General features: G+C 37.4%; 2 protein-coding genes across 2 annotated transcripts; one reads left to right on the top strand and one right to left on the bottom strand.

Annotated features, from left to right (window-relative positions):
- Positions 1 to 120,191: 120,191 nt before the first annotated feature.
- Positions 120,192 to 444,313, bottom strand: DACH2 (dachshund family transcription factor 2; the record flags this gene model as incomplete). The annotated part of the gene is made up of 11 exons (XM_082488049.1): positions 120,192 to 121,077; positions 130,814 to 130,879; positions 133,946 to 134,089; positions 137,550 to 137,697; positions 138,226 to 138,371; positions 178,978 to 179,113; positions 193,132 to 193,304; positions 196,569 to 196,724; positions 226,084 to 226,215; positions 276,736 to 276,851; positions 443,829 to 444,313. The coding sequence occupies 11 exons, from the start codon at positions 444,311 to 444,313 to the stop codon at positions 121,040 to 121,042; spliced, it is 1,740 nt and encodes a 579-aa protein (XP_082344175.1). The 3' UTR covers positions 120,192 to 121,039.
- A 19,348-nt stretch (positions 444,314 to 463,661) lies between these two features.
- On the top strand, positions 463,662 to 538,523 carry CHM (CHM Rab escort protein; the record flags this gene model as incomplete). Its single annotated transcript, XM_082488024.1, has 15 exons — positions 463,662 to 463,710; positions 478,770 to 478,836; positions 487,867 to 487,939; positions 489,097 to 489,221; positions 493,463 to 493,838; positions 495,699 to 495,815; positions 496,512 to 496,632; positions 499,042 to 499,267; positions 513,792 to 513,869; positions 519,806 to 519,910; positions 520,810 to 520,873; positions 521,814 to 521,910; positions 526,412 to 526,504; positions 529,816 to 529,982; positions 536,403 to 538,523. The coding sequence occupies 15 exons, from the start codon at positions 463,662 to 463,664 to the stop codon at positions 536,607 to 536,609; spliced, it is 1,965 nt and encodes a 654-aa protein (XP_082344150.1). The 3' UTR covers positions 536,610 to 538,523.
- Positions 538,524 to 576,716: the final 38,193 nt, after the last annotated feature.

The raw sequence follows: 576,716 nt of genomic DNA, 5'->3' as shown, positions 1-576,716 counted from the left end.
ATACATGTGCACCTTTTCCCTGGATTTCCAGCCATATGTATATGCATATACTAGCTTTATATTTTTATACCTCTTTAATGTCTAATAGTCTATTGGAAGTGTATTTAAATGTTGTAGATATATTTATGGCTATATGAGAGTTGTTCTGTATGTATTACTTTGAATTTAAAGAAAAATAAAAACATCTGAAATACAGTGAGGTCTGTGTTGCAGCCCATAAAAATAGCACTTTTCTTTATAAAACTGAGATTGTGTTATGTGCTTTGGAGTGTTCTGTTTTGAATAACATTAACTCCAGGATCCTTTTTTACTTGTTCTGCTTCTCACTCTTTTTCCTGTGGTCTTGCCATATTTTGTCACATTAGAATGAACTGACTGTTCTTGCTGTTTGCCACCTCCTCCTCTCATTCAGTCTCTGGATTTGGATGACTTAACCTGGCTTTGCTAATGTCTGTTAATTGTATGAAAAATAGTAGAGTGTGAGCATCTTGTTCCTCCCCTTTCCCGTTTGGAGATCTTTCTGTACACTTTCCCTTTGCTATCTGATGTGGGCTTCTGCATCATGGTGTTAAGTTCCTCTGACAGTTACAGCTTCCCTTAGGCATTTCTTCCATGTCATCCACTGCACCCTGTTGAAACTGAAGTTTTCATCTTCACGGGGGATGTACTTCACCCAGCTCAGAGTTAAGGTAGAGCATAGGGGGGGTTTCTAGTGTGTTGTGTTTCAATCCCAGTAGGAAGCGAAGAACCACACAGCCGCTTGCTTAGTCCCGTGCAGCAGAATAGGAGAGACAATTGAAAGGGTAAAAGTGAGAAAACTCGTGGGTTGAGATAAAGAGAGTTTAATAGGTAAAGCAAAAGCTGTGTGTGCAAGCGAAGTAAGATAAGGAATTCATTCACTACTCCCCATGGGCAGGCAGGTGTTCAGCCATCTCCAGGAAATCAGGGCTCCGTCATATGTAACTGTTACTTGGGAAGACAAATGCCATCACTCTGAATATCATCCCTCCCCCTGCCCCACTTCTTCCTCCTTCCCCCAGCTTTATATGCTGAGCATGACATGATATGGTGTGGAATATCCCTTTGGTCAGTCAGGGTCAGCTGTCCCAGCTGTGTCCCCTCCCAACCTTTTGTGCTCCCCTAGCCTACTTGATGGCGGGTTAGTATGAGAAACAGAGCTCCTCTTCTTCTAGCTCTAGATACTGTATCAACTTGAATTTTCAGATCTTTTTCTTCTGCTTATTTGTTATAAGATGCATCATGCCATGATAACATGCCTTTAACATTTACATAAAGTAGTCTCTGCGTATTCCCGGTTGAGAAGACTACATTATTGATATCTCATTACCTCGGGGTGTATGTTCCTCTCTGTAGCAGGTATATTGAAAGCCCAACTGATTTTAAATTCCATGGATTGCATATGCTATCAATTTTAGATTTGTGGAGAGTGGTGATGTCTATTCATGTGACTCACCCCCTAAAACATATTCACTTATTCTCCATTTTGAATGACAGTGACTTCTTTTGTACTCTTTCATAGTTCTTTATAGAAAGAAAAAAAATAACTTGCAAACTAAGTTCTCATGCATTCTAGACAGTTTTAACATAACTTGAATATGCAAGTTGGTCATATGTGCAACCATAATCACACATGCTCTGGGAAAGCAGGTGAACTAGAAACAATTTATGATTTTGATGCATATATGCCTGTACCTTAGCCAAGATGCTTTCATGAGCCAAAAATAAACAGAAAAAAGGAAATGGAAAAGGAAAAAAAAAATCAAGGAAATTCAATACTTGGGTTTAGAACCAGCGTGAAGGTTGGATGATCAGCTGTATTCGGATCTATAAAGCTATGTAAGTCTGCAGGTGACTTTTGGACATTATTGTAGCTCTTCCGGAAATGCACAAACATAAGGAACAGAGTATCTATGACAAATTCTAGTGTTTGCATGAATTCTACATCACTGTATCTTGAAATGTTCTCTCTTGAAGGAATACATAAAGGTCAGGATGTAAATGAGAGACGTTTCTCTAAAGAGGAATAAAAGCTGCTGTGCTGTTAGAAAGGCTCACAAAAAGAAGGAACAACTGTGTCCCCCACTGAATATTTAGCCACAGTTTCAGTTACACTGAACAGTTTGTACCAGTTTAGGAAATAAAAATGAATGAGTTGCATGCTTACAGGATAGTATGTGGGAAGAAGTACAATGACTACAGATGTGCACTCGGTACTGAAGAAATCAACGGAAGATTGGTTTTATTGGACTTTTGGTAGTAAAATCTAAAGAAACTCAGTAGACAATAGCTTCTGTTCAGGTATTTTTACATGTGTGTGTATATATATAGCCAAACTTTCAAAGGACTGTTTCTCCTGATAGCCATTGTGTTTGGGTGATTTTTCCATTATCTCCCTATTTTGTCATCTTTTAAACAGCCTTAATCAAAAGTCTGGGCTTTGGATATATACAATCCTTTTGAATACAGTGGGTGTTTTCAACTGGATGAGGGTGTTTTTTTAAAAAAGTTAATGGTTGATTAAAAATACATGTTTCCAGTGGCTGGGGGCAAAGCATAATTTGAATTTTATGTTTCCTGTAATTACTCTAATTTCAAAATTAATGGGCTAGATAAGACCTGAAAGAGTAATATAATGCTAAGTATTACTAGCATTATGAGGATTTGCACTCTAAGACCACTTCTTGCTAGAGCTGTCCACCTTTGCCAAACTTCATCCCTTATAGAGATTTGAGACTAAATACAGCTTAGTCTAAAATTAACAGTTAGAAATGCTGATTAACACGAATATAATGTTTTCTCTGGTTACTGTGTACTTTTGCAAAAAGGTAGCATCCACTACTAAAACTGAAAGACAGTAGAAAACTTGTTTGTCTATATTAGAAAGTGTTTGTTTTTTTTAAAACCAAAAAAAACAACAAACAAAACAACAAATAAAACAACACACACACATAAAAGACACTCCAAAACCATTGTGAACAGGAAGTATTACTGTCTTCCTGTAAGTCAGGCCACATAATAGCATCTGGGGGTGGAAATAAAGATGCATAAAAAGGAAAGAAGTGTTCTTATTATTCAGTACAAGTTTTACTTATTTTTTTTATATATATTTAAATATGAATCATTGGAACTGCATCTGAATTTTGATAGTTTACAAGTGAGAGTTGACATATGAAACAAGCACGAGTGACAAATTTTGCGTACTTGTGTACCCTCTTGCATGTCATATAGACCTTTTTACATTTAAGACCAAAATGCTATCGTTACTACTAATTTAGTGTTTCACTTTCACCATGTAGAGATTGCCAGTATATTTGTTGAAATTGTCAAGTTTAAATAATTCTTAATAGATCACAAAAATGTATACATGCCAACACTATAAACACAAGTACCTTTGTATTCAACTTACTGTCTATGCAAGGAATACTGCTTCTTAATGTGGGGAAAAAAATGAATCAGTTCTCTTAAACATTTTAATTGTCATAAAAATCCTTTATTAAACATGATGCCTATTTAGTCTTTTTTGGTTTTCGGCAATTTTGGAAAAAGTCATCTTGTATTTTGCACTGACTGAAAAATGTAATTTGACATTTTTAAAATTGAAACCGTCATGGTATTTAAGGATGAACTTAAGCTCTACTAATTCTATTAAACTGCAGGCTGCCAATGAGTCATAAAGTCTAATTAATCATTTTGTCAGCTTTGCCTTCTGAAGCTAGTCAATATAAATTTTAATAAATAGGAAGCTGTTGACCCAGGCACCTCTGGATGTTCTGAATAAAGATGTGCTAGTCGTAAAATACTCTAACTACTACCTATTTTGACTGTGCATAGTATGCACAAATACAGCAGGGAATTATTCAGTGCTAACATACAGGCATGGTGGTAAAGTCTTAATTTAAATTATTTATTTGTGGTGATAAATAAAGGAATATCTGTAGTGATTTCTTATGTGTTTCATCTAGACATAGTGGTTTTAAGGATAAAAACTTTTTAGTCAAAGTTTGTCGCTGACACTGCAGTGTGACATGTCACATCAGGTTGCATCAATAGAGCCATGTTATGTAAAAGTAATGAAATGTGACTGATAGAACCCAAGATACTGTAACATACTGTAACATAATGTGTCAGCATTTCTTTAATGGAGCCTTTCAGGAATGTTTTTTGGTAAAATACCTTAAAAAATCAGTTACAGAAAGTGATGAGGAGATATAAAATATCTGCACTCAGTTTCTACAAGGAACACATGAAACAACCTAAATAAAATTATTTCCATTAACTTCAAAAGATGCATATCTGATCTGTAAAGTTACAACAATGAAGTATACGTATAATCTCGGATAATTTTGTAACTGTATTTTATGACATTGATTTCCTGATCCACCACGGGAATAAAAATTTCCCTGTGTTTGATACAAGATTAAGTCCCATGTTATTGGAAGCTCTCTGTATCTATTAGAAAAAAAAAAAAAACTTGTATTTCCCTAATTTATTATAACGATCTGGGAAACCTTATTTTCATTTAAAAAAAAGAATCCATGTTCCTGGAAACATAATGATTATTTACTTCTGTAGAGGTCATATTGCGTCTTTTTCTTAATATCTCACTAAGCTTTTGAACCTGAAAGCGGAATAGCATTGTGTGAAGGATGTGACATATAAAACACCATTGCCACTGACATCCTTCTTCTGAGGATGGAAGACAGTGAACTGTTTGTCTTCAGCAGATTAACAGGGAAGGTTGTTTTTGTTTGTCTGACTGGTCAAGGACAATTTACAGTTCAGTTACTCTGAAGGAAAGACTTGTTGATTTGAGAGCACTCCTATTATAGCTCCAGGTAGAGGATGATAGATTTAGCCGTCATTGTGATAAACTGCAGCCTATATGCTGGCAATACACAAAATAAATAAAACACTGCTAGATCTGTTTGGTTCAGCTACTTAACAGCAAGTGCTAGAATGTAGGTGTAGGCTTCTTTAGTGAAGGTACCAAGGATTTAAATGTTCCCTTTAGTCCAAATGTATCTTGAGCTTTCTGAGAATATTTAAAAATTGCTAAGAGGAAAAAAAGAAGAAAAAAAAACTTTTTTTTTTTTTATAAAAATGACTTTTTTAATCCAAGTAGGTCAAAAGTAAATTTTACACTTCCTACAAAATACTCCTACTTTGCTTTACATAGTTAAACACTTGTTTTCTCAATTTTCTTCTTATCTTTGAATTTCTGAGTCAAAAGTTTTTAAAAATCTAGTTCATCCTCTGCCCCTGGAAGACTGTTCTCTGTAGAATATCCTGTCTTGGAACAACCACTGTGACAAAGAATGCACAAATTTTCTCACAGGTTTAATTGATCTATTACTTTAGTTGCTTATTATCTGGTTGGATATTACCCTTGATAGCCATTATCGTTCCAGTAGAGCAGTCTTGTCAATTTTTAATTGCTTATCATTTCTTTTAAGATATATTCAATATATATATAGCAACTCCTCTTTTATTTGGTAATGTAAATTGTTTGTTATGCCACTAAGCTTTAACTAATAGGAATTTTGTGCTGTGCAGTTAATTTTTATTATTTTTCTCTTGGTGACATGAGAGAAATCACTGCTAACAGTACTAATTCCATCATATTCTAGTCAATTATACCACTCTAGAAATGTACATTTAAAATTAAAATTCATACACCTAAGGAAAACTATTAGAACTGTAAAAATAAATCAATTGTCCTGGTTTGAGTTAAAACATGACAAATTTTGTTCAGTAACTTTGCTTCTTAGCTGGGCCTCTTCTAACTACTGAAATTAACAGCATATTGTGCAGACAATGTTCGCTCTCAGAGTGGCAAGACCTATGTTTATAGCTGATGCCCAGTGATGGTATGCAGAGAGGCTCTTACTTATGCTTATTGCTATAACAGCCAAGGGCAGCCAACTTTATTTGCCCTGTTGGAGGGTCGGAAGCAGAAAAACATAGTGGGGTCTCGCCTGCGGGAAGGAGCAGACAGGACAGGTGACCCAAAACTGACTAATGGGGTATTCCATCCCATCTGCCTCATGCCCAGTATAAAAGCTGAGGGATCAATGGGTCAGCTCTCTTTCTCCAACGGCTGGCATCCGAGGAGGACTCTCTCTGGTCATCTGATCCCAATCCTGAATGCAGATCCAGAATCCAGTTCCTGTCCATCACTGAGTCCAGTCTGGGACTTCCCCAGTGCTAGCTGGTGTCATAGTTGCCATCTTGGGAGCTTGATATGGCTTTGTATATATTTCATTATTTCCTTTTATTTTATTATTAATATTTCATTAAAGTAGTTTAGTTCCTTCTAAACTTATGTCTCTTTTTCACTCCTCTGCCTCTCTCTTTGAAGAAGGGTAGAGGGGAACATCTGTTGGTCCCATCTGGGGTCCCCCATGTCCCCAGTAGCCAATTTGACCTAAACCACATCAATTAAAAAAAACATATTTTTACCCTGCACTTTCATGCACATCTAATTCCATGCTCCCCTATGCAGTATAGGCTGATCTTGAATTTTCCAATACATTGTGGTGCAAACAACACTAGCTAATATGTTGTACCTGCATATCTACTGATTTTTTGATTCAGTGACATCAGGAATTGAAGACAGGGAAAAAACTATGTCCAAAACTCAAAATTTAACCTCCATTCTTCATTGGGACAAGGTGTTCAAAAAACAAACTATCCAAGTAAGAACAAATCCATTAAAGTAAGTGTTTGTTTGTATGTAAGACATGAATAATATGTGCTATAGAAAACGTCATCTGAAGAAAACAAAGCCAAATGACAGTTCTGAATCTGTAGTTTGCAGTGCCGAGTGCTGCACACAATATATGAGCATGTCTCTCTGTTCTGTCTAGCGGTTAGTTCAAGAATGGAGGAGAAATCAGTCCTTTATTATTTTCATCTTGCTGTTCACGCAGCGAAGATGAGATCTAGATTGAGAGATCATATGTTCAGCATCAGTGCACTTTACTTCCAAAAGCGGTTACATAGCTTTCTGGGTATCTGGATAGGTTTGGTGTGTTTTTAAACACTCAGATTTGCAAAAATTCTTCAGAAGTTAATGATAGCACCTAAAACACCAGGTGAGTTTCCCTCTGTATAAAGGCTGCACGGATCTTTTGTTGTTTTTATGTCCTTCCTGTAGAGTCATTATTATCCTTGAGATGCATCTATACCTATTTAAATACCATGAAATCACCTACTGATTCAGGAAAGGATGGCTTACTGAATAGTTGAAATATAGGGAGCTGGCAATTCTACATGAAGTTCTTTGACACGCTAACGGCATGAGGAAATTGCCTCTTCTGCCCTCCAGAAAGGGGATGAGAGCAGAAAATAAACATTCTGCTTTACTCATACCTGAGCCTTGAATGGAAAAGTTTCCTTATTAAAGGGAATACTACAGAGTGATGTTGGATAGTTCTTTCAGTAAGGATGGACTCTTTGTTGTTTCTCTGATACCATTCTATGCTTAATATTGGTATTTCATTGCTCGTCATGAAATACTATTTTATTAGTGTTTTTCTTTGCTATCATGTTGACCCACACAGAAAAATACCTATCGCTTGTAATAATAGTAACTATTTTAGGGAAAAGGAGGAAGACATGATATTGCAAGTAAAACTCAGTTTGACAGTGAAGAGTAAAACCAGTGTTACTCTTTGTTGTTTTGGGGTTTGTGGTGGTGTTTTTTTTAAAGAAGTATTTGCATAAGAAAAATTCAAATTTAGAAAGCACTAAGTCTATATAACAAATTAGTAATTAATCATCTGATAAAAATATAACAGTGGTAGGGAATATTAAAGGAGATGTAAGCATTATCAATAAAACTTCAGTGCAGATAAACTTGGTTCTGGGAGGCACAAGTGTGGCAATGGCTATGGTTTCTGTAGGTGATTTTGATGCTCTATGTCATTTATTTAGTAGGTTGCTTACAAAGAGAGAAATGAGGACCTAACATTGCAACACTCTTTCTCAGCTAATTATTACTCTTTCAAATCAAAATGTTGTGTGGAGAACACTTAGAAAATTTTAATACTGCCAAATTTAATATTCTCTTGGCTTTTTTTAGTAAGTTATACACAGCTCTGTTCTTCCTATTGTACAGGTTGATAATTTTAGTTTTTTAATCTCTTCCCTATTTTTTGTAACTGACTGTTTTTTACTGAAGTTGTTTTATTTAATTGAGTTCTTGAATAAATTTTACTTATCTATGCTCACAGTAAACTTAATTTTTTGCTCACGCACTTGCTCTGCACAACAGTATATAATTACTGAAACTGCCAATGAAAAAACAAATTGCAAAACGATGAATAAAATGCATGCTATATTAAATAAGGTATTGAATTCTACATGACTGCACAGGGCAACAAACTCTAAAAATTGCTGAAGAGTCCAATAAACAAGGTAGATTGTCTTACTTGAAGGTATTTTGTGTCTGCACAGATCTGTGGAGAAACAGTCACAAGTTGTTTTGTATGAATGTGAAATGAGGTAAAGTTTTGAGCTTGCAAGTACTTAATAAATACATTATTACTTGCTTGTTCTAAGAATAATACAAGGGGAAAATAGTGGAGAATCCAAAATGGGCTTCTTCTAGTCCGCTCCCTTGTCCCTTATGCTGAGAATGCATGTAGCGGAATTCTTAACTAAATTATACAGTTCACACTTCAGCCATTGCCTATCAGATATTCTTAACGACTTTCTTGATCAGTACAGCAAGCTTTAAAAGCAGCTATGAAGAATGGAAATAGTGAATACATTTGAGGTAACTGAGTAGGACTAAGCTTTCCAGTCTCTCAGCAGTTCAATTGCCAAACACATATTTAAGTGTCTGACTCCTAAAATAAATGTTCTGAGCAGTCTTGAGTGTGAATTCCAAAATTTTCAAATCAGTTTTTCCACTATGAATTTTCTTTCCTTCGGTTTAGGATTCATCTGAAAATCAGGTGTCAAAAAAACATTCAAAATGGGGGAATTTCTATATGCTTGAGAGTCGTCTCTTAAAGTGTAACTTAATAGCAAATCAGTGTGTCGTTGGTGACAATCTAGGGGCTTTTTCATAGTTCAGCTGACATTCAGAGAACTGGCGTTGTACAGTGAGATATTTTGGTTGCCCCTTCAAAAGAAAAACCTGTACAAATTTTATGAGAATTTGAGAATAAGGTGACATGACAACACTCATGTGATTTTAATGGAATAATTAGCTAGACAAGCACATGCTATGCCAATTGCATGAAGAGATTGTAAATGCATTCTGCTTGTATATTATTTATTGCTTTTTCCTCTGTGATTAGAGAAAGCGAACAAGTCCATCTCTGCCCTCGACGAAATCAGGGAATCAATTTCATGGAAGGAACAATAACAAACAAACAGAAAGCCTATATGTGCTAGTACAGGAATATTCACATTTATGAAGTTGTGCAGATGAAGCAAAAAAGTTTCTTCCTTTTGTACCATGATTTTTCATTTTGCACTACAGGCTTTTAGGGTTATTAAATGTCTAGATTTTAAACTGTATTTCATCAACTGAAGCAGTATACAGGAGCCAAATTCTCGTTTTTGATACGCAAGCATCACTCTCACTGATTTCATTATGAACTTTTCATTTATATTCAAGAAAGCAAAATTTGACTCTTCAGTGGTCTGTTGTATAAGATGGAATAGCCATTGGAGTTCTAAATGTTTCAAAATAATTTTAATGCACACAGTCACTGAAAAACTCTTCCTCCATAAGGAAAAAAAAAAAAGTAGATATTAGCTAATCAAGACAACCTATACACTTCAAAATCCACAGGGCACATCTTTTTCCAAACGAGACCTCTAAATTGTAGAGAGAAAATAGGAACTCAAAGCAAACTTCTGAAGTCTATGAACCATATTTCTGCCATCCCTGGATCAGCCATTAATAACTTGTAGTGCATGTGCTGAAGTGCGCCCTACACAGTTATGGAGTTCCAATCACCTTCATAGAACAGCAGAGAAAATAGTCTGTAAACAAATGGTTGAATGAAATTAAGTTGTTGGTCTGGAGAAAAGGAAGCAGAAGAAACCAGTCATGAATGACGGGGCATCGTCTGGCTTCTGCCTTAATTACTCCAATCCATTCCCACCCTTTTGGTGATGCCAATCCCTAAATTATATACAGTTTCTCATTGCTCTCCTTTATTTTGTCCACAACTTGAAATGCAGCACTTAAATTGGATTTAGTATTTCAGCTCATGCCTTTTCAATGCTGACAAAGACGACTATGCTTTCTCAGGGCATGTTATTGTTTATACAACACAGCAAGAGATGCAGCAATCGGCCTTTTTTGTAAGAGCGGCATTTTGCTGATGCACAGCTTGCGATCTCCTATAGCCTGTGGATGTTTTCCTCTGAGGAACAGTTACCAGTTTGTTCCCAGATTGGTATTTGTCTACATAACCATTTCCATTTAGGTATAAAATCTTAGTCGCTTCCTGAACTGGGGGGAAGAACTCATATAATTTTCCCAGTTTTTCAGGATTTTGAATTCCAAGCCTCTCTATATACTTGTGGGCAGCTCCCAGCTTTTCGTCATTTGCAGATGAAGCAAGCTTTTTCTGTACTCCATCGTAGTGTTCTTTGTGCATGTGTTTTCTCAGACTAGAGGAAAATGTATTAGCATGTTTTGATGAAAAAATATTAAAAAAATCCTGATTTCATTCTTTTTTCATACTTCAGGTTTTCAAATGGACAGTTTAAACAATGAATAGATACAAGCAGTCTGTGGTCATCTCTTTAAATCTCCTTTGTTTTTACAGTTTCCTCTACAGCGACTCCCTGTCACAAGTTTGATAATATTTATTTGAAATCCTAATTATCTTGCAGCACAGCTATCGAGTATAAAAAGAACTAATTGCGTTTGGGTCTGTGAGCCTGTCAGTTTGAAGTTCTTGGTTAAAAAACCCCACACAACCAAAACAAAAAAAAAAAAAGAGGAGAAGGAGGAACTGGATAAACAAAATAAATTGGCAAAAGGGCATTAGCAGATAATTGGATACAGGTCTTCATCTGGTTTCATGCAGATGACATTGTCCCACTGCGTTTATTCAGTTCTAATGTAATTCCTGAGTTGTCCCAAGCAAGTAAGGTTGTACCACCAGCCAGTCTGGAATCAGATGACAGACAACAAAAATGAAATACAAGGCAGATGATTTTACTGTTTATCTATTTGAAGCTGCAAATACAGAAGGAAAATAAAAACTGTATTTTTAAAATTAGAGTTCTTTTTTCAATAAAATATCTGAGATTTTTAAATTATTGTCATATGACATCTTTATTAAGCATTAGTCTCTCTCTACTTTTCTGAAGGCAAATAATGCCACCTGTAAATTTTCAACAGAGTTTTGGTTTGTGATGTAGAAGACTTTCCAGATGAAATCATAAATAAATACCCTAAACTGTCATTGCAAATAGTTATAAGTAAATATATGAGTTTTGTTCCTCAGAAATAGGGACCATATGACACTGGAATGAAAACTTTCTTCTCAGTAACTGAGTTTTCCTTATAGCCCCAAATTTACAAATAGTTGGTCTTTGACTTTTTCTTTCTTAACTTTTAAATTATGTTTTATCTCCACTAGGGAGCAGCAAATGACATAAAAACCTTCTCATTACTCAGTCTCTGCTCCAACTGAAAGTAACAGTGCAGAAGCTGGATGAAGGTTTCTTTCATTCAATAAACTGACAGGTTTCAAATGCATTCACTTTCAATTTCTGTTGTTTGAACAGTTATGATTTTTGAAAACTTCATAGTAGCCTTATCTCTTTTTCTCATTTTAGCTATGTTCCTTTAAATTCCCCCTGTATAAGGTGACTTTCAGTGGATAAAAAGGGTTGGGTTTTTTTGTGTTTAAGCTGCTGTACAAAGGTTAACTATGGGCCTGAATGCTTAAATTTGCCTCAGTGTGATTTTTCTTTTGTTGTATTTTTAAACAGGATCTTTGTTATAAAAGCACCTTGAATTAAGTAATATATTCATGTATTGTGAATATTTAAAATTCCTTTTTATATTCAATCCCTTATCCCCCTACTTGGGTTTATACCCTGAAGAAGAAAGTGAAAATTTGTTAGAGTGTGTGCTAAAAACAAATATATCATAGTTGTGATTTTTGTTCTCGTTAAAGACTAAACGCATGCGGATAATATAAGGAGAGTATATACATGAAGAAAAAGAGCAAGCATCTGGGATGGTGCAGAGTTTCTTCTGGGGTAATGGGCTAAAACTTAGGAAAAAAATTAAACCTTTGGGGTTTTTTGTGGCTGGCAGCTGTTAAACTATGGAGTCGTTTTCCAATAAAAGTGATGGATGTTCTTTTTTGGAGTCATTTAAGAGTGGACAGAGAAAAGCTTTAAACAATATACTGCAGAAAATAATCTTGCAGTGACAGCAAGAGAAGCTCAATCACCATATTTTTTCCTCTGATCTCTTCCTTCTTTTCTCACCTAACTGGAATATGTAAATGATGGATATTAAAAATAGGAAAATAATTTCTGGCCTGTGAGAAAAATGGCTGTGTGACAGCCTTTGGTTTTGTTTGGGGCTGTCAGCAGGTTTTGGGAGTGCTTGAAAGAGACACTTGCTAGTGTATTGAGAAGCATCCTATTGCTTTAGTCCAGATGTAGTGAATGCAGCATACTAAGAGACCAATGGTGGTTTAGGGACAGCAGTACCCTGCACACAGCCACCATCACACTAGTGCACAGCATCCTGCAGAAACGAGAGAATAAGATTTTTGAATTTGATGAAAAGAACATTGTACTCTTTGCTACCTGGTTGTTCTTTCTTTGTATTTCTGAAGAATGCTATTAATGCTAGTATGCTCTGAAACTTGCTTATTTGGCTTAAGTTAAGTCTTAGTGATTTCTTGGGTTGAGAAAGACATAACTTTGTAGAAATAACAATGACATGTTTATATAATCAGTGGTCTTTTATGCATTGACATTTGCAGTGGATATTGCTGGATGTTAAAATATACCTCTAAAAAACTGCCTTCCTTCCCAGAAAAACAATAAATGGTATTTTTGAAAGATAGAATTTTTCTGTCTTTTATCAAATACGTAAGAAAAAAACTCACCTCACAATAACTTTGGGAGCTGGTTCCTTTTAATTCTTTGTGGACTGGAAAAACACTGTGGAAGGCATGTTTTGAATATCAGCACTTCAAAGGTGACGTACCTAGTCCATGAGGCAGCACTGATGGCATATTTTGTCCTGTCTCTCTGGTACATTAGGCAGCCCTAAGGCAATCGAAAGGCCTGTTAGGATCTCATCCACCTAACCTTCCCATTTCTTCTTCTTTCTCATGTCTGTCATACATGTAGGAAATTCAGATAATTTAAATGTTTCCAAAGCAATTCAAAATCTCCCCCTCTTCTACCCTTTTCCACCTACCTTATATGCTTAACTACTTGGACTTAACAAGAGTCAATGTGTTTAAAATAATTGAACATATGGCAATAGATATGTGTAGATATTTATTTTGTCTCTGAGTAACATGCTGCCCACCAAAATGAAACGGATGGAGTAGTGAATATGCACCCAGTTTTACAAAGTGTGCAGAAAGGGATCATGGCTTGCAGACTATCAGCTGAAATCCTCTGGGAAAATCTTAATTAGCAAGATCAAATCCAGTCCATAGCATCATCTCCCTTAATGGCATAGCTCCTTTCAGCTTCAGCCTTAACAGCTGTGCACTTTGCTTTCTTCTTCAGAAGAGCTGTATACAGCAGACATGAACCCACAAGTGATAACTTCACAGATTTGGCTCTATGTGATGAATATCCTACAATGTACGTTTCCCCAGTTACCTCCACCTTGGAGTTTATATGGCTTCTATGTGGAAAGAGAGAATGTGCTGCAGAGTTACTGCTTTGTCTGTTGTGACAGTTTGTTTATTTCTATGTAGACTGGGGAAAGGGAGAGCTTTGTGGAAAATGGGAGTATTGTGGATGGAAAAACAAGTAATGAGAAGTTACTGAAAGTATTATCAGTTGATTCTTTCCTTAACCAAGAGGTAAAATAGACACTCAAAATTATCGTTTTTCATATGCCATGCATGAAAGCTATTGGGATAATTTACGTTCACACTTATTTTGATAGACAGTCAATAGATGGATAGTGAATTCAACTTTTTATCGCTAGCCATCTGTATCCAAAAGCAGGAGCATTAGGAGCATGGCAAATGACTCTGTGTTGGGATGCAGTTATAATTCAATAGAAAGGTAAATAAGGTAAATACATGGAAAATACCTGAAAGCTGATGATAAGTTTGTGGATGTACTAGGATTGTAATGAATATAAAATATTGAATTCCATTGAATTATTTATGGAGTTCCAGGACATAAGATTTCTGTCATTCTGTTGACTGTGTTATAATTAGAATAACTCTGGCATCAACTTCGTTACACACAAACCAAAAATAAATAAAATCAATCATAAGAGCTAAAGTATGATGAGTTCCTAATATATGGAAAAAAAATAAAGCTTCAGCTGCTCTGTTAAGACAGAATGTTGAAGGTGATGGATTTTTTCACTGACACAATGGTACAGATTTCATAAAATATTTAAATATTTTTTGCTTCTTCCTTGTAAATCTAACATGGAATCTTTAGTTGACTATTCTGGACAAATTTACACATTTGTCAGTGCATCTGAGTAGTCTTAATAACTAAGCTGCTAACTCTGATGAACACTAAAAGCAGTCTGTGTTCTCAGATGCATCTTCATAAACTGTAGTAGTCTCTTGTAGTCTATTGGAGCATATTCTGTAACTAAGGGCAGAATTTTGCCCCAGCACATCTACTAAAAGTATTCTTCTGTCATCTTCCTTTTTTTTTTTTTTTAATGTAGTTTCTAGGATTCTTTAAGTGTAGAAAATAATCTTGTAGAAATTTTTGTTAACGCATAACTATGGCCTTGAGAATTTGAATGGATTTTTCATCTCTCTTAAGTAGTAATCGGTTTTCCTACAACTGTTCTCTGTGCTTTTTCAGGATTACTTAGTGTCAGCAGACTTCCATTCTCTTGATTTGCTTTCCTAAGTTGAACTTCTAGTAGAAATAAATTACTCTATAACTAATACAGCTTGCATATTTTATCAGCGTTCTTTCCATCATTTGTTTTGTTTGCATTTATTTTAATCTTGCCCGTTAGAAATAATATAGTGATTTGATGATCTATCCTGTGCAGTATTGTTTGTGCCACCAAAAGGTAACGTCTGTACAAATATGGAAGCAGGATAAGACTCTTGTTTGGAGTGGTTGCTTTATGCTTCATTTTATCTAAGCTTGTTCCCTTTATGTAAAAAAAAAAAAAAAAAAAAAAAAAAAAAACAAAACAAAAAAAAAAAAAAAAAAACAAGAAAAAAATACTCCCCCCCACCCCCCCAAAGGCACTTTTTAAAAGAATTTGTGATACAAGCTAGTGAATCAAAGCTCAATTCTTTATTTGCACCATGTTATTAGTTACTGTTGCTTCATGTTTTAAGAAATTTGAGACCTTAAATGGTGGATGTTCCAGAAGTGCTTTATTTTGCACCAGTTCCATTTAGAGACCACAGTGACATGCGTGCAGTACAGTATGACTGTGCTGTGAGTACTTACTTATATGAACTCAATATTTTTGTACACGTAATGAACATCTGGTGACAAGACGCTCAGAACAACAAAAAAGAAAGGGGGGAAAAAGAAGAGGAGAAGGAAAAGTAAAAGGCAGTAAAATCTTTTGCATGCCTGTTATTTTTATGGCTTAAAATATTTTTCCTTCAATCTGTGCATCTAGGGAAACTTTTTTTGATGTAACAATCAATTTTTAACAAGGAAAAAAGTCTGAACTCATAAATATTGTATGTATTAATTGTGAAGCTTAATGGAACATTTTGTGTTTCTGAACAACTCGTTTACATAATTAAAATCTCCTTTGATCTGTGAGTAAATGATTTAATCTTAATGCTCATTAGGCTAAATGGGTCTTCTATTCAATTGTATCAAGATGGTATGGAAAATTCTCAGACCTTTAGAAAATAGTTGTTAGTTGTTAGGTAAACACAGAAACCTATCTGTGAACAGATATCTTTTATCTCTACAAAAGAATTTGATTCTAAAACTAATTCAGACTAAAGCTTTTTTTTTTTTCTTTTATCTGACATTTTGGTTTCAAGAAGAGATCACTGAAATATTGGGGGGGTGTTCAATTTATATTCATTAAATACTTCACTACAAAAACAATTTAGTCCTTGAAAATAAAATATGAAATAAAAAACATAGGATAGGTGCACCTCCAACTGAAATACAAATTTACGTAACTATAGATCACTTAAGGGAGACTAGTATTGTCTTGTGGGTCTTGCTCAGAAATCCCTCTGGATATGGCAAAGCTCAATAAGAGCTAGGAAATATGCAACAAGATTTTAATCTTTTTTAGTACTCATATAATAACAGTAATACCATTTAATACCATGAAAATATTTATCTGCCTTTAAGTGTTCAAGATGGACAGGATTCTTTCTTCCAGTTTTTTTTCTTAAATGCTAATTAAGAAAGCTCTGACTCAATATAAGGTGCAAAGCTAGCGTATAACTCCAGACAAAGTTGATAAGCTCATCTAACAAACCCACTTCCTTTTGTCCTAATCCAAACAAAGCAAGCTTACAAATTGGACATCAGCATCACAATATTCATTTTTTTCTCAAAATTCTAAACCAAATAATTTATTTTTAAAATAGTCTTTTTCCATTACACCATCTGTAATTTTTTTAAAGCCACTTTTCATTCCCGGGGGAGCTTTTTTCTTTTTCAAAAATGTAAGAATTTTAATTAGCTCAGGTGCTGCAATAAACACAAACATCTGTGTCCCTTATTAAAGGCTGTTCTCAGTGCCTTCCCTCTCTCAAGAGCAAAAGTATAGCACAAAAATACTCCAGAGTCACCTTGGTGAGAACTTAAGTGACTGGTGTCCATAGCCACTGCCGCACTGTGTCAGACCAGACTTTCTCTACAGCATTGGACTGTAGAGGATGTCTCAGAATATTGTAAAAAGCAAAGCAAGCACAGACACTCCTGTCTTTTCCCCAGAGACACTTCTAGCAATCTGCAGTTTAGGGACGTCTTGAGCCAGAAGGTTGTTTCCATATTTAATTTCTCTTGAAAGTGTTATCTTCCATGAAGTAATCCATGGAAGACATATTAATCGTGCTATTACACAGAGGCAAAAGTGGTTAGAATGAAATACACTTTTGCACACTATCTTTAAATATTGAAAACGAATGTTTGTTTCATATTTCCTATGTATATTTTTCTTTATTTTCCTCTGGTATGGTTTGAGATGCTGTATTTATTTATTTCATTTATTAAAAAAAAAAAAAAAGAGACTCATTCGGAAGTTATATTTACAACACTATAGCCTTAAATTACAATTTCCTGTTTTTGAAGGTTACCTTATAGCAAGGTGAAATGCAGTTTTTATGATGCTAACTCTCAGACTTTAAGAAAAAAGCAAAATCTGTCTTGGTTACAACATTCAGTTAATTGAACTGTTACTGAGCTGAGTTCTGCTCAACAGTGCCTAATTTGGATTATTTTATGCTGAAATTTCAGAAAAATTACTTTATTTTACTTCTAGAAAATGCAGTGTATCATTTTAACCAGTATTACCTCATTAGAATTCTTTCATATTTGTAAAAATATTGACTACAATTCAGTCTATATACAAGAAAAGTACCTATGACTTCAGTGGACCTTCTACTTGTGTAAATAATGAAGGCTTGTGTTTAAAGGCTAAAGTTTTTTTTGATCAAAACAAAAATTATCCCTCTGATATCAGTTTCAGCTGAAGGAAACATTTTTTTTGGCTGTGCAGAGTGTTGAGAATTTACATAGTAAAGTTCAAACATCCAAGAAAACACATCTCTGTCCTCGAAAGGATTGGCCTAATATATGTGCAAACAGAGTATGAGACGTAGATTTGGCATGGTTTGGTTTGACATTGTGATGATGATATGTAACATTTTCAGAATCACCTAAGGGATTTTCTCTCCTAATTCAGTTTAGAAAAGAGTACCAGTAAACTGTATTGATGGTCTGCAATAGTCAGTACTGTTTTGTATCTGACAGAACTTAATGCATATTTTAGCTATTACTTGCTTTTAAATTTGAAACAGACAAAGCTATTTTAATGTGGAAAACAGACGTGAAAGATTTTTTTTTTCCTCTGTCATGTTTCTGTAGCTTGAATAAGCATTTCATTTCTCGCTCATTTTAACTACTGACACAAATGAGATAAAACTGCATAAACATCCCTTGAATCATTGTGTGGACTATGGGGTGGTTTTCTCACTTCAGCAATATAAATACAAAAGTAACCAAAAAATAAAGATGATGTACGCTTACCCCAAGTTACTGCCTATAATTTACGTGCATGGGTTCACAATAAGATAATATGATAAGCACTTGACTTTGGGAACAAAACTGAAGAATTTGAACTAGATCTGACTGATTAAGTTTGAAAAAAGTTTGGAAAAGACTTTTCAGCAATATTCTGGTAAATCTTAACTTCTGTGTAAATAAGCAGTGTACGGAGGGGTTAAAATTATTCTTTTTGGTCAGAGGATTTTGTAATAAGACATCTAGGGTGATGACGTTTTTGAATAAGACATTGGAGCTTAGATTTCTTTTTGTACATGTGTGTATGTGTATATTGATGCCAAGTTACAGCGCATCTTCCATAAAACAAGCCTAATGTTATTGCTACAAAGATATTACAGAATTAACACACAAGCATTTACAATCAGCCTATTGAAACACTATCTTCATGCAATTTGGTCATGAAGATATGATTTCTGAGTGTATTTGTGCTGAAATCTTATGGCCAAATTGAAATATGCTTAAGACCTTAAATAAATACATAGTAAATTATGAATTTTAGTAATGCTGTATTAATACAGTATCAGTGATTTTTCAGTTTTAGCAATTTTTTTTTTCAAATCATATTCCTTTCTTTAGTCCCAGTGAAAAGTCATCCATGGTTTAAAATTAAAGGCACTTTGTAAAAAATATTCTGAGTGAAGTTCCGTTCAATGCACACTGCATAGATAGAACATTCGTGGAGCATAGATTAAAGAAAGGTGTGTTTCAGAAATATTTTAATGTATCTTCAGTCCAAATATATCAGCCTGTACTCAAGTCAGTATATTTGTAAAGATTTTTAAGAATTTTCACTATTTTGTTGATTTTTAGTAACCTAAATTCCTTGGACTGCCTTGCTATTTGATGGATGGTTGTCAGAATAATAGCTTTCTTTATTGAAAATCATATGAAAGATACGCATGCATGTTATTTCTGTACACCAGATATTGGATTTGATTCCTTACATAGACAAAGAGCAAATCAAAAATTTTCATTTCTGAACAACCGTCTGTTGACCAAGCTATAGACACATAAGTAGTTCTAAAAAAGAAAAAGTATGGGCAAATTATTACAGTTCCAACAGCAAAAGAAAAGGCAACCAGAGGAAATCAGCCAATCTTGCAAAATAGCTGACTATTTCTGCATTTCATAAAAGGAATACGTAAGAATGGTCAAATATGACTTGATATAAAAGAATAGGTAGACGTTAAGAAACTGAGCTGCTTTAAAGAATATAGTCAAATCCTGTAAGATTCAGGATCAAATATATTCGTTGTCAAATTAGAGGAATTGTTGCCTACTTTCCAAAACATTGGGGCTAGACTGTTTTGCCCAGGGAAAATACTTTTATGGGAGAATATGAACAAATATAATATTTGTGCTATTTTATAAGCATTCATGTGAGTACTTGATCTTTGGAGGTCTAAGGCCAGGGTTTTTCCCTGAAGACCAGAAAAACTGTGGCCCTTTATGTAAGAGCGTTGGTTCATTCAGGAAGAAACTAAGTATCACAGGGAAGAGTGTCAGCTAGTTGGCTAGCAGTTACTGTAAAAATAGCAAAAGTAGCAGTGAAATATCTTTTATCTGCCTTCACAATTAGTGTTCAGAGAGGTTGAGACACATTTTCTTAGTTAAAAATAATTTGGTCATTCTCACTGTTTATCACTAAAATTTCTGATTTCCCTCAAGATTTTCTTATTTCAGAGCAAGGTTGTTACTGGCAACTGAATATCATGTTACGATAGGGTACTTCTCAAGATTAGGCCAATGTTCATAATGAGACTACAGCAAGCGCAGACTGATGCTTCTCCAGAATATTTTCCCACTTGTCAGCAGTTTGCCATCCAAGACTTCATGACTCAGAGATTGGCCTTTTTTTATAACATTTGATGGATTTCTCTTCCATGAACTTGCTCGGGTTCTTCAACAGACCATGTGAAGTTGTTTCACGCCAGTTGTGAGATTTTAGCAGTGTAACTTAGAAGTTGGTTATGCCCAGTGTACCTGTACCCAACTCCAATGTCCCCGAGAGCTTCACTTCTGCGTAGACTGACTCTAACAGATAACTGAGACCTGTGTGCATACCAGAGCTTGACTGTGTCAGATCTAGATTGTACCAAGATCAAATATTCATAGTGTGGCACGTGCCCAGATTCCTTATCTGCATTAGTCTAAAACTACAATGCCAACCTTATTTTTCTAACGTAGCATTAGATTTTTTTCATCATATTACATATTGCTATTTGCATTGAAGAGCAAATTCTGATTAATGATATCAGTATTCTAATTTCTTAAAGTGAATCTAATGTTCATTGAAAGAGCTAAAGCACAATGAAATTCTTGATTTCAAGCTGCTATCAAAAGAACATTGTATTTTGTATTAGGAAATATTTATTTCCAGTCATCATTTATATTATTTGTTTACATAACTCTTTAAAGGTAAATTTTGGACTGAAGTTATGAGGCAGGTGATCAGTAGAGCAACTGGTAAATATTAAAGAAGGCATGTTTTAACTCACTATTCATCATTCCTCGAGCATGTTGGAGAATCTAGGAAGATGCTCTAGTTGCTTTTGCCTCAGTAGACCTATATAAGGTACCTGCTACACTGGTGTCCTGCTAGATCATCTGATATCCAGAGGAAACCTTTAAATTGACTTCTGAAGTCATGCAATTTCTTAAATATTCCTACGCTACATATATTTTCCTGCTTGCATCCTACAAGGTCTGTCCTTTCATCAGTCCGCTCGTCCCTCATTTTCCTTTAATCACTTTTAGAAGTTTATTTTGGCAAGATAGAAAAGGGTCTTTTTAGTAGTATTTTAAAGCTTATAACTCTCACTTCAGAATTAAAAATCATAATAACATTCTGAAGTAATTTGATGGCTCCTAATATATTACAATTAGTGATCAAACTGTGCTGGTACACTGCATAGTTTGCCAGCTTTTCTCTGTGGTAAACAGGTCAGTAATTAGGATTTCATGGTTCACAATAAGTCCCAGATTTTACTTAGACATGTCGAGACTGATATTTCTTCCTTTGGTTATAAACTTATGTGAAAGGGAAGTGTGGCGTTACAGGTAGAAAATTGAAACAGAAAACGAAATTGAATTTCCTAAGACTGCAGGGTCAGGTATCAAGCCCTGATTCAAATACTGTAGGTCTTGACTCCCAACTTTGTGGTGAAACCACAGGCTGCCTCATGATCCAATTTTTCATTATAAACTATGTTTAGAAGTTGTTCAAAATACACTCTACAATTTTAAAATTATTGAAACTTTCTCTACGCACTTATAATTCAAAGCTGATGAAATATACACATAATATAATTTTTCTTTGCATTTGTTTTTCATATTACTATAGCAAAATGTCATGTTCTGAAGCTCTTTAAACACCCATGTATTAGAATTTCAAGGTCTCTTGTCTTTCAGAATACCAAGGACACTAAGAAAAATTCAAATGTAATGTTTTTCCTGAAATGGAACTGCATATTTTTCTAAAGCACAGCACGCTATTAAATGAACTTGCAATATTTTGGGGATGTTATGATAAAATATGGCCTATTTTAGATAAATTACACATCAACAACTCATACACTGAATTTCAGATTACTTTTGCATATACAACTATTTTTAATCTATAAAAGCAGGAATTATGATGGATGAATAGCTTTGGTTGACACTGTATCATCATAGGTTGCTTGCATTACCTCTTCTAATAATTCATTATTTTAGAAATGACCCTTCAGACTACATATATGTATCCATGCCTGTCATTCAACCTGACCAGCAAGGTTCCTTTCTCACATATGGACAAAAAGACAGGAATTAGATTACAAAACAGTAGTATCTAGGAAATGTTTTACTAGTATGAGAACCTTGTAAAAGTTAGCTGTCTGGTAAATGGAGCAGTGACAATTCACAAAATAGATAATGGGTGATAATTTTCCATAAATGAAAAGGAATATGCTAAGAAACTTCAGGAACACGCTGAAAGAAAACTAGATATTTTGCAGGATTTGTAGCAAAATAAAATTAACATTTTTAGCTAGTAGTGGAAGTTATTTTAAAATGCGACACATCAAGGGTATAATAATCAAGTAGTTTTGTTTTTTCCTTGGAACCAATTTATTTGTAATCACTTCCCTTTTTTTTTTTATTTTAATTTAGTCATGGCAACAATTTCTTTTTCAAGCAAGCTTACAAGGGGATAGTCTGCTGTTGGTCTCTGGCGGAGGCGAGAGTCCTGGAAACATATTCAGAATATGCAACATAATGTTCAGGCAGGCTGTATATGTTACACTGGTCAAAAGCCAGTGTTATGTTTGTAATGCCAAAGAAAGCCTTTCCCTTTGATATTGGAATACCTACTTCTTTAGCCCAATCAATGCGTTCCACACAGGCACTTTGTGTAACACAGCTGTCAGTGGTGGCAGACAGATGAATCACCTTGACACTTCCACTTTACTACAGCACCTAAATCAAATGCATCTGTAAGGGTAGGCTATAAACTATGCGTCACCTCCTTGGGAGAGATGGAGAGTGAGTGATGCAGATGACACTGACATTTCCTTCATAAGAAGAAGTAACGCAGGTAGACAACATTTAAACCAAGACACGGATGGGACTTTTGTTCTGGCCTGTTCCCAGGATTCTGGACTGCTGAATAGCTGTACTTCTACAAAAACTCTGTCACTCAGATTTCTGTTTCCCCTCTTTTGACTCATCTTAATGTTTAAATAAGACTTCATTATAATGGCTAATCTGTAAATTAATTCAATTCAATACCTACCATTTTACTTAAATCAGAAAAAGGAGCAAAGGGGAAGAACATCAATATTGTAACAGGCGTAGAGCACAGAAATTTCATAAATAAATGACCCATCAGTACATAACAAATCCCCACAGACTGTATCCTGTTGTACAGCTTCACAATTTAAATAATTGACTAAAAGATAATTCCTAAAATAAAACAACCTTGCTTAGAGGATTCCAGAAGCAGAGAAAGAATAAAAATAAAATTTGACTACAAGTCACTTAATGTAAAAAGCAGACTTCTATTCAGTTAGACTTCACAGACACACTGAATCCTGGTCTAGGTTTATAGACTAAGATTAAGTCTGTGTAAATTAATATAGCATAGGACATATTTCTTTTAGCTGTGAAGTATTTTAATGTTAGAATCTGTATGGGAGAACATTTTTATCAAATATGTGTTCGGCTGTTTTGAAAGAACTGTTTTAAAACTGAGAAAGTTGTCTAATCTAAAGCAAAAATATTTTGTCACTTAGTGTTCTACTGGAATCCAGATAGACTACAATTCTCTTTTTAATTCATATTAGCCACTGGAGGGTCCCTTCTTCTGTACTTGTCAGATGACTGAATGAAACTCATTACTATTTACCTAGATTCACAGGAGCCTTTTTACATGATAAAAAATGAAGCACCTTTCAAAGTAGAAACTTTGAATCTGTTCACTTGTGACAAAGGTATCTATAGATGTTTTGTAGGAAAGTTGAATTTTTAAAGAGATTAAGTTTTATATTTTTGTTTCATTAGAATTCTCCAGATCAGGCTATAATTCTTTCTTTCTAATGTTTTATCCCCAGAACAACAGAACCAAACCAGAACCGCCTATGCAAAAAAAGAAAATGTACCGTTCCCTAATCATCTTAAACAAACTAAACCTAGGAAATTTTGACAGTCTGTATCACAAAAACTTTAAAAGCCCACAGTTAGGGGCTTCCTCCTTAGGAGGAACAGTGCTGTCTGATAGCTCATGAGGAAAAATCTATGTAGTTTGTTCATGGTAAATATGTTTGATTGAAAACCTAAGAAGATTGGAATCACGGTGAATTTTCCTGTGCTTTATAATTTGATACTCTGTTTCCATTATCAAAGGCATTTAGCTACAAGGAATAATAAACTGGAAAATTAGTATAGCACTCAAAATATTGAAAAGATATTTATTAATTATTATTATATGCTGTAGCATTTTTCACCTCCTAGTAAGGGTCTGTTAGAAAGAAAGAATTATTGGTTGTCATGGTAGTTTATTTTGAAGAGAGTGTACATCCTTTGAAAACTGATAGAGGTACGGCTTAAAGGTCTTATATCGACTGAAAGGTTTTGAATTTATCACTGATAGCTGTTACTGAGATGTGCTCACTTCAGTGCTGTGTCTTGGCATGTTCATCACAGCACAATGTTTGTGGGTCCAGATTTGTACTTAGCCAGCTCATCATGATAGGCAAACACAAAAATTACTGAGAAAAAGCCCACAGCCTAGGTGAGGGACAGCGAGTGGAGTGGGGTGAGGGTTAGAAGGCCCTATTTTATCTCTGCGTTGATTAAGTCTTTTCATCGATGTTATTGACCTAGCAGTAGGTGTAGTCTCTTTTACTGTAGAGTCTCTTTTTAGTTCTTTGAGGTCACATGAAGAAGAAAAATCAGCTTCACAGGTGCATGTTATTAGACACACAAAGCACTTGTTAACAGAAAATATGAGATAGCTCACATTTATCAAAATTATCCCTGACATTTCCTTTTGCTCAGCTGAAAACAATATCGAAGCTCCCAGAGCAACATGTAATGTGTGAGGGGGAAGAAAAAAAACAACCACGCTTATTTTTTTTATAAAGGACACCCAAAGGAATATGTGGTGAATAAGCAGTGCTTCTAGTAAACACCAGAGTTGTCCAATGAGCCATATTTTATACCTGTTTATTATAATGAAGTGGATTTTTAAATTTTCTATATATATTTCTAAAATATTGATAGCTAGGGACTCTCATACCTCTGCAAACATGAAAATTGTAATCCTGGACAATCCTGGAAACTACTGTTCTATTATTCACAGAGTAGACATCATGCCATAGGCAAGGGAAATACCCACAGATGGCAGAATAATGGCAAAGTTTGTATTAGCCTTGTGGCAAAAGAAACTACTTTTAGGTATGAGCAATCCAACTTCAGTCAATTAGTTGTCCGTGTACAAAGACTACAAATAAAATGCATTTTAGTGACAGTTACAGTGATCGTTTTGTCTGTTAATTATTTACTGAAAACTCAGTCTGAAAGAGACTTTTTTCCTCTTTTGAGACTACTATTGTGATGCTAATAAGTATCTGTATGTATTTTGTTTGTGTGTTAATTATATGCTGTCACTACAAAATTTAACTTGGATAGCTCATTTTCAAAATTGTGTATGAATAAATAAAATATAGTACCTAAAGTAAAAAAAGTTTTGATTGCAGAGAAAAAGAGAGGACAGGCTTTAGAAAGAAGTCATTTAGTAATTGCATGATATATTAAGGCTCATGTCTGCTTAATTGTCACATTTTCCTTAAATTAATAATTTATATCAACATTTGGTGTGGGCAAATATGATGAATATTTTTATGTTGTGATAATCCTGGAAAGTGACACTTTGAACATTTTCAAAAACAATTAATTGCAAATCTTGTCTGTTTTTACACATTTCTGGTAGCAACTGAATAAACACAGGTGAGAAAATTTCCCAGTATCCAATAGGCAACACAGAGCTTAAATCCAGTAAAACCCTTTCAGTATATTCATTGCAGTAATAAGGAAGATGAGTTAATAATGTGACAGGTTGTGTCTGTTGCTATGGCGAAGTAATTCAAACATCTGAGCATGTCATCAGCACAAACTGTTAATCTGGAGAACTTTACCACCTGTAGGCTCCGTGCTTCCCAGCAACCCCAGTCCATGGTGCTGGAGGAAAGCTTCTCCATCTGACACCAGTGTATCTTTTTAAGGTGGGTGAATTCGCTATGCTCCTTCAGCTGCAGCGGTGCCCCCTGTTATACCTAAATCTTTTTGCGTTCTCTTCCCAGCTCACGCTCTCACCACAAAAACAGTGCCGATTTTATTTTTCTTTTGATGTTTACATATCATTTAACATAAAGTAAATGCAATACTTTAAAAATAGTAATTTGTTTATCACAGGTTTACTTGAAACCTGTTTTGAATGATTTGTACGTTACTGCGCTTCCAACGTGCTGGCCTACTGAAACTCATGGCTCTTTTGCTAAATGGCCTGACTCTTCTCCTGCTGTTCCCCTCCTCCTCCTCCTCACTTTACATCTTAATGGTGTACATCTGTTACTGGACAGATTGCACAAGATGAACATAAGGCACTCTTTTCCAGGGTCAGCTAAATTGCCAAGCTAGGTCCACTTAGGCTATTGAAATGTATGTTCAAAATTCCAGAAATTCTACTAATGACAGATATCTCTGTCATATTATGCTGCATAATAATTATACGTACGCAGGCCTGTGTGAGGTCAGAATAAAAACTTTTTTTAGCGTCAGCTATATATTTGTGTGCATTAGTAATATGTGTAATAATATTAACGTTTTTTTCTTGTGATCTCAAAAATGGAGTTTTTAGAATTTTCAGTTTCAAATTTGCTTTAGAATAGCAAATGTGAACTTTGGGAAGCTTGGAAACAGTAGTTTTGTTTGGGGATGTATGTTTTAAAGGGTTACTCTGAAATGCTCTGGCCATGTTTAAAAAGTCAACAGATAGTAACAATTAGGAAAAGATTAAAAAAAAAAAAAAAAAACAAAACAAAACAAAACCCCAAACCTGGGGTACCTCTTGCCCCATGTTGCTGTTCTTTGTATACATGTGTTTTCTAGGATTTTTTTTTTTTTTTACTGTCGGATTAGTGTATAGTAACACTGATTCATCTTGATTCTGTACACTTTGGAGTCGGACAAGGAACTGTCGCAACACATGGCTTTCAAATGAGTTGATTGTAGACATATTGTCTGTCAGTCAAAACTACAATATTGTAATTAGAGCAGGCCCTGTCTCTCCATACGTGCTTCAGATGGCAATGAAATAACCTCAGAAGTGAGTTATGTGGATGCTACAGTTCACTGCATAATAGTATGCGACAGTGTTTTTCAAAGCCTATATCCTCCTGTACTCTAAATTTCAACTAATTCACAATTGGAATTACTGAAAAAAATCATATTTTTTTTATTACCATCTTGGAAAGTCTTCATATTTTGGAAAGCTAAAAAATCACAGGTATAATATTTCTCAGGAACAATATATTGAATTCATGTCCATGTGTTGGAAAAGCCTGAGATGCTGCAGAAAGCAAAGCCCTCTCTATTTGTCTCTGGATCCTGCAACTGACTTTGTTAGTAGGTCACTCTACATTAAATGGGATTTGTTACTGGTGCTGCTGAAAAACTGATTTTTGTACTATAGTTGCTGGAAGTCCATAGGCTTAAAGCCTACATAGATCTGTTTCAAACATGAGCCGATGGGGAAAGGTATTTAGAATCATCAGTGGAGTACAATGAATACATAAGAGAAAAATATTGTCTGGATGCCCCAGAAAAGAAGCAATCTTTTGCGGAAGAGAGGAAATACTGACAGAGCACTGGCACAGGCTGCCCAGGGAGGTTGTGGAGTCCCCTTCCCTGGAGATTTTCAAGACCCGCCTGGATGCAGTCCTGAGTAATGTGCTCTAGGCAATCCTGCTTTAGCAGGAGAGTTGGACTAGATGATCTCTAGAGGTCCCTTCCAACTCTGACAATTCTGTGATTCTGTGATATCATTAAATGAAGCTCCCTGAGGCTTTATTATTCAGTTAGCTGACTTGTTATGAATGTCCAAACAGTCCCATATGTCCTTTACGTAGGCACGGGCAGCGAGGAGGTGTGTTTGCAGTGCGCTGACTGCTACATCCCCAGTTAGGTGGGATGCTCTGAGTGGATGGAGGAGGGCACCTTCCCTGAGCTGCTGAGGCTTCCTGAGAGCAGAAAAGCCATGTGCAGTACAGAGTGAGTATAGTCCACAGCTGGGAAGAGTGCAAATATGCAGTCTCCAGTGGTGACAGAGGTTTTGTGGACATTGCTGCAACATGAAAGCCTATTCACTTCCAGATTCTGCCTGACTGTGGGTTCTGCGACAAGGATGATGGAAGATGTTTAGTTTAAATAAGGGTACCTTACTCAAGTAATTGGTTCTTGACCAATAGAAACTGAGGTTAAAACAGCAGCATTACACTAGTACAGCTGATGCTGGTGAAGTTCTCATTCATTTGCATAAACCTTACAGAAAAATGCTTATGTTGAATATTTACTGGATCTTGTATTCACCTCTTAAAAAGCCAGTGGGGAGCCAAGGAGTCCCAAAAAAGGCACACACGCACACACACACAAAAAAAAAAAAAGGGCACAAGGTTGAGAAATTTCCATGGATTTAAAACAAACAAAAAAGCAGAAACACACAGAAGGAGAATTGAGTTACAGTTCACAATGGGCATTCATTGGGACATGTTAACTTCTTCAATTCTGTGAGGAGCACTTGGACATAATTAGTGGCATTGCTAAGTAATCAGTCTTTTGTAGTTTCTGATTTACAGGAAAGTTATTTGAAAAGTAGCGCCATATGGAATGATGCTCTGTTTGTAATTCTAAAAGTTAACAATTCAGTCTTCTGTAAATACTGAATCTGTCAGGGATTTCTCAAGCGATGTGCGGCATGGAAAATATCCACTTTTATTTTTTTACTGTTCGTTACTTTATACAAATCAGCCCTGGATTTACTGGTAGAGGACATAGAAGAGCAGGGAGAGAAAAGCTGTCTCGTTCGTTATCAACACAGCTAGCCATTTACAAAGTGTTCCCTCAACACAACTCCACCTCCATCTGACCACGACTGCATCCACCCCTGCAAGCCAAAGCATTGTTAATACATTTTTTTAATCCCTATATGATGCTTATGCTTGAATAGCACCAGGTTCCACATCTCTACATTCGTTATTAAGGGCGGAAACCTTAATTTAATACCTCTGTAATAAAATCCCTTTTTCTCTGTGTTATCTATGATAGGGCAGAGCTAGGGCAAGGCCTACATCAAACACTGCAAGGGAAAGAAAATTGTTTTTTCTTCATAAAATAAGGCGGTAGTTTCAAAGGGGGTTTTATGCAGCCAGTAAGACTTTTTTCTGATTTTTTTTGAAAACAGAAAAGCACTTAAGGACTTCTTGCTTTTATCTTAATATATTTACTAAAGTTAAGATTTTAAGTTTTTCTTAGCCTGATAATTGACTTGGAAATCCAGCTTCTAATAACTATCTTTTTCGTAGTGGGGAAGAATCCTCGGCTCTTTCTAGTCAGTAATGCAAGAATAGCGTTCTTTAGCCCCGCGCTTATAAAGTAGATGCTGTCTCTGGTACTGTAAAAGTATATTTGAAATCAAAAAATAAAACTGTACTCTGCCAGTATGTTGTGGTGGTGAAGCAGGTGGTGGATGATGATGAGAAAATCTCCATCCTAGCAAAAGCCCGAGCCTCCATATTTGTTTCGTATAGATATCTGGCTGCATGCTTTAATGTATTTAGCTATCTAAAAATGTGATTTTGCACTAAGGAATGATAGACTGTCTCCGAAGCCTAGCTCAGAATGTCTATGTCCACAGCAAAAAGCATCTGCTGCTGAATTGTCTATTAGCTTCCGATCCCTGTGGTAATTTACTCTTGAAGTGATAAGAACCAGTTTTGGCTGTTATCGGTTGTCCTAATTGTTCCAGCCTCGTGGAGGACTAAGTTTCAGTGCCTGTTCAAGCTGCCTCTTTTGCTGCTTTGCCAGGATTAACCCCTGGTAATTCCCTACCAGCACAGTCAGAGGAGGTCAGAAACAGAGCAGACACTGCCACTGATACTAGAACAGCCGCTGCTCTTTGCGAGGGCATTTTCCTATTCTTTTCAGTGTTGCCAAATAACTATTTGTAATTCTCTTTCTGTGTAATACACTTCAGAAGGCTGCCCACTAACTCTGCCTTTTTTTTCCCTTACTTTTTTTTTTTTCCTATTTGATAAACATTGATTTGTTGTCTTGTTTCTCATGAAGCTTGAAATTACCACTGGTAATACCATTGGAGTGCAGGAAATGCTCATATATACACCTTGATAGTACGATTCCATTACCACCCAGGGACAGCGTTTATTGTTTTATCAGTAGTGCTGAGGGTAGAAATTGAAATCTTTGTGAATGTCTTAGAAGAAGTAAGATTTCTGTCATCAATTATGTAATTAAAATAGGATATTTGTACTTTTCTCTCCTAAATTCATAGTTGGTTTAACAGTTTCTGGCTTCCTTGAAATCACTTCTTTCATTGTACTTTAATCTATCCATTAATTCTTGTTCACTACTGAAATGCAGGAATGCATCTAAATCTCAGCGTAGAAATTGGTGTAACCTTGCTTCAAATTTGAAGTTTACAAAAATTTAACTATTTTTTACAGTATCTATTTTCTTGCACAGCCATTTTTTCAGCTCTCTCCAATTGGGCTTCATGTGCTGGTTTTAGGCATAACAGCTTAAGTTAGAGTTGACTTTCTTCAAAGATTTGAAAATGTGCACAGATCCTGATCAACATAAATTAGCATGTTCTGTTATCAGTTATTTCAACTATATGAAACAATCTGTTTCTGTTTTAATATATAATAAGATGGTGTACACGTTTACAATACATATCACTACCAGACATAAGCAGGAATACCTGTTGAAGGGCCCTGTGAGTAAAGACAGCCTGTTAAGGATCTTTTTATGCATGAGAGGAACGTCCATATAGTCACTGTGTTTGCAGGAAAATGTGTTACTGGTTTGGAATACAAAACAATATTTCTGCATTGTGGCATAGCCTTTTCTTTTTTGCTGAGGGAAAAAGGTTGAAGTGGTGATATCATGTCATTATAATCCACAGGAATTTTGACAATAATTCAAGGGATTCATGATAAGGCTTACACTAGAATCAACACAAATGAAAAGGTAGCAGCCAAGAAGCGTGTATGTGGCTGCATTGGTATTCTCTGGCCCTTTTCTTTATAGAAGTATTGGGAAAGGAGGTTGCTGCCACTATTATTAATCTTTATCTTGTGTTGGCACTTAGCTATCAGAACGCCTCTGACATTTGATGGGGTCTGGAACAAATTCTTTTGTCGTAATAGAACTTTTATGTCTCTGACTAGTCAAGGAAAGAAAGAAGGAATTTTGTGGGCGTAGAGTGCTCTAAAACCAGAACTTTTATTTTTCTCCAAACTTTATTTTGCTTTTATTTTTGCTTTATAGCTAAAGGATGTCAGCAGCTCAGAGCACACCTTTCCATCAATATTCCTTACTCATTGTTTGAAATTTTTACTTCTACCCGTGATTCACAGTTGTGACTCCATGAGGTGGTGTGTCACTGATCACTGACTGCTTTACAACTTCAGTGTTAAGACGTGATGTATAGAAGAAGCTGTACTTTCTTAAGATATCCCAAGATGTAAAATATACAAATTATGATACTATTGAATGCTTATGCACAATGTCTCCACTTAATAATCTTGCTTGGTTACTGCCTAAAACATTATGCCAGGTCACAGACATGGGAAATAATATTGCCAAAATGCAAGGCAGGTGGATCAGAACGCCTGTGCATTTTGGTCACTGATGTGCTTTTATAATTCTTAGTATTGGCTGGGGAATCCCTTCCAAATGGGCTCTGTCTCTTGCCCCATCTTCTGTTGCAATGAAGCCAAGGTGGCCTCAGAGAGCACACACACAAGGCTTTCTGCTTTCCTTGAGAAAAATTACTGCCACCACAGGTGGGAAACAAGGATGTGGGAGCAGAAGGAGTGCTTTCATTGTCTCCTCCTTTTTCAAACCTATGTGTAGTTAAACACAAGGGAAAGCACCCTGAGGGCTTCATAACTGAATGCCAGACTGGGAGAATGATGGACAAATACACATAGCTGAGAGATGAAGTGGAAAACATAGGTCCTGTCTTTTGTTGGAGTGCTTTAAGCCTTGCATGGGGAAAGAGGTATCAGTACGGTGGGCACAAGCTTCTGAAAATTAGACCTTGTGTATGCAAGGAAAACACATGTATTGTCTCCTGGATCATCTGCTTTGTACTTGTCAGAAACAACACCTCTCTCTTCACTAAATAGGTTGTTTTACAACAATAGACGTAACAGTCTATGTTACAAGGTCTTCTAAGGCAGATGTATATAATGATTTAAGGAATGAGTTAAGGCCCTGCAGAATGGGTTGGAATAGTGGAGGAAGGCAAGAATCCACATACGCTGCTCCACCAGCCTGTGCTAATGATGGGACAAACCCCATTCACCTCCCTCCCCCAGACCAGTCTGTAAATGAGCCCATTTCTGACACACATGAGGGAAATGCAGCGTGGAAATCATTGGGTAAGCCCAGGGGAATAACAGTTTGTAGGGAAAATAGCTGGGTATGTAGGACTGAAAAACCACTGAAGTTACCAGTAGAATAAGGAAAATAAGAGTAGTAGAAGTAAAAATAGACCATAACTGTATTGTAAACAGAACAGAATCCTTTCCAGTGTAATAAAGATACATATTGTTGCTGTAATTTAAGTCAGAGTGTGGATTCTTAAACAAAAAGGAGTATGCATGGATTTGTAAGCTTGCACATTTCTGTGTAGATGTAAGTGATTACATTGGTTGGTTGTTGGGTTTTGGTTTTTTTTCCATATAGAAATCTTGAGACATGATACTACCCGAGCTCTGATGGTAAATGAGTGCATAGAATGATCTTCATGTTTAATATTTTTTTTTTCCTATTCCATTTATTTTTATACCAGGCCCCAGTGGAGGCACCTGGAATATTACAGTTAAAGGCAGCCACAAAAATTTGATTATGTTTAACAATTGATTGCTATGGAGTAGCAAGGTAAATTGGGTCCATAGACATAATTTTCCTAGCATTTAGGAAATCTGTTGATAGAGCAAAACACAAAAGAATAACCTGCAAGGTCTGTAATTTTGATACTTTATAGTAGCTGAGGTATGTGAATAGATAAATTATCTTCTGAGACATCAAAGACAGGTATTTGTGAGTGGGTAGTGGCTTGGGAAAGAGGAAAGTGATTAGTGGAGTGCTACAGGAGATCAGTATTGGGACCAATTTTGTTCATTTTATAAACCAATGGTCTGGAAAAAAGAAAAGACCGTGCAGTCAAGGGATAGCACATGCTTTGGTTTCTGTGTTGCAGGGGAGTGGCAGGCCATGAAAAACAAGAGGCCATGCAACGAAATTCAGAAAGATTTATACAAGATGTACAGCCAGCCATCATTTTAGTTAAGAGTATGTAAATCATGTGGAAATGACTAAGGAAAAGCAAGGACACAAAGATGCACAAGAAGGCTGACAGAAAGATGTTGTATTATGAGGCAGTGAGGCTTAAGGAAAATACTTAAAATTATTTTAGTAATTTTCAGTGTGTATGATTTCTTTCGGTTTATTTTCACTTGTTCGGTGTGGATGTCAGTTATTTAAAATACTATGGGTTTAAAAGCATGTGCAAAAATAGATTGAATTCTTTTCTTAAAATGCAGTATCTTCAACTTTCAAGCTGATTTTCATAGACAGAGCCTGGGAAAATGGATAAGGAATCCATGAACAGATTCAGGCCTTGTGGCTCATGGGATTGTAATATTGATTGGACTGATCAGCCAGAACTAAGACAATAGCCTGAGCTCTGTTCTGTTGAACAAACTGTTCAAGCAACTAGATATTCAGGACTTGTTGAGTCATTGAGAAGCATGTATTTTCTTGTAATTGCCCCAGCGATGGTAAAATTTTCCCTGCTGAAGTCTATTTGACTGTGATAAGTTCCTAGGTGCAGAATTTCTTTTCCGTGCCATACAATAAAGGTAAACTCAACCGGGGTGTGTTATTTTGTAAAGCTTTGTGCAGGCAGGGGAAAGTTACGGATCCGTTAATGCTTGTTGGAAAAAAAGAAAAGCAGCCTGTGTTGTCCACTTCAAAAGCATGACTACACTTCAGCTGGATCTTGTAACATTACTCCCAAAGAGTACTTGCCAAATGTTTGCGGAATGGAAATTGCTTTACAGGTCACTTGCAATATTCATTATGAATGTTCTGTTTAAAGTAGGGACTAATAACTTTCAGTTATTATACCACTGCACAATTTATAGTATATACCATTATATAAATTATATATAGTTACACATAACAGACATATACTTACAGGTATATATGCATTGTTTGTAGATTCTATTGGTTAGTAACTTCCTAAGGAAATGTTATAGGATTGTAGTTGTCATATTCAAAGGAAATACACCCAATTTGTTCTCTGTATATTCACTAAGCAGCATGTTTTGAATCTCTGGAGCTAACCTAAATCTATAGACTTTATTTAAAAGAATAAACAAGTTGCATGTAACATCTTAGAAATAATTAGAAGGTCATGGAGAACAGGAGAGGTGCCTGAGGACTGGAGGAAGGCTGACATCACTCCAATCTTCAAGGCAAGAAGGAGGACCCAGGGAACTACAGACCGGTTAGTCTCACCTCTGTCCCTGGGAAGGTAACGGAACGACTCATTCTGGATGTCATCTCCAAACACGTTGAGGAACAGGAAGTTATTGGAAGTGGTCAACATGGATTTACCAAGGGTAGCTTTCTATGATGTTATAACTGGTTGGCTGGATGTGGGGAGAGTCGTAGATGTCATCTACCTTGACTTCAGCAAGGCTTTTGACACTGTCTCCCAAAACATCCTCATTAGGAAGCTGAGGAAGTGTGGGTTAGATGAGGTGACAGCAAGGTGGATTGAGAGCTGGCTGTGTGACAGAACTCAGAGGGTTGTGATTAATGGAGCAGTGTCAAGTTGGAGGCCTGTAACCAGCAGTGTCCCCCAGGGGTCAATACTTAGTCCAGTCTTGTTCAGTATGTTCATCAATGACTTGGATGAGGGGACAGAGTGTATCCTCAGCAAGTTCGCTGATGATACCAAACTGGGTGGGGTGGCTGACAGCCCAGAGGGCTGTGCTGCCATCCAGTGTGACCTGGACAGGCTGGAGAGCTGGGCAGAGAAGAACCTAATGAGGTTCAACAAAAGCAAGTGCAAGGTCCTGCACCTGGGGAGGAAGAATGCAAAGCACCAGTATAGGTTAGGGGTGGACCTGCTGGGAAGTAGTTCTGAGGAGAAGGATCTGGGGGTCCTAGTAGACAGTAATTTATCCATGACCCAGCAATGCGCCTTTGTTGCCAAAAAGGCCAATGGAATCCTGGGCTGCATAGGGAAGAGTGTGGCCAGTAGGTCAAAGGAGGTCATTCTTCCCCTCTACTCTGCACTGGTGGGGCCACAGCTGGAATACTGTGTCCAGTTTTGGGCTCCCCAGTTCAAGAGGGACAGGGAACTGCTGGAGTGAGTCCAGCGAAGGGCAACCAAGATGATTAAGGGCTTGGAGCATCTGCCTTATGAGGAAAGGCTGAGAGAGCTGGGACTCTCTAGCCTGGAGAAGAGAAGGCTGAGGGGAGACCATATTAATGCTTACAAGTATCTAAAGGGTGGGTTGAAGGAGGATGGAGCCAGGCTCTTTTCAATGGTTCCCAGTGACAGGACGAGGGGCAATGGGCACAAGTTAGAACACAGGAAGCTCCGTTCAAATACACGGAAACACTTCTTTACGGTTCAGGTGACAGAGCACTGGCACAGGCTGCCCAGGGAGGTGGTGGAGTCCCCTTCTCTGGAGATTTTCAAGACCCGCCTGGATGCAGTCCCGAGTAATGTGCTCTGGGCAATCCTGCTTTGGCAGGGGAGTTGGACTAGATGATCTCTAGAGGTCCCTTCCAACTCTGAAACTCTGTGATTCGTGAAGAGCCTTAGTAGTTACATCAACTGTTGTCTCATATAGAATCATGGGATGGTGGAGATTAGATCAATGTTACAAAGGAGACAGGAAGGAAGGAACGAACGACTCTAAAGGCCACACATGATGTAAAATACTGAAATACGGGTAACTGTACTGGCATATCCGGGAAATAAGTATTTGTAGAGATTATACAGAGAACAAAAATGGAAGTGAAGTCTCTTGTGAAGCAGAAACGTTAGGGTCGACGAGAATCATGTTTCTGCACAGCTGTCAGAAATTCCCCATATAAACAGTCCAAAGCGTCCCCGACCTGGTCTTCAGATGAGCGGCACGGACGGCCCCGCCGCCCGGCGCTGGCCGCGGCCCTTCAAACCCGCCGCTCGTCTGGGCTGAGAACGGCGGCGGCCACGCGCGGCCGCAGGGTGCTCCCCGCGGCGGCTCCTCCCCGCGCCTCCAGGGGGCGCCGCGGGCCCGGCCGGGGCCGTGTCCGCCCCTCCCGCCAGCCCTGAGCCCCTTCCGGAGCGGGTGCGGAGCGGCGGCTGCTCGCCCTTCCCTTCTCAGAGCTTCACCAGCGAGCGGGTGCCCGGAGCCCGTGGGAACGGCGGTGGCGGCGGGCCGGTGGCTTGTGCCACCGCCTGAAGGGCTGCAGAAGAACTCCGATAGGAAAGATGACTTCGGCTCGTGTCTTGTAAACCGGCTGCGCTGTGCCCTACGCGTTCTCTGTTGACGTGGCTAGTCAGCGTGCGCAGAAGGGTTTCTTGCTGCCTGCAGGCGATCCGTGCCCATGACCAGGGTGCCCGCCCGCCTGTGCCTGTCACCGCGTTTGCCATCTGTGCTTCATTTACTCTCCTCAAATGTTTTATTAAGTAAAAGATAAAACACACTCTGAAAAGTAATTCAATTTATTATTAATTTTGACATCTCATGGTTCAGTTTACAAAAGGGCTTAAGGAGGTTCCAGTACCCGAAGTCTGTTTACTTGAATGTTAGTGAAAACGCCAATTGCCAAAAGGAAAAATGTCTCTACAGTATTTGTTTCAATTAGCTAACAGAGCCATCATTAGAGAAACATTAAATTTACGACATTTCTTCACTTAGATAACATCATCTACAAGCTACCGCTATAATATTTTGCTTTAGTCTATGCAAGAGTTTATTATAACTGAAATTTAATTTAAAAAATAAGCTCTAAACCAAGTACCTTAATAAGAAACTATCATACTACTTGAGGAGATAAAACTAACGCTGTCTTAAATAAGGGCAATTTATACAGAAATATCTTCCTGACAATTAAGTAATCTCAGCAATTACTCTGTGTTTTTCCATTTTTGTACGTTTTTACCCAAAAACTTTTCTTTTGGTTTAGAAAGAAGTATTTATCTTGGGTAGCTAATGGGGGATGGACAATTTGCTCTTATTATGCTGTTACTACCGTGGAGTCACTCTCATTTACTCTGCCTTTGATTTTTTTTCTAATATATTTAACATTTTCATAATTTGTTCAAAATACTTATTTCAACACAGGCATTTTTTTATTTATAAGCTTGAGGTATGTATTGATGTCTGGAAAGATTGCGGTCTGATCCTTGTCATGAGAAAACTCAAACACAAAAATTAATCTCATGCTTTAGAGAATATTGGAAATTTGATAATGAGAATTGCTGCTTATTCAGTTGTGTTAATCCCTTTTTAAATCAGTATGAAGAAAAAATGCCTTAATTATTAACATAGTTAAGGTTTTTAGGAAATGAGAAAATAATTAGCTCAGACTTACTTTATATTGCATGTGTCTCATACTGAACAAACAAGAATCCACAGAACTAAATAGGAATAAACGACGTTGCTGTAGTCTGTGAGTTCCAGTGCTGATGTTCAAAGCCTCCACGATTTACTTCTCTTAATGGGTGTTATTGAATATTGACTAGTAATGAATAGTGCATCTTCTTGCAGGTTAGAATGTCATGATGATTCATCTCATCTTTGTCCAAATAATGGTGCGCTTTGGTTTTGATGATATCTAGCTGCTGAGACCAATAAATGCTTTTCCTAGTGGATGGATGTTTTATGTGAGACTGTGTATTCTCCTTGTGTGGTAGAAAACTGGAGTTATGTAGTATTATCAAAGAAAAACAGAAAAGTATATATTTCCCAAAAAGGCATGTAAAAGTTTGCAATCACAGAATCACAGAATTGTCAGAGTTGGAAGGGACCTCTAGAGATCATCTAGTCCCACTCCCCTGCCAGAGCAGGATTGCCCAGAGCACATTACTCGGGACTGCATCCAGGCGGGTCTTGAAAATCTCCAGAGAAGGGGACTCCACCACCTCCCTGGGCAGCCTGTGCCAGTGCTCTGTCACCTGAACCGGAAAGAAGTTTTTCCGTGTATTTGAACGGAACTTCCTGTGTTCTAACTTGTGCCCATTACCATTGTTTTCATCTTTTTTATATATTTCTTCTTCAGCTTTTCATCGCTATAGACTGTGATGGCCTCCTTTCAGCAAAACTTGAAAGGATCTGATTCATTTCTAAAGTTTCTTATTTCCTATCAGAGCAGGGAATCAAATAGGGCTGGTTTAGAAATATTTTTCCTAGTGGTATTCATTGCCTTTGGACTCCCCATGAGATGAGTGGGCTTGATGAATTGAAGAATGGGGTCCTAGTCCACTGTGACTGAAGGCAATGAGAATCCTGATTGCCCCGATTATGTGTATGAGTGGATTCAATAGGGATCTCTTGCAGGAGGAAAGTTAAGCTATAGAGTGTCTCCAGTTTGAAATATACAGTGTCGTAAAAATATAATTTTATAAAATTATTTCTCAACTTGACCAACTTACAGCATCTTTAATGTGCGCTTTTAAAAAGACACACACTTGAAGTTCACTCCTGTCAGTAGGCCTTTGAGACTGCGAAACAAGGCTGCATGCTTCAGACACAAAGAAATATAAATTTATGTCAGTTGTTGCATAGTTTATGCAATGCTAGATGAGGCAATATTAATATGAAATGGCTTTTTTTTTTTTTTGAAAGGAGAACCCATTGTACTAGACTATAGGCAAACTTCATTACAGAAGATTATTCTGAGTAGTTTACAAAACACAGTGAAACTTCTGAGAATTTTTTTTTTTTTTTGATTCATGCGTATAGCTGAACTCACTTTTACCTTTTCTGTTGCTTTCACTGTTGTCACCTTTTCTCTGCTGCCTTTGAGGATATGCTACATACACTGTTTTGATTTTTATAGTCCAGTCACTTTTCGCAGTGCTGTCATGCCCAGTCTTGCTGTATGGCCAGAGTCTGCCCATCAGCTTGGCTCAGCACTGGGGACTGCTTGGGAAGTGGATCAGGATCCTGTTTCTAGACTTCTTGATCAAAATTCGTGTTCTTCACTCCTTGAAAATGTTTAGTAGCTGAAGGTTGCCATAAATTACAACAATCACAGATAGATGTAGTGGATCTCATCTGTCATCTCTCTTCTCTGTTCCCACCATCCTTCTCCCTCCCCCTAAATATTGGAGCTCCAGTAATGTCAATGTTATGCTAACAGACAGTACCCTTACAAGGGAATGCCTTTCTGCCCGTTTTAGGACTCCACTGAAATTCTAAGCATTTGTACCAGCCTGGATAGGGAAGGACTCTATGACCCATTTGAGAAGGTGACCTTGGTTTTCCTTTTGACATATTGCTCTCCTTTTTCTTTTTTCCCATATATTCCCTTTTTAAGATGGGGAAGAAAAAAAGAAGAAAAAAGAAGTTGATTGCCTGTATGTTCAAATTCTGTTGAAAGCAGAGTGTCACTTTGGGAGACAATTACTAAAATAGAGAAATTCTTTGAGAGAGAAATGTTCTGGGGTTAATAAATACCTGAATATATATCTTTATAATGATTATCCATGAAAGTATGTGAGATATGCATACATCATGCATGTATCACTTCAATTCTTTTAAATTAGATATGTTTGCATTTATTATTTGAGTGACTTGAGGTGTTATGTATGTAAGTAATAAGACAAATGTGATTTGACTGACTGATTCCAATCATCATTGTGTTTATATCTGCCAATTTACCTAGTTTGGATTTTGCTCAGTTTTAAAATGTACAATGTGTTTTGTTTTAATTTGCTATAATCTATAACTTGTAGATGAATTATTTTATTTGTCCTGGTGTAATAAAGCAGGAAAATGTACTTTGATGGATAAAACCTGTGAGCTAAAGCCATACAGTACTGATGTGTATGTGTTATCTGGCAAGGTACATGTGCTGTCTTTTACTGGTATCTTACGAAATGTTGGGCAAAACACAATAGTTAGTGATTTCAAGAAAAATCCCACCGATCTGCATTCCCCTGCTTTCATATCCAGCTTCAGATATCTGGAGCTATGTCTTTGGTTTGTCATATATTTGTAGCCCCACAGATACAAACTAAAATAGGATTTTAGGATGTGGAAATCAAGTTTAGTTTAAAATCAGTTGGCAGCTGTTTTATCTGTTGTCTTTGCTACTTCCTTTTTCCCTATTCTAAATCCTAATTTGTGTACTATGAGGCCAACACTGTTAAGAGTACTGGTTTAGATGTCTTTATTGGCTAGGAAATGCTATTGATTTTCTTTTTCTTTTTCTTTAAAATGTCTAGCTCTCTGCATTCAGGTTTCTCATTGACAATGAGATCTACATACTCCACAATGTCGCAGCATAAGAGCTTGGCAAAACAATTGTTTTGTAACTGTTGCAAGAACTGTGGAAAATTAAATGTTTATTACAGAGTGAGGCAATCCTGTTGTTCATATTGTAGTCGTATGAAGCAACGCAATCTTCTGATTTTGATGAAGACTTATGGAGTCTAAAAATAACTCATCCCCAGTACAGAAAAATATGTGAAAATATACAGTCTATCCCTTAAATCCACAGCATTAATTTAAATTAATAGAAGTACTTGTACAGTATGTGATTGAATCCATGAGGGATATAGTGTGATATTGTATATTTGCCTAAAAGCTCACTCTGACAGCAAAAACAATGTACCACAGTATGTTTCTTTCTTATCTAATGGAAAGAATAACACACAGAGGCTCAATTCTTGTAATGAAAACCCCCACATTAATTTTATTTTTTGATGTGTCATTGTAATTCAAGAGATGTTTTTAATCTCAGGATTGCTAGGGCACAATAAACCATTTAAAAAGTATTTGGCAAAGATCCCTGTGCTTAGCAACAGCTCCTTTCATTTAAAACTGTTTTTTGAACCAAGCTATTCAAAGCTTTGTTCCACTTATTAAAATAAAGTATCTTACTTCAAACAAGTATTTCAGAGAATATAATCAAGAGGACAGCATTCAAATACAATGGACAGAAAACATAAAAGGTAGCAGCATGAAAAACTCAAACACTTTGTGTATGTTTCCTTGGTTTTCATTAAGAAAAACTATATTAAAATATACTCATGGTTTTATTTTTCTTTGTGCCGTTATAGGGTATTTAATGCTCCATTTCTTACCATATTCTGAAATTCATTACTAGATTTAAAGTAAAATTAGCTGTGAAGTATTTTAGTGAATGAGATACTGCATTAAAGTGGTGTGTTTTCTAGTCATCTAGGTGATATAAAACAGCAACAGAGAACCTAAATATAGAAAAAGGTCTATTCATTTTGCTGCTGGCTTTGTACTTTTATACTCTTTTAAAATTTTGGTTTGTTTAGAAATGAGAACCCCAGACTTGAAAATTCCCAGTCAAGAGAAGGCCCTGGACGTGATAGCTCTGGCTCTAGCTCTGATGTGCTTCCATAGGCAAAACTTCTACACTGCCACATGGTTTCACAGGAAGCTATCTTTTTGACCATCCGAGATGTCACTGATAAAATGTTCATGGTCCACCAGAGGTTTGGGGATAAATGCCTGGAAAGGCGCTTTGAATAATGGTAAGCCTGTATAGGTGTTGCTGTATAACTTTTTCAGGATGGCTATGACTGTAACATCAGTGCAATTTTTAATCTCGCGTTGTGTGGGCAGAAAAATGGTTAGTTCCAAGTTGTTAAAAAGCTAATCTATTCTGATAAGTTTCTGTATCTTGCATAGATATAGCTTCTTTCTTTTTTTTTTTCTTTTAATTTTACAAACCAAGTTGGGAGCCTTGACATTTATTGGGCCCCCATATTTTTCATTTATATTCTCTCTAGTCTTCACCATCTGTTATGACAGTAAATAAGTTTCAAATAAGCCATATCTTCCTCAGCATGAGTTGCTTTTTCTGCAAAAAAAAAAAATTAAAGTTGCAGTTGGATGTGATATTTGAAGTCACAGCTTGTCTTCAAATATTTAGTAGCGTATTCCTGTGCCAAGGGATATCAATCTGCCATTCGCCTTGCTTACAGTATAATAAAGATTATGCATTCCCTTCTTTCATAGATATGTCAAGGCTTTTAATTACTATAGTTCAGGAAGTAGCTCTTTCCACAGGCTTTACCCATTTTGCTTTGACTTAATATGGTTCATTCTCATCCTTTTGCACATTGAATTCCAAAAGGAGGATATAGTGTCTTACTTTTGATGACCTGTGGTCTTCCCTTACAAGTAAATTCCTCGGCTATAAGAACAGGTGCTTTTGTTGTTGTTAACTTCGTTAGAGGTTAGTGGGTATATCAGATGTTGGTACGCAACCTTAAGAAGTTCAGCAGAGAATTTTTTTTTCCCTTATATTATACGTAGGCATGGGGGTAAATTTGAGGAGCCACGTATAGCTTATTTTTAATCTTTATCTTTTTGTCTTTGTTTTACTCCGTGGAAGTACGCTCCAGCAAGCAGGGAAGTGTCTCGGAAGTCAACTTTGTACAGGCATGCCACTTTGCTTTCAGATCTTTCCAAATTTTTCCGTTTCCTTGATTATGAATATTGTGCCCCACATGGAGGCATTTTCTTTGTCATTTGAGAATAATGGTGTAAAATCACAGGTGGTTTTTATTGGTTGTCTGGTAAACTGCAACAAATGTTTCCTTGAAACTTTCCTGAAGTAGCTCCTCTAGCAAGGAAATGCCCTGAAATGAAAATTTTGCTAGAACAGTAAACATTAATGTTTCTTGTGGACTATATTTTTTACGTTCTTTTAAACTGTTCAACAGGTAATGTCTAGCCCATGAGCTTCCCAGATGTGTTAGCAGATATCCTGTAATAAATCAGTAGTCATAATTGCTCCTTCTCTCTTCAATCCCTAATGTAATATTCTGTGGTTCCAACCATCCCCATACCAAAGTATCTTTTTCGCATCCTCCTTTGATACTTCTGAAGGCTGTAAATATATTTAGTAGGTAAATTTTAAAATTTGCTTCTTTAATCAGTGGTTGGGCCTGTGGTACCAATTGGTACTTTCAGAATGGCATCGAAGAGGATACCATGTTTGAGCATCACCTATGCAAAACAAAAGGAGTTGAGGTTGACTGCAGTGTGATTTATGTGAAAAGAGTCAGGCAACTTCTGCAATAGCTACAACATTCATTATGCAAAGGTATTTTAAGTAAAGAAAGAGGTTTTATAGCATTAAAATAAAGTCCATGTTACGGTCAAAACTGATGCACAATTAAGATTAACCCTTTTGTTTGTAAGAGGATTTCACTATCATTTTGATATTCATAAGCTTCTTACTATAACAGTAAAGCTTTTATCTTTATGTATGCAACTGTTTTTCCTTTTCACCTGTAAATAGAGTAATTGCACTTTTTTATGATTTTCCAGTATTAGATTAATTTTATAGCATGTTCTGAAATTTCATTCTCTTTCAGCATCAATCTTTGTTTTCTTTTTATTACAGAATTATACTTACAAATAACATCATTTCATAACAATAAACATAAAAATATAATGCAATATAGCAGTTACAGGTTTATAGAGTAAACATTTCATTTGAAAGAAAATTCCACTAGCTTATGCTATTATTTCACAAAAGTGGCAAGGTCAGAAACTCTGAGGGTTAATAACAAAGCCATTTATATCCTAAGATGGGGGGACAAATATTCAGGGATCAGTGACTACACTTGCAAGAAACCATAGAAAGAGGGTATCTTGTTTACAGTTTATCTTTTTTGGAGAAGGGGTCTTGGATAAAACACTGCTTTTCAATTTAGAGTTAGTGTACAATGTAGGGTACGTGGTATCAAAGCCAAATGATGTTCCACAGAATTCAGTTTCTTTCACCTTATGATACTGAGTGACAGATATTTCAAGAGAGTATTAAAAGTCTCCCCATGCTGGTTTTGCAGACTAAGTACACTTGTAGGTAGCATAGAAAAAATGACAAATATGAAGCCAGATGATTAGTGCAAGGCAGGAGCTGTTTAAGAAAAGTATTTTTTCCTCAGAAAAAGAATTAGGAGAATTTTCAGAGGCGGAGAATGGAATTTGTGATCGAAGTGTGACAAGAAGAAATAGACAGTGATCAGGAGATTCATAGGGAATTTGGAGTAGGGGAAGGGTTTTGCTTTGGATGAGGAAATCTATGTGATCTCCTGATCACTTACCAAATGCTCTGCTCACTTAATACAGGTTTGCTTACCAGAAAACACTGTGCTGGACCAGGATCTTTTTCTGGCTCTCCTTTACAGCAAAAGTAAAAATAAAATTTAAAATATCTTGGAATTATAAAATTTAAAAATGAGGCTTTACAATTAGAAAAATATTTTGGACTAAGAGGACAATTTCCTGACAGTTAAATGTCATTTTTATTTTCTCACTTTTCAATGTAAGAATGCACTTAAATTTATGCTAAAGAACTTTTACAATGATACGGTCTTGAATTCTAAAGGAGTTTTGTCTGATGGTAAGAGCAAATGTTTAAAAGTCAAGACACTGTTTTCAAAATGTCTCTGCACTGTGTTATTATTTTCCCACGTGGAGTGGCTTGCCCTGAGGTCCCTGCCATGTTGTCTGCCATCCTGTAGATATGTCTCTAATTGTCAGGTAAAGCACTTCAGTTTTCCTAAGATAGCACTTAATTTTTTAAAGACCCTTCTTTAGAAACCCAAGGATTGCTTATAAGTCTCTTGTGTCAGAGCCTTCCAAGATTTTTTTATTATTTCCTTCTAAAGTCATATGCAGTAAAGAAATACTATATAAAATGAAATTATATAAAATGAAACGATATAAAATGAAATGTACCACAAAAAGAATCTGACTGTAATTCCCAGCTCCACTTCCTATTTCCTGTTTGTTTCTGGGCAATACGTGTTGATTGTCAGGTTTTCAGTACTTTGTCCTTTTTCAGTCCTCTAAGATACCATTACTTCTCCTCAGATTTTGTGAACAGTTAACCACCTGGCAGATTACCAGGTCCCGGTAATTTGAAAAGGTGTAGCTCAATGAGTGCTTTCTGACCTGTTGTTTCTCTATGCTAGGCTGGAATTTCACCTCGTTAATATTTGTGATAGTCACCTCCATGATTAGCCTTTGTGTGAAGGTAGGTGCACGGGTTGACAACTTTGGCCTGCACTTTGTCGTTTGTTGATAATGTCTTTGAATATTGAACTACTGAACCATGTCTTTCCTACTGCTGATGTGCTTACAGCATGACTTCTTGGTTTTTGCTTTAATAACTTTAATGTTTTTTGCTACTTGCATCTGCGTCCTTCTGAGGTTAATCCTGTGTTAGTCTTTTATGCATTCCCTTAGCCATCTGACCTTGTTTCTGCTTTCTGTGTGCTTCTCTCTTCTATGTGAGATCAGTGAGTAATTCACATTTAGTTAATTCATCATTTGATCTGCCTGCTTAGAATCCGTGGATTTTATTTTGCTGGTTTTCTTTTCTTTTCTTTCTTTTTTTAAGGGTCTGAACTTTCTCATCTCATTCAGCTTACCTTATACCTTCCCATTCTCAATAAGTTTCTCTCTACAAACCATGAAAGCATTTCTTGTAGCTGTCTCCTTCAGTTGCAAAAGCTGTCATTGACGCTTTCTAGGAATTTTCAGGCTAATTTGTGTTTTATTTCTTTTACAACACATCCAAGTACGTAAAATCTCCCTGTTTTGGCAAACTCGCTTTTAGTGATTGTACAAGTATCTCACAAAAAAGCCTCATCCACCTGATTTTCTTGATCTGTTATTCTGTACTAGATAGTCATCATGATAAATGCATATGTTCTTTATCATTGTATGTAATCTTGCTCTTTGCTTTGCTGATCTTGAAGCAAATATATAAAGTGTTGTCTTCTAACATAGAAAAATGATGCAAGAGAAGAGGCCAGTTCAGGCAAAACTCTGGAGTGCTATCCTTCAAAGTCGAGCTCTTGGAGGCTTAATTCAGCTGTAGGAGCAGAGAGGGCAACCTTATAATATTTGCCCTTTGAAATGCTATCTTTCAGAGGTGACCTTTAAGCTAACTTGGGAGTCTGACAGCCTGGGTCCTCAGCACAAGATCCTTTTCACTGTCAGCCTCTCACAGTTGATACCTTCCCTGCTTTTCTTCAAAATAGTATCTCGTTCTGTTGTTACCTGCCTTGCTTCATAAATCTTTCCTAACTCATGCTATCATTCAAGTCAAATAGAGTTAGTGGACTGTTCTCTTTCTCTTCCAGAGATGACGTTGAGTTTATAGTTCTGTTGTGTTCTTTACAGACCTTATTCCTTCTAGGGTAAATATTATTCTCTCCAGTAACAAAACCATTCAAGAATGTTGTAGTACAATGGGAAGATACAGAGTCCTGCAGCACTGCACACTCATTTTGGAACTTAAGCAAACATTAACCATGAAGTTAATCAGGAAAGAGCTCAAACACTCTCTTGACCTGGCAGGAGTAAAATAAGAATGTGACAGCATACAAAATTAGGGAAAACTATATTAAATCATATGGTTGGTTTCCAAGAACAGAAGAGTCTGCGATTACCAAATCAGCCATCACCATCTTTAGCCGTGACCATTGTGTAGGTTTGCTCATGCTTGTCCAGGCTGTGACTAATGCAGGTGTTTCTAATAGCAGCTTTTAAGAACTCATGCATCCGTTTACATAGGTTTTGGAGTTCTGGACCAAAGTTATGCATTTTAATAAATAAGCTACAAGACTCAGAAGGCAGACTCATATGAACGAAGCTGAAAATTCAGTAAGACTTTTTGTAACAGATCAGATCTGTATTATGAATTTCAGTATTTCTTTTTGGTTTCTTTAAAAATGTTGAAAAGTATTCTGGGTTTGGTTCATCATTGTCACGTCAACACTGTTTCTAAGGGATGCTTTATTAAGAACCGCTCTTCCTGAAGAATCCTGCTTGAGCTCACTCCTTAACCCCCGCAGGCACTTCCACAGTGCATCAGATGCGTGTGCTGTGTGAGGTGGAGTGGTCTACGGCATAACGCCTGTCCCGACAGCTCTTGCAGCCTGCCTGCCAAGGCCCTTCTAGCACTCTGTTTTCCTTGATTCATCTGCAGTGTGCAAAAGCTGTGACCTGAGATGTGTCCCTAGTTCATGGGAGCTTGTACATCTTTATCAACGAGACAATCATAGAAGGGAGGGCCTAAAAAGCCCTGTGGGATTTTCAGCTTTGACTTCTGCATTTTTCCACTGCATTACTAGGGCCTGTCAGCACTTTGTTCCTGATTAGTCGGGCAGGTAACAGAATACCACTGCTATCTCTGTACTTCTCCATACTTTCTGTACTGTATTGTGTTCTTACCTTGTCACTGTATTTTTTATCTGTACATTTGTTTCTTTGGTTGAATTCAATATGTTTGTTTTTCTAAATGACAGCAAAACTGGTGTTTTGGTGTACTTCCATATTACTCCATCAATCACTGGAAGAAGACGTTGACACGGTGTACAGTATTAGGTTTTTTTTAAGTAAAACCAACCTGGTTTTATTATTTTGTTGTGTACTGTTTTCCACTATTCCCATTGGACTGGGAAAATTGAGATTTCATAGGCCTAATCTTCTCAGCTAATGTTATGAGCTAACGCTAAGTAGCATTTGTTGGAAAAGAAGGTCATTTTGTGTTCAGCTCATTCTTCTGTTTGGCATAGCTGTAAGAGATAAGAGTGCATTAATTGAAATGGTTGGGTTTCTTTTCACTGTATGACTCAATTTCTATTTAGGTGATTACTAGTTAACTATATTTCAAAGATTTTTTTTTTTTTTTAATGAGAAGATAGGTACATTTTTGACTTGGTATCTATAGTTGAAATAGTGTCAACTAATATAAAGAACAAATATGTAAGAAATGCACAAGATGATATGAAGGGAAGCGATAACTGCAGAGGGAAACAGATAATTTACAAAAGATCAGAACAGAAAGAACTTCTGGTTTGGCCAGGATTAGGTTGCTGACCATGAGATATGAATTAATTTGTTAGATGGATTAAAGGCAATGTGAAGGCTGAAAGGCAGATGGGTAAGATGGAGTCAGAACACTGTTCTCTGGAAGTTAATTACAATACTGTAACATGCTGGAGAAGGGCAGCAAGTTTATAAATGAAAAAGTAGCTGAGGGGTTGTAATTAGTAGTACTAGTGGTATTTAAAGAAAAGGAGTTACAACATACGTGTTGTTACTGTTTTGGGAAAGAAGGAAGGCTGCTAGAGGAGAGGATTGCTGGGTGTGTGACACCATGGATGAAGGCTGAAGGGAAGTGGGCAGTTGCAGATGACGCATTCACAGTAACTGTAGATTCCCTGTAGGGTCAAAGGCCAATAAACAGGAAAGGAAAATATATGAAGAAATGGGTGCTGTCGCTGGACTGAGGCTGATTCATGTTCGCAAAAATTGTCTGTTCTGCAGAGAATTTGAAGTGCTGAAGGGTTTGAGTAACATGTTATTATGTAGAAGAGAGATGATGAGACAAGACTGCTGTTTAGGAAATCCAGATAAAGACAGAGATACTAAGTATGTAGTGCAGATGTAGGCAAGACCACAAGCTTAGTGGAGGGGAACAACCTGATATTTGGATGTTCTTAAGCTATGCTCCTGAACGCACAGGAAGGAACTCTGTATATTCTATATATATCATTAATGAGTGTGAGTTTTGTATGATGTGTCCTTATTCATAGCTTTGTGAAGTAGACTTTCTAGTCTTTTCAAATTCTCCTGAGGTAAGAATTTTTAAATGCTCCTAATATTTTTTACATTATCTTCCGGAGACCATTACTACAGATAAGAGCAGAACTTTTTTATGAAATAGCATACACTTCTCAGGACTATAGTTTCATCTTTCTTCTGCATCATTCTATAACAAAATTTATTTCTTGATTAAACCTGTGCACTAAATACAGCTGCTCTGGACCTGCCCAGTGAGAAGTTTAATTCCCTTCATACAGCCAATTACATTAACTTAGAATTGTGTAAAGTCTATGAGTGCGATTTGCCTTTTCTTATGAAAATATTATGATAACTAGCTAAAATAATTTTTGATACAAATGTTATTACATTTATAAATGTAACGTATTCTATGTCTCTTAACACCAAACCTTGAAATAGTCTTCATTCTTTCCCATGGTGAACGTTGACTGCTTACTTCTACCAAATGTTTCCAGCTCCTTAAATAGTGTTGATATTTTAAAGAAACCTTTCATTCTCATTCATTATTATTTTCTTTAATAAATGCTGTTGAAAAACTAAAATCTTTTTTCAAACCCTATATAACTGTCGTAATCCATAGACCTGTCATAATAACTATTGAAAAATCAATAAAATTTGTGGGTTTTTCATAAGAGTGCATTGTCCAGTGATAGGTATCTAAAAGATCTGACTCTATTCTTATGCAAACAGATTTGGTAGTTACAGATCCCTGCTTATGGAAAGCTCAGATGCCTCTGCTCCTTCACAACCTCAGGGTCTGGAGTGGGGGCCATGAACTGCTGAGGAAACACACTATGGCATACAGTTTTGGGTAGATTTTGTCCCCTGCGATCCGTATGGTGTTCCACACGCATAGCCAACTTATTCGGCCGTTGCAAAGAACGTGGGGGGACTACACTTACTGAACAAAGATTATTCTTCATGAGTAATTTTCTTGCCTGTCGTTTTTTGGATAAGAAGCAATTTTTAAAATGTGTTGTCAGAAATCCATCCCTTATGCAATAAAAAACTCAAAAGCTGTGCCTGATGACATACAAGATGTCCAGATCTGCATTGGCTCCTTCTCTGCAATCTGTTTACAAAAGTTAAAAAATGCAGCAGAATGAGTTGAATTGTAAAGGTGCTTTTTTGAATGCTAAATCCTATCTGCAAAACTGAAACACTAGAATTTGTTTTGTTTCACTACACAAGAATCTTCTGAAACAAGTTTCAACTTAAACTGAAACATAAGATTAGCACATATAGAACAGAAGAATAATGTAGATAGTCCATTTTCCCCACTCTCAAAGGAAAGAATTCTATGAATTAAGGAAATAGTATCCTTATTTGTGATTCCTATGCTAGTTTGTATTATTAGCAAAAAAAAAAAAAAATCTGAAAATTACATGTGTAGTTATTATTATCAAAAGAGTTTTGAATTTACCAAAATATCAATCACTGGTACATTTTGAATTTTAAAAATGTTTATGCCAGATATTTCAAAGCTGTATTTTATCCTGAATGAGTAACCTGCTTTTTAGAGATGCGGTGCACCTCATTTGCCATTGATTTAATGTGAGCTAAAAGGCTTAGCATATCTGAAAACTAATTCAATAATTTTATGCTTCTCTTGAGATCTCTTTAAGCCTGCAGGGAGTTGGAAATTCCCAAATAATTGTTAGGAAATCCTGCAAAAGAAATAACTTCTGTCTTAGGTTTGCAGAAATTCCAATTAATAGAGTGTAGAGAGTCATATATCTGGTCCCTCTAGCCCCTATTAACTGTTTTAGTTTTGTTAGCGTGGCTATAAATTTCTGGAACTATATGGCAGTTGAGCTCACTCCTTTATTTTTAGTGGGTTTTAGTAGTTTCCCTTTGAAGAGCAGTCTTCCTTATTTCCCTCCAACATACTACACAGCTAACGTTTCGGGACCAAAAGACCAGGATACATGGCACATGAAACCTTGCAGGGTTAACTGCTCGAGATTTCTCAAGGAAACAGCTGCTGATGTGCTATGCTTGTTGCCTGTCACGCTGATTAATAGGGCCTTGGTATTTCTTTAAATGTCCCTTGCTGTCTGTGTTTTTGTGTAGTCACAGTTGGAATCAGAGCTCACTTACTGCTGCTGTTTTCTGCTTGTCAGCACGGAGAGCCTCCTCTGCACCCGGTGCTTACCAGCTGCACCAATATGAGTAAAATAATAATAATTCTGGTTACCTACCAGTGTTAAACAACTACCAGTGGTTTTTTTAGAGATGTTAAGCGTGGACTGAAACAAGTTTAAGAATTCCTAAGACCTTCTGTTCTGTTTCAATTTCTTGTCCAAAGTGAGTGTTGCAGGCAAACTTGAAGCTTCTGAAAAATGCCTTTAGTTGCACTATACTCCAGCCAGCCCCTTCTGGCGGGCGAGCTCGCATCTGCACGTGGCCTCTGCTGCTCTGTGTGACTGTGTCAGTTGTCCCCAAATTCGTGCTAGTATTGCTAGTCTGTAGCACTGTGTCACAGGAAAAACATGCTCTGAATTTCTTTCTCATTATTTGCTACATTTGCGTCCACTTCTGAGCCATAAAGGAAATTTCCCTTTCTTTATTATCTAAGCAGTAATGTAATTACTGGTCTGTGAGGGGTTTTTTTTGTTTGGTTGGGGTTTTTTTTAAATGTTGCATGACATAGTGCTATTAGTGTTTTTATGGAGTAATGATGATGAAAGGGGAAACTGCATTCCAGTGGCAGGTCACCTCTAGGTTAAGAGAGGAAAAAAACATGCATTCTCTCTCAGTTGCCTACCGTGGGAGTAATGGTGCCTAAATATTCAAGTCGAGCATTTTGTACTGAGTAGTAATCTAAAATACACCTGATACAAGACACAGCTCAAAAAGTAAATAGCAGGGTAAAAGGCAAAATTTTTTACACAAAGATAAAAGTATAAGTGGAGGTAAACAAGTTATAGACAACGGGCTATAAACAAATGTAAGTTCTTTGTCCTGCATGAGACTTAAAGTTCACATTATTACATCTGCCAATATTCATATGCAAGTATCATGATTTTGTGCACTTTATGATATCTAGACAAGTTTCAAAAGAAATTATATACAAGTCAGTAATACATTTTTATTTTATAAGTAATTGCCATATAATTTCACCATGTTTTTTCACAAATGTATAAAAATGCTAACACAGGGGCCAGCAGAGTATCGAGAGACTGAGAAACATAAAGCTTTCTTTTTTCAGGTAGATAACTTTCCTAATGTTTCAAAGAAAATTCCTAGCGAATTATATCAATAGGAAATTATCATTTCTACATATCTGACATTGTATAATTTAAGGCTGTCTTCTCTTGACACGCTTAAAGTACCTACATAGTAATGGCAAAGGTTATCTGTGTAATCCAGTCTATTGAAAAAAGATATTTCTATTTTGCTCCTTTAGCCCAGAATGCTCTTGCCAGTTTGTGAATGTCCATGCTTTTCCTCGTCATTAATGAAAATATTCAAAAAGCTGAAAACAATTATGTTGGTCTCATTAAGGTAGTTTTCAAGTTCTAGTCATGTGGACTGAATTAGGGAAGAGTATTTTTATATTTCTGGACCAGAAAGCAAATGAGTTAGACTTGACTGGGTGCTGAAATGATCTTCAGAGAGCAGTATGAGGCTGAAAATATAAAGATCATGAATAAACTTTCAGCGGAAAAAGAACATCATTTCAAGTGGTTTAGGTTTGATTTTATCCCTACCAGAAGAAACCTCCACTTTAAAAGTGAAATACCATGAAACGCTTTACTCTTTTCTGAAGGTGCAAAAGCTTGAATTCTCACAGAGCTAGTTCAGATTAATCACGTTGTGGTAGTTGTCTGAATAGAATTCCTCCAAAAAATGCAGATGTGAACTTGGAAAAAAAAAAAAAAAAAAGAGCTTCTATGCAAAATGTGCAGTTTTGTGTTAGAAATGAGTTCAAGGAGCCTGTCTCTCAGCCTTCTAAGATTTTCATCTCCATCTGGGCCTACAGGGGTAGCTCCATTGATTCAGTAGAATTATGCCTTTTTGAGTTGTTATTTATTTGATGGAGCATTAGTGTGTATCTGATTGAAAAAATATGTATCATCTAATTCTGTTTGATGAATGAGTACGGAAAGACTTGTGAATTTTTAATATACCTGGAGTGTCTGGTGCATTGGTATCCTCGTGAATGACAATATTCTAGTTTTGAGAAAGATAGCATTTGTAGAAACTTCATTTGTGTTTTATACAATATTACCTTCTCCAGAAGCAATATTAATTAAAAAAATGTAGTTTAGCTCCATTAATATTTAGTGCTTTTCAGCTCTAAATGTTTCCTTTCTTAAACTAAAATTTCATTTCTTATAACAAGAAATTTAAACAAGCCAAAATTGATATTTACACAAATAACCACTCTGATTAGATTAAAATCAGATTTTCTCAATTTGCCTGTGGGAACATATTAATGTAATGGATTCTTTTCCGAATTGGATGACAGACAGATTGATGTGTCAACAGAGAAAAGAGTTACAACCATCAATGTGTCTCTCATTGTTTGACAGTGATTTACTACTGTCCAACAAGTCTGTTAGCTTAACTTTCAGATTGAGTTATTCATCAGAGAGCATTACACTATGAGCCTTTTTTGTTGTGATACACAGAACAGTAAAATGGTCTCCCAAGACTGGTCCAACAGAGGTGTCGCACTGTGAAAGACGTTATCTGACAGCCCCCCTGCTTGTGCAGGGTACCCTAAAGTCACTGACTCACCATTAGTCACACAGGCAGTTCTTTTACAGGAGACAGTCTATAACTTAGTTTTTAGTTCTCGAGTTCAAGAAGACTACTGGTTTTTTGAAACTCAAAGATGAATTTTCTTTTTTATACTTTCTTTTTAAGGCCTGAAAGGCACTTTTTCATCTTAAATGAAAAATTCTGATGAATACCCAAATTCTGTAAAAACAGAAAATTACTAATATGTGCATGATTATCAAGGCATCTGTGATCTTGGAGATGTAACATCTACAGAGTATTTAACTAATGGGTAGCTCAAGATTTGAAATAGTGTTAGTACAATTTTAGAATTTATAGTCTAAATATAAATTCCTATGCTTTTATATCCAAAAGTTTAGCTAAGGCAATGGAAAGCCTTGAGATTCTAAATCCTTGCTGAATCAGACGAGAAAATCCTTTTTTCTTTCAGCTGTTTCAGAGTAATAGCATTAGTTTTTCATTGCGTTATCACTGGATTTTCAGAATTTATTGCAGCAGAATATTCTCGTTTACCATTGATAATTGTTGTATTTCCAATTTGAAATGTGTGTACTGTATTGGTGTGTTTCTTTTCTACATACAATTAGACATGAATCGCTTCTTGTTGATTTATATGACTGGCAGCAGTTTATAATTCTGAGACAGTTTAGCACAAAGTTGGAATATCCATTGAATTTTCAGGGAGGGTAGGGATGTTGAATGCTTGTCATTAAAAGAACTTTAAAAATAGCAAAATAGTGTATTAATAATTTCTATTTTGAGGGAGAATTTTTTAAAATCTCCTCAGGACCCTTAGTTGCAGAAAAGAGTGTTAACTGCGGCTGAAACTGTCATATGTAAAAAATTTTTAATGTTAGCTAAAGCTGACCTAATGTCCACTGGCAAATGTGAACAATACAGGAAGTCTCAGACACAAGATTATTTCATGTTCAGGTTCTTAATTTCCTTGCAAAAGAAGACTGGGTTTGTCTGTTGAAAAAAAAAAAAAAAAAAAAAGGCAAGGTGACATAATGTGTTTGGATTTGCTCGCCCACTTTCTGAGAAAGTACAGAGAGAGGAATAAGCAAGTTTCAGAGTTGCACAAGGTCAGTCAACAAGGATGAACCAAGGACACTGAAATGCCTAAGATAACTCAGAACAGAGTGAAATGTATATCAGGGTGCTGTTCATGCTCAATGCAAATTGTTTGTCATTCATTTAATGTGCTACATTTTCTACTCTTTATATTCTCTCTTTATTGGCATCGCATAGCATGAGGAGCAGTATCAGTATTACTGGCATAGCCTAAGAAAATTCTACAGGCTAAAAAGTTGTGTGTCATCAAAAGACCCAGCATTAGTTACTATAACAAATGAAACATGGACTGAAGAAGAAATTGAAGTTTACCTCACACACAAATGATTCTATTGTAATTCAGCCATCCCATCTGTTAGAGCAAAATTGAAAGTTTACAATAGAACATATGTGACTTGAGGAATGTGTTTCTCCTTTAATGTGCCCAAGTGTTAGAAAAACAGTCATATTATCTTGTAGTTGTCATAGTAACTCCCGGTCTTTTTTATTAAATAAAATGTATTATATGAAAACTATTAAGTGATAGCATCATTTTCCAAAGTAATTAGCTTATTTGGGAAGATATCTATTCTTTCAGGACATTGTGAAGATTCTCAAGGTGCTTTGATTGTCCATTGAGTAATGTTTCAACTAAGCATTGGGAATTCCCTTCAGTAGCAGTTCATCTGTGTGATAGGTTCAAAATCCCACTGTACATTGTAGCAACATTACGTGTTGAACCTTAATTTCATTCATCACCCTCAGAACGTCATTCATTCAGCGCTAGGGAGCATAGCAGTTAAATGTCTATTCCAATCTAAAATCTGCTGGAATTTGTTTTTTCCTTCTTGCATAATTTGTGTTGTGGCTGTTGGATTCCTTAATCATAACACTAGAATACTTGGCCTAAAGAAAACAAAACCAAAAAAGTAATGCAGTTATCTTTTTTCTTTCCTACTAATCTACGTTTGATGTGGTGTTTGGTTTTTTTTAAATTATTCACTCATTCTGGAGTTAAGACTCAAGTGATAGCACTAAATAAAACAATAATTAAAAATAGGAATTCAGTGTTTCCTGTCAAAAACATAGAATTACTGAGACCTGAACTAACATATTTCCAATACATTCTTCATTTGTCATGTTCCTTATATTTTTGCTTACATGCCAATTGATCTTCTTCAGATTTATTTTATTCTTCTAAAATGTATCAATGCAAGCAAAAGTTGCTAATCAGATTTGCCTGGAAGAAACATACCGTATGGATTTCCTCACATACTGTATTTCACCACAAAATGGAACACGTTTTGTCTGTCTGGAGATGTGCACCAAATTCTCTTTGGACAGCTTGTTTTCTGCAGAGCTAAACAACGTGAAACATACCAGTCCGGGGCTGATTTAGTGCCAGTGTATGCAACTCGGGGTAGTTCAGACTGAGATGACTTAGCCCTTATTCTGCTTACCTGCAGCGCGTGAGTGGGAGAGCCAGTGCTGCATGGACTGACGTAAGAGCAGGGGCATAGGTCTCAGAGGGACCAGAAATGGTTCTGCAAGAGCACTGTCATGGTATGGGACAACCCAGCAGTCAAGAATAAATTAGGACTGGACACAGAGAATTGTTTGTGCTGTATGTAGTGCTTTCTCACTGATGTAGTTACTTGTAACTTAATTCTCTAGATGTGACCTTATAGAAACTAGTTTGGGAAGAAGGGAGGGTTATTTGACTTTTTCCCTGACTGATTATCAGGTGCATATCAGGAGCATTTCTTACAAGAATCTTGAGGAGGTCCTGTTCCCAGTTCTGTTGCAGTTGTCATGTTGAAAAGACAATCTCTAAGCTGCTTTGGCCCAGATTAAGTATTCGACTGGGGTGTCTAATTTAGTTGCTTAACTCTTATAGGTCTCCTCTCCAGTCAATCAAGGAAGACAAGCATCTCCAGGAGCCCCTTTGAAACATAAAAATATCACTCTAGATGTGCTTGTCTTTTCTACTGTCCTTGAGGGAACAGGAGATTCTAACTTAGTTGCTTCATTTAGATGCCTAAACCTAGGTGAGATATACCCAGTCCCTTGTGTTTTAGTTTTCCATGTCTTTAGAACAGTAATAACACTTGGGTATATTTCAGAAGTGATGCAGAACCAAATACATCAGTTTGTGCTGTAGCTGTAACAGCTGTGGAGTTAGACATGAGTGCTACTGCAGTACCCTAAGTTTTCCCATAGGGTGTTAACACAGTATTTCTAAAAACAATAAACATTTGATAGATGTTTAGTGTCAAGATCTTTTGGCTTAAACCTCTTATTTTATTTTTTTTTATATTAGTGTCCTGCCAAATCTTTTCCTTTTCCTCTCTCTACTTTCTGTAGACTTTAAAACTATTGCCTAGGGGCTTTTCAAGGGAAACAGAAATTTTTCATAAAATACCAGCAAAAAGGGTAAATTTTGGCATTAAATTAAAAGACAATGAATCACTTTTTTGCGGTTAAATTAATTATCATCAAAGGTTTCATTAACAGCAGATTTCTTATCAGCAAAGTCAACAACAAATTTGGAAACTGGACAATTTTCTCCCATTATCAAAAAAGAAAACATTTTGTGGCCCTTTTTTTCTCACTTTGTCCTTTCTAGAAGACTGACTACAGCATGCAGAGTGGGATTCAAAAGTCCTCACATCTCTTCCTGCCTTCTTTATTTTAACTCGAGTTTGAAAATGTGGTATCAAAATACAATCTGTATGTTAGTCTGATTCTGTCTAAAAATTGTGAGTAAAGAAATATTGAGATTAGGGTGGTGTGTCCATTTTAAATAATTTTTTTTCAATAATTATCTAACAGTTATCCTTCTATCTGCTAAACATTCCTTGATATTTAGGTGAAATTACTTTAAATAACCTTTTGTGGCTGAGTTTAAAACATTTGCCCATTAAAATTTCAGCTCAGCTTAGCTTTATTGGAACATTTGGGCTGTTCAGTGTGTTAGCCATTTAATGAAATAAAAAAAAAAAAGGCAAAACAAACCAGAAACCACAACCTCTTTTTGTTCTGCTTCTGTTATGAATTTCTATTTCCCCTTTTCGGGGATCATTTGGAAGACCAAACTTCTGCACAAGTTATGAGAGCGAGTTACAAATCATCTATCAGGTCTGCATTGCAGCGTAGCTGTATGTTACTAATACTACTATGCGTAAGCAGAGAAACATCAGATAGATTGAGGAAAAAGAGCAGCAATCATGTTTTAAATAATTAAAGGTCTTTAACTTTTTCTGTGAAATGTTGGAACCAGTAACTCTTGAAGCTGTTGGAATATAGGTAGTTTAGAAGATTGAAATATTGATATAATTTTTCCCCTCTCGTGATAATTGTCACGACATGATCTTTGCTGCAGTTTTAGATGTATCCAGCGATATATTTTGGGGTTTGTTCTCTTTTTGGAAGTGGATTCAGTGGTCGTAGTAAGGAGAGGTATTTGCTTTGCACGGAGGGTCAGCACTGATGTAGGGTACTTACTAAGCTTCTTATAATGCCTTTGGAAGCGGGGTACCTTGCGAGATTTAACTGATTCATTTGTTTTAGTTTCATACAGAGATAACATGGCAGCATTGCTTGTACAGCTCAGGGTACACAGACAGTAAGACGGGGTGGAGCTGCCGCCTTATTCATTGCACAGGGACTGATGCAAGGGGTCTACAAGGTTTGTGGGCTGTAATTATCCCTAGTAATTTAAGAATCCATTTACCTTCTGTGGATGGAGATACAGTTTAATCAAATACGGTGGTAAATCAGCCTTTATTAGGCACATTCTGTAGGCTATTATGTAGGTGTTAACATTTAAAGTGCTTCTGTATTAAAATTCTACCCAGGTGAATAGGCACAGGTTTCAATTGTAAAAAAGAACTTTGCAGTAATGACCAACAAATTGTTTTTTTCTTTAGAAATTGTACTATTTTGAAGAAAGGCTCTGGATGCTTATAATCCAGGCTTCTGATTTTTACATACTGCGGCCACTCTGTAAACCAACTGACTACGTTTGAAAATTAGTATCTGCAGACTTATTTGTTCAATGACTAACCAAAACATTTAAAAGCCAAAAAGTTGCAGTTATGTATTTGTCTATTAAGATGGCAGTTTCTAGATTTGCCCTTAATTACTTCAAGTGAAGGGATGCAGCTCCAGATCCCTTTGTAGATCTTTGGCCATGTGTGTTTGAACTCTCTTTCCATTTCCATTTATACGAGCTGAGCTCTAGGTTTGGAAATCGCTGCATTAATGTTATAATTCTCTTTGGGATTTAAAATAGAAATGCTTCGTGGGATTTCTCTTCATTATGATTTATTGTATAGCAAACATTAGCCATATTGCACTTGCAAGATAGCTCAACTTCCACAGCAACATATGTTTTGATCTGTACAAAAAAGAGACCTGCAGTAGAGAGGTAGTTCTATAGACTAGCAGCCAAGGTACAATTGTTGAATTGTTGAAATGTTGGTGTTTGTGGATTACTGTGTTAATCATACAAATTTTTGGTCTGCAATTACCACTAAAAGCATACTTTTCTAAGGCCTTTGAATCCAAAGGCAAGTGTATCTGTCCACTCAAGACTGGGAAGGCACGGTGGTGATCTCAGATGCGAGGCATAGCTCTATTATGGCAGCTGTTGCTGTTAACAGGATATTCCCATTACAAATTTCAAAAATCTGTATATGGGCATTTCTGGGCATTTTGGCTGGAATGTTAAACATTGGGAATTTGATACTTTTTTGACTTAGAATATTTTTACTACCCATATTTTGAGCGTAGAGAATAGAAAGGTCCTTCAAGTCCTTCGAGGACATCTGTAACAGCTCACATTTTTAGTCTTGATGTCCCAGTTCCTAAGCCACTTCCCTAATGAACCAATCAGCTTTTGGTTTTAAAACTTATACTGTCTATTTTGGGGGGGGAGCATGGAGATACAGCCAGGTGTGGTTTGCTGCTCTATTTTGAATTATAAAAATTAGCAATTAGGCTTTTTTTTTTTTAATGACTGTTTTCTGAAGTTACTTGAACAAACTGCATTTATTTGTTAACTCTGGGTGAGGGTCATGTTTGCCAGTGAAAAGCATGAAACAAAAATTTTAGCAACCATTCTAGTTCTAGTTGCAAAAAAGCACCCAGTCCTGGCTTCTGTGAAGTTTATAAGACCTGCTTCTATAGATATTGCTCTTGAGAACAGGATGTATACAGTTAGGAGCTTGGAAGTTAGGACTTAAGTTACGGCTTCTTTCCCCCCTTCTGTGGAATTTGAGAATGTTTCTGTGTACGAGCTGGAGGCTCTGCCAGTCCCTGTGCAGTTTTCGCGTGGCACAGGACCCTTAGACCTATGAGGGTGAATCAGAATGAGTAAGACAGTACCATTCCTAAAATTTGTAAGTTCTACTGGAGCCTTAGTTTCCTTGCAAATTTTCAGTCTTTGAAGACAGGATTATACCTATTTACATGAATAGTAAATCTGGCGTGAAGTATATCACCTTGCATTTACTGCAGACTTCTGTGTTTAGTGACTCAAAATAATATTTGATGTGCTCTGTTAGCCTGTCGTTGTAGTAAAGGCACCTATTCAGTAAGTCAGATGAACTGGGTTGAGCTATTTCTAGTTCACTGAACACAAAAGACATGGAAAATTATAAATGGCAGCCCACAGTTACTATAAAGGATGTGATCACACCCAGAGAAAAAAAGTGGAATGAAGAATAACAGCAGGTTTGAGAGGTGCATTTAATTTTCATATGATATATTTTAAATTAAATTATGAGTGCAATATAAGCAGGATTTCTTCCCAAAAGCGAAAGGCAAATCATCAAGGCTGGTAGACTTATCTATTACGCACTGACTCTCTGCCGTCTAGATGTATGGTAATTGTGAGTTTGGCTTACTCTTTAAATCATGAGAAAATAATAGAAATGGGAATAATACCTTTTTGTTCCAAAGAATTAAAACGAAAAGAAAAAGCAAAGATTCAATGGTCCTGATAGTTGCTTGCTTTCTGGGCAAAACCCAGCATCTAATTTGCATTTATATGTCCCTCACAGGGGTAATGTTTTAAAGCTTCACCATATAAAAAGAGTCAAAATAGTTTCTCAGTTAATAAGTACCGCTACTAGGCTTCTCGTGTAAAACTGAGAGCCTTTAACATCTGTAATCTGGTGTCCTGCTAGAGTTTGCCCAGGGAGGGGAGCAACAGTGCATTTGATGGTGCAACTTGAAAGGCAGATGGTCATGTGGCCCAGGTGTTCTGAGCTAGCATATAGGGGCAATGCGGTGCAAAATGTATGGAGTTGGCTAATAAATGCTTCACTCCTGCCATTCGTGAAATGAAGGGAAAGGCTTGGTTTAGTCAAGTCTTTCTTTCCTTTTTTTAATGTTGATACTATCAGTGATAGCCCAAATAGACATGGCAGGTATTTCCTAGATTGGGGGGGTCAGCCTTTATGTATTATTATCTGGAAGTAAATTGGTGATTTTGTGTAATAAATAGTTTATTCCTGCAATAAATATTAGAATTAATCTTTGTTGCATATATTTATTTAAGTTACCAACTTGTGAGTAGTTCAGTCTTGTTCTTTAGAAGTAAATGGCTAACGTGAATATCCTGAGTTGTCCTTAATGAATGAAACATTACTGATCTTCATTATTGCTAGTTACAAGCACCAGCTAACACTGGAAATAGCATTAAAGAGTGTCAAATAAGGGGGCTATGGATATCATAAAATAAAGACAGTTAAATGGAATTTAGTTCTTTCTGACAAGCTAACAAAAGATTTAAGCTATGAATCTTAAGGTTCTTAAAGATAATAATAATAAAAAACACTAAGTCAAATAGACAGCCATCACATTTATAAAACAGGCTGCTAGCCTGTAAATAAAAAACACACTTGGTGGACAGTGCTGAATTCGTAGAAGTGTGGTAAAGGAAGACTTCCATTAAAGTATTATCAAAATTTAAATGATCCATCAAATAACTTACAGATCATATCTGCCACATGAGAATATTGCATCTAATCCACTTCTTCTACAGAGGTCCAGGTGTCTATGTCCACAAGCTCCTCCCGTTTCACCACAGGATATTCTTGTCTTGTCATTATATCACTCCACATACGACCTGCAAAGGTATGCCAAAATGTGCATCTAGATCATAAAGGAGAAAAGGGTATATTCTCTGAAATCATTAGCAAATTCAACAGGAAAAATAAGCCCCTTCCTTTTGATCAGGTCATTCAATTCCAAACTCTGAGGTATTGAAATAATGATTTGCAGGTACCTAGGAAAATTCACAGGGGGAAAAAAATGATCAGTTTCCCTTGGATAGTTTCTGGATGAAACAGAAACAAAAAAGATAAGTTTCTTTTACTTTGTTTCATGCTAAAATTTAACAGATAATATCAACAAAAAAGATAATAATTTTAGTAATTACATATAATCAATTGCAACAGGTAACAAATGCAGTTAACTTTTCATTCTTTTTCTAACTGCATAAAATTTTCAACTCTCTTTATATACACACAAGAAGTGAAATAACAAAAAGTAGATGGGGAGAAGCTTTTCTAGAAGACCAATAGGAAACCCTTTCCTGATATTCAGAGCCACTTGATTAGGTCAGTAGTAACTCCTGTTTATTATTCCCACCCTCATAACTATTTCCAGTTTTATGTACTCTCATTTCATTGAACAAATAATATGGATAGAAGTAACCTAAATCCACCGAAAGATCATCGTAAAGAGAAATTCAAAGTACTGTTTTATAAATGACCAAGAACATGAACTATAACATAGCAGTGTAAAGTGCTGACATGATGTCATCTGAAAATTTTAAATAATAATGGAAAAAAGAAAAAATTGCTAGTGGATGTCTCATTCTGGTGTGAGGTCTTCGAATTTTTCCTAACGTGGTTAAATTAGAAGAAGCCATGGCCACTTTTTTTTCTTGAATTGAAAAAATTCCCTGTCATAGTAATGGATTAAAGTCAGCCTTCTTAGGGGACATTGCTTTTTTCCCCCCACAACTTACGCAGCATTTCTTCTACAGCAGCTTGAAAGCCAATTCTGGCAGTGCAAAAAAGTTGGTTGTATTGTAACTAATGGAATTCACTCTGATTCTCTGTATCCCATCCTATCTGAGAGTAAGGTGAGTCTCAGCTGCTTTGTTTTGATTAATGCACTGGATTCTGTGTGTTTTTCCCATTTTAATTCATATTCATTGCAATTGTATTAGTCTATACTGCTTACAAAAGCTTTCATTGAAAGTCCAAAGATTTTACACGCTAGACTCAAATTGTCTCCCACTTCCACTCTTCAATCATGGTGTAGGCTGGTTTAGGATCTTCTTTTGTATCTTGCAAAACATTTCTTACAGGCGTCCTGTATTATGTTATTGGTTCTGTGGAAATTTTGATCCTTTATAGATTTCAACCATCTTCAAATATTTGCGGGATTTAGCACTAAACAAATTCAATAACATTTTTTTTGTCGATCTTCTAATTATTTCTTCCTTCAGGGGAAATACAAATAGACCAAGCAGCAGATTAAGGTGTATCTGAATGCTCTGATCCTCTGCCATCATTCTTAGGAATGTTATGCATGTGTTCTTTCATAACAAAAAAAAAAAAGGTGGAATGTGTCACTTTTTCTTTCATACTTCACGAAAGATCTTTTTTATATGGTACTGGTATAGTCCCAAGGAAAGCCTCTACATACTCTACCTAGTCTCTCTAAACCTATTCTATTAGCAGTCTTTTCTCTGTGGCATAATGTTTGTTGGAGGAGAGATAAGAAAGAGAAAGAGCTTTTTTTTTAAAGATTGTTTATTGTAAAGGAAAAACAAAGCAGTAAAACAGAACACATAAAAAATGAAAATTGCTATATAGTTTAATGAATATTTTGTAAAAATCATTTTCTATTCTCCTACAAATTCATGATAGCAGCACTCCTGGCTGCTTGTACATGATTTATCATGTCAGATTATATTGCAGCAAGCAGACTATATACCCTTTGACCTTGAAGACTCGTACTATACTGCTATAAATTTTGGTTTCTTAAAAGCAGGGAGTGAAAATGCCCCCTTTCCATTTAGACAGTTACTGAGCTTAAATACCTAGCGAAATGAGATTTTGTCCTTATTATTCTGCTTTGTGTTAGCAGATGATATTTTGTCATTCTGAATTTATGTGGAAAAATATTTGGAATTTTTTGCATCTCTGTCTTGATGTGTATGTCTACAGCTAAGTGTTATTTTCAGCACAAATATGTGGCCCATCTTAACAGAGCTTTTTCCATGCCAGTCTTTGCTGAGCTGTGAAAAATGTGAAGTTCTCAGTGCAGCTTCTTTCAGAACCTATTTTTTGACTATTTCAGCTTTAGCTTTGTGACAAACAAAGAATTGCTATGTGATGAAAACCTGGAAAGATACCTTGTGAAACAAGGCAGCCTGATTGCTTGCAAAAATTACATTCACATTACATTCACGAAACAGAAGACCTGGAACCAGAGTTTCCCTTACACCCAGTACTTCTGCTTTGCACACCAACCCACGAGGTGGGGTCAGCAGGCTCCAACAGCCGCTAGCTACTGGCTAGAGGAGGCACCACCGTGCTTTGGTGGGTGAGCAGCTGACCTGTGCTCACTGGCCAGATAAAATATACTGTTTGGTGAAACAAAACTGTAATATTGAACTCTTAGGCTTTCCTTCTGTAGCAACAGTGGTTTTCCTTTCAAGGTGCTGATTTTCATAGTTCTTGAACTTTTTATCTTTGAGACCTCTCTTGCTTGGCAAATTGAATTTGAGTGGATCTGTCTTGGTGTTGGGGGAGAGGCTGTGTTGTTTCCAAAATAAGAGAAAAAAAAAAAAAAAAGAACGTCATCTATAAAAATGCATTGTGTTTAGTGAAAGTGTAAATTTGTGATGTAGTTGAAAGGGGAGCCTAAGTAGGCAGTTCCCACTGCTTTTTTTTTTTTCTATAGAAAAGCGTATTTTAGTCTCTAAAGCCTTCAAAACTGTACTTTGCAGAACCACATCCTGCATGGAAGATAGGAAAATTCTATCTGTTGAACAAACACCTGATTTATAAATACTCTGTTAAATAAAGGGTTCGGCATCATGGAGTTTTCATCTCTTGTTCTTTAATCTGATTCTTAAATTCTTCCATTTATTTAATTAAGCTTGCTCTGTTCTCAGTCTGTTTGATCACAGGCAGCTTAGGATAATGTACACCTCATCCGCTGATGAGCCAAAATTTCACAGCCACCTTCTTTTGCTTTTTGGTAAAGATATTTAAGAGCCTCTTCAACTAAGAATGAAAATAAATTAATTATACATATCTCTATTGAGTGAGCCAAATCGTGCCCTAGAACAAGCAGTGAAACTCCAGCTAGAGGAGTGCTGACTGATCCGTGGGGATAGATGCTGTGCAGATGTGGTAATGGGAAGAATCATGTAATAATACAGTAGTTGTATCTTTAGTGTAAATTAATGTATTATTTTTGGCAAAACTGTACAGAATGTTTCTGCAGCAGAAGCACTTAAGAAAGAGGCAGTGACAGTTAGTTATGCAGTTCAACCAATTTTATCAATACTGAATTGGAGGAACCTTCTGTAAATGAAAAGGAAATTTCAATTTCTGTGTCACTTCTGTCACATTCAACGTACCAAAATGACGACCAAATAACGGCAACTGAATGAAATAACTTTTTGGAATTTAACTGTAAGAACTGCTTTATTTAATTACGAGAATGTCTTTTACATGGCAATTGACCTGGACAGCATTTAAAGCTGTAAGCAGGAAGTTTCCATTCTTTATCCTGTGAAGATGAAGAAATATAGGCTTTTTATTTTACTAAGGCCTTGCATTTTATTAATAGTATCTTAAATCATCTTCTGTATTCAGTATCAAGAGGATTATCAAAACCAAGAATCAACAAAACTAATTTTTTTATTTGGAATTATCCTTTCAACAAAGATTACTGGAAAGATTACTTTAAAATGAAAACCGGAACAAAATCCAAAGCAGTCACAAAAAATATATTTAAATTACTATAAACAGTGAAAGTACAAATATTAATATATATAAACTAAGATTTTATGTGTAAAACTTTCATGTGGTAAACAGTGGAGAAAAGAAAAAGTGGGGAATATTAAGAAAATGAAGGAGCGTGAGTTTATAGCCCTAGTGACACCACGGAGGTGTCCGTGATTCTAATACAGACTCAGAAGTTGATTTTTATTTTTTACTTTAAGCTTTCATTCAGTGTGAGATAAAACAGTTAAGCAGTTCTAATTTGAGAAATAGTAATGGCAATTCATTGAAATGCCTCATCGATTAAGATGCAGACTCTCCCCCTTTATTCCTTCTTTGGTTCATTGAATTTTAAATTATTTCCTCTGTGCTGTTATACTTTGAAAGAGGCAAGAGAAAATACCTTTTCCCTTGCTCCCTTGTGGCCAGGTGGAGCAGTGTCCCAAGGCTAGCAGATGCGATTTTCAACCCTAACAAGCAAATTGAATCTGGTCTCTTCTTTGATAAGTGGTCTGCCTAATATGCGAGGGGACATTCTCACTAACACCAACAGCATCTTCACAAAGGTTTAATAGAGTAAATCCTGTTTAGCACATTGAAGGGAAAGGAGTGAAAAGAGAAGGTTTGAGGCTGGGAAGCATTTTCCCATAACCCTCACCAAACCGCACTGCCCAGTAATTATAGGCAAGAGCTTTTCTACTGAACTTCAGAAAGAGCTCTAACTTTTTGTTACACCCTGAGGAAGTCTCTGTTGCTTAACAAGGTTCACTCATAGCCTGAGCTTAATCCACTAACTTCACTATCAACCAATTCTATTTTTGCTTAGTAAGTATTAGGACACAATACGTGAATTACTGTAATATTGACCAAGTATTATAATGGGATTCACTTAACAGAGAATCTTGCATACCATAAATTGCGGTAAAACAAAAAGTAAGACTTATCTGTCACTTCTGTAAGTGGCAACTAAAAATACCTTTATAAACATAATGGAGTTAGGGAACTCTCCTGTTTTTTAATTTACTTTCAATAATTCATTAGCATACACTTTAACCTTAATCGCCAGTCCCCACGGGATTCATGTGCTGTGCCAAAACAGATTTCTCATAGGCAAAATTAATTTTCTGCAAATAACTTCCCTATTTTTCCTAATTCAGGAGCACCAGAAGGTAGCACAGCTTTGGTGATTTGATCTCGATACATAAGATTTCAGCACTCGTTTTAGCCAGCATTCTTGTGTATTGAATTTTCTTTTTTAGACTGCTAAATATTGGGTGTGACTTGCAGGAGGATATGATTCATTTTGATGGAACAGCTTCTAGGTATCTGTATTGGTGCTTATTAATTACTTTAGCAGAAGTGTTTTGTTCCTTCAGTTCCTCTTGAGGATTAAATACCACATAACATATGTTAGATTTTGGCAATCTTCTGTTTACAGAAGTTTAAAAAATATTTTGAGCAGTTGTGCATGAAATTATTTAATATCCCTCATGAGAGGAAATGCTAACAATGTTAAACTCAAATACAACTGCTTTCTACGAATACTCTTTTCATATCTCATGAGAAAGTGCTGAATGGAATATGAAATTTCCATACTTCTTTGAGCTCTGGAAAATCAAGCCAACAAGGATACCTGAAAACAAATATTAAGAGAGGAAAATGTAATACTGAAAACAGTTGAAAATAACACATATTGGCCCGGTTACAGTCCTTAAGTAGGAAAAAAAGTAAATTTTTTTCAGAAGTATATCTAAGTTAAATATTGAGCCAGACTGTAGTACAGAAGTACAAATAGATTGAGAATGTAGCAAGTTCTTTCCTTAAATTTTCTTTATTTTCTTTAGGTTTGTGTCATTGTAGAGATGATGACTAACAGAAGCTAATTCCTAAACTAAACTGAAATGGCCTCTGAAGGAGACTTAGAAATTGCACTTCTCTGGGTCTTCTCTTACTCTATACAAACAGTAGGGGCTGGTCTCGAGCCCCCAGGCCGGTGGAGGTAGCGCGCTTCCCTGGCCCTAAGGGGTGCCACACTTGTGCAGCAGCTTGATAAACTCACCTCACCTGAGAACTTGTGCAGTGCTGGTCATCATTCCTACCTTAATTGTTTCCACATGATAGGCAGCTGCTGCCCTTCTTTTGCTTTCCACAACTGTCTTCCTCTGCTGCAAGGTTTAAGGGACTGGAGAAAAGAGAATTGTCCCCATCTGTATCAAACTTTGAAATTGTACTTTATTTCTCAGGTTTTTCCTTTTACCTGCTGTTACTTTTACTGCTGTTTTTATACGGGGTGGGGTGGGGGGAAACAAACCCCAAACTCTAAAAGCAGAAAAGTGTTCCTGTCTCCTCTCTTCTACCACCTGGATTGCTAGTTACTTAGCTGATCCCATCACCCCCAAGACTGACGATTTCCCTTCTGAAAATTCCTTAATAATTTGAAAACTCAAACATACAGGTAATTTACATTCCCCCTGCTAGCAGCAGTTTACATATGCTTAATTGCTTTGGCTTCATTTCATGCTTTCTGCTGCTGCACTTCAGGTGAGTTTGCAGTGGTCCCCTAGTTCTCTGTTCCCCTATTTCCTTCACCCAAAAATCCAAGTATGAGACATTTTTGGAGCCTACCTTTTTTTGCATTCATTTTTTCACAAATTCATTTTACTTAGGAAGGCAATAATACTTTCTGAGTGTTATTTTCTGCTTTACGTATAACTAAAGTAGAACATTACTTGTTATTGCCAGCGAAGATTCACTTACTCATTTAAACCCAGCAGTGAACCTCTAGAGGAAGAGACTGCCTGACCGTGGGCCTTCTCACTATGACTTTTATTACCTTTTCCTTAATCTGCCTCATTCATTCATATGGCCAAAGCACACCCAGAGTAAATATCCACCTTTTTTACCCACAGACCTACCTAGGACTACTTTTTTGAGACCGGAATGGAACTTGTTGACAGAGAGCTTCATCATGGAAGGAGAAAGAGCCTGTATGCGGATCTACTGGTGACACACTGAACCAGGATGGGTAAAAAAGTAAGTGGAAAGATTCCACTTCTAAGGCCTTTTGCCCTTCTGAAGAAACGCCTTTTCCCCCTTCCTTTCTTCTGGTGTTTTCTCTGAGCGGCAAACTCATCTACCAGCTCCCAAATCTCTTTTCCTCTTTATTCCACCCGATTACTTCTCTGTCACTGCCTCAGAGGTGAATGTGGTCCATATGGCTTAAAACTTCAATGACTCTCTAGACATCTATTTCTGAACTGTGTCATTACTGAGCCAAGCAGCATATTTCAGTGAAAGCTAAACAAATGCACAGTTATTGATACCTGTACCCCTGAATACTAAACCCACACCTATGCTTCTCAACAGCAAAGAGGGTTTCTAAAAAGACTGTAACATAGAAATCTGTGAACTGTGTTTGTGGAAATCACTATGAGCAACTGTAACACATTGCTTTCCTGTTCTAAGCTGCTGAAATTAGCTGGGTGATCTTAAGCAAAAAGGGGTCACAGGTGAAACTAATGTATTCTTTTGACTTTGCATAGGGCTAAAATGGGCTTTCTAAATTAAATACTTCCCTATGGAGGAGCTGCTTTGCTCAGTACATTTGGACATTGTACTGATCTGTCAGGATCCCAAATTCTTATGGTGCATTCACCTTGCGTCTCTTCATAGCTTTTTGTTGCGGAAGTAACAGTGTCAGATCTTTAAGGCTCTCTAAATATGAAAGCTTAAATTGAAATCTTTATTTGGTTATATCCTGACTAATACCTGCTTCTTAATAGCAGTGGTGCTGCTTGTTGTATCAGTGTAAGAGGATTAATTTTGACTATTAGGTGACAGTGTAAGTTGTCAAAAGTCAAAATTAGAAAACCGGAGTGGCAGAAAACTGGCAATACCTGAGTGGACTTCTGCATAGCTTTTGACATTAAATACTTAGGGCACAAAGATCTGCTGTAGATTTTCTGTGTGATGTATTCCAAAATTGCTTCAGATCATTGTATCTATTGTTTGTCATTACGATGTAATCACAAGCAGCTGCAAGGATTTATCTAATTTGAATTGCAGGAGTGACATCATTATAAAAACTCCTGTAAAATATAAATTATTTTCACTTCTTTTACTGCCATTTGTCTATTTCTTCTTCTGAATCTGATCCTTTTTTACACGGGTACAGCACTTCAGCTGTGCAGTCTTTCAACCAAGTCTTTGGAGAGGAAAAAAGAAAATGGGAAAAACAAAGCATCATGTAACTTTACATTTTGAGCACACTTTTAGTCATTTAACACAAGAATTTCATTTTTCTGACTGTACAGCAAGACCTATGGTAAAATGAGTGATAAAATAGACTTCAGATTTTTATCTTATTGCTAAATAATTAGATCACACTGTTACTGAAATCAAAGACAACATTACACTTGGTACTTGAGAAGAAAGTGGGTAACCAGATGTGCCTGAAATTAAAGGAGTAAGATAGTCAGAAGTTGCAGTGCAAGGCAGAAGATACCTTGCTACTGGTTATTATATGATTGAAAGACGGTGGCTGAGAACACATTGGGGGCTACGTCAGCTTTCATGAAGCCTCTCGGTGCAATGAGAATGTCCCCGTTATTGCTGGCAGCTGCAGGGTCACACTAAGCTTTGCAGGAGTGGCTCATAAGACTCATGCTGGCTTGCTGTAAAGGGAAAAACGTTTCTTCCCCTAATCTCTCAGCGAGTCTGTCTGAGTTTTCTTGAGTAAATATTGTCCTCTTGCTCTCTATAATGCACCTATAGCAGTTCCCTTGTGTTGTCTTCATGCTTTTTTGAATGATATAGCTGAGAGTGTTGGATTTCCTGTATATGAGCTTGGATGAGGTTATTTTCCAATTTAGGTTTTTTTCGCTTTTGTTCTTTGGCCTTCAGAAGGAAAATAATTTGTAGACAAACATGTGCACCTGGTGCTAAAACAATAGGTACTAATACGTTTATAAAGAGGATGGAACTGGAACCCTCATACACTAGGTTTCCAGGAAAGCAGTCAGCCGTGACTTGCTCTACGCCAACAAAATAACTGTTTTGTTTTGTTGTTTGCACTTATGATGATTGTTGAAAGCTTTTCCTTTTTTTTTGCACTGAGTTTAAATGCAAACAGACCACAAAAATAGCATTACAATTTTTAAATGCTGGTAGAGGCAATAGCTAAAGACAATCATAAACGGATAAAATTCCTTTCTCCTAACATAGTGTAAATTTTATTTGGGGGAAAAAAAAATCTGCTAGAAAGAGCACAGTCTTCTGAAGTTTGTATCAAACAGACCAGTATTGTGGAAGTGACTTAGATATAAGTATAATTCTGTGATCGGTATCATTATGCATTTGTCAAAAAACTTGAAGCACGTTACATTAACACATTAACACAGTCTAGCCACTGCGGCTGCAGGTCTTCCGGTTTTATGCATTGAAATAAAGTTCAAGGTGAATATCATCAGACCTTATTATTTATTTTAGATATTCTGCATATGACATCTAATATTTTCACACCAAAACTTGAATATTGATCTCATTTGTTTTCTGCATGCACTTTTCTATCATATCTAAGTCCAGTGTAAGTCTTACTCAAAAGCTGAATGATGGTGAAACTCTGGTTGGATATTGTTTAGAATATTTGCTTATGTTTTCATTTTTCTTTCTTCTTGAGCTATAGAACAATTCTCAAAACATAATCAGAAAAGACAGGAAGAAAATCCACAAAAAGGTATAAAACCACCATGAGAGACATATGATGAGTGGGTGGGTTTTCTTTAGAGTCCATCTGTAAAACATTTTTTAAAAAATCAACATCCCACAAATATTTGTTAGAGGGAAGGATTGGGTCTGAGAAGTTCAGAGAAGATAGTTAATGAAATGTGACAATTTACACCAACTGGGGTATGTTTCCAATAACTGTGTATTGAAATATCAAAAAATCAGTGTGTACGGAAGTGCTAGGACTTTGTGCAAGGTAAGTGAATAAAGAAAAGGGAAGAAAAGGGACAGGTAGAACTAATTCCTTGATCCAATGAAGTATTTCAACTTATACTTAACCAACCTTAGTGGACCACTACATGGGGTTTTTTTAAAGGAAAACATTCCAGATGTTAAGAACATCCTACAGTTCTAAATGAAATACATTCCTGTACATGAATAAGCTTCAAACTCCATGTGACTATAACTCCATGACACATCCTTTTTTAATTTATTCTGTCACCACTTACATTTTAGAATTACCTTCCAAGATAGCAGTAATTGGTACTAAAAAGATAACACTATGAACAGAGGTTATATATTTTCTTCTTTATAGTTGAAACAGAATAAAGTGAAATGGGATTGTGCTAAATGTATGTTGAGTAAATTTAAAAAATGCTCCTTACAAAGAGGTTCTTTTCAAACTCTGAGAGACTCAATAAGACTATTTTATGAAGGCGTAATACGTAAATTTGAAAGTTTTCTTCCTATGCCTACCACGTGCTCTCATGTTTCAACAGCAAAATCAAAGGTATTTAGGGGGTTTTAAGGAATGTTGAGGGGTCTTCTAAAGCTGAAAATATCTTCCCCAAATTGTCATCCGTAGTAGGCCCTCTGCAATTCATAGAAGTGAAATGTAGCTCCACCTGGCAGAGCTGGACTGTCTCACATGTAAGCGTGATAGTGCTATTGGAATCTGTTGCTGAAATAAGTTCTTGGGAGGGATGGATTGTTATTCTTCCTACATGTCAAGAAGAGGCCCCTAATGCCTTAGCAGCCCTCAGTCCAGGCTTCAGCCACTTACTGGAGATAACATGGTAAGTTCTATGACCTGTGAAATAAGACTAGATGCTTCGAGGAAAAGGAGGACTAGTGGAGTTTTAACGAGGGATGAAGAAGCCACAGGGAAGAAAAAATAATGTATGGAAATCAGGGAACACTAAATGAGGAAGGAAGGCCATGTAAGAGACCTCAGACGGAGGTGTGAAGTAAAGGAAGAGGGGAATGGAATATGTATTCTGGGACTTCTACCAGTTGTGAACAAGGAATAAAAAAGAGGGAAGCTGGAATGAAAACTTGAAAGGAACTTGCTAGTAGGAGAACACCAGAGTTTCTGAAGGGCAAAAGTCAGGGTAGATACACGTTTCTGCGTGATCAAGGCAGGAACAGGATGGTCAGTGATGGGAAACGGATTTCAGCCAGGATAAGGAAATTGATCCAGCAAGTGTGAGTGGGGATTAATTTTGTTTGGCTGTGGGTAAAACAAATCAATTCATAAAGACTTGGTTGTGGGTTGTATTGATGCTGATGGTGCATGTACTAAGGAGTGTTGAGTTACAGAGGGAGATATTTGAATATGTATGTCAGCGTGAGGGGAATTGACTTTGACTGTGGAGGACAAAGTGACTGAGAATTGATTTTTATTGTGGAAGGAAATTGATCCAGAGAGAGAGAGAATATCAGTTTGATTTGTGTGTAAGGAAAGTTCCGACAATGGTAGAGAACTGATGACAGAAGAAATGGACTTTGAATTTGGTCATGACATGATTTTGAACGTGATATTTGTAGCAGTTGATAAGTGTCCTGCATGAGATAAGATTATATGTTCTGTTCTGTGTGATGGCACTAGTAAATTTCCAATCAGAAGATCAGTAATTCATATTTGAGCCAACAATACTAGTTTTTGGAAAGCAGCATTGACCAAAAATTGAGAACAAAGAAAAGGAAAAAAAAAAAAAAAAAACAAAAACACACTAGAGTGCTAATATAAGGGCAACTAATATGTCTGAGAGCTGTAGTGCTGGAGTTTAGCTTTCCAGTAGGGGAATAAGGAACAGAATAATGGTTTTGTCTTTTACTCATTCAAGTCTGATAGAGTTCTGGCATAAAAATGAATAGGAACTGTATCTTGAATCATTTCAGTATATTCACTCTGGTAATTACACTCATGATGTGTTTAACAATATGTATGCCCATTAAACATTGCTAGCCTTCTAAATCATCCTGTCTGAGTGTCTGAAGCCTATTTAAGTGAAGAAGTGAGCCTCATTCCATGTAATGCGAGAACTGTATGTGGTGGTTTAGCTCACCAAGTAGAATGAAGATTTTAAAGGAAACTAACTAGAAGTGGTTAAATCCATAGGTAATTGTCTTTGAAAATCTTGATTTTGCTTCTGATTTATTATTATAATAAAGAATGGGTGGGATTTTTGAACTGTCTTGATTTGTATCCAGGAAGTTTAAATGTTGATTGGGACAAGGCAAAAGTAGAAATCAAACAGGAAAACACATGCGCCAATAGACATATTCATTGTTATCCTTCTAAGCAATAATAAGAAAGCTGGTCTACTTGACAAAGATATACAGAGGTATATTTAACAATTGATAAACTGTAGAAAATTGACTCACTCGATTTGACAAATTATCGAATAACTTGGATTTAATTGAGGTAAAACCATGTAACTGAGATTGGCCTTCAGGAAGGGTAGTTGGGATTTACACCTGTATGGGATTACACCTGTAATCTTCTATTCTGTAAAAGATCAGCAACTTATTAGCAACTTGTTGAATCCAAATTTTCAAGTCTTTATTTTTACACCTTAAAAAAGCTGATATGCTGATTTATTTAACATTTCTGTTGACATTCCCAATCAAAGGGACTTCAGTTTAGTCAAGGCTGAAAAATTCAAAAAGAAAAAAAATTTAAGCAACTTCACTACACTGCTAACCATTGTGTGGCTTTATATTTGACAACCTTCACTGGCACCTGGCAGAAAACAAACTCCAAGGCAATCACAGTATGTCATTTCAAAGCTGAAATCTAGCTGGAACCCCAAATATTAAAAAAATAGTGAGACAAAATAGTTTTAAAAAAATGCAGTGATGAGTCATCTAGACAAATTACACTGCCTCTGTGCAGGCGGCTCATAAATACTGTTATTTTCGGAAATTTTACTGTCCGTTTCAGTTTCACTCGCTAGTCTTGCCCTTGTTTTTGTCTGCCAGGATTACCTTAGTTTGTTCTCAGAGAATTGGTTTGTGATAAAATCTTTTTTGAAGTATAATGGCAAAAAAATGTAGGGAACTCTTAAATACTTAAGTGTATATTTAGTGATTCAAAGTCAAGCAGTTCACAATTTTAGTTAGAGCTTAACTTTTGGCAGGTGAAAAAGTTTGTCATAGTGTTACACTTATCTTTTAATTGTTGAGTTCAAGAGATAGTAAAGATGCAGGCTAGTATGTGCCAGTTCCGAGTTCAGGAAACCTAAGGGGCTCAGATTAGGCTAGTTTTAAACAAAAAGAGATAAAATTGAAACAAGTATTATGAGAAAGGAAGACATTCTTTTCATATAGGTTTTCTTTCATTAGGTAATATATGTGATATAACAGGAAATATATAGGATGTAATAAATCACAAAAAAAGTCAGTATAAGATTTTTCCCAGACTGTATAGGTCTGTGTGTTACAAAGTATTTTATAAATATTAGGTACTTAATTGTCTGTGTGAGACATACTTAATTGTCTGTGAGAAATAACTATTATTTATTGCCATTTTACATTTAAACTGAATTAGGAACTGTAGCCAAAAATATCACTCCAGGGTTTATACAGTTGGGTCTAAATCCACGCTGATGTATTTTAACCTATGCAGATACCCATTTAAAAGGGGGTTTATCTCCTGCTCGACAATTCTTAATAACACAGTAGACCACTCCTGAATCCCCTTTTCGTCCATTAGTCAATATACCCACAGCAACCAGCAATAACCCAACAGCAAAAAGCATACTTAAGTTCTTAAAAATGTCCTGCCTGAATTGCTGTAGCCAGGAAAAACAAATGGGCCCAAATATGTGTGGCTACATTTTTAAAACTGCTGAGCAGCTTCATCCAAAGGTGTTGGATGTCAGAACTTAACAGTATAGTTCACCAAATTAAAAATACTAACTGTATGAACTCATAAAGACTACAATAATCTGTGTCAGGGTGGCATTTTAACAGGAATCCATCCTCAGATTGGGATGTTTTCATGCCATTGCAACTAGTGATTTTTGGGGCTTCTTGTCCCACATGTTGCTTAGTGGGGTAGCTGGCCCTGGTAGGGTCCAGCTGACTTGTGCTGTTGAGGGCTCTAGAGCCAGCAGCAGTCATCTGAGCAGCTGTGAGCTGCTTTGGGATCTTCCCAGGTGCAAGAGATCAATGGTTATGTTTTTTTAAGATACGATTTGAGCGAAGTGCGTGCTACTTAGGCCAAATGTCCTGCACAACCCTGAGACTTGTTCACATTTTGAAGGATGTCATCCAAGGAATCATCACAGAATCACAGAATTTCAGAGTTGGAAGGGACCTCTAGAGATCATCTAGTCCAACTCCCCTGCTAAGGAGTGTAAACAGAACTTAGGAAAAAAAGCAGGGATGATATTTTTCCACGATGGGTGAACCTATAGCCTCTTATTTGTTTGTCGATGGTGGCTGTGAGCTTGTATTTTTGTATCTGCTTCTCAGAGGACATTAGTTCCTAATAAAAAATAATTAAATTAAAAACATGGTCAGAGACCCTGCTTCACATGTCTTTGGCCCAGTGCTGTCTTCCTTACTATACCCCCTCAGCACTGGAATTTCTCTCCTTCCTCAGTCCTCCCTGGTCCAGAATATCCCCATTCCTACCCATTTTCCTTTAACAGCAGAGCAGGGCTCAGTGGGACTGTGCTTGTTTCTGAGCTCTTATATGCCTCAATTGCCTGGCTATTTCTGGTTGAAGACATTCCTGCTGTGGAGAAATTTGGCTTTCTTTCCATCTCTTTGTTTCATGACAGTTCTAGAGTAATTGTTCTCTCTGAAGTGGCTCATATTTAGTTAGAATTGGCCAGTGCCTCCAATCATATCAGGACCTGGAGGAGGGGAAAGGGCAGACAGACACGATCACCACATGGCATTTGTGAAACCGAGCTAAAGCCCAGAGCAGAATATTAGTTGCTACCGGTGTAGAGTGAGAAAGACTAGAAGAAAGGTCAACTGAGCTTTGGATAGGAAGATGGGCAGATGATGTGATATTCTATCAGATTGTAGAGGTAAATACAGGACGTATGTTTTGGGGTACAGAATCTTTAGCGCCCCATATTTTGCAAGGATGTACTCCATTCAAATAATCCTGATGTTAGAATACAATGCTTAAAGAAATGCAGAATTGGAGGCTCATGCTGAAGGGATTTACAGAACTCTTGCCTTTTCACCATTGCTTGATATTATATAAGAAGTTTGTTTCAAAGTCATAGAAGTGGTATTTTCCTGGAAGTAATTCTGTAATGAAATCCTTTATTAACTGTTCACAGTTATGCTGAAAAACAAGTATATTAAAGAAGAAGAATATGTGCTGGGTTGGGGGTTACTTTTTTTGTAGTTTTAAATTGAGCAGTCTGAGCATTTTAACAATCTTCCTACCGCTATATGACACCTTAATAATACTATTTTAAAGGTTTGAATTGTTATTTTTGATGCTGCGTCTAGAAACATGGATGTCTACCTCCCTCTCTGCCTCTCTCTATTTCTCTCTCTGTAAACATATCCCTAGTTTCCCAGCAGGTTCAAACACAGATGGCTGCCTTATTGCGACAGAAGCAAAAATGCTACATTAATGTTTAAAGAGATTAAAAATCCTCTTGGCAGCAGTGGCATATGTTACCAGTTAATTGTAGCACTGGAAGCTTCCCTGCTGTTTTAAAACATGGACTCATTTTACTTGCTTTCTGCAGAGCAGTATGAAATGTCAAATTTGTTGGTATAAGTTTTGAATCCAGTCTGACAAAAATGAGTCATAAAGACAATGTTGTTGTCCTATCTAACATAGTTTTTGAATCCAAATAATGTTCCACTCCTCTGCCAGCTCTGGCAGAAAGCTGGCTCCCTGCTCTAACCCAATGATCATGTGCATGCTTTATGATTTCAACAGAGGGTGTTCACGTTTGGAAGGCAATTTTTAGCTTTTCACCTGCATTATTTCAGATTATTGTCATGTTGGCCAAAGCAGGCTGCTTGTTTAAATTACTTTTAAGATGCAACGCTAGCTTTTTCTGGCACAACCTGCAGTTGGAAACAGAATAGTCAAACCTACCCCGTGATAGCCTTCTAGCAATGAACGTTTTTGTTGTGTTGAAGACATTTTTAACTGCCATGGTCAGGTGATTAGCACACTGCTGAGTAACATCATTCTTTCCAGATCCCTATTCACAGATTAACAATTCTCAGTAGTGCATTGCTGACAGCGTGCAGCTACTAGATGCTACTTTTTCACTGAGGAAAGAAATGGGAAAAAATTTGAAAAGCTGAAAACTTCTGTTATTCCTTACTTTAAATTCTGTTGCCATTTTTGGAGTTTCTCCAGTTCTCCTTAAATCAGGTAGCAGCTGTCACATCAGATATACGTTGGGATCAAACAAAGGATTCAGTCTTCCTAACTAGCTTTTAAACATCAAACACTCTTAACAGAACACTTTTGCTTCAGAAAGACTGATGATGAAACTTCATGTTACTACACGGAACTACTATAACTGCACGTTACTACTACATCACCCTTGTGTGCATTTTGACTGGAGTTGCATAGGCTTTATCAGGCTTAAGTGTTCTAGAAAGTAATTGTGGCGTAAATATATTCTCATGTTTGAAAGATAAACAAAACTTAGCATCACATATTGCCTGTGATCCTTTTTACTATTTGTTCTTTGCCATATGTGCACATTAGATTTTACAGACAAGTAGATGTGATCTCTGCCCCTGAGGGGCTTACAGTCTAGATTAAATATCACATGGAGATGAGACATTCTTGTTGGTATTCGCAGCAGGGAAGGCCAAGGCTATGGTAGGCATGATCTATCCTTGCTTGTCTGAAAAACAGACCTTTCAAATCAAGGCTGAAACACATCAATAGGAGAGAGAGTGTAACTGCTCCTGATTTCTTCAGAGAGCTTCAGACTCTGCAGTACTCACCTGGTATCTATTTCTAGCATTGATATCTACATTTTGAAAAATCTGTGCAAAGCCAAATGGTTTTCTCTACCATTACTAAGGCATGCATTGCCTGTTTGGGCAGTCAGGGGATTTCTACATTACAGCTTTAGTCATGTTTACATCACTATTACGTGTTATAAAAATGACCGTAATATGGAAATTAAATGTTGTATTTTGGAAAAAAAATCACTTTTGAAGAGTCCTGCAAATTATCTTATTTTATTACATTTTCCAGGAAGATTAATCAAATCAATTGTCAAGAAAGTGCTTTTACTAGACGTTGATTTGTACTGAGTTTTTTTAAGAGTAAGGTTCCGACTAACTTTAATAGCATAGTGTAAACATATTAGAAACAGTAGTTTGGTGAAAGCTTTCTGGGCTGAAAATATTATTGGTGACTGAGACATACAAATGCCACTTACAGAAAAGTAAGGAACAGTAGCAACTTGCTATTCCTTTCAACTTCTGCTTGGAAACTTTCAATTAGAGGTGGCTGTCCAGTAAGACACTGGAAATAAATAGTAGGGAGGACCTTTGTACAGTAAAACATGGAATTGTATTTCTTTGTTTGTCTGTTTTAGAAGCAGTAGCTTAAGCGGCACATTGATACTGTGATTCATGATACCAAAAAACTACTAGTTGAGCTCGGTGTTCCCTTATTATCCCATGTAGTTTTAGTGGAGCACAGGTCAAAAACTTCACTTACATAAAGCAACATATGGACTCATCTAACTGAAAAAGTGGAGAGACAACACATTAGAGATGAGGCAAGTGTCCCCTTTGCGGCATATTTCTCCCTCGTTCTCTGCTGTCCTTTGTGGTAATGTTCTTAACCCATCATTTTTGTGGAAAGGCGAGGATTGGGAAGATGAAGAACTGCCCACTGTAGGTGAAGATCAAGTGTGAGACCACATGAGGAACCTGAAGGTGCACAAGTCCATGGGACCTGATGAGATACACCTGCGGGTCCTGAGGGAACTGGCAGATCAAGTTGTTAAGCCACTAACCATCATATTTGAGAAGTCGTGGCGGTCTGGCGAGGTTCCTGCTGACTGGAAAAGGGGAAATATAACCCCTATCTTCAAAAAGAGAAATAAAGAAGACCCGGGGAACTACACGCCAGTCAGCCTCACCTCTGTGCCTGGCAAGATCATGGAGCAGATCCTTCTGGAAACTCTGCTGAGGCACATAGAAAACAAGGAGGTGATTGGTGACAGCCAGCATGGCTTCACCAAGGGCAAGGCATGCCTGACAAATTTGGTGGCCTTCTACGAAGGGGTTACAGTGGCAGTGGACAAGGGAAGACCAACTGATGTCATCTACCTGGACTTGTGCAAAGCGTTTGACACTGTCCCACACGATATCCTGCTTTCTAAATTGAAGAGACATGGATTCGACAAATGGACCACTAGGTGGATAAAGAACTGGCTGGACGGTCGCATGCAAAGAGTTGCAGTCAACGGCTCAATGTCCAAGTGGAGAGCAGTGATGAGTGGCATTCCTCAGGGGTCGGTACTGGGACCTGTACTGTTCAACATCTTTGTCGGCGACATGGACAGTGGGGTCGAGTGCACCCTCAGCAAGTTTGCCAATGATACCAAGCTCTTTGGCGAGGTAGACACGCTGGAGGGGAAGGATGCCATCCAGAGGGACCTGGACAGGCTGGAGAGGTGGGCCCAAGCCAACCTCATGCAGTTCAACAAGGCCAAGTGCAAGGTCCTGCATCTGGGTCGGGACAATCCCAAGCACAAATACAGGCTTGGCGGGGAATGGCTGGAGAGCAGCCCTGAGGAGAAGGACCTGGGGGTGCTGATTGACGAGAAGCTCAACATGAGGCAGCAATGTGCAATCGCAGCCCAGAAGGTCAAGTGTATCCTGGGCTGCATCAGAAGTGTGGCCAGCAGGTCAACTCTGTTGAGACCCCACCTGGAGTACTGCTTCCAGCTGTGGAGTCCCCAACATAAGAAGGACATGGACCTGCTGGAGTGTGTCCAGAGGAGAGACACGAGGATGATCCGAGGGCTGGAGCACCTCCCCTATGAGGAGAGGCTGAAAGAGTTGGGGCTGTTCAGCCTGGAGAAGAGAAGGCTCTGGAGAGATCTTATTGTGGCCTTCCAGTACCTAAAGGGGGCCTACAGGAGAGCTGGGGAAGGACTTTTTACTAGGGCGTGTAGCAATAGGATGAGAGGGAATGGCTTTAAACTGGAAGAGGGCAGGTTTAGATTAAACATTAGGAAGAAATTTTTTACTTCGAGGGTGGTAAGGCACTGGCACAGGTTGCCCAGAGAGGTTGTTGAGGCCCCATCCCCGGAGGTGTTCAAGGCCAGGCTGGACATGGCCTTGGGCAACCTGGTCTAGTGGGAGGTGTCCCTGCCTATGGCAGGGGGCTTGTAACTCGATGATCTTCAAGGTCCCTTCTAACCTAAACCATTCTATTATTCTACTCTAACTTCATGGTTTCTTCTCCTATTATTTTTCCCATCCTGTTTTTTATTAGATCATAAATTAAAAGAGTAGCTTTTTCACTAACACAATGGAGTTTTAAATTCCCCATGTACCACACTATGGATTCGTGCCCTGGGTGGCTTATTGTTGTAGAACCCATACAAGTCAATAGGATAATGTAGTTAGTAGAGGAAATTGTCTCTCCTGAGCATAAAAGGTTCTTTACTGAGACAATTTACAGTTACGTAAATTATATTTGTATGCTAATTAATATAAACCTTTTAGGATAGACTACCAGAAATGAGCAGGAAATTTTACTTAATTCTGAAGAGTGGTCTGCTTTGGGGAATGACAAGCCTTTGAGCTAATGTTTGTCACTCTATGTCTCTTGCTAATGGAAAAATTCGATCCAGTGGTAACACATTCTTGTTCAACTAAAGCAGAATACTTATTCTAGATTGCAAAACAGAGATCATGTCTTTGAGATCTTTACAGGAGAGCGGAAACACAAGAAAAGGTAATATTGACTAACTACTAGCCATGAATAACAAATAAAATCTTCATACATGACAGGAATATTCCGGAGCGCTATATTAAGTCTTGTTTTCAACTTACAGTCAGCATTAGAATACACAAATTGTATATCATTGATAAGTGGTTGCAGCCAAAAGTACTTTTGTAAAAATTATTTTAGATAAGAGAGAAAATTTGTTGACCCAAGCTGTAAACTACTTAGTTCAATGTTAAGTGCATATCAAGATATTTACTTTCATAAAATATCTTGTGAAATATCAATTTTAGGAAATAGCGTCAGGAACTCCCGCTTTTCCAAAAATTCGGGTAACAGTTTATAAAATAGTAAACCAAGCAGAAATGCAAACTTCCTTTTTCCAGCCATTCAGAGTCTGAAACGTATGATCAAAATATTATTTTGTGATGTATAAATCTGTCACGAGACTTGCTCCTACAAAATATCTCTTTAGGATGAAACATTTAAGTCTTGCCTGGCTGAGTTTAATTTTGTTTTAATTGTTCTGCTCTGTTTGCAAATTTGAATCCCATTGCACCTCTGAGACTATATTTTGGTGCTGTGTCTTATATGTCTTTTGTCTGCATGGTTGCTACATTTTTTCACAGATGTCAGCATAACGCCATCACTAATTTTTAAAACATGAAAGGCTGAGAATCACAATAAAATTAACACAATGTGTCATAATAAATACACTTACTTAAACCTAAACAAAATCACTTTATTAAGAAAATCATACTATTTTCTTTGCTATTACAAATATGCCCAGTGTGCTGTATATTAAAAGCCTTATCACATACTGTAATGTGTTGTAGATGTCCCAAATTTTGCATATTATCTCTAACTTGGAAAATTCTACTTTTTTTTTGAGCATATGTATGTTGTCATTGTTTGCAACCTCACTTACTGTGCAGTAGGATTCTTACCGATGTTTTCTCACTCTGATACAGCAATCAGTTGGTTTTTCTTCCTACTCCTTCCCTCAGTGTTCTGGAATCCTGATGCAACCAAGTCAAGCCCAACTTGGGAAGTTGCTTTTTCTCAAAGGAATGCGGCATCTTTTTTATACCCCTATTAGTGCATTCAGGAAACTTCAGGTTCAGCCTCTGGAGCTTTTTTGCTCCCTGGGATTGGGATTGGCACACTAGAGTACAGAATGCTTGTAGGATTGAGCCAATCAACATTTAATAGAAGACTGAGTGCTCTATGTAGCAGAATAATGAAAGCAAGGTTATCATCGTTTATTTGTTGTTAAGGATAGTGCTGCGTGAATTCTTTTTCTACAGGCAGATTAAAGAACAAGATTGTCTTCTGATTGTGAGGGTACTTGAGATTTATCAGAATTTGAGCTAACCTACATTAAAAGCCACTTTTGTTCCACTACTTACTGATACTCTTTGTTAAAATGCTGAACACACAAAACTTTACATAGGCAATTGGAAAACATTTTGTAATTTTCTGTGGTACAGTGATAGACATCACTCACGCTGTTTAAATTACTATTACGGGTGTGCTGTTATTTGTTTACAGTTTTATTGGAGCAACAAGATGAATGCAGATGTAGCAGCAGTACTAATTCCTTGGGATTCACAGATATCCTAATTAAATTATTTTCTTACTTTGTTTTCTGCAAGGGAATTCTGTACTTGAAGAGGAGAGTGGTTTTATTCTTCTTTCTCCTAATTATGAACTTCTGATAGTAGCATAAAACATTAAAAATCAGTCTTTAGTTTTGAAGCTATAGTAAATCTGCTAAAGATATAAACAAGCATATTTAAATAGTTACTTTGCATTATTCATGTAACTGGAAAAAGATTCACTCTGGGTAGACAATTACTGTGTATTAACATCTTGCCTTAGGGCAGTTGAAATGGTTTTTAATGAGGTGTTACCAATCCTGAATATCTTTCATTTGCCACTTGACCCAACAATTTATTTTTTACTGGGACATCTTGACTTAAAATACTTAGCCTTACTATAGGGATTTCATTAATCATGTGCTGTACTCAAACAGAATATTTATTGGCATAAAAGGTATTTATTAAATTAATGTATATTATTCTAAATAATGATAACTAGTACCCATAGAGTGAAATTCATCAAAATTTCCTGAGTATTCAGATCGAGAGCCTAAGAATTACCCTGCTAAATTAGTATTCAGGTCATGAAAACAACTAATGAGGCTTCAGACCTATAAAAGTCCACTCAAACAAACATCTGCCAGTGTTTTAGAGGATATTCTGGCCCTGACATCAGCTATGACCTAAAGGGCAGAGCAATATGAAGTTAACTAAGGCAGTATTTCAGATAATTTGAGATCTAGAGACCATAGCGATAAAGAGAAGAAAAATGGTTCTTCCTCCAGCATGAAGACACAAATATCTGCTGCTCAGGCACATAGCAGCAGGATGAATAGGAACAGGATTTACAAAGTTCCTTTGTTTAAATGATATGGCTCAGGTACTTGCACTATACTCATACTAGTTTGGTGGAGTACTCTGCAGGTTGTACTTGGCAGATAAAATGACGTTTGGGAGAGCCTTTGGAATAAGAAATCTGTCAGTGGCTACAGTGTGAATTTTCTACAATAATTGCTCATATGAACACTTACGATGTGGTAAGAGTGTTTATTTCAAGGTAGTCCTGGGCACTAATTCGGTAGGATAACTGGTGCTCTGTGAATTCACACCTTACTCTGTTTCTATGAAGTTTATGTGAAATAAATAAACTCTAAGAGTCAACATAGTACTGTGAGTTTGGAGCAGCAGACAAAATTGCTTTCCTCAGGATTATGCCAGAACATCCTTCACACAGTTGGCTATCACATGCATGATAAGAGCTTGTAGACGTACCTGTAGTCAGCTCTTATCTCTGCTGTTAGCTCCGTAGCACAGAGCAATGCTCACTGCAGAACTAGTTTGGATATTGGGAGTATATAGCCACACCAACACAGAGCTTTTCTCAGACTATTCTTATTTTATACACAGCTCGGGCATCTTTACATCCTTCCTTGCTGCCACACTGTTATACCCCTAATGCCATGTATACTACTGTGGCACCAGCCTGGATGCAAGCATCCAGGCCATCAGCAACTGTAAATTACAGTACAGGGGTGCAGTAATAAGATCCCTTAGTCTTTTACAAGACAACAATATGGCCCAGAATCCAGTAGTCTAGAAAGAGGAGAGAGACATAACACACATTAATTTATGAAGGAATTACAGTGATCAAGAATAAGAGGCTGACCACTGCTTCGTTTCTTGCAGGAACATATGGTGCACAAACATAATTCATCTTAGTGAGTGGGAGGGGATACAGGGTAAGAAGGAATCTTTCTGGCGTATATACCAATACAATGCCAGTTACTCTGCTGGAGTCTCTTTCTCCCTGTATATGTAATCTATGTTGAATTAATTTGTAGTTGGCTGAATTTCAAACACGTCAGGTTTGTTTTCACGTATGTTGATGGGATTTTCTTTTGGATCAGTTTCTTACGTTAATTAGACCTCCATTTATGCTACGTTGTAATGAGCTTTAGCAACTCTGCGTGTGTAAGTCTGGTGGGAAATTGGCTGGATGTGCGCAATTTCAACTTTTGCTGTTGCCTGTTTTGATAGACTTTCCTCTTTCCTAGGTCATGGACAGTTCTTTTTTAATTTTTCAAAAGAGGTGTTGTGGTTTTTTTTTCAGGAATCTAAAGACCAGTGTATTAACTTGTCTTTAAAGGAATTGGGTTTCAGGGTTTTTTTGGTTGGTTTGTTTGGTTTTTTTTAACTGGGAGACTTATTGGTTCTTCAGATCTTCAGTGGCTAAGTTAAAAAGAGTAAACGGGACAGGTTTTTTATGGCTTCCAGTCAAACCTCTACTTGGAGGGGAAGTACTAGATATCTAAAGTAGAGTGTTCTGTATTTGAGTAAGAAGAGAGTAATGCAAGCAAATTTTAAATGTCTGTCTTTTTAGCAGAACAGAGACATAAGTTTTTTGAATTTGAAGGAAAATTTCCATATCAACTGCTTTGCTGGTCTGTGCAATAGCTGAAGACCATCTGAGTTTTAAAAGCATTAATCACTGATATATTGTGTTTGTTTTATTGGAAGCCACAGGATGCTTCACGTACTTGAAAATCAAGATACCCATTTGTATATCTAAACATACCGTAGGACTCTCTTCAGGTGGCATGGAAGAAACATGATATGTGAAGACTGATACACTCACAGATATTATAAACAGAAAGGCTGATAAAATAAAAACAAAATCCAAGTTTGCTCAAATGTAATATATATTTAATGTTTGGGGAGCATTCTACATTTTTCTTTATTGCTTATTGATGAGTGGTCGAAGGTGATAATGCAGGTTGTATAACTTAAACCCAGTGGAAGCAGTGGTCAGTGGACTTTGGTTCAGAGCCATCTGACAGAAGGATTATTGGACAATAAACCACAGTTGGAGAATGTCTGTAGCTTTATATACACAAATAAGAGAGCAGAACTGTGAAATCTAAGGCAGCTAATGATAACTCCTCCTAAAAAGCCACTGTAGAGAATACAGAGAGCTCCTTTTCATCTTCCCCATCACCAAGTGGTCTTGGCTAGTCAATGACAATAGACACACTGTTGCTTCTTCACAACAAGGTGAAATTATAACTAAAAGAACTTTTTTTGCCAGTATTGCATGTGCCACAAGCTCTTTAACACTCCCGAGTTATAAAGATAGGCTCAATCCAAAAAGCTGAGGAAGACATGGGTATTTAAAATTTTCCAATCATAAGCGCTCGGCTAAGCCTGACCTTCGTGGAGCAGATAGGCTTCCTGCATCTCTCTGCAAGCAGAACCCCAGTAGCAGTTCATACCACACTCGGGCTGTCAGCATCTCTGCATATGATTTTGTTGGCAGAAAGAGCCTTGCTCTGCCTATGCTCCAAGCCAAGCAGAGCAGCGTGAGCACGGTCAGTACATGCTGAACCTCAGTGATAACACTGGGCCCAAGCTAATGCACCCCGGCTTTTAAAAGGCTGTATTAAGTCAGTTCAGCATTGTATTAAAAATGCTCAGATGTTTTTTAGTCATCTAGCTAAGTAAGGGCAGAGGAAGCCTGTTTGTGCCTGTGAAATACCTTCTACTTACCATCTATTTAATACAACCACCTCAGCTGAGTTTGGCACTTGAAAGCTTTTTCTTCATGAGCCTGAGGCAGTAGCTGTAATTGCCAGCTCATAAGTGGCTTCTTCAAAACAAAATCTTATTTATTCTTTCTTCCACACAGCACAAGTGTTAATGGTGCAGAAGTTAAGAGCAATTGCCTATTTTTCCCCTTACAACTACCTTCCTTTTCCCTTATAACAGGAAAAGTTTGTTTATAAATACAAGTTTCTTTCAAGCAGCTATCTCCCATTTCCTTTTGAAAAACAGATTTTTATATCACCAAATATTTTTGTGTAGCAAAAATACTCGTATTACCTACTGAAATACCTTAAAATGTTTAATATTTTCCTGCTATGATGTGGTGGAAAAAAAAAAAAAAAACCAAACAAAACACTAAACATATGTAGGAGACGTGGCTTAGACTGTTTCTATTTCTCAGAAGTTTGCAATAAATATTCATCTTAACCTGAGGCATTGTCTTTAATATTCAAACTTGGGCTTTTCGACTTTGCATACTTCCAGAGCACTTCTATAAGATAAGAATGGACTCTCATTCTCAACAAATCTACTTATCACACAGAAGTACATTTTTATATGTATAATTACCAGTAGGATAATTATGAACTTCACTTTCCAAACCTTTTGTTTACATTCTGGTCAAAATCTATTAGATTGGAATGTGCCTAAAACCCTTCCTCCTCCCTCAAATGAAAGAATCTGTAGAGAACAGATAGGCTTATAGATTTCTTAAAGGTATTTGCAAGATGTTGTCACGTGTGAGTACTGAACAATTAGATTACGATGAGAACATCAGCATTGCCTATTACGTAATCAGTAGTGTGGAAACTATGCCTTGCATCCTGTTCCATGTTGCAATGATCATGAAACAGAAAGATGACCGAACCCAAGTTCCTCCAATTAAACACAAAATTTAAAAATAAAATTAAAAAAAAAAATCAATAAACAAACAAAATAGTACACAAAAGATTTGTTTATTTGTGATAAAGCTAGCATGCTTTACCACAGTGAAAATTGTAGACTACACAAAGAACGAGCACTGGATAAATAATAAGCATTGGCCTTTAATGGAGCATTTTAGGAAGCTGGGTGGTAAATGCAGTAGAAGCATTTGTTGGCTCTGGGAACCCATCCAGTTTCAGACTGTGGTCAAATACAAAGATGACTGAAATCCCAGTATTTCCCAAATGTAGCCTTTTAGAAAATCAGACCCCCAATATATAATTGAATATGTCAGTCCTTGGGGAAACAAAAAGGCATCCTTGCTTACAGTTAACTACATCTAGCTCTTCAGCTGTGTAGTTCTTCCAGTGTTTTAACTAAATCAATGTGAAACGGAGAAAGTTTGTAGCATTTAGTTGAATGATTTAACTTTTAGAGCAGAAAAAAGTTACTAACGCTCAGAAAGCGGCAAGACATTCATAGTGTGAAATTCCTCAATAGAATTTGCTGCATACTCGCACATGGTCAAGAATCTAGAGAATAAAAAAGTGTGAAACAATTTGCAGACATGCATTGCGCTGGAGTCCAGAGGGGAAAAAAAAAAAAAAAAAGAGTAAGTGGTCATGCATATAACTGAGCCTTACCATAAATAAATAGAATATTTGAGTATGTTATTTTAGTATGCTTAATTGTTTTGCTAAACTGACACACAGTAGTGACTATTGTCTCTTCATGAAGAAAACCCTTAGCATGAAGTAAGACTTGAAAGAAAAAAATGAAAATACTACTCTTGGCTATCTGTTTTCAAGGGACCTCACAGCTGGGTGTGATGTACTGTACCACTAAACCTCTTAAATTATCTTGTTCATTGCATGTCTGCTATCAAATCCAATAATCTCTTAAACCACCTAACAAAGTAAGTAAAGTCTCTTGCTATATGTACATGTATGTAGCTGTAAGCATGCTGCTGCCCAATTCATAATCTACCCATCCATAATCTACCCATCCATAGCTGGTTTTACACGTGATACTCATCTGTCTGCTTTAATGATACAGTCCAAATGGGACAGTGTTGTTCCATGTCTCCCTTTTAGGAGCATCACTGAACAGATGAGGAAAGGACGCTATTTTATGAACACAGGAGCCATGTAATAGTCCTACATATATTCCTTTAAATAAATGTAGCTACGGATATGCCCTTGGTTTTCCAAATCAGGGCAAAAATCACTGGCATGGGGCCATAGCAGTGACAGAGATTGGTCTCAATTGGTGGGATTTTTGCCAAATTATTACAGGACTCTTGATTCTTCTCCTCCTGGCCTTTGCCATTTTCTTGCAGATTCAAGAAGTTATTGAGCATTCTTATCTCTAAACATCTTGTGGCCGCTGGACACCAGCTCTGGTCGTTGTGCAAATATATAAATCGCTTTTGTATCCTAAATCTGTAGCTTACTTCAGACCACACCTGTATACATAAATTTTTCCGGAGGGGGGGTGGGGTGGGACACGGACAAAAAACCAACCAAAAAACCCAAACACATTATTCCAGGATCTTTTACACTGAGGGAACACAAGGATATGGATCTGAGAAAAAAAAACAGGACAGCGTGCACATTTACCTCTTCACCAGCTACCCACACCCAGGGAAGAATTGAGAGAACCCCAGTTGCTTGAGGACATAAGGGAGACCTGCAGTGTCTCACCTGTGTCAACTAAATCTTCATAACTCTTCAGCAGGTGGGAACAAGCTGTGGCTTACCACCATCCCATCTAAGGGTCTGCTTGCTTTATTCCTCCTAGGATAATTTGATATATGTTTGAATAGCAGTCCTGTAAAGTACTTGTAAACGGATCATGATAGCTCGTTATCTTACTGCCAGTTCTAATTTAAGACCACCCTAATAAAGGTCCACTTCAAAAAGCTTATTTAATAATTGTGAACTTCAATGCAGGTGGGATTATACCTAAAGAGCTGATTAATTGCAGAATCTGGTCTATAGACATTATTAAGGAAAAGAAGAGATAAATAAGTGTAGTGTGTACTGCATATATAAAACGGTTTGAAACAGAGTAGGTTGCTAACTACTGAAGGCTGATTTAAAGCAGTTTGCCTAAATTTACTTTGGCTGTCTTGCAAAGAGATTTTGATTTCATAATCATGTATGCTTTATCCAGTGTACCTGTTTTGGTTCTTTTTTTAAATGACATTGGAAGAACACACAAAGAGGCAGAACTAAAGTTTGGAAATCTAGTATGTCTTACGTTTCCAGTGTTTCTCTTGGCAACCTAAATATTATTTTAACTTGTGGTATGATTATATATTGGCTCACACAGGAGAACTGCAGATCTCTGCCTGCTGAGCATCATTAAGCACTTTGGTGCTCGGTGGGAGTTTGTTCATTAGGAGGCGTGTGTTATGAATTTTACTCTGTGTGCATCTTTTCTGTGACAGAGAGGGAAGGAGAGCAAGGCAATGAGAAGGAAATATAAGATAAACCATTTACACATACAAAATAGCTAAATATCAATACTCCTATTTAAAAGAAGCAGAAGAGTATTGCCCAGAAGAAAATAAGCATCAACTATGAGGACTATGAAAGAAGTCTCCTGAAACCTGTTGCTACTAGTGTTAGGAAACTTGCATTATGTCCTCAGATTTAAACTAGTTGGCAAAGATGCACCAGTGTGCGATATTTTGCCATTTATCTATCATTTCATTTTAGGTATTTGGCTCAGTTTTTAAATCTTAAGACATGTAAAGGTAAAATTGTACAATAGAATTTATTTTAATAAGTTACCCATACTCATAAATGACTTCTACTAGCAAGAAAGAGCAGACTTAAACTGTAAAGACTTAAAATCTTAAAATCACATGATTTTTTCAGATTTTATAATCTTAAATCAAAATTTTTCACAGCCAAGAATAACTTGCAGAAGATTATTCCTTTAATTCCTTTTATATGTCAATTATTAGGTATCAAAGACTGTGGGGTTAGAGGGTGGGATGTTGAAGTTAATGAAAAAGGGTATATTTTGTAATATATGAAAACATATTTGATTTTTCCCTGGAGTATTAAAAAGAAGAGAGTCACTGGCTTAATTTTATATTCACATTGTCTTTATTATAATGTTTTGTCATTCTGTTAGCTTCTCTGATGTATCTGCTTATTCATATCCGTATGGATGTGGAGAAAAATCAGACTCACTGTTTTGCAAATGTTTTTTCAATACCAATGCTGTATACCCACTTGGCATAAGTGACATACGTAAGATTTTTCAAATATACTTATTTTAACTTAATATGGTATGTATACGTAAGTAGCATTTTTGCCTTACTATTAAAAACAAAGAAACAACTGCTGAAGGTGAAGACAAATGTGGAAAATGGATATTATCTGTTCCTTTAAATTATGTCTCTAAATATTTTTTCCTCTGTGAAAGTAGCAAGAGCTTAAGCAACTCCTGCTGTCTTGTTGTTCGACATCCACTACTGCCCATCTGCTTATTGATTGGTAGGAAACTCCAAATGGGAATTTCATCTCATTAATCATGTCACATCACAGGGATTAGGACAAAAAAAAATCCTTTATGCTTCACAGCAGCCATCTAATGCCCAGTAAGACAAGTGAACGAATATGATATGGATAGAATATCTTCCCACTAATTAAAGGTCATCTGCTAAAAACTCTGAGTCAGACTTGCTCAGAATGTGCTATAATCTAAGTCTGCACATACTCAAGCTTTGCAAAATGAAAGGAACAGTAAACATGTATTTATAATTCAAATGTTAGCGTAGCTCTAGAGTAAAACCCATCCATTACAGAACACTGTAGTGACAATACTTGCAATAGGGGTTCTTCCTGAATAGTTACTTGCAAAACCCAGTTTCATTGATTCTCTGATTCCCCCTCACATCATCATTAATATCCATCCACATGGCATTTCCCCACTGATATGCTCTGAAATCCTCTTACAACACCACCAAAATTGTTACTGTTCTACTCATAACCCACATAATCTGCATTATAAGATACTAGGATTTTTCTAAGCCTGTTTGGTACTGTAATGAGCAAGAAAAAGCAATTAAAATTGCTAAGATGTGACTGAGCAGGTGAGGTGAGGTTTCCTTACAGTTAGGGCACTATGGCAGATGAGAGGGACACACACAGCCTTGGAAGAAAGCCAACTTATTAATGGAATTTGACCATGCAAAACTTGTTGAAATCCCTCTAGAACATCAAATGCCACATTATAATATCTTTACTGAGGTCCCTGCCATTCCCAGGAAATCTTTAATTCCCTTTTCAGAGTATGATTTTTTTTTTAGTAATACTTTCCAAAGCAAGATTTGCAGGGTGTATTTTGATTTGCATTTATATTTTGCTTTGTCTCTGTAATGAAAGCTCTCATCAGTTAAAAGCAGGTAGGTGGGTTCTGCATTTTTTGTTGGAAAGAAACCTTCGGGGAATTAAGGTTTATTTTGACAGAACTAAACAACTAATTATTTTTTGCTTTTAAGTTAATAAACAATTCTGAAGTCATAGATATTTTGTCCCTGAAATCATTGCTTATGATACTGTATTTAAAGTCTTACATGTCATTTTAGTTATGCTAATGACTTGAAATGAAGGTTAGATGATAACACAGATATAGTAGATTAAGAGACTTGCTAATGCGATAACATAACTAGTCTCTCTTTTTAAAACAAGCAGAATGATACTGCACACTGCCAGTGCAAAGACTGACAAGATATGGATGTTCTTATGGTTTAGTATTTGCATTTTGAAAGTTTGAGGCTGCAATTATTTTGCACCATTTTCTAAGATTCTAGCAAACGATCCTATCTCTGAGTGTGTTCTTCTGAAGAGAGGAATTGCTTACCAATGTTTACAATCATTAGTTTTACAAAGATCATAATATTAGCAGAAAGATCTGAATTTTTCCATTGACCTCCATGCTTAGAGGAAGTTCATGTTGAAACCTATACTAAATGAGAAATAAAAGCATCCATATTTTTGAAACTTCCAAATGTCTAGGTAAAGTCAGGGGATGAAGACAAATATTTGACTATTAGCTGCATTATTCTGCCAGCATAGACTTAAATGTGCTTCACTTTTTTTTTCCCCCAGACTTGTACAATTTAATAATGAAAAGTACAGAGGTCAATGTTTAAGTTACCTCTTTCCTGGCTGTAGTTGAGTTGGCAGGCCATTACTTAACCGATAGTATTTGCCAGACTACTGTTGATATAATAGACTGTACTGTCAACGTTTGTTGTAGGTGACGGTGTATTAGTAGTCTACTGTGTATGTGCCTAGCTGTAGATTAAAAAAAAAAAAAAAAAAAAAAAAAAACTAAAGAAAAACCAGAAAAAAGCACCACCCCTCTCAACGTTCTCAGTAGATCTCATAACTGATATTTTCTTGCAATAATGGTATCAAGGCAGATATTATAAATGTCTAGTTGTTGGAAGTACTTGAGTAGTTAGATACACTACTGTAAGTCACCATTATCAGATGCTTATTTATTTAAATGAAAATAGAACTGCTCATGCTGAAGCAGCTCAGACAATTACATATTGGCGAATAGTTGTCCTGCTACAGTGTCTGTGCATGCCAATTGTCTAAACAAAATTTATTTAAGTATAAAAGCGATCTACAATGACATCTCCAGGTTCCAAAACCAACTGAAACAGTAATAACTTCTCTACTTTATAAAGTATTTTCTATTTGTTGTTTTCTTTTCCCCCATAGGCCTATATATGTATATGCATGATATTCCTCCTGTATGAATCTAGAATATATTATATATCATCACTACTTGCTTCTCCAACATGCTTGGATGTCTAACTCCACTAGACACCTTTTTTGAAGAACTATTAGAATAACCGGCAGTGAAAGTACTAGAGAAATGAAACCAATACTGCAATCAAGGGCAACCACACCTAGCTGATACTACTTCCTACACTGGTTTCCTCCCTGCTCTCTGCCATCTCTTTTTGACACTTCTTCCACCAGTCTGATTTACCTCATCTATAGCACGCTTCAATTCCAGCTTTATTTACAAGGCATCCTGTGCTGCTTCTTGTGTCAGTCTCTACTCTCTGACAAGTCCACTTACCAGCTCAGGTTTACTTTCAGCTGAATAGCTCCAAGCCTCACCTGACACCAGCCCTCTTTTATTTTAATCAAACAAGCTCCACCCTCTCCTCTTTCTTTAATTGGATCCCAGTTTGCCCCTTCAATTTCAGGTTTACCGGATTACTTGATCAAGGGTTTTCTGACCCTTCCTATTGTTCTGCTTTTCGGCCCTCTGTTTTTGTAGCAGATCAGATGACTATTAGTAGTAGGGTCACTGATTTCAAAGGAGGTGCATGCTTGCTGTGCTTTTCTCCTGTAGCTGTTTCCAGCCTGGCCTGGAGAAGCTAAGAGCAGTATAACACAAGGGATTACTCACAGATGTCAAGCTTCACAGAGATTTTCTGAGGATGAATAAGGATATGCAGGGAAAATAAAACAAACAAAAAAGTAATTTATTTTTTTAAGCTTTTTAGGTCATGTCTATATACAGGTATACAGAGTCACGTTGAATGTCCAAACTGGCTCAGAACAAGCTGATATGTCAGTACAGCATGTTGAGTGCATCATCAAGGTGTTCTGGTGGGGCTAGGTAGTGTGTTGGAGAACACGGACATAACTACCCGGCGGGGAACATCCTCTGGCGCTCGTGTGCCGTTGTCTGCATTCTTTCTACTCTTCACATTTGAGCCCAACAGGTTGCTAAAACGGAAGGTCTTCGCGGTGCACTGTGCGATGCAGATACATACTCTGACAGGCTTTGAATTTCGATCTTATAAAGCTGTCAATGCTGTTTACTTCCTTATGTAGTGGCAGGCAATCACCTCAAGACTGACAAATATTGAGCAATCTACTCAAACTTTGGCCATTCAGAGGGAAGCTGACAAATCTGTCTTCTTGGCTATCTTGTTTGTAACAGCTTTTGTGACCAAAGAACAGTGCTTTTTCTTCAGACAGCAGAAATCTTCATCCCAAACTTCCTATGACATTCAGCAAGCAAGTCAACCCATGTGCAGGAGCCCTTACCGTTGCAAGTGGCATAATTTTGCTTTTCAAACAATTATTTTACGTACATCTTACAATGAGAGAACAACCATAAAATAGGTTTGATACTGGAACATTATCATTTGGTACAGCATTCAGCAAAACACATTTGAATGCATTGTGAGGCAGTTCTGTTAACCTGTTATGCATCAATACAGTTGAAAAGTAGAGAAAGTGCCAAAACCAGCTGCTTTGATGTTAAGATAAAGAAATCCTGAATCTGCCCAGCAGGATAAAGAAAGCACATTTTATGTGTTGTTTACGCTCTTATTTGCTCCTTCCAAAATGACAGTATGTTGAAATGTATTGAACGATTTCCTTTTTTAACTTACAGATTGCCTTTGGTGTTTATAACCCTTACAACTGCTTTTTGCTTAAAGGCGCGCTATGATGGTACGTGGCACTATATATAGTGCCTAGTGCCACACATGTGAAGTGTGTGGGCAAGGGCCGGGCAGCCCTGAGTTGTCCCATGAATGTGTGAGTTGGCGAGGGACAATGGTACCTCCTGAGAGCCGTGGGGAAGCATGGAGCAGAGTGGGTGTGCTGGCGTGCAAGTGCCTTGTGGGCCAGGTAGCTACTGGGTTTGGCATCTGCGTATACAGGGAGCCTTGGGCAGGGAAAGGGATATACATCCAGCAGGTGGGCATGGCCCAGGCCCGCTGCCAGGAGCTCGCTTGTCCCCTTGGCTCTCGCTCTGACGGCTGCAATATGCTGCCCTAAGCTTACTGACTGCTGCACCACGCGTGGGTGGGAGTAGCTGCTCAAGAACAGCTTCCTAGGCAGCAGGAACGCGCTATAGCTGATCCTAGTCAAGGAGAGTAATGAAAGCTTCTGATGCTTGAAATGTAGGTTATCAAAAAGTAGTGGAATGGGGGTAGTTGAGCCATCTTTCATTTTCTTCTCTGCATTTTTCCAAGTTGACTCTGTTTTGAAAAAGGAAGACAACTTGTGGGTTCAAATATTCTTTTTCTTGATGCCTTTAAACGTATGCATGTGTTGGTGTTCAGACTTCTACTACCTGGCCTCTATTTGCTAGTTTTCTTCACATTAATACACAGTTTTGGCACTATTTTAAATAAGAAAAGTCCTCTTTAATTTAAATGATGGGAGAATCCAAAGAATGCCAGTGAGATGGGAGCAATCCCTCCAGATACGTTGTTCATAGCATATATTGATTCCTAGTGGTTTATGGTAAGCAAAAGTTTAACAACGATAATTTTATGAAAATGACAATTGAAGAGGACATCTGGTGAGAATTCATTTATGCCTTTTTACATTTTTAACAACCTGGCTATTTTTACTCTTCTCATCCTCTCAAAGGGAGTACAATGTAATGAAGCATGGAGCTGGAACTAGGCCACACCTCAGCTGGAAAATGTCAAATTCTATTATGCCATCCTCAAAAGCATAAATCATAGCTGCAGATTTTTAAAGGTATAAATGAGGGAGGGAACAATATAAAATATTTATCTGAATTCATGCAATGTATTTATAGTACAGAATGGTAGAGTATTGGTTATTATTTATGTAATATAGAAATACACCAAAAAATTTAAAGATTGAAATCTGTAATACATGGTGTCTTACCTTTGCTAAGGAATCCCTATGAACATTGTTCACTTTTTTGCATTTAGTTTTTCTGATTGTCACCTAACAAACTAACCTGCTTAATGTCAGCAACTACTGGTTACTTTGTTGCTTGAAACCCTTATTTATATATGAAATACTTTTAATAGTCTTATTTTTAAAAAGCATAGTTGGCTAGTAAAATATCCAGGGTCTCACATTTCATTTATTTTTTTTTATATTTATTTGTACCTTTGACACACTCTATCCCATGTTCCGTTGGTTAAATTATGTACGGGGAAGAAGTGTCTGTCTCTTTGGCAATACCATAGTTCATAACTATTCAAATAAATAAATAGCATTTACTAAGCACTTAGGAGGAGGACGGAAGATTGTTAAACTCACTTGCTCGCTCCCCCCGTTCTTGTTTTCTTCAATATTCCTTTTATTCCAAGAGGGTTAAATTGTCTAAGTGTGACTCTACTCACAATAAGTTTGTCTTTCCTGATATGGTCTGTACAACTCAATTCTTCAACACAATTTTTTAGATGTTTGTAGTATATTGTGACATTTGTATATGTGACTAGATGACAGATATGTGGACTACTGGTATGCTACAAGAGTGTGTGATTATATACTTCTGAGAGATTATTATTATTATTACATTCAGCCTATAGTAGATGAGGACCTTGGGCTCAGTATTTAAAATACAGGCTTGTACGATAGACGGCTACTAGCCTCTCTCAACTCCTTTGTCTACCCATGTTCCAAAGTATATATTAGGCTGATTATAGTAATTATAGATTATGGTATATTTACTGTATAGCAAATAGGCTGCATTCATCATTAAGTAAGTGACTAAAGGTGGCATGAACCCAAACTCAATCTCACTGCTACCGCCTGAAAGTCCTTATTGTACTAAAACAGTTATTGTGTAAACCATGCTCTATATCTGGTAAGTATGTTCTTAATTTGAACTACAACTTCTATACTTCTACACTTTTTGAGATCCTGGTTAAAGCTATTCAGAGACAAATAAGTCAGTTGAAAACCATCTGTAAGAGCCACTAGCAGAACAGAATTGCATGTATTTTCTGAGGCAAATTTTGTTCTGTACCAATTCTTCTGTCTTACATGCAACGGTTTTATCACAGCATCCTCAGGTATATGAACACCACATCTGGTATATTATTTCTTGTTATGTCTTTTATCCAGAGAGATCTTGTGCAATTCAACTTTTAAGTTTCAAGAAGAGGATTTATTTCTGACTTATTTAGGGGCCAGGGGGTCAGGATCTTGTCTAATGAATATCCATATTGCTGCTGTTACGTGTATCTGCGATACATAAGACACGTAAACCTGGAATAGTGTGGTGCAGTCTGTGGTGCTCTTCAGTTCCTAAAGGCATATTTTCCCTTGGACCTGGCTCAGTGCAGCCAATTTTTAGTTGTTTAGTAGAAGTTAAACTGCCACTGTGTCAGAGGAGCAGAGAGGACAATTACAGCTACTGCTTTAACTGACATTCCTGGCATCATGGACCCACACCAAGAAGTATTCTGAAGATAAGGGACAAACCTTCGAATCTGATAAAAATCTTATTTAAACCGAGATTAGGAAGTGGAGGATGGGTTAAGCCTGTTTTGCTGAGGACATGCATTACAGAATTTAGCATCTGCTGGTGTTTCCCAGCTGCTGAAAGTGTGTGTCCCTGTATTGCGTTGCTGGAGGCTGTCCAAGAAGTGATAGAGGTTTCTGTTGTCACATCAATAGATTCATTTGAAATTCTTAATCTTGTATTTGAAGGTGAAAGCAGTGCAGACTGTTTCCTCACAACTGCCTCAGATAATCCTTGGATGGGATGGGGCAAGAAGGCAAAGTGAATTTGCTCTACTCGTTCATATAGATATAAACTTTTATATATATATATGTATATATATTAACTATATGAACTTTTCATTTTATTCACTGAGAAGGCCATGTAGGTTTTTACTACTTTTTAGAGAAAGATCTTGAACCAAATAATGTTAATGCTATTTAACTTCACTGTGTATTGTATGTTTCCAGCTTATATCTAAACAATGTTCTTGTGCAGTAGATGTTTTAGTGTTAGACATTTGAAACCTTATCTGCCATTCTCTTCTTACTGATTTAATCTCCTTGGCTTTAAATAGTCTGTCTGAAGTCATTGCAGAATGGATCAAGAGAGTTGCACTCAGAAGGAGGTTACGAAGCTATTCTTAAGAGCTATTTTTAAGGGTTCTTAAGATATTCTTAAAAGTTTAAGAAGGCATTCTTAGGCTGAAGGGTGGCAAGGAGTAGTTGAAGATTTAAAGTTGAAGCCAAATAGTTTTAGAATATTATGGTTTGTCATGTACACTATCAGCACTGATTTCCTTTCCTTCTTGACCATCTCTTCGTGCATACAGCACGTATCCATTTTAGTTTGGGCAACACAGCTGTGGGTAAAACACATAAGCAACAAATCTAGCTTTAAAAACATGCTGAGGAATTGGGGGCAGGGGGAAAGAAGTTGTCAGGGCAGCTCCCTGACGAAGCCAAGCCATCCCAGCTGTACCTCTGCAGCAAGGGACACGGGTCGGGACAGCTGAGGAAGGCACTGTCAACAGGCGCTTTGGAAGGTGGAAGCCTGAGCTGCCTTTATCCTTCACTCTGCCATAAAATCCCACCTGCCTCAGCTCAGGCTGATGGAAGATGCCATTCCTTTGCCTCCAGGTATCCTTTTAAGTGTTAGGACAGGAGCAGTGTTCCCTGTTGCCTGGCGTGCTCATCAGTGGCTGCTTCTCAAGACACAGGAGAGCAAAGAGTATCACTGCAGAAGATAACTAGCACTCTTCAGCTTTTAGCAGTCAGTAAAGTGTTAATGTTCGGTGTCTTTTGCTCAGCCCTAGATAGACGTGCTACTGCTAATTTTCAGCTATTCTCTAACACTTAGTTTAGAACTAAGCAGAAACTGGGTTTTTTAGTGTTTGAGTCGACATTTGGCAACTTGTGAAGTGTCAGATGAGTACTGGTGAATTTGAGAACAAGGGTGAACATTTGTGTCAGCGAAGGAAAAAATCTTCACAGCAGAAAGCACTCTCTAACCTGAGACTGGAGGTACCTGAAATAAAGTAGCTTTAAACTAGTCTATTCCAATTACATTAAAAGCTGAATCCCTGCACTACTGACACTTTACAGCCTCCAGCAACAAATATTGAAATCTAGCTTCAAGGGACTAGCTGCACACTTGAGACTTAATCAATATAAACCAAATATGGTAAAGGTTTAAAACATGGCCTAAACATAATACACCATGAGAAAATATGGCTGAAAACCCCTATCTAAAAGCGCGAGCAAGGCAGAGGGACAGTATCTAGGTTTCAGCAGAGCAGACTTCTCCGCTGGTCTGGAAGTTCCTGCTCTGGAGAGGAGCCACATCCTCATGTCATCTTGGGTGTCCAGTCTAACACCAAAGCTTCAAAAGTAAAAGGCGTGTGAAGGTCCTCCTGCGTTGTCTGCCAAGGTGCAGTCCCCATGCAGATCCCCTGCTGCGGCGTGTTATGCTGCAGAGAAAGGCACAGGTGCAAGTGCTCAGTTTTCCTGCTTTTTATAATGCCATCGGGACATAATCATTTCCCTACAGGTTCTCATCTAAATGATAAAAGACTTGGTAAATCTAAAATGTTATTCACTGAACTATTGTTATGGAATTTCCCTATTAGATTTATCACTTCTTCTATTAATTCACTTTAGTCTATTAATGTACCCTCTATTAATTTATCACAGCTTTCTGGGTTGGGTTCCACCACCCCCACCCCCCCACCCCCATCTGTGAAGTGCTCGATGTTGACAGTGACGGAAACCTCACAGGAAGCATTGACAAGGTTTGAAAAATAATTCTGGAGCCCTTGTGTTGCTAAGGAAGTTTCATCAGTAGAACCAACGATTTGAGATTGTTTTCTCAGCAGCACATGAGATAAATGAGAACTATTTCCAGATTCAGTAATTTTGAAATCTGAAGGAAAGATCTTATCAGTTTGCTGGCCACCCTGAGTAGAATACATCAAGAAAGATTAATAGAAAACAGGGATACCTGTTTTGTTTTATAGCAAAAAAAGCTCTGCAAAAATATTTTAAGTAGCTGTTTCTACATACTTCATTTTGCATTAAATATAAAATCTAAGCATTATTTTATATAACTAGCTTTTCATTATACACTGCTAGGATAAGCAAATTGTTTTATGAAAAGAAAAATCGGTGAAATTTATTAAATCATAATAAGATACCCGGTATGAGGTCTGAAATGCTGGAATATTTAATGTATGCTTGGGTATCTTCCAAATTTTTCCCAGTGGATAAATGAATCTCTCAGGAAAACTCTATTTACACAATTTTAACCTAAGATGCAGCTGTATAAGACATATAAGGGAATTTTCTTTTCCACCAGCTGCAAAATTTTACTGTTTTGAGATTCACCATCCTCAAATATATGACAAATATATTTAACAGACTAATAAATACAAATAATGTGAACCCAAAAGCCTATGTCTAAATACAAACGTCAACCTTTGTTTGTCGAGGCTCTTCCCTGTCTATAGCAAACTTTGATTATTAAATATGAAGTATTCCACTTCCATAGGAGTAGGACTGGGACCATGGAGGAATAGTGGCAGGTGATATTTTACTGTAGCTGCAGCATGCTTGAGCCATCCAAGGGGAATACATGACACATATCTGTGTAGCTCAATTTAATGTGCCCGGTTAGACAAGCACAAATGTTCATGTGCAACGTATTTGCAGCATGTAGGTATTTGTGTTACAGTATACTACACAGTATATATTTAGAAGCTAATAGGAGCGTATGAAATCTTTTAAATGGATCATTAAAATGTGTAGCATACTTTTTAAACAGAAAAAAAAATGCATTTTTTTTAAGATGATCAGTTTAACTAAGCTGCCATTAAACAAAAGCATGTTTAGGTAATGGTAGTTGTTGAATAATGACATCTGCTCTTCAGTGAAGAATCTGTACTTTCTATTAGATTTATAATCTTCTTTAATTTTAACTTCAAATCTTGTGTGTATACAATACTATCAGTCATAATCCTATTGTAGCAGTAATTAATTTGGTGTGTTATTCAGCAAACAGAGATTTTAAAAGTACATTTGACTGCATTCCAAATAAAACCTCTCCAGGTTAAAAGTGTTCCCTTCATATCATGTGGATCTGGTTTGAAGATTTCTGATGAAGGAAGGAGGGAGCTATTTTTTCCTTTGCCAATAAAAATAGATCACATCTATTTTGGGTCTCTCAACACAATCTACGTTTCTAATTCTCAGACAGTGACTATGACTCACTGGATATATTTCTAAAGTCTGAGCTTCATGAACATAAAGATATTGGCCAGCTCCTCAGCTGGTGTAAGTCAGCATAACTTCTCTGATCTTTGTTAAGCTGGCCTTCTGCAAGGCCAGCTCTCTTATGCTTTTAGGCGTTTCTGTTTTCTGATGCTTTGATTTTCCTTTCCTTTTTCTCACCTCTCTGGAATACTTTCAGACTGTCAATCCACGAATGTCTGAGTTATTTTGGGAGCCAGTTCATTTGTTACTGACTTTTTTTCCCCCCACGGGACAGTATAATGTGGGTTCTAAGTGTTGGTTTGCTTTTATATAGAATAGTTAATGTGATCAAAGCACTCCAAATGTGCTATATGGAAATAAATTCCTATAAATCACAAAGCAGGACTTAATATGTGTCCTCCTCTAGCTTTTTTCTACTCCCATAGTGTAGGTGTGTTTTTCTCATACGCATTTCTGTCATGTGGTATCTATTTCCATATTTAAACATGTATTTTATTTCATATTAATGGACTTGGTGTATAAATTCTTACCTATAAACCAGTCTATCGAAAACTAAATAGGAAGTTTATGATAATTAGCTTAATAATAGCTTAACTCTTTTCAGTTGCAAAAGCAATGCCCGTGTCTGCCATGTGTTGGAGCTACAGCCAATCCTTGGCCAACAAATTTCAGTAACTCCTTCCTACATAAAAATTATCTCTGTGTGTGCACACGTGCATGTGCGTATTTTGGAATCAGCCACTTTGTTTAGGCACTGATATCACATCCTGTTATGAGGAAGCAGCAACTTCAATTGTGTCTTGATGCAACAAATACATAATTTTGGAAAAGCTTCAATAATAGTCACCAATGGATTATCAGGCAATGCTTCCCTAAAGGCATGCAGCCTGGCCAAAGGATTTGACGATTTTGCTAAGGCCAGCATCTGTGAAGAAATCTAACTACTTCATTACATTCTTATGAGAATTTGCATTTTCCTCTGTAGTAAGCTTAACATTAAGTGAAGTTTAAATACTATTGTTAAGAGATCCTAGCACATTTTTCTTTCATGAGTATGCACCTTGAGGTACAGATACTGCTCTAAATACATTTCTAACCATCCTCTTCTATTTCTGTTCCAAACTCTACATACTCATCTTTTTGTTAGCTTGTGTGGCAGGGGCTGCGGTGAGTGGGGGTGTCCCCAGGTTTCTTTTTTGTCAGGTATTGTTATATAAAGAAAAATTAATGAAAGGTAAAAAGTAAATGCCTTTAAAAAGGTAACAATAAATCATTCAAAATCTGTCAGTTTTCTGCACAGGCTGCTAGAAGAATAGATTTAATGGATCTACATACAACAGTGCTTTTCTATATTGCTTAAGTTTTTTCATCTGACAGAGTATTGCATCACTTGGAACAAGCCCTATATCGTGGGTAGACTTTCTCAACTGAAGACATACTGATCTCTGACAAGAAGTACTTTGATTGTGGGGGAGTCCGTGTGGATCTTCTCTATGAGTGCTTCTTGATATATATTTTGAGACACAAAGCCTAAGAATACAGCACAGAATATGATAATACAGAATATAGAAAAAAGCTGTTGATTACCATTTGTATTTTTAGTCTCCTCGTTTCAGGAAAATGCCAAAAGCAAACTTCAGCAGTCATATCCAACTGTATTATTCCTCATGACAGTATAAAATAGTGAGACAGTTTCACAAACTAGGTTAAGAATCATAGTTCATATTGCTGCATAAAATTGCGAAAATTGCATAGAAATCTGTATTGTGGATCATAAGTTAACGTAAAAACTCCAGGCTATTTTTTTTTTTACTTTGTCTGTTTAAGCTACCGGGCAAGTTGTTACATGAATAAATATATTTGCTTCCTCTGAAACTGTGTAATATTAAATGCTGTGTTGTTGGCATAAAATATAAGTTGATCAGACAGACAAAGATTATTATTCTGACAACAGCGTACACAAGGGTATCGTTGTACATTGAATTTCAGTGTGTAATATGGTATAAATCTTCATGAGAGACTCAGCTTTTATTGGCGGCACAGAAGGTGCTTTTCCTTATTAAATACGGGAGATGTTCCCAGGGGATTTTTTTAAAATATCTTTATCCATTTTTTTCATATAGTCTCTGGGCCCTGAAAGGCTGACAGATACAGCCGGGTAAGCATTTCTCTTTTGAATGCTTGACTATACATACAGTCATACTTTAGCGCTTGAGCCCCTATAATGTTTTGCCTCAGCAGAACCCATTAGATCCCACACAAGCTCCACCTTTCCCATTCCATAAATGGATGCGTGTGTGCCCTGTCGATAGCCTGTGGGACAGAAAAAAATGCCTTGATTCTGTGAAATATTACCAATGAATCACTGAAAGGACAGTGGTTTGGATTCTGCACTTCGGTCATTTCTTGCTATCACTGACTATCGTCCTCTCATTACAACTGCCAAGGATTTATTTTCAGGACATGGGGACACCAACAAACACTCTTACTTCTGGACACTGCACAAAACAAAGGAACAAGAGCATAGACTAACATGCTCTCTTTGTTAATTTAAACTGTATGGATTACTTTCCTGGCCAATGCATTTATATCCTCTCTTTATTGGACGTAAATAATTAGATTTTCATCAACTGTCCATCAGAAGAGTTACTTCCTGCCACCTAAATCAGAAAGACCAAAGAGGCCATGGAACAAAAAGGCAATTCGAACTCACCATTGTTTCCCAGCCTGATTGTGGACCATAATCTTCTTTCCTTGGATAAGCACTGTATGCAACTAAAATGAGCTCAGAGCCTTCAGGCTCAGCTGAGATCCTGCTTCCATGTGTCAAAGCAGGGAGCAACTCAAACCACGTTAATTCGTCTCCTTCAGCACCTGCCCCTTCTGGACTCTTTTATGAAGCATGGCAATAATCCACAGCTTCTACATGGTACACACCACTGGAGATGTGGCTTTCTTACCAGTGTTCATCGCTTCTTCTGGGGAACCTGTGTCTTCACTGAACCTGGTGTTTGCCAGCTAGGATGTCTCTTAAATAGTACTACAGCAAACATTGCTGTGACACAAAAGCTATGAAAGGCACCAACACGCGAGTTGAATACCTTTCACCAGTTCTCAGCACCAGGAGTTTTTGTGATCTATAGCTTCCCTTTTGGACCCTGACCAAGCCACCACATACTGTCCTATCTATAGCACGGGGAGAAGCCCACCACTAAGGGGCTGTGCTGCCGGTTAGCCATGGTGAGAGGGCTCCTGGCCACTGCAAGGCTCTTGCTGTCTGCCAAGCACCTTGACCACTCCTGGTCACATGGACACTGGAGCTGCATGGAAGAAGCCCGTGGGGAGGGCTTTGGGCGAAAAGGTAGCATCTCTCTGCAAGCTGTTGTATAGACGGTGATCCATATGAAGCTCAAATGCCTTTCACTGAAAATAAAACCCAAAGGTGTTGTTTTTTACCTTCGCTGTGAGGTTTGCGGTCCCCGTTCATTGTCTCTAAGTCTAGAAAGACTTTTAGCAATTCTGCCATTCTATAACATGGGGTTTATATTTACACAATCTGTCCATTGGTTCATCTTTGTTTTTCCCTGTTGTACCTTGCCATTTTCTAGTGCTTTTGTATGTTCACGCATTTCTGTACATCTGTGTTTCACTAGTTCCCAAAAAACGGGTTCTAACCCAACACGGGTTTATACACATTCTTATGCTTTTGTTTTGGGTAGACCCATTCAAACAAACAGGCCTCTTCCCTGTACAGACTTAAGTGTTCAGATAGATTATAATTGTAACGAGACCATCTAAAATACATGTGCTGTACGAAGATAATAGTTCCCTAAGGTGGTCAACCTAGTCCAGCTTCACAAAGAATATTAGCGGTGCCGTGCCAACTAGTGAAGCACCTGGTTTTCAAACTGAAGTTTAAAATTAGACATTATGTGTGTGGTAATCCAGTGTAAAATCTTTTGTAACAGAAAGCATGCTAGTATACAAACCGTAACTCCTTCCTCCAGTTAATACCGAATTAAATACCAATGTATTCACTGAAATTGGAAGAGTAGATCCATCCTGGGTAAAAACCTTAGTCACTCAACTACAGAGTGATGGTTATGCTTATATTGAGTCAGTAGAGATCTTAAAAAGAGTGAATTTTATGGTATCTCACTTCCTCCACCTTTAATAGTCAGCTAATAGTATTAATCAGTTAGGAAGACTGTGGACACAGACGCGTACTGCATTTTGAACTGATGAAATTCCAAACCTCCGTAAATTTGTATATTGCATTAAACAAGTCACTTACTGAATCTTTATTTAACCTCCCTTTCCCCATTTGTAAATGAGAATGAGGTGGATCTTTCATGTGATGGTCTTTGTAGACCCACACCCACCTGCCTCTCCCTGCATAGTTTATGTATGTATATATACATCTGTGCCCCATAATGTCATCCCACAGAATGGGTAAGGTCATTGGGGATGAAGGAAGAACTCAGATCTGATGTGTGTGTCCTTTCTTAGGTCAGATAAGTTCAGGGCTCATTAATAGATTAGCAAACTTTTAATTAATTTATTTTTCCAAAATTTATGTTCTTCACTATGAAAAATTGCCAGTTGTGATATTTCAGACGCTTTTAGAGCCCATATGAAAAGAATTGCCATTAAAACTTGGATTTACTAATTTTTTTACAATTAATAGCATCTAAGCCTTCCCAACCGCCTAAAATTATCTTTTTTATCCCAGTACTTTCTGTTATAGCTTTATAGCTTGATGCAGTTAGACTATACCAGTATTTTTTATACCAGTACCAACAATAAAATCTATGTGCATCACCTTTATAGCATAAGTAAGGACTGTGGAATTATTATGGTTAAAGTACACATCATTAGAGTTGTCTCGCTGCTGCTGGTTTGTGTATTATGTTGAGAGAGACTAACAGGTCTAAGGACAAAACAACACTTCACCGTCCATAGGAACATGAAATTGCATAGATTGCTTTCAAAATTAGCTATCACATATAAAGTTATATTGTGTATAGCTAAATAATAAAAGTAAGTGCGTTTTTACGTACTCTTCAAATGAGGTCACAGTGCTTATGAATTTCCCAGTATTGCTTTGAGCTTATGAAATTCTAGTGTCAATCCCTGGAATGAGGACGAGAAATGTGGCACGCACATGCACACGTACGCATGGACTCACGGTCAATTTAAAAAATGACTAAACATGACTTGAAGGGCTAATTGCATTTACAGTTCACAAAATATTTTTTCACCTGTGTATGAATGTATATTGATGTGAGAAATATGTTCCGATGAGGATATAGTAAACTATTCATCTGTTAGTTTAAAGTGAATATGTCTTATTCACTGCTGATTTTAATCTGGAGAAACATTAAACTGTGTCAGCTGACTCAGTCTTGATTCTCACCTATGCCATAGGAAAGACATGGTTTGGTACATGGTTTTCAGAGCCTAATCTCCCACTGTTTTCTCCAGTTAGAAGTATGTAAATATTTTTTAAAAAGCAGAGTTAGGACTAGCTATGAGATTTAGTATGTTCTAGTTTCCTGTGTCTGCCTTTTACTACAATAACTTTTAAACAAGCGTTTGCATTTTAATAGAGTTGGGTTTGTTTGTTTTTAGCTAATATTTATTTATTGTTAATTTTTCACTGGCTGTGAAACTGACTGCATCCCAATATCCAGGCGGTAATGATTCTGAAAGGAAATAATCAGCATGGATTTCCCAAAAGAGTGCTGCAAGCACAAAGCAGACATTGGCATACAGCAAGGAAAGGCTGAACTGTAAGCACTGCTTTAAAATTTTTGAGCCCTACTTGGTGTAACTGTGTCATGATCCATATCCCTTCACTTCTTAACACGTCATTTTCCTTCTTTTTTCTACACATTTTCTTTGCTCCTTCAGCTGTCCATCCTCTTCAGCCTCGAGGCAAGTCAGTTTATGCCATTTCTTTGTTCTTTGCCAGTGCCTATATACATCAGTCCTAATAGTATTTATCAATTTTCTTGAATTTACTTACAGTTTATTCATGGCTAGTTTCTTCTTGCAAAGTTTTTCTACTTTGAAATTGCAGACCAGGAACAGAACTGTTTTTTCAGACTTCTCCACATGAACAATAACAGAACTGTGAAAAGGCTGAACTTTGAATTTCGCCTGTTCCTGGAAATTATAGCGACTGTAACCTAAGACACTGTTTCAGTAACAGTACTGCATTCTCTGAATTTTCATCCTCTGCTTGGATTTTTGCAGAACCATACAGGTAGTCTTCACTACCTGTGTTTGTTGTATTCTCTGTACCCCAGGGGAAGGACAGTACAGCCAGCAGAAGTCATGAGAATTAAGGGGGACCGTTTCTTGTGCAAACACTGATCCAACTGGAACACTTCAAAAATTTGATCCAGGAGGAGTGATGATCACTGAGGCTGCTCTCCTTCAGGGTGTCTGTAACTCAGAATAATAGCTCTTGAGTTATTAGCTGGTTATGTTTGGCATTCATCTTCTGAAGTTACTGCCAAAGGCATATAGGCAGAATAAAGTATACCGCTGCATTGATAAATATGTGTCATTTCCCCGGCCTTTCCCCAGAATTGTATAAAATGGAAAGGCATAATTGGAATGTTAGTAAATATAATAGATCAGAATTTTATTTTTTTTTATTCCCCAGCTTGAACCTGTGTAACATCAGACTTCAACCTGGAGTGAGTGACTTTCATGTCTGATTTACAAATCTTTCAAATGAAGAATGTAGTGTGGAAACAAAATAAATGCTTACTTGAACCTGATTTTTCAGTTATGAGAACTTATCAGATTAGGAAAAAAAAAGATGAGAATTCAGGCTGTGCCTGCGAAGGGAATGAGTTTGTCATCTCGTGAACTGTGCATCTTCCATTGGCCAACTGGTGGGGTGGGGAGTCCTGTGAGGTCTCGTTTGTCTCTTAGTTTATTCTTATATCTGATCTACAAAATCTGAGAAAAAAAATGGCAGAGTTACTGTGCGTAGCAATCACATCTCTAAGTTAAATTTCAAATGGTAAAGGAATTCACAATAAAACATTAGTTCCAGTTTGTAATTCAGTCTTCCTCTTTTTCTTTAAGGGGCAAAAGATCTAAGATGCAGATTTGATCTGCATTCTTCTGCATTTGTCTCTGAGTGAGCATCTTTATGAAACACTCGGAGCGGAGAGAGGGATGGTTAATAGCTGGCAGATATGGACTGGAAAACTTTTCTGCCTGTCTTCTACTAAACATTAAATCATAGCAATGTGCCTTTATTTTAGCCTTTTGATTATAAAGTATATTAAAACCAGAATTAAGAATTTCTTCAACTCTTTTCAATTCACAGTGCAGTGTGTGATGAACTATAGTTAAACAAGAAGAATTAGTAAACAATTTTGCTAATTAGAAGATGGTTTGCCAAATATGTGACCTCTTTTTTTTTTCCCTTACTGTATTTTCCAAGAGCAATTAAGAAATGGCCATAAAGATTACTGGCCACTGTTGAGGAAGACTTAATGGAAAGAGCTGTGGTAGTTGCACGGAGATAATATGTACAAATAGAGATGGCAGAAGGTAAGAATGGCCATACTGTGTCAAACCAAAGGGCGTCAAGCCCATGCTCTACCCCGGAACATGCCAAGGGAAGAGTAGGATCAAGCGTGCATCAAGGCTGTACGTTTCTGTGTCTAGAAATCCACCAGGACATCCATGAGGATGTCTTAAGCCAAAGGCTGTATCTGTGTGCTTCATCACCCTAGACTGCTGTTGGGATTTTGCTTTTATTTTCTTGCCTGAGTTTGTGGAATCACTCTTTGGTCAGATCTGAGCTAACGCCCCAGCAATAGCCCTCCAGCTGAGGTCCCACAGTAGAAAGGACTCCTTTCTATTGCTTTGCCCTGATACCTCGTACTTTAATTTGATAGCCCTCATTTATTGTATTAAATGCTGAATGGTCATTCTCTTGTAATTTTCTTTGTGTCATTGATGGTTATATGGATCTCTGTCTTATGAATTCTTGGCAATTTCTTTTCCAGATTGCGGAGTCTTGATTTATTTAGCTGTTCCTTATGCAGATTATTCAGGGAAAGTTCAAAAGCTTAGAATTAAAAGTATGTTTTTCTAATGTTAAATGATACTTGATTTGCGGTCCTTAATTTGTTCTTGTAGATTACCGTAATGTTTCATTAGCAAGTAAGACACAACTGCAGAGTTACAAATATTTTATGACAATTTCAATTATCTCTCTTTATTTTATTCTCTGGCAATAAAATTTCCAAATAAATTATTCCCATGCTTTGGATTTAATTTTCATTTTACACATGGTCGCTGATGTAGATGCATAAGTCTTTGAGCAGGAGGTAGGAATAGATGATCTCCTGAGACCTCGTCAACCTGAATTATTCTATGAGTCGATAAAATCTATAAGAAGTAGTTTTCTTCAGTGACAGCAGAAATATATAAGCATAATTATAAACATGTAAACCTGTTCTTTAAAAGGCATGCAAAAGATTCACTGTGAAGACAGAACTTGTGAATTTTCATCTGGGCATCCCTCTATAGGGAACAAGCTCTCTAGCACAGCAAGCAGGATACTGAACAATTCTGTGCTCTGTTTAATCCGACAGCCCAGTTGGCTAGCAGCAGCAGTCTGGTGGCCAAGCAGCGTTTGTGCTTTAGTGCTGCTGTGAAACCACAGAATGAGTTTCTGGTGTGCTTTACCCACCCGAACTCTCCCCAGAAGGATGTCAGACTGATTTCTTTTTTTCCTAGCTGGCGAAATGTGCTGACGTTATTTGTGAAACAAGTGAGTGATACAGGTTTGTTGTAGGTTTTATGTAAAAGCCTAAGCGTCTGTAGACAAAATGAAAAACAATGTTATTTGTATCCCTCTGGCCATGTATATTTCAAATAGATAACTGGTCCAGGATTTTAATATTACTAAATTATAAGGGAAGAAAAGGTGCCCTAAATCACACAACATATAAGAAGGAGCACTGACAGACCACATCACAACTGATGGAGCAAAGAAAGAGCATTGGGCTAGAGGAGAGAGTTGGGAGCAGAGTCCTGAAGAATATGGTGAAGGAGGAGCAAGAAGAAGAAACTTCTGGGAGCTGTGCTATGTTAGTAATTGGGAAAGATGTGGCTGCGAGGATGTTTTAATCCACCGGTCTTTGGCTGGGCTGAAGGTGGAAAGAGTGGTAGCAAGGAATGAGGAAACTTGATTGCCAACACTACAGGGAGAAATACCCATGAAAAGCCAGACTCGGTGAGGGACAGGGGGTAAAAGGCAGGCTAGGTATGGAGCTGGGAAACTCAAAGGAACACGAAAGCAACCAGGTAGTAAACAAAGTGGGCGCCAGAAACAGCTCAAACCAACAGCAGCTGACCACAATCACCCTTATTTTCCTGGAATCACTTTATGGACAAAAGCATGGGATTGTGATTTCGTTCGGGCCTGAAGATGAAATATGCTTTCAGGGGGCAGAGCATGGAGGGTGAGATCGCTCTGCCATTGTGGCCTCTTCCCACAAACATGCAACAGAGAATTTGCTCGTGGTGATGCTAGAAGCTTTGGACTGAGGATCCGCAGTGTTACAGAGCCAACTGTATTCAAAATTTCAAGGAAGGTTCTGGGTGTCGGCTGCCTGATTTTGGTGAGACAGACCCTGACCTCCTCAGCTCTAAATAAGAAGAGAAGCAGGCCTAATACCAAAGGATCCTCCATGGTGCTTCCAAGTGCCAACTGCAGTTTATCACTGGATTAGAGTTTATAAGAAATGTGCAAACTTCAGGTTTACCACACTATTAGAAGTGAAATAAGTTTCCGGAGCGAAAATAATATTTTACAAAAAACCCCTCAAACTTTAAACCATGGTGTCATCAAAGAACAAATACCAATATATTTGTATATCCAGGAATATAACTCTTGAAGTCTTTCCAAAATTAATTATTGCTCTATGTAAATCAGGGAGATATATGCATATGCCCATGAACTGTTCAACTGTAGAAATGTCTTTTTTTTCCTGTATAGCAAATGCACAAAGGGAACGGGAATGTTTGATAACTTCGGCTTTTAAATAATAAATAAATGGCTTACATTCTCAGTTTGAGATGTTTTGATTTTTGCGTACTGTGTAATACTGAAGTGTACATATTTTTTTTGAAAGATTTTTTCCCCCTTTTAAAAAGAATATAAAACCTCAAGAATATAATAAAACATCACAGTCGGTTTCTAAATACTTTGCATCTTAATACGGTTGAAGTTAAGGCAGTAAGTAATTTCTGAGTTTTTCCCTTGAGCTGCGTAGTTCTTTTCATATGTAATTATTCTCTGAGTGCATTAGATAATGCTATGGTTCCCACAGCTGTATACACATCTATAAATCATTAATGAGGCAGTTAACTGAAACAAAACTATAAAAGATTTGCATTACCCGGCAGAACCCAGCCTTAATTGACTTCCAGTTATTTACAATTAATTTTTCCATTTGGAATAATGATTGCAAGCAACTTAGGGTTTTTTTATTACTCAGGAATTAGATGCTGACTATTCATCAAAAGTTTTTACAGCAGGACCCTGTCAGTGGACAGTAATGAGCTTGAGGTAATCTCATTTTTCCATGCACATATACACATACACGCCCCCACACACATTGGCAGAGGAGACAGGGGTGGGAGGGGGCACTTGTAGTAAAACGGGGACGGGAGTCAGCACTAACCTTTTTTTTGCTTTTTATCACATACCTAAGTTTAACAATAATTAATTTCCTTTCTTTATAGCATCTAGCTGAAAGGCAACACAATGAATAGAGCTGGTTGTAGTTCTAGATAGAATAAACTGCATGCACGAAGAGCGAGTAAATATTTATTTCTATCTTTCTATCTTAAAAGACTCAAAGACAGAAACCAGGGAATAAATGATGCAAAGGCTGTCAAGTAAATATTAATCCATTATACTATTTAACAAATTACTTTTATAGGAATATAGCGTGCAAAGTAAAACCTCATTAACTTGTCATTGTTTGAGTAAGCCACACAACTCGAGGCTGTGCGTCAGACTCTGGACATACACAACTAAAAGATCTGCTCTCTCTGCCATACAAGCATAACTCTCGTTGACATTAATGGGCTGAGGATGCGTTCATCGGGAAGGGATGTCACATTCAAATTCCTAATAAAACTTAAGTCAGAAATAACCAGAACCCATTTGCAGCAGCTGATGTTATCTTCATTATCTTTGAATCTTCAATTATGAAAATGCCTAAGCAGATAGATCCCGTCAGTTGTAACTCCTGGCCAGTTCTCTGTTTCTAAATCACAGCTATAAAATAAGTAAAATCTTCTGTACTGGGGTGCACTATGCTGGAACCACTATCATTGGAATTCTCTGAGACTGAGCAAATGATACTTGTAATTATTTCCACTTTCTACCCTTATTGGGTACAAGATACATAAAATAAATGTTTGGGTTTGTTTCTTTCTCTGCCCCTCAGATACAGCTGTCATGCTGAGGAAGTAAAATTACCTGCTTTATTTTCTTGTTTCAGATAAATAATTTTGTTGTCCTTTGACTTAGGTTTAATAAGTCAAAGTGTTTCCTTTCACGAGAAGTGGCTAGGTATGCTGCTCCAAGCAAGGAACTGAAAATAAAACCAGTGTCATGAATGCAGAAAAGGAGAGTTGCAGTGAGCATTAGGGGCTTTGATTTCTTTTTAAGTTGTGTAGACCAAAGACATACAGTGGTAATATATGGGAAAGCTTAATTCCGAGTGACGGTGAAGCTAACGGCTGTTTTCTGCACCTTATCAATGGGTGCCAGTGAAAGGCCACTATAATTGGTCTAGAAAATGTGGGCTCCGTGACAATCAAACACTTATAACCTTGAAAGTCTTGCAATCTAGTGCTGAAGTAATTTTTTTTCCAGGTTATGTTCTGCTGAATTGTGTTACAATGCGTAGTGTAAAGTAACGTGAGAAGACTGGACATGGGTCATTCAGTCTGTCAGTAATTCAGAGCTTGGCAAATTGGTCCTCCCTCTTCAGCAGTCCATGAACTTCACAGATACTTAACTTATTCATGCTACACTAGCTACTGCATTATTTTAGCTGGGAAAGCTACTCTGATGTGTGAAATCTGAGAGGCTTTTCTTTTTGAAATTGGGCTGGTACCAGATGAGCAAACAGTATTATTATTTTCATTAAGATATCACATCCTGTCAACACATAACATTGGCAACTGCATTTCAAATAACCGCGTGCTTGACAAATGGTACAGCGTAATTTAGACTATCTTGTTGCTGTGTTCATGATCCTTCTTATTGGGCTTGATTTCCATGGGTGGGGAAGGGGCTTTTATTCTTTTTCTAAACTCAGAACTCCAGTAAGTTTTTATGCATGTAGGTGATATTGCTGACAATGATATTTTTTTTTTTTTTTTTTTTACACTGGGTGCAACTAGTTTAATAATTCTAAAACCGAGAAGTCCACCACATTCCACAAAGTATTAAACTGACCCACCCCTTCTTTGTTACGTGGAGTCTGGACAGAGTCTGTTACTGCCTGTTTTCAAAATAGTGAAAAAGAAATACTGTGGCTTTGGAGTTTCTTGAGGGTTTGCTTTGAAGAAGCCAAACATAATTTCAGGGAAAACAAAACTTTTATTTGGTGAAAATGTCTGTTTATTTGAAAAACCATTAACTATCAAAAATATGCAATTTACTTACCAGCTCTGTTACAAATCAAGAGTCTTAGTCCTGCAATGTTTCTCATCACAATAGCAGACTTCTCATTTTTCTGTGACTCCTTGCAGTATTATGAGCGTGGCCTGGTTTTGATTTGCTTTCAGAGCCCGCATCTGTGAATCAGGTCTGCGAATTAAACACAACTGCTTTCCTCTTTTTCCTTTTATTTTTTCCCCCAAGTTAGTAGGAGCTGAATATAAGAAATATTAGAAGAAATAAAGAATTATAGTTGTGGTGTGAGGAATTAATTTCTTCCTTTGCAATGGAATCTCAGTATTAAACTACCAGAAAAAAGCCATGAAAGGAATCATTGGTTTTTCCACTGCTGTGCACGTTGTAGAGTCATTTCAACACGTGTAATATAGGTGTCAAATGCTAATAAATCAGCTGTCAAATGCTATCAGATGCTTACTTTGCACAGGTGTAAATGATCATGTAAAATGCAAAGCACTGATCTGACACCAAAAATCTCTGAGTACCGTTTCTGTCCTCACCAGTTTTACAGACCCACTAAAAAAAGTCCAATAGGGAGTTTATTCCTTGTTAATTAAGTTACTAGGTTTTTTCGTCTGTTTTCTTACTTTTCGGGATGTGGTTGCTCCCCTGCTCCCCCCCCCCCCCCAGTTGACACCAAAGGAGAGAATGCAACAATTTATATGGAATTGCTTAATTGCTTTGGACTGGTCCACAAAGAAAAATATGTCTCGTAATAATATTACAAATGATAAAGCATTTTTCCTGCCAAAACATCTCTGTAAGTGCCCCAGCATCATCAACTGATGGCAGCACAGCTCTGGGAATAAACAGACTTTCAGCTAATAGCAGGAATCATCAGGGGAAACATGAAACAGGTATTTCTTCGTGATACAGAATGACACATATGATGAAAGTTAAATTCCAAATCCTACTGGCACTGGAGTGAATGAAAGTTTATTTTTCATTCCTGTTTATTCTTTCTTCTCTTTTTAGCTAATTCATCTTGTTTCATTTAATGCCAATGTTTTTTCCTTTCTCTTTGCCCACTTTGGTTGGGGAGCTGGGGGAGACAACAATTCAGTTTAGGCATGTGGCCTTTTGGTAATAAGATTAAAGCTTTAGGCAAAGCCCAGATCCTAAAACGCGAACAATGCAGGCATCCCATGCCTGATTTCAACCCTCCAAAGGTAGAGGTCAATGTACTATGACCCCAACCACTTCTTTGCCTCTCCAGCAGGAATCTGCTGGCACAGTCCAAAAGGCGTCTGTGCCCTGGTGCCGTGCGTACTTACACGTGATACTGTGACGCTCAACTGCTTAATGCATAATGTCTACATAAGGCTGTATGCTTCAAAAGCACTCAATAACCTTAATATAAGATGTATATCGTATTGCAATGCTGATTATGAAGGAACAATGATACAAACTTTACTATGATGAAACCATGTCTTCACATAACAATTCAAAATGACCAAGTTTCTATCCGTTATCTTCTTTCAGACTTTCTTGTGAAAAATAAATACATCTGTCTCACTGTTGGCTGACTGAAGCACACAATGATTAATTAGAGCAGGGCTAATTCTGTGTAGTTCAGTATGAACTTGCCAGTTCTCTGGCTGTTTCATCTCCACCATCCCTCTGGCTGGCCAAAATTTATTCCACAATACTGGGCACTTGCTCAGTTACCAGGAGCAGCAGGTATAGGTATGGCCTAACATGTCTGAGATAGATTGTTGGTTTTAAAGATAATGACCTTAAACATAGAGGCTGTCCCAGTTGTGCTGGCACAGAGCTGGATTGCTCTTAGTGGTAAGATTGCAGTTAGTCAGGCAGATACACTAGCCACAGAAGACAAATCGGGAAGCTCGGGCAGCCCTCATGGCTTTGAGGGAGCAGGAAGGTGAGCGATTACATTTTAGGGACAGCAAAAACTCCTTTTCCCACAACTAACCCCTCCTGTAGACAGCAAAAGCAAAGAACTGTTATAGGGTGAAAGGTGATTCAAGTGATTTCTTTGATGTACAAATAGAAAACTGTAGTAATTCATAATTAATCTATAAACTCATCATTTAAAAAATACTTGTTTCTTCTCCCCTTCCATCCCAGCTTCAAATCATCAAAGGCCCTTATTTGCAGACAGAAAGAAAGTCAAAATTTTTATTAATCATGATTTTACAAGTGCCTGAACATTTGTAGTATGTGTAACAAATGATGACAGCACACGACCTGGCTTTAAACAAGCCTCTGGAAATTCCCTTCTGCCTTCCTCCCTCCTCACCCCAGCAAGGACCCGCAGCACAGGCAGGATGCTGCGGTACCGCAGCTGGAGGAAGCAGTGGGAAAAGCGGGAAGTCTTTATCTGAGTATTGCTGCCAAAGGTAGCAGATCCTCAGCCCGGGGCCGGCGAGGCTGTGAATTATCACGCTTGTAGTTTAGGGCTAAGTCTGTGCACACGCACACACCCCTGTGCACCGGAGCAGTTGCGGAGAGCAGCTGAGGCCACGAAGGAAATTCGTAACAATTTGGGTTAGCCCACATTTTGTCATGTTGCCAAAAATACTCTGTAAATACATATATTAATGGACCACTTACTTGTAGATAGCAATTACTTAAACCAGCATTCAGCTTTTAATGCACAGGCATGCATTTCTAAAGGGGAGTGGTCTCGCTGTGTATTACTATAGATCCAGATTTTAAATTGAGATTGGTCACTATTGATTCTGTTAAAGTTTATTATGATAGCAGTCTGCATTACACAGGATTCATAAAATTGCTGAAATACATCGTCCATTAACCTGCCTGCGTTTAGCCAAGATCACCTTGTGTCCAGCTAACACCAACTTTATCGGCATAATGCCATTTCAAAGGCAATTTACAAACAAGGAGCTGCTTTGTAGGAAACCGGAGCTGTCCCAGAGGCAGATGCAGTGGGGCTGCAGGTGCTGCACCCCAACCTCGGCAGTGCCCCCTCTGCCTGCGAACACCCATCCCCAGCTGAGCTTCCTGCAGCCCATACACTGCATTAAAATGGGTTTTCAGTGTCCCTCCGCTCCGCCGCTTTTAGGTTTAGGAGGTGCTGAGGACGCAGGCACAGCAGAAGTCCTGCTCCTCTCAGGAATTCTCACTGGGAAAAAAAAACACAAAAGCCAACACCTCAAAGAGGTGATGTCCCTCTTGGGCTACCAGCACTGTAGCCAGCGGGGGCTGCTCAGCTCACTGCCTCACATGAGAAGGAGCACGGTGAAGGCTGAATACTCTCCTGAGATCGTTCCACTGTTTAAAAGACAAAGTGAACAAGGAGGGTGAGGACTGTAGCTGAATGTGAAATTGTGTCCGTGAGAAATAAAAAAAAAAAAGCTCAACGTTGCCTGTGTTTGCTGGGCTGTACCCCCAGGCAGGAATGGGATCATGGGCCTCTGCAGCTTTCTGAAAGCAGCCCATGTTGACCTGTACTGGACATGGAACCGCAGAGGACAAGGAAAGTTACTTTCCTGCTCTTTATAGCTTACTTTTAGATATGAAAGACAATTAATTCTTCCCTTAGTCTTGTCTTGTCTGAGTAAACAATCCCATCTCCTTCTGCCTCTGAATGACGTGATCAACAGAGACCTAGAAGATACGACATGAAAGCAATTTCCTCATTTTCTTGCCTTTTGTGCTCAGTTGAGTCCCTGGTGGGAAACGGCTCCTCGGCTCTACGGTCACTGTCCCACATTCCATACTGCAGCAGTCAAAAACAACTATGTAACAGTACCCCTATGCAGGAGGGTGTAATTTGGAATATTCCTGAGAAGATGATAGGAGGTAGAATTAAGTTAAAAACAAAATTGAAATCTGCACTTTTATATGAACTATTCAATCACAATTGACCAAAGCCATTGTTTGTTCTGGCTTTAGCAGGTTTCTCTGACAGAAAGCGTTAGTTACAAGCGTGCTCGTTGGCTGAACTAAAACACATAAAAAGCTCAGTGTCTTGGTTTGTCAATATTTATCAGGAGCTACTCAGTAAGGACTTAACAACAGATTCAGTGTCTGAAGTTTATCACTTTCCTAAATCTCATTTGCCAGTACTTTGACATTTAAAACTATTCTGGGAAGGGCAAATTAGAAATCAATGACGTGCTCGTCAACCCAGTATCAATGCAGCCCTAAGAAATGTAGCTCAGCCATTGATGAAAAAAAAAAGCTAAAATTGCCTTTATGGAGACTAAAGAAAAATGCAAAAATGCTTCCACTTCAAAGACCGAAATATTTAGTTACTTTAAGTCTTTCTAAAATGCATCAAAGAGGCCCTCTTCAAAATCTGCAATTCACAGGAGCAACACCAGAGTTCGGTCAATCAGTCAGAAATGCTGCAGTACCCCAAGGACCGTTTCAAGTCCTTTTTAAAAAAAAGATTTAGAAATAAGGTCCAGCCCTCATTTCAGAGAATCCTGATGTAATAGCAACTACAATTAATAAATAGTCAAAGGTAGAATTTAATTTCAGGTGCTGCAGTGTTTTACTCACACATGAGCTTTCATTAAGAGTGCGGGAGCACTCACAATTCCTCATGCTCCTGTTTCTTTGTATCATTCAATTTGTATTGTTTAATCAATGCCAGTGTGCTTAATACAGTTATTAGAATGTTTGCAATAAAAATAATATGGAATAAACCATGTTTGTACTTCGAAAGACTATTCTGATAACTAGTTCGATCACCTGTAAAACAGAAGCCAGCATTTTTTCTTGAACTGGCACCTGTTTAAGCTAAAAGATTTCTTTTAGAAATCTTTCTGCTGTATTACATAACATACTTTGAAGCTACACTTTGAAAGTTAGCAAAAGTCCGTTAACCAGAAAAAAAATCTAGTGACAAAAATAAATCAAATTTTGGATGCTAGACATACAGACACAGATAGTAGTATACGTAATCATAGGCAATATATTCCCCATAGATCTATTTAAAGGAGTTTTTGTTGTTTTTAAGTGACAGTGATTTAATACAGGGGGTGTGCGTAAACATAAGTATGTGTATATAAACATGAGTTTGTAAGTAAATAAGCATTGTGCCTATGACCCATGAATGAAAGAGTGAACACGTGATTACTTAATTCCACTTGACTCAAACCAGCTTTCAGTCACATATTTTGAGAAAGGAATGCTTCAGCTGCAAAGTTCAGAATTTGGAACATACAATAATTAGGAAAATGTTTAATACCAACCCACCCTCTTTATTATGTAATTTCTTCAAGTATTTTTAATAGTGCAAAATATTTTTTTGTATTAGTACAGTAACTATGGGAATTCACAGTCAAAAAAAAATCCTAAAAGATTTCCAAAGTCAAACAAAAAAATTTTTAATACTGTATTTTTAGCAAGAACATTTTTAACAAAGAATGTGTACTTTAACTTAATATGGTACAACAGAGAAACCATACTTAAAAGTTTCCATTATCTAACACTCTACTGCATATTCATTTTTTCATCTTAAAAGACCAAAAGCCAAGCTGAACTGAGCATAAAAAAAAAGCATCAATTATAATCCTCATATTACGTCAGCTATTAGGGTTTAGCTCACACTTTTGAATTGGTCATCTAATGAAAGGACAATTTTTACATCATTCTTTTAAAAAATGTACACACATTTCTTTTTAAAACGTAATATATATCGAGTATCTGCTTCAGTAAACAAAGCTTAATTTATAAACACAATCGAAACAGCTCCATGTTGAACAGTTTCAGTGATAAACTGGACTTGTATGATGTACAGCCAGTGAGGACCTTTGTGGCTTAAAATCATTGTGCCATTGCTGTACAGTAATAGCTACCGCCTTAGAAAAAAAAAAAAAAAAAGTTCTTTTTTTGGGGGGAAGGGGAAATAATTCCTGTATGTGCTTAAAAATACTAAAACTCCTTTCTATCTCCAGGGACCTAAAAATGATCTGTTGCAACAGGCTTGGTTTGGTATGGTAAGCTTGTAAAAAGTCTCAATATTTCTTAATGACAATACGGCAGTTTTCGATGCAGCAACAGTAAATTGCTTGAAATTGTCCTTCAAGTTTCATGCTACAAATCCTGTTCTTCACACAGTACTGAAGGCATCAAAGGTTGGAAGGGACGTTTTTCATGAACTATATAGTCTTCAAATAGTGATCATTATACATTTTTCAGCAATAGGCGTTTCCTTCAGTACATAATAGTAGGTTTGATGTATGTTCTGTTTTCTGTAGGGAAAAAAAAAAAAAAGGAAGAAAAAAGGTCAATTACACATCTTACAATTAATTGAAACGGGTGGGTTTCCTTATTTGTTTGTGGACTTTTTTTTCCTCAAACCAAATTATCAGATCTACGAGTGATACAACCTATCCATCACATGAGTACACTGTACATTGGAAAAAGAGTCCCCTGCTGACAAAGCCCTGGAGAGGAGACTGTTACGCAGAGAAATGCAGTGACCACCTTCGAACCCGGTGGTACAGGTGTGGGCACTCAGCTGGGCTAAAAAACCACCAGCCTTGTTTCCAATGGTGCTTGCCAGGCAGTACCTACTGAAGAGAGACTATAAATCTTTTTAATTGAATTTTCTTCCTTTATGACATTTGCTTTTTAATTGAACGCTCATTTTCCTTCTTTTTTTCAGAAGGCAGCCTGCGTTGTATTGATGCCTGTGTAAGATAGCATCAGCTTTACAACGTACCATTATTACATGCACAAAACCTTCTAGGGAACAGTGTGTTAAAATTGCATTGCATTAAAAAATGTAATAGAAGTATATCAATATCTGTTCTTCAGAAAATGGTTCTTTCATTCAGAAACTGCCACATCTCTTTTAAATTTATTTTTCTTTATTTAGGGAAACAAGTAGAAAGCCACTTATTTCCTTCATAAAAATATTCCTTGCTATAGTACCTATCAACTGTGATTTTTCACATTAAGCCCAGAGAAAAAATAAATATTAAAATGCCCACAGAAACTAAAGCTAACAAGAATCCATATTCTTGTTCATTATACAATGAATCATGAATCCACCCAGTTAAACCCGCAAGTACTGATCTCGAAGATGATAGCAAAATGATAATATTGAGAAGCATTTTGTATAATGTTGACATCTATCCCATTACTGTTTTACATATGCCAATACTGAACACTCATAAGGAAAGAACAAGTATTGACCTGCTAACTGACACTGATCCTTGGAGCAATCTCAAAGTTTGCCACATTTCAATTTCAAAATGCATTTCAGCTATAATATGAGTGATTTATCATTTAGCAGTAGCTGTCAAAGTAACCTCCTAGATAAAACAAAAACATCTGGAACCATAAACAGAGGAGAGCAGTAGCTGAATTTTAATCCAAATCCGACATGTTCACTTCATTAGGAACAGGAAACAGCTAATTAGTAATTGAATGTTTCATGGTTTTAAGGAGGCTCAGACTCTCCAAACAGAGATGATTTAATATGTATTTTGGATGTAAACAAGCATAAAGATCGGAAGACCCAGTGACATAACATCTCTGGAGGAACATCTGAGAGCATGGGAACCTCCAAAGAAGTGACTAACATTAGTTTCAGGCTTTTGGCTGAGTAACATTGTCTTAAACTTTATGGAGCAAATATCAAAGCCTGGGGAGGGGGTAAGCAGAAATGTAAATATTGAACGCTGTGGGTTTTGTTTGGTATTGTTTTGTTTGGGTTTTTTTCTTTTTCTCCTTCTGATTATTAGGCAGTTGCACACGACTTCTTCCCATTGCAGGCTGTAGGTGCTCTAGCCTATATTAAAGCTGTACTTCTAAAAAAAGGTAGCCGCTGACACAAGCTGCAGGTTTGGCTGCCCTCAGGAGTTGTATGAATACTCTTTTTAGGCAGTCCAAAAGGCTGAAGTTCGGCCACAGTGTGCTTCTCGCGAGCCAGTACCGCACCGGTTCTGTGTGCTGCAGAAGCAGCCACAGCAGTACATGTCCTGGGCAACTACTGCCCGAGCACCCACTCTCTTTGAGGGCTCAGCAGCCCGGTCTGCAAAGGGATTTTCTCGCCCAACCACCTCTACGGGGGGTGGGTGGATTTACAGGTGTGCTTGGTGAATTAGTCCATATAATACCAATGAAAGTCAGCAGAAATTAGATCCATAACTCGCTATGTAAAGGCCACTGGGCATCAGCTGCATCTTCTGATATGTTTGATGCTTGATATTTGTACTAAGACAGAGACCACATATGCGCACACATTTATGGTGCTGCAATTTGGTGACAAGGACTCTGTCTGCAAGAGGAGGGGAGGAATCCAGCTGTGCATTCAAGGGAAGAGTTGATTTATCAAAACTGGGATCATTAATATTTTTTTAATATTGATATTTTTATTGTATTTTAAAAATTGTTTTCAAACTAAGGTAAGAGGTGGTCATTGAAGGTGCTGCAGGCTGATGGACTGACTTATTTAAACTCTGAAACAGGTTTCAACTTTGCCTTCCTATTCCCTTTATTTCTCAAGGGAAGATCAATGGAGGTATTTGGAATACCTGTAAGAGAGAAAGTAAATGCCAAAGCTCAAGCATAGTGCAGCCACCCAGGAGATAGTATTGATCAGTAAACAGAAAGTGCATAGTTAAATATTTCCTTTTTTATAAAAACTCTCAATTATTCTCCAGAAATTAAAATACTTCTTTGTTGCTGTGCAATAAACTTAACTCCACAGCATTAACAACGTCATACAGCAACCACCTATGAGGAATTAAAGAGTTAGGAGCATCTGTGCTACCACTTATACATGAAAGACAATGCGATGTTGTCAAATTCATCTTTTTGAAGAATATTCACCATCCCCTCAGTGTAGCTGACTGCAAGCTACATTCCATTTTACAGCATTTTACTGTATTATATGGCAAAGATTTGAATAAATCTGTGTGCAATAAATGTATTCTTTTATTAGGTTTATCCCTTAATCAAATATTCATTTATGTGGGCTTCATTCTATTAAAAAATGAAATTATACAAAGGTGAGCAAAAGCGTAGATTTACAGTAGTTTAAAGCCTAATCTCATTCTCTAGGGGTAATATTGACAATATAAAAACTGTATAAATGATATTCCCTAACACTAAAATATGCTTATGAGCCCCCTGTGCATGTTATACTGCTTTACAACCTACAGTGAAATGCATGACTGGCTTAATAAGCAAGACATTTAGAAAGGATTTTTTTTTTTCCCCTTCACAATGTATAAGAAAAGTAAAGATCTCACACTTCCTCAGTGAGACAGAGCCTATCTAATAATTTTAATTTTCCTTCAGGATGGTGTTGTCTTCCCCAAGTTGTTAGTCTGGGATATATGTTCATCTCTTGCACTCTCTTTTAGCATCATTCATCTTTTTCTTTCAAGGTTTTAATGTGTGTATAAAGGACAAATCCAAAAGCAATAATTATAATCTGCATATTTAGTCACATTTTTCTTTTTTTTTTCTTTTTTTCTCAGCCTATTCAGCAGCACTGAATTTTCTGAATCCTTTGTCAGGCTTTGTTTGTAATATCTCTGTTTTAAGTCAGTAATTTAGCTGGATTTCCATATAACTACTTTAAAATAAGATTTCCACATGTACTCTCACATAACTCTTCACTCTAACTTGCATAAAGAAATGTGCCCCCGTAATGCTGCTGTGCAAATCCAGCTGAGGAAGGGGAGCAATGCGACGCGGCCGCCTGGCTGCGATTAACCAACACAGCTACAGTTTGGGATTGTTCAGGTAACTTTAGCACACTAAATTGGAGGAGAAAATCATTGGAGGAAGGAAATTTGCGATCTGCTACATAATGAGAAAACAAAGATAAATGTGTTGTATCAGTAACTGTAAATTATTCATGCAATTTAAAAAATAAAACCCAGCACTACATGTTGCAGAGAACATCGGTAGCAGAGATGAAATAATAAATTGAAAATCCCACTCTGCCAATTTAGACGAAGGAAGAGTTGGGCGAGCTTCTAAAACAAAGGTCAGGTAGAGCTGAGCCGTGGCTGCGTTCCTGCAGACAGAAGAGCGGCAGGAGGGCCGAGGGCAGCCAGGTGCCAAACCTGGGCGCTCTCAGAGGCTTTGCACAACTCCTGCTTGAGGGGTTGAATCAAAGAGTCTTATACAATACCGCAAGTATGCTGGACAGGAGCTGATCTCTCCACCCTTCCTAGGCTACGTAAACAGAGTCAGCATTTCAGTTAGATCAGAGCCAAGCTGGGCTTTGGATGCAGCGACACATGGAAAATACAATGCCATGACAATAAATCTAACTTGCAAAGCTGGGGCTAATTAGTCTGAACCAGCCTCTTGTTTTGAAGAAACAAACAAAAAAAATAATCAGAGAACAGTTGGCATTAGCTTCTACTGTGGACAAAAGCCCTCAAAAACCCCTCTTTCCCTAAACCTCTTCACAAACAGGAGTGCTGACTGGCCTGGAGGGAGGCTGCATCCAGGCCCCTGCTAGTGGGGTAATGACCGCAGTAATTATGAAAAACACAGAAAAGGATCGCTTCACTACTATAAAAAACCAAGACCTGGCCTGCAGCCAGCTCTCGTGGTTTTGGGCTAGTCATTCAGCCAAATGACAACAGCGAGTAAAACTGACTTCTTTGCCTGTTTATTAGTTGTCCACCAAAATTTTTCCCTTCCGCTTATCTGTAAATATTTTCCAAACTGAGCAGTGAAAGAGAAAAAACAACACACCATGAGCAGGCCATGATTTCCTCTCGACTTACGGAAGAATGTGAACGATAAATGCTGCTTCTGAGAGCAGCAGTACTAATGAAGTTTGGCTTGCTTGCTTTTAATCTCTCGCTCTTTCATATCGCCTCTTTTCCACCCCTGCAGATGTGCAGTCTCTGATGCTGGCTGCGCTGATGAGCCTCCCTCCGGGGAGCGGTACCAGACCTCTCCTCCCTGTGGGTCCTCGTTCCCGCAGCAGGCAGGACTGTGGCACCTGCCCCTTCAGCGCTGCACGCTCACGGAGGTGCTGCATCTGGGGTTTCATCCCCACTGATTTTGTGCTTAGGACCACTGAGTCGACTGTCGAATATTTCCACATCCATGTTAACAGACCTAAGAACTTGTACAGAAAATAAGACTTCTAATGAGTAACAACAGACAAGGACAAGAATATGTTCACTGAATACAAACTATGCAGATGCAGGATTGCTGCTGTCAGTTTGAGTCGACAGGGAGGTAACATAGTGGTTCCTGCTTAGGAAATATTCAAGCCTACTGACACTGAATTATTGAATAAATGTTTTAGCCCTTTGTAAGAATTGAAAGGTATGGACCTTCACACTCAACAGTCTCCTGGGGAAACCTTTCCTCGCCTTCTGTTTCCAGTAAATCACAAAATCTCAGCTTCCTCCCTCATATGTGTGTGTGCACGTGCTTAGAGAGAGAGAGATATTCAGAAAAACACTGCGTATCAGAAGTAGAAATAACACTGCAGCTAAGATCAGCAATACTGTTGTTTTTTAAAGCCCTGCATTTGTCTCACCGGCAGGCAAGCCATGGAGTGAGTCAGCACAGTAATCTCATGGCTAGTTACTAAAGAGAGCCCTTTTCTTGGTTAGCAGCTAATGAGATGGCTTTCAGCAGCACGTGGCCAGCGTGCGCACAGATACGACAGCCTGGTAATTGCACACAAACTTAGAAAGAGTTTTTCTAGAAACACTGCCATATGACACAGCGCAAGGTAACTGCCAGAGGTTTAACAATTCAGAGCATCCAGAGCATGACACGCACTAGGGACAGAGCACAGCTCGGACAGGAGGAAGAAAAGCCCTAAGATTCGACTGAAGAAGATAGCAAAGAACTCGCTCACAAGGAAGATACCAGGCCTCTTTGAGTTTAATCTCAAGAGTTTCTAAATGCAGGGTTCTGGTCTTTTCTTATGTAAAACTGTAAGTGCTTGAACACTTTTTTCAGTGAAAGCAAACCAACACAATAGCACTGTCATTTCTACGATGCTGACGTGCAGACTACTCTGAAATTCCATAGGGTGGTTGGTTTCAGCAGATAATAGTGGCATTTGGAGGTATAATTTGATACAATAACAACGTTGTTAAACCTCTTAAAAACATTACCCCTCTCTCTTCTGTCCCCTTTGCGCCCTTTTTACCATAGGCTGGCTTTGAAAACTGATTGGTTTTATCAGAACATTGAAAAAACTGTAGCCCAGTTTTCTAAATAATAAAAACCAAAATACGTTCCAAACTTCGACAATATTTCATCTTTGGCAAACAGATAAAAATAAAAAGTTATTCATGGTTACTGAGAGTTTCTGTGCTAAATTTCTGCCAGATTATTTCACAAACAAAAGCAGCAGCAGCAGCCCTGGGTCACCCTCCTGTTGCAGGTACAGCGGACCACAGTTCCTCTGAACCATATTCGCACATCAGGGAAGTCTGCTTATGCTGCTGCCTCCTTCTTGAAATTTAGTCTTTTATTTTTTGTAAATTGTTATTGTCAAGTATTACAGTAACATCTCTTTTTTAAAATTTTAAGATAACATTGCTTTGCTGATTGTTCCAATATCCCCTAACAATGAAATACAGTAATACAAAAGTTAACTAAGGTATAAACATGCAAAAGGAGAAGTCTCCCTGCGATCATAAAATGATGTTATTTTCTGTTCAGCAGTTCATGTTACTGCTGTTCATGCTAATTAATTAAAGGAGCTGTTGCTGTAATGTGCAAACAGGGAATCTGAGAAACTGAGAGGGCTTTTAGGTCTCGGAGTGAAGTTAAGTCAATCTGGGCGCGGGCAATCAAATGTAATGAAATCACTTGTCAGTGCTAAGCTTGCAAAAACTGTGAAGTTTGACTAGGGAGTAAAAGGATTATAATTAGATTTCCAATAGGATAATAACTAAATGGCAGAAAGCAGTAAAGAGAAAATATTACTTTGTTAGCTAATGGTGCTGCTGTTCGGTTTCAGTTTTTATCAGCACACTTGTAGTTGTGCTAATTTAATTTGCTTTTATCAGCAAAAATGCACTACTCGAATGGTACTTGAATGTCATTTGCAAAAATCATTGATCTGAAGGTGCACTTAATGACACCCAGTATGTTTATTTTATGTGAAACGGAGACTGGTTGATAAAACGGTTGATGCACTATCTTGCTGGCCCACAAGTGAGTTACGGAAGCAAGACCAGAAGGGTATCTGCGTGCGTGCATCAACTATGCAGGGGGCTTCATGACTCCAGCAATTATTACTTTTCTATTTTGTCAGCTAAAAAGCTTCTCTCAGATCAAGCTATGCTGGACTAGAAGATCAGGTATTCGGAGGATGGAGGTATTAGACTGTAAAGTTCAAAAAAGTTTTCAGTCTCATCTGCACAAAACTTCCGTTCAATTAATATACAAAGCATAGAGAAAATGAGTCAACTAAATGGAAAAGATTTATAATGCAGATCAGAATCCCAGTATATGAACAGCTTGTGTTCATAAAATCATTTTAAGAAATGAGCATAAAATATGATAGGACTTAATCACTGTGAAAGGTGGCTGTGCAATATTTTTGTGATTTTCCTTTAAACCGTCTTAAGGAGATACTGGCAGTGAAACTAATTGAATTTCAAAGGAGAGGCACTGTGTGAATGATAGATTTCTGTCCAGCAGAGCTATTGACAACAGCAAAAGAAAGGTCTGCATTGATGCTAATGCTTTTTTCTGTGCAATAGAGAGAGATTTTGGAAGCTTGGAAACAGCTTTGTATTAGGGCTATGTGTTTTGACCCTTCCTCCTCCCAGGGCCCAAAAAACAAAGGCAGCAAATGAAGGGGGCAATGAGAGAGTGTGCTCAAATTGTTAAAGACAGCAGTGCAATAGTAGCTGTCAAGCACAAAAACTGTAATCAAAGGAAAAGAGAATAAAAAGATATTACAGTATCAGCATAAATACAAATGAAAGAGGTGGTGCTACAGGACAGAAACACTTTGAAATCTAAACAAGCTCTACAGAGCTCTTCAGAAACCTTTTTATCAGCTGGGAACGCTTACTGAAAAACTAGCTAAACTCATCACACCTTTACATTTGAACAGGATTACCGCACCGAAACTGTCACAGAAGTCTGCACACGCTGTCATTCATTACTGCGGTGAAGACAGGAGGTGCTTTGCCATTGAGGAGTATAGGACAGGTTTACAACTCCTACTGCACAAGTCATGTTCTGCTTTTGCAGCAGGGCATTGAGCTCAGAGATACTGAATGTAGCAGATATCCAGTTCTCCCTTTGTTCAGGCTCTTAACCTGAACAAAAACTTCAAGATCCAAAGCCTGTTAAAACTAAAAAAACGATGTAGTTGGGATCAGATTTAAAAAAAATACCAAAACCAACCTGAAATAAAAATCATAAAATCACAAGGTTTTCTTGTATATCAATAGACTACAGGAAGGGTAAGAATGCTCTCTTAATTCCTTCTAGTAAGTAAATGGTTTTTGGAAGTGGCTATGCATCACTTTCCCCACGGTTATTTATAATAATTTTCAGTGGGAAGATAACTTCAGCCAACTGTAAGTTTTTTTTCTTCAACTGGGAATTGAAATTAACTTCCTTTTTTTTACTAGGTTCTGTCAGATGCACCTTTGACTCTCTCTCTTTGGAAGAGCATCGAGCATTCATCTCAGCAGGTATCATAAATAGATCAGAAACCTCAGGAATATTTTGCTTGTCAAATTTAAATACATGCATTCCAAGTGTGTATCCAGTATTTTGACTACTTCTGGCAGTAATGATTTTCCAATTGCAATATTTAGAGCACAACTCTAATCATATGTGTACATATATACACACACATATGTTATATGTATATGCATTACAATAAAGCTGTGATTCTCCTTCTCTATAACACATAGCATATGAACCTAACATCACAAGAAGAGACAGCAGTAAAAATATTTGAAAGCTTTCCTGTATAGATGACAGATGGACGACAGATGCATACCAGAGGTATGCAAAGTCAAGCCTTTAACAGTTGAGAAATGCTAGAAGCTATGTTTGTATCTATAACTGTACTGCAGTCCTTCTTCTGTCTACACAGAAGGGGACTGTCTTTAGTTACTTCAACTCACGTTATTTTTTGCACGTTACCATTACATGATTCAGTAGAAAGGGTGGAAGCGGTCTAAGAAGACACAGTTATATTGAAACAGGCAGCTGTCTCCAGGCTGCTACAGTAGCCAGCGCAGAACTGAACAGTGCGTGATGAATACGGAACAGGATTGAAGGGAGAAAAAGGTTGGCTTTATAGAAAACCAACACTATAAAATTAGACTTTCTCCGAAGTCAGAGAATTTCTGTGTTCAAATTGCTTGGACCAAATTTTATCACAGGTGACCATGGATTTTCTGCGTGTCTCAAACAGGCTTCCAATGGTAATGGAAACAACCCTTACGGTCTCTGCATCTCAGCTCCCCCAAATGATGATTACACAATTTTCTTACCTCACAGGCCTACAGCCAGAATGCATTTATTATTCTTTGGGAAGCACTCAGACAATACATGGATGTTCTGTATTTACAAACAGTCACTGAACAGTGAGGAAAATATATAATTTCTCATAACACGAACATGACTTTCCTCTTCTACCTACAGTTTATGCATTTTTTGCAAACACCTAATGATCTTGATAGGCAAGTAAGGATCGGAGGTAAAATGTTTTAAAAGGATAAATCATTTGTAAAATCACTTTTGAAATAAGCGCATATATCTCAGAGCTAAATATGAGTTTCTCGCACCTCTATTTAAACAAATTTAATTTCTGGTCCTGTAAAGTACTGATCTTACGAAGGTTTTCTATATTGAACAGGAAACCAAAATGAAGTTGTGTAATTTACATTTATATTAAAGCAGGAAAACGGAGACAAAAACTATTCTGCATTTCATTTAAGTTTTGATATGGCTCATGATAAACATGTCTCTGATGGGATGCGGTACATACTGCACCTTGCATTGCTGCACTGTCGTGTTGGGTTCCGTTGTGTTCTATTTCCATATCTGGGATTCCAGCATCTGAAAGATGTGACACTGAAGATTAATGCATTGCCCTTTGTCCTTTCGTCATGCATCTTTAGAAAAATATTTACAGCAAACTAGGGTGATCTCCAAGTTACACGGTCTTGCATAAAACATTTGGTGTCCATAGGATTTTCAGTAGGAAATAATTTCCAAAATGTGCAAACAGTACTGATCTCACAGCGAATTATTTTTAATGTGCTTCACATTTGTCTGACGATCAGATAATAACCAACACATGATATTAATATGTCTGTAAAATTCTCTTGGAGATTGAGGGCATCTGACACACAAAAAATAAAAGTTGAAATTAAACTGTGATAATATTAAACTACATTGACTCTCCTAGCCATAGACCTGCAAAGTACAGAATTAAAGAATATAGCCAATGCCTGTCAACATGTTTGTGTGTGTGTGTGCGCGTATCAGTTTGTATAAGTGCACACTATAGATAAAGACTGTGAAAACTGAATTTAAAAGACTCAGCTCAGGGTGTTGTAAGCATGTGTTATCGCCCAAAACAAAATTACATATGTGAAAATATGTGAAACATTTCCAGATTTCTGAGAAGAGCTTTCCAAAATGGACCGTGCTTTTTCCCAAGTTGAGAAAAAGTCTCATAACGATATGCACTTTTGAACTACTTAATTTCATACTGATAATACCTCTGTATGCACAGTCCTTCAGGGTGGGGGCGGGGCTCGAACACCCCAGGGTGTTATGATAACAGATGCCATTATCCACCTTGTGCCAACAAGGATTAGCATGAAGGGTATGTGATTTGAATCCATGGCACCTCAAATCCTGGAGAAACATCTGCTTCGCTTATAATGCAGCACTTAAAAATTACAGCAGGAAAAAACCCACACCTGAAAGGGAGCTGCGTATAGAGTTTGGAAGTTTTTCTGTGTAGAAGCCTCTTCTGGACTTTGTCAAATAGAGAACAACTGTACTGGCGCTTTCTCAGATCACTTTAGTAGTTGGAGCGTCAGTATCTATGGCAAAGATGACATTTTGCTGGCCACCCCACAGCCTGACCAAACTCTTTGGCAAAGCAGGGCAACCCATTAAAGTACAGTCCATACACAGAAGAGTAATATGAGTAATATCTTAGTAATACATGTGTAAATGAACTATATGGGATGTTTGTGTATATAGCCCTATAAATACATATGAGCAAATAAATAATATTTTAATGTATAACATTTTTTCTTATGAAATTACAAGTGACTGCTATTACATAGGGCTTCCCTTATTCAGATTCCTGTTTTGAAGGAAAGTTCAGGGCACCGATCTATTAATCTAAAAAGGTTCTTTCTTTTCAAAGCTTTTAAAGTACATGTTGTATATACGTAAAATGACAAAGTCATCTGTAACTAATATCAGCATCTGTTAAATGAGACAGACCGTCAGAGTTAAATGAAAAATATTCAGAATAGCCCTTCACATTTTGTTGTCATAAAATTGTACCTGCAATTAAATTGTGGATTAAGATGCTAATGAGCTACCTGATTTGCATGTGCAATCAGATTAGCATGTAAATATCAGCTTCTTGCAGGCACTAACGTATATATGACTACCTGAGTGTGCCTGCAAATCAAAACGTTAGCAGCCAGACCCACAATAGCAGATGTAAAGATCTGTTAATCACATTGCTGGTATGTTGGTACCCTTTAATTTGTGGCTTCCAGAACTGCTGAGTACTCCTAACTGTCGTGCGAGCGGCAGGTGCTTACCAGCAACAGAAGAATCTGGGTGAATGACCTTACAGAACATCAGGATGTTAGTTTTTTCCTGACATTCATCTCAAGGTGCTGGCTATGTTTGTGGGATCTGATCTGGGCGTTTTTCTGACCCAGTGGAGGCAGCGGAAAAGGCTTCTGCTGGCTCTGTCCACCCACTCTCCCTTGGGTCATTGTCCCTTATCACGGTGCAACTGCAAGCTGTATATCCATGACTGAATCACCACCGTTCACTGTCAGTACATTAGAAAAGCCAGCCAGTTCCTGGTTACAGTGATATGCTGGACTATAAAACCCAGCAGATGAGAATGCCTCTGAAAGATGTTGCTCTCATACTTAAGGAGTTTATATCTCGTAGGTGCTCTAGATAAATCACAACTCGCAGTCCATTGCAGAGTGTTGCAACGGCAGTTCATGTAGACAGGCTTCCCCTAACTTTAAAAAACAGTTTGGGTAGCCCTCACAACTGAGAAATCAAGACAAGCTAAACTCATTATTTTTACTCAGCAGTTCAGGCAGCTTTTGCAGTCTGCTTATGTTATTATGGCTCAGTTGCAAGCAGTGCCCAAGGTAGGCAGCACAAAGTTAACGTAAAGACTACAGGAGATACAAATGCAGCAGAGACTGAATGTAACTCTGATTCATGAGCCTCTGCAGACACTTCGGTGTAGCGACGCACAGACTAAACTGTAGCTACAAAACCTGAAATTAATTAAAACTCAGCTAGGTTCAGTCTGACAGATTCAACCCAAAGCTCTAAACTTTGGCCAGAACCATATTAAGCAGGAGAGGCAAATCCTCCCACTACCCAGAACATAATCACCCTGTTTAGGAGATTAACTGATTTGCTTTTGTCTCACAAGAATATTTGGGAAGTATTCAAAACCTAGTCACCTCTGAAAGCTGATACATATTTAACAAACCTAATAGGTCCTGAGGCTGAGCAAACTTCAGCCCAACAGCTTTTAAAATGAAGCTCAGCAGTTCTAAAAATGAATCTGCTGGGAGAGAAGAGTTCAGAGAACCTTATAGGAACCAAATTTCACATTGTCTTAGCTGGCACTGTAACAGATTTCTCTGGTAATATATTCAGCATTTCTTGTCATGTCTGTCTAAACTGCTCTGTCTGTTTCTCTAGTTGCAGACTTATTTATTTTTTTAATTCATGACCCAGAGCACATGGCCTGAAATAGATTTTTAATTATTTCAGGAAAGGATTGTTGTTTTTTAGTCTGGAATTTGCTTTGTGCATCATCTTACTTTCTTTCACTCAATTAAATGTCATTTTAAGCTAACTGTGAAAGGCCAACTAAGACATTACCATTTAACATCCTGAGACCGTCACCTGATGTAGCCTGTTTAAGCGCCTGTTCCACTTGTTCTCTTCTCTTTGACTCAAATTCCAAAGCTTCCTGCAATTTTCTCTTTGCCTTCTTTTCTTTCTTCAAGCGTTTCTGAATTGTTGCTGAAATGTAAATATATTGTGAGAACAGCTGTTAAAGCAAAGTTAATAAATAATGGCAACAGTAAATGAGTTTATGTTCAAGGGCCCAGTTCTAGCTCGAGAAAAAAAAAATCTGGCATGAATCTGATATAAAAACAAACAAAAAAACCCACCCAAGCCAAATCCTGTAGTGAAACAATGAATAATCTGAAAGGGCTTTAGATTTTGTTAAAGAACTTTTAAATCTTATTCTTGCTCTGGAACAGCCCCATGGATTTAAGTCTCCTCACCAGGATGTTCAGAGTCCCAGAGCCAGGCTGGTGGTTCACGTTACACAGACTTCACCAATGTGGACTAAATTCCAGCTACAGTTCTGCAGAATTTGGTTGAGCTGAAAATTGGCTTAAACTAATTTCTAGCAACAGCAGCAATGTACATCCTCAAAATTAAATAAATCTCTCACCCTTCGTTCTAACCTTTTCCCTAATGCCTCCTCCACCAGCTTTATCTCGAAAGATCATCCGAACACACTGGTCTACCCTGGCCACTCCTAATCGATGGAGGAAGTCTTCTGAATGTGTCAGAGATTCATTTTTAGTTATGTTTTCTAACATTAAAAGGAAATGAAATTTATTTCTGCAGATGAACTGTTTGTGTGCAGTGTTGGAGAACCTGACGTGTCAGTAGCAATGGTGTACGGAGTGAAACTCCACGGAGTAATTTTTTGGTAAAACTGGAGCAGCAGTTGGGTGAATTTTGAAGCAGAGTAATTGAAATAACAAGAACCACTGCCCAAAATGGAAGCCAGGTGTAAGGCCATTGAGAAGCTGGGTCAAGTGGGTTCATACTCGGACGAAAGGTCAAATGCATAGAGAAGGGGTATGTGCTGAGTAACATGAGTACTTTGGCATGTCATCACTAGTGGGAGAAAAAAAGAGGGAAAGCCAAAGAAAGGAGAGAAACAAAAAAGCATTGCGTGTATGTTGAGAATCTCAGAGAGAAATTAAAAGGGAACTTCCCAGGTAGAAAGCATGTTGAAAACAAGCTCGTAACACTGGTAAGTAAATGAAGTATATTCTCTTCATTAGCAATTTCTCCTTCTAATTGAAGCACTCCATAAAACGCTGTACAGTTGCTGGCTGTTTGGACTTAAAATAGGTAAGAGTGCTCCTGTACAGCTTTGCATTAGACCTCAATGCACTTTACAGTCATCTCTTCTCTCCTTCACAGATGGAAAGCAGAAAGAATGCCTTGACAAGGATCATCCACAGGCCATTGGTATAACCATGTAAGATATGGCAGAAAACAGAAGTATTCCTGACTAAGCTCAGTCTTAAACCCAACTATAAATAAAATTAAAACTATAACTAGAGAACTGTGCAGTATTAATTGCAGCCAGATGATCTATGTCTTCATTGTGAACTACTGACATTGGCTATGATCACCTATATAAATTCAAGCAATAAAATGCACCTTTTAAGACTTTTCTTTTCAAACCCTCAATCTTAATCCCATATTTAACTTTATTTTCCACCAGGTTACCATTACTTGGGCCAGAACTACATCTAAAATGTCTACCTCTGCCAAGCAAATTCCACAGAGCACTACTTAATCCCATGGATTCGTCACTGAATCAAATAAATGGAGAAGCGACAACACTAGAAAATGTAGGTAAAACTATCAGACTAAAAGGAACATGAGCTTAAACATAAATGCCCTTTTAAAATTACCATCTATTTTAGAATTGTTTGCTATTTTGTACACTCCGGCACATATAGATCACAAGTATTGTTAAAATGAAAGTCGAATTTATACAAGCAGTATTTTGCAATCCCTTTTATTTGACTTGCTTCTCCTGTGTATTAGATACCCGTGAATTTCTAACAACAAAATACTGTTAGTTTACTAAAAAATTTGGAAAAAATCCGGGAAAATCCACAGTATTTACATAATTTTTTGTGACTGCTTGTTTATCTGAACTCTTACTGACTTTTCCAGATCTTTCTGGATTTGTGAATGCTCCAGACAGGGGGGAAAAAAAGGATACCATTACATGGGAAATCTCTGAGAGACTTAATAATTTAAGATGTCAAAATGTGATCTGTAGAACATAACTTTGGAAAATTAAGCAACCCACGTGAAGAAGTCTATCTCTGGCTTTCTATAATAATAAAGATGGGCACATGGTGATGACCTGAAAGACAAACAATTGATATTGACTGAGGATATTGATTATTGGTGATATTCTCTTCTGAGCCAGAACCCAACAAAGTCTGCGAATGGCTTAAGGTTTTTGTAGACTTAAATGTGACTGAGGAGGTGCAGTGTGCTGTCTTCCTACAGGGAGATAAATTTTGTTTTATAGAAATACAGCAGTCTCATCAACACTTAGACTGGGGTGATGCAACATTTCTGAACGCTCACTGCAATTTAACAATTTCAATAGTATTTACTGACCCTTCATAACTTGACTTAGAAGTGCCCTTCTTTGTTGTTGTGGTGGTCTGGGCTGGGCTGGCCTCTTACAGAGACCTGGTGCTGCACACAGCTCTGTTCTACACGCCTAATTTCAATTCAAAATGCACAGGAAGATAGCAGTAGGCACCTACAGTTTTGGTCTTATATAGTTTTATCTTTCCGATTTCATGGATGTAATCCGGAAGTAGCTTTTGGCACATAAAGTACTACTCCTCTCTGTTAGGTGCAGATTTGAATTTTAAAAAGAATACTGCCTTCTTTGCAATATCACAGCGAAAAATTCAGATTTACCAATTTAATTGCCTATTATTATCTGAAGCTTCTAAACAGTCATGGTTTTGTCTTAGAAGGCCCCATATGGGGACTGCTATTGTATCTCACTCTCCTGATGGAAAAAAAATTATCGAGGGTTATTTGCTTCAGATCTCACACTTGGGTAGACTAGTTCTCGTAGTTCTGTCTATTTTGTTGCGCTGAAGTTATCTACGAGAAAAACTAGCTGACTAGCACCTAAACCACAGAAATGTGGGCTAGATAAGTAGTAAGGTAATGAAAAAAAATCACCTAAATACCCAAATTACAGACATGTTATCTTCTCACAGCAAGACTGATCCTCAATGCTTGGAGGATAATAGCAGAAAACAAAAGAAATTAAAGCTGTCAAATGAAGAAATCGGGCTGGGAATACGCAGGCGGAGTGGTAATAATACATGTGAAAGCTATGAAACCGAATCAGCTTTCCTCCACAGAACCAACCAAACCTCTCTGCCGCCAGTTGCCCTGCAGGAAATAATTCTTCAGTCACTGTTCCGTCTGCTTACAGAAAAGTGTGCTTCATTCTGTTTTTATTAAATTTAAATCTTTCATTACCAGTGCTAGTCCACTGCTGCATTACACTGAAGTATGAATGTCAGTTAACTCCGAGTCCTCAATAGCTCCAGCTGGAAATGCCAAAGGGTTATACATTTAATAGATATCTAAACTCCATTTTTCATTCACTCACCTCTGCTTTGCAGCTCAGCTGTGAGTTGCCTTTCCAAGCTCTCTCTCAGTTCTCTCTCCCTACAAAGCTCCATCTTTAACTCCTTCTTTTCCTGCTGTATCTGCTTTTCCTGGACTCTCGCATTGTCCACAGCCACTTTCAGTAGGCCCTAAAACACACACAAATGTAAGTACTGAAAATACCATTTTGTTTAAGCAGTGACAAAATGCATCCATTTGTTTCTTTTACACCCTCTAGGAAAACAGAAAAATTAAAAGCAGGAACCTATAGACCTGGAACGCAACTGGGCATTTGAAGTAGCTAAATGTTATACACGAGCAATTTTGTGGCACAGAATCATTCAGTATAGCTTTTGCTAATTCATCCTATTGATGTGGTTTATTAGAAACGGAGTGCCGTATCATTGCTGACCTTGGTCAAGTGCAGGGAGAAGCAAAGGAGGAATAATGAGATTGGTGAATTTTAATATGACCGTTATTGCCAACTGTTAACTCAAACAAACAATGTATGAAACCCCTTCATGATCGATAATGCCAGATAGCGGAAACCTAAGCATTTAAAGAAAAGAAATTAGAACTGCAGATACAAAATAGTTTCTGAAACTTTTTAAAGAACTTGAAAAAGAAACGCATTTTATCTGTCATGACATAGCGTGACCCTAGAGAGAATAATTTACCTGAATGTTGGTTAATAGTGTTTCTACTGATGAAAGACCATCAGCAAAAAGAAACGGCGCCGGAAATCCAGGAGGCAAGGCCTGTCCAGCCAGTTGGACTTTATCTAAGGTTGGTTTCATTATTGGAATGGCAATTTGGACCTCTTCTGTAAAGACAGTTTTAAAAGCAACATCAGAAAGCATTGGAGATATAGGTAACTATGATTTCTAGAAACTAGCATTCTATTTACCTGGAAGTCAAAATACAAGTGCAGTAGAAAAATAAACATTGTTTCAGTCTGGACAGCTGCGATTGTTGCTAAAGTAAGTTTGCAAAATAGTACCGAACAATAATAAATACATGAAGACTGTAACATAGCTGTAATAAAGACTATTACATATCAAATTCTACAGAATTATACTACAGTATTATGTGCTTCATTAAACCTGAATGACCTTTCTTCATTCTATCATGTTTGCCATTCTGTGATGTGCATTTTTTGTTGCTATAACCTTGACAAAATTCTAATCCAGAAACGTATCACATCTCTTTACTCCTTTAACGTTGTCCTTCTCATACTCAGCAGTAAATAATCTCCACTGAGTCATCCCTCCTGCTTAGCTAGCACCAACTCCACGTTGTCAGTGAAGTGTCAGCACAGGTTTTCTTAACAAGTACCTTGCTACTGTCAGCCTTTCTAGTCACAGGCAGCGGCCAAAAATGCCTTGCTGAGTTATCTCTATCGGAGGTATAAGGAGAGCTGGGTGGTGGTGGGGGTCACAGGAGCGGCCGGCGAGCAGAGGGCACTCTGGCACGGCACTCGCTCCTGCGATTTACTGCACAGAACTAGATTGATGCATCGCTTGCAAATTGTAGAATTGGGACCTGACAGCTTCCCCTTCACTCGCTGTTTCAAATAGATCACGTTATAGAACAAGCTGTGTACAGACATGTGTATCCGCACAGAAACAACAACATTAGTAATTATTTTTCAAAAATCCTTTAAATTGTGATGAATCAGTACTATCACCAATGAACTCACATTTTTAATAGGATATTTTAAACATATTTTAGAATAGTAAACGTATCTCTGTCACATCCCTGAGTACTTCTTCCCCACATATTCATTTTAAACATCAAGTTAATTGCTGAAAACCACAAAATTAAAATCTGCTAGCAGTCTTAAAGCCAATCTCTGTACACTTCTACTCTGAAATGTTAAAAAAATATTTCTGTGTAATATTCCAGGGAAATCCAGTCTATATATATTATGTTCCATCACTTGCAGAAATCATGAATATCTTCTCAGCAATTGCTTTTTAGTAAAGCTTTCAACTAACGTATTGACCATAAGTTCATGATGCATATGTTTTCTAAGGGCAACTGCACAGCCAGTCCTGATAGTTTCATTTGTCAAGTGTCTTGGTCATATTAAAGCCATGATTTACAATTAGACCATGCCATATTCAAAAGGCCTCCTTCTCCCACCTCTTATTAAAAAAAAATAAAAAAAAAAAAAGAAAATCCCCCCCCCCCCGAAAAAAAAAACAAACAAACCAAACTCAGAAAGACTCTGACAACAAAGAATTAAACCATGGTGTCTCTACAGCAGTACTATGATCTAGTTTAACAAACTCCAGGAGTATCTATTGAGCAGCAAACACTTTTTGCTGTGTTTCTAAAACACACCTAATGACAACGAACCACAAGCATTAGCAGTTTTCAAGTATTCTTTGAAATCTTAGTTTAGGGAGTGTTTTGTTTCCACTGTGTAAGTTCATTAAATGGCACATGTTCATAGCGATTCTTCAGGAGTAATAACAACAAAAGCCAGTAACCCTTCATAGCTATCATTTTAGAGCTCTGTTCATATAATTTAAATGATGATTCACTAAAAAAAAAAAAACCAACACAACTCTGGTAACATACAGAGACCATGGGGTTTGTGCTGATTTGGATACACCATTTCTCATATTTAAATATCTTGAGTATCAGTGGCAGAGTTTTAAAATAAACTGATTAATGGTTGTGTGTGATGCTACACAGAAATAATATCTAAGTCATGGAGTAACAAAAGACTAGACAGAAGTGGCATTTGATAAAGGAAGTAATACATGAAGTATGCATAACAAAACTATAGCTGCTTTAAAATCTCTAGAAATCTCTACTATTTGGGGATGAAAGTAATAACATTAAATTGGCTGAAAGGAAAATTACTATTGACTGTGAAGACAGGTTGCACGGTCTGTGGTTTGTAACGTTACTGTACAGCAGATTGAAGTTTCAAAATAGTATTACTCTTCTTTAAAGAGATAGACACAGCTAAATTAGGTGCTGCTTGCTGCAGTGAGGATCAAATGCAAAAAGAATCATATTTCATCAGACCTAGTCAACACCAGGAAAATAAATAGAAATATAAGAGGTATGCAGGCAATGATTCATTTTGATAATCTGGCCCAAGAGAGACACATAGAGACAGCATACAGATCTAAGCTTCTACCAAAAGACAAATAGGACACAGAGGGTGGGAATTGGGATGACAGTGTAGCAGAGGTCACATCGATTTTCAGCAGCAGTTTTCACACAGATGAGATAACCCTGGACTCTATTTGGCCCATTGTTCATATCCTACCTGTCCCAGAAGCAATAAATTTCCAAGTCCCAGAAAAAGGGCAGTAAAGAAGAAGGATTCTACTTATGACTTCTTATGATTAAGTTTTTGTGCTAACCAAACATGCTTTGCAGACCAAGGTCACATTGCATGTTAAAGTCTGTAATAGCTGAAAACTAGAAGCAGCATATTATGTTTTAGCGTATATGGGTGGAAGCTGCCAAACCATTCATCTTTTTTTTTTTCTGACTGAAATCACACTCTGCAAAGATGAATGATAAATGCATTAGAAATCTATTTCAATCTTGTAATAGGTCTTCACATCTGAATGGTGTCTACATCTTGCCCATATTCTGAATAAGCGCACAGTTAGGCAGAAATTTATTAGCTATACTGGAGAAATCATAATTGGTAAAGCAATTAAAAATGGCACGTTGGAAGCATTTTTTGTGGATTGTATCAAATGCATCTCAAATAGAAAAAAGATGTTGATTTAAGCATTTTGATTTTAAAGAACACTAAAAATATAAATGCTAAAAGCTGCACTCATACTTACAGTACAACAGAATAAGCAAGAAATAAAGCTAGGACAACTACAGTCTAACCAAGGACACAAACAACCTTTCTATTTATTGAAGCAAAGTGGGAACTTTTATCGAGCTTGTTTGTTAAGCCTGCCATGCTTTATAATAGCGTTCAGGAATCCATTTAGAGTGCAGTCTTTTTAGTTTAATTTTTAGCTAGGGTCCAGATGAATAGACGAGAGCAAGAATTATGTTGCAGAGAAAATAAATACACAGCAAACACTAACAATGAATGGAATATTATCCCAGGAAAGCACATGGAAATCTGCTAGAAAGTTTCTTGTTCTTAATTCAATATACTGAAGTATTTAATCTTCTGTCTTCTGCCTAAGTTGCAGAAATGGGGATTGGAAAATGAAGCATCAACCTACAGACTAAACGCAGCATTGAGAACACGAGTAACATGAATTGCTCCCTGCATGACAGCGCATGGCCCAAACCAACAGGCAATTTTATTTGCCAGCTGGTTTATATTCTTTCAGAAAGTATGTTTTTAAATCAATCATTCATATACTTGACACACTTGACATGTCACATCCCTCTCAAAACGAGGTAGATATATTAAAGCTACAATTTACATATTGCCAAACACTAGTTAGATCACCTAGTTGTTCCTTCACATACACTTCCAAACTTTATCTGTGTGGAGCTGTATAAGCATTAGACATAAACCTCACCTCAAATAGCTTATAAAATATAACTTATGCATAAAATAAATATGTGGCATATGGAGAAGAGAGTGACTATATATATATATGAAATTTATAGTTATTAATCTGTTAGTCAGTAACCAAGACATTTGATCTCAGAAAGCCTTCAGCCAGCATTAATAAGACAGTTTTGAACACAGATGGCAGGTGGGTCACTCCTTTTCCCTGCCTGTGGCATACAATTTAGAAACCTAAGGACTAAAATGGTTTATTGCAATTATAATTATTTGAGATTCATATTTGAGTGATGGGGATTACATTTAATGGTCCATAGTTACAAAAGAACAGCCTAGACGCTCTAATTGACCTTTTTGACCTTTAATAAAATAAACCAGAGGATCTGCAAAACCAGCTGAGTTGTACGTGTTACTCATCTCTGAAAATAAGATGGTACATTTTTATTTGAAATAGCATTTTTTGTCCAAAGATCTTACAGAATCATCCAAACCAATATATCTTTATTGACTCCCAGTTATGTATGTACTTCACAACAACAGTGATAGGCAGCGGTGTCCAAACATGGGTATATTGATTGAATTAGGGCCCAAACCCTAATTTTTGACTGTAAAAAGCAGTTTTCCAAAAGAGTGAGACTTCTTATTCTAATTTTAAACCTTGACAACTTTTCTGTTGCTAACTAGAAACTAGTTGATTTTTATTCCTTTTACAGTAAGGTAAGTATGAAAAACCTGTAATCTAAGGCGTTGTTTATTTCAAATATTTTGTATCTGGAAGTCTGAAAGGACAGGCTTGTCTGTCTTCAGTGTCTTAGTAATCCTGAAAATCCTCCATAGACCTCTGGCTACCTTTTTCTCCCACACTCATTGCTTCTCTGCCAGGAGCAGAGCACTCCTGTTCATCAGTGAGAAAAGAGATACCTCCTCCTAACCTGGCACCAATCAGACTTAGAAATTTACTGCTTTAACCTTGTGACTCAGGTGCCAAATTTGAAGTCACTGCTGTTTTTCTTAATTACAGTCCCTGAATGAACAGGGTCAATGAATGCAATCGGGGAGTAGCTGATTAATCCAGCGCACTAGCTTTAAATCAGACTTTATTTTATTTCCAAATGATTGATACAACTTGATAGCACACAAGCATTTTTCACTACTGAGCTTTGCCATAAAGAAACTTCACTTTAAAAATACTATCTAATCATTATATATACATTTCCAAGCTGCCTTAAATGCTTTTGGAAACTATCACAGAACAGTAACATCAACTATGCTCTGCTTCACCGTATCCGTGTCCAAGCTGGTTGTCACCTATGCATTCTGAAATCAATTGATTTTGTCCTGAAGAAGTGTTTAATAAAAACCTTTTCGTTGTTTTCAACAGAAGGGGAAACGTAGACCATGTCTGTTACATTTAGAGCAATGTGCTAGCTTAAGAAAAATTGAGTATTTGGAGTAGTAAATAAGAGAAAGCCAACGGTGCAAGCCACGCATTCACCACCTTTCCATAGACCTGTTCTCAGGAATGATGAGGGTGTGTTTTCCTGAAGGATGTCATGAAGCAGGCACTCAGTGTTTGAATAGGAGAAGGAGACAAAAAGTAGGGAAATGAAAAATTTCACTAGAAAAGGCTGAAATTACAGTTTACAAATTGTCTTTATCTGTGCGCTCTTTATCAAGAGGTGCCTAATTATACAGCTTTGACATTTTCATCAATGTACTCTCATTAATAGCAGAGAAAATTATACCTATTTATAACTTCAACATATTTACAATATACTCCGATGTTCACATGGTACTGACGGTAAAAACACCCGAAAATATTTATTAATTCAAACCTTAAAAAAAAGGACCTGAGTTAGATGAGATACTAGGTTTGCAATAATAAAAAATGAAATTGAGAAGTGCAGTAATTCACTAGCTAGACATCAGAACCAAAGTTTCATTGCAAGTAACTTCAGTCTAAAGTTCAATATGCACAGATTGAGAAAAACAAATACAACTGATGTCACCTGATTAAATTCTGTTAATTAAGGTGAACTAGAAGTACAATTAAAATTACCAACAAATATATAAAAAGCCTTCAAATTGCTCTATTTTATATTCACAACAATTACTTACAATTTATAGTTCGTGTGTGTTATTATTATACCTGCTTTCTCCTATGAACTGCTCCTCAGGCAGGTTTTGGTAATTTGGATTCCAAAGAATCTAAAGTTGTTCTGTGCCTTAAGTTGATTTTAATTTACACAGAAGCTTAAGTACTACCAATCTGCATTTTCCGTACAGCAATTTAAACCAACTAGTTACTTTCAGCTAGTAGCAGTACCTTGTCATTCCTCACAACGACAAGCAGCATTATTTCTACTGACAACAGAGAAAAGTGAAAATATGAACTATTCAATAAAAGGCTAGTAATAAAATTACTGGGGTGTAGAAGAAAGGAGGAAAATGAAACAAAACAAACAAAATCTTCCTCATGGCCATTATCAAGAGGTTATAAAATTTTTCTCTGCTAACTCTCCTATTAACATGCACAAAGGTTTTTTTTCATGGTGATTTTTAAGCATCACTGTAGTCTGACTATTCTTCTACTGAGATTTTAAACTGTCAGCTGAGGATGGGTAGGAGGAACTTGCCAAGAAAAAAAAAAAAGATTCTTCAATTTTCTTGGCGAATTCAGCTTTTCCCTATTAATGTTGAGATTATTTCTTCAACTATTTTGTTGCAAATATTTATGACTCCATATGGAACAACAGATGTTGAAGGGAAGGGATAGCAGAAAAGACTTCATTTTCAGCAATTACCCTGCTACTTGTTGTCATACTGTAGGTGTTCTTAGTGCATCTATTTTACATACTACCCTGTCCTTTCACACACTGAAAAAATGTTAGTTTGGATAATTAATGTAATAACTTTAGTCCAAATCATTTTCCATTTCATAAATGAAAAAAATAAAAAAAAAGCGGACAACAGGAGGAAGAAATCAGGAAGCAAGGGGGAAGATAGGAATTGCTTTCCCAGTCCTTCTGGAATATCTGATCAGGAATCAGTTTCTTGCAAAGCTGCATTAGGTCCTTAATACCAAATCTTTCCCTTTTTTCCTTTGAGACAGATTCCAGTGACTGCCACCAAGAGGAGAAATGATACAAGAAACAGAAAAACAAAGCTATCCAAGAAGCAGTATAAAAACCAGTAAGGCTGGGTGTGATGAGGATAAGTAGGAACAGGTTGATGGTGTTCAAGCTGAAGAAATATCTGTTAACTGAACTGTCAGCCTACCAGCACAGGCAGCCAGAGCTGGCTGGAGAATATCGGTCCCCACCACGCAGACGGTGAGACCCACTCGCAGGCAGAATCGCGCCTGCTCTGCCATGTCCCCAGGCAGCACATGCAAGCGAGCTCCGGGCCAAAGACAACTGCGATGAGTGAGTACCACGTTCAGATTAATAAACTGTGCTTCAGTGTGCATCCAACAACCGTGCGTGGGGGACCCCAGAGGACGGGAGAGGGAGGAGGATAATAACTGAATCCCAGCGCCATGCTAACTGCAGCAACATGGCTTCTGGACAGGAGGTAGCGCTCAGCTGGCGTAACTTGCAGAATGGGCAGCACCAGGTGGCAGCTGCCTGCAAAAGCCACTCGCCCCCGTCTGCCTGAAGGGTGAGGTGCACTGTCACGGGCAAGCTCTGTTGATGCCACTTACGTCTGTAAATGCAGTACTCAAAAACTGACAAGCAAAACCATGTACCCAAAAAAAGACCTCTGTGCCTCCACAGTTAGGGAATCTCTTTAATGTCGCACTCATTGTAATAAAAATATAGAATGTGCTTTTAAATCATTTTCATCATCTGCTCCCTTTATTGCAGTATTTAGTAGTATAACCGGTAATTTGAAACAGATCTCATTAGAAAGATTCCATTTTTCCTATTCACAAAACTCACATAACTATATAAATGCTTCCAGATAGCTGTGATCAGTGGGGCCAAATTTTCGCCAATATAACACATATGCTTGTGATCTCATTTTGCATCCACCTGCCTGCTAAAGCTGCAAATGTGCCACCAGGAAAGGCTTTTTTGAAGTTGCCTTCCTGGTCCAGGGAGCTATTCAAATGTCAACTGTGCACATGCTAGGTGCGTGCAAAGCATATACTCCATGCTCAAAATGGCATCGTTCCCTTTCCCAAAGTCTGTGTTCCTAATCTTGGGCAAACCCAAGCTGGAATCAAGTCGCTCCTTGCCTTCTGGGGCCCAGGCAGTAAACAAAAATCCTCTCTGGCCATAAGCAAATCTAAAGGCACACAGAACTGAGCAATAAGGAATGTCATTACTCCCTGACATCGAAGCTTAGCGATCACCAGCAGAACTGCCTGGTAGCCAGTAGCCAGCTGCAGGGCTCTGGGTGCCATCAGAATCAGGTAAATGAACCCTAAACCTCAAAGGTAGTAAGGATAAATATTTTTGTAATGTGTTTGTCTTCTGTAGGATTATACATAGTGAATACTACACAGAGATTATAGTTATGTATTATATGATTTATGCTAACATAGTAATTATGACACACAAGAGAATTCATCTCAATATGTTTTGCAATAGTATCAAACTCATATCAATAATATTACCGTTAAATTCAATTTCTTAAAGTACATGTATAACCAGCAGTTAAGTCTTCCAGATATTTGAAGCAGGCAGAGTACTCCATTTCCTGGATGTTCCTGCATAATTATTCCTGCTTTATTAAGGTTTATTTTACAACTGTGTAAAATAGGTTATAAAGGACAATTCTGCTATTATGTCCTCCCCTGCTTAAGCTTAATAAATATTATATTCCACACCATCCATTAAAGCCAAGCAGTGGAGAAAATAGGAGTGGTAGTAATCTCCTCCACAGATGTAAAATACCTTTAATAAAATAAGGGTGTATAACAGTCAGGAACAAATTACTGAGGTCTGCTTTAATAAAATAGTACCCTTAAAGAAGTATTACTCTTAAGGTACTGACATTCCCACTGGTGATGCAGTGTATCCCTTCAAAGCACTATAGCTTGTTAAAATGGCAAGATATCTTTTTGCAATAGAGTGTTTGTGTCCAGGCAGATACAGGGTTTGTATAGAATGCATCCAGGGAGCCATAAAACTGGTGGGAAACATATTTCTCCGTGGTATTTTAGTACTTCGAAAAATTCAATCACTGGGAAAAAATGTTTTGCTGTAAACATCTGAAGAGCCTTATAAAAGCAACGGCTTCCCACAGCACCTGCTTAAATAATTTTAAGAGGGAGTATGTCTTTGCTCATCTTCTAAAACTTGTAGAAAGCTTCTCCTATTAATTTCCCTGGTGCTGTCAGGCTAGGGCACTTTTAATCAGAAATAATTGTGAGTGTGATTGGGGGATGTTCACCAGCAGGATTCTCGCACTGTAGAAATAAGACAACTTTCAAAACTGATCACTAGGGGAAATGTGATTGCCTTAACAGGAAATTATACCCAGAAAGATGATCACCTTAAAAGTTTCTTTCTGGATGAATTATGAATTCTTCACGTGTCAACAAAGAAGTACTCTGCTTATATATCCCAGCGTTTGAATTCAGGTCAGTTACACGTTGATTTTATAAACCCTGATTATCAAGAAGCGTGACAAATTCATCCCTTTTAAATTCACCTTCTCTTTTAATTCTACAAGAAAGTAGCAGTTCTGCGCTGTAGCTGTAACCAGTACGATACCTGACACAGCCCTGCTGTGGACTTCCACAGAAAACTTTTAACCTCGCAGCGGCTCCTCAGCCCTTCCCCACTGCACGCCGCCCGTCCTGCAGTCCCGCAGCACAGGCAGAGGGCACGGGGCTGCGGCACCCCCCTGCCTGCCTGCCTGCCTGCCTGCCTGCCTGCCTGCCCAGCTCTTGCCGCAGCACCCAGGGTCCCGCACAAAACAAGACGCCCACCCATCGCCCACCCTGGGGCTTAGCCAGCCTGCAGCGTGCAGCAGCACTCCGAAGTGCTGCCGGTCAGACAGTGCTGGTATCTCCTGCAGATACTAAAGGTTACAGAACTGAACCCTCATGCAACTGAGCCTCTCTTGGGCTAAGAAACGGTCAGAATTTGGCTTGTCCCAGTCCTCCTCCCTGCTTCGGTTAAGAGGGCAAGTAATAGGCCCTCTGATAGAAATGTTGTCCTGGTGTACCGATATTACATCTTAGTGACAGAATGATTAGACTCACATATATCAGCGTTACAGCAGCTCTCGGTGTGGAGAGCCACATGTCCATAGCAACGTAGCAGGACTCTTTGCCACCAAATAATTGCATGATGCTCTGGGGAAAGACAAGTTTTCCTAGCACACGGCCAATCTATCAAAAGGGAAAAACTCTTTCTGACCCAAATGGCAGCTGCGATCAGAGTCTAAATGTAAGCTAACCACCAAGTAGTCCACATCCACTACTTCGCAACCTAATAACTGTTAAGTCTACTGCTGTCACTTATCCTGAGCTCTTTTATAAGATCTGGATAAAGGAAAGAAAGAGGAAAACTTTCTGCAGAAAGCAGCCACTATCTGACATCAATCTACTGTATTCTTCCTTCAGACCAGCCCGAGTGCTGGGTTCGGCCCCCGGGGAGGCAGGGAGCTGCACTGCCACACACTCCAAGGCGCCCACCTTACAGGCGCAGCACCTCTTCAGTGACCAGCTCCTCAGCAGTGACTCCCAATATGTATTGGAGACAAAACCTCACTTGCAAAAAAAGTGTTAAATGAAGTATCTAAACCACAAGAGGCTAATTCCAGGGTCCTGTTTTCCTCTAACAGGTTACTAGAACAGTGCAGGAGTACAATTCCTAGCAACTGATCAACTCTTCTTTCTGCCCAAGACTTCAAGCACCTGTACCATCAACCCGAAACAGCAAGATGCATAAAGTTATGCTCTGCTAGAGAATGCAGCATACAGCAAAGTTTGACAGTAAAGCCCTGTTGCTTAGGCTAATTTCATTAATAACAGCCTAATGTCTGCTGGTGCCAAAGCACAAAAGCTGGAGCACTGAGCAAATGAAGATCTTTTTTTTTTCTTCTCACAGCCATGCCTATGTACAATCCCATTCTTTTATTGATTTGGGATTGCAAACCAATCACTGTAGAAATGTTTTGAGACTCTTCATGAACCTTTTGCCTCTAAATCACTAGAATTTCTAGTAGACTTTAAGACAAACAAAGCCACTGGCATCATCATTACTAAATAAAATCTAAACAGATTTTTTGAGAAATCTCTTGGAGTTACATGCTTCTCAGCAAAAAAAAACCAAAATACAGACTAAACCAAAATACAAACAAATTACACAGAAACCCAGTACTCCAGACCTCTCACGCATTCACAAATAGATTTCAAACCAGCCTTGGATTTGGTTGGATGGCTGAAAAATCCAACCTCATGGAGCTGCCACTTTCCGTGGTTTCTAGATTTGGCAGCTGATGCCTGGAGAGGCGGTGAAGTGCCACAGCGAGCTCTGCCGCCGGCTACCAAGGGCAAACAGAAGGGAGAGAAAATAGCACCATCTTAAGCACCCTCCTGCTGCAAATACAGAAGCTGAAAAACCAACTGTGATGAAAAGCAAAAATACCTTGTCCATATTCAGTAAAAAAGTGAATGACTAAAAAGTATCAAACAGTTGTCTGCGTATTTTTTTCCAAATGACAGAAATAAGGCTCTGCACTCCATTAGGGCATCGGTACTTCTAGTGAGATTTCCACCAGGTCAGCTAGGAGCATGAACTTATTCGTTTGTAAGTCATATTAAAAACCCTATAAGCACAAAATCCTTTAAAAATGTTTAGGTTTTGATTATTGCTACTGTGACTTACGTCTTTTAGCAACCAAAGCATTTTCCTTTTAAAACTGGCTTACTCTCTTTGTGGGGCACATTATACTTTCACTTTGGTTTATTCTACCTCCTTGCTTTGAAAATGTGCATTACTTGAGAGAGTAGCTGACATACCCATTCATGATAATGCACAAAATGAAGCTTAATGAATCCCAAATGCAACGTACTTGATGTGCTAAAATCAATGTACATTGCCTGCTACAGTATCTCCCTGTGAAATTGAGGCATTTGCTCAGAAATTTCTCTCTCAACAGGGTCTTTTCTTTTTTTGTAGCACTTAACTGCCTTTTGTCTGCTCTTGTCTCCCTCCAGTGTCGCTCAGATGGCAATCTTTTATTCCTTGTGCAAACTCATTTGGAAAATGCTGGATGGGCTACAGCTGTGTACTGCTATGTAAGGTCTAATACATGTCAAGCAGTGCTTTATACACGCTGAATAAACGCAACGAAACAATGTTTTAATTGATTATTAAAAAGGCAGGGTTCTAGACTGAAAGTAGTATTTAAAATCAGATTTAATCAGCTAGTTTTGTAAAATTCTGAAAGGTATTGATGCTGTACACACTGCCATTCCAGCTCTAAAGTTCTCACAAAGGTTACTGCAACCCAAGGTGATGAAGCTAGTGACGAAGGTATTTATAGGTGGTTTATGCAAACATGCAAGTCTGCTGCCGATGAAAAACAAGCAGTGGATCAAAATATTAATGAAGCATGAAACTTACCTGGAAAGGTATTTTACCACATATCCTCCAAGAAATGAGATAAAATACATGTTTGTCAAGAGCCAAGCTCTGTTCAGGTTCTGTGGAACCTTTGTAGCTCAGTGGTTCTCGAAGAGTAAAATATGTTCTTGTTTTTATGATGTATAATGTCTGGACTTATACTCTCTAGTAGTAAATACTGACTTAAAATCAATCTATCTGCATTATTTCTGACAAAGGTATCTAAGTTGGATATGCAGTCTAGAACCATAAGTCTCTTTATATGATTTGTTTAGACCAACAACTATTAGACCATGCAACTAGCTTTTTTTCCCAAAGTCGTGTTGTCAGAAATAATAATACAGAAAATTAAGTAACTGGTAAATCAAAATAATTGTGGAGCCAAAAAAGGTGCCTCTGACCCTCCACAGGACACTACTTGGAGAATCACAGGTTTTTTTGAAGGATTATTTGAAAGTTTGGGCAATGATTAATCTGAAATGAAATCCTGCCGTGGTTTGGGCCTCAAATCAGGACAAATCCATCGTCTAAAGTCTTCTTTATACCAATAAACGTTCTCCACTGACTCTATTTCTCTGTGGCCCCCTAGGAATCTATGTGAAAAAATGCACTGTGAAGCAAACAAAAAATGCCAATGTTGTCTTGAAATTTAGCTTATAAAAACTGGTAACTTCTATTAAGTGGCAGCATGAAAAGCCTTCATTATCTTAAAATACATGGATTATCAATCAAATGAGAAATAAGCGTTGAGCAGATGAAAATGGCAATGGCTATAATTACAAATTATGTTTTGTGCATGACTATCTCAAGAATTGTTACAGGATGCTGTGAAAAAAAAAAATCATTTGTATCCACAGTCCAGAATAATATGGTCCATTCCAATGATCTATTTATTTTGGAGCAGAAATGTCATTTGTTATGTTTCACATTGTTTCTGTGCTACCCGCTGAATCTATATTTAGTTGTGTTTTTTTTTTAAAGGATGAATTCACTTTAGAGAACTGACAGCTTATATGAATATTTTAGTTTTGCTTGCAAGTACCAGGAAAAAAAATGGCATAAAACTCAAGTTCCAAGTTCCACAGAATGCCTACTGAGAATAAATTCTATGTTTATTTGTATTTCATTTTCCTTGAACAACTGCCTTTCCCTTGGGTATTTATTAAAAGCATAAAAAGAATGAGCCAAATTCACTTCTCAATAACATCCATTCAGCATTGTTGAAGTTGTAAAATTGCACTAGACTAGCCAAGGGGAAAATTTTACTCACTATTTAGTAAATATATATAATTTTTTTTCTGGATGAGAAGACTTGTTGTTTAATCTTTAAATTCTCTGTCTGCTCCTGCTTATCAAAGAAGAAAAAGCAGTCATTTTGTTATAAATTCATGACCTTACATAGGAATAGATATAATGCATATGCTCTATTCACTCATTCAGTTGTGGGTTACTTGGGGCAGTCCGTTTCCCATCGGACTTGCTGAAGACTTGAGCAAAGTTTCCATCAACTCCACTACACAAAGAACTAGTTACATTTTCTTCTGTAATATTTGCCTGAAGATTCCCATAAATAATCTTATTTGACTTACATTCCGAAATCTTCAGATTGAGGAAGTGCTAGTAGCAGAATGGCTTAAAGGGAATTTGGCCATTGGGAAGGTCTATTCTCAGTGCAAGGTTGGATTATACTGAAAATGGTACACGACAGAGACATCCACTTTTGTAGCAACTAAACCAGCAAAATTCACAAAACCCGCGATGAAACAGAAGCTACCAGTCAGGCTATGACCACAGCTGAGATGCTTCACAATGCATCAGCCAAGTTGCCTCCACACCGTGCCTCTCCCAGCCCCTGTACTGAGTTTCCAGCAGGCCAGGCTGAGCTACCAAGGGCTGCTCTTCACCTACCAGTGCAGATGTCTTAAAACTGTCTCAATACCATACAAAACAAAAAACCCAATTCCCATTATATAAGATCATTTGTCCCAGTGCAGTTGACATCACTGTGGGTTTTGTACAGTTTGATTATGTCTTTTTCAACAGAGTTTGCAGGAAAAGTGATTTGACACTTACCGTTGTAGCACGCAACTACAGCTCCTAAATGGAGTATGTGGCCAAGAGCAGGGGTTAGTTTCTTGCCCACTACTCCCCAAGAAATTACAGTTTATAGCTTGTTAGTAGAAAAATGATGTCTTTAAGATCTAAGCCAATGTTTTTAGAAATATCATGGATTGTCTTTATTGCCAGCATAACAAACCCCCCCCCAATATAATAGCAAGTAATGTGACCATTGCCCTTGGCAGCACCATTAAACAGGGCAGTGAAGTACTTCAAATAGCTGCGAGTGTTAAACATTAGTTCTGCCTTAAGTAGGTTGATTTTAACAGTCAAATGTGCACCGCAGTCTATCTGAACATTAAAAGCACCTTTCAAACTTGATTTTACAGAAATGTTAATGACCAGAACAAACTATTGAAGGCAAAAAAGAAAAGTAATTATTTCAATAGATGAAAGGAAACAGTAAATTAACACTCTTGTTTTAAAAGGGGGCTTAGTAACTTCTCTGCTTTAAGGTAATACCATTAACTGAAGGTACTATGGATATTTATTTTACTTAATATGTTTATGGTTTGGGGTTTCTTTTCTCTTCTGGCCCTTAAAAATGCGGTTTGAGGCAAAAGGAGAGGTGTAAATCTTTAATCGAAATACAACAAGTTCCAGAAGTGCTTTATCAAAATCATAGCAACAGAATAGGTTCCTAAATATCTATGTTATGTGACAGGTACACACATGTCCATGCAGTGAGAGGAAGGGGGAAAAAAAAAAGACAAAACAGAACAAAGCCTTCAACAGCAACAACCTTTATGTCCACAGGGGCCTCTAAACTAAGGCAAGGAGTAAAACAGAACTAGAATGACTCAAGTATTCCTAATATACCACCAGCGCCTATGTGCATAAAAAAAAAACTAGGGACAGCTAAACTAATCCTATTATTACACTAAAAAATATCTAGGGATAAATTTGTCATAGCTTAGAAAATGTTATGCTGCTTGTTATAAAATACAAAACATACTGATTTTTGTACATGAGCTATTATTCAGTGCAATTTTGAAAACTGTTTAAAAACAGTCACTAGCTTGCAAGCAAGATTTTCTTACCATATGTGTTGCAATATGGAAGCAGACTGTAGACAATTCCAAAAGGAATTTCAGATATATATTTTAAAAATGTTTACAGCAAAATTTAGGTGATCATTATTTTTTGTGGACATGCATTTTCCACATAATAAAAAATGTAGTGATATAAATTTGGGGTTTGAAAATAATTTATTCTGCGTAATCAGCATAGCTACATATGCTTTTAATTCCAAAATCACTCATTCACAGACTTCAAATGATGAAATGGTAATTATTCTTGTGACTTATACATGTCCACTTTGAAAATACGGCCAAATGTAAGGTTTATTCCGGAAAGCTGCATTGCTGATGAAAGTGGCTTTAATCTTGGCTTTTAATTAATAGTTTTTCATAAGGGATACTTTAGTAAATAAAGATATGATATTGTATTGCATACATATCAGTTTGCAAGTGTTTATGCATATTTCTATAGATACTTAATGCTATACACATATATTCATATAGACATATATACCTAAGAGGTAACGAAAGAACTGCATTCAGAATTTAGCAATACTGAAGTAAACTGAGAATCAGAAGGTCAGGAAAAACTGATGATGTAGTCTCAGAAAACACTGGCTTTGACAGTAAAGCCAATTTAAGTAGTTCCCACGCCCTATAGTGCAGCTCATCAGCCCCTTCTGTGAAAATCTTTTGGATGTCTATTTTTAAACTGCATCCTGTAAATAGAGTCTCTTCACTAACACTTCTGGATGACATAGGATTATTATTCTGGGGACACATTTCCTTGCTTAAGGTATTTTTATGTGGATATAGACACAATCTGGTTCATTCTTACACATTACTTAAATCATGGCAGTTAATGTCATTTGTCATAAAAATAGGAGTGGGTGTTGTTTTAGGCCCTTTTTTTGCTAGCTGAACAAAATATATGATCTTGTCCAATTTAAAGAAGAAATTGAGGAAAGCGTGGAAAAGTACACTTTAGAGTACAGCCTTTGACAGACAGTATAGGTAGGTGGCATCTCAAGGCTTCACCCTGGTGACAGTTGGTGGACAGCCTGCCCTGGTGCTAACTGGCAGGCTGGACACAGGGGCTGGAAGCAACCAAGACAGAGACTTGGGAATGCAGAAAGGCAAGTTTGATGGGAAGTCACTGCATCAAAGCTATGTCAGGAGACCAGAACATCATCTGGGAGATGACCAGAACCACAGAATGGTTGAGGTTGGAAGGGACCTCTGGAGGTCATCTAGTCCAACGCCCTGCTCAAGCAGCACCACTGACAGCTGGCTGCCCAGGTCTGCCTGAAAAATCTGACTAAGTGGCAGAGAAGGTAGGGCAGACTTCAAACTCCAGATCTTTAAAACTGGTCAGAAAGAAATAAGGTATGACTGGAAGAAGGCTAGCAGTTAAACAGATCACTGGCATGAAAGGAGATGTCTACTCCACAAATTTACCCTGCCTTTAGTAGCCTCTGTTCATTTGAGGGTATTAAGGGGACAATTCAAGGAATAAGCAATAGCTGAAGACGGTCCCTCATGACAGGATTATATGGTTCAAACCCTTTAACCCTTGTATTGGCCCCGCTCAGAAGCTGCCAGATACGCTACCCAAATCAAGCTGCAGCCTGCCACCTCTGCGTCAATGGCCCGCATGTCAGATCAATCATTATTTAGTAATGAGTTGTGATAAATACCACCACGTTCAAGCCTTCGAACAGTAACTCCTACTTCTTCAAATACGTTATGACAGTACTGTTACTATAAACACAACTGCATCAAATATTAGGGTAAGAAGTATTTGTGAGCCAGCAGTCTAAAATCATAAGTTTTAGCTGCACGCAGCAAGGTATACACTTATTTAAAAATAAATGTGAAATTCAGTCTTCCACAAAAGAAGCAGTGTCATGAGAAAACTCGGGCTTTAAGTTTTGTAAACGCTGCGTTTTCAATATTAGAGTGTCAGTCTTCATTCACTCTCTGACAAGGTTGTCAATCAAACAGCAATCTAGTTTTGTAAGACTTTAACCAAAGATCAAAGCAATGATATTGCTGAGTTCACATTACCTTCCCAGAGATAACTACTTGAACACTTTCATAGCGCTACATCGATATTAACTTTGCACTGTTCCTTCCAAGCAAATAAAACAGGACAAAGTTTGACAGCCCTTCTGGCTTCTGCTCTCAGCCCTGATCTAAACTGAATCCCAGTCCCCATCCTCTCTACCCCTTTATAACTGCCACCTGGATATTGAAGTTGAGGATCGCAGGACTTGCATTCAGTTAAACTTCCGTCAATTAAAAAGAAAATGAAATGTGCTTTCTGTCTCCTTTGGGAGACACGCTGAATGTCTTTTACTCAATAACAATAGTTAAGCAATAAAAAGATGAGTGAGCAAAATGGGGTATATCATCATTTTGATTTTGACTTCAGCCCAATGGCAAATGAAAGGCATCCAAAATCAATTTCAAGAAGCTAATAAATTCAGCATCTGAAAGCAGTGAAAATATAACTTTTGCAGCCTCATCATCAAGCTGATTTGTAAGCAAAGCCGGGCCCAATTCCTGCACACACTGTCACCCATATTTTCAGTTTCATGCAGGCAATATACTATTTCTACAGAGTTTATGTTCTGAGGCTAAACATAGATATATATATATCTTCTTTCCACAAACATATGTCCTGGTAATATCATAATAAAAATCTGAATGTACTATGCCCAGGAAATCATGTCGATCTCTATCAGTTACTTCCTCCGGTAACAGTGAAAGAAAGGTGAAGGCTAATGCTGCACGCAAGGGCACGCTCGAAGCAGAACGACTGCCTTCCAGAGCTCCACATAACTTTCAGAATAGACCTCTTGATGGCAGCACGGGCAGGGGGTTGTTGGGGATTTTATTTACTTGTTAACTGCCTGAGAAGCTTGCCAGACCGTGCCCATCTAAAGGCAAGTTTCCAAAGGGAAATCAATTGACCGTAATTACAACGTCATTTAAAGTACTCAATGAGCAATGCTGAATACCTTCAAACTACAGCTTCTGATCTTACTAGGAAACAACACATAGGGCTTCTGCTTACTCCAAGCAGTTACTTCAAATTTACCTGAGAAGAAAATTTGATCCACAGTTTCTACCATGACATAAGAAACCTTGGTTCAGGGTCAAGTCCATCCAAACGATTCAGTGGCAACTGCTCTTAAGAGCTAACTGGCTTTTACCAAGGGGCTTCGTACAGGATGCGATTTTGCAACGTAATTACAAATAAGCTAGTTGAGAAAGGGAGGGACAGCACAGATGTATCTCACCTGGCTTGTAAGGCCAGGACTAACTCCTACGAGAGCAGTGACAATGCACCACCTTTGGTTACACACCAGACTTGCGCATGCAGCATGAAAAATTGCCAACAAATATTGAGCCAAGGCATGTAAGCAAACAGTTGTACAGCAGGCTTGGGAACTGCAGGTCTGGTATTGGAAAAAAATCAGAATTTCTGAGAGCAGCAGTTTCTGTTTCTGACATAGCCAATCTACGTGATGCCGTTTGGATTTCTTGTTGATCTGAACCAACTGCAGACAGCGATATTACAGAAGGTCAATTACACTTATCTAACTTACTTAGAAGTCATTAACAGCTTTAACATTTTTGTTGGGGTGTGGTACTTATTTAAAAGGAATAAATACATTTTAAGAAAACACCAAAACCAAACAGGTTTCTGACCTTGGAGATTTCTGTGTCAGTATATTTATTTATTTCTTAAAGCAAAAAAGATGTACAGAGGAAAAAAAAAGAAGGCAGGCAGGCAAGCTGGGTGCTGGATAGAGCCTGAATCGGCAGGGTAAAATGCGGAGAGAGAGCGCAACTGAAGAATGATGATGTGTGGACTGGGGACATGTGCGAGTTTTAGAAAACGGCAGGTGGAGAAAACTGTGGAACAGAATTATATTTAAAGGGGACGAGTTAGAACTAGGTGAGAACAGTAAAGGAATCACACCCGGAGTGTAAAATATTCCTTTTGTCACAGTCCATACTGTGAACATGTCCAGGTTTTTTTCTTCCCAAGGCAGAAGCAATGGGAAATGCTGTTCTTTCTTACTCTGTTTCTTCACCAGAGCAGCATCCTCCTCAGATGGTGGCAGCTTTTGGTAGCCTAGACTGTTATTATGGGACCTGGGACAACTAATCCCTCACACTGCAGAAAACACCATGCTTATTTTTCACGTTAGAAATATCAGATTGTGTTTCCTCTGTCTTTACTCCAGGATTTTACTGACCAGATGAAAATGAGTGACTATAAAAGCCAACTCAAATCTGAATTACACTGTAAAACCTTCCTTCTTTTGTATTTGTTATATCTATTTTACCTGTTCACCTCTAATGTTTATAAGCAAGAGGAAATAATATTTCTTTAGTCTCAAACACTGTTTCTCCAGCTGAAGACAGTCTGGGCCATGCCTGTTCTCCACACTTTCAGCTTTCTAAAACACCTCCAGCAAAAACAGAAAGTCTAAGAGATTATGCTACTGATATTTCTGTGATACCAAATAAGCACAAGAGTATCTTTCAAATCTCCTTTGCAGATAAATAAGGATACAAAGTGTGCGTGTGTATCTACAAGTCACCTTTAAAACAACTCTTCAGTGCACGTGTAATGTAGTCACCTGGACTCTCTAACACTGCTTTCCTGCTTGTCTTCTTGCCTTTCTGTGCGACTGACTGCACTGCTTCACACTATCGAGCAGAAACCTATGATCATACACTGGCTGGTGGTCCGGATTTCACCAGAATGCATATGTAAGCAAAAGGCATATGAGCACATATGTTTTTATGAGAAACAGAAGTTCAGCTGTGAATGCAATGCATCACCCTGCAACAAGGAGCGATGGGAGAAGCAAGTCCTGTCCACCTTAGCTGACCCACTTGTCACATCTCTGCCACCTGGCATGCGAGCACAAGGGGGTACCGGATGAGTCGGGGCGATCTCTGTTCTGCGGGGACTGCTACACATCACGCTTGCAAAGCGCTATCTTTCGCTGTAGCCCAGAGCAGAGCAACATATAGCTAAGATTTGTTGCCTACTAGATGCACAGTGAACTACTGGTAACATTGCAAAAGCCCATCTTAGATGTTAATGTGGTTAAACAGCACTACAATAAAAGTGTCCATTCACAAACATATTTAAACTGCTTCTATTTCCGAGAACCTTAATGCTATGGGGTGCTATTCCCTTTCAGACCTCTTGTCAGGCTTGGTGAGCATACAGTGACTTTACGTATTTTTAAGCATGAATTACCTACACAGTCAGTCCTTCTTGCCCATAGGACTTAAAATTAGTTTTCAAAATGAAAGTTTAAGCAGCTAAACCTTTCTGCATTTTAACTTTGATAATTCCACACAAAAATAGTTTCTCCTAAATTCTGACAGTTTCTTCAAGTATTTGTAAAGATGGCACCTTTATAAAAGTATTCTAAATATAAAAAATGCATAACTGTATCCATAACTAAGTCTTCATTTAGTTAAAAAGTTTTGATATTATCTCTATTATTTATTCTTCAAAGGAGAACAGTAATTAGAAAAGTTCTGCAAATTTGCACTAATGAAGCAGAAAAATCTACTATGAAGTACTGAATTTTATTAATTACCATGTAAGCAAATAAATACAAAAATGTTAAAAATATAAGTATACCTAGCCCCTTCTTTTTATTATTTTTATAGTAGTTTATGTAAAATTCCTTAGATGTTATTCCTAAGCCTTTATAAAAACCGAGCTGGGAATTGTAATTTTGCCACAAGTTTGAACTTTCATCAATTAATTTATACTCCACAAACACCGAAAAAAAGAAGCCACCTAAATATGCAGCAAAATTACATACTGCAAAAATAAAATAGAGAACAGGGAGAATAAAAAGTAGGTACATTGAAACAGAAAGAAAAAAAAATATTACAAGAATTCACACTGTACGTTATTGCCACCCCTTACACCAAGGTAAGATTTAAGATAATCACTCAGTGCTGATGCACAGGCTTAGAAGCAACATTGTTTCAAAATACGGATATGTTAATTGCACAGGAGAAACAAACTACAGGGCCAATCCTGAAGTGCAGTGGTGGTAGGAAGAAGGGTCAGCATCCCACTATTGTTTCACACAGCCTCCTCTATGCTGCAGCAGATGAATGCTGGTCCAGCTCAAGCAGTACTCTAAGTTGCCTTAAGCGACCGATGACCCTCAAGCAGTCTCTCTTTTGGTCCAGGACTGCCCAAGCCAAGCCTTTGCAGACACACCTCTTGTTCTCTGATGTCTTCAGTGTCACAGCTACCGAGGTGAAAATGGTCGAGAGCTATAGGTGATTTTGTGCCACTGGGGAAATCCCTGCCTCTTTACACTACCTTCCGTCCCATGGAGAAGGAGAGTAAAACATAGTTTTAGAACTGGAGAGTAAAACATAGTTCACAGACTAAACCTAATCAATCATCTGTCCAGCAAAACTGAGATGCATTCAGTGGAGTTCAAAACCCTCAAATGCAGTCAAAATGACGCGAGATCTTACTGCAGGGTCAGTACTATTGAATCTTAACAGGAATGTACAAGTGTGATGGCATTTGAGTGTGACCCACAGGACACAGAGATTAGGGAGTCTCTTAACCAAAAATTGGTGAGGTCTTATTCTAACTGTGAACTTACATTAATACCTTTTCTGTTTATTGATCTTCATCAATTAGCAGTTGAAAGGAAACCCCAAGTCCTTTTCTGTTTACATCTTTCTTACCTTCCCTACATCCAGCATCTTTTCTTGCTGTCCTCACAAAATCTCTCTAAATCCAGGGGGAAAAAAAGGATGCCATTACAAAGCTGCCTTACTACAGTATGTGTTAGCACCATTATATGAAATAATTGCTCCTTGGGAGATTCTAGACAGTCAATTAACCCCCAATTCACGACTCAAGTGGCAGAGCAGACACTCAATGAATAAAGGGTAGGGGTTCAATTCTCAATTAGGATGAAATTTTTTCCTTAATAGTTTAATCTTGTGGTCAATTAAATCCCCTAGCATTGTATTAATTATTATATGAATTCTAGGCAACTTCTAATTCAAAGGTTAGTTATGGTGTACTGCAACTGGACCATAGTCCTGGACTTAAATCTTTCAAAGCTGAAAGCCTATTCTACCGTAAGGGGAAAAATAGTCTCTCTTGAAAAAGAAGACAAAGAAATTACTTTCCATTGTGCTTTCCTAATCTGGAATACTTTAAATGTATTTTTATGGCAGAGATAAGATTGCAATTATGTCATAGATCACTGGAACCAAGTTTACTGCTAAACCACATACTCCTATCTCTGGTTATATTAAAAAGGATTTCTAAGCAGACTTTTAAGGATTAATCTCATCTCCAATTGCTGAGCTTTTTTCCTATATTGTTGGGCACAGCAGCTTGGAATAGTAGCTTACTTTTCCATCTGTTAGACATATAGAGACTATCAGTTTGTGAAGTACTTTTTTGGTACTCTTTTTGGTAGAATAAAGTCCTGGATTTCCTCAGGGAAGCAAAGGACATATGCTGATGCTCTATGGTTTCTGAGTTGCTGCAGAGATGAATTCTTTTTGGCCAGCTTTCTGTTGAGTAGGTGCTGGAATCATATAAAACAGCAACTTGCAGAAAAAAACGTAAAATGGTGAGTTCCCCGGCCAAATCAGTGATCTTTTTTCAACTAATTATTTTTCTTGCTCAAAATGAAGACAGTTTGTCTTTGAAAAGACTGTCTATCATTAAAAAAGAAAAGTATTGAAAGTTTTTGAAACAACTATAACAGATGTCATAGTAGTTGAAAGTACAATTAGAAAGCACAACGCCGCAGAAATAAAACTTCAAACAAAAGCGGAAAGAGTTCTTTGTGCACATCAATAATTTAGAATGATTTAAGAACTGTTTTATAGATGCAAGTGGAGCTCTTTCTGTCTATATATAAATTGAATGTGGTCTTTATAGGCAAACAAAAAGGAGATACAATCCTTTTAAATTATTTTTAGGATAATTGTTTCCGCAACAAACATCATTATTTATCAGTTTTGAAAAGAAGCCAACTGCTAACATTTGAAATGCACAAATCTTGGCACACAACATAGAAAATGGTAATCTCCCCCCTTTTCAAAACCAGTTTTGCATTTAGTTTACACATTTGTCAAGTTCTTATCTCAAAGCCCATGCTGCGTTACCTATTTCTATCAGAAATCATTATATTTTATTTCTAATCACCTTCCCATAGCTAATTTGGTAAATCAGGAAAGGAAACATTTATTGCTACCAGATGCTGTTACCTTCCTGCTCATTCCCATATTACCATAAATTGATTCACCGGCCTGGAAAACAAGGTTTAATATGTATTATTTTCCCTTCTGGATTTCTTCTGTTATAATCTTTCTTTTTAGATAAACAGTCTCATTTTAGCAATGCAAACATTCTAAATCTATGCTACAACTACTTATCAGCTAGGATGTGTCTGTATTATACAGTGCAGTGCCATATAGTAAGATCTGAGATAGTTTGCACGCTACAGGCAGTTTAGCCATCCTAGCAATCCGGCTCCCACTGAGGCATACCCCGTTTCTAATGTATTAATTCCTCCCGGAGGGCACTGCAGCCACCGCACACCCGGGCTGCACCACGGCAGTTCCTTTGCTAGTGGTCATTTCTTTAGGGTACATGGTGCTGTGCAGGTACAACCAATGAACCCGCTCCTCTGAAGGCTGAGACGTGAACTGGCCAGATCGCCTTTTCTTATTCTGCTGATTGCAGAATTGTGAAGGTATGAGTCAAATCTTTGAAAAAGACAGCTCAGGTTTTTTCTTCCTTTATTATATTTTTAAGGGGGAGCTGGAATAGCCCACGGAGGAGGCTGAAGAGGATGCTTTGAACCTGACCACCTCTTTGTTTCTATATTTTTTCTGTATTTTTATTTCCATATGTAATCTTTATTAAGGAAGTAAATTATCTATTCTGTATTTGAAACCAACTGCACTGTTTTTCTGGGTTCCTTTTTTCTGGGGTAAACTCCCTGTATACTAAAATGGGATTTTGATGGATAGACAGTTTTGTGTATAGAGACACAATATTTCCTTTCAGATGAGAAGAAAGATATGGGAATAAATGAGGGTTCTTGAGACCGTAAAGGTTCTTAAGAGGAAATGGGAACAGACGTTTTTGCCTGTTTTGTCGTAGAAAAAGATAAACCAGTTCCTCAACAGCTTCCTCTTACACATTTGAGCATCAGAACACAATTTTCCTGAAGACAATCACAATATAAGAGGGGAGGCCCCAACACAGCTACTTCGCTGCTTCTTACAGCACGAGACACCATGCGCTGCCTTTGAGATAGAGACTAGGAAAAGTACAAATTTCAAACTTTGAGACTTCAGTTATCTATGATTAAAATTTATTAGCCCACATATCTTTGTAGGTTAACTCTCATTGCTGAAAAAAAAAAACCCACAAAAATTCTGTCATTTAGCTACAACTATTGCAGAATGGTAATCATACTTTTTAGACACTTGGGACCATTTAGCTTGAGCATTTTACATGATTGATGATATATGAGCTGCTAGTTGAGTAAAATTAAAACTGCAGCTTGATTTATAATATATTTAATATATGCTATACCAGCAGTGATGTTTACAAAACACTAATCCTAAAATAAGGTGCTGAAAAATTATCTTGTCTATTAGAAAAAATACTTATTATGAACAAGACTATAATCTAGAAGTGCCCGAATTATCTTCTGCTGAGATTTCAACATGTGTGTATACAGAGAGATTAGTAATGAATGTTCTTGAAACAATAAAACTGTCTCTCAGGAACTCATTGAATAGCTTTTGAATATTTTGGGGTTTGTTGGGTTTTTTTAAATATCAAAAGCTTTGTACAAAGAAACAAAGGAATTATGGCACGATGGAATTGTTATTATTACTGTTGTTATTATTTTGATTTTACAAAAATACTATGCTTTCCTTAAAATACACCAGTTAAGAGAAAATTCAGTATACATAAATATACCCTTTTAATAGAGTAACCTCTCCTTTCCATCTAAATCTTTTCTGCCTGTAACGCCGTAGGCTATGTGACAATAATGTCAAAAGTCAAACAGCAACTCTGGTGACTCCACCTTTAATATGTTAATTTCTTCACACTTTCGCCTGGAGGGCACCTTCATCACAATCACTTTCTAGATTTTAAAACTAACAAAAACCAAGGCAACAATAATAAATACATGCCAATCTCCTAATTGACAGCATCTAAAATGTTTCCAAAGGTTACAGATGTATAAATAACGTTATTTTCCCTGCAATTCATATTTTCTGACCTCTGTAAATAGACACGTGTACACACACATTCCATTTTCTGCTCCAGCTCAGTGATCTACCAGAGATGCTTCATCCTCCGACATATTCTACATCAAAGAGGCATCCCCTACCACACCAGAAGAGGCACTCTACTGAACTGCCATTAAAAATGTTACAGTTATGTATCCCCTCACTGACAACACGCGAATAAGCCATGGGACATGTCAGCACATTCACACAAGCCAAGTCTAGCTATCAAAATACTGCACAGCAGTCCAGGTGACGGATAAAATAGATTCAAAACTATACGATGTTTTATAGATTATAACATCCCAAAATACACCTGGAAGCAGAATTTTATTTATTAAACTACTTGTTAGAGCCTGTCATATTCTGTCAACTAGAAGAAAAATCTGCGTTGGAAACTACTGTCACACTGACTGCAAAATAAAAGAAGAAAATACATCTGTTGGTGTTTCGAGAGCAACATGCAACAGCAAAGCAAGACCAAAGCAGCATGCCTGGGGAATTTTATATTGGAATAATCACTGTCTTGCTAGCTTTATACTCATTTGCCTTGAATTTCAGACTTCTAATGGCTAAAAAGTTTAAAGTGTAAGTGAGCCTGTGTATGTGCAATACAACCTTCTGGGAAATTTATACTTTATTAACAGTTCTCAAGAATATTATTAAGCATTACAAATACATCACAAATGAACAACATTTCAAAACGACTTAGGAGTCCAACTACTACTTTCAAAAGTGGCTCAATTACTTAGAGGCTAATGTTCACAGGTACTCATGCAAACTAGCATCATACATACCAACAGTTAGTCTCACAACTGCCTTTGGCCCTCTGGATTTATGCCCAGGGTCCCTGTGGCCACATGTATTTTGGCTGTGAAGCTTAACTTGGGTCCTCTTTGGAGGATCTGAGATAGACTGTAAATCCAGGGAAGGGATGACAACACTCCCCGGCTGATGGGAGTGAGCCTCAAGCGGAGTGGCCACTTGAGAAACACGAGTCCTGTTTTCAAACCATCAGACTATTGGTTTGGGATTATTTAGTAAAGGAGTTTGGGGAGGGGAGAAAATACACAAAGCAGCTCACCAGTATAGCTGATAATGCAGCTCACCAAGGGACCTAGTTAAGGAGCCTGCTCTTATGAATATTTAATCACTCAGATGAAGTGGAACAGCTTTAACCAGAGATAGTGTCATAGATGTAACGCAGAGACCCAGCAGCCTGAAAGAGGCTTCACTTAGGAGATTCAATCTCCTGCTACAAATTGAGGAGTTTTGAGATGGAAGTTTGCTTCCCACAGAGCGCTCCAATGACCGGGGTATCCCAGATACAGCAAGGCACAGGTGTCCCTCCTTCCACCTTTTTATCAATCCTAAGCGCCTGCTACAAGAAGAATATTCACAGCTGGAAATCTGCAGCAAATGTAAGCACTTGTCTCCCATCTTGTAACAGGCATTGGCTTCTCGCAGTGACCCAGGAAGCCCCACTTGTGGGCACTTCCCAGCACTGGCCAGCTTGCTGACAGGTACTGGTAAAATGTTACTGTTAGTTAGTACGCTGGATGTGTACTCCAGGTGGGGTCTCACCAGAGCAGAGGGGGAGAATCACCTCCCTCAACCTGCATGAAAACTCCTTGAATATTTTGCACATTTCCCCCCCTTAATTAATTTATGGAGAATACACAGAATAACAACATCATTATGAAAAACAATTTGAATACAGTCAAGAATAAAAAAAAGTGCAGGGAGTTTCATGGAAAGAATTCAAAATGGGCCCTTTTTCTTCAAAATAAAGTGCTTTTTTTAAAATAGTTGAAATTATATCGATTGCTTACTATTGTGGCCTCCCACTCTTTCAGGTATGATGCTTAATTTGCAAAGCAGAGCTGATAACACAAAAAAGTTACTAATAGAACTGGCCATCCTCAGAAATACATATAGCTATAATAAACAAATACCCAACAGAGTAAATAGTACTGTAGTGGTACCCTCTGCCCAAACAATCGAACATAAAATCTGATTTCTTTGAAATTACAGCCTAAGCTGCCTGTGGTCCAGACCTCCTTATGTACCGCAGCCCCCATGGCTTGAGTTCCATATACAGATGATACCTGCTCTGCTAACAAGCTCTACATGCTGGAACTTTATCAATGTAATTCAGTACAACGTCTGAAATACTGTGAAGAACACACTTATTCTGGTCTCATGACTACCTATCTATTTCAAGACGATAATCTTTTTCCACTTCCAATCTGAGGTTAGTTCACTACTTTCTATGTCCACGAAGGATCTATTACTTTTTTATTATCAGGTATATTTGTTCTAATGCATCACGGAATCACGGAATTTTCAGAGTTGGAAGGGACCTCTAGAGATCATCCAGTCCAACTCCCCTGCCAAAGCAGGATTGCCCAGAGCACATTACTCAGGACTGCATCCAGGCGGGTCTTGAAAATCTCCAGGTAAGGGGACTCCACCACCTCCCTGGGCAGCCTGTGCCAGTGCTCTGTCACCTGAACCGTAAAGAAGAGTTTCCGTGTATTTGAACGGAACTTCCTGTGTTCTAACTTGTGCCCATTGCCTCCCATCCTGTCACTGGGAACCACTGAAAGGAGCCTGGCTCCATCCTCCTTCAACCCACCCTTTAGATACTTGTATGCCATAATAAGGTCTCCCCTCAGCCTTCTCTTCTCCAGGCTAAAGAGTCCCAGCTCTCTCAGCCTTTCCTCATAAGGGAGGTGCTCCAATCCCTCAATCATCTTAGTTGCCCTTCGCTGGACTCGCTCCAGCAGTTCCCTGTCCCTCTTGAACTGGGGAGCCCAAAACTGGACACAGTATTCCAGTTGTGGCACACACAATCACATACACAAACACTTTGGAGACGCGCATAAATGTATGGCTTTGTTCTCAGCCTTCCTGTCACCAGAACCGCTGGGCAGCAGGTCCTTTTCCATAAGGAAAAGATAGCTCTTAATTGCCATCTTAATGTGACTTTTTCACAGAAGGCAGACACACTCCATAGATCTTAAGATATTCAAAAGATCAAATTAGAAAAAAGTCCTAAATACTTAAAAATGCTACACAAAATACCATCCACCTGTGCTCCCCTTGGAAGGGGGAAGCTTTCATGCTTTCCTAAGGCCGCTGGCCCAGGACCACAACACGCAGAGCATTCCCCTGCAAGCACCTGCAGCTCTCCTCAGTTATCCTGTTCTCTATAAATTAGATTATATAAAGCAAACTCCACTGATGCTATAAAGGCTGGATTTGCTCCTTCACAGCACAATCATGAATAAAATTTTTGGTGCATTGCTGTCACAATCAAAAGCATTTTTGGTCCTCTCTGTTCTTGACTGAAACGAAGGTTCTGGAGCCAGGGCCACAGGTGGGAATATTGCACTGATATGTAACATCTATCTATGGGGAACATGACAAACTCTAAAGCCCAGCTCACTATCAGTAACCCTTAGAAAAGAAACCTGTATCTTATTAAGTGCAGCTTCTACGAATTTCTTGAAGGTCTTCCTTGGACACAAATATTGCAAAACTTTCAAAATCACCAATTAATAATTTTGTTATTAATTTAAATTTTTATCCATTCACTTACTTTGGCTTAAATGGAATGCATGAAATACACCAAAAATGTCTTCTCTCATAACAGACACCTGTACTGAAAGCAGAAATTTCTGGCTTCTAAGTAGTTTCCTAGTGAAGAAATGTTTGATGGTAGTCTTTGTTGTCCTTGCTAGGAATGACATTTTATTTACAGTAACATATACAGTCTGAACAAACAAAAATTTCAAGCAGTGGCAGTCTAAGACTTACTAGATGAGTTCAAACAGAGAAGAACCCATTCCTTCCCTACAGGTATGCATGGCTGCACTCTTGGGCACACAAATGCAGAAACACAATTTCGTGGGAGCAGGTTTGGTGCTCAGAGCACAGGCAGGGGGAGGCTGAACCCGGGTCAGCGCGTTCGCAGAGATCTCAAGGATTTCTGTAACACGAGAAAACCATGCAGCAACCTTTCAGGATGCGTATTTTTCAGATCTTACTGCTTGTAATGAGGACTGAAGGCAAACTTATTAAATAACTCATAGACATTAAGAACGTCACCAACTGCAGTTTTCAGGTTAATGACTTTGCATCAGAGGTATTACACATCAGAGAATTGAAAGGGTCAGTTTTAATACAAGTGCTAACTCTAGGGAAAAGATTCCAGGGCCTAATCCAAAAGCTTTCTTAGGTCACTGGGTACCAATCAGCAACTTTTCTCCCCTTTATAAAACTATGCCTTTCAAATACGATACAACTCTGTAAGATGGACGTACCCAAAACTCAATTCACAGTATTGGAGGAAAAGTGGAAGTGATAAACTCTGAAGAGACAACCTGACTTTGGAGAGCAGCTACCTTATTTCCATCCTATTTTGTTCTTTTTTGCCCATTTTATTCTCTGGACTTACATGAATACTTTACTAAAAAGTCTGGGCTTTTGAGTAAAGAAAATTTCATTATTTCAGCACGTTTATACAGGCCTATAATTTGTAGTGTTTAGATAGCAATACATTAAACTCACTGAAATCTAATAAATAAAACATATTAATAAATTATGTATCAATGTAAGAAGCTGTCTTGGTCCATCTGCCAAGACAATTATGAAGTGGGCATTTTACTCTTCAGAAAAAAATGCATTCTTAAAAATTATTCTGCCAGTAAAGAACTAATATAAACTTAATGTAAAAGATGTGACCTTGGAATACCTCATTAATACCTCTTGCAAAACTGCCCTTGTATTTATAAGTGTTTAAGCAATGGTTAAACACGCAATCATAATGATATGAGTCTAGACATTTTAAAAATTAAAGCTCTACCATTACTTTCTATTTACATATATTGTGAATCCAAATGTGAATAAGAGTTTGCCTTGGTTTCATGGGTTTGGGTTGTTTTGTTTTTTCGACTGATTGACTGATGAAAGATCACATCTACTCTTAGGCCACCATATTTACAGTTGTCAGTTCACTTGCAGGTTAAATTTAACAACAAAAAAAAATGCGGGAAAAGCCTTTACCCAGAATAGAGCACTGTGCTTCTTAGGTTTCAGTATTCTGAGAATACAGAAAATGTAAAAATATCTCTGAATTTTCCAGTGAACATTTGCACTGCGCATGTCACTTAAGGTTTTTGGAAAAAGAATCATAGAATGGTTTAGAGTTGGAAACGACCTTGAAGATCATTGAGTTACAAGCCCCCTGCCATAGGCAGGGACACCTCCCACTAGACCAGGTTACCCATGACCACGTCCAGCCTGGCCTTGAACACCTCCAGGGATGGGGCCTCAACAACCTCTCTGGGCAACCTGTTCCACCCTCAAAGTGAAAAACTTCTTCCTAATGTTTAATCTGAACCTGCCCTCTTCCAGTTTAAAGCCATTCCCCCTCGTCCTATGACTACATGCCCTAGTAAAAAGTCTTTTCATAGCTCTCCTGTAGACCCCCTTTAGGGACTGGAAGGCCGCAATAAGACCTCCCTGGAGATTTCTCTTCTCCAGGCTGAACAGCCCCAACTCTTTCAGCCTCTCCTCACAGGGGAGGTGCTCCAGCCCTCAGATCATCCTCGTGGCTCTCCTCTGGACATGCTCCAGCAGGTCCCTGTCCTTCTTAAGTTGGGGACTCCACAGCTGGATGCAGTACTCCAGGTGGGGTCTCACTAGAGTGGAGTAGAGGGGCAGAATCACCTCCCTTGACCTGCTGGCCACACTTCTTCTGATGCAGCCCAGGATACGCTTGGCCTTCTGGGCTGCGATCACACATTGATGGCTCATGTTGAGCTTCTTGTCAATCAGCACCCCCAGGTCCTTCTCCTCAGGGCTGCTCTCCAGCCATTCCCCGCCAAGCCTGTATTTGTGCATGAGATTGCCCCAACCTAGATGCAAGACCTTGGTCTTGTTGAACTGCATGAAGTTGGCTTGGGCCCACCTCTCCAGCCTGTCCAGGTCCCTCTGGATGGCATCCCTCCCCTCCAGTGTGTCTGCCTCGCCAAACAGCTTGGTATCATCGGCAAACTTGCTGAGGGTGCACTCGACCCCACTGTCCATGTCGTCGACAAAGATGTTGAACAGTACAGGTCCCAGTACCGACCCCTGAGGAACGCCACTCGTCACTGCTCTCCACTTGGACATCGAGCCATTGACCGCAACTCTTTGCGTGCGACTGTCCAGCCAGTTCTTTATCCACCTAGTGATCCATTTGTCGAATCCATGTCTCTTCAATTTAGAAACCAGGATATCGTGTGGGACAGTGTCAAACACTTTGCACAAGTCCAGGTAGATGACATCAGTTGGTCTTCCCTTGTCCACTGCTGCTGTAGCCCCTCCGTAGAAGGCCACCAAATTTGTCAGGCATGACTTGCCCTTGGTGAAGCCATGCTGGCTGTCACCAATCACCTCCTTGTTTTCTATGTGCCTCAGCAGAGTTTGCAGGAGGATCTGCTCCATGATCTTGCCAGGCACAGAGGTGAGGCTGACTGGCGTGTAGTTCCCCGGGTCTTCTTTATTTCCCTTTTTGAAAATAGGGGTTATATTTCCCCTTTTCTAGTCGGCAGGAACTTCACCAGACCACCACGACTTCTCAAATATGATGGCTAGTGGCTTGGCGACTTCATCTGCCAGTTCCCTCAGGACCCGCGGGTGTATCTCATCAGGTCCCACAGACTTGTGCACCTTCAGGTTCCTCATGTGGTCTCACACTTGATCTTAACCTACAATGGGCACTTCCCCATTTTCCCACTCCTCGCCTTTGCATTCTGCGTCATGGGCAGTGTGGCTGCAGTCCTCGCCAGTGAGGACTAAGGCAAAAAAGTCATTGAGTACCTCAGCTCTGTCTCTGTCCCGGGTAACCAGTTCTTGCGTTTCCTTCCAGAGAGGGCCCACAGTTTCCCTAGTCTTTCTTTTCTCACTGACATAGTTAAAGAAGGATTTTTTGTTTGTCTTGATATCCCTTGCCAGATTTACTTCTATCTGGGCTTTAGTTTGTCTAACCCGATCCCTGGCTGCTTGAACGATTCCTCTGTATACCTCCCAGGCTACCCACCCGTTTCCACTCCCTACAGGCCTCCTTTTTCCTTTTGGTCATGTCCAGGAGCTCCTTGTTCATCCATGCAGGCCTCCTGGCTTTTCTGCCTGCCTTCCTCTTTGTAGGGATGCATCGCTCCTGAGCTTGGAGGAAGTGGTCCTTGAATATTAACCAACTTTCTTGGACCCCTCTTCCCTCCAGTGCTTCATCCCATGGCACCATACCAAGCAGATTCTTCAAGAGGCCAAAGTCAGCTCTCCCAAAGTCAAGGGTGGTCAGCCTGCTGCGCACCTTCCTCGCTGCCTCGAGGATCTCAAACTCAACCATTTCATGGTCGCTACAGCCCAGGCTACCCTTGAGTTTGACACTGTCTACCAGCCCCTCCTTGTTGGTAAGAACAAGGTCCAAAGAAACACATGCAATCTTTAAATCCATGTATTATTGCATAAATTGCTTAGAAAATGACCCCTGGGTCTCTAATATACACACTCAGATACCAAAAGGAACACGACTTTACTTCTAATTTGGTGAGTTATTCATGTATCTCAAGAGGAGATTCACGAGCACATTGGTGAAGAGAATTGTTTTTTTTCTCATCATATCTTTAACATGCAAGTATTGATACATCAGGGAAACAGCATGGTGAACATTTGAAGTGTTGGCACCTATCATACACTTTGTACACATGCTGCGTGGTACAGCTTCGTACTCTTAGTTCTCTTATTCCTTGCACTCTCCATCTGGATGCTTTCAGATTAATTGTTGGAAAAGTCCTCTCTCTGGAGGACACCCTCCCACCACCACGGCCTGTTGCTGTTTCAGGTGTTCTGCACCTGCTCGTTCTCCCCTCACATCATTAGGAACCCAGTCCTTTGGCAATGATTAATTTAAACAGCATAAAACCTCTTTTCCACTAATGAAATACAATAAATAAATATAGTTATTCTTCCGTTACTGCAGTCTCTGACCATCTGAAAATATTTCACTCAGCTGACAGAAATGATGCAAAATTCCCATTTCCTTCAAGTAATAAAGGGAAAGGTTTTCTTTAATAAAATGAAAAGGGATAGCTGCCAGATGCAGTTTTGGAGACTACCGTCTACTGGAAACATGACACACAGCCCTTGAATCCAGAATTCTGCTCTGAAGATGCAGACAACTAGGCTAGAGGAGGATAGCATCACCACCGAACAGCTCTGGGAAATTCAGAGCAAATCACTTTCTCAACAAATACAAGCTTTACTTCTACTCAAAGACCAATGGTTAAGTCCAAAGATACTCATCATTTATGAAGTTTTCCCATGAAATCTGACTCTGTTTCACTTAGGGTGGAGTGCAGCTCCAATGCCCCAAAACTCCATGTGAACACGCAGTCAAAGCACGCCGTGGTCCCCCAGGGCTCAGACGCCCTGCTTGCCTCCTGCTAAAATCAGATCAGAGGGGCAGGGCTGGTGCATGCCCAGCTCTCATCAGGGCTCAGGGCATGCCACTGGTCCAGGAGGCACAGCCTCCTGTGAGCGTGTACCATCCCTGTCTGGAATAATAACCAGTGGTATTAGCTGGGGGAGCGATCTTCCAAAATACCAGGCTTTGGCCAAACTCTGTTCCCACTGAAGATACCAAAAACACTCCTGTTGATTACTGTGGCAAGAGTTAGGCCAGTGCCTTTTATTACTCCATCCTATGTGAGGAGTTTGAAATACTTCTTGTCATGCAGTCAAACAGAATAATTGTACCAGCATTTAAATCCGACTGGAAGGCATGACCAAATTCTTTTCTGGCTCATTTAACCTTCCTAATGCCAGAATTCATATGGAGGTTTCTACAGAGCCTATACAGGGCTGTGTCAAACACAATCCTTTCCCATACCATAGAGATTTTTTCCAGGATATATACTGAAGCAGATGAATTTAAAATTTAGTTTCAGTGAGCCACTGTGCAGGTAAAATGTAAGGGCTTAAAACCAGACATAGCAAGTAAGCACAGTCAGGAAGAATTTGTGTTTAAGTTTCCGTAAACATTTGGGGTTACGTTCTGTTTCCTTTCACCGAAAGGATTTCAAAATAGTGATTTCAAAATAAAGTACAGATGACTCTTCATATGGTTTCCACTCGCACCCTGATATGGATGCACAGGCAAAGTGCTTGTGCAACATAATGGTTAAAGGTGTTTAACAAAAATATAATAATGTATTTTGTATAAAAAAAAATAAAACTGCAGACCTATAAAGATGTTTGACACTTGTCCTCTAATGCTAAGCCTGACTGCACTTCCTAAAAAGATGATGAAAGGTGTGGAGTAACTGAGATTAAATGGCATTTCTCCTTCAAAAAGCTTAAAGGTATGGCCTGTAACTGGACTCTAACAACTCTGCACTGACAGCCGCTAATTCTGTAAATTCTGCCCCCACCAACATAGGCAAACAGCGCAACAGAACTCAGCAGCCTCATATTAACTGTCTTTTAAAGAAAAATTGTTCAACTATTCTCTTCACCCCTAATTTCCTTGAAATTACTTTGATGAGAACAAGGTGGCACATTTTTGTCTTGTGCCGAGATCGCTTAAAATGGGACATGGAAAAGAAAAACTGTGTATCCTGAGGGATATCACAGTATTTGCCTATAATAATTACAATAACTTTTACTGGTTTTTATGCTAAGATATCATATAAGTAGTACTACTGCTAAATTTTAGTTACTTAATTTTCATTTGTTACTATCTTAATTGTTACAGAGCATTCAGATTTGTAAAGTTATATCAAGGTGTATAACACAAAAACATGTTCAATATATGCCTTCAATAATTTCTTTGTTGTTTGAAAACTTCCAACTTACAGCAAAGCTGGCATTTTATGGCCTGCAGAGCTATAAATCATTTTTAAAATCATGATGATATTACTCAAAACAGATGTGAAAACATATGTTTGCCACAGTTGTATAAACCGCTTACTTGTCATACTTAATAAATGTTGATACTTTTATTTTAACTACATTCCTTCTTAATAACTTTGAAAATCTTTTCCACGGTAAATATATTTTGCCTGAGTAAAAGTAATGGCAGGTTTTGAAAAACAAAGCTGCTTCTGTACACACATTACAAGTATCTTTTTCGCTGAGCAACCCAGCACTGATCACCTTCTTCAGTGACTGTCCACATCTGACTACGAAAAACAGTCAACGTACTTGAGGTGCACCACAGCCCAAAATATTTATACACAAGAGAATACTACTACTATTAAGAACAAAGGATCTATATGGGAGTGAGACAAATCAGTGAGGAATAACAACGCTTGTATAGGGTGACAGAAAGGCCCAGCACACACAGGCTGGGGATTTTCAGAAGCAGAGTATTGACTCTTGTCCTACTGGCGCAGTCCATCAATTATAGGGTGCTCGTATCCCATAAAACAGAGATTCCTACAGGAACTGTAAGACAAGCTTGTCACACTGCCAAATGCAAAATCAGCTTGGAATTGTTGGATATACAATGTTGCTGGTGCTTTTAAAATGTCAGCATTTGTCCCACTATAATGTCGTCAAAAGGTTTCAGTTCTGGAGCCATGGGATTACTTGAAAACTATATCTTTACTTGATGAAAAGAAATAATTTCTCGGTTTTGTATTTTCAGAGAAAAACTTGACCTGTGTAGAGCAAGTAGAAAACCAAAAACATTATTCTGTCTTTAAAATGATAATTTTAAATGTCTCATGATTTCAAAGCACTTTTTTCTGATGTAGGTCAATCTCTGAACACTAACTCCATCCTAAAAAAATCTGTAGGCGCATGCAGAAGTAACACATGTATATTTCCCAGTATATAATCAATTGAAGAAGATAATACTATGCAAAAATGTAGACCAGGAAATGAATAAACCCATACAACTTTAATCTTAAGGTGAAGTATGGTACACAAAAAGTTAGCATCACATCTTTGTGATTTTGTACATGTCACAAGGAACGTTCATTGACCACAGGAGCCTGGGAATTGGGTTCACAGGTGGTGGGGTTTAAATTATTTTCATGCTTTTGGGGGTTTCTGAATTGTCTTTTCTGATCCTTAAACTGTACCTTCCTTCATCTGTCCTGAGTGACGACTGCTACTACCAATAACTACATGATTTGCATCTTTGAACCCCACAGGATACTGAATTGTTTCCCTGAAAAACGACTAAACACATGGCAAGAAACCATGCACAGTTCAACAAAATTAAAATCAACTACACTTTCAGATTTAGATTCAATACTCAACTATGCAATTATTACAGGAATGTGATTTTTAAATCTTAGGGATGGAGGTATGGTTGATAACTGTTTGGCCTCTGGTGTTGGTCTAAAAATGCCAACAGGAGTCAAGAGGGAAGGATTTAAGCATGATGATCCAGACAGAAAATTATCTCAGAATTGCACAAAAGGGCTCTTTTGGGGTTCACAAGGAAAGTGCTTAAATGCCTAGAGAAACCAGTGCATAGAAAACAGCTTCTGCTTTCAGGAGGAGAGAGAGTTGAGTACAAAAACATAAAATAAAGGAAGTTTCAGGCTCTTCCTACCCATAACTGGATCAGTCACAGACATCCAAGGAATAGAGCTGATCATACAAAATCATGAATCTGCTTAAATAATTTTATATAACTCTGGAACCACAGGGCACAAGGAGCCTCCAAATTCTCTTGAGTAGCTTATAAAATTGTCTATACCTGCCTTTTTAGTTTTCTCAGAAAATACATTTAATACAGAGAATGCAATCATTTACTCAGGCCTAAAGTGCGCGAGTTTGTTTTTTACGGATAACCTAAAATCACCCCAATCAAAACATAAATCAGTTTGTGTTTTCATTTATGGTAAAACGTTTCTATTTACAGTAGACTTATAAGTACATTTAGCTTATGTTGTCTCCTCTTCTTGCTTCTTTTTCTTTTCCCTCACATCTTTTTCACTCTGAAACTGTAATATCTCCCTCAGTATACACCTTTGCAGTATTTTTCCAGTATTCACTTACCTTCAGCTTTCTTTTATTTCTTTAACTATATCCCATCTTCTTTTTTTTGCAGGCACTCATTTTGTATGGTGTTTTCTGTACATACTGCCAGAATAAACCTCCCACCTATTAATATGATTTTTTTGTTGTTGTTGTTATATTTGCAAGGAAACAAAATGGCTTCTTCTTCTGCGATGTGCGGCCACGGATGCCACATGCTCTCTTGTCACTACACCACTTCCCCGGGGCTTACCTGCATGCACCAATGTATTCAGTTTCTCCAGCACTCAGCAATCACTGCAGGGAGAACTGAGCAGAGGAGGCTCTTCCCTGCCTACAGGACAATCACTGTAGGCCAAACATCACTTCTTCCCTTGCTGCCTCTCACTTATGAAGTAACGTAATATTATAAGACACAAAAAATGGCTTACTTCCCTCACCTACATACCAGCATTAGAGTAGTCTGCACACACACACCCCGGAGGCAAAGAAACAGTACCATGTGACTAATCAAATATTTGCTAGGAACTTCATAAATAATTGAGTCAAAAGACCGGCGAAATATTAGCCCCATACTATATAAACACAGAGAAGCAAAGATCTGATTGTTTACACTTCCTAAGAAGAACGCCATGTAAATTCACTGGATATATTATTCATTGCAATTAGGTACTTAGCTCTCAAATTTATCATATTACGCAATTGCATATGCAGAATAATAGAAAAAGGAATAAAACTCATAATAAGTGTAATTAAATGCCTGAGATGGAAAACAGGCTGTAATCCTACCTTTATCCTTTTGTATTTTTTTTAGGTTGGTCCCAGTTTCTTGATCAATGAGTTCTCCTTCCCTGCTGTTGGTCAGCATAGCTAAAAAAATCAGAGTGCACAGCTATATAACACTGTCAAGTAAAAAAAAAGTCAGAATAGAGGAAAATATTAAATTATATTTCCTCTTTGTCAATATGTTGGTATTTTAACATTTATTTATATTATATAAGTTCTAAAGCAATTGACCATTTTTATCACCCATAATCAACCATTTCACTGTCCCAGTTCAGCACTTAAAGCCAAGTAAAATATGCAGCAAAGGCAAATTTTCTTAAGATGATTAAACAAAGATACCCAAATTACTGCTGAGATGAATGTGATTTCTTATGAAATGTTCAAATTAAATAATTAGAAAAGTACTTCACAGAAATCATTTGGGGGAAAAAAACATTTAAGGATTTAAGTATTAGTAATTATCTATAAAGCAGCAAACTTAATAAAAAATACAGATAGACAGAGAGTAACCCAAATTCATAGACGACAGCAGAAAAACAATACTCTGTAGTGTTGAAATAAATTCTTTGCTTAACACCTGCAAGATCAGTGAGAGGTGTTACGTTTATGATTTCAGGATGCCTATTTTCTTTGTTCTTATTTAATTAAACCATTTCCTTCTCTGCAATTAACTTATCACAGAATTTAAAGTTATTCCAGTGAGGACACTTATTAAAAATGTCATTGCCATATTTTAGGGAAAGCTTTTTTTTTTTTAAATAGCTGAAGTAAAAATATATCTGTATTTATATAGATACAAAGAATATATATCTTTACAACGGTAAGCATTAGACTTCAACACAGAGAAACGTTTGATTCAACATAAATAAAACCTAGTTTTCTGTAAAAATCCTTCGGCACCATTTCTGCAGGGCAGAGGCTTGCAGTGTGTGCTACTATTATTAATCAAACAAGTTACAGTAGCTTTCAAAAGCCACAGTGAGGACAAAATTCCCTCTTTCACTGTTGCTACAGGAAGTTCCATTTCTTCTCCTGTATATTTTCTAGCCCTATTTTACATATGAAAAAGCGGAGGGGAATCTACTTGCTAGTCTCTGCCCTGTGTGTGCATATGTTTAGGCAAAGTAGTTCAAGTTCCACTGCCTAGTTTGTGTACAGCCAACTGTGCTGTGCAGTGCCATGGTGCTGCTGCAAGGACCAGAGTCCAAACTGCAAGATCCCAGCAAGCAGCTGAGTAGTTATATGATGGGAGTGAAGTCTATGCTGACTTACATGGACTGCACTGTTTTTGCAGTTTAAAACTAGCTCAGCAATGCCTGCATAGGCTCCAGTCACTGTGAAGACAACAGTGTTGACATACACTGACGTGAAGAGATGTTAATTGACTTGCCCTAGATCCCTCTTGGAAGCACCAAGAATAGGATCTAAACTTTCTCTAGACTGAATTAGCATTTTAAACACAAGATCGATAACGCACAGACTGTGAAAGCTGTGGTGGAAAGCCCAAAAACATAAAAAAGCCCTCAGCCTCATGCCGATGAGGAAATGCGTGGGCATGAGGAGGTTTTTGGGATGGAAAAGCCATCATCTAACCTGTGACTTTTCTGACATACATAAAAAGAAAAAGATATCTTACTATTTTTCAATTCCAGGTGCCTTCAGAGGCACTTTCTTACTGCAGCATGCAAGAGAAATTGGTCATACCAGAGAAGGGGGAATATCTTCTGTGCATGGACGGATACTGACATAGAATGATTCTGAGGGCCTGGGCATAGCGATGAAACAAACTATATTGATGAACTTTCTGTTTTTTTTTTTTGTTTTGTTTTGTTTTGTTTTTTGTTTGTTTTGTTTTTGGTTTTGTTTTTGTTTTTGTTTTTTTTTGCAAGCGAGCACTTCCCTGCGTTTCCCAGCAAAGAAATATTTCCGTTAACAAACTTCTAAAACTCTTGAGCTCAGTAACTGTGAAGGGGTGTGAGGCTTCCGAGCACTAACCAATTCTGTCTGGTGTGTTATCCAATTGGGATGGCGAGCTGGACACGCTGCTGCTCTGATGGGAGGAAGCGTGGCTCCCAGGCCGCTGACTGTCTTCTAGAGACGGAGCTGGAGAAGGGCTGTCTTGAATCCTTTCCTTGAAACAGAAATAAAACAAGGTCTGTGCAATTTGATTCATGAACTTCACTGAAGTTCAATGAAAAAATGAAGTTGGCTAAAACAGCAATAACAAATGGTCTTTCCGAGATAAATAGTGAACACAATTCACATTGAAAGAGCAATGTAGTCTTCTATAGCCAAAAAGAGTGTAGCTTTCTACATGCAACGTATCTGGGCATAGTTTTTCATCCTTTGTGTTATGAAATAGCATTTGCCACCTTTTTTTTTTCTTGGCAACTTCTTATTTTCTACCTTTTTGACATATAGGAACATAGAGAATGGCCTTTCATGCTGTTTTCACACAATACTTTTAATCTAGGGGTAGTAAAATTGACACATATGAGTCACATTTCAAATAAACAATTCACATTTGGACTAAGCAGTCACTAAATGCAGTCAAATTTGTAAACTCACTAGAATTTGTACCTGAATAATTTGCAGCAATATCTTCTCAGGGTAGCGCCCAGAGAAATTTTAAAAGCTGCGGCACTGGTAAGAACTTCACTTTTGCATGAAAAGCACCACTGGCTAACAAAAAAAAAACCAAACGTGCTATGTGCTTGCAAATTCTTATGTGGATATTTGCACTTTGATATTAACCTTAATTCAAATATACATAGTACTTTAGGCAAGGAGAAAATAAAGGATAAGAAATTATAAAAATTTAGCAAAATGAAATTCTGTAGATTGCCTGAAGATGCCGTGGAGTTTTCATAAGTAAAAATCTTTAGGAATGGGCTAGACAAGCATGGCATAAGTAATAATTCATCCAGTCTTGAGGAAGGCTGGAGATTATATGACCACTTGAGATCCCTTCCAACCCAGTGATTCCACATGTGTAATTTTTCTGAATTAATTCACAATTCCAGTAACCTTCGTTCCCGTTTCCAGGACCAGGAAGAAATTAGTACCTTCTAAAATGGACAGATCATGGCCTGAGATACTCTAGAAATTCTTATCTTAAAAACCTGCATCGTCTATGTTTTAAATCCTCTACTACAAATTCTTGAAAGTGTAGTTCCAATGGAGAGACACTAACAAGGAGATGCTCGAATTTTCAGAATTTCAGAAACTGCATCTTTGGAGTTGCCCTCATCCCTGGCAATCAGCGGTTCCCTGTGGAAACTCAGAACTAAAATATTACTTTCTTTTTTTTAAAAAGGCAGACCTTCTTGCCCCCACCTCATTAAAAATCACAATTACAGTGTAATCTGGGGAAGTTGTCTCAAGGGAAGTTCACAATTTTTCTGCCTTTTTAACCTGTTCTAACCTATTCTCAAAGATTTTTCATTAAGAGCATGCAATCTGGCTACTTGGTGGCAATTTACCATGTGCTTTTGGAAAATAAACTGCAGATTTTGCTAGACAGTATCCCCAATCAATAATATAGCTCTAGGAAGAGAATGGTAGATTCTAATAGTTTTTCCATTACAAAGAGCTAGCATAATAGCTTTTGTTCATAACCTAGTGAGGCAATTCATTAATAACACTGGCAATAAGATTGACATTTCAAGAACATTCTGTTATCCATTGAAACCATCTCTCTAAACCACATTCATCTTCACGTTCACAGATACTTTTGAGAATGATGCAAAGGGAATGTGAAGTTGGTCCTCGTAATAGCAAGGGGTGGCATTTGCCTATTCCAATCACACCAGCTAAAAATATAGCATTGAATGTGTTTTTTAATAGGATAGTTATTGTACATTAAATAACAACTGAGCGCCAAAATCGTGTAGCAGATGTGTATCTATTACACAACTGTTAATCCTCAATGGATCTGTTTTCACTAATTATCTGTTATTTAATGAACGTACAATAACTAGTAAATCTTAAAGGGAGACTTTTAATTGCAGTATGTTTGAATGCTTATTAAAAATGTTTAGTAAGTTTCAAAAGATATGAATCTATTATTTTCAGTCACAAGTTGTTAAAATTTTGAAAACTGAATGGTTTTAAACAAACAAATTAAAAGTCTTAAAGCCTCCTGTATTTTCTTCTTCTCTGTCTCCAAAAGAGTGGGTTTAGAGGTCGCTGAGATGTGAGGAAGAGTAAGAGTTATGACTTACTCTGTGGATGGGTTGCTTATTAAGTTACTTTTAAAAGTCACATTCTTACCCCAAGAAGTATTCTGCTAAAGAAATGATGAATCGTATACATGCAATCCTGAGCTTACAAATACCATGTGTCTTTCTTGTGCAAATAATAACTTTCAAATAGGTTACTGGTAACAGGCTACAACTCCAACTGTAATTTTATTTGCCCTTTTAACAATCCTCTTTGGCACTTTTTCCTCTCTTTTTACCACAAAGAATACGCAATTTACAATTAAGATATCATTTTGAAATGATTATTTTTACAGAAGAGTACATAGCTTAAGTAAATTTCATTGCCTGTTGCAACCATGAAAATGAATAGCCAAGGAGAGGACATACCAACTGTTCTGCAAAAAAACCTATGAACAAATATGACTATGAATTAACACTTAGATATCACACAAACAGCCATATATGTCATCTTAAAAGGGAGTTATTTGAGTAATTCAAAAGCTGATGATTTGGAAAAGCAAAGTATTCGAGTTTCCCATTATCTCTTGCTATAAAATAATCTCTGCTTCAAGTAATTTGCCTTCAAACTCAGGGTCTTGGTTTGAAATGTTCAGGCAGAAATAAAAGTGTCAAATAATAATGTCATTCTTAATCACACAGTGAATCACTTTCTAAGAGAATTAGTTGATTATGTCATCTAACATCTTACCAGTTACAAAAATTTACATATACAGGGAAAATACACTTTTCCCTATAAGTAACAAAGGAGCTGAAATTTTCTCTGCATCATACGTACTAAAAATGAGGATAGAATATCATCAAGTAAGACTGCATATGGATGAAGAAATTGTCTATTTCTAAATGTTTGTGTGGAAATGTAATGCTGAAGTTCCCCTACCATAATGAATAACACTATGAACAGACTCTTTTTTTGCAAGTAAACAGATCCATTTTTCAGTCCTGTAATCAGTATGCATCTATTTAGCTACTTAACAGCAATGTGCTCTGGTTCATTAGGTAGCTACTGTTGTGTCTCAGCCTAGTTAAAATTTCACAGCAAGTTAATCTATTTTATTACAAATGAGAACACAAGTGATAATGTCCTCACCATTTTCCAAACACAGGGTTAACAGTATTTGTAACAAATCAATGAGGGCATTTAAATAGGAAAATTGCAAATCTAAAACCTTAACATTTTTTTACACACTGATGACTTCATTTTATGTCATCTATGTATTTTACAACCTTGATGCTTTTCATATATTTTATTTTTTCTCCTCTTGAAAATAGCTCAGTTCCCACCAGCACACTGCTGTGCAGCCTGGTTCTATACGAGATACGCTCACGGTAACAGAAGCATTTCTAAATAAAGTCGTATTTTCTCCATTTGTATTTCATAAATTTGCAAGATTCATATTCCAGGCTATAATGTAATTCATTATATATATAAAATTTACAGATTGTGAGAATTTTATGAAAAATGAAAACATTTCTCAAAATCTCACCTATTTATCTAACTATAGTACCCACTTTATCTTTTCTCTTCCCTTTACAGAGCTGTAACATAAATTCTCAAAAAAGACTTTTGCAGTATTTAATCCTTTTGAAGGGTAATATATTTCTGTCTCACTACAGATCAGCATCTTGCTTTGGCTCAGAAAATGTAGCTACAAAGCTTGACATTGTTAATTTTATTTGTGATTTAGGTTAAGGGCACTGAAGTCATCAACTCATCCAATTTCCAGATACATCCTTGATTTCACCTTAATATCCCTTTTCTATCCCCTGTGAGGTAGTATTCCACACAAATAATATGAAACATTACGTAACAGTCGCATCCACACTGGTTTTATTTGAAATATATATGAACAGCTTACCTATTTTTGACATAATCATCTTGACCTTAATTCCTTACCTCTGATTTTTTTATAGTATTGATCTTCATTTTGTGTCAAGAGTTTAGAGAAATGATGCTGCTGGATTTTCCTTTATTTCTCTTTATTCTTAGTTCTAATCTAGCTGTAATTACTCTTCCAAATGTTAATCTATTAATGAGTTCCTAGAGGATTTAATGGCATTTCACTGCTGACAAGCAGGTTTTGGAAGTTTGTCTGAGTCCTGGATATTTTATTCAGACATTTATCTTGATATTTCATATTTAATTGAGGTACTGCTTCTGTACTCTACAGGGCTCTGCGGTGGCAGGAGACCTGGAATTCATCAGACCTTGCTAATAAAACCAAGAAGAAGGAAAAATAGGGATTCTGCTCTCTTTAAGTCTAGACTAGAGTTTTCAACTATTGCAGGAAAGATTCAGAGCTGATGACCACGTTGGAAAAAAGGAGTTCATCGGCGATGGCAGAATAAATTTTCCAACATTAATTTGCACACTAGTTCCCCACTGGAATGTTTACTGTGCCGCACCTCGATCTCCCAGTGCTTGCCAAATCACCATTCAGATTCTCAAAATGGATTACACGATTAAAAAACATCTAGAAATCAGTCTTATTTCTCTGGAGGGGTCTGCGAAGTCAGGAGCAGTCAGCCAGTAGACTGGCTGCAGACCTCCCCTCCTATCCAAAACTACCACAATTTCATGCCTGTGATATCACTGGTCCTATCTCCCTGGCCAAATTCCATCCTCAACAAGACAGAAAAATAAGAAAAGTTAACACAATTTCAGTTAGCAAAGAATTGAATTGCTAATGTGGTATTTTTTTTAGTTAATACTAACATATATTTCTTTCCAGCTGACCTTAGATGATACTAATACTATTTAAATTCTAATAACAAGTACATTTTTAATAGTGTTCTAAAGTTTACAGTCCTTATTCTAATGCATTACTGAGAAAAGCAACACATAATTGGCCTTTAGGCTTTTCAAAGAAAAAGAATAATCCTGACACAGTAAGCAGGAGCTGTGCTAAATCTCAAATGATGCTGGACAGTGGCCGATAAGAAATTCGATGGTTAAAGTTACTGTTTCCGGGCAAGAGAACACTGGATAGGTTTATATTTTGAATCATCTCAGTCCTCTCACACGCAGATTAAGATGACTTGTTGGTCTTCTGAGCTACTTAAAATATCTCCAATTGCTGTAAGAACTGGAGATGAACAAGGTAAACAGCTGGTCTAAAAACTAAGACACGATCTGTATGTCTGAAAGCCAGCTGGATCCCATTCATCTTTTGCAGTGTATCGGGAAGTCATTCACCTAAAATATGTACTTTGCCAGTTAAAATGCAATTTTTTTCACTGTGTACATATAGTTGTTTCAGTTGTAGTCAACTGGCAATTATTTTCCGACTAAATTTAAGAAATCATAAAAACTCTCCTATGTTTACTGATTTTTAATACCAGATGTTCACATGCTAACTCCATTACCTTGTGACTACTTCCTATCAATTCATTAATTGCCAGCTGCTCAGCCAAACAGAAAACTGCAGCTAATCAGATGGCATTGGTAAACAGCCAAACAAAAGCTTCCTTCTTCACCATTTCTTAAATAGCAGTCACTGTGAGAACTATGGCACCCTTCATTCACATATAAAGATTTTACCTTTACATTTTACTTTGAATCTGAAAGTGTAATGTTGACTAAAATTGGGAGGTGTCTGCAGTGGAAACTTTCTACCTGTATCCCTCCTATGAAGTGTTTCACCCAGTGCTGCTACCAAATGAAAGAAAGGCACTCCCAGAACTAATGATGATAATGCTATATCTAATCTACATTATAGCTATATTAGTTATTAAGTACAAATGCAAATGACTAAGCCAATACTAAGAAGACCTGAGCCATAACTAAAAGCTAGTATGTGCTTGGCCTACCAATATTCCCTTGCAAGCTTTGCAGAAAAGAGATGTACCTGCGTCTTACGGTACTTCTTTCCACTTGCAAGTTTAAAGTAAGTAATTACTGCTTATTCTTTAACCGAGCAACCAGGTGTCTCGGTGTTAACAAGCAAGGCATCCTTGGCATTGCAGGGAGAGGGATATGCCTCCCTTCAAAGGAGGAGAGATGAGAAGGGTATTTCATGCAATTTTTAGAGACCTGAACATCTCCCAACATAGTAGTTTCTCCGTATCAGTGAATAAAAAGATACAAACCTGCAAACTCATTGCTCCTTTGCTACATATACAGCCACAAAAATTAGCCTTGTAAGAAGGAAGCTTAAACAACTCTGTCTCACATGTCACTCCCCCAACATATTCTAGCATGCATTCCAGCAATAAGCTACCAGCAATGAACACGTGCTATGAAATGGGATGGAATAAATCTAATAATGAGAAAAATAACATAAATTTTATGGAAATTTTATTTTACAAATGTTGTAATATTCTGACAGCAATTCAGAATGAATTGAATACACAGAGATATATGAAATTAAGTATGTTATAAATTCTATAACGAGAAATTTTATTATACTGAGAAGAATTCTTTCAGAGTATTCTGAGATGGCCACATTTTTCTGGCTGTCAGGTAAATATTATGAATGTGAGTTGTACAGCACACAGAAAATAGCACCTCTCAGCAATAATTACACAGCCCATCTGTATTCTCTTTAGGGAATTTAAAATCGTGTCATATACATCCTTTACAAATGCTTTAACAATCCCACAAAATCAGGAGAAGAACAGCAGGCAAAGAAAAGGAGACTCAGAAATCTCTCCTGCATGTCTAGATCACACTGCGCAACTAATGCTTTGTTCTGTTTATCAGTAGATCAAAATATTCAGATGGAAATTGTGTAGGGTTGATGTGAAGTACAAGATTTTAGTCTCCCTACCAAAACAAACCATAGCATTTAACTTAAAATCTCCTCTGGGGGTGGGGAGAAATTGATATGTTTCTAAAGTACATTGGGGGTGAAATTCTGAAAGAAATATTATTTCAAATACAAAAGTAAAAATGCTTTATTTTGAGGGATTTTTGGAAAGCATTTCTATTACATTTTAACGTTTTTTTTTTCCTCTGAGTTTTCTAGCTGCATTCAACAAATGTGCCATTTATTCCTAACGTAGACCTAGATAAGAGCAAAAATAAGAGAAAAGTAGGAATACAGCAAGCATGAGGGAATGATGACAAGAAAAATGGACAGCAGGAAACCAATTTGCAGAAATACTCCTACTCAGGAGAAGCACATCTCTCAGTGGCTCAGAAGAGGTTGTTAGAGAGCCAGAAGGAAAGGGAGAAAGAACGATTAGAAGGAGGAGAGATGGGGGAGGAAGGGTGAGGCATGAGCAAGAAGAGCAACGAAAGTTCAAAAGATGTGCGGTGAATAGAATAAGAAGCACGGAAAAAGTGGCAGAAAAGGGTGAAAGAGCCTCTCAAATCTCTGCAATAAGATTTTTGCCTCATTACTCTACTGTCATTTTGCTATCTAACACAAAAGGGAGCAGCTTATGGCCCCTGGTTTGGATTCGGTTCCCACAATTTCAAGCCCATCCTAACCACAGCATCTCCCACCAACCTGTTTCAAAGAAGATCTGGGAAAGTGGTCTTTCAGTGAATACACAAAGATTCGTGTAGTCATAGCTCCAGAAACTTGGCTTTTGCCAGCCCTCCTTATACTTTCCTAGCTCCAAACCTCCCCCTGCCCCCTCCCTGCCTTCTGGCTGAAATTGTGTAAGCTAGTATGTTTTTAGTCATATAAGCCCCTTCTGGCTCAATGTGCATAAATCGAGACTTTAGGCTTGATGACACTACCCTAACACTCCTGACGTTTTCATTGTGCATAGCTCGAGGCCTCATTCCATTATGTTGCTGTAGGGGCATGATCTGACTGCAAGGTTCAAAAGCACTGTCAATGAACAGGAGAGCTAGTCCCATTTTTGCTAACACCTCTTCGCATATTTGCTGTCCATGTTATGTGCTGTGAAGCCTCGACTCCTTTGGACCCAAATGAATTTAAGTGATCTGTTAAGATTTAGGCATGCTTTCAGCATTTTATTCCATTTGTGTTCTCAGCATACATCTTAACAGCTCCTTTATGACAAACTGTATGATATGGTGTGAATGCATATTAATAGTCATATTCACTTGTTACATAATTAGTCACATTCATTATAGGTCCACTGTAAAATAAAAATCTTAATGTTATATAGTTATTGCTCTCTGGAGTTGAGTTGTTCTATAAACTTCATTGAAAAATCCTTTCCCAAGGGCCCAACCAAACTTTGCTCCTTTAGACCTGAAAATACCACTACTGACGAGGTTTTTCTGAGTTTCAGGAACAAAATTATTGAATAACAGTAAACTACCACATTTATTCACTACTGGTTTTAGCCTAAACCACGATTCAAGTGTACTTCAGCCAGGTTCCACCCCAGACTGGTCCTCAAAAACAGGCTGGCAAAGCATTTTATACCGTGGCCAGTACCTGGATTGCAGAGTTCATCCAGCTGAAGAATAGCTCTGGAAAAAAAGAACTAACAGGAGAGTAGACGCAAGTGGGAGAATAGAGAGGGTGGTGAAGTCACTGTTGCTGTCACGTTTTTCTTTTGCCATATGAGACCCTCAATTATAGACTCTTCCGAACCATTTGAGCCAAGTTTCAAACGGAGCAAGCTCTTTCAGATGTGCAGTAAATCCCTGAAAGACTGGATTTATTACAGGGATACTGTCAGAACCGTAGCTATAGCACTGCTAGCGGGTGCTGCTATAATCACATCAGATTATATTATGGATGGCTAAGAAGGTTTTGCGAGCCTGGCCATTGTGCCTGCCTAATTTATAGTGTTCCTGTCAGGAAGAAATCAAGTTTCATAGTTATGACATTTCTTTCTGGAGCACTAAATGTTAACTTTGCTGATCATGCATATCTTGCTAGAACAGCTTACTTCTAAATGGCAAACGTGATATAAAAAGCATAATGACTTCATTCAAAACCTTTATAGAGCAGCTGATTCTCACACCTATAGAAAACAGGCCAAGTAGTATTTTAGTCCTCAGAGTATGGAAATAGATACACACTCAATATATTCGATACATTTCTCCCATTTTACGTAATGTCATGATGCTGGAATTGCAGCCAACTAGTAATTTTTTGTACTTATTAAATGCACTTAAATAATGCCATATAATAAAAGTAATACTGCTTACAAATAACAGCAGCAATCTTTTCTTTTTACATGTTTCATTTTGTACAAGGATTTAATCTTAATTGATCATCATTCAGAGCTAGATTATCGTACATAAGGGAAGGAAAGCACAAAAGGAGTCTCACACTCTCTGTAATAAAATTCATAGAATCATAGAATTGTCTAGGTTGGAAGGGACCTCGAAGATCATCAAGTCCAACCTACCACTGCCAAAACCACCACTAAACCATGTCCCTCAGAACCACGTCTACGTGTCTTTTAAATACTCCCAGGGATGGTGACTCGACCACATCCCTGGGCAGCCTGTTCCAATGATTGATAACCCTTTCAGTGAAGAATTTTTTCCTAATATCCAAACTAAACCTCCCCTGGTGTAACTTGAGGCCGTTTCCTCTTGTCCTATCGCTTGTTACTTGGGAGAAGAGACTGACCCCCACCTCACTACAACCTCCTTTCAAGCAGTTGGAGAGCGCAATAAGGTCCTCCCTCAGCCTCCTCTTCTCCAGATTAAACAGCCCCAATTCCCTCAGCCACTTCTCATAAGACTTGTGCTCCAGACCCCTCACCAGCTTCATAGCCCTCCTCTGGACACAGTCCAGAATCTCAGTATCTTTCTTGAAGTGAGGAGCCCAAAACTGAACACAGTATTTGAGGTGGGGCCTCACCGGTGCCGAGTACAGGGGGACGATCACTTCCCTAGTGCTGCTGGCCACGTTATTCCTGATACAGGCCAGGATACTGTTGGCGTTCTTGGCCGCCTGGGCACACTGACGGCTCATATTCAGCCGGCTGTCAACCAACACCCCCAGGTCCTTTTCTGCGGGGCAGCTTTCCAGCCACTCTGCCCCAAGCCTGTAGCGCTGCATGGGGTTCTCGTGACCCAAGTGTGGGACCCAGTACTTGGCCTTGTTGAACCTCATACCGTTGGCCTCGGCCCATCGATCCAGCCTGTCCAGATCCCTCTGTAGAGCCATCCTACCCTCAAGCAGATCAACACTCCCACCTAACTTGTCATCTGCAAACTTACTGAGGGTGCACTCGATCCCCTTGTCCAGGTCATTGATAAAGATATTACAGACAACTGGCCCCAATACCGAGCCCTAGGGAACACCACTTGCGACTGGCTGCCAGCTGGGTTTAACTCCATTCACTGCCACTCTTTTGGCCCAGCCTTCCAGCCAGTATTTTACCCAGGAAAGAGTACATCCATGCAAGCTACGAGCAACGAGTTTCTCCAGCAGAATGCTGCGGGAAACAGCATTGAAGGTTTTACTAAAGCCCAGATAAACAACATCCACAGCCTTTCCCTCATCCACTAAGCTTGTCACTTTGTCATAGGAGATCAGGTCTGTCAAGCATGACCTGGCTTTCATGAACCCATGCTGACTGGGCCTTATCACCTGGTTGTCCTGCATGTGCCATGTAATGGCAGTCAGGATGATCTGCTCCATAACCTTCCCAGGCACAGAGGTCAGATTGACAGGCCTGTAGTTCCCCAGATCCTCCTTCTGGCCCTTCCTGTGGATGGATGTCACATTTGCTAACCTCCCCAGTTCACCAGGACTGCTGATGGAAAGTGGCCTGGTGAGCACTTCCACCAGCTCCCTCAGTATTCTCAGGTGGATTCAATCCGGCCCCACAGACTTCTGTATGTCTAAGTGCTGTAGCAGGTCCCTCACCATTTCCCCTTGGATTATGGGGGCTTCATTCTGCTCCCCGTCCCTGTCTACTAGCTCAGGGGGCTGGGTACTCAGGGAACAACTGGTCCTACTGCTAAAGACTGAGGCAAAGAAGGCATTAAGAACCCCAGCCTTTTCCTCATCCTTTGTCACTATGTTTCTGCCCTCATCTACTAAAGGATGGAGATTATCCTTTATCCTCCTTTTATTGCTAATGCATTTATAGAAACTTTTTTTATTATCCTTAATATCAGAAGCCAGGTTAAGTTCTAGTTGGGCTTTGGCCCTTCTAATTTTCTCCCCGCATAGCCTCACTACATCTTTGTAGTCCTCATGAGTGGCCTGCCTCTTCTTCCAAAGACCATAAATTCTCCTTTTTTCTCTGAGTTGCAACCATAGCAACTCAGGCCAGTCTTTTTCCCCGACAGCTCGTTTTTTGGCACATGGGGATGGCCTGCTCCCGTGCCTTTAAGACTTCCTGCTTGAAAAAAGTCCATTCTTCCTGGACACCTTCGCACTTCAGGACTGCTTCCCAAGGGACTCTGTCAACCAGGCTCCTGAAAAGAACACAGTCTGCCCTCTGGTAGTCCAAGGTGGCAGTTTGGCTCACCCCCCTCCTTGCTTCTCCAAGAAACAAAAACTCTATCATTGCATGGTCACTATGCCCAAGATGGCCTCCAATTGTCATATCCCCCACAAGTCCTTCTCTATTTATAAACAACAGGTTCAGCACGCACCTTCCCTAGTTGGCTCCCTCACCAGCTCTGTCAGGAAGTTATCCTCATCACACTCCAGGACCCTCATAGACTGTTCCCTCTCTACTGTATTGTATTCCCAGAAGACACCTGGTAAGTTGAAGTCCCCCACAACGACAAGGTCTAGCAATCTTGCTTCTCCCAGCTGTTTAAAGAATATTCCATCTGCCTCTTCATCCTGGTTGTGCAATGCGTAACAGACTCACACTGTGATATCTGCCTTGTTGGCCATCCCCCTGATTCTTACCCATAAACAACCCTATTGTCACCGTAATTTAGTTCCAGATGTCATCTATAGTCAGCATTCAGAACAAACGAGAGAAAGATGCAGCATCACTTGACAAGTGAGAGTAACACAGCAATGGATGCACACTTTACCTCTGTCACATTAGCTACTGGTGTATTTTCTTCTCCATCGTGTAGAGAAAATAATTCCCACTAGAGTGCTGGTGAGACCTACTGTTGCTGTGGAGATACTGTGTATCCTCCAGTGCAGGTGTTGGGGAAAAAATAGCTGTAAATGAGTAACTAGCATCAGCAAGGGCCTACTAAAGAGCATCCTTAAACCTAACTGCTTGCAGAAACTGTAGTTTATATTACAAAGAACTTGCATTGTTTACAAATACATATTTAATCTCCATTTTGTCATACTTATAGCATTTAAAATATAATCAAAGCTTATGAAGACTACTTGTTGCTACAAATATTCCACTGCTGTATTTAAGTTATGGTTTTCTCAAGAGGTCTCTGAACAGTTCAGTTAAAGAAAAGGCTACTGAGTGAAACCTCAATTAATTTCTAACAATTCAGTGACCTGCATTAATTAGTGGACAGTGGGACATCAGACATATCATGTTGCCTCTGCCCAGTCAACAACTGTTGCAGATACACTGATGATAAGGAGAAGTTTTTATAGATCTTAATCCTAAATAGTCTCTAACCGGGGAATGCCCCCCTGAATTTTACCTGCCTCCCCAAATCCAAGAAAACAAAATGTAAACAAAATCAAAGTATTAAGAACAACATTTGCCCTTATTTGGAAGTGGACTCTCAGTAAAGAAGAAAAACAACCTCAGGCAATTTTGGAGATGATCAGGGCCAGGAAGATCGGAAGAAAAGCAAAGACCTCCAGAACCTCAGCAACAGAGACATGTACTAATTTAGGCTACTGTAATGTGACAAAAGAGTTTTGTGTTCTTCCTTGAAAGTATGTTGATATCAGTAAATACAAGTATGAAAAATAAACATGTGGTTGTGTACTACAAGATTTCTTCCCTGCTTGATGTAGAAACAAAATTTCCTGCAGTGGCACACTGTGACAATAGAAAGCACAACAAAATCCTAATTAATTTATTCTCACAACTGGCCTGCAATATTGGCAACAGTAACTTTCTCAATGATAAAATAACAATATTTCATAATTAAGATGTTGTACAATAAAGACACAAGCGATTAAGTTCACCAAATCAGTGAAAGTTACTAGAATAAAGCAACTCAGAACTTTGGAATTCCAGAATGATGGGGATACATGAGTGCAAATGAGCATAAATATCAAAATAAAAAGACATGTATTTTCCGGAACAGATAGTTCTATAGAGTCATATATTTAAAAACAGAGAAAAATGGATTAAAATAACTACCTTTAAAAGGTGACAAAATTTTGTTTTGTCAACGAGAAACATGCATGTGCATGCAAATAAACACAAAAGTTAGATTGATAAAACCTTTCATTTTTGCTCAATAAAAAGAGGACACACTGTGTTTTAAAGAATCCCATAGAACCAATCCTTCACATGCACTGATCCTATATCCTTCTACTTTGAAAATTTCTTGTCTCAACATATTTGTGTGTGTGTGGCAGGACTCTCAACATAGGCATGAAATTTTCTTAACAACCTACTCGGAAGAGACTATCAGAAGCCTTTCAAAAGCAGAAATAGTTTTTATCCAGCCAGAGGAAATTTAGGTGTTGCTACCAGAGACTATACTCACTAAGGTACTTGTGATGATTTTCTCTGCTATTAACCTGTTCTAGAATTGCACCGCACCAGAGTTTCTGTTATGTTCTGTAGCATTTTCTTTTAAGTATAACATTAAGTTTGATTTTAAACAACCAGTTTAGAATAGCTTTTGAGCTTTACCAGATGCAGCACTGCTTATTCCCCTAGCCTCTAGTGAGTGTTAGTATGTGTTTTTAATTACAATAAGATTCGTAGAGCAGAGCATCTTAACTTCTTGACTGTACTCGCGAGTATTTCCTCAGACTGAAGCACTATCCGGAACAGCAGACCAGGTGTGCTGTCGGCAGTATAAGCTCATTGCCTCTCAGTTATCTTCCTTAAGAAACTGACTATAAATGTTTTTGTTAGCCACAAAAAGCTATTTTTCCTAAGTCCCACAGATGACTCTTACCTTTATAACAGAGGCCCCTGCCCTGGAAAGAGGACTGTGCATTTGGGCTGCTGCAGCCATGTTAGCTATTGTATTGAGGTGGTTCATCTGGTTCATTGCCATTGCAACCGAAGCGGGAGGTAGGCTGACGGGAAGCAGAGGGTGGGGCATCATCATAAACGGCAGGTCTATCCCTAAAAGAGAGCATGGCAGGTTATATGTGTCAGTCCCTCATTTTATGACCCAACACCTTAATTTTTAGAGTCTATATTCTACTGTCAAAGTTAATATTATTATGCGTTAATATTCTACTGTCAAAGTTAATATTATTATGCGTTAATAATTTTCATGTTACATAGGGAATAATTGTCTCCGAATTTCAGAAAAGACTGTATGGTTTGTATTAGGGAAAGAAACATATAGCTGTAAAGTAACACAATATTAGCAAAATGAATATACAACAGTGCATTAAGTTCAGTGATCTCTTTATAAAAAGCAATAAAGAAAAAACCACAAAACATGCAGATATTTTTGCGTGTTTATCCAACACATCAGATGAATATTTATTGATAATTTTATCTGACAATATACTCCTATCAAGTCCTCTTACTATTAGTAGTTCATACACACAGCAATCTGAGACTAGATTTATATATTAGGACTATTTCTTGAATACTGCAAGCTGTGGGTTGGACTATAGACACTACTGAACCTACCGTACAGAAGGTCTGTGAACTGGAACATGTAATGAGAGGTTAAAATTGTTGCCAGAGGTTTTAATTCTCAAGAAGTCACTTTAAATTGTCTTCTGTGATGGATGTAAAACAATTTAAGAAGGTATAAAATTCATTTGGACCAACTTGCAGATCCTGACATTGCCAAAAAGTGATGTTACTGCTACAAAAATTGGATTCTCATGTTTCATTAATATCTATTTCAGCATATCACAGAATCACAGAATCACAGAATTTTCAGAGTTGGAAGGGACCTCTAGAGATCATCTAGTCCAACTCCCCTGCTAAAGCAGGATTGCCCAGAGCACATTACTCAGGACTGCATCCAGGCGGGTCTTGAAAATCTCCAGAGAAGGGGACTCCACCACCTCCCTGGGCAGCCTGTGCCAGTGCTCTGTCACCTGAACCGGAAAGAAGTTTTTCCGTGTATTTGAACGGAACTTCCTGTGTTCTAACTTGTGCCCGTTACCCCTCGTCCTGTTACTTGGAACCATTGAAAAGAGCCTGGCTCCATCCTCCTTCAACCCTCCCTTTAGATACTTGTACGCCATAATAAGGTCTCCCTTCAGCCTTCTCTTCTCCAGAAGAGAAGTGTATGTATTACTTGTTGTATTTAGGAATGACTACGATGGAAAACAAGACCAAGACACCAATTCACTCAAAAAACTGTTTAAGGTTATTTTGCATTTAAGAATTCTATAGAGACATTTGGGCATCCAAAACCATTTCTTTTTCAGAAAAAATAGGACTCATTCTACCAGACAAAATATATTACCATTTTTCTAAATGAAATTTAGATTAGAAATTCTCATTAAAAAAATCAGGTACAAGTGGTAAATACCATAACCATATAGCTAGCCATAATCATATGCTATTCACATTAATTATTTCTAAAAGTTTTTTAACTTTTGGCCCTATCTTAACTATTTTAAATGAGAAGGCCAGTCACCATTTTGGTGTCTGACAGAACCCACAATAAAAAATGTCACTGACTGTTATAGCTTCTGTTCCAATACAATTTGACTATAGTGTTATAAAAACACCACTGCACCCACCACAAAAGGCAGAATTGTATATATTCTGAGCTCCCACATTATTTCTGTTTAGCTTGAGTATATCACGATCAACAACTGTGATGTTTTATGATTCACTATATATTTTATATGATGATTCACGTCAATATTAATTATGATAGGTAATAAGCAAAGCACAAATACATCTCCCTTCACTGTAAACCATACTGACAATCCCCTTCAGTGCTTACATCCATAAGCCTTTGTTCTCCTGCATATCTCCCTTAACAGCCCAATAATCTTTCCTCATACTCTATAGAGTTCCAAAACTCCCAGACACCATCTGGCCACACTGAGTTGTATGTCTACTTAAAGTCCAATTGACATGCAAACTAAATGCAAACTACAAACAGAATTTAACAGCACATCACCAGTTTTAAGACACAATCCGTCAAACATTTCAGAGGACTATGAAGAAAATGTATCATACACTTGCAAATCACTGGACATAATGTCTGACATTCAATAAACCCTTTAATAGCCTATAGACATTTGCCTACTTCAAAACCCACTGGAAAATATCTTTAAAGTTTTCTTTAACAGCAAAGAACACAATAAGCCTGTACGTAAAATACATACAGGTATCGAATTATATGTTATATATAATTACATGTTTTATATATATTATAATTCTGTGAATTATGCAGGAATATAAAATGAAATGATAAACTACAGTGAATTTGAGTCCTATGATCTGGTGATTTTTAACTACCGACACTTAACCCAAAATGCTCAGGTCCGTACCTTCCCATTAACAAAGCAGACCCATATTGTAGGAATCATTTCAATAGCTTTGATTTGTTCAAGTCTGGGGCCCTACATAGGTAGCAAAGAAACAATCTGCTCCTAAAATTGCCAGAATCCATTAAAACTAACACCAAAAATCAACTTTCAAAACTTTGAGGATGAAGAGCTTAAATAACAAGAATTCAGAAATAGTGAGATTGTCATTCTTCATCCATCATCATCTGTTAGAATTAACTTTACTCCTCACTAATTTCTAAAATATTAATCTTGAACAACTTTCTTGGAGTAACTTTCCCTTCCCTTCCTTCCTTCTTTGGGTGTAAAGGAGAAGGGGAACTGCTGGCTTCCCACCTGGCCCCTTCCTAAGGGAAGGAAAAGATGGGGTTGAAGGGAGCTTTAAGTTTCAAACCCAAAATTTATCTGTGTCATTTTATTCCAGTTGCTTTAGATAGCTGGGTTCAATGGATGACCTTGCCCACATCTGGCAGGTACAGTGCAAAACAAGGCAGAGGGATTGCTTCTGCTTGCTTTTCGCTAGACATTTTGCAGGTATTTCTGGCTGCCCTATTTTTATTTGGTGGTGAGCTTTTTCACCTGGAAGAGAACTTTCTTATATAGCTAAAATTTTAAGCAACTTTATGGTTATTTTTCTCTTCAGTCCAGGTCATGGAAATGTCAATTAAGGAGAGTCCCTAACCCAGCAGTGGGTGATACAGAGGGCGGCTGTATCCCAGTGGGTGGCTCGGACACTATGCACCTGGGCAGCAGACAGTGGGAAGGCTAACCCTCCTGTCGGTCATGTGTCTCCCATCCATTTCCCCCACCCCCATGGGGATGGGAAGGAGCGCAAGCCCAGCCTGCAAGCAGAGCTCCATGTACTTTGTTTTGAGAGCGCAGTACGTACTGTTGGTGAGCAGGTGATTCTGCTGGAGAGGACTGAGTGGGTGCGCGCTTCCAAGGCTTGACTGCCCTGACAGTGTGGGATGACCAATGCTGTGCTGTGATCCCGTTGTGATGGGAGACTGAAGCTTGTCTTTATCCCAGGAGGATTCACTCCCACCTGCAAAACAGGGTACAAACAAACCATAAATGGCATATACTTTTCTTTACAAGACATTTTGCTTGGTTAGCAATGAGCTAATACCATAGCTAAGCACCTAGGACAAACACAGCACCTGGATCCTGCACCCGATATTTTTCTTTTTTTTTTTTTTTTAATAAATTAATAAATATGCATCAGGCAAAAAATACAACCAGAAACTTTCAGCATCACCTACCTTCATAACACTAGTTTCTGGAAACAGAAAGCTAAATGTTTAAGGATAAAATCATCCAAGTAAACATCGGTAGCAATTAAGTAAATAAGGCACAAAGGGAACATCTGAGACACTGAATCACAATCTGCTGCTACCACAGGGAATCAGTCCACCCAGTCCCTACCAGAGACTAATACGTGTCCATCCTCAGGCTTGTCAAGTCTTTCACTGCTGTTAATCTTACTGGAGAGTTGCTCCAGTATTCACTCCCTCCAATGCTCACTAGCATTCTAGCTTAAATTCATCCCTGAACAGGTTGTTGCAATTTATCCTACTGCTATGTTATCTTGCAGCTTAAATAGCTTTTCCTCCACTGCTGGGTTTGATCCTAGGGATGTCCTAAGTGAAACACTCCACTTTACTAGGTTAAACAAGCCAGGCATTAGGTTGGGCTTGGAAATCATCAGTATACAGGAATTTAAATTTAAAGAGTCCAGACATCTATTATGCACAGTAATTACTTTCTACAATAAAAACACGGTATAGCAAACTAAGCACTTCTATTTGGTCTAGAATATCTGCTCTTCTGAAGAGAGGGTGTTCTGCAGCAATTTTACAGATCATAGTTTTCTTCAGTATTACAGTTACATACTTGAACAACAACAAGTTCTTTTTAAACAGCAGTTAAATAGACCATGTCAGTGAATTCTGAAATACACCTGGTCCAAACCCAAAACCAACTTAAAAAGTTAGATTGCACACCTCTAGAGTAAAAAGGTATTTTAAGTACGCTCTCTTCTCAGGCACGCCCTACGTTTTCAATTAGATTATAGATCGTTATGAAAATGTGTAACTGCAGTATGGACTTTGTTTTGAATTTATGAACAAGAATTTGAGTTAGAATAAGTAAACAGATTACTGTGATGCAGCGGATAGAGGCAGCAAGCAAAAAACCATTTTAATTGAATATGAAAGCAACAGAAAAATTCCATTCTTTATGACAAAACTTAGCTAATAAACATGATTAATAAGGCTAAATGAAAATTTTTGAAAGAGCAATGATTGAGAAAAAAGGAAATAAATCCATCATTTTAGCACTCTATCCAAATATGAATTACCTTCTTATAAAAGGTTTGCAATTTGTAAAATGATGAGTAATACACTGACAAGGAAATATACACTAAATTATGCCATGTGATATAATACAACATGGCATAGTGCAATAATTAGAAGAACTATTACAATTAAGGCTGTGTCAGCATCTTTCTTATTTAATATACTGTATATCAGCTCTTTCAAATAACACTTGACTGATACTTAGTATAGAATTTGTTCATCCTGACTGTTGTGAAACAGAGGTGGTGTTATCTGGTAAAGTATTCCTCCAGTTAAATGTGTGATTTAAAAAAGATTTTTCTGAGGAAATGCTTAGCATTTGATTCCACCAACTGAGTTTTATTTTTCTCCATATGCTTTTTCCGTAAATGCAAGTTTAACATTTATACTTCATTCTTCCTCAAAAAACACGTGACTTACCTTAGCATGAATATTTTCTTAGAAATAGATTTTGTAAATGTAACTTCATGTGTCAGGGCAGTGTCCATGAAAACTGCACAAGACAGTTTGTCAGAGATTTTTGAATGAAAAGAAAAAAATGCACACTTCGTCTAAAAGTCTCCCTCACCCCATTTGTTTTTCTCCAATATTTCCAACCCCAGACACAGATGGTCTAAACTCTTAGCTCATTTACTTATTTCTGGAAGTCTCTTTTGTCTTTCCAAAGCCTCGTGCATCTACACACCATACTTCTGTGGCCCTGAAGCTGTAGTATCAGAGTGCCCTACCAGCTTTCTGTGCCCAATTTTACAACCGTTGCACTTTGGAAACTACTATTATTCCTGTTTTACAGATGAAGAATTGCACTGCGCAGAAAAGTGACTTGCTTAAGGAAACACAGGAAACCTGCAATGGAACAGGAAACTAAATTTAAATTATGTTATACAGTCCAAATCACTGGACCAGTTTTCCTTACAGATGGGGACAATAACAACTTTTTCTCCCTGCAAATTCCACTTGTAAATCTGCTTCATTATTCAGTACCAGCAACACAAGAATAAATTGCAATACACTTATCTCTACAGACCATTCCTGTATTCTTATGTTCCCTATCACTTCGCCATAGAGAAAGAACAAAAAAATACTGCTGAGCGTATGATGTATAATAAAAGTGCACGTTAAATGAAATGTATCCTGTAGTCTGCAATATACCGCATAGATAACAGCTTCATCACTTAATCTAGACTGCATATACTACGTAGTAGCAAGTCTCTTAAACAGAAAACAATAATTGTAACTTCTTACTTAGAACTGTTCAGTTGTGAAGTGTTTTATAAGGGCAGTATGATTATCTCCAACCTAAAAGGGGGAAAGTTGAGGTGCAGAATTATGAAGCAACTTCCTCCATGTTACCTGGTAGACTAATGGTGAAACTGGAAGAGAAGTCAGGTCTCACGGGTCCTACTCCTGTGCTCTATACCACAGACACTTTCAACTCATCCTACCCACAGTCCCTTTGCACAGCTAAAAAATAATAGTTTTAAAAGAAAACTTGCATCCTTCCCTGCAGTATGTATTTCCATACAGTAAGAAAAATTTATAGTAAGCCACAACTAGATTCACATTATACTCCAAATATGTAAAATGCACACCTGTAGTAATATATTCAGTCCTTCTACTATCATGCAACATTAAAAAATTGAGCATATACATTTTATTATTTAGTAACAGTCATCAGCATGTTGTATCAGCAAGTACATATTTGACATACATATACATATAAATGCGTATTTTCAAATTCTGTGTTACCGTAACAATTAGAAGCGAATACATCTATGAAAAGTAAGTCCTCCTTAACACTTCAAATTTAAGTTTAGCCACAATTTTCCAGCAGATTTATAAAGCAAAGATGTCATGTTTTGATTCTAAATCCTGTCTTCGGTATGATGAGCTTACAGGTGAAACTAAAAATGAAACTTCATGATAGGAATCACGCAGTACACTACAAAGAAATAAATTTATGGGAGTCGAAATTTTTCTCTCTTGTTATATTCAAAAGGTTTGGTCTTTGAAGAAATTTGTATTAGGAAAAAATAATTTCTTTGTCCACAGTAAGCTAGTGAAGGCTCTCACTCTTTTTAATATAGAAGATAAGGAGTCTGAAATTAAACAATGATCCGTACTACTGCATATAGAGAGATGGACTTCAAGTAATTTCTTTTGGGTATATATGAAACAAAAGGGGAAAAAATATATGAAAAAAGAAAGCAAACGTTCAACACTACGGAAAATGAGACAACAGAAAACAGCAAGGGAACTTACTTTACTTCTTGTATACAAAGGGAAATATGGCTTTTTATTTATTTTAAATGAGAAAGAATATTTCATTTTAAAATATTATAACTTGATTCATAAGTGTCATAGGAATATTATTAGAGCACACAGAAGTCTGTTGATTTGTCAAAATGCCAATACATCATTTATACACGTTACAAAAAGCTTTACGTTTACCTCTATTACCCACTACCCATATGACCTTCTCTCCAACAGATAAAAGTAAAGGACAAAAAGGTAATTTTTCCTTATCTTGTTTGCATTCTAGTCGATCTTGTCCCAGAACTGATTGTACTCAGCATTAAAAAAGGGCAAGAGAGACAAAAACCTCCATCTTCCAGAGCTCCTGACACTTGTCAGAAGCGGGCACATAGACTGCGGTTTTCTTAACATAGCCACACAAAAGTGGGAAGGGAAAAGGCAGAGATATTAGCCAGCCAGCCCGTCTAAAGACTGCAGAATGCACTGGCTGCCCAGCAGAGGCAGCTAAAGAAAGGTCTGGCCTGTTCCAACCATCCAGTTCAGGCCACACGGCAAACACGCGGTGTACAGTTCTGCCTTCAGATTTGCAGCTAAAGGCACAATATGGACCAAAAAAAAGGCCTGCTTGTCTGCATCATACACAGTTGCCTACACAGAAACACAGCGTGTGTTTCAAAGGGCACACATAAAGACGGACACTACACGGATTTGGTAAGAGAAAGAGTTATTTACGATATACTTAATAATTAATGTTTGGTATTTACCAGTCGTAATAGGTTATTTGAGAGAACTTATTTATCAGTGCATGAATTACACTTATGTTCAACTAAGCAAAACTCATGTAACAACCCCCAGCCCATCCACTTCTAAATTAAAATGCGGTGAGAGATAAGCATTCCCTTAATGCCATTTTACAGCCCTGTGGCCAAATTCTGTACGTCTCTGTTCCCAAGTTCCTATGAACAGCAAATTGAGACGAGTTCAGATGCAGAGGGAGTTAAATCACAGGTTAACATGAACAAATAGGGAAAATCCGCCTAAGCAATATATACACATGCTGTTGACGATATACACTGTACTCACAGACCCACTGCAAGGTTATTTACAATCATGTACACGTCTGTAAGTAAAATGCTTCTGTTGAGATTTCATTTTGTTTAGTAGAAGGAAATGCAAGTGATAAACTCGGGTTCATTTTTCTGAAAATGCTGCTTCTCATCCATCTTTGGTTTTAGTAATTTTATAAGATAATTCTTAAAGATACATGTTTTCTAGTAATAAACCTTTCCGTGCATTTGTGTTCTTCAAAACAAAATTCAAAAACTTTTTCTGGTGAAGATATATTTGTGAAGATTAAATTAGTGTCTTGTTTTTAGGTATTGAAAAATCTCCAGAAATTAATCAAAGTTCAATTTGGTGACAGTTTGTTTTTTGTTTTTTTTTTTTTTTTCCCTTTGGTTTCAAATTCATTTTATCAGCCTTAAAACTGTCTGGTGTAGCTAAATGAAATCCACTCTGTCAGAGGTACCTTTGAATTGAACAACCTCACTGTTTCAATCTATGTCTGTCATTTTATTTTTTGTTGTGATACATTTCTGAAAAATTGAACTCAAATTGTTGAAAGCAATGCCATCTTCACTATCCAATTTTATTCTAAAATTATTTTTAAACACATTTTTCATGCTGTTGGGCATGTTAAGCATAACATCAGCTGCACAGAAAAAAGTATTCAGTGTGTTGCTATTTCAACACTGATAATTTCAAAGTATTTATCACCTCTTTTGTAAGTGTCCACCACACACAAGTCCTCTGAAATTTTTTAGCTTATCTAGAACCCCTGTACTGCTAAAACAACATGGGCCTATTTGCCAACGTTCCTAGCACCAGTGTTTTCAAGTGCCCCTGTGTCACCTGTTTTCATTGATACCCTAATCTCACCTTGATACTGGGAAAAACGGTCACTGTTTTGGCCTACATAGAATATTTTCTGCTGAAAACGCTTCAGCCTACAACTTTCTGTCAACTCTTTTCATGGTATTAGCATTTGAACACCCCAGGAAGGGACGACTAGGTCGAAAACAATTTTTGTCACATACGATAATCTGAGAACCTCACTACAGTAAGAATAGGAAGATACCACACAGGTTATATTCCTGGTAAACTGTCACTTCCCTGTCAGAAAAACATATAGCTGTTCTAGGTCAGGATAATGACCCATTTAACCCCCAAATCCATCCCTCGTATTGGCAGTAGATGATTTTATTGATGGAGACCACACAAGCGTGGGCACTTTCTGTGGCCGCTTATTACCCTCAAATAAGCTTTCTTACTTTAAAATGGGAATGAGATTTTAAATCAGCCCCCCAAAGCATGACACCCATCTGAAAATCTAAATGGAAGACTTGCAATACATTTAAATCTTTAATGCATTGATTTGTTTAGCTGTGTGTATTCAGCTATATCAACTTCTGGATTGTGTCCTACAGGAAAGCTCTGAAAGTGTATAGGGTAAGATATTAAAACTCAAGAAATCCAGTGATGGCTTTACTGGGCTACTTCCAAAAACTTATCAAGTGGTTCAGCAGATGTAATTACTGCTTAGCCCTGCCAAAGCTTTGAAATGTGCCCATTAATTCAGCAATTCCCAATCTGTCCATCAGTCAGTCATACTTAAAAAATATGTCTGTCACAACTTAGGTGAAGTAATCTGTTGATAATTATACAATAAGAAGGCATATGAAATCTGAATATAACTTCTAAACTTTTTGAAAAGTCCTAATGACAGAAAAATCAAAGTTTATTTCACAACAAACAGGATACTGAAGATAACTGGTAATGTGTCAGAATATTTGATGCCAGTAATTAAGAACAATTAATTCCAGAAAGATACTTTTTTAGGAGATAAAAGCAGAGACGTAATATTTATTTAGGAACCTAACCGTGCCTCCCAAACCATCAATTCCTTCCCTTTAAAATGAACAGAGAAAAAGCAATAAGAAGGGGGTAAATACAATGTGTTTTATAGTTCCCAAATTATGATTAATGATTATAGTACTGAAGTACAATACCAGAGAAGTCTTCTTATCGTCAGTTACCTTGGAAAGCAAGACTGTGCTACAATGGTTTTTCCAGTCAAAACAGAATCTCACAGTTGAAATCCGATGCTCAGCGTCAAAGACTCATAACAGTATAAAACCTGTTCTCTATCTCTCACAACAGGCTGGGTCATTCATCCCTTCAAACTACATACACAAAAATGCTGATGGCTGCTAAAATACAGCGGGGGGCTTTCTCCAACCTTCTAAGACCAGTGTAGAGGAACTACTGGCTGCAGCAATGAGCCTTTTCAGCAGAAAAGTCTTCTGTAGGCAATTGCTAAAATATGCATGGCCTTTTTCTCGAGTAACTAATATTTAAGAATGGGAAAAATGCTGCAAAACAAACAGATGCAAGAAAAGGAAAGAAAATGCAATATGATGTAAAAGACTAGTTTGATAAAAACAAACTGCTCTAAGTGGCAGTATCTTAATTTAAACTCAAAATACCAAACATGCCTCAATGGGTCAGCTGATTCAACTTATACCAAAGCACCCCATTAAAGTTAGATTTAGCAAGATGAAACATCATATTTATAGAAAGTTAAATACAAACTATTATGATAATTGTCATAAAAATACACTTATATTTGAAAGCACTTCTCTGAGTTAGCTACTTATATCCATTCTCTTCTTTTCTTTTACTGATTTACCCATATTAATCAAAATAAGTTGCTTCTTGGCTAGGAAGGAATGTGACACACTGGAGAAAAGCTCTGATAATTAATAAATGAAGTCTTTGCTTCATTGTTATGTGATAGTCAACCCTGTGTTAATGAAGCAGTTGGGGAGGACACACGGATGGTCAGGGAAAAGCTTGTAATCTTCATATCAACAGTTAGATATTTGTGGCTTCCTAAAGAGAAATTAGTCATGACATTTCAGGAGGGAGAGGCAATATAACTAAAGGAATAATGGCTCCCAAAATGCTTGCATACAAACAGCTGCAGTTCATCTAGCCTAATACCTTGTCTCCAACAAGGCCCAAACCCAATACTTACCTAAGAGTTTAAATACAGAAAAAACTTATATTTAGGATTTCCCAGAATACTCTCCAAAACTTATGTATGAGGAACTTCCTGAAACAGACGTATTTTCCTTGAATTAAATAACCTTTATTAGATTTTTCTTCCATTAAATTAAATGGATGTCAACTTTTTGCATCTACAATATCCTGTAGCACAGCTTGCCTATACATTGTATGAAAAACTACCTCATGTTATTTGCAGGTGTGTTGTTGGAGGGTTAACTTGGCATTTGCTGCCTTCCTTTGATATCTTCTAGTTCTTGTAGTGGATGAAATAATAACTAATAAATCCCTATTCGGTTTCTTCTATACAATACGTAGTGTTATCCTTGGAATTAGAGTTAGAAACCTAAACTTTCTTTTGTATCTATGTCAATGTCAAAAGCACACACAATCTCTTTCCTGAGAGATAATAAACGACCTCTATTCTCTGTCACTGAAAGTACTGTTGTATGAACCTCAGCAAGTTTGGGCTAGCGGGCAGACAATGTACCCCTGCATTTTCATCAGAAAGTTGGGTCAGGCAGACCCTGACAGCTTACAGAACACGCTTTTGACAAAAGAGGACTTACAAAAATCTGCACAGATTATTGTTTCAACAGACATGATGTTGGTGAAGTCAAAAGAGAGGACAACCTTTAAACGTTCAACGCTATTTTGGAATGTAACCACAGGATTATGGTTCATTCTTGCACAACTGATCTGCTCCCTTCTGAATTATCAATGGTTATTGGTAATGTTTTTAGCAATAAGTGTGTGACTTTATCGCGATTTATTTTTCTAGACAAAGATAACAATATTGTACTAGACAATATCTCTTCTGGTTCAGGACCATCAACAAAAAAATTAACTGCTTTCTACTGCAGGACCAAAGTCCTCAGACTCAAAGTCTTCAGAAACATGTGCATTTTACAGATAGAAATAAGGTCAAAATTTTAGTCTGTCGTGTTTTTATTACTGTTGATGATGCACAAGCCAGAAATAAAACAGCTTAACTTTCAGATCTTGAACACAGTTTGTAGGGCTGACTGCCAGAAAGGATAAAACGTATATCCTTCTAAAGTCAACAACTGCATCCAGCAAGCAAGGAACTAGGATTCATATTCTAGTGTTGATAATCATTGACATGTTCACTCCCCACAAACCAAGTGGGTTTTGCTTTTTGTTGGTTTTGGTTGGTGTTCTTTTTTTTTAATTACTTAGTATTTTCCCATATTTAACAACTTACTGAAACAACCACTGATACGTGTACTGTATATTTTTACAGTGACTGTAACTAGCCAGATAGTTTACTTTGACTTTGAGAGGCTTTGAGAACATCTTGACATCCACAGCAGATCGGTAAATGTTACAGTACAAAATCAGATCACTCAAGTTTCAACAATTTATCATTTACTATTTCTTTGGAATAATTATTATGAACAGTTCAAGTTACAGATTGTAGTCTTCTGAGCTAATTTGTAGTGACATAAATGAATTATGTATTTATAATCTTTTCAAAACCTCCTAATACTAAAAGAACCCTGTGTAATATAAAGTATGGCTTGAAAGAACTAATTACAGTCTGTGGCACTTCCTACATACACATTCAGACAATCTTCCAAACCCCTGCCAAATTGAAGCATCTACACAGAACTCAACGATATCGGAGATTTTACTAGAGAACGAGACATTGCAACAGGGATGCCTAACATCCTTTTATACTGAAGCTGAATGACTGTAGCAGCTCTCCAATGAGATTTACTGTCATAAGCCCCAGTTTCCATGAAGGATCAGTAAGAGCAGACACTTGCACTTGGAGAATTCCAACAAGTTGTGTCAGGATGGGGAACATCGGCAAGGTATATACTAATTCTGAAGTTGCACCGTTTTTTATTCCTGGCATTTGGTTTCTTGCATTAAGTTATTACTGACTTCCAAAAAATTTAGAATTCTGCCAAAACCAGGAGAGCCTGTGAGTAAACCTAATCCACATAAAAGGTCAGCAGTGAAATCAACTGCGTTTCATTTAATGTCAGTCAAAAATAACACGCAAAAAAAAAATCTTAAACTTTATTAGCAGCCAACTTCATACTTCCTTTAAAAATGACTTTCATTTTTCCTCATAGTAGTAGCTGAATATATACCTACCAGAGCACCTGGACATCTTACACACTCAGCCAATCTTTGATTTCACCATAATTTTGTCATTCAAACCTAGCCATTAGGTGCTCCCATCTAATCTCTAGTGCAAGTCTCCTCAATGGGTATCAGTGGGAGCATTGCATTAGGTTCTCTAAGGAGCAGGATCAGACCCCTAGAAAAGACCAACAGTGCCAAAGAAACTATTCAAGAAAATACTTCCTAAACTTGTTATGGTGCAAAGGATATTCTATGTCTTCAAATTAATATTTCTTTCTGAGCTATACAAAACCATAAATAACAACTATCATTAGAACAAACGTTATTAAAATGTTGATATTAAGACCAGATAAAGTGAAAATATTTCTTAAGAAGAAAAGTGAGAGGCTTCAGCAACAAAATACAATAGCACAGTGCCAAGCTGAACTTAACTAAGCTTGAAATTTTGGACAGGATTCATTTCTGCTTGTGGTATAAGCATGCACCACCTTGATTATCATTTAAAAAAAATATTGACAGCTTGCCTTCTCATACCAATGCCTAGTAACAAATTCCAAATGTTTTGTCACATTTCTTGTGAGCAATGCCATCTGCCAGAGGTGGCATTTCATGGCTGTTTACCCTGACTCCCTCCAAGAATTCATCTGCCACTATCTAATGCCGCCTGAATAAAGGGGATTAAGACTCTGATGCAACAGAGACTATTGATAATTTGGTATAATTGGGAAGAAATGAAGATAAATGAGGTTGAGGATGGAGAGGCAATTAGTTGAGCTGCCTGTACAGCTGTGTTCTCGGCCTAGCTCCCCTGGCCTTTTCTTTGGTGAGGTATGTCCAAATTAAACATAATGACAAATACACTCTTCCCAAAGCTCTTTAGTTTGGGAAGCTTGAAGATATGATTTTCACTTCTGAGATTCTAGGCGGTATTTCAGTTTGGAGGAAAAAAAAAAAAAAAAAAAAAAGGAAGAGTCATACTCACTGTTAAGATTTTTAAACAGCAATGCACTTTGTAACAGCACACCTATGGCACAGTATCTGTTGTTTCAAAACAGCTCTTAATTTGGCAGTGGCATATAGCCTGGTGCTGGTTTTGCGGTTTTGACCAAAAGGATGAAGGCTTCTGCCTCCCTCAGTGCCACAGAGAGCCTTGACTGTTCCACAACTCCAGTTGTCTTTGATACGGATATTTGGTGCCTCATTCTGTAAATATCCTCTATCCGTGTAAGTGGTCAAACAACAACCCCAGAGCATGATCCCCCTGAAATATGGATTCTTTAAAGTCTAGCCCACATTTTGCAGCTGGAATTCAATTTTTTAAATTGTGCTAGCTTTTAAAAATACTGGTCAAAAAAACCTTAAACGAAATGTCTACAATACACTTTTTACTCTACAAAAGATCTTAGAAGTGACAGATTTTTAGTCTTAAATATAATACGAAGACAGCTACCCAGATATGAGCCTTATTTCTAAGCTATATTATTCAGATGAGGCCAAGTAATCAAGCTTGAATACCTTGAAAGGTATTTAAACCCAAAGCGAACATGGTCAGACTACAAACCTCCAGATTAGAAGACACAAATCTGCAGTCTGATTTGTAGTTCTTCTTTCAAATGTATTGAGATATGTTCATATGTATAACAATGTGCACATATATAGTTTAACGTAAACACTAAAATAGATTTGCCACAAAAAATGCTGTTGTACATTTCACATAAGATTGTAACAATTCTTCATAAATGTCAAATAATATAAGATCCCTTTCAGAAAAAAACCCAGTACTTACAGAGGCAGCTTTGGCTTACAGACATGTTCGCCTAACTGCCCACCACATGTGAATTTTCTGCTTTCATATACAGGTTCTTCTAGCTGAATTAGGTCTTAGATGAAAGATGATAAAATTGCAGTTTTTCCTGCATCCATATTGTCTTCAGCTGTTTTAAAAAATTATTTTACAGATTACTTCAAGAATGCTCCTTAGATAAAGACAAAGCCTAGCTCCTATGCATAGAAGGGATTTTGGTAAATTTTGGAAGAAAACTGTTAAATGTCTTAAAAGAACAACAATAGATTTATTTTGTAACATGAATTTTCAACATAGTTGCTTTGTATTGAATAGTACAGTTCTTTGGTATATTCTCAAAGCTAAACTCTCAAAACACTAAAAATTATCCCTTTTCAAACTCACAGAGCTTCTGGAGAGTACAACGTCTCCTGATTTGTTGCACATGCAAAACCTTTCTCATTCTCAACACTGCCCTCTTCCCCACTTCCTAGAGGTTAAGCAAAATTTCAGTTTAGCTTTATCTAATGTACTTTCTCATTTTGGATTAGATCTCTGCAAAAGACAAAAACAATTCACTTTTTATGAGGCAAACATGCTGAGAAAAAAGAAAAAAAAACCCCAAACATTAACATTGTAAATGAGCAAAATTATTTGCTGCCCATCTTCCGGTTTGACACGTTATCAAAATATTCCAAGTTATTCTTTAACCTTGTGATTGACCATGTACAGTGCACACATTAAATAAGTCGCATTGAGCAGAGTTTTGGCTTTCCACTGGGAACAAATGCCCACGTCCTGGCTTGAGAGTTGGCAGCGGCTCCCTCCAGCTCTGCCTTGCTTTCTCACACCTGCCCCACAGCTGTACACACTTACCAACACTCATGTTGGCAGCCTCCATCTCCTGGGATCACACAGGGTTGAGTGCTCTCAAACAAAGCCAAAATACATGTCTCTGTGGGTACTCCTGACGTGTGTCAGCATTGCTGTAGTCAACAATGCCCAATCCAGCACTTGCCTTTTATTCTGCATTTGAGAAAACTGTTGCAAGACTTGCCTGATCTCTTTACGCCTCCGCGTGCCCCTTGTCCTTCACCCACAGCGACAGCACTAGCTGCCGTACGAAGCACAACTGCTGGCTGAGGGAAAAGGTCAGGGGGGATTTTCAGAAAGGGTAGAAATGGCAATACAATGGGGAGACCAAAGTCTGGAAAGTGACCCACTTAAGCACAGGGAAAAAAAGGATCAAAACTGTTCCCTAACTTCAGCAGGTTACTGAACACAGAAAGGACTGCAATTTCAAGAATACTTCATAGTCTTTCAGATAATGAAGTAGATAGGCAGTTTCTGATGGAGCAAGCTAGAAAACAAAGGAAAAGCAAGTGATAAAACAGAAATAAACACATGGAATTTTTTACATTCGCATGAAGAGAACAAAGAGGAAATATTCGGTTTTCCATGTTCATCCTGCTTTGTTTTCCCACTTTCACATTAAAACATTTGTATAAGTCCCTCTTCTTTTTCCTCCATTTCATATCGCCCTTCCTCAGAGGTGGGCGCTAATTCATTTTACATTAGAATCCTGTCCCCAAATCATAAAATGTGACAGACGCACAATGACCGCAAGGGATTAAGCGAAGCTGTTCCTGAGAAAATACATTGTGTTTTTACAGAACTCCTTCTCTGTGTTTTCCAAATGCGTTTGTGATTACAGCTGTATTAGGAGGCCAAACATGAGTTCTGCTCTACCCTCTTATCAATTCTGAAACTCAGACACATCCACTTTGAGTATAAAAGTAAGTATACAATGAACAACAGCTTTTTAACTGCTAGAGTTTTTTCTTTCTTTCTACCCTACTTTTAAATGATTGGTCATTTTCCTATTTTATAATGGTACCTACAGCAGTATCATATAAGATTTCTAAAGCTAAAAAGACAACATTTTTACAAAGGTAACTAATTTCTCAAAAGTGAACGTGGAAAGCAAAGAGAAGTAATTGAAGAAGTATTTCTGCAATTAGTATCTTACTCAGCTTACTAAAATGTTATCACAAAATATTCATCTGCCACACTTCAAGCTTTTTAAAAGTGGTGTTGGAATGGTATATATATATATGAAAAATGAAACACAGGAAACAGCTGGCAATGCTGTTCAAGGACTATCTAAAACTCATAGAAAGTTCCTAATGAAAAAAATGTTTTTCTGAATAAACACTACCCCAATTTATGAAGTTGACTTGAAAAGATGTAACTTGTGGCTTACTATGGTATTTGCATAAAAGAACTAACACACAGCTACAACTGATGATTGAGGACAATAGCCGCAGATTTCAATGGATTTTCAGAGATCCCTGGTACATGCTGAAAACAACAATATCAAAAGGTTCCTCTCTCCAGTACTGCTGGTGTCAAGGTTAATGAGCTAAAACTTTTTAAATTGATATTAACAAACTAATGACTTTTTTACAGTATACTGCATGGATTTTAACAGACAGGCTAATGCAGAATATTGTTAGTCTTAATTGAATTACAAGTTATTGCATGTATACAATTAAGATAACTAAAAATGAAGGAGCTGTGAGGCAACTGTCTATGCAGACCCTGCTATTGCCACATACCTCACGTGCTGCCACGCATACACTTCAAATTTCAAATTCAGTCCCTGAATTCAGACCATATTCAACTGCAAACATACAGAGAAGAGGAAATGCCAGCATCTATAAAGATAGTCTATCGGCTATCAGTAACCCTTAAAAAAAAAACCCAAAACCAAAAAACAAAAAACATTCATCTTGATTCTCATAAGTTCCCTCTTTACTGCTTCACACACTGAATCAGAAAAAGCCATGAAAAGTACGGAACCTCAGCTCCTGATGACTGTGCAAAAGATAGGCTCAACAGCAGGGCAAAGGGAAACTGCCTTACTCCTGAACCGCTGTAACTCAGAGCCGTTCGACAGCTACAACCAACCACAGGAGAGTAACGCAACACACTTTCTGCAGAGGTATCTTTTTCCATCTGTATCCCTCCCCTGCTGGGGAGTGGGAATGTACAGCTTTTTACCAGTTGCAAAAACAACTGCTGCGTGCTGGAGGAGCTCCTACCTACAGGGGAATTTTCTAAGTTACGTGTGTTGTAAATGGGAGGATACTGAAAATACAAATTTTCTTGAAAAGTAAAGAAAACAGCCTCAATGAAAATTCCAAGACAAATCTGTAAAAAGTAGGTTACAGCAGAATAGATCTGCAATTTCAAACTTTTAAATTTGAAATTATTTAAATCATATGAACATTATTTTAAAATATTTTTACATCAACCCCACCATATGTTAAGACAGAGGGAAAATAAATGCCTTGAGTCTACATTCAAAATAGATGAACAAACAGCAGGAAAAAAAAAAGGATATTTAATGAATCATATTAAAAGGGAAGGAGCTTATGAAAAATAAATGGCATTTGTAGATGATTAAATTTTGAAGGTGAGATGTTGTGTAACTGCACCAACCATTTATTTCCATGCCATAACTGCATCTAATAAATACTTTTTTAAAATCCAAATGGAAGGTTCACTGCTATCTGATGACTTGGATTTTCCATTTATGTAGTACAAGGGCAGGGTTTCGGCTATAATTACTCAAGGCAGTTTGAAAGAAAGAAGAGCTGTTTGTTAGTTGGATAGAAAATGAGTATCAATCGCTAGCAATAGGGCAATGCAAAATATTTCTTCTTCTACAGATGTAATCACAGGATTTAAATTCAGAGAGGCTCATTAGAGATTATCCTCCTAAATATAAGATATCGACAAGTTTCATGCAAATGCATTTGTTGAGATAATATTTTTCTATTAAAGTTCAATCTCTCACTAACACGGAAATGTTAACATACTGTATATACCCAGATACATTTGGAATTTATAAAAAATGAAATAAAAATCTTACTCATGCTAGCTATTCTAGTGTTTTCTAAAGGACCTTTCTCCCTGGATTTTACAGAGAAAGGGAATAAAGTTGCATTCAACTTATAAAAAAATACCTACTTTGTCAAAACCAAGAAAAATACGAGAGACGCTGCAAGTGAGGGCAAAATATTTCTCAAGGATGAAATGCCAAAATCCCCCTTACATCAAATTCGTAGACAGTCAATCAGAAAACAGATCCATAGGAACCTGCAAGACAATTCTGCTTACTACCTTCCCAATTTCCATCTGAAACACAGGGAAATAAATTACAATTTAACTGATATTATATGCCTTACTGGAAAAGGGGAAAATATAGCCTCTCATGTCTCATGACATTAGTAACTGAATATACAGCTCTCATGCAGATACTGTAGAAGTTTTACTAGTCCCAAAGTTTCACTTGTCTCCATCCTTACAATACCCTGAGCATCTTCTCAAAAAGAAGAATCTATTCTACATTTGTACAATATAAAATGAGAACAGACCTCCCCCCCCCCAATTTTCTAGGTTTTAAATATCAATGCAAGTGTGATCTAAGCTCAACATTTATGTCTTGTCTTGGTGATAAAGTTCATGAATATATAATGAGAGTGGAACAACTTTGCTACTGATTAAATGTCAAAAAAGGTTTTACTGTCAAATATACTGTAAATACAGAAGATATACAACAAAAAGCATTAATTGCAGATGGCTCTGTACAGCATAAAAAATGCACATGATCTAAACAGGAAATGTTGGTTTTCAGTTTCAACTATCAATTTTAATTTACCTTCAGAACGTACCTCCACTCGAGCTGTAAAGATAGACTGAACTATAAAATGGCCAAACCAATGAATGAAATGCTTCACATTCAAGGGCAGGCGTTAGTGTGAGAGCCTATATCATAAGCATACATAGCAGAATTAACCAATCCATCCAAAACTCTGGATCTTTATTAAAATTTATCTAAACCTTTGTGAACATTAAATAGAGACATAATGTGAAAATTTGGTCAGAACAGACGAATCACACAGAATCACAGAATTTTCAGAGTTGGAAGGGACCTCGAGATCATCTAGTCCAACTCCCCTGCCAAAGCAGGATTGCCCAGAGCACATTACTCGGGACTGCATCCAGGCGGGTCTTGAAAATCTCCAGGGAAGGGGACTCCACCACCTCCCTGGGCAGCCTGTGCCAGTGCTCTGTCACCTGAACCGTAAAGAAGTGTTTCCGTGTATTTGAACGGAACTTCCTGTGTTCTAACTTGTGCCCATTGCCCCCCGTCCTGTCACTGGGAACCATTGAAAAGAGCCTGGCTCCATCCTCCTTCAACCCACCCTTTAGATACTTGTACGCCATAATAAGGTCTCCCCTCAGCCTTCTCTTCTCCAGGCTAAAGAGTCCCAGCTCTCTCAGCCTTTCCTCATAAGGCAGATGCTCCAAGCCCTTAATCATCTTAGTTGCCCTTCGCTGGACTCGCTCCAGCAGTTCCCTGTCCCTCTTGAACTGGGGAGCCCAGAATTGGACACAGTATTCCAGTTGTGGCCTCACCAGTGCAGAGTAGAGGGGGAGAATGACCTCCCTCGACCTACTGGCCACACTCTTCCCTATGCAGCCCAAGATTCCATTGGCCTTTTTGGCGACAAGGGCACATTGCTGGGCCATGGATAATTTACTGTCTACGAAAGGCTGGAATAGCCTGAAGTTAGCTTTGACTGCCTGTGTAGCTCTTTAAAAAAAAAAAAAAAAAGAAAAAGACATCTAGAGGCTATAATAGACTACAGGTGATCACAGGTCAGCAGTATCCTGCTTCCAGGAAATGTCAGGAGAGTAAGAATTTCACACATTTACACAAGATAGCTGTATGTACGACTGGGAGAAATTCTTTCTCCCTATCCTGTTCTACATTGCTGCGCTGAGCACTGCATTGGGTTTGGAACCGGCAGGATATGAATCACCTGGAGAGAGGCCAGAAGAGTGCAGTTGCAGTGAGAACAGACCAGGGACCTACAAAATCATTGGTATGAGGCACGTTCAAAAGAGTAGGCTTGTTTAATATAGGGAAGGGAAGACAGATAGGAGGCTCACTAACAGCCTTCACTAGATAAAAGACATGTTCCGTAATAAAAGGGAATAAGTTGTTCTCCATACCCACAGTGCACAGAGCAAGGCGCAGCAAAGAAAGGCGGTAACAAGGAAGACTTAGGTCAAACATAAAAAAATGGCCATGAAAAATTAAGTCAGTCAGACATGACGCTGGCACAGTTCTTGCTTCCTTGAGAGCGGATAAGAAAACAAGTCTGAAAGTGCTGTTTTCCTATGATGCTAAACACTGCAAGATAGAGAGACCAGATCCAGACGCAGGGCCAGGCGAAATGGCCCGTCCCGAACTCACCCTGCCACCGCTAAACTACATTTACTACCTGAACTAGATCTGTATGCTGCAACATAATATACCACATTGCAGCGTACAGCCTAGAAGGTTTTTCTGCAACATAGGATCATTATTCTACATTATGGTCTCTTTTTCAGCTACAAGAATGCTTCAGGGTAAAGCTCTACCTACTCCGCTCTTCAAGAAAACATCGCGGTTTGAGAAGATAGTACTATTCTAAAAGCATTAGGTGCATTCTTACTGTGCCTCCCAAGATGAACCACGTATCTACAAAAACATACAGAAAGTGGCCATCCTAAAATACATATTAGTTAGTTACTAGATATCTTGGAAATGTAACCAATATTATCTTAATAGACACATTAAGATGGCATTTGAAACGTACTAAAAATCCATGCATTTTCCCTTTAGATTATGGACAAATTAGTAGCTTCAATTATACGGTGTCAACAAGATTTTCTTCTCCATGACTAAATGGACCAGGTTTTAAAATTCTTCAGTGATCTCATTATTAATTTAAATTAAGCTTCTAAGAAATTAAGAATAAGAATTTCATTTGATGAAAAGAATTCGCAGCCACAGAAACGAAAGTTTTCTAACACACTGGTGATAAAAGTACATTTACTCTTGGTCTGGGACAACGTTGCTGGACTTTCATAATTGTAACTAGAATGATCTGATAAATTGCTGCTCTTGTATACAGTTAGGGGTTGGGTTTTTTTTAAAAGGAGCTAAAAACATCAACTGCCCACCTGTATCTATTTTTAATTTGGTAATGACTGTACTTGCTAAAATTCTACCAAAATGTCACTCACAGATTTGGATTCCAGCTTTTTTTAAACAGAATATGGAGCAGAAAGCGTAACCTATTATGCAAAACTGTCAGATGCTTACTTTTAAAATCACAGAAATAAGCGCATAATCCTGATTTTCTTATAGACCAAAACTTTATTAAAGGAAAACAAAACTTGAATATAACTAGTCAAGATAGTCGAGGTATTCTATAAAAAGTAATAAGGTTCTGATCTGCGCGTGTCCTGTTAACCCATATAGTCCCTACTCCAGAACTAAGGGATGCCTCTTACTTTGTGGGTGCAAGGAAAGGCAGAACTACTTCAGACCACTGTGACTTCCATCTCATCAAATTCACAAATCAGCTAGACATTTAAACTGTGCCAACTGTTGCAAGTAAAACTGCTATCAAATCTCAGCTGCAAAAATGTCACTTCAGAGCACTCTGAAAAAATCTAGTACTGAATCCTTAACTAAAAAGCCACATTATTAAAATGGGTTTTTTTGGATTAACGCTACTCTTTTGAGTGAGAAAATATTCCAAATGATCAGACTACAAATATTTCTTACCTCAAACATAAATTAACTGTACATTAGGGGACTTTTTTTTAAAAATCTGATTAAAATTGTAATTCATGAGACTCCTCCTATTGGCAGCTGTATCACTTATCAATGACATCCTTTGGGGGGACTCTCAGCATGTGGCCCGCATAATACACCAGTTTTCATCCTAACTTATATATACCTTAACTGGAACACAAATGTTCCAGACTTCAAAATGTAATTAAAATATTAAAGTACTTTTTATTGTTAAAATATCATTAATGTGAGATTGAAGTTGACTCACTAGCATTAACAAAGGCAACTATCACTAATACTTGCTTTTCCTAACATACTGGAACTCTTTACGTACTAGATTCCTTACATCCTTACATCCTGAGACGGGAAATTAAACCACATTGGTTAAGCATGCTAATACACCATCGTGTTTAAACAAGTATGTTAGTTTGTGCAAAATGATATGCAGACAAGATTTTGCTGAAACAGAGTATATATACAAGGACCTCAAAAAAAAAAAAAAGTATTTTGACATACGGTGCTTCACTATGCTTGTTCTTTGGTAGCTCTGTGGAAAATCTGCAAATCAGTGAGTGGAAACAAGTGTATCTCTTAGCATTTTTGGCATCCCTAATTGCCAGAGTTCATCTGATCACCAGTTGATGGTTCATGCTCCAAGGACCACTTTTTGCTTTTATCCACCAATGGTTTAACATAAAATACAAAATGCATTTCAGAGAGGTAGATATGGACCACGCTTTTCTTTTTCCTTCCCTTTCCCACTAAGCATCAAAACCAGAAAGGCAGAGATGCCCGGAGATGCCTTCTCACCCTATGCCTGCCTGCAGAGAGTAGCTCTGCTTTCGAAAGGGCAGGACAGTACTCTTCACATCATGTCCTTCAGCAGTCGCAGAAGCCTACTAAAAATGTCTAAACTGGAACGATTTTCCCTTTTAAAGTGCAGTGCATCTAATCTCTACCTGTCTTAATAAAAATTTATATTGAAAGTCCTAAATTGGGCACATTTCTGTTAAGTATCGCTCCCTACAGTGCTATGGCAGTTCCTGTGCTTTGCAGAGAAACATGAGACTTTGTCTTAATGAAGGACACTTGAGCAACCTTCTTTCCTTCGGCAGGCTGATATTGACCACGCATATCTGCTACTACTAACGAATGTGAAAATTATAACCAAGAAAAACACATAGCCTCGGCTCTACAGTGGCCAAAATGATTTATGACATCAAGATCCAGTGAAGATGACGAATACTCTGGAGGGACTGCGCGAGCTCAGCCTGCGCTCACATGTTCTGTGCCCACTCCCAATTACTTCATTTATGACTGTAAAAGTGTTTTAACAAACAAAATTAATTATTTTGAATAATCCTTCTGAAATATGATATCCATTTTAATTGTATGTACCCTGTCATCAATTAAAGTTCCCTACCTTTTGGTGCATTAATTCAAAGATCATATCAGTGACAATGCAAAAAAAATTTACTAAAATTAAAAAAAAAAGTTACAAGGTTAATGTACTCTTGTGATACACTTAAAGTAATGCTAAAATGTTTTCATTTGAGTTTTACTAGACATTATTTTTCTACTCTTTAAAATCAATCTCTTTGTTCCAGGAACACATTTCCTGTCAATAAAATGAAAAATGATACAGATTTAGGAGGATAGCGGTCTCAGCGTAGCATCTCTCATATTATTATTCCAGTATCATCTGTTACAAAGTAAGACCAATTCCCACATCTAATTACAAACAGGATTTCAGAGTCATTAAACAAAATACATTTCCATTAGTGCTGCTGTAAGAAGATAGGGGAAAAAATGAAGATTAGTTCATGCTGCACCTCTGTTTTTCAAGCTTTGAAGATCTAGACCTCTGCACTCTAAGACTATAAATTTGTAAAGGATCTGAAAGGTGACAGACATGTGAAAGCTCTCAATTCTACACAGTTTAGCCATACCATTTGCATTTTGTCATTAGTTTATCTTTTACTGCACTTAGTTTTGTTAGTAGATATGGCAAGAATCTAGAGAGGTTGTTTATGATTACGCTGTGTGCACCCAGAGGTATTTTATTTGGTGCTAAGAAGGGTGGTTTTTTAAAAGATATGAATCTTGATTTTCTACACTAAATTTGTTCCTGCAAAAGTTAGAAATCATCGTAAGGAATTCTGTCTTCATGAAAAAAATGTACTTTATGCTCTGGAAAAACGGAACAGCAGTTCTCTGACTTCAAATAAGATAACAGTCAAAATACACCAAGGAAGCAGATTGTGTGATATGTTTAACTGTTGAAATATAAACTTACAAGAATATATATTCTCTATTCATAAACATTTATCAGCATCTAATTGTCATGAATCCATCTAAAATATACCCGTGAGAATTACCCACTCAAAAAGCATTCACATAAACCAGAGCTTACACATTTAATAAGAACTTTTCTAAAAAGTCAGCATAATACCTAAATTTGCTTGATCTTTAAAATAGTTTATATTAGCTTATGATGTTATATAAACATAAATTAACTTCATCATGATTGATTTCATAAGCATCAAACCCAGAAATTCCTCTCAAAGAAAAAAATGTCCCAGATTTAAAAAGCACAGAGAATTTAATTTTCAGAAGTTGTACGGAGTTATGTTCCCTTTATTAGTTTTAAAACTACAGCCAGAACTACTTCATATTTCTCAGAGGTGGGTGCCAGTCAATCCAAATATGTAAATACCAGCTGATGAATCAACTTTTATGTGTGAATCATATACATTTACTAGAAAGTATTTATGTTCGTATTTAAACACGTAAGAACACTTTTTAAAAAGACAGTTGAAGTACTCACATGCATTCAATAGCTAACTGCTTAACAATCTAAGATGATAACCTTAAAATAGTTTGCAGATAAGAAAAAAGTTCACTTTTGCACTCCACTCAAACTGGTTCACTAAAGCATCCTAAAATTCTTGCTATTAAATCCTGCCCTGTGGTGGGGTACCACAGCAGAAAATCCCAATTTGCCAGGGAAATAGATATATGTGCATCCTGTTTCCAAGCTTCACACACGGAGACTGGGTTCTTGGGATAAATGAGAGTGCCCACGAAAGCCATCACCACTAGGAAGAAATAGAAGAGAGAATACAGCAGAATACAAACAATGTACAACCAAACCAAACAAAAAGCTTATCGCTTCCTGGCTAATGTTTGAGGACCTGTATCTTCAAAGAGAAAGCGGCACATCAACCTTTTCCTCCAGAATTATCAGCCACTGGCTCCAGGAAGGCCTCACTTACATTATCTGCAGGGAAGTCATTGCTCTGTATCATTCAGCAACCACGGACATTTTCTGACAAGGAGCAACAGGCAAAGCTTTCTAAAGCGTCAGTGTTATGTGAATGTTTTAGTTCCTTCACTCCATTTCCACTGAAAAAGAAAGCCTACAATTTCTTAGATATCACTTGCAAGTGGGTCCAAGAAACTTCCAAGAAACCACACCTCCAAACCTATGTATGGAAGCGCATCCTGAAAGCCACTGAGTTTCATCACTACACGAATCTTCTTCAAGCATTACTGCCTTCAGATAAACACTCTTATGCAGAGCTTGTCCTCACAGCCAGTCACCTATGGGGCCACATGTGCCTTCATTACCTAGAGGAGCTTCATTCATACGTCAGACTTCAGCATGCTGTTCCCTCACACCTGCACTGTGAGTTAGCCCTGAAGAACCAATGTCTGGTCCAGGGGCTTCAGAAGTTTTTTTTGTTCAGACGCACACATAGCCCAGTCCTATCAGAGGATAGGTCCAACCTCCCACAGAGAAACACATCCAGACTGATGGGCTGAACAGGAGCCGTGAAGTGCTCTGAAATAACTTCTGATCTCCAGGAGATCTTTTAAGCTGTGTCTCTTCATGACACTGACCATCACCGCCTATGTCCCAGCCCAGACCCGTTGGCTGTGCAGTATGTCTTATGCCACAAGCCATACCCACAGTACAAACTCATCCACATGCTCGAGGAAAAAAGTCACGTGAAGAACGTCATCCTCTTTCCTATCTATCCTACCTATCCCAGTGCTCATCAATGCATTTGTGTTTGATGGCCGTGGACTAGCAGCTCGCTGCACTCCACCACTCAGCGAACAGGAGGTCCACTAGCCACTAGGTGCTACTCTCAACTTCCAGTGTGAAAAGCAAGTATCTTCACACTCACCATGACAAATTCAGGTACATATCTAAAGAAATACCACAGATGTCTCAATTTTTAGGATGAAGTGTGTTAATATATCTGCTAGGGCAGGAGTCAAACAAGCCTAGTTTTTGGATGAGATGGCACAGAAAAACTGTATTAAATTCTCTCTTATTACAAGACTATATATATTCCGCCTGGCAAAAGAACAATTAAAGAAAATTAAATGTGTGCTTCACTAGCTTTTCAATTGATACCAAAAATATTAATAGTAGTTTTGACTTATTACATTTTTTAAATGGCATGAACGTTTTGTGTTCTTTAAAAAAATTATCGTATTTGAAATAATAGCTCTGCTCACGTAACACTAAAATGCTTGCTTTAACAACAGGAAAAATGACTTCACGAGGTCTGCACGGCACTCAAGGATAAAAAAAAAATAAATCTGTTCTCTGGTCTTGTCATTTTTACTTTTACAATAAAATAACAGCCTCGGCATCCTGCTTTTTAGAATAAAAGACCTACCTCTTTTGACTTTTCAAGCACTTGAAAATTTTAAAAGAGAAAAACTAAAAAATGCTGACCGTGTAATAGCTGGGTATTCACGGTGGGTGGAGAACATGAAAGGTTACAATATGGATCTGTGCCTACGCGTTTCTTTTCAACTTGAGCAGCATCCTCCTGCTTCTGCTAACTCGGCAATCATACAGCTGACAGATTTCTGGGTTTTCTAAATAATGCATGGGATTTTCTTTTAACATGTCAGTGCAAAAGTATCAATTCTGCCCCTGTGTCGTTTGTGATGCTGATTTTCCTTGACAGCATTCCATTAAACCAATGAGGTTTTTTCCTCCTGATGGTTCCTTAAATATTCCACTGAGTGATGTATTTGTGGGTTTTTAAACAGATTGTGAAGGATGTTTGCATTTATGAGAAAACTGCATGGCAGGTACTGAAGGGGAAAACGGATAAAAAGATAACTTTTTTTTTCCCCCCTAAGAAGAGTTTTTTCTCTGATCCTCATATGCCAAAAGCCAGGGTGTTTTTCCTTTCTTTTCTGCCTAACTTAGCTCCTTGTCTGGAAATTAAGCAACAAGACTCTATATACAGAATAACATTTTGACTTCCTAAGGAAATACCACTGAAACACTTAGTACTGTTTGATATCTCTCTTGGGAAAGCAAAACACATTTATTAAATCATGCATGCTAACTCCAAAAGCCAACAGGAGGAAATAACTGCTTTATTCTTTGCACTGAGGTTTTGTACAAACAGGTACTGTTGCTATGCACTGATCCTTCTTTGCTTATGCAGCTTAAAGGATGTTCAGGTAATATCACCAATACTGTATTTTGCAATCTATCCTTCACATTCCAGTTCTATCACATACTTGTAAAATTACCTACTGCCACGCTATTAGAAAAAAAAGCTCTGATTTCAAATGTTTCCAATTTCCCTAGGTAATTATATGCTAATTTCCAGAATACACTTCACCTCATTTTAGTACTGCATGATGATGAAACAGATGATCTTTACAAACACTTTTGCGCAACCAGAGAGGTTTTGTTTTGTTTATCTTATTTCTATAGAACAACAAAATTGATTACGTGGCTGGGCTTTGAGAGATCTCCACATGCATTGAGCATACCTGGTTTCAGCTGCCAGCTTCAAACTCTTGATCTTACTCGTTTTCTGAAGTGGAATATGAAAGGCCACATCACTCCTGGCACATATTATCAGTCATGCTTTACAGCATGACTTGCCTTAGCTATGGCAATCTTCTGGATTCAAGGCAATCCTCAGATGTGTGCACTGATTGCCATCAACAAACTGTCTCACCTCCAAGGACTCGCATGGAGTAGCCAAAAAGGAGGAACAGGATTGTCAAAGATTTATGGCCACTGGGAATCGGAGATTTCAGATGGATTAATTTCTGCCACTTCCAGACACCTATGTCCCCAACTACCTGGTTCTCTAAATTCAACCTTCTTTCCCAGATCTTACAAGAAGATACAGACAGGCACTAAGCCACAAGGAACAGCAAGCACAGATTGGCTGGACTGTGGGACCAGAGAACCTATAGTGCCAGATTAAATATGAGATTTTCAACTGCCTGAGAAGTTTGTTTCAACACTTCATATGATGAGTAGGAAGGTGCAAAAAAATCTCTTTCTCTTCTGCAGAGAGAGTGGAAAGGCGGACATTAACGTTCAAACATATAATAACATTCTACATGGCACTGTGAACTAATGCATTATTACCTTAACTAAAAAATACGTGCAATTCTTTTTTTTGTACTTTTTTTTCCCCCCACAGTTTCAATATTGTCTCTTGCATTTTTTTTAAATAAGTTATTTAGAATATTTCAGTACTAAACTCTACCATTACTGAGATTATTGTCATATCACAAAAAGGAGGTAGGTAGGACCTGATGGCAAAGCATACCAACTGAACTAGAAGCAGGAAAAGAAGTGGCACATTTACTCCCCACTTCCTCAGACACACGGCAATTTCCTAGAGGACAACACAATATCCGAGGAATTACAGTCAGTGATGCTGAGAGTTAAGAGTTCAAATTTTAAATTGATAGCATGAATTCTGGCTTCAGATACAGAAATTTTTGAAAAATTTCCATCATGATAGGTGCACACATAACAGAGAAAGAAAGAACAGAAGCGACATTCTAGGCACTACTAAAGAAGTAAATATAAAAATATTTCATACTGACTTCAACAGATACAGATGGGGACTGAAACGAATATGACAAGACATCCTCACCCCTTTTTTATTATACTAATGGCCTGCATATAATGACACACTTCCAAAAAATCTGGCAATAAACTTTCAGGACTTAATACCCATCAATTACATTTTAATTCAAAACAAGCAACGGCAAGAGAGACTATTCCACTCATCCATCAGACTACAGAGTGAGGAGGAATGCACACTTCCTAACGTGAAATATTTAGTGGTGTTGTATCTTACGCTCTCCAAAGGAAGTCAATGTGTAACACTGAAGTAAAAACAACAACAATCACTACAGTTGTTTGTTTAAGTAAAACTTCAACCCTTCAAGTCTTTGCTACAGTAAAAAGAAAAAAAAAATCAAAGGAAGAAAAAGGTCCTCTGCTCTGTACAACAATATTTCTGATTTGACAGCTACAATTATAATCATTCAGACATCTATTTCCCACAAACTCTCCACAGCCATAACCTTTAGTGATTAATTATAAAGTTCCAGGAGCAATAGTACACAGACTAATTTCCTAAAACAATAAAAGACAGAATTTCTCATTTGGAGCTAAATGAAACACGAACAGGTTGTTATTCATGCTGAAATCTAGATGCAGAGTCATGTTGCAGCCATTACAGAAGCTATTAAACACAACCTCAAATCAAAGAAACTGTAGGTCGCTCCCCTAAAATAAAATGTTTTTCTCACTTATGAGGCTTCTGAGTCCTTTGCTCTGTTCCTTTTTACCTCTTCCTAGTAAAAAAAATTTCAAAATTCAATTTTCTTTCTCATTTTGCATCACCATTTTGTTTTTAATAGTCATTTAAACTGTAAGAGTCTAGAGCAGAACAAACATTTGGTAAAGTTTTCATGCACACAGAATTATCATGGTGTTCTCTTCACAGTGAATCAAAGTTACAAAATGTGTATCAACTTCTAAACAAAATGCCAAGTCCCTTCACGCCCCACCTTAGTCTCCAGTGAGTTTTCCATGGTGAATATTTGATAATTCCTCAGTTACCTTGTATAGTGAAAGGTACAGTTAAGTTTCACATTCCATTCAATTTGGTTTTCCTTTCTGATACTTCCTGCTGTATCTACTTAATGTAAATCTTTAAAAAATGTTACTCCAATAAAGACAGAAGCCATGCATTACAAAACCAATTCTAGTGCTGCCATTGCAGATACTAAAGAGAGGGGAAATTGTGATTTTTAACATGATTAGTAGTAGGTTTTTTTTCTTGACTTATTTCTCTGTCTGCAAGCAACATTGGCACTCAATCCAGGAAATTTGCCCTCGGCAATTTTACTGAATTAGACGATCAGAAGGGGAAAGAATTGAGAAAAGAGCTTTACATAACTGACATCGTATCTTTATCCTTGGGCCCCACTGTAACCAGCTAAAGTCAGTGGGAATTTTTCCACATATTTAAATCAGTATTGAGTCAGTTGTAGAACTCATTGAATTGGTAAACCATAGAGAGCTTTCATTTAATACGCATACTCTTGACGTATTGTTGAAAGGCTGGTATGATAGTCCCCCCAAAAACCTGTCAACAAGGTGCCTAAAATATTAATATACTGTAGATTTTCCCCGTAAGAAGTATATAAGATTTGCCATACCAGGTAACACATGAAACCATGAACATTCCAATTAGCAAGCTTTTGTGCAGCAGCTTTAAAAAACCCTAATGCTAACCCTACATCTTTTCTGTACAAAGCTTCCTTGCTTTTCTGTAGGAATTCTACCTTCAGTCATATTTCTAGCATTCAGTGAAACTTTATAATTCATTTTGAACTATATACAGACCATAAGAGTTACGCAAACTATGTATGCTTTTTCAGTGCTTTTTTTCTGAATTCAATATGCACTAATTGATTAGGGTCTGAGAGGTGAGCAAGAAATACATATCCTACATAATAGAAAGCTGGGGAAGGGTTTAATGCATGAATTAGAAGCCAGATTTCTTCAATACAGATGAGTACACAAAATTAGCAAAACGCAATACCACTTTTGGAAAGACTGCTTTGTGCATAATTTGTCATGAATTCAAAGTTATTCCTTCAGAAAATGAGTCTAAGACCTCCCAGCTGCTGCTTTATTGGTCTAATAAATTACCATTTTGATGGTACAATGCATATACACTATACACCATCCAAGCAAGCAAACTGTTAGAGCAGCTTCATCTCTAGAGACACATGTGTGACTTCAGAGATGTGCGAAAGCCGATGGGAGATCTGAATGCAATGAGGGATCAGACAATGCCTCTGTTCTTGAATTGATAATGAAAACAAAGGATGTATAAGTTCCCAAAACAGGAAGAGTGTATTGTAGGATTGCTTGTGTCAAAAAAAGCGAGTCCAAGGGAACCTGCCCTTATTGCTAGGTATCTAGCAGCTTTCTGAGACAAAACAGATGGATCTTATTCTAGGGTCTCTACACTATCCCAGTAAAAGTCTCATCTATTTACCCAAAAAGAACACTAGAATAAACAAAGAAGATTTCCTCTTGAAATGATCCATTTCTGACTTAAACTTTGAGCCCTATTCTTGTGGACCTGGGGAGTTTAGTTCAAGTTTATACTAATGCTTATAGTAGTACAGACTGAACATGTGTCAGTGCCTTCTACCCAAGGTTATTCCAGCCAAGTAGGCCATAACAAACATTTATCATGACTCTCCTTCATAGCTGTTGTTTGCAAATATCCACTCAAGGAAAGAATAAAATGCAGAAAAGCCAGAAAGTTGGTAATTTAGCATTCCCTACTTTACCTTTCTCCAGTGAACTGTGGAACTCATTATGAGTTCCAACAACCTGACGTTTTGGAAACTTTCCATCATTTACAGGAAAACTCTAGGCTCACTGTATTATTGCCAATAGAGATGTCTTTTATTACTACAAATATATTTAGGGAACAGTTTAAAAAGTCTGTATTCTAACATCATGAAACTAATCCTTCACCAATATTTTTCAAAAAAATAGTGAAGAAGGCTGTTAGAAGGAATACTGCAGGAATGGGTGCAGCAATTTTGACTGGCAGACCAAAGCTTACAAAATAAAAGAGCACAAGCATTTGAGATAGATTTTTGATTTTGTTTCCCATGCACAAAAACAGGTGTTAAGAGCTCCCCTACAGGTAACATGCACAGCATTACTTACCTGCATTAGAATTGAGCTCTTCATTTTCTGATTCTGTTCCATTTTGACTTCCACTTCCGTGAAGGCTATTCATTGCCATAAGTTTCATTTTCTGTAACTTCATAGCCTCTGCCATGGCAGCCGCTGTCAGACCTGGAAGAAGATAAATAAATAAAATGCAATAACACACCACACAATGAAGCACTGAAAAATACGAAGAAAACAATTCCTTTCAGTGAGAATAAGTCACACAAATTCAATACACATTCTTAGTCCAGTTATGTAATGTTATTCTGAACACTATTTTAAAGTCGAGTTGTCACAGTACACCATTCTGAGAATTAATTTTTTTAAATTCTTTCATGTTTCTTTTTTTTTCTTTTTACATGTATAGCATAGAGAAATATTTATTTAATGGTATCCCTTTCCTTATACTTTTAAATATAATTTCCTGTCCCTTTGATCATTTTGTTACTTTGATCACTTTCTGCTTGACTTATTTAGCTTCTACAAAATTTCCAAGTACACTAGTAAGATCCTTAATTTCAACAGTTTGAAGCCAATTAGAATGGAACAACCACTGCTGTACTATTATATTATATATGCAAATATTATTTTGTCTTTTTCTGAAGTCAGTTGGTTTGGATTAACGTATTGCTACTGGAAAAAAGTTATTGGAAATGTTGGAAAAGTACAATATGGGAAATCACAAACTCGATCCCACCTTTATGAAACCATTAAGACCAGCACAAATTTACAGAATTAAGGGGGGTTAGCGGTAGAAGATTTTCAAGGGCTTAAAACCCAATTAATTACCATTAGTAAAAGAGAAGAAGTAGAGTAGTGTCAGGCTACAGATTACCAGCATTACCATATTTTTTTAATTATTATTTAGATTCCTAATATCTGTTTTTTATAAGAGTAAACTTTTTAAGTTTTATCCTTTTGACTTGGTCAGTAACAGATTAGCTTTTCTTCCAGACAGTATCAAATTACTATTACTCTGGGGCAAGATGTGACCGAAAATGTCGTATCTGAAGTTCATCTATCTCACAGGAAAATACAGGGCATAAGGCCACGTAACTAAGAAAGATTTCTACAGGTATAATTGTCTATTCATTCAGTTATAGTTTAAATGGGTTTCCTGTCTTCCTCCCAGTATAGTATGACTTGCTTTTGTCACTTGCTAAAAAGCAAGCTAAATGCTTCCTATCAGCTGTCTTGTAATTGACTGTGCAATAGTTCCACAAAATCACTGAGTTGCATTTACTAATAAACCCCCATTATTTTTTGTTGGTCATGCATGTTGTATCAACCCACGAAGATATACATCAAAACAGAATTAAATAATCTGCTGTTTCTGGAAAGTACTGCTTACTGAGGAGATTAGATACTGATTAAAGTGAACTACTGATTTTCATATCTGATACAGCCACGCATCCATAAATTAAAATACTTTCTTTTAAAAGCTGCTATGAATTTTACATTTAGATTAGCTCTGCTGCTCCTATAATAGGCTTCACAAAAGTTCTCATTATTTTAATATTACTTAAGCAAGCAATCAATAGACTCCAAATGCATGGAGGAGGGACATGTATTATCACATACGGATACAGCAATTTGGTTAACTTCAGTGAAGATATCCCTGATAAATATCAGTAAGTTGGAGATGACACATTACAAGATGGGAGTTACACAAGCCCTCTTCAGGCCGTCTGTCCTCCTTCCACCTTGCCTAAGAGCCTCTCAGCATTCACAAAAACAAACTGCAGCTACACATTCCTATAATCCCAAAGGACTGATGCCAGATCTAATAAATACCACCCACACGAATTAGGCACTTGTTTTACCGTTTTACCATTTTGTCACTGATACATGAAAAACTACATTGATTTCATTATTAATATACACTATATACGTACATATAAAAATAAGTCCAGAAAACATCATCAACAACCTTGACTTTTAGGTCATTTAATGCAGTTCTCACTTCATACAGAAGATCACTATACCTTAACATTACTCATTTTTTCTTTAATTTTTTTTTTCTAACACCCTAAAGTTCTTTTGCAAATGCTACTTTTTTTTTTTTTATCAAGCAGATATAAATTCTTGATGTTAAAAATAATGTTTTTACTAAATTCTCTGGCTGACACCACTCACACTTAATCCATCAATGAATACTTCTTAAATGATAAAACTGTTCACACACTTTCTGAAGAAGATGAAATAGTCTATAAACTTTTCCACTTTTTTTCTAGGGAAAGGAAGTGGGATTGCTCTTTGAGTAAATTTCAAATTATTTTCAGGAAGTTCAAAAAACAAGCATCATCACAAGTCCTTTGAGGAATTTACTGTTTTCAAAATTTCCAGGAACCTGTGTGATTTGCCTATCTGCACATTTGTACTTCCATATCCCAACCAATTCCAAGTTTTGAGGTACAGCCATCACTAGAGCACTTTCAGAACTTGTACCCACTCACAGCCTACTCTTTTCTCACTTTATCCATCTAATCCATTTCGTTCACATTTATTTTAAAGGTTACAAAATACAGAGTCTGAACACGGAGTTTTTTATCATAACATTTTATCAGTTGTATGTACCCAAATACATATAGATGAATCAATATCCCAGTAAATATTTTCATCTGGTTCAGTATTTATACAGGTTCTTGATTCTATAAGTCATAAAACTTTACTTAGTTTAAATATCCAAAAGAGTAAAGAAACTATTCATAAGGAAATAAAGGGGAATGGAAAGTGAATTCAGACATTTAGTAAAATGTTCAGTGAAAAGACAAGACAAAAAATTACCTAAGGCAGTGTATAAAAAGAAAAAAGCACACACACCCCCCCAACCCCAAACTTCTACAGAACAGTTGTATCAGAAGCATAATGAAGGCAGAAAGGGTATCGAGGAACAAACAGAAAAGAATAAACAGTCCCCAAAATCACCACGATGCTGCCTGCAGAAATTAAAGGTAATTATTGTCAGGGATTTTTGAGCTCCCTAACCAGACACAGCTGCCATAAGGACAACAGCCAAAAAACAGTGATGTATCAGAAATCTATGCTGTGCCATCTGCCACACCAAAGTCACTCTACTTCAGCATTAAAAGTTTAAAGAGTAAAGCACAGCACTACAGCCTGAAGATCCTGAGCAGTCAGGCATAAACTTGAAGCAGAGATAGCCAATACTCTAAGATCAGTATAAGCAAAGTCTTTATGCCTTCATTTATTTATTCCCCAGTCTATACAATTTCTTACTTGAATTGTGGTAGCAATAAAAGCCCCAGAATCTGACTCTATGAGGCACTTTAAAAAAACAGTGTAATAATTATTCAGCATTTCTGAAAGCTAATAAAATTGAGGTTAAAGCAAATAGTTTCAGCAGTAAGGGTGTGGTACTGAGTGAAATGATGGAAGAAAAAAACCATACAGCAAATCACCCATTGGCATAATCTTCAATTAAGGGTACTGCTGCAGCTAACATTACAGAAGTTACTATTTAATTTAACCATTAATAAAATTCCTTTCTATAATTGACTCAGCTCTGGCTAGCTGTGGCAAGGAGGACTATTCTTCAACTGACTTATCTAAAGACCTACAAAGAACTGAAGAATCATTTCCATCTTCTCGGATGAATCATTATCAGCAGCAGAATCTCACCTAGAGTACCCTGCTTTGAAAAACGTACTTGAAAACTGCTGTAACATATACATCTATCCCTCTACTTTCACCTTAAAAAAAAAAAAAGGATCACTAGGAAAACCAACATCCTGGATTACATACTTCAAAGCTTCTGTTTTTTTCCTCTCCATTTACACTTTAAATTTCCCTTCCTTCAGTTATCTTCTGCCATCTGTGATCAATCACTAAACACCCAGAAAATAAACTATGTACCGCTTATTATCAAAACGTACAGCCTTTACAATAATAACAACCACAACAAAAAAGCAGCAGTCTCATCACAGTTGCAATGATTTGTTTTCAAAACTGCTACCACCCATGTGGCCGGTGGGCTAACAGTAGCCCACAACCCACCAGTCGCTGTGGCTGAAAGACAGCAGCTCCTTGAGGAGCTGGTAGGGATCTTTAAGATACATCAGCACTAATGCTGAAATCTCAGAGCCATGTTCTGGGTCAGCTCTCTATATATGAATCTTGATTACAACTGCATAACAGATTGTGATGGTGTGCACTCAGGTACACCTGCATCGTGCATATGGCAAAACAACCAACTGCCATTAGTAATCTTCATTCCATAATTTCAGTTTTGTCAGGACACTGTGTACCCTCCCCTTTGACAAGTCTGCATAGCTCTGCTGTACAACATGAATTTAGCCCTGAAATAACCTTTCAAGGACACACAAATCGGCACACTTTGTGTTCATGTTGCATAGAAGTAAGATTCTCCAATTATATTCTGACCCACAGTTAAAATATACCTAAGCACCAAACAGTTTTTAAATTAAGGTTTTAGTTTCAAATTAGGACCATACTCAGCTTACTTAGCATGGCATGTCATATTGCTCTGGGGAAGACCCGCCACTTGTGGGGCACTGAAGATGGAACAGACAGACCTGAATGTACTGTGAAGCTGGGTCGCTTCTGTGCGGGTTGGAACCACTGAACACGTCCTCTGCTTCTAAAGCCAAGGTACCTGCAGTAATTGAGAGGGTGCGAAGAGCAGAGAGGTTTCTCTATCCCTTGTCTGCATCCTATTAAAGTTAGTGGTTAAATGTTTACTCAAATATCCCCTATGCAGACACAAAGACTACTGAAGCTTCTTCCTCTGTGAAGTTTCAGGAAATATTTGAAAAAAAGAGAAAAAAAGAAAAAGAAAAAAAAGGCATTTTCACTGCATGGCCCAAAGATCAGAACTCCAAGGTCGTTTGTAGCGTACCCCCCTCGGCCAGTCTCCCATTACAGCGCGGTGCTGAACCCACCAGCTTCCCTGAGCACTAGGCAACAAGCGGACAGTGTCTGTTCCTTCGAGTAAACATCACTGATTAGCAAACACCTTCTTGGAGACATAAGAAACCCAAACTCAATTGTATTCCCACAGTGAGGTACCCAGGGTGTCTTGTATTCAAGTGAATCCTCCATGTTTAACAAATGTCCAGTCATTGAAAATTGGATTTTGATGGTAAATACAAGGACTCTGAGCATTTTAAGGTGACCCTGAGTATCTGCTAATCTTGTACTCTAGCTACAGCTATTTTTTCAGTTCCTTAATTAGACTGTGCCCCCCCTTCATATTAGTTTGAAAGCTTTTCTGTCAAAACTGTGAACAAGTAAATTAACTAAAGGAGAACTATGAGTAATCAAATCTTGAGGTTTGCAATTAATTAAATGAAATGGTGAGTCAGCGAACTGAAGAATGGTCTTCTATTAAAACATTTCATTAAATTAACAGTCAACACATCGCAATTAATAATATTCAAAAGGAAAAACGAAAACCAGTTTAGCCTTGCCATATTATTTCAGTCTAGCAGTCACGCATTGTGCATTGGCTTGTTTGTTATTTGCATTCAAAGCTGCTACGGGTCAAGTATGACGTGCTAAAACAGGAATAATGAAACATCTGGTAGTATGAAATGTTAATATGAGATACCATATTGCAAACAGTGAAAACAATTCTGAAACATCCAATAAATTAGGCCTTGGAAGGCTGAAAAGGATATGCTTTCTTTCCCATTTTCTTCAATAAGGAAATGAATAAAAATAAAGCTTGAGAAGTGGGCTTGTGTGAACCTCATGAGGTTCAACAAGGCCAAGTGCAGGGTCCTGCACTTGGGTCAGGGCAACCCCCAGTATCCATACAGGCTGGGGAATGAAGGGATTACGAGCAGCCCTGCTGAGAAGGACTTGGGGGTACTGGTGGATGAAAAGCTGGACATGAGCTGGCAATATGTGGTCACAGCCCAGAAGGCCTACTGTGTCCTGGGCTGCATCAAAAGAAGCATGGCCAGCAGGTCAAGGGAGGTGCTGAGAGAGCTGGAATTGTTCATCCTGGAGAAGAGAAGGCTCTGGGGAGAGCCTTCATTGCAGCCTTTCAGTACTTAAAGGGGGCCTACAGGAAATATGGGGACAAACTTTTTTGGCCTGTTGCGATAGGACAAGGGGTAATGGCTTTAAATTAAAAGAGAATAGATTTCGACTAGATAGAAGAAAGAAATTTTTTACAAGGGTGGTGAAACACTGGCTCAGGTTGCCCAGAGAGGTGGTAGATGCCCCATCCCTGGAAACATTCAAGGTCAGGTTGGACAGGACTCTGAGCAACCTGCTCTAGTTGAAGATGTCCCTGCTCATTGCAGGGGGTTGGACTAGACGACCTTTAAAGATCCCTTCCAACCCAAATGATTCTATGATTCGATGATAAATACATATAATGTACTTTACTGTTTTCAGAATGTGTGCAAGAATTTACAAATTAATTTAAACATTCACATTAGAAAGTGAAGGATTCTCTGTAGCTGAAATGAATCATCCTTGTTTAGAGATAAACAGGCAGGTAAAACCCAGCTATTAAGACAAAGGACTGAAACCAAATTCTTGAATAAGAACACTAAAATGATTAAAGTGTTAAGAGCAGTTTGGATACAGGTCCAAACTCCTAAGTCCTATTATTGCAGATTTCTTCCATTTCTGTAAACTGACTCAACTAGAAGCTGTAGGAAAGTTTCAGCTCTCGTGCGTGTTCTGTTTTCAATGGCTGTTCACAGATATCCTGGCTACCATAATAATCCATCAACGTGAAACATTTGAGAGACTGTAAGAGAAGAACTTAGTGAGTAATTGGCCACTGCAGGCAGAGGATGGGATTTCAGCGTAAGCGCCGTAGTGCAAAGCTTTATCATGGGCTAAGTTGTGTGAGTATTCACCCCAGGCCCTGAGAGGACACTTTGGAGCCCAGACTGAAATCCATGCGACATCCATTTGATATTGCCAAGCTGAAATGTAGTCAATATCCAAGAAATGTATTACAAGAGTTGAGTTTCTTTCATTTGTTCTGGTACCTGCAGCCAGTTGTTCTTCTGTTACAACAATATTTAAAAAATATGTTCTTCTCTTCCATTTTGCAACAGGAAAACACCCCAGCAAAAATTTATTTTTTAGAGTAGAAAATTTGAAAGTATTTATACATTATCTTGCTACATGTTCGAAATGAAAGAGAAAATAAAGATTAATTCTCTAAATATGTTCTGTTAATGAAAGTTCAGAGAATACTGCAGATCATCTTTAGCAAAACACTTCAGACAACGGTTAAAATCTTTGCGTGGCCTAAAATTTGTAAACAGCACCTCTTTAAAATCTCAAGAAAATTATACAACGGCAAAAGAACCTTACTGAGGGAGAAAAATCTCAAACAAATATTGTGCATATTTGTCAGGAATTGTGAGAAATTAATCTTCCACAGAGAAGCTCCAGTCAGCTCACTTCTGCAATGAATTGTCTCACAGCCTTTACTTGAGAACTTATTCTTTGCCTTTGCGCAGTGCCTGAATATACCCTACGTAGCTTCCACTTCTGCAACAGAAAGATAGGGACAGACCCACAGATAGGTCTCTTCATCATACAACCTTGCTTCCCCGCAGGTCGATGGATTCTCTATCATCAACCAGGCAGTTACGCTGGGGAAAAAAACAGCATGTGATAATGTAATTTAAACACTTTGCCAAATGCTCAAGGGATCAAAATTAGGGTTGCACAAATGTTTCTTAATTTTTGACGGCTTGATTTTGCAACCATAGTAATTTTTGTTTAACAGGGTGCGCTTGCTCACTTTATTTTTATTCTAAAACATAATTCCATGCAAAAGTTCACATGAGCATAAACAAGATTAAAAACTTTACACACCAAAACATCACTGACACTCCATGGAATAATTCACAGAAGTAACAGGTTGCCATTCTCTAATTTCACACATATTTAAACAGTAGCAAAAGTCTGGATACTTACAAATTTAGGTGTTCACTTTAAAATACGGGGAGAGTTTGCTTTCCAGATGCTGTCATCCAATGTTTGCCTCTATTCTTTAGGCTTCTCACCCCAGTTATAAACTCTGTGTTTTGTACAGCCTAATCTTATCCTCCCTGACATCAAAACATTTTTAATATGAACATCTTCCATCAAGTCTCTGTACCCGAGATATTTCATATCTTTGATCCACATGAAGATATGATGACCAAAGACCTGTCAGATTTCTTGTCTAAACCCAAGGGGCTCAGTTTGAAGTATATAGAAATTCTAATCCCAAATTTGTGCTTAAACCTATGTTAACACAAGCACTCATGTTCAAGCTGATACACAGCAATACCCATCTACATATTTTACAGATGACTTCATATCCAAAAAGGTAGCCTGTATCTTAATGTCAAACAAAATTGCAGCTTACTTTATTGGAGGGAAAACAAAAAATCAGCACTACAAAGAGCATTGAGGTTACTTTTTTTTTTTTCCTTCATTCTTACAGTGTGTCTCCTGAGAATTGATTAATTTTGTGACATTTTCTGCTCTTTTTTACAATCTAGTCCATGACAATGATTTGTCAAGACTCTAATGCGTAATACTTTTAGTATGCTGCACTACTGTGACCTTTACCTTCTTCTGTATATTTGATTGACTGACCACCCCACTTTTGATCTACAGGTTTCAGAAGATGGAAGCATACCCGAGACAGATGCGTCGGCCATTGAATTATTTTTTAAAAGATCACAAGCACTTTATACAGATAATTTCTATGTTCTTCTACGCATATCTGATGCAATTTTAGTCACATCATTGAAAATTTTCAACAGAAAATGAAAACTCTTACACTAAGTGGTGTACTTAAGAAGTGTTCACACATCAAAAAAGGGACAAATTAATGCATTGGGACTCAGATTTCAGTAAGGATAAGACAAGTTAAACAAATGCTCGTAATCATCCAAATTCTCAAACTACCCACCTATGGTTTCATAATGCTTTCATAGACTAAAGATTACAATTCTTTGAGATAAGGACTTGAAAAACCAAAATCTAAACCAGAAACATGTTAAATTACCTCTGTGAGAGCAACATGTTAACTCCAAAGTGCTAAATATTCAGAAGCCACAGGAAAGAATACAAAGGTGATTATCATTAGCCCCAGAAGAAAACGGACCTTTGACACAGGCCTTAGAACCTGCAGAGCAGGAATGCATCGGTAACTTCAGTACTTCTTTCAGTATCAGGATATTGGCACACACCGGCACCCAGCCACTGCTGTGCACCATCATCTAGCGACGCAGCCCAGGTGGGCAATCTCAGATTTACTTGAGTTAAATTCAAAGCAACCTGGACTGTCCAACGGCCTGGAAAGCTCACACACAGTCAGAGACCTGGATGCATTAACAGGGCTTAATGGCCACCATCTCTTGGGCTTCAGTGCTCACTGCATTTGCTTCTGTCTGCAGGACTTGTTACTTTTTTCTCCATGTTTATTCCTCTGCCATTAAATCAATTTCTGTGGGTTTAAAGCACTTGTCCATAAGTGACAGTGATGGGGAAATTGCTGAAGTTTTTGGAGGTCCTTTCAGTTAAGTCCCAAAGCTTATCTGGAATTGGCACAAATCTCTTGAGTTTGTAAAATTAATTGGGCTGGAAGATCTTCTGAGAATAAGGATATCTTTGCGAGTGATTTCAAGCTACTTCCTACTCGTGATTGGAAAATACCATGCAAATATTTCTTCTGTATCAGATGGCACAGCTCAGCTACATCTCAGCTGTCTCAAATCACAATTTAAAAAATGGTATATTTCAAGGATACTGAGCTCCATAAGTTCATTGCACTTCAGTATTTCAGATGAAACCTCACTGTACTATCAAAATAAGCATTGTTGTTAGAGACTGGATTGGTAAAATATTACCCCTGCTAGCCGCTGTTCACTTCAGCTGGACCAGCCTGACCAGCGCCATGGGCTTTTGAGGATTGTACTGTGCAGATCCCTTACTCAACCTCTCCTAGAAGTTGAAGCATTAGAGGGGAGAAATGTTACTCCAATCTTTCCTCAGATGTTTTCAGTGAACTGAAAGTGAGCAAATAATAATTTCACGTTATTACTCACCAAGCTGTAAACAGCAGCAGTGAGCTCCCTCTTTGCTCAGGATGGCAACTGCACCATAGAAAGTTTGCTTGCAAATGAACAGCAGAAATACTGTGAACAATAAACTGTTCTCCACTATGGTTTGCACTGGCTAGAAAGAGGGAAAACAATTTGTATTCCCCAAACTCAACCTAGCTTAAGTTGCAAGCACAGATGAAGTACTCAACCAAGGATACAATTCTGCCTTCTTCACAGACCTATAATCACTTTCCAGTTCTGGCTGTTGAATGAAAGTAAAATATCGATGCTTTAACATCATTTGAAACACCACAGCTTATTCACAATGAAAAATATTTTTGGGTGGTATTAGGACAGACTAGTAAAGCAGTAATATCTCTGGCAAGAATGGAAAACAGTTCAGTGAAAATTCAGGAAATCAGTGACACAGGCTCCAAGCAGGTCTCCAGCTTTAAGGCAGAACCTACCACATTTAACAATTACTATCAATTTGACTAAAGATGTAGATCATAGTGAAGAAACAGAACTTAAATTTTCTTGGAATGGCCGATTCATCATTTTCTATAATTAATTTTCCATTAGTTCTTCAATGTAAAATAAAGTAACACATGGGGGAGCAAGGACTAGACTCTAGGTCTCTACCTCCTCAAGTGAAGACTCTACCTACTGTTACATTTTGACCTCTTTCTCTATACACTTTTGTCATAATGAAACCTGTTGTGTTTGGTTTTTTCTTTTTTAATTCAGGGAGTGGAAAAATGCATCCATTCCCAACAGTGATAACCTGATGCTTCACACAGTCATCAGGAACATAGCTTTTGCCACAAAGTCCCTACCGTCAGTATTGATTATTTTCAGCAGGATTCTGTGGTGAGTTGGCGAGTGGTGTGTCATGGCATATACATGACATCTATTTCTTCTTTCTAAGAAGAAAATAAGATATTTTAGATTAATTTGTTTTTATTTCAGCAGAGTTTGGACAGCAACCCAGTTGGCTGTGCTCGGGAAAGGACAAGCTGTCATGCAGCTTTCCAGCAAATTTCTGTGAGGAAAGAATAACCACTGCAGGCAGCAAATGCTACCCAAACACTTCCTCGGCTCAAAGCTGAGTTGCTGCTTTGGGCACCTTCTGCAAATAGGTGATGGATATGTGAATTTCACTATTGCACAGGAAAAAAGAGGAAGTAGCGCACAGGCTGGAGAAACCAGATTTAACTTCTAGCTATGTTTAGACAACAGCTAAACACAAGGAGTTGTATTTCCTCTCGGGCATAAATTAATGACTATTGATCACACAACCAGAGTATACAGAACACAATTATAGAGGAGTGTGTACCTTAACTTTCTCTTTTGCTAAGCATTTTTTAAATTCTGATTGTTCTGGTATCTGTGTTTTTAAGTTACTTTTGTATCATTTTGTCGAAGCTTATTCATGCACATTTACTTACCCAAATAACACAAGAGAGAAATAATTTAGTCCCAATAGGTTAATATCTTCTTTGTTTATGAAGTTATGCCAGAATAGCTAATTCCATTTTATGTAATGTAAGGTAAAGAACATTTTTCAAAGCTGAGACACTGACTGGAAGCTTATTTTCTTGTTCCAGGTGGTGAATAAAAATAACATGTAAAAGATGAACTACACCATTTTTTAAATCTTAAAAGATGTGTCTCTACTCATTGGTCAAGCTGAATTAACTTGCAGCCTCCAAGTCAAATGCAGGCTCAAGAAGGAGAGGAATATAATTTAGTCACTGAACTGAAACACTCAGTAATCTAAAATTATGCAAATATTCTCTTTGCCCTTGCAAATCTTTACAGATAAACTCTACTGATCTTTGCTCCCGAGTTTCATTTCTTCTAAAACTATGGCAACAAACATCTTTAGCTTAGGTTTTGTGCAACTATTTCAGTAGTCAAAGTACATCCAGATCTTAAAATAAATTCTCAGACTTTTTTATTCAAAATAATTAAATTTACTTTAAAAATAAAAACATATTTAATATAAACGATGTCCAAGATCTATGGAAAATTTTTTTTAGACAATTCCAAAAAGTATTGCAGGTATCTATTCATCCTGCTTTTCCAGAAGTCTACATTATATTAGAAAACCATTGCAAGCATTCCCTTTAAAATTATTTTACTCTGAAGTCCTCAGCCTTTTCTCAGTATTAATATTGTACTTTTTGCAGCTATCTATTCAGAGCTGAGAGGTTTAAGTCTACTTCAAGGCATTTTCCCCACACTGATAGATTGAGTATTATATATTATTATAAACTTCTCTAGGTATATTCCAATGTGTTTCCAGTAAGCATTTAACTCTGGTTTTAGAAGTTTAATATGTCAATTTAATAGTTTATTAAAAAGATGTTCTGTTTCTTCTACAGATATTGCTTTTAAATAAATCTTTTCAGTAATTATTTACTATATCCTTTAATTGAGATTTCCTTAGCAGTGGCACTACATTGATGAGTAGCTTTAATAGAATAGTTATTATGGATTAATTATAATTGACCGGTTCACTCTGTTAATTATAAATCTTAACTGTAATTTTATTCATCTCTATAGTTTTAGGAACCAGTCTGCATTTAAAAAAGACCTACTCACTCCACTTAAGCTTAGAAGTAGATTTGAGACAGTTAGGCTGCCCTAATGTGTAGGAACTTACAGATAACCACGAAACATCTTCATATTTCTATTCAGGAAATAAAGAATGTAATATCCACAATCCCAGCCATCCTTATTTCTTTCAAAAAGCCACTAAACTGCTCATACTTGAGAAGAAAATTAACCTTTTTACTGATTAATCACTAGGCAGCTTTGACTGGTGAAGAGAAAATTGTATTACAAATGAACAGCTACCTGTTATCAAATTACAAGGCATTTTCATCAAAGGACCAAAAAATGCAGCACATTGACCAGTTAACATGTTTCCACTGACCTGGGGGGATTTTTCCAGTTAACAGCTTCTGAAGAATGCTTCCTTTTGATTCTTGTCTCTGACACAAAAATGATTGTCCCATTTAACCACTGTTCTATCACATACATCAGAGAATCGTATTTACTCACACACTACTGGAACATTAAAACACAATAGCGTGATTGTCCCTGGAAGAAAATTTTAAAGATTGACTTTTTTTCTTTTTTGTAAAAAAGGGAGTAAGATCAAAAGCTAACTTTAATAGATGTTTGACTAAGGTCATACTCCTAGGAAATGGAACACTGAAGATGAAAGAGAACAAATAGATTTGGCTTTTGATCTCAGCAAAATGCATTTGGCATTGTTTAGCTTTTATAAAATACTTCAACTTTAGGCCACATCACGACTTGGTTGAAGTCCTGAGATTTTAATAGTTCAGTAAGACTTTAACGCGTACCAACATTTGGAAAAACTTCACTTAAATATTTGGCTAAATTTTTTTCTTACTAGAATGAAGTCAGGTCAAACCTGGCGATTGTTGCTAATGCTAGATATACATAAAGAATTTTAACAATACATCCACTTGTGCTGTTAAACCAGGACCACCGGTATTCCTAGCACGAAATTTTAGGGGAAAGTGCAGAGCATTGAGAAAAGGTATTAGAATTATTCCAGTAAAATAAGTAACTGTGTCCATAGCCAAAAGTGTGTATCAGATCATTTCACCAAATTATTTCACAGTTCTAATCTTTCTAAAAAGTACTGTGGCCATCCAAATTTGTAAACTAAATAGCAGTAAGGGAGGAATGGATTACAATCTACAAGCTATTACTTTCAAATTCCTCAGTAATAATGGTGTTTGCTAACTGAAGACAACTTCATTAATTAAGGAAAAAGATGAGATAACATTCATCAAAGCAATATGCTTAAATTATTACTATTTCTAGAAAAAATTAATTATCATTAGCCATTAGAAGCACTGCAAAACCCTATAAAGCACTTAGTAGGCTACTCAATCAAAATTTACAAAGGACTTTCATCAGCCCAGCCAGCTCAGCCCTCTGATAAACAGCAGTCATGGCAGGAAACATCCCAGCACCAAGCTTCACATTGCCTTTTTAAAGTTTTCATAAGAATTAATGATTTATACCACAAAATATATTACAATAGAAAATATTATATCTGTGCTATGCAAACATTTGGCGTTAGGAACTATGCAGAAATTATACACAAGGAAAAAACTTCCTGATCTTACTTTCAAATTATTATATTACTATATTATAACAATGACAAAGAAGAGAGAAAATCCAAAGATCTAAGGATACGTATTTATCATCATAAAAGGAGACACATCTGACCACAAACCCTAAAAGTAACCTAGGAAAGGAAGAGGTGATTTCCCATATACTTCTCCACTCATCACAATCCTTTTCTCATGGGCCACTTAAAACAAAACAAAAAGGCACAAGAAGCCTCAGCCATTTGCTCTCCAACATCTAGCCACAAACTTAACCACAACAAGTAGTAATTAATTCATTCCTTATTTAAAATGTTTATCTCTTAAAAAGAGAAAATATCAGGCTTCCCCCCTCCTTTTTAAGTAAAGGACATGGTTTATTACTTCTTTTTCTATTATTTATTACTTTATGTGTACCGTATTTCTGCTGCTGAGGCAACACATCGGATTTGCTGAACCCACCTGGACAATGCAGATCTGTAGACCAGAAACCCAATAAGCTTTGATCTGACTCTCCCAGGTACAGAACATCTGCACCCAGCAATATTTTAGCTGTGTCATTCTCAAATATTACAAATATGCACATCTATTTATGTACTAAATATACCTTCAAGACCCTGCCATCCATCACAAATAAACCTTTTCTTGTTTTTAGCACCTCGGTTACTTCTGTTTACTGTCACAGAAAGACTTACACCTTCAGCCAAACTGGAACCTCATCATTCATATTCTACCCAACTTCAAATGCAAGCAAGTATTGATCTACACTACTGCAAACCCGATGCTTAAAAATCCCTGCTTTAAAATAAGACTAGAAATGTAAAAAAAAAAAAAAAAAAAAAAAAAAATTCTAAAAAGACAGCTAATATTTAAACCAACATAGAAAAACTATTCAGAGCAGTATTAAAATACCTTGCTTTCAAGGACAGAAAATATTGAAAATACACCGAGGATGGTACCCATCAAAGCAAGCTGGATATCAGCTTGAGTGTAAATGTGCATTTAGACAGAGTGAGGTTGTGTACTCACCCCTTGTCTCTCTCTCTAGGAAACAGAGAAGCAGGATGCAAAAGAACTAGGCAAGAAATGAAAAATGTGGGACAGTCACTGCTGGAGCCTCCTTGCCTGCTGCATGAGGACTAGCGCTAAACCCCTATATTCCACAGAAATAACAGAGCCGGGGGGAAAGGCACAAACACAGATTTATTTGACGTACTGTCAGATGATGTTGAGTTTGAAGATAATCTCAAAGTTGACAGTAATGACATATGTACCTTTATATCCACACACACTTGCACATGGAGGGTTTTTTTTTTTACATATACATATATCATTAAAGCATTTTATACTTTTATATACATCTATAAAAAAGTATATATGCTTTCATTCTCAACAGTTTCTGTTGATCAAACACCAACACCCAACATATAATCCATTCCATTTCTCTTCTTAGTTATATTTGTTCAGGCATTGAAAACTTTCTGTTCTTCTTGAAGCCAGGATAATTGTCACTTCTCTACCCTTAAGACAATAAGCCAACAGAACTTCCATAGATAGTTTCCTTTGTTTCAAGAGCCAGACACTTGCTGTTTTGCAGCCCTTGTTCTTCTTGAAGGATACAAAACTTGCAGCGTTAATTATACAGTAGATTTAATCATCACCACAATAGGTCTTGGTCTCATCCTTTTCACTGTCTAGCAGCACAAGTCAACATATTGCGCTTTATACATTTCCTGGACAAGGTGCAAGTTTATCTGCTGACTAAACTATGGAATTTGTTGCTACTGGAATTTCTGAAGAAATAAGCTCAAAATCAGAAGAGACTTGTTTATACAGAATACATATAAAAAATTTGCTGAATGACAGAAAAAAATTTAGAATTAAACCAATTAGTAGTATACTATAAAAATATTTCAGATGTACAGTAAACAAGTTATCTCTTGAGTCTTCCAACTGCTGGTGGGCTCAGGTTTCAAAATACCCTGCTTCTTAAATAATGAAATAAACTCATCATAATCTTCTGCGTCTGGTTCTGTGCGAGAAAAGGAATTTATTAAAAACCAAGAGTGTACTTATGGATAAAAGTGAACTTGTACAAAATAAAATACACAAGAATATAAAGCAAAAATTAAGCAAAGTAGTGCTAGATTAATTTGGTCCTTAGCAGGAATATAAAAGCACCAGCCTTATCTGTTGGAACATATCATGAGACCGAGTTACATTACGAACACTGAACTACTGAGATGTATGCTTATATATCATATTTTATAAGAGGCATCGTGGGACACCCCATCTGGTATGGAGACATCAATAACTGCATCTTTTAAAAAATAGCAGCCAGAAGCCAAAAATTATCACTGAGGTTTTCTTTTGTTTTCTTTTTAAATCCTGAAATTTTCCAAAGAAAAACAGCACCACAGAAAGGTGCAACAGAAGTAAACCCGAGCCCTGCCGGCAGCAGCCCCTGCTTGCAGGCAGCACAGGAGCCCTCAGTTTCCTCACACCAGAGTCTTGCTGCTGGTGCACAGACCCTGAGTAACAGGCAAGGGCAGACAGGAAAGTACTGTGCTGCTGTTCCGTTTATGCTTGAGATAAAATGCTAGTCTCCTTAAAAAAAAATAATTTGCATCAGGTAACATCATAGACAAAAATTACTTAATTAAAATAAAATATGTTAACTAGTTCCATGATTAAAATATCCCATACAACTGTTTTCTCCTACATAATGTAAAATGTAGTAGAACATACGCTGCTGTATTTCGCTTGTTTATTGCTGGAAGAAATCCACAACACTGAAAAGATACAGCTTCACATTATATGCATGTCCAGACACAGACTGAATTTGATTTTCAGGATATTCCAGACTCAGCAGCACTCAAAATTGCAGTGATGAAATACAACTTCATCCAATGAATTTCACTGCTGTTTGTAGATGCGTAGCAGTAACACCTCTATAAACTACACTCTTAATATCTGTGTTACGATGATGTATCTGTGATAAAAGCATGCACAAACTTTTTGCCAATTCTTCAGACAGCAAATTTGACTGGAAGCCTTCGAGCCCCCAAAACGCTGCAATTAGGACCGAGTCATGCAAGCATCAGTGAGGAAGACCACTTTATTATTCAACATCTTTGAAGCCCTTTAGGCCAAGCAAAGTGAGAGAGAGATAGCATATGTGCCAAGTTCATGTGTAACTTTTGTTGCCACAAGCAAAACACTATAAGACTATAAAAATACAATATGTAACCACTGTAACAAATGTCCCTGTTTTTATTTACTATAAACCATATTTAAGGTACTCCATTGTGGATTCAAAGAGTGAACAAGTTCTGATAACTAAATGCAGGCTCCTAACTTGGAAAAAAATTGCCCTGAACAATTTTAACCATGGGTAAAGAGACATATTCCTATGTACATGCTAATAAAACTAGATTTTGTTCTACCTGTTACACCTTTGATAAGTACCCAAGATTTACTGAAGATACCATTACTTTGATTTTGTCCAGAAGATTAAACGTTTTTGTTCTTAAGCAAAAATATTTAGCCTGGTTGTAAGTGCAGAAAACAAACTCTCTCCAGGAAATGAGGTTTTTTTCCCTTCCTGAAAGAGCTCATAATATGATGAGTATAACATCACCAATAATAAGATTAAGTAGTATTGTAAACCACTGTAGAAATAACACATCTATTATTCATAATTCCCACCAGAAATCTTGGAAACTGGACAACAACCTACTGCCTGTTCTTATTCTCTTTAGTGGAAACAGAAAAACGAGAGGGAGATCTGTACAACTGGATCTCAATTGGCTTTACTCACAACTTCGAGTTGCACGCGCTCGCTCACAGATGACTAATTATTGTCTTCCGTTCTTGTCTTTCCTCTTTGGCCAGACTGAACAGAAGGCAAAGATGCCTACTGTCCCCTGACGCATTAGTATTCATTATGGTGAAAAGTAAATGAGAACTATTTCATCTTCAGAACACTATCCTAAGACATTAACATCTAATAACAATATTAAAGTCACATTACAGGTCTTTAATCTGTGGCAGTAATAATGGTGTCTAGTTTAATAAAAATACACATTAAAATAAATATTTTGGATATCCACTTTTAGGAGTTTGCAAACAACATTATTACCAAGTTGAAGAGACTTCAGGACAGTTAGAACTAAACTTTCAGAGCAGCACTGTTGCAGTTACAGCAAGTTGCTTCCTCTTTCTTGCTTACCCATAGTCTCCTAGAGAGAAATGAAAGCTATTTTATCAGGATTTCTCATGTTAATACTCTTAAGAAAGAAGAAACAAACACACAAAAAAAGTAGTCATGTATCTTGAAATATGTAACTAGGTAAATAAGCGCAACGAACCGAAGCTCTGGAATTCTGCACATCTGCAAACGTTATCTGCAGCACAGCCAGTACATTGCTCACTCCTGAGATACTCCTTACCAAATTTTTACTGGAATTCTAGCAGAGGGACCAACTTTAAGAGAGAGCTTTTTGTGCAATTCAGCAAACTGTAACAGGATTCATGTTGATTAACCAGGAAAGTAATCTTGGAAGCAGGAGTCTTTCACATCAAGGATTTCTGGCCAAAAAAGACTGGCACTGCTTATTTGTTCCCAAATCCTCTGGCACGATTAGGGTACTCTGGATACACTGACATGTTTGATGATACAACTTACTTGTAAGTATATTTAAAAGTTAGTAAATAATGTTTATGGCTGCAGGAGCTGCCCTTTTAATTTGCTAAGGAGTTTGAAAATGTATCATACTAAGTTCTTGCTGGTTTACATTTACAAAATTGAGTGCCAGCTTCAAAGTTTTGGGAGCTCTAACAGTCAAACATGAACACACTCATTTGCAATGCTGCAGGCATAGCATTAGCCAATGAGATACTTATTAAGCTGTTTACCAAAACTAAGAAATAAAACAAGCATATTTTTGCTGTTGGCTTCACAGAAAGTACAATCAGCATTTTCACCTTGCAAAGTAGTCTCTCTTTGCGTTTGTTTTTGGCTGAATGCTGATATTCCCTTGCCAATAATGTGTTACTGCTTGCTCTTTTTTTTTTTTTTTTTCCAGAAATTGTTAGACTGAAATAATTGAAAGGCTTCTAAATAATATTCCAGCACCCCCTTAAAAGCACAAGAAACACTTGGGAAATGAAATTCTCCTAATTTTATTTTATAAGCTCAATGGGTCCTATTTACCCCTTTTTCCCCAGCTGTTCTCATAGTATGCAGTGCTTAGACACAGTGACAGATGACAAGCTAGATGATATCAATTACAAGTGATGGTAGATAAGGTGAGCTGGTACAAAGAACAATGTCTTTCATTTGAAATTTCTGCTCTTTATCTTTCTTGGAGAGATCATTCCTGTTGGCCTGGACTTGTGCATTTGATGAATGGGTCAGCAGCTAGAATCTGTATGAGCAAATGAATAAGATGCACATCTCATCCTTCAAACCATAATGAAAATCTTTATGAGATTGGATTCATGCATTGAGATGACCGAAGAATATGTTCCTCGTTTTTTACATATTACAATTTAGTTATCAAGTGACAGCATGAAGACGAACCTGCACCAACTATTCCTGAAAGCTGGAAAGTAACTCATACATGGGTGGCACTACTATAAGCAGATATTTAACATTAAATTAATTTTAAAAATACATAAAACAGCAGTAAGCCAAAGTTTTCTCATCAAATATGTTCCAATCACCTTTTTGAGGAAACACAACTGCTGACAAAAAACACCAGAAATGAAATTTCATGAGCAGAAAAACTTTCTAAATCACCAAGAGTTGCTCAGTCCTATCATTTTTTTTTTCTGAATTAGCATGTAATGAGACCACCAAATTAACCTACACGATATACTTGTATACACTTGAGAGTAAAGGACTATATAATTTATGCTGATACTTGCACGCATACCCAGGCCTGTGTTGTCAGAACTGAGCATATTTACCGTAAGTAGTATCTTATTCCTCTAAACGTCACTCCTGCAAACCTTCTATTAATTATAAATTGTAGTTACTATTACACTATTTACATCGGGGAAAAAAACAAACAAACAAACAAAAACACAACCATGAAGCCACACAAAATTATAGCAAAACGTGTTTAAAATCCTTTGGATGAAGAAGTGTTCCACTGAAAACCGGATTTTTGTCAGAGACAAAACAAACCTGGGCAATGAGCAAGGCTGGCCAAGATGGAGTAAGCGCACCCCTATGACAGCTGCTTCTGCACGTGCACAAAGGATCTCAAAATCTGGGCAGCAGTGTGACACTGGGCTACACCATCATCTCCCACCGCTCTCCTGTTAGAGCTGTCCTTGGAGTAACTAGTTAAATACCCTCTGGGTCAGGAGAGACTGACCTCCCATGGACGTTATTCTTCTCTTCATGCTAACCAGGCCCAATGGCAAAGCACAGGCGTGAAGCCAAACCTTGCACACCCTGGTCTGCACACTCACATTCTAGTTACCCTGAGGTTATCAGGAAGGATTCAGAGCTCCCCTTCGCACCTTAGGAAAAAGACCAAGGCAGATCTTGAAAACTTCTCTTGTTAAAGCTGTCACATAAGTTCTCTCCCAGAAAGTTTCTCTCTTCACAAAAAAAAAAAAAAAAAAAAACTATTTCAGAAATTCCTGGTCAGTTTCTCATAGAAGTTTACTACCTCTAGAAGCTCCTAGTTGATGATTTACTGACTTAACCTAAAAATTATTCAGGAAAACCATTCACTTTCTTTGCTCAACCCATGCCAAGTTTGTTCAAGCTTGTGTTTCCTCAGCAAGGCCATTAACTGATATAAATGATATTTAGCAGGTAGAGATTGTCCTTCATTCTCTCTCTTTCATGATGGAAAAAGATTTTTATTTCAATTATTAAAAGCCAAGAATAATGATACCCTAAAGAAGGTGAAAAAGTACAACAAAAAAATATATCAACTGTTACAGTCTGGACAATGAAATACGAAAATATGATGAAGAATATCCACAATCAGCACATAATATATTGATTGCCCTTTCTAAAATGAAGGGCCACCAGCTAGTTTAAAAGTAAAATTACATACTAAAATAACAGCAGAGAGAGATAAAAATTACGAGGGTCATGCAAGGGGAAAAAGATGTATTTTCAGCAAAGATTTTTAAATGAGATGGAGAGTCAATGAGGCAGAGAAATACAGGAAAGCCCTTCTGTGCCAGAAAGGATTGCAGAAAAGCAGGTTCTTTTAGCATTAGTTGTGAAATGTTGAGCGGCAGTATGGGAAAGAAAACTAAAAAAGCAAAGTAGACACTCTTGAAATAAACTGCCGTAATCCTGCTTTTTAGAATGTATATTAATTACATTAGCATAATGGAAGTTGTCTGAAAGGCCAGACAAACCGGGTAGAAGAAAATAAATGACTTACTAAAAATGTGCTAACAAGCTATATGACTGTAAACATAAGTTTAAATTGTATATAAATCACGGATCTCATCACCTAGCTCTCTCCTGAACATACAGCTTTGAAATCCTCCTTCCCACTGCTAATCCCAATCCCTGCCCCCACTGCTTGCAGCCATACTCTGCATCAATTTTTGTTACCAACGTTACTGATGTAACTTCTCTCACTAGGTACATCTGCTACCAGCTCACTGAATTCAGGGTTGAGTGAGGGGAAAAAGGCAACAGGTGAAAGAAAACAGCAAGCACTTGACCATGGAGATAAAGTTCAATGAATCTGCAGCAATAGGCAGAAAGTTTAACACACACTAGAAAAAAAGGTCAACTTCTAACAGCACACATAAACAAACACTGGGACAATTTACCAGGACATGGTATGAATTCTCCATCACTTGAATCTTTGCACTGGGACTACATATGCTGCTCAAAGTTTAGTTTAGTTTATGCTGCTCAAAGTTTAGTTCAAAGTTGCAGGCTTAACACAGGAATATCTTGGTGAAATTCCATAGCCCAGATTATACGAGGCCTACAGATCTTATCAGTATGGTCATCTAACACATTTCTATTTACTCATGTATGGAATCCAAGAGCAATCCACGTCCACAGGCTGCCACTTGCACTGTAAATTTACCCTACAGAGTGTAAAATTCTTTGTGCAAGAGTCAGAATCACTGCAAACGGTGAACTCCTTGGATATTCCAAGGCATAACTGTGTACCATGGATGTAAATAGACTGTTTGCACTCAATAATTATGTACACAGATAGTTAATTTGGTTTAAAAATATTTTGGTGAAATTCAAACTTTTTTAAAAAAATTATTCTAATGGCCTATAGTTTCAGTTGTAGATGTAGAAATGTACATTTAGAACAGGTATGAAGCATTGGTTAAAACCTGTGTCCCTGATGGCTGGGGTTTTTCTCCCACCTTTATCCACGATGATTACCAAGTTTAACCATGCCTCATATGGAAATCAAGTAGTGTCCTTAAGGTTATTCTAATGCATCTTGAGACTGAGTACAATAGTGGTGAGAACAGACTGAAGAGAGTTAATGTTTGTGTCCTGTACACAGGCACGTTCTTTGTCTCTGCTTCATCCTTCACGAATCCGTGCAGAGGATGTGGCTAATGGCACATCTTCTCACCATGTTGGTGAGCTGAGGTCTGCATCGCAGTGATCGGGGCCAGCGGGAGCCACACCAGCTCTGAGGGTGTCTGTCTGTACAACCCAACGGTGATTTTGGGAGAGTGCACTGCCTGCTCCCTGCCCTGCCCTCCACTGCGCGTCCCCAGGACTGTGCCCATGAGCATTTCTGAAGCAGACATAGAACTCTTTTGGCCATCTCCAGACAACAGACGGTACACACAGCTTGGAGGGAGCAGCCTCATTCAATTCTCCATCATAAGACGTACAAGACAATATCCTGAGTCCCTGCAAGTCTCAGCCCTTCGGAATTATACCCTACACAGTCCATCTGAAGTGCTAAATACTAAATAAGTATTAAATCTGTCAGAGTACCATACTCTTTCAGAATATTGCATTAATTTATATATAACCTTTCATAGTGATAACCTTGCAGATATGTTTGAAGAACAGGCAATGAGAATACCAAACTGTATTTTTATTAAATGTTTTCCCCCTGATTTGTCAGATACAATTAAACAAACAAACAAACAAAATTACTCAATTGTGAAATCATATTTAAATCTAAGACTTTATCTGACCATTAGAACACCTCAGCCCAAGCGGCGTTGCAGAGCAATTCCCTAACCTGTGTAATTTAGGGCTGGTTTTAATTCGGCCCAAACTGCTGTACTAGTACTTCTGTAAGTCTGCCCCGGCTCTGCTATGGCTCTGATAGCATGGACACAATGATTGCAATGAAAGCACAGAGGACTGCATTAGCAAGGACGAGCAGCTGATGAGGTGTGCTAATTCATTTCTAGGTCTATCTAGCTTGAGCATCCACAATGACTGGGCTTCAATTCTTGACCTACAGAATTTCAAGCATCACTTCATTCATACTAGAGATTTTGTATATAGACAAAATACAGATTATGGATAACTTCTATATTAGCAGGAAAGAAAATCCTTCACAGTCAAGATTATTTTACTTAAGATTCAATTAACAACAAAAATTTTAAAAATCCTTCTAAACTCAGAACTGTAAATTAAGTTTAAACTTAGCAACAACTGTGTCTACTAAGTATGTAAATAAATGAAGTGGGAGTGAGTAGCACACTTTAAATGTAGTTATAGTGAGACACTAACAGTTTGTCCTAAGAGTTCTTACCATTGCTATCAGAAATATAAAACTATCATTTTCATGTCTACTCCTCTCTGTTTTATTCAGTTAACCACTCTTAATTTGTCTTATTTGATGGAAAAAGCCTGAAAGAGAAACCTTAGAACAATAAATTGCCATGGGATTAAGGAGAAATTCCAGTGCATTAAGAAATACCACAGAACAGCTGAGATTGGAAAGGATCTGAGACTGGAAGATCTGCAAGGATAGATACTCTATTCCACTGGGTGCTCCAGTGTTCAACATTCCTCACAGTTTAAAAAAAAAAAAAAAAGGTTCAGTAAAGGAGAGCAAGCTACCTGCCAAGAAAGAAGTGCATACAATACAGTGGTATTTGCCAGCTCTCCTTGGCAAGCATTCCTTTCTTAAGAGCTGATTACTCATTCAAACCTAAAAATCAGTATCGAAAGTAGGCAAAACTTCCACCTGCAAAAAAACTTAGTATTTTAAATAAGGAAGAACCACATTTATGTAGAAGAAAAGTGTATTGGCTTTGCTAACCAGCAGTAGTAGAAAAATGACAGTATGTAGAGTATCCTACTGGATCTCAGACATGCTAAAAGTGTTAATTCAGTTCTGGAAGTGTCTGTCTCTTCACTAACCCAAGAAAATTCAAGTTTCTTGAAGAACATGTAGGAAAGAATACTGTACCTGTAACTGAACTATCACTATGGTCAGTGTCATCTTTGTCACCAGCTCTGACACATTTATAATGATGTAAGCACACAATCCCAGAACCTTTGCTTTATATTTTCAAAGTTAGCCTTTAAAGTTAGTTATTTCTCTGCTTGGAATCATTAAAAATAACCCACAATTATAACATCAGGTGTATTTGTTAGCAATTGCTACCCAATGGAGCAGGACCCAGAAGTCACTTTATTTCTGAGATATCCATCGAAGTCCCAGAAATAATTTACACAAGTACATTGAAATTGTAAGCAGATATTTTAGGTGACAGCAGAAAATCAAAACCACTCACCCCTTGTTAATAACCAATGGGTTAAAACAACGCCACACATTTCTTATTTCAAGTATCAGTATGTGTATGATTAAATAGGTCATTTTATTTAATGCACTTATGTTAAATTACGATTACTTACCCTTTACTATGACATCATTACATCAGTGACAATGGAAAAGTGCTAAGAACACATCATGCAAACCAACCAGGGAGTCTACCTGATATTCAGAAACCAAACTGAAAAAAACCCTCACAATACTTGAGTTCCCTAGTGATAGACTGCCATGATTGCTCAAGAGCAAATCAAAACATATCAGAAAATATTATCCTGGGATTAAACAAGAAAATTTATAAAAAACCGTTTCTCATATATTTGTATAGATGAATGTTTGTATATATGTTTGTGTACATGTGTGTATGCATATATATGTGTGTATAAAATCTGATCCTTGGTTTTAACCCCACAGAAAGAGAAAAGAAAGGAAGACTTCAATATAGCTGAGGTCAAAAGAGCCACACTGAATCTATGATCCCAGTACGATATTTCAGGTCAAGAGCTACAGACTTTGTATTTCATTTGCATAAAAGAAGAAAATAATAAAACTGCATCCACGCTGGCTCACACAGAAGCTGAAACAACAAGCAGACCTGTTTGTAACCTGTATCCTACAGTCTCCCCAGAGCACTTATTAGACAGAACTTAGTGCAACAGAATAACGTGGGTTTATGAAAAGCAAACCTGGTTATTAGCATTAGGGCCAGCAATCAGACCTGCTTCTTTCTGTTGAATTGTACCTCCAGTCTGTTTAGCGATATACATGATCATTGCAGTTTCAAGATTTCATGTTACATCTTTAATTGTGAGCATTTAGCAGACTGCCTCTTATTATTAAGATACTGCTGACTTTTATTGTCAATGTGGCCACAGGACAAGGCTAATAATTACTAGCACCAGAAGCAGCTTGTGGTTTTATATTACATTGAGGTAAATTACACTGGAATTAGAGTGGATTACTTTTATCAAATGGGGAATAAGCTGTTAATTAACTCCCCGCTGTAGCAATCTTTTTCTGAGCTTGCAACTGTTATTAGCTCTAGATTAAACTGTTGAATTAATTTCCCACTTACTTACTATTTCAAGAGTTTTTAATTTACCTGGCAGCAGTTTTAATGGGAAATTGTATTAGTGAGCATAAATTGTTTTTGGGAAGGGTAAACAGTTTGTGATAATGTTTATTAAGTCGTTTTGTTTGAGCAAAAATATAATTGCAGTTTTAATTAGTGCATGGTTGTTGGAGTATTAGGTTTGAGATTACATTATGGTATTCTGAGAAAACAATTGCCCCGGTAATCCCAGCATTTATAACTGCTAGCAATTAGGCGAATAGGAAAGCTATGTCAACACTGGTCTGACGTGCGTGTGTAGTCACATGCGGACATGCACACATGCCCATGCTTGTATGCCCACGCACACGCACACAAGCATGTTTAGAAAAGTAACAGAGTAGTATGCCTAAGAGAGAACTTGACATTTCCATTTGTAGTTAGGCGAAGGCATATGAAGCACTGCACTGCGTGTGCAGGCCTGCGTGTATAAACGCAGAAGAGAAAGATTTCAATAAAGTAGCAGAATTTTGTGTACGCTAAGCGGACACATCTCTGACGTTTCATATTTAACATGATATGTTCAGATCTTTTAAAAGGGTAAAACTTGCTTTAAATACACCATATTTTCTAGCCCTGTTACTGTTATGTCAATGGCAAGCCTAAGAGACAGCCCTAAGTCGTTAGGAGAAAATTTTTAAAAAGGTAACAAGAATTCATCCACTATGATAAATTGCGATAGATCATTTATTTTTTTACTTATTGGTTGAATATATAGAGAGCTCATTTACTGTAGTCTGCTGTTTTCTGATGTTTGTAAAATCCTGGATGAACTTCCTTAAAGATAATTGTAATATAACTTTGGGTAGCAATACATACAAACTATTTTCATTCTACAGTCTATTGACCGAGAAGAAGAAAATTCCAGTAGTTCGGTGTGTCCTAATACATCCTATTTGGCAACAGCTTGTACTACAGAAGACACGGTCTTGTGCCATATCTACTCACCCTGTGAGATGTCCCAGATAGCAAAGGGCATCACAAGCAGGACTCGGTACACACCCTGAGGAAACATCGAACCTCACAAATCCCCACAAGTGAAACAAGGGCAACAAGACTGCATTCATACACCCAAACTGGAGAGTAGAGACAGATTTTAAAAGAGCTTAACTCTACTTTATCCTTTCCAGCTGCAGTGTTACTGGCTGTGGAAGTTACCACCTAGATGCCTAGCAGGCACACATCACCAAATTCCATATGACACTACTGTCAGATGTGTCAGCTCTGCTACTCCTGCAGTAGCCCTGTAACTAGTTTAAAAAATATGTTACATAGTTAAACCAACCTGACTGAAAAAAGTTAAGAAGGGGTGTCCTGAGCAGCTCAGCCTGGAGATACCAGGGGACAATTGCTCTCTGGAGGGCAGCAGTAATGAGGACTGCATGAAGATAGAGCCATTAACTTCTAATGGCCACACCTAGAAGACAAGGCTGCAAGCAAGCCCACAGGTTCCACATCTATGAACCTCTCACAGTTCTTCCTAGCGTGTAATGGAAGCTGCTGTTGCTTCTTATAAAAAAGAGCAATACGTAGGCAGTTAAAATACAGACCGTTATACTTAACTTCCAGCAAATATTCCATTAGCTGACTTCGGTGCTCAGTATCTTTTTTCAACTCTTACAAAACATATGTATTTTCTTATAAAATTTAGAAAATATGTAAAAACAATACCCGAACCTCCCAGTTTTAGGCAGTGTAGATTCAGATATTCAAATTCAGAAGGACATTCTTCAACTTAGCCTTATGACTCGGTCATGAAGACATGAGCCCATGAGGTTCTTACACACTCTCAAAGTGGCCCAAAGTCAAATGGGGTGGAAATGTGATAGTAACTAATAGGAATTGACATCATGTTTCATCGTTTCCTGCAAACACAGGCCACTGCAGCAAAAATTACCTTACTTTGTGCCATGACCTCAATTGTTACTGATTTTCAGGAGCCTAATGGAGGTGAATTGAAATGCCAAGACGATAATCGCAAAAAGAGTTCCTTGCCCTCACAAGGACAGCAAACTCCATGTTACAGGTTTTGTATCTTTTTACCTTGACATCTGATGTGGACAGCATTCACAGATGTAAACATGCAGTAAACTACCTAAATTGTTTCAAAAGACCCAGCATCATTTCAAAATGTAACCGCACGACAAAAGCTGGTTAAAGCATCACATGCAAAAGCTGGTTAAAGCATCACACAGTGATGCAAAAGGAGTTCATGAGCATCAATTATTTGGTAGCTTTAAATATATGTGTATATTGATTTACAGAATACAATAAACACCAACAGGAAATAAAAATTTTAGATACTAATTTACCAATTTGTATATTGTAATTTGGTTTTATATAAGATTTGCTAGTGGAAACCTTTTACCTATGGATTCAGAAATCTTTTTAATGCTTTAAGAAATCGGCACTAATCCATTCTAGGCCTTGCTGATCTGTCTTCAGATCAAGAATGTCAGGAATCAATTTTAATGAATTCTAATATTTTTTAATTGACTGTCAGTGACAATAACAGGTTTTTGCTATAAACAGCTGTTCTATTTATATTAATAAACTCCTATGAAAATACATTGTTTATATATGAGTATCCTGGATTTACTAAATGCCATCTTCTGCATTTGTTGCTACACTTATTTATACTTTTAAATTGATGTTAGATTTCCTGAAAATCATAAAACTTCTGGAAGTTATAGGGTAACAGAACATGATTAATACTTTATCACATCATTTTTCAACAGTTAGAAGTAATGACTGAAAGGTAACATCTTTGATTTGTGTGTCCTCTAATGAACATATTTAGGTTCATTTCTGATTTCTATCATACTAAATAGACTGTAGCTGTTTTCAACTTCAGAAAAAAGAAGACACTTTTAGAGTTTGCCATCCATTAACAATCAAGATACACCAGGAGAAGTAAATACTATTTAAGCCATAGTATTAGCTCAGAAATTGCAGGTAACCACTTCCAGCTCAGGGACTAGAAAAAAACCAAAACAACCAAACACCACCCTTGCTGTGTCAAGAAGCATTTGGTACCTTTCAGAGATGCAGAAAAGTTGCTCACATTCTGCATTCCGCCTTCCACTGTGGTTTCCAGTGACTATTTGTCACAGCCCCGTTCCACCTCATCTTGTGCTGTAAAGCCCACAGTGTACAACAACAAGAATTCATTATTTCAGTGCAAGGGATACCATAAAACCCTAACAAGCGAGGAGAATCTACCTCTTCCTGCAAGTGGGATGCTCACCTCTCTCTACACCCAGTATTACAGCACAGGCATCCCCTGCAATGCACACACCAGCACAGCTGTACATTATTATTACACCCCAAAGTAAGAACTAGCTTTTTACAACAACAACAACAACAACAACAACAACAAAAAACCCAAACCAAACCACCAAACCATGAGCAAGTGATTCCATTTGTGATTCACTTTAACCTACAGATTTATTTTTTTCTCATTCGGTTTCTTGGCCAGATAGATCACACCCTATAATTATTTGCCTAAAGCTAGGAATGCCAGCAGCCGCTACATGTAGAGCAGCGGCCCTCTGCCCTCCTGCTCCAGTCCTGCCACTACTTTCCCTGGTTGCCAACTCCTCTGTACTACCAATGTAATGTAAAGTCCCTTCTTGTGAGGGGTTTGGAGGAATAAGACAGAGGAACCAACTTGGCTTAAAAGTGACCTGGCAAAAAAAAAGTTATCTGGGTCAAGCCTGTAGTCCATTTCTCCAGGTAGGCCTCCATGCTGAACTGGTGCAACTTGCTGGCTCTAAGGCTGAAAAAAGCAGTGGCCGATAATATTTCTTTACTGGACAGAGAACTATGATGTAGCAATAGACAGGGGCAACTATCTTACAGCAGTAAACACAGCTGTAAATCATAACGCTAATTAGTACTTGGTCTTGGTTTTTGTTTCTCTCCATCAGCACTTCTTTCCTGTACCGTGTTCGAGGTGTGGTCAATGTTAAAAACCATTAAATGTTCTTGCAAAAGTCTACAATATCCTTTAATTCAAACAGAAACATAAAAATGTTCAACTGAAGTTTATACAATTAATTTTAGTTCTCAATTTATAAAGATTTTACTATTCACGCAAAGGAAAATGAGAATTAAGATGCAATGTGCTGACATTCAGTGTAGTTTTACAGCCTTTTTAATACAGAAGTAATTTTAAAAATAACAGGCTTAAAATAGTAAAAAACCAAAAACTAATAGTTTTGCTAAATTATCTTTTTATTGCATGGTTTCAATTAGCATTCCCTCTTCCTCCCACCCAACATGCAGATTGTTCTCTCTTTTCTCTGAAGGAAATTATGAGATGATAGAAGTACAGAAGAACCTCAATTGAAAACACCAGTATACAGCACTCCCAGAATGATTTGTTGCAGCATATTCTATAAAAGTTAACAGTTCTTAAAGTTATATATATAACTTATGAAGCATGTTTCTTGCATATGGTAATAGAGATTATTCTACTAAACTCATCAGTTATTACAGCTAATATGCAGTATGCTAAAAATTACAAACAATAAATTTCTTTCAACCTGAATGTGGTTTTTCATTTCTTTGAAGTCATTAGAAAGCTGCTGTGGTTTTAGTTAAGGTATTATTCTGTAGCATGAGGAAAATGTTATATTACAGGTGCAGAGAAGATTTAATCCATGTGTTGCAAGGTTACATATGAATAAAAACAACGGATTAATCCTCAGTTCCCTTCAGTTTTGACTCTCACAGGTCAGAAGAAAAATGGCCTAATTCTGAAATTGTATGGTTCCCTGTATTGTCAACACCTTTTATTTCATCTGCAGAAGGTTTTGTGAGACAGATCTTAACTGACTGTAATTTCATCATCATTTATAAAACTAAAGATCACAAAATAGGTAGAAATACCCATACTGAGAGACAGAAAAGAAGTCACTCCTGCAGCCATTATAAGCGAGCACAGCAACACAAAAACCCCTCAGCCTTGTCTATACTGCTGTAACAACAGTGTGCAGCCCAATCACAACTAGACTTAAGTTAGGCAGCTCAGGTATATGAATAATATGCAAGTAAATAGTATCACAGAGATGAGACTGAAACCCTGTTCAAGAAGGCCGTAAATACCTAAAATCAAATTCCCAGATGTTCTAATAAGACTAAATTTAACACGTGTGTGGATACAGAAAGTATTCATTGTCTTCCCTGACTTAATAAGCATAGCTTTTAATGCTCGAGGTTCGGTAGTGAAAGTTTGCATTTGGAAATTCCAAATGCCTTCTCAAGGCATAAATATTTTACCCTAATGAAATCTCAATTATTCTCCTCCCAAGGTATACATATTTTACCCTAATAAAATCAGTCTTATTCCCCAAAAGATTAAAATATAAAGTACACTGATATATAAAGCTGTAGAGCTTAAGCATTCCACAAAAAAATGTTTGTCACTTCCTGTTCTATTTTCTCTCTTAAACAGAAAAGGACAGTTATGCTAAAGAGTACTCAGAAAGAGCCAGCCCATGACCACAATATATGTAGAACTGGAAACCCATTTCCGAAAACAACTTACTAGGGGACTCAATCTATGTTAACTATTAAGCATCTGGTTTGTTCTGTGTTTTAAGAAAAAAGGACAGCCTAATTACAGCAAATACCTTAAAGTTTTCTTTGGAGAATTTCACATCTATCTATCAACAATATTTATACTATCTTCATTAATATTCTCTATGGTGCCATTCCTTAAAAAGAATAGTTGTCAAATACGAAACTGTCAGGCTACAGTAGATCTGTGTTAAGATTAGCTCTCTACTTGATACCAGATTCATCGACCTGAATCGGCTTGACATACCTATTGTAGGACAGAAGTGAAGAACAGAAGCCCGAATAATAAAAAAAAACTGTTAGATGAAAAATAATTATTTTTATTTTTTTGAAGGAACCATATGGAATACAAATCTATTGAGCAGTTTATGGAAATCTACAGAGCTTAATTTGATATGCTGCTATTTAGGTATGTACAAACACAGATATAAATCAGTGAAAATCAACGTATATCTTCCTATTAAGTTAGATAGCGTTTTATAGTTGTGGTTCTTATGTCTAAAAGCAGCGAATTTTAGACAGCTGTATGAAACAAGAATACACAGTTCAGAACCAGAGCCAAATACAGTCATTCATTCACAAGAGAGATAAATAGCAGTAAACACCATTTTCATCACAAAAACCCAAAGTTCTTAAATCTGGAACAAAAGAACACTATTAAAAGCACGTATATGCCACTAAAACTGAATTTCACCCTTTTACAATGCAAACTTCAGTTTATCGCTAAGTGGGGAAAAAAGTAACCATCAGCAATATAAAAATCTTTAACAAGCAACAAAGGTTCAAATGTTTTTCAGTGTGTTCAACCATGCAAGTATATGAAGTGCTGTGTGTAAAACATGGTCTCCGCATGTGTTCAACTCTTACGACTGTCTCTGGGAGAAAGTTTCAAGCACAGAAACATTATGCACAGAAGTGTACATTCTCCAAGGAAAGACTGCGCAGGGGCAGTGCCAGAAGGCTGTTTACCTCCTCTGAACGACAGCTGGGGATCAGTATAACTAAGTAAGACTCCCTGTGACAGGCAATCACAACGTGGAGCCAATACACCGCAAACTTAGCTCAGTACTAGCCCTGTTGTGTCTAAGTCAGGTACGCTGTAAAATTTCAATGATGCCTTTAAATTCTAATGGTTTCAAGCTGCTGTAAACTTCTGCAGCAATCAAAAATAATCTGTCATGGGACTAAGGGGTATGAACATCATGTCATAGTCACTCTGCTGTTAGATTTATTGGAGGGTAAAGCATGTCATTTATGCATCAACTCACAGGAGAAAAAAGCAATCCCTATGAAGTTAATCTAATAATAGACTGGAAAGCAATGATTACTGTTTCATGTGCAGTAGCTATTTGTAGCAGTGGTTGGCCTAATTCAGCAGGCCTTGCCTGTCAGCTCTGGGATTAGCAAGTGTTTAGATGAAAATCTATCGGGGAACATCAAGAAATGGTTTAATGAGGAACAAAAGTCTTCATTGTTACATTTAATATTTGCTGAAACTTTTCCATTTGCACCACTACATTTTTAAAAAAGCTTACTGTAACTGACATGCCAAACAGAATACAAATGTTGAGGGACTGTAATTTTAATTAATCTACAATAGCTCTCTACAATTTCAATGTAAAAGTCTGCTCTCGCTATTCTTATGCAGGCAGAATGCCCTGAAAATGTGCATGATTTTTTTAAAGACATGACTAATAATCATAGGCTCACTGTACTATATATGTTTTCCATCAACTAAATATTTCACATGTATTGACTAATCAACCTCCTCACTCCCCATATGGTATAATCCAACAGTTGGCATCATTTTAGAGGAGTGGAAGCAAGACAGCCATCTGATATTCAGAACCCAAACATACAGCAAAATGGCACAATGGGGACTGGACCCCAGAAGATCCTGAGTGATTCCCCAGACTGTTCTCGTTCCAGGAGCCATGCACCTCCATCTAGAAAGCACCTTAAACATTTCTCAGTTCTTAAAACAATTTATATAAAAACAGATCTCAAATCCCTTGAATAGGCTCAAGTTCTGATGTTAAAGAACCCTGGGGAAGAGGTTGCCTTTCATCTTCCTTCATCCAGTATGCAAAATTAAAACTAACCCAGAGAAGATATTTCAGTTCCCTTTTGCTTATATTGTTCACGACAGATAAGAATGAATGACTCAGATTGAGAAAACAAGGCATTCCTATCAAAAGGAAAAATCAGAAGTTCATCTGATTCATGCATACATTACATAGCTAATTCTCTGCAATAAAATTCTCAGCAAAGAATGAAAAAGAAATATAGAAAATAAGACACTGCAGTGCACTTTCACATTAATATGAGACATACAAGGGAACATTTAGCCATACCACAAGTTCTCGTTTTCATAGACATACAGTCATTTCCACACCCTCTACCAAAAAATTACCTAACCAGCAGAACCCTCCTTCAGATAATCAGCAGCAGCTATGAAAGACCTAGATTAAACCGGTTTGTACAGCCAAGTCATCCCCTTCTCACAGGATGTCATATAAAAGAGGAGACACCATGGACTAACAAATCAAACCATGCGCCAAGTCCCTGCTCCATCCACCACAATCCACCTCCATGCTCTGTCCATGTTTAGCCACCAGCAAAATACCAACCTACGTCACACTAATGGCAGCTTTTACTGGAAGCCTTCTAAAATCAAGATGTGATCAGCTCCGTACTATCCTTAGTAACTACTGTCATCCCAAGTACTTTTCCTGCCAAAGTTGCCATGAGTCCCTGAACTCCCCTTAATCAAAAAATGCTGCAAAATGTTATGTCTTTATAAACTGTTCTCATGTAGTCTATTTAACTGCAAAGGTAATCTGGAATTCAAAATTTTTCCAACTGAGATGGAAGTAACAGCATAATCACAAATATTTACATTAGAAATCCCATTTTACTAAGATTTAAACAAATTTATGCTGGGGAATGCGATCTAGGTGCTGGAGAAAAAGTTATCTAGGACTAGCACAGATCTTATGCCCTTTCCTGTAAATGTGTAGAAACAGGCAAATATGGACTACTTTATCAACAGTAAATACCGACATGTTTAGAAGTCTGGACTGACAATATCAACCTACTGCAACTTATCAATTCAACTCATGGCTCTTCAGTCACAGTTAAACTAAGATTAACCAACACTGCATACATCTTTCACTTCAGAAATAGCTTAATATTTCTTCTATTATTTAATGTAAAAACTAAGAGGAAGTTAGCTATATTTTATTTCAACTTCTTGTTGAAGGAATCTTGCTACAAAAGTACAGGTCAAAACCTAACACATTTAAATAACTCTAATCTTGATAACTGGTTTTAGACACACAAAAGCAACTTCTTTTATTTTATACAATAAAATAAAAGCCCACATAAGGTTGAAAAAAAAAATTAAGATGTGGCTGAAACAATATATTGTTTCTTGAGCACATTTTAAAAGTTACGCTTATAGCCCCTTAGCTGGTATTTGTGAAAAATCATTTCACCACTATATTTAGCTGTCCTTCCAATTGCAATTAAATGACATCCCACAAAATCCATTGCAAAATTTCCATTTGTTACTTTACAGGAGATTTGTAAAACCAGAATTTGATTATGCAGAAGATACAAATATTAGAGTTATAGTACTGGCTGTCATTAGCAAAAATACACGTGTGACATGTGAGTGATAATATTAGATGTCACAGTTCACCCATTCTTTTAAAGACCAATATGATCTTCCAGTATGAGCTGGAAAACAGGAAAACAGAGAAAATTAGCTCACTACCAAGACCAGCTAGTTCCTCAATTAATATAGTGGCTTATCATCTTAGTCTTTAAAAATATGCAGGTAGTAAATCCTAAAACTAAGCAATATTTTACTATCTAGGAAACTACTTCAATCTCATTGTTATTTCTACCCTCTCAGCACAGAGTTCTAGATCAGACTCTGAAAAGCAGAAAACTATCTAATGAATGATAAGAGAAAGGTAAAAAGAACAGAAAGTAGCCAAGGAGATCAAGGGTTATCCTTTGATCGTACCACATCTTTTATGATACCAACACAAACTATCTCTGTCTACTCACAAGCCAAAACCACTCCCCACCTAGCCATTACACAGCAAGGTTTGTTGTTGTCAGTACAGAACTTTGTCTACAGCAAATTACAATACAGAATGGGGACAGCCAAAGAAGAGTGGGAAACACTAGCTTTCCATACAGGGCATGGCATGCAACCTAGTGTAGCCATAGGAGGGTCTTGAGGCTTCCGTCATCACTGGCTAAGAACCCCAACCGTACCGCAATTGGGCCACTCTTAACACCCTCCTCCTATTTAGGGTTAAACATGAGGCCAGACTAACCTGCTGTCTGACTGTTATTCATCAAATTCCTGATCTTGATCCCTAGCAGCCATCCTTTAGATCCTGAGAGGTTTGTTGAACTTTCAGAGATAAGATCTCTCTCTCTCATCCAAACCTTTCCTAATCCTCCTCCTTTTGCAGGTAGCACAGACACTGCAGGCGCATGAGCACAGGAAACCTACCAGAAACAATCATATGATTTATTGCTCCTGATTTCTGTCTCTTTTGTATCACTCCTTCTCTTTATTGCCTGGAAATAAACATTAACTTGAAAGGAAAAGAAAAGTGGCCACAGACCAGTTTCTAGGATGGCTCTGCTTTTCAAATAGAAGTACATTGTGGAGGGTTTTGGTATGGGCCATGATACTGAAACGGCTCAGCTAATTGAGGGCAACCTCAAGGTCAACACAAATTGTAGTGTAGACATAAAAGTCAAGGGCAAAAGAATAAAGAGGAAAGGCAGAGTAATATGATGCAGTGAAAAACGGAGATCAAGAGAGACACATCAGAAAGGGAAGGACATGTCCATATCAACAGGCAAAACCCCTATTCTCAGGATATTTTCCTATGCACAATATACAGTGAAAACTTTCCATCAATGAATAAAAATTCTTCACAGGATTAGGACTCATGCTTATCTAATATATAGGACTGATAAGCTACTATGAAGAAATATTATCTGTAATTAAAAATTGTAATGAAGCAGTTCCAAAACAGGAAGACCAAAACAATTTACGGTACATTTCGCTGATGTTTATTTAACAGGTTTGAAAAAGAGATTTTGGTGACAAGTTTTCAGCAATCTAACTCAGCTGCAAACACAAAATAACCTTCTGAAGCCTTATATAGACTAATGTAATACATTTCAGGAAAAAAAAAAAAAAAAAGAGACCAATATATCCGTATGTCGTCCAAGACTACACAGAACAATTTTGTACTGGGAAATACCAAAACCACTATCTAAATGGCAAAGCCCTCCAAATTGCCACTGAAAGATGGCATGGCTTTCTGGGTCAGCTGGATTTGAATAATAGGGTGTTCTCAGCCCAAATAACCTATTGACTTCCATATATAACAAAATAGAGAGACTCTTTCAAGTGCCTCCTAGATTTAGCAGCTGTTGCTCTGACATTGTCACCAATGCATCCATCTTAATCGCAGTATGGTCCTTTCAACTTTTCTTTTTGAGGCTCTGCTTACTTCCTTCCACCCTTTAAGTCCCCTCATCTGCCCAAGATATATGTCAGCTCAAAGCACTGTGTGAATATGAGTTAAAACAATATATCTGGTTTCTCCTGAATCACGCCTCTTTGTTTTAGCATATGAGACATGTACATATTTCTGTACTTATACATATAGGAAACCTATATTTAGATGTCTATGGGAGGTGCCTTCTGGCTACTTTTGTTTTCATATTCTGATGCATTCTGCTGCAGCAACTCCCCTGTAACATCCCTTGCCCGTCACCACAGGCATTTTACCTTTTATTCTCATTATTCTTTTTGATTTTGCTTTGCTTGAAATAAAAGACTCCATATGTTTTGCTCCTTTTATTGGAAAATGTTAATGCTGTGTACCAGAGGGCACAGTCAAATGAAGGATTGCCATTTGGACAGAATTACATACCCTAGTATTGCCTATGGTATATCACCTGTATGAGTGCTTTAAGCGGATCTCAGCTTTGTTTCTAACAGAATTTAAGGCAATATTTTAATGTTGAAAACAATATTAAATGCTTTCCAAGGGAGCATTTGTTCCATCAAACTCTTTCAAATTAACTGGTACTTAATAGCCTACAACTCATTGCAGATACATTTCTAGTTCTTAAAAATGTGACCCATCGGAACTATCTCTGCTTTTAAAAAAAAGCTCAACCATATGCACTTCTAGTTAATTTAAAATCATATTCAAACTATTCTGCTCATTCACGTTCTCATCTGAAAAACTGAAATACTATTTTAACTGTATTGGTCATAACAGTCATGAGTCCCTTGGAAGGAGAGCAGACCTCATTTCACCACTAAAGCATGAGAAGGCTGCACATCTGAAACAGCTTTAGCATACTGGGTAATTCACATTCACTAAGTGGATTAGCTGAAATAAGCATAATAAATGAAAGAGAATAAAATAAAAAACCATTTCACACTAAGTGAAGGCTTGACTTATAGGAAGTGGCAGCTCTGATGGCCCAAGGCATAGAATTAGTTTTGCCACTCGATAATTTGACTGATTCACTCGAGTGGCCAGAAGAGGACATTTTCTGCCTGATTTCAGTGTAATCAAGTCACCTGCTCTGCGATTACCGGGGCCAAGTCAACTGCTCTCTGCTGCACCTCGCCTGCGTGCCGTGAGTAGCATGAACAGCATTTTCTGCAGATGTGTGCAGAACTAGTGAGCTGTTAACAACAGTGAGCTTTAGCTACATCTGTACATTAGTATGTTTTCATTTGAGACCTTATATGCAATATCAAAATAATGTATTCCATTAACTCCTTTACTTACATAAAGTTTGGGGCTACTGATGGGATGTTCTCTCAGTTCTGTTACACGTACCAGCAAAGAGCTTATGCATTACTTTTAGTTAGACAAAAGAGGTGACAGATGCAAATACAGAAAAAAAAGTAATTCCAAGAGACTGGAAATATAAATGACATTTTCTGTCTTAATTAGAAATGACTATGAAATTCTTTACAAACAATTACAGAAAGATTTTGTGTTTAAATATAATTTCCCTCTTCATATGTATATTATTTAAAAAGACTATAATATACATGCAGAGATTTGGGAATGCATATGAACAACTTGCATGACATGATGTCAGTTTTATTCCTGCTTTGCTGAACTGCGGTCAGACAGATAAATGCAATATATGTGCTCATCTTTAAGCGTATGACCAGTTTCACTGGTTATTATTTATAGCTAACCTTTCAAAGTAATGATTGTATATTGCATGTCAAAAGAACAGAATTTTATATTACTATTGAAAAGAGTATTTTCTTCCCTTAATGCAAATAGTAGATTGAAACTGCCCCAGTCAGGAGAGATAATCCACTCAGAAATATCATTCCTATTAACGTACATCCAATCAATATGCAAATGTGAAAAATAGTAATTAAGCATTTTATTTTTTTACAGTTGTGCAATGTTAAAAACAAAGTTATGATGTGTATCAAAATGATTTAACATTTTATAACCAATTTTCTACTTGACATATGTTTCTGCATGATTCATCCACATTTTCCAGCATCAAAGTCCATGATCTGGCAAACTAAATCTGTTAATAAAATGAAAAGGTGACCTTGCTTAATTTAATAAGTCTGTGTAGAAATACTCTTTCAACATGTTAAAGAATTACAAAAAGGTTATCATAGCTCACTTTCATGGGAGAGTACTCTACCTTTTCCAGCTCATTTCTCAGGCTTTTACTGTAATTCATTAGATTACATAAAAACAATGTAGATAATCATATTTTAATAAAGGCTTTCCTTTCGTAATAAAATGTCTGTCACTTACATTCAGGCATGTATTATATAAAATGCTTCTCTTTTTGAAGAAAAGCTTTTCGTATTCAAGTCACAAGAGGTTGGTAGCTCTCGGGATTATTTTTCTTTGCTAAGGATTTTCAGGATGAATTCAGTTTCTAGACTGAACCCTCCAGAGCCGTGATCCTACATTTATCTTTAAAATAGGTACCACACGGTAGCAGCAATGCCAGTTGTTATCAGCATGCCTCTCTGCAAACTGAAGAGCTCTCTCTCTTCAGCAAAAGGATGGTGTATAATCCTTATTAAGTCAGCTTGTTTTTCTTTACACCAATTAATGTTGACTGTGATAAAATAGTTCATACTATACAAATATATTTCCAGTGAAATCTTAATATGGACCCAGTCATTTAATGAAAACGATCAGACAATGAAATCTCTTTTAGTTATGCTAGCTTCAAAATAAAAACGAGCCTTTTCCATACACTCAGTAAGAGATGCTTCCTTTTCATCATGAATCCTAATTTGTTGCCAGCACTTGGTATCATGTTTTATTACTTGGGAAGGGCTGAAAAAAGAGCACATTCTTCTTGTGCAGGAGGAAACACCAACTGCAGCTGCTGTACTTTCTTCGTAGCAAAGGTCTGCTCCTTGAGAGATCAGCTATACAGGCAGCTTCTCCAGAAAGGACAGTGAGACAGCCTTCATTGCTAAGCTTGCTTCTCTGTTTTCTGCACGTGCATGAAAAATATGCCAAAATCTTCTCTCCCAGATTACCAGGGCAGTTTTTCACTACTTTACATAGACCCAAATTGTCCCTTCCTGATCACACACAGCATTCTTTGCTGTTGCATTTGTTCTAGTTTGAACATGTTTACCCTCTTGCTTTCAGCATACCAAGCTCTGTGAAACTAATAAAAAGCCTAATGCAGAAATCAGCAGCAAATGAAAAAATTATACTATTTGTTATTACTGCCTTAACTCGAGAAGAAATATTTCCAGAAGGGCAAACGAGAACCAGTCTTTTGCAAATCATCATCCTCAGACCCTCAGACAAGCGGGATTTCCATCTATCACCTTGGACTCCAAATGCAAGCCACTCCCACCACCCTGAGCTGCTCAACGTGGCCAAAAAAGAACAAATAACCATCATCTTCCTGTTGACTTCCCAATCAGCACCAATTTCGTTAATTTTTTTTTTTTCAAAAAACACATTGCTGCTTTTCACAAACCCTACTAACACAACACAGTAGAAGAATGAAGACCGCTAGGACAACTGAAAGGGAGTATTGATTTGAAATAAGCACTTACTGAATTCGCAATTTTGCGAAAGAATCCTTATAGAACATGTTCTCCAGAACACTATAGTAAGTAGCAAAACTCTTGTTTAAGAAACCAAGTAGTCCAATCCAAATCAATGGGATTATTTGTTTGCCTAATCTTAAAAACTGAACCACCACAGCTCTTAAATTACATTAGAAGTACTTAATACATGACCAGTAACTCTGGAAATACTTGGATTTAAGTATAGTACATGCTTACTTTTTAATCCAGTGAGATTTATTCTCTGGTTTTTCTGAACAATTTGCAGCACTGTTGTTATACCAAGAATTTTGCCAAAATACAGCCTTATGAAGCTTTCCTTTAGGAAACCAAACTACTCAAATCTAATATAGATTTGAATGCTGCATTTTAACATAATATTATTTACATAAATGCAGTAGATTTTAGCATTTCAAATAGATGATGGATCAACATTTTTCTGCAACCAGAGATGTATTATCCAGCCAGTTACAACTGTATCTATTTAAACAGTTATAGAACGTTACCTCTCAAAGTCATAGGAATAAAAATTTAAGTGTGCGCAAGCACCTTGAGCTTAACCAGTCTCCTGAAATACTGATGGATAAATCTAAAGCAGAGTAGAGGTATCAGTGACGATCTACACTTCTTTTCTCTGATCCTGTATGCCATAATATTCCAATTTCTGTTGTTAGCATAAAATATGCTTCGTTTAAAACAGAAAATCGTGAATAGGCCTTATGTCACCCAAGGAAACAGTCCAGAAACTGAAGGTCCTTGATTTGCCTGCCAGAGAATTATCACCCTACAGTGCGTTTGATGAGCCTTACACCCAGCTAAATCAATAAGCCATTCTCCATTAGTATGAACGTAAAAATTCTTCAACGACAATCTAACTTCAGTGAATCCAAAACCCAGCTTCCTGTATTCAAATGCAAGACTGTACAATGTGCAGTCAGTCCAGGATTCTTGCACAAACACTTTTAAAAGGCATTTAAATACACTTGCTGTGATACTGGTTAAAGGTACTGAATGGAGAACATTTCAGGCTTAAGTATTTGTTCGACTTAATCATGCTACTGTAAAGGAAAATAAAACCAAACAAAAACTATTCAATTACAATAGTGTTACATTGCTATTGCCAAATTTTCCTCCAGAAAACAGAGAGCATTGAAAATAAATCTTTCATACCTCCTGGTACTGTTTTTGACTTTAAGACATTTCTTAATGATGACTTAAAAAAGCTAAAACAGTTTCAAACTCAGTTAAAGATGTGACTGAGAGAAGCAGATAATGATCATTATAGACCTCGATGCCTTCAGACACCAGGCTAACAGAAAACCTGGTAGGGAAGAATGGCGCAGATTACAAAACCAAACAGATGAAAACTTACTGATTTTATAATTCTGTGATAATTGGGCCAACTTTTTCAAGGGGTTCCCTTCCATCTGTAAATCAAGCTAAATTCGGTGCAGACCTGCCCAGAGTGTCACAACAATAGTCTTAATTCTCTCAGTGTGACCACTTTGGTTGAATTTTGTCATCTCAAAAGATGTAGGAACTCAGCAGGATCAATTTTTTAAAAAAATTGTGCAAAATCTTAAAAATGAAACTATATTACCAAGTTTCACACCTTTTGGACAGAATTTAGTATCTGAGGCTACATGTAAATTAAATTTACAAGTTTAACCATTCACTAAATTCTCAAAACCTTTAACTATTAATTTGTCAAAAATATAATGTCCCACCCAGACAAAGCAGACACTAAAAATGGATGCCTAAAGAAAGATAATATTAAAAGAGAAAAGGAAAGAGAGGAAGCGAATGACTCATAGTCACCAAGTATAGTTTTTAGATTATCAGGTCTCTACTGAATGGCTGTATTTTAAAGAGTAATGACATGATCCTGCATTCCTCATTCACTCAAATTCATGCTCCCTTCATCACAGAAATTTGCTGGCATGAGATGGGGTGGTACTCAATCATGCAGCGTACACGGTCTTTAATTTTAAAATCCAGTTAAATAGATGTTCTAACATCATTTTTTATCTAAGAACATTTCATGATAAAATAAAGAGTGAGCATGTAACTTATTTGTCAGCTTTAGTGTGTAGTGGATAACTTTGCTATGTTACTTACACGAGCTTTCATTTCCCAAAGCTATACGCATTCATTATGACAGTAAAAATGAAGAGTTGTTAAAGACATGTATGCATTTTTATTATTGTTTGAAAAAATAGATCTTTCTACATTCCTTTGAGCTTCTGAGTGTGTGATTTGTATAAAATATTTCTCATTTTGGGGACACACCAGATGGAGTGCAGGGCACTGTGGGATATGCCATTTATCACAATGACAGTGCGTAGGTAGCACTGATCCTCTCACCACAGGGGGAAGCTAGAGCTGCAAATGTGGAGCAGCATTAAAAGCCCGATGAGTGGAGTTTGGCAACACTTGTACTACTCATTAACTTAATCATATTAATTTATTAGCCATATATATCAAAGTAATTCACAACTGAATTGTCACCAAGAACAATTTATAAACTGTTAACATTCCCCATAGGCAGAAGACTATTGTGCCACCCTAAATCAGTATGTTTGCCTTTGATTAAAAATAATAATTTCTACCAAGCCAGGTAATGCCAACAATGACAAAGTCATGCATATGTTTCTCATTATAAATGGAACTTTAAAATGACATCTATGACAACTGGAAAAAAAAAAAAAGGTTAATTGTAAACAGTGAAATGAGCCACAGAAATAATGTAAACATACAAATATGTTCAGTTAAATGTGCTGAGAAACGAAAGGGTTCCCTTAACGTTACAATTGTCTGCTCCCCGCTCTCAGAGGCTCCAGGATTCCTGCCAGCAACAGTGGCCCTACATCAAACACCCCAAGAGGTGAAATCGCTCAATAGATGTTCTGTAAAGTGACCCTGAGTGAATGCTTGTTCTTCAAATAACAGCTCTTTCTTGGAAGCAAGCTTTACAACTCAGAGGAAAAGCTTCAGAGCTTGGTTTTGGTGATCCCAATCTCTGAGCCAATGCTACACGTGGAGCAGATTCGGTCCTTCCAGACCCACTGCGCCCCTCTGTAAGGGAATGTCCTTGCTGCTCCTGGGGCTCTGCTCTTTGTGACCCTGAGCACATCCTACAGTTCCTCAGCCAGGAGAGCCTGGTGGGCACTGGAGCAGCACCAGTCTCAGATGGAAATAAGATGATGATCCACAGGATCAACGGCACCAGGAGGTTCCCACAGACAGCTCTGTGCATCAGCAGAGCTGTGCTGGCTGACCATGTGCTTACCTTGATAAACAACAGCTGGATACCAAAGGCCTTGTAAACCTCTAGTCTCATTCATTTGTCTAACAACGATACACCAAATTAAAGTACCTAAAGACTGCAGCAAATACTGGTTTATCCTCTCTTTCCTGTAGAAAGTGGCCGCTGCTATCACTGCTGAATTGAACACATGAAGTTATACTCCTGTGAGCTACTCTATTTATTTGAGTCTTACAATGATGTGACTTGGTATAGCTATTAAAATATTAATTTCACTAAAATATTAATTACATAAAATATTGACCTGCTTGAACAGATATAAGTACTTTTTCATTATAGTTTTGTCTTATAGTTAAGAGAAACTGTTGTGAACAGAATAGTTTTAATTATTAAATTCTTAAAAACTGTAGAAAAACAACTAATGAAATAGCGCCTATTTTAACTGTCTGTTTATTAAATAAAAAAGGATCACATCAAGGGAGTGAAACTAATCTAGCTGATAATGAAAACAGCAGTTTATCTTACACGTTTGGAAATGCAGGTGGTTTGCTTCTGTCACCTGGGCAGACCAATGTAAGAAAACAGCAGGGACTTGATGATAGGTGCTGGCAGCGGGTTTAATCAGGAGGTATTAACACCAGGGCGAGCCTCAGACATCCCACCCGTCCGTGGCAGCACCAGCCACCATCTCTGCACACAGTACATACCACAAAGTTTTCCCTAGCAGGGAGACCATCAACTGCAGATGAACCTCTGCCTAATCTCGGAAATTCTGAATCCTCCTGCTTCCCATCCAGCAAAGGCCACCAAAGTCAAGTATCCATTTGAAAATTCCTTGTTTTCCTTTTCTAACACACAATTGCCCATCAGCCAGACTTCCTCACATCTCTTACACTGAGCACTCAGCAGCCCTCAGCCCTAAACCAGGCCTACCAGGCTGCCCACAGCTCCAGACACCAAATCACAGAAATATAAAATGGCAACAGAAATGTTTTAAACAGTCTTGCATCCACCTTCCTGGCACACAGTCTCACCAGACCTTCCAGCACCCCATCAGCTTCAGCTGCAGGATTCCCAGCACAAGTGCAGAGAGATGCCCATCCTACCACCTGAAAAAAAAAGCCTGCCCCAGGAAGCAGGTTTGTGCTCTGTACCATAATCTAATAAAGTCCCAATGGCAGGATGATTTTCTTCATAAGCCACCCTCTCCAATACCTTGAAAACAAGACGGAGCAGCCCCCCAAAAGGTTTTATTGGAATAATAGCCACCCTACAAATTGAATAGAGAAAAATTGCAATGAAGATTTCTTATAGTGGTTTTCTAATCTTTTTGGGGGATAACCTAAATGAAAGGTAGGAGGACTGAAGTTGGCACAGTTAACTAGCAAAAGATCCAACTACTCTTTGAGCTTCACTCCATATCAACAGTTTTCTGAACTACTGGCTTAAATCATATAATGGATTTTAGCTTCTCCCCACACAGCAAACTACTGCTTCAGACCCTAAAACTTCCTTGAAAATCTATTCTATAAATAAGTCCCAACTATCTTGTTAAGATACACTGATGACAGACTTGTACATTAATAGGAGATAAAGCCTTTTTTTGTTAATGTCACTTCATCACACTGCATTGTTTGAAGAACTGAGCCTTTGATGACCATCCCTCTGTGACATACAGAATTTTCCTTTGCCCTCACAGCAGGCAAGGGCACCACGCTGATTTCCACATTTCCTACAGGAATACAAGAAGAAAAACACTTTCTCCTAAGTTAACGTAAAATGGACAGTACTTAAATTTATCAGCTCTTGAAGGATGCGGTTTGGGCACGATTATTGTGCTGTTTACACAAACCCTTCCCTGTGGCATGCATCCCAGACACACCACCTCATCTGTCTCAATCACAGCAGTTTTAACCACCCTGCTGGTCTAGTCTCGTCGTAACTCAAATGTTCCCATTCCCCAAAGGTGGAAAGTACCCACAAATATTTAAGAAGGTCGAGGCTTCGCTTATAGCTCCTTCACAAATTACTTGTGTATAAGAGTAGTTGTAGTCCACTTTGCCAAGACATAAAAAAATTACACTCTGCACTGGGAAATGCAGTATTTTTAATTTAACTACCTGTTTATTATGTGAAAATGACCATGTAAACTGAGCTGACACAAACCAAATGGGTGATGAAAATAACAGAAAATTTCAAGGAGTAGAAACACAGATGGCTCACTCAAGTCTGCAGGAAGTTACTAATCATCACTCTGTAATACCCTCTACAGACAGATCTGTGACGTCTGCAGCCAGAACAGCAACTTCTTAAGACCTATCCATCTAAACAATAGCAAGCCTGGACACAAAATCCTTCACTTTAAATTGACAGAAGACTAAAGAGGAGGTAAAACTGAAAAATGCAACGTATGGATGAATCATGCTGCATTTGCTGATGTGGAATCTGTTACTAAAATGAGCTTATCTGAAGAAGAAAACAACTCAGATGCCAAGTTGGACACATTAGAAAATGAGGTAGCCACATAAGAAGAGTGAGTGTGATTTATTTTTTTTTTAGAACAATGTAGGCAGATTAACATAATCATCTGCATATCTGTGCTGTAGGAATCACCGAATTTTCAGAGTTGGAAGGGACCTCGAGATCATCTAGTCCAACTCCCCTGCCAAAGCAGGATTGCCCAGAGCACATTACTCGGGACTGCATCCAGGCGGGTCTTGAAAATCTCCAGGGAAGGGGACTCCACCACCTCCCTGGGCAGCCTGTTCCAGTGCTCTGTCACCTGAACCGTAAAGAACTGTTTCCGTGTATTTGAACGGAACTTCCTGTGTTCTAACTTGTGCTCATTACCCCTCGTCCTGTCACTTGGAACCATTGAAAAGAGCCTGGCTCCATCCTCCTTCAACCCACCCTTTAGATACTTGTACGCCATAATAAGGTCTCCCCTCAGCCTTCTCTTCTCCAGGCTAAAGAGTCCCAGCTCTCTCAGCCTTTCCTCATAAGGCAGATGCTCCAAGCCCTTAATCATCTTAGTTGCCCTTCGCTGGACTCGCTCCAGCAGTTCCCTGTCCCTCTTGAACTGGGGAGCCCAAAACTGGACACAGTATTCCACTTGTGGCCTCACCAGTGCAGAGTAGAGGGGGAGAATGACCTCCCTCGACCTACTGGCCACACTCTTCCCTGTGCAGCCCAGGATTCCATTGGCCTTTTTGGCAACAAGGGCACATTGCTGGGCCATGGATAATTTACTGTCTACCACGACCCCCAGATCCTTCTCCTCAGAGATACTTCCCAGCAGGTCCACCCCTAACCTATACTGGTGCCTAGCATTCTTCCTCCCCAGGTGCAGGACCTTGCACTTGCTTTTGTTGAACTTCATTAGGTTCTTCTCTGCCCAGCTCTCCAGCCTGTCCAGGTCATGCTGGATGGCAGCACGGCCCTCTGGGGTGTCAGCCACCCCACCCAGTTTGGTATCATCAGCAAACTTGCTGAGGATACACTCTGTCCCCTCATCCAGGTCATTAATTAATATATTAAACAAAACTGGACCAAGTATTGACCCCTGGGGGACACCACTGGTTACAGGCCTCCAACTAGACTCTGTGCCGCTGATCACAACCCTCTGAGTTCTGTCCTGCAGCCAACTCTCAATCCACCTCACTGTCACCTCATCTAGCCCATACTTCCTCAGCTTCCTAATGAGGATGTCATGGGAGACAGTGTCAAAAGCCTTGCTAAAGTCAAGGTAGATGACATCTACGACTCTCAGGTGACATCTATGACTGTGATAAAGGAGTGGACAAGAAGACATCCAAAAGAGATGCTTTGGGCAGTAACACTGCAGTTAGAGGAAGCAGGTAACCAAAGAAGTCACCAAGATGTAGCGTCATTCTCGCCTCCATATCAGCACCCGCTTTACTGGAAGGGATGGATCCAGCCCTACCATGCTGCAAACTCTCTTCAGTCTCTGCCCCAGTCCTGGTCCTGCTCCCCTCTTACAGCCATCTGAAACACTGGGTGGGAGCAGACAGCGGTCCCTGCAGAATGCCTCTGCCAAGCTGGCAGGTCACTGCGCAGGTGGCAGCAAGGGGCAGGAAGTAGATTCAGTTTTACATATAAATTCTGTGGGCCAAAACTGTCAGAACCGGAGCAAGTTATATGCAAGTGAGAACTTAAATAACCAAATGAAAACTTAGCAAGCAGACAACAGGTTAATATCCTTGCAACTCTTATTCCAGTCTATTATCCACCACTCGAAAGTCTGGAAGAAAAACCCCTCTTCTGTGAGAAGTGTTAAAACGCATTTTGTTCTTAGTTCAGCCAAAAGGAAAGAATCCAATTGCAAAGGTGTTGAAGGCAACCAGAGGAAAGTAGTCAGTAATTAAGTGTAAACAGGTATAAATAAAGCTAATGGAGGCTTCATATCCAGGGTGCTCCATCAAGTTTACAACAGCCCAACTCCCCGTTGAGTTTACAAGTGGCGCTTTTGGCACCTTTCCTTACCCAGCAATTTCCTCAACTTTTACACTGTTCTTTCTTTATGAAAATGATAAAACAACTAAAAAACTTCAGGACCTCTGATTCCCAAGTCACAAGACTACAAGAGGCTGCCAGCGTGGAGCTACCCTGACACAGGCTGATGGCAGGGCTGCTTCATCCATGGGGACCCATCTTGTCCAGGGCCCTCAATGATGCTGAGATGCTCAGGAAACACGCGTTTTCTCCCACCCACAAGCTGCTCGCCAGACTCCCTTTCAGCTGCTTGAAGCATGTTGTGTGTGACTTTTGGCACTTGGTCATGCAGAGGTTTTCACAGGTGGCTCCCAAGGCCATGAAAGTGGCCGCCCCAGCCTCAACTGAAAGACAGCCCCCCGGGGCCAATCTTTCCCACATGTTGAGTCACTTCAGACTCCAAACAACTTACAACAGCCTAGAAATTCAACTTAAATTTTTTTTACTCAAACTCTGTGATACTCAAAATACCTGTGAGACACAAGATGGGTCTATGATACATACTGTGCATACTCAGCGCACAGCATCCTAAAATATTTCCCAATTTAAAGCAAGACGGTGGTCTGCATAATTTGATGTCCTATTTGCAAACACACAGAGGGGGGAAAAGCAACATGGAATATTCTGGAATTCTGACAAGAAATTATCAATGCAAGACGGCTCTTCTGCTTTCCTGTCTGTTGGTAATAACACAAACACCACCAAATCCATGAAATTCCTGAGCTGAGAACATGACAGAGCTACTAAAAAAAACCCTCATTTATAAACTGCTCATAAGAGTGAAAACCCAGTTCTTGATTCCTGCCACCTGTATGAACAGTACATGAAGTTGCACTAGCTCAACTGTGGCACCCGTCTCTAGCAAAATGCTTTCATACTTTAGTAACTACTTGAATTAAGGTTTCTGTGACTACTGCTTAGAATGTTTATTCCCGCTGCCACAATGATAAAAGGTCATTGGTTCACTGTGAAGTCCTCGTGACACTTGGAGTTGTAGGAGAAATTAAAGATCTCAGCTTTGTTACTCTCCTGAACACTGAGAACCACTGAGGCACCCAGTTGCAGCTCAACAGGTTCTGCAAGCAGAGTAATCTGCAAGATCAAGACGGAAGGCACTATACTCCTATCAACATATTTTTTTTTTTAATTCTGCTTTTCCTGTAAGATGTTCTGTGACTTTATATTCTGCTAAACACTTCACTAAGTTCGGTTATTATGGAGATACAATATTTTTAGACTGGACTTCGACAGTAAACCTTAAACTGCTAAGCCTGTTGAATATTTAAAGAATTACTTTTATGAATATAGTCTGTTAATATAGCTTTATTACCAAAATAAACTTACCTTTAGCACACAGCAATTAATAAAAAATTAAAACATTCATCAGAATAGCACAAGATTTAATTTAAACTCTATTAATAAATTAATGAAGTGAAATGAAATACTGTGTATTAAATTATGTTAAGGGTTTGTTTATAATTTCACATATTTTCATGCTAGCTTTTTCATATTATGATATTGAATGCAGACTATTAAAGTACAATCCACTGTGGCAATGCAGACTTATCTGCTTTTCAAGTGTTTCTTCTACAATTCCTACAAGCATTTCTCTATCTTCCCAGCATACATTAATGATGTTACAATACAATACGCATTAGCCATGCTGTGCAGATCCCATGAGAACTAAAATACACATGCATTTGAAAGGAATAAATGCATGCTATGAGGCTCTCTGAGACAGCAGTTCATTTTCTCAGGTTTTTTTCTTTTACTAAAATAACACATTTAATGGAATTTCCTGTAAGGAAATTACAATTAATAAAGAACTAAATTACAAATCCATTAGATTTCAGTCACTGCAGCAACAAAACAGAGTTTTCATGAACACTCAAAAAATCCAATAATGTAACCTCTGGTAAAGCTTGAAAAAGCCCTGAAGGACAAGGCAGTTAGATCAATATTAGTTTATTTTAACTGCTGTGCAGTATGAAGAGATGAGGCTGATCATCTGATGGATTTTATTACCTGTCGGAGAGATAAGTCCTGGTGATAAGAGGCCTGGAACTCCATGGGGCAGCAGACGTGCATTTTCTTGTATCGCAACTCCTAATGAACGCTTGGGGGGTCTTCCTGGTCGTGAGCTGACGAAACAAGAGGATAAATGAAAATGCATTTTCTTTTTGAAATATTTGCTTAGTACACATGGTATTGAGTTGTATAAAATATAGGAACCATCAGTGATACACAAAAAAATATTAGAAATTCTTTCCTAGGAAAAAAGAAAAATAAGTTGATCAAACATACAAGTATTGTATACGTTTCAAATGAACTAACAATAACTGTAGGTGCTGTTTGGCAGTTTAAGTCATGAGCTTGAAATCACATAAATGACTAGAAAGCTAAGATTTTTTTTTAATCTGCACCACAAGACTAGAAAGCAATCCATATTTCTAGTCCTACTGTACCACTACTTTGCTAATTCCTATCTTTTTCTTAGTATTACTGCCTGTACAATGGAGCTCAAGAGATTCACACCTATGTGTAATTTGTGTAAAGTCTTCAAAAATGCAACTAGATGCATTACTCGGCTCACAAGCCATGGTTTATTGTGGTTGTGGATTAACAATGCAATGACTATAGACCTCCAGAGCTATTCAGACTGGGCACACCACAATTTATGAGCTCAGAGCTGGTACTGGATGAATACAGCCACGCTGCTTCCAGCTGCTGCTACAAACCAGGTCAGGGCTGACCAGGCTGCTTCACAGAAGGCACATCTACATGTACCTCTACTACCCACACAGTAGTTAAGCTTTTCCATTATCCAGGGCTTCCATGACCTTACAGGTGGCTAGTAGAGCGGGGTCTTAGCAATAACTGCCCTAATGTCTATGACACACACCTGCACCACAGAAAACTAAAAGTTGCACTGCCTAGAGATAAACTGAAACCTTGAATGCAACATAACCTTAAGCCTTGCCTTTTGAATCATGGCAGATAATTGCCTAATTCTGAAGATGCAGCAACAATTTAACACTGAGCTTTGCCAAAACTGACTAATCTTTATGCATTGATCGGTGTTTTTAATTATTACAGATAGGTTAACAAGAACATTTGACCAAGTCCCTTGACCAACTTATGAATTACGACTGCAGTTTTTAATCCAAAATGTAGCAGGTCTTCTTACAGACCTGCTACATTTAATTATTGTTTTCAACTACCACATTTACCCTGACATCGATATGCGTACATGAAGTCATCCTACACAGCTGCCATCATAACACAGAGATTTAGAGACCAAAAAACCACTTGAATCAACTCTTCCCCAAGACAGCTAATAAAAATGCAACCACCTAATGTTTGGAAAAGTATTGCTACTTTTCTTTGGTCAAAATAAATATTACTCTGTTGAATAATGGTGCTTTTGACAAAGTATAATGAAACATTGTATAAAATAACTAAGCTGCAAAAATGAATGAGGTTTGAATGAAAAGCATTTCCAAAAATGACTTCTAGTTCACAAAGAAATTTAAGTTAAACTTCACTCTATCAACTTACAGTGGCAAAGTCCTCCATCAATGTAAGGCAAACTCTGTGTTTAAATGAAGACAGCTTCCAGCAACACTACACAGAGGTACCATTAACCTGTTCATTTTTCACAGTGTGTTCATGTTATTTTGTTTTACTGTACATCAAAGTAGCACAAAAATCATTTTTTTTGTTTATTATTTTATCTCTATAAAACTATTCTGCTCTCTTTTTAGCTTCAGGTTTGTCCATTTTGTATTTCATTTTATTCAGTACTTTTTCCATTTTTCTTTTTTGTGCTTTAAGTTGTTTATCATACTATGATGGCTACGTAGCAAAGCCTACTACAAGAGCCCAGACTCACTAGGCTATCATAAAGTAAACCTAAAATAAAAGCATTTGAGTTTCACAGGAAGTTAGATGCACACATGCATTCTCTGTTAAAATCACCTGCTGAAATCATCCACTGCACAAGAATATTGTCTAACAGACAGTATTAGGCTGGTATGTCGGATTTTTAAAAAGAAAAGAATCATTGATCTTTTGATTCACAGAAGTCTGTACTTATACTCATGCCTGTGGAAGTGCTTAGTTGGCACTTCCTGTCTTTGAAAAAATTACAAAACAGCTAAAATTAGCAGCTTTCTCCAGCAGAAGAGCTCAATCAACAGAACTACAAAACATTCTTTTCTCAAGCTCAAATACCAACAAATCTTTTACATAAAACTCCATATGTTGATATTAATCTAAGGAAAACATTTTAAAAATTGAACAAACAGTTTTAAAAGATTTTATGAAGAGACATTTTAATTATGGTTTGGATTTTCAGAGGAAGAGGAGGGGAGACAACGGAGTTTCAAAAACTGCAAAAATGTCGTTTTTGCACAGCAACAGTATACGTCAATGACTCTGTTGACAACTCATAGCCCACAAGTTTATCAGATCACATCTTAAGCTGTTTCCCAGCATATACTACAAGCAGAAGAGTGTTGGTGACAGTGACCAGGACAAGTGAAACTTTCCAATCTGTGGTTAAGCCTGACCTGTACAGAATGCCCAGGGTTAAAAAAAAAAAAAAAATAAAAAAATTAGGAGATGATGAAAGAGAAGTTTGGTCCAAAACTTAGTGAGCTCCCTTTCAGAATCCCACTGACTGCACTTATATCCTGCCTACTTATATAAGTAAGGGAAGAACCATTGGGAAAACACAGCACTGTTTTTGCTGAGTTTTGGTGTCTTTGGGATTGTGGTCCTTTTGGAAAAGGCATTTGATAGACTCAGAAGAAAAAAAAAAAAAAAAAAAAGCATAGTTCTAACCTACTCATGCCCTTTTAGTGAATATCACTATAAAGCAGTAACTACTAGGGGCCAGATTAATCACAGAATCACAGAATTTTCAGAGTTGGAAGGGACCTCTAGAGATCATCCAGCCCAACTCCCCTGCCAAAGCAGGATTGCCCAGAGCACATTACTCAGGACTGCATCCAGGCGGGTCTTGAAAATCTCCAGGGAAGGGGACTCCACCACCTCCCTGGGCAGCCTGTGCCAGTGCTCTGTCACCTGAACCGTAAAGAACTGTTTCCGTGTATTTGAACGGAACTTCCTGTGTTCTAACTTGTGCCCATTACCCCTCGTCCTGTCACTGGGAACCACTGAAAGGAGCCTGGCTCCATCCTCCTTCAACCCACCCTTTAGATACTTGTAAGCATTAATAAGGTTTCCCCTCAGCCTTCTCTTCTCCAGGCTAAAGAGTCCCAGCTCTCTCAGCCTTTCCTCATAAGGATTCTGGTCTTACTTATACAGCTGTAACCATAATAATTCAAACTGAATTGTTCCCAGCTAAATCTGTTCAAATAAAATCCAAGTCCTTTGTCTCTGATGTAATGTTAGCTTTTAAATGAAAAAATCAAGGCTGGATGCTACTTATACCTGACTGACTGTCATTCATACAACACCTGCAAAAGAACCATTTGGGTCTTTAACACTGTATTCTCTAGTTTACATGTGAACGCCTTTAATGCTGTTTATCTGGTTGTGAACCAAGGAGCCACCCAGCACTCTGATACGCTACTGCCGAGTCTGCAGCAGATACCTCGCACCTTCAGCTAGATTGCCTGCAGATGACCAGAAAATACGTCACCTATTATGAAGCAAGATCTTTTGACTGGGAGGACTCCAAAACTCACAGAAAGCACCTCAATAGCATATCTAAACCGAAACACTTCCAGTCCCGTTTTGGCTAGAAACAAGTTTTCTGGCATTTTTGTTTATACGCGAAATCAGAAATTTTAGAAAGCCAGGACAGAAATCTTTGCTCTAAATCTTACTTTTTAATTAGGTATACACAAAGGAAACAAAAACATTAGTAGATACACAATTTTTATGGGATTTACTTCATGTTGTGAATATGCAACTCTCACATTACTAGGGCTGGCACCACCAAGCAATGAAATCTCACTGGTCTATCTCAACATTCCTAGTACCTAGTATGCTTCCTAGCATTTTATGAAGTCTAGAACTTTGACAAATTTCACATTTACTATTTAAAAACCTATCTAACCTTCACAATTCAGAGAAAATCGCTAATACAAGCCTTGAACAGAAATCATGAGGCAAGCAGAATTATCATTTGGGGAGAGTAAGACATCATTTGTGATTATGTAAGTATTAGCATATAAATGCTAATAGTATTAGCATATAAATATTAACTTTATTTAACATCATTTCTCCTTTTGTCACCCTGCTCTCTTTTTCAAAGTTATATATTCAAGAAGCGTATAAAAACCTTTTCCTCATTGATAACAGAGGAAGCATAAACAGGAACAATCGGCCTCAAACGATTTCAAATGTGTTTCTCCTTTTGTCACCCTGCTCTCTTTTTCAAAGTTATATATTCAAGAAGCGTATAAAAACCTTTTCCTCATTGATAACAGAGGAAGCATAAACAGGAACAATCGGCCTCAAACGATTTCAAATGTGTTTCTTTGAGATTCTAATCTACATAAATTTTATATTTGCCATCAATAGGTCTCCGTGAGTGGAAAATGACAATTGTAAATTAGATGTTACTTCAGTTAGAAACTGCTAGTTTATAGATATCTCTTAAAAACATTTTTAAGTACAAGAGTTATGGTCACAAGTGAAGACTGTGGAGACTAAAACAGAAGTACAATACCTTTTCTCATTAATACACTTAGTAATCTCATTCTTTTTACTAAATAAATGCAAATAATTGGCCAGCTTGAAGTCTACACTGATTAAAATTCTATTAGTATCTCTCAAAACCAAAACCAAAAAGCCCTTGGGTCATCAATTACTTGAAAGCGAAGACGACTGGAGGTTTTGGTTTTTTACCTGCATTTAACACTACGGTGACACAGTCATTCTTGTCATCCTCTCCACCCCACCCCCGCAAAAATCACTAACTCAAAAAGAAAAATGAACTAATCTGAATATTGTTCATTTTTGTATTTTGTTTGGAATTAAATTTGTCCGAGACTAAATTACATTTTAAGCAGTTTATTTGATGGTTAACATTTACATAGTAAAACGTTGAGAAATGATTCATTAATGTCTGTTTTTCCTTTATTTTCCACTCCTGTTGTTTTATTATTTTTCCTCTCCAAGTTTTATATATTCCCTAGATATCCCAAGGATTTTTAATTTGAATCAAAACATAGAATAAGGCTATTTTTATGATATTGTTAAAATTACTGATCAGCTTCATCTTTTATAACGCTATTTTATGCTCATTATAGACAACTATATTTCATAAAATCCACAAATTCATCAACACTGTATAATGTAATTAATCAGTGGAAACATACAGCAGATCACTGTTGATGTATGATAGCTCTCTACTTTTGTGCTTTTAAATATAGGAGACTTACTAGAATCAGAAGTGAATTTGCATATTAATCAAGACAAATAAACATGTGGTGATTTAACTAGGAAACTGTTATTTGGATGACAATTTAATCAGCACAGGTTGAAAGGTCCATGACTGCAGCATCCTGTTTCTGCTAAAATATTGATTGCGTTACTGATTTCAGTAATGCTTTATTTTACAGGGCACAAATAACCATGTAATTACTCTTTAATTGAATGGTAATTGCTTGCTGGCAATTATTTGTTAAGTTTGGGAGTTTAATTACTAGGTTATTTGTGTTTTCTGAAATAAAATGTTATGTATTAGTAGCCAAAAATATTTTCTGTATGAATGGTCTGTCAAAACTAGAAAAGTAAGTTATGTGGTATGAGTTTGACAAATAACACTATAACACTAAAACTATTATTAAAAGGATCAGATGAATCTTTGAATGCTTTCCCTTTACAAAATTAACATTAGATATAATATTTGTAAGATAAATGGAGGAATACTGTACCGCAGAAGCATGATTTCCTCTGGGGTCTAGTCCACCATTTAGCATAATTTATCCTGATATTTTGCTTTTCATTCTCTGGGCTTCTTTAGAGGAACTGAAATAGCATCCTATCCTCTTGAGAGCAAGGAATAAACCAAGTAGAAATGTATTTCAACAGTACTTCATATTTCTGCAACTGAAGTGGATTACCACCAGCACATTATCTTAGCAGCCTATAAACTTTGTAGACTTGGCAGTTAGCTAGATAACAAGGGAAAGCATTATGTCTTGCAGTGTCAATGAGATATGACACATTCTGTGATATATTTATTTCAAGTTGTGACAGATGAGGTACGCAATACTTTGATCATTAAGATTTGAATTTTACTTCTACACTTTTCATTTTTGTCATCAACTATTTATGAATTGGCAGCAGACAGTCTAGCAAGGACTGCTGATTTTGTTTTTTCAAAAGATATCCAGTTAATAAATTAATTATTGATTCCACAAGGCTTGAGCCATTTGGTATAAAAATATGCTAGACTTGTGATTTAGGAAGCTCTGATATGTATTACAGATTTCTTCAATAGCAACATATTTTATTAGGCTTAAAGGAGAAATACAGAATTATTATACGACATGCTACGTAAATTGCTCTGATAATAGAGGCAGTAACTGGTGCAAGTACTCAGAAAAAAAAACATCAAAACAACAACAAAAAAAAAAAACACCAAAAAATCCTACAGAACCAACCACAAAAAACTACAATCTTAGTTGCTTTCCCGGAACTTGAACAGTAACCACAAATTAAAATTTTGCTCTCCTGAAAGATCATCAAACACCTCCTAATGATTGTGAAAGGTACTCTTTGAAGCCTTTACCAATAAACGCAACATCTTGATAATTTGAGTTAAAATTATTTGCTGTTATTACTCTAAAATTTTTAGTTGTATCATGGATATAAAATAATCGCCTTGCTTTGGCATTTATTACAACATTTCAAAGATGCCAATGGTAGTTAAACTCTTCTTGACCTTTCAGTGTTTAAGAAGAGAAGCAAACTCTGACCTCGCAGCAACCTGATTCTGTCTCCTCTCAGCGCTGGCAAACTGATCACTTGTCTAACCATTGCAGGACATTGGATCACCAGCCACATCAAAGGCAACAAGAGCCAATTCAGCAGGAGGAAAAAAGTCATCCATGCAAAATGGGCAATTAACATTAATCATACATGAAGTTGTTTGAGCTGATAACTAGAACCTGGTCCCTATGGCAACTCTCATAAAACAGTTCCCAGATCAGTATGAGGAGAGCCACAGCTCATCTTCCACGGGCTCAGCGCGCTCCCTTCTCACTTCAGCGGACAGAAGGAAATTGTGGAGAAAAGCTCTGACACTCCAAAACAAAATCTTCCCACTCAATTCTCTAGGGTTTTTAGTGAGAAAGGTCCCCAACATCAGCCTCAGTGAAAACGTCAGTGCAAGTTTGTTCCTAAAGCATCACAAATCTGAACTTTTTTTCTGTCACTATGAATTGGTGTTCCTGTTAGAAAAAAAGACTCCTTTATACCACTGAATCGTTCAGAGCCAAAACTATACACCTCTAATAGAAAGTTGCACATTATCATTGTGTTCTTCCTAAAAATCACGGATTAGTGAAAGTCCAATACAGATCTGAATAATATCACATATAATTCCCTTATCAAGAACTAGGTTGGTTAGTTCAGAAACAGTTGACACAAGCTGTATACGCAGCAGTGACAGCAAGCAAACAATTGCTTCGGCTGACCCCCATCTACAAGGCCACTCTTTCCCTTTTAACACGCAGTCTCCAGGTAACCCAGCTCACAGCCCACACATGGTTTCTAATGCACAGACATCTAAATTGGGTCCGACTGCAGGCTGATAAAATGGGCTGCCTCAGGGCAGATCTGCTGCATCTTCCCAAGTACTCCTGACCTGAAGGAACCTCTTTCTTCCAGGCCAGGAGGAGCACTTTAGGACCTGTGATCTCCCCTCCATTTGGTTTCTACTAGTGCAGTCAACAGTGACATGGAGGAGCTGGAAGTGTGATTCACCAAGTCTGTCACCAAAGTCCACACACAGTTACTCTCCTGAAATTACTGCAGTGAGTTTTGGTCCTTAGGGATGAAGGCCTCTCAGCCACACAGCTACCCATCCTTTACCTAATCTTTTCCTTAATTTTTACATGCAGCCTATTCCCACCCCACCCAGTCCACTTGCTCCAATCCCTCTTCTCCCATGTTTGAACCATTGTCCAACTTCCTGAATCTTTCTAATTTTCTGCTCTTAACCATCCACCACACGGCTTCTGCCTTTCAGACCCTAGCTACCTGTAATTGCTTCCATCTCATCCTCCACCTCTTGCCAAATTCCCAGTTACTTTCTGGTCCCGGTCTCACCTCTACTTTTTTTTGGGAGCTCCCCACCTCACTGAGAGCAGCTCCAGTGCTAACTCCTGCTATGACTTTCATACTCCTGCTATGACTCTTTATATCTTCTAATAAGGAGAAGAGGGGATGCCTGAGCACATAAGCTGAGACAGCCACCTGCCAAATGCTTTCTGCCTCCTCCTTCACCTTCATCCCGTGGGAAAGGTGTGGCTGACAGGATGAGGACAGGTGGTCTCCGAGCAACCCTGCCTGCTCCTGTCGCAGAGGCTGGCAGGACAGGCGGGTAGTGCAGTAGAGGGCATTCAGCACAGCACCAGCAGTGGCCAAAATCCTCCTCAAGTCTTAACCTTCTGGACTTATTGCCATAATCACCTTTTATCAATAACCTAAGGAATGTCACTCATACAGATGTCTGAGAATAAAACACAGCAGAAATAAACCAAACCACCTCACACGCAGCTAAATTGTTTTTTGCTAAATACGCCAATTCCACAGTTACCCAATGCTTTATAGCAATGTATATGACAGAAGCCATCAGTCAAGACTCTTCAGAGTATGAGGCAACAGCAAAATTCAAGAGCAGCTGCATTACTGTTCGGGGTGTCAGTATCGCTGGGTTCGCTCACAGAATCAGAAAGTTGAAATAGGCCTCAAAAGGTCACCTGCTCTCTCTACCTCTGCCCCAAGGCAGGACCAAGTACACTCAAATCATTCCTGACAAATGTTAGCCTAGCCTGTTTCTGAACACACTCGGTGCCGGAGATTTCACAGCATCCCTGGGCAAACCCACACCAACACTTAGGCTAGCCTTCCTATCAGGAAAGGTTTGTGGGGGAATGGGGACTGACATCTAACTTAGTTCTCCTCTGTAATTTAAGTAAGGTACTTTTGGCCATCTACTCAGCAGACATGGAAAACAACTTCTACTTTCCTGCTTTACAGACATTCTTTGTATTTTTTGAGAACTCATCATATTTTGCCTTTGTGAGTTTTTCATATGTACAGATGGAATTTATAGACTTAGCGTTTATATCCATGATCTTCAGACTTCCTGAACATGTGCTACAAATAGCAAAGGTATATATACCTTATCCCCAGATTATAGGAGAAGTAAGGGTAACTTGACCCACTTTTTTTTTTTTTTTCTTACAGTGCGTATGTCCTAATCAAACCGAATCCTATTTAAGACAAGCTTTCCATTTTGTCAAGATCATTTTGCATCATAATGCCATTTTCTGGTGTGTGTGAAACCCTTACCACCTTGATACTGCCTGTAAGTTTCATAAGCCTTTCCTTCTTTTTTTTCCCATCAACTTAGAATTTACTGAAGTCCCTGAACCAAACTGAACACAGCCCTCATACTCAGGACATGCTTCCAGGTCAATCTGAACCAACAGTAACCACTGTTTCAGCATGGTTTTCCAGTATGTTTGTTTCTAAACTTGCATTTTTGTGTGGAACGTATTTTTCTAGTTTGCTTAAAAGACAGTCATATGACACTTAGGGTAAAAAGACTGCTCTTCCCAAAATTTCTACATATATAACGTTCTACAAATTGCACAGGACTTACAAACCACCTTGCCAGTAGTATGACTCTTGGCAGACATATAGATGGTGTGATGGTGACACCGAACAGGGGCAAGTTAGCTCCCGTAAATAACAAGAAAGGGAGTCAGGCAAGCCAAGTCCCTTTACCCTACACGTTCCTCAAGTGGCCACCTGAAGATCTGAGTAGCAGAGAAACCCTCTGTTCTAACACTCTCTAAGTTACACCTGTATACTTATTTTTTAGATGCCAGCTATGCCTTGTACCTCCTGGGAGCAATGGCTCCCCTGGCAAGCTAGAGAAAGCTGCCTGCCTGGGGAGAGGAGATGCAATGCATTGTGCTTTGTTCTCCATTTTTTAGCCCACAGCAACTTCTTCATTTCCACATTTTCCACAACTAAGTCCAAATATATCTCCAATTATTAATACCAGTGTTGACATCTCCTCGATAAAGACTCATTAAATTTTTTCTTTGTTGAAGAAAGAAAGGTGATGGAACGGACAATTTAAAGGTTGACTACTCGCCTGACAACGTATAACTGAAGCTATTTTATACTTCATTTACTTGACCTAGTTACAGTGCTTCTAACCCCAAATATTCACAAATCATGACCCTGAAATCATGAGAATAAATAAAATTCTAATGATTTTAAAGTTCCATTTTGCACATTTCTATTTGGCATTTAATTTTGTAACATTTAAGTCTCAAAAAAAAAACCCCAAAATCCCACTTTTAAGTTTTCTTCTCTAGAAAGGGCCAGGAGAGACTGAAGAGAGGGGTGTTAGGTTTTTTCCTCTGAAGTTTCACAACTGAAAGCTGAGATTCTCCAATCAGTTGATATGTAAATTTAGAAGCTTCTCAAAAAAATGATAAATATGAACAGGCACTAAGAATTATAAGAAGTGCAGAAGTAGAAGTCTCCTTCTGCAGTAATTGTGATTGACAGTTATCACTAGGAGTCATCTGTGGCTCTTAGTCTAGCTACTGTATGAGAAATGGTTGGCATTTCCCTGCCTACTACCTAAAGAAGCCTTCAGATACTACAACAGAATTAAAGAAAAGACTTTTTATTAAAAAAAAAAAAACAACTGGGTCTCATTCATTAAAACATCCTCAGTAAAACTATCTGAAGAAATACTGAAGCAGTACAGAGAAGTATAAAATTATCTAATTTATAGTAAAATGTATTTTTTTCAAAACATCATTGTCTCACTACATCTCAATGCAGTCTACCTTACTTAAAAAAAAAAATAACAAATTCAGGACTACTTGCTTTTAACTGTGCAAAAAGATAATACAGAATTTAAATAAGCTTTCTGTAAATTTCTTAAACACCTATATTAAAAAGTCCTGCTACAATACTATCTCAAAAACCTAAGATTGTGAGTCAATAGCAAATAATATTATTTGTAAGACTTGCATTCATAGACACATCTTACCGATTAATCCCACCAAGGTCTATAGTACCTTTTGGTTATTTACTAATTAGGCTATTCATTTAAAACTTGAGTTTGGGTCTACAGTCAGAAAAAGTACCTGAGTTCCTAGTATTCAAACGTTACTACAGTCCAGTTGCAATAGAGAACAAGTGATTGGTTCTTACTCAACGAAGTTTAAGTGCTTATTTCTGAGAGTCAGGCATTTCAAAATAAGTTTCAAACCAAAAAAGGATTTTTGGTTCATTGAGATTTAAAACTTTAAATAACACTTTCTGAATTACTTATGACTGCGCCTGCACATATAAAAGTGCCTCAGCATTCCTGCCATTCTTTTTTTCCTGTCAAATAACACTTGTCAAAGGAAAAAAGGAGAATGAATCACCAAATTTCAGAATTGTGATTCACAGCTGTAGACAAGATGAAAGGCCTATGTAACAGCCTTAAATTGAGCTGGTGCAGTGTATGTCAGTAATGAAATTGAAAGCATGACTAGAGCACATGTACATATACATACACTAATTTAATATAACTACATTAAATTAGTAACTGTACCAGTGAAGACGCAATGGCACGGATAAAATACAGTTCATTTAGCAACTTGAGATCATACTCACTAGGACAAAGTTCCTGCTGCTGTGTCTTTACTACTATTGTTACCCACTCTACCTAGATTAAACCCAGCAGGAGGGGCCTGCCGTTGCTGGAATCATGCCACTAACTACATACCCAGAACCACAGATTTAAATTACAGATTTGTTGTCAAAACAATGCTCACCAAAGATGTCCAGCTAAACCAAATGTGAGAGTGCCAGAGATACTGCCAAGTATATAACGACCCTTGCGAACTGCGACTCAGATACTCAAGATAGTTCTACTTGGATTTTTAATCCAGTGAAAACTGTGAACCACTGGAGATTACAGGCAATATTATTATGCAATTTGCATTCTGGCTACTTTTTAGCTTCCTAGAATATCTGACTATTCAGTATGTAGAAGAAAGACACAATGTTTTTAGGTTTATTCCACCTGTAAGTGGAAGCTCAGCACTGACGTAAGTAGATGTCAAGGCAGACACTGGGGTCAGCATGGGAACAAACAGTTCCACTCCGAACAGCCCACAGCTGATGTTGGCAAAGACACAGACAGAATAAAGATTTTTTTTTTTTACATGGGCAAGCACTTAATGGCTAGCCTTCCTCAAAGAGCCACAGAAAGTGTCAGTTATTCTCTTTCAGTGAACCGCAAATCCAGCACATGGACAATCGCACAGGACCACATAGGTGTCTGTTACCTGCCGCTATTCACTGCATGTCTGTTCAGAGCCTGATGGGCTTCCTTCCCCGACTGACAGCTCAATTTCTGGGCTGTCAGTGGGCTCTGCCCCGGGCTGGAGGATATCACTCAGCCCAGCCATCACTCCTTGAAGACACAGGTCCCAAAACCAGGACTGCCGGACTGAATCATGGACTGTCTCTTGGGAAAAGGAACAAGGGACGACCTCATTGTGAAAATGAAGAGTCTCAATCCCACCTAGGAAGAAAATATTTGAATGAGAAAATTACCTGTATAAAATCTTCAGGATTTGCCCTGAAGACAAAAAATAGTATTGAACTGAAAATTGAACAAGAAAAGGCAGGAGGAAACTCACTTTCATTAATGCAGCTGAACATCACGTATACTGCAACATACAGTCCAACCCAGTGCAAAGATATGCCATTATACTGAGGAGCTATAAAGCTGTTTTCATCTGAGTAAATTTAGCACCAATTTTGTCAAGCACTATTTTATAGTTTCAACATACATACTTCTACAAATATTTGCAAGGATACTTTCCAAGCAGGGAATCACCATCACAAATACTCATGACACGTCATATGCATGTGAATTATATTAGATCCTTGCAAGTTTTACTTTTGACCTTTATCTGAATTCAATGCCAATTTAGGGGAACATTATTACAAAGAAAGGTTTCTGAAATACTGCTGTTTTCCACTGAGCTGTATCTCAGTAAGATTCAATTCAATAAAACTTGTAAAAAATGCAACTGTTTAAGCCTATTATCTATAGACAGAAACCTAATAGCAAGCACTTGACTTATTTACAGCACCAAGTATCACATAACCCACATGAAATGATAGCTAATTCCGTAACAGTGGTATATTGTAATCTGGCAGTACAATATTTTCACAGCAATTCAACTTCAATGCAATGGAAAACTACTCTTGCTTTAACTGTTTTTAATCTCTGCATTACAAGTTTCAGTGTTTTCACAATTTTGAAAAGACTCTTCAAAGTTAGAAAAGAGAAATTAATCTTTCAAAGAATAATAAATGAAAGAACACAGAAACAGTCCTCTATAACACCCCTTGCACCTATGTCCACGCTGAATGGAGGAACTGTTCACAGCAATCAAAAGGAGCCTCTATGATTAGGTGATTGTATCCAGAACTAAACATCTGAGGGTTAACCTTCACAACACGGAAAACACCCTTTATTTAGCTGATGGTCCTGGAACAGTATGAAATTAAACAGGCAGTATAAGTAAGTAGCTACACTGTTTCACCTTTACCTTTCCAGATTTTGTGACTGTTAGTATTTAATTTGCTAGCTACAGAGATAGACAAGGTTATTATATCTACTGCAAATGTATGAAAGAAAAAGTTTTAAAAAACAACACACAAACTTTTAGGACCATGAAAACAGAAAAAGTGCAGAAGCAAAATTTTCAAAATTCACATTAACTTTATCCTTAAAATCTTCCTGTTAATATAAGGTGCTAATATGAACAGGGCGGTACACCAAGCCCATTTAAACAGCCCTGCCTACCCTAGCCCTGTCAGTAAACCTCCAAGGCAACAAGGGGAAATCACTGATGAGTGTGACCCCAGAACCGATCTCCTTCCTGTATCTGAGGACGCTAAATGCCATTCCTTCAGTTCGAGGTTAAACTATTCACAGCTTCTGGAAATACGAGCATCTAGCGAGGACTCCACAGGGAATCTACCAAACACAGCCTGGAGAGCAATCCCTGCTACGGTGTGAACTCATGGGGACACTCTCCGAGCCTGGCTACCTCTCCTCCTGCTCCCCGACGTGTCTTCAGACGATGTTTCCACAGACAGCTCTGTGGCACTGAGGATCAATACCAGGGTCAGTCCAGACCCTGATCTTCCATCTAAATGCTGACCATCATTCTGCTTTATAGATACTTAAAAGGAATCCTCTCCTGTGAGCTAAAAAAAATGTTCCTTCCTGAATGCATAATCCAGATTTGGGCTCACACTTTCCAGATAAGCTACAGCATAGCTTTGGGAGGGCCCTCTAGTTTTCATTTTAAAGACCTTAAGTGATGGATTATCCACTGCATTCTTAATTTTTTTTCCAATAATCAATCCTGCAATTATTTTTTTACTACTATTTAAAAAAAAAAAAAAATCATCAACCTTCATTTCTGGTATTGTCAAGTTTCTTTTTTGATCCACAGGGTATTTTCTTGCCTTTTCCCCCTACTTTGAAGAGCACAGTCAACAGAAATTTTCTCCACACACATGGAATTACAGACTGAACAAATAACATCTTAGTACTTTTGGCAGCAAATCAGAAGAGAATGCTTCTGCAGCCTTTCACTATGTATTGCGCTTAAACGCCCAGGCTTCAGCAGCGGGGGGCCGCCAGGGGCTCTGTGAGGCAAGGGCGGGCTGCCCCGCCCGCGCACGGCGGGTTCCAGCAGGTTCCGGCGGCTCCACAGGGACCACACCACAGGGCACAGCCGGGCCCAATGGCCAAGATGGCGGCACCTCTGTGGAGATGCGATCTCCCTGTCCTTATCCCGACCCACAGCGGGTGGCAGACGAGGGACTGTGCTGCTGGACATGGCAAGGTGGTCTTCAGCTAATATGCAAAGGATAGAGGTTTAGTGCAAGAACCTTAAAATGCCTGAATGTTAACTATAAACATACAAAAGCAAACAAACCAACCCTGTGCTCTAATTTTTTATTTAGTTTTTCAAAAGCTTTCTTCTAGCAAAACAAAACTTTTGTATGAGATAAATGCTAAACAGTAAATTCTGCAGCTTGTCCAACAAATACTCACATCTCTTCTTCTGTTAGTAACTTAAAAGCTATCACCAAGGTACACAGTATTGCCTCTGCTCGTACTAAGGATATCCAAATGCGCTGCACAGAAATAAATAAATAAATAGAATTCTAAAGAATTGTATTCATCTTTCACAAAATTTTATGTGACTGAATTAATTTAAGGAAAGTACCTGTAATGATTTTTTCCAGATAGAAAAGTTAGTCATATTATTATGAAGGAGTAAATGCCTCAACAATATGGAATAAAAGGGCAGCTTTTGTAAGGAGTAGCAGTGTATTCGAGAAGGCTGTGATGGTTGTTGGTAGGTATCACATCCATAAGTCTCCTGACCTCAGAGATTCTGACTTTAGTAACAGGCTTAGGAACAGACCCTAAAGCCTAACAAACAGTTCTTGAACTCAAAACCTCTCCAAAAGAGACCCGTGATCTTCCCCTCCAAAGTGATTTTGAATCTGCCCAAACCCTGATTAAAATGATATCCTAAAAAACTTAATTTGCATCTAAGGTGAAACCTTGGCCCATTTGTACCGTTTCTCTCAATACTGCCACGTGGCTCTTGAAAAAGGTGAAAATTTTCTTGAAGCCTCACATCAGGATTATCAGAACAGCTTCATGGGGCAGCAAAGGGAGCTGAAGCTGGCGAAGAGGCAGGAGAGGAGTATCTTGATACACAAGAGATTTACAATTGCATTTTTCTCTGTGTTACCTCAGTGTAAAACTAGAGTAGTAACGTTAATTATGTTAAGCAAGATTTACCCAAAGTAATGCTAGAAACTTGCCATACTTTGCACACACACAGACACACACAAACTGTAACTGATTAAAACTCTTTATAATAGCAAATGATTGAAATAATTGTGTGAACAAACCACACTGCACTCTGATTCTGAACTGGGCCAACCTCAGAGTTGACTGTATGGGAAGGAATATGTTTCAACTAGAATGAGTAACTCAGCTGGCTACCAAAAACATGGATTCAATAAAGACACCGGTTTCACGATATCTAATTCCTCCCTGACCTCTCCCCGTTGCAGTCGCTGAGCAGCGGGTCTCATTCCCTCCCCCAAGCAATTACTGCACCACTTTCTCCCTTCTTGGTCATATTGCCTCTCTTCCATCAGTAATGTTTACCCTTTCCCTCCCAGGTGGTCTAATGCATACCTATCGAATCCAAGTGAGAATAATTATTCTCAACTCGTAGTTAGCTTCAAATACTACTTACTTTTTTTATACCTGACTTGAAGAAGTACTTCTCTGACCAAAAGCCTGTCTGCTTTTCTGTCGACAGCTACACTCACAAACCTTTCTCGCCACATTTACAACTGGTTTGCCACTGACAGAGAAACACCATGTCATTATGTAAATGCATTTTATTTAAATCACCTAGACTCTGTCATATACAGTGAGAAAAACTGAAAGAAGTAAACTACAGAAAAAAAACCAAAATCGGTTCAGGGCACAGAAAAGCAGCATGAGCTATTCGCAAGTTCAGGGATTTCCTAAAATAAAGTATTTCCTAGACTAGATACAACAGTTTATCAGACAAGTCATACCTGCTGTTGATTTCTTCAAAAGACCCCCTTCAGACTGAAAGGTTTGTCTCTCCCAAAAAGTATGTGGTATGCATTAACTTACTAGCATCCAGTTCTGCTTCCCTTAGTTTGAACAATCAACATTTAACTTGGCTTGGAGAAGACAGAAAATATTAGATGTGTGTTGGTTTGCATGGCAAGAGATTGCGTAAGTACAGTCCTGCTTCTATTATGGGCAAATACAGTCTTGCCACTGACTTCAACCTAATGGCAATCCTACATCGTATGCAAAATTCACTGCTCCTTAGTAGAGATGTGGGGTTTTTTTAAAAGCTCTTGAAAAAGACTGAAAGAATTCAAGTAAAAGAGTGTTTGTAACCAGATTTCCTGGAGATAAATGAAAGACATACGTTTCCATGGCTGCCAGCCTACTAAATTTTGCAAGCATAAATATTTACCTAGGACTAGGGGGTGGGGATATCAGGAAGAAAACCACCATCTAGATCCTTCAAAGTTTAAATACTGTAACACAGAGGTCATTATTTATAAATAGAAATAGAGAACACATCTTTTCTATGTATATTTCTATCATGCTTTTCATCCACTCCATATGCCTTCTATTATTACCATTCTTACACCAGAAAATAATTTCTATGTCACTTGCTCACACTGTATGCATTAATTTTCTTTAGACTTTGTTGTGGTTATTGATTTCCTGCTTTGTTGAAGTGGCTTTGTTTCTTTCTCAGCAGGCTATCCATTCTAAAACAACAGTTGTTCAACAAATAAAAAAATTTATATTCTAAAATTAAATTAGTTTTATCTTAATTTATTTTTATCTGAGTTAAATGCAAGTGACACATTTCCCCTAGTAAAAGGAAATACTTAATGCCTCCCAGCACGCAAAGCAAACCAAATAAAATTTTTCTTTTTTAATAAGACATATTTATTTTTACGATTGGAAACATGAAAGAAAAAGTAAAGTATAAATAAAGCCTCTCTTGTATTCTTATGTTGTAATCACTGCTGTGGCCAGTGTTTTAAAATCAACAAAAGAGGATTATCTGGTCCAGAGCCAAATTCATTTACGTCCTATCTTGCTACACTCGAAATCATTAAAAGAATCTTTTTTTTCTTTCAATGCAAGCGGGATCATGCTCTAACACTCCAATCATCTATCCTGCTAAGCAGAGTAAGTTTGCTATCCTCTACCACTGGACCAGTCCAAGATATACAACTATTATTTAGTAGGACCAAGGAAAAAAACAAGGAAAAAAGTTTTTTTTGCAGAAGGTGACAGTTCTGACATGTGCTACATCTTGTTTCAATGCTGTATGTTTGACAAGTGCCAGTTCCAGAGTTCTGAGACTTGTTTTCCCCCTCAATCCTCCAATATGCTTATTAACTAACTCAAGTGAACTACAGAAAAATAAGTGCGAAGCACATAGTTGCTATATTAAGACAGAATTCTTGTCAGATTTCTTGCAAAGAGCATATCACCACGTGCCAATTATTAGGGCTCCAAAAGCTCCTCTACATTTTCTTTCTCTGTGTTCTCCTTTGTGAATGGGAGGAATGCAGTCTTCTAGCATCATCTTCCTTATCATCACATCTTTAAAGAAAAAGCTTGCATACCACTGCTTGTGCATGAGAATTCTTTTTAAAAACAATGGGCTTTATCTTTATATTCTTCATCCAGTTATTGAAGAAAAAAATTATAAAACTCCTCCCACACTGAATATATTATTCTGTTCAGGGAGGGACATTTTCCTGAAGGACTCACGGGGTAACTATGTTGCCAAACAGCAGGTACGGGATTCTTCAATGCATTTAAATCAGGCAGACACAGATGTGGGACTACATTTTTCATTGCCAAACTGGCAGAAGAACAACTACCAAGGCAGTTGAAGATCCAGGTGCACCTTCCACATTGGGACTGCACAGGCATGTATCTCAAAATTATTTTGTAGGTGCGTGACGAATTAAAACCATTTAGAAATTTCCCCTCTTTCCAGGCTACAGCCACGCAAGGAGATAAGAGAAACAATGGTAAACTACTAAAATGGCTGTATAAATCAATATACTGAGTACTGCCACACACAGCTTGGAAACACTGCACACCTCACATTTGTTTGCATAAAACATTCAGTTATCAGCTATCCATGTAACTCTACCGAAGATGAGGACTACAGGAAACATATACTGACTTTCTAGAAATTCAATACATGATAATGCAAAACGAGAAGTTGTTGCCTATCTGTTATCTAGGAATAACTCAGCATAAACAGTGACAGCGCTGGTATAAGCAATTTTATTGGGACACAATCCTGCGCCAAGGGGCTAGGAAGGCAGAACAGAGAGATGGCCAAAAGAAAAGACACAACTCAGTACCTCTAAGGGCTATGAATCCTTCACTGTCAATATCTGGCCTTTACAGTCAGATTATTTGCAGAAGAGTGAAGAATCTGACTTCAAACTACTCACAGTGTTGTACGAGGCTTAACTGACCAGGTATAGAACGATGATCTTTTTATATGGAAACATCTGATAATAAAGCTACATTTAGCAAGTCAGTTCACTAAGATGAGAATCTTTCTGACCAACAGACACACATTCATTGAATATTTCCTAGAAAACACATGCTATGTATTTATTATAAATAAATAATAGTAGTAGTAGAAATAATAACCTATAGTAATTTCATCTATAGAGTTCTGGAGATCAATGTCGTTATAGACAGAGAAATACAGATCTACAAGGTGGAAATCACCCTGAACCACAGGTAGAAATTGTAATCCTGGATCCCCAGCATTTGCCACTCACCGTCATGAAATCCAACTGATCCTAGTTATAATACTTGTATACTACCCAGGAGCTCAGATATGAGCTTGGACCCCTCACACAACCCAAACTTTCTCAGCTAAGACTGGTACTTTTAGAAACATTTACAGATGGGTAAACTGCAATGCCTGGGGAGCCCCCTCATACTACTCTGTAGAATAACTGGGGGTAAGTTTACAAAACCCTACACAGGACAAAGAAAATGATTTATAACTATGAAGACTAAATTTAAAAAGGAAATAGGTTTTGAAAAAAGTTTGCAGGATACAGGGAATGAAAAGAAAAAATGTTTTCATTCAGTTTCCTGTTTAGATGTATGGATAGATTTGACTTCAAATAGATGAGCCACACAGAAGTTTAGTTTATAAGGGTCAGATGGTAACAGTTTCTGTTTAATCCTTGATTTACATTAACTTACAGGAAAATTAATGATTTTAAACAGCCATCAAAGTGAGGCTGGTTTTTTGCATTTCTCTAACTCTGTTTGGGGAACAATTGTTTCCTTTATCTGACTTCCAGAAAGTTAGTGATTGTGTTTAACTTAAACTACGCCTTTAGCCTTCAGGCACAGCATATTATGAGTTATTTTTCAACTAACATTAGCCCCTTAAAAGTGCAAACTCTTTGACAGCTCTCTTAGATTCTTGCGCTTACCTGAGCATTTCACAAAACCACTCTTCACAACTGCACACATTATAATTTACGCATTAAACCAGCAGGTTTTCACCTTAGGTCTGTTGCCAAGAATAATCTTTCAAAACTCTTTTATCTCTTTGTAAGAACGTAAATATAAATGTGCAATTAACAGCCAAAGAAAGGTCTTAAGAAAACTCTTAGAGTAATATCGCCTATTTTAATGCCTCAACCAGATGGTGGTTTAAAGAACATGATTTAAAGAAAAAAAATAAAAAGTCACATTTGCAGGCTGGAATGATGTGTCAAGTGTAAAATTTGAGGTATTGAAGCGAAAGTGTTACAGGTTTGTGTAACCACCAGAAGTGCTCTTCATTTTTTTGGTTTGCTGTTGGACAGACAAAGGAGTTATAAACATTACTGATACGCATCAGTACAAAAGCATGGAGAGACCATATGCAAAAAGAACTATTTGTTGCATTTTTTCCGTGAACTGAGCCCATCCAGTGACTGATTTTCCCCAAGGATGAATAATAAGCTCATTTTTGTCTTTTGTTACAACTTGAATTTGTACAGTCTAATCCTGGAGTCTTTTCCTCTAAAAATACAGGTGCTTCCCTTTTACTAATTAAACATGAGTACTGTGTAATTGTTGACATTCTCAAATCGGTGTAATCACCTTGGACTACACGGCTGACAGAATTTCCATCTTAGCTTTATTCCAGATAACATTAAGATATTTTTTAAAGCTGTAGAGAAGTTACATAAGATGACTCTCCCATTTGAAAATGAACCAGCTGCGTTATTTTTCAGCCAGGCCATAGTGCTACAAAATATCTACTGGGAACTAATTAGCTGAGGAGAATTATCAAATACATCACACAATAAACTGACTGATTCGACAATAAAATCAACTGCTTAACTTAGTTCCACAGTGATGGTCATCTGGATTGCTCTTGTTCGCATAATTTAATATCTTCCACTATTACCAATTTCTATCATTTTAGATATATATTTCTTGAAATTTAAGAGTTTTAGGGTTGTTGGTTTGGTTTTTTTTTAAATAAATTCAGAAGAGAAACAATAGCTTCTTTCCTCAGAGTTGCAAGAAAAAGAAAGTAAGCTAGTATCAGCAACTATATGAAACACAGAATCAGACTTGCAGTTTTTCAAGAGATGAATAAAGATACAGATGAACAAATATTGGTACCATTTTTCACCAGCTGCCACAGTGTGAGTTCTCTCACATCTCAGGCATTGCAGACACTGTTCTTGGTTAGCAACAGCAGCAACTAGTACTCAGCATGCAAACCATTAGCCTTCAAAAAGGAACAGATTAGTATTCTTTAAGAATATTGGTTCCTTTACTTCAGTATTCACAAAGAAAATCTCAAGGAAAAATAATGAAGCATAAAGATCCCCAAGAACTGTGATCTTTAAAGTGACCACAGTGGCTCTACGGTTTCTCAGGGACTGAGACTTATCCTCTCCTCGAAGAGCTGGCCAAAAGCTAAGACCAAGACATGAGGGCCTTCTGCAGTTTCAATACAACAGTAAGTTTTTATCCTGTTTCCAATACCACAGATGCTCTTGTCAAAGTCAAAGGTAACTTCACAGAGAGCAGTGACGGAGCCTTTAACTATACTCTATATGCTACGGAATAAACTAAAGTAGGTAGGAAAAGAAAGCATTTCTGCAACACACACACACTGTCTGGAACAGCAGGAACACAATTGCAACCTATGCTCCTTACACCACCACTACAATTTTGCAGGGTTTTAGTTAGCGTTTCCTCACATAATAATGTTACAAAATGTACTGAAGTTAGAAAGCACTGTTCATCATCAAAAGGTATTTGGATTGTCTTTTGAAGCCTATATTACAGAGGCACTTCAACAACTATGAACAGAAAAATTCACCCTGCACTGCAACTGAAATCATATGGGGACAGCTTCAATTCTGTATCAGAAATACATAAGAACATACCCATCACTTTAGTGCAAAAAAACTACAACTGCAGAAAAAAAGAGTTTCTAAATAGTATTTTTGACTAATAATTTTCCCTTTTATTAAAAATAAACACCAAGCAAAACCTGAGTTCAGGCCATGTAGTTAGTTCCCAGGCCAGTGAATTCTTTTCCCTTAATTTTAAAAATAGCTTTTATTGAAAAAAATACTTTAAAGAAGTCCAGATAAGGTAGAATGAAAATCTGTTCTATGTTAGTGTCCAGTCTAGGTAGGTCTAGGTAATTACTGACCTGGAGAAGTAACTTCTGCTTCTGATAAATAATTAAACAACTGTAAAGAGAATTATTTCAGGCTGATGACAGCACACAGTTGCATTGCCATTAGGCAGAATAAAATCTTTCTTGAAAAGAGACTCGCAGAATTAATTGATATATGGGAAAAAAAGAAGATGAAATACATTTAGACTGTAATTTAAAAAGAAAAATCAACTAATAGAGTGCCTTGTTCTAATAAAAGATTAGTATGGATGTGAGCACTCATGGACTGAAACTGAGCGAATAATGGGATGGAGAGGAGCTACCTTGAAGATTCAGCAATAAATTGATTTGGCTTTAACTCAATCTAATATCTTCATAAACATTCTAAAGGGAAAGCAGAAAAGTTTAAACAAAACCTCACAGAAGAGATGGCACAGACAGGAAGGGGGAAACATTATGAAAACCTTCAGTGAGATCTGAATGAATGAAGTCAGCTTAAAAATGAATTCATTTTTTTAAAAAAGCAAAGTTAATGAAGTGTGAAAAACAATGAAAATGTAGCTCTCAGAAAGAGAGGCAACATCTGTATAATTAATATGCTGAGAGACATTTAGGTGTTCTAAAAGATTGCAAATTAGGCAGATGTGATAAAACAAGGAAAATATCCAACTTTGCACTGGGCTGCATGCCTAGAAGCATCACTTCAGAAAAGGAAGAAATTGCCCTAACTTATCTGCTCCTACATGGCTATACCTGGAACTGCATGTATATTTCTAAGCAACCTAATTACAAGAAAGATATTACCAAGCTAGAGGGAATTGAAAACACAGCAGTCAAAATGATTAAGTCATAAGAACAAGCTGATTTAAAATGAAAGATTAAGATTTACATTACCGTATTCTATGTGGCAAATAGCAGATGTGAAAAAAATGTTCAAAATAAAACAATATGTCTAAGCAGATCTTGGCATACACTAGCAAAAACAGTGCAACTTTGTTCACTGGTCCAATGGCACTGTAGAGATGAATAACTACCATTTTCGAATCAGAAATGGTATAAAGGCACAGAATACCCCAAAACCCTGCAGGCCACCTGTGGGACACAGTTGGGAAAGTGAAAGGAACAGGTTAAGGTTTCACTGCCCTGATTACGCAACTTTGAAAAAAAGCCTTTACAGAGTTTTCACCAGTCCACCCTTCCGGCCATTATTTCAGAACACCTGAAGAGGCATTTTAGATTTAAAACATGTATAGTATAGAGATTTGTACCTAACACATTATTTTGTAATGATGTGTAACAGACTTGGTTTTCCTTCTGAGAACAGCGATGCTACAACACTTTTAGTTTTCTCCTTCAGTATTGCTCACTGCTGCTTCTCAGCTTTAATTGCACACGTTTTCCTTAAGCAAATATTAACGACAGAATAAATTCCTTAGCTAACTGAAAATGTTGTTTTCCAGTGATACTTAAAAGAGCACAGTTACTCTAAAGCATTATTCTACCATGACTAACTGACATTAAAAGAAGTGTAAAGTACACAACTTGATTCTTTTTCAAATATATCAGAAGCCATTTGTGTTCAAATCGCATAAAATCTGTCTGGGATGAAATTCTGCTTAGGTTGCACTGCTGTAATCTCCAAGGAGAATGTACAAGAACTTTTTTTCAGTAATTCATTGTAAGCCTGATTTTTTTTATGAAAAATCAAAGTTTGGTGCTTGGTAAGCATGTTCTCATTGTGTTTATTTATTCAATGATTTTTATTGTCATTGGATGAAGACATTTCCCAGGAAAACCAAAAAAAGGAAAATTATGAAGCCTTGAAATTTTTTTTCTTATTTTCATTTCTTAAAACATGCTTTCCTGAAGAGGTGGAATGGACTTCACTTCTAGTATTGCACCATTTCTCTGGAGTATGCTCATATATAAGTTTCTAATAGTAAGAATAGTGATTTTGCATAGCTGAAAAATTATTTAAAATTACTCAAGTTTAAAGGTCTTAATAATAAGATATTTTCAGATCAGTTATAAATAGATTGAGTGTGATCACACACTTCAGAAAGCATAGCCCTTCTGTTGTGGGCCAAATGCTGCTGTCCCTAGTAATCCCTATGATAGTAGAGTGTGATAGAAATGTTATCATTTACCTGAACAAGATTGACCCTATAAAATGCTGTAACCCTCAAAGCTCCTGGGAGTAACAGACAGAAATCCTCTTTGCAGCTCTGTGCACCAAGTAAGAACTCCAGGATTATCCTTGTGTGCGTTTCTTAATGGAATTAAACTTTGGACCATTATAAATTATTCAAATAGACCTAATTACAATACACACATACTGCCTTATAAATTGATGCTGAGATTGAATTAGTTAAATATATCAGACCTCAGTTTCTGGAAGTCTTTGGAAGAAACAAGCACTTATACCTGCACTCGTTTTATGATAAGCTTTATCAACATACTATATTAATATCAGAAAAAGAAAAAAGAGAATCTGAGAATGATTTTATAGGCAAAATGAAACTGGACATCAATTCTAACTTTACAGCTAAAAAATACACAGTGACTGATGTGCACAATAAAATCCAGAAAATTTTTGCCACATTTAACATTTGCATTTTTAGTAAAGGCATTTAAACCTGTCATATTGTACAGGGCCTAAAATTTGTATTCATTATCAGGATCCAACTGAGAGTTTCACAAAGCAGCAGCCCCTTCCCCAAACTGATTCTAAACTAAAAAGACATTGGACAAAATTAAAAATGAGAGAATCAACACAAAGATGTTCAGAGAAAAAACACACTGGCCTTTTTTCTGTATTTGAATTTTACCTTTAACAACTATATATTAATATATTCACATTTTTCATCACAAGTCTTTGGATGTTTTAGGGCTTTTTTTAGCTTGACTTTTTCAATCTTGTGATTTAAAATAGCTCCTGATCTTTAGCAACATAAAAACAAAAATGTCCAGAAAGATATTTAATTCAGTACCATGCTCTTATCTATACAGCTATTTTTATTGGAATTTTATTTCTTAAAGTTTTAAAGGCTGGGGTTTTAAATGCAGGCATAATTACAGGAAACATTAATTTATTAGGAGCAGGTCAACATAATTAAATAATGCGGTAACAAAATATCTAACTAGCATTATCCATCAGTGACCAAATGTAGAAGATTTAATGATGTACAGAAAAGACCTTGCCTTCAGATATTCCTCCCAGATCCTGCCATGTAAGGGAGATATTGTGAAATACCGAACGCCCAGAAGGGTGCAAACAGGGCGGGGAGGAGAAGGTGATAACTATCACAAAGCTCTGCCTACAAAAAACAGTAAAAAAAAAAATAAAATATTTAAACCAGTTTAAACTTAAGGGGCCGCATCACTTAATGAGAATATTTCTCAAACCTTTGGCAACTCCTTCCAAGCGCACATCTGGTCCCCTACTATAGTGATGTTTTCCCTCAGCAATTTTTTTTTAAAAGGAGAAATTTCTATTTGATACCAGAAGTATTTCCTTGTTGAACTTCAGAAATGTCTCTCATTGTTGTACCTAGTCTACAATCCCATTTCAAGAAATTCTTAGCCCTTAGTCTCAATGATAATAAAAGCAGCATATCTAGAGATTTTGTTTACTTTTGGGCATTAAAAAAATACTGTAATTAGAATCATAGAATCATAGAATTGTCTAGGTTGGAAGAGACCCTTGGGATCATCGAGTCCAACCATCTACCCTCCTCTACAAAGTTCTCCCCTAATTACAGCAACTGTAAGTTTGTTCTTTCATCTGTTATCGTGGTTTATGGAACAACCAATACTTTCAGATAGTAAGCTCTAATACTGATAACTAAACATCTTTCCAACCGCCATGCACAAAACACAGGAACTGAATGAGAACAGTTGACCAAAGCCTGCGGTTAAGTACTTGCACCAAAAAACTGAAAAATGCAGCATGCTTGCGTATTGTACTGAATTTACAAGGGACCTATTTTGCAATTGTATTATGTTAGGAGTAAAAATTAAAATTAAGATAGGTAAAAATAAAGTTATTTCCAACCAAAAAAAAACCCAAGTCAAAATCAATTTCCTTCCACGTTAACATTTTGTCGTGGTTTAGGCCTCAAACCAGGACACATTTCTAGTCAACATCTACCCCAACTGATCAGTATTTCACAGCTATTCACCTGTAGAATACTTCCTCAAAGTCTCTGCTCTTGGCCTCACATCCACTGCATGGACACAAGCCTATTCTCCCACTGTTGGGAAATCTCTCATCCCAGCTGCTAGTATACTGGACTAGTAGTATGGTATCAAAGAAAAATGAAAGAAAGAGAAAAATTACCTAGAGCACAGGAAGAAATAAATCTCCTGCCCTTTCCTCTAGCTGCTTCTCTCTAGATGGAAGGAGTCAGCACCAACACACCTTCACGCCACCCGAAAAAACTCTCAGATAGGAGCTGATGGAGAGAGAGAGAGATCTTTGCTCTACCCCTTCACCAGGAGTAATGGCCTGCACAAAGTAGGGCAGGTGACCAATTCAAAGACAGTTCCCAAAAAAGAGGTCTGTAACTTCTGGTGTCACTGCAAGGATCCAACTCGGTGGGTGTGAGTAGGGGGGGGGCAAAATGCAAATGGAAATACTAGCGATGAATTTGTAAAGGGCATCATCACATAGATGAGTACGTAAGGGGCACCAGTCTTACTGAATATATTTAAATTCTCTGCTAAATTACACTAAAAACAAAGACCTACTTCACTGAATTTCCTTTCTTTGTATGTTTCTAGATAAGACATAGTCAAGTTTTGTTTGAATTTGAAAAGTGTAATGGAGCTCAAGAAATTTCTCTGCTGTGATCAACCACAATTTCATGTCCTGCATGCAGAAAGCCAGTGACCGTCCACGGCACACAGCAGGAACTTTCCTGTCATACCCTGCCCTCTACAGTGCTATTGGGCCTTACTACCACAATGTGGTTAACAGCATTTTTAATTAACATGTTTAATTCTGAAATGTACCAGGGTACCATGAAAAACAAAACATTTTTAAAACTGTTTAGCAAAATGTCAATTTACCTAAATTTTGATCTGTTTTGAGTGGTGCTTCAGGACACAATTCTACAAATTCATGATGACATTTGTTATTTACCATGGCTTTCCTTGTTTAAACGAAAGGTCTTTATGAAGGGGTAATAAACCTTTTTTTTTTTTTGCTGTACCATTTTAGACAGTTGATCAAACTAGAGGGATTAGTTATTATGCTTAGCTTAACTGCCTCTTTTTAAAAAGAATTTTAAGACTATGGCATTACTCAACTATGACTTTTACACATATTTAAATTCCAAGCAAAAACCTCTTGCTGTCGCCTTACACCCTCTTCCTGTCATATTGGTTTTGCTTCTTCCAGACTGGTAAGCTTGGTCCAGCAAAACACCGAAAGACGTACTGAACTAATACTACCCGTGGTTCTGCTGACTCCACTTGAACTCCGACCACTTGTGTCAACTTCAGCAACTGCTGAAGTCATTTGCTGGGTCCAGGGTGGGATAATCTGCCTCTTCCAGGATTAAGGAAATTAGGCACCCACTATTTATACTCTAGTATCTCAAAGTGCTCTACATATGTAGATAATCTCCTGCAGCTGCTATAAACTGGCGGAGGCAGCCATGCTGGGATTTAGCTCTGACTACCCTAATAGAAACAATACATTCATCGCATTTGAGGTAACAAAGCAACAGTAACTGTTAAAACACACTTGGGTTTTATAAGTTTAAGGCACTTTGTGAATGTTAAAATACTAAATTAAACATTTATACAGTCTTTAACTTGGACACCTACTCATTTTAAAGATAAAGGAAGAAGTGAACTAGTTGCACTCAGTTCGAACAAGTTTCATGGCACTATTATTTGATTATGATATTCATTAGATTTATCTAACACAGTCCTTAAAATATAGGCATTGATATCTATAGCTTTTGTTCAATGACAATTCATTAGTAAAACAGTAAATAATATGTTTAAAATTAGAATTTTGTCCCCTCCTAAACTCTCATAGAGACAGCAGCCAAAAAACTGAGTAAGTCAGGGTGCCTTTGAAGATATTTAATTAAAATCTAATCCCACATTCTTAAAGGCTCACATAAATTAAGCTGTCATTCAGGAGATTTATGCATTCACATTTGCATATTACATACAATTCATCAATTACTCATGTTTGAAAGCAATGCCTTTCTCAGGGAGCGGGGCTGCCAACAGTGCCAACAGGCGCACTGAGATGCACCGACTGCACCCGCTGGTTCCTTGGAGAAAGCCACTTCCATATGGCTGATCCTCCTCTGCCGTCACACACCGCCCCGAGCATGCTTACAGATACCTGACTTGAACATGATGGATTCTTTTCAGCTCAATCTGTCAGCTAAAGAGGAACATTTTGGGGAGTCTTCAAGCAAACAGATGAGAGAGTCAATATTCTCCGTATCACGGAAGGAAGCTTCACAGAACACCCACAAAGTCACTCGATTCTGCTGGAGGAAGCCAAGCCCTTCTCCTGGATTTTCTCAAATAGTAACACGTTCAGACCTAGGAAATTTTCCCAGAACTTTTCTATAGCTTTTAAAAATATTTTTAGATAACCATGGCTCATATATAAGTATGGAACATTTTGTTTTAAAAGCATCATTATCATTTCCAGATAAATAAGAATATATTCACAATTGCTTTATACTCTAATACCCGTATTTGTATGAACCAGGACTAGCACTGGAGCAGAGCAGGCATGCCTAAGTGCCCAAACACACATCTGACATTTCCTGGCCTATTTGAACCATGTTCCCTCATGCCTACACCTACATCACAGCCCAATATCATTTTCCTTATTCAGACACCTGCAGTCATACAATGACACGATGTCCACAGCTTTAGTGAAGAATTCCTCCAAGAAACCATGAGAACGTGACCTACGTGCAAATGAAAGGCTCAGAAACTACATGGGATAAAAAAAATTAAACCTAATACTGACTTACATATCCTGCTTCTAAATCAGTTTTATACTCTTTGTTTTTAGGCTTCATCCACGATCATTAAGCATCTAACATTGGGAACATAAGGTATCTTATGACTTGAAAATTCATCTGCGAAACAGATTTTTTCTGTTTCAAGGCTTTTTGAATAAAAACAATTGGCTAAACATACGTATTTTTAATTAGATTAATTTTCTTAATGGCTTGTCATAATGGTGTGTGAAGTATCAATAAAACCTCCATTCCGCATTTATTTTGATCCGTCACAGTTTCATATTACTCTGCTATTTGTAGAACATAGAGTCTCTGGAACAAGCTTCCCTGTCAGTCACTTGGTAATGATTTCCTGTATATCCAAAATAAAGAAGTGGCTTCAGGCAAGAGCAACAGCAAACGCTAATGCCCCTCCTTTGGCTGTTTTGGTTTTGTTTTTTTTTTTCTCCTATAAATATATTTTTGGGGTTTTTTTTTTTATGAATTAAAATACTGATTAGAAACAAACCAAAGGACAAAGCTGTCAACAGAAGGCATTTTGTAGCTCCTCACACAGCTTTTGCAACTAAGCACTGACCTGCAATACATCTGCTCACCCCGCCTGAGACTTTTTAGAGCCAACACTGATAACTGCACAGAGTAAAATGCATGAAACCACTCAACTTCATTATCTGCGGCCTCAACCGGGTCCTAAATTCAAATCTCAAAAGGTGAAAGGCTAATGCAATAACCACTTGTTACCCTGTCTTGTTACCAGCCACTGTTAATCTCTTACAGTCAACTGAGGTTTTGCTCCATTTATTGTATTCTTCTTATGTTATTAAAACTAGACCATTATTTATGTTCTTCCGCCAAATGTTTTAAAAGACTACTTTAAACAGTTTGTTTCCATCTAGCTATTAGCTGCTATTAAAGCAATAGCATAAAATATAAATCCGTAACGATTTGTAAATATCTTACAATTTTTGGATAAGTTTGTGTAAAATGAGTTAGCAGAACAAATGATTAACACCACAGCTGATGTTAGCACCAACTTCTCAATGACTCTCTGACAGATGAGAAGTGACTAAGTTACATCACACCTCTGAAACCCCTCTGCTGAAGAGTTAAGACATCCTGAGGGAATCACAGAGCACAATGCTATACATTTATTAACTTTCCTTTAATAACAGAACATTTCAGCATGCTTCCAGCATTCGTCACAAACATTAAATTCACTTTTACAATGCAAAGTTATCCTTCTTCAAAATTTCATATACCCTACATATTGAGCTATTTGTCTGTTTCAAAGGAAACCCAGACAAGAAAAAGAAAATGCAGTTATGTCCTTTTTCATAGACTCAGATGCTTCGTTTGTACTCTTGGGGGTTTTAACGTGCTTATTTTTCACATTAAAAGCCAATTCCTACCTCACCAGGCAATCTTTTGACAACTGAAGAATCAGCGGGATTGTTAAAATCACAAGAAAGCAACCCTGACAGAACTGACTGGGAAAGAGATTTTCAAGTTCACACTTTTCAGCTGCCTTGATTTAACTTTCCATCTTTTGTTAACTCTCTTTTAACTTGAATTTTAGAGAAACTGTTTGGTGGGAAAGGATGGAAAAGTAATTGTTTCAACATCATTCATCAAGTTTATAAAGACTACACCTAAGGAAAAGAACCCTACACATTTCTATAGTACTAGTATAATAGTCTGGGGAAAAAAAAACCATATGAGATTCTATACGCAGTACAACAAACGGTTTTAAAGAACGACTTTAAATAAGCACAAATCTCCTACTTGTGACACACGGGCAGTTTGGAGTCCCTTCACCATGCAACTGCCTCCCATCGCCTTCTCAGATGCATTCAGCCCCTCACTCTGTGCATCTTCACCAACTCATTCATTCAGTAAGTTATGTCACTACTCTTTTGATTGACTGACACTTTTTCTTTAACAGTGTTTTATAAACAGAATATATAATAATGGCGTTTCACTCTGGGCGGGGCATTTATCTGTGCTTGTTATGTGATGACTTGTCACAACACAGGAGTGGCACAGTCACTCACACTGTGTACAATTACATCCTCCTCTACCCCTCCAGAAAGCTTCCTCTTTCTTACATGTGATATTCATATACAGCTCTATGGCTTACACAATAGCTGCACTTAGCAGAAAACCTAAAGAATTTGGAATGGAAAAGTGTTTTTCTAACAAATTGGTATTATTTATTATTATAACTATTGAAATGTAATTATGTATACTGCATGTAAGAAGACAAAGCATATTCTAAAATGAATCTGTAAGATGATCAATATACAGAGGCTACAAATACACTGGAGGCAAAAACAGCATTAAAAGCTACAAGAGTTTATGCATTAATTGAATTAATAATATTGACAGTCCTGAAAGCCTCCCTATCTTGCTGTTGTACAGTTCATTGCAAAAAAATCTCAAGAACATCTGTCCCACAGTAGCTACTAAATAATTGGTTTATTTTAATTAAAAAGTTTGACATAGTTTATAAAGCTGATGTCTGCTGGCTTTTGTGCGTGTGCATGCCTGGGAAGTTGGCAGATAGCTGCATTCATCTTGCACAAAGTAACAAAACTTGGTGCATCATGCACACTGTTTGTGTGTGTGCATGTGAATCATGCATATAGTTTAACAGGGAAGAACCTAAAATACTGTGGCTCTCAAATATGAAAACCGGGGAGAAAGGTCGCTGCCCAGCATCCCTCAGTTTGCCTCGGCAGGCAGCAGCCTCTGAAATCAACCCCGAGCTCAGCAAACACTCTGAGACCTCCATCCTTCTGCCCGCTGAACATCGTCAGCTCTGACCCACCTCACTCCAGCGTGCCCTGTCCCACACACATTCACCAGTAGTGCTGACTTTCACCACTAACCACAGATTCATCCATTTTTTTCTATTTTTCCAAAATGTTCACGTCTTCTTTTCTAACCAGAAATCATGGATTTATGGTAAATTCACTATTTGTTCACTACCTCTGCCTTGGGCTGCCCTATCTAGTCACTAAATCACAGACAGTTTAATCTGATGTTTCACAAAAAATCGTTATCACACGGATTATCTTAACAATACCTATTTGTCTTAAATTCTTGCAAGAAGCTGTACTATGAGCAAATGACTGATTATTTCGCATTCATCTTGCATCCACTTGTTGCAGGCCTCTGGGATTTGATTTTTCTTCACAAAGTTATGCAGTGTTAAAAGAGGGGGGTGAAAGCCATTTCAGCACTCATTAACTTGGAAGGTGACACCTCCAAACATCTGGCTATAAAACAGAGAATAAAAACTGTTCTAAATGATTAGCTTTCCGTACGTTAATGCACCTTGGATTTTTACTATATAAATCAAAGTTTTTAAAATTAAAATTATGTTAAACCACATCTACAATTTCCTTCTGATAGTTTAAACAGAGGCTCAAGCCATAACTTCAAATGAGAAGATGGCTCCTCTGGTTCCTGAAGTACGTCATCCTGGAGCTTCTATCATGAGAAGCTTTGCTGGTTTTCACCTTCAATATCTCTCCCTCTGGAAAAAAATATGCAACTAATGGTCAACCCCCATGGGTACCCTTCAAAGTAAGTCTCCAAATTCAGATGTCCAAACCACTTGTCACTAAATTACGTGTGCCTTTTACATCAACAATAATAATTTGTAGAAATGTGTCATTTTACCTGTATAACCGTGACAAGAAAATACATTTGTAGATATTTCAATGTCCTCTACATTCAAACAAATTGCATTTTTACATTTTAATTTTCATTTTTCAATTAAAGACTAAAGTCTAAGCCAGCTATAGATTTCCACTGAGATTTTGAACTGGCTGGCTGCCAGTTCAAGCCATTCTGCTGAGGAAAAACACTATACAGTCATTTTTAGACCAATTTCTACATTTTTGATGTTTAACGTATGCAAAGGATGCGATGTAGAAAGTAATCAGAAGACACAATAGAACTACACATCATCACTTCCACAACTATCCATTCATTTTACTTATTCCTTTAGCTGAGAAAAAAAAAAAAAAAAAGAAAAAAAAAAGAAAAAAAAAAGAAATTAATCTTTATTATCTTCAAAGATTACTGACTACCTGCTCTATCTAATTAACAGAAACTAAGTGCAATAGGAAGCCACTGCCCAGGTGGGATTTCAGAGATCAAATTCCCTTTTTCCCTTAAAGAAAGGTTAAGCTTTCAGGATTGGGAACACATCCACACAAAAAAGGATTCCCACCATTTATCTGCATTGTAAGTAGTAGAAATATCTATGGTCAAACACCAAAAAAATAATATTGCTTCCGCAGTACATGCTACGCTTTATCTTTTTCCCAAATTACTCAAGAAAGAGTGAAATGCATATGCTACACACTGGAGGCAAGAAGGGCAGCGAATGCTTATAAAAGGCCATGTCTAAATACGAAGATGAATTCTTCCATGCACCCAAATACACGGGTACTGTACAACTGTGATAGCCCTTTACTCTTCTCTAATGATGCAACTTTTTGACCTGCATGAGTCTGACACACTGTGACTGTGCACTGCAGTAAAAACATCAGAGCTTTCCCGGTAATGGCTATCATAATCAGGACTAAATAAAGCCTGCAGTCAAAAGCAGGGTTATTAACAGAAAAATGAAAAAGCTTGAGGCACTTGGTATTATCATGTGTGTATACATATCTGTACATAAAACCAGGTACCAAAATCTTCGTTACATCTCTGTACTAATACATTAAAGTACAAGGAGCCATGGAAGTGAGCAGAACTACCCATATACTGAAGACATTTGAAAACAGAAAATTCTTTTGATTGTCTGTTTCCCTAATTTCTTTTTCTGCAGACTAGCAAAGCTCCTGCTATTGGAATACATGCCGGGTTTGGTTTTGGGGGTGCGTTTTTTTCTCTATTTACTTGTGTCAAAAGTGAATCAGTAAGAGAGATTTGTGGAGCTTCACAGAAAAACACTATGAGCACGTGCAACACTCATAATCAGGAAATATAGTACCAAGAAGTAAATGAGAGAAAAGTATTATTTTATATTGGTCGCCTACAGGCCTCAGTTGCTTTGCTTTTCTATGAACAGCTCAGAATTCTCTGTGCTGTGAGAGCACAGAAAACTGTAACTGCCAATTAATTTAATGATATTTGCATATTCATTACCATGGTTATAAAAAATAACCATACTCTCATTGTGCAAGTGAGATGCAGGGGTCCAACTGGCGCACAGAGAGGCGTTCATCTGGCACACCGGGATCGGGAGGAAAGGCAGAAAAGTGAGGGAAGCTGAGTAATTATGACCAACTCTGTAACACCAAGGCTCCTTTGATTGCCTGTTCAAACTTTCCCCAAAATATACCATCTACATTTACCTATAAATTACTTGTTATATTACTGCTTGCTTTATGCCTTTTTTATTACCAGTGACCAGTTAATAATACTAGCTTGAACTCACAAACTCTCCACTTTTTAACTTCCAACTACTTACTGTATTTTTTGACAACCATATGCTAGATTATCATTTAATTATAATTAAAAAATATATTAAGTCACAAATGTAGGTTAGTTTGAAATGAAGACAGTTTACAAGTAACTAAGTTACCTTGCTTTTCTTACAGTTCACTAAGCATTTATCTATCACAAACATGCTTACTTGAACTTGAACTTCAGCAATCTTCCATTTCAATTAAAGTTTCGGCAGGCACATACAGACACTTTCACACAGAATGAAATTATGGCCCAGAACTTTTCAGTACTTCTTTTAAAAGCACTCAAGTATCTTTTAAAATCATTTAAGTGCGTCTGAAGTAATACTTTTCAAAACAGGTCGCTGTGGTCATTAGACACACCAGTATAACCCAAGTGCTTCCTGTCACCCAAATAAGGCTACTTGACACTTGAGCTTCTGATGTTAGCCTTACTTTTCATAATAGCACACACTCGTTATTACCATAGAAATGCAAAAGATTGTCCATTTACCATACAATGACATGTAACGAGGCACTGTTGCAGTACACTATATATAGCTAATACTATATCTCCAATATATTAATTTTAAATTCATACATCATATAATATGCCATAAATGTATCTACCTATTTGCTCTGAAAACGTAAAATGTCTCATAGAGAATTAACAAAACAAAAAAAAGGCCAGGAATGGCTGAATCAGATCACAGGGAATCCTCACTAATTTGACTAAAGCTTCTGTGCTACGCTTAGCTCATCCCGTCGCATCTAAAAACGCATCAGCATACACTATTTGTGTATGCTCTCCTTCAGTTTCGTTTTGTGTCTCCCATTTTAGATATTAAATTTTTCAATCACCTTCTTTAGATGTCATCTTAGTTTAATTTAAAAGCCATACTAACATGTCTGATTTACAAGATCTTTATCACCACAGTATCTTATCTCCTCCTTACAGTAATTTGCAAAGGCTTTTGTCCAAGTGGATACCAGAATGGATTTTATTTTCAACTTCAGGTTCTTTTTTCTTTAACAATGTATTTGTGAGCTGTTGTATCTTGTCTTTGGTTACTGTGGGAAGGTCTTGGCAGACAGGCAAGTTTTGCAGTACTATAAAAACCATCAGGCTTGGGCTCAGACTCTCTTTGGCTGTTGACCAAAACTGTTTTTATCTCCAACTCTCATGAACTTCCTTTGGAGCACGTTGAGCAGCATTGCTCATGAGGATTACAGCTGTTTTGGTTGGTTATGAATGAAGAGGGAAACCCTGTCTGGGTCCTAAGAACTTAGGTGGTTTGCACTAAACTGGGCTGACAAGCAAATTGGGAACTACGAATACATATACATGCTTGTAATTAATTGATGAAACATAGTTTCTCCTTCAGATTCTGGTGGCTGATCATACCTGCCATAAAGAACATATAGAACTGGACATCTGCTGCAAATCTGATGGCACAGCTCCAAGACTGTTTTATAGACATCTGCATTGAAGAAAAGTGACAGCACTGCTCCCAGAGAAGCTAAGTAGGTAGTTTTAGGGTAAGACAAAGTGTCCAGTGGTGCACTGCTCATATTGTACAGCCAGAAGTGGCTGGGGCACGGCTGCAGGTATTTCACTGCCTCCACATGGGACCTGTAAACAGCCCAGTGGTACCCTGACACCTGCTATGCCAACAGAGATAAAACAGTTCCAGAACTAAAGCTCACCAGCTCAGGCAGAAATTCATACCTCTGACCAAAAGACATTCTACAACATCTCTCCTTATTTCTCCTCAAGGGTGAAATAACAAGCAATAAATTTCTTGTTGCAAACTTCCTAAGGACCCAGAACATTATTGGTGCCTAAATACCCAACAAAACCACAAAGAACTAGAAATTGCGGGGCATACGATAGCATATGATGCCATACGTTGCAATTTTGTGCAGAATAAGAGAGGAGCTATTAAAGGCTGGTGAACCTCACAAGCTACCACGCAAGGCCCCAGGGCATTTAGAGGGCTCTAAAGAACCCAAAAAGTCACTGGTTCCCTTGGTCCCATGGTCCTGGCAAAAGATAAGTCAGGAATGAAGGAGATCAAAAAGGTGACCCTAAAAATTAGTTTCTCACAAAGATACCAGTAGAATCTTTCTGTATTTTAAATTAACCGTACAAAAATCAGAAGCATGGCATTGATCTAGAGTTCGCAGGTTAACATCTCAAAGAACCTTTCGGTGACAATGCACGTGTACCATTGGATCTGGTTTTGTATGATTAACATTCTTCAGAGAAACATTAGGTTGAGGGAACCTCAACTTGTTTCCAGCACTTCTGATGACAGGGAGCTGCTCGAATCAAGACAGTTTATTTACACTCTGGTCAATTTTCTATTAATTTTTTTAATCCAAATTAATATTATTCTTCTGAGAAGTGAAATGGATTTTTTTTTTAATAGGTAAGAGAGAAACTATTACCCACTATAAAAGAAGGCAATAGTAAAAGCACAGTACGTCAAAAAAAATTTGTGGCACAATGTCCAAGAAAAATCATATAATACAACTTCTATGAATTTGTAATTTCATCCCAGAAAGTAAGGAATAAGATAAATATTTTCTGTTTGTTTTTCACTTTCACAGCAACACCATCCTTACTTGCTTCTAGATGGTCACATTTTGCTGACATTTACAAACATTTCATGTTGATCTTACACGGGTCACATCAATCATCTATACAGTTTCAATGACACTTTGTTAAATAAACTGTCATGAAAGATTTATAGAGAATTTGATAAAAGTAAAGAAGATGTAGTTTAGCTTTTAAAGATGCATTACCCCTTTTCTGAGGTGTAATATCAGCTCTAAAATACCATTAAGCTTTTCTGGCAGGAGATAAAGTGAGAAAATAAAATGTACTCTTTCATCAGCACTCACTTATTTGCATCTCTTGTGCTTCTACAAAACACCGCGAGAACAGATCACCTGCAGCATGCCTGGAGGAAAAGGGAACCTCACTCCTATTTTGTGTGTTCTAGTTATGTCCACTAATGCTTGGCAGAAGCCGTTAACGTTCTTAACACATTATTTGAGCAAAAATTCCCTCCAGATTAAAAAAAAAAAAAAAAAAACAAACAACAAAACACCACCAAAAGAAACCCAACACCCTCTACTTCAGATTAACATCTTTTTGAAGGTAAACTGATATTCCAAATTCCCTGTTTCAAAATAGGGAATGCAGACAGGTAACACTTTCATTAAAAGTCCTTCTTTAGATAAATCAACTGATTACAAAACAACCCACTAAATGTGGCCAACAGCACGTTCATTAAGATGGATTTAAATTTTCAGACTTTGCTGTCTGGTATCAATTTAATATTTGAGAGTGGGTAACAATGGTCTCACTGTTGGGAAGGGCCTTAATCATGCTTAGTTCACTAAGAACAATCAAAGTTTGAAAAAACTCTTTTCATCAGTTTTCCACCATGACTGATACATTTACAAAAGCAATTATTTGTTACATCTTTCAGTTATCTGCAAAGCCAGCTATGCCTACTATTCCACAGCCATTCTGCTTGTTACAAAACACTAGCAAGGAAGCCAACATGGAAAGATTTTCTCCATTTCACCATTTAGTCTTGGAAAACTACAAGCAATGAAGTAACACTTCCGGAAAAAATAACACAACAAGAAATCTTTCATCTCTCTTAAAGACCATATAGTTTTTCAACAAAGAGGACAGTGTAAAGTATTCCTAAAAAAACACTGTACCTACAAGAACCTAATGCCTAATGACCAGACCCACTACAACAGTGGGTCAGGTTTTGCATCTTCCCTCTACGAGAGCTCATGTTATTTTCATGTAGTTACCCCATCTCAAGTCTCACACAAAAGGTCAACAAACAGTGGGTAAATCCACTGTTCAGACAGTAATTTTAGAAAAGCAACTATTATTTCAGCACAAAGTTTCTCCACAAGAAACAGAATTATAAAATTAAATGGGATTTCCTACAGAATATCTATGACCAAAAGAAAGTCGATGTAGGTGCAATGGTTTAAGGCACTCAGTAAAAAGCCCTGGCAAATCAACCTCCCCCTAGTCTGAGAAAAACTTCTATAAATATAACACAGTTACTTTAGTTACTTTGAAGGGTTTGGGGGTTGGTTTTTGGTTTGTTTTTTTTTTTTTTTTTTTTTTACACTGTTTTCCTCTACCTTACAATTTCTGTATCAATAACACGAATACAAAATATGTCGCAAAATTTTGCATCTAGTCAGACACCAAAGAGTGCACTTAATTTACATTATGATTATGATTATGATCTTATTATCTGTGGTCCTGAGACCTTTTATACAGGTATCTTTAACATCTATCTCACAACAAAAAGATAAAATTGCATTCTTCAGCTAGCATCACAGGGCTGACCTCATACAAACCAATGTCCTCCGTTACTCTATTTCTTCAGTCCGTTACGTCCTCCATCAACCACATCGCATCACCCCTTGACGCTGAGTGAGCAGCTGGAGTTGGAGGTTGCATGTTATCTTTCACATTACCAACAGGGTCCTTCTGTTGTCTGATATGAAGACCTTGAGTTCCCTGCAGTCTTTACGGGGAACAGCACCTCGATATTTGGGCTGCATGGATTAATTTTTTAAAACGAAACAGGGAAGAGACACACCGTATCTGTTCAAAGTGTTATACAGAGAACTAGCTGTGAGGTTCCTACTTGCATCAATCATACCTAAAAGCTCTGGCAGATTCAAAACACCCAAAACAACTGCTCTTTATAAAGGGAGCATTATGGACTTCTACATCGTTTGCCGAACTGACTTTACTCACAGTAACAGCTTATTCAGGGTGAATTCGAATCAGCGATTTAAAAAAAAAAAACAACCAACCAACCAAAAAAAAACCCCACAAGTAGTCGAATCTCCAGCCACAATCACTACAATAAGTGGCATCTCAACAATATTAATTTGTAGATATTGTAACTATTATATTAACAGCAATGTTTCTAGATACTGTGAATTTGAAAAAAAAAACCCAACAGCTAGGACTTTAAAGGCAGCAATTTACTCAGTTATTCACCACATCTGTCAAATATATTACTGAGCGGTAAATGAATAAATATTGGATTTCAATTGCTATGACTAGAAATAAATGGCTAGCCATTCTCCAAGCAGCAGCAGTGTGAGCTACAGGCTTTCACTGTAGGCTTCTTTAAAGAAAAAGCAGTAATTAAAGTAACTCCTATATTCTGGAAAAAAAAAAAAAATCGGTTTGTGCTTTGATAGATTAGATAGCTAAAACACAATTGCCTCTCCTTTACCACACATCATGTGGTCTCCAGAAAAAAGCCCAGACTAATATAGAGAAACGATTCCTGCTGGATATCCCAAACAGATCCTAACTGTCAAACACTTGAGGTCCAAAGGCACACTCCATTTTGAAATGACTATTCAAAATATTTTCAAATACTCTGAAAATAACTAACATGCATTCAAAACTGCCAGAACTAAATGCATTTTACATGTTTAGATCACATAATAACAATTGCTTACTGTGTTAAGACATTAAACTATATGCTGCATAACTTTATTATTGTTCTGTGAAAATTAGTTAAGCCAAACTTGTGACTACTGTTGATTTGTTAAAAAGATATTAGCTATCAAATAAAATTGATAGATATGCATATGAAGTGATGATGAGAAAGCCCAAGAGTTTTAATTGTCCTGCAACCTTCTCATTGTAATTTCTTATTGAAAAGCACTGAAATACATAGACTGATAAAGAGAAATTAGTGTCATGACAATATGCTTCTAATCTATTTTGCTCAAGTTTCACTCAGATTTGCAACAACTTTACAAAATTGTCACACCCTCTGCAACAGGGAAAACATGCAAATCACTCAAATTTTAATGAAGTTCAAAGTTGCAATGTAAGTGGAGGAGCATCCTCAACCTCCCAGGATGGAATTAAAATGTCTATCTCCACAAACAGACACAGTGGATATGCTTTAAACCACCCTCATGTGAAGTGACTTTAATATAAAGTATTGTTGTAAGGCAGCAAACAGTATTAGATCAGAAAAACAACTGCCTCTTCTTCATTAGGGCAACAAACATGATTAATAGTAATTGACTCATTTGACTCCAAAGCCTTAGCTGCTAACTGAAGGCAGTGGTGAAAGACAAGGCTCTGCTTCCCGACACAGACTTTCTAACCAAACACACAAGAACTCTCCTTTTGTAATTTTAAATTAACTAAAGATTCGTTAACTGTTTCATCACAGGCCCCGACTTTGATGATTTAACTGTTCATGGATGCTTGGGGTTTTTTTAAGCAATCACCTGACCCATGACTTACACATAACTTTAGTATTACTGGGAGGACTTAATAAACACTTAAGACATGTATGGTCTTCAAAACTGTTTTTGTAACACCAACAAGTTAGCTAAAATCTCTGCACATTGCCAATTTCACTTTATGTGCTCTGGAAGGGATTATCACGTGAAAAACGATCTAAACAAGTTTAAATCCTGCATGTGGTTACCTACCTACATTCAAGTCGATACTCACAGCGCACGCGTAGGAGGTGATTGAAATCGTCCCTTCGTTGGGCAAACAGCAGCCAACAGGGAATGCTAATGACAGCGTGCATCTTTCAGCCCAAATGCATCATTTCAGCTTAGATCTAGACATTAAATACTTGATGCAGACATCCAGCCCTGGGTTGCTTCTACTATGCCCTTATAGTCAAGATGATCAGTGGCCTCTTAGTTTGACGTTTTGGATTTTCCCAGTCTTTATCAATGTGTGTTACAGGCTGTTGAGGGAACTACATAACAGGATTAACTAATGGCAATAACCCTCTTTTGTCAGAGAGGATTACTGTCATTCAGCACTAGGGGAAACTGAAAACCAGGAGTTCCTTTTGTGGTATTTATTTAATATTCTACTCTGTAATCTGTTTGCAACAGTATTAGTGCAAAATGTCATGGGAAGATGTAAACACTCACCAGATTCCTTTTTGTACCTACAAACAAACCAAATGAAAAACAAAAAACAGTTTGTTTCCTGTCGCTCAAACTGTTCCAAGATCCTGATGCTCTATGTTATTTAATGTTTTCAGCTGACTTTGGGGACATTGTAGACTGCTCTGATGAGGCATGTTCTAGTGTCAGCCAACAGTTTATCCCTGGCATGCTTGTCAATCAAAATAAAACTAACAGACGGCTTGCTTTGTTTCAAATGAGCTTTCCCTGGTCATTAAAATTCACTTTTTATTACTAAAACTACCATTCGGAGAGAGCAAATTGAAATGTTCATGGTTTCTACTGAATCAACTTCTACTGTAGTTGAGTGTTGCAGAAGAATTTTGAAAATTAAGGAACGTATTATTTCATCGCCTGAGTGGTACCTATTATTGGTCTCACTATAGCATGTTGACTAGAGAATAGTCATTTCATATAAAAGTCTAACCAACAATTTGGCAACAGAATGGCATGATTTCCTTTGGTGTTTTCAACAGCAGTATATAAGTCTTGAAAATTAAATTTTCCTAACACCGAGCAGCAGGAGTTGAGGTATACCTCTTTAGACAGCATAAAAATATAGTAGTTACCGTATCTCTGCTTTTTAGAAAACATTGAGTTTCCTATTCCAAACATTGAGGAAATCATGCTCTCTTAGATTAGATTTGGAAACTTATGACAAAAGCATATAACTTAACAGAAAATTACATCTAGAATATGTATTCCTGGCAAAATAAAAAAGTACTTCCAGCAATACCAACTTAATTTTTGGGAGATAAATCAAGAAGGTATTCAAATATATCCTGACAAAAAGTCATGACTTCCAACAGCCTTTGTGAAACAGAATGCAGCGTGATGATTTGTAATGATGTACAAATCTTGTAAAGGAAGCCACTATTTTATCTGAAGTTCCCACATGAGTAAGTGTATGTACCGCTGCAAATACCAGATTTCCTTTTCCTTTTTAATAAAAGTATATTAAAATACCCTAACAAACAAGGTTTCAAAATCATTATCTTTCTTCTCTACAGGGAAATTGTGCATATAGCCTCTAATTATGTCAATTATGAACACGTGGGATTTTAGTTATTATAAACACACTTCCCTTCCACTGACAGCGATTCAAATCCCATCCTACGGATTGATTTGCAGTCCTTAAAATCAGACTCTTTCTTTTGTTAACAAGCACAATCCTCTGCAATTGCCCTTGGAATAAGATGGCAAAACAAAAACAAGAATCTCCTCTTTTTACATCTTCTACAGACTAGCTTTAAACACAGAACGTAACTAGCATAAAAAAGAAACTAAAATGGTGTGAGATACTGTCCTGGGTGACACAATGTTATAAGCTAAAAATATTGGCCGTAATTTGAAAGAAAATAAGACAGGAAATAAATGTCCACAACTTAGCTCAGATGCTGAGCATGAACTATAATCCTTAAGTCACAACTTAATTCTAGGTAACTGATAGCATTTGCACATGAGAAAGCAAAAGCCTGGACAAATTACCCAGCAGCTGTAATGTAGGTATCCAGCCTTTCTCGAAACAAGTTCAGTAAGAACTTTTTTTTATCATATCTATGTAAACAGTAATATTTGGGTACAAACCCTTGATTGCCATTGCTCTCTCCTTCATACTGCAAACAGATTCATATTCATTTTTGTCCTAATAGCAGTATCTATGAAATGTAGCATTTGACACATAAAGAAAAAATGCAGTTTGGCTGCTAGAATTTGTAATTTTGGAATGCAAATGATTAGAATTAATTACAGTTTCAGTTAGACACAACATTCCTGTCACACAAGTGGGAAAGCACACCTGATGGACTTGCCAAGCTCTACGACTGGCGGCCATCTATGCCAAACACACAGGGAAAAATTCCTCCTCATCCTAGTTCTTTTGATGAAGATTGACCTAGCAAAGAAACTGGCCCTTAAACATCAATCTATACCCAGGCATCCCCTAGGGATAAAAACCTGTCGTATTAAGGGAGAAATAAATTGTCGATGTTATTAAAATCTTTATGAAGTAAAATGACTCCCTAGAATATTTGGCAACACAGTCAAGAGGAATAACAAAAGTTAGATACCTTGTTTTAGCACTTTGAGCTGCACTTTCTGAATAAAACTCCCAGAAAGAACAAACATGCCAGTTTTTCCCGAGGTGCTATTTAACATAGTAAGCATTAATATGCCCTTATACTGGACAGAGAAGCCTGAAAAGTGTCAGGAAGAGGGGGGTCCCTCTTTTTCTCTCCCTCAGCCTTCATGGGTAAAGGCAAACTAAAGACTTCTACACGCAGAGCAGTTTCGAGAGATCATGAACCCCATGTCCTTAGGGTTAGAGGAATAGATCCCAGTCCTGAGAACCAGACTTAGAATGGGCATAAGGAGCTAAACCACGATGACAGAACATAATACCCTCATTGTTACAAAGAGCGAAGCATCAGAAGAGAAGGAAATAACAATACTTTCATTTCAACTTATTACTGAATATCAAAGTATTATGGAGGCAGAATTCCATACTAGTTAACCAGTAGTGTGAGTTTTGAGAAAATATCTGAAGTGAGTGTTTCATTACTTGCCGTTTCTTCTGTTTCCTACATGAACCATCCTACCGTTCTGATGCTTGTTGCATGGGATTCCCTAGATTTGACCCAAATTTTTCCTTAAGGTTTTGCTTCAAACATCAGGCACAAAATTTCAACTTACCCCACCTTGCCTTGCAATTGCAATATTAATTTTCATACCGCCCAGTGCAGTTTTCCCATGTTCACACCACCACAGAACTAACGACTTGTATTTGGCACCTGGTACACTGATCATTTACACGCCTGCTGTGCTCCCAATTTTTCCTCTGCATTTGATTTTGACAGAATACTGATACATACTCTCAAGCACAATTTTCAAACCTGTTTTGCATCTATCCTTATTCGTTTCACCTAGACTGCATTTTCCACACTATGCGAGGCACTATCAGAAACCTTCCTAAAGTGAAGCTACATGACATCTACTGCTTCACCTTTGTCGTCTAAAGTCTGTCATTCTTTTATAAAAGGAAATTAGATTAGTTTGACCTAATTTGCTCTTGACAAATGCACGTTGTCTGTTATCTCCTGGGCACTCACAAACAGTTTATTTACTAGTCGCACTATTTTTCTAGTTGATCTGGAGTGGTCTATAATTTCTAAGCATTGCATCCTCCTTCCTTCTTTCCACTCTCTGATACCTCACTCATCCCTCCATGACTTTTCAAAGTTAGCCATTAATCACTTCGACATCTCATCCACCATTCCTTAACTACGTTATATCAGACACAGCTGATTTGAAAATACCTAACCTAAATAAGCTTTGTCACACTTCTTTTCTTGGTCAAGTTTACATCTTGCACTCTTGTCACCACTATTAATTGTGTTAGACATCTAATTGCTGATGACCTGAAGGCATGAAAGTCTTCCATCTTCCCAGCACCATGTGTTGATATCTTTCCCTTCACATTGCAGCACATCAGCCCTTGCTTTTCGCTTGCCAAGATGGACATGTAGAGTGATTTCTTCTTACTCTGGAAGGCGCCTGCTGATTGCATCTCACTTTATTCTTTCGCCTTTCTGATACTGTCCCCACATGCTCATGCTATTCTGCTCCAACCCAACTGCCTTCAGTCATCTCCCTCTTTGGCATACTGCTTCTGAGACTGTCAGAGAAAGATTCCTAACTTAGCAAACCTGACCTCTTTCTACAGTTGCTATTTTGCCTCTGCAATGGAATCTTTTGTATTTATGCCCATATTAATTTATTTTTAAAGGAATTGCAAGGTTTTTTGAAAATTTTACCCTTCTGCTACCATTGAGTTCTTAACTTCCAACGCAAATACATTAGTTTGCATTACTTTAAGACGCTGTTTTCATTATGTATTATTTCTTCTACTTCTCATACGGCTCATAAACACTACCATTTCATAGCCACCTTCACCCAATTTCCATTACATTTGACATTCTCTACTAGTTCTTTCTTGGTTACACCTGAGTTTAAAACACCACCACAAATTTTCTTTTAAAGCTGCTTTCTCTAACGTATATATAAAAAAAGCTTCTGTAAAGCATTCACAGAATCACAGAACGGTAGGGGTTGGAAGAGACCTCCAGAGATCATCCAGTCCAACCCCCCTGCCAAAGCAGGTTCACCTAGACCAGGTTGCACAGGATCGAATCCAGGCAAGTTCTGAGTATCTCCAGAGAAGGAGACTCCACAGCCTCTCTGAGCAGCCCGTTCCAGTGCTCTGTCACCTGCAAAGTAAAGAAGTTTTTCATCATGTTGAGATGGAATTTCCTGTGTTCCAGCTTGTTCCCCTTGCCCCTTGTCCTGTTGCTGGGCACCACTGAAGAGTCTGGCCCCAACAGTCTGGCATTCCAGTACGTGCTGGTTACATGTCTGAACAGGAAAATTCCCATTACCACAAAGTCCTGTGCTTTGGATGATTCTACCTGAATCCACATGGATGCCTCCTGCTTTGGTGGCCGTTAAGAGCAGGCTACCATCATATCCAGCGCTCTCCTCCCATGCCATCTCCCTCCATAGCCTGGACCTCTGAGCAAGAGCACATGCCCTGGTTTATAAGGCGACATCTCTTTCCGCTTTAGTGGCCCTTGCTTCCTGAACAAGCGATATCCTTTACAATAAGTTATTTGATTAACTCTCTTTCATAACAACCGTACATTATGATCATATACGAATTTTGTTTTGTTTTGTTTTTCCCATTTATTTCCCTGTACTACTTAGAATACAACATAACTTCAAGGTGATCTGGAACCAACCCACCAGTATGTTTCCTGTACCTGCTTTAAACACATTAACAATAACTTCATACCTCTGCTTCTGTAAAAGCTTGAACATTTGCTGCTATCTATATTAACCTCCAAGCTTTTTTCATCCCACTCTGATTCTAATTTTAAATCTTTGTGACTACATTACCAAGCTAATATGTAAACGTACACATCAACTTTTTCAGGATCTACATTCTAGTGAACACATTTATTCACCTCTGGCACTAACATTTCCACTTGTTCAGAACAACAGGTTAGAAAAGAAAGAAACCAGGAAGAACCAGCAGAAGAAACAAGTAGTTCCTAAATCATACTGTCAGGAGAGTTCCTGATCCACTAACTAGTGTGGGTAGGTATAATCACCCTGTTTCTTGCCTAAATCATTGGTAATAGACTGCACATAGTCTTACTCTACCTGAGCAATGCAGCAAAATCTAGTGGATTCAAAGGTACCCCAACCTTATCTACAGTGTGTTAAAATCTCCGGATGCAATGGTATAACCCCATACGTAAAAGCAGTGTTACCTTTCCTTATCTTGTATCTCAAAGCCTGAACCCTCTTGTTTTCCTACACGCCTACTTCCCCCAGGCACCCCTTTTCATCTTCATACACTGCTTCTACTCCAGATTGTTATCAGGCCATTTTTAGTTTCAGCTGTACGTTTCCAAAGAAGCAAATCTAGAAGTTTTATACAGCTCTCTGTCACAGCACAAAATGACATAATATAATATTGATCCAGGAACACTGCTGCTGTCATGCAGCTGACACTGTGATATAGTAGTAAAAGTCATCAAGGGTATACCAAAAATTGTGTGGCAGCGTGTCTGCAATGCAGCTGCAAAAGAACTGATGCAGCACTAGATATATACAGAGTCCCGGAAAATATCTAAGGAGTTATACTGATTATAATGCATTATGATATTAGTACCAACGATCACAATTCTTTACTTTTTTTAAATCTTTCTTACTCTGTTTATGACCATTTTGTTTAGTTACCAACATACTTCTTCCTCAAGTTACATTTCATTACAGCCATTCAGCCAGGGAGCTTCTTTTCTCTAATGATTTACTTTTTTAGGGCATGCTAAACTTGTATTTGGTTAAATTAGGAATGTTACTTTTACCTAAATAAAGAACAGAAGACCAAATGTTATACTGCTAGATTTTTCTCTGATGCTACATATATTTCCTTAAAAATTGAGTTTATTCTGCATCATCTTTTCCAAAAATACCAGCATGTATCCACAAACTCATTAAAAAAAACAGGACCATTTATAAAAGCTAGTATTTTCTCATCTATACAGCTTTGACTTGGAACACAAATTATTTCATTTGTGAAGTAATAATGCTATACTACCTAATACTATTACCATAACAAAACCAAACAATAAGTATTTGTAATCTCCAGTAACATACCCTAGGCAGGCTTGGCTGCAGTGTCTCTTATGAAAATCATACAAATGCATAATGTTGGTAAGACCCCAGCGAACCATTCTGAAGAAACGGGCAAGAGAAAAATGTCATCATTTACTATTATGACGACAGTATTTTCTTTACATATGGTTCTTTTACACTCCTATGTTTCATAATACTGACTTCTATATAGCAGAAATAGATTTGGGTCTGGGGCACCCTCACAACTCCCATTTTTGGAAAAGACGTCAAATTTTGAAAATCCGTTATTTTCTCACAATTAATTGGGATTTCATAAACCGAACTTCCCTTTTGCTAACATCCTTTCCCCATTCCCAATATTATGCATGTGATAATTAGCATTATCAAGACTCTTAAAAGTTGTACAACACAGCAAACTGGGGCCTCAGCTCAAACTGGTCTAAATCCCTGCCTGGATCTCCTCCTCCTCTCCCTCTCCTCAATTACTGCTTAGAACAACACTAATCCCGTATTCCACTGTCACTTTAATTTTGCCTTCCCCTTTCTCTCCCAATCTATTTTAGCTTCCCTTAACTTTAGTAGCTCTTCCCTGCCTGAAACATAGTTTGCAGAAGAAATGGAACATTTCAAGACACTGGGGAATTATCCCTATATCTCTTCAAGGCAAGAAGAAACCAGAGTTGTGTTCAAGGTAAGCAGTTGCAGTAAGAACTAGAGGCAACAGTGGCAAGGATCCTGAGGAGACGGTTGTGCAAACAGACTGGAGACAAAGAGATATGTACTGGAAAGGAGACACCTGAAACAACTGGAAAATAAGATTACAAACCAGAACGGGAGCAGAGGCCTAATTTCAGGATAATTGGGGTACAGAGTAACAAGACCTTACAGGGCAAGAAAACTAGGACTAGGAGAGCAAGTCTGAGGAAGACGTGAAAGATGAGGGCACATGAAAGAAGTGAAGAACTGGTGTTGGAGCAGAGAAGAGAAGAGAAGCCTGCCTGCCGCGTGAGCTGTGGAAGACTGGCAGATAATTTGTACTCGTTGAAGTACTCTCCAAAGCCAAGTGCAGCTCAGCATTTCCACTGCAGCAAATATCAATGAAAAGCACTGCCAAAGGTGTCCATCTCTCTCCAGTGCTGGCTCACACAGACGACTGCAGCACGTTGTAGCTACAGCTATTCAATCAGTCCCTATGATAGGTCAGGACAGTCCAGTAACTATAGGACCCTGATGGGTGACACTGGCTGCAGATTACAGAAATTCGGGGGGGGGGGGGGGGGGGGGGTGTTGATCGCATTTCTAAAAATCTCAAGTAATCACACATACTCACAGTAATGTTAAAAGACAATTACTGAGATAACATAGGCCCCCCAAAATCATGTAATTTCAGGATTCAGGCTGCTTGTGTGACTTGAGTTCTGCTGTCCTACTGTAGCCCTTAAATGATCCCTTCCCACCCACCCCCCCAAAAGGGCCACAACCCTGCTGATGTACACCAAGAGTGTACTGTGGGTACAGGCAGCTGGCGAGCAGCTTGGCCTTGCCTTGCTGCTTTATATAAAAATAAGCAAATGTATGAGTATTTAAAGGATCATTTCCTAACTCCTTCATTGGTAAATGCACATAGATATACAGCCTTGAAAATATAATGCATCATTAAACGTAAGACAGACAGGGCAAAGAGTTAAGAGGAAGAAGTCTGGCATGAAGTGATGCAACAGATGTTCAATAAAGTTTCAGATTCAAACAAATCTTAAAGAACTCAGTTCCAGAGAAAATGAAAAAAAAAAAAAAAGCTCATTTGGAAGTATAGTTCATACTAACATTCTGAAGTACGGTTGAGAGAAGTTTCAAAAAAGTCAGAACCGTTTTGGTATATTCTGTGCTTCAGCTCAAGCTCTGTCCCCTCGCTCACCCCCATGGCATCAGCAGGATAGCGGGGAGAGGGATGGAGAGCGCGAGAAGGCTTGTGAAATCTTTATTACAGCTCTGTTGTAAAGCACCAGAAGACAAAGTAGACAGTTCCAACTAGGAACAGCTGTTATTTTCCAATTAAAAATCACAAGACCAAAATATTAATTTATTAAGCAAGTGTTCAGTACAAGCAGCCACAACTACATTTCCTAGCAATATATTCTCTTCTTTAAGAGAGGCTGTCAGGATGTCTCTGGCATAAATAATCTAATGTGACAAAACAGTTTATTGTCTACTCCTGAATGCAAACAACTCTGTTCCATATTTTGAAATACTGTCTCAACATATAATGAACTGTAAAGGATTTTCCTTTGGTGGAAAAATAAAATTTGTTGACATTTTTCCAAATGTTTTACCTAGTAAAGTATTAGCTGTGTTAGACTTTGAGAAAGATTATCTTCAGCTATCATAGAAGCAAGTTAATAAAGTGACAATAACAAACTGATGTATCTGTCAAAGTTTATAGATAAGGATGTCAAGCTATAGGTTATCAGCCTACAGTACTGACACTGTTCATATATCATAGCCCCCCAACACACACTCTGTCAGCATTGTTTATTTTCAGTCAGGAGTTAAATAATGACCATGTACTAAAAATGCCTTTGGGGAACTGCTTTGTCTTACATACTGTTCACCTGTTTACTTCAGAGTAAGTTTTGAGTTGCTTTTGTTTAATTTTCTGTTTGAACAGCTGGTATTTATCAACTTCAAATGGACTGCAGGTCAATACACTGCAAAAATTTTTACTGCAATTTCTACACTTGCTGCACACGCATAGCTTGTAAAATGCTAATGAGAACACCTCCGCACCAAGCCCAGTTCCAGAGGAACACAGAAAATGCCCACAATCCGGAAACTGCATCAACACTGGAAAACGAAAAGAACATACAAAACAGGAGGGGTTTTTCAAGGGTCCAGCAATAGTAATCATACCCCTTTTGTAACAAGCACTGCAAATAACAGCCTGTATTACTTTCTGTTCTTACTCTGCTTATTTTCTTTACAGTATTCAAACCTTCTTACCCATAAAAAGGTAGGAGATGTTATGGCATTTAGGTATTTTCAGTCTGTCTATGGTTTTGGAGCAATAGCAGAGAGAGAGAACGGAAGCAAGTTCTGCGGAAGTTAGAGGTGAGGATGCAAAGATGACACAGTCGCCGGGGGGACAGTGAAAACCACCAAGCTTATTTGTTTTCATCCTAAAGACACCTCCACTTATTTTCCCCTCACATATGAGCACATAAATAAATTAATCCTATAAAAACTATTCCATAAGAAGTTACAAAAAGAGTTAAATTAAACAATGGAAAATATATCAAAATGTGAACAGAAAAGTCAACGCCTAGATATAACCAGTAACAACATGAAGGGTTTCCATCTATCTATTCTTTTTTCTCTATATACCAGGCAGGGTGACTGAAAGATATTATTCTACCAGAAATCACTTTCTGGAACTGACAGCTCTAATTGTCATATTTGACGAAGTAAAAAAGAATGGGAAAGATCACGAATTCTAAATTCAACTAAGTTTCTATTACTTTTTTTGGAACCGTTGATCTGAGTAGGGATCTTAAGATATAGGCTGAGGATTAACATATTACTCTAAGAATGTTTTTTCTAATAAGTGGATTTTTCTTCCTATTACAATACATTTTTGAAAAGAGAACCAAAATAAAAAGTGTACATTTGGGATCTCCATTTATTAATGGCATGGAGAGGGGAAGGAATTACGGGGAAAAAAATCCCAACACCTTAAGTAGAAGTTTCTAATGCCAGTTCTTCTCCCTCAAAATTAAATTGGCCTTTCTAGGGACCAAATCTAGAGACCAAATTTAGTTATGCAGAACTGTGGTATGAGGGTTTTCACACCCTCCAGTCCTTTACGGAAGAACAAATAATATGGCCTTTGGACATGAAGACACCAATACTACTTAACCTGATACTGCTTAGTACCATACGACCTTCCATCAAGACTACAAACTCTAATTCCCCTGAACTTGATTTTATCAGTTAGAAAAGATGGTAATCTGGAAGACTAAAAACTTTTTTAAAGCACTAATTTTTCACGAAGAACACTGCAGATGTAACAAACAGCTAAATACATGTTTGTAAATAAAAGCCTTTCTTTTACAGGCATTGAAATTACAATCCAAATAAAACACCATTTATACTATGATTGTCAGTTTAAACACAACAGTAAGCAAAAAAGATCTTAAATACAAAAATCTTAAATACAAATATTAGACAAAGGACTCTGAAAAGCCAAGTACGCAGCAAAGACTTTTGTATCCCACCTTCCATTCTAACTTGAATAGCAAATAAAAATTATCTGTTTTCTTAAAAAGGTTTTGATAGAAACAACCCTATTTTGGTCCTGATTTACATGGCTTTTACAAAAGGTACTTCAGTCCCTTAAAACGTAGGACAACTGTGAATATCCCTGCAACATTTGCAAATCTCATTTAATAAGACCGAATGGAGTAAGATGCTACAAGACCTCCTGAGCTTCGCGTTGGAAACTTTTTCAGAGCCCAAGCCTATTGTATAAGAGGAACCAGGGGGTGCCGAAAGAGGTGGTTGCTATGGTGGCATCTCATAAATCATCAATTATTGTCTGTTATTATGAAGGTGACAGCCTCATAAAGAGATTTGCATTTTCGGCTAATTTTAAGATTTTTTTTTTTTCTGCAGACATCATTTGCTTTGTAAAAGAAATGTCATGACAACCACAGAACACTTAAGCTTGTTATCGGGTAGTCAGGCACCCGCTTGGCCCCCGTCAGTTTGGCATTTGAGAATCGTAGCCTCTTTTGCATTATTGAGTAGTTTATCTTTACAGTTCATAAATATATTTCTAAACGTGGGGATGGCATAATAGGAGAACGCTGGGAAAGCGATGGAGGGCTCCTGGTTGCCATGGCAACCTAAACTGATCAATTCCCTGTCACTGTTTTAAAAGAGGCACCACTCTCCTGTGGCCCCCAATACTAATTACATATGCAGGCCCTTCGCTAGCATGTTCAGCTTACAGATTAAAGCAGTTCATGCCTAATTTATCATTTAACATGTCCTCCCACATTTGTAGTGCTGTACAGAATGAATAACAACTTCACTTGTTTACAGCGTTTTCAACTTAATTTCACTAATTAGTTTTGCAGTTGCAGGAATTGGAGAGGGCGGCCACCCCTCCGCAAAGCTGGGCACAGGCAGGGCAGCCAGCGCCGCCCGCCCCGCGCCGACTCCGGGCTTTGCCCCCGGACCCCGGTCCTACCCTCCGAGCATGGCAGACGATCAACACATCACATATTTTTATCCCCCATTTTTCAAAAATACTTCTTTTTAAGCAGCTGGGAAGGTTTTTTATGGGAATGGAGGAGGAACGATGGAAAATCTGATTTAGTTTTATAGTAGAGTAATTCGTATTGTATTGTGCAATGTTTGCAACAAAATTCTGTGCATTTCCCCTGCACAACGAACACAGGTGATGACACTCCACTGGCCATTGACACTGCCCTCCCAGTCAAGCTTCTACTGACTTGTTTAAGGAATACGACCAGATTTTATCCAAACTGAACTTTAAACATGTGTGGTTCAACACAGAGTTTATCACATCCTGAGTACCTGCCACTCAGACTGTTCTTCCCGATCTTTGTTACCAGCACTTGTGGATGTCCTGGAAAACCCTTTCCCACCTTCTGCATTCTGTAACAATACAGGAGAGAGTGTGAAATCTCTATGCGGAAAACCAAAATGTGTCGGACCCAAAATTCTCTCAGCAACGACAACAGTAACTACTCAGACACGGAGGAAAACAAACCTCCTTAAGGCAGTCAGCAATGACAAAAGCCAAGATCTGGCATCCTACTATTGGGAATATTCTGACCTTTCTGCTCCAAAGAATGACATTGTAAAGTTTGCATATTCCCAAACACTGTGTAATTTGAAATGGCAAAAAAAGACAGAACACGTAAGATTCATCTCTGGCAATATGATGAGTTTCATGTTCGAGCAGTGCCACCCCCGGGGAGCAGGAAGGGATTTTTGGTTCCTTGGTAATATTTGCACTATGCAGCCACAAAGGAGATTGTTTGACAGCCTCTGCCCCAGGCAGCTCCTCCCTGTCATCAGTTTTACAAAAGAGCTCCTTCCCAGATCTCCTGTTAATCAACAGAAATTATACATCCAAGGAAAGTTAAAACCCTTTAGTGGGTCTCGGGGGGCTTGGCGAGAGGGAGCGAGGGAGCACTTCCAACTGCTGCTCAGCCCAGCAGCTGCAGCCCCGGCACTCCTGGGGCCCCATCAGCCCCACAGTCTGTGCTCACAGGTGCTCCGCGCTCGCCAGAACCAGCTCGCTGGCGGTGCAGCAGGGCTTCTGCATCACCACAGCATCAAGGTTACAGCTCCAGTGCCCCGATTTCCAAGGGAAATATGGTCAGCTTGCAGCAACGAAAACTAATCTGTGCCCAAGCAGCCATCGAGCAGAAGGAGCCGCCGAACAACACACGGGCTGCAACAGGAGTTTACACAAAGGTGGTTTTTAATGAAACGCTGCTTTTGCTTTTCACAGCTTTTTCATCCCGTTTCAGATATTCAAGTGGTGGCCCCAAATCATCCTGTTCTACCAACAGAGCCAGCAGAGAGAGTGCATGGATGCATAAATGAGCACATGGCACAGCCAAGGCAACTGCTGCTAAAAGTGGAATTCTGTGGGGTTTTTTTTTTAAAAAAAGTCCGTAACAACAAATCTTTTCTCATGTATAATCTACATTCTCTGATTTGCATTTGTTTTGTCTTGTTTTATTTAGCTCCTAATACCCCAAGTGGATACTACAGGGCAAGGAGAGACCTCTGGCAATCAGCAGAGTTAAGCACAGCTTAATTTTACAAAAACAATCTGAGAAACAGCAAGTCTACATTATTTTCCTTGATTTAGCACTTCGTTTTAAACACGCAAAATGGTTGGAAATTACAAGAGAAAAGGCGTATCTTGAAAATTATAAACATACTAGCGCGTCTCCAATGTACGTGTATAACTACTAATACCCCAGTGAGCAGAGGACCTCTCTGTCAGAATAAACGCTAACAGTTCCAGTTTTGCTACATTCATTTCATTCTTTCTTCAAAATTCTGATTTATTTTTCCGGGAAGTATACATCAAAGATATAGAGGATTTGATGCTACTGAGTATTACCACAGAAATACTTGGAAGTTGATCTTCCCCCACTGGTTTTTCATAGGACAAAGGCAATTAGGGGCACAAAACTGAAGGGGCAGCACATGTTAGCTTGAACGGAGGACAGGCTGGGCTTCAGCAAGGAGGGAGCACGACGTGCTGCACACCCATGTGTGCACAACCTGTGCTCCTTTTGGCACTGCTGCTTCACAAATAGGTGCCCTCCTGGACAGCTGCAGGAGACGCCAGCAGGGTACGACCCTGTCTTCTCCTCACATTCTTAATGCCTGGGAAGAGCACCCCTTTTAAGGAACATCTTTCAAAGGCTGTTGTAATACACCAAAACCTTGACTTAGGCCATGCAACGATAGTTTGCACCCTCCTTCCACAGAGCATCCTTAATCATAGAATGGTTTGGGTTGGAAGGGACCTTAAAACTTGTTGATTACATTCATTTTTTAAAAAATCTTACAAATATGTGGAGAGACTCCTTTCCCACCACCTCTCTACAAATAAGAACAATTCTATTAAAGGCAATTGGACCAAAGTAACACATTGCTGTAAGGGAAAAATCAGAGCACAAGCTTTTTTGCACCAGCACAAACCAACACCAGCTACTGACTCCCTACTCTAGTGCTGCTGCTTGCTTGTACACTAATATCATACACTAGCAGCACATACTTGTTCAATGTCCAGCTTTGTCACACATTCTTGCAAATTTATATTGTTTTCCAGTTCTCAAAGAACCAAACCTTAGACATTAAACTTGAACTACATACTAACAGTTATTTTAAAAAGCAGTTCCTACATGAAAACACATAATCCCTCTCAAGATTAACTGTTTGATCTGCTACTCTCTTTAAGATGCTAATTCAAAACTTATCTTTCAAACAATACTAAATCACAGTGGGTTATTCACCTGTGCTTTTGACCACAGCTGTTGGCCACTGACCACAGAAGTGTAGACCCCAGACGACAGGACAATGGGCCAGGCAGGATCTGCAGAACTCTCTGGGCTCTCAAGTAGTAAAAAAAAAATAGCTATCAACTGTACTCTGGTTTTACCTAAACAGCATTCTTTCAGCTGCTAAACAACCTGATTCTTCGGACAAACAGAAGACGTGCAGCAGGCTGTGCACTACTACTTAGTGTTACTGAAATAAAAACAACATATACTAAGAATAATCAATTCAGTTTTATAAAATCATTACAAAGTGCTCAGAAGAGAACATGACAAATACTTTAGTTTTTTGTGAAGCATGATAATTTGCCTTTTATGATTATATACTCATTCAAGGTCTTGCTTCTTATTCTGGTTGAGTGCTGGTGCACTGAGTATCGGTAAAAAGGTAGGATCGTTTGAATATTTAAGGAACAGATTGTTCCAATCTTGCAGTATTTAACACTCTTCTCCACTTAATGTTATGTTTGCCATGACACGGTATGTTTTTATTATCATCTCATTCCTATCATTCCTGTTATTTAATGAACTTTACCCTTGGTCACCTGCAGAAATCCTTGCCCCCGGCTATACCCATTAGATCAGAGATGCTGGTACAGTCACTTCAGTTTTGTTTTGCCTGTCAAACCATACATTTAAAGGAAAATGGTATACTGTTAGCAATGTAATGCACCAAGGATCTACATTGACCATAGAATTTCTCCTGACCCGCTCTAAACCTGTTTGCTTTCAGTTTAAGATAACTAAAAGATCCCCGAGAGTTAATACAGTACCTTCAGGTTATTAAATGTAGCATGCAGAACATTACATTATTATGCTACACATGGCTAAGGAATTTTAGTATTCACAGGATTATGGTAATTAAGTCTTCCTTCACTTTGGGTGATGTGACACTTGCTTGACTATAATGTCACTCCACTTAAAGTCTGTGTAAACAACATTATCTTAGTCACTCTGCATTACATTTCCAACTGTGAGCAAAATTACAAGGTCAAAGTGGACAAGAGTGTAGGTAATCCCAAGGAAACATCATGTAAATTACTAGCTCAAGGTTCAAGCTGGGTTTTCAAGGGTGGCAAAAGGCTTATGTACTACACCAATATTTTAGTATTTTTGTAGAAGGTATCCCTAACAAAATACATTTCTATTTGTAGGGACATTTAATTGGTCAATTGCAAACTTTTTCCTTTCTAAGTATGGACTTGTCTGCCAAAGATATGCAAGGAGTAAAAGAGAGCTGATTCTGTACAAAGAAAACAATATGAAAGCAGCAGAATATTAAATAAATCTATAAGTGACAGACACAAACAAATATATATTCTAATGACATCATTAACATAACACAATAAAGTCTCCATTAAACTGTCAGTCAGAGACTTGTGAAAAAATATTAACCTCATTGCTAAGAACAATTTTTTTAAATTCACTTAGTTGAATTTCCTTTACCTTTGAATATAAAATAGGAAGGCATTTACAGTCTTTTTTGTGATTTTAATTGTCAAACAGACAAACATGCAACTGAATCTCTTTTCCTTTAACAACCATATGATAAACTCCATCCACAAAGGCATCTCTCATCTATATATATTTCAAAAAGAATACTGCTAAAGGACAAAATGATACCTCATGCAGCATTGCCAGCTAAGCTGCCGTTAGTGAAGTTACCAGCTATAGTGGCAGTTTCCCTTTGATACCAACACTTGTCTAGTTCTCAGCCACCAAAGGCAGAACATTTTTTGGTCTTAAACTGAACCAAAAAATTGCATAGGTGAGCAAGTTGCAATCTTACCATTAGCAGATAATAGCTTACACATCCATTAGCTCTGCAGGCTTGGAAATGCACCAGTTAACCCCTTTTCAGTAACATAAAGACTGACTAAACAGAGAAAGTCTTGTCAGCAGTTAGAAGTTGCCCAAGTTGCTCAAACACACTAAATCCATAATCTTACATACTTGGAGACATAACAAAATCAGGTCGGGCTGGGATTTAGCCAACCATATCAGTAACAGGGCTTTAATAATTCCTGGGAATTCCACCTGCAGAGAAGTGGTACCCAGGGAAATGTCACTGACATACCAGATCCCCTGAAATGCCATTTCAGTCATTTCTATCTTAAACAGTAGCTGTGAGAAATTTAATTAATGACAGAAATACACTGTTTCAAGTTCTCTCAGGTAGGAATTATGTTCTGAAGTTCATTGATAAAAATAGGTCTTTGCCGGAAAACTACAGGAGCAAAATCTGTCCACACCAACTTTCAACTTGCTACTGTCAAGGATGTGGGTTAGTCAGCAAGAGCCGTGAGCCTGCTCCCAGCTTGCCCCTCATTTTATGCTGCAGAGTCATTAGCTTGGGTACAATCATAGAACAGTTAGAGTTGGAAAAGACTTTAAAGAACACCCAGTTCCAACCCCGCTGTCATGGGCAGGGACACCTTCCACAAGACCAGGCTGCTCAAAGCCCCATCCAGCCTGGCCTTGAACACCTCCAGGGATGGGGCAGCCACAGCTTCCCTGGGCAATCTGTTCCACCCTCACAGTGAAAAATTTCTTCCTAATATCTATTCTAAATCTACCCTCTTCTAGGAACACAAGACAAAAAGTTCATAATCACATCAGTGGCCATCCAGCCTGAATCCTTCTTCCAAAGGTCAAATTGCAAACATTTTCACAAGAAACTGCGACATTGTTAGCTATTTATATTTATAAGGTATGTGTTTAAACTAAAACAAGTGTTAATAGCCATTAGTCGCTTAAACTTAAGTTGTTCTTCATGGTAACGTTAAAGGCTGATTATATCAGAAGTAATCTATAGCGTATAATCAACAGATATAACCTGTGACAGCTGAATATTAACACCCAAAGTTAAAAAAAAAAATTACACACACACAAAAAAAAATCTTTTTCACTTTACACCAATTCCTACTCTACATGCAAGATGTAGGAATGTGGCTCTTATCTTTATTCTTTCCTGATGTTAATAAGAATGGCCACACAGTCAAAGCGGGGTTTACGCTTCACTCTCAAAGCGCCATGTTGCGTATTTACCCGGTTACTCCTGGAGAAAGTTACAATGAGCCACCCATGACAAAACTGCCTTTAGTAAATTCCTCAGCCTGAAGGGCTTTGAAAATAAGACACACAGACTGTCTCCCAATCAAACCTACTTTAAAGTGTATAACTCAATTAAAACTATGAATTATTTGTAGATTTTTAGAAGTTGTTTGCAGCCACAGGTAACGGAAAACACAGTGCTCAAACTTATGACCCGAAAGTATGCAGCTTGTCACTAAGGCCAAAATCAGGGTACAATGCTCAGCCTGAAGGAAACAAGGTGTCTCCCAGGTGGGAATGTTTGGAGATCTACAAACAGAAAAGGATGTGCAAATACTAAAAGCAGCAGATCTGCTCGTTCTGTGCATTACTGTGCACTTTGACAGTAACGTCTTGCTGTCCTTGGAAAAATTCTGTAATGTAACTCAGATTCTCACAAAATAGAACATACAAGAATTTGATGAGTAACATTGACTGAATTATATGAAATTCAGTTTAAACAATCTAGCCCATTTTTATAGTTGGTTATAACCAGTATATCATTTCATATTTGAAATATTTCAGTATTCACTTACCAATCATTCTAGTTATTTATTTTGCATGCTAATGATACTTCTCACATATGTTATATCATAGACTTACTACAGGATTTAACGGAAAAACAAATAAAAACTAAGTTCTGATAACATTACTAATACAAACAGGCAAAATATCATCGAGATCAGTGACTTGGTGTCTACTTTGGCAGGAGCTGAATTTGGCCTAATGACTTATGGTTCTGATTTAGCTAGGGTTCCTCGTCATGTATGACTTTGTGACTTATTCAGTATGTTTTCTTTGAAAAGTAAAGGTTTTCTGTATGAGATTGGAATTTAATTGTTTCCTTTTTAGACAAATATGCTTTTGGATGGATGCTGATGGAAAGGGCAATCAGATGTCAAAAGGGCAGCAGTACGGTGAGATTATGTGCTGAGGTCTAGGGCAGGACAGGCAAACAAGGGGGGTTCTCAGATCACTTCAGCAGATCCTTATAAATAAAATCTCAGATAACAGGCTTTGTTTATTCTGCAAAAATGCATATCGGCAGGTCAAATCAACTTCTGTTATGTTAACTACTTAAGTTACTTACTTATTAACAAATATGCTTGACAGCATAGCAGAACTCTCATCTGTGAGCATCTGGAATGCAAGTGGGGGAAAAAGAGAGTTTAAATAATTAGGAATGAGATGTCCTGCATCTAGAAGGAACGAACCATCCTCTTGCCACTGCGGGGAGGGGGCAACTAATAAACTGCAGCAAGAGAGAGCTCGTGGTAGCAAGGAAACGATACCGCTACCTCACTAGAGACTAGAGAACGAACTCTCAGTGCTAAAAACTAGAAGAAAGTCCTGCTCTGCAGAGCGCTGCTACATTGTTGAACTAGTTATCACACGTTTCGCTTTACAAAACATTTAGGAGGATATTTAAAACAAAAAATATTTGAAATCTCTCTTTAGAATTGAGAATCATCACTGACACTTCTTCTGTAGCCCTTAAATAAGCACTCGTAAACAGGATCATTAAAATTATTACTAAATAAAGCTGAAAAAGAAAAACACACGAAAACGTCCGATTCATTCACCAAACCTCTCCCCCAAAAAATCAAATCAGTTGTCATCCCCCACCTCCCACCTGGTACAAACATGAATATGTGAAGGGGGAGCAGGTAAAGATTCCTTTGAAAAAAGCCAAAACAAAACATTCATTTCACACTGACTAGATTCACACTGTTGTATTTCAATGCCCTATCAAAATTATTAGTTATGGAAAATTTGACAAACATTGCCGTGACAGGTTACCTTCTCTGACCAGATTAACAGTCTTGGGAAAAAAACACCATCCATACACATACATCACCCACACGCTAAAGACAAAACGCTACTGAACAGAAGCTCTCTATACACAGTTATTTCCTTCCGACATCACAAAATAAAGACTTAATTTCACCGATCAGCTGTTAATCACACCACTCTCCGCACTCCTCAGATGGACTAGCGTAGACCCTGTGGGGAGGGCCACTCTAGCTATGGTATGGTGGCCTTGGAAACCATCATCTGTGGGCAGTCCCACGGTGGCACCTGAGGTGCCCTTGAGGCTGGTCCACCACCCCACTTCGGCATCAGGGCAGAACCAGCCCCAGACACAGGGAGCTGCAGTAACTTTTTTTGTGTAGTATTCCCAACTAGGACATAACTACAACAGAAATCAGCCAAGGAAATCCATATATTCTGTTTTCAGGGCACGTGTTTGTTACACACTGCATATTTTGTATCTTGCATGTACTTAAAAATATGATGTCTTTAACTGTATAATGTTTATTTTCTAAAAATATTTTCTTCCAACACATTACTTCCTTTTGCAGCAATATTAAGTTGAAGGGGAGACTTTAATTTGCAATCTTGGTAGCATGTTGGAACGTTCTCCTTCCTCTGTATTACAAGTATAACTAAGATGTATTAAAATACTTCAAGATGATTGATTCATGCAGCACTGAGGAACACACATGAATTTGAAGCATCTGAAGAACAGGCAAGTCCTACTAGGATTTTCTTCCTCTACATTGCCTACCCAAATAGCACCCACTCTTGTGGTATCTACTATCTGTATTTCCAACACTTTTTGATATTTAAAGATTCACTCTTCACAATGCTAAACCCCAAACAACGGGAACATTCCCTCATCACCAGAATTATTCAAAGTTCATTTGCTTTTGCCAAGAACGTTTCCTGAGGAAAAGTCCAAACCCCTTCAAACCTAATGATATTTCATTTCACCCTTTACAGTTCCCTGACACCAAAACCCAGTAGCTCACTATTTTTTAAAGAACTCTACTTTTTGCATTTTTCCTTCCTCTGCATTTACTCTTGCTTAAATGCTGTGAGGAACCACCAATGTCAATCTTCAATTTTTTAATATTTTTTTAATCAATTTTATTACAGTTATGTCAGCAACATCACTAAATTCACTTTGTTTTTGCTATGCTTGAAAAGATCTTTACATAACTCTCACTTGATTCAATACTCACTACAGAAAATTTTAAGAAACGTAGTAAATCCAAGCTTACTTTTTATTTGCCAAGCATCACCCAATGCTAAGTCATGCCTCCTGGCGCAGGAAAGTCTAATGGAGTACCATTTTACCTGCAATGTGTTTTACAGGAGTAGCTCAGTCAACAAAAAATAAGAAACCCACAGCTTTTATCTTGTGAAAATATATTGGTATTTTAACTCACTTTAATGTTGAGTGACGATGTGTGAAGAGATGCCTCTTTCAAAACCCTAGCATTTCCATTTTGCTTCTATCATGGCTTTTAACAGGCACTCTGTACAGGCTGCAATGCATTTAGTACTGATACCACACTTCACCAAAGCAGCTTCCCCAGCGATTTTCACATCAGTTATTCCAAACATCTTGGGGGGAAGGGGCAGATTCGAGCATTTAGTAGCAGAAATTCCTGTAATTTAAGACCAACACAAGAAGATGCTAACCACCTAGATATGAATTTGTTATCCATCACAGCAGGCATAAAACATGCCATCTTAATGTGTTTCAAAGCACACGGTGCCGAATTTGCTCTGAACAGACTGAGTGTGTGCATTGCTATGCAAACAGAATAATCCTAAATATTTGGGAAACAAAAGGTTTGAAATTTTTTTCACTTTTCAGTTGAAATAATACATTTTTTTGAAACCAGAAAGTTTCGCAAAACATTCTAATTTAAACTATTTGGGAGCAGGTTTCAGAGGTACTTGAAGAAAAATGAAGATGATAAAAAAAAAAGAAGAAAAATTTTATTCCTTTACTCCATCATCTGCATTTAAGTAATATTTTTCCACTTCCCCCCCTCAAAGAGCTTCTATTCTGGAAGAATAAAATAGAAGGAAAACAGAAGAATATTCAGTTTGGCATGGTCCGAGTTTTAAATAAAATAATGATTTACAAAAAGATAACTTTTCCAGCACACTAAGACTGAACTCCATCCATCAGTTCCTAAATTATTCAGGGGCTACATTCTGCAAATGCATCTGGGCAAGTCCAAGTGTGAGTCAGCTCGTCTATTTCATTCTTCTACATGTATTGCATCCCCAGTGGTTTCCTAATGAAAGTGATGCTGAGCAAAAAACACTGCTGAACACAGTTGGGTTTAGTGGGAAAGTCTGGTGGGTTTGAATATTCCTTTTTAAGGTTTTTTTACCTCATGCTTCTCTGATGTAGGTCAATGCAAAACTCATTAGAGTTAAGACGTTAAAACTCTCTTGTTCATGGCTTTCCAACTTCTGGTCCTCAAGAATATTTGAAAAAAATATATGTCTGTTTGTGTGTTGGAAGTCGGAAGATACAGGATAATGAGCCTTGTGCTTCCCCTTCAACATCCTTCAGCAAGGAGTTTTGCAGGTCAGATACTCGGCATGTAAAGTACAAAGTACAATCCTGTTTTGCTTGCATAAACGCACTTTAGGAGCAAAATATCAAGTAACTTTGCTTAGGAAGAAGAGAATATTAACTTTTATATATCTGTTTCATTACGCATAATACCACTTTACTGAAAGAAAAACAAGGAAAAGGGCAAGTGCAAAGCGGTCAAGAGGACTGACAGTAAGCCTGCAGGCCAGAGATCTCCAAAGACCTAAATACTAGAATGATAGTAAATCTGCAAGCTATTCTCCATCATATAACATTACAGCAATTATCAGTGTCTTTCAAAAAAGACAAAAAAAAAAAAAGTTGTATTCTTAAGATAATGTCATTTTTCCATTATTCCTGAATCTAAAATTATACCAAGCAAATTTACCTTAAAGATCACAAGCAAGGCCAAAAGAGTTTGCAGTGAGTGAAACAGCATCGTTCACTCAGGGGACTAAAATAAAAATCCACATCCATTATTCAGGCTGTTACACAAATCAATTCAGATCTTTAAGCAGACAAAGTGTATTCGTCTGCTGGACAAGTTTCTAACCATTGCGCTGTTGAATTTACTAGCTTTGTCTTCAAGTAGTCCATGGGTGGTCACAAATTCTTCTGGTTTGTCTCGGAAGCAGATTTCATAGCCCCAAGTATATATGATAATACTTCAGACTACAGATAGAAGTTACAAACTTGCCAAAAATCCAAGCACAGCTTTCTTCCCTTCATGTTTCATGACATGAAACAGCCTGCAAATAATTGCTTAGAAGTTGCCTGATATCATTTAGAGAACACTATATAACTATTTCAATGGTTTGAACAGCTTACAGATAGTTTTCCTGTTACAATTCCAGGAAATCTGCTTCCACTCTAAGAATTCTCAACTAAATTCTGTGACTTGTAGTGTAAAGAAATACTCAAAAAATGTACTTTCTTTAAATGGTAGGGTACGCTCTTCCCAGTCACGTAAGCTTTGTTAAAACAACCCTAGAAACGCATTTCCTTTCTGATTTTCAACCTTCCTTTCCACAAGAAGTATATACGAACAAAAAGAATTTAAAACTGCAAATATGCCTTCACCATGTTATAAGCACATTTTAAACAGCTTAAGTACATTCTGCTTTTTCTCAGAGAGTACTTTGGTACTGTCTGCAAAGGAAAAACATTTACATTCTAATAATTAGGTGAGCTACATTTATATTTCGGCTTGTAATATACGCTACGGCTACTGATAACACAAAGTTGCTAATGTACTCCTACAAGAAAGCCAAGATGTATGTGAAACAATCTGGATGAGTCTTAATGAAAATAATACTCCTAGACCCAGCCTGTAAAGGCTTCAAAAAGCTTAATGATTTTCTCAGATGTGCTGTAACAACAAAGAATCTCATGGTTCAGTGTCAAACGTCTCCTAGAAGCCAATGTTCATCACAACTAGAATGACTTGTTTATCATAGATTCCATCAATAATTGTTTCAGTATGTGAATGTGATCAATGTAGCTCTCATCAAGTATAAATCAGGCTATGTATTTTCTAATGGGACTTTCAGCGTTCTCATGGATCCTATTCAACAGGAAGATTTGATCAATACATGAGCTCAAATGACCAGACATCTTTCTCAAAATGGTAGTTATTTACATGTACAAAACGATAAAGACATCCTAACTTTCTTAGCATAAACCATTTAAATATTGTGACTGCATACTGAAAGAGGCAAATAAGAAAACCACTGCGCAGCACTAGATCATAGTAGAACCGCATCTAAAAGCTGCACAATTTAAACTCAATGAACACGTTTAAATTATTATGTCTAAGCAGTGATGTCAGTGGCAAAAACTCCATTAGATCAACAGTACAGGAAATGACATTTATCGAAGATAAAGGGAAATAGCGAGTGTATCCACTTAGAGCCCTTCATTTCCTACAAAAGTGATTATGTTTCTACAACTTAACGGCTAAGTTCAGTAGATTCAGTTCTTTTTGGGCATCACTGGCTGAACAAAGCCTATCAAACTACATGACAAGACATAACTACTGATGATGATTATCTCCCTTTCATCAGCTTCTTATTTTTACCAACTCCTTTAAAACATGGTTCTTGGATGATCTGTCACAGATGGACACAGACTGACCTGGGCATTTTACCACAAAGATTGTTCTTTTTGGTAAACCACAAAGAATGGGTTTACATGCAAAAAATTAAAGTTCAAACTCTCAAGCTAGACCTTTAAATTATAAACATGAGACCATAAATGCACCTTATTTTCTTGGGTATATTTATTTTCAAAGATTCAGGCTCCTTGATTTTACCAGCCTGTCTTTTTATGCTAATATCACCAGTGACTAAATAAAGCTAAAATACTACATAATTAGACAAAATATTTCTTGAATAGCATAATTTCAAAATTCACCTAGTTATACCATCTCTTTTTAAGAGCCTGTTTACATGAGTAATGAGTTTTAAATTAAATGCTGTATTGTGGTAATTCCAGAACAGTTTTAGGCTAAGACAGTCCTGCAAACCTTCCTCCAGATTTGGTTCATTTCCCACTGCTATTTCAGAAGAAAAATTCCATTAGCAGACAGATACAGAAACGTGTGTGTAGAGTGAGGGATTTATCCTGAGGAGCAAATGGTGGGAGCCAGCTATCCAGTGGGTGCAGAACCTCTCTCTACCGTGGGAACTTCTGGGAACCAAATCCTGCAAGTTTTCCTCAAAACTCATACCACAGTCTCCATGAAAGACCGCAAGCCAACTACTGAGACTCTGCCATACATTTATGAAAGCAGCCCTCTCTCAGACCAACCACCGAACAAAGTGTTAGCTAGTAACAGTCATGGTCTTCTGCATTCATCTCAAGATACTGACAGCATCCACTTCAACCTCTGTTCAACACTTCCAGAAAACCCCCACACCCTCAATGTCCTTTCATGTCCTACTAGAAGGAAAACAGCTATATTCCTGCTCTTACAATATGCAAAAAATGTATACTCTAAGTCCCCCGACACTTATTTGGTCTGGCCGCAACATCTGTGCACACTTTAAAAAGGCTGACTACCATTCCAACGCCCGGCATACCCAGAAGAATCCTTGCAATCCTCTCCATTGGCGACGAATAAGATTATTTGAATATTTGAGAGTCATTTCAGCCTTTTTCAGCCTTTTTCCCCGTATTCATTTATTAATACATTTTTACATTTTTCCAAATAAGTTTTGGCAATTTTAAAAGTGAAAGGGAAGCCTGCTTTCTTCGTGCCTGTTAGACCTTCTGCTTGAAAGAGCAAGGCAAAAGGAGCTACTGCACAGAGGTTGCCAAGTTACTTGCTCCTCAGCTGACATATAGTCTTCCTTTTATAATAATTTCTGATATAAAAGAAATAGAGTTATATATTGATATATAATTCAGGAGATTTTATATTTTTCAATTAAATGCCTTTCAACCTTTGCTCTTTAAAGGTTATAGGAATTCATGATTTTAGCCTCTCTTCAGAGTTCCTATCTTTAGTCATAAGGTCAATCAAATTCCCCTTTTCAAATGTTACATCTTTAAAGAATATGGTAACCAGAACAAAAACAATATCCTAAGTGAAGTCAGAAGATTTCATAACCTTTACATATATCCCTTACATTCTTATTCCATTACTGGCTTTTGTACCCCTACCCCTTCCCATTTTTTTATCTCTCTCCATGTTTCATGTGCGTTTTCAGCTATTTTACTGATGTCTCTATATTTTAAAATTATAAATAGATCCAGTCCACCGAGGTTCCTTTGGGGCTGCTACTTTTCTGTAACAACTTGCAGAAGAGTCTGCAGGACTGCCTTTCTTTCCTTACTCTATAAATACTAATGAAATACCACGCAGTTTGGTGCTTCAAAGCTATCTTAAGTTTACTTTTAGAAGGGATTACACTAAAACAAACTCAATAAACTTGCATGAGTTACACTTGCAAATTGTTTCCAAGTTGCATACATCGAATTCAGGTTTTTGAAAGAGCCACGTTTATTAAAATAAAACCTGCGCCACTAAAATTTGACCATTCATTTAAAAAAATTCAATCAAGTAACCAATCAAAAAAACCCCAAACCCTAACTACCACAAGGCTGTGCTGCCGTCTCCCTATTTAGATGAAGACACATCCAACTGCCAGAAATACCAGAAATTTCTTAGCAAAGTACTTTTATAATTTTCATATTGCTGTAAAAAATACAACAGAAAACTGGATGGTAGATAAATTTTATATAACTTAGACAAAATACCTGAAAGACAATACCTGTAAAGGGAAATTGAACTAACTTCCTTTCCTTTTCTTCTGACTTCAGTTCAGTTAGAGCTAAACTGGTAGGTGCTCAAAACCGTTAAAAGTATAGGCATCAATGTACAACCTAAGCAATTCATATATAACTGAGTCCCACTGCGCCTACTATCACAGATACTCAACACCACCATGTCAGTTTTGAGCAGCTACAAGACCTTTAATAAGCAGTTGTGCAAAAGGGCAAAGTTTATCTGATTGTATACTGCATATAATAACTTGGAGTAATTCAAGTCATTTGGAAGATTTCTATTGTAAAGCAGGACTCAGCATTCCCTGAAGGCCGCTCACTTTCATTGTCTTTAATCAGCCTGTTTATTGCACAACACCAGTATCGTTAGCAGGGCCACCAGTGCTTCCTCTCTCACCACCACCCCCACAGGAAAGAAGTTTATATTAAACCTAACAATTCCTTTCCGGAGAAAGGCTGTTGGTTTGGTTACTCTCTCCAAACACACTACTGCAGTAATAATTTAATTACTAATACTAAAGGGTTAGTGATGGTTGTGGGTTTTGGCTATCTGAGAGCAATGACTCACCAGCTACGCTGTTTAAGACGACATCTCTCCCACAAGGGCTATCTGAGCCACAGAAGCACTGCTCCGAACGGTCCCTCCCATATCACTGATGTCTAAATTTCTAATCTGGTTAACATATTTTGCTGTCAGGGTTAAGATAAACCATCTGGACAATGTTGCTACAAATTCTTTCTTGGCTACATGTAGTTTTTATTGTAATTTGCCTCATTTCCTCCTAATATAATAACAGAACATTGCTTGTGTGGATACACTCCAGTGACCTGACAGACCCTTCTATCAACTTCAAAATGTCTCACCACATACTCTTTCTTCATTTCAACATCACCAGTTTCTCCTTATTTATCTTCTTATGAAAATGTGATATTGGAACCGGCTGCTACAAAATGCCAATTCCATCAGTGTTCTGAAATTGATAATTAATTATTTTCAAGTTCATCAATTTTAGAAAACAATCAGTTAGCTTTTCAGCCACCAAATCAGAATAACTGGGTACTTGAGTTTTACTTCTTACTGCAATTCTTCAGTGTCTCTTATTTCTGCTGCAGCAATTCAGAAACACTGTCTTACAGACTATGATTCAGTGACTTCAACGAATACTCTAAGTCCATTGCTCTACTCACACACATGATCATGAAAGTGTTTATATCTATCTGAGCAGATATTTGAACAGTACAAACAGAACCACAGCCTACAAATACAGAGCCCATCTCTGGCTATTTCTTACCAGCAAGTCTAAGGATCTCCTGAAACCCCACTGCATGTTTAACTTGGCGTAAGACATTAAATCTGAGATATGGTAATGGGAAAAGCCAGGTTTAATATTGCCCCCGTTCTTCTTTTTCTAAAGATTTTGTTCAGTTTGGCATCTTCCCCTTCTTCCAAGACCTGTCACCATTTGTCATTCGCTTCTAGTTTTGCCAACTGCATTCCTTGATTCATTTCTCAGATGCTCTTTTAATTTTTCACTACGCCAGTTTATATTCTTCATAATTAAGCAAAAAAAAAAATGTGCTTTTTGTCAGGCAGTTCAATAATTAAAACTTTCTAATTTCTAAAAGTAATTTAATTCCCCTAAATATATCCTATTGTACACAAACAGCTCACATTCAGACATTACTCACACCGCACTGTCAAGTCTTAGTTTCGAGTTTAAAAGATTACACCCTAACTCCAATTTCTCTTGGGTTTCCTGTCTTGTTTAGTTATGGCTATTCTTTTCATGAAAAGCCATTTGTTGGAAGAAATGTCAACACTCTGCAGTATTCCTGTTCTTCAGGTGAATATAAGATGCCATAGAAGTGGCTAGATCGGAGACTAAACAGAAAATACCAGAGCAGCAGCTACAACATGCACCAAAACAACACAGTAGAGAACTGCCTCAACTCCAAGTCTTGGAGAGACCACCACCAAAGCACTTCGCTTGCTCAGCATCAATCGTTACTTATACAAACATGCAGCCCAAAAAATGCAAAATGTGGTAATACACTTCAGGAGAGAAAGAAAAGAAGATGCAAATTTGATTCCATTATGTGAATTGGGCAGATTTTTTTTCTTTCTTTCTGGAGATTTCAATTGCTATTGTTTCTCTATGTCTAGTAGTATCTTTTATGTGATATTTCTTGCTATTCTGCCTTGTACTGCTTAGGCACACTCTTTTGGTTAGTAAAGTACTTCTGTGATTCCTTATATATATTCTCCTAGCAGTACCTACTTAAAATGTTACCCTTCTCCTTGAAAGCAACTTGTTCAAGGCCAAAGGAACATCAAGCAAGTATCAGAAAAAAAAAAAAATTGCTTTTTAACAAATCACATTATTTCTGTCCATTTTTGTGTCGTCAGTCAGAACCACAGTCTTTCATGCCCCACAACAGATAAAACTGAAAGGGCAATTTCCAATGTCACCAAAAGAGTAAGATGTCCTCCACTAAATTCCACATATCACCGAGAGAGGGAAGGTAGCAGTGGTGCCACATGGAGAGGGATGGCCATCCCCTTCAGACAGGACAGGCATCCTCTCCCTGCAACTCATGCCTTCCTCAGAAAGGCTTTTACAGGTTTTTCTTATTTTCAATATGCAGAGTAAGGTATAACTTAAAGTAATCATCCATACTTAAAAATGTACAGAGATTATTTTTACCCATAAAAAAACACCATAAGTGTCCCTTTACTGCTGACATCCCTGATAGCACATCCAAATGCAATGAGCTACCTCTGATGTTTCAGAAAATTCACCTGGTGGTGTCTGTGCTATTTTTGCTGTTCTTCAATATAAATATTTCCTGGAACAGAGTTGAGATTTAAACTGGAAGGGACACCCTCCCTATAAAAAACAAACAGTATCTTATACATATCCATGTATAGGTTTACAGTTGTATGAACTACACCAGTTTGATCCCTCCTTCTCTCCAGAAGGGCTGGTTTCACACCATCCCTGTTCTTTCCTGCTGGGGGGTGCCAAGGCTGGGAGGGAGCCTCTGGACTCGGGGCTCACACTGTTTTGTGATCTACATAGATGTATTAAATAAAAACAGACAGGATTGAGCCTAATGATGTGTGGCTCTTCCCAACACCACTTCGGTGAACATTCACATTAGCAGAAACTTGACTAGGGTTTGCCTTTGATGTATAAACTCACAATTTAGTAAACAAAAACATCTGTGTCCAGACATAAACACAGACCACCACTTGTCAACACAAGAATCAGCAAGAACTGGATATTTACAGATTTGTGTAATCACTGAAACTGTACTTTATGACACCATTTCTGTCTGAATTTTGTTCAAAGCCTTCTTCCAATCCCACAACACAAAACTCAGCAAGCTTATTTATGCAGGAAACAAGAGCAGTGCTGAGCATTTCCAAATCACTCCCTTCTACTGGCTTTAAGACCCGATTAAAATCTATTCACACACAGGGTCATGCAAAGATAATACAGATGGTGGGATACTGGGTCTTTTTCAAAAACAAATAAATCAATAAATCAGATCTTCTTGAATGCTGTGGGTTGGTTGTTTTGTTGTGGGGTGGGTTTTTTCCCCACTTCCAAACTGTGTTAAAACCAAACTCATGAAACAAGGGGGGCGGGGGGAATGGAAGAAAGCTCTGCTCTTTCTCCTTAAATGTTTGACTAACTAGAGACTGAAATTCACCTTCTTCCCCATAATTGCTAGGCAAATCAAATTTCCTTCTAAAATGCAAATTTATTCCATAATATAAAAATGAATACATAGAAGCAGAAAGGTTTACATGTCAAATGGCCATTTTCCTAAATGGCTCACACTTTAACTTGTTTTCTTTTTTCATATCTTAGCCACGACAAAAGATTTAATGGCTATCATTACTCAGATGTTTTGTCAGTGTACCATGACAAATGCACTCTTTCTCTGTGTTATTCAGTTACCTCACAAGATTTCTCTTCTGTGTTACATTAACACCACCATTCATACTTAACAATTTGATCTATCACACATTTGACTAACATTAGCCACTCTGTTAGCCATTCTGTGCAAAGACTTCTTGATTCACAGAAAGGTAGTTACTAAAATATATCAGTGCCTCTTAAAAATGTATTTTCTTTAATTAGTAATATACATTAAACCAGATCAAACCATTAGCACAGATATCCCATAAGCTGTCCATGAAACTAAGTGTAAGGAGAATGCATAATCAATTAATTATAAGCATTCTACCTGACCTGTGGAGATGGTGCTACCTCCTCTCTCAAAAATCTCTCCTCAGGAGCATAAGAAAGGAATTGTCAACAGAAACAAGACGAAAAGCCAAAATCCTTCTGCTCAGCTACAGGACACCATAAATGCACAAGGCCAAGCTGCATGATTGCACCCCAGGAGGCAGGTATCATATATTGCAAAGCATTAGCTCCTTCAGTCTCCCAAATCCAAACATACGCCATCCCAACCTGAAAGGGCATAGATGGGATAATGGGAATCATTAGATAACATCAATCCCCTCCCCTGTACTATCTTCCCCTCTCCTTTTCCACATCACTTTGCAAAAAGAAACTAAGAACCTGGAAGAGCTGCAGTAGGCAGTGCTGTTAATCCACAGCACGCGTTAAGCACCACGGGCAAATCATCAGGTGCTCCCCAGTCTCCAAAGACAGCGTCCCCAGCTGCTAATGGGCTGTCTCCTTCAACTCTGTCCTCCGCAGTACAGTCACCTCACCGAAACCCTCGCTTTGCCCTCCTCTCTTGCATCTTTCCCTTCTGGGTCTCCTACCTCTTGTTTGCTCTAACCCCTTAAATTAAATCCTAACCCTAGAGGGGGAAAAGGGCACTACCACCACCAGCCATTATCTTGTTCTCTCTGCTTGTAACCTTGCTCCCCCATCACCCCTTATCCTGCACATTTAGTTTGCAAGCTCCTCAGGGCCGAGAGTTTCTGATTCATCAGCGTACAGCGCTGCACAGAGCAATGAGTCACTGCAGGGCTAAATATAAATATACTCAGGGTCAGGCAGTAAAGAGCTGTGTACTAGGAAAGCTCAAAGACTGAATCCAAATGAATTAAAACATGAAACAATAATGAAGCCTTAAGCATTACTTTCAGAGGTACGCACTCAGGGCAGAACAGCACATAACTACATCATTAGCACTGAATGAAAAATGTGAACCTTTACATGCCAGAACTTAGAACCTACTACATTTTCTTTTTATAATATTCATTTTCGCTTAAAAACTTAAACTATTAAGAGAAATTAGAACACGCTTTGGACACTCATTCAACTAATGATTGACTTTTTCAAGTAAACTCCCCGTTGACTGTGGGAAATCAATATGGATTTTTAATGGCACCTATAAATCTTGCTGTATCTGACATAACTCACAAACAAATAGAAACAGTCTTCAAGAAACTATTTTGTTCGATTACAAGGTATATAAAAAAGACAAATAATGACTATCTAGATGTCTTCACCATTATGCACTTCACTCACTTGGAAGCATCAACAATATGAAAAAAAATCCAAATAATTTATTGGTAAGTTGGTTTTTTTTTTAGTTTTACAGAACTTAGATGATGGATCTACAAATAAGCTGTTCTTTCTATTCCAAAAAAATATTGAAGGTATTATTTATATTTCTTTCCAGTAGTGCTTGTGCTCATGACTTCTTTTCCAAAGGGTCTTCAGAACTTAGTATATAACAAATGAATTCAATGTGCGTAAAACTGAAACAATTCACCAAAATTTATAGCATTTAGAAAAAATAATTTTTCATACTTTGATATAAGTATCATAGTAACTTTACATGGAACTACTTTGAGCAATAGGTTCTTAGCTTGTGCTGAATCCTCCTTTGAAAACATGCTTTTAATTGCAGTTAACATTTTACTTGCACAGCAAGTAATAAAAAGAGATGAAAACGTAGTGTTAGCATTCCCTAGAAAACTCCTCAATACACTATTTCTTTTATATTATCTGTAATTAAAGATTATAGCACAGAAGCACTGACCATCTATATTTTCTCCTGTCCTGTCCAAAGTGTTTATTTCCCCTTCCGTCTTACGGGAATCATTTGCACAACTAAACCTCACCAATATTAGCATAAATTACTTGAACAAGTGCCACAAGCTAGATACAAGATTTGAAAAATCCAGCTTGTCGTATCTGAAAAAAATGTTTGACTTTTTATAGATAGGTGAGGGCATCAGTCGTTCCATACAACAGAAAACAAGGGCATACACAACATATTGTACTATCATGGAGAGAGGAATTAAGGTGGCAAAATTAGACCTACTCCAGACCATCACTTAAATGAGGTAAATTCCCTCAATGCCATAAATAAGATAAAACATTCCATTTATAAGTATTAATGTTATTGGACTAGAGACAAAACTAGATATACCAAATTTTTAGTGTATTGCTTATAGCATTATCAATGGTTTACTCCACTGAAGAGCCTGTATTCCAGTTTTAAAAGCACAGGAATAATTCAGGACTTGAAATTTTGCAGGCAGACCCCATTTTTACTGAAATCTTTATAGAGAATTGCGGTAGGACATAAATCCTTTCCGGTTCACCATCTGAAAGCAATCAATGGCATGCTACAAAAAACACACATTTTAGTGGAGAATGAAACCTTTCACATTTTTATTTTGAACCATGATGTAGAGTCCTGCAGCAGAGATGTGAGGTACCTCCCATAAGGGATCAATTAAGTAACTACATAATGACTCTAGCTGTAGCGTCAGAAAAACTCTGCCTATATTTTTATTCTAAGTGGACAGGCTGAAAAGGAAGGGGGGGAAAAAAACACTCACTGCCACACTCCAATGTATGTGACAAACTGGATTAATTTACCCATGTCGACATACATTTCAAACTGCACCTCAAAGCCAGAAGTCCATTTTCAAAAGGAGACAGCTGTCTGTAGTCACATCCCAAAGAAACCTGCCTATCAGAAACACCACACCACTGCCCAGCAACCAAAAAAGCCACTTCAGAGTGAAAAAAAAAAAAAAAATCTAGGTAAGTTTTGTCAGAAGAAAAAAAAAGGGGGGGGGGGGGGGGGGCAACAGGAAAAAACAAAGTCGGGAAAAAAAAGGAAAACCAAGCAAAAACAGAGAAGAAAAACCCAATAAATCCACTTGTTCACCATGTTTAGACCTAGAGAGCACTGCACTGCAAACCCCGGCCCATGTTTCTGCCCATCTCTCTCTGGAAAAGGCGCTGCAGCTCCGAAGCAGGGAAAGGTCAGCGGGGCTACGGGGAGAGATGTTTTTAAGACTTCTCCTTCCTAAACTCTTTACAAAGATTTCAGAAACAAGGAAGCTGTCTGCACAGATCAGCACAGAGAAGAAGAGGATGAGCAGTTCCTTGCACACTGCTGCGGAAGTTAACGTAAAGGATCTCTAGCAGAGTTGTGCTCATGAAAGCCTGCACGGCAACTCACGGCCTGATCCCGGACTGAATTCCCTGCCTCAGCCATTCATCTGTCTGCAGTTCATTTATAACTAAAGTTAGCACAGGAAAAGGACACTTCAGAGAAACTATACAAAGAATTGTAAAACGTTAAGAGGTTTAGGACATTCAAGGAAGAATAATGCTAACCTACTACAGAGAAACATCATTTTGACCTTAATGTGCTTTGTTCAGCTGTCATTGATTTTGTCAACTGTGCTCTCTCAACAAATACAAGAAATTATATTCATCTCCTCTGCCCATTTCACATTTATATATAGTTCGACAGGCTTGTAATTAACAGCCTCACAAAGAGAGTCAGCTCGGAATTAAGCAGCAGAAAATGAAGAGAAGTGAGGAGGTTGGTTTGAAAGAAAAATACCTATCCAAAGCACAGCATGGTTTATACAGCTTAGTGCATACTTGTTGCAATCTAAAAAAATACTACAACCATGAAATCTATGATGAGAATGCTTCATATGAAAACCACCACAGGATTAAGTTCAAGAAAGGAATTTCTCATGCAAACTTTGCACTCTAATCTGAACTTTTACTGTAAGCATTCACTTTCAGTTCAATTTTGTTTCAGGGGATATTTAGCCAGATACTCTGGAAAATTTGACTTGCTCTTGTCTACTTTAGGAATTAGAGGAGACCAGAGATCACAGCTGTCTGGAACAAGATTATGTTTGTAAAGTACAAAAATATTAAAGATGGGAATACTTTTAAAACAAACAAACATAAAAATCTTAAAGCAAACACAGATATCTTTCATCTTATTAAGAAAACATATGACTATTTCCTTTTTCATTCTGTAGGAGCCTTATTCAATTGTATTAAGAAACCCTCACAAATTCAGATATGCTTTTTTCTTCCACACAAATTTATAACTGATTTTGTAAACGTACATTATGCAGCAAAAAATGTTTGGTGAATAAATGATGCCAGAGCAAAATAAAATGTGCCGATTTCTGCATAGCGACTTCTTGAAAGAATTCCAAGATTAAAGGAACATAAAAAATGAATTACCCTTTTTCACCTCTCAAGAGAGTAATCCTTCAGGTCAGCTTTGAGGTACATCTGAAACAAATGGTAAACTGTTTGGTAAACACAAGGATTTTTCAGCAGCACTTTTTGAAGGAATCATGGGAAAGTTTAGATCTAATCACAGCATAAAGATAAGCTCAAACTAAGACTGGATCTTTTTATGCAACCTGCCTATTAAGCACACAACATGGAAAAAACAGGGGCTCCAAGGGACCCATTCATATTAGTGTCCTACTGTCTTTGCTTTTACTTTTATAAAGTTTGGGGGGGGGGGGTGTTTCAGTGTTTTTTTGGGGTTTTTTTTGTTTGTTTGTTTGTTTGTTGGTTGGTTTTTTTTTTTAGAGACAACTTAAACATACTGCTTATAATCTTATATCTCAAATTAGTCCCAGTAACTGAAACACTCAGTCTTACTCTCCATCACTTCATCAAAGGGAAAAGAAAAAAAAAAGAAGCTGAACGTACCAGAAAACTTATGATAATTTTATAGTTTCCGAGAGTTTCCAGTTTGTGATGAGAAAGGGTTCTCCTGCTGCCACCCTGACCCCAGCCAGGCAAGAGGCAGATGGTGGCACGAAAGCCTGCTATTATCAGTACATCCACATCTAGCGGTGGCAAAGTACCTCCAAATGCTTCTGCTCCTTACTACCAGCACTTGACACATAATTCAGACTGAAATACACTGCTTAGGTACTTAGTGGAGAGGTTTTCCCTGAATTCCTATAAATCCAAGAATTGGGTATTTTAAGGACTTAAAACCAAGCAGAGCTTGGACACAACACCCTCCTCCTCACACCCCGAGCTTGGTTTTTGTTGTGAAACAAACCCAGCAGGAAGGTCCCCGTCCCCCCCCCTTAACATAAGAGATGGGATCCTTGAAGGAGCTGCGACTGTATCAGCAAAGCAACTGCATCATTCCCAGCACTGATGAAAAACATCCCACCTACGCTTAAAACAAAAATGCTGCACTCTCAACTGCAGAAACAGCATTTGTATCTATCTGAAAAGGGATGGCAAGTCTTTAATTATTAAACCAATTGCATTTAGCAGATGGTCAAAGAAAAGTACTTTTAAGAAGTTGCCCAGAGGGTTATAAAAATGAACAAGCTAAAACAGCTGCCAGCTGGTGCGTGAAATCAATAATGAGAAAACGAGTCCTACTGTATCTTTGTGCTCATTGTCTGGCCGAAGACAGCAAGGACAAGGGAAGGGGAACGTCACAACCCCGGTGAATGGAGTACGTGTATCTAATTAGGGAAAGACAAACATCTGAAGTTAGGCTGTAACAAGAGAGACCGTGCGAGTCCCTGCGACAAAGATGCAGGGGATGTATAGGGAAGCTGTGACGAGTCTTAAATGCACGCCTTGTTGTTCACTGGCTGATTCATCACTTATTTCCAAAGCCTGAGAAAATTCAAAATGCGTTTAAGCAGCACAAGCACTCTGAGGGCAAAAAAGCCAAGTTAGGCAAACATACGAAAAGTTTTAATGATTTTCTTCAATTGGTATACATCCTAAAAAGGAAAGAAAGTGTAAAAAATGAGTACACTAAAAAGTCAGGTGAAAGCTTTTCCATATTTAATCACAACAAAGTATTATGTGGCTAAGGATATAAACTAATGTTAAATCTCAATCTCCCAAGAGCAGCAACCTGGTTATCACTGACTTTTATTCTCTAAACTGCACTTTAGGGCCTGTGTTCAGATTTGAATTTTTCAAACCATGGGCCTCTCATGAACTTTAAAATATTAAATTTCTACAATAAGATGGAAAGACCTCAAGCAAAAATCTAGAGGATAATAAACATTACTAAAGAGGTGAAAATCAGATAAATTTTAAAGAGTAATTTTGTTTTATTCAAATCATTAAAAAAACCACCAACTTTTACCATAGGAACCTAACTTGTACATAAAAACAGATGGGGGTTTTGGCAGATAATTTGTTAGCTGAATACCTTATTCCATGGTCAAAGTCCTCCCCTAAATCAGCTGAAAACATTAGTTTGGTTCAGCAAGCAACAGGGTTGGTTTTGGGGTGGGTTTGGTTTCTTTTTGGGTGGGTGGTGGTGTTTTGGGGTGTTGGGTTTGTTTTTTTTAAGATTCACCCTCAAAAATGATGGGTTATTTGATGAAGAAGGGGGTGAAAGAGGAAAGCAGTCCCATGCAAAAGTAAACAAGAGAATTGTGAAAGATCACATTAAGTAAAATTTCAGCTGCAGATGAGAGATATTGCAGTAGCAGTACGCTTAAAAAAGAGAACACCCTATCAAAGACATAAGTATACCAAATCACAGAATCTTACTGACTTATCACAGTGTTTTTTTCCCCAGTGAAGGTCCGTTGATAAAAAGAGAGGAATAATAGATTAAGAAAGGTAGAATAAATTATTAATTGCTGCTCAAGACAGCAAAGATAGCTCAACACAAAATGTTATTTTTTGTATATAAATAGTACACTCTGTTTTAACTTACATCAGCTGTTTTATCAGATTTTTATCTTAAGATGGAAACAGCACACATTGCTCTAACTCTCATCAGCTGCTATATTTTGTAGAATTTAAGCTTAGCAAGAAAATAATGCTCTGTGCTTGAACTCATATCAGCTGTTTTTCTAGTTACTATTTACACAACATATTGAAAACTTTTCTTACGCACACAAAGACTCTGCATCCGTATTAATGCGTGGAAGTGACACTTCCTGGGGACATCCGGATATGGACAACGCAATTAGCATTAGACTATTTGGTTTATGCAACGGAATGCTGCTTTTTGCAAATAAAAAATTGGCTTTATTCCCATTCGCATGACAGACAAGCATTTACAAGCCAGCTAGGATATGTGCAGGTTGGTGGTGGTCTTGCATGAACTGAGTAAATATGATGTACAATTACATCCATTCTGACATGTATTTGATTAAAAAGAAGAGGGATGGCTTCTTTGATGTTCTTGGAACTGGATTTTCATTGTCATCATGGTTTGGCTTTTTTTTTTTTTTTAAAAAAAAGACACCTAAATTCGTAAGCAAGGTTTATTTTCAGAAGCTCAATTTACCTTCTGTTATCACACAAATTCTGTATAAATAAAGTACCACTGTCATTTTTCTTTTCTGCTGTTCAGCAAGACTTACTTTCAATCACACAATATATAAAATGTAGATTGCTAGCACTAAGCATTAATTTTGTCTGTTCATTTATTTAGGAATCCTGAAATAAGCTCCTGAAACATTGCTTACAGCAGAACTGTAAACTAAAAGGCACTGGAATAATAAAGATAAGGCTGTCCCATTTAGAAAGGGAAATTTCTACATTCTTGGGTAAACAGTGCTCTCATAAATCGAGCAATGCCTTTTAGAGCTGTCACTGTGACTTGAGTCTAGATGGCCCATTGTGTTTCCTAAGAAACTTACTTAAAATATTTACTGTAGAATTGTTTTAGCAAGAATGACAAAAAAAAAATTTACTCTTTTTAACCAAATATTTTGTTAAAAAGTATGCTTTTCATTAAGTTCCTTTTAATATCTGAATAAACACGACTTGTAAGGCAACTGAATCACAGCTTCCAAGCTCTGTATTTAAGTATGTGTACAGAGACTACAAACACACAGAAATGATCCTTATTTGTGCTCTACAACTAGGGAATTTATAGGAATCACTTTATTTTAATCAAAATCTGGAACATGCAACTCCCCATCCTCTTCTAATTAGAGTCACACAATGTTTTGCCCCTGGTGACCCTAATGACAAGCACCAGTCATGGTTCAAAACTTTCATTAAAAAAGTTGTGATAATTGTGCTGTGTTTTCTTTATTTGTATATAAAAGAATTACCCATTTGACAGTCATTCTTGACTGAAGGATCTAAGAAAATAGCATGAAACATCATGTCAAAAAAGGGGAAAAAAGAACAGCAAAAACCCAACATTGTTTGCACGCTCAGCTTTGGACAGTGTTACAGGAGACACACAGAAAGAAGCAGACAGCAGCAGAGTTTCAGGAATAAGATGAATGTAAGGAGGGAATGGAGAAAGTACTGACCCAAGCAGGAAAAAGAATAGCAAAGACCATGAGACCATTTCAAGTCAGCTTCAATTGTAGGTATAGGTCTGTGTAACTTAATTGATATTTTTTTACCATCTGACAGATGTTTGATGACCAATGAAAAAATCATCAACAATGTCAGTCCAGCCCAGAGTGAACAGAACAACCCATCAGAAGTACTTCAGCCATGACCAGCACACTTCTTGGCAGACTCATTAAGAGATTAAGCATCACAGAGGCAGAACAGCAAAATTCATTCTTAACCCTGGAATGGTTCACACAATGTATCTGGCGTATGGATAAAACACAGGTATTTAAGTATGTTTTGCAGGGCTGGCGTTGTTTTGTTTTTTTCTTCCAAAGAAACTGCTAGGGATGCAGCCTACAGCTGTATCAATTCCACTTTCACATTCAGCAAGTTCACTTTTACAGAAAAAACAAGTTTACAGTAAAACTTGAAAGCTTAATATTATGATGCTAAACACTGAATACGTACTAATACTTTCTGAAAAATTATATTATCAAAAAAATGTTACTGATCACTATTTTTTTTCTTAACCCACAAAACCCATTTCTATAAATGTATTCCTTTTATCAGTTAACTCCTACTCAAGCTACTTGTTTTGCTAAAAAAAACCACATTAAATTAGTCTTAAATGCATATGCATAACTTGAGGCCTGGTCATCATTTCCTCTTCTATTTTTATTATACAAAAATAAGCACTTTTGCGTTTCTGCAAAAAAATTTCTGTGTTAAATAAAGGAACTTCCAACTTTAATAACACAAGTTATGTTTAGCATAGCTAAATAAAGGTATTTAAAACTCACTGTCCATTTAGGTTGTTTTACAACACAAAATGCCACTTCTGAAGTAAATATAATTATATAAACTTTGTCAAAAAAAAGTCTCAAATGGGAAAGTCACAACAGTTAGTAATGACATAATGCGTTTGATTGTCATGAGGTGGTGGTAAAAGGACACTGATGTGCAATGATTTTAACTCCTCAGAAACACTCACAGGAAGGAATTTATATATGAATAATCGGCTCTGTAATGAACACCACAAATCTTCTGTATTGTAATTATAAAAATACAAACAGTTCGACCATGAACACAATGACCTCTATCACCTTTAGCTCAATAGGAGCCACCCTCTGAATAATTTCTATAAGAGAAATACAGGCAATTACAGAAATACATAACGAGTACCAGTCAAAATCACAGACAAAAAAAAGAACAGCTTAAGATAAAGCTAAAAATCGGGAATGTTTATTAATAACTTATGAAATGTTTATCCTAGAAGTGCTGTAACTTGAGAAATTCAGAGGTGAACTGCACCCAAATCAAATATATTGGAGGTGCACAGTTAAAGTATCTGAACAACCTTAATTCTGTCCCCCACCAGAAGGGTTTCCTACGTAATGGTCCTCAGAGAATATATATATGCAACAACCATTCATTTGACAGATGCACTGAATTTTATGATACTGGTATAAAAGAAACTTTTTTAAACATAATTATTTTCTCTCACAGAGTAAGTATTGGGGCCCATCATGGCAGACCCAAGAACTTACCTTTATTATCATAATTTGTCCAAATCTCTTCAAGGAATTCAAAAGGGGTTAAAGGTTTAGGAGGTGGGAAACAGGTGGATTTTCAAAAAACACCTGCTGCTGGATTAATTCCTTTCTTAACAAAGCAAATACTGAATAACATCTTATAAATACTGTCTCTAGTTCCAATGGGAGCAGACTGGTTCTCTTTGAAAATCCAGGCCTACCTGTGGCAACTTTTGCATTCTGACTCAAACCTGCATCGACAAGACCAAAACTCTTTCAACAGCATCCTGACAATTGATTAGAGCTGCTGTGAAACCACCAGGAATTTAATCCAACCCCTTGTCACAATTCCTGCCACTCTTCTAACTGGCACTCAACATTACTCTGAAATTGCAGAAGTGATTGTTTGATAATATACAGGAAGAAGGGGGAAGCATAAGAGGTTTTGATCCCTCCCAGGCACAAGAACCAAGACCATTGGCTCTAACTCAGCGGGGAACAGAGAAACAACAGCTTGTTTTGGAAGAGTACGATGTATAGGAGACAGTGTAGGAGGGACAGATAGGAAGGATTCGCCCACACAAACAGGGAAGTCACAGCTGAAGTTAAATACACTGCCCAGCAGGCACTGGGACTAGCATGCAGCTAGCCCCAAGTCATGTTCACCTTGACTTGAGCTCATGTTCCACAGCATAATAGCTCCTACATCTGCCCACAGAGCAGTCCTTCCAAAGGCTATGCCTCATGTCATGTTCTAGATGACAGCCGTACACAGTTGATGCGATCTCTCTGTGAAATCTGAACTGCCCCTCCAAACTGTAAAAGGCAGTATGATAAAAGAATGCACCTCTGCTTCTCCAAGTTCTCCATGGTTCCACTTCAAAAAAACCCAACTCACTAGCATTGCTGGATAGTTTTTGAAGATTAAGTTTCTTTCAATCAGTGAATTTCCAAAAGGTATTATGCTTGTGAGAAGGTTTGGAGCTAAGATAATGTTATTTTGTTCTTCAGGAAGGTATTTCAAGTAAGGTAGGAGCTAAAACCAGGAAGGCAAACCAAAATAATGGTAACAATCACCCCTATATTAGTGATCTCAATTTGACAAGGCCATGTGGAATTCAGTACAACTAGACCAAGTTTCGGTTTTATCATCAGTGATTTACATGGTAATTTAGAACCTTTCCAAAACTGGGGTTCTTGCTAGGCGTTAGAAGAGGCAACTTGCCTGAGATTACATACAGGACCTTTTAAATTGATTTTCATATATTATTATTTTGTAATACTGAAATTCAAGTCTTTGGATTGCTTTTTATGACTTTTCTATCACAACGACATGCACAGTACAGTTCTACTGAAAACTGGCTTGCTGGGCCTTTCATGCAAAGTCACGACATTAAAACCAAAGAATGCAGGTCCATGCTCCATAACAAATTCCATGATGAATCAGTACACTTTGAAAACAGCTGAAGGTCTTTACAGTTCACAGTGTGGATCTATTGTTCTTGCTGGAGCACTAAATGTCATCTCAACTAACTCTTTTGCCTATCCACTTATTTCATGTGTTTCCAAACTTTGGGATATTTCCTTCATATAGATGCTCTACACATGTTCACATTATTTACACCTGTTCCTAGTTTAATAGTTTCCAATTTGTTATTTTCAGGCATTCGTTGTTGACCAGAATCCAACATGTAAATGTATGGGAGCTGCTTCCATTAATGAGTTCAAGAATCTCTTATAACAGTGACACCGATAGGGAGAACAATAGACAGAAAGACCAAACTAATTCCTCTAACATCGAGTAAATCATCTCCTTTGTCCTCTCACCCTCTTGGGGGGGTGGAGGGGGAATCCAAAGTCTATGTTAATGTAGTATTTTATTTTCTCTTAAATCCTACTCAGATTAGGTGCAAGTAACTTTGTCATAATTTCTCTCAAGAAAGAGTATCCAACAAAGTCCTTGTAGAGAATGGAACCTGGATGTCATTGGAAAACAAATTTTAAGTCATGTGCCTTATGGAAACCAATCAATGTGCCTTTACCTCTAGGTGAAGTGAAGTTTCCAGGTGTCCTCATCACCATACTATTACCTGTGTTATTACACCAGGCTGTCAGATTGCACCCTCCAAATACTTGTCTGAAGAAGGGCAAACTACAATTCAAAATGTGGACTTCTACTAATCAGGGTCAAGTTTCTGATACGCAGCCTATGATATTACACGTAATACTGTTCTTTATGTAGTGTCTTTTACATCATCTAATAGAAGTAAAAACCATAATGAAATATTGCAAAACTCATTTTAGAGAGGTAGCATCCCACTCTACAGTGGAGGTAATAGGTAAAAAATTAGTATGCTACTATGATTACACTGCTTCCTGCTAAAGAGATGGAAGATCTATCCCTATCTTGGACAGTTTTAGAAATTGGACATTAATGAGACTTGACTCACTTGACAACTCTGTCAACCCAAAATATTCTTGCCTCCAGTGAGAACTGCTAGTACTGTGAGCTAAATAAATTGGATTAGGAGTTTTCAGGTAGGCATCCAGAATACGATAAATAATAATATTTTTTTAAAAAAAGATCACTTGTGGACTTATAGCCACATCTCATTTTCTGATTTATTGTATCCTCTATTACTATATCATTTGCTCCATAAAAATCAAGACCTTTCACCCTGTTACTACAAGAACTCTTTACAAATACACACTTAAACAATAAGCACGATACTAATCCTGGCTACTGAAAGGAAGAGTTGCTTTCTCTGTCCTTTCAGATCCATTAAACTACAGGGAGGCAGCCAAGAATCCTTCTGAACCCATGGGTCTCACATGTATCACTGAGCTATAAATATTTTCCTTGCACAGGGTTCAAGCAGCAGTGGTTCATAATAAAAAGCTGCATTCCCAACTGCATTCTAATGGGATCTCCAAACTTCACTGCTGTTGATGTGCTACCATCACATGAAAGCTCCATAACATGAACTAAAACATGATGGGTTGCCACTGTCCTTGAAACCTGCCTCCTCTACTGTTCTTTGTAACCAGGCCGCTCACACAGCCACACACAGCCCTCTATCCATCTACGCCTGCATTCAGAGCTCACCAATACTTATATGCAGCAAGGTCAGAATTTTTTTTTTAAACATTCTTTGATTAATGCTGAGAGCTGCAGCATGTTTAGACAGGGTCGTGACCCCAGGCATCCATTTAATCAAATTTCTCTGCTGCTTGTCCCAGTGGAGCCATCGCAACAAGAAACTCTCTCAATGAAAAAAAAAAGGAAAAGAAAAAGAAAAGGAAAAAAATGCCCACTTCACATCTCGCATTGTTTACACGCTGTTAAGTAATTATTTCACTCTTCGACCCCCACTGGCCATCAACAGACAAGTCACCTCCTTGGAGATTCTGAAAAGCTTATTCAGCTGTATATAATTCATTTTGTCTCTTTCCTTCATTGTGAAGCTAACTGCTTAGCTTAAAGACTTCTTTGTGAATACTTAAGTACATGGTGTCCATGCTAATGATCTCACTAATTATAAGCGTATTTATCATATACAAAGTGTTCTCAGCTATTCTTCCCTAAAACCATCTTACTTCAGCTATACCCTGCCAGCAGTTTCTCATCACATATTTACCCAAACAAATGGGCACCACTCACATGTGCACATTACCTTTCCATGAAATTCTGTCATTACCTGAGTGACCAAGCAAGTTGTTCAATATTTGCTCAGGAGTTTTCAATAACACTCTGATCTTTTATGCAGCTCTTCTCCAGGGCAAAGTGCAGAAGCGAGCCAGGCAGGTAATAAAGAATTACAGTTTGCCTTTGTCTAATAGCTCCATCAGTCAGAGTAATAGAGTTGGATAAAATGGTAACCTATTCACCCATTTCTTCTTAATTGCTACCCTACAACGCAAAAAGAAAAGTAGGGGCAAGAAAAAAGTTTTTTCTAATTGCAGTTCAGAAATTAGAGGTGAATGACTTGAAAGCTAAGCAAAAGCATATAATATCCCCATCTTCTCACCGACGTAAAAACTGACTGGAGATTGCATTACAACCACAAAAAAAAAGACTTAAAAAAAAGAAAAAAGAAGGGGGGAAGCAATGTTAATTTGGGGGAACAAAAAGGATTATTTTACATTCTGGGTTGTTCTATTTTTGTGTTTTCCTCCTTTCAGAAATAAAGATATTCACAATATTTGGTAGAGTTATTTTGCTTCCTCATGAGAAAGATAGTTATATCAGTTTTGATTCTTACCATGATCCTTCAACATTTCTAAAAAGTAAAGCTGAAAATGGAACAAAAAGTGTTAAGCTTCACATTCAGGAATTAAGGCTTTCAGTTTTATTTTCTCTGGCTTATGTGCGATTTCACCGGTATTTATTTCACCAGTCGCATACACCCCCTGTAGAAGGCAAGCGCGTCTCCATTATCCGCAGAGAGTCCTTGATGAGTTCTACATCCTTTCAGCATGCTCCAAGGACTAGACTTTTCACACCATCATCAAAACTTGTTCACTAAATAAAGAACTACCTGGCTCAAACGGGAAAGGAAGAAAGGGAAATGAAAAAAAAATAAGAAAGCAAAACTAAAGGTGATCTAAGAAAACTGACATCAGAAGGAAAAGACTGTAGGTAACAAGGACAAAATAAGTCACAAGTAAAAGCATGGTTATATAATAACAAATGAGAATAAAAAAATTGAATTTTTGTTGAGTTTTTTTTTCTGCCTTACAAGAGAAGCAATATAGTGAAAGAACTGCAGGAAGTAGATTTATTTGAAACTTCTTTTGCAGAAGGTCCCTCCCTACCCCAAACCTCATAAGGAACATTCCACCTCAACTAACGCTGACATGTGAACACAGCAACAGCAATGTCAGGAGCACATCAGCGTCAACCAACAGAAATAGAGGCAAACTGGAGACAAAAACAAGATTACGTGCAACAGTAAAAATAAGTATCTTTCTACTTTTTAATAAACATGGGAAAGTTTCGTTTATATTTTTTAAAAAAGGTGGCCAGCATAGAGCCAGATATCTTTAATAAGTCTAAAAATCTGAATAGGCCATAACTTTTGCATCTTTTTAGCCCCTTGTATAACCATTTATACATGCCTAGATTGAGCATGAGGCTAGCATATAACTTTAAGCAAACCAGAGAAGCACTAATGTATAAATACTTCATAGTCTCTCCATAAAGATGTAATCATTAAAGCAATAAAGTACTCCAAATAACAGTCCATACATGGCATCATATAAGACATTCACATGATATTCAAACCTTCAAAGACACAAGCACTTAAATTCCGAGTTTTGTGCTTGATTTTGTTTAAATTCAGATATAGAAAAGAGAAATACACACACTATAAATCAAGATCAGAAAGATCTTAGAGTATAAGTATTTTAAAGAGCAGAAAAACTGAACAGAAAGAGGACACTGCATGGTGTGCACTACAGATAAACATATTTGCAAAACCTCTGAACTTCTGATGAGAAGGATTGTGAGTTTAACTCCCATTGACTTCAGAAGCCTGATAAAAATTTTGACAGAAACAACCAGTTTCTCCCCTACAGTGGCATTCTTGCATCTGTAGATTTAGATATCAGCAATACAATATTCAGTCTTCTATATGTTTCTAGATAAATAGTCCTGAGCAAGGTTAATTTCTTTACCATATTAAATTTAAATGTTTAAAGCAAATGTCAAATAGATTTTCTGAAAGCAAACTCCACAACTAAAATCAAAACACACTCTTATAAAGCTATCAAAAGCTGTATTGTACAGAAAAAACAACCGGGAGGAAAAAGTTGTAAAATATCACATGCATCTGACCTTTGATTTCTTCAGAGCTTACAAAAATACGATTATTGAAATTTGGGTGAAGCTTTCTGTTTATCTGCCTTTGACATGCTCTCTTACAAAACATTGAGTACTCTTGCAACGTCACTTTTAACTGCTAACTGGTTTTCTTGTGAAATGGAAGAATTGCAATACTAGGTCTGTGTACAACCAGCAAAACATTACCTTCCTTTTTTAAAAAAACCTAAAAAACAATAAAGAAACTTATACTTTAAATGTGAACAAGATTCTACCCACTCAATTGGTTACTGAATGGCTTATACAGAGAGGGATCTGGATGAAAGTGCGGGCTGTGACTCAGCCTGCGCAAGATGGGAATGGTACTGCCTGCGGGAAGCACTCAGCAGTAGTAGTCATTTAGTCTGCCAGATTCCTCATGTAGCCACTGTACCTGTGGAAAACTGATGTAAACAAACACACAAAACCAAACCACACACTGAAACACACTACTGAACCAGATTGTAATGCTTTACATCAAATTTTTACAGCTGTGATTAAATGAAATGTAAAGTAATCAAATATAGGGCTCAGGATGTGCCCAGCCTGTTCCAGGTGGAGATCTGCTTTCATGCATTTCATTATTATATGGGAATTTCTGCATTCCCAGTTTGGGATGGTTATCTTTTGCAATCCACGACACCCTGCAGATAAAAACGACCCTTATAGCAGACTCCGACACAACACATGGGCACTTGCCAACTTCAGGCTAAACTATAACAACCAAAAAGTCCACATATCTTTTAGTGCAAAACAAACTGGAAGATGGTAGATTTAGATGCAGGGGGTTGGAACTATATGATCTTTAAGGTGCCTTCCAACTCTAACCAATCTATGATTCTGAGAGATGACATTCATCTGTACAGACAACGGTAAAGGCAGGGTTTAATACCTGTGACCAGAGATGTCAAAGGCCATGGAAAACTATGATGATTACCTGGTCTAGTATATTGAACAATGCAGTCTTAGAATATGACCTAAAAATATGATCACATCTATTGACTGAAGTCCCTTCAGATACAAAGAAATCTCAGTAGATTCAACATACCTCTCTCACAAAACTCTCTTCTCGCTTCTCTACTTACAAAACTCTACTGACTTATGAAATTATCTATTTCTCTAGATACACCTTTGTAAATATCATTGCTTTGTTAACGTATGAAGTATTAATACCAGAAATAATGTGTATGTATTATTGTGTATGTAAGAAAGAGATGAAATCTGTACCATATCAACACATAAAAAAATGCCATACAATTATTACTTACATTTTATAGTTATTGAACTATTAGCCATTTTTCACAAAACTTTTATTCAGCACAATCCAAACATCTTGGCCTTGGATTAGAAACCTAAGTGACCTACATTATTTTCCTTGAGATAGATACAGATAGATAGATACAGAAACTATTAGGTACTTCTTCCACTCAAAACCAGTTATCTTGGCTTTATCTGTATCAGCTTCCTCTATTTCAACTAACACTCTATTTCTCAGATTTTTTTCTAGCTGCCATTCACATATTTTCAAGAGCGTCCATTTCTGCAGCAAGAACCTCTGCGTTACAGTGTAATCACAAAGGAGATAAAAAGTCTACTTTCACTCAAGACGCAAAGAGCCAAAGCAAAACATGGCACATCAACTACCCTCAGAAAAGCACAGCTAAGTAGTCGAGCATCACGGAATATGAAAGTTATGTCACTGAACTATGCACAGATTTCTTACTAACAATGGATACATCAAAATACAAAGTTGAAACCAATCTTTGTACTTAAAAAGATGGTGCGAGTTCTTGTGGGTTTTTTGTTGTGGTTTTTTTTATTGGATTAATATCAGCCATCTCAGTAATATTTACCATTTAAATTTATTCTGAACCCAGATAATCTTTCAAATAAAAGGACCTTTTACATATAACTTTTGCTGCAATAGGAAATCATCACTGATGTAAACTAAATTTAAGAATAATGGACAGTTTAAAAAACCTTTTCCCCTTAAGTTCACAAATGACCTATTACTAGAAAGAAACATTTTCAAGTGAACTATTTGAAATTCATCAGTGTCTCCAGAGAATTACTGACATGCACATGAACAGTAAAATAGCACTCATGCTGTGTAAATTGTACCTGAATTGTTGAAATATACGATTCACACACCTTAATGAATAAATTAATGAAACATTAGTTTTAAGTATTATTTTTCTTGCATTTTATAATTTGTTAACCTAAATATTATGGAATTTATCAACTAACATACTACTTACAACGCATGTAACTACTCGACATTAAATTCTTCGGTTTCTATGATGTTACCTAATTTTAAAGTTGCTTTAGCCAATATTATATACATATATAATATTATAATAAAGGGAAAAAGTAATTTATGCTTATTCTGAAAAACTATTCATGAGGAAGTGTTCAGCTAGGGGGAAAAAAGCAACAAAATTTAACAATCAGATGTGTCAAAAAATAAAAAAAATACTCAGCACTAATTATAACTAGTATTAGAAGCTTAAGGCTTAGTTTGGTTTTTTGTTTAGTTTTTCTTTTTTTCATTTTGTTGTCTGGGGAAGGTTGTGGTTTGTTCGGTTTTATTTTTTGGTGGTTTTGGTTGGTTGGTTGGTTATTTATTTTTTTTTTAAGAAGAACTCGAAAATAAAACCCCAATAGCACCCTTTATTCTCTTTATTCTTTCAATATGGCAGACAATAATTAATTTTCAACTACATATTATAACACAGTTGTTCAACTCTACTTTGTTTAGCAAGGACAGAGCAAGGGTCACTTCCAAATAAAACATGTTCTGTCACAGTGAAAGCTGTCCTCTATGGGTCATTTATATATTCCTCACATATAATATATTACCCCTTTCAGAAGAAAAGAAATTGCAAAAGAGTTTTCAGAAAGAAAACTAAAAAGGAAAAAGTGTAGAACACTACATACTATTTACAGACTGCTTGCAAATACATGGAAAAACTAAGCAGTTCATTATTCTCTGGCTACTGCCGTATTGCATTTGTGCTCGCTACTGGAAAAATCTCGAAGTCTTAGCGTTAAGAGGCACGTCACTTCTTCCCCAGCACACAGATGGTGATCTTTCTTAAGCGTACCCAAGAGGTGATATCGCATACATGGCATAAAGGGGAATGGCATGGGACAGATGCCACCAAACAAAATGGTCTGCTCAAAACACAGAATAGGAGGAAAGAAACTAAAATTTTGTGTGTGGAGCAGAAGTAGCTTTCATACAGGCTATATGTTCATTCCACAGCTTGCTGTTGTTACGTATTGCTTAAAAGCAACATTGGCATAACATACTTATAAGAATTACATTATTAAGATCTTGTTCTCAACTGCTTTTATGAAAATAGCAATATTACCATATGGTTAATATTTCGCATTCCTGAAAATTTCTAATACTTAAAATAAAAATTTTCCACATCTAGTGTCTGCTTCCATCTTAAGTTTGTGATAGAAGTAGGGGAAAACAGGTTATTTCTCCCATATTAATAAAATGTAAGCCTTTCATTGCAAAACTTTAGAATCTCCATACACTGAAATATGGGTTGAACCCTTCCACGAAACTTATTTTTGAGTCATGGAAATATATTAACTCATCCTCTGCAACCTCACATAAATATAATTTAATTATTTAGCCTTTTGAGTAAATATGATATTATACATGCTAATTATATGGTATCTAAATTATCGACATTTTCTATGTGATAGAAATTAGTTTGTATTTTCCTTGTTAGGTTATATAAAATTTGAAAAAAAAAACAAAACAAAACAAAACCCAAATTATTGTTGTCTTTCCAGGTATTCCAGTAAAACAAACAGTCTGGGCAAGAGGACCAGATTTCAACATCACATCATGGGACACTGGTAGTACCTCATCTGCCACTTCCTTCCAAGGAGGTTCCAAAGGAACTCAAATCAAAGGAAAAAGCAGTATTTCAGGACTTCTCTCAGGATTACAGTGCCTCACTGTGAGTGTAAACAAAGCTTTTACTACTTTTTGTGTAATTGTACAAAAAGCAGTATACTTATGTACTCACTGAAACATGAAGCAATTTAAAAGGGCAGAGCAACTGTAGGGCGCTCACCCTAAAATTACAATACAGAATTAAAGATAAAAAAATAAAGTGAAGACAGGACAAAACACAAAAAGATGGACAATGAAAATATTTTGAAAACTATTCATAGCTCAAAAAGAGTTGCACAAACAGCAGTAAATAAGAACTAGTATTAAGATTCATGAACACCAAGTTTAGCTGTCCATACTTAGCGACTACAGTAACATATACGTTCTCTTGATTACCCAATTATATTTGTACACAACCTGGTCCTTATTCTCCTTACTTTTGTCTTTAGAGATGTCCTCCCTCTAGATCTCACAGAAATTCTTCTTATCTTTTTAACCTGCTATCACTTTCTGACTACAAAATATATTTTCACCAACACAGAAGAAAAAAACCAGAATCCTTTTATAATCTCTCATTGAACCACACTCAACATCTTGTTTCTCACCAGTTTAAGCTCTTGCATAGTCCACAGCCGCACTGTCCAGAACATGTGTGCCCATGAAGTTAGAAATGCCAGCAATAGGTCCAGATCTCTTGAAAAAAGTTCCCCAGCACCAAAGGAAGATAGTCAATCACTTGGATATGCAATGTGCTTAGAATACAGATCCCCAATAGCACTGATGAAGCTGTGGGGGGAAAAAAGCACATCTGGACGAGAAGCAGAAGGAATAAGGATAGGAGGGTGGAATTGAAGCAAGAATTAACCTAATTCAAATTCATCAAAGAACAACTGTCGGTCATGAAAACTGGTAGAGTTTTCACACTCTGCTGGAAAATGAAAATAAAACAAGGAAAAATACTGAAGACAAAAAGTTATGCAGAACATAATCCACAAAAAACATAAGTTGGAGCTTAGAACACTTTGAAACAAATACTGCGTGTCAGGACAATGCTCTTCTAAGTATTCGGGAAAAGATGAAAGGCATTAACGTCTACATCACTTTAAAATTGTTCACAAGAACCGGCAGAGCATTTAGGGAAATGTGGACAAAACAATAACTGAACTAAGAGCTCAGATGAACTCTTCAGAAGAGCAAAGGACGAAGTGGACTTGTACCCACTGCAAGCATATGAGACATTAATTTTAAGCTGACCGAGATATGTCAGCATTTTGCCAGAAAAAACTGCATGAGCACTAGAAGAAAACCTACTGGATAAGTGGATGAAACTCTGTTCTTAGTGTGGTAATTTTATAACAACTAAAGATATACACAAAATTAATGTATGAATGAATATCAAATTGGAAGGTATCTAATTCGTATCAGCATCATGGAAATTCAACAACACTGAAATAAAACCAGCAATATCCTGATCCCATCCTCTTCCTTTGGTCCTGTCCATAGGCAATTCAACCCTCACGCTACGGCAAAGCTTTAAAGAAGATCTAAATAAAAAAAATGCCACGAGATTCCCTATTTACAGAGGAAAATTAACATTCATTGTCTGTTGGAAACAAGGAGCGCCACCAGTTCATAGGGTAATACATTGCGCCTTTTACATCAGCAGAGACTTTGACTTTACTATAAGTAAAATGAGAAAACTGCTGTTCCTTTTAAGTGTAACAGTACTACGAACTGTCCCTTTTCCAGACCTACAGTGTACACTTAAACTTGAGTCTCTACATGTTGTACGTTTCCTTTTAGGAACCGAGGAGCAATAGCTCAGGAGTTCATGTCTAATTCATTCAGGTTTTTTATCCAATATTATAGCTGATATAAGAGACTATATTTTTTTAGGGACATGGCTAAAAATGAATCCCAACATTTAATTATGTTTGAGTGTGAAATTCTTCAATTTCACTATTTTTTTTTTAATCTCTGAAAGTGAAAAACAGCTTGTGCATTAAAGTCTCATTTACAGCAGTTACTCTAACTGGGCAGGCTTTCAGAAATTTCAGAAGCCACTGCATGCCTGTACTGCATTGGGAAAATTTAATATAGTGTAAGATATGCAGATAAAATATGAATTCCAGCCATGTAACAAAAATGCCGTTGACAACATGTATATTATGCAATTATGACTGTCATTTTATTACTGTTATTAATTTATTAGTATAATTGCAATTTTTTTCAATGTCATAATGTGATAATAAAGGACTTGTCATTACTGCGTTAACCTCAGAACATCTCTGACCTCAGGGGAGGTAGCTGTACGCTTTCAGTCCAAAATGAGCTGTCAGTTACCACAACGAGATTTTGATGACTACATTATCTTGTAATTAAATGTCTCAACAAACTTCTCCTTTTGATTGACAGGTAGTTAAGACTATCTTTGACCACAGGGCAGTTTCTTTATTTTTCAAGAATAATTTTTCAGCAGTGAAGAAGAAAGACAAGAGTTTAAAAATTAAAGTGTTTTGAACTATATATTAATCTATATTTGGTACTTATAAGACAGTGAAAATTCTGCTGAATTGCATTATCCTCTGCCCAAGCTACTGCATTTAAGTGACAACTTTGATTGATTAAAGGAGTTTATGCTGTTCTTTATTAGCATTTAGGTCTTTAAAGAAATAAATTGTTTTGATTTTACAATTTCCCCCCTTTCATGTTCAGTTTTTATTTGTAAGACAATAAAAATGCTTAGAATCAATACTGATAACTACAACGAGATCCCATAGGTAAGAATGTTTAAGGAGATATTCATAAGGGTCTATTTCTGATGGTTTCGACCATCTAGCAGAACTCAACAGAAACTCCGTTTATAACAGGTTTAAAAGAACAGGCAACATAAATTATCATCTATCTGATCATACATCACCTTAAAAATGATTTTTTGACATGGCAGATCCTCAGTGAAACTGAGGCTGGAGGGGGGGCATGAGTGCCAAGAAGATCCCGAAAAGATACTAAGAGGAGCAGTGAGGCAAGACATAGAGCAGCAACCTTAGTCTTTTCACCACAGATAAGCTTTTTCTGAAGACTGGGAGGCGGAACAACCTTTCGTGGACAATCCTCCATAAGAGGATGCACTTGTAAGTTGTCAGAAATATTCATGACCCCTGTTGTTATCTACAATTTTGCCCTCCAATAGAATCGTGCAATAAGAGACCGAGAGACCTCCTGTAGCTCAGGAGGACAAAGGAAGCAAAGTGAGGATTAGAGGTGGCCAAATCCAGTTGTACCTCCCTTTGAATGGGATCTTATTTTATTATATATTAAAGATCAAAGGATGAACAACATCCTTTCCAAAAACAAATTTGACAAGAATACTACAATTCTTGTACATCAAATCAAATTTCAGTAAAATGTAAAGCCCTTCAAAACGCAGAAGATTGTATCAGATAGTGAAATCTAAAATAGAACAAGGGCTTTCCACAGCAAGTTAAAGGTCACACAGATTTGGTACACCTGAAGCCTGCCTTAAACACAGCTTGTAGCCAAGTAATTTCTTTCCCATTTGTGCTACAATAAATACAAAATTATTCAATAGGACTGGGCAGCATTCAAGCAGTCTTCAGTAGTCAAACTAATTGTCACTTGAACTGTAAAGTCTGGGGTTTAATCTTTCAGGAAGAATCCAATGAGTCAGAAGTTGAGACAATAACATACAGTCACAAGCACAAACAGAAGGTTGCACTTATCTGATGATACACTCTTTGGTTTCAGTATTTCCTAATTTCCCCCTATGGGTATACTGTTGCAATCCGAATCTTATCGAAGAGTTACGTTATGAATGTTCAGAGTTTCTTCATAGATTTCACAGCATGCGGTGTTCTACAAAAGCTCTCAACCCTAAGAGTTGTGTATATGTATGGCAAACAATTTTCATTGGAAAAAGAAAAGAAATCAGAAGGCTGAAATCAAATAAAATCTTAACGTTTATTTTTATTAAATGTATGCATTTTTAAAATTGTGTTATTTTATTTGCTGATACCCAATACTTTTTAACCTCCCTTTCTATCACTTTTCCTCATTTTAGCAATACATGCTCCTAAGGACTGCTGGACCAAACCCCAAGAGTTGCATTCAGATAATGAGGGCATTTAATAAATGGCACAACAAGAAGTTGGAAAAAAAATCTGAAACTAGAAAAATGTTGCCCAACATGTTGTAGTCATTTATGTGGAGTAAGCTTCTGAAGTTTTATACTGTATGGGTAATTCCTTCGAACTGTTCAAGATAATGATAATGGTTACACTCACTTGTATTTTTGGGATTAATTTCATTTGCCATCAAGACAACTGGATTTCTTGAAATGTGTTCCATACTTCTAAACTTACATTTTAAAGTGTTTTGACTTTACAAATATCTACTCTTGCAGAAATTAAACAGCTATGCTTGCACAAGGAAAACTGTAGTTTGCAATTGTTTTGCTATTAATTACATACCAACATAGTAGCTGAGAGCTCAGTGTAAGAAGCGAAAAGCTTTGACAAAAGAAAATAAGAGAAGGTTATGTTGACAAGTAAAAGAGGAATTTTCCAAATTCGTAACACATCAGGATGAAATGACAGAAAAATAACATAACTCAGAATTAAGACTGAAGCAGAAAGTACATTAAAAGGTTATTTTTACGTGGACAGTAAAGCAAATGTAATGTGTTTATCACTACACTGTCTAATTTTATGATTGAGATAAAGTTGAGATGTCTTACTGCTGTATTTTGTTCAACCACCGAAACAATATAAAAGCAAAATTATATAAATAATTCTGCAATAAACTCATTAAAAAAATAAATAGTAAACTATTTATTTTGAAATTTATTTTACTTTAGTTTTAGAAAACGCTCTAAAATAAAATTGATTTCACTTTAGTTTTAGAAAAATGGAAATCAGGAGCCTAAAAGCTACCTTCACATATACAAATATGATAGGAATTCAGAATAGGAAGTCATAAACCTTATTTCAAATTTATGCTAAAATGTACCACCAGTTGAAAGATGTTATAGCACTTCCTTATGAGTAGGCAAAATGAAGCCTACAGAGTTCAAGTAGCCTGTACAGTTTCATTCAAGATTTACACAGCAGATCCAGAAATAGCATTGTACACCATAATTAATAGGCAACAACTGAGTTCCAGAGTATTACAGGCTACCGTCAGTTGAAGTTCAGGGCACTGTCACCAAATTTTTTTAGTAAGTATACTGTTGTGCTAAGCATTAAAGTCTTAAAATTCCTTAGCAATGAATTTACTAGTTCCTATGAAAGTCAGTCACCAAAAAATTGTGGGAATGCTTAGTATCACAGACATTACGATGCTTAACATTTTCCCTACATTTCAAAATTTTTGCCACAGTCAGTCTATATTTGATGACACACACTGTTAATAAATATATCAGCTTTTTATTTTACATTAATAAAAAAGCAAGCTTGCTATAAAAATAATTATACAAATAAGATCCCTATATAAAGCATTTAAATCTATTATAAATTGTATATATGTATATTTGTGTGTACATACATACATATATATAGATAGAACTGTACAGAAAAAAAAAGCTATTGTTTCTAGACCAGCTATGGTCAACCTGAACCTCCTGATATGGGCTATATCAGAACTGCAGCAGATAAACTGTGTGGAACACAGTTCCACAGAACTTCAGAAGTCAAATAAATCAGAAGTCAAATAAATAAGACTTCAGAAGTCAAATAAATAAAATAGATCTTCTGAAAGGTAACATATTAATTTAATTTTTATGTAAGGACGCTTCGCAGTATATGTATTCTAAATATCAAACCGAAATTAAAAATACTGAAAATATCTAGGGTAACGTGCCTTAAATTACATTTCAAAATTAACTTTTTAAGAGTATTTAATTTTGAAATAAAATGTTAAGATACTAATAAATCAAAATATATTTATAGCCACTTAAATGCACAGAGAAGTCTAAATCCTGACATTACATTGCTTGCTTATACAAAAGGCTAAGAGATAAAATACATAGCTACAACATAAGATTCTTTATTCTGTCCCCCTGGTGATCTCAAGCTGACCTTTGCAGATCATATTCTCTGGAATACTGCTGGAATATTTGCAAAGCCAAATATCTCATTTAGTCTCACTATACCCCACCGTGCGGTTTTGAAGTGCTCTGTAAGAGGATTACTTCCAGCCTTCAAAATATTTTTAGTGAAGGAGAAGATTCTGCATTGTTTACCATGTGCCATGTTTGTATTTCTCCTGTGACTGGGACACCGGGAAGAACAGTGTACTGAGGAAATTTGCCTTTGAATATTGAGACCAAGTACTGCCACGCAATCTCACAGATACTCTCAAAGAGCTACTGATGCTTTCAGTGATTGCTACTGATTATTTTAAGTTAGTGAAAATGATTTTATCATAAATGCATTTCAATACAGCCAGCATGCAAGGGACAGGATTTTCATACAAAAAAGAATGGGAACTTTGTTACTTTGTTCCCCATTACAGCTCCGATCCACCAATTTCAGATGCTTGGTTTTTGTTTTCTATGAAGTCTGAGAACAGTGTTTCCTCTCAGTTATTCAAGACCATATCAGTCAACTGGCATGATACTCTGAGCTGCCTTCGTCTAGAATATGTTTCCTTCATTTAGGAAAGTGCAGTAATTCATCAGTGATTTAACCTATAGACATTTGAAGGTTGGAGAGCACCTCAGAGGGGCTGTTGACCTTCAGCAACTGAAAGAATTGAAGCTCCAGCCTTAGTCAATATATATTTATCTTTCTGTTGGGACTATTACAACTGTTCAAGTAATGCTGACCTTGAAACTTCTGCACACGATGCACTAGAATAATGATCCCTGAAGGAAGAGTATAAAAATACCTAAATAGGATATCTAAATCCAAAATGCACATAAAGATAAAAGAAAGCATTTCAAAACGTGAAGTCACATAAGAAGAGGTAATATTATTGAGGCTTCTATTAATTATAATTTGAATAATATTGCTAAATGTCATAATTACACATTTCTAAATATTTTAATGATAGGATATAATTTATGTCAAAGACTTTGTTTATTTCATTGTGAAATCTTTGCCTATTTGTAATTAGTTTAATGTCTGACTGACAGCCTTGTAAATTGAAATCATCTACATCTTGAACTTGCTCTGCACAACTGCAAGAGGACTGAAACTTTACCTTATTCCTTGTGTTCTTTTAATTGTGCTGCAGACAGAAAATTACAAGAAATAAAATGGTCGGTTTCATATAATGTCACGGGTACTTGTTCCCTCACATTCAATGCAGATTTTTCACTCAAACTTCAGATTCAAGCAGCAGCCAGGACCAATTCCATTAATCAAAAATATTACGGTACTAGAGGTACTAATAAAATGAATATTTCCTTCACTGTACCACTTATAAGAGAGTCCCCCTGCACCACCAATCTTGCATACATTTTCCCCAGAGATTCTGGGCACTGCTGTTCGGCAGTTAGGCTATACCTGCCTATCCAGGGACCACAGCAAGGTAAGGAAAAGAAAGAGCCTCCCTGGGCTCTCTCCTTTTCTGATATAATATCTGACAGGGACAGTTGCAAAGTCTTTTCTAAGCAAAACCCATTCTTGGAGACGGTTTCTCAGAAAAGAAAAAAAAAACAACTCTTCCTGGAGGTGACTGGAGTACAGATGAGAATCATCGGAAGTAAGCTACCATGAAGACAAGGACCCGGTTTGGGCATGGAACATACTGACTTAGTTTCATATCAGTTCTTAAAATAACCATATTCTGTGTGTAAGATTATACAAAAATAATCCTCAAAAGAAAAATATACCCCAAGTCTTTAAGTTGGCTGTTTGACTTCTCTTCAGGCCACCTTTGACTTCTCTTCCCAATACAAAAGTCCTTCAAATTCAAATGGCAGGAATTCTCTTTGATACATACTGCCCATAAATTACCTGCCTGAGCTACTTACAGGCTTTAATAAAAGAATCACTGTTAAAAAATTTACAGCAAGGATAATTGTTAGACTTTTACATCCACTATTCTGTTCAACATCTTTGTTGGCGACATGGACAGTGGGGTCAAGTGCACCCTCAGCAAGTTTGCCGATGATACCAAGCTCTTTGGTGAGGTAGACACGCTGGAGGGGAGGGATGCCATCCAGAGGGACCTGGACAAGCTGGAGAGGTGGGCCCAAGCCAACCTCATGCAGTTCAACAAGGCCAAGTGCAAGGTCCTACATCTGGGTCGGGGCAATCCCAAGCACAAATACAGGCTTGGCGGGGAATGGCTGGAGAGCGGCCCTGAGGAGAAGGACCTGGGGGTGTTGATTGACAAGCAGCTCAACGTGAGCCAGCAATGTGCAATCGCAGCCCAGAAGGCCAGCTGTATCCTGGGCTGCATCAGAAGTGTGGCCAGCAGGTCAAAGGAGGTGATTCTGCCCCTCTACTCCACTCTGGTGAGACCCCACCTGGAATACTGCATCCAGCTGTGGAGTCCCCAACATAAGAAGGACATGGACCTGCTGGAGCGTGTCCAGAGGAGAGCCACGAGGATGATCCGAGGGCTGGAGCACCTCTCCTGTGAGGAGAGGCTGAAAGAGTTGGGGCTGTTCAGCCTGGAGAAGAGAAGGCTCTGGAGAGATCTTATTGCGGCCTTCCAGTACCTAAAGGGGGTCTACAGGAGAGCTACGGAAGGACTTTTTACTAGGGCATGTAGTGATAGGACGAGGGGGAATGGCTTTAAACTGAAAGAGGGCAGCTTCAGATTGAACATTAGGAAGAAGTTTTTCACTTTGAGGGTGGTAAGGCACTGGAACAGGTTGCCCAGAGAGGTTGTTGAGGCCCCATCCCTGGAGGCGTTCAAGGCCAGGCTGGACGTGGCCTTGGGCAACCTGGTCTAGTGGGAGGTGTCCCTGCCTATGGCAGGGGGGTTGGAACTTGATGATCTTCAAGGTCCTTTCCAACCAAAACCATTCTACGATTCTACTCACTCAGCCTCCTCCATTCTCTTTTCTGGAGAGCACAGAGCATTACCACAATGCCAATCAGTGGCAGCAGAGACATCAGTACGCAAGAAGACCTGAAACCACTATTATCAAGCAATTTGTTTATTTGCTTACTGGCACAGGGTCATTCTCATACCTTCCCTTCAGATTTTTCCTCTCACTTCAAAAGGCTCAATAGCTACTTGAAGAAAACCATCTTTGTATACTTGTTAACACAGAGGAACTTGTCCTCTAATGCAAATGCGACTGGAGTCAGCAACTAAATGCACAAAATAAACATCTCTACACCTTACAAATGATTTTCCAATCTCACCACAGATTTCATAACTGTCAAGACTTCTGTCTAGAATTTTCTATTTTCTAAAAGATTTACTGAAACATGACTTCACCTAACCATCTTTCCTGTACTGCCAACGCATTCTGAAGAAAAACTCTGAAAACCTCCACATATTTAATGAAATTAGGCACGAAATTGAAGCAGCCTTATATGAGCCACAGTATAAAACTAGAAGTTGACATTCTATAATACCAATAGAAAACACAGAAATCAAGAACACATACAAAAGATTTTTTTCCACTGCTGAGCAGAAACGGTGCACCCAAATGACCCCCTTGAGACCTACAGAGATACTGTAATTTTACGTCCTTTCATTTACCTCAGAAAGTCACAAAAAAAAAAGATAAAAACCCTGAGATCACACTGCACATACATGTACACCACCTACAAAGCAAAACAAAAATACAAATTAGCAGTCTAGACAGTACTGAATACACAAAGCCTGAATCAACAGGATTAGCATTATTAATTCTAAATGACCCAATGAGATCTTGTTATTCAAGATGGAGAAGAAAAATCATGTTCGAAGCTGTGCTCTAATTCAGAATTCGGGATAAGATTATTTTAATATGCTCCCAACATTGGAGCTGGCAGGATGCAACAGAGGTAGAAAAGATGTATAAAGTAACATGCATGCATTTGGGGAAGTATGTTGAAGACACTGCAGCAGGGAGGAATAAGATCCTTGTAACAAAGGGGAAATGTCGCTTTTTGTTTTATAGATCATTTTAGACATACAACATTGCTCTGGCAAAAATCAGGAGAGGTCTGCTGTTTTACTAGTCTCATTAGAGGCCAGACTCATCTATTACAAGGAGGTTAAATACCTACAAGGGAGAATGAGCAGCATTAACAGCTCCACCGCCCACCTTCCTCTGGCAGGTACCCCACTGCGTGTCCCGAAGTCCTTTAGCTGGCACTTGCCTGCGGGAGAGAGCAGTGACCTCCTCCCTCAAACCCTGCATGTTCCTCAGGAATCGATGGCATACCATGCACGCCCCGACTGCTGATCAGACCCTCCTACAGCAGGTCCTGGACTTCAACGGACCTTCAGCTCAAGCACCACTTTGCTTATACCAGAAACAACGAAACTATGGTTTCCTCAAACCTACTGAATACTTAACACACACACACACACACACACTAAGGAGTATTGATTGTCAAAACTCTGTTGAGGACAGTAGTATCACTATGGACACAGACACCACCACGGAGAGCATCTAATAGCAATTACACAAAAGAATTTCTGTTCAGTGCATTTTATTTGGACTCAGGGGAGTCAGTACCATTTTATTTTGCCTGATATTATCCCAGATGCTGTTGTGTCTCATTTATTTATATATTTCCCATCGGAATACAAGATTCTGTACAAAAATCTGATTCCTCTAAGCAAGTATCTTGTTTCCTACGGCAGCTAATAAAAGGCTACCTTGAAAAAACAAAAAAGGTAAAAATTGCACCTATACAATGCAATTCAATGTGGCACACAGGATTTTATTTTATCCATATATTGCATAATAAAACGAAGTTTCACAACATTTACTGCTATATTAACTCTCTTCCATGATGTCCACTAGATCAAGGCTGAATTTTTTTAAAAAAGAAACCTGCTGATTTTGGGAAAAAAAAGGCTCAGCTAGGGATACAAGAACTTCTTCAGCTTCCTATAACTAGTTCAATATCCAATCTGCTTAGTGAATTAGTCACTCATGTCTGAAGATTGTTTCGTACAATGAGGGTAAAGAGCTTTGGACACCTTCTGCCCAACAGCATAATCATAAATTTTGCCTCCAGGAGATCACACAACTCTGAAATCCACAGAAAGATACACACAGGCACTGCTTTATAGAAGGATATCCTCCTGGACAGCCTGGGGAGATCTACTTCAAAGTCACCTTTTTCTGAAAAGAATTAATATTAGACTGACTTAGCATTATGCCATGGAGATCAGCAGACCTGGATGCAAAAGGAGACCAAATTTGACAGATTCTGTCCAGCTTTTTCAAAATTTACATGAACAGAACCAGTGCTAACCTAGCACTGTTGCAGGCAGTCTCAGAAGAACAACGAACAGGAGAACACTCTTGGAGCATTATGGGCATCATACAATTATGTATGAATTAAGCTTTTTCTTCCAGGTAAGGAAATCACTGCCACTCAGACTATGGAAAGAATTATTTAATATTTGTCTTCTCTGAAAAGACAAAGGTAAGTTCTTGACCCCACCTTTGGAAAATATCAAACTACCTTTCCAAAAATCACTCAACACATTCTCAAAAGACAACCAGTGTTGCTTAAGCCAGGTCGTAAGTGCTACTTTTTTCCCAAATGTGTGTTCTAATTATTGCACATTTTATACATAATTTAAATCAGAAGGTGAACAAGAAGTAAGCTCTCTTAGAAATGTGAGTAGCAATCTTATTTAGCCTGCAGAATACCCCAGTTTTGTCTCGTATTTTATTTTAGCTTGGGTAGAGAGGAAGATAATAAAGTTTAATGGGTACTATTACTAGTTGCTTAAAATTCAAGGTCACTGGGACTTCTAATTGAAGAAACAAGGACATAAACAATTTATTTTAATTTTATTTCTTTCATTACATATGCATTTATATTAGAACTTGATTCAAAATGTTGACTCAGAAGAGCTAAATATAATCAAAAGCTACCTTATAGTCAGCCAGCATAACATATTTTGATGTTATTCATAGACTGCCTCAAGCCTTACTAATTTGATAATGTTACACTCCCTCTATATTTTAAACTAGTTGTATAGAAAGGTGATATAGGTGGGATAGAAAGTTACCCTTTTTAATTTCTCAAGGATAAAGGGTAACAATTAAACCTGTACCAACATATAAACTATGTTACACTAAATTTCCGAACAGAAAAAAGGCAATGATGAAGATTAATCACAACATACAGGCCTGCCAAATTGCTCTAAGTCTATATGACCAATTTATTACGTAGAAATGGCTACAACATACAAAATGTACAGGGCTAGACACAAAATGTTCCCCAGTCAGCAAGTATTTGTCAGTATTCAAAGACTTTTCTTTTTAACTAAACAATGATTCAAGTAGTAGTACAGAATTTTAGCCATCATAAACCTTTTCATGACGTACCACAAGTATGTCATGTATGTACTTTAAGTATGGTTGCTAAGGGATTCAGTATTTCTAATAAGGTCTAGGACCAACTATGGATGGAGATGACTACTCAATCTGTTTCCATCTTTGGACTGGTTCCAGAGGGCTGGCCCCAAAAGACAGCCCTCCTGCCATCTCTTCGAAGCTGCACAGAACAGACACTGAAGCCAGTTCTCCTGAAGCACGTGGTTTCCCTGAACAAATTACATGTAACTCAAATCTGTGGAAGAGTAGCTTCATTTAAAAAAAAAATAATAATAAAACAAAAAACACATTCAATTATATAACTAGTGTATGAAAAGGGTTGTATTTCCCAAATTTGGCATTTGCACAATTACTAAGAGCTTTACTTTCCAAATTTAATATTATACTACTAGAGAGAATTTTTTTTAATTGGGGAAGATGGAATATTATCTATGTTGAATTCCAAATGGCTCTGGAACATAACGTTTTAAACAAACTTCCAAACAACACTGTACAGATGGTACATAGCCTCTCCACCTTTATTACAACAAATAAAAATGATGTACAGTATACCAAGGAGTTATTCAGCAAGCAATTCCCAGGGATCACCTTTACTGCAAGGTACTGAAAGATATCTAGAACTCTTTATACGATGTCAGAGTTTTACTGAGAAGCAACAACATGGTAGATACAACTCATAGTTGTTATGGAAAGGATAAGGCTGTAAATAGATGTATGTTAGCTCTGCACAGAGCGTATCAAGGAAAAAAGCCTGTGACCAATATTTCCTATAAAGGATTTTGATGCTGCCAAAATTGGTACTACTACCATCCAATCAAGCTAACACAAAAATTCATTTTTTGACAGCCACCAAAAAGGAAGAAAGAAAAGAAAAAGAAAACACATGTGACATCTATCATCCTTCCCTCCCAGGACCTAACTTACATGGAAATGGTTCCTATTTACTTCCACTATTAATTACGCACACTTACCAAGCTAGAGATATAAAATGTCAGGTATGTCACAAACTATTCACTGGTGGTCTACCCTCAATTCCCCTGGCACCTCCCACTCTGCATTCTCCTCCCATAAACCCAGTAAATCCCTCCTTTTATATTCTTCAGTAGTATTTTTCCCCACATACTTTCATCACTTTGAAGCCTCCTATTCTCCCCCACTCAAGAGTTTAATGGTGAGGATGTACTATAAACAAGCCAGTAATGACCTATAAGCAGCTGTGTGAAATTGAAAAATATAACTATTTTTTAAATGAACAAAAATATTTTCTTATTATATCCTCAGCAATACACAGGAACAGCAGGAGACATCGATCTTTAACAAATCTCTTAAGTTTCTCAGTTAAAACAATGATCAGAGTATACATTAAGAGTCTTGTAAAAAATTCTAAGGAATCTAAATTTTGGAGCAGAAACAGGGTGTGCATCTCACCAATCAATCTCTATAGCTGTTACATTTCAAAAACATTTGGAAAATTGCCAAAACAGGGTGGACTTTTCTCCTTCAAAATACATACATTTAAAACCTGGTTTTATAGGCAGATGGAACAAGTTATCTTTTGTAGGTTCCAGTAGAGCTAAAAAGTCAAGGTTCACATCATGGTAGAACTCTCTTACTGGGAAATATTACTTGGCTTTTTCATAAATTATAATGCCTGGTTTTGGCATAGACAATACACCTCGAGAAAAAAAAAAAAAAAAACACACACACAGACAGAAAAGCAGTAGTCCAACTAAAAACAGTGTTCAAGAAACATACAGAACTGGCATCCACAACTAATATACATGTTTTTACTTTATGTACATCACATATCTTAAGGCTACAATATTTCATTCTTGGTTGCTTTACAGAGAAACGTTTGGGAAGGGGAAAGGAGAGGGAATAAAAAGAAAATATATGTTTACAAATGCCTCTTCAGCACCTCCTGGAAATCATGGGGCAGTCTCCAAAAAGGCACCCAAGTGCCATGATTGCTTCTCAGTAAAGAGAAGCTACATCATCCCAGTGACACATCCTGAGTTCACACCACCACACGCATTTAAGCCAAGAGACTCCAGCTCCAGGGAGAACACCATGATTCTGCAGGAAAGCTACAAAAACTCAAAAAAAGTTTTTCAGTGGTTTTGTTTTTCAAGGCAAATTCATTCTCCACAGAAAGCAGGCTGTCGTCAAAAGAAGCACATTCGTGTATTTAAATCCTGAACATTCCAGTAAAAAAATATAGATTCCTGCTACCCTGTGCTAGAAAAAAAGATCCTTCTGGCAACAAGGACTAACAACTTCAAGTAATGTAATACACGTCACTCTCCCAAACATAACATATCATATATAATAAATAAACAGAACAAATAAAATAAAACAAGCAGTTTCTTAGGCATAAACACATTTAAATTTTGTTAAAAGGGTGCAAAATGCCATACTGAACACACACAAGTCTGATTCTTGAATACATACAAGAAAAACACACATGCAAACTTTGATAACAGAAGAACAGCAACGTTTGTACTGTAAGAATAAAATACAGAAAGGTTTCATCACTTGCTTTTAGGCTTTATCATATCCGCACTTTCAAAAGTTTAGACAAATGTTTCTTTCGGCTAATCCTCTATTAGTCAGTCATTTCTTTAAAATATTAGCAAAGCCCAAAGGACGACAGCTGGCACACCAAGACTGACTTTGCAAACTACACTAGAGACAGCTCTTCAGGATGTGAGATGAACCGACGCACCTTGAACCCTTCACAGCCCCACGCTGGGGCCCCAACGTGGGCAGCATGTTACCGACACCCCCATGTTCTGACACCCCATGGCCCAACACTTCAAAAAGAACATTTGTGGAAGTTTTCCCAAAGACAGCTGCACTTTTATATGGCTTCACGTGAATTGGTGCACCGTCTCCCATTATCAGGGTTGGTAAAAATCCAGCTAAAAGCCAATGAGATCTGACGTTCTTAATAAACCCTTATGTGGTGGTTTGGGCTGGACTGGCCAATGAAAATGAACGACAGATGCTCTCCCCCACCTCTCTCTCCAAGGAGGGGAGGAAGAGAGAGAAAAAGACTTATGAGTTTAGAAAAAACTAAACTACTGTAATGAAAATATTAAGAAATTAATAATTAAAAAATAAAATAATGAAATATATACAATATATAAAAAATGTATCAAGCTCCCAGGATGATGATCGTGTCACTGGCAGGCATGGGGAAAGTCCCAGACTGGACTCAGTGACAGACAGGAGCTGGATTCTGGAATGCACAGATTGGGATCAAAGGCAGACAAATAGACAGAGGCCTCCACTAAAGAAAGAGAGATGACCCTTTGATCCCTCAGCTTTTATACTGAGCATGAGGCAGATGGGATGGAATACCTTGTTGGTCAGTTTTGGGTCGCCTGTCCTGTCCACTCCTCCACAGAGGTGAGACCCCACTGCACTTTTCCACTTCAACTCTCCAATGGGGCAAATAAAGTGAGCTGCCCTTGGGTGTTATAGCAGTAAGTATAAGCAAGAGCGTCTCTGCATACTATCCCTTGGCATAAACTACAACTAATCATGTCTTACCACTCAGAGCGAACCATGCCTCCACAATGTCCTGTTAATTTCAGAAAGTTCAGTTAGAAGAAGCTTAGCTGCAAAGTAAAATTACATAACAGAAAATGGGTTCTCTTTTACCTCAAACTGGGACACATTAAGAACAAGATTTACTAATGTAAAGTAAGCTTTTGATTTAATCTTTTCATTTTGCTGTCTCAGGAATGAAGAAGTAGGAAAAATGATTCACTAAGATGTTTTCTGGAATCAGGCATTCTCGGGAACAACCATCCACTTTAAAGCCTGAACCCGGAGGATGTCCACATTATCCATTTTATCAGCTATGACTAGTTCAACCAGTGTGAATCCAGAACCAGTCAAGAGCCAGATTTACGCTCCTGAGCCCATGTTTTTTTCCTCACTTACAAGGTATGAGATAGCAGATAGCAAAGTCTTTTCTAACATCATCTTCTGCTCTGGCATAGTGAGATCCATTTCCCTAGTTGCCCTTTGCCTCCAGAAAATGCAGACTTCTGCTACTCCGAAAAGGCGAGAGCTATGTAGTTTTGAGCCAGAAATCTTTTAAGCTAAGGCAAGGCTTTTCCTACTGTTTTGGTTTTCTGTGTGTGTTTTGGGGTTGAAGGTTTTTGTTTGGGTTTTAGGTTGGTGGTTGTTTTTTTTTTTTTAATTGCCTCCTTTATTGAATGCAAAAAGTTCTGCAATGTATAGAAAGTTATTAGCATGCAAGTTTTGTCTCTCACTTAAATAATAAAAATACAGCAGCAATGGGGAAACCTGTTCCAAGAACAGTGCCTTTCACTTTTTTCCTCCACCCTCCCTACTTCTTTTTTCTTTTTAAAATATGGTGTTCAATATAAAAACACATAACTGAGAAAGATGAGCCAGAAAATAAAAAGCAGGGATGTGAAAAGAGTATTGGCTCCACATCCATTAACTTACAATTTCAATTCTATGAATACCTTGATTTAGAAATGGGAACAGCAGCTGGTAAGTTATCAGAAAATAATTTTTCCCAATCATTTTGATCTTCTTATAAACAAAGAATCCAAGCAGAACTCTTTGATCCTGCCTGATGTAAGAACCAAGGATGAAATGATTTTAAACTAATATTTCTAGGATTCTCCTCATACCACCTTCCCTAATTTTATGGCATTTAAATGCCAAGAAAAAATTGCACCCATCCCAGGAGAAGTCTTACACCATATGTTTTCTTTCTTTCTTTCTAATAGATTATAATTCCATTAATGGTCTTCTCCATAACTAGAAATACCATATTAAGAACATTCGTATATAAGATCAACTGATTATATACTTCTGTCCAATTGGGAATACTAGAGGTTGAAATTCTTTTCACTTTTTCATGTGACTATGAAAAAACTCAAATTCTCTCAAAGATATTTTTCAATGTTAAAACTTTGAAACCAATTGTCTTATTTGGAAATGCTACAATTCTTTTCAGTAGGGACTAGAACTCTGTCTCTGGAAATATTTTTGCACTGGCCCTCAAGTGCATATTAAAATATCTGAAAATCACAACTTCCCTAAGCATGCCTAAGCTTCCCATACCTTCTAGTGTTGAGACTGAACAAGCAGCGCCCATCCCCACAGAGCCACCGTCTGACACCTCCAGACCACAGCTGCAGTCCCAGCATGATGTGCCCAGTATCTACCTGCTCCCGGCCAGGAAGAACCACTACTGTAACACTGTAAAGACCAGTCTGCATCCCCTGAGCTGCTTATAACCTTGTGCTCATGCACAGGCTGGAAGTAGGAGCAAGATGTCTACATAAAGAAGTTCTGAAGGGAAACAGAAGGTAATAACATGGCCTCACCGCTTAACCCCAATAGCCTACCGATGCCTTCCAGGCTACTCGCTGTAGAGACAACAACTGCATTGTCAACGGGGGTGATTTTTGCTAAACTGGGGTCAAGAAGTCCCCAGATGAAGCCTATATAGCTTTTATAGCTATACATATAGGTGTATCTGTATAGCTGTATGTGTTTTATGAACACATACAGAAAATAAAATTCTCTAATCTTTGTAAGACTCTTCTCATGGTCTCTGCTTTGTAATTTGAAACTGAAAAGAGCTCATAACATATTCACTGATTTTATTCCTGACCATTCAATTATTTATATAGTTTAAATAGGTCACTTTTGCAATATATTTTCCTCTCAAATTATTTTTGAAGCTATTTCATTTAAGTGAGATAAGGTCCCTTTTAAAAACACTGGCTCTTTAGGTGTTAAACAGAAGTAGTAAATCCACTTAGTCAAACTGCCCCATTTATAATATTTAATCTTCCTTCTGTAATCAGGAGAGCTGAAGTACACATTCAGAGTTGCTTTCCTTTGACACAGTTCTTTTATTACTGTCTCTTTTCCTCACATAATGTCCCACAGCAGCTGTGCCATTATGATGATGCTTTCTCTTCTCCCTCTTTTTTTTTTTTTTTTTTTTAAACAGCCTCTCTAGCACAAATAATTAAAACATGTATTTACCTTCCATCGTTTGGCTGAGACTAAGTGCACATTTTGGAGGAGGGGGGCAGTTGTTTGTTTCTTTTTATTTTATTTCTGAGCAGTGACATATTGATGTTTCAGATAATAAATCATTCCAATTTGTTCATCCCTGCCAACAATGGTTTTAATCTTCATTTACGACTTGCAAAGTCCGTTTTGTTGGAAGCGTTTGATAAAATACTCAATTACCATTTTTTTTGCACTGCAGTTGAACTGTTGTGCTGATAAAAGGCTATAGCTCAGAAGATAAACTGCAAATAATTCCTGAAGAACAAATGTCAGAGGCAGTTTACAATGAATGGGATTTTTTTTTTGAGCAGATTATTCTCCCACCAAAGTGACAGGGCAGCTCAATATTTATTTTGTTGAGAATGTCATTTAAATATTGTTTGACACCTGCTCCCTGCAGTCAGCTACTCAGCACATTACGCTTTCAAGGGGTTTAGAAGTGAGGTTCCAGCTCTCTGCATCTACTAATATATTTCAGGGACTCAGTTTAAAAAGCAGAAATGGCTGCTTCAACACACACTTTGCAACTCTTGCCAGGTAAGTAAATGGAAATACTACTAAACTCTGTGTGCTTGCACACGTCTGCACACTTCAGTACATATAAGAATTCACAGAAATAATGTGTGAGAAAGTGTGGAACTAAGAATGAGAGTAAAGTTTTCAACTTGCCCCCATGCAGCTTCTTTGACATTTAATAAAAAAAAAATTTATTTCAGGGTTTTTCTCTCCTTCAAACAGAAGTGAAAGGGGGAAAAGATATCCCGAGGTTTCTGTGTGAATCTTCCCCCATGGGTATACTCTAGATGGCACTGCTCAATGACTGAAGGCAACTCACACTGCTACAACTCCTTGCAATAAAATGGGATTCTCACTCACCCCCACTCCCCCCAAATTCTGAAGTTAAAAGTGTTTTGGACCGACAGTGGTTGTTACCTCATCACCTAGCTACCTCAAAATGAAAGGATTATTCATACATTATTTTCACCTAATCAGTAGCTCTCTTCAGTCCTTTAAAAATCAAAGCATTCTTCCAATAACAATCTACTGAAATGTATGTTAAATGTATGTGTACGTGCAGGGAGGGTGACACAACAACAGCAGGGCCTGACAGAAGCAAGCCAAGGATGTATCTAGATCATTCCCAGGGAAAAGGTCCCTGTCTTTTCAAAAAGCAACTAATAATGTGCCATTTATCTTCATGAATTACAGAAGTAATTGTCTTTTGTTTCAGGTTCTTAATTTGTTTTTAACTACCCTAGTTTATTTGTTTCAATTATGATTTTTTTGGTGGGTGTGTGTGCTAAATCACTGCTTGTCTACAGGGATTCAGAGAACACACTGAAGGTGGAGCCTCCCCCTTTTATCACAAAAGACTTGGAAGAAGAGGCACACAGGCAGGATTTACACACAGTGCTGCAAAGGAACAGGAACTAAGCACAGGAACAAAATCTGAGATACACTTCAAGCAATGTTGAATTAAAATGCATCAAATCATTTGATGCATGGGCTCATTTGATGAGGGCTACCAAGATGATTAGGGGACTGGAACACCTCTCTTATGAAGAAAGACTGAGGGAATTGGGTCTCTTTAGTCTGGAAAAAAGACAATTGAGGGGGGACCTGATCAATGCTTATAAATACTTAAAGGGTGGGTGCCAGGAGGATGAGGCCAGGCTCTTTTCAGTGGTGCCCAGTGACAGGACAAGAGGTAACGGGCACAAACTTGAGTACAGGAAGTTCCACCTAAACATGAGGAGGAACTTCTTTACCTTGAGGGTGGCAGAGCACTGGCACAGGCTGCCCAGGGAGGTGGTGGAGTCTCCATCTCTGGAAACATTCAAAACCCGCCTGGATGCATTCCTGTGCAACCTGCTCTAAGGTGTCCCTTCTCTGGCAGGGGGTTTGGACTAGATGATCTCCAGAGGTCCCTTCCAACCCTATGATTCTATGATTCTAAGTCCATTTAAAGGCCATAATCTGCTAAATTAGGTCAAAGATTTATCTTCACTTCAGAGACCTTTATGCTCTCTCACAAATAGAATCATAGAATTGTCTAGGTTGGACAGGACCTTTAAGATCAAGTCCAACCATCAACCTAACACTGTCAAAACCACCACTAAACCATGTCCCTCAGCACCACACCTGCACATCTTTTAAATAACTCCAGGCATCATGACTCCACCACCTCCCTGTGCAGCCTGTTCCAATGCTTGATAACCCTTTCAGTGAAGAATTGTTTCCTAATATCCAATCTAAACCTCCCCTGGGGCAACTTGAGGCCGTTTCCTCTTGTCCTGTCACCTGTTCCTTGGGAGAAGACCCACCTCCCCTCACTACACCCTCCTTTCAGGGAGCTGTACAGAGCGATAAGGTCTCCCCTCAGCCTCATTTTCTCCAGGCTGAACCACCCCAGTTCCCTCAGCTGCTTCTCAGAAGACTTGTGCTCCAGACCCCTCACCAGCTTCACTGCCCTTCTCTGGACACGCTCCAACACCTCAATGTCCTTCTTATAGTGAGGGGCTCAAAATTGAACACAGTATTTGAGGTGGGGCCTCATCAATGCCAATTACAGGGGGACGATCACCTCTCTAGTCCTGCTCACCACAAATAGCAGCAAGGAAAAGTGTACTAAACCAAAAACATGCTTCAAGTTAGTGCATTCATAGCATCAAATACATATGTGTGAGCTTATAAATATAGTTAGGTTTACAACTACCTAAAGTACTTTGTCTACCAATTTATATATCAATGTATCTATCTATAACAGGCAAATATCAAATGGGAGCATGCAGAAATTTTTCTGAAGTTCTCATCTCATGTATGAATACTTTGCTCTTCCCTTCAATCATAGAATGGTTAAGGTTGGCATGGACCTTAAAGATCATCTAGTTCTGACCCCCCTGCCATAGGCAGGGACACCTTCTACGAGACCAGGTTGCTCAAAGCCCCAGCCAGCCTGGCCTTGAACACCTCCAGGAATGGGGCAGCCACAGCTTCTCTGGGCAACCCGTTCCTGCGTCTCACCACCCTCAAGTGAAAAATATCTTCCTGACATCTAATATAAATCTACCCTCTCCAGTTTGAAGCCATTCCCCTTCATCCTATTGCTACACGCCCTAGTAAAAAGTCCCTCTCCAGCCTTCTTGTAGGACCCCTTCAGACACTGGAAGACTGCAATATGGTCTCCTCAGAGCCTTCTCTTCTCTACGCTGAACACCACCAATACTCTCAGCCTGTCATCATAGGAGAGGTGCTCCAGCCCTCTGCTTATCTTCAGTAAAACAGACAAAATTAAAACTTATGGATAAAAACCAGTATGTTTTTATAGATAAAATAATAATCATTAAACACCCTTTTAAAATTATAAAATTATCAAAAATATTGGAGCTGTACTGTAATAAGTGAAGAGAGAGCTATCACAAATGTTTTGACCACAGAAAGCATATACATAAACTTGAAGCCAATAATAAGCATACACCTAATTTCAAGCCCACATGCACACAAGTCTGAAAACCAGACAATCATAGGACACACGCAGTACAATCCCTAGAACGAGAAGATGGTAACTAATGTCCTGGCTTCCAGAGTTAACAGAACTGGGCACAAACCATTATTTAATGATATGCATTATTATAGAAATAAGATGGAGTATCAAACTCTTCAGTGTATATGTATGTGCATGTGTACATATGTATATGTATCTGTATACACATGCTTTAGAAACCTATTATTGCTGTTCACCAGCCTCTCAAAAAGTATTGAGATTAATGAATGATTGGGTTTCAAACTCTCTTATTTTTCCTCTTTGCTTTCTGTAGCTCAATACAGACATCATTACTTCTCTGCCAGTATAGTGATTCTGTTCGTCATGCCTGAAACAACTACAGCATAGAGATTAAATACAATCTATATCCACATAAATCATTGAATAAATGAATCATGAAATTAATATGTAAATTGTGTGTTTAACCTCTATTTATACAGCACTGTCTGTCACCATGTAGTAAATCTAAAACTAATTGCAAATTCACAACTCTGCAAAAAGAACACCATGGTAAAAGCTTGACATATTTATTAACTAAATGTTGAACTACATTGAGTAAGTAATTAACAGTCATGCCAGAACAGGGAGAGGAAATTATATTTAAGCACAGATGTCACCTGTATGAAATGGCTAAAACTATTTTAGATTAGATTTTGATATTAATCAAAGAATACTCCTATTTAATTTTTGACAGACAAATCTGTTTCCATTTATTCATGATTCCATTAAACACTCCGTTTTTAAACCTGAATGTCACGTCCATTCTCAGTCTGATATGTTCCTTTTAATATGTCTTCTAAAAGAAAATGTGAAGAAAAGATCCAAAAGGTAAGGTTGAATGGTAATAAAAATCTTCCTACAGTCTAGACAAAACCCCCTCAATCAACCGGGAAAATAAATTTATATTAAGTTAAATTCTGTGATTAAGTTCTTTGATACATAAAGAATTGAACATAAGGCTTAAAATACGGTATCTAATTTCATTCCTGTGCATTTCCAGTCCTTTCTGATGAACAAAAAGCACCTCCAATTGGAGGATGATGGAAGTTCTCCAGCTGCTAGCACCAATGCAGAGAGTTTAATTTTGTTCTAAAATTGAAATGTATTTAAAAGACAAACAAAATAGATGCTATATGAAAGCACATGTGCAAATGTGTTTATAGCTGCCAACAGACTAGTCAGTAAGGTACTAGCAAAGAACAAAAGGGGAGACATTTTACCTTCAGGCAGCTAAGGCAGATACATCAATTCCATGGCACAAGTTAAGAGATGCTCATCAGGAGTACCTGTTGCTGCCAAAGTCATACTTTATTCGGAAATTTGTAATATTAATTCCTTTTTCTTAAAATCTTCGGCTGTGGAAACTGAGCAAATTCCATAAGAATCAACAAAAATACAGGAAGTTTTGTTTCCCAACAAAACGTTTCATCTGCCCCCTTTGCTTTTTTACCTTCAACAGGTCAATATAGGTAGTCTATATACATACAATTCCCATGCAGGATGTGAGTAAAAGACAGGTTCATAACTGTGGAAAAATAAACCCTCGCTGAATATTAGAACAGCAAAGTGAAATTGATTATATAATAAATATGTACTTTAAAACACAGCAACTGGCCCATTGGGCAAACCTGCTTTCTTAACAGGCACTATAAATTTGAAAAATGCACCAAGTAAATTCCAGTGGATTAAAATGGAAAACGCACACTGCAGGGGAAGCAAGTGTCTGATTCCAGGGCAGGAAAAGGGCGATATCCTGAAATAACCAAGACTGATGAGAAAGCTCACACGGAATTTTATGCACTTCTGTTTCCAGGCTCCCAGTAAAGATAAACTCAGGTAAGCAGATAAATTTTACTTCATATGAAATTTATAGACTTAAGCTGTCCCCTCATGGCAAATTTATTTTGTACACAGCACTCCTCACACTGTGCTTGATGAAGCTACATGAGCATTAGTATACCCATTTCACAACCAGCAAAATCAGAGGCACAAAGAGATTAGGTGATTTGTCCAAGGTCACATCACGAATCATTTATAGGGGCAGCAATGAGACTTAAGTTCCTTGACTCCTAGTTCTGGCAACTAGACCATGATGCCTCTAACTGTATTACAAGCAAACTATTTCTTGTGTCATCAATCTCAGATCCAGAAGCACTCTAAATCACTCAAGGATTATGACATTTTTATGTGAGGACAACACTTCATTACTAACCTGAAAACCTGGGGGGAAGAGCAAGAAAACCTCCCAAAGCTGGTGAGGAAGGAGCTGTGCACAAGGAAGGCTTATCAGCTACAATGCAACAGAGGTTGGCAAACAGAGAGGTGAATAAGAGTCCAGTTCTCCTTTACTTCCAGAGTATTTGAAAAACCACAAGCTGTTTGTAAATCTGTTAAATTAATGCTTGTAAAACAACTGTGTAAAAAGACAAAACAAAAACTGCTGTTTACTATTCACTTTTTCTTATCTACTTACCCATCTTTTATCTCCAGTTTTAGCAGTTTCAGGCACATAGAGAAGAGAAATAATAGCCTGTGGCCTATGTCCTACAGCTAAAAGAAGGAGCAGTGGCCAGAGAACAGAACGGACAGCACACAAAAAACTTCGAAACTGAAAGTTTGAATGAACTACTGGAATTCTGAATGATAGATCAATTGGTGTAATCAAGCACAACTTTCAAAAGTCTTTTTAAATAAATTGATATCCATATATATTCACAGCAGATAATTTCATTGTATCTAACTTAGAACTGCAGGAACACAACACGTGTGCACACTCCCAGTCACCAAATCATAAGTCATTCTTACAGGGGGCTTTGGGATGTTGGGTTGGGTTGTGGGTTTTTTTTGAGAAATCATGCAAATCATTGCAGTGGTCTCTACAAAACAGCATACTGTACTTCAGTAGAGTTGCTGCCTGAAACCATGAAAAAAGGAAACAAGGGAGAAGGAGGTTCCTCTCCTCTTCATCAGAGCGGAACTTCTGGGTCTGTTCCTCTCCCATTAAATATTTGGGACATAAGGCCTTCTTTGAACTATATGCAAGGTCAAAGAATAAATATGGGAAATTAAGAGCAATAGTAATTGAGATACTGTAACAAAGATACCTAAAAGCTGTCTGGACATGGTTCTGGGAACCCTGCTATAGGTGACCTTGCTTGAGCAAGGGCTTGGACAAGATGACCTCCACATCTCCTTGCCAACATCAACCATTTTTTGACTCTGTTTTTTCCATTCCTTACACTTACATTCTTCTGCTGGGTGGCTTTGAGGAACCTTTTTCAGTCCACTCTCACTAAATTGCAAGTGCCTAGATCCCTTTAAAACCAGAGCTATTACTTTATTCATGTACCATGCAACCTCAGCCACAAGAATCAACAGATTGCTTGTGAAAGCAGGGCCTTGCCCTCACCCTCCTGGGATCCTGCCTGATTTGAATGAATTTGTCCTTTATTTCAGTAAAACGTGAATGCTTCCCCTCTTCTACAGGTAGAAATGAGAAGGCAAGATAAACACCTCAGTGCTAATACTCCAATGTTCATCAAGCTTAGCTTGTTCTTCCCCTCTATTGAACACACAAAAGTAAAAAATTCCCCTCAAAAAACCAAAGGTCACTGAGGACTGTACAGTTTAGTCTGGAGGCAGAAGATTGTGTACACCTAACACAACCGAGCATCCCACTGGGCACACAAGGGATTCAAGTGATAACTCATAATTAAGCCAGAACATACAGATTATACAAACAAAAAGACAAAGTACAATGTAAACATCTATACATAGAACAATAAATACAAATACAAAAACATCAAGGGAGGAACAAACAAGAAGAGGTACAAGAATCTGAAACATCAGATGAGACAATGACGTTACAGTCAATCAAGAGACTAAAACAAAAGAGATGGTATGCACAGGTCAGAGTAAGGCAGAAAAACTCAAAGTAGTGAAGAAAAACCAGTAAGGAAACATATCTGAAAACATTTAACAAGAAGGATAAAAATATTTAAGGCTGAGTTACAACCATTTTAACAGAGTGGTCCAAGCTCTTTCCGAGGCTTTCCGCTGCCTTTACTGAGGAACAGATTGTCTGTTAATGACTGTAAGCTGACAGCAAGTCACCAATGCGAGCAGAGCACAACCACCCAAATATAGCTCTAGGTAACAAGAATTACCTAGATAAAATACCGAGCTTTTTCATACCAAATACAAGATGAAACTAAGCTACACAAAGGATGCACAAATAGCAACAGGGAGGAAATAAAAGCTTGTCTGCATTCAGAGCTAGTTTCATAGGCAGTGCTTATGTGCCATGAGCTAATCCTCATACATCTCAGACACCCAAGCAGACAAGCAGGTCTGTGGCAAGTGTGTGCTGCAGTATCACTTTCTACAGCACTTGGGTCCTCTTTTGAAACCACTGCTCAGGGCCTTCTCTTCTGGGGCAGAGGGACTGGACAACCACACCCTGCTTGCTCCTTATCGCAATCTGAAAGCAATGACCAGGATCTCCTTTTCGTTACTATTCACTGACGCATAGGCAGCAGCCTCTGAGCTGTCACCGCCTTGGACCTCACTTCCCACACAGAAATTTAGAGCGCTCCATCACTACTGCTCCTAGATTAAAAGCACTGGGGAAGGGAGAGGGAAGATGCCATAAAGCAGCTTGTTTCTTTCCATGTGCAGGGAGAAGATTGGCATAGTGCTGTTTTTCAAATCACTAATGGGGCTGATACTGCTTCCACAAGAGATTTATGTTAAAAAGATAACTTTCCTCACTTTTCGTTTTCATTTCTGTTTCTTTCTCTATCCGACATTTCATTCTAGGAAGGAGAAAGAGCTGCTCATTTCTGCGGCAGGAAAGAACAATCTTAGATTTATAACATGTGAGGAACCCATCACCGTGATAGAGCAATCTTTCCACCAGACATCTCTCCATTACTGAAGCTGATGTCTCCCTGCCCTGATGCCACTTCTAGACTGATCTGACAGCCCCAACAGGGGGGCTAACAGCACCACCATCTCGCACACACATTTTTCATCTTTATCTCACCAAGCTCTGCAGTTCTTCTTAAGCAAACTCTTCAAACACAGTTTCACCATTTTTGGGTTTTGTTTTTTGTTGTTGTTGTTGTTTTTGTTTTTGTTTTTTTTTTTAACCAAATACATTTGAATGAAACTGCACATTTTCAACAGTACGTCTTACGTGACTTTATCTTCCATCTTGTTTTATGATGAAGTTATTTTAGTTTTTATGAAAGGAAATAATGGGTAAAGATGAAGGCTTCATTCCACTGTGATGACAACATACTGGTTGGCGAAATGGTGTAGTTAATAATGCAAACTTGATGTATGTAAGCACAGCTGGTTTAGACGCATCTTTTCAGTAGCACTAATTTATACTTTGCCTTTATTTTGTGTTTTGGCTTATGATTTTGATTAGCCACTAGAATGAGCTCTCAATTGCTTTCTGCTAAACTGCTTATAAGCAAAAAAAAATTGAAGCCATATGACCTTTATTACTTTATTAGACTTTTACTGCACTATTAGATTCAAAAATCAACGCTCAACCTTAAAGGTTGTCAGGTACCTTCAGGGCTCCAACAAAACAAGAAAAATAGGAGGAGAAATCATGAGCCCTTTACAGTACTTGCTCATTACCCATTTTCAAATCCTGTATCACACTAACTTCTTCCATTGATCTAGTTTACATTTTGCACCTTAATTCAAGGTTTTACATACAAAATACATATTACTACCACTATTAAACGTCAAGTCCTTTCATTTCCCACCCTCCCAGCACTCCCTAAATTCATTTTATATTTACTTATCAAAAAAAGGCAAACAGTACAAGGAAGAAAAATGGCAGAAGAGAGTGGGAGATGCCTTCGAGAGTCATTTATTAATACACAGCTCTCTTCACATTCCTGAACAGACACTATACAAACTTAGTATTTACCTTTTCTGTCATAATTGCTTTAGAACTGTATTTCCTAGAGCTACTTACATTTTAAATTTAAATCTCAATCTGTTATGAAAGGCTTTCAGAAAGTTTTGTATTTTATCAAAAACATAGCAATCAAAAAAGAAAACACATGCAAACTTCTTTTTGTTGAAATCAACAAATAAAACTTCTCAAAGACAGTAGAAATATGGGAACCTACTGAGGCGATCAAGACTGAAAAAGTCACTGCAGAATTAGAACTACCTAATTAAACTATAACAGAAGTTTTCACCTGCAAATAGTGATTTTCCATTAAAAAAACCTGGCAACACTGAAAACATGCCTTATTTTTCAAAAGGTATCTTCTCAACATTTGTCACCCTACGGGTGCCCAACTGGACACCCCAAAATCCTCATCACTTTTTCTTTGCATTAACAAAAGGGATTAGTGGCAGCCTGTGACATTTCCAAGTCAGTTTTTGACAGACAAAACACCACAAATTTCTAAAAACAAAATCTGGAAATATCTCTATTCCTACACACCTGAAACTTGTTTTCTGAAACTGGTTTTCAACTCAACATGTGAGAAAAGACCAGAGTATTCATCACAGGAAGCCCACTTTAGAGATGCTCAGCAATTGGAAAATTCACATCACCATCATTGGCAAACTCCCATTGCGTGGTCAAAGCAGAATTTGTGAAAACACAGTGGAAACACTCTTCCAGCTTCAGCACAGATAACCAAGTTAATCACCTGATTTAAAGGTAGGCTGCTCTTTATATTATCTCTGAAGTAAACTGACAGCCGTTAGGCTTTTACAGTGACAATGTTATGATCATGATCAATGTTGCAGTCTCAGGTGTTAATGCTTCATCTACCTTTAAAAGCAAATGTAATAACCCAGAAAGATCAATATTCTCTGTTCCTTATTCTGGGTTAAATTACTGTGAATTTATTCATTATCACAGAATTTCATCAGTGACATTAACCATAGTCTAAAAATGTTAATGTCGAACAGTACATCACAGTTGTCCTTACTTATGAATTCTCAAACTCCTACAAACATACAGATCAACAGTAAGAACACAACAGAAAAGTATTTTGCCAATATTGTTCTTATTTGTGCAAAATTCAGCAATAAAATAGCTGGAAAACCCGAATGGCTCAGGACAGTGAGAACAGAAAACAGCCTCTCACCTCAAAATTACTGGTTTACAGACCAGACAACAGCTGTACTAGCAATAAAGCAACTTCAGGGAAACATGCGGCAACATCCCGGTCTTTTTTGTTTCTGAACAAAGGACGACTGTAGAAGGATCGAAAGTATATGAAGAAACAGAGAGGCAGAGGTGGAGACCCTAATCCATGTACTGCCTGCATTTTTGCCCCCAAGGATTTTACTTAATTGAAATGAAATTATCAGTTTTGTACAGTGTTACTCTACAGTACGGTACCACTAACTGTGGTATACTACCATACCAGTTGCTTGATAGACTGTAGAAAGCTTTTATGAGCTTTTATTTCTTTTTTAAAGAGCACACAAGTACGAAATGGCTCCAGTTTTCCACCACTGGCTGTTCAGAACATCAGCAATGGCTTTCAACTGCAATGAAAACTAGAAAACAATGGTCTGGTTCAATGGGACAAACTTCCTTCACTTAGGAAGCATGAGGCTAGAAACCCAAGACACCTAACTCATGAGCTACTGTTCTGATTTTCACTACCCCTCAGTATTTGTCACAGCTTCCCAAAGTCATATTTAAGCCTCATAAACATACATTCTAGTACTACATTCTTCTCATAGCTAAATAATCTTAACAGGGTTTGTGTGTGCTGGTGGGTAGGGAGGGGGCTTTTTTATAAAGAACAAGGCAATCTTTTTTAAAGGAGAGAGGAAAAAAAAGACGACACATTTTATCACAATTAATCTATTTTGTAGCCAACTCAACTAACTTCTGCAAGGAAAACATTTAGTCAGTATTAAAAAGCAGAAAGCACCTTACATTTTGATTAATTTGATACTCTTGTATTATGCATAAGACCACTCATTCATTTTGCCCTGCAAACTATTCTTATCCAAGAGATACAATCAGAGCAAAGCAGTGAAGAATTTTATTAAAGTAAACACAATCCCAGTGTAACGTGCTCATTATGGAAATATACTAACAGTTGGTAAAAAATGGGCCATTTCATATGGATGTAATAAATTTTCAAAGAACAGTAGATGAGCGTACATGAAAATATTTTAAATGCAGAACTATAAAAAAAATTTTTTTTCTTGGTGTCTGCATAAGCAGATGTCGGTCACCTGCCATATTTTAGATGATTAAAAAGCTTCCCAAGCAGGAAACAAGAATGCTACTATTTGGCAATGGCAGCAAGCATGTATACAGTCTTCTTACCAATCAAACACAAAGCCAACCCCTCAGTTTGGTGCCACATTCTGATACTTCCTATTGATGGTAAAGCATCTGCAAATAAATACCTTATATATTAACTTATTAGGAAAGGAAACAACTACAAAGCAAGCCAGGTGGAGCACTAAGTGTTGTCCAATAATAGCTGGGCAATGCCAAATAGCAATTTCACAGCAAGCCACAGGGTAGGAGCTAATCCATCTCTTAAACCCGATGAACTTCCTTAACACGATAAAAATGAGTGCTGTTTGCTATCAAAAGTCGAGCAACAGTTTCACCCTTGCAAAACGCTCAGGCTGCAACTAAGATTCCTGCTTCTACCCCCCAAATTGCTTTTAATGAAGCTCTAAGGCTTATCACACATGCTACTGATAAAACTGAATATGTCATCCTAACACTGTCTTTGCCTATAAGTGAGAATCTAAAAACAGTTCATTAGCAACTGAGGTATGTAAAGTGGGGTCCACCTCAGCTCTCTCATCTAGCTTCCTGGTCATACGTACCACATCTGTCTTACTTCTGTATGCCTCAAAGTTTGACTTGGGAGTTTTATCTTCTTTCTTCACCTTTAGCGAAAGACAAGGTGACAGGGGTATCAGTGCTGGTTGGCTCTCCACCTAATATGGATACACTTGCACACTCTGGAGATGAAAAAAATCACTCTCTGGTGCCACTCATCACACCACAGTCTCACCGGACAAATCTCACAACCACCATGATTTAGTAGATGTCTCTCTCAGCCACTTCCCCCCCCTCCTCCACGAGTACCCATAATACTCTTATAAGAACTGCGCCTGCACTGCAGTGACTCCACTGTAATTGTGTAAATACCCAAGGCAGCTTTACTCCAGCCAGTGAAGGCAGGCAGCAGCCTAAGCATACCAGGAGAGAGCTTGACAAAGTATAACGTGCCTTGCCCTCCACAGCTTTTGCAGCCCTGAGCAATGAACTGCTGTAGGTCAGCTGCTGCAAGGGCCTATCCAGCTAGTTTACAGGTACATTAGCTATGTCTACTTTTCACCAAAGACAGACACAGTCACTACTAAATACACAACTATTAAAGAAAAAACATCTAGGAAAAATGCCTTGACTTTTAGTGCAAAAAAGGGTGAGGGAAATTAAAGCCCTCCCACTCTACTGAGTGACCTCCATAACCAACAAAGGATGGTGCTCATCTACTCCAGTGTAGAAGCTCAGCTCCAGCAGGATCCATGGAGGTCCACTCACACATCTGCAGACACCAAAAGAAACTGAAGCACGAAGGCACCTCAGCAGCTGTGACAGGTCAGCTGGATCCACCAGGTTTACAGCCTCTGGCACAGCAAGGGCAACCACTGGAAGCAGAGAAGCCCCTCTGGAGCAGAGACACAACAGTGCCTGTTCTGGGACCAACAAGGGGAGCTGTGAAGCTTCAGAGGTCGCAACTTGTCAGGGAAAGATAGGGAGAGAGCCGGACTCAGCAATGCCAATTTCTCATAGAGACTCAACTACAAAAAGGCTTGAGAACAACTGTTTATTAAATGCCTGAAAAATGAGGTTCCCAGACTCGGGGCTTTGCTTAATTGAGTGGCACCAAAACTAGTACTGTTAATAAACTTTTTTGTTTGGAGAGTAACAAATTCTGTAGTCTTCACCCCTAAAAGCCTTTCACTTTTCATTAACTTATAATATTTTAAGTTGTCATCAATTTTAGTTTATACTCTTATGCCAATGGTGTAACCCACCCCCCAAAAAAAATTAAAACTAAAGAAAAAAACCCAGACCTTTCACATAACATGAACTAAATACTAGCAAACATCCACTTTAACATTACGAAGCCTAATGCCTAGGCACATCTACTAACTTTAATAGACATATTATGTATCTTTTTTGGTTCTACATATGCTTATAGTAGGACACATATATGCGCATGCACACACAGTCAAAAATGATTTCATGCTTTCATGAAAATTTCTGACCCTATTTTACCAGTATTTTTACAAATGCTGCCTTTGTATAGGAGTAATGAAATTCCTGGCTGAGGCTTTAATCTGTAGTCACTTCTATAACAGAGGGGTGGATCAGAGAGTATAATTTGCCTTTGCTCATCTCCTGTGTTGACAATAGAAATCCTCCTGTTAGTTTTTCTTAGACAAACGTGACCCCAACCTGATATGACACTATTTTTTCAGCTGTGTAACAACAGTCTTAAACCAGGTGCTTTCTAAGCTGCATTATCCCATTTTGGGAAACTTTTGTGTTGCTATCAGCAAGCTAACACTTTTGTTTTGTTTTGGCTAAATTTGTAGGTTTATAAATGAAATGCTATCTACCAACTTAACATTTTCACATTTTCCCCTTAATAAAAATATTTGACTACTTCATGTTTTTCACACTTTTTAATTAAAATTCCTAAGAATGGATTTTCAGGCTTTTAAGGAAATATTGGTAACATTCCAGCATAAATCGAAAGCATTAATGTGTTTAAAACATTTGTTTTCCTTTTTAAAAAAAAATGATCATTAGTGTTTTCTGGAGGTTTTTTTTGTAAGGAATATATAGGTTTTCTTGGTTCTATGTCTGCATATTCATCAGTCTAAAACAATTTTAGACCCCAGCCTCTTTGGTATTGTCTTTTACCACTTGCTAGCACTAGAATTTTGCACCATAGCCCTCGATTTATAGCCCTCATTTAGCCATCATGCTATTCAAAACCCTGACTTTAAATATCCACCACACAGATATGAGTAACAAAAAGAGACAGAGTATAGCTATTGTGCCTTCAAAGAAAAGCAATAAACCATTCTGCTTGCTCTCCTTCATGTTCTTTAATTCATTTCATTTCATTTTAACTACCCAGAACAATTTCACCAGCCATTAGCCTGGAATGAAACCTTACAAAGGCTGATTGTTGTTATAAAGATGGGTCCCAGGACTCCCTCCCCCTCCTTTTCATAAGTTTTAGGACAAATAGGCTACTTCATAGCTACAGCTTTGTTGTTTAAAAAGAGAATTCTTGCGAAGCAAAGGACAGACAAACTGCTTCACATCCACATTCAAAAGACTCCAAAACAACATCCACACTGAGCTGGTCTGGCTCAGAGCCGTAAACCGAGACCCTGTTAGGAGGGAAGGGACAACAAAGGAAGAATCTCTCCAGCTATTTTCTAACAGAGGTGTACCAGAGTCCACCCTATATGCAAACACTGATGTCCTTGCCCTCAAGTCTTTAGGAAGGGGAACGAACACCAAATGCTCAACTGCACTATGGCCAACTCTAAAATTAAAAAAATAAAAGCATCAATTTTATGAGAGCATTTTTCCATTGTGCAGAAATAAACCTTCATGAGTGTAATTTCTGACAGCCTACACCAAGAAAAAACCTGCACGTTTTTGTCTTCACTGCATCCATGTTTGGAAAACAATCTTAATGAAAAAAAAAAAGACATGCTATTTTTTCCAATTTAAAAAGAACTGCACACCTTACATTTTTACATTTTAACATCTTCACGAAAAGCTGTGAAGAAAGACATTCATTCTAAAAATGTGCTTAAGTGTTCAATTCTGCTTTTTCTAACAAGTTACTGGCATTTCATCAGGCCTGGCCAGTCTATCTGCTTAACGTTTAGGCCCTGAACCTGTAATAACTACACCTCAATTTAGAAAGTATGTATATGTAGCAACATCCCCAACAAAACGTTCACAATCCTGTCCAATTCAGATGTATTTCTGATCCTACCCAACAAGCAGATCAGAGAAATCTTTTCCAACAAAGTGTCAACAAACTGTCTGCACAGACAACTCCCTCCTCAGTTTGCGTATTATATGGTTTGTATTATTTTTATTCCTTGTTTAAGTGTCACACTTGTCAAGAGTGAACACCACTTTTCCATAGTAACACAATTTTGTGATGGAAGTTGTGAAACCTTCAAGACTTACAGATATTTCCACAAATATCCAGTATCTGCTCAAACATTAACACCACAAGCTCATAAATCAAAAGGAATGGATTTCTGTGTTTTCTTTCTGAGAAAGATTATCAAGACTGCTCCTGAAATTGGGACTTTTTTTTCCTCTTCCAAAACCAGACAAAGTTTAACTATTCAACCAGTATTTCTTTCATCACACCACAATGAAAAAAATGACTTAAAAGAAATTCAAAGTAATGATACAATCCAAAAATGACTTTTTATGTAGTGACAAAAAACTTGGAACATGAGATTATGTTGAGTGTGAGAGTGTCTATAAACAGACCCGCTTTATCCCATCTGAGCTGTTATTGGTGATGCCAATAATAAGAGTATTTTGAAAAAGATCTCTGCAAAACTGTATGTTTTACTACTCACTTCTAAATTATGTGAATGAACCACACATTAAACTATGTAATTTTAGAGATAATGCTTGGTAAAATAGACTGATAAATAAATCCCAGCACAATTAAAATTCATTTTCATCTGGCATAAATTTCTAGAAATCTACCAAAAGAAAAACTAAATAAACATTCCTCTATTTGTCTTAAGTATTTTACAGATAGGGTAAACAGAATTGAAGAACCTCTAACCCAGTTCTGCCATACATTTGTGTTCAGTTACAGTGCTGCTTTGCCATGTCCCCCCCGCCCCAAGAGTTATAACATTATTAATTTCAAACTAAACTTAAACCTGGATTTTCTTAAATATGAATTTCTAGGATACCTCCCTAGGCGGGAATGTGCACTACAGTCACATTATTGATGCCTGACAGTGCAACAACTTATTTCATGAAAAACTACACATGCTGAATCCATGCCAGTTCAAATGAAGTCAGCTACGCACACAGCACCCATGAATAAATGCAAGCTTCACATGGAAAAAAGATCGATCATAACGGCAAGCACACAGGCACCCATCATCTTTTAGACTGTTGAGTTTCTTTATCTCCCCTCAACACTAAGTAATGTCACTAAGGCATAGCTTTTTTGTTTGTTTGTTTTAAGTACAGAAACATTTGAAGGTATAAGTGATCTTGCATGCCTTCCAACAATACCAATAACCAATACAGCATCAAGAGAAAACCAACTGCAGGTCTCTACCTCTATGGAAGGTACAGGAACACAATCCCTGTAAAATTTAAAAATAGAGGTCTCATACGAGTAACGAGAACTAGGACTGCAAAGTCAAGAAAATGTTTACCTTCAATTTCAACAGAAGCAAGAAGGGAGCTCAAACCTCAGTGTAGATATACCTCAAACAGCTATTGTGTTTTAGTACAGAGTTACATCTTATGAAATCCAATTTCCACAAGTATTGGTTACTGATTTAATTTATATGGAACTGGCTCTATTCTGCCTATATAATACTACAATTACTTGCTGCATTTACAGAAGTCAGCATCTGGAAACAGAAGCATGTACTGCTGCTCAGTTTGAGATCAAAAAGCTGTGAATACTGCAACTCAACTCCTCTCCCTACACTCAGCAAGGTCACTATTTCCTTCAGATAATCTTGTAATGATAAAGGAACTACAGTAAAATATTTCACATTCAACATTGTGTTGACTCCAATACAAAATTTAACTAAGCAGAATATATCTAATTTTATTAACTGCGCAAATAAAAATATTTTGGAATTTGTACAAAACTACCCATAGAGTAATAAAACACAACAGGACATCAGGTACTGCTAGAAAGCAAGTAGCACTCCTGTATCCTTTTCCCAATTATACCATTCACAAGTTACCAGAAGTCTTGACAAAAACAGATGAGACAAGTTTTATCATATTAATAAAATTCCACACAACATGAGCCATATTTGCTCCATTCTACACAACAGCAGATTTGATAAGCCACCAGTGTCTTCAGAGTCACACCAGAAGTAGTTTTAAGTGTGACTGAAAGGACAGTTCAGCTTCTCATTTTGGAGCACATGGCACCTTTCAGATACTATCACACTAATTAGAAAGTTTGTGCCTTATTATACTGTTGTATCATCAAAAAGTTAACATTGCAAAATTAATTACAACTTTTTAAAGGAAGTACTGCTATACACATTTTTAAAAGAACACTTAGTCCTTTACCTGACATTTATTTAAATATGGACTTTTCACCTTTATGTCTTGCAACCACCCTACTTTGTACTACGCCATCATTAGGTATTTCATTTAAGCAGGATCAGTACTTTTCATTCCAACTAGCTAAACTCTCACCACTGTCAATAAGAGAAAGTAGTGTTTGCTTCCAGCTTCACGGTTTTCACATAACTACTGAGAACTGTTAAACTGAAATACTGTTCTATCCCACAGGATAAAGGGATCACCAGGAATAACTCTGCCCGTAACTAGCCAGTCTGTTTTCACCGTGCAACCCACCAGATATTAACAAATAAGTACATTTTAACATCTCTAGCTTCAATACGCTTTACTTGTCTTGATTTCTGTTCTGAGTCTTCTACATTAATTATGACAAATGCAGTAACTCACTCTAATGGCTGTATGCAACTGGCTGAGGCAGGGACAGGTTTGTAATCTGTCTTCCACTGGGCAAGACCACAGCATTTGCAACCTAAACATCCAAAAAGTGCAAATGCTTTTTCTTCTCCAGATTGCTTTAAGTGTTTGTGTATATATATGAGATTGCATACGAACATCAGAAAAATCACCTAACAAAATACAATGTAATACATGCTCAAATTAAATAGTTTAAGATATTTTTAAAATAATTACTATAATTCATAATACAATCTTTATGTCCATTTACAGACCCTCTGCAAGTAAGATATTGCTACCGAGACATTAATATTCCAAATAATTTTGATTATCTGCCTGACAGGCCCTCTACTGCATCTGCTACATCCTGCATGTTGTCATGCAATAACAGCAGAGGGCAACTGAAATATGTAAGTTTACATATTGTTACGCGTCTCCCCACAGCCTAGCAAACAGAGGACTTGCTACATATACATAAATACATCTATACCTAGGAAGGTCAGCCTAACAAGAAAAATGGTGTTTAGCATTTTAACATGAAAGTACTTTTGAGGAAGAGAAATTGTGATTTGTAGTTCTTCAGAAGTTGATTTCTGGAACACAGAACAGCACACTCCATCAGAGGGTTGCCAGGAAATTTTAGTGGCAAGCAGCAATACATGGTCATCTCAGCTCCACTCCACCACAACCAAAAAGTAATTTAAAAAAAAAAAAAAAAGAATACTCATTACACACACTCTCTGAGTCTGATTCAAGTTTGTACTTCCTTCCCCCAAAAAACAGTTTCTTGCTACACTGAGTAGCCTGGAATTCACAAGTTTCACTGTCATTACTGATGGCATCAGTAAATCCAGACAACAAAGCTGAAGGTATTAAAAGCTAATCATAGAGTGGCCACACAGGGATGAAAGGGGAGTTAAAGCACTGACTCCCTTATACCAACAGCTTGGATCACAGGTATCGACACAGAGTAGAACAGCTTTTACAAAAGTCTACAGAATTAGGAAAAATCTTGACTAATTTACCACACCAACTTTAAAAAAGAAATTATTTTCACGCACACAACTATTACAGAACTTTTCCTATGACAGTAAGAAGAAATTCAGAAGCAGACGGTAACCTTAAAAAAGGAACTACATTAATTATCCATAAGGGAAAAAGAAAGTAAAAAAAGAAAAACTGCTCTAAACAAGCAGTGTTTCTATACAACAGCTTATTTGTCACTTCCATCTTTGCTATTTAGAGTAACACAAAACAGAGTGGTACCTGGGGGAAGCAGCAATAAGGAATGCGTCTTCTAGAGTACTGTTTCCAAGTTCAGCCTAGTACCACAGAAGCTGTAAGAACTTCCACATCTGCTAAATCTGTTGTATTTATTCCACGTTAAGATGCTACATAAGAAGTGCTTTTAAAAAACTAAGTTTTATAAATAGAATCATAGAATCATAGAATTGTCTAGGTTGGAAGAGACCCTTGGGATCATCAAGTCCAACCATCTACCCTACTCTACAAAGTTCTCCCCTACACCATATTCCCCAACACCACATCTAAACGTCTCAAACACATCCAGGGATGGTGACTCAGCCACCTCCCTGGGCAGTCTATTCCAATGCCTGACCACCCTTTCTGTGAAAAATTCTTTCCTAATGTTCAGTCTAAACCTACCCTGTTGGAGCTTAAAGCCATTCCCTCTTGTTCTGTCATTAATTACCTGTGAGAAGAGACCAGCACCAACCTCTCTACAGTGTCCTTTCAAATAGTTGTAGAGAGTGATGAGGTCTCCCCTCAGCCTCCTCCTCCTCCTCAAACTAAACAGTCCCAGCTCCTTCAACCGCTCTTCATACGATTTGTCTGCTAGGCCCTTCACCAGTTTCGTTGCCCTCCTCTGCACTCACTCCAGCACCTCGATATCTCTCTTGTATTGAGGTGCCCAAAACTGGACACAATACTCAAGGTGTGGCCTCACCAGTGCTGAGTACAGGGGCACAATCACCTCCCTACTTCTGCTAGCCACGCTATTTCTAATACAAGCCAGGATGCCGTTGGCTTTCTTGGCCACCTGGGCACGCTGTTGGCTCATATTCAGCCGCTTGTCAATGAGAACCCCCAGGTCTCTTTCTGCCAGGCAGCTTTCCAGCCACACCTCCCCAAGCCTGTAGTGCTGCATGGGGTTATTGTGGCCCAAGTGCAGGACCTGGCACTTGCCCTTGTTGAAACTCATACCATTGATGTTGGCCCAGTGATCCAATCTTAAGTCTCTCTGTAGAGCTTCCCTATCCTCCTGGGAATCAACACTCCTGCTTAACTTGGTGTCATCTGCAAACTTGGTGATGATACACCCTATGTCCTTATCAAGATCATCAATAAAGACATAGAACAGAAATGGTCCCAACACTGAGCCCTGAGGCACATCACTTGTGACTGGCCGCCAGCTGGATTTAAATCCATTGAGCACCACTCTTTGGGACCTTCCAGTCAGCCAGTGCTTGATCCAGTGGATCGTATGCTCATTCAGGCCGTGCGAAGCCAGTTTTTCCACGAGAATTGTATGGGGGACAGTATCGAATGCTTTTTGAAAGTCCAGGTATACAATATCAACAGCCTTTTCCTCATCCAATATTCTGGTAATCTTGTCATAGACGGAGATCAGGTTCGTCTGCCAGGACCTGCCTTCCATAAACCCATGCTGATTAGGCCTGATCCCCTGGTTGCCCATTATGTGGGTTTTGTTGGCACTCAAGATGACCTGCTCCATGACCTTCCCTGGTATCAAAGTTAGACTGACAGGTCTATAGTTACCTGCATCCTCCTTTTTGCCTTTCTTGTAGATGGGTGTTACATTTGCCACACTCCAGTCCATTGGGACCTCCCCAGTTAGCCATGATTTCCTGTAAATGATGGAAAGAGGTTTGGCGAGCACGTCTGCCAACTCTTTCAGCACTCTTGGGTGTAGCCCATCCGGTCCCATAGACTTGTGTGCATCCAAACGGCATAGCAGGTCACTGCTCTCTTCCTCTTTAATTGTGATGCTCTCATTCTGTTTCCCCTCCCTGCCTCCTAGCTCTTGAGGCTGGGTGTCCAGGGAACAGCTAGTTCCACTGCTAAAGACTGACGCAAAGTAGGCATTGAGCACCTCAGCCTTTTCCTCATCCTTTGTAACTATGTTTCCCTTGGCATCCAATAAAGGAGGGAGATTTTCCCTAATCCTCTTTTTGTTATTAATGAATTTATAGAAACGTTTTTTATTATCCTTAACAGCTGTAGCCAGGTTGAGCTCTAGCTGTGCTTTGGCTCTCCTTATTTTCTCCCTGCATAGCTTCGCTATGCAGGGAGAAAATAACATTGCAATTGCTTGAAATTGGGGGATGCAGTTGTCTCTTGTTGTAATCAATAACAAAGATCAACTGACCTCAGCAGCTGCAGGTCTCCTTGCAAGCCTGAATTTCATTCTGCTATCACTGTATGGAAATCATAGAATCATAGAATGGTTTCGGTTGGAAAGGACCTTGAAGATCGAGTTCCAAGCCCCCTGCCATAGGCAGGGACACCTCCCGCTAGACCAGGTTCCCCAAGGCCACGTCCAGCCTGGCCTTGAACACCTCCAGGGATGGGGCCTCAACAACCTCTCTGGGCAACCTGTTCCAGTGCCTTACTGCCCTCAAAGTGAAAAATTTCTTCCTAACGTTTAATCTGAACCTGCCCTCTTCCAGTTTAAAGCCATTCCCCCTCATCCTATCACTACATGCCGTAGTAAAAAGTCCTTCCCCAGCTCTCCTGTAGGCCCCCTTTAGGTACTGGAAGGCCGCAATAAGATCTCTCCAGAGCCTTCTCTTCTCCAGGCTGAACAGCCCCAACTCTTTCAGCTTCTCCTCACAGGAGAGGTGCTCCAGCCCTCGGATCATCCTCGTGGCTCTCCTCTGGACACGCTCCAGCAGGTCCATGTCCTTCTTATGTTGGGGACTCCACAGCTGGATGCAGTATTCCAGGTGGGGTCTCACCAGAGTGGAGTAGAGGGGCAGAATCACCTCCTTTGACCTGCTGGCCACACTTCTGATGCAGCCCAGGATACAGCTGGCCTTCTGGGCTGCGATCACACATTGATGGCTCATGTTGAGCTTCTCATCAACCAGCACACCCAGGTCCTTCTCCTCAGGGCTGCTCTCCAGCCATTCCCCGCCAAGCCTGTATTTGTGCTTGGGATTGCCCCGACCCAGATGTAGGACCTTGCACTTGGCCTTGTTGAACTGCATGAGGTTGGCTTGGGCCCACCTCTCCAGCCTGTCCAGGTCCTTCTGGATGGCATCCCTCCCCTCCAGCGTGTCTACCTCGCCAAACAGCTTGGTATCATCGGCAAACTTGCTGAGGGTGCACTTGACCCCACTGTCCATGTCGCCGACAAAGATGTTGAACAGTACAGGTCCCAGTACCGACCCCTGAGGAACGCCACTCGTCACTGCTCTCCACTTGGACATCGAGCCATTGACTACAACTCTTTGAGTGAGACTGCCTAGCCAGTTCTTCATCCACCGAGCGGTCCATTTGTCAAATCCATGTCTCCAATTTAGAGACCAGGATATCACGTGGGACAGTGTCAAATGCTTTCCACAAATCCAAGTATATGACATCAGTTGGTCTTCCCTTGTCCACTGCCACTGCAACCCCTTCATAGAAGGCCACCAAGTTTGTCAGGCATGCCTTGCCCTTGGTGAAGCCATGCTGGCTGTCACCAATCACCTCCTTGTTTTCTATGTGCCTCAGCAGAGTTTCCAAGAGGATCTGCTCCATGATCTTGCCAGGCACAGAGGTGAGGCTGACTGGCCTGTAGTTCCCTGGGTCAGCCCAGGGAAATGCCCAAATTCTTGCTGGAAACCCATACAAAAGATATCCCTTAACTTTATCATTATTGGGTTAGTCCCACATAATATTTTGAAGTAGTATTTGACTTGCTTAGAAGATAATTGGGACATTTTACAGGCCTGTGCCTCTGTCAAATCATCAGCTCTCACTGTGTCCGTCCTTGTATCCCAGGGTACCAGCATGGACACCATACAGCATTAAACCAAGAACCAGAGTAACTCCAGAACACACAAAGCTTGTTAGTCTCATGATCTCCCTGAAAATAACATTTTCACAGTACAGAATTCAATAGGAACTCTACATCAAGTCTGGGGACATTATTCCACCTCTTGAGCCTGCAACTAGCTCTTTATCTAACATTAAAATTACTTTGCAAAACACACTGGAATTTCATCCAAGTCCCACTACTTTCAATACATCTGCCAGTGACGACAGTTCCTTGCTGCCATTCTGCCTGGTAAAGCCATCCCTTCATATCGATACAATCAATACTTTTAACTGAAGAAGATGAAGAACTGTACTGTCATTTGCTTCAAGGGTGCTTTCCAAAGGTCTGAAGCCATTCTTTACATGTAAAGGCTTGAAAACACTTGATACAGGGACAGACAAAATAAAAGCCAGCTCTATTCAATAACAATATTAAAATAAAAGCTGCGGGGGCGGGGCAACCAACTTCCTCCCCAAAAAAACCCACCAGGAAACTGAAGCGGGACCCAAAATACTGCAGGCTTAATGCTGTATTAATCCTCTGTTAAACTAATACTAATGATATCTACAAGTGTTGACACTCACCGAGAAACTAACTGTTGTTTAAACAGCAGCATAGTACACATAAACCTCTTTCTTGTTGAATAAATTAAAAAACATCACCACCTCTCCTATGATCATGCACTGTCCAAGTTTACTATTTAAGCTGTTGCATAAGCCTAAAATCTGGCATTTCCACTGGCAAAATATGCTAGCACATTTCAATGCACAAAGAAGTCTCTAAACAAACCAAACCATGTCCCCCGAAAAAGGTGGAGACAGATTTTCGTTATTGTTACTTAAGCAAATATTCAGTTTACAGGTGCTGAAGTATACCCATTTAAAAAAAAAAAAAAAACAAAACCAAAAAACAACACATTGGTTTTATAAAATGTAAAAACAGTAAATCTGTAAAACAGAACATTATTTAGTACTCTTATTAATTGCAGCTTGCTTAATTGCAATATTTAAGTCATGACTAGATCTAAAATTGTCAGATGCATTTAATTGAAATACTATCCCTAGAGCTAAACACTGCGTGTTTTTGTAATAAGATACATGTTATTAACGAATAGCTAACTGTTCCCCTTCCATGGAAAAACCCATAGAAAAAGCAAGGGGGCAAGGGGAGAGTAAGGGAGCAATATTAGAGTACAGGGGAGGGGGGAAGGGGAGGTGTTTGCTTTAAGGGGTTTAGGGGTTTTGGTGGGCTTGTTTCGGGGTTTTTTATTCTGCATTTAGTCATGTGATTTTTATTTTTTTCTAGTATCTCAAGAAGTAAGTCTTCATATAAAAATGAAGGAACATTCTTCCTCTCTCTTCTTTCTTCCTAATTCTCATGTTTCCTCCACTGCCATTTCTAATGTGGTTTTGATTAATATGAAAAGTTCAAACAAAATTCAAGTGAGTCTAAGAAATAGTAAAAAACAAACAAAAACACTTTTTGAAAATACGTATTTCATGGTTTTAAATGCCCCTCATAATATTAGACACAATTCCATTATTTACAGAGTTGATAATGCTTTATTTCAGCCCACTCTATTTCCTAGTAGTCTTCCTTTGATTCATACTATATGGGCTCACTAAGAGCGATACTTTGCTGTGTAGAAGTTTTGGAACTCCAGCCAGTATTAGCTGCCCATTAGTATACAGTGCAGACTCCAGCTATTTCCCCATTTCTTCCTTCCACCTCAGAAAATTCTGATTAATTGGCATTATATTGCTAAAGGGTTTCCTTACGTTTGGATCAAAACAGCCCGCCACCACCTATTCCATTACCTAGTGATTCTCTGCTTCAATGAATGAAAATAATATCTAACGAGTTTGAAAAGACTTGGTGTAAATGGGTCAAACGAATAATGGTGTTTGGTTAGACAAGACAGAAAAGTCTTTTCATTTCCAGAAACTATATTGAATGTAAATAGTAAATTAACAGCTTTCTCCATATTAAAAAATTGTTGACAGTAAAGCAGTAAAAAGGAAGTTTTTCAATAACAACACTTTTGTTGCGAAGCTTACAAAAGGAAAACAAAAAAGAAGGTTCTTCTACCTCCCTGATCTAGTACCTACCCCTCCCTGGCATACTGTAAGATTATCACATATACTCATCAAAGCATCATCTACAAAATGCTGAGTCCAAATGGTTTCCTATTTGGCTTTTTATTTTTTTTTAAATATTTACTTAAGAGCAAATAGTATATACAAACTGGAAAACACCTACAGTATACCTGCATGTAGTTCTGACACAGCTTCGACAGAAACTACTTTGATTTATCCTCATGTTAATATCCTGCAATTTGCAAGTGCAGTATAGAATTAAGAGCATAAGCACAAAAGTCAAAACTAAAATTCTCTTACATGTACAGACAAAAAGTATATTCTATGGGAGGAGAAAATAAAATAAGTGTATAAACATAGTAGATATGTCAATAACATTCTGCCCAACAAAAGAGCGTCCTGACAAAAACTCAGGACAAAATCTCAGACAGAATGCTATCTAAAATAGTTAAGACAATAAATTTACAAAAAAAAAAAAAAAAAGAAACCCAAACAACACACAACCAATCCCAAACCCTTTGATTCCCTTTATTTTTTAGTTTTTTCCCCTTGGTGGCCTAAAAGGAAAATCATAACAGTAAAAGTAATGCATGCTGGATAAGCTATGTAGTTGAAAAGCTGAACAACTCAGTAATACATACTTGGATAATGCAACTTTGTTATTTGCCTTAAGTTCTCTACCACAAAAGTTATACCCAGTATATTCTTGCTGTCAACGGTCTGCACCAAAATTAATCTCTCTCAAGTAGAAAACGTAGTATACACAACAATCTCAATGAAAGAGGCAATTAACAACTGCTACAAAAAATAATTATATATGAAGATGGTTTGAAAGACAATACTCTATCTAAAATGACCTCGTTGTATTCATAGCACTGATAAAACAATTTTCCTTTAAAAAATGCTGCTTTTTTATTTATCAAAAGAGGAAAGCCCCAAGGTCACCTGTCAATAACAGAACAAACCCTCAGTAAATCACAGTGCTTCACAAATAAATTCCTCATCAGTAATTAAAACCAGGCCTCTCTGGCCCTGTGTTATCAGCTCATCAAATTCATTGCTCATCTAGAATAACAGATCCACATCTGCAGTCATTACAGCATGCCAGATAAATCAATCCTCTCAATGATGCTTTGAGCCATCTCTGCTCCCTTTTAACCAGCCCGATATTTATTTCCCCCTGACACTTCTGACATTCTATTTACTGTAGGCAAATGGAACTCATACGGCACCTTGTAATGGCTTTACCAAACCCCATTGTGGGGCATATCTTCGAAGACTGATGGTCGCAATAAACAAGGTTTTATGGTGTAAGTGTGAGCTTCCAACCTCTTTTTTCTCCCCAGGAATTTGACTTCTGCAGTGAAGAAGGTTTATTACATTTGATTGCAGGTGGAAAAAGCTATATCCACTTAGAGACCTGTCAGCTAAAAGCAAGCAGAAAACTTTTAAAATAATATTATTTTTGTAATTTTATTTTCGCATTCATAACAAAACAGAATAAAGCATCTCCCCGTCAGGACCTGGAAAGCAAGTCTATAGTTTATCATTCCACTTCCACCCTCCCTCCCACCATATCAAACGCTGGTCTCCTCTGGTAAACTTCAAAAAAGGTACAACAGCAACATGCAATCGCAGCATCTCTACCAAGTACACATCAAACACTTCCCAGTATTGTTGTTTACATTCACATTTGAAGTACGTGTGTTTAAGTAGATACGCATACATTAACATATCGGGTTAATCATCTTTTTTGTGGTATTTGAACCCAGTGAAAATCATAGGTTTCTTAAATTTACTGCAGAAACCAGAACTTTTCAGTTTGGTGTATTCTCCAATAACAAGTGTTGGGCTGCTGGCTTCAAAATAAGAACATAAATCATTTCCTTGAGAGTGAAACAAACAGCACAAAAATTACTTTTCAGCATAAATTTTGATTGTTTGTACACTATCACAGCTGCTGTATTTGAGGAAATTGAGTGAAAATCTGTTGAAATGAAAAGAAAAACAATTTCTAAAATCTGAAGGAGTCTCCCAGAATATAACATGTGTTATCAGCTCTGAGAATCTCAGCAATTTCTACAACTTAGGCAGATACACCCCTTCTTATGCGAAGGTGGTGTGCTTACATGTACACATGTACATTTATATAGCAAACGCCCAAAAGCATACGCTATCCATCCAGTAACTTAACTTTTGTACTAAAAATCTGCAATTTCTGTTCTACAAAGAATTATACTATGTATAATTTGACTACCAAAACAAGTTTCTAGTGTAGGTTGGCTGTATTCTAGGCTGTAGCCTTCACTGGCTAGAGAGAAGCCAGAGAAGAAAAGCAACCCAGCTTAGCCCAGTGAGCCACCTGTACTGCAACTGGATCTGTGTCGCTCTACACAAACCATCCTTAAGAATGAGCAGTCCTCCACATCACGCCTGTAATTATGCATGGCTCAAAATTGACTTGCATTAAATTACTGTCACACTGTTAGCGGATCTGTCCTTTAGTATATATTAAAATTTTATTTCTGTGTGTCAGTGATGCCTCACAGTAACATGAAAGGACTGTTAAGTCCTTTTTCACAACAAAAATAAAGTTAAAGCCTATAGGAAGCTATGAATTCTAAGATCCTCTTTTGAGCACCAATTCAAAAGTGACAGGATATAGTCTTTTCCTTAATGAAAAATCTATATTTATCACTCTATTGTTCTTGTGTACTGATCCTACTGCTCTCTGAGGCCAAACTTTGAATATATTGGATTTTGAAATAATAGCCCAAGGCTCTGAGATGCTGGCTCATGATACATAAACGATGAGAGGGTTGTTCCCTTTTCCTGTGCTTCTCACCACAAAAAGAAAATACAAATTCCAAGTTGAAAACATTCAGAAGTCTACATTATCTGTAGAGTGCAAATTATGTAGGGATAGTTACAGAACTATAAACAATAAAATCAGAATATACTGAGAAAGATGACCTGCCTGTTCTATAAATGAACCAGTAATTTGTTGCTTTAATATCATGAAGTAAAATCCTATTTTTACCTTACCACAGATGTGGCAAACTCAATTTGTTTGGCGTTTGATCTTAATTATTTTGCATGTAACGAAGAATCAAAATATTTGAAAACAAGAATTCTAAATTCTAATTCAGGAGAAAGGTTCAGGGACTGAATTTACTAGTCTGTTACAATTCACGCTTAGATTCTTAGGTGTCACATAGGTTGAAAAAGAAGAAACCCTGAGCTATAGTCTGTTAGTACTAGGAGAATAAAGATATTAAAAACTTTTTTGTTTGTTTTTTTACTTATAGTAAAATTTAAGGCTCCTGTTATGAGGAAAGGAAGAGGGAAAATCTGGAAAGTATGTTTCACCTTCATTCCATAATAATATAAAGTTGCTATTATATAGATTTCTGTGAAGTTACACCTTCTACACCACTGTATTTTCAGTGTGTGAGCTACAGCTGCCTCTCTAGATGTTATTTCTTGGGAGTGACTACAGCTTAAGTTTTCAAAACCAGCCATTGAAATACACATCTTGCCCCAATATCCAGTTGAATTTCACATGAACCTGGGGATATCTGATCTTCATGCTTTTTGTCAAGTACCTCAAAATTAAATCTGAGATTCATAAACTACTTTAGCAGCTTAATATACAGTATCCAGTAAGAATTAACACCTCAGGGAAATCCTGAGTTTACTGCAACAGTAAGTGCTATAGAAATGCAAATAAAACTTCGCAATGCTTAACAAATGTTCGTTTTAAAAACTGTTTAATTTCTATTATGAATTATACACATGTAGCATAACTATAGCACATATATAAATAAAAATAAAATTTAAAACTAATTAAAATAATCATTTATCATGCAAAAATCCATGCCTAGGCATACTACGTATCTGGGAATTCTTACAGATAAAAGATTCTTTGATTACCAGAATCAAATGCAGACCTCAAAGTAGGTACTTCCATCAGCCACATTCCATAGCATCAAGCAAGATTGAGTCTGCACTGATTCAAACAAAACAAAATCACTACTTCCTGCTGGGCACAGCACCTTCTTACAAGGTTTCTAACCAAGAATCAAACTAGCTCATGCTTGATTAGCTGTGGGTTGACAACCAAACATAATTACACAAGGTGTTCAGTCTACATAAATGCCTTCTGTACACCCTCCCCACTAGTCTTTTGAATTGCTGGGTTCAGAAACTCAGCATCAAGAATGTGCTTGTATACCAAACACACGGCTATTCGGTAACATAAGATAGGACAGTTGCTCTACTTAAAGGAGTTCTGGATTGTATTCTTTGCATGTATTGCATATATTCCATACATATTTTACACCAAAAAAAAAAAAAAACCCAAAACCAAAAAACAGACACTGACAAAATTTGTAAGGAATACATAAGGAAATCTACCAAGGAGCTAAAGAAAGAAGATTACATTCTCTTCAACTGTCTTCTGTAAAATAAATTATCTGAAATGTTATGGAAAAATACTGTTCCTTTTAAAGTTTATATTTTGCCATTTAAAAAAATTAGTCCATTCCTAAATATTCATTTTTAAAAGTCTAAACTGGGTTCCAAGTAACTCTCCAGCTTTAAAAGACTGCATTATGGAAGACATACATTACTTCTCTAGATTCTAACACGTGTATTATATATTATATATACACACACAGTGGTTGCGTGGTGATTGTTTGGTTTCGGGTTTGTTTTGTTTTTTTAATTGACTTTAATCCAAGGTTTATATCTTATCCAGTTAAAGGAGAAATTTTCAGTGTTGGCAGGTAACAAAAAAAGATCACATTGACAATGCTCTCAGATAGCTTTGCTCCTATTCTTTTGAACTTTTTCCTACAGTAACAATTAAGGTATCCACTTTATTTAAGGTATCCACTTTATTTAATTCAAACATGCATTATCTGCCTAAAAATGTTTTGGTTTGCTTTTTTTTTTTGTAATGCAAAAAATTGATTCAGCTTGCCATTGCTAAAACCGTAACCATATCTGTTCAGATAAAACTGAAAAGTTCACTGAATTATCACCAAGTAGTGTCTGCCTTTATTTCTAACATCTTACAAGTTAAAACCAGTATTTGCCAAGATTTACAGAGCCATTTTCTAAACAGCTACCAAAATCCATTTACCAAGCTCTCTGCACCAGTCTGGCCCATCTTACGGCCATAGTATTCTCTCCTCACACCACAGAGGATGTAAAGCACTGAAGAAGCCCAAAGGAGGAAACCACGATCTCTAACCACTATCCCCTTCTTTGCCAGCCTCCAGAACTGCAAAAGCTCCATGTTTTTATAACCTGGGACACACAGCATTCCGGCTCTCCTTTACTGCCCAGTGGGTGCTTCTGAGTCTCCAGAAATCAGAAGACAAAATCAAGAACCTTGAGTTCCAAGTCTTTTGTTACAGTCATTGCTTCCTTCTCCCTCTATATTTCTTATGTGTTATTCTACTCCATCCTACTTCACCAGGAACAGGGAGAAAATACCACACACTAGTTCACCACGGAATTTCTGTTATGCCAGATGCATTTGTGAGAGTAAATGTGAACTGGTTTTGCCTTTCCTCACTCTCCTTCCCCCTTTTTGCTGTTATCCTCTTGTGCTGCTACATTAACCAGCTTTTGAATATTTCCAGAATACAGAGGTTTGTATTTTCCCCTATGGTTACGTGTATTGATAAGTTTGATGTATTTATAAAACCAGTTCGAACTGTTAAAACGTCACTTACAAATCATGCAGTTACGCCTGTCTACAGTTCAATTTTTTACTTCTTGTAGGAGAAATGTGGTCCCAAATGTTAAGTATCCAGTTTTGGTTATATTATTTTATTTTTTCCTAGTATGAACTTAGTTATCTGTTCGCTTTCTAAATGATCTCAAATTAGAGATTCTTCTTTTTAAGTACTCCACTGAGACTGATATTATGCATGTCCAAGAAACAGTTCTGTAGTTTCTTTAATAAACAGTTTAACTCTTAATCCTGATGTCCCTAATCACGTAAGTGATACTGAGCTACTGGAAACAATGAGACTGTTCCAAGCCCATCTTGTTGCAGTCCCATGCAGTATATCATCAGCAAAAAAAAAATCGGTATTAAAGAAGCACAAAAGCAGCAATAGGAATCTTCCTCTGTAAACACAGTGAATTTAAACTACTGCTTACAGAGGAATATATATTCTTAAAAGGGCAGTCAGAATGCTTTCTTGTTTTTACTAAGCTGCGTGATCTACATGAACCTATCTGGTCAGTAAAAGAAAGTTTAACTTTGGAACAAACTGTGGGTTTTCCAGCCCCCTGAAAGTAGTGGAAAGTATCATATTTACCAATTAAAATTTTTATGAAGGAGGGAGAGTAGAAGCAAGAAGGAAACAGAGAAGGAGAAAGAAATGAATGGGAATCCCCAAACCTCTACTCAAAGGGCACTACACTGCATCCTCAAAGGCAATCAAAGCTCTGGCACCTGAAGTGATTCCTCTCTCCCTTACAGTGGCTCTACACCCATACCACTTGTGTGCTACCTTTATTTTCATTCCCCCGCAAAAATAAACCCATTCCCGTTTACTTTAAGATTGAAAGCAGAACGTCTCATTATATAATTAGGTTTCATTAATAAAGTCCATTATTAGGTTTTCCACTACACAGTAAATACACGTATAAGAAAACTTGTATTGCCAAACTGTGTTTATTTAGCCACTTGAAAGGCTGTTAGGTCTCATCATCTACAAACTTACTTACAAATGTACCTACCTGTACATTTTAGAACACAGTACCAAAAATCTTCCTATTCTTCTAAACACTGATATTACTACTACTTTTTTTTCAGGTGAAATCAATGTTGCATTCCTAATTCCTACTATTGATAACTGACACGTTACAGCTGGTTCATCTTAAAATTTACAGTTTTCAAAGAAATTTGATTTCTCCTTAAAGCCAAAGAGCAGCTGTGGCTAGGAGGATAAATGCTGTTACTTAAAAACACAAGAGAAAGCAAATGGAATGTAGGATTGAAAGGAACTCATGACAGTCAATATTACGTATTTCATAAAAGAACAGGTATTTATCAGTTTTTGAGCTAACAACTACATCTAATTAGCCAAGCCTTACACCTTTGTTTATTTAAAAACCAAAGGCTTGAACAAAAAGGATTACTTACGTCATTAAGTATAATGCTTATCATCCAACAAATTAAACAGGTGAACATGACTAGTTCAGCTTATTTTCTTCTCTGACAATTTTAATTCTGCCACCAATTATATGATAAATGGGATGGTCACTTTTGAGGATGACCTGTTGGGTATCTACAATGTTCACAAACAGACAATGTCTCAGTTTGGAAGCCAAGCAAAGACTTTCAGATGAATTAGGCCTCAAATCAGCAAAACACCAACACATACTCAGTCTTCTTGAAGCAACTGATACTATTTACATACTTTAAAAATAAAGTCAGTGGATTGCTAGATTGGTAGCATCCAGAGCAATTTATCACATACGTGCACAAAGAAATTCTCCACTCTCCGCGCCCTTCTCTGTGGGCTTTGAGTGTTCATCAAATTTCCCATTTAACAAGTTTCCTATGTTTCCATGACTTTCATTCTCATTTGCTACATTTCAACACTATTACCTTACTTTGCAACTTCAAGTCCTCTTCATGAGTCCCTCCAAAATTTTCATAAATACCTCACAACTAATTAACTAGAAGCAATCCAGAAGATATGATTCCTCAAAAAAGCAAAAATGCATCTCTCCTCTTTTGGCTACAGGCAGCTGATAGCAGACGTACAGAGAAGAACAAGAACTTGATAAGCATTGATTAACACTTCCCTGCACTAAGTAACTGGAAATTTTTGACCAGAAGTAGCATCTCTGTACAATAGCCTCTCAGAGTTTTCTTGCACTGATTTGTCTAGCCTGTGAAACCCATATACATTTGAGCATTCAGAGCATCCTGTGGTAAAGAGTTTTGAGTTTGCTGGATTTGAAGAACCACTTTCTTTTGTTTGGTTTAACATCTATTAGTTTCACCTGTCCTCTAATTCTTACATTAGAAGTAACAATGATAACGAGTCTCTATTCGCCTTCTCCCTGCCATTTGTGACTTCCCACAGCTTTATACCACCCTTCGTCATGCAATATAGGAGCTCCTTTTCACCCATCATCACCATTCTTCTGTTTTTCTCTCTTCGATTTTTTTCTGTGTCCTTTGGCAAATAGCTGGAAGGAGACCAGAACTGCACCATATTCAATATGAAAGTGCACCTTGAATCTACAGTCACATACCACTGTCTTCTGTTTGTTCTATACACTTTTCCAAATAATTAGTAACCATCACTTGGTTTTGGCTGCTCCGTGTTAAGAAATGCTAAAACAGATATCGTATATCCTTGCTAACTAGGTAATTATTCAGATGCATAATTTTACAGGCAGGCTGCCTATACAGGTTTAGAGACACGGGGACACATATCTGATCTCAAAGGTAAAGAGACAAGATCCTGTTGCAATACGTCAAATACCAGTATTTTCTGAATAAAAATAAGTACATAAAGAGCCCCCAGCCAATCTCTTTGTATTTAAATGGCTCCGAAATTGATCTGCCCTATTTTATTCATCCTGTTTACTGACAGAAGGTTGGACAGTTTAGCAACCAATTAAGTAAAAGACACACTTAACAGCATGCTTCATAAAAAGTGAATATAATTAAAGCACTCCCACTACCCCCCAAACAATCACTGTGTCCACTTCCAAAATTAGATATTAACTAAAAACAAGGGTTTGTAAACACCAAAGTCTTAAGCACTTGCAAAACCAGACTAATTCCTAGAAAGGTATTAAGCCACATGTCTGTGCAGCCTTGAAATTCCAACTTTACCTTCTTATGCTTCACTACTTATTTTAATGACTGCTTATTTCTCCTGACTCTTAAAACATGCAGAATATGACCGAGAGAGATTAATTTGACAAAATATATACTCAAAGGTTAACCTAGGTACAACCTCTACAGTTTAGGAGACACGCACATCCTCCCAGCGTTCCCACTGGGGTTTTCCCCTCCACTTTCCCGCAATATTTTCATACAGCTGCAATTTGAAAACCATTCCATATTCTAGCTTGAACAACAGTGAGTCATGGACAGTTAATCATGGGTCCACAGTAAATAAAGTTGACTTTTTTAATGTTTGTGAGTCATTAGAAGTTCAGCAATTTCTGGAAAACCAAGATCAAAGATTATAACTTTTAAGAAATAGTAGAGCTATGGAAATATGTTAATATTATCACACAAATATGCTTAGTGTGTTTATTCCACGCTCATCCACCATTAGGTTCTGAAAAAGAGATTAAGAAGTGTGCATCCGGCTGCCACAGAAAGCATGAGACTGTATTGCTTTCAGTGGATCAAACTGGAGTTTCACCCATATAGCTGAAGGTAGATTGGTCACAGTATTCCTGTGAAGTCAAGGAAATCTGACAAACATGGCTTTGTACCATATCATCTAACTCCAGAAACTGTGCTTTACATACTTACTGTACAGTGACAGTCTGGAGCCATGAATATTTAAATGTTCTATTATTTCTCAACATTTGCTAAAACCTCTTTTCAATGACAGAATTCTATGGTTTTTTTTCAAAAATATTCAACTACTCCAATCCACAATAAGACCACAGAAGGGAATACATTTGGACTTCTAGACTAAACTAATTTAAAGTTAGCAGACAAGTTAATACCTTACGCAAGACTGTTTCTCTGTAAGAATTCTCACTGCTCATCAGAATTGTCTTAGACCTTAGCACTGATACAGGATCTTGCTTTAAGATAGTGAAGCTGCATACTGGTTAAGTATTTTGTATAATAATAATCTGTTTTAATTTAATATGTAACTCAAACTTGATTGATATTAAAATAGCATTTACCTTAACTCCTGTGAAGGTTATTATACCTACCTAACTGCCACAAATAGGGACTCCATTACCATGAGACATATTAGCACCTACTGAATAGTGTTTTAAGTGCATAAATCCCAAGGACAACTGAAAGATCTTTTAATTGGCGGTTCTATTAAAACATTTCTTTGGAGGAACGTATGCTCATAAAGGTAAAGACACCCCACACAGGTTAAGAACAGCCTCCTCAAAAGCAGTAAGCACTCCAGGAGGTACAAACAGTACATGAAGCAAATCCCTTTTATAGGCTCCTGAATTTGTGTAGCAACTTCCCTCTTCCCCTAAACAGTCACCTGAAAACTACCCCCTGCAAGAAGACCACTCATTATCTCACTAACATGCAGAATCACTGCCACAGAATGAAAACAAAAAATAATGCAACACAGGAACACAGGAAGTCAGAGCCATCCAAGGGACTCTCCCACAAAACATTCATCACTCATGCAAACTGAACGGTGTCCCATTTTTCAGCACCAATATAGCTTAAGATGCATTATTACATGTATCAGATTATTATAAAACAAAGGAAAATCAAAATGAAAGAAGAAAAAAAAAGTAGTCGGTATTAGCTTTCCTCCTTCTTACTTGGGTACAATCCTTTCGCTCATAAAGTACAAGACCAATTAGTAATCATCATCTCAACTTTTCTAAATACGCCATTCACGGGCAGTAAGCAGTTTCGAGAACATGCAGAGAGGTACAGATTGGCTAAAAATCTCCCACATTTAAGAGACTTCACAAATTGATTATGTGTTACTGTGGGGCATTGTGTTAAGAACGGCTGCTGGATTTTTTAGAGACTGTCATCTATCTCAACATAGAAAATTAGCCATTCTAAGTAAGCCCAACACCTAACCTACCAAGAGGAGGAACTCGAGGGAATGTATGTAAATGATTTAATACTTTCTGAACACCAACACACAAAGAAAAATCATGAGATGGCTCCACTATTGTATCCATCAATTGTGAAGTTTTACAAGAATTCTTTCCAGTTCAACTTCTTGCAAGACCAACTTAATTCATAAAATTATTTGAGATCTACCATCTGTTGTCACATATCATTACTCAATGAAAACTACTCAGTATAGAGATAAGAAAAACATCTGAATAAGGGACCAGATAAAATAAAGACCTGAGCAGTGCAGATACAGAAGAGTAAGAGATATCTGAATTCTTACTGCAGACCACCTTCTTCCCATTTGCCTCCACGTAACAGACAGTAAATAAAGACTACAGATTAAAAAGATTTTGGATTCCTTGTTGATGCTAAAACCTTAAATAAATGTTAGCATCTACAAATAGTACTTTGTATCAGACGCAATGAGGTACCCCAGCAGACACCCATCCCAGATGTCCTGACCTCAGTACCACAGTAAAATACCTTGGCAAAAAGCCATCAGGATTAGGAAATTCAACCACACAAAGAATGGCAACTGGATGCTGTCCACCAGTCTCCATTACTTCTCACACAGCATCAGCATAAGTACAAGGCCTCTACTTTTATCTCTATTATGGTGAATAACTGGATCCTGCAGATCTAAAAGAAAAAAAAAAAAAAAGTCAAGTCTAGGATTATTTGCTCTGTAAGTATCATAGAATCTCTTACCCTATAAGGAAAACCATCCTGCTCAAAGCCCTCATTGCTATTAATGTTAACAGCCCTCAGTGCTGTGTAACATCTTTGTTGATGACACAGACAGTAGGATGGACTACACCCTCAGCAAGTTTGCTGACTACACCAAGCTGTGTGGCGCTGTTGACACACTGAAAGGAGGGGATGCCATCTAGACAGACCTGGACAGGCTTGAGAGGTGAGCCTGCGCAAACCTCATGAAGTTCAACAACGCCAAGTGCAAGCTTCTGCACCTCGGTGGCGGCAATCCCAAGCACAAACACAGGCTGGACGGAGAATGGACTGAAAGCAGAACTAAGGAGAAGGACTTGGGGGTGTTGGTGGATGAGAAGCTCCACATGAGCTGGCAATGTGTGCTCACAGCCCAGAAAGCCAACCACATCCCTGGGCTGCATCAGAAGAAGCATGGACAGCAGGTCAAGGGAGGTGGTTCTACCCCTCTTCTCCACTCTTATGAGACCCTACCAGGAGTCCTGTGTCCAGCTTTGTAGTCCTCCGCACAAGAAGGACATGGACCTGTTGGAGCAGGCCCAGAGGAGGGCCACGAAGATGAGCAGAGGGCTGGAACACCTCTCCCATGAAGACCAGCTGAGAAAGTTAGGGTTGTTCAGCCTGGAGAAGAGAAGGCTCTGGGGAGACTGTAGCGCAGCCTTCCAGTATCTGAAGGGGCCCTACAAGAAGGCTGGAGAGTGACTTTCTACAAGGGCGTGTGGTGATAGGACAAGGGGCAATGGCTTCAAACTGAAAGAAGGCAGATTTATATTGGATATCAGGAAGAAATGTTTCACTGTGAGGGTGGTGAGACACTGGCACAGGTGGCCCAGAGAAGTTGTAGATGCCCCATCCCTAGAAGTGTTCGAGGCCAGGCTGGATGGGGCTTTGAGCAACCTGGGCTGGTGGAAGGTATCCCTGCCCATGGCAGGGGGGTTGGAACTCTATGACCTTCAAGGTCCCTGCCAACCTAAACCATTCTATGATTCTAGTTAAACCCCCAATAAATCCCAGAACCTTTTAACCCAATGAGAACTCCTTTCTTCTTTTTGAGTCTCCCATGATTCTGACAAAATCTGACTTGGCGTACAAGTATCTAAAGGGTGGGTTGAAGGAGGATGGAGCCAGGCTCTTCTCAATGGTTCCCCGTGACAGGACGAGGGGTAATGGGCACAAGTTAGAACACAGGAAGTTCCGTTCAAATACACGGAAAAACTTCTTTACGGTGAGGGTGACAGAGCACTGGCACAGGCTGCCCAGGGAGGTTGTGGAGTCCCCTTCTCTGGGGATTTTCAAGACCCGCCTGGATGCAGTCCTGAGTAATGTGCTCTAGCCAATCCTGCTTTGGCAGGGGAGTTAGACTAGGCAATCTCTAGAGGTCCCTTCCAACTCTGAAAATTCCGTGATTCCGTGAAAATATACTTAGGCCCAGTGTACTGAAATTACTCATACAAATGTTCTTAGTACAAGTACTTTGTGTAAGAGTTCTTCAAAAAGATCTTCTCATCTTTCCTTTCGTGAAGAATTTTGAGGTGATGATGATGAAAATACACAAACATAGATGTGAAGTGATGCGATCTTTAAGGTCCCTTCCAACATAAACCATTCTATGATTCTATGAACAGATTTAATTCAATCATACCACTGGAAGGTAGAGAGCCTCCCCATCCATAAAGTGTTTATGAAAACATTGCACCAACAATTTACATCTGTCAGACAAACGAAAGCAGTAGCAGAACTTGCATTCTTCATGTTGCATCATCCAAAAACAACACAGAAAAGCCAGATTATCTACCACAGTCAGCATCTTAATTGCTTTCAAATTTCATTTGTGTGAGGTTTTTTCTTTTTAAATCCCTATGACATACACCTAACCGCTGACAAAAAGATTATTTTGACATCATTGCTTTTGGCGTCTCAGTCTTTATGTGGGATGCCTTCCCACTTTCCTTAAATTATTAAGCTTTTCTCAGATTATATCAGTAAACCCCTGTGTTTGTACCTATGCATATATGCACATAAGCACAAGCCATACATACAGGCAGGGAAGCTGAGGTACCTTAATAAATAAGGTGGATCTTGCAAGCAAGATGTCCCTCAAACTTTCAAAACTGTGTCATAAACAGTAAACCTTTTCCCACTATTCCATATATTTACTTCTAAAGGGCAAGAGATGACTGAGTGAAGGCATTTACCAGACCTGTAGAACACACAGCTGGATTTATCTTGTCTGAAAGATTGTTCTGCACCTCGCTTTTACAGAATGTGGACCTACTGGTTATCTATGTAGTATCCTATGGATTCATACACTCATGCATGATTACTATCTCATATATTTATAAAGTAATACATTCTCATGTAGGAATACCTGAAATTTCAGTTAGTCTCTAGAATACTCTTATTTTATTGGTATACTGTACCTTAATCATGTACAATAAGTACATCAATAACTGAGTAAAGGGAAAACAAAAGTAACGTGTTATCAAACTCTCAATGCTATCACCCAATAGAAGAGTTGTTTTATAGTACCTGTAGCAACAGTAATAACACACTGATAGTTTGAACCCACTGTGGGAAAGTGCCTTAAGCAGGAGGATCTGCTTATAAAGGCACGACTTGCAGAACAAGGTCTGCTTATGAAACAGAAAACACAGAAAATACGACTGTAAGCTTTCAGAGAGGTCAGGACATGAATCTTGTGTATACATATGTTTAAAATATAAATTTATGATCATCTAAACATCTAAATTTAAGTAGAGCCTCACTCATAACTCAAAGGGAAACTCCCCAAACTAGACATAGAACATGACCAAAGAGATGGCTATTCGCTTTAGTTGAGCATTTGCATTTTCATATTAAAAGGCAAAGTTTCTGTTTTTAACCAGCAGTGAAGTACTCTTTAGGATGGGGAGCTACCTGTTAGAGAGCAGTGTAGAGGAAAGGGACCTGGGGGTCCTGGTGCACAGCAGGATGACCATGAGCCAGCACTGTGCCCTCGTGGCCAAGAAGGCCAATGGCATCCTGGGCTGTATTAGAAGGGGGGTGGTTAGTAGATCAAGAGAGGTCCTCCTTCCCCTCTACTCTGCCCTGGTGAGACCGCATCTGGAATATTGTGTCCAGTTCTGGGCCCCTCAGTTCAAGAAGGACAGAGAGCTGCTGGAGAGAGTCCAGCGTAGGGCAACTTAGATGATTAAGGGAGTGGAGCATCTCCCTTATGAGGAAAGACTGAGGGAGCTGGGTCTCTTTAGTTTGGAGGAGACTGAGGGGTGATCCTATTAGCGTTTATAAATATATAAAGGGGGAATGTCATGAGGATGGAGCCAGGCTCCTCTCAGTAGCAACCAATGATAGGACAAGGGGTAATGGATTCAAGCTGGAACACAAGAGGTTCCACTTAAATTTGGGAAGAAACTTCTCAGTGAAGGTGACAGAGCACTGGAACAGGCTGCCCAGGGAGGTTGTGGAGTCTCCTTCTCTGGAGACATTCAAAACTCGCCTGGACGCCTTCCTGTGCAACCTCATCTAGGTGTTCCTGCTCCGACAGGGGGATTGGACTAGATGATCTTTTGAGGTCCCTTCCAATCCCTAGCATACTGTGATACTCAAAAAAAGAGACTGAGATACTTGAATAGAAGTATCTGACAGGCTCAGGACATCTAGTAGTACAATAATAAGCACTTTTATAAAAAACAATCTACAAATATATGTATTCTGTCTTTCAAACCATACCACTAGTGAAGCCAGAGACACTTGTACTACCTTGTTTATAAGAACTGGAAGAGAAAGTACTAAGTGACTCGATTATTGAACCTTAATAATTGAATTTAAACTTAATATGGAAAATTATGGGCAAAGATCAGACAGAACAATTATCCTCTTATGAAAAAGATCACTAAAGCAAGACTAGAAATAGCAAAACAAGCCGTTATTATTGCTTTTTGAACAAATACACACATTTATCTTGTACTGCTATAGTATCCCTCAGTAGTTTCATTGTCAGGTCCCATTTTCTGCTTCCTCCATTCTCCCCTTCTACTGATTCAAAACCATCCCTTTAACACATCATTCCTAATTAGATGATTAGTGCTTGGAAGGGCAGGAGATAAGTCATTTGCATAATTTAATCATCAGAAGAAGTTAAAGATACAGATTTTGCTGTTCGTTTGTACAATTATCTTCACCGGCCTGGGGGGTTGAGATATTAATGTGATTAAACAGTATTTCTGCAAACAGGCAACTGTGTGTCCTCTATTAAAGCAGAGCTGGAGGCAAATGAAAAATTAATTTTAGAAGACAATCAATTTTATTCTACATGACTGTAATAAATAACAGCCCATCTGCAGACAAGTCATTAGGCCCTGGGAGGCTACATGTGTCACAAAGTCTAAATGACATACAAGGCCGAATTTTCCACCAAAACCAGAATGAGTAATAAATAGTAAACCAACTGCCATTCCTGTTCAGAAAGTGCATAGCACTTCCCAGAAAAATCAGGTGCATGTGTAAAGTAGTAATCACTGACCACGATTTAAACCTGTACACTGTTCACAAATATAGGCACTTGGTGGTTTACCCTTCATCATGTTTTCAGTCTCAGCTTGATACAGGTTAAAGTGTTTCCACCTATATTAGTGAATACCAGTAATGAACAATCCCTTTCATGTTGCAAGACTGCTGCTGCTTTGAAACACAGAATCAATAGGCCTTTGAACAAAACTAAAGTTTCTTAGGTACAAGCTTTTTCCAATACTCTGCTGAAATAATTTTGAATTGAACAGTTATAAAAGAACAAACTGATTTTAACATGTACAAGACCTTGAATCAATAGCTATGAAAAATCAAGACTTTTCTGAATTCTACCTGCAAGAATAAATCAAGAGTTGACTATACAGCCAGGATGCTACCTATCATACTGTAAACTTTATAAAATGTGCTTATTACGTACATCATAATCAGTTTCCTACTTTTTAAACTGTTACGGTGCATAGTATTTTTTTCCACTACTTTTTAAATGCAGTCACCTCCACTTAGAATATTTGTTTAAAAATAATCAAGACTGAGCTTAATCATACTTCATATATTTGAGACTAAGTAAGGATATCCGAATATCAGCAACTTACAACATATGCACAGTAACAAGTTTTAGTACCAAGTTCATAGTATTCACTACATGGAAAATAGTTTCTATTTATCACCATCGGTAAACATTTTCCACAATGGGAAAAGTGACAATTCCTGTACAAGTTTGCACAAACACCCTGTAACCCCCTATTCTTGACACAAGCTCACCAGGCAATGCAAGCATACATTTATTGAATTTTACTACTTCTAGCCCATGTAATGTCTTTCACCAGAATTATTCAAATACAGATATTCTTGATTTGAATGTTTTGGGGTTCCACTACGTACTTTATGTTTATTTTCTGTATGTGTATATGGATTTAGAGTAATTAAAATTTATCCAAATATGAGGTAAGTTAAATATGTAGGGGATACAACTGATTTCCGGAGGATCCTTTCATTATTCCACTTACAAATTTGTGCAAAACGTTCCCTGGTGTGGACCAAAGTGACTTACAGATTAGTTCGTGGATATGCATTTAGTTTTTATTGCTTTCTGTGCTCCTGATCCAAAACCACTGAAATCAATTGAAAGACTCTGGTTCTGCAACGGTTCCATTGCGGAATTTCATCTGCAATGAGGTCAAAAGGACAAAGCAATCTCCTTCGCAGGAGATCCAAAGCCTTCATGTTCGTTCAGTCTCCTCAATAGTGCTGCATAGAAAGCTTATAGCCAAATCTTAACACGTTCTTTAACTGAGTTATTAACACTTAACATACCTTCAATGTTAAATCTCCTATATGTTTTTCCTTCTATCCCATGACTCAGTTGGGTTAGTTTCTGACCACTGACTGTTTTAAGACCCTCAACAGCATCACTCCAAGACACACAATGAACTGAATAGAAAGACTATCTGCTCTGAATAAAGGGCAGTTGAAACCAGTGTTTCAGGATAGGGCACTATGAAAAACCAACAGCAGAAAAAGGAAGTTTCCAATTTTGCCCACAGTCATATAACAGAACTAAGCAACCATCCTAAGCACTTAAAGAAAAATGTTCTATGCCCACTTATTGTCTGTAGATTTGTTTACTGTCATTCAAATTCTCATAGTGCTAGACATCAGAGGGGATTATTTCGGAAACCATGTGACATCAGGTAAACTACTTCACGTGCCTAAAATGCTAAAAAAGAGCTTCTAATCAGAAAGCAGAAAAGTGAACAGCAGCATCAAAACCCCCTCCAAACAAACAAAAAGCTTCCCCCACAATACATGTTTAGAGATAAAAAAATAATTTACAAAGCCAGAGGATCTAGTAAACCCCCTTATCAAAATATGGTCAATAATATCATAAGGAACTTTTTAAACTTGAAAGATTTAAAACGTGAAGGAGAACTTAATGACCATTCAGCACAACAAATGAAACCTGCAATTGTTGCCTACAATGGAATGCTATTTGTGTATTTAGTTATTGAGTTGTTATTATCGATGACAGACCAATCTAGATGATGCAGGAAAAGGTAAGGCTGTGTAGCCACACTGCCACAAGTGCCTGAAGCTGTCAAAGAGAAATTCCAGGGCAGCAGAGAATGGTGGGGAAATGATAATTGCAGAATAGGCACAGCAAGAAATTCTGCAATAAATTCAACGTACTCTGCATACAGATCATAAGCTCTCTTGCAGCAGTTTTAACGTGCTGTGGTCGTATCGGCCTATTGCACACCCACTGCATACAACACACAGCAAATTCATCCTTTCTTGACTGTGCATCTGCTAAAGGACTGTACTGTCCAAGTATGCTGTCTGCAGTCCAGCCCTTCTAATACCAAGGAATCCCAGACAAACATACTGTATCCACCAGCTCAGCCTCCCCGTTCTTCTTGTCCTCTCCCTGTTTCTTTCTTCTCCCTGTAAATCAATAACCAACTCCTATTAAGGGTTTATACTTTGAGATACAACGTCACTGTAAGCCAGCAGCAGGTGGGCATAAGATGTGGTGATGTTCTTTCATATTTCCATTTTTTCCCCTAGAAAGCAGATGGATGGAGCACCTATTACTACCTAACACTGGCAGAACAGTAACTTACAAGTAACTACATCTCCTTCTGAAATCACCCAGCCATCACCAGAGGGGCCCTGGGAGGACAGCTACATTCACATATCTTTTATAACTTGCAGGTAGAGGACAACCAGCACAAGCAAGGCTCCTACTTGGCTGACAAACATTAGAAAAGTAGTTACACAGAAACAGACAAACTTGCTGTAGGTTAAGAGAAGCCAGCGCAATAAGACCTATCTAACTACACTTACAGATGCAATACAAAACCAAAAATCATTCAGATCCTAATACAATACACTATCTAAATCAGATGCAGTGCTGGCAAACTAAGTCCCTAACTTAGCTGGCTTACATGCCACACTTCGCAGCAGAGATGCTCAACCCTGCCAGGCATTTAGCTTTCTGTTAATAAGTAAATTTGGGAAGAACAACAATAATACGAAGTTTCTGATAGTATAAGCTCTATATGAATGGATTAAAAAAAATTCTTATAAAGAGTTTCTATCTGGATCAGAATACACCAGTGCAGGAACTCAGTCACTCAGCTTATTTTCACTCAAAGAACGCAAGCTCTAAAAATTTATTTAACAGTCTACTGCTGTACTCTGAAATACTCTACAACAGTCACTGCATTACTCAGTAAAGATGCCTACAATAAATATATCACTTTGTTGTTGTTGTTGTTTCCACACCAACATGAATACAGATTCTCCCAGTATAACAAAGGGTTAAGTTTTTCAGTCAGTAAGGCTAAAAGCTAAAATCGTAAACCTTTAAGGATGAGTAACAAAGAAGATGGAACAAACAGTTTATTAGAGGACTGATGGTTGGGATTGGTGGGGATCAGTAAAATTCTGAAGAAAGCACATTAAAAAAGGCAAGATAATTGAATGATCAAAAACCCTTCTAGCTTAAAATGCGTGAGAAAAGTATTTCATGAAATTGCAAGACAGAAACTTCTTGAGTTCCAGCAGGAAGAAACAGGTTTGTTTGAACCAAATATTAGTTGTGCAACAAGCAAGGTAATTTTTAAAACCAAAGCAGAAAGAAGTGACAGTGATTATGGTTCTGATACGAGACAAGAAATCTAGTGTATGATAGCAGGATCAATTAACCTTCCTAAGCGTTTCTGACCATGAGAGAGAGCAGGTTTGCAGCATCTTACAGTAATCATTCTGGCCAAACCTCTTCTGAGGGCTCCTTCTAAAAGACTAACTGTGGCTGCAAAAGCCAAGGGCAATGCATCACCCCTTCCACACAGGTACAGCCCAGAGTCAGAGTGCGGTGCGCTGCTGTGCCACACACACGTGTAACGCAGTACGGAGCAAAAGGTACCACACATTTAGTAAGTCTCACAACAAGAGCACAAAGTGCACTGACAGATCACTTTGTTATTTAGTTCTCTGCAAAAGTCAGAACAACTTTATAGCAGGTAAGAGTGACTTCTTAATGATGAGATGCACAACTTGAGGTAATTTGAGAAACCACCTATCCGATACATTAATTGCCATATAAAAAACGCCAAATAAAGACTTACAAGCCCACAAATAAACCTCCACATAACTACAAATACACATTTCAATAACAAGCTCATGTAACAAAACACAACACTGAGTTCATTACCTTAGGTCTTGTTTCAGTATTCATATTCTTCTGTTTGCTAACTGCCAGCATTTTACTACATTGTTCTGTTCGTTGGTTTTGGTTTTGTGTTTTGTATTTTAAGTCTCATTGGAAAGACTTGACATTTTTTCCTTCTTCTATTTTTCAGTATTATCTCAGAATCTTTTTAGAAAATTGCCCTCCTTCAGTACGAGGACAAGAGGTGGCAACTCCAGAGACCTGCAGCAGTGAAGCAAGGTGCCTTCATCAACTTCACAAAGAACAGGGATAACGTTTCACAGATGCCAGACATTTTCTGATTAACTGTTATAAGAACAGTCTATTAGCCATCACATAAAACTTGTACTAGGCAAAAACAACCGTGACAGGTATAAGAAAAAGCATAATGTTGTAAATATACTGACTAGAAGTTCTAAACGAAACTCAAAATACTTTTTTTTTTAAACTAGGCTTGATCTTCTTAATTAGCATTTCTTAAATTACTCTTAAGATATAAGTAACTAAATCCCACTGCTGACACAATGTCTGTGCTAAGAGCTTTCTTACAGCCACCCTTTTTTATTATTAAATTACAAATAAACAAGTATTACTTCTTGGGTAATGGTGGGGAATATGACAAGTCAGCTCAACAGCACACACATACAGGATTTCAGGAAATCATTTGAGACAGAGAAAGCACAATCTGTATAGGACATGGTTGATTCACAGAGGGTTACAACTCTCACTCTGCTCCAATAAGGATGAACACAATGGTAGAGTATCCATATTGGCCTGCATGAGTGACTCATTAGTAGGGCAGCGATGACATCAATGGCTAGCCATGACATCTATTCACAGCTTCAACAACTCCCATATAATCCAGTCATCCCAATGAATGCCCATAAAAAAAATAAATATTAAAAAAAAAAAAATCTTTCTTCCACAGCACAATTATTTCTATATGGTAAATTGGTTGCCCAGAGAGGCTGAGAGTCTCCATCCTTGGAAATATTCAAAATCCGACCGGACAAAGTTCTGGACAACTAGCTCTAGCTGACCCTGCTGAAACAGAAGGGTTGGACTAGATAATCTCAAAAGGACCCTGCCAACCTCAACAATTCCATGCTTCTGCAAAACACATTAGATCTGGAAATCAATACACATATGGTTTAAAATAATTTTGATTAACTTTTTAAATAAAGTGGTTTAATTCCACTCTCCATACAGGTCTGGGTATAGAAGAGAAAAATGATTCAATGTTATCTTGACTGATAGTACCATGAGGGCAACCCAAGCTAAAAGTTCTCTTGCCACAGACCAAACAGAAATAAAATTACATGCTGAGAATATTACTCGCTTACATGGCTAGGAGAAGTATCACAAAAATTAAGAGACTTTTAGTAAGGAAACCAAGTTCATATAACCATATAAGTTCATTTAGGAAATTTAGTTCATGTCCACAGCAAATGCAGTTTAAACTGAATTTCTGGATTATTCCAAAGCCTCTCTCTTTATAAATATGTATGCAAAACTTTCCAAAAATCAAAATTGATTTCCATGGTTTGAGAGAGAGGTTTTGGAATAATCCAGAAATTTAGATTAAACTGCAATTTATATATATATATGTGTGTATATATTATATCAATCAATATGTGTGTGTATATATTAATTCCATAAATACCATATTAAAACTAACTTCCACTTATTTACAGGGTAGCTAAAACGTAGTATCTGATGTAATATGAAAACAGGGGCCTATGGCTCAGAACAACAGTGAGGAAAACTACTAACAGTGAGTGCAAAACCATGTGGAAAAATAGTATTGAGATTCTTTCAACTAAAAATCAGAGCTACCTCTGTCCAAAATACTACTAGGACTTGAAGGGGTTCATCCTACCAGAGACGAATTTAAAAAACAAACAAACAAACAAAAAAAAAAAAAACAAAAAAAAACCCACAGAGGTGTCATTCAAAAGAATAAGCACAACCTTCTGGCATGAAGAACATTTCTGCTTCTTAGCACAGGAAACCCTTTAACAGTCTTCAAGCTGGTGAGATGTTATCAGGTTGAGTCCTGAATAGAATAACTGAAAGTGCACTGATGATGCAGAACATGACATATTTCAGTACATTCTAGTCATGAACATACTAGACTGCACATACTTTTAGACCAAATAAAATAGGTAACATCTTGATTCTAAAAATATACTTTTCACCTAAAGCCCCCAGATTATTTTACTTTGGTTTTCCCTATTTAACCATCAGGTATTCAAGCAAAATAATATATTTTATAAAAGGAGCACGATCAAAAAAAAAAAATCCAAAATCATTCCACAAGATGACCTCAAAATTCTAGGTCTACCCTACACTTTATATGTCACACAATTACAGCTAGGGTTGAGGGCAACTGAACTTGTGAACTGAAAGGGAAAAAGATTTCAAATCATTTAAGATTTTTCACCTGATTCACTGATTTGATACATCACAGAAGCTACGTAGCTCAAGAAGAATGGAAAACTAGTTCAATTGCTGGGAAAAATCTGAAGGAACTTATATTAAGGATCTTTTCAATAATTACATTCCTATCATATATTATAAAATACATTTCCTTTCAACACTTTGCTGTCTATGTGCCAAATCCTTAACTAATACTGCCACTAGAAACTTTCAATTAATAACAATATTACTGGAGCTTTATGTAGCATATATAATAGAACACATGCATAATATAGCTAGATACCTCAAGTTTTACACATTACTAGTAAAAAGCCCATTAATAAAGAATAATCCAATAAAAGCACTGTTTGCGATGGCATTACCACACTTTTTAGGATAAGTAAAATGAGTGTCCCTCCTAAAAAACTACTAAATGCCTAGGGTTCTAACATATTGCTGCAAGCTATAATGGTTATAACTGTTAATCCAATACACCTTTTATACAAACCCATAAACACACGAGTGGAAAAATAGCACAGATGTTCATCTCTAATGCAATTTCCATTCAATTTCCTAAGTGCAGTCCCTGTGTGCAAACTAGCTTAACGTTATGTTTAGCTTGCAAATTCTTTTAATAAATAATGAATGCAATAAAACTGGTAGATCAATGGCAAGCTGAGAAATCATAAAAAAAGCCTTTTGTGCTCATGCTGTTGCCGATTTCAAACTTTAATCCAGCGACAGATCAATACTACTTTTTCTTTTTAACCCATCACATAAATAGCAGATAGACTAGATGTAGGTTAAATGCTGTTACCAGATATCAATTTCCAGAAACTTGATAAGATCAGACACAATTGCAATCGAACATTTTATACCTTAACGTATACACAACAATATACACTGCTAAACATTACACTTTAAGCCACTGTACAGTAATAAAGCAAGCACTGTTCATTTGGTTTGGTTCTCACTTTTGGGGGAAGTGGTATTTGTAACTGAGTCAAGAAAGGCTCTGACACAATATATTTTAATGAGCAAAATGGGCTTAGCAGGTCAAGATGTGCTGAAAAGGAAATATAATCTCCCCACGCTTGCTAGTGACAAACTTTATGCGCACACACAAACAGCAACATAGCTGTGCTACCAAAAAGACAGGAAAGCAAACAAATTTATGTTTTGCTGGATTTGGATATTGGAACCTTCCAGGGAAACAGGTATTGGTGTTTCTTACAGGTTGTAGAACAGGGGGAGAGGGGAAACACTATTACTAAGTCACTTTGGATAACCATGCTTTACCAAGAGGGAACAAAGATCAAAAGCGTGTAGCCCCAAGGGACAGTTCCAATATCAATATCTAAATCACCAAGAATCATTACTAATGTGGTTGGTAATGCACATTTAATCGTAACATATAAAAATCTTGCCTTCGCTTACACCAAAGGAACACGTCACAACAATAATATGAAGACAGCAATAACTCTAAAGTATCCTCATTATGGTCGGTTTTGCTCTTAGCATTGTTTACATAAATAATGATTAAGATGCTGCATTTCCATGCACCTACAGAGTTTTATTACACTGTTAATCACATGAAAAACTTATAAAAGAAACTAGATGGGAACATTCTAGGTATTTTAAAGTAAGCATTTGGATAATTCTGTTCCTAAATTCAGAAAATCCAAAATAACCATTTCTGGAACAGGCACAGAAAATATTAAAGGTCCCACATTCAGCAAGAACCAGATCAGTCCCAAAAATGTAATGCCTCTTTGAAAACACCATATACACATAATTCTTTCAAATGCAGGTTTTAAGCAAATATATCCCATCTTCGACACGAAGGGCTCAGACCCTAGAAACAGTTTTAAGTTCTTTGCCCTTGTGCTGGAAAACTTCCACTGGCACAAAAGGGTGGTTCACCTCAGCAAAGTCAAAATGGGGACTTTACGGCCCAGATTTCAACACCTTTTTAATATTGATGCTGATGAACAGCTCTTACATAATATGAACTCCAGCCTGTAAGCAATGAAATAAACATCCCAGAATTTTTTAAAACATCCCAGAATGCTCATTGTAAATATTTTTTGCAAAATTACCAAGGTAGGTAGACAGTAGTTTCTCATTCAAGGGCACTGCAATACAACAAAACACGATTTTCTAATCCAGTGATTTTTGCTGTGCTCCTCAGTTCTACTAAAGTTGATTTTCACCTGCCTTTAAAACAAATGCACGCACACAAACAGCGGCTGTGTGTCCAACCATAGCCCCAGTGTGAGAATAATTTCCCATCTACAGAGCTGGTCACTTCTGGAGGCTAAGTATAATGCTATTGCCACACATTGATATATTGGTGAAAGAAAGACAAATATAACAATGCTAAAGCTTAAACTCATTTGAATAAACTGTGAATTTCTATTACATATATTGTTTCCTTTATCAAATTGGAACTACTGGAGCAAGAAGACCAAGAATGCCAACATAAATCTAGATCTGTTACAGCCACTTTCTCCAATTTATTCTCAGAAGCTTTAATGACAAAAAGTCAAAGTTCTCTTTGGGGGAGAGATTAGGAAAAAGAACATTCCTGATAATTTTCAGCATTAAAATAAAGCGTCATAGAGAAAGAGATCAGGTTTAACAAAATGATTGAAGCAAATCACAAAATACTGTTTTGTCTTCTAAAGAAGGTCAAGGAAGACCAAAAGTGGTTTATTAAACACTAAGGAATAAAAGCCAATAAAAACTGTGCGCAGTCTACGTGGGAAATAGATCTTCATTATTCATGGCAGAGTACTTTACACTTTGTGCAAGCTTTTCCAGAATTTAAAACCATTCCACAAAGACACATTCCATCCTCTTATGATTTGCGTTCCACAGGTTCTGCTCTAAGATAATGGATACCAGACTACACAGATCAGAAATTAACAGTAATCAACAACTTTTCCAACATATCTGGCACTAAATGGTAAGTAGTAACAGAAACACAATAAACAAGTAATCCTATTTTAAATCTAACAGATGTTGAATCCAGACACATTTAACTTTAAAAGAAAATTATTAATAAGAATTTAAAAAGAAAAAGCCTTACTTCAGTCTGTAATCAATTTGGACACAATGATATTCTATTTATAGCAACACTTTTAACATGTTCTAGTCTTATATTATTTATTCGGATCATTCCTATTACAATGAAATATTAATGTCGAGAAAGTGGTTGCTCTATTAAGGAGCTAACCTATGTTTAGATTTTAATATTGATCTCCACTGTTTTGGAATAATTAATCATTCCGTATGAAACTGTATTTGTCTGACTTTGTGTTATAATACGATCGGAAGTTTAGCATCTTCCCCACAATGATGCCATGATTAAGTTTATATTTTGACCTATTCCTAAAGGCAATTTAGTTATTCCAACAGAAGGGGGAAAAGGGGATACCGCCACTTTAAAAGCTTCAATCTCTTTGACACTGCTGGCAGTGTATGGGAACATTAATGCATCTGTCATGATAACAAGCTAAGAATAACATCTAGACATCAAACCGAGCAGAGAATCCATCTGAAGTGATTCATTCAGATCTGTCTCATTGATTTATTAAACACAGGGCAACATCTGCAGCCTCACAGAGCCGCTTGGCAAAATTAATGCAAGATCAATTCAAATGGAAAAAAGTGCAAAAGAGATAAATCAAAACACAATTTGCATGCAGTTCCACAATCAGGCTTATTGGGTGCAAATGCTCAATTTCCCTCCCAAAGCAAATGAGTTTAAATGTTGTTTTATCTTTGTAGAATTGTGTGATTTGAAGTGACAGTGAAGAGTTCTGCAGGTTGAAATGGTGAAAAGAAAAAAAAGGAGAAGAAATGCTTGCAAAGACCTTTTGAATATGCAACAAGAATATCATTAATACCTAATTGTTTAGCTTTTTTGTCTTTGCTACAAAAACACAGTATTTTTCAGTTGTAGAAGTCTCAGTAGAAAATTACATATGTATTATGCATATACACATGCAGGAAACATACAAATACTCCATTTTGGAGGAAAAGCATGTTACACTTCAAATGGGGAGCTCTATTGCTACAAAAAAAGAAGGGAATTTTAATCAAGGCTTCACCAGATTAGATATGCTTCTGATGAAAATATTCAAGTATTTTAGTAGTTTTGAAGAAGCATAGGCTTTCAAGACACCCAAAAAGAAAGAAAGATTTTTCCAAAAGCATAATTAATCTGCTAAAAAAGTGGAAAAATTCCTTTCTGCACCTCTAGCAGAATCCACTATGCTAGTGATCTCTCTCTCGAGACAGTTTTAAGTAAGTCTCCTCTCCGAGAAAGAAAAGAAAGCTGTGAAATTGATCATTGTTTTTATTTTAACATGCTACCACCTCCAAAATTCACAAGTTTGGCCAAGGCTGAACACATACTATATGTTTACTTAAAGAAGTTTATATAATCAGATGTCCACATTTAAAAAATCAATATACAAGGAAGCTCTGTGCAGTGCTACATGACTGAACTGCTTTAATTATAATCTTGACATCATTCTCCTAATAAAAGACAGAGTATTGCTGACTATAGGGTAGCTTTTAATAGACAACATGACTAGACCCTCATTATCTCATAAAATAAAATGTCTGCATTTACTGCTTAAAGTAATTTCTAAAGCTTTTTATTGTTTGTGAATAGCTAAAGTAATACAAAATATTAGCTTAACTGGGTGCTTTAAATCACAAGAAACAAGCCATGTACTGAAACGCTGTTTTCTGGGAAGTATTCTTACTATTCACTGAATAATCCAGACAAACACTATGCTTTTTCAGTAGCCAGCAGCTTCCATGAAATACAGAAACCCTGGAGAATAGGTTATGATCATGCTCATATAATCCTAACTTTAAGGACTGATATATTTACCATCATAAAAACATTCTCACTACTGTTTTAAATTTCAATTTTAAATAAAACCCCATTATGGTTTTCTACTTTAAATAAACGTTATGCTTTATTACTAAAATTAAGTGTGTGTCCATAATTTAAGTAATCTTCTAAGGTATCACAAATTAGTAAGTAAATATGTTGTACTCACTATTCACTTGAAGATGCTCCCTGTAATGAAACGAATGGTTAGTTTCATTTTACAAACCTTGCTTCCAAATTAGATTACAGGACGATGTCTAACGACAAAGTTAAGAACATTCTGTTTACATGTGAAAGCAAAAATTATATGTGTACTGTTTAAAAAAAATACAAAGGTCAAAGATGCTAGACATAGGTAACTAGTGTTACATACACAGAACATAAATGTACACAAAACTTTCACTTACAGGTATATTTCTCTGCAGTTCTTACGAGCTTTGTAGGCAAGCTCAATTAAAAAATGCAATACAGCAAGCAGAAGTAAAATTTCTCTTTTTATCAGTTATATATAATTGCTGGTTCGCATTCCAATTAAGAAAATAATTAAAAGTGTACGCTAACATAAGAAATCTTGACTTTTAAAAGTCAACTAACATTGAAAGCAATGACAACCAGCATTTCTTATTGTTTTTTTCTGGCAGCTCTTGAGTTTAATGCAGTATTTCTACGGTATTAAAATATATATATCTCAATCGGTATAAATTAAAATATATATATATATATTACAAAAGCAACACACAGCATTCCGAGTTGAAAGTAATGCTTCAGTCATGCAGTGGAACAATACACGTTGAAGGGTTTGCTTCTAAAAGATCTCATTTTTTTCGAGACTTTACTTCCCAGGTACAGAACCTAAATGCTGTATATGTAGCTGTAGAAGCTCTACCACATTTTATCTGTTTAGTACCATGCACTGCAGTGGTTCCCGGGTCACTTCAGAGCAAACAAAAATTAGATCATTCATATATTTAGATACTTTTATCCAACATGCTCTCCCATTAAGTATGGGCTGTTCAAGGAAAAAATAATCTGTAAATAAAATGACATATATAAGCATACAGTTAGCATCATGGAATACAATTAACATTGTTAAGTTACAATGCTTGAGAAAAGTTTCATATGTGCTGATAACACTTATCGCACATTACACGTGAAACTGTGAATACAAGATACATTGATAACAGTAGGTTATTCAAACCAGTAGCATTTTCAAAAGATATAAACAAAGGTTGCGCGATGTTCCAATAAATGAGAAACATTAAGAAATGTGATGTGCTATTCCTGAATAGGTAAAAATACATAGTGTTTTCATAACTAGGCAGGGAGAGCTTGCGCTTATGCACATGTTGAATGTACTTTCTGAGTTGAGAGCTTCGACTCCATTCAGACGTGATTCTGCCCTATTAGATCCCCCCTCAACAGCGCTCATGCGGTTATCTTCAGCCTTTGACCAGGTCTTCGTTCCACTCACTGCTCCTTTCAGACCCTCTTAGACCATCACTCGGCTCCTCGCTTACAAGCTCCCCTGGCCTCCCTTCTCAGCTGCTCCTTGCATTACTTATTCCCTTATGCTATCACAGCCATAACTCTTTGTTAAAGAAAAAAAAAAGCCATGAAATACAAGTTTACATTTACAAATACAATACACTAAGCAGTTCGGCATTTGTTGGTCTTAAATCACGGGTGGTAAGAGAGCAGAAATCATTAGTTTGCATTAAAAGGCTGTATCGTTAAATCTGATACCATATTTCCCTAAGGAAAAAACTTTGGCGCAGTCAGAGAAATTAAAAAGCCGTATTTCTTTAACGGTCAACTTACATGCTAGTCGAGTTTCAGAAATATTTCAGAGAAGCATTTACATGTTAAATGTGCACCTTAGCAATCTTACATTCATTTTATTCAAATACATTAGTCTCAGACCTTATTTATAACACCATCATTTTAATAAGGCAGTAGGTGTGATGTCACAGAGCTGCACGACATTGAAGTAAACAGGCAGCGGGAGAAGGTGTTACAGAAACAGAACACGAGCAAGAGAAAAAGCACATACTTCAAATAAACATACCGAGGAATTGAGTGGAAGCATCTCCAAAATGTCACCTTTAACATAAAGTTATTTTAAACAAAACAAATATTACCATTCAAGAATGGGCGTCCGATCTGCTCCTGTTAAGCTGACAGCAGCGAGAACAGGATCAGGCCCCAAATTAGCGCGTACTTAAGGCGCTATTAAAAAAACACACACACACACACACAAACCCACACAACACGTTCAGTCCTAAGCAGTTAGAAATAGTGACACAAAAACCCAAAGTTACTAAATATTTGCATGCTGCAAGTCAGGTATAGCACGAAAAAAAAGCTCTCTGAAAGAAGCTCTGTGAAAAAAGTTTCCTGGCAGACAGAGAGCAGGAGCGTATTGAAATGCAAATGGTTCTGAAGAGGTATCTCACGAACTGCTAAACTAGGAAATGTCATCTCCAAGCACCCTGTCTTCCATCCCACACCACCGCACTATGTATTCCTATTAAACCCCAGGAGAGTTTGTGTGTTTATTAGATCATTATCATTTCTAAAGGCAGCAGCTATGAGGTCACAAACCAGGATTATAACCCCAAATACGAAGGACCCAGCGGGGATCTCCCGTGAATACAACCCGCTCCGGGCTGAAGTGATTTAAGCCCGCCGGGGCAGGCTGCGCCCGCACCAGACCTCTTCAGTGTGTGACGTAAGATTATTGCGGACCGACACGGAGCAACAGTTTGCCCGGCGGCCGCTCAGCCTCCCCCACCGGGCGCCTGCCGCGCCAGCCTGCCGCTCCCGCCCGGGAGCCCCAGAGAGCTCCAAGTTCCAGCGGAAGAAAAGTAACGGAAAAAAGTTTTGGGGTTTGGTGTTTTATGGTTTTGTTATTGGGTTTTTTTTGTTTGTTTGTTTGTTGGGGTTTTTTTAGGAGCGTATACGGGAACTATCAGCTTTCCCTGCGAGGCGAAGAGTTGGAGGGCCGGTGCACGGCACGGCCCCGCTGCTCGGCGGTCCCGGCCCGCTGCGGAGTTTCCCGTGCCGGCACCGCCGCCGTGCTCGCTTCCCCCCGCCCGCACCACCACACCTGGGCCCCGCTCCCCGGGCAGCCCCCGGGGCTCCCCCCCGCTCACCCCACACACTCCGCAGGACGGGACCCGGCACCCCCCTACACCCCTCGCCCCGGGCACGGCTCCCCGCGGGCCGCCGGCCCCCAGCGGCCGGGGCGGGCGGAGGAAGAGCAAAGTTTGGCGGCTCACCTCGCGTTGGTGCAGTCGTTGTACAAAGTTTCGAAGTCCTTCCTGGTGATGAGCTTGCAGCGGTTGACGCCGGGCTGGATGGCCCCCAACCCCCGCAGGATGCGGACCTGCTCCACCGTGCACACCACGGGCGATATATCCAGCCGCTTCAGCTTGGTGTAGACTGTGTGCAGCCCTCCCACCAGGTGTTTGAGGAAGAGATCAAAGACCTGCGGCAGGCAGATCAGCTCCTGCCCCTCCACGAGGAACGAGGCTACCTTCACCCCGTGCAGGTCGACCATCTTACACTCGTTGCCGCCGCCCCCACCGCCGCCCGCGCCGGCCCCGCCGCTGCCGGCGGAGAGGAAACTGTTGACGAGGCTGTTGGTGAGGCGCGGGGACTCGGCGGGGCTGGAGTACAGCGGGTCCGCCCGGAACAAGCCCGCTGAGCCCCCCGCGCCGCCGCTGGAAGTTGCGGCGATGACGGGCGGCGCGGAGACAGCCATGACCAGCCCGGCTCCCGCCGCGGCACGGCACAGCGCGTCTCGCCTCAGCCTCGCGCCCCTCGCGCGCTCTCTCGCCGCGCTCTTTGCGGTACTACTAAAAACAGAGCCGCGCACCCGCCCTCCCACACGCAGCGGCCGCCGCCAGCCGCGCGCCCAGACCCCTCCCCAGCGCGGCCGGGGGGGGGGGGGGGGGGGAAGAGTGACAGCGCCCTCCAGCCAATGCGCCCCGCCCGCCTCCAGCGCGGCCTCGGCGAGTGGCTGCCGGGCGGCGGGGCGGGGCAGCGCCGGCCGCAGCACCTGGGCCGAGGGGCGTGAGGCGCCGGGCCTGGGGGAGGCTGCCGGTGGGCTGCGTGTGTGAGCAGAGTCCGCCCGGCTCGCGCTTCTCCCCGGCTCCCCAAAACTTCCGCTCTGCGCCGTGGTGTAGGAAAGTTTCGGTGGGTTCTCCGTGAGCCGTGAGGGGGTGCCGCGGGCGCGGCCCCGGTGCTCTGAGGGAGAGGAGGGCGAGGCTGGGGCCGGCCCCCTTCCCCAGGTGGTTTCAGCGGTCGATGCACTCTGGTACATTCCTGAGCGTTAAAACACCTGTGCTCTGCCACAGCTGAAAGAAATCGGGAGAGATGGGGAGCGGGGGTTGCAGTGCAAGTCTCCGTTAGATAAATAATATATCCGGCTTTCCACTTACTGAGAAACCAACTCTTCTGTGAGTAGGCAGAGGCGGCAGGGGCAGTGTATCACAAGTGATTCAGGTCTAAAGCAAACGAAGCACCTCCATCGAAGGGAGTATGTCCTGCACGAGCAGGACAGAGGGAGGTTGTGGGAGACAGGAAGTTGGTGATCAGTCACAGGAGGTAAAGTCCCTTCTCAGGAGGTCTCATGTATAATTGCTTGAAATTTCCAGGTTCAAGTGCGGCATCAATTGTGTTATAGATACAACGGCATCGGTCGTCTCCTCAGGCCTGACTGTAAGGCAGCCTCCAGAAGCGCCATATGGTACCTCATTCAGTTGCACACAAGTAAAATGCAGCAGTCCTGGGAACAGACAAATTCTGTCTCCTTCACCTGTACCAGGTTAGTTAACACAAGAACTGCTCAGCTTTGTCCATCCCTTGTCCCTGAAGATAGTGGACCCAAAAGATGGTCAGACAAATTTCATGAAAGGAGTTGAGTCTGACAGATGTACACCCAGCAGCAGCCAGGACACACTGGCTAGATTGGTTATTTGCTTCTTGCCTTCTACCAGTGTGCTTATATCACACCTTTTTACCTAGCCTCTTCCCTTTCTTCCTTTGTATCAAGAGCCTCCTTTCCTGCTTGTTTCCATGTTTTTCAGTCTTTTTTTATCTTTCCTTCTTTCCTAGTCTTCTTTTTTCTTCACTCTCCCCTCTTTTTCTAGCTTATTCCTAAAGCATTCAGTAAACAAAGCAAGTAGAAAAGTATAAACAAAACTTTTCAAGTGGATACCAAGCAAACAATAGCAACAGAGCATTTCAGCTATTTCCATGATCGCACTGCTTGTGTGTGCCATCTTCTCCTTCCTTTTGTTAAGCTTGCTTATTTAGGCACCCTTTCTGCAAAGTTTAATATTTTTGCATTATGAGTAATCCCATTTTAGACAAGGGGAGATGACTGTATGCTAACTAAATTGCTATATTTATTAACTTAAATTATCTAAATTATACTCTGGAGGAATCTCACTTTCGCTCCATTGATATGTGTGTTCTAAGAAGACTAGCAACTTGTTTTAGGCCCCTTGCCTAGCTGCCTAAAACTCAGATAGAATTTTCACATAAGCTAGGTTTCAATTAATACCTTTCAGTAAGAATGCTTGTGTTTCCTAAACTAGTTCATGTGTCTTTCTAAGATTAGAACCTTAGATTGGAGGCTCTGTGGGGCAAGGGCTATTTACTTCAGCAAAGTGTTGAGTACAATCAAGACATGAACATCTGAGATTTTTACATACTGGAATGATAGAAATAACAAATAACTGACTTCAAATAGAAACTTGGGGGGGGTAATTTACTGGACATAATTGCTATTAGGAGATGTAATAAATCAGATTTAAACATTTCTCATTGGCTTTGCCCTTTTAAAGACATTTTTTGCTTTGAGATTAATGTGACAATCAAATTCCACCGTGAGAATTCTTTTTCCTTTTTGACTTTAATGTCTTCCATAAGCTAAACATATTTCTAAATAAAACTGAATTTTTGCAAGGCCAGAGGAAGCCTTGCGCATCAACACCCAGCAAGTTGGAGTGGCATGAAGCAATATAAAATCATAAAGGCTGTAGTAAAAACAGTACCCTTGAGAGGTGACTATCCATGGAGAGAAGAACTGCTCTTAAACTAAGAAAATGCTCAAGGTTTGAGAATTAATACCAGGCAGCTGTCCAATTCAACTAAGCATATACAAATCAACTATATCAATGAATATTATTATTTTTCTGCAATTTTATTAAAGACAAGGCAAAGTTACTAAGGCCTAACAATCATACGGTAATATCTTGTCAGTTATAAAGTATCCAGATGGTTTATTTGAATGGAGTCCAGCAGTATGTAATTTGAATGTGTACAAACTAGTAAGCCTCCCTATAGCTGAAATAAGTATTTTAGAGTATTTATCTAAAATTAAAGTTTAAATATTTTTGCTCCTTTTTGACTGTTATGCAAAATACTCTGTTTTCTTAATACTGTCAGCTATAGAAATATTGGTGTATTGTATATTTGTCCTATATAAAAATTGGCTGTGTTTGTATGGCAAAAGGTCAAGCAAAGGTTTGGTTATATTTGTTTGGGTTTGTTTTTATCATCATTACATATACCCCATTGGAGTGAAATGTGAAAGAGCTCTTTTCTGACACAGGAGAACAGAGGAAAGCCCCAGTCATTCCAGACAGGGCCAGTCAACAGCTTTCTGGAAATTACTTATTGCCAGCTGGCATAAATGTGGCTATTGGCTCACAGAGATCCTATAGAGAAAATGATGGGTGACGCAATTGACTAGGAGGAGACAATGATAAAAAATAATGACAGCTTAAGTGAAACAGTAGGGAATGAATTAAAAATAATAATAATTTTGTTTCTAGACAACTGGAAAGCTCAATAGTGATGTTTGTGTTTCATCTTGGTCTACTGTAGCCAAACATCAGACAGGACAATAAAAAAAAGGAATTTTGTACATATTGCGATGTAAAGATTCCTGGTGATTTTTTATTTTTTTACTATAAAGAAATTTTCTATAAACTTGATATAGGTATGTCCAATGTGAGTAGATTATAGGAGAAAATGCTAGTGTTTATTGAAAAACTTGGATATTCACTGAAATAAATGTGAGGGATAAATGTGAACATAGACTTATGAGGGTCAGAGGTAACTGCAGGGCCAAAATGAAAGATGAAAAAATAACTGAAAGATGCATTTATAATGCACCCTTAGTCATAATGAAATGAAACACCGTTTTTTTCTGAATTCCAGCCTGACTGGAGTCCTAGTGACAATGATATTCTCCTAGTTCTTAACAAAAAAAATTACTCGATGCCCAATCTAAAGCTCTTAACTTACCCTAGTCATCTTTGAGTTTATACCATGAGCGTGCAAACCACTGATATTGCTAATTCTGAGTAAAGGCTTGAAAGGGAAGGAAAAAAAAAGATTAATTTTTTGCTAGTTTAGTGTTTAATGCCTTGGTTTACTTGGGAAAATGTAACCATGATTATATTAGCAAATGTAGGCCACTGACGTGAGAAAAAGAAGAGACTGAAATTAGTATGTCATTCTTATTGCCCACATTTTTCTAGACGCACTAGTACTTGACACTTGTATTCAATTTATTTCTGACATTTCAGTAGAGTTTTTTTTTAATTGTGGATTAAAACTTCCCACCTAAACATCAAGTATTTTAAATAAAACTGATGAATCTAAATGTCTAAGTATCAATAGAGAAATGAGCTCTTCTCTTATGTAATTAAATGTATTGTATTAATGTGTGTATAATGCAGAATCAATAAATAATGAATTACCACTGATTGTAATTGAATGTTTTCATAATTTTATTGTCAGCCATGATAAATAATCAGTACATTTATACTGCATTAAATTAATTAGTGTGTCATTTCTATTACATACATCAGCAGTGAAGTAATGCAGTGACATCTGTTTCTAATGTTTTAAAGATGTGGTATTCTTTATTAAGTAAAAAGAAGAGTTATTAGAGGTATTTCTTGTGATTGGCAGTTATACTGGTACAAAGAGATCAAATAAAGGAACTTGCACTCTTGGCAAATGCTGCATTTCAACCCCTAATGGTAGTGAGTAACAACAATTAGAGTAAATTTTTCTTCTTCAGGCTTTCAGAAAATCCTGCCCAGCTTTCTAGAGAAAGTAAGAGTGGATCTTCTCTCCCTGATATAGTCAGGGAAAATTCTAACATGCAAAATAATTAACATTCTACAGAGGAACCGAACATCCACATTCATTTCTATATCCGTTTTTCTGCCTCAGTCCTCTGCATATACAAAGGGTATAGCACCCTGCTAGGTGCTCATTAAAAAGTCACAGGTTAAGCCTTTTTTGGCTGTCACGTTCTTATGTGGAGGTATCTGGACTGTTGGGTCTATAATCTTTGCTTGGAAATCATACTAATTTGGCATATGTCAGCACTTTGATACTACTCATGCTGATGTACATTACTTGCAAAGGAAATAAGAATTTGAGTAGATTTTACAAACATGGGAATTGAAAAGTGAAAGAGTAGAATAAGAGGAATAAACGGAAGCAAACATATAGCACACAAACATGAATCAAACTGTGCCATAAAGAGGGTTATATTTTAAATGACTCTAGGTACTATAAATTGGGTGATCACCTGGGAGCAGGGTGATGTGAAGTAAAATACACTGAGCAACAACAATTGTGGACTACAACAGAGGTCTGGGATTCTTAATGCTGTCTTTTCCAGACACTTACGGACATCCTTAACTTTTCTGTACCATTACATCATCTTTAAAAAGAACAACTGGAAAGTCTAATGTTAGGGCTTATCTTACCAGACTTCTTCATCTATAAAACAGCTTTTAATTTTAATCTTAAATATTTCATACCAACAATGTACATCATAAAATACTTAAGCAAAATTAAAACAATTCAGAATTATGTTATTATTTTCAATGCAAGTCTTTCAAATGGCTTTCAACCAATCCCTGACTACCCTTGCACAAATTTGACAGAGTGGTCTCTGGAGCAACCATGCGCATACAGCAATTTGTCCAGGTGGCTTGCCGCAAACACAGGAAACTCTAGACTTGCTTTGGACTGCCTGTCTGGGCATGATTGACATCTGGCTAGCTCCCGGGCAATGGGTATACATTTAATACTCTGTATGCTCTAACATCATGTTCCTGCTATGTGTGAGTCTGCATCTGTAGACTTCATCCCTGCACAATAGTTGAGTGTGATTTTCAGCCTACTCTTGGGATAGTCCTCAACAGACACAGCCTTTGAGACAAGCTCTCCAGTTCACAGAAACTGCACTGGGCTCAACAGATCAAGCTTTACTTGAGGCATGAAGGATTTCATCGCTTACTATAGGAACCTGAGTAAATTAAAGCACAAAAATACTCCCTCAAACAGAGTTCCATCTACTTTTCCTATTCATTAAAATTTCGCTTGACTTTTATAACTGAAGATGCATGCCCTTTGATGCTTAGACATTGTCACTTTTTGTCTAAATGACACGTAAATACTTTTCTCCTTAAAGTGAGGAGTATGTTTGTTGTATAAAAATATGAGTAGTACTTTTAAGATCGTTCTAATAAAGTATATGAACACAAGATGCAGTTGTTGCTAATGACTGGCTGCTTTAATCTGGATTTTGATTTTGATTGAGGATAGAGGGCAGTAAAATTGCAGAGCCAGGACCTTAGTAATAAGTAATAAGGCTTTATTACATGAGATACAATAATCATTAAGGTTTGATATTGTTTGCACCTTTTCTTCTTCAAATTAATACTATTAGATGTGTATTGAAGTTAAACCACACTTTATAGCAAACTAATATGAACACAATACTATGTACTGAAATATATTCAGTAAGTCATTAGACCTGAATGCTTGTTAATATCCCCAGAGGAACAAGATTAACCTCATCTCACTCTCTGTATTTGCAGGTCAGTTAAAGAAAGCAAAAGTTTTCCTGTTCTGTCTGTTTGAGCATCTCAGCCCTAATCTGAAGGCACCACCATCTAGTGGGATAAGAAGGTATTTAATTTTTCTTTACATTTTTTGGTATTTTTAAACATGGATATTACATTCTACCTCAAGCAACAATAAAAAATTAATTTTTTTTTGTCTATCTAAATGTATCAGGTTCATGTGGACCTTTCATTAATTCTCATATCTTCTCTTTAACTGCAAAGCATTTTCCAATAAAAATCTTAAGAGCCTTTTCCATGACAATGGGTTTTCATAAACAGAATTTTATCAATGAGAAAATAATTTATAGCTATACAGATTCAGTAAGAATTGTAATTGATTTATTGAATAAATATTTTTAGTATTTTATTGAATCTACTTGTGGAAATCCAATTGGCAGAATTATTAATATTGTGAAAGTAATTATCTCGAGCTCATCTTTAAAACCAATATGTATTTTAGACAGTAAAGAGACATAGTTGCAGTTTTCCATACAGCCATTAAATTTAGAGCATTTGGTTGTAAGTATACTCCAACCACTAAGTCCCATCAAAAACAATCTCAAAACTGAATGCAAAGCATTCATTTTCCCTTGGCTCTAAGGGTGATCATTTAGTGTACTTTGCCTGTACTGATATATGGAGTGCTACCTGTTCTTATTTTTCTTTTTGTGCACTTAACAATTGGAAAGGATAATGGCCAGGATTTTATATGGGGGAGGGAGAAACATAAGGGTAAGCAGTGTGTATTCATTTGTTTGTTTTTTCCCAGAGAATGCATGTATCTGCAGCTGTTATCCTAAGATGCCTCCTTGTGTTCAGGTCTCATTGATCTTGTTACAGCATTTCACACTTACAGGGATAATTGATTTACATCATTCAGGAGTACATATATTTATAAGTGTGAGACTAAATATTAAGAAATTACCATATTTTAAAATTCCATAGATGTTTTGATATTTTTATACCTAAACCAGTAATGAAATAATAAAGATTTAAATACTTCATGACACAGATAATATTTTAGTATTCAGAATTTGAACCTGCTTCTGTTTCCAAGGAAGTGAATGGTATTTTTGCATCAGATACTACTAGACATTTCAATGTTTTACTATCTTCAAATTATAGAAAACTTATTGTCAGAAATTGGGATCAATGGACATTCTGCATTGTACATCAATTTTATTTCAGTCTTTTAAAACACTACATTTCTTCTGAAAGCAATACAGTAATACCAATCTATGCTGCTATTTCTTATTGAAATCAATATGGAGTTTTGAGTAAAAAACAATGGAACTGGTCCAAACTGGATGAGGTAGTGCATGCCATTTTGACAATTTGATCCCTAAGCCACAAGCCTGAGAAGGTTAGAGACATTTAATTTAGAATGCAAATTAAGAAATTTGTAAATACTTTCATTTGGAATACTATTTGCTGTTGATAAAGTCTAGGATGTTCTACCTCCCACTCTCTTAGAAGAACTGAAATCCTAAATAACTCTTTAGAAGAATGTCTGGGATGTATAAGGAAATTAAGGCCAGTAATCTGTACAACTACTGACTCCTCATTTCACATAGATTTTGCAAAAACCTTTCCCTCAGAATTCACATCTATTTTTCAGCTCCCAAAGGACTGAACCTAGTCCTGAAGCCTTACTGCCACTCTCTGCTATCTCTTGGTCATACCTTTTCACAACTCTGAAGGAGGTTGAAAGAAAATATAATGAACCTAAATGCTTTTTTGAATAAAATTAACTATTTAATGAAACTAGCTATGGTATAGTCTATAGTTCTTTATAGGAAGTGGAGGGAAAGGCATCATCGGGGACTCATTCTACTATTTCACCATTGTTAAAGAAGTGTGATCCAGAGAGTCTGAATCCATTGCGGAGTTGAGTCTTTCTGAATCTCAGTCAAAGGAATACACAGTGGGATCAGAATCAAATATTTAAGAGTAGGGTTTTTTTTTTAACCTGACCAATCTTCTGCATCTCAAAATCATTCTCAGTATGTTTTGTGGGCTTTTGGATAAAGTCAAAAACAGTCCCATGAAAAATAACAATGTCTTTCTTCAAGAAAAATTATTGACATTACTGTTTTTTCCTCTTTCGTACTTCCACGTCAAGGTTGATGTGATATATGTTGATAACAAAGAAATATGTGATCTTATATAAACCTGACTTTATATATTTTAACTTCATTGAGTTTCTGATGGAATTACTGGTGACTTGTGGAGGCATAAGGATGAATAGGCCACGAGTTAAAAGTACAGGTTGAAACACCTGTGATCATAATTATTTAATGCATAACTCTCCTGTAGTTTGATTTTTTAAAAATTATCCTTACCTATATTTATAATGCTGAAACCTTCAGTACTTTATAAGACCACTGTCATATATTGATGGAACATACCTTTGTCACTTCAGCGCATGAAGTTAGCTAGGAAGTCTGGGTTTGCTAGATATTTTCCATTAAGAGAAACTTAGTTGAATCCAGTATCTTCTAGTGCAGTCCTTTTACATACAAAGTATATATGTATTCCTGGACATAGTGAGGAAACAGGAGGCTCTCAAAACTTCAAAGTCTGTCTTTTGGCCAGAGGTGTTATGTATCTGTGCTGCAACTCATCAATTCTCAGTCTCTCTAATAGCAGGCAGTTCAGCGAAATCCTTACAACAGGTTATCTCGTACTCAGTCCACGTCTTGGGCAGTGGCATCTATTCTGTGACTATTTACAGATCAAAGCATGTTTTTTAAAAGTTGCTAATGTCTTTCTATGTAGTGGCATCAACATACTTCTATTCATCCCAAGGAAATAACAAAGAAGACACCGTAATTTAATTTAACAAAGATAAATAAGGCTTCCGCTAGAATATATCTTTCCTATTTGTATTTAGGGAATTCTTTGTCATGCAGAAAGCCATCTGAAAGCAGACTATCAGGAAATTCTGTCATCTGCAAGACTGCAGGGAGCAATCGTTTTCACAAGTCACAGTAACCCTGGTCAGAAACAAGATTTTAACACTTGACTTACTAGTCCTTACAGAAGAGGCTACCCATACTAGCCATTATTCAACAGAAGACTGAAAAGCATTGTTCTGGAGCTTGATTTTACTGACTTAAAGCTTTCTTCTTCTTCCACATAACAGAACTCTCTTGACATTAATGTACTCTTTAGCACTATTTAATATTGCATCCAATTTCATTGTTTACTTACAGGCTTTTAAGACCACCTGAGAAAGATGTGCACAGTATGTAAACAGCTGCATAATGGAGGCCTAAATTCCTGTTAATAAGGATGTATCTGCCACTCTACACTTCGTGGCTCATACCGGAGAGCATAAAGTAAAATGCTAGCTTTCCGGCTTGCACGTTCACAGCAGGCTACCACCTACAGTGACGTAATGATGTAAAGCAGAGGAGAATCACATTGTTGATCTACTGTGTGCTAGGGAGATAGGTTTTAGCTCAGAAGAGTTTTTTCTCTTCATGTTGACAATTGTTTCCATTAAAAGTCTAGAGAGTAAAGGAACCAAATAAAAGGAATTAACACTCAAGATTAAGTTATGGGAAAATCAAGTTCTGTTTTTCAAAGATGCCAGGTATCAAGAATTCTAGCTACCACAGCAGCTATGATGATCCCTCTGTTGCAAAATGCATTCTTTTCATAGTAATTTCAAAGTTTTCAGGGAAATAGGAATTACAAAACTTTTATTTATTTTGCTATGCACAGTATAAAGCCTTTGTAGTCTTGATTGCTTAACTGTGTTTTGATGTGATATAAACTCAGTAAAAAAGAAACTGCTTTCACCACCAGATTTTGTAGATCTGAACTCTTCATAATTGTCAATACTGATAAACTCACACAATATAGATTTATTAGAGAATAATGCACGCTTTTTACGGTAGCAGCAATAACATGGAATGATTAGTAACTTTGAAAAATCTTTAGAAGTGCAATATCTACGTGCAGTTCCAATTTATTAACGGACTTTTTGAATGGTATCTTCATCTGAATGTGCTACCACTTAAGTTAGTTCACCTACTAGTTTGTATGTAACTATCAATGTTTAACATCCCTTATCTGGTCAAAGAGTCCAGAGGCAGGTAGAATCTTACTATTTAGAATCTCTTTCTTAAGAACATTTTGAAGTTCCATTGCACAGTATCTATGTATCAGTTTTTCTGTACAATTTGATTATATTTTATTAAAAAAATAAAATGTACATATGTAATACTTCTAGATTTGACTTCTTTTGAAACATTTTTCTACCTATTAAAAAGATTACAATAGCTTCCATGAAAAGTTCAGACTGAAAAAAAGCAAATGAAAACCCCAAGCACTAAAGCACAAAACAGAAAAGAATTGCACTGACATGTGAAATGTGTTAAAATTCTTCTTTGAATCAGTCATTTAGACATACAAAGATAATGATGATGATTATGATGACAATAATTATAATCAACTAAAATTTAAATTCATCCATTTTCCTCTCTGCAAATACCAATTATATTTCTTTTCTTTAAAATGAATGTGACCATTTTAAGTAGTTATTCTTGCAAATCTTCCTAATAATCTGCCTCAACATTTACAACAGCATAGCAGTCTTCTGAAGTGGAGGAAAAAATTCTGTCTTCTGGTTTAACTGAAGGGTCGATAAAAGGTGCTATATAGGCTATATAGAATTAACATTCATACAGCACCCTCAGAATGGGAGGAGCTATGGCCTATTCTTTCCTTTTATTTACTTAATCAAACAGAGGAGACAGTGCCACTCATAAGGTGCTACGTAGATATTAAAAAGGGGAGTGAACATCATGTTCCCTTTAGTTCTGCTTTGGAGTTTCTGAGTCGTTTTAGGCACACTGCAGAAGTAAAGTATAATGGATCAAAGTCTCCCTCCCCTTAGAGAGCCTGTGATGCAAAATTGCTCTGAGAGAGATGGTTACAGTTCTAGGAATAGTCAGATATTGGGGAATAATGAGCAATTCTGCTATTAAAGAAATTACCTTATCAAAGAACGGTATTGTATGTATTGCGTGGATCTATGATGTGTCTGCTAAGATTGACAACCACCAAGCCTAGATCTTACCCTAAAAAAGATGATGCTAAGACTAAAACAAACAAAAAAAGTCTTCTAATTAGTACTATGCATTATGATTTGTTACATTCAAACCTAAAACTCTCACTCAGACTACAGCCAGATTTGACCTCCTATCATTTTCATTTTATACATTATCAGTCTAAGAATGCACAAACTGGAGAACCCCCTATTATCAAGGCAATGGTGTTGAAATTCAGGTTTCAGATATGCTAGAATGCTCAATTGCATTGTCCCCTGAAAACAGATTAAAATGCAAGCATCTTATAAAAAAACATTAAATACTTTAATATAGCTGACCCACACAATGTTTACTGCAGGAACATTCTTTTCTTAAACATATACAGTTTAATTAAAGTTTAATAAGTACAATGTGGATGTCTTATTTTCTGCACAAGAAAAGCTAGCATTTAAACGGAGCGTACTATGTTTGGATTAATGAAAAATAGATGTTAAATCATAAGTGTCCTTTCTGAATTCTCAAAAGCATCACTACATATAGTCTGGCACCAGTTTATAACTTTTGAAAGAAAAACAAGATCTATTCTCATTTCTGTAAAGCAAGCTGGGCATAATCTCATTTCAAATTTCTTAAAAATTTCAGTGGACCACTATTGCTACTCTCTGGCTTTAAAATCCTAAACAGAATATCTTAAGTACAAAATGTTATTTAACTGTAATGTTGTGAGGGAAATGCTCAATAAGGAGGCCTTTCCTGTATATGGCTTTAGAAAATGTACTTACTAAAAAAAAGAGGTGATCACACATATTCTTGTTTCTTACAAACAAGACTGATGGCTGTAGAAGCTGGTAGCTTTCTTTTTAGTCACAGCCCTTTTACAACTAAGATTACTCTCAAACTCACCCTCTTACAAGTGACAGATATTTTCATATCTTCCTTCAGAAGGAAATAGAGTAAGAGGGTCTGGCAGCTCCTCCATTCATTGTACATACCCTCAGATAATGTTAATAAGTTTTCACCACTGCAGATCTACAGCCTGAACTAAATCTCTGCTCTTAATGCAGAGCTCTAAGTGGACCACTGACAGACCCAGTGCGTTGGAACTGAGGCAAATTCAACCTCAAACACAGACTTTCTCAAAGAGAAAATAAAGTTTGCTTTATCATATTTATTCATCTGCTTACATAATTTCAAATGTAGTTGGTATACTTTCTTTTTTTTTTTTAACTCACTGTTATCACTGATAGATTGCTTTACGTGGAAATCAGTCCCTCACCGTTATTCACTGCTAACTTTTAGATGTCTCTTGGATACAGTTTCATGTTTGAGCCGTTGGTGATAAGTGTGCCTTCACAAGAATCCGAGCTTGCAAGAACTCATTTCATCTGAGGCCTTTATAGTCTTTTGTTTATGGTTTCTCTGGTGAAGTCTGGGTAAAAATACTGCATATGAGACACATCAATTCACTTAGCTTTATGGACTACTTTAAACCCTTTTAATTATATGATAATATTTATGGTGAGTTTCCTAAGGGAGCTTTATCAGTTTCAGAACTTAAAGTCTTGGTTTATCCTCTCTTTTCTTTTCATCCATGTGTCATGATTTTCAAGACTGGGGAATACTACTATTTAAAAAAAAATACTCAAGAATCTTGCATTTGTAATTCTCCTCAAATAAGGAACTACAGCCTTCCACTCTGTGGTTGGTTGGGTTTTTTTGCCTCATATACCATATTATCCATCTCCCAGACCAATTGCTCCTTTTTTCAGTATTTGTATGGGCACATTTTTAAACACATATATACAGTGAAATAACTACTCCTATCTCATGTTTAAAGCAGTACACATTTCACCTTTAACAGTAATTATTGTTTGTTAATCAATCAGAAAAGATCATGATATAGAGGCTGAACTTTGCATGGTAAAAAATTCTGTTGACTGTAATGAAGTAAGAGTATGCCCTAATGGCCAAAGAATCCATATTCATAAATTGACAACAATTCAAAAGAGATGAATAAAAGAAATGCAATGTATAAAAGAACAGGAATATTTCCACAGATAAGAGATTAGATTCTTACATAAGATACAGTCTCCAGATGTGTTGGAAAAGATACATTTTTCCTAAACCCTGAGAAAACAAGTCTGAAAACCTCTTACTATGCAATAAAAACTGCTTCAAGTAACATTGCAAGTGAAATAAGGCAGTAACTGAATACCATTACACACACTCGTTCATATTTACTAATCTTGATTTATTGCACAACTTTATATAGCAGTCCTATATATACAATCAGGTCTTTTTGTCTGTTGTTTACTAGCAGTTTTTGAAATATCGTAATTGACCAAGACTTTTAGATGGCAGAATATACAAGATATACAGGAATTGCTAGGACACAAGGCATTAAAACCTGCTTTGTAACATCCTGTCTTATAATGGCATAATTTCAGTAATTCTTCCCAATTTATATTGATGTTATTGAGAACATATTTTGTTCTAACAAACTCATTTTCAGCAGATGAGAAGAAACAGAAGAAATTGATTATTAAAATAATATTTTAAAAATGCCAAGTTATCACTTAGAACATGTAATTAAGCTATACACGCATACTTGGATAGTAATGCATACATTCTATGAGAGTTTATAATTTAAATCCCACTAGCATAGGTAAGGTTCAAGTGTGTATGTCTGAGTACATTTAAGTTCTGTTGCTTGCTTTCTCTTATAACTTAACCTGCATTAGTCCACAGTCTTTCTAGATCATATTTTTGGCTTTGATACCAGCCTCTTCATTGACGCTAGGCAGGGACTGACTGCTGCCCATTCCTACATATCTGCAATGAGGATATTCCACACTTCAGAATTATCTTGACATCAGCATAGGAAAGCATTTCTCAGGTAACTGACTGCCATCTTGATGACCAATCCTGAATTTGGGAGTCCTAATACTCTGAAGAACCATTTAAATTTTCATTTACAGACTGATGACACAATGATGATAAGTTACATATTCTTCTATTAATTTGAATAGGAAGAGCTGGTAATCTATACACAGTGTAAAGTCTGAAATAAGTGTTAAAAAGCAACGTGCAAACTTCTGCCAGAAATACCAGTGTCTTCTCAAGGATCTCTTAGATACAGTAAAGAACACATTTCAGTCCGCTGGGGAAATGAACAAAATTTCTGAAACACATTCCTTTAAAAACATACAGCATGTAAACCCAAAACGTAGTCACAAAGTCCTGATTATTTTTTTCTGAACATGTACAAAGAAGTTTTAGTCCTTTGCTTAAGTATATTGACATTACTTCAGTTTCAAAAATAATTTACATCATTCTGTCTCTATCTCAGTAGTCCTAAAAGTACACTTTTTATCAAGAAAAAAAAGATGCAGAATAAAAATTGGAAAGGTAAAAGGCTGTTTTACAAACATGCCTAAAAGCCACCAAAAAACCTCCAACCCATTCATGTAAAAGAAGATAGAGCAATAATAATTCATACGCTATACTGAATTGTTTTAGCCGCTGTTACAGAGCACTGAGAGAAGTAATCTAACCAAATAAAAACCTGAACTGACACCATATATTGAATATAAGGCACTAATAATATGGGTTAGGTCAATGTAAATCAAGATACAGTCTGATTCGACGACCAGTAGTTCTCCGAGTCTCCAATTCCTACAGTAACTTTTCCTCCACGTCTCCAAGAAACAAACAATAAAAACTGCAGCATATTAGTTATCATCCTAGGTTCATCAGCTATTTTAAGGATTAAAGATTAGCCTGTAGCATAAAAAATAAGTGAACCTTTGGGCTACTGCAAAGACTATCTCCTTCATCCTGCACATCTGTAGTTTTAGGAAGCCTGTAAAACTAATAAGCAATCCTTAATGAAGCTGTATTGCAGACCTCTTTCCATATTCTGCCTGTTACACTGGGCAAAGCAGCCTGATCAAAGCTATGATCCTGTTTTTTTTCTCCTCTGTGCTCACTTTATACCAGAAAGTTTTGACTGCAATGAGAGACCTGCAGATTATTTGCAGAATGTCAGTATTTAAAGATCAGAAAAATAGACTTCTTGCCTTGTGTGCTTACAGAAGTAGAGTGAAATGTAACCCATTCCCCATCTCTCTAAACAATCCTATAATTTACTCACATCTTAGTAAACAAAAGGGCAACTTCAAAATTATTTTCAGTGCTCCTTAGGTAGAAAATGTGTATTTAATTACTGGTTTGGTTTTTGTTATTTTTTTAAAACATGTTTTGTTCACTGACTTACCAAGACCAGGATTACTGTATCAAAGGAATAGTCATACTATTTATGGGAATTAAGTGTCTACATATGATTGAGAATTTGCAGTTTAGGGTCTAATAAAACACAAGTACTGTGTGTTATCAGAATGATAGGACTGCCCACTGTGAGCTGTGACAGGAAGAAAGAAAAATTCAGACAGTGGTAACAAAGGAGAAGTTAGAAAAAAGGTGTATCAGAGTTTAGAAGAAATTTGGAAACAAATAGTTTTTCCCCAAACGTGCTTGACTGTAGAGCGGCTGTTTCTGTAGTTAATGAACAATCTAGTTTGTGCATGCTTGAGTGACTGACAGTTGCATAACAGCAAACTCTATATGACAACCATGCATAGCTTCAGCAACACACAAACGTTTTCTTGCTGCCTGAACTAATGAGCCATTTAGTTGGGGTAAATCAGGTTATTCAATAGATGTTTCAAGCAGCTAATAGGCCCGATCCTGCTGCTGATCCTTATTCAAACTGGTACTGAAGTAGAATTAAATTCTGTATCTATTGACTGAATAATAGAATGAATAATGAGATTTCACATGTGAAGTCACTGCAGGATAAAGATACTACATAACTTAAAAAAAAATTCATCATAGTGAATATGAAGTGTTTGCTGTTTGTTTTTGGAGGAAGAAATATTTGATCAAATGATCTGAGACTAGATCTTGAGATAACTAGAAACTCCATAATTCTAATGGTGATTTGTCCTGATTTTCTCTCAGGCTTTGGTGTTTCTATCTGGGAAAATAAAAACACTTACATAGTTTATGGGTTTTTGCTAAGATCACTGTATCTCCCAGAAGTATTTTGGTAAAGTTAAATATTAACTACACAGACTTTAATGTAACAAAGGTAGTTCTATGAATATGTGAAAATCCCAAATAACACTTAACACAGCCAAACGCCGTGCTTTTATAAGAGAGGTGTTTTGCTTGAAATCGAAGTAGGAAAAGTTGCTTACAGAAAAAATATTTAAAACTGCTAAAAGTGGAATCTTAAAACTGATCTTTGCATGTGCCTTTCTGAACTGTTATGGCTAAAAATGCTGTAAGAATACTCTGCAATATATGACTGAATTATTTCATAAAACATAGGAAAGCAAATCTATTTAATATAAATGGTTAAAAAAATTACATTTAGTCTTGTCAGTGTGCATTTTTGAATGCGTTTGGCAATTCTAATTGATGAGACCTACTTTAACAAAATCTAGGGAAATACTGCAATCAGGCCACAGGATGTGCAGTTTAATTATGTTGGTGTGCATTTCTATTTGTTTCTAATGTAGAGGATCTATTGGTAAAATGAATGCCCATTTTGTGGTCTGTTATGCAGAAAATGTTTAATCCAGTGTTTGATTTACTCTGTTAAATCTTCTTTATTGAATGTGCTTATTCATCCATGCAGAATTGGGTATGCTGCTTTCTGTTACTATGACATTGCAATTAAATAGCTAAAGAGAAAAACATGGTAAGACATTTTCTCAAGGTCCATGAAATTCTCATAAAAATTACTCATACTTACATGTTTTACTTTTACATTTGCTGATCTTAAAACTGTAAAGTACAGAGAAATATTTTTGTGTTGTATGAGGCTGACAAACCTTGCAGTTAAAGATCCTGAATAACCATTTTTGTCAAATAAATAGTACTAAGAATTTCTGGTCCAATGGGTAATGTCTGTCATCACAAAATAGGATTGCACTGATTGCATCTTATGAATGAAGCTAACAGGAACTCACAGAACCAAACAACAGCATTTTGTGGTGGGATAAATACTTAAGCACTTGAGAAACAGTAAGACATTGACAGTGAAATAGCTCTGTTCTAATGCAGTCCTAGAATTAAACTAAACAAAAGGTTTTCACAATGCCATTACATTTTCATGTATATGCCCTCCCTCAGTAAGCAAAGGATGTGCAAGGAGAATTTGTCTTACCCAATCTAACCAATATAGTGATGCTTTGTTCCTCAACTCAAGACATTTAGGTCAGGATGATCCAGCATTGTGAGAATTCTGGAGCTAAATTTCTGTTGTTACAGGTTAAAAAGTAGAAATGACAGCTCTATTAAAAGAATTGCACTATGGAAGCTGCAGAATGGAAGTTTTTTTAAAATCTCTATAGAACAGTTGAAAGCATAAACATAAGGAATATAAGATGTGAGGTTACTACTTTTATATCTGAATCCATAGCTACTAATTTTCTCTGTTATATATTTCTTAGCATGGTAATCAAGTATACTGATGTTTAAACTTATGTATTTTTTGTTCTTGTGTTGTTTGACGTTTCCTGCTAGACTATTTTCTGTGTAGCACGTCTGGCAGTACCACAGGGGTAAGGTGGTCTCTGGATTCCATTAGTCGCTTTATACTATTTTCACTATTCTTTTGCTATGTGACCAAGGAGCTTGTAATAAGGTGTTAACAAGCTGCTAGCTGGTTTATTGTTGTTATTGATTTAAGGGGTTAAGACTTTAATATAACCATACACAATGAATAATTTAAGAGATTAGTTTAAAGCCATATAAGGTATTAAATGCAAAATAAAAAGCAAAACTTTCTAGAAATTTCCACGGTATTCCAGTAGAGGTATTCTGTGCTAGGTTATTTTGCCTACATTGCTGTATCTGGCTTTTTCAAATACGTCTTTTCATTCTTGCTATTCTCTCAATTAGACTGGTAATACAGTAGGGGCTACTCTGAAACAGTAGATTCTGGTTTTCCCCCCTGATTGATGAAGGGGGCTTCATTGTAAGGGGAAGGAAGAGGCAGAGCAAGACACAAGTGTGTCTTAAGGCTGCGGAGGAAAAGAAAGAAAGAGTTAATGTTAATTGATGGGTTGAGAGAAATAGAGATTTTTTGAATGCAGAAAACAAAGTACAATCCAACATATAATATGGCTGTTAATTAACAATGAAAGACTAGAAATAGATGAACTGATAGACTTTCTTTTAAAATCTGTCTTTGACATGGTGCATAAAGGAAAGACATTATCGCAATTGGGGACTAAAGGGACTTTTAAAAATAATAAGGGAAGTATTTTCTTGGATATATTAATAAAGTGCAGTGATCAATGAGATTGAAAAAGCAATATAAATAAGTTTTGGAAACAGTGCATATATGCAGGGGAAAATAACAAAAATGAAATCTCTTGCGAGTTACTGAGGAACTGGTCACCCAAGAAACTTCAGTGGAATCGACACATGAATTGTACAAAAAATATGAAGTATATTGAAGTGTTGCATTGAAGTATTTTGCGTTTGCAGTAAGCAGGTGGAATGCAATCACATTATTGTATTTCAAGTTTTCCGATGGGTGCTAGCAGCTTGTATGCCTTCACCGCAGCTTCCCGCACTGTCCCTGTATCCGAGCTGAGGGCTCGCGCTTTGCATCAGCAGAAAATTCCACGGGCGAGAAACCGGGTGGACGGTGGGACTGAGGGAGCGGTTGATGGGTGACGCCGGCCGCCCGTGACCGCGGACACCCGGGGCTCGCTCCTGCCCGCCCCTCGGTCGGTGGCCCGGCGGGGCCACGGGCCCTGCCTACGGCGTGGACGACACCCTCACCAGCACCTGCGTTTTCCACACGAGTGTTTTGTGAAGAGCCAGCCAGAAGAGAAGCCAGCTGTCCTCTTCCGCCTGCTTTACGGAAGGGTGCTAACGAGAGCTGCCCGCACCAAGCACGCAGCCGCAGCCCAGCAGCCGCAACTACATCTCCCAGCGGCCCGCGCGCGCGGCGGCCGGAGGTATCCGGCGTGGCACCCTCCATTTCCGCCAGCGCCGGCCACGTGACGGTGTCCTTCCCAAGATGGCGGACAACCTGCCCTCCGAGTTTGATGTGGTGGTGATAGGGACTGGTAGGCGATGGTGCGGTGGCGGGTTGTCTCGGGGTTGCTGTGGCGGGGACGGGGGAAGCAGCGTCCGAGGGGTTGGGCGGGTGGTGTCAAGGTGCCGGTGCTTGAGAGGGTGCAGCGGGGAGGCGCAGGGCAGAGCTGGGGGCGGTGGGACGGCAGCGGCGGCTGTGGAGGGCAGGCCGGGGGGCTGCCGAGGGCACCTGCGTGGGCAGCGCTGCCCCGGTGTCCCGGGGACTCGCAGGGCGCTCTAGGTTTGCTAGCAAGATTTAAGTGTCGAGATTTGCTTAGAAACAGAGGTGACACGGAGGTGCCTGTGGTGCGGGGCTGTACCTGGGAGGGCGATCTCCGTGAGCGCCGTCACTGTGAGCCGGGAGCCGGTCAGGCACGCCTCCGGCCCCTCAACACTCAAAGTGCTCCTGTGGTACTTCATAAAGCCTTGCCTGACCCTGCCACCCTTGGCAGCCCGTTTCCCTGAAATAACTTCCTGCTAGTCGAGTTTACGTTTACGCAGTGAAAATAGTCCTGAAGAGCTAAACTCCGCGTTGTTGCTGTATATGTGGTATATGCTGATAATATTTTTTTCTATTGTATCCTTGTATATAGTACAAGAACTTTTTAAAGTTTTGTCTAATCTTTATGTCTTTATGCCAGCTTAAAAATAACCTCAACTTTTTTTTTTTTTGAGTCCTCCTTATTAAAGTATATTTCTCAGTATATGAACAAATGTAAGGTTGAATGATTGCACACATCAGAGACTTAACTCTGAACTTTCTGGAACTGCCTGTGCTTTCTGTATCCTGCACAAGTTCCTCCTGTTTCCTGTTCAGGTGAATAATGATGGATCTTGAATGTCTCACTGAGACATACTACAAGACAAATTTTAAAATATTCAGTCAGAAGTAAGATGCTTGCTGCATGTGTATCATAATAATCTTTAAGCATTGAAATAGATTTCTGTTTTGTAGAACCCAGTGACAATGGCCTAGTTCGAACTGGTATTGATAAACCCCCCACCTTAAACTCAGTATTGAGCTCTAGTCTTAAAATGTTCAAAATACATTACTGTTTGTAGGTCTCCAGTTTAAACTCAAATTTTATTTACAATTATGAAGAGCTCCCATGGTCAGCTCAAGGTATTGATTGGAGCGCAAAAGGAAGGACACTTCTAAATGTTACTGTTTTCCATGTGAAATCAGTAACTGTTTTTTTGGAGTTCACTAATCTGTCAAATTGTGTCCTTCTTTTTAGAAGACGGAAGACTACTTTTCTAGTAATTTGGAATAGAATGAGTGAGTTTCTTCATGTAATTGCCGTTTTCAGTGTTTACCAGGAAAGCGTAATCCCCTTGCAGTGTATGTATAATTCGTCAAAGGACTTCTGATTTAGTTCTGAAGTTGTGAGAGATTATAAAAACTTACTGTCCCCATTGTTGACCATAACTCTAATAAAAATGCAAAATTAAGTTTCTTGAGCAGATTAAGAGATCCCTTCTGTGTTCTTAATCCTGCTGTATAGAGTGGAAGCCCTACTAACGAATCTGACTTCTTCATATGTGTTTGGATTTGTGAACTTTGAGTGTATGAGAAGCGTGGTAAACAATGAAAGGCTAACATACCAAACTAAAAGGGTGAAGTATTAAAAATTGCATAACTTCTGTGATTTTTGAGGATAATTAATTCTTTACTGCTGTGAGAAAGATAGTGTTTATGTAGATAATGCAGAGGTGTAGAAAATTAAAGGAAACTCAGGTTTATAAAATTACTGTTAATGTTAGGCTATTTAGCTATTCTAGCTACTAAGGAAACTAAAAGGTGAAAATAGTAGTAGGAGTAGCTATTGAAGGTGTTGTCTCTTTAAAAGAGCTATCTATCACTTACATATATAAGACTTCATCTTTTCATGATTCCAATGGAAGAGTAAATACCTGCTGCCAAATTTTTCTTCTGGAGCTTTTGTAATTTTTGATGAAGGTATAATGTAATTCAGCTTGCTCTGGCAACCGTTGTACTGAGGGTGCTCACAGGCACAGAGTGCAGACCAAGGGAATCATGCCCATGGTGGCAGCCCGCTCTTGTGTGCGGTCTTTCATGGCCTATGACATGTGGTGCTTGCTGGATGTATGCGTTAAATAACACCAGGCTGCTCACTGCAGAGAGGTGGTGGTTGGCGGTAGGATGTCACAGACGGAAGAGATTGTGCACACCCAGACACACTATTAGAAGAATTCACCTGAAAGTGACAGTTCACCAGCAAAGGCACTTTTGGCTTAACTGTCTATGCCAGTGCGAGTTGGTCAGGCAACACCCATCAAATACGATCTTCCCTGCTTTGGAATGGCCTTGTAATATTAGGGCTTTGATGTTGGTGGAAGGAAATTCTTTGAGCTAAATTCCTCCTCTGAAATATTGCTCTATTTGGTGGTGGTGGTGGTTTGGATTTGTATTAAAGGATGCGTTTTTGCCTACCTGTAGAGAGTACTGCTATAACTAATTTCAAGATTTTCAGAATTCTGTATTTTAGGAATTATTTTGTCTTTGCATTCCTTTTTACTAAGAACATACATAAATGGTGACTAACACTGTTGAATGACTTTTTTTTTTTTTTTTAATCTGTATTAAATTACTCATCATGGAAGATCATTTGAAGTAAAACTTTCACCTGTCTTCTCTTCCTGGAAATGACTACTGAGGGACTATCTTAGCTTTGTCTTTAACTCTGTTTTCTAATGTTGTAACCAGTGCTGAGTGTATCTATGGATATTTGATTGTCATATTGTAATAACTAGAATGTTTGTGTTGATGATCTCTTTAACTGCATAGTAGTAATTGCATTCTTTTCTGCATGTGTGGCATTTTTCTGGCTTTATAATTTGTGCATCTGTTAATTTTAGTAATTAGATTGGGTGGTAACATTAGATTTGAATTTGTTTTTATTTCAGGCCCATTTAACTGTTTCCCTGTAGTTAGCTTAATGAACATGGAAGCTCACACTAAATTTTAGTCATCAGTGCTCCATTTAATGCCTAAGCTCAATTACTTCATCAATATTTCTATGAGAAAACTGAATTCGCTTATTGAAGAAACTACTTTTCCTTAAGCCTGATCAAACATTTTGTTGTGTGGACAAGTTTAGAGCAAGAGGATGTGTAGTACAAAAATAATAGTCCTGATGAGTTCAGCAGCAAAAATTCACTACTATCATGGAATTTATACTATCTAAAGTTCTAAAGAAAACTAGTTCTAAAGAAAACTAGATTATCATGTGATATAAAACTGGTGGGCTTATCTTGAGGTTTTTGACGGCAACACAATATAAGAATTAAAGCTGTTATGACATTGTTCTTTTGTTCTACTCCCTTTTTTTTTTTTTTTTTTGCAGCATTGAAGTCACTCTCTCCTTCTTCCCCCAGGCCTCTCATATCCCTACTTTCTTGCTTTTTAAATATAGTAGTATGGTCACTAACCATATAGTCACTCACCCACTAACCAAACAGGAATAGATTTATTGGATGATTCTCTGCTAAAGCAGATACTATGCAGTATCATCAGTCCTCAAAGCAGTTCTGGTATTTTGGAAGGACTATTCTTTGCAAGGTGTTATTCGGTGATTTTTATTTGTGTAAAAGTAAGATCTAGATTTGGAGGGCTGATGTAAGTGCTTGCTTGAGGAGTTCAAGGTGGGCATTAGTCATGTTAATTTCAATGAGTTCATTATTGATAAGCTTTTGTGGGGTCAACTTGTATATTAGTGCAGGCATTGACATGGTAGTACATTTGTAGTGAGAGGGAACAATAAGAGTTCTTTGATAAATATTTATCTCAAAAACCTGGCATCTATTTGAGAGTGATGCTCTGAGCTTGGAGTCGGTGGCAGGGCTTTTGTCTTTAGGCAGTTGTCAGAAGGAAAATTCATAGGCAAAATATTCAACAATGTTGAATTTATGGCAGAAATCACTGTAAGTGCAGAGATTTGCAAAATGGCTGTGCATATTCATCAGTGGTGTGGATAAGGATGCAGGGTCATCCTTAATCTTTGAATTTCTTCAGTTGATTGGATTATATTCAGTCTTAACTTAAACTTTTCTCTGATACTCCAGAAGGCCTGTATTAACTGCTGGTGAAGTTGTAAAATAAAGGATATGGCCCTTTAAAAGGTGGTTGTATTCACAAGTTTGTCTGCCAGTAGTTCTAATTTTTTTCTAAAAAGGAGTTATTCTTTATAAAAACAGTCACAGTAAATTTTCTAGTTCTATGCAATTTTCTTTCCATTCTGGTTTTCAGTGGTTATAAATAACACATGAAATGACTTTCAAGGTAGAAAGCAGGAATCCATTTTGAAATATTCTATAAAATAAAGAGTGATTTATGGTTTCATATGATTTTGGCTGAAAGCACTCGGGCTTTGCCAGGTCATCAAAGTCCTGTCAGGAGAATCTATTATTTATTGTTCGATATGCTGGGAGTGGTGTAAGTACTTTGTTTATCTTATGTAAGTATAGTGTTCAGAAAAATCACTTCCAGATACCAATACAATTTTACAAATATACCGTGAAAAACTAACCTAAATATTATAGATGTGAATTATAAAGTTAACATTGAAGATTGATTTAAAAAAAAAAAAAAAGAATAATTCCTAATGTTTTTATTGTTGCAGGATATTTTTAGGATGTGCCTAAAATGTTTTCAAATACATCTTCTGGGCTGATATTTTGGTTGTGTTGTCTTATATAAGTACACAGTCTACAGTTTACATCAGCAGCTATTACAACAGAAGCTAGATGGAAAACCATCTGGAGATTGATATTTTTTGATGTTGGTGGTCATTGTGAATGAATAAAGTGGCACTGACTTGTGATGTTGATGTCTGGAAGGAGGAAATAGACCCATATTATTATTATAATTTATAAATAAGTCATTACGTGTCCATGTAAATGTCAAACAAAATGAGCACTGACTCCCAGTTTTCTCCTCACCCCCCCTTTTATTTGGGGTTGGGTTTTGTTTTTTTTTGGTAGTATTCTCCAAGTATAAACATACCTTTATATTACTGTTGTTTTTTTTTTTAACCTGAGTGAAATAGAGGGGTTGTTTTCTGGCATGCCCTCCATTCTGATTTTTTTTGTGTATCAGAGGTGCTGTGACAGCCTTCTTGGAGGCTTGGACTCCCACTGGTATCTCAGATAGGATTCTTTCCCAGATACTGTGAAATGTTCCTTGCTGCTCTTGTAAGAAAACTCATTATTTTGCGAATCTTTTGTTGTCCTTCTCAGCCCTGTTAGTATTTTTCAGGTTTTCCAGATTATATTGCTGATCTCATAAAATAAAGAGACTGTAGTGCTTCTGTGATCCTACTGTGAAAAATATAGAATCGGTCATCTGCATATCAAGGTGAAAAGCTCCTTTAGAAAAGGTCTTAGAAAGATACTTTGAAATTCTAGTCTGAATCAGGAATAATCAAAAAGACACATTTATCTATGCCCAGTTGACAATGTCATTCCACGGTTTTGAGAATGGTCATAAAGCTGGTAATTCAGTCCTTCTTAAGAACTCATGTCTTTGTAAGTCACTGGTGCACTGAGGTTCCTCTAGAGCCAACTGAAGCATTTTGTAAGAGCCCCTCTTGGTACACAGATAGTTATATGGAATTACTAATGTTGGAGAAGAAACTTTTTACTTGTGGCTCCTTCCTTCATTTATGATTTCTTACTTGTCTTAGTGGGTTGTCATTTCTCTGCCACTACCATATTCTGTAATGCAGAAATATCTTCTGATATTATTCTGCAGTACAGACAAATAATAAAATGAATCAAACCTATTGTCAAGTTTAATTAGCTAGCTTTAACTTAAAATATTATGTACAAAAAGTATTTCAAAATCATTTGTGATTAAATTATAAAATGCCTTTTAAGTTCTGCATATACCAAAACCATACCATTAAGATTGTGTAGTGAGCTTCTCGAGAGTCAGCTTCTCTTCTCTTCTTAGAAGTTTGGGTACAAACAAAATTTATTGCAGTTGGACAACTGTCTGACTCCAGAAGATTGTTTTGAAATTGTCTATGTTCCAGCATTTTTAATATATTTTCTTTCAACATTTTGTATTATGAAAAAGCCACTTGTGATTTATTTAGTAGATACAGTGAAGCAAATTAAACATTTAAACCTTTTCGAGATGAAGCTTGTGTAATTCAGTAAAAGCTTATCAGCTGAAAGACTGGGAAATAGTTTACAGTGAACAACTGAGGAACCAAGATGCTTCCACACATATTAAGCTGTTTAGTTTATAAATTGCTTGGGGCAGTGAATGTATCCATTTAAAGTCACTTGAAGAGGCAGTGCATCACTATAGCATTATGTATGGCTTCTAATCAGAAGAGACACAATGTCTAAGCCTGAAATTAATGTTTGATTACACAGAGGTGAATTATAACTTCCCATTATTTTGTAAAGCTTTTAAAATCGGTTGGCTTTTAAAGCTGAAAAGAGTTTTCTAGCTTAGCAGTTATCTCTAATTTTAATTGTGCTGTGTTGAAACCAAAAGTAGAATTGGTATCTTGATAACTGTGTATGTGTAGCTAATTCCTCTAATTCTTGCTTATTTACTTGTAAAACACATTATTCATTAAAATGAAAGTATGGCTGATTTTGCTTCATAGGGAAGGTCCAAAAATTCATGTAATGGGCATTGTCATAGAATCATAGAATCATTTGGGTTGGAAGGAACCTTTAAAGGTCGTCTAGTCCAACCCCCTGCAATGAGCAGGGACATCTTCAACTAGAGCAGGTTGCTCAGAGTCCCGTCCAACCTGACCTTGAATGTTTTCAGGGATGGGGCATCTACCACCTCTCTGGGCAACCTGGGCCAGAGTTTCATCACCCTCATTGTAAAGACATTCTTCCTTCTATCTAGTCTAAATCTACCCTCTTTTAGTTTAAAACCTTTACCCCTTGTCCTGTCACAACAGGCCCTGCAAAAAAGTTTGTCCCCATATTTCCTGTAGCCCCCCTTTAAGTACTGAAAGGCTGCAACGAGGTCTCCCCAGAACCTTGTCTTCTTCAGGCTGAACAACCCCAACTCTCTCAGCTTGTCCTAATAGGAGAGGTGCTCCAGCCCTCTGATCATCTTCATGGCCCTCCACTGGACCTGCTCTAACAGGTCAGAGGTTGCTGGAAACAACCACATGTAGACTTCAAGGTCAGCTTGCAGCAGCCACATCCATAAGATTCATTGAGATTAATCTGCCTCTTATGTGTCCAAGAAGGCTACAATAGAGATAGTGCTTAGACAGCTGGCAGTGAAAGCTAGCGCTATCAAAAATGAACTGTATTCTTCATCATAAGATTGTCATGAACCTAGTGTTTATACTGTCTGCTTGTTGGGATCCTTTATTCTGGTGCTGCAACTGTTTTTGATGTAGTTCTGGAATCTCTTGCAGCAATTTCCAATGCATTATTCAGATAGACAGAGATACAGGAAAGTTTGTAGGACTAACTTCAGTTTCTACATACTGAAGTGAGCCGTGCCACCATGTTAGTCTAATTAGAGCCAGCTTGTTATAATTTAATGTGCTTGCGTGTGTTTGGGGTGTTTTTTTTGGTTTGTTTTTTTTTTTTTTGTTTGTTTTTTCAATTCAGTGTCTTTTCAACAGGATCAAAGAGCTCCAAACACAGAAGGGCAAATATGTAGTCAGCACTCTTCCTGGACCAGTACCAGAAAGTCTTAGAAGTTGGTTCACTTTGACTTTGCACTTGTATTTCAATGAGGCAGTGTCACAGATTCATGTGAATGTATTGCTTTCTGGATAGATGTCAAGAAGTACCTATTGAAGTCTACCTATTAGAACATGTTAGTGGCCCAGAGATCACTAATGAGTAATATCACTGATTTTATACTTATTTTTATATCTGTCTGTAGATGTAATGTCCTACTTCAATGAAATTTTAAATTAATGTTTCCTTGAGCAGGGCAGAGAGGCTAATTTACTTAATACTGTGTCTGATAAATGGAGGTTAGTAACTGGAGAAAGAAGGCAATGGCTTTAAGGAACGATGATAGAGATTTCAACTGGTACTAATCAATCCCCTTTCACGAAGGAAAACTCTTTATCTTTGTTTTTCCTGGTAAGAGAAATGAGGTGCAGGACAATTTAACGTAATGCAAATATATTGTGTGTAAGCATTCTAAAGGGGCATATGAAAGGACCAGGAAGCACAGAAAGTGTTTATACCTTTTGTTATCAAGCACTGCTATTTCTGAATTGATTCTGCCTCAAATATGAAGAACTTCTGAGTCAGATTATTAAATTGATACAAGAATTGTATGGACTCCTTATTCCTCTACATAAATTCGTTTTATGCTGCCAGATGCTTATGTATAACATACTGAAGTCTGGATCTGTTGCTGTTTTCTTGTGGCTGGATCATGCGATTCCTATTCAGACTTCTTATTTCCTGCTAATAACATTGGAAATCTAAAAACTGTGTGGATTTGGAACCTTATTTGAGAAAATGTTCTTTTGCAGTAGACCATTTCAGATTCAATAAAATGAGATGTGTGCTGTGTTTTATAATAACTAATATGTATAATAGCTTAGTAGGAAAATATTTGTTACTATTGAGTATACCAGAGGGCAGTTCTCTTGATGGTTCAGTAATTTGATAACTGATTTTGATAGCAGTACCGTCTTAGAATTATTTTTTTTTTTATAATCTGAAAGGAAATGTGGATTCTCATTTAGATCTTGCTTTTCTTTGATCCATGTTACTGGATCCAAATCATTACTCAGCTGCCTGTTCAAAAACATTATAAATGTCATGAGTGACACAGGTTATAGCGCTAAGTCCTTTATCCCTTAAGTTGGCAAAACAGAAGCTGACTGTTCCCCATGTGGGATGAGTGGCAGGATGTGTTAGAATAATCCTTCATGAGGAAAACAGCTTAGAGATACCCAGCTTTATTTACTCATTAGATATAAGTGAAACTTCAGAATCAATATTAGGGATATAGCCTTTCCCCTGGAATCACTTGAATCCTGTAATAAATCATTATCTTTAAACGAAATTGTGAGCGAGGAGTTTTGGAGTCTGCTCTGCTGTGTAGCTAGGGTCTGAACACGTTTAAAAGCTTGAATATAATCCATCTTAGAATTTTGGTCAAATCGGAGTTCAGAATAGGAAACTGTTTCCAAATAGGAACAGTTTTTAAAAAGAGTGTATTTCTTTGTTGTTGAATAATGTGAAGGCCACCTATTTTGCACAACTATGTGAGCATCCTATAGGAGATAGTTCAGCTTCACGTGCTATCATTAAATAAATCTCTACCATTTCTCTAAGGAGGCTTTTCCAAATTAGTTATTTTTTTCTTAAGTAGAGAGAGACTAGCTATAACTATATTGCCTTTCTTGGCAAAAAATAACCATCATGCAGTCCAGATCACATGTAGGAGTAACTTACATTTGACAAAGCCACCTATTTTTCATGTGGTTTTATTTCTGTTAGAGAATTCAGAAACTGGTGCCAAGGCACAGTCTTATTTCTTTGGTTTACTGAGGTTTTGTCACATAAGAATAAATGGTGTCTTGCTCCATCAAGTTGTTCTAAGAGCCTCTCCAAAAGCTAAAACGCACGGGCCTTGCCTTTCTTACACTTTCTCATTCTGTTGCCAGTGAGTACTTGGGGTGGGGGGGGGGGGGTGGGCACAGTATCTTGGAAGCAAAGGATTGGTGAAGAAAATTGATGCCAGCTTTCAAGAGCGCGGAGGCTAATTCAGGGACCAATTTCATCCAAGGTTAATGGAAGAACAGACCTCCAACGCCGTATCAATTGGATCAAGCTTAAAGCAATCAGTTATGCCCTACTAGCTATAACTCCAGTCCTGGTCAGCCAGGCAGCACTGGTGATGTTTTACAACACTTTCTTGGTGGCTTTTATCAATAAGGGAAGGAGAAACAAGTTTCCGAGTTCCATTTCCAGAGTAATATTCTCTGTGCCCAAATGAAGGAAAGAAAACCTTTTTCAGGAACTACAAACAAAATAGTAGTTGTAGATTCTATTCCAGATAGTTTATAGATGGAGAGAGATGAAATGGATGTATAAGCACTTTCAGAGGACAGCTGAATGTGGAGTTGCTTTCACATAATAAGGCTGTGTGCATCCATGGTCTTGTGACAGTCCTGAAGTGCATGCTGCAGTTACGTATTTTCTCCTTGTCTCTTTGTTCAGTGTGGTCTGTGTTTTGGGTTCTTACTTCAAAAAATAAAAATGAAATCAGGTGCAAAGACTATCAGCCTTTCTAGGCTGTGAAATGAATGTCCCAGGAACTGATGCAATGGTTCATCCCTCTTTCTGCCCCCAGAGATTAATTCCATGATAAGCCTTCACTAGACGTGGCAGTTCAGCAATGCAAAACTATTGTAACTTTTTCTGTTTTATCAATTCAGAAAGATATTTTCTTTTTTTTTTTAATCCGTCAAAATAGTAAGTGTTAAAACAAAAAATTTGCAGGGAAGTTGTAGGTATTTTCCTGGAAAATTTGTCATGCCTGTCTTAAACCTCCTTCCTTGCATTGATACAAACATTTATACTTTTGGACTGGCAACACCACCATGGAACTGGACTGCCAAAAAATGCCTATCTGTTTCATGAGGTCAGGAATGGCCAAAGATAAGGGTAGAGAGGTTGGACCTCTTCATGTTGGTGGTTGTGTTTTCCTTTGCTGGCTTAAAGAGTTCATGAAACTGTGGTCTCATATAGCTAAGTCCCGCTAGGTGTTTTCTAGACTGCATTTCAGGTTCTAGAATTATTAAAGACTAGCTCAACCATTTCAAATTATTTGTTCCTGTCTCTCTGAGTGCTAAATTGTACTTAATATTCCATTAGAGTCTTAACAGCTTTTTACTTTAAGTAAATGAAAACTGGTACTGCACAACTATATTCTACTTATAAGGTAGCCTTTAACATATTGCATTATGTGTTTTAAATGAGTCATCAGGTTGGAAACATGCTGACCTTTTACTCATTTGTGAAGGCAGTATTCTCTCTGAAGAAATAGACAACTGCAGACCTGAAATTCTCATGAAGATGATGTTTGGGGTGAAGCTAGCCCAAAGAAGTTTGTGCCCTACCACACCTGCTTGTTCTGCTTTCAGTTCTGTCTCTTTTCAGCTGGCTGTACTAGTACAGCTTCTGGTGCTGCACTGTAAATCAGATGAGTGAAACACTCCTTTCCTTTTGTTTAATCTCATCCCTTAATTGAATATGTAGCCTAAGTGTCTCCTAATACCAGTCCCTTAGAATTTTAATCACTTTTACTGAATTACCTGCTTAAACATCCAATACATCATATATAAAGAGATTTCAGCAAAGCTAGTGCCGTACAGCTTTTTAGATAGAAAGCTATACTTCTTTTCTGAATCTAGTCAAAAATCCAAGTCATCTAACTGCGCATGTAAAAATCTGGTGAGCGGGAGCAGAAGTTAGAGAACAGCCTTGTTTATTTATTAAGCTTCCAATTGTGATCATGTTCTGTTCCAAGCAGGTATTGCTGGTAGAGAAATATCACTTGCCTTTTCATTGGTTTTGTTTTGTTTTTTTTCTACATATCTTTTCTACATATGGTGAAAACATACATAATTGTATGATGTGGGAGATTTTGACAGGGATACCACATTAAGGACAACCATCTCGCATTTTTTCTGTCCCTAACACTACCCTTAAATGTGAAGTGAAAGTACACCTGCATTGTTATTTTAGCTTTTCTATTTACACTCGGGTCTTGGTCTGCATGCAGGATATCGAGTGTGCTCCTGAGCACTCATTTGGAGCAAACCAATCAGTTCAATCAGAAACAAAGTCCAAATACAGTTCTGAGACCTGTTTGCACTAGAGGTGTTTGTCAACAGATGGTATGGAGGAGACAGCAACGTGCAGGACTGCTGTACATAGTTGTTTAATGCCACCCCGATAGGTTTATACCCTCACACTTTCCAGTGTGTCCTTGGGCAATATAAAAGGGCCTGCAGCATTTACCATAAATTTCTTAATTTTAAAACACCATTTTAACGGGTTGTTACACAGTCTTCAGATTATGTCAGACACTTTGAAGTGAACAAAAATACACAAAAATGTGCTCAGATAACACCTGTCTGTACCAGGAGGGATACAGTTACAGAGCATCCCGTTAAAATTTGGGTATCATTGTGCTGGCAAGTGCTCAATGGGATTATGATCACAAGGTGCCTAGAGAAGACACTGGTGACAAACTTTAACTCAGAGGTAGTAGGGTTTGCAAGTGATATGTGCCGTACAATTATTAAAAAAATATTTTGCATTTATAGAATGGTTTCGGTTGGAAAGGACCTTGAAGATCATCGAGTTCCAACCCCCATGCCATAGACAGGGACACCTCCCGCTAGACCAGGTTCCCCAAGGCCATGTCCAGCCTGGCCTTGAACACCTCCAGGGATGGGGCCTCAACAAACTCTCTGGGCAACCTGTTCCAGTGCCTTACCACCCTCAAAGTGAAAAACTTCTTCCTAACGTTTAATCTGAACCTGCCCTCTTCCAGTTTAAAGCCATGCCCCCTCGTCCTATCACTACATGCCCTAGTAAAAAGTCCTTCCGTAGCTCTCCTGTAGGCCCCCTTTAGGTACTGGAAGGCCGCAATAAGATCTTCTCAGAGCCTTCTCTTCACCAGGCTGAACAGCCCCAACTCTTTCAGCCTCTCCTCACAGGAGAGGTGCTCCAGCCCTCGGATCATCCTCGTGGCTCTCCTCTGGACACGCTCCAGCAGGTCCATGTCCTTCTTATGTTGGGGACTCCACAGCTGGATGCAGTATTCCAGGTGGGGTCTCACCAGAGTGGAGTAGAGGGGCAGAATCACCTCCTTTGACCTGCTGGCCATGCTTCTTTTGATGCAGCCCAGGATACGGTTGGCCTTCTGGGCTGCGATCGCACATTGATGGCTCATGTTGAGCTTCTCATCAACCAGCACACCCAGGTCCTTCTCAGGGCTGCTCTCCAGCCATTCCCCGCCAAGCCTGTATTTGTGCTTGGGATTGCTCCGACCCAAATGTAGGACCTTGCACTTGGCCTTGTTGAACTGCATGAGGTTGGCTTGGGCCCACCTCTCCAGCCTGTCCAAGTCCTTCTGGATGGCATCCCTCCCCTCCAGCGTGTCTACCTCGCCAAAGAGCTTGGTATCATCGGCAAACTTGCTGAGGGTGCACTCGACCCCACTGTCCATGTCGCCGACAAAGATGTTGAACAGTACAGGTCCCAGTACCGACCCCTGAGGAACGCCACTCGTCACTGCTCTCCACTTAGACATCGAGCCATTGACCGCAACTCTTTGCGTGCGACCGTCCAGCCAATTCTTTATCCACCGGGTGGTCCATTTGTCGAATCCATGTCTCTTCAATTTAGAAACCAGGATATTGTGTGGGACAGTGTCAAATGCTTTGCACAAGTCCAGGTAGATGACATCAGTTGGTCTTCCCTTGTCCACTGCCACTGTAACCCCTTCGTAGAAGGCCACCACATTTGTCAGGCATGCCTTACCCTTGGTGAAGCCATGCTGGCTGTCACCAATCACCTCCTTGTTTTCTATGTGCCTCAGCAGAGTTTCCAAGAAGATCTGCTCCATGATCTTGCCAGGCACAGAGGTGAGACTGACTGGCCTATAGTTCCCTGGGGTTGTGTTTCCCCTTTTCCAGTTGGCAGGAACCTCGCCAGACATCCACGACTTCTCAAACATGATGGCTAGTGGCTTGGCGACTTCATCTGCTAGTTCCCTCAGGACCCGCGGGTGTATCTCATCAGGTCCCACAGACTTGTGCACCTTCAGGTTGCTCAAGTGGTCTCACACTTGATCTTCACCTACAGTGGGCGGTTCTCCATTTTCCCACTCCTCGCATTCTGCGTCACAGGCAGTGCGGCTTGTGGTCCTTGCCAGTGAAGACTGAGACAAAAAAGTCATTGAGTACCTCAGCTCTTTCTCTGTCCCGGGTAACCAGTTCTTGCGTTTCCTTTTGGAGAGGGCCCACATTTTCTCTAATCTTTCTTTTCTCGCTCGCGTACTTAAAGTAGGATTTTTTTTGTCTTGATGTCCCTGGCCAGATTTAGTTCTATCTGGGCTTTAGCTTGTCTAACCCAATCCCTGACTGCTTGAACGATTCCTCTGTATTCCTCCCAGGCTACCCGCCCTTGTTTCCACTCCCTACAGGCCTCCTTTTTCCTTTTGGTCATGTCCAGGAGCTCCTTATTCATCCATGCAGGCCTCCTGGCTTTTCTGCCTGCCTTCCTCTTTGCAGGGATGCAAGCTCCTGAGCTTGGAAGAGGTGGTCCTTGAATATTAACTAACTTTCTTGGACCCCTTTTCCCTCCAGCGCTTCATCCCATGGCACCATACCAAGCAGGTTCTTCAAGAGGCCAAAGTCAAGGGTGGTCAGCCTGCTGTTCACCTTCCTTGCTGCCTCGAGGATCTTGAACTCGACCATTTCATGGTCACTACAGCCCAGGCTACCCTGGAGTTTGATACTGTCTACCAGCCCCTCCTTGTTGGTAAGAACAAGGTCCAGCATAGCTACTCTCCTCGTTGGCTCCTCAACCACTTGGAGAAGGAAGTTGTCGTCAATATAATCCAAGAACCTCCTGGATTGCCTATGCCTGGCTGTGCTACCCTTCCAACAGATGTCGGGGTGGTTGAAGTTACCCATGAGAACCAGGGTCTGTGAATGTGAGGCCGCCCTTATCTGTCTATAGAGGGCTTCATCCACTTGGTGGTCTTGGTTGGGTGGCCTGTAGCAGACTCCCAGGAGCGAGTCTGCTACAAGAGCTAGCAGGGAGCGTCTGCTCCAGGAGATTCAGGAGGGTCATAGCAAAATGCTAATGAACGCAAAATAGTGTTCATTATTTTAGTAGCATGAGAGTATTAAGAATTTTAGTGATTCACATTGTAAACTTTCTTTTCTTTGAACTGCCTGTTTCTGACCAAGTTCTAACTTTTTTTCATTTTTTTAATATATCTTAGCATACTAATTTCTAAAAATTTTGTGTGTCCTTTCAGGTTTGCCTGAATCTATTATTGCAGCGGCATGTGCCAGAAGTGGCCAGAGAGTTCTTCATGTTGATTCGTAAGTTACGCCAATAATTTTCTTTTTTAAGAGTTATATTGGCTAGAAGCGTATCTGTGTCTATGTCAGTGTGCCCTTCAGTGCTTGTGGTTTGTGTTCATCTGGCATCAAGTAATCTTATGCTTCTGTCTCTACTTTATTTTTGGGATGTTATTTCCATCAATAGAACAGGCAATTTTTGCATGCTGGCTCAGTAATTTGGAACGTAAGTGATGTGGTCAAGGATGCTGTTGATGGCTTCTTCTTTCATACAGACAAGAATGGTTACAGGTTTAGTGCCCTTCATTATCATTCCTGACAGTAAGTATCCCATTCTGGTTTTGTGGGAATTTTTACCTGAGCCATTATCATTTAATGACAAAGTGTATTACTAGCATCTCATTTGTATCAATGGCTAGAAAAGTTAATGCAAGTATTTTTGCATTTTAATTGTTATCAGAATGAAGACAAGTGGAATCTGGCTGATAAGGCAGGAGATGAACACAGCACTTTGCTGTCTTCTCTCTGTCCTATGCCCAGTTAGTAGGAAGAGTACAGAATACCAGTAAAGGCAGTTGATTCAAAAAGTACTACTGTTGCACTTTGAAATAGAAGGATTTGCTGAAGCACTTGGAGTAGCGTATTTCATTGCAATCTTTTAAGAGATTAACATTTCATTTTACTTCTCTTTACCAATTATCCAAAGTTAATTTTTTTTTTTTATAAACTGTAACTATACACTACGATGCACGCTGTTTTTTAGAAAAATGTAGGAACTTTGAACCTTGGCTTATTTATACACCTGCCCAGCAAAATTCAGTAGTATGACTCAAGTCTAGAGCTCTGGTTTCTGAGTCAAGCTTGAGATCAAATGCTGGAGCTTCAGCTGACCAAGACAAACTCTTAAAATACCCCTCTCTCCCATCTAGTGCTTTAAAACTCTAATTTTCTCATAACTCTCTTGAGACAATTGATCATTACTAAGCAGCTTTTGAGGCTGCTTTCCTGTCTGTGTTTTTCTAGAAGATAACAAATGCAATGTATTTTGTGAGATTTCTGTGCCAGACACCTGCACTGTGCCTGATGTGAGATCAAAGTATGATTACACAGATACATTTTCTGTTTTATTTTTTCTTGGCAGCATTGCCACTGATTGATTGTAACTGGCTCCTTTCTCCATGCAACTTTTTCAGTCCTGTTGTTAGTGCACTTATGCAATTTGCTGAGCTAATATGGTTTTGGGAGAGGGTTGTAAGTAGGATGCAAGGACTACCGAAGCAGCAGCTGCTAAATGTTGTCATAGGCTAAAATGCATAATAATTTTCTAAGATTAAACAAATGTCTGCATTTCAGCTGTGGTAAATATTTGTGCACGCAACCAAAGTGGATAATTGGGTAAAATCTGATCTGAAGTGTGTGTGTGGGTAATACCTTACATGTTTAACAGTAAAATCATAACTGTTAATAACTAGTAAAAGTCTGTGTAGAGACTATTTTCAGGCAACCTGTTACCTCTTCTCTAGCTGGTACCTGCTGGATTTTGGCAGAGAATTGTGACAGGTGGTTTTGAGGTGGTGGAAGCAGCAAGAGTGCTGTGAGATTGGATACTCTGATTGTTAGCATAGCACTTGTTCACGAAAAATTACAAGGTTGGCATAGTGTTTTGTTTTTACATTGTGTTTTTGAGCTTTTGCCTTTCTATGAAAATTCCTGTGATATGCACCTGTGTGTCCAGCATCTGTGTTTGGAGACTTTTCCCAGAGACGGTACACGTTTTCAATTTTTCTTGTGTCTTGCACCAAGACATTAAAAAGAATATGCTTTCTGCTGTTCAGTTTCTCTGAATGTCATCAATTCAAGATTAAACTTCTGTAGTCTTGTCTACAGCCCTTCAAAGGACCCGTTCATTTTTCATACACTTATTTCTAATTTGAAATCATACACAATTGCTTGGTTTGCTATTATACTGCCCACAAAGTTTCTGGCTTCCTGTGTTGGACTGGAGTGAGGACAGGTGATGCACTTCAGAGTCAGCAGTTTTTACCAGTAGGAATGCATTTGTATTAAGAACTCATCTTAATGATGAGCAGTATGGACTACTCTCAGAACCTATGGAAAATTCCTAGAAACTGCAAGGAAAAGTAGTCCTTAAATGGGCTAATATTCTAGTATTTTATGTCACAATGGAATAGTACACAGCAAGGCAGTATTTGATGCTCCATACTTAATGTAACTAATGATTTGGTTGAAACAAAGACAGCTCTTAAGATTGGTATAATTTTAAAGAGATACGCAACTACATAGTAGTGACGTTGAAGTTACTATAAAGACCTCATGCATAATGTATAAGGGTATGTTAACGTCAAACATTTTGGTACCTTAATTCTTAAATTAGCTATTAGATTGCTAATCAAAATATTAAAAACCTTATCTGTAATAATAGTCTGTAATAATAGTTAGACATTGGAATTTTGATTTTTATTTTTTTTTTTTTTTATCCATGCCTATTTTTAGCTACGATGAAGAGCCTTTCAGAAAACTCACAGAAGCAGGCAATTAGAACCGTGGAATACAGATTTTGTTTATTACTGTTTTCACTTAAATATGCTCATTTACATTCACACATGCTTTTGTTTTTATGATTAAAATGATGGCTTCCACATTTGATTCCTTTCTCCTATGGAGTTATTTTCTAACTCTGGTGCAGGCTAAGGTCAGGGGAAGGTGTTCTTTACCAAGGTGTTCTCAACTTATATTAGCAGTTGCCGTTTTAATTGCTGTATGTGCTCACTGAGTCATGGTCTAGAATCCATATCTTGGCAAAAAAAATAGAAATGTTTATACTGTACAGCCCCTTCCCCATAAATACGGAAGCATTTCAAGCCATCTGCTTTTCATGTTTAAGTTAATACTCTTGCAAAAAAAGCCTACAGAAACCAACAGAAAACCCCCACCCTGGTGCCATTTGAATTTCAAGTGAAGAGTTAAGTCTAGAAACCTTGCCAAGATTCATCTGAATTAAAACATTTTAATTTTATCTGCTATATGTCTAGTTTAAGATACTATTTTCTAGATGAGTTTTCAAATTTCATTTTACTGAGGTAACAGTATAATTGAAAAGTCGTCAGCAAAAAAATCTGTTTTTTTACTGAAAATCAAGTACAAGATGTAGCTAAACATATCTCACCTCCTAGCTGCCCCATCCTCAGTGACCAAACTAGTACATAATTCTATAGATATATAAGAAGCAAATAAACAAATGACCAAAAGTAGAAAACATGACGAGGTTTTTAACAATGTATGTTGCTTTTTAACAACATTGCTTTTTAACAATGTATGTTGTTCCCTTCTTGAAGGGTCATGAGTCTAAATTTTTTTCAGAGTATAAGAAAGTAAGGTTTGTGTTTACTGAAATACTTGTTTGTGTTAGGTATGCTGTTTTGATTAATGTTTTGTTCTCTACAAAGGTCTGAGTTAAGTTAGGCACAAGGTATAGAAAACATATGGATAAAGTCTTTGTTTACAGTTTGCTTGTACTTATTACTTTGTGTACATCATTTTATTACTTTTAATCTCCAGCCATGTTTGCATTTATCATAATATACTGCAAAGGTGATTATGGAAGATAGTTTTGAAGTGGCCTCTTTATAAAATACTAAGTTCTAAGTTTGATTTATAAACACTGTCCCAGTGTCACCATCAACAGTAGCTAATCTTATTCAAAATAGTCACTTCACTGCAGTGTTGCCATAAATTCCTGTAGACGGATTTTAAACTAAAGTTAGCTTCTGCCAAATAGTAATTGAAGGAGCTCTATTTCTCTGTGCCAGCTATCTGTCTCAATAAACATAAAATTCGTGGTTCTTTTCAGAGAGCTACATTTACTGTAGATATTAATGAGCTGTTGACATGTGAAATTTCAAGGATATTTGTTACGTGATTTAGAAAAGTAATTTGCAATTTAAAATGTGGAGATTGGCATTTAGTTTAAACTTGAAGCTGCTGAAGAAAGGTAGATAAGAGTTGATTACTTGAAGTGAATATACTTCCCATGCTAGTTGTTCATATGCATAGGACTTTCTCCTGATGACTCATCATGTTTTCTACTTTTGGTCATTTGTTTATTTGCTTCTTATATATCTATAGAATTATGTACTAGTTTGGTCACTGAGGATGGGGCAGTTGAGGTGAGATATGTTTAGCTACACCTTGTACTTGATTTTCAGCATCTAGAATACAGCATTTGTAGACTACAGTTTTATTGTCTACATCTTTCCTCGTTGACTTACTTATCTTTCCATGTAGAATTTAATTCAAAGGCAAAGGAGTGTCAAAATGGAGGATTTTATCTCCTCTTTTGTGCCCAGTTTGCTCTGTCTGCTTCTCATGTCTTGCTTCTTCACAGTTGCTATCTTTCTTATGTTTTGACCTCACTTCGGCTGCAGAGTACTTGTGTTCTGTGTGTCCAAAATTCTGTTTTATTTGAGCATCCAAAAGCACGGTGGGCACCCCTCCTGTACCCCCGTCACCAAGATACCTGCTTTTGTAACTGTTTCACTTCTTGCTGGACAATGTCTCACTTTTTTCAGAACTTATAAAATGCGTAAAGTAATACAACCCATGTCTTCATGTAGCTGTCTTTTTGATTTTTAACTTCTGTGAAGTGAAGTTGCTGTGTAAGAGGGAGAAGGTTGCTTCTCAAAGCAGGTCAATTTCTTGCAAGAAGACTAGAGGAATTATGTAACTTTCAGTAAGGAAACGTAGGCAAAAATTTTTAATTCTGGTGTCTTTTGACCTTTTTTGAAAAATTTGTTTTTATTTTTATTTTGTCTAGGATTTAATCTTGTAGCGAAAGTATTAGAAAGTAAAACATGGTCTCAGCTGATCCATGATGATTACCTTTGGCCATGTTCATACCCCAGGGTATAATGTAATGTAGTACAAGTGACTGCCACCACTAACCTTTTATTGATCTGAAGGATCTCAAGAGCTGTTTGGGTTAAACCCTTCCTCTTGGAAGGCAAGAAAGCTTAGTCCACTTCTCATGCTCCAAAACAATTACTATGCCAGAATGGGAATTTTTAATACAGGTGACTGTGTACTTAATAGGTAGCACGTGAAACTTTATGGGTTTGAAACGTAAATCATTTTGTGTTCAGATCCTTAAAATCAATGTGGCAGTACCTTCCTTTGCAAAAGACAGCTAGTCTGATGGTTTGAGACTTCTTTCTGAAAGATCAAATGCAGGACAGACACATACAGGCAGCTCTTGGGAGCAATCATGAGACATCAGCAGCTTTTCTTCAGACATCACCAGCTTTGACTACTATACCGTGGCTGTTATGACATAACACTGGGAAGGGGAATCTTCTTAGCAGGCATAGCCCATGAAATGCTTTTTCTGTTCTTATTTGTGTTTTACTTGCGTGTATTGTGCTTTCAAAAGTGTTCAATTTCTCAAATTGCAGTCTGTCTTCAAAAGGACATGTTAGATATTCTCTTGGTTCTGATGCCAGGAATGTTAATTAGTTGGAAGCAATTTGCAATTTCAGTGTTCTGGACTGGGATTTGCTAATTGTTTCAAAGAATTGGAAGAAAAAATGGTGTTAGTAACTGAGAAAAAAATCCCAAACTAATGTAAGAGAAGAGAGAATTAAGCTTTTTGCAGAGGTAAAACTGTACATGAGCTACGTTTCCAAAACTTTGCAGAAATGGCTTTAGCAGTTCTGCTGTTAGCTCTGAATTACAGATTTGAGGTTTGAAAAATTTGAAAAAAACCTAAAAGCAGTAGTATTTTAATTCATATGAAAATCCAGGTGATACAGGCGAAGTATTGAGCAATATTGAGGAAATAATGTATGGTAGAAAAAGAAAACATATGTACTCTAACTAACTTGGTAGAAAAAAATAATTTCTAACTCTGCTGTTACACCTTCAAAATGTTTCATGTTCTTACTTAGAGGATAATTGAATTATAACCCCGATAAAGGGAGTGAATATCCATCTTTGTAGTTTGTTAATATAGCAAGAGAAGAGAGGAGATGAGTCCTTGAGATTTTGGGACAATGTTTTAGTTTTAATTAGGCTTTGATCTTGACTATTACTTTAAGGAATTCCTTGGTTCATCTTCAGGGCAATTATAACAAAAATATTTGGTTACAAAGGTCTCCTAATTGTAAAACCATTAGTCAGCTCTTTTCAGAATTCCTCTTCCAAGATTTTGACTAAAAACTTTGCTCATTGTGTCAGTAATCATGTCTGGTATACCTTCTTTCTGTAGTGTTTTTTGATGAGAAAATTAATCAATCATGATTCATCATGTAATGCAGGGTAAACAAATTAAAATACTGTGGGAAAAAATCTGGAAGTTGATGCTTCAAGAGAAGATTAATATTTGTGGTGGTATACCGTAACTTGGATAAAGGTGGTCAGATGCCAGAGGAAAGGAAGGACAGCTGCGATTCATTTGCCATTTGAGAAAGGCTGTACTGTCTTCTCAAAACTGATTGAGCTTCAGAACAGCATTATAGAGTGCTTTGTTGAAAAGATTGATTCACGTCGACGGTGGTTAAAAAGAGAAACACTTTCAAAGGAAAATCTACCTGATGAACAGAGGAATGTTTACATCAAAGGTGTCTAACAGCTCACAAATAAAACTTTTGTAACTTTCTGTGAAAATAACATGTTCATTTCTCTTACTCAAAGTTTTCATTTAAAATATTCTAAATATGCATAAATTTATATTGGTATAGATTCAAGAAATCCGGTCCTAATTTTAGGCAGGTGTTTTCTGCGATTGCTGTGATCAATGGCCTTGCTTGCTCTGACAGCCAGATTGTATCCCATATTCAAGGAAACTTGCAACTAAAGCAGCAGATTCCCTTAAAAATAAATCTTCATGGCTGTGTTTTTTGGAAATCCCAGAAGTGGCAGATAATATGTGGATATTGAACTTTTTATTCAGGGGAATCTTAAGAAGCAGCAAGAAATTAACCTGCACAATTGACAACTAAAACAAACCTGGAGATTATCATTGCATGCAACTATCAGTTACTGTTTTGCAAATTGAAATCTGACAGAATCGGGCATTTAATATATTTAATCCTCATTGCTTTGTATTCCATATGACACCAAATAGCAGTACTTTTAAGCCTCACCCATGTTATTCACATAATGAGGTAAGTATGAACTCCTTTTTATAGATGGTTGGAGTTTCTGGTTGGTAATGGGTCTGCAGATGGAGCTTTTCTGCTTAGAGTATCCAAATTGCAGCATAGACTACCTGCGTTCTCTTACAGACCCAGTCCTCCCAGTTCATGGCCTTCAACACCTGTTCTGTTGTTGAAGCCACCTTTGTTCTGTGAATGCTGGATTTTGTTGTCTTTGCAAAAGGTGTCCTATTTATGTTCTTCACTGTTGCCTTGCAGTAGCTGAAAGACTTTTTTAGGTCAGTTTCTAGTCAGGAGCAATTAGGCATTGTTTAGCAGACATCTGTCCTTCATATGCTAAGTAAGCAACATGGTATAGAGCATCACCCTCTGGTACTGTAAAGGGGCTGACACTCTTAATGAAGTCTTAGTCAGTGCAGATAAGCCTTGTCAAAACCAGCCCATCTTAAACAATAGAATCAAACCTGAATTTATTTTTCACTTTTGTCACACTTATCTCTACAATTTAAAAGTGGAGGACGGTTTGATAAGATTTTAAGTTCATTTGATTTAGTAGTCTTTGCATTATTCTGTAAAATGCAAAACCCATCTTCCTCCCTAAATGTGTGTGGGTTTTGTGTGGTTTTTTTTTTTTTTCTGTGTATGCAATAACATTAGGTATCCATTCAGGAGGGTATTTTTGATATCTTTCACGCTTTTGGAGTGCCAGCATACAGTGCCAGGAAACAGAGTGAAATCCTGAAATGACTTTTTTATTTTGCAAGAACTAGTGATTTTTTTTTAAATGTAATTGCTCTATTATTTTTCCTGTCAGAGTTGTTAAATATTTAAGATGTGGTGTGGATGATCACAAAAGCTAATTAATCCAACTGATGTTTAGAGAAATGTTGATAGAAAAATTTAAAAAAGGAGAGCAGAGACTTTCTTTGATTAACAGCAGAACTATTAATTTTCAGTGATTTAAAAGAAGTAAACTAATATTTTCAAGGCAGAAGGTGGTAAATATAAACTGAAGAATACTTGGGGAGTTATGATCATTTTGTACAAATCAATTCCTTTGGCTCCACCTACAGTATGTGCCGTTTAATAAGAATTTTGCCAGAGCATCTTAACAGTCTTTAATAAGCGTAATCTGTTCTGTAATCAGTGGATAAACTATAGAGTGAACTTTCCTTTATTTGACATAATGGATAAGAGAGATGTGGTTTCTACAGTGTGGACCCAATTTCAGTTTACTTAACCCTCCCTTGCATGTCCACCTCATGAAGCACTGTTAGTTTAGACATGGCATGCAATGCAATTATGTTAACTTCCAAATCAGCTTCAGTCACAAGCAGTATAACTGTGCTCATGTGACAAAGCTTTTAGGTCCTGCCAGAACCTGAAACTGTGAAGTGTGGTTCAGATGCAAAAAACCTGAACTGGCTTTTCCGAGAACTCAGTTGAAACTGGCAGTCTTGTTGGCTTGGCTCCACACTAAGGAAAGATGTCTATAGTGATGTACATGTTTGAATTAGAGATATAGAGTCAGTCTTGGCTGAGAAGCAACATGATCTGTATTTTCTCTTTACTCATAGTATCCCACATGCTTTTCTCAGCATTATTCATTTTACCCTCCAAATAGTTTGATTTTGGACTATAGTCTGTTTGGTCAGAGATGCATACAAATGATTGAAAATGAAAATCTTTGATCTCATTAAGAGGTGTGAAATATTACACTGATTTTTATATTCTGCATCTGTAAAATCTGTCACATAAAATATTTTGAATGTCTCAAACTTGGTTGTGTTTTCTTTTAAACTGAAAAGGTTATGTTTTATCTGTCCATCAAGTTTCATTGTTGGTTTTTTTTTTTTTTTTTTTTTTTTTTTTTTTTTTTCAGAAGAAATTACTATGGTGGAAACTGGGCCAGCTTTAGTTTTTCAGGATTATTGACCTGGATTAAAGAAAATCAGGTAAAAATTACCCAAATGACTGCTAACGCTCTTTAACGTTAAATCTTGGTTGTTTGCATAATTTATTACATGACAAATTATCACAATGCTCTTTCTCTTTGGTAATTTGACAGGTCAAAGAGCTTACTACTTTCCAACTTTACTGGTTGAGAATTATCCATCTGGGCTAGCATTCTAAGACTCTGATATGTCTGGTTTATTATTATCTGAGAGCAAACAGTCTAGTGCTCAGTCATGCTTTTTGGGTTCTTGAATTTATGTAGAAGCAACTACACTATTGTTTTGCTTACTTTCCCAGCACCTTCTGTAAATGATAATCTGGTCTTTTCCATTTCCTGTTTGATTATTTTCTACTCTTTGATGTTTCGGTCCCTTTTGATTCTTCTTAAGAGTGAGAAAGCTAGTTATTTGATCGTTCCATTGAAATGACCTGTAACCAGGAGAAAAAGATTAATGTTGATTATTTTTCAATGACCAAAGTTTATCTAATTCACAACAGTCCACTAGGAATCTTCTGAAGAGGATATTTATTTGGGAGATTGAGCACTTTGACTATATTAGCAAATGGATGTTCGTATTATTTACTGAAGCATTATGAGCCTGTTGGTCCGTAAAAGATGGAACTTTTTCAGTTCAGTCTCATGCCTATTTATTACATAGTGCTACCTTCTGGCGTAATCAGTTGAGTTGCTCAATGTCAGAACTTAATATTGTCAGGGTTCTGTTACATGATTTAGAGATTCCTGTGTGGACAGATTAATATAATACCCAAATCACTGTAATATTTTCATGTGGTCTCTGTTCAGAGAATTTTGGCACAAAATTTGGAACTAACCTGGCTGTGGCAAACCTGTATTTTAGTGATTGTATTCAAAATTACATTCAACTCTTTACTAAAACTTGTATTTCATTTAACACTGTGTTTTCAAATTACTAGAGCTAGTAATGTAGTGCAGGTGTTCACATGCTATAATAAAGTAACCAGCTCTAACTAATTTCACTCAAAAAATATTAATAGAAAAAACATTCAGACAGTTAAGATTATTTTTTTTTTTTAATATAAGATGGTACAACAAATTATTTGGGACTCTAGAGATTTATAGTTCAAGAGCAGCTAGCATGGTACAAAATGTAATTTTATAATTGTTCTTTTTAAGCAAAAGACGGATATCAATAATGAATGTGAAGACTGGCAAAAACTGATCCTTGAGAATGAAGAAGTTATTTCTCTTAGCAAGAAAGATAAAACTATTCAACATGTAGAAGATTTCTGTTTTGGCGAGTAAGTATAAATGCAGAAATATACAAATAATTTTACATGCCCAGAGGTAAATAATCATATTGTGCTTTTGGCTTCAAGCATTTCACTACGCTATTGTACTGCATGTTGTCTCAAAAGTAACCATGAGCTCTGAAATGTTCTTAAGGTCCTTGTGCTTTTGTTGAAATCACTTGCACTTCATTGAAACTAACTGATCCTTCTTAAACAATCTTATCTCGATGCAATATAATTTGTTGGTCAACTTTGTGAGTTTGTAATTTACTTCTGGTAGAAAATGGAAGTGGTGTGTTTGCAGGTATTATTAGTAGTACATAGTTATGCACTACCATCTATTAAATTTTTCCATTCATAATTTGGCTAAAAGCTGCTTTTCTCATAGCAGAAAGTTAAACTCATAAGTACATGTACAATGCAATAAGTACACAAGAAAAGGAATACAAATGGACAGTAGTACTGTAGCTGTATAATACTTAATTGTGCTAAAATGTTAAAGTAATATTTGTCCTCTTGTTTTTATAGTCAGTGGATCTAACTTACTCATTAGACTTTGCTTACTCATGATGCTTTAGAAGGAATTGCTTGAGCAAAGGCTCATGGTAATATACTAACAGTCAGCCTTTTTGGGCTGTCACCTTCTTCCTGTTTTTGAGGTAAGGTAACGTAGCTCTTATTTTGCATACAACATGCAAAGAATACATGCTTAGTTTGAAATACTCACATTTACTTTTGTATTTGTTGCAGAAGCAGATGAAGAATAGTATACCATTTTAGGACTAAGTAGGTGATAAATATCTTTTAGTTAGGTATTTGTAGAGGTATGTCTGCATTAGCAGAAGTTAATAATAGATTTTTTTTTTGTTTAGATTTTTAAACAAAAGTATGATAGTTTGTTATCTATAAGCCATGCAGAAAATCAGCTTTTCACAATGTCATATTACAGAAAATCAAGGAACATCTAAAAGTAGCCTTGTGAAGCAGTAATGTTGAATAGCTTGTAAGCATAGGAATAATGAATGGAAATTGTGTGGGCCTCAGTTGAAAACTGAACCATTTATTTATATTTATTTATTGTTTTTGTCTTTTGAAATTTGCACTGTTCTGAATTCCTGAAAGGTTCTTTGGGATAATTATGTAAGTTTAACCTTGAATCCCTTAGATAATATCATATGTAGCTGAATGAAACGTTGGCAGATACTCATATAGAAATGTGTATTTCTTTCTGTAAACATCACAGGTAGGAAAAAAAAAAAGTATGAATTACACAGTCTGAAGGTTACAGACTCAGAATATTCCAGAGTTGCATATTGCACGGTAATGGCTGTAGACTGTATTGCAGATAAAATGTTATGCTTGTTTTAAAGCAATATCACTTGAATATTGTAATTGTAATCCTGTTGCTATAATAAATATTGTTCAGAATCAGTATTAAATCAGGTTAAAGTTTTCATAATCTGTTAACTTTGCATATGATTTTCCTAAGCCAATGTGATATTGACTGATGGCCGGCTCAAAAATGAGTCCCCTAGCACCAAGATTTCACACTTTGTAGAAGTGAGCATTAAACTTGAGTCAGAACAAAATAGAATAGAAGATTGTACTTTTAAGCATTTAACTTAGCCTGGCAGTACAACGATGTCTTGATTATCATGGAAAAAAAACCCACAAGGAAGAATGGTAAGATTAATAAACCTAGCAAAGAAAAAGTTTTCCAAAATAATTGACTCTCTCATAAAGTTTTAAGTTATTGTGTTTCTGACAATTTACACATTCTGGCTAGATTCTGTTGTTTTTGCTTAACTTTTATAACTCCTATGAAGTAACCATTAAACATTTATTTTGAAAGAATAAACAGCTGGGTAGCAGTATAATATACACAGTGCAAATCTTAAATGAATGGCCTTAGAACAAAGTGCATCCATCAAAGGAAAGAATACTGTGTCTACAACAAGCTGTATTGAAAAAAGGCAAATGGCTGAAAAATAAATAGTGAACACCTGTGCTGAATAAATTAACCAGCTGGTTGGCAATTTTTCATTTGACCTATCTGAAGGGGTTGCTGTTACAAGGCATTAATAAGACACATTCATTTTAAGATATTCCTTTGTTAGTTCCATTAATTGATGAATGGTGGAAGATAATATTCTAAATTTACACAACATTTTGTCTGCAGATGTATTATTTTTTTATGAATTAGGAGAAAAATTGTCTGTACAAAAGTTCAGTTTGAGTGATTTTTATAGACAGTTCTTACATTATTCAGGGATATTTGTTCCTATAGGAAGGATGTCATGAATTTAGATCTAGGCTTTCATTATAAAATGTGTAGAGCTGCAAATCGTGCAGATTTACATATTCATTAATGGGAATTGAATAGAGTTTTAAAAGGTGTAAATATAACATTTCTGTTACACTGCTTTTCAAATTGATACAGAAGACAGACAGTGTATCGTAAATCCAAATTTTATTTTGATTTAAAAATTAAAAATCAAGCGTGTTTAAAATGAGTTTGAGCTTGGGAGAAGGTAGAAAGAAAACTTGCCTCTGAATTATTGTGTTAGATAAAGCTTTAGGATGTGTTAAAGAAAAGCTTCATTCTTAGTTACTGCATTAATGGCAACAGCTTTTGCAGTTTTCATAAAAACACCATATTCCAGATTCCTAAAAAAACCCAAACAAAATCCCCCAAACCAAAAATCCAAGCAGAATCCCAAAATTTAATTGACACCAATTTATATTTTTAGTAGAGATTGTTTTTTTTAAAAAAACATTTGACAAAGTACTTATCTTGCTTTGATATTTTATAGTTAGTTAATGCTAGCAGTCTGAAGCAAAAAGACATAATTAATGTACAGAAACAGGCTTCTTTCATTAGTGCTTCCTTCTAGCAGTTCCTGTATTTCCCAGGGCAATATTTTACCCCATTCTCAAATAAGTGCTTCCTGGTGGCTGTGCACAAGCTGAGACTTATTCCTAACTCTTATTTTCATGAGTCCGTGTGAGCTGCCTGAGTTCATGTGAGGAGCGTCTTTTAAAGGATGGAGGGGTTTTGATCCCTCTTTTAACTTAACCCTGCCCCCTGCTTCTACCTGTAAGGCTACAGATGTACGAGGGAGCATTTTTATATGTATACTGAATAATTCCTTGCTGTTCAGTGAATTTTAACCATCCTGTTAGTTATTGAAATTTTCTACTGTAAGTTTGCAGGTCACCTTTAAAATCATAGTTCATTAGTTTTCAGCCGAGATTAAATTGTTTATTCGGTGCATTAATGGCTTGTGGTATAAAGATAAAAAGATAGTGTGAAATTATTGCTGAACTCCTTTCACTTACAATGACATTGATTTGATTCATCTCAGCTGGTAGTATAAACTAAAATTCTAAGTTCAAAAGTGCTAGTTTCTAAGGTAGATGTCATTGAAGTTCAAGATAAAAAGAGTACATGAGATTAAAAGTAGAGGTCTGCTTTATAAGAGGAATTTTAAAGAATTGTGTTGTGAAAAGGAAATGGGCTACACAGAGTAAATGCTGTGTGGTAATGTCCCTGCTTTTGACTGGCTGCCTTCATCTACTGTGCACAAATTTGTAACACTTGCATAAAAATATTGCTACATGAGGGAAGTTTGTTCTGTACAGCTGTTACTTGAACAATGAATTAGAATGCAAGTTGAAATAGTAATCTGAAAGTTTTACTTAAACTTCAGGTCAAAATTGCATGCTTCTCGTAGAGTTGCTATAATAGCAGATGCAAAGTAGTCTTGGTCGTAAAAAGCAATTCTGTTTTCTTCAGTGAGTTTGTTTTTTAAAATATCTGAGCTTAATGACTAAACGCATTTTTGCACTTCAATTTCAAAGGTTTTTTTTAATCCATACGAAAACCTAATCAAATTGCTTTACTGTTTCTTTTTTAAAATATTATATTTCTTTTGTTTATGTAGCTGTGCATTGTGCTTCACCATGAGAGTTTTGATTTTCATTTTAAGCTCATTCCCTCGAGTCCGTGTAAAATAAGAACCCCAATTTTGGTGGATTTTTTTTCTTCTCAGTAAAATAGTCTTCTTGAATTATATCTTTGCAGTCAACCAACCAGAATTCTTTAGTGGGTGGTACACCTGATTTGGCCAGGATAAAGAAATTCTAATGCTTTTCATAGAAATGCTGGAGGTGCCATACTGGCACTGACTAAAAACTTTAAACAAGTTTTTAAGACTCTTCCTCCTTTTTCCCCCTGTGTTTTTAATCAGTCAGGATTCAGCCGAAGATGTTGAAGAAGCTGGTGCATTGCCAAAGCTGCCCGTCTTTGGAGCCTCTGGTGCAGAGGGGGTTGCTCGGGAATCGGAAAAAGAGTGCCCACGAGTGGAGAGTGCCTTACCAGAGGCAGAGAGCCGGGAGCCAGAAAAGGCTACAGGCACCGAGCCAGCATGTGCAATGGAAGTGAATGATGCAGAAGTCACCTATGAGAATGAAAGTTCTCATAGTACAGCTTTAGGCGAGTCCACTCTGGAATTGGGAAAAACTGAAGCCGCACCCTCAGAAACTTCTGCTCAAGAACCAAAGAAAATTACATATTCCCAAATTGTTAGAGAAGGCAGAAGGTTTAATATTGATTTAGTTTCCAAGGTAGGAACTGATGGACTCTCTTCATATAAGTACATTTACTTTGCTTAAAATGCTGAATTAAAAAAAAAATCTTTACTGTTGAAGAGGGCTGACACTGTACCTTTGAAGCAAAAAAGACACTCTTGAGAAGTAAGCGAGAATTAGTACCCTTAAAACAAATGAGCTATTTCATATGTGCTCTTTAGTGTTTGTTTATATCAGAGACCATAAAGCAGAGCTGAGAAATATGTCCATAAAAGTAAATTTCCTGAAATTTAGCACTTAAATAATACCTGCAAAATTGCTGTTTTAAAATAGCAAAAGCAAACAAGTAACATCAATCTACATGCAGATCATTGATGCTTTTAAAATGAAAAATAATTTTCCATTGGATTGCTTCCTGGGTTTTAGATTTTCCTGCTGAAACTCTCATTGTCTCTCTGTACGGGTTTGGCTTCTCTGGTGACTAAAGCACTGAATTGTAATAAATTTTATTGGAAAGAAAAAATAATTACAGTTATTCCATAACATACAAACTGACTAAAATTAGTCATTACAGTGTTGAATTCCTACTAGCTTGTGTTTTACTCAGAGGAAAAACTATTAGTCTGACATTTTTGTCATACTGTTGAAACTCTAAAACCTGCCTTGTATGTACTTCACAGTATATGGCTATGGCCCTGCAAATTCAAGTTAAATGGAAATTTTTCTTAACTACTGTGCTTTAGACTATCTGTGTACTTTGCAGTGGGAAGTTTTTTCAAAGTTGAATGCTTAATTTTTCATATTCTGAATGAAAAGATTTTTCAAACCGCTGGAAACTGAAAAAAAACCAAAAACTTTCTTCAGGAATTTATTGACTTCTTTGTGGAAAATGTAATGTAAATAAAATGTATTATTTTGTCTCTGTGTTCCAAATGTAGATAACTCTTTCATGCATCATTGGAATGACATCATGAGAACAGTAGTCAGTGTATAGTGATTAAGCAGATAATAGTATTTTGTATCCTTTTTATACTTTTTCTGTGCCACTGTGTTACACGGTATTAATTGCAATGAATTCTGACAGAAGACTAGTTGTCAGGGCAAGACTAGTAGTTTGCGTTGGTTTCTCTCTGTCACTGGGACACAGACTTTCTCGTAGTGTCCTAGTTAGTGTTCCAGTAAACCTTTATCTTAAAAATTCCTGTTGATCGTGCAAATTCTGTTACTCGGGGCCACAAGACTTGAAGTATGTTTAAACTAATCTCCAATGCTTTTCAATTCAGACATATGTCTTCTGTTAATAATTACATTTCTGTCCTTTCAGTATTTCATAAAGTATTTGTAGCTTGTAGAAAGAGTATAAATTCTTGTAGACAGATTATAAACTAGTATAACAGAATGACTAAACCTTAACTGGGGGTTTAAGGAATTTACATTTAGTAAATGGGCCATTATTGTTTTGGGTAGTTTAAGAAACAACTAGTGATGATTTACACAGACACAGCATCATGTACTTTACTGATATTAGGAAATGAAGGTTGTAAAATACAGTGTTCAAGGATATACAGCATACAATACAAAGAAATTATCCAAGATGACAATACAAAAAATTGTCGCAAGCTGTGACTCCCAGACTAATAAAACTACATGAGCAGCAGGCTGACAGCTTCTCCCTTTCTCTCCTCTGGACTGCTTTGTCTCCTCCATTTGTATGGTTGCTTCAGTTCATTTAATATTGCTTTGCATGTACTACATCTTGATATTCTTTTATTCAGATTTTACTTGTAAATTGTTATAGAAAGCACCTTACGAATGAATAATGTTGGTATCGCTGTTATCTTTTGGTGTAAGCACTTCCTCTTTACTCACTTTTTTTTTTTTGTCTTCACTGTGCAGTTGCTCTATTCCCGAGGTCTGTTGATTGACCTTCTGATTAAGTCAAATGTTAGCAGATATGCAGAGTTTAAAAATGCGACACGAATTCTTGCCTTTCGAGAAGGAAAAGTAGAACAGGTATAGTAAAATAATGCATTGCATATGTTTAATCTCATCTTTTTAAAGTCAAGAAACTTGAAATTGGTTTCTTGAGACTTTTGTAACAGTAAGTTAGTATTTTTCCTTAGGATTGTGATTGTAATTTCATTTCTGGAATGAAAAGGCATTTGTATGTCTCATATGTAAATATTTTTTTTTTTTTTTAAAAAAGCTAAAATAAGACTGTGCAGTCCAATAAATTATTTACATAAATCCTTGCCTCATGTCATATATTTAGACCATGATTGACTTGGCAGTTGATTCTTAAAGATTCACAGGTTTTAGGTTTTCAAATTCCTGGCATAGACTTGATATATCTCTCTGCTACTTACAAGAGAAGTTGTTGGTGTGAGGTAATGGCAATGGGAGATTTTGGCACAGTTTATTAATACAAACTCTTTTGATTATGTTTTCAGTTAGCAGTGCCAGTGAAACTGAAGGCAAATAAAAAGGGGAAGAGGCTGAAAAAAATTTAAAAATCATTTTATTGTGGAAAATTGATAACTTGTATTGTAGTTATAATAGAAAATAATGGAAATAAATGTATAAGAAAATAACTATAATAGAAAATAGTGATTTAAAAGATTTGTTAAGTAATCAGACTATAGTGTTGCTTGGTGCGTTTCATATCCAGAGTACGGAAAGTATCTGAAATTACTAAAAAATATTTTCCAGGTGCCTTGTTCTAGAGCAGATGTCTTCAACAGCAGACAGCTCACTATGGTGGAAAAGAGAATGCTAATGAAGTTTTTGACATTTTGTTTGGACTATGAACAACACCCTGATGAATACCAAGGTAGTGTTTCATTGAACAATGTACACTCTCTTCTTATGAGTTCATTCAGTTATGCACAATTTTGATACCTCTCCTGTGTTTTCACACAATTTATTTTTATGGATTAATTTTCAAAGTATGCTTTGACCTTTTTGCGACCTTTTCACTTCAATGTTAAATTCTTCTACTTAAGCACTTGCTTTTCTAGTTCCCACATCATTTCTTATTTACATTTTTTTTTAACAGCAAAATTATTTATTATAGCAAGGCTGCAAAATGTTTTGTATCATTTTTAGGTGTTTCCTTCCCTCTGACAGGGATTTTTTAATATGGTGAGATATACCTGATTTTTCTTTTCTGTTTTTTCAGGGGGTAATATGTAAATCATCACAATATGATGCCACAAACTCAGAAATGGAGAAAATGGATTTTTTTAACTTTGAAAGTAAATGTAATTTAATACCTCTTAGTTGCAGAAGGCAAGTTCGAAGTGCCTTTATCAACTGTTGGCTTATTTAGAAGAGAGAAAATCTGAATAGATTTGAGCCATAATGTGCAAAGAATAATGAGCATCAGGTCAAAGAAGGAAGGTGATGGAAACCCACTCTCTGCTTTGGGTGTATGCACCTCAGGGTACAAAGAATGAAGTCATGTTCTCAGTTCTTGGAGTCTAAAAGTAAACTAAGGCAAAAAAAGAAAAATCTGTCAAAAAGGAATAATGTGGAAAGAGGAATAGTTAAACTATTGACATACGTCTCAGACTGAAGCATATCAGTGCTTTTGTAGCTTGACAGTAGCTTGGCTAGGCAGTATTTTTGAATCTAGTGTTAAAAAGGAACAATTGTTGAGAAACTGGTTGGCTACTTGAACAAGACCCTTAGATTAGGTAAAAACATTAGAGAAAATTATTTTAAATATAGGCAAGAGAGAATTGGTCAATATCAAGAGTGATCTGGTAAGATTAGGAGAAAAGAGAGCCTGTAATGAACTCCAAAAAGTCCTGAAGGAAGAAAACCTCGTTGCACTGAAGTGGTTTATAGATTACAGGTAATTTCAGGTTTACTGCTGCTGGAAGAAATGGGGGTGCTCAGAGTGAGAACATTGGTGATATTTAGAAAATTTATTAAGTAAAAAAAGGAGACGCCACATCAATTTTAAATGAATCCATTGATTCATGTACCTAAATTACATTAAATTTATTTTACTTGCAGAGTTAGTTAAACAGATTTTGTTCCCACATTTTAAAATAGCCTGCGAAGTAATTGGGAATATTTTGAGTCAGATCAGACAAATGTAAAAACTTCAGGATTTTAAAACTGCTCTTGGTGAGATCATTACATTCGTGGGAAGGCAGACTTTTATAGGGAGAGTTCATGATAGTGAAGAATTTTTTGAAGCTTTTTTCTGTAAAATTTGGAGTTATGTAAGAAGTCTGAAGTGAGGAAAAACTTGAGAATGTTTTTAGAACGATGAAACAAAAAAAACCCTGTCATTTTATGACTTGCTGCATGGCTGTGCAAAGGGTGGTAAGATACATTTGTAATAAAACAGTGGTTGAATCTTGAACGGAATATATAACTTGATAATACTAGTGTCAGCAATGATGGAAATGTTTCTGAATTATCTATGAATTTATCCGTGACTGGAATAAGGTTAAGAGCAGATTTCTGAACAGTATAAAAGTATGCTATTGCTTAAATACAGTCTTTTTTTGAAAAAAAAAAAAAAAAAAAAAAAATCATTCATTTATTAACATAACTAAAGTTTTTCAGGGGTACATCAGTGACATGCAACGCTTGAGTTAAACATCTCCTGAAAGACTTAAGTTTCTTTGAATTTCAAAATGTGTCAGCAGTAGTACTAATTTAAAGGGGAGGTATGGTTCCTCATCCCTGTCATTCTTCTGTCTTATCCATACTTGTTTGTTGTGACCTAGTAATCAATTTGAATCGTGCCTTCTTATCTTTGGATTAAGACTCTACGTGAATGGCTTCTCTGCGCATAGATATAGACTCATAGACTCTAACCATATCAGTACGGATTCAGCGGTACTGTTATCGAATGAGTGTCATTCAGGTACAAGATTTTGGGTAACTTACAGGAAACAGTGTCCCAAGACACTTCAATGATTTTTGTCCACCATTGCTTGCTTTTCTCACATGATTGAGAAATAGGTTTAGATCAAGTCTAACATAACAAATAGATGAAGCCGTAATTTGAAATATTTTAATAGAGTGATATTTCTGTCTTCTGAGAAAAATTTTTTAACTTTTATTTGGCTTGGATTATCCATTTTCAGCAAGATGTTTGTTGAAAAAAAAATCAATTGCTTTTGTTTCTTTAAATATGAAACTGCCTGTTTAAGTTGAAGCATATGAGAAAATACAAATGTTATACAACATCCTTTACCTAAATTTGCTTTTTCCTCAGACTATGAGAACAGTACATTTTCTCATTTCTTAAGTACACGGAAGTTAACGCCCAGCTTGCAGCACTTCATTCTTCACTCTATTGCGATGGTTTCAGAGACTGATTGCAGCACTCTTGAAGGTCTTCAGGCAACAAAAAAATTTCTTCAGTGCCTTGGCCGCTATGGCAATACACCATTTTTGTTTCCTCTGTATGGTCAAGGGGAGATCCCGCAGTGCTTCTGCAGGTAAGTTTTGCTCTTCTAATGCATAGCTTCCAAAAAGGAAATCCTTGGGAATGTAATGCTAATTGATACCATTCATAGGAATCATCCTGTTAATAATTTCATGTTGGTTTTATTTGCTTTACATTTTCATTGGCTAGGAAATTCGACCCTCCCCTCCCCCCAATCAAAAAAGGAAATAAGAAAAAAAAATGTTGGAAATTATGCTATTCTAATACTTTGAAACCATTTTCATTGTATTACAAATGCAAACTGTAATAGCTGGCTGTTGTGGTGGCTGCCTATGATAATAAGTACCAGCAAATGAGAAAAAGAGAATTTAACTCATATATAGCTATCCCTTTTTAAAACTGGCAGAGGAGACTTGCGGCGATGTCTGTCCAAAAGCATGACTGCATTTTGGTAGATTGAGAAAATTTCTGTTTTAGTCTTCGTGAAGTTAGAGGAAGATACGTGTTTTCAGTTTGTGTTACTAATTAATGCTGAGAGTGCATCTACCATTCATAGGTAGATATTTAACAATGAACTGGATTTTTCTGAAAGAAGCAAAATTGTGCCATGTGTCCAGTTGATTATTTAATAATAATAAAAAAATATCTTTCACCTTTGTTACATCACAGACTTATACAAACATCTTGGCATCGTTTTGTAGATTTGTATAGACCAGAAGTTTCCACCTATGACTTGAACAGCAGAAAAGATACCACGAAGCCCTGTTACGCTGAGCCATACACTAACTGCAGTTTTACATTCTTAAACAGCAGCCATATGTTCTCGACTGCTTGAGCCCTAGAAAGCAATTAAAACAAAAATCCCCTATTGATTCCAGGATAAAACATCTACTTCAACCCCTTTACTTGACCTGTGGGCAATGATAATGTAGTCTTTAGCATGACTCTTGAAGTGTGCTAGGGATCGTAGTTATAGCAGAGGAGTTGCTGATGGATGTTTATGGAGAGCATCAAGAATACATGTGCAGAGGGTGGGCGGTTTTAATTTTCAGTTGTTTTCAACAGTTCAACTGGCTTTTAAAAGGCTGAGGGTTGGTGGTTTTTTTATCTTTTCTTTTGCTGGCAAGCAGCCTTTCCATCTGCTCTGTGTGGATTTTCAATGTAGTAACCTGTAGGTCTGAAGTAAATATTAGTTCTGTTTAAAAAAAGCAGTATTGCACAGTGAGGCCATTTTGTTGTCCGAGTGATATATTTGTGTAGCATTTGTTTAAATACCAGTGCAAAATCTTACCTGCTTTGTTCTTTGTTGGTGGACAAGTTCTGCTTTTTACATGTGTGCTACTCTTAAGAGATTCTGGTTTGTGGCATGTTATTGGACATTATCTTTCTGTCTTGTCTGCATGATAGGTTCTGTTTTTCTTCTCTGTAACAGCACTTAAATTGCTGCTAGAAGAATGGCCTTAGCAGCTTGAACCTGCTTGGCAGTATATAGGATGGATGCAATTATATGTTGATAAAAATATTCTGGAATAATTATCATAGTTTGTGGAGGGTATCTATAAAGTAGCTGTTGGCACCAGCAGCTGGCCATATTGTGGAAGGTCTTGTATTTGGCCTTAGCAACTAAGGAAGGCCAAGTGGAATTGTCCTACATGACATATATATGTAGATTACCTAATGTTTCCATTAGTTCATTAGACAACTAAGCATTGTTCTGTACTACACTGAATAGAAATGTTATTTGGTAACATGTTTTGTCAATAGCTTTTCATCTGTACCTTAAACTGTATTTGTATGGAGGATTTTAAAAATGGTGGACTGTATGTAATTAGGTGCTCGGACAGACAGTTTGTGAACAAGAATTATTTTTAGGTAAGTACTGTGGACGCAGCCATGCAATAAAACTTGTGTTCATAGATTTTATGGATGTCTTTGTCTTTATGGGACTTATAGAACCAGGTATCTGTATGTTACCAACAGATTAATAAATCAAAATATTATCAGAGCCATTATAGTAGCACAAATTTTGCATTTAGACCTTCTTCCGCTTTAAATACCTGGGAAAAAGTAAATTTAATAATTAAAATTGAAAGTAGAATTTTAGTTTACTTTTTTCCACTGTAGGTTCTTCTCAATATACTTTTTCTTGCATTCTTGAAAGCTCTTTGGCTTTATTTTAATAGCCAGCACATGCAATTTTCTGTTCTGTAACAGCAATATATTTCAAGAGTCAGCAATAGTGGTGTCTAGAAGTCTTATAAATATTCTTATCAGAAAATCATACTGTGATCACAGGAATTCTTCAGATGGCCTTTTTATGTCCATTGATTGCTGCATTTTAGGGATTATTTTGCTAAATAAGTCTTACAATAAGGACAGTATTTTAGTAGTTGAAGCAAATGACTTGTGTCAAACCAAGAAGTAATTATACTTTTAAAAGGTTTGTATTACAAATATTATAATACAAAATAAAGTCTAAATGTCTTTGGTTTAAAATAAATAATTTAGAAGGCAATCACAATTTTTTTTTTGGTTAATCACAATTTTTGTATGTGGTCTGCCTTGGGTATTATGTTTTGCTAAAACTAAGCAGTTTCCGAAGAATACTCTTCAGACTGTATAGTAAAGTCGTAATGCCACAACCTATACATCATACCCTACAGTTTTTATCACCAGGTTATCAGAGTAAGGTGTCACCTGTTCTGTGATTTCTAACCACCGTTCTATATTCTGTTTTAATGTAAACCTCTTAAGCGTTTCTTGCAGCCAGTTACACTGTGTGTTCTCATCAAGGCTACTGTTATAAATGGCATGCATGCATATTTATGTGAATGAGTCAAAGACATTTGTAAGTCACATCCTTGCATTCTAAATGAATTCTGCATAAACAGTACAACATTTTATAACTACTGACGACACTTGAGTGAGTAAAAGCAGTGTTAGTTCTTTATTGGTTTAAACAGGTATGGTTTAGGAGAGAAAATTAAACTTTTATATCACTGTAATGTACCTCCCAATATGTCGAGGTACAGATGTGAGATTTCTATCTCCATAAATCAGATTCGTGGTACAAGGAAGGTCATTGGAAGCCTTGTGCTATTCCAAGCTGACGAGCAGCAAAACTTTGCTGGCCTGTGTACGGCTTCCCTTGTTTCAGACTTCTTGGTATGAAACTGTTATGTCTTTTCCTTTCTAATGAAGTAGTATTATGCTTAGTAAAAATGAATATAGTAGTATCTCATTCTTGAGGAAAATCAAAGCAAGCCTTTACATTTAATATGGTAAACAAAAGATGCCAAAACTTCAATATTAAGGCATCTAGGGAAATCAATATGTATTTTGCACTTTGCTGTTAACATGTTTGTTGCAAATCTGTAATACAGCTTTCATTTTCTTGACAAATGTCACTAAAGAAGAAGTATAATTACAGTAAACTGTAAAGTCTCGGTGATACAACACTTAGAATATTTAGTGTGATTTTGATATTTTTTTTCTGTTTTTAGAAAACATTAGAAAATAACCCAAATATTTGCTGATGTAGGAGGTTAATGTTAAGTTTGTCAGCTTCCAAATTTTCCTTTGTAACTCTGGAAAGAAAAGATATTTGACTTAAAAATCTGAAATAAGTGTCGAATATGAGGACATACATGCTTTTGCATGTCCTACAAAATTCCTCTTTTGTAACTTGAATCTGCTTTCTTCCAGTTTTTCAGAAGCAAAAACTTTTTGTGTTTTTTATGGTTTTGAGGAGTGTTTGGAAGTGATATTTTACAAATATTTTTTCATATAGTTCACTTTTACAGTTCACCTCAGCAAAATATGCCTCTTACTTTCAGTTTTCCTTTGAGAGGAAGCTTTTTTTTTTCTGGAAGCTTTCAGTTGTGATTCTCTTCACCCCGACCAGTGTTTAATGAATGACAGCTGAGAAGTCAATTGTAAGTTGTGGCCTCGATTCTGTGATTTTTCTCAGTGCTTGCTTTGTGAACACTCTGAATTTTGGAGAGACTGTGCGTAGTTTCTCTTTGGTTTGGTTTCAGATTCTTTTTCTGGACTCTTGCAAATATGAACATAGAAATGGAAACAAGACTTTGTGAGAAGTAGTAGTGCAGTTTTTTCCCATTTGAAGTTTTAGAGGGAATTGGAGACTGTACACCGTCTGTCATCTCATAAAGATTCTAGGGAGTGACACATCGTGTCTTATGTCTCTTCATTAAGAGTCATCCAAGAACTGACAGATGTGGTCGAGGTATTAGTTGCTGAGGTGGTGGAATGTCTTTGGCTGCTTTACCATAGGAATTAGTGATTCATTGACTTTTATGGGTAGTCAGTTAATGACTTGCATTTCCTATAAATAGGCTTTGAACTTTTACATTTGTGTATGTGTTTGGTGGGCAATGTAACCTTTTTTTAGGAGTTGTTACAAATTCTAGCTGAAATGGTAATTTTTGTGTTGGTGCCAGTGACAGTAGTAATTTTGTGATGGAGGAAAGATCTGATTAAGATGGTTCCTATCTTTCAGTCCCTATATTTACAAGATGATTAAGAGTCCAGGCTGGGATATGATGGATTGTGTGATTGATTGGAAAGGTTCCTGTATATATTTCAAAAATGAATAATCAACCTGACTGTAGTAAGCACGTAGAATTGATATATTAAAAATGTAGTGCAATATCTTTTTCATTTGGATCTCTAGATGAGTGTCATGTCTCTACATGTAAGCAATATGCGTAACTTTTCAGTATGTTGATTGTATGATTTGGCATATTAATGAGAAATGCAAACTTAATTCCTTGTGACAATCAGATATGACACATTTGCGTCTTAGCACGTGCAATTCTATGCAAGCATGAAAGAATCACAGGTGATTTCAAAAACATAGGTTTTATTAGAGATGTGAGTCCAGTCCAACATTTCAAATATGTAATTTTCATATTTGTATATCTCTTATCACTTAAGATTATTCCATTTCTTTGGACCTGACTTGTCAGTATCACTTGGTTTTTACTAAAGTACTGAATAGTAAGTGTAGCTGCAGTGCTTCTTTCTTCTTAATTGTTTTCACTTGCATTTCAGTGAAATAACAAAACTTTTGATGTAGTTTGGGTTTTAAAGACAAATGCTATCTTTCTCTTCACTCTGTTGGCAGATGAATGCAAAATGGACAAGCGTAGTTAGCATGATTGTTTGTAGGATCAGTTGTTTGTTTTTCCCTCTAAGGAAAACCTCTTTCTTGGGATAAACATCAGGGAAGTGAGATAATCCATCATTCTGAGACCTGTTCACTAGTGATGGATGGATAGATTGGTAAAGTAACTCAATAATCTTCATTTTTTTTCAGGTTATTCACAGATCAGTGAGCATTGTCGTTAATAAAGCTATGGAATGCTTTTGTGTCCTTGCCCACATTATTTCTCAGAATTTGACAGGAAAAGACTTTTAATTTGGAAATAACCTGTGTTGTGAAATGCATTCTATATGTATGAAACTTTGCAAATACATTCCCATTTTAGATTTTATCTTTCTTCTCAGTGAGATGTTTGTCAGTTCTTTGTTTAAAATACTATTTACCAATATGAGAGCTTTTCAGCTCCTTATTATTTCACTGACTAGAAATACAGTGTTCTTCAGAAGTTTATATCTCATGAAGGCCTTCAACCATTAGAATATATCACTTGGGATGCTCTGAATCATATGAATGTTGTCAAAGTATATCAATTTCAGATCCATAACTGGGCATGGAAGAGTTTTCAGTCAAGATATTGTATAATGGGGATTAGAATATACCCTATGGTATAGGAAAAATAAATGTAACATTACATATTAAAAAAGGCTGAAAATAACTTACATTGTCCTTCTATCTTTCTTCATCATTCTTGCCTTGTTTTACAAACATATTTGGAACTTAAAAACACAACATGCTATAATGAGATGATATTTCAGTAATTATTTGCTTTAATAATTTAGAAAATGATAATAATATGAAGGCAATATATCTAATACATTATTTGGTATTATCTCTTCACAAGTAAATTATTCTCTGCTTGTGTGGGGATGTGCAGATTCTGGCTTATATATTCTTCCTGAGAATTAGGACTCAGATATACGAATATGTTACAGCATTATCAGAATATCTATGGAAATGACATGAATGATTATCATTGGAGCAAATCAGGGTTGTAATGCAAATGTAGTTTAGCAGAGTCCTTTTTAATTAAACTAGAAGACAGGGAAAGGTAGCTTCCAAAACATTACTGAATTAGCAAAATAGTCCTTGAATTTCATTGAGGGTTAAGATAACTTGAGTTTTCATGTCTTCTCTGGAGGCAGAGAGCACAGAAATGGGTTTTATAGATGAGCTAATGCTTAGTGACTCGTTTCTAGTTTTTGTGTCTCTGCCCTACGGTCCTGATCTCGCAAGCTCCTCTTGGAGGGCAGAACTGTTGTATAATTGCAGCTAAAGGACCTTGTGCAATGAACAGCTTCTTCTCTTACAAGGTCGACAGAACTTAGAGCCAGGCAGGTCTCATACTTCTACCTTCTGTAGAGATTAGTCTTCAGAGTGCATTTGTAGTTAACTACCATCACAGTAGTACAGTAACCACTGAACTTTTCTTCTTTTATCCCCTACTGCTGTGTAGTAATTTCTTACAATTTCCACAGTGCTTTAGCTATAATTTCTTGGGTGCTTGCTAAATAGTTGAATATGCTGCCTGATGGATCCTCACCTTGCTTTCATGTACATCATCTGTTTCTTGAATTCAGCATCCCAGAGAATGATTCTTAACCTAGTTTCACTGTAGAGTAGTATTAATTGCAATATGCTTGAAAAATGTTTGTATAATTCTTCCATTTAATAAGACAGTATTGAGCAACTTTTCTTTCGAATTCCAGTAAACTTTTCTTAAGCAGGTATGTTAGTACAGCTACAATATGGTTAAAATGTGGTGATCATCCCCTAGTTTGTTTTAGGTCTTTGCCCAAAACTCAGTCGAGGGTACACCGTGCAAGTTAATTTTCTAGCGACATTCGCTTTGTGGTCTGCTTTTAGATAATTTTGTAAAGCGAGATGCAAATGTACCGACTAAATTTCTTGAAAAGACTATTTAGGGCTAACAGGATCATTATTCTAAGAAAGAACACTTTTTACGTTATGATTATGACCGTTCAAAATCTTGACAAAACTTTGTGGCTCTGGAACTACATACTTTAGACCTAGTCTCAAATTCTTTACCTGAGATTTTGAATTTTTGCTGAGCAGACAGTAGCCTCATATTTCATCATGCCAGTTTTCATCTTTCAAGAGCGTTCAGATTTACTTTGCAATTTCAATAAATTTATTATGAAACAGAACTTATTACTAGCCTTTTTTGCTCCAACAAGTGACAATACTTTTCCCTTAATAGTTTTATGGGACTTTTTCTGGCTGTACTCTTACCGAGATAAATTTTCATAATTCTTTGTGACTTATAGCTGTTCACTAAGATCTTAATAATTTTCACTCCTCCTGAGATTTTCTTGTAAATAACTTTTTAGGTTGATTTGGTAAACTTTAAAGTAAATTTATCCTTCTTTCTAAATACTTTATTTAAGAAGGCGAAATCCCAGACTCTTTAGTTTTTCTACAAACAAAACCCCACAAAACACTTCTGCTGGAAAGAGCAGTTGTGTTCAAGAGAGAAAATTTAAAATTTCACACAAATCTGTTTATCTTTTTATTTGATCAAGAGACCCATCACCATGGAGTAATCTAGTCATCAAGAGTTTATAGTCAAACTTGGGGTTTTCTTCTTTCATGATCATTAGGAGACCTACTTCTCGCACAGATATTTTTTTCCCCCTCTTAAGTGTTCCAAGTTGTAGGATGTCACATTTAATTTTTCTCATGAGCCAAGAAATTAGATGACACAAACGACTTTGTTTTCAAAATCCTTGTATGCTAAATGTCTTTTTTTTTTTTTTTTCCTGCAGAGGTTTTTTTATCTCCTGTTGTACAGAGGATTGTTCTGAAGGGTTTCTCATCCATTTGTACCTCTCCTGAAGTTAGCATCTTTTTTTCTTGTTCTCCAGCAGTAAGAGCCTACAAGGAACTGAAGTTGGGTGGGTTGTATGCTCTCTTGCAAATTGCAGGTCTATTCCATCAAATATTACTTCTACAAATTTTCCTTTGCAAAAAGTAAGGATATAGCAGAAAAGAGAAAGTCACATCTGCCAGATCAGCAGCTGTGTGCAGTAGAACGGCCTATGTAACACTTGCAGGCAAGCAGAGCCTGACTGGCTGCATTCACCGTAGCCCGTATGAGGGTGGTGGTGAACCAAAACTCCTCTGAAGTGGAGCACTGACTGTGAATAGAAGTAGACTTTTACTTCAGAAATTACTTAAAGCTAAGCAACTGCTATTCCAAAGCAGATTTTGCTCATACGTGTGAGCACCTTTTTCTGCAATTACCGTATTTGTGCAACTTTAGTATTTCTTAAATGAGGATTTTTGTTGTGTGGTTGTTTTAAATGTGGAAGATGGGAAATTAGTTTCATAGTGGAAAGCTTGTATAAGAGGATAGCTAACAAGTGTGCATAATTATCGAAAATTTTTGTGGTGTTAATGACTTTCAAGTGCATTATTAGATAAATTGGTCTTTCTCTTTTATTTACATTAGGACTTTATTAATGGATACAACTAAGCTGCTTTTCCACCACTCTTAGACTCTCTAAACAACTCTTCTACAAGAGTCATTAGTAACGTAGCTCTCGTATTACTAATAAGCTTGCCAATAGTTCCGTTGCTTAAATTACAGTTTGAGAAGTGAACACAGAGCTTATACGTTTTGTCAACAGAACTTTCTCAGGTTTTAGAAACAGCTTAATAAATCAACGCTTACATGGTGCTAGACTGGAAGTCTAGGAACATAAAAGTGTATGATGAACTAAGATTTTTATTGCAATGTTTTCTAACATTTGAGTTTTGGAAAGCAGAATTGGAATCCTGAGCCCATAAAAGGCAGTATTGACTCGCCAAACCCCTAAACTTGCAAATCGCATAATAGGAGCTCAAATGTTAAACTCTTGAAATAGTTGCACTTTAGTGCAGATTTGGGCATTCAGATATGAAAAATAAATATTAGTCCTTGCCAGACTCTGAAACAGATTTAAATTATCCCTGTTTTGTAATTGTGGAGAAAAGTGCACAAGAGGGCACTCAGATTCTTGAGTTTTGTTCTCTAAACAAAAGCAAGTACCCCAGTTTTTATCTTGTTACCTGGTTTACTGTCAAATACTATACACCCGAATGTATATGTCTGTATATAGGAGCCTATATACTATAAAATAAAAAGGAGCAATTTCTTAGTTTTGAAATGAAAGTCGTTTTTTAAATCCCTAGAAAAAATACAAAATATGGAATTTGCTATAAAATGACATCTGACTGGGCTACTTTTTCTTTTTTTTTTTTTTTTCAACCCTCTCTCAGCTGTAGTGTTTCTTCCCTGAGCTGTCACCATTCCTGCCTGCTTTGTCTTTGTTCGTGAAAAGAGTTTGCTGAAACTGAAATGAGCAGAAGTCCTCGTACTTCCCGTGCCTTCCCCCGCCCCCCGTGTTTTGACTGGGAGCTTTACCATTACAGCAACTCTTTCTGTAGCATTTCCCAGTCACAGTGCTGGGATTTCCTTCAGGTTTACCATGCTAAAACAAAAGCAAAGATCTGGTGAAAGAAATGATCTTGCTGTATGAGTACAGGCACAAAATTTGTGGTTCCTGTAAAATACTCTTTGGAAGTTAACTAACTTCTGGTTGATAACTATGCAGGAACTTTCTGACAGTTTTAAAACTCATTCTGATAATTGGATTTATAAACTAGGCTTATTCTATAATCTTTCAGGACCTATTTTTTTAATTTTACAGGAATGCTGAATACCGTTTCTGGGGGAAAAGTAAAAATATTTGACTCTTCACTTGCTTGCTTAAATATTTATTGTCACATATTATTCCTTCCAGTAGCCCTCCAAATGCCAGGACAGTTCTGGTTGACATTCATTGTTATCTTCATTATTTCTTTGGTGCTGTTTTTTTATAATATTTTGTCTTCATCTGGGTGGGTGCACATACTGTGAGTTGACTTTTTTGTGGGAACTCTGTGTTGGGAAACTTTAACTGTAGCCATTTTATTTATTTTATTTGTCTGTGTTCTCCTTTTTAATGTTTTTAGAACAGACAACAATGTTGTAGGAAATGCTGAAGTTCTAGGGTCTCTTCAGGAAACACAGAATTTAACATAAGAACCAGGTCACAGCTTTCTCTGTGTGTCAAAATAAATTGAAAGAGGACAATTCGTTAACTCGGCACTTGGCATGTTGTTCTTTGATCTGTCTCCAAAGCTTGCTGTGCTGTACATTCCCTCTTTAAGGAGGGAAGCAAATAGTTTTTGCTATAAAAGACTGTACAGTTGGGGAGAAAAATATTCAATTTTTTTAATTAATTGCTCCATACGTTTTAGAAGTAGAAGATAAACTGTGTGCTAGAAATAAAAGCTACTTTTATTTTTGGTGTGAAACTATGCGATATGGTTTTCCAGTTCTTTTACGTAGTTTCAGAATGAACTAAGGGTAAGTCTGTAATATAAGGATGTTTATGGTTTCTCTGTGGTGAAAATCAAGATGTCAGATGGAGAGACATTCTATTTTTGTTCAATTAATATCGGAGAGCATTACATCAAAGCAGTAAACTCCTCTTGTAGCAACAGATGCAGCAACCCTGAAGCCTATTTTCTCCCTTGTTACATTAGTGTTTAATTAAAGAAAACAACTAGTTGGAGGCAGTTACTTTCTGTGAAATGTAATGAAGATTTATTTTGTAAGTGACCTTCACTGCATTAGCTGAATCAGTAATCAGTAAAATTAATAGAATAATCAAATTATATACAAACTCATAAATCATCGCGAATATGCTGTCAAAAATTCAGCTTTTAATATGTCCTATTGTTTCACAGCTGTATTAAAAATTACAACTACTGATTCCTGCCTTGATGGGAACTGAAATGGCATTTAAAGGCTGTGTATGATGGAGGGCTACCAGGCCAAAAATTTCCACAACTGTTAATTTAGCTGTAATACGATTTGATGTCACCAGGGCAAAGTTGAAGTTGAGTACAGTGTTGTTGCTATCTTTCAGCGAAACTTGAATTATTGGTGTAGGCAGTTGCCAGTTAATTAGAGTAATATCAGTTTAAATGTCTGTCATTTAGGGTTAATGGTATCAAAGAGTTGCCTTGTACTTGAAGTACAGTCAAATCATCTTGAATAGCTTATTGTATGAAAGTAGTGTTAGCATAATGATTTTATTTTGTCATAAATTATTGGGATACCGTATAGTTTAATATTTCAATTTCTATATTTAAATAATTTTGGCAAGTTCTTCCTAATCATGTCATTTTTCATGCTAGGCTGTTGTAATAGGTATTTTGGCTCTTTGTAATTGTTTAACACAACACAATCAAAATTCCTTTCCATTTTCATTTAAAAAGAGAAGTTTTCCACTATGAAAACAGGTCATGCCCTCCTCCACTGGGTAGCAGGCTACTTTTGAGAGTAAGTAACTCACATTTTTGCGCAGCCAAGCAGGAAAGTTCTTTCAAAGCATGCTAGAAAAATAAAGTGCATATATCAAAAAGCCTGTGACTGTAGTTGAAGTCAAAGGAAAAATATAATTTATAGTTTTTAACAAAGGAATCTTAGTTCTACTTAGGTTAATAGTGCTATTCTTTTATACAACATATGAAATAAATTTATCCGAGTTGGTTTGAAAGATCCTAATACATGCTTTGTCAGGCAAGAAGCCAGATTGCAGCATTAGAGATAATAAGCCCGCAGCTCAAGGCTCTGTAGTAATTCTTCAGTGGATGTTTAACCTTTGTGTCATCTTCAACAATCTCCAGACTACCAAGGTTGGGATTCAATGTGGTGTATGTTCTCCCTGCTTTTGCATGGGTAGAAGAGATATTTCTAGAGAACTGGATCTTCTGATTCAGCCAGTAGTAAGTGATACTGCTGACATTTCCTTAGCCTTCTACCTTTTGGAGTACAACTCAGCAGAGATGCGAGTTGGTAATACGCTTCAGCTGTTTGCTATGCTGCATCGTTCATGCAGTTTAAAAGTTATTGCAGTACTAACCGTCTTTGAGCTGTCTAATACAACTTTTGAATGCCAACTTTAGGAAGTCAGGTTTTGCAAAATGAAAGTTTTCTTTTCAAGTTCATCATCTGTGAACAGATACCTAAAGCTCTTTAACTTAAAAAAACCAAAACAAACAGAACCAAAAAAACAAAACCAAACCAACCAACCTGTTTGTAAACCAGGAAAATCCTGCTATCATCCCAGAAATCTGGGAGAACTGTGTTCCACCAAACCAGCCTGCCTTTCTCATACTGATTTTTTGCTTTTGGTTAGTCTGATGCCTAGCTAGTGCTAGGCGGGTATTAGAAATGTAGTCACACTAATCTCTTAAATTGCAGTGTAAACTCTACCAGAAGATTAATAGAGTTGCACACTCTTATTTTAAATACAATACCTAAGCAGACTGTGTTTAACCATAGAATCATAGAAAGGTTTAGGTTGGAAGGGTCTTGAACATCATCGAGTTCCAACCCCCCTGCCATAGGCAGGGACACCTCCCACTAGACCAGGTTGCCCAAGGCCACATCTGACCTGGCCTTGAACACCTCCAGGGATGGGGCATCCACAGCTTCTCTGGGCAACCTATTTCAGTGCCTTACCGCCCTCAAAGTGAGAAATTTCTTTCTAATGGGCAGGGACACCTTCCACTGGACGTAGTTACTGATAAAGAGTCAGGCAGTGTAGCGATAGGATGAGTGGTAATGGTTTAAAACTGAAAGAGGGCAGATTTAGATTAGATATCAGGAAGAAATTCTTTACTGTGAGGGTGGTGAGATACTGGAAAAGGTTTCCCAGGGAAGCTGTTGAGGCCCCGTCCCTGGAATTGTTCAAGGCCAGGTTGGATGGGGCTTTTACTAACCTGGTCTAGTGGGAGGTGTCTGTGCCCATGGCAAGGGGGGCTGGAACTAGATGATCTTCAAGGTCCCTGCCAATCCAAACCATCCTATGATTCTATTATTAATTCCCAGTTCCTCATTAAGCTTTGTCCTTGAGACTCTCTAACATATATCCTGTTTCTGTAAGATCATGAATTTCTCTGCATTATAGTGCTCTCACACAAAGGTTAGACAGTTGTTTTTTTTTTAAATACATAACATAAAGATTATTGGTTGTTTACCCTTGTTTGATAGAATTTTGAAGAGTGTGGTCTTATATTAAAATCTTTCATGAGCTAGAATTTAAAAAAAGTCAAAACTAGTAATATCACAGTCATTTCAGTGTTAATGTGGGTCCAGTAAAAATGTTAGGCATCACTTGCAGAAACTGAACTTCATTATTTTGGTGAGTTAATTTACCTTGTGTTGCATCAAATTGACAGAAAAGTAATCCCCAGAGATTAAGTCTGGTTTTTGGCAGATATGGGAAGTTAGGATGCAAGAATTGACCTGGGATCATGTTTATCACCAAACCAACTGAACTTTTACTGTCTAGCTTTACAGGAGAGCAGTCTCAGACTTTGTGCATGGGACAGATTCATCTGGTGAAGAGTTTTAGTCAGAGATACCATCAAGGGGGTGATAAAACAGCATGGCTAGTGGTGACATTTTGCAGTGGGCTGACTTCACAAGGAGTCCCTCATGTTTCGATGTCATAATCTAGTTTCTTTAAATTCTGAGTCTCCTTAGAGTTTAAAAACAGATGCATTGCGATATTGGCTTAGTGTTTGGGTAGCATAAGTTTCTTTGGTTTAGGTATTGGGTTTTGTTTGTAAGTGGAAGACTGCTAAATAGCTTAGTATACTTCAGCTTTTGAAAAACTGACTGGTGAAACTTGTTCCTTTTTTCATTTAGAAAATTTTTCTATCATCATGCATAGAATATCTTAAGTGATTGTATCAAAACATAGGCAGAATCTGGAGCAATCAGTATTTGTAAAAAGTCATCTTTAGATTGTAAGAAGTCTTCATTCTGCTGGGGCACTTCTCAATGCCCTCAAAATTTGAGCTGCTTGTAGTCAATGAAGTTCCCACGGTACATTTTGTAAGAGTAGAGAAATAACTTCTGAATCACACTTAGAATTCTAGTAGAGGTTGGTATGGTTATCGTGTGTTCTTACATTTTTGTGCTACACCACGTGCAATGTACCGGGGTCAGAATATCAGTAGATATTCTATGCATCTGAAGGTGCTTTTCCATCCTGAATGACTGAAGATGGTAACAGAGAATGACTGCTTAAGCTAATGTAACAATTTAGAGGACTAAGGTAAATGCTAATACAAAAAAAAGTTAACAACATATCCTTTACAAAAACTTTCATTTTCACTGGTTTTTGATTGTCCAACTCAGAGATTAAGACATATCATTAAAATGTATTACAACATGCATGATACTTTACCTTGCTTACGACACATGCTCACATTGATTACAATTAATCGTGATAGGAGTAACCTTTATTTTTTGCTAATATGTTTCTAGGTTATGTGCTGTATTTGGTGGTATCTATTGTCTTCGCCATTCTGTGCAGTGCCTTGTAGTGGACAAAGAATCCGGACGGTAAGGTTAATATAAGTAACCTCCTGTTTATATAAAAAATACAGATGAAAAATGCGTTAAGTCAATTTAAAAAAAAAATGATTCTTCAAAGATCCTCCTTGGTATTAATAACACATCAACCTTGATTAAAAGTAATTTGTGTATAGGTCCTCCAGAACAAGGAAAGTGGTCTAGAATATAGAAACTAAATTAATTCCCCTGTGATATTACTACAGCTCCTGATCACCCAAGCTTGGAAGACAAATCATTTCAGCTGCCGGGGGGCTGGTGATGAGTGATGTTAGTTTTCCTTGTGGCCTTACCTACTCTAATTGATTTTCATCAGATGACAACAAAGCCCTCTGTTATTGCATTTTTAAAAATGGAGCTCACCTAAAGACTCATCAGATTAATCTTTGCTGATAATGCATGTCACTCCAAGAGAAAAGACTTTAATGAGTTTTTAGGTAGATTGTTGTCATAAACTATGGTGCCCTCTTATCCTTTTTCTTTTACAACAATATCAAGCCTATAGGTGCGTTTACAGTTGAGCTAAGAAAAATCAACCTGTAGTTTTTTCCATAGCGGCATTTTTCACACCTCTAAATTGTCATGGTTTGTTATATACATTCCATCAGTTATTAGTCTAACTGCAGGCTTTGGCTCTCTTAAGAGTCTGTTTTCAGCTTAGTTTCTGTAATTGAAAAGTTCAAAACGTGCTGTAGAAAATTTTGAAAATAAGCTAGAAAATATGTAGTAACATTTTATAGGAAAATTATTAGTTAAGTGATCGGTGTAATGTGTTTACTTTCAAGTTTTGATTCTTTGAGCATAGTACTTGTAGCTAGGTTTGTCATCACATGGTCAAGTAATGTCTGTTTTCCCTGAAATTCTATAAACAACAGATCTTATCTATATGTCAGTTCCTTAAGCTTCTGAGTTCATTGCAGTTTTAGATTTTGAGATGCAAATGTGATAGTATTTCATCATGTGTGTCATAGTTTTAAGTGCGTATGCAAATGAAATTATGCCCCTTTCATAAACTCTGTAGTTTATTTTAACAGTAATATTTGAACTTTTACTGTAGGCAGCTTTATTTTCCAATCATGCTGAAATAGTTAACTTGCTCTGACAGAGGGACAGAGCTTATACTTGTTAGCAACTTCCAAACGCCACTCTATAGAGATCTTAACTGGTCAGTGGTGCTGGTTGCCCCAGTTTCCAGCTTCTTTTGCACATTCTGAAGACCTTTGAAATTAAATGTTTTCTTTGATAAGGTTATATGTATTCTAAAAAAGGTGGAGTGCTGCTTTTCCTTTAACCTGCTCTTATGCTTTGACTCTTAAGTTCCTCACGGTTCCAGATGGGTTTCCATTGTTTTTTTTAGGCTATTAGGGCTGATTTAGTGGTTCACTTGTGCCATTCTCACTTAAAACTGAAGGACAGATTTTTGAGGTGCAGAATTACTGAAATACTTTAAAAGACTTTACCAGACTTCCGTTATTCCAAAACCATTGGTCTTTCCATAATGCCATTATTTGATGCTGAATATGAAGAAACACAACACAGCTGCCTGCTTCTGTTATCTCTTTTTAGGTCTCCCATAGTTTCAAAGCAGGTACTTTACCAAGTAGCATTTCTACAAAAAAAAAGTATAGAGGAGAAGGGAAGTGTCAGGCTTCGAGATGATGAAAATAAAGCAGCTTAGGTCAAAATATGTTTTTTAAAAAAGCATTTTCAGCAATGAAAGAAGGATCATAGAACGTTCTCTTTTTTCCCTAATAATTTTAAAAAGTCTCAAACATCGTCTTCACCATAGCAAAAAAGTCACTCAGAAAGCTGAGTTTGTTTGATCCAGGTATATGTTATTATTCAGTTTCTTTGTTTTTCTTTTCTTTCACCTGAATGCAATCTGGCTTTTAGTCGCTAGTCTTTTCCTTAGAGCGTTACTTAGGAAGCTATCCAATTTGTTGCTAAGATCAGCACAATTTCCTTTCCCTTCTTTTTATTTCATGTTCTCTCTTTCCTTACTGTGTTTTCCCTCCCTGCACCAGCTCTGATTTCTTCTTGACTTTGGGCTTCTGTGGTTTGCCTAATAAAAATTAGCTATCAAATTGTTAATGAGGGTATTTACGAGTTACTGAGCTTTTGAGTCAACAGGCCATTACTAGACAAATGTATATCTCGTTGTCAGTACAGCTGGCTCTGTAGCTTCAGAGGCAGCTTACCTTGGTTACAAATAGGTTAAACTCATAACAGTAGAAATGTAGTCAAATTGTGCAGTACTTATTACTATTTTGTAAACATCTTCCATAGGCTTCCAGACTTCATCAAGATCTTTGTGGAGTCCTTTTTTCGCTATTTTTAATATTCTTGCTTTAGTACGAGTAAGGAAAATTTATGCTTACAGCTACAGCCTTGATTTTCTTCTCAGACTTTTTGTGGATAGTTTTGAGTTTAATTTGAAGTCCCAAAATACCACCAAAGTTTATTCCAACTCCATTCTAGACATGGCTAACATTCTCTCCAGCACAAGAAAAATAAGAACCCATTCTATATATAGTGGAATTGCTTTTTCACTTTTTTTACTACCCATAACTGTATATACAGAGAACAGTAGATTTCACCCTCAACTATACAATTATTTTTATCATTTTACTATAGCCTTTTTTATAATTTATGAAAATAAGGTTCAGGAAAGATAGTGTGAAAGTATAGAAGCTTTTAGACTTGCCTATTTTAAGATTTTGGTAATCCACTTGGAAATTTCTATTTTTCACGTATTGTTTCAGATTAGGTCTGCGGTTTTAATACATATGCAGAACATCCTGCATTATTGATAGAACTCTGATGCTTTGTTAGAAAATAAAAACCACATCTTATTCTTTAGGTTGAGGAAAAAGCACATTGAATGTATGCATGATAATTATTTTTTGGTTTGTTGTTTATTTTCTCCGTGTTTATTGTAGGTCACTTTGGGGTATGTATGATAAAATTTAAAGTATTTTAAATTACATGGATTGCATTAATAATAAAGGTAGGCATTTTATGCTGATCACACTTTACATATGTTTCCAATTACATAATTCTGTCTCAAAAATGGAAAAGATGTGATAAATGGAAATTTATACATCTGTAATAAAAAGGTATAGCAAACACATAGTAATTTACATATCTTTCTTGAAATATTGCATACTGGCTTTGTCAGTGCTGGTAAGTCCATTTCAAGGATGTCGCCCTTAGTCCATTAGTTTGGATAATGAGCCCTATAAAGTACATTTATAACTCGTGGCACTGCAAGGAGATGGATTCTAATTTTCATCCTTTTATCTAGACACATTGAAAGAAGGTCAATGGAGGGTTCTGTATGATTCATTGTCCCAACACATATCAGATGACAGAGACCTGATAATGTCAGTGCATAAGTGTTTTCCATATTTGGAAGCAGTACTTGAAAGAAATTTTCTCAGCATCATCCTTTGAAGTAAAGTGGAGACTGAAATTAAAAGTGCTATCTCTTCTTCTGTTTAAAATCTTATCAAATGTATGACCTGATAGCTATTCGTGAACAAAGGAGGGGAAACAACACAGCAGGAAAATAAAAAGTGTGTAGTTGCTTTTGCCGGCTTTGAGTGATACAACATGACATTTAATCAACCTTTCCCCTTCTATAACGTTTAGGGGGGTGTCAGGGGAAATTGTTTCATAAACAATAAGAAAGGTTATAATTAGAAATGAAGTGTAGCAGTATGACTTCCTTGTTTATTTGCAGTATTCAAATGAGAATGAAATCCGTTAGGTTAACGTTAAGAAAAAACTTCTTAAAGTTGCAAGTGAAACACATGTTGAATAGAATGCGATTGAAACCGTATGAAGAATACTACGTGTTTAGGCAATGCTTGTACCATTAGGCTGCTTTGAATTACTGTTTTCAAGTTATCTGTTGAATTCAAATACAGGTATGTATGGTGGATGCAGATTCCTATGAAATCAGCATTAGAAGTTAGTGTTATAAAAACATGCTTAATTGTCATTAGCCTCTTACATTTCTAAATAAGCATTGTGTGCACCCTTTTTCAGTTCTCATTTCAGACTATAAAAGGAGCTGATTTACTAAAGCTAGTGGCAGCTGATTGCTGTTATTTACTTAGGTTTGGTTCACATCTCTAGTTTTATAGAGCGTTTTGATCACAGAAGGTAATGAATAACTTGAAGTTACAGAAATGCTCTTTGGACATCTGACATGCAAGTTATGAATACTGATACAGGAATAATGTTGCGCTGTGATAAAACACATTTAAATCTGTAAGGGATCTCTGTCTAAGGCATCTTTTTGTTTCTTTTGATGTTTCCCTGTATGTGTGAGAGAATTTACTGGTTTCAATCCTGTATATTAAATCAACTGAAACATTGAGATACTGATTCAGAAGAATTTAATTAAAAAAAAAAAAAGCGGCAACTTTCATATATCAAGCAAAAGTTAAGTAAAGCTAATTTGCTTTATTTATTTATTTATTTATTTATACAGTAAATGTTCTGATATTATAGAAAACGTTCAAATCTTGTTTTAGAAGTCAGTATTAAGCCTTAAAGAGTCTTAAGATATGGAAACAAACTATAAAGAAAGAAACTGTAGTGCATGTATTTTCCTTGCACTTTAGATAGGAAAAGCATTCATTAAGATAGGTGCTCTTTAAACATGTAGGAGTTTCTGAAAATATTTGTAGCATTTCAGTTTGAGGAAAATATTTACAATTAAATAGAACACAGATCATGGCGTATAGGAATCATCAGTAGAGTTTGGTTTTAGTTAGTATCTGCATGCAGCCTCCTTTTTATTTGTTTTATATCTATGATTTGGTTTCATATATATTATATGTAAGTCTGAAGTTTGTTCTTCTGTAGAGATTTTTCCCCATTAAAATCTCAAATTTATATCCTGTTCTCCTTCAAGCTGTCTGAATTGCTTCTTTCCTGCGGCTTGCATTTCTGTCCCATTTGTAAGAGCGGTAGTCTGTTGTGTTACACTTGACTCTTGAAAATTCTTGTAGCAGTGTCTCAACTTAATTATTCTAATTTTGTTTTGACCTGCTTGCATTCAGAAAGACTTTTTTGGAGGATCTAGGTTTTGGTTTTGTTTGTGTATTTGTTTTGAGTGTTTTTTTTGGGAGGCGGGGTGGTGATTGGTGGTTTGTTTTTGTTTTTTTTTTTTTATTTTAAGTTTTTAAACTGTTGCCTGAGGCAGATTAATACATATTTGCTTTAGAATTTGTATATATTCAAAGACAACCAGTATTGATCAAGAACATTTGTGTTGCTCTTAAAGCAATATGACTTAGTTATTCCTTTTGTGTATAATTTAGAGAGAAATGCTATATTTAGTCACAAATATAGAAACTCAGAAAAGTTCTCGTCTGATGCATGTGTTTCTCAGGGATTTTTCCTTACATTTCTCCAGTTAATTTGCCATGTAGTTTGTCAAATATGATTGGCAAAATAAATGTGTTTTTGGTAAGGTTGCTGATTGGGGAAAAAAATCCCACCACGATAGGGTAACACCTACAAAGTCATTCACGGTATTATTACTTTTCCATGTATCATGAGGTACAAAACCTATGCCATTTTCACCTACAAAGGCCAGGGCTATTAGCTTATGTTTCATTTTCCTTATAAAATGACCAATTCATTAAAGTTCTGATATCATTATCTATAATGATATTGTGTGTAAAAAAAAAAAAAAAAAAAAAAAAAATTCTATATTAGGTAGAATGTATAAGTCTAGAATTTGGTTATCAATTTCACTTGAGTTGTTTTAAGGGTTCACATGTTAAAGAAATGGGTAGCTAACTTATTTGAAAGGTACAAATGATATTCTATATAACTCAATTTCAAAAACTTACACATGCTTTATTACCCTATATCTAAATTTCTTATTTTGGTTTGAATTTTCTTTACAGTTGCAAAGCCATTGTGGATCATTTTGGACAAAGAATAAGTGCTAACTATTTTATTGTGGAAGACAGTTACCTTTCAGAGAGTGTATGCACAAATGTGTGTTACAGGTATGTAGTAAAAAAGTAAGCATAGTAAATCTCTTTGAATTATAGTGTATAAAACACCCTGTTAGTTAAATTTAAGAGGCCGTTGTCTCCTGCTTTATCTTTGCAGTACAGCTTAGTTCTGTGTATAGTTTTTCTCTTCCTTCTATATATTTGAGGGCATACTGTACTTTCTGTGTTTAGGTTTTCTTAAATTTTCCTCTAAATCATATTCCCCTTTTCCTTATGAAAAGAATCCAACTGCTCTAAGTGCATTAGAGATTTCACATTTGATAAAAAGTGTTTGGAAGGTGAAGGTGCCTATTGCTATTCTCCCTTTAAATATATTCAGGATTAGAGAAGTATTAAAAGTCATTGTTTTCTCTGTTTTTTGTTCTTGCCAAAAACATTGGGCATATGCTGCCTTTGTCTTCAAAGTAGTGCAGATGAGATACTAGCAAAACTGTAGTAGTAGGTGCAGTGTAGAAATAATCATAGGCAGTGGGGGATTTGACACTTCAATTCATGAACTGCACCCTAGTGTATTTCCCCTTAATCCAAAATGTCTTACGCTGTTTGGAACATAACAAGTCCTGTAACGTGCTGCTACTAATCTTCATGAAATAAACAAAAGATTTTTTTTTTTTTAAATCAGAAGGATATTTTAGCTGTTTTATATGACGGCACTGTCTCATCTGTTCATCATCTATTTTGGTCATTGAAAGTACCGCATTAATGTTCCAGGTGTGGTCCTACTTCAGTGACTGGCAAAACATCCAACTAACAGTCATATTAATAAAGATTATATTTTTAAATAGCCATCCCACAGTATTATGTTTAGATTGCTATTGCCACAACTCTGAATCCAAGTTGCTATTTTTTACATTTTTGTGAAATGCCATAACTGTTTTATTTAATTGTAGGCAGATCTCCAGAGCAGTACTCATTACCGATCAGTCTGTACTAAACACAGATTCAGAGCAGCAGGTATATGTCAGTTTTGTATCGCTTGTCTCTTTGTTAATTGTATGTATTAATATTTAGCTGTTGGTAGGAATTAACTCATGCCTTTGTTTCTGCTTGAATCCAGCTTTTTAGACAGCTCTCTACTGATTATTCTTTAATTCATTATTCTGTATAAAACTATGAGGAGGTTTTTTTTTTTTTCTTCAGTGGCATGGGTTTCCCTGTTTGGTGGCTGGCACTATATTAATAAACAGCGTTTCTAAGCTACTGTATTTAGGGTAGTTCGTTTTGCTTGCTTTTTAATAAACTGTTGCCCTTAGTATTCTGTTAACTGTTAATTATTTATCTTGTTAAACTTCATTCAAAGCTCTTTGCTTTTTTTAACATTCACTTTTACCATTCAAAGTGTTTATTATACACTTTCAGGTGCTTCTTTTAATGTTTTTGTTTTGTCAGTCTTTGCAGACCTTAATTTTAAAGGATATTAATTTGTGTTAAGTGTTTCCTCCTGTATTCTTACAGGTTAAATAGAACCTACAAAATAAGAACGTATGTGACAGAGAAGTCTGTTCTTCCTAAGTCTTGCTGCTAGGATCCTGCATAAAAGTACTCCACTTTTTCTCAGCTGGCAGTGCTCTGACCAGTCTTCAAAAAACATTTTGCAGTCTCTTGCCAACAGATTTTCTGAACTCTCATCCTTTTGGAAAGGACTATGATGTGAGGTTTTCTGTCTGTTCCGCTGCTGCAGATATTCCTAACAAAGGTGGCCTTAGTAGCTTTGGTAGAAATTCGTGAATGCTCAAACTCTGCAGAATCAATTCTATGAACCATTACTATTAAACCAGAAAACAAAACTCTATAAATGTCTGCAGTTATTTTTCACCTTTACTCAGAATTGTGTTGGTTGCCTCATCCTCCGTGTTACTCTGTGTTAATGTAAGTTATTCTTTCTGCTTGATAGGTTTCCATTTTGACAGTTCCTCCAGTGGATCCAGGAAAACCAGCAGTTTGCATCATTGAGTTGTGTTCCTCAACCATGACATGCATGAAGGACACTTGTAAGTACAGCATATATGTAATCTTAACTATATTTTTCCCATTGACTCTATCAACTCTGAAACAAAATTTAAAATATGTGTATGTCACTCCTCTGCTGCGCAATGACCAGGTTATTACCTGAGAAAATAGTGTGTACTGGGTTATTGTTACCAGCAGATGAGTGAAATAGCCCATTGTCTTCATTCTATAGCAGTTATGTGCTGTTTCATATGGCTTAGGAATCATACCACAAGATTCTTGTAGCATTCAAATTAATTTAAATTTACATGCAATAATTATTTATTTAAAATCTCATTGTGATTTTCATGGTAATATTGTTCTTTACTTCCAAACAGATCAAATATCAGATGTTCCTTTTAAAGCTTATGTCACTAATAAGCTTGATAGTTGTAGTCTTATTAGTACTGGGACAGTATTCTATTTGCTGTACAGTAATTACAAAATAGCACCACAGAAAACTTTTTGTTCTAGCTGCTGTATTATTATTTTTTTTTACATTGAAAAAATAGAATTCCACATTTTGTTTATTCTGCAAGTTTTTTAAGACAACTGAAAATTTAGTAGAATGGCAGATAAGGTGGAGAGCTCTAGTAGACTTTCTTTTCCACTGTAACTGCTAAGATTGTACAGTCTTCAAGTCAAAATATTAAAATTTTTAAGTTAGAAATGTTTTCTTTGTAAAATTATCTGCCAAGAATTTCTCTTACCATTATATTTAAAGCGCCAAAACCCACCCAAAGTATTTTCTCAAATAATTTCTGAAAAAAAAAGGTAAGCAGAAAGGTGTGGGGTCTCAGTTAATACAGATGCATGTATTTGGGGCTTTTTTCTTTCAGACTACCTTTAGCATTTGAGAGAATCTTTATACCATAGGATTCTGTGGCCCCATAAAAAACGCTACAAATCTTTGTTTTCAGAAGGATAGGTTTTCAGTGCAAGCATCAAGTTGTATTTCAAGATTATTTCTAGCAGAATATTTTGGAGCATCTGTTCTTGTCTGTTTCTGCTTTTTTTGTTCAGCATATACTGAAAAATTAATAGGTAAGTTAATAGCCTTATTTTCACTTGTAAAATATTAAATTTTTCCTTCAGTAGGTTTAAAAAAAATTCTAAAGCACTTTACTCTGGTAGCTTGTTGTTAGCTTGTCTTTTGAAAAGGAGTACCTTAGCTGAACTATTAAATTGATGTACCTGAAGTACACTATATTTGGGGGCTATTTATTTTCTGAAAGTTCTGATGGAGGTGGTATTATGTCCCATTATGCGATTTGGAGGAAAGGAGTGCATTGTGATCTGTTTGAGGAAAAGTTATAAAAATTCTTTTAAGAATTTTGTTATTTTTTTTTACTTCATTGGGTTCTTTAATTCTAAAAATATCTAGGAGATCACCTTTCTAGAAGGGACATACCAGTATTTCCATTTACAGTTTTCTATGTACAGAGCTTTATGACTGTTGTTGGTATGTTATGTGAACTTGAAACAGATAAGCAATGAAATGTTCTTACTGGGTATGTATTTTTCTTTCCAAATTCTTTTTCTGAATTCTGTTAAAAAGATTACCGTTTTGGGACGCTCTATGGAAGATAAATAGAATTAGAGGTTACCTGACCTAATGCTTTTTAACAAAAAATAAGTAACTGTAATAATAACCAATTTATTTTTACTGTTACCTAGGCTTGAACTCGGGTCTTTGCATTTGAAAGAAGAGTGAACTAAATAATTAAGTCATTCAAAGTTATATTTCCTATTTAAATAATTTAAAAAATTGAAAATCTGTAATGAAGAACTTGGTGCTATAAGGCATATTGTTAATATTTATCCTTTAAATAGTTGATTTACTTTATTTAAGGGTTCACAAAATATATATAGCAGGAAGTGAAACTGAAGAAGGATTGATGTTCAAGTAGAGATAAATAAATCATTAGTTTCATGAGAATTTCTGTGGTGGTGAAAAATTAAGGTTTCTGTTATTTACTTTTCTCCAGAAATTCTTTTAGTTTCAGAAGAGAGAGTACTACATTCCTTAATGAAATTTGTCTACATGTATTGAAATAATATAGTTGTATTTTAGGTATAGCTGAGTTCTAGTTATGGGACATATTTCATAATTTTTTGAAACTTTTACATCATTATCTGTAAATGGGTTTTAACCTGACTGATTTCTCCTTCAAACAATTATTTAAGATAAGTATACAAATACATCTACTCTTTGATCCCACTGCATAAATGACAGGCACATAATCTGTATTGCCAGTTGAGTGGAACCAAACTCCTTCACTTGCCCTAAAAATTGAGACTGTAATGATGAAATCATGAACTAAACTCATCGTTCTTCTTGCTAGAAGAATTACGTGAAGACAAATGTTGGCAACCACTGTAACTAATGCAGTTATACCTGAGTAAATCAAACATAATCAAAATATATACTGATGACTGTGACTCATAGCCATAACCTTAAAGCTAATAAAAAAGATTTTATAGAAAGTAAATGATGTGAACTTTAGTGATTTATAGCTGGATTTTTTTTTTTTTGAGGAAAGAATAGGTTGTATTGCAATGTTTGGGGTTGTAAACATTCAGTTAAGGTCAGATGGAGACTTTCATTATCACCACCTGTTTTTAGTTACTTTTTTAGTACATATTGCTTTTAGACAGAAGGTTTGGTTTTGGTTAAATAAAAAAAAATTAATGTTTGAATATAATCTGTGTGTGGAATCTGAAAGAAGAGGAACATGAAGGGTTAAATTTCTGGTTCTCCTGGAGTCAGCATCAAACTTTCTGTGGCATAACTGCAGCCAGGAAATCATTCAAGATGTGTGATGTACTTGTACACAATGACACAAATACAGCCAGACTTCAGAGTGAAAATAGAAAAATGTCATATGGATTTAAAATAACGCCATAGCTGTACATTACTATTAATTGATAAAAGTGTACAGTAATGAAGAAAAAATTATTCAGCTTAAACCTTGTAAAAAGATGTGTTACATTCTTCATGATTCTCTGATATATACTTTTCTGCAGATAAGTTGCCACTGAACGGTTGTCTAGAAAATAAGTGGTGGTTTTATAAAAAGCTTTAAGATGAGGCTTTTAAATATCTAGATGAATGGATGTAAAATCAGGTGGGATAAAGCATCAGAGGCTCTGTATCTAAATAGAGGCCAATGGAACAGAAAAGAGGTCAAGAGCTGCATCAAGTGATTATCTTTGCTAAGGCATCAGCAACTTCACTAGTTTGCAAAACAGAACAAATAAAGGAATAGTATGTTCCATGAGGAATGTGGTTAGCAACTTTATTTTAATGAAAATGAGTACATGAGCAAGAAATCTAAATATCAAATCTGCATTATTCAAGCAAAATTGTGAATTTTCACAAATACAGAGTTGGATGTAGTTACATTGATCTACCTGTGCTGTAAGGTAAATTTTGATTAATTATGCAGTTCTACAACTGTGTTCTCGTGCTTCAAAATCCTTTTATGTCATCTTTTTCCAATATGGCTTTGCTGTACTCTGTGATTTGTGTCTGATGTGTACGGAGCACCTCTTGGAATCAAGTACCTGAAATCAGTTTTGTAAATTATCATAAATACTTACTGGCCCACCTAACCTAATTTTACCCTTACCAAACACAAAACTGTTGTTTCTGTCATCCTGTAAGAAGGTGAATGAATAAAATGTCGTAGAGCTTTTTTGTTATGTTGTACGAAGGGATTGCGTATGTCATAACTTAAATCACAGAGCAGCTCACTGATATTCAGCAGTGCTTATCTTTAAATTCTCTATAGTTTGTCAAAACATGACAGTGTTCCCAGTGTTCTTCATTCTCCTTATGGCTGGAGAGAAATAGTTAACTACCAGCCCACTTGAGCTGTAACTTAAAACTTAACATTTATTTACTTCTTCTCCTATTTACTGTTTAGTACAATTAAAAAAAATGGAAGTCTTGCTCAAACTTTTTACTTCAGTGGAGAAAGATAGCTTTCTACTTACTCCTGTACAGTCAGACTGAAACTGCGAGTAGCCAAATTTCCAAATTCATATCCAGTCCCAATTTAGCTCTTAAAGGAGAGTGTTGATGAAAGTAGTGATATTTGTGTGTTTAGTATGTCCTTGAACTTCTGGATTGTCAACACTGATAAGAATGTTCTTGGGCTTTCTGGAGGTCCTTAATGGCCAATCCAGGTTCTTGCTGCTGCTTTTCCTGGTGTCAATAGACACCTTTTCATAGAATGAAAGTCTGCACTGCTGATGTTAAATTATACTTCCATCTTACTAACGTATATGGAAGAGAGTGATAATTATGACATGTATAAAGAAATTTTGTGTGGTGTATGTACATTGTATTTGCATAATATAGTACATCTGGGTTAAAGGAAGTGATTTGTATGAAGAGCAGTGTCTTCTAAAAGCCTGCTGTGCCTTTTAAGAATTGTAAATGATATTTATATATCTGTGTATTGGTGACTGTAATTAGTTTGTGTTCTCTTTTAACAGATTTAGTCCATTTAACCTGTCCATCAACTAAAACTGCTAGGGAAGATTTAGAGCCTGTTGTACAGAAGTTATTCAATCTAAACACAGAAGAAGGTAAAATAATGAAGTATTTAAGAGATTATACAATTTACCCTTGTAACTAAAGTGTCTGTTACTGTACATCTGAATCTGTCATTAGAGTCAACATACGGTGAACTGCTACTTAGATATCAGCGTTTCAAGGTAAAGGAATCTGTTTTGAAAGTGAGATTGATTAGACAGATGTCAGGTTTTTTGTATTTCGTGATCTAATGTTCCAAGTCTTCTTCAGCTGTGGTTTAGCTTCAGTGTACAAGGACCATGGCTATAAGTCTCTAGGAATTTTTAATTTTTCACACATTCTTTTTCATGGAAATGTATTTGCTTCTCAGCATGTATTTCAAAGGTGCATTAATGAAATGACATAATTGGGAATCTTTTACACGATCCTGTTTTTAGTGATTTCTATCACTTGGGTATCCCTAACAAAAGATCTCACAACCCCAAAAGGTTGTGATCTGCTTTTCTCCTCCAGGTGCCAGATGTGTCAGTGCTCTAAGCTTATTAGTTTTCTTTTGCCTTCTCTTATTCTAACGCTGTTACTCATCCTTTTGTTGTCTTCTTCAAGTGCTTCCTTGTTTGCTGTTTTTAGTTGAAATTCTCTGGATTCTGCTTTAAGCAGTGGAAGCATAAAGTTGTTATGGACTGCCTGTTAACAGGAAGATAGATTTCCAGTCATTTCCAATAAAGAACTATTTTGCCCTAAATTGAAGGAAACCTTGCTCGCTACTTTGATGAACTTTGAGGTTGAGATGGACAATTTCACAGTCCCAGAAGAAAGTAGCTGTTGACAAGGAAGTTGTTACCTAGAAAGAAATTGTCCCTGAGATACTTTGAGAAAGTTTTACTGAAATCTTTGAAATTTAATCCCGCGATCTTGAATTCGGTCATTTTTTTGTTAGATGCTCGTAGAATAGGAAGTGTGCACAGAGAGGATGTTGCTGTGCTCTAACCCTGGCAAAGCACTTTTAAACATAGCGTGCTAATACTTCAATACAGTACATCATAGTTCTTCTATGAAGAAACAATTCTTAGCTGTCAGTGGAAATGTTTATTTTCATATATATGCAAGTTAGTAGGATGTGGATGTATTTTTTAATATTTATAATCAATTTGCTTCATTCTTAACCTCTTGAATTCAGGCAGAATTTTCTCCTGTTAAAAAAAAATATAAATAAATGCAGTCTTGTATGTGGCCAATTTTCTTTTTCCTCTCAGGGCTTTGTAACCAAGAACAGTGTTTCATGAAGGTTTGAGTTTGTTTTTCTGTGTTCTTTTCCATTTTTACATTTTTCTTACTGTTTCTGTTAGACAACAAAAATCCTTTTAAAAGGAAGTAAAGTATTAATACGCATTTTCTTTCATTATTGCTTACAGGAAAGGCAATTATTTTGATGTCCCAAAGATGTAAATTTTTTACTAGGTTTGTAGTAGAAGAGTCTTCACAAAACAAATACGTAGAATACAACTAGGGTTTGTAAATAGAAAACTTTCTTAGATTGGAGAGCTGCAAACGCTTTTTGTGTTGGTATTTGTTAATTTAAAGCCTGCTGATTTCTAACTTTTAATATTAAACATATATCTTAAACTTTCAAGACGGTGCCATGCATTTCAAAGACTCAATTGGTGAAGAAAAGATTAGCTTGCAGTTTAGTGTCTTCTAATCATGTTTTGGGGGGGTGAGGTGGGGGGTAGCATTAATCTTAACGTTTAAAGTGATCCAGTTTTGAAATGATATATTGTTTAGAACCTGGCTGAAATTCTTTTGTAGAAACTCTGTGATCATAGGGGTCCTCAGGTGCACTGAGGCACTGAAAAGCTAGTTTTCACTGACACATAGGCCTTTTTATCATCAGGATGAGGTAGTGGTCGTATTTTAATTAAAATGTCAGAACAAATACTGTTGGAGTTATTGAAAATGAATCACCAGATAAAGTGAGCACTGGGCCATGGCAGGTCAAAGAGGCAAAGTCACCTGGAGAAGAGGACTCCATTCATTTTCCTGCCTAAATGAGGAAGAAGTAACTTTTATGAGCAATGTGAACTTTTAAATATATTAAAGAGCATCTTGCCCTGTATTAAGGCTCAGACTTTCACAGGCTGATGAATTTAATTTATATTTCAAACTGTTCGGTATGCTTAGCACCTTTTTTTTTTTTTTTTTTAAGGTTTTGACAGTTATAAAAAGATACTGAAGGAATAGCATAGGTTTATCTCTTTTTTTCTAATTCAACTGCTTTAAAATACTGTTTTGAATGCCATTGTTATCTAGAAGTTTCTTCCTTGGAAGGAAGTAAATCTCACAAGGTCTTCTACAAGCTTCATTTATTTTAGAGGAGGTAAAATACCAAAAAGGGGACAGCAAATATGCCAAACAAATAGTATCTATTAAACTAAGAATCTATGTTGTGTATTCCTCCATTGCATTCTGCACTGTTAAAAAGTGACCTTCATCTTCGGAGAGGTTTTTCTGCCTGTGTGTACAAGGGTTATATGAATGAGCAAAGTCACTGCAAGAAGGTACAGATGATGAACAAGCAAGACAGTTTATGATAACTTTGTATTTGTAGTGAGTATTGTAGCACAGTACAAGTCCCCAGTAAGCATAGATAAATATAAATTAATAATTTATTTTCCTTTAGCAGTATTTCTACAGTTTGGAGAATCTACATACTGTATATCACACATCTCAAATAGATTACTTCTGGGTTTTTGTAATTCTTTATAGGCAGTTAATTTGGGGAGAAGGGGGTTATTTTTTGTGGCTTTTTCTTTAAAATTTCTTTTATTTAAACTATGAGCATGAGTTAGTCTCTTTAGATTGTCTTGAAGATGCTCAACCTTAAAGTACGCAAAGATCTGTTATGAGAAGACTTCCCGTACAAAAATAAACTATTAAAGGGGGGGGGGGGAAATGTATACAGCTTTATATATGGAATGGAACAGCTTCGAGTTGGCGCAGCCCGTGGAGGACTTTAGACCATCATATGCTCGTGGAGTTTATCCAGAATAAACTAGATAACATGAAGTGGAAAGGCCTTAAATTTAGACCAAGCTTCTTCGTAGTATGCTTTTAGGTGATGATTGGTTCTTATGTGGCATAGCGTGTACAGAATAAGAGTTTACATACCTATGGTTGTAAAGGAAAAGTACAATGAAAGAGTACCTCAGAAAAGAAGGGAAAGTAAAATTAATTAGCTTTTTAAAGAAAAAAAATACTTTATTACACTAATTCCATGTTAATAAATTGACTTTTAGTATACTAGATTACATATTTCCCTTATTACATGTGAACATTCATTACTGGAAACACTTTTTCTTTTCAGAGACCGAAAACGAAGAACTAGGAAAACCTAGAGTCCTCTGGGCAGTCTACTTCAACATGAGAGATTCTTCAGGAATTGACAAAAATTCATATGATGGCTTACCCTCAAATGTTTATGTCTGTTCTGGACCAGACTCTGCTTTAGGAAATGACTGTGCTGTCAAACAGGTTGGGCAGATCAGTTTTTTGGTTGCAGAACTTTAAAATTAAAGACCTAAGGAAGTCCAATAAAGTCTACTTTTGTTCTGGGTTATCCTGCTTTACGCTAGGTAATTAGTACTGATGCAGATATAAAAAGACAGACAAAAATCTTAATGAGCAAAGGGAATGTCAGTGAGATTGGGAATGGAGGAAACTCGAGAAAAGGTCAGTTGATACAGTAACATTAGGAGTAGCAGATAGTTAATCTGAACAGATGAAGGGAACTCAGAAGGCAGCAGTACCTGAAGATGATGATCTTGGTAGAATGGTTACTTGCTCTAATACTGTGGAAAGGAAAAACTGTCAAATAATTCAGAAGTATAGATAATGGACATGGCCTGGACAGGTATACTCTTTGCTGGGTAAAAAACTGGCTGGATGGCCGTGTCCAGAGAGTGGTGGTAAATGGAGTTAAATCCAGTTGGTGTCCAGTCACGAGTGGTGTCCCCCAGGGATCGGTGCTGGGGCCCGTTCTCTTTAATATCTTTATCAATGATCTGGATGAGGGGATCGAATGCACCCTCAGTAAGTTCGCAGACGACACTAAACTAGGTGGGCGTGTTGATCTGCTTGAGGGTAGATTGGCTCTGCAGAGGGATCTGGACAGGCTGGACAGATGGGCTGAGGCCAATGGTATGAGGTTCAACAAGGCCAAGTGTCGGGCCCTGCACTTGGGTCACAACAACCCCATGCAGCGCTACAGACTGGGGGCGGAGTGGCTCGAAAGCTGCCTGGCAGAAAAGGACCTGGGGGTGTTGGTGGACAGCCGGCTGAGCATGAGCCAGCAGTGTGCCCAGGCAGCCAAGAAGGCCAACACCATCCTGGCCTGCATCAGGAATAGTGTGGTGAGCCGGACTAGGGAAGTAATCATCCCCCTGTACTCGGCACTGGTGAGGCCTCACCTCGAGTACTGTGTTCAGTTTTGGGCCCCTCACTACAAGAAGGACATTGAGGTGTTGGAGCGTGTCCAGAGAAGGGCTACAAAGCTGGTGAAGGGTCTGGAGGACAAACCTTATGAGGAACGACTGAGGGATCTGGGGTTGTTTAGCCTGGAGAAGAGGAGGCTGAGGGGAGACCTTATCACCCTCTACAAGGAGGTTTTAGAGAGATGGGAGCTGACCTCTTCTCCCTGGCGACAAGTGATAGGACAAGAGGAAACGGGTTCAAGTTATGTCAGGGCAGGTTTAGATTGGATATTAGGAAGCATTTTTTCACTGAAAGGGTTATTAAACATTGGAATAAGCTGCCCAGAGAGGTGGTGGATTCACCATCCCTGGAGGTGTTTAAGAAAAGGGTAGACGAGGTGCTTAGGGACATGGTTTAGAAGTGGTGGTGTTTTTATCAGGGTAGGTTAATGGTTGGACTTGATGATCTTAAAGGTCCCTTCCAACCTCACTGATTCTATGATTCTATGATTCAATAATAACTCCCCCAAAAATCTAGTCTTTCACTGGTAAGGTTAAAGAGGAGGTGCAGTAGCAGAGAAGCAGTACAAATCCAAGGTCAGAAAAGCCTATCTACAATTCAAGTTGGCAGGATCATCAAAGTAGTTTTATACCTGCAGGATTTAGTCACAAACCTAAAACCTCTTGGGGGAAAAAACCCTAGCATGATTGCTAATCTGGTACATTAAGCTATCTGTCTCAGTTTACCTTCTCTTTGCCTTAGTATCACCGTATTAAAAAATTATGGTGTAATTGCATCTGAAGGAATTGAGGGGAATGTCATTCTATTTGTGACCTTGTAGTATCTGGCACCAAATCACACTTAGTTCTGATTTTTAGTTCTCAGTATTTGGGTGTCTACATATCTAGTTCCTGCTAACTAGAATCCTGAACTGGAAACCACTTGCAACTTGCCTAGTAGTAGGCGTACCATACCAGTACTTAATTTAAGACAAACTACTAGTGCTTTGAAATTGGAAGTGGAGAGAGAAATCTCCCTAAACAAAACTAGGTAGACGGAGAGGTCGTGAAACAGCCACCTTCTGTCTTGGCAATAGGCAGAATATGCAGGGACACCAGATCTTCAAGGGTGGGTATGTAGACATTCACAAAGAACTTCTTATCATACCTCTCATTGTGCCTTCCCCACTACTAGTGAGCAGAAGACAAGAAGTTCATGTGAATATGTAGATTGCGACTTGTTTAACAAAAGGCAGCTACAGGAGTGCTTCTCCTTTGCTCTTCCATTCAGAGATCCACCTAGATAAGGAAGGTATAAATTCCTACGCAAATCTAACACAGCAGTCATGTGGTGTCAGGGTGCTTTCAGAGCTAATCTGAGAACACTTTTACGTCTTTGTAGGATTAACTGGCTCTAGTAATTTTTAAAGCTGTTTTTTTAATGGCCATGTTCAGAGAATGTGCATGCCGTCTTCTAACCAGTTGCAGGATTTTTTTATGACTAAGTCATAAACCTCTTAAAAATAAGCTTTTAAAGTGGAAAGGCTGACATAGCCTGAACTGTAGGGTCAGAACAGTGTAATTAAGGGCTACTAGTACCCTTCATTTTGCTTTACAAGGCAATAATTTGCCTCCCAAGAGGGTAAAGAATTGTAAAGACAAGAAAGAATGCAAGACAATTACTATGGTAGTGGTTTTAAATTGTAAATGAGCTCTTTTCTAAATGAGATTTTGGAACTGGAGCTGTTTAAATACAGTTAAAACCAGCCTATTTCTAATAGCCACCTTTTCTAGCCTTTAGCTTTGTCTTACCTTAAGAGCTCTTTTTCTTACTAATGTCTAATGGTATTACAGATCAAGCTGTTTTTAAATATTCTAGGTGTTGTAGTTAGTCTTTGTGTTAAATCTGTTGACCATCAGCGAGATAGATGTTAAACAAGTAGAGGAGAAACAATCAATAGCCTAAAACACTGCCTTTCAGAAAGAGTAGAAGCTACATTTTTTTGAACCTGTTTTAAATTTTGAAACAAATGGTTTAGAGTGAACAACAAATTCTAACAAATAGTTAGAGTGAAAAATATTTTAATATAAACTTGTTTATAATGAAGAGTCATTAATGGGGAAAAAAAAGTGAGGCTGTTATATGAGAAAAAAGTGAAGAATAGGCTGAAGACAAAGCAGACGTGCAGTTAGAATACACCCATCTCATCCTGCATGCAGGTACCTTCCGGACAAGTGGAAGAGGGAAATACGTAAATAAGCCAAATAAGTTGGTGTGTGCCTTCTACCCCCAAACCGCTTTCATCTTCTAGCAATGGGATGGAAATCAATAAACGTGAAATATTTACAAACTCATTGATCCGAGCACATTAAAAAAACAAAACAAAACAAAACAAAACCCTGCTGTGTGTATTAGTCTTGGAGATAGCTTGGAAAATTGAATCTAATTTCTCTAATTAAGTCTGTGTTTACTGTTTTAGTGATACTTCCCAGTATTTATGTTTTCATTACCATTAGTATTACTAACTTCTATATGTCATGCTGTTTGACTGTATTGATGATACATTATTTAGAAGGAAACACCACAAATTTTACAATTATCCATGTACAGCTCAGTATACAACTTCATTCTTGGTTTATTTGAATTTAGTGTTAAATTCCTAGTATAATATTGAATTAATTTTGGTGCCTGCATTTACTTGCCCTGAGGATAGGCTAAGTAAAATGTAAAGTAGCATTTAAGATACCTTCAAATTCTGTATGTACGGATCAAGTAAAGCGTCTGGCTTCCAGTTTTCTATTTTTTCACTGCTACAACCTGACACAAATCATGTTCTAAAGTAGTATGTTCCCTGAAATATTTCAGATTTCTGAGGCATCTTCATGTGCATACGAGGAAGCACTAAAATTCTCATGCCAATATTTGTCCTTTGACCTGTTAAGCTTTTTTTCTTTATCTGTAAGGATTTCAGAGTTATTCAAGTGTGTCGTATTTCAAACTACTGTTATTTTGGTAGAGTTCTGTAAAATTTGCTATGACAGTCCATACAGCTCGCCTACATGCCATCAAGGTGAGTAGTTGGGACACAGGAAAACAGTAACAAAACATAGCTTTATTCAACTTTGTTCAAGCAGTATAACGGTTATTAAATTAGAGTATCTATGCAAGTGCTTTACATGCTTATGTCTCAATGCTTAATTCAAATGTGTGCACTTGAAAGCTGGTACACTTAGCTACTAAATATTGAAGGAATTATTTACTAACTGAATTAGTTACAATAAGTATCAAAGTTTTATAATGAAAGAGCTGTTAAATTATTATTGGTTATTCTGCATGACTTCAGCTGGATAAGGTTAACTTAAAAAATTGGTAGACCTGAAAGCACTCTATACCATTAACTTGTTCAATTATTATCAATGTCATGATGTCCTACAGAGAATTTCTTTCCATGTTCAACCTCATAATTATTTGACCATTTTTGGAGTGGGTACTTGCTGACTAATTGGAGACTGAGCAGTTGTTGAGAACTGCCTAGGAAATGTTTGTCTGTTCTAGTTCGTCATATATTTAGTACAAACTATGACACTTTACTTCAATATTCTATTAAATATAATAATTGTTTAAGTGTATTTCTGGAGTTTCAAGGACAAGTGCAGACTTCAAATAAAAATCTTTCTCTTACCTTCAAAAACTTCAGTTTTGTAAACTTTTTGTAAGATATTTGTACACCCTTGTCCTCCTGACTTACTAGGCAAGGTTTTTAAATTGCAAAAGAATGTTTGTGAAGTAGTGAATAGAATTTTTTTGTATATTTTTTCATATATGAATAATTTTAAACAGTTTTAAATGGGTATGGAAGAGTGAAATTTAGGAAGCAGAATGAAAAATTAAATTGAACTGAGAGTAGACAGGGTCATCTAAGCAGTTAATAATGGAGTCCTACATCCACGTGCTGGTGATACAAATCCGCTGCTGGTGGGCAGTGAAGTTTATCACAGAAAGCTGTTTGGTACATGCTCAATGATGTATTAATCTGAAAACAATTCCCTCTTGTCCAGGAATCCACATCATGTAATCAGCCTTTGCAGTTGGCATTAACTACTGACAGCTTTTTCAGTGCAGTGTCGGGTAGCAATATGAATATAAAGATTAAATGCATTCTTGCCTATGTGGGAGCTCTCCTCACAGGTCATCTTTAGGGCATAGTTTACTAAATAGACAAAATCGAGAGACAATATTCTTTTGCCTTTTTGGAAACTCAGAACATAACTGTGATCTGCATCAGTTGTCTCCATTTGCCTTAGAAGCTTAAGGACTTGGAAAAAAAAAAAAAGCTTTATGAAAATGTGAAGTGTGTGTTGATTCAGTAAATAAATTCCTGAGCATCTCTAACTTTTTTTTTTTGTAAGATAAGCTTGTAGATAGGTTATGCACAAAAGAACATGTAAAACTCTTTAACACCAGTTAACAAAGCTCCTTGCATTCTTGTGTTTTTTGGAAGGCTTTTGGCCCCCTTCATTTTTATAAAATGCCTGGTTCTCAAAAATTCTACGATCGTATTGTTTTGGTTCTTTTTCTCCCAGATTTTGTAGTTGTATTCTGTATGTGCTAATAACAACTACCCTGATGTTATCAAGATCGTGTTTCTTTTTAACATCTTTCATTGCAGTGGTCAAAAAACTTGACTTTTTGTGTGTACTTAATTTCTAAACCTTGATGGCTTGAAGAGTAAGTGGCATTGTAAATTAGATCCTTAAGCTATATCTTAAGAGTAAGTGTCTTTTCATCTAAGAGTTGCTTGTGCCTTTCTGAAAAGAACTGTATAACTGGTGCATATAGGAATACGCACATAATGCATTGAAATTATAGACATGTTTTTTGAATAAATTATAAATGTGTCATATACAAATACACATATATTTTCAATTATAGTATTCCACCTGATAAGAATAGTTCTCAGTTGAGCTACGTATGAGCTGTTCAGAAAACCAGAAATGGAAATATTTTTTGTAATTTTTAAGTTTAAGAAGGAATCCTCTATAGACATGATGTAGATTGTATGTATTAACCATTTCATGGCTTTGCTTGTCATGTGAAATGGATTATTATCTCTGCAAAGAAGCAAGATCTTTCCCATGCTTTGCATTTGACTGCAGCTAGGGATATTTTTATAGTGGAAAAGATTATTTTGCTTGCAAGAAATCAGCTTCCCTGTTCACAATACAGCGTAGAATGACCAGCATTTTTTAAAAAGTACTATGCTGTGACTTTCCTATTAAAACAATGTAAAAGGATAGATTGCGTTTTCTTTTTTGAGGACTGCAAGACGGAATGGATTTCCCATGTGTTTACAAAATGTCAAAGTATTAAATCACTATTGATTTGACAGAACAGAGGTTAATCTTAAATATCTGTAAAATATTGCTGGAAGGTATTACATTTCAAGGTAAAGTTTATTTTATGCTTTTTTTTTCTAAACAGGCTGAGACTATTTTCCAAGAAATGTTTCCTACAGAGGAATTTTGCCCACCACCACCAAATCCAGAAGATATTATTTATGATGAAGATGAGATTGCACCAGAAGAGTCTGGATTCGGTAATTCACCAGAGACAAAACCTGAATCCTCAAGTGAGGAAAGCAGTAGCAGAGATAGTACTGCTGTTAAGAAAGAAGGTAATGAAGAATGAATTAGCGCTGTTCTCTTAGCAGAAGAGGAGGTTGACCCAAACTAAAATGTAAGGGAGGAAGGGTAAGAAAGAGAGGTTTAAAAACCCCATAGCCGTATTATTTGCAATTGCCTTACTTTCTTTAGCTTGAATAATCTTTCTTTGTCAAATAGTTTCACTGATAGCTGAGGCATTTCTAAATAGTCATAGATCCACGAGATCCAGGGCTGTCTGTAGCTAAACAAAAGACATAGGACAACGTATTTGAATTTAAAATGCTAAAATAGCATTCATGATTTGTTGAGAGAATTTGGTTTTGTTTTACATCTTGGAAGGAATCCTTAATCTTTTAAAAAGGCAACAAGTCAAAACTAATCAAAAGAAAAGATGTGCAAGTTGGCTTACCAGTCAGAAGATGATCTTCTGATACAACCGTATCGGAGCTCTACTAAAATTCATTGGATCCGTGCTAATTAAACAGTTGAAGGTGAGCTTCGCAGTCTGTCCTTCAGAGTGGTTTTATGAATGGAACTTAAAGACAATATTGTTGACAGTTCTGGAGTGGCTTTAGAATATGTAATAGATTTAATTTGTATAATGAAAAATTTCTTGTATGGTTCTGAAACTGAGGCCGCAATTTAGGAGCAAATATAGTCTAATAGGTGTTCCTCACATGAAACTATTTTACATTCAGGTTTTTTTTATAAGATCTAATAGATCACACATTTTCACTAGTGACTTAATTTACTGTAGTTAGTAAAATAGCACAATTTAAATTTAATGCTAGATTTCCCAGGAAAATATAAAATCATAAATGGAACATACCTATTGTTAGTTTCCCTGGATTTCTTGCAGTGTTTGGGCCTTTAATAAGCCAGTAGTTAATTTTTTGAAATATGGTCTCTGAGAAGTTTAGATAATTATAAATTGAGGTTTTTTGAGGTGGGGAGAAGGTTCAACTGATAATTCCAAAGGTTTGTATTGATCACGGTTAATAGGATTAAAATTAGTGTGATAGCTGTAAATTACGCATTTTGTAATGATAAATCATAAAGCATTTATACAATAAAATTTATTGAAGTATTTATAAGCCTGGTTTGTATGAAAAATTACAAAATGTGAAAGCTGTTGTAAATGACCATAATGAACTTGCACTTCTGAACAGTGCTTGAAATTAGATATTCAGATGATGCAAAATATTTAGCATTTACTTGAAGATTTACCTTAAAAGGTGCACCCAATAGATCATTAGTAGATCCAAATACAGAGATCAGTGAATTTTGATAAGTCGGGGTTTAAACTTCTACATGAACTTAGATATAGTTCTAGCAGTGCTTAAATACTGTAGGTAAATAAAAAATGCCATTAAATAATGTACATTCAGCACTGCCTGAACTTGACACATCCAGGCTTTTGTACAGTTTTGCAGTGCAGGTGTCTGCCTTTAAAATGGCTTCATGCCACAAAGGTTAGTTTATTTATTTTTTTACAGCATAATTGATATGGTTGACTTGACTTTGTCTTGATCATAATACATTGTCCGATTTGCATTTCAAAAACTGGGTTGTTAGTGTTTACATTCTTTGTTTATTGGATAGGTACCATTGTGTGCATAATCCCAAAGTCCTCAGAAAAATGCGTGGTTGAAATGTTAAACAATGTTAAACAACAGTTATCTTTGGATGCTTGTGATTGAGCAGTTATTTATATATAGTAATAAGCAGGCTGCCTCATCATTTAGCTGTAATTTTTATGTGTATTGGGAAGCATGACTATATTGTAATTGTATTTAACATCTACAGATCTGTAAAAGAACTAAGTGGAGGACCTAGTCCCTGTTTAGCTTTCAAGAATAAGGATCATAGTTTAATTTTTCATCTGCTATGTTTACAAGGAAATCGTTTGATGAAAATTAAAGGTTTGCTTGCAAGTGCATTTTTCTGTGTTTTCTTTCAATTATGCAAGAAAAGCAGTTCATTTGTTAGCTGAGATTTACTGATAATTCTGTTGTCTACTTTCATCGTGTTTGCTGTAATAAGATTGAAGTTTACGTGTGTGATAGTATGTTTATATAAGTTAGCAAGTTTATATAAAGTAGCATCTTGGTGCTTTGTGTCCATGTGAAGCAAAGTTTGGAAATACTGCAAATTTGATTTTAGATCAGATGGAGTAATCTACAAGTTGTAGGCTATGACTTTACACTACATTGATTGCTTAAAAACTGTTATCATGTCTCATTTGTATGGTGAATGGAAACATAAAATGTTTTTCCTATGGTGCTTGAGTACCCAATAGCTCACTTGCAAAAGCAGTAGATAAGACTGTTGATCTTTGTATTTTACAGAAATCATGCACTGAACTGCATTTTGTTCTTGCTTTAAATGATTTAAGCATACAAAGTGAGGGTTAGGCTTATTTGAAGTAGTTTTTAAGGCTTGTCATACAGGATGTATTCAAAAGATAACATGACTTTTTAAAAAGTTGCAATTTATCTGTGGGATTATTAATAAATCAAGTTAAAGAAAGATAAGGTTAATTGAATTTTTAAACAAGTAGCTGTATTATCCTTCAAGCACCTTGGAGCTCATACAATATTCACAACTTTTTTTTTTTCTAAGGAGTGCTTTGATATGTTTGAATTCCTTTTTTAATGAGCACTTTCTTTTTAACTTGGTTAATTGGATTAACCCTTAATATTCAAACAGTCAGTTTTATGCCATTTTCCCTTCTGCTGTTGTATTGCCTTATCTGTATGACTGCAATTAGTTACTGTTCCTTTGGAAGTATTTTCAGCCATGAAGCTGCTATGTCTGCTTTTTCTGGTGATGATGATGCTTAGGGCCATTTGACAGGTAATCATTAGAACTTAGATCCTTGCAGACTATGGGTTCTTTTCTCCTATCATTGCAGGGGGATTTATGTGGGTAACTCCTATTAATGTTAATGGGACTTGCATGTGTAAATCCTCCTTGCATCAATGGGAAAATTGACCCCTGAAAAAAAATATCTCCGTGTTAGACTTGCTGATTCAGAAACGTCCAGGCACTGTCAGCTCCTGTGTGGAAATACAATGGAGCACATGCTTCGTGCTGTTTCACTGAAATGCGCTGAAGAAGACTTGGCAAATTTTCAGGGGTTTTATATTTTATATTGTATTTTATATTTTCCATACACTTCCAAATCTTGTCAGAGTTCCTCTAACAGTCTCTTTATGTGGCTGGTATCAATTTCACTTTCTGTATTCAGGCGGTTACATGGCTCCTTTTGCTTTGGCTCTCACTATTTTAGGTTTCTCTCTCTTCCCTCCAGATCTCTATACATCAGCAATGTGAGTTGCAACAGCTTAATTTCAAGACTCATTTGATAGTAATGTATTGATTAGTGACAAGTCAGAAGTATTAAAATACTGTTTTCACACAATAAGAGACTAGGTCACTTACAATCCGTAATCTAAACTGTTGAAAGAATAAAATCAGTTTCCTCAACACTTTTCCAGGTAAGGAGCGGGAAAACATGAACTCCCCGCTTTCCTTGGGTAGTGGAAAGAAGGGAGAGACGGACAAACAGATGGAAGTAGCTAAAGCAGGATTGTTGTAGTGGGAGGACAAAATGAGGGCTGTTTGTCATAACCTTCATGCTCTGAGATCAGCTGAGTCTTGCACTTATATCTCCCCTTCTGCTGTGTGAGGTTCCTACACAATTTCTAATGTTTTGTGGAATCTGGGGGAAAAAAATTATATATGTGCCTTTTCAAATGAGGCAACAAAAATTAACCAAGAATGGAATAACATATAAATAGAGTAATACCTGGCACATGCACTGAGGACTTGGCAGTACAAATAAGAGTATTATTTTTTTGTTTATCTGTGGATATGGTTATCCAGTCTTTATCGTATATTTTGTTGCTCAGCGAGTTACTACTGTAGATCCTTCATATGATCCTCTGCAGTACATTTTAGGTTTTTACTTACCTGACAATTTTATATCAGTAGCAAATTTGATCACCCCTTTTCTTTGATTTGAGATGAATCCTACGTTTTTTGCTCGCTGTCGTTCAATAGTAGCATCATTTTACCTCTCCTGGTTAGGTTTGGTGTTTTTTAAGAGTCTTTGAAGGGTCTTGTCAGAAGTTTCAGGGAAGCCTAGCATCACTGTAATCTGGATATTCTCTATCCATCCAATTAGACTCCTCATAAACTGTTGTATGTTAGTGAGAGATAGCTTTTCTTTATGAAAGCCTTGTTAACTCTTCCCCAGTATTATGTTTGTTCATATCTCCTAATTCTTTCTTTATGATAGTTCCTATCAATTTGCCTGCCATGGAAGTTAGATTTCATTCAGTGGTAACCATAAAGCATCTCCCTTGAAGAACAGAAAATGCTCCCTTAAGGAAAAGTTCCAAGTCATCCCCTTAAAAAGTCAAAATTCTGGTGTCAGAACTACCCTAAACTCTTACAGAGATCTCTCCTTGCTTTTCTGCCATAATGAATGTTACCTTCACCCATCATCAATATGCTCTGCAGATTCTGGTGGGTTATCTGCTGTTTATTTTTTATTTTTCCTTAGGATTCTGTGACTGCAATTAATGCAGTTGCTAATTTCCAATTAAGGGAGCAAGTTACTGAGATCGCATCATGAAACTTAATGGATTTGTGTGTCTGTATACAGTTCTTAACAGATTATTTTTTTAAAAAATACTATTAATTAGCTTTGTGTGTGTATATATATCTTATGACAAAAATATTAACTCATAAAAGTTTATCATTTAAACTTTTGCAGAAATCAACCACTGTAGAATGTCCAAAAGTTAAAATTACCTGCTATTATACCAGTATAAACTGTCAAAAATATGTGGGAGAGTTGTGGTGGCAGGGCAGTTGCTTGCATTCCTTGGGTAAGTAGTAATGCAAACTATCTTTGGTAAGATGTGGTAGTTGCGATACTGGAATTTTGAGACACCAATATAAAATGTTCATTTATTACAACCCAATTTAACAGTAAAATTGCTTCAGTAATCAAAGAGAAATCTTAACTTAGGTGTGTATGATTTCAAGAATAACTCTTTTTAATGTGATTAAAAGTTACCATAGAAAGATACTTTCAGCTGTAGAGGTAAGTAGTAGGAAATAGTCATCCATGTGGAATTCATGTTGTCAGCCTCGTATCTATCAAAAAAGTTACTTTTGGTGCAAATAGAGCTTATTAACAATTCCACCATTATGTTTATTTACAGGCTGCCAGTTCCTGTTTATAAGAGAGACTGGTTCTTCAAAATCTGGATAGGGAGCCAGGCAGGAATGTTGTAAATTTCAATGACATCTGAGATTTAGAAAGTTGACAGTGAAGTCTCAGGAAAACACAGTTGTTGACTATATGGGAGTTTTGATCAGAGGAGACTTTAATAGAAAATACTCTTCTTGTCACAATTCTAACAGACAATATATTTTACACTTCTTGCATATTTTGACAAAAAAGATGGAAGGTATCAACCTGAGTGTATATTAAGCCCCAGATGTATTTGAGTTGGTATGGTTGCGTACACAGTGGTTGGCTCCTGGTGTATATAATGCTGCTCAAGTGGCAGTTTTATGTAGATGTCTTCTCAATCTTGGGGAAAAGCTTCTTTGAGAGTGTTGTTGCAAATTTTATAACTGGCCAGTATACTGAATTCAGTGGTATATTTCTTCACCTTATTTTAGTTTTTCCTATTGCCTATGAGATTATTTTTTTTTTACTCAAAAAGATTTAAGCATCAAGTAGAACTAAAATACTTTCTTAGTGACAGTCTAACCATAAGAGACATGGTGCAAGGAGGTTGTGCTATTAATACAGATTTTTAGGAAATCTCAGAACATCCACATTTTTAGATTCAGATTTTCAGGATCTCGTACTTCCTTCTGAAGTGCCACCCCATGATTCATAATATATTTAGGTCCCTGAGAAGGCTTCAGTGCTGTTCCTCCATTCTGTATGGTTAAGTCTTCAGTAAGTGGGGCATGCCAAAAGCTATGGACAGTCCATCTGTCCTCTCAAACAGAGGCGGTTTCTCTTCTGAGGTATTATGGCACGATAGAAATCACCACTGGTGGCTAACAAATGTGGCGTCAACTTTTATAGCGGCTTTTTTGCTGCTCCAGCTTCAGGAAGCTTATTCTCTAGTTGAGTACTTGTAGCTTTATGTCATTCCTTTTCTTTTGCTCTAAACATGGAGCTGGACTAATATATGCTTCTCTGTTGGAAGTGATTGTTGTCTCAATCCTGAAGCTATTAGGTCCGGCCAAAATCATGCTAGACTGCAGTTCATTGATACCACAAGGCCTAGTTCACGAGCCATAAAACCAGTGTGATATTTGTTGGTAATCTGGCATTCTGTACCTGAGTTGAAGGTCCAGACTGAGGAATAAGGGTTTTTTTTATTTCTGGCTGACATCCTAATAGAAACGAGTTTAGAAAAGGATAGCTTACAAGAGTTTTCTCTCATAAAAATGAAAAATCACAAATCCAAAGACTCCTGTGCTGTGTTTTAGACTCTGAGCACATAAGAAACTTTGTAATGGCTAATGTGGAATTCTGAATCTGTTCTGTTTCAAACCCAAGCATATTTCTGGAGCTCACCCAAGGGAAAGCCATTTAATCATGATGAGAGACCAGCTGTCAGACCAATGTAATGAAACATTTCTCTGCTCTGGGAACTTTTCAGTAGTGTGAAAGTCACTGCAAGTCATGGTTGAGTCCTTTGTTGTGAGTAAGTTATCCAGTGAATTCAGCCTTTTTTCCTGTTCAAAAATTTATGTAAGCCCTAGCTAAGTACCTTCAGTGAATAATTTTTAGACTATAGATTATTCAGCGAGAATCCACTCTACGATTCTTACAGCAGCTTATTAGCCAAGTTGTGGTATTTTCACGCTCCTTATTTGGATGCTGACATAATACATAAAACTTAATTTAAAAAACGATGTATTCATATTTGTACATTTTTAAGACAAAAAAATGAAATGCTTTTATCAAAACCAACAAAACTGCTGCCTACTATTAAGGAAGCCGTCATAAAATAACTTGTTTTGATGACACTTGTACGTGCTGCTTGCATTTCCTTTCCATAGAAGTTTTAAACCTTAGATTACTCTCCATTTTAAGGACATACTCATCTCTGCTAAGATATCGCTTATATCTTATATGATAAGATATCACAGATATACACTGCATAGAGTATACCTTTAAAAATTTGATTTACATCAAATCTCTTCAGATGGCCTATTCCGGTGTCATCTCCGAAGTGATGTCTGAAAATGTATGCATGTGCACAAGTGTTAACAAAGGGGGGATGAAGCAGTACTCAAATGAAGAGTAACAACAAGCAGTGGATAATGAATGTATCAACTTGGGATTCAAGAGAAATGGATATGTTTTTTTGACTCTGGCAGTGGTTTCTTCACTGAACTTGGTTGAGTCATTTCCCTTTAATGTCGTAGTAAAAAGATGTAAAATGGTGACAGATATTTCTGAAGCCTTTTGAGAGGTCAATAAAATATGGAAGTAATGTATGTATTTGAGAAGGAAAAGGAACAGAGTTAATGATAACTGTAAAAGTGGATAGCAGTAATACTTGAGTAGAGCTGCAAATGATTTTCTGAGAAAAAAAAAATCAAATATAACTATTATAACGTGATTGGATAGCAGATGTTTTGTTAGCCAGCTTCTTTTTTCCATCTCTGACATTTTCTGTGTTTCACAAGTAAGGTTTCACCAATCACCACAAACTCTTCTACTGTTTAATAAAAATAACATCAAATTACACCGTTTTTAAAAAAACCCACCTTTTTCTGATTATGCGTATTTTGCTGGCAGATTGTAATGCATATTGCTTCATTGTTTAATTACAACTTAATGCTAATGTCATTAACATTCTGTCTGATAATTCAGTAGGTTGCCTATTTATAGACATAATGAAAGTTGTAATTTTTTGGTAGTAAAGTGCTTTTGACTGTGCTAGTAAATTAAAAATAATTTTAAAGTTACTCTAACTAGATGTTAGCTTTCAGTTTCATTGTCCGTGGTCCAGTGAATCTGAAAAATACTGCTACATGCCCTAAACGTGGTGTTTTTAAATTATTATTATTATTTTTTAAGAGAGCCTAACTCATCCTTTCCTTTAAGAAAAAAAATAGACCAAATTAAGCAGTAATCTCAGAAAACTGAGACCTGAAGTTTGAAATATTGTCCTCCTTGAAGACTATTTAGAGTTACGGCACTGAATTTAAGTAATCAGAATCTTATCCAAATTTTATTCTGTGGTACTGCTTATAAATCAGGTAATTAGGCAGCACTTCACCTTTCAGTTTATTACCACAAATATGGATGTATGCTTTATTTGTGGTTATAAAGCACAAAATAACAGCTGAATTTTGTACTCAGTGTCATCTCTTTCGTATGGACAATGAATTCTATGGGTTTCTTTCTACACGGCCTTTTTCTGAGCATTTGTACTATCCTATTTGCATAAATGGTCTCTTTTTCTAGAGAGGTTTTTAAATAAAAGCAGTGGGATACCTGTAACAAAAATCAATAAGCACAAAAATGTGAATAAAGTACACTTCAAGGAGCTCCTAAAATAGTGTTATGGCCCTATTTTGGATAGTGTTTTACTTGATGTCCTTTTGTACTTATCTGATAAATACAGTGTATATACAGTGATCATATTGTGCTCATTCTTATTTTAATTCACCTTTTTACAGCTTGAATTATGCATACCTGTAGGGCTCTATTTCTATACTTTGTAATATGTCCCAGTTCAATTAAACAGGTCTTTTTGTTGTCTGCTCCACACCCTAATCTTGAAGTCAAACACGATCAAGGAGGTTTGGTGGTGCCAGGCCAATGAGGCTGATGGTGGGTGCTCACCAGGTGGGGTTGAAGGCCACCACTGGCAGTGGCGTGGCCCGTGTCCTCTCTGGGCTGGGCCGCGGCAGCAGCAGGAAGCTGGGCTGGCACTCTGCCGCCGCAGGCAGGAGAGCTGCTGCGAGGTGGGAACGGGTACGACTATGGGCAGTGCTGAGGAAGGGGTCTGCATGGCTCTGCTCCCGGTGCCTCTCAGTGCTGTGCAGAAGGACTTGGTGCTCCTTTCCCATCCACCTTGTCTTCATGGTGCCTCTTCCGTCCAGTACATACACAGTTACTCCAGAGGGAGAAATAATGCCCCTTCTTCCAAGGTGGTTACATTTGACCTTGTCACTTCCTTCTTGAGAACATATAAACAAGTAAACTGAATTTGTAGTGCAGTGCCATGCAGGATGGCACAAGTGAAGGCCTGTTTTTTTGGGTGGCTCCTCTGAGTCTCTGAAGCTTTGCACTCCATAACTAATGGCTTCTCTGACCAAGGATGGTTGCTGCCAAGTGGAAAGTGCTGTTAAGGCACCTCAGCGCTCGGCCTGTACGCACTGTTTTCAGCTCCTGTGGAGCTGAAGTGATGAACCACTGTTGACCAGCTCATCCTTCACAGGGAAAACTCAGTGCAACTCTGGATGTAAATTCTGTGGATTTTTGGAGGAATTTGAGGTAAGTTTTGAGTGTCTTCTGGGCACTTCTGTGGCTGTCATCCTTGGTGATTTTTGGAAAGAAGACTAAGAACTAAACAAGCAAAGAAAATTGTTGTCTGAACTTGGCTGGTGTCTCCACAGTGCTGGGCTGGGAGAGGCTTCCTCTGGGAAAGCTTGTACTGCGCTGCTCTCTGAAGGAGCATCTTTACAGTGTTGAGTCAGGTTGGTGTTATGGACACTATGGTAGCTTCACACTGCGGGGCTTAAACTTATTCTTACTGAAAACAATAGATATTTTTCTTATAAAGCAACTTGGAAAGGATTATTGGAATTTTTGGATTACCACAGGTGAATTCATTCTGTTTCACTGAATTGAATTACAGCATTGTATCTGTTGCTAGTATATTAATAAAATGTATGAAGCCAAACTTAAAACGTAGTTCCTTTGCGAAGGGACTTTTTTTTCAAAGAATGAGCAGGAGGGATTTTTTCAAAGATGCGTGTTTTTCTCAGTGATGTTGCATACAGACTGGAGATTGCTTCTTCTGTTGAATTGCGTAATGAAAAATCAATCAGTTTAATGGTTGACAAACTTTGACATTCAAATAAAAATGTTGTTGGTATTTTCATGAAGACCTGTAGGCAAAACTAAATTCAGTGACTTTAATATATGCAATAGTAAATGTCTGCCAAAGCGTTGTACAAATGACTGTATAATGAGGCAATAATAACTATGAGGAACGGAAGGAAAGCAAACAGAGGCCAAATTTCTCAGTTTTTACAGATTATATAATTTCACAAAGCCTTTCAATGTAAAATGTTTCCACAGCATCCTTTTCAATGACCCATCCTGTTTAAAAGCAATTGCTCAAAATCATCAAAAACACATTTATCTGAAACTGTTGCATAGTATCCAATTACAATGTTTAGTTTTTCTACTTAAGTCCTCTACCCAGACTGCATTTGCTTCTTGACCACTTCTCGTCTTACTGTGTGCTGTGCAAAAACTAGCTAAATAAAAAAGCCTTGTTCGTAGTGGTTCCGTTATATTTTTCATGTGCCTGTGAGCTAAAAGGAGGATAAGAGAAATCCTCCTGTGAAGGAGAAAAAGAAAACAGCAGAAGGCTCAATAAACTGCTGGGTTTGCATGTGTGTTGGTTGTTTTGACTGTTTTGTTTTTTTTATTTTCTTTGATTCAGAAGGGAAAGAAATCCCAGTAAGGGAAGAGGACACCTTCATCCCTTGTTCATTTCTGCTTTTAATGTGTGTTTGAACACGGTACTCGGAGGAAGAGCAAAGGGAGTGCTGAGCCATGCTACCAATTTCAGCCTTTAGGCACTGCCATCCTAGAGGCAACAGACTGGCTTAATAAATCCCGTTAGCCTCTCTTCCTGCTCAGGCGTTGTCCAGCTACAGTCTTTTCCGTGTCACTTAGTCCAAAATATTCATCCTTCCTCCAGTCACCTTTACATTGCTCTTTCCTTGCCCTATTCCTGCGTGCTTCTTGGCAATCTCCCTTCCCAGTCCTAGGAGCGACTGGAAGATCTCTAGTTGTATGACAACATCTCAAACTGGGAGGGGCACAAAAGATGGAATTAGAGAAATAGTGTCTTGGAGGTCCTGACATTAACTGAAATTTAATACAACCAAAGTAGAATTCCTTTTACAAAAAAAATCTCTTCCACCCCATACCCTTTGATTTCACAGCATGGCTGGCTGTTACTCGGGCACTTGATCATATGGATGGTGGTGTGCTTTGGCTGTGACCGTGTGTTGGCTTGTTGGGCTGTTTGGTCGCATAGTTTTTGAGTACTTCGTTAATGTCAATAGCAAATTGTGCCTTGCTTTCCTCTTCTTAGCATTCTTAACTACTTGAATCTTCTAAGCTTTGCACAACTTTCAACTCCCTTCCATTTCTATATGTGCTGGATGTTTTTGTGTTAATTCTTTTTACCATAATTACACGAGCTTGATCCAATTTGCCCTTTTTTTCATTTTCCTTTTACACATTATTGCAAGCTTTGCCTTTTAAAGCTGATTTATAAATTTACTGGTTGTTTTTTAGTATAATTATATATCTGAATTCAAGATACTAACTAAACTAGATGTAACTTTTATTGCATTATCTAATGGGGAAAAAAAATGTACTCCTCCTGTGCTGCATTCCAGCTCTCACAAGATAACGTAGCTGCTTTACAGCCACCTGCCCTCGCTACTGCAGTTGTCACCTGCCTCTTGTCCGTTTGACTTACTGTAATGTTGTGTTGAGCTTTTCAAGGTAGTGGTTGTGTCTCTTTGTATTTCAGTAATGTCTAGTAAACTTCATGGTGCTATATTAAATAATGTGCCTGGTGACTCACATTATCACTGGTTAATTGTGTGTTTTGCCACTTCTTTTCTTGAAGTAAATAATTATTTTCCTTTTTGTTTCAGGAAGTTCAGGAGAGTATCCCCTTTCTATTCCATGGGATTAATGATAATTATGCTGCTTTTCCACCTTTATCATTTTTCTGGTTTTTGTCATGATATGACGACTGATTCTTAGTGCCTCTGTTTTATAACAGGTAAAAACAAATTGAAGAAGTTAATCAATTTCCTTACGGCCATAGAAAGAATAAATGGTAGAGCCCACATTAAAGCATTGTTCCCATTTTTTTCCTTCTAGCTAAAGTTAGAGATAAGTTACTCTACACCTTCTATTTCTACAGTAATTTGTGTGGTGATCTAGCATTTCTCTATCAAGGAGAAGTCTGTAGTATGTTTTATTCAAGATCTTTGCATTACTGCTGATGTTAATGCCTAGATGGAAGCTGGTATGGTAAATGTCTGTTCCAAAGTGTAAAAAATGTTTGTTTTTTTTTGTTTAAATATAACCAACTGTAGTATTTATTTCTACTGATGTATCTCACAAATATTTAATTATTTTTAGGGGGAAAATGTTACACTGTGCTTGCACTTTGGAAAAGCTGTGGCAAGGACAGAAATAAAGCCGTGGCTCAAAGTCATGTGTCGAATGTGCGAACAGGGACTGTTCTTTTGCAATAGGGTTCTGGAGCTTTTCAGCTCTGTTTTTTAAGCAGGATGTGATAGGATTGAGAGCTACTGAAAACAAGGTAAAGCCTGTTAGCAGTCCTAGGATCGATCATAAGCGAGGGAACGTGTATATATGCAGGTATTTCTTTCCCTGTCATAGACATGAATGAAGCCTTAAGGCAAAGGCATAGGGGTTTTGGTACTTAAAAGCTTAAACAATTACTCACAAGAACACAAGTTTTTCTCAGTGTTTGGGAGATGTATGTTTCCTGTTGACACTTTGCAGCATGCAAGGAGCATGCATGTTGCGTCTAAAGAGCAAGACAATATTTGATATTTACTGTAAGATGAAAATGTGCATTAAAAACTTTAAAGGAGGATACAAACTGATTGACATCTGTGGAAGTAGTTTTTCTTTTGTGATTCTAGCATTTCATGCATTGCTTAATGTTATGCACAGCTATCTGAGGTATGTGTCAGTAAGCGATACGGTATGACAGCTGCTCTTCACCATTCCATAGCTTCAGTTCATTAATAAGCTTCCACATGCTTTTATCTTTGCTGTCTCTTTCCTAACAGTTTAAAATAAAAATAGATAGTGAATACAATTGGTACTGAATTCTTCGTGATGCCAAGGTCTTGAGTAAGCAGCCCATTAATAAGTTATTAACGATAGGTCTTCTCTTCTTGGTGTGGTGCCTATAACGTATGTAAATCCCTACAAACACATTGAGCATTCTTAACACTGTCATATTATGCAGGCTTCAGCATGCAAGCACTGCCATTCCGAACATTACTTATTTCACTAGCCAACATTAACAATAATTTTAAAAAAGTTTTTATTGTTGATAGGTAATACCGTATTCTGTACATAATATCTTTAGAATGGATGTATGGATAGAAATGCTGGCTTCGTATTCTGAAGTTTGCCTTTTTTTACTGGTGGTGTATAATTTGGAGTGTATATAACAAGCACAGGTGGAACTGAGTTTTTAGCTAAGCCCTCTTCTTACAGATGATCGTTGTTACGTGACTGGTTTTAGCAAAATAACATTTATTCATTTTATGTCAAGAAGTACGGCAAAATCGTACACGCCTTACTGAAATCTCTTTACAAGTCTTTGTTATAATGGTGTATTTTTAAAATTATTGTATGCATTCTGAATCTTTTATGATTCTACCACTGTTGTAAGCTTGAAAGAAATACTTAAAAGTTATTACTGATGTTAATTAGTATTGCACAAGCTTAGCTTTGATAGATTTGGTTATTTTGCTAACCCTGTTAAGCAACAATTGTCAGTAATTAGCTTTATTTTTTTATATTTAGTATAGCTATAGTAAGCTCAGTATTATAATATGTGAAAAACACACAATACAAGATTTTTTTCCGAAGATTAAATTTAGAATTAGATGCCTGACTTCAGTCAAGAGAAGAGGCTGGTAGCAAATGCTTGCTTCTGCCTTTAAAAACTTACCCCTAAAACTATTCTGGGAAATGAAGTTATATGTATAATATGTATTCTTTCTTTTTTTAGTTGACTCAGAGCTGCTCAGTTGCAGTAGATGCGCTACTGCAGACAGCGGTTGGAAAAAAGTATTTTAGGTCTAATGGTAGAGGCCTGTGATTTTTGAGCCAGAAGGACTGAATTCTGTCACTTTACAGCTCTGAAGTTCTATGTATCTTAATTTTCGGACTCCTATATCTTTGAAATTGTAAGTGGTAGAGATTTGGCTTAGGTCATTCTTTAAAAATGTCTTTTATCCTGAACTATGAAGGAACCAATACCCACAGATTATGAAAATGTCAATCAAAAAGGCTTAACTTCTTAAACATGTTGATGTGTGTGGTTATATAAGTTACACTAATACCAGGCACTGGATGAGATACTTAATAAACTAGGAAATAAGAGTGATACTGCTGATTCAGAAAATGAGTCTGTTACATTAAAGTTACGTGAAAGATTACGGAACTGAAGTCTGCTGTTGGCTTGAAATTCATATAATGCCCAATACACCAACAAATAAGCAGTGAATATTTCAGATGTTAGATGAGTAGTTACCATTTATTTCTCCTTACAGTGATGTAGTTCTATGTGTACTCGGTGTTATCAGACTGATTATTTATGTGAAAAATTAGTTGTAGTGGGCTTTTTGCATACCGCCATCTTTTTTGTTCGTTGCCAAAATGTAAACTTACCATTTAAAAGCAGTCTCACAGAGTAATTACAGTGAAAAGGAAGACTGGGAAACACTGAGTTACATGATGACAAAGAAAGCGGGGTTTAGAGTCCGTTTCTCTCCTGCTGAAGTAAAGTAAGAGTTGGATCAAGTAGGGTTCTTCAGTTTCTAAGTGAGTTCATTAGATACTGTATCATTTGATTTTCATATGAAAAAAGAGATTCTGATTACATTTTCAGTATAGTGGGCTCTTAGGTGAAGCTTGCCTGTAAAATACTTTATTTAAACATACTTCACCAGAAAATTCAGACTAGTCTGGGAAGAAATCTAGCTTAAAAACACTTCTGAAACTCTGTGCAAGAAGATACATTTAGCCCTTTGTGTCTGAGTTAAAGTGAACAGGTTCAGAACTGTTAGGTTTTTCTAAACTCAGCTTCGATTTTGGCAAGCCATCCTAGATTGCCTTGTAGGTAGTGTTGAAGTTGGAGCTTCACAGCTAAATAACCATCAGCACACTAGTATGTGGATACATTGCAAGTAATTAAAACTGAAGCAACAAAACTTTCTCACTTCTTCCTGACTGAGGCATGCTTTCTCAGCAGTGGAACTAACACAGTTTGCTAACCTCCAGCACTTGTGTCAGCAGCAAAATTGAAAGTATTTTTTGTCACCTGCACTGCTGTCAGCAGAAAAAAAAAAAAAAAAGAAAGTAGAGGAACATAATTTCAGCACTAACATAAGTATCAGAATGATTTACCTGTCTGTTCTGCTTCACTTTCATCTCAGCTTTCAGGGCTTCATTCATCAATCTTTTATTTACACACGCATATCTCATTTTTACACAATTTCTTTCTCCCTGACCAGATGGCTGCGTTGTCTGCTCGGTGTTCATCAAAGAGAATGAGAAAATACACGGATGCGTAGTGTCATCTGGGTAGGATTTGGCTAACATTTTTCAGCAGCAATTTTGTAAGTGTTCAGATAATGAAAAAGAACACTTAGACATCTCAGAAAAATACCACAAAATTCTCAAACTTAAATGTGTTACTTATTTTTGTCTATGTGAAAATAGTATCCGTCAGTCTGTGCACCAGGTTTGTTTCATTGCACACAGCTCTTTAAGTGGCAGTAGTTTAGTAGGATTAATATAAAACTGAAACCTGATAAAAAAAAGAAAGGTACATCTTAAATAAAATGATGGATTATTTTAATACTTTTTTTTTTTTTAAATGCTAATATTCATTTGAATAGCATATAGAAGTGCTGTGGTAGTTCAATTTATATTTCACCTATAGTACCCCTTTTCTGTTTACAGTTGTTTTTAGAATAAGCTTAGTGAGTTTGCTTCCAATGAGCTTTTCTTTAAAGTGCTTTCAAATCTTACTCTAACTTATTGCAAAATTGTTCTTGCCGAATTTCACATACCCTGTCTTGTCTGCAGTATTTCTAACATTTTTTTGTTGCATTCTTAGCTTCTTAAGTGCTGTTCACATATACACTTAGCCTATAGAATTTATCTTTAGTGTGATGTGTTCATTTTTGCACCTTGTTTAGAATTTAATCTATACACAGTAGAAATAAATATTAGTAACTATATATCCATTTTTATGAGTCCCATAATTGTAAATTAGATATTTTCCAAGCGTTTATTTGCTCTTCTTTTACCAGACTCAATTTCTACTTCTTGTTTGATAGTAGATTTTGTGATTGGTTTTGCATTACTTACAGACTGAGTTACTCGAGTAATCCTAGGCAAAGAACAGAAAAGAAGTAGTTTGTAGGGAATTCCCTTCCACTCCTTTTGACAGTCAGCTTTGTATTATGGATGACAAGTATCATTAGATGAATTTTTTATCATTCTTCAAGTTTAATGTTCATAAAGGTATTGGTACAGAGGTAATATCTGTTTTAGATGGAATTTGTTGGCTTTGCTAGAACACAAAAAATTATCAGAGTATTATGAATAGAAAACATGTAAAATGGATTTAAATCAGCTAAGAGACCTCACAAAGGAGGTAACAATGGGAAATAGTCTTTGAGAGGCAGTATTTCTGGCAGGGTAGAAAAGTATTATGTTCTTCAATATTCTTATCGATAATGTAACATAAATATTGTACTACCACTCCAAACATTTGCCACTGACAAAATGATTATGGCTTAATAAGCATTGACAAGGACAGAGCCATTATGCGTAGTAATACAGCTTGTAATGGCAAGCATTGGCCATTATAATAAACTACATGTTAATGCTGCTATTGTCGAATGTATTCTTGTAGAACAGGGAAAATAGATTATAACTACAGAATGGACACTGTGTCCAGGAAGGAAGTGACTTTGAAAAGGCTTTGAAAATAATGGTAGTAAATGACTCAACAGGAACTCCCAGCAAATACATAATATCCTATGTAATATAGGATATATTTGATAATAATATTATAATTACTTTGTGTACTGCTGACGGTAGTATGTTTTCACTTTTGATTCTACAGTGTGTTCTCATTACTTCTAGTATTTCAATTGTAAACAGTGTTGAAGAACTTACAGAACGTAGAGAAGAGCTTCAGATGTGAGTCAGGCTACACCTGTAAATTTACACCTGTAAATTAGAGACTTCAAGGTTGGCTTGCTGAGCTACTGAAAAAGAATTTAATAGGATAACTGTTAGCATACAAATGACTTCATTGGACCGAGGTTTGTGCACTAAAGTCTCTTTAACACAAACACAGCCAGGACTAGAACCTCAAGCAAAGTAAATTTGTAATTGAAAACCGTGAAACAAGCAACCAGAGGAAGTGATGGCTTTTCTTTCTCAAAAAGTCTTCAGACAAAGTCTGAATTATCTCACTGTAAAGTTCGCCCATACACCCATACAGGGCGTATAACAAATTGCTAGAATTAAAGACTGAAATTCTATGTGACACAGAAATCAGAAATGCTCATTAAAGTAAATTTCTGCCCTTAAAAATATGTGGTAATTTCTGAATGTTGTTGCTCTGATTAGAGAGATGTGTTCTAATTTATTGGTTAATTTACTAAGAAGGTATGCTGAAAAATGGGTGGAGAAAAATAGCACCTCAAAACAGCAGTCTCGGGAGAAATTGGAGGAGTTGAAGGGAAAATCCCCAAACTATTTGCTGTGGTGATTTAATCTCTTTTACAACAACCTACAAAACTGTTTTTACTTAGACTGAAAAAGAGCTGATGGACATAAAAGAGTGCAAGAAACTGAGCTGAACTGAAAAAGATTTTCTGTTAAATAAGAAACAGCAGTCACCGAAGTGAAGCTAAACTGAAACATAGCCCTCTCCTCTCCTTTTATGCTTTCCACTGAGATTGCCTGAAGAAGCAAGCTCTGCTTAAACTTGAATGTAAGAAAAACATGCATTTAGATCATTTATTTTAATTTTTTTAGAAGTTTTCTATCTACTACTAAAGATGGCTTTTGGCTCTGAGGACTATTATGTCATTTTATACCGCTTAATACATATTTCCAGATGAAAAAACTTCAAATGCTGAAATGTAGTCAGACTTGAAGGTGGATACATACAGAACTATCGCTCAGGCTGAAACTTAGAGAGAAATACAAAGTTCTCTGAATATGAAACAACGGGGATTAGAGATTGCAGTTGACAGGGTCATAGTTACTCCATTTTGCTTTGAAATTCTCCGTACTATCTTTTGGTCTTTTTGACTGAAAACGTAATGCTAGAACCCACGATGCTTAGTTTGTCTGTGCAAGCACTTCAAAGTTCAAAATTCAAGAAGAACAGTGACAGCAGCTCTAGTTGTAAATAGTCACAAGATCTGTCTGTGACATTTATTTTAACTACATCTATTGTTTCACATTATTTCCATGGAAGGAATGCTAAAAATTAAATCTGTTTTAAAAAAACCCCAAACCACTAATTTTTTGTAATCGGTGCTGGGGGATTGAGTTCTTCTTTCCTATTTCTGCTAGAACTGGATAGTAGTTGCAACATGTAAATTTTTGCGTAAAGGTATAAGAATTTTAAACATTTTAAAAGGCTCTTTCTACCAGTAGAGATGTAGTAGGCTACTTCAGAGTCTCTCTTTCTCCACTGTGTGTGGAGAACACTGCCATCTGGAGAGAAAAGGAAGAGAGCTGTGTTACACTTTATGACAGCAAACAACTAAAAATGCAGAGTTCAGAAGCATGAAGTGACATGACACACTTTCTTGGAGCAATCTAATAGGCTGTGAGGACAGCAGGACATCACTTACACAAGAGCAGGACAACTGTGATTTTGTTGATGGAGTGTCCTCAGCAGGGCATCTCAGGTATCAGGAATGGTCCATGCTAACAATAACTATCTTTCTGAGGCTGTGAACTGCCCTGAAAATGAATATGAGCCCTTGCAGCATAGAAATGAGGAACTTCAATTTCTGCTGAATCATTTTTCTACGTCTTGGAAGAGAATAGCCATGATAGATGCAATGCAGTGAAAGAACAGGAGCTTCTGGAGTTCCATGCATATCAACAAGTTCCAAAACCGCTATCCCTCCATCTTTATTATGATATAAAAGCTATCAAAATCCAAATACTTCCTCTCCCACCTCCTTTCAACATTCTGGAGCTTAATATATAGCATAGTTTGTTAGTTTGATAGTATTCTTATAATACTGTTGTTAGTACACATCTGTGGGATGATGCACGCTTGCAAACCTCATAAATAGGGCTGATATCCCCATTTGAGAGGACAGAAAACTCAACAAGGAGGCTGTGACCTGCCCAAAATCACACGAGATTTAGGTATGTTAGGTATCAGAGGCTAGTTTAGTCCACAGATTTATCGCTGCATAGCCCATAAAATCAAGAGTTTCCAACTTAAGAAAAAAACACTTGAAGGAAAACTGAATGTGGGAGGGAAAACAACATTAGGTAAACTTTCAGGTTGGTAGTTGTAACTCAGTTCTAACCATCAAGACAGAGGTCTTGATATTTCTTGTAAAATGTCAAGTCAGTGTTGCTGCTATGCCCAATGGACACTCAGAAATGTAAAACTTAGAAAACAAAGAACAAAGACACCGTTCTGCTAACATAAGGCCTTATGAGTTATGAAGTTCACATCTTGGCTCAGAAATACCATTACTTCCAAAAGCACTTTGGAAAACCAGAAAAGTTGTAAGAAGACAGTGAAATAATGGGCAGGTTCCTTACAAAGATAGACTGAACAGACCGGAACTCTGCAGCTTGCAAAAGAAATGCATGCGGGGAGATCTGACCTGTAGCATCATGAATGGTTTGGAGAAAATGTTTAGAAAGCAACACAAGAAGTAGCGATGTTACAAGGGATTACCAGCCATGAAAGAGTTGATATCTCTAGGTGTGGAGTGAGTTGGGGGGGGGGGGGGGGGGTGTCCTATTGATTTTTTTTTTTTTCTTTTTTTCTTCTTTTTTCTTCCAGAAAAGTAGTGGCTATTCATTGGTCAGAGAGGTGGAATAATTTTAAGAGTCTGCTCAGGAGAATGTGAGTAGATGAACAGTTAAAGCTATTTCTAGTTCTTTCATTCTTTTAAGTTAATAGTAGAATATTAAAGCTGTTTAGCAGCGTACGTACGTTTTTTTCCTTCTTCAGTGAGCGCTAAGAATGTTAGTGCATTGAATCTTGATCATAAACCCAGATTCTGTATTTCTTACCTAAGGGGTTTTTTTTAGGAGCTTTCACTTAATTTACAAATGGCGTTTTCTAAGCCTTTTAGGTTGGTTCTTAGGACATACATAATTTAGAAATTATAGCTAGCTAATCCTTATGTTTTCTTCTCCTTTTCAATTTTCTTATGACAGCTACAGTATCCTTAACTACTAATTCAGAGAAATGAAAAAATCAGACCACAAGAATATTTATTTTCTGTAAGTACCTGCTAAATATTAATCTCTGCTAGCATACAGTAATATAATAAATTTTGTACAGATATACTGATTACCACCGTGTGATTATCAGACAAATTACTTATGATCAGTGCTCTTCCAGAGGACTCAAACACAGTGCTACTATTACTGTATTAAACTAAGCAATGAAATTATTTGTTCTGGGATTCAGTTGTCAAATGCCAAAGAAGTCACTTTTCCTTCATGAGTGACGTACAGCCTTCCACGTAAGCAAAAGCTCATGGTGTTTTCCTGGAATTCTTAAGCTCTTTAGTCATTATAGGATTAGAGTGATTTCTCAGTGAAGCTTTAGATTTAGTGACATCTACACAGAAGTTTAAAACTTCGTTTTGGTTCAGATCTCTGTCTTTTTTAACATATATGTGAGTGGATGAAGGAATACTGAAAGCTGGGGTTTATAAAAAGGTGGAATGTGTCTGTGTTTTGAAACTGCCATGTATTAGGCACAAGGACTGCTGACAGGATGCGATGGAAATGTGTTATATCAGGTTATAAGCTAATTTACACTACCCTGACTTCTTTGACCTTAAAAGTAACTCTAAAAGAGAGTGTGTTTTCTGATTTTACCTTAAAGGTAAAATAAATAATTTTGTTAGGCAGATCATTATCAGACAACTTTGGGGAGCAGAATGAAAAGAAGCTAGAAATAGGGAGGGGAGAATGTGCAATGATATAGGCACTAGTTTTTTGAAAACAAAACAAAACAAACAAACAAACAAAAATACAAACCAGCAAACAAACAAAAAGCCACTGAGGAGACAAATTGCTGGTAGATTACAAGTGTCACTCTTGATTATGTGAGTCTTTTGTGTATTGTAGTAGCCTGTTGTCAGTCACAGCTGGTATCAGATGCTTCCATACTGAAATCTGCAGAGGTGCTTTTTTGGATTTTCTTAAATACTTCTAAGACACATTATCTTTAGCATCAAGGTTTATGTGCACAACTTCTCTGAAAGTCTTAGCTGGGGAGCTATCATTTCTCTGAGCTACCAAGCTGCTGATCACCCAGAGTAGCACTTGTGTGGAGACAGCATTTCAGAGAAACACTTTCTAGTAAGAAAGCACATTTTTTTGTTAAAAGTATATCTTCTAATAATCTTCTAACAAAAAATGTATATTGAAGAGATGTAGGTTTTTTGGTTTGGGGAAAAGTCCTTCCTAAAATTGATTGGTACAATTGCAGATGTTAGCAGTTTTTATAGAGATGTATAGTTCCGTGTTAGTATTGGTAAGATCCTTGTTTCTTGTGATACCTGTTGGCAATGCATTTCACAGATTAATTATAGTTTAGTTTTGTTTAAGAAGAGTGGGGGGGGTTAGCTTTAAATATACTTCCTTTCAGTTTTCTGCCTCTGTTATGCCAGTAAACAGAAGCACTTAATTTACCTTCTTAAATGTTTGCTATTTTATCTCTTGATCATGTCTTCTCTTACTTATCTTGACTTTAAAGAAAAAAGTCCTGGTTTTCACTCTCATATTTTTTTCATAGCTTTGATCATTTTTGTTGCTCTTCTCTAGAGCCCTTTGGTCTGATCTGTACACTTTTTTTTTTTTTTTTGAGTGTGACCAGAACTGAAGACAATAATTGAGGGAGGAAGTTGTTTTACTCATTTATAAGATAGACTCACAATAACATACCTTCAGCTAGCAAAATAAAGTGGCTTGACTGAAGATAAAAATCTCTTTAAAATTCCTGAGACTGCTTAGTAAGCACTCAATTTACTATTCTTGGTAGATTTATAATACCGAATTTGTCCATACTTCACCCTTACACTTCTTTTTTCTTTGCTGTTCAATATCTGTTTAGGTTAGGATTTTTCCAAGGATTTAAAGGATTTTATGGTACCTTTCTCCCATTGAATTTCAAACTCCATTAGACTCCTTTGAATAGCCGATTCTTATTTTCCTACTGTCTATCTATTTATGTTTAGAGAGCTCTTTAGATTTGAAAGAAATAATGGAAACAACTGTTTCTTTTAAGGATTCATTCACAATTTGCACTCCTACTTATATGTATGGATGGATATGTATTTTATCTCCAATCCATTGCTTTTAAATGGAAGAATTTCTTTTAATTTGAGTATTGAAGATAGTGAGCACTGAACTTAAGTGTGCAAGCGTGGTAGTGATGTCTGGCAGAATTACCTAAAACCTCCAAGTGAATACTGAAAATTTTTCATGCTTACTCATTTTTTAAATTATGACCTACAAACAGTTTTTGTAATTCTGATTCAGGTAAGTGTCATGAAAGATTTTCCTGTTGTGTTTTATACTGCTTCATATTTCTCAGTTTCTTCCTTGTCAAAGGAAGATACAAGCTGCTGTATCGCTAAAAAAGAACTCCCTTCTTTTCCTTTTCTTGTTCATTAAAAAACCAGATTACTTGGTAATGCTGATGTTCATTGTTTTGTCTCATCGGGATAAGAAATAAGTATGAAATTTCCAAAAACATTGTGTCCAAGTGACCTGGTAAAGGAAAAAAAGGATTTCTGATTAAAAACCAAGACCGGTTAGGTATGGAAGACTGCATCTCATTTATGCATGCAGTTGCTATGACTATGTATGTGCATTGGATAATTGCTAGCACAAATGACTGCTGGCATTTGCACACACATTTATCCAATTAGTATGTGCAATCAAAGTAATTTCATGCACAAATTAGCTGCACAATTGTGCATGCCTTCTGCATGTGTAATTGTATGCCTAATTGGTCTGAAAGTCTTGTTCACAATGTGTGTCTTGATTTTATTGCAATATAAAGTAAAACACAGTGAGTTTTATTTGCAGAAATGCAAATTTTTCCTGAAGTTAGTATTTAGAAATAACTCCAAACTCTTTTTACTAGATTTCACAAAATAAACATTTCTCTGTGGGCTACCTATAGGCAATGTGAGCTCGCATTCTGTAAATTAAATGACAGTTGAAAAATTAACTTGCCTTGAGTTTTTAATAATTATAGCCTTAATAAATTCTACAAGTTATTCTATCCTTTGTGTAGAAATAAGGCCACAAAATTGCACCATTTTTCTTCCTTATACGCTACGCATAAGATTCAAAAATAATACTTTATTATGAATGCTTGCCTGCAAAAGATGTTAAGAATATTGCCACAGTTTTATATTAAAAGAAAATGTATTAAGCACTATATTTAGTTCGTATAAGCATGAAAGCCATATAGAAAAATGTTATTTCTGGAATCAGGAACATCATAATTTTGTTTGATGTAATTATTCCACATTTGATCATATGCTTGAGCCAGGGCTTCTTTAAAAGTGAGTTTATTTGCTTTATAATCATATTTACTGAAATAAATTCTTAAAATTTTGATTATAACAAGGAAATCAAAGCTTAAGAAGGAAGCCCTAGTTTCTGTAAAAATGCCATCAAAATGGTAAATTTTGACCAGGCTGTGTAAAGTAATCAGCTACCATAGAGAAACTCCCTGAACATCTGTAACATACGTATTTTTTTATTTTCTATTATTCATATAATTGCAAAAAATATTTCACATAAGGTACAGTATTTTCTGTGTTTTCTCATCTTGCATCTACTGAGAGGTAGGCATAGGAAAAAAGATTATAGATTGTGGCTTGGAAAATGTTAAAAAAATAGCAACAGAGATATCATCTGTCTTTGAATTTCCCTGGATTATTTTTGAAATGTTTTCCTTGGTCTACAGTCCTAGAAGTGGTTTTCCTAAACTAGCCCACACATGAAAGAAAGGTAAAATAAGGGAGGAGTGGATATACTTGCTTTTCCAAAAAGAGGAGCTCTTAGTTAAGCATACAGTATCAAGGAGAGGTACTGGGTTGTCAGGCACTTACTGGCAGATAAGGGAAGCAGGCAGTAATCTTCAGGACTTTCCAATATGAAAGAGCTTTTCTTATCTGCCTTTGTTGTGCCCTAACCTTAAGGCCGTTCTGGCAATAAAAGTGTAGAGAGACGTTTCGTGCTATTTTGTTAAAAGCCACTGTTAATTCCACTCTCACATTGGTCAGTGTAATTCTGATAGCATGGCACAATTTCTGAACCATTCTGCAGGTGGCCAGTCTGCCAAGGCAGCATGAGCAGCGTGTGCGGTAAACCAGCACCTCTTGGAGAAGGACAGAATCCAGTTGTTGACTAAACCACTGTCGCAACGGAGAGAGCAAAGCTGGCCAGATGGAGACCCCTCAGGTGGCTCCAGTAGTCAGTCTCCTGGCTACTTAACTACGAGATGGGACATCCACAGGACACCCTAGATGTTACAGAGAACATTCCACAACTTTGTCTTTGGCTGTGCTTGAATGTGAGGCTATTCGGGTATCCCGCTTCAGCATTTGGACCAACAGGTTAGTTATCTTTTCCTGCTTCCAGTGTAGCTGAGCTAGTGATGTTAGTGCTGATGGCTATCAACCTGGCATTTTCAGATTCAAATCCCAATAAGGATGCTTTGTTTGAAGGCATTTATTCGTGCTTTTGTTTTTAGTGAAATGAAAGAAGTAATAAAAATAATCCAACATATTAGAAAGCTGAAATGCAGAGTTCATCATTTGTTGTTTTGGAAATGTTTGTCTAAGCATTGTTTATTTTCTGGTGTTAATACATGATATGTAAAGATAGGACTCTTGTAGCAGGGGCCTTCTTCAGACTGTGTGCTGGTAACTAGTTCTCAGAGAGTGACAGACGTTTAAGATGTGAGTTTGTTGCCTGTTGAGAACAGTCCTGTATTTACACTGGTCAGTGGCCAGTGCACTAAACCACCACACCCAAAAAAAACAAACACCAAGAACCCCAGAGGACTGGAAGTGACTTTGCTCATGTCCTCTCCTTGTAAGAGACTTTCCATAGGGTACCCAGCAAGTATGTCAATCTTGGCAGGTTGTCATCTAGAAAAAGAACAGTTCAATTAGGGGTCCTTTGAGATGCACAGTACTAGATTTTTTTATGGCTGCAAATGAAATGAGTTGTGAATACTTGCTTCTCTTGGAAGAGAGGTGTACGTAAACGTGACTCCCAGTCCCACTTTTCCAGCAATTCATTGTGTTTTGGGGTTGTCTTATTTCTTTGTCAAATGGAATTTTATGTTCTGGGAGAACTGGGCATACAGAGTAATTAGTACTTACAAGAAAACTGTTAGCAATAAATTCCAAATAAAAGACCTCAAGGAAATGGGTGGTTCTATACTCAGGTTTTGCATGGAGTAAATAAAGTAGGGAATTTCACACAGAATTATAAAGACTGAGAAATACTGAATATTTGTCTGAGTGAGCATGCTTTGTCTTCTGCACTTAAAAAAGGGGGAAACAGTATATGGTCACATCATTAAATACGGATTGATGATGTGTGCAGACAAAGTTAAATTAGTGTTGCTGGTACAGTATTATTCTGCTGATTAGGTTTTCTTTTTGTATAATTGATAATCTTAAAAATAAAATGAAACATTACTGTCTGTCTGTTCAGGGGTTTTCCCCATACTTATGAAGAAAAGGAGGGGGGCGGGAAAGTGACTGAACGTCTGGGGTGAGGGAGGACTGTCTGGACACAGCTGGTCAAATTTTGTGAAGATTTGTAAGTATACCCTCACGCCTTTGGATGATCTCAGGTCCTTAGTTGGTCTTACCGCTCTATATAGCTTTAACTTACCTATTCCAGCTCCTGTCTCTGTTTCATATGCTCTTTTTCAATGAATGGAGGAACTGGCTGCTCATGGCCTGGACGGGTGTACTCTTCGCTGGGTACAAAACTGGCTGGATGGCCGTGCCCAGAGAGTGGTGGTGAATGGAGTTAAATCCAGTTGGTGTCCGGTCACAAGTGGTGTCCCCCAGGGCTCGGTGCTGGGGCCGGTTTTCTTTAATATCTTTATCAATGATCTGGATGAGGGGATCGACTGCACCCTCAGTAAGTTTGCAGATGACACTAAGCTAGGTGGGCATGTTGATCTGCTTGAGGGTAGGATGGCTCTACAGAGGGATCTGGACAGACTGGACTGATGGGCTGAGGCCAATGGTATGAGGTTCAACAAGGCCAAGTGTCGGGCCCTGCACTTGGGTCACAACAACCTCATGTGGTGCTACAGGATTGGGGCAGAGTGGCTGGAAAGCTGCCCGGCAGAAAAGGACCTGGGGGTGTTGGTGGATGGCCGGCTGAATATGAGCCGGCAGTGTGCCCAGGTGGCCAAGAAGGCCAATGGCATCCTGGCCTGTATCAGGAATAGTGTGGTGAGCCAGACTAGGGAAGTGATCGTCCCCCTGTACTTGGCACTGGTGAGGCCCCACCTCAAGTACTGTGTTCAGTTTTGGGCCCCTCACTACAAGAAGGACATTGAGGTGTTGGAGCGTGTCCAGAGAAGGGCAGTGAAACTGGTGAGGGGTCTGGAGCACAAGTCTTCTGAGGAGCAGCTGAGGGAACTGGGGCTGTTTAGCCTGGAGAAGAGGAGGCTGAGGGGAGACCTTATCGCACTCAACAACTACCCGAAAGGAGGTTGTAGAGAGGTGAGGGCTGACCTCTTCTCCCTCGTGACAAGTGATAGGATGAGAGGAAATGGGTTCAAGTTATGTTAGGGCAGGTTTAGATTGGATATTAGGAAACATTTTTTCACTGAAAGGGTTATTAAACATTGGAAGAGGCTGCCCAGGGAGGTGGTGGATTCACCGTCCCTGGAGGTGTTTAAAAAAAGGGTAGATGTGGTACTTGGGGACATGGTTTAGAAGTGGTTTTGTCAGGGTAGGTTAATGGTTGGACTTGATGATCTTAAAGGTCCATTCCAACCTCAGCGATTCTATGATTCTATGTATTAGTGCTGCTGTTTGTTCTTTTGTTTAATAGTTGTGTATTACCAAAAAAGCAGGCGCTCTCCTGCTGTTCTGCTTCTGCTGCTCTCCCAAGCCCTGTGGTGGATGATAGGAATCCCTGCGGTGGGTGGATGGAATCCCTGCAGTGGGTGGAATCCCTGTGGGCGCTGCTCGCACTGACACCTGCCAGGAAGGGGCCGGGGTGCCTGGGCTGCACCAAGCCCCAGGCAACACTCTGCTCAGCTTTTGGGGGGCTTGCTCAAAATGTGCTGCCTTGCTCAAAATACATGCCAGAAGCATCACTGAATCTGAATTCGCTTGAATTACCACTTGTGTTGGCAGTGTATGTATGCACAAGAACTACGAGGCAGTGCATGAGTGGTGTTCTGGAGGGAATTGTAAGAAAAAGCACAAATTTCACTGTGATCTAAGTTAAAAACACACAGCAACAGAAAATTTAACTCCCTGTAAACTAAGGTTAAACAGTATGCAACAGATTTATCACTGTCTTCTGTACCACTCAGTATGTCTTTTAATATTATTTTCTGTGTTTACTTTCATTTACTTTTGTGTGTTAAAGTGATGATAATTAAGCACAACCTACAAGTGGTACATGAAAAATATTTCAGTAGGTAGAGGATGAAGAACTTAATTTTACACTGAAATTTGTGGCTGTCTGCTTTTATGGTTGGTTTGGGATTTCTTAAAGGCAAAAGTAAATGAGTAAAAAATTGTAGTATTTGGGGCGTTGTTGAGCTTTTAAGTGAATTAGATGTATTATATTAAATATGTTTTAGATGTTGTTTGGCTGGCCATTGTAGATAGGTTGGTTTGTTTTTTTTTTTTTTCTGTAATAGTGTTTCAAATTAATTTGCAATGGCTTAGATAACTCATTGAAAGAGCGATCATAGATTAGACTAAAGTTTCCCTTTGATATTCATAGATAAGATACTTGAAAAACATTCAGTGCGTATGTACCTACCACTTGCAGAAATAACTACGAACATCTGATGATGAAATTAGTTCCGTAGTCTAACTGAAGGGACATAAATGGATTTTTGAAAGAAAATTAACAAAACAGCATTAGGTCACGTAATATCAAAAAAGTCTCTCTGTTGCATTATGGGCCACAAGTAGTGAGTTCATTGTACAAGTGTACCCTCTATAATAACTACATGGAAAAGCTTAGCAAACAGAAATCCTTGACGCAGTTCTTGAACTGAAGTCATTTAAGGGTAACAGAGTAACTAGTTTGACCAGACACAAAGAATACTGGAAGTAACTCTCTACCTAACATTTTAAATAGGAAATAATAGATTCAAACGGCTCGCTAGTGGCACGAGAAGATAACTGAGAGGAAAATTTTGGTTTTATTCTTTAATAAGAATTGTCTGGAATGTCAAAAATATGAGCAAGGAACTCTGCATTATGAAAAAGCAATGATTATTACATAACTGTGCTATCAAGGCAAGAAAATTAAGCCACTGAGTTGCACATCTTTTTTCCCTCTGCACGCAGGTGCACAGACCGTAAGACTTGCTGTGCCGCTCCCACCACCTGAGGTGCTCAGTATGCCCTTGCCTAGTACTCTCCCATCCCAAATATGAAACCCACCCCTCCCTGTGCTCTTTGTGTACCTCACAAACTAAAGCTAAATTACCAGGAGTCAAAGGACTTTTACATGTTAGAGTCTCTTTGCTTCCTGATGAACAGATCTCTATATACTGCACTTACAAAGCAAAGAGCCAAAAATTAGCCGGCAGGTATTGCAGTTTACCTTTTAACTTCTCATGGACCACATCTTGATTATAAATTATTATCATTCTGTAATGCCACTGCTTACAACATTTAGTTAAAATATAGTTGCTGACGTTCTGTTCTCATTCACTTAAAAAAAAAAAACAACCAAACAACAACAACAACAACAAAAAACACCCAAAAAACCCCAACCAAACAAAAAAACCCGAAACATGTAAAGCAGGAATCCTTTCAGTTATCCAGAGATGAAGTTTTGCTTATTTGGAGCAGAAAATTAGGATGAGAGCTGCCTATATCACTGCTGATTGTGTTTCTTTAAATGAGTCATCTCCTACCCCTGAAGGTACACAGCAAATCCTATTTCTTTTTGCTTGGTTTTTAACATAGTTTTGGGAATACAGCACAGCAAAAGCAAAGCCAGCCTACTTGCACTTGCAGGACTATGCTTTCATTTAAGCAAAATCTGTTCTTTTGTAATCCACTAGTTAGCAGGAACCCTGCATAGGTATCACTTACGCATTTTCAAACCTGTTTTTTGACAGACAGTGATATCGCATGCTATCCTAAATAAGAAACTTGCACTTATCTTAGCTCATGCACAGGATTTTACTTTGAAGATAGTGATTTCAAAATAAAAATAACTTCTAAACATTTAAGGCCTAACCATAATGTCTTAAAAACGAGAAAACTCACACTGATACCAAAGAATGGTTTTGTTGCAAGTAGATACTGGAGGTTTTGTTAGGATATATAACCACTGAGGGGGGGAGCAGACCCTTACTTTTGGTATTTATAAAATTTAAATAATATTTATAAAATATTTATTTTCTTGTATTTGAATTGTAAGATAAAATGTAGTCTCAAATGTGAAAAATTGTAAGGTACATCATAATAATTGCAGGAAAGACTAGCATTAATTTGTAACGTAAGTGTTTATTAATCTTTTAGAGTTTTGCCTTTTATTGCATGAACTTAATTGATTCCTTTTAGGAAAGCAGATACAACGTCCGGAGACTGTCACAGTTAGGCCTGACAAAGCATGGGTATAGACAAGCAAAAAAAAATTCAAACTCATCTCAAATTTCATTTGGAAAAGACATCCAAAGTGTGTGGATGTTTTATTCAGATTTTATTTTAAATTAGCTTTTGTGGTGAATTTCTGATCCAGCTGAATCAACGGGCAAATTTCTTGTAGACTTAGAATCACTGAGAATGTATTTCTTGAACTGAACTCAGAAACGTCACTGTGCCACTGTAACTGCTTAAGGTGTGTCCGTGTGCTGAACACTGTGATTCTGGTCACCTCAGCTTAAGAAAGATGTAGTGGGACCAGAGAAGAGCCAGAGAGTGATACGGACCAACAGTGGTACAAACGGCTCTGTGTAAGCAGAGCCTGAATGGCTGAGGATTGCTCAGCCTGGGAGAGAGCGGACAGAAGGGGGATACGGTAATAGTCTATATAATGAAGAAGGGATTGAAAGTAAATGCAGGATGATTATTCGCTATTTCACTTAGCCAAAAAAAAGCAGGTAACAATTAGCATGATGCTTTAGAACAAGTAAAAGGAAGTACTTTTTCACGAACAGTAGAACTTTTAGCACAGAGTGATTAAGGTCAAAAGGATAAAAAGATCCAAAAGAGACTGGGAAAATTAATGAAGCTAGGATTGTTCAATTACTGTTAAATACAATGGTCTAGACGAAACCTTGATCCCAGACTCCTGGTTATTAGAAGCTAGAGCAGAGTACCTGAGGAAGGACCGCACTGTGTAACCTGTTCCATATACTCCTTCCCTAGGGATTTGCTACCAGGCATTATGAAGACAGGATACCCAGATAGATGCAATGTGGCAGTTCTCTGATGCCCTTATTTGGTTGATTTACGCTAGTTCCTGGCGCTTAATTTTTGGAGCTTGGAATATAGCTTTCATGGGCTTGGGATACAGATGGCTGGCTGACCTCTACAATCCAAAGCCTTAAACATAGACATGGTCAGAATAGAAATAAGTGCTTTTTTTTTTCATTACCTAAGAAAATTGGAACAATCTATTGCTGAAATACTAATACAAGCCAAACACTAACTGTTTCACCTGGGAGTCTTATGCACAGATTACACTGTGTTGCTAGATTGATTCTATCCAAACACAGGTGACAGTATGCCCTGCAGTATGCCTTTTGACTGTTTTCTTCCTTTCTCAGATTATATTCTTTCCTTTGAATACGGTTTACAATCCGCTCTCTTTTTTTTTTTTTTTTTTGCTGAGCTGGAAGTCAGGATACTTAGTGGTTTTCTTTTTCTTTTTCTTTTTTTTTTTTTTAAAGCGTCACATGAAAAATATACAGTGTTTTCCTTATCTTGCATGTATTTCTAATTTCAGCTTTGGATCTAAAACTACTTAAGCAGCATTATTTTTTTTTTTACAGGAAAGGAACAGTAGAGGGAGGTGTTCTCTAACTTTGATACTGTCAACTGTTGTGAACTGTGTAATGAAAATCAATTTGACCATGTGATTTGAATGATATCTGAATACAACTACTATTACATTATGCTTTAAACATTTTGTGTTTGAAAACAGAAGTTGAAAGACTGTTGAAAGTGCCCAAGATTCTTAGCATATGCTCCAGGACTGAATTTGAATGTGTTTATTCAAACTCTTGGAAGGCTTTAATATACATTTGAAGGAAGACAGTTCTGGTTCTATAAATTCAAAAAATCATACCAAGATTGACTTTAAGACATACATTTTAATGAAACTGATTTTGGCATATTTTCTGGATTTTGGGTCTCTGGAAAAAATGTGATCACTGATTATTTTAAAACTTACTTTTGAAGTTCATTTTTTAAACATAATTCCAGATTTTGGTATCCTTGTGGCTACTTAGGGGCAGTTTCTATATACTTGTCATACATCTCAGGATGTACTGAGCTGCAATTCTTTCCCCTCCTTATTACTGTCCTTTTCTGCTTCCTTTTTCTTTCATTGTCACAGCAATCCCGCGCATCCTTTTTTCCCCCATCTTGCCCACAATCTGTTTTCTCCTACTGTTTCCCTGCATTAACCTGTACATAGTTTTCTCATTTGGACACTCCTTATTGCAGGGCTCGCAGTCTCATTCTCTCTCACCTGTCCTGTCCCTGCCTTCCGTGCCTTTGTGGTCATTTGCTGTCCTCTGTTGTGCGCCATTTCCTGCAAACCAGGACCCTTAACTTGATACAGCCTCTATCAACCACATGAACATTCATGTTCCACTCTTTGCCATCCCCTTGCCGTATTTCCTAACAACAGGTTTGCTTTCACTGAAGCTCGAGGGAAATAGCATCACATTGTTGAAAGGTACGTGGTCTCAGTCCCAACGAAAATAGGAGAACGGAGTCTAGCCATCCTGAGCGAAATGTTCACAAGGAATGTGTAATAGTTTGTGATAAGCTAAATATTTACGCTGAGGCTGGTGATAAATGTGTAAATGTCTGCATGTCTTGTGTAACCAGAAACATACATTTGGATGAGTTTTTTTCTGAGTGTCAGTTAAGCGGATGAAAATAGGTTTTGTCAGAGTAGACATATGGATTCCTTCCCAGCTATTTCCAAAAGGGTTCTTGTCCAACCTCTCAGTAACCTCATTTGTAAAATGGGGGAACAATACCTGCTGCCTTCATATGGTTTTGCTCAATAATTGGGTCTTTGAAGCATGGTCTTTTGGCTTCCGTCCCAGTGCACCTGTCCCTTGGTGAAAGGGTATTTGATGGGGCTGTTTGTCTCTGTCTCTCAAATTGCTGATACGTTGGTTAGACACTTTCCCAGCTGGGGAGCCATATGTCACAATCGCTTATGTTTGGTGGCTTTGATTAGGCATTTTTCTTTCGATTAAATGAAAATTGTCACATTTTAAACAGAAGTATTAAGAGCGTCCATTTGTAGATAAAAGGTGAAGTTTGTAGGAGCTGTGAAGTAAGCAAGCAGTGCAAGTTTTAAGTAAAATGGGTACAAAATTGGAGACCCAGCAGTACTGAGGAGTATAACTTTTGATAATAGCATGGAATTACACACCCGTAATGGGTACTACAATGGAATTTTATGGATTAGCAAATTATTACCTTTGTTTTGCTTTTTCAGAAGATAGAAACAAACTACTTGTTAATCTTGTTGATTTTTCAAGCTATGGGTTGTTTTATATGCAAATTCTGTCCTGTATGGATGTTTTTACACAAAGATATTTAGGACATGTTCTCATACTAATTTGAGGGTATGAAAGTATGAAAACTGTTGGTACATGGATGCCATTCATCTCTGTAAATTTATATCAAGGAATGTAAAATTAGCATTTTTTCTTCCAGTCTTCAGTCGCATTTTTAAATTATTCCTCCTGTATTGTTCTCAGTATGGTGGTATTGGTAAGTGCAGATACCTGAAACAAACTTCCATTGCTTTTCACAAGAGAAAAAAGTTTAGATGAAAGCATTTTGCAGCATGGACAGCACAAAGATTTATGCAACTTTTACTTAATCAGTAGAATGTAGGCACCTTTTATAGAAAAGTGTTTACTGCTTGCTGAGGTTTTTTTCCGTCAGCGTTGGTAAAAAGTCAAGTCAGCCATGCTAAGAGCAAATGCTTACTACTTTAGAAAGAACATTGCATTATTCTGACTTTTAAAAACCAGCAGAGAAATGTCCATAATGCTTGGCTGCTAACTGACGGGTGAATGGGGATTATTAAAGACCAGGACTATATTTTCATAGAATTTTCATGTGCAGTTATTTAATTTATGATTGTACTTACCACGTCTACTTGATAGAAGTCGTGTAATTGCATTATACAGATACACCTTTATACACAATTTTTATTTGCATTCAGAAAGAAAATGTCATTAGGGAAAATAATTTCAGATCAGCTACTTTTGCATGTCTTCCTGGCACGTAAGTGGCATTTGACTAGTGCGGAAAATCAGATAACGAACATAGCAGCATCAAAGTCTGAATTCAAAATCCACCCCCTAGAATGAGTTCAAGGCTTAAATGATGGAAACTAAACTGCTGTGTTTTGTCTTGTATGTAGTACAGTAAACTTGTATCTCCTTTCTGTGGAATCTAAAAATTATTTGGTTTCTTACAGGAAAAGTTATCACAAACTGAATTTTAACTATGTCTTTCCCTGCTCCTTGATAAATTGGATTTTGTGCTGCATTCAGTGTACTTCATTTTAGAAGATTTAATGAGGACCTTCACAGTAATGTCAAATTGTGAATGAATGGGTTCGTGAACAAATGCTCACTGGCCAGCTGGTAAGTGGGCGCTTCTTAATCTCGCAATGTGATTAAGGAGGAAAAAGATCTTGGATTTGAGGGTAGCATACTAGTATGGTCCTGTTTGGACACCAGAATCATAAAACCTGCATGAAAGAAGCAGCTTCAGTGATTCAGCTTGTGGCAGCAGTTGCTGGTTATCCATTACTGTTGGTTGTGCCTGCACGTGGTGAATTGCTTCAGGTGGAATTACTGTCAAATCTCGCTCCAAGAAGGTATATTCATAACCTGATTAACAGTGACCAGTGGACCAAAAAAACTATGCACAGTAAGAAAACAGTAAAGAAAGAGATATTAAAAATATCCCAAACATCCGATGTGTAGGAACTCTGGAACCTTAGGCTCTTGTCACACACTTGTTCCACATGTCTGTCAGATCTGAATGTGGTTTTTATGACATGTCAGTGGGACATGTCATTTAAGTGTTGATTTTGGAGGAATAAACATTTGAAAGTGAACAGGCTTGCCCCTTGCTGGAGTATGTTTGAATGACAGCTGTTCTGTTTTTCTGAATTTCAACAAGAAAACTAGCTTGAAGTTTTCAGGAGCTAGATCTGACAGCTTTTTGATACAAAGGAAATTCTGAAGGGCTGGAGGACTGACAGAAGTGGGGATGGAAGCATAGTTGCAGAACAAAAATCAGAAATAAATACAGATTTACTTTGTACTTTGATTTACGTTCTTGCCGTATTTTAGAACCCAAAGCAGAGTAAGGGTACTTTAAGGCCACCGCTAGTAAAAAATATTTTTAAAAGCCGGTGGGAGTATGTCATCTACCTGCCTTGCTGCGCCAGTAAACAATGGAGTCAATGCAGAACTGAGAATGCGAGGCAAAGGTGGCACAGCTGTGGCTGTGTATCCTCCACAGAGTGACCAAGCTAGAACCTTTCCTGCGTACTGCGCTTGCTATCGGTTTATTACGCTTATATGGATGACAGTAATCCTCGCCATTCTCAAAACTCTTGAGTATCTGGTGCATGACTATAAATTAATAATGCTTTGGGTATCATATGTTTGTTTCTGCAACTGCTGCTAATGAAGTTCTCTGTGTGCAGATTTTATTTAAATTCTACTTTTCTTTTGATCTTGCTGTTAGTATTTGAAGTTGACTGATATTTATCACTGTGTTCTCACTACCTGCCCTAGTTTCCCTGGTGCATACCCCATGGCCCTCTTGCTTAATGCTGAACTGGCAAAGATGCTGGCAAACATATCATAGACGAGCTGACGAAGTCAGACTAATGACTTAGGCTGGGTTCTGAACTTAAAGCTTTTGCCATTTTGGTTGAGGTGTTTTTTTGTTTTGATTTTCCCTGGGAGGTGGAAGGGGTGTTACACCCAGCAAGAACTCTTAGTGTGGAAGCCGCTACTGAGCTAGCATAGCTAGTCTGGCAAACCTAGCTTAGTATTTGCTGGGCATTCGGTGGTACATCATGGAGGCCTTGAGCAAGTCAATTCATAGTTTTCAGTGTCTTTCTCCTACTGTTAGGTTACTTATTTTACAAGTGGCCATATTTTACTGTCAGTATCATTTTAAAAGAAAACAGCACTTATTTCAGTATAAATGAAAGGGAAGTGTTACCATAAGACAAATTTGTGATGAGTGCTCTTCTGTTGGTACAGATGGCATCTGTGTATTTTTATCACTATAAATCACTCACAGTTGGAGTCATACTTAGTCCAATATCTTGCTTTATGTTTATTAAAATAATCACAGTTTTAGATATTATATTAATCACTCAGTTCTTTGGAAACATTTGGATTGGTAGATGAAAAAACATATTTATTTTGAGAAAGCAAATGATACAATTATTTTCCACGTATTTATAGATGTACAAATAATAAACAAACTATATTGCAAAGCAATGAATTAATAAGCTGAACTATTGATTTGTAAGCCTTATTTTTCTCATACAATATATTGCAAGTGTATGACTGATAAATCAGGACTTCAAATAGTACCAGTAAATGCACTGAGGATAGTTACCTACATTCAAATACAAACTATATTTTCATTTTTTTCCCCCAAAGTTCCAGTCTGTTGGTAAGATTTCTCAAATAACAAGTCCTGAATTTGTTTTTTATGCTGTGATGACTACAGTTGTATTCCAGCTCTGAATTGGTAGGAGTCCACAACTGTACTAGCTTAGAGGGGAGGACAGAAAGAATTTAAAGACTAGGCTTTTAGCTAGAAGACAGCTATTTGGATCTAATAGATTTGGATCAAACTACCTTTTTATTTCCCTGCTTCTGGGGATTGCTGATGTTTGGCTGTTAGCATAACCAAAGCAGTTTACAGACTCTCTTGCATTATATAGCCTATTATATATAGTTTTATATCTATACTATATAGGTTACCTATGATCCAGAGATGCCCATTCTCAGATTAGGAGTGCCCTGGCTATTCTTCTAGTGCCTGAGCCAGACCCCACAAGCACAGAATGGGAGAGCAGAGCCATAAGTGCCTACATGCCACTACTCTTTGCTGTATCTGGTGAGTTTGTCTAACTTGTACTATAATACCTACATAAAATGGACTATGAGTCCCTGCACATTTTGTTGGCAGTGTTCCACATAGCAGTAGAAATGAGCTGTGGGCTGTGTTCCCCTTTGTCTTTGCAAAATGGTAAAGAGGGAGCAGATTTGCTCCAATCTTTCCAAACTATGAGCTACAGCCTGAAGGAAAACAAAAAGAATAATTTCTTCATTCTCTCAAATGAAAACTAGTTGCCCTCTGCTTTGCATAGGATATGTGAGGGAAGCGGCCTGTGTGTACAAAAGATGTAAAGTGATGCCAACTGGTTATATAACCTATGTGACCTGATCAAGATAGACGACTTCTTACTCAGTTACTTTTTTTTTCATAATTAATGCAGTTTTCTGTTCTGAACCTCAGCAATTACCCAGTTGAATTAACTTTTAAAGAATGGTACTCAAACTATGAAATATTTAAATTCAACTAAGGTGTAGCCGGATAATTTTGCACCAGTAACATTTATTGAAAACTATAAGAAAATACGTGTTTCCATAGGCAGACACACCCAACCTAACCAGTTTCAAATTTGTACACACTTGCATTAGCAAATTGTAGCTTGCTTTGCTCAACTGAAGTATGAGTCATAAAGATATCAAAGAAAATAACATCCAAAATTCCACTTTAAGACTAACACGTAATTATAAAATTGGTTGACTCAAATAAGCAGTCGTCTTCATAAGCAGAATTATCTTGAATGACCTTCTATCTAAATAGGCCTTTACACGAAGGGACAGCACTTGCTATCCCTGTTCATGTGAACCCTCCGAGCATGTCAGCGGAATTTTTCAAAGGGCAGGGTTACAGTCAGGATAGTTTTAGCACTGCTGAGCTACTTGCGTGTAAGAACGTGGGAGGTGGGCTTTTTGTTCCTTTCTTTCTTTCTTCCTGTACATATACCAAATGTACTTTGCTGTTAAATACTCTGGATATACCAGGAGAACACGACATTTGTATTCATGGTATAAAATGTAATTAGAAAGAGTTCCCTATCTCCACTTGATTGGTAAAATTCAGTTGCCTCTGTAATGGAGAAGGGGCAAATTTTTCACTTACATTGTTCTGATGGGAATAATTCCATTAACTTCAGGGCAGTTACTCAGTATTTACTGCCACGTAACAGAGTTCTGAATGTGCCCCCTCAGATTTGAAAACACTCAGAAAACAGTTGTGAGAAGATCAAGGTGCAGAATATTGTAATGGGGAGAAAGGACTATTTCAGAAAATAATTTGCCTAATCTATTTTATAAATTTATATTTACACATGCATATGCTTATATTTACGTATTTACACATCACAGAAAAAGGGACATCAAAAGTCATTCGATTCAAGCCCCTGTGATGAGCTGGGATCAGCTTTGCCTAGAGCACGTTATGTGAGAAACAGTAGTTTACTATTAGTACTTCCTGAAATGGAATTCTGCGCTTCATAATAAAGTGCAGGCAGTAGATAGAAATGCTTTACCTTGAGTAATCTAAAATTCGTAACAGAAGTTGAGAGAAAAAAGGATCCTCCCATATACACACGTTTTCCTATCAGCTAAGAATCTCCACTGTCTCACCATTTTAGTGGTGGATTTATCATGCCTACCAGCTGGCAGACTCAAATAGTGGGGGTTTTTGGTAGAAATGGATTATAATACTTTATATATTGAGGTGTTATTAACGTTTAGAATAAACCTAGATGTACTAAATTATAGTATTATCCATGTTCATAAACAGAAATGAATGTAATTAAGAGATAATTTGCTATATTTGTAATTAAGTACCATTCCCTAGTGAAATTACATGCATTATATTTCCTATATTGGTTCAAATGTCATTAATATTAAAATGCAAGACAGACATCCATCAAAAGAACACCTTGCAGTTGTACAAAACTTTTTAAAAAAATTAATTATAAGATGGAGTTATTTTCCTGACTAAAACATCATGTAGCTTTGTGTATTATAACAACCTGCACAGAATTCGGAAGGAAGAGCTGGAGCTATAAGAGCACAGAATTGAGGTACTAATGTGCAATTCTTTTGGAATTTCTCCATGGAAGAATAAATTTCAAACATATCTTGTAATGCCCTCATAATTGCAGTTATCTCAGTGAGGTACTTTTCCTGTGCATTTCTATACTTTCTCCTTCTTCCACTTCAACAGTCAGTACAAGATACCAGCTTACATTAACTTATTGTATAAGCTTTAATAATGTCATGATGTAATAATATTAAATGTCCCAGAAAACACTATGGGAAGTCCATATGAAAATACTGTATAATTATTTCTTGCGCTTGATTATAAGTGTGGAGCAAGTCTAAATCAAAAAATCATATTTAATTCACACACACAAAATAATACTGGAGTGACAAATTAGAAATTGACAGATATGAGAGAGTAGAAGCTGTTTTCCCCACATCTGCAGGAATGCACTCAGTGAATTGATAAGGCAGATCATGCAATATTTCTACCAAATTTTGTAAGATTGCTATTGCAAGATTTCTGCCATCTGTAACTCACTTTAGTGAGACCAGCTGTTCTTGTGTTATTTTGACCACATCCATTTCATAATTGCAAAATACATCTCTTTTAGGTTTGAACTTGATCCAAAATAGAATTTGTAAAGCAAAAATAAAACAACGAACTGTGACACCAGATCCTACCCTGCTTGTCCCCCTACTACAAATTCAGTGTCTCTTACACTTCGTATTCTGGTTTGACTCATCTGTAAATGTGAATGCATATGCAAAATTGCTATCAGAACCACTTCGTAACTGTGTTGTTGCGTTGTATATATAGCAGCAGGTTATACAAAACCATATAAAAAGAAAATTCATTAGACATTATTGAAGAAAGGTTTTATAAACATCTTGGACTGCCACGTAAGAAAGAGATATATGAATGGAAAAGTATTGGCAGGTATTTACAATTTTTATCAATAAAATAGTTGTTTAGATCTTGACGTCAGAAAAATATAACGTACCAGGTATGAAACAGTATTAACGTCTATATGTGCAGTACATCAAAGTAATTCTTCTAATAATTAAACTCTCATATATTCCACTATTCTGTTTAACTAAAATTATATTTCTATAAAATTTTTTTCCCTACAGTTAAT

Source organism: Vanellus vanellus, assembly GCF_965231255.1.
Source record: "Vanellus vanellus genome assembly, chromosome: 10".
Lineage (NCBI taxonomy): Eukaryota > Metazoa > Chordata > Aves > Charadriiformes > Charadriidae > Vanellus > Vanellus vanellus.
This window is presented reverse-complemented; position numbering and strand designations above follow the sequence as displayed.